We start from the raw sequence: 576716 nt of genomic DNA on the forward strand, positions 1-576716 counted from the left end.
TTTGGTAAGTATTCTCTGAGTAAATTAAAATAATTTGAAAAGTACATGTAGCAAAAAAATACTCAAATGTAAATTTTAAATGTTTATCAATAGCTATTACAAATAGTATTATTAGCTATATTCACCATTCTCCTCTCTGCTGCAGAGTTCAATTTTTTATATTCCATATATAAGCGAAAACATATGGTATTTGTCTTTCTGAATTTGGTTCATTTCACTTAGCATAATGTTTCCAATTCTTTCTACGTTGTTGCAAATAACAGAATTTCTTCTTTTTTTAAGGCTCAGTAGTATTCTACTGTGGATATATGCCACATTTTCTTTATCCATTATTTAATTGATGTATAAAACTTTGGTTCTATAACTGTACATTTCAATATTGCTAAGGGAGTAAATCTCAAATGTTCTTACCACAAAAAATGTCAAATATTACAGGTGATAGATAAGTTACTTAAGTTGTTTTAATCATTTTGTTCCACATTATATTAAAAAATCATAACATCACTTTTTAGCCCATAAAACATATATAGTGATAATTTGTCAAGATATAATTTTTAAATTAAAAATATACTACAAATAGATACCTAATGATTATATTTTATTGCTTAAAATTTTCAAAGCAACTAATAACATCATTTTTCTTACATTGCTGGTGGAGAGATCAAAATGTCACATTGTACCCCAATATACACAATTATTATTTGTCAATTTTAAAAACAAAAATAAAAATTTTTATTTTAATATATTTACATAACTTGGAGAATGATATTTTTGACTTCTCCAGAACAGAAATTGAGAAAATGAAAACTCTTTGCTAAAAGAACAATTTAGTCGTAATTAAGATATTTATTTCAAAGTCTTTCTTTGTTTAGCCAGAAAGATATCACTAATAGCATCATATTCTGGATATTTATCTACTATCTTGTTCTTTTAGGCCTGAAAAAGAACACTAAAGATAACTCTGAAAAATATATTAATAACTTTTTGAGAAAAGAGGCAAGTTGTAAATTATAAGAAATCTGTTTACTTCTTTTTCATTGTGTATTAAAATTACATTGTCCTAAAAATTAGTATTATTTCTCTTGGAAAGGGTGTATATAAATGTGTGTGTGCGTGTGTGTGTGTGTGTGTGTGTGTGTGTGTGTTTGGTTGAATAACTACACTGTAATTGCATGGAATACTAAATGAGTATGTCTGCGTCTACCATTAGAAGAGAGGTTTTTAAATACAACTGTTTTGAAGGGCTTAAGCCCTCACTATATGTATGAGGAGACAAAGAGCAGCCAGATACCCTAGACTTTGACATTCTGTTTTTGAAATATTATTATGCATGTTTTATGGAGTCCCAGCTTTGCTGTTAGTTTTAAAGGAATATCTCAGAATTAGGGAAATGCACTACTCATGAAATAATGCACCGAGGGATGGGCATGGGGTAAGACCAATTCCTCCTGGAAGGAGGCTTCTAAATGCTGAGTGAATAGCAGAATACTAGAGCTAAAGAATATGAGGCATGCAGCAGGGGTCAGCAGTGAGAATGCTCATTGAGAAAGTTTAACTGCCCCTTAAGCCAGGCACTGCCAACCAAGGTGCCTTCCAGGTGAGGCAGCAAACAGAAATGAATCTAGCTGCCAGGTGGAAGAGTGTCTGCATATTTAGTGTGAGTGGCAGAAAAATGAGAACGCACATTCTTGGCTTAAGTGGGTTGCTTAGTTTTCTCCACTGCTACAGCGAATGCCATAGACAAGGTGGCTGAAACAACAGAAATAGATTTCTCACAGTTCTAGAGAATGGGAAGTCCAAGATTAAGGTGCCGGTATATTCAGTTCCTGGTGAGGGCCCACTTCCTGGCTTTTAGGCAGCAGCCTTCTTGCTGTGTCCTCACATGGCCTTTTCTCAGAGCATGCACATGAAGGGAGAGGAAGAAAGAGACAAATATTTCTGTTATTTCTGTTCTTAAAAGTATGCTATTCCAGCCTGACGAGTCTACACTCATGACTTCATCTTAACCTAACTTCCTCCCAAAGGCTTCACATTCAAATACCATTTCAATGGGAGTTAGAGCTTCAAAGTGTGAATTTTCGGGAGAAGATAAGCATAACATAATCAGTCCATAACAGTAGTAATCTATCATTCAGCTCCAGCCTAATGTTGCCAGCCATACGAGTGCTCGCTGATAATTATTTTACAAAAAAAATTGGAAATCTGAATTTTTCTGTAAATCATATAAAAATAACAACGTATTTTTTAGATAAGCTGTATTTCATAACTGCTGGTTTGTAAACTTTTTGAACTACGCAAAATATCTTGTGTCATTAGATGTCAACTTTAAGTTTTCTCCTCTTTCTGGTCATTCTCTTTGAAGAGGAAAGCAAAGATTGAAACAACTGAGCACAGGGAAAATGTAGGTGATTCGTTATCAACTGGTTTTCCACTATCTGCTGAGTAGCTACCATCTCATTAAATTGGTTGCCTCCGGGAGTTTCAAGGTCTGGGATCACTGTGGGATGGCAGTAAATAAAAAGGCCTAAGACTTGAAGACTTGACGTTCAAGAGGCTTCTCAAAGGGGTTATGGGTAAATGTCTTCTTTCCCACTCTATGTCAAGTATGCAGGAGTGGAGGCTGGATGTGGTAAAGGACAGCATTATATTTATGACCTATAAAGTCCAGATTGTCCCCTTCCAAATATGAATCCAAACTTCAAAAAGATCATTCAGTACTCCAAGCAGATTTTATTTGCTTCCTCTTGTACTTGTAAAACAAGTTACTTTTATTTTTCAGAAAAAAAAATGTATGAGGTTTTAATGTCAGGATGGAGGAAAATTTCAAATTGGTGTTTATGAAAATCAGCAAACAGGGATCATTAAGATACATATGTGAATCATGACTCTCATGGTTTTGAACCATATATATATATATATGATGGTCTAAACTACATACCAAAATATAAATTTGATATGAAAACAAGTCAATTTTTTGTTCTGCTCATTTTTATTATAAGTCAATACCACTTAAATATAGAGTTAAATGTAAGTTTTGAAAGATAAACTAATATTTTAAGTTTTTAACTCAGTTGCCACAATAGTACTGTAATTTGATTTAAATTTTCTTGAAAAATAACTATTGTAAAATTCTGAAGTATCTTCAATATAGATGATGCATGTGGGCTATACATGTAAGTGGAATCAACTTTGTATTCTGGGAAAATTTTGCAACAACTAATGTTAGATTTTAAGCAGGAATAGCATTTTCTAATGTTATGCACCTACACAGGATGTGTGTGAGTGTATGTTTTGTCTTGCATTGGAATTTTTGTTCTCTTTAGGATTCTGATATGTGCCCTTATTCTCTGTGTTGTGCATATGTTCATACACAAAGGTAGAGCATGCTAGGGAAGTCATCTGCTTACACTGAAAAAAATATACCCTCTGTATTGAGCCCGCAATCAAAAGAGTAAGTCCAGTAACTGTTGAAAATTCTTTTACATTTAATAATCATTAATAAAGAAATCACCCAAATTTACTCAATAAAAATAGTAATATTTTCTTCTTTCACCTACTTATGATTTCATATTACTTGCTTTTTTAAAGTTTGAAATTTACTGAAAACTAAAATGTCTCAAAATATTAGAATTTATAGTTTATATTATATCTTATAATCACACATCAATTTTTGTGGCCCTTGAAAAAGTGATGTAGGAAATATGTTACCTGTTTCAAAAATATGCTTTTAAAAGTAGAAAATAACATTTTGTAAATAAAATTAATTCATATATCAAAAAGGTAAAGTCACTTTTGAACTTTCATTTCACAGATGTCATTATAATAAATATAAAAATAATTCCCAGAAATAAGTTCGTCAAGTTGAGTAATTTATTGAGTTCATTATAATGTAACTGATAGATTATATATATTACATAGATGATAATTTGTTGTGTGTGTGTAAACTTTGCCCTGATATCTGGCATTCTCCCAAAATGACCCTGCAATTTGAAAATGTTATCTTTCATCACAGTTGTTAGCTCTTCTGCTGAGCATGATAACATCAGTGAATGCTCTTAGTGCTCCATTATTCTCTATTTTTCTCCCTTTTAGCTTGTAAGAAACAAGTATGCAGGTGCAGAAACACACTCAAAATTTCTAATAACCATTGTCATATAACTAATGATCCAAGTGATAAAGCTTGAATTTGCTGCTGGGTACATGCAAGCATTCTTTTTCATTGAAAATAAATGTGAACACTATATAGAATTCTGAGATGGAGTGAATAATTGGAAACTATTTTAAATGTCTGAATTATGACCTTATCAAAATAGCATTTAAATTTTTTTTGCAAGTAACATAACACTGGGGATCAAATCATCTGAGATTTAGGGTGAGATATAAATTTTGGTTGAAAATTTTACTTTTTGATTCAATTTTCATTTCACTCTTGTAAATTATATATACAGTGTGATTTAAATTTTATTTTTATATAAAAGAGGATAGGTGTATATTGTATGAATGAAAGATATGTATATAAATATAAGCAGAAATGATCAGAGGCTATTAGGCTGCTTAAGTACATTTAACTTTATACATTTCATTAACTATATGTTATATATTAGGATATTTAACTTTATACAGTTTAAATTTCTGTGTTCTTCATATTGTGTTAATAAAGGTCATTTTGAAAAATTTTGATGGGTTCTACAATCAAATTTGTTCTTATGGACTGTGAAGGTTGTTCTAAACCATCCAAATTTCTGAAAAATACCATTTTTTTCTGAATAATAATCCAAATGTAGATGTTATGGTTAGATTGAGTCTTGATTGCCCTCTATTAAGGACAATTGAGATTTTTTGTTGTTTCTTCATTTTATATGTCATATTGGTACATGGTACATGTACTAATGGTGTTTAAAAGTCCATATTTTTGGTATCTCATATAAGAATTGTTGGCTGGGCCCTGTGGCCCAGGCCTGTAATCCTAGGACTTTGGAAGACCAAGGCAGGCAGATCACGAGTTCAAGAGATGGAGACCATCCTGGCCAACATGGTGAAATCCCGTCTCTACTAAAAATACAAAAATTAGCCTGGCATGATGGTGCATGCCTGTAGTCCAAGCTACTTGGGAGGTTGAGGCAGGAGAGTCGCTTGAACCTAGGAGGTGGAGATTGCAGTGAGCTGAGATCACACCACTGCACTTCAGCCTGGAGTCCATGGCAGAAAGAAAAAAAGGAGAGAGAGAGAGGAAAGCAAGAAAGCAAGCAAGAAAGAGGGGAGGGAGGTAGGGAGGAAGGAGGGAAGGAGAGAAGGAAAAAGGGAAGGAAGAAGGGAAGGAGGGAGGGAAGGAGAGAGAGAAGAAGGGAGGGAGAGAAGGAAGAAGGGAGAGAGGGTGGGAAGGAAGGAAGGAAGGAAATTGTCTACCACAAAGCCCTGAAGATATCTTCTATGTTTTCTTAAAGAATATATTTTTAACTTTCACATTTTAATTATGATATGAGGTAGAAATCTTTTTTTTTAATGGATAGCCAATTGTTCTAGCATCATTTATTGAAAAGACCATTATTTTTCTAATTGCAGTATGCCTTCGCCATAAATCAAGTACCCACCCTGGCACAAATATCCACCTAGCTGTCCTAATTGTTGCTTTAGTATATGTGTTGAAATATGACTTAAGTTCTGCTTTTTAAAAATTTTCATTTTGAAATTTGTGTTGCCTAATTTAGGTCCTTTGTATTTCTACATGGTTTTAGAGAGGGTTTCTCCATTTCCACAAAAAAAAAAAAAAAAAAAAAAAAGCCTACTGGGATTTGTATTGTTCTTTCATTGAAGCTGTGGATCAATTTGGAAGCACAAGATTGAGTTTTCCAATCCATGAACAGGAAAATATCTATATTTATTATGTTTTTGGAAAAAAGTAATCTCAGCAATGGTCTATTGGATTCCTCTCAAAAAGATCTAACGTTTGAATTTTGATGATGTTATAATCTTTTAAAATTCTAGCTGGTTGTTGACCAGCATTCAGCAACCTTTCTAAATTCACTTTTTATTTTTTGTATTTTTATTGACAAACTCAACAATGCATACTTTGTTTCTTCTGTTCTTCTCACTCTTATTATTTCAATAGGGTTTTGGGGAACAGTGGTGTTTAGTTACATGGCTAAGTTATTTAGTGGCAATTTCTGAGATTTTGGTGCACCTGTTGTCCAAGCAGTATACACTGTACCCAATGTGTATTCTTTTATCCCTCAACCTCCTACCATACTTTCCCCAGCGTCCCCAAAGTCCGTTGTTTCATTCTTATGCCTTTCCATACTTATAGCTTAGCTCCCACTTATGAGTGAGAACATATGATGTTTGATTTCCTGTTCCTGAATTACTTCACTTAGAATAATGGTCTCCAATTCCATTCAGGTTGCTGCATGAACTCACTTTTTAATACTAATATTTTTATGTATGTATGTATTTATTTTTTTGAGACAGAGTTTTGCTCTTGTTGCTCAGGCTGGAGTGCAGTGGTATGATCTCTGCTTTTTGCAGCCTCCACCTCCTGGGTTCAAGCGATTCTCCTGCCTCAACCCCTGAGTAGCTGGTATTACAGGTGTGCACCACCATGCCCCGCTAATTTTTTGATTTTTAGTAGAGACAGGGTTTCACCATGTTGGCCAGACTGGTATCCAACTCCTGGCCTCGGGTAACATGCCTGCCTTGGCCTCTCAAAGTGCTGGGGTTACAGGTGTGAGCCACCGTACCTGGCCAATGCTAGTATTTTTATAGTCTTTCAAATGTTTTTGACACATTATTAAAAATAATATTCCTTCCTTTCAGTATTTGTAGGTTTACGTATTTTATTTTTATTGCATTGAATAGGCCCTTTGGTAAAAATTGAAAAGAAATTATGAGAATAGATACCATTGTCCTTTTTTCAACTTTTTTAAAAAGAAAGCATTACACATTCACCTTTTAGAATTATGCTAGCTATATATTTTTACGGTAGATGGTCCTTTATGATGAAATCAAAGAAGATTTGTTTTTTTTTATGTCTAGCTGTTTGAACATATTTAGTGTAAATATTTGTTGAATTTCATCCCACCTCTGGAGATAGTTATACATTTTTAACCCTTATTATTAATGTGGTAATTTATATTGATTGTCTTTGTAATTATAATTAATTTCAAATTTATAAAACAACTCCCTTTGGGACATGGTGGGATAAATAGATAATGTGAATATTTTGCTTTTGGTTTTTGTATATATGTACATGAGAAATGCTACAATTTCCCATTCTTGTAAAGTTCATACCTCACATTGGTATGGTTATTATGCTAGATGCAAGAATGAACTGGGAATTACTTCTTTTTTTTCTGTTCTCTATAGTAGTTTTATAAAACTTATATATTCCTTTAATATTTAGAGAAATTTATCATTGAAGATATCTGGGCCTAGACTTTTTTATGGGAAGATTTTAAATTAAAATTTTAATATTTACAAAGTTATTTTCTAGATTATAACTTTTATATTTTATCCTCAGGCATAAGTAAGGTTTGGAGCAATAATATGGAATAAGTGTTGAGAAGTGAAACTCAGGCAAATGTAAGAACTCCTCAGGTAGTGTGGAAAGAGTATTACTTCATACAGAAGTTCAACTCACTAGTGTTAGAAGAAATGGAAGGGTGATTTGGGTTACTCATAAGTTCCATTTAAAATGAGCATGAATTATAGTTAAAAAAGTACACTTTTGTTGAGAAACAAAAAATGTTATAAAATGTTAATGGATTTTAGAAGTATGAGGAAGTTCTTGGTTTATTTTGTGAGATTATTTATTTATTTATTTATTTATTTATTTTGAGACGGAGTTTCGCTCTTGTTACCCAGGCTGGAGTGCAATGGCGCGATCTCGGCTCACCGCAACCTCCGCCTCCTGGGCTCAGGCAATTCTCCTGCCTCAGCCTCCTGAGTAGCTGGGATTACAGGCACGTGCCACCATGCCCAGCTAACTTTTTGTATTTTTAGTAGAGACAGGGTTTCACCATGTTGACCAGGATGGTCTCGATCTCTCGACCTTGTGATCCACCCACCTCGGCCTCCCAAAGTGCTGGGATTACAGGCTTGAGCCACCGCGCCCGGCCGAGATTATTTTTATATATAAATTTAATTCTCTAAATTCACCTGTGCCAAAAACCATAGTTGTCTATATGCTTTCCTCTCTCAGTTCTGCTGATGCACATAAACAACCTACATATTTCAGAAAGCACAATGAATTGCTTTGCATTTGGTTTTAATTATGTGCCCTGGTAGGTTCAAATATGTCTGAAAATGAAGGATTTCTCTTTTGAAATAATTGTAACAATTTGTTTAATATGAAAGACATCTAACATAAATTTGCTTAATTCTTCTTTGTAAGAATTCATGACCTTCTAATTTAAGCTAGCATGAGAGAGAGAGAGAAAAAAGCTTATTTATTCTTTATTTATTGAGTTCTGAATTTTGATCAGGGTCATTATAAAATAGTTCCATATGCCACAGCACTGCACAAAATGTTTATTTTAAATTATGTAGTTACCCTATATATGGTGATAATTATATTAACCATCACTTTCCTAAAGCAAAGTAAGATAGTAAAGGACAAAAAATAATGTAATTATTTATATTGGTTTCACTTACTCCAAAATATAATTAGCCCTTAAGAATATAAAAACATTATTAATAGGACTTGATAAAAATGATCACAATTGTAAACTTCAAAATAAAGCTATTTTTTTCTACTCTGTGTATTGCCTAGTATGGAAAACAGGTTTACAATGCTTACTCTTGTGTTGTTTATTGAACAATTTTTTATTAAGCATCTACTATAGTAGATACTGCATTAAGAGTTGATGAAGTGAGGATGAGTAAATGCCTAATTAATTTTTGTTTGTGTTAATGTTAGATGCTTATCTTCACACAATTTAATTTGTGATTGAGTACAGAATGCTAAATTATGTATTTCACTAATGAACCTATTAGTAGAATAATGAATTCTCTTAATAAGGAGAATAATGTTCTAAATATTTTTTGTCTGATACTAGGATTTTTACTACAATTTAATATAAGTATTTAAGTACATGATTAAATTATGAGAAATATATTTTGTATTTAGTGTTCATTAGGTAGAGTATTTTGTGAAAACGGTTTTATTAAAAAATTCATCATCTCAGCTTAGTAGATAACATTTTATATTTTGCTTAAAACTCTTAACCTAATTTTGAGTATAGCATAATCCTTAGCAAAGGTTAACAAGTTATTATCAAGTTTTAAAACATATTTAAATGTTTAATATTTTTTCTGTACTTCAAAATTTTACCACACTAAATTATAAGCTTTTTTTTTTTTTTTTTTTTTTTTTTTTTTGGAGACAGAGTCTCGCTCTGTCACCAGGCTAGAGTGCCCGTGGTGTGATCTCGGGTCACTGCAATTTCCACTTCCCAGGTTCAAGTGATTCTTCTGCCTCAACCTCCTGAATATCTGGGACTACAGGCATGCACCACCATGCCCAGCCAATTTTTGTATTTTGGTAGAAACGGGTTTTCACCATGTTGGTCAGCATGGTCTCAATCTCTTTACCTTGTGATCCGCCCATCTTGGCCTCCCTGAGTGCTAGGATTAAAGGCGTGTGCCACCGTGCCCGACCATAAGCTACTTTTATACTGGAGATGTATTTTATTTTCCATTGACAACATGACACCAAGCTGAGGTGAGGCATTCAATAAATGTTAATTTAATGAATTTTAAAGTTTTATAATATATCTTTTTCTTGTGGAAATAAAAGATAATTATCTTTTTCTTTTTCTTTTTTTTTTTTTTTTTTTTTTTGAGACGGAGTTTTGCTCTCGTTACCCAGGCTGGAGTTCAATGGCTCGATCTCGGCTCACCGCAACCTCCGCCTCCTGGGTTCAGGCAATTCTCCTGCCTCAGCCTCCTGAGTAGCTGGGATTACAGGCGCGCGCCACCATGCCCAGCTAATTTTTTTTTTTTTGTATTTTTAGTAGAGACGGGGTTTCACCATGTTGACCAGGATGGTCTTGATCTCTCGACCTCGTGATCTACCCGCCTCAGCCTCCCAAAGTGCTGGGATTACAGGCTTGAGCCACCACGCCCGGCTAATTTTCTTTATTTTGTAGTATAGACTGCAGTGGGCTAACATCACCAATCTAAAAACATATTCAACTTTTAAAAAACATAAATTGGACATTTTAAATAAAATAACTTAGATACATTTATATTTAAATACAGTATGAGTTTTCTTTATTGGGAACACTGAAAATCCCCCAGTAATCTCATCTTTTACTTTCTAGTTACTCTTTTGATCATAGGGTGGAGGTTGTGCTGTGACACCTCCCAGGTTTCAGCTACTGAGCAAGGTAACCTGGTTTAGAAAACATCTCAGCAGAGTTTGCACTGAAGGGAGCCAATCCTAAGTTTGCCTGTTTGTAAGAAAACAGTCTTACATGGAGCAAGACATTTTCATTTCTCGCTCTTCCTTAGTTAAATCTAAAGTCAGACGATCTTCTAACTAGGAAATAGAGATTGCCACACTACTATTATTTTTTTCTACTCAAGGCAATTTAAATTGCAAGGATTTGTGACTCGTTTAAGCAAAGACCAAGTAGGTGCTTTCAGTGTAGAAAACCTTACACTGACTTTGAGGAACGGAAGTTAAGTAGAAACTGGTCTCACAGACTGGAAAGCTGTCAGGAATTGAACTTAATCTATGCCTTTCAGAGATGACACATCTCCCATTTGACTTTGCTTTTGAGCTATACGTTCCTGTTTCTGTAAGCAGAATCGCCTTTTCTGTTTCATTATTGCCCTTAAATAACTCAAAGCTAAGAGCTTTAACCGCAAAGGTTACCATTGCTTGGCATCCATTATTGGTTGACCATATTCTGTGTTCTTGAAATTTTTTTAATTTTATTTTTATTTTAGATTAAGAGGGGTACATATGCTTGTTTGTTACACAGATATATTGCCTACTGGTGAGGCTGGACTTCTAGGGTACCCATTACTCAATAGTTAACGCTATATCCAACAGGTGATTTTTTAACCCTTGCTCCCCTCCTAATTATTTCTCTTTTGGAATCCCCGGTTTCTATTCTTTCCATCTCTATGTGGATAAGTACCCATTAATGAACTCCCACTTATAAGTGAGAACATATAATATTTGGGGTTTTGTTTCTGAATTAGTTCACTTAGATTAATGGCCTTCAGCTCCATCCATGTTGCTGCAAAGGATATAATTTCATTCTTCTATATGGCTGCATAGTATTCCATGGTGTCTATCCACCTATCATCTATCCATATCTATATATATGTGTATCTATCTATATGTATTTGTATATGTGGTATATACGTATACAACATTTGCTTTATCCAGTGAACCATTGATGGACACTTAGGTTGGTTCCGTGACTTCACTATTGTGAATATATTTTTAAGATAACGATGATTTCTGGCCGGGCGTGGTGGCTCACGCCTATAATCCCAGCACTTTGGGAGGCCCAGGTGGGTGGATCACGAGGTCAAGAGATCGAGACCATCCTGGTCAGCATGGTGAAACCCTGTCTCTACTAAAAAATACAAAAAATTAGCTGGGCATGGTGGCGCGTGCCTGTAGTCCCAGCTACTCAGGAGGCTGAGGCAGGAGAATTGCCTGAACCCAGGAGGCGGAGGTTGTGGTGAGCCAAGATCGTGCCATTGCACTCCAGCCTGGGTAACAAGAGTGAAACGCCATCTCAAAAAAAAAAAAAAAAAAAAAGGTAACGATTTCTTTTTCTCTGAGTATATATCCAATGGTAGAATTGCTGGGTCAAATTTTTAGTTCTTTGAGAAATCTCCATAGTGTTTCCATAGAGGTTGAACTAATTTATATTCCCACAAAAGATGGAGAAACATTATCTTTTCTCCACATCCATGCCAACATCTGCCACTGGCCTTCTAATAATAGTCATTCTTACTGGTTTAAAATAACATCTCACCGCTTTTAATTTGCATTTCTCTGATGCTTAGTGATGTTGAACATTTTTTCAGGTGTTTAATGGCCACTTGAATTTTTGAGAAATGTCTTTTCATATCCTTTGCTCAGTTTTTAGTGGGGTTATTGTTTTTTTTTCTTGTTGAGTTTTTTGAGTTCCATGTAGATTCTGGATATTGGTTCTTTGTCAGAGGCCTAATTTGCAGATATATTCTTCTGGATTGTAGGCTGTCTGTTCACTATGTTGCTTATTTCTTTTGGTGTGCAGAAACCTTTCTGTTTAATTGAGTCCCATTTGTTTATTTTTGGCTTTGTTGCATTTGCTTTTGGGATCTTTATCATAATTCTTTGCCTAAGATAGTGTCCAGAAGAGTTTTTCCTAGGTTTTTACCTAGGATTTTTATAGTTTCAGGTCTTATGCTTAAGTCTGTTGTCTATGTTAATTTTGGAGTATGGTGAAAGATAGAGATCCAGTTTCATTCTTCTGCACATTGGCACAGAAGGCAATGTCTCATCACCATTTATCCTTTATCCTTTCCCATTGCTTCTTTTTGTAGTCTTTGTTAAATATCACCTGGTTGTAGGTATGTGGGTTTATATCTGTGTTCTCTATAATGTTCCATTAATCTATGTGTCCATTTTTGTACCAGTACCTTCCTGTTTTAATTACTTCAGCCTTGTAGTATAATTTGAAGTTGAGCAGAGTGATGCCTCCAGAATTGTTCTTTTTGCTTAGGATTTCTTTGGCTATTCAAGGTTGTTTTTGGTTCCATTTGAACTTTAGGGTTTTTTTTTTTTTTTTTCCGTAACTTTGTAGGAAATTACATTGGTAATTTGATAGAGATTGTGTTGAATCTGTAAACTTCTTTGGCAGTATGGTCATTTTAACAATATCTTTTCTTCCAGTCCAGGAGTATAAAATGGTTTTCCATTTGTTTGTGTCATCTATGATTTATTTCAGCAGTGTTTTATAGTTCTCCTATAGAGATCTTTCATCTCCTTGGTTAAATATATATGTACGTATTTTATTTTTTGTGTGACTATTGTGCTTGAAAATCTTAAGAAAAATAAGTTGATTGGCTCAGTTCAGCCCATGTATCACTCCCTCCACCTGTGGGTTGTATGTGTATTCTCATGTAACCAGTAATGTTCAGGGCTGTGGATTAATGTGATAACAGATATAAATATTTGCATTCTCATCTAGAAAAGCCACTCAATCCAGAAGCTGTAGGTGGGGCAGATGCTCTAGAATGAGCTGTGAATGAGGCAGGTAATACACTAACATGACTGGTAAAATACTGTATGAATTTAAAGAGAGCAGTTGCCCATGTTTACTGCATAACTGAATGGAAGTCTGCTTCCTTTCTTTTTCTGTTTTTCTTGTATTTCTCTGTTTAGAGACTTTTCAAGATAGACAGCTTTAGCACAACTTTTAAGTGGTTTTGAAATTCCTCTTTTTGTTTCTATTGTCTGCCTAGACCACTTCTTTTTCCTTACTCTTCTTTTTTTGCAGTCTCAAATACCTGTAACCTACATATTATTGACATAAAATAATTAAGAAATAATTTTTAAAACATTTTAAGATGTAATATTTTTAATAACTTAGTTAATTTTTATACTCTTATCCCCAAATGTTGACAAAGATCATACAAACAGAGGCAGGATAGCATAATGACCAAGAGTTCAGGCTTTGGAGTTAGACAATTTGGTATCTTATACAAGTTTTATGATCTTGTACAATATGCCTAATGCATTTAATTTATTATATATACTAGTTATGAACTATCACTGTTAATACTACTAGTAGTAGTATTACTACTATCATTACTTTTACAACTAGTACTATTACTACTAGTCAGTTGTCTTTGAAGTTTGTTAGTCTCTTAGAGTTTGCACAGTAATGAAACATATTTCATTGTACTCATGTGGCTTTCTTTAACTTCAATCTCATCAAGTTGACCTTCTCTCAACTTTATCTTTACTGAATATTTGTTCATTGGGGAAATTCTGTCTTCTAAAGTGAAATCCAACCAGAAACACTTATTTGTTTATCATACTAAAGTTGTCGTTTTTGGGGTTGCATAATAGCATTTACCATTTAAAATCTCATGATGCACTCTAATCTTGATTGACAATTTAGAGTACTACTCAATTTTTTTTAAGGTGGGAATTTAATTTTCTAGGTTTTATTTTTTATGGCTTTTATTTAAATTGTCTTGTTTTCAATGATGTTATATAAGAAAAATTAAAAATATAGAATATGTAACATTTCATTTCAATGAAAATTCTATGCTTTTACTGATGAATGTTTTACCGTGGTCAAAGAAATGAAACTTCTTAAAGGGCAGCCTTCCGATATAAATTTTGCTATTATAAGTCAATGTGCATCCTAGTTTCTCCATCTTAATGTACCTACCATATTATTGGAGGAGAACAGTAGAAAGAGAGTATATATTCTGAGAAAAAAAGCACACATCAATTTCTTTATAAAACCTTACAAAAAATGGTTGCCTATTTCATAAGAGAAGTGACGATGAGTAAAATATGACTCAGACATGCACATACATTATAAGGCAGAACAACCTCTTTCATTGCGATAATTTACAATGTGGCAACCCTTGATTTGCTGCACATCTTGTTGCTGTGTAAATATTTCTATCATAAGTGCAAAAAAAGAGGAAGGTCTTCTTTAGATTAGTGTTAAATTTGAGAACATGGGGCAGCTCATTTGCTAGAAAAGAACATTCTCTGGTGCCTTCAATTTTATTTCTGAGAATGGCAATCTTTATACCCACGCAGTAAAGTCTTTCCAGGAAAGACTTCTTGAGCATGGTAGCTGGTTTGAAGCCATAAAGTCATTTAAATTCTTTGGCTGGTCATCCTTGGGAGGAGGATTATGAAACAAATGTATGGTAAACCTTAACATTTACATGTTAACAATTCTAATTCATGTGGACATGGTAGAGATTAGATTTTTCTTCCCCTTTCTAAAAGCCTAATGTTATTTCACTGAAATAATGCTATGTATGTTACTACAAATAGGTAAAATAAAATTCTATCAGTTACAAACATTTGAAACAAAATCATTGTCACTTCTCTTATGAAATAGGCAAACAAGAGGCTTTTTAAAACCCCAACTAAATTATCTTGTATGTTCTCAGTTTGTTTGTTTGATATTCTTTTTCTAAAAAAAATTTTTGCTTCTTTCACCAGTAAGACTTGTATTCTGACAAATAGCAACACTATAGTTGAAGTTACCGAATTCAGTGTTTTGACAAAAAATAAAAACCCAAATCTAACTGTGTTTTTGTTGTTTCCGGTTTTGAAGTAGGAATCAAATTTTGTATGATTTATAAACTAATGTCTTGCTGTCATTGGTTTATTATAAAGTATATACTTCTGGCAGGACTGGGCTCTCTATACAATACTTTAAAGAGAAATATACACAAACCTATAATAATCTGTAAAAAGAGAATTAAATAGCATGCAATTAAACTACATTCACTTGGTCCTCAACTTATTTAAAAAGAAAAGGACAACATCATATTAAATTTTTCACTGCTGTGCCTGATAGCCTATTTCAGACTTTAATCTTTCAGTCTGAAATGTGTCTTGACAAAACACTATGCTAAGTTTTTTTGGGTATTGGGATTGAGAAAGAGACAAAATGATATACATTTCTTTACGTTTTCTAATTATTATTTTTATTTTATATATATATAAAATTGTGTTTTAGGTTTTGGGGTACATGTGAAGAACATGCAAGATTGTTGCATAGGTACATACATGGCATTGTGGTTTGCTGCCTTCCTCCCCATCACCTGTATTTGGCATTTCTCCCATGTTATCCCTCCCCAACTCCCCACTCCCCACTGTCCCTCACCTAGATCCCCCCAACACACCCCAGTGTGTGATGCTCACCTCCCTATGTCCATGTGTTCTCATTGTTCTTTACATTATTTGAATTATAGGTGAGGGAATAATTATTTATATTATTAATGTAACTTTATTAATACAAAATTAATGCAAACAAGAATGTGTAAAGATGAGGTGGAGTAAACATTTTTAGTAATGAACTAAACCAAAAAGTAGTAGCCCCTGTTCTATATTGCTGTTACAGTATGAGTCTCTATAAAATCTCATTTTAGGCACATGACTAGAAAGAATGCCAGATTATGGGGGATTTTTAGATCCCATCTCAGGATCAAACTTGATGGCCAGATGTAAGAGATCTGGAGGAAAGAGTTTAAGCCAGATGGAAGGGGCAGTTTAAACATACACACAAGCATACATGCTCTGTATTTTTAAAAGGCTAGAAGTCTGGTATTTATGTAGTAAATCATAATCATATGTGTATTTTCTAAGTACAGTTTTTAAAAGTGAAAGATATTAAGAGAGCTACTAGTTGTAAACTTATGTTGAAAGGAATTATATAACTTGACTTGTTTTTAACACATTATAATATGCTAACTTGATATTCAGCCAATTGATGCTGACAGTAAGTCTTGATGTATTGGTAACTATGACCTTGAATCAAGCATCTTATTATATTACAACAACTTACAGAGAGCTTTCCTCCAAATTATCATTTCATTCCATCTTTTGTAAGGCAATTTAGTCCTTGATTTGCTTTTGATCTCTTGTGTAAATACACCTTTCTTCGATCTATCTATAGATTTACTTCCCTATTATTGTACCAGGCATTTAAGTTGAAACCCTCTGCAATATCAATTCCCCTGCAACACATGGTCTGGATATTTGAAGATCCCTCAGAAATGAAAAAATGAGATTTGAAATCATTAACAATTCACATACTTTGAATTCATTAATGGAATACAAGAAAATTAAGGAAATGGTCAAGGGCCAACAAAACAAAACAATCAACAAAAGCAAAAATAAAAATAGTGAGCTGAAGCCAAAATGAGTAAAGCTGTGTTTGAATGAATGTTTACATCAATATATCTGCAATAAGAAATTTCTATAAAGTATGCTTTTTAAAAATGGGAAATGACCAGAGAATAACAGATACAAGAAAGAATAATGAACAAAGAAACAAATGAATTAAAATGTGTATTGGCCATATAAAATAACAGTATAGTCTAAGTTATAGAGTTAAGAAAACCAGAAAAATAGCTGAGGAAATCACAATTGAACAAATTTAAGTACCTTGTATTTTTTGGTAGGGGATTAAGATACTGAATAACTTTAGAAAAATGTTGAGTTAAATATATATATATATATAAGTGATACAATTTCAGAGTATTCTCATTCAAAAGAAAAAGATGAAAAAGAAAAAAAGGCAGTCATGCCAAGAAAGTAAAATATAAGCAGATTTGAAACTTAAGACACATGTAAAACGCAAAAATAAAAATGGTAGAAATGAGCCCAGTGTGTCAATTACTGTAATCAGTGTATAGATTGGTGCAAAAGTCATTACATTATAGTATACACAGAGGAGGAATTTACATCGTTATCCCATTATCCCTAATATTGGGTTGGTGCAAAAGTAATCACGTTGTTTGCCAAACTTTTATGGCAAAAGGCACAAATTACTTTTCCACCAACCTAATAAATAGGCAAAATTTGACAGGTAGAAAACAGAGGTTATCAGGTGAGATAATGATGTAAAATTCTGCTCTCTGTCTATAGATAATATAAAGATGCAGAAAGACATTTAATGATAAAGTTATGTAGTAATTATCCAACTCCAGAGTATAGGGCACAAATAAGAAGAACTATTCACAAATCTATGGTGTGAAAATGGTGCTGGAAGTGGAGTGAGAGAGATCAAGAGTAAACTGTAAGCTTTTTTGCCATTTATATCTGTATTATGTTATATATGTTTAAAAAAAAATAATTTCACTATCCTGTCCCAGTTTGGAGGCCCTAACTAGAGGTCAGCCAGTTTTCTTCTTGAGCAGTGGAATAAATCCTTACTCCTATCCATTGTTCTTAACAGGTGCACATGCTCTGGCCACTATGCACCAGCCATAATTGTCTCAGGGTCAGATACCAGACAATGAGAGACAGCCTTTATGCTCCAGATCTCACAAAATTATTCAACTTAGTCAATCCACAGGGAACAGAGAAACCTAGCTAACTGCTTGCCATTCGTAAAGTGCCTTTGATAGCTTTAGTTTACTGTTACTCTATCCAAAGTGCAACTCCCAAAGTGGCTCTGCCTGGCAGCCTTCTCTCATTTGGAGCTGTAAGTAACAGAAAAGTTTTGCCTTTCATCTATTCAAGTATTACTGTGTTATGGCTCTCCATCAAAAAGATCTTTAAATCTTATAAAACACATAACAACTGTTTAAGTGTGTTTGTGTTGCCACAACAGAACACCACAGACTGGGCAATTTATAACCAATAGAAACTCTGGAGGCTGGAAAGTCCAAGAACAAGGGGTCGCATCTGCTGATGGCCTTCTTGCTGTGTCATAACATGGTAGAAGGCATCATGTGGTGAGAAAACGCACAAGTGAGCAAGAGGGGGCTAAATTTGCTTTTATAACCCATTCACAGGATAACCTACCTACGCCTCTGATAATGACATTAATCCATTCATGAGTGCTCTGCTCTCATGACATACACCTCTTAAAGGTGTCACCTCCCAACACTGTTGCATCAAGAGTTAAGTTTCAAACACCATGAACTTTAGGAGTCATATTTAAACCGTAACCTTAAAACTGTGGGCATCCACGTAAAATAATTAATTCAACATGCATATTTAGGACTCCAAGTAGGAGGTGTGCTGTAGAATTTGGGAACAAAGGATCGTCACAATAAAAAAGGCTTAACATGATTGCTCTAGAGCAAACAAAGAAAATGTAGCCAGCTACTATTTTTAACTAGCTTTTTAACTTCTTAAAAGAAGCAGTTATACCTTATTCCTTATGTATATGCCTAGCATAATAGGAACTTAAAAACAAACGTCAATCAGTTGAGTTCAGAAAATATTATAAATCTTTCTTTTTAGATTGGACATTCTGGGAGATACCTTTTAGTGTTCCGTTCCTTCTGTGTGAATGGTTTAGTCCAATCTAATTATATTACCTTAAGGTGAGCTTGATAGACCTTGAGGTCAAATAACATAGACAATAATTACATTGAATTAAGACAAATAATATTTTATCTTTTTAAACTAAGCTGGCTGCAACTAATGTTCTTTTCCTACAGACTCCAGCATCTGCTGAATTTACTCTATAGGTTGTATTGTCCTTAAATTTTGGCAACAACATAAGAGACTGCCCCTCACACCCTTTGACTGGAAGGTTTCACTACTTTATTTGGACATTTTCCATTATACTTCTTATAGCATCCATATGTTAGCTTTTTGTGCCTATTAATGTTTTCTTTATTCTGGGCACCTTTCCAAACACACTACTTTGAAATATGGAACTTCTTATTTAGTTATATAGCCAATACCTAAAAAAACCTAAACTAAGAAAAGATTTCCACCAGAATTTTCGAAGGCGCTGTTAAGATCAATCAATGCAGACACTCAAGTGAGTGTGGAAAAGAGTCTTATACAAGCTCAGGAAATGCACCCCATTAAAGCCTCTACCAAACAGAACATATCAGAAGACACAGCATACGAACCACTATAAGGAAAATCTGTAGCCAAATTCAGCAGCAACAGATGTAGAATAAATACACTTACTGACTAACTTCCTTGTGAGGCTATATTTATGTTTCTACTTATTGGGTGCAGATTATATATTTTTGCCAACAGTAAATGCTATTGATTTAATACATGTGACAGCTCTACACCACCTTGTAGCCCTATGAAATGTTGGGATGGAACAGAAACACAGACATCTTTTTCTAAGATACAAAAGGTAACCCACAGACTACACAGACACTTTTGCTCAAGAAAGGTTCATGGCTAAGAGGAACTTGTATGTTGTCTTTGAAAAAAATACAGACATGAAGCAAAAATACATTTTGGATAGGGATAAGCAACGTTGCTTTCTTTCTTTTTTTTTTTTTTTCCAGATGTCTGTCTAATTTCTTTGCCAGAAATTTTAAAGATGTGTGTAAATTTTTTCTTAAAAATATGCTTACCAATGTTCTGTGAAAGAAAAAGTAAGGCATACAATGACTTCATCATTTCAGAATAAATCATAATGGACCAGATACTGCATTATTACTGAGAAAATATGAGTCCAAAGAAACCAGAGATCAGCGCTCTGGCTACTGGCAGAGCCATGCTGGCTAGCATGAGCAGAGGCTTTTGTTCCAATTGTAAATTTTCTTCTTTGTGATGATGGGATTCTATCTCCAGCATTTAGGAGGTAAACATTTTAAAGTAACCGGTAACATCACTCGAAAATCAAATCCCAGAGATGTTGGCTGGAAGCCGAGGAGTTACCCCCTGACGTGGTTGCAGCATATAATTAGGTTAATGCTGGACTAGACTTTGCTTTTGATGAGTTGGCAACTGTCATGACTGCCTTGCTTTAAGTAGGTTGGTGCCTAGAAGGAAACTGTACCTATGGGACTTAACAGGAGACCAGCAACAGAAAGCAATTGGAAAGCTGGAATTCCACAATGTTTTAAATAATGGAATCACAGAACAGAAAGATTGTCTGTTCGGGTTCCTGGCATTACATGCGTTTTAAGTTTGAAAGATAAAATTTGATCCACTCTTCATTTATGTCTCCAAAAGGAGGCTCCACCATCTCTTTGCTAAAGGTTTTAAGGTATAATATATCAAAAACTTCTTCCATATGACTTTTCAAACTTTCTTTGTTGTAGTTAAGTCCCAGTACACTTTTTTCTCATAATACCTTTTTACATACACATATGTGATTCCTTCATATTTAACTGTTCCAATATCTGTACTTTTTTATTAGTTGCTTTCTGTACTGTGGAACTATTAATTTTTCAGTGGTTTAAAACTGATTATAATTCCATTAAAAAAGAGTTGATCTAGTTCTGATAATATGGAAAATGTTATGCTCTGGTTCTTGGATTTTCTATTAAAGTCTGGTTACTTATAAAAATAGCGTGTTTTGGGTTATTTGATACTTTGTTAATTGAAAGATACTATGAGGGGCACTAAATACAGTTTGCCCAATGCTAAATGGTTTAAATTACTTAAAATCAAATTTGGATGAAAGTGAGAATTAAAAAATATCAATATATAGAATGGGTTTCTGGTATATAGGAAAAATGCTGATTTTATATAAACAAAACAACATTATTCAATGTTATTTTTAAATATGTAGAATTACATGTATATTTAAAGTTTTATGCTTTATTGCAGGAGCAAAAACTTTTCAAAAATGTTAACTGGTATAATGTCCCTGAGTTATGTAATAATACTAAAAATATGAAATACAGTCACTTTCCAACAGCACATTTAATAAAACAGATGATATTTTGTGCTGTGTGAAATATAATACAGGGAAATGTTTTTCAGTAGCACGTCTTATAGAAGGAATTTTAAACCAAAGACTCAAACTTGAGAAAATCTCAAGAATACATTATGAAGTTTGAAAATGATTGGCTAAGTATAGCATTAATTTTGACCAGTTTTTTGTTTATATAAAATGTTAGCCTCTCCCAAGCGAATTAATGCAGGAACAGAAAACCAAATACTGCATGTTCTAACTTACAAGGGGGAGCTAAATGCTGAGTCCATATAGACATAAAGATGGAAACAGTAGACACTGGGGACTACCAGATGGAGGAAGATGAGAGAGGGACATTCATTGGGCACTATGCTCGCTACCTAAGTGATGGGTCATTTGTACCCCAAACCTTTGTGACACACAATTTACCCTTGTCACAAACCAGTACATGTACCCCTTGAACCTAAAATAAAAATTGAGAAAAAAGCCTCCATAGGCAGAAAATTATGAGAATTTTCAACTTGAATCATGCTTGTAAGTACATGATTCTGAACTTTGATGAGAACAAATATGTTGTGGAAACACACTTTGTTCTTGTGCTTTCTTTGTTCCTTTAAACAGTGTATTCTTTATGCTGTTACAAACCAAGTTGATTTTTCAACTATTTTATCTTTATCGGTTTAGAATTTTTCCTCCTACTGGATTTTTATATTTATATTGATATTCTTCTTTTTTTTTTTTTTTTTTTTGAGACGGAGTTTTGCTCTTGTTACCCAGGCTGGAGTGCGATGGCGCGATCTCGGCTCACCGCAACCTCCGCCTCCTGGGTTCAGGCAATTCTCCTGCCTCAGCCTCCTGAGTAGCTGGGATTACAGGCACCCGCCACCATGCCCAGCTAATTTTTTGTATTTTTAGTAGAGAAGGGGTTTCACCATGTTGACCAGGATGGTCTAGATCTCTCGACCTTGTGATCCACCTGCCTCGGCCTCCCAAAGTGCTGGGATTACAAGCTTGAGCCACCGCGCCCGGCCAATATTCTTCTTTTATCATGAGAGAAATAATTACCAGATAGTTTTAGAGGTTTTTTTTTTCCCCTTGCAATGATCATGGCCTTAATAAGTGAAATAACAAAATATTGACACTCTTATTGAAAATTAAATACTATGTAATGTTATAAATTTTAGAATTCAAAACCATTCTACAAATATTAAAAGTACTAGATACTTAGTTTTAACAGTTTTGTTCTAATATTATTTATATTATCATAAAAATCTACCCAGATGACATGGAATGCACCTGTAATCCCAAATATTAAGAATCCTGAGTTAGGAGGATTGCTTAAGGCCAGGAATTCAAGGCAGCAGTAGCTATAATTGCACTACTGTGCTCCAGCCTGGGTGACAGAGCGAGTCCCTAAGTGAGTCAGTCTCTCTCTCTCTCTCTCTCTACATATATATATGTGTGTGTGTATGTATATATGTACATCCTTTTTAATGGTAATAAATAGATATATGTAATTTAATATATAATTATATATTATCATAAAATAAATTATATATATAATTATATATATTATTAAAAAGGATATACTTTTCTTAAATGTCTGTGGCCACGCTAATATATTTTGTATTTTAAATTTTTATGGTTTCTTAACTATTTGAAATGTATAATTTTATTTATGCATATGACAATGTCTTTCACAATCATGGTGCATTATTTTAACATTTCATACATTCAGCTATAACTAGTATGCTTATACATGTGTATGTTCAGAAAAAATATATTGAAATGAGATATTCTCAAATTCTAGCCATATTTAATGGGTCATCCAGGGCCTCTCTGTTTAGTCTCTACCGGATTAAATTTGTTTTCTAGAGGTCAAGGCACTTGTACATCCTTTGATGTACAGTTTTTTTTTTTTTTTTCCATGAAATAGTGTCCCTGCCACTGTGTGTGTGTCTGTGTCTGGGGTGTGTGTGTGTGTGTGTGTGTGTGTGTGTGTGTGTGTGTTTCAACTTTCACTTTTAGTGTAATTTAGTATTCAGTCGACTTTAGAACAATTCATCACTCCAAAAAGAAACTTGATATGCATTAACAGTTTCCATTTCCTCTCAACCATCTCAGCCCTAGACTAGTGTATTTTCTGTTTCTATAGATTTGCCTATTCTAGACATTTCATATAAATATAGTCATTCAATATATGATATTTTGTTAGTGATTTCTTTCACTAAGCCTAACACCTTCAGGGTTCTTCTATATTATAACATGCTTTAGACCTTTACTCTTTTTTCTTGCTGAATAATACTCCGCATATGGAATTTTGCATGTTATTTATTCAGTCATCTGTTGGTGGACATTTGCATTGTTTTCACTCTTTGGCTATTATGAGCAATGCTGCTATTAATATAAATATTCATGTAAAAGTTTTTGTGTGGACAACTGTTTTATTTCTCTTAGGTATATACCTAGAAATGGAATTAGTGAGTCATAGGGAAATTCTATATATAACATTTTTAGTAACTGCCAGACTATTATTCACAGCAGCTATGCCCTTTTACATTCTCAGTGTCAATGTACAAGTGTTCTCATTTCTCCATATCCTCAAGGCTTGATATTGTATGTCTTTTTGCTTCTAGCCATCATAGTGGGTGTTAAGTGGTATCTTGTCATTTTTGTGTGTGTGTGTTTCCCTGATAACTAATGTCCAATGATATCAAGCATATTTTCATGTGCCTAATAGCCATTTGTTTATCTTCTTTGGAGAAATGTCTAAATGTATCGTTTCTTCATTTTTAAGTTAGGTGTTTGCCTTTTGGTTATTGTGCTGTGTGAGGACTTTCTTTTAGAAATTTTGAATACAAGTCCCATATTAGATATATAATTTGTGAGTATTTTTTTTTACCATTCTCTGGTTTTCTTTCCGCTTTCTTGGTAAGATCCTTTGGTGCCCAACTTTTTAAGGTTTTGACAAAATACATTCTATTATTTCTTGTCCCTTGTGCTTTTAATGTCTTATGTAAGCAGATTTGCCTAATCCAAAGTCACAAAAATTTATTCCTACATTTTCATTTAAGAGTTTTATAGTTTAGCACTTACACTTCAATCTGTGATTCATGTTGAGATAGTTTTGTGTATGGTATGAAGAAACATTCAACTGATTGTTTTACATGTGGATGTCCAACTGCCCCAGCACCATATTTGGAAAAGACTATTTTCCCCCTTGAATTGTCTTGGCACTGTTGTTGAAAAGCAATTGACCATAAGTGTAGTGGTTTATTTTTAGATTCTAAAATATATTTCATTGTTGTATAGGTCTAGTCTTATGCCAATATCTCACTGATTACTGTAGCTTTGTAGTAAACTTTGAAATTAGGAAGTGTGGGTATATCTCTTTTTCATAATTATTTTAGCTCTTCTGGGACCCTTGAAATTCCATGTGAATTTTAGGATCAGCTCATCAGTTTCTACAAAGAAGGAAGCTGGGGTTCTAATATGAGTAGTTCACTCACCTTGGGAGTGTCAAGAGGACACAACTTTCACTAAAACATTGAGGAATAAATTTGTGAGGGCAGCCCAAGTATCCATGGAGAACTCTGTGGTCATTCTCTATAGGTCAGAAATTGTACTGGAATCTGCTGGCCTGAACTGGAAATATTAAGTGCAGTGGATAATCAGATCCCAGGGTGGCAGGATCCAAGTGGTGTCAGTTAATTGCGAAAGGAAGTGATTGTGGTTACCGTAAAGAACAGCAGAGTCAAAGCAGATCAGAATAGCCTGTCCCTATAAGTGAAATAGATGAGGAGTCTATTACATTCTCACTTGATCTTTATAGATAAGAGTCCTAAGTCAAGTAAATAGAAGTCTAGTTTTGCTTATGAAAACATAGTTACAGCTCCTTGATCAATTCCCAGACTTGAGTCAGTTTAGAACCCTGGAACCTTTTGAATGAAGATAAGGTCATGTCCCATTGAAGAAAAACCTGGATATATTGCAAAAAACCCATACTGTTACTGTTTCATCAGTTTTCGGCCAAGGAAACTGTAGACTTTTACTAGATGACTATGCATTAGGGAAAGAAAATAATCAGACTTTTGGTATATTACTCAACACTGGCTTTAAATTAACACTAATTTTAGAAGACCCAAAACATTACTGTGGTCCACCCACCAGTCTTATTAGGGGCTTGAAGTCAGATGATGAAAGGAGTTTTAGGATAGGTTTGTGTTACAGTGGGTCCAGTGAGTCTGTGGATACATCCTGTGGTAATTTTTCAGTTCTGAAATGCATAATAGGAATATACATACTCAGCAACTGGAAAAAATCACCATGTTTATTTGCTGACCTGCAAAGTATGGGCCATTATGGTGAGAAACTCCAGGTGGAAGCCACTAAAATTGCTGTACCTAGGAAAATAGTAAACCCAAAATCAAACTGTATTCCTGCAGAAATTATGGAAATAAGTGCCATTATCAGACACGTGACAGGTACATAGATGGTGATTCTCATCATACTACTATTCAACTCACCTATTTCGCCTATGCATAAGACAAATGGATCTTGGAGAATGACCATAGGTTATTGCAAGTTCAACTAGGTAGTGACTCCAATTACAGCTTTTGTACCAGATGTGGTTTCATTGCTTAAGAAAATTAACCCGTCTTTTGTTACCTAGTTTACAGCTATTGATCTAGCAGTATTTTTTTTCTCAATATCTGCTAGTGAAGACCACTAGAGCAGTTTGCATTCAGCTGTCAGAAAGAGCAATGTGCCTGTACTGTCCTGCATTAGGGGTATATCGGTTTTCTAGTCCTAAATTGTAATTTAGTTTAGAGGGATCTTGGCTACCTTCACTCCATCCCCCCACATACAAGATATCATCCTGGTCTATTAAATTGATAATATGCTGCTGATTGGACCTAGTGAGCACTAAGTGCCAGCTACTCAAGACTAGGTAAAGCATTTTTGTGTCAGGAGTGGTAAGTAAACTGAACAAAAATTCAGGGATCTTCCACCTCAGTGAAACTTTTAGGGAGTCCAGTGATGTGGGACATATACAGATATCCCTTATATGGGAAAGGGTAATTGTTGCAGCTGGCCCCTCCCACAATCAGAAAAGAGGCACAATGCTTAATAGGCCTCTTTGGATTTTAAAGACAACATATTTCTTGTGTGAATGTGCTACTCTGGCCCATTTATGTATAACACAAAAGCTGCACATTTCGAATAGGGTCCAGAACTAGAGAATGCTTTGCAGCAGCTCCAGGTTGCTGTGGAAACTATTCTGCCTCTTGGGCTATATGATCCAGCAGATTCAGTGGTGCTTGAAGTGTTAATGGAAGATGGGGATGCTGTTTGGAAACTTCAAAAAGGCTCTATAGATGAATCAAAGCACAGACCCTTAGGATTGTGGAGCAGTGTACTAGCCTCCTCTGTGGATTACTATTCTTTTGAGAAACAACTTTTGGCTTACTACTAAAAGTAGTAATTTAAGAGGTAGAGATAAATTTTGAGTGTCTAAGAAAAGGGCAGAACCACAGACAAACTTCATGTGTGTGCACACATCTTTGTGTATATACTGAGAACCTTCTGTTATGCAGCCTCCACTGACGCCAAGAAGACCGTGTTTGCCTCACTAGAGCATAACTCAAATAGAAGTGTACTGGACCAACTCTGAAAAACAGGCAAGAAAGAATGTACAGTTTTATTCTAAAATACTGAAAAGCATTTAAGTTATATGTTTTTAGGCAAAATATATTTGCCTTCATCACCAAGATGAAAATAATGATCCAAATAATGGAAACTCTATAGGTGATATCAAATTAATTATTGAATATGATTTAATTTTTCATGAGCACTGAGAAAGCATCAAAATGAAAAAAGTAACCAATTGAAAATCTTTAAGATGATTTAAAATAATGAAAAATATGTACAGAATAGCAATAAAGCAAATAAAGCAGAAACAATTTTTTACTCATAGCTATAGATTTTACCTTATGTGACAAATGCCAATCATTGGCAATTACTTTGTCTTGCTATTGCAATAAAAACCTTCAGAGTCAGAGTAATTTTAAAAAATGTTTTAGCAACAGAAAATCAGTTATTTGTGACTTTATTTAATGCAATATGATTATAACCTTCCTTTGGATTTTCTGTCTGCTATGAGCCAATGTTACTTTTAAGAGCTGTAAGAATTCCATAAAAAAACATCAGTAAATACACAGAATATGTCCCATGAGCAGCAATTAACCTCAATGTCATTAAAGAAAAAGCTACCTCTGTTGGTACTGGATATTGCTTTGGTATTTTTGCCACAATTACAATTTTTCTTTTTGATTCTTTTTAAACACACTTGTTAATTTGGGTTTTCCTCTGAAAAGAAAGTCTGCTGTCATTGTAAAGCTACAAATATACTTTTGAAGATTTGAAAGTGAAACAAGAACATAAGCAAAATGCAAAAGTTCGTTTGAAAGTTGATAAAGCTAAAGCATATTATTTTTACTGTCATTAGGAAAGATGGTTAAAAATGTTTAATAAAACTAGAGACAAATTACAGATTATTGACTTGGCTATGTTTGAAGGATATCTTTTATCATTTAAAATTTATTTAAAAACAAAGTTCAAATAAAGTTGAAGTATAAAAAAGAAAAGTGATGTACAATAACAATAGTAGAAATCATTTTCATATTCAGTAGTGAATTGTAACCAAAAAATCACATCAATACTAAAAATAGTAATTTAAGAGGTAGAGATAAATTTTGAGTATAACACACCAGGGTCTTTTGAGGGATGGAGGTGAGGGGAGGGAACTTACAGGACAGGTTAACAGGTGCAGCAAACCACCATGGCACATGTATACCTATGTAACAAACCTGCATGTCCTGCATATGTATCCTTTTTTTCTAGAAGAAATAAATAATATATAGATAAATAAATAAACAATCTTCCCTGTCAAAAAAAAAATTTCAGTGTAAGTGTTGGATAGGTTCTTTTCATTGTATGATAATCAAGTTATTGAAGAGCAGTGAATCATATGAACACATCTGAAAATACTGATGGTAAAAATAATATAAAACCCATAATACACTGCTATAATGAGAATAGGAAATATTCAAGAAGCTGTGATACTCTATAAAATACAGTATTATGATTTATCTAGAGAAGTAAATTCATAGATGCTTTCCCCAATTTGATAACAATCCCAAGAACTTCATATTATCTAAATTGTGAGGCTGAAATATTTTCTAACCTATTAATAACTTAAGAGATGCATTTTTTATTATCTCTATAAAAATGCTATTACAAATTGTTGCAAAGTTAAGAGGTAATGAAAAGGCATACAGCTAAAAATGTAAGAAAAAATATGTTGTTATGGTGGATCAATTAATAGAATTTTTTTATTTTATGAAGTTTGTGTTATTTGTGGTTTTAAAAGATGGTTTATTTGTTGTCATTTTATTTCTCATTTTAAATAAATATTAACTTTCTTATTTAAGTTTCTGTATAATTTTGTAGGTTTTTTTGTGAGGGTTCTTACAAAGTGTATAATCTTCAGGACCTGTGGAACCTGAGTCTTGCACTACTGATGAGGGCCTATTCTACATCATGAACTTAGAGGATTATATTGAAAGTAAACAAGACTTTACTGTATGCTATTTTTATTTGGTATTTAGCTTAAGCATATGATGGATTCTAAGAAGTTTTTCCTTTCATTAATATAAAAATATATTTTTAATTCTACTTTTTTTTTAGCTTTTGTATCTAAGTACAATAGTAATAAAAGATTATTTTTTCTAACTTATAAGCTAGATTTCTTCTCTGCTTTTCAGCCTATTGGTACCTCTGTGTAATATCAGACTATCAGAACAACATTTTTAGCCAAAGATTATGAAATAAATTATTTTTCAGGTTTAAGTAATCTGTTCAGGCCTGTCACCGATAAGACTATTTATTAAGTCAATAGAGACTTTACTCACAGTGCTTTTGAATATAAATAATATTAAAACCTATTATATCCTTTCAAAGGGAAGAAGTGTCATCTTTACATTTCCAATGCCATAACATATATTACAAAATACTAATCTGTATAATTATATATTTTATATGAAAAACTATGTCATCTTATATACCTTGAGTACTAGAAAATGCTTGCTTCCACAAGTATCACTATTACTTTACAAATATTTGTTGAAAGCACATTTTTAAAAAAATCAGAAACATAGGATTAGTTATCTGCTGTATTAATTTCTAATTGTCATCAGAGAAAAATACCACACATTTGTAAATTTGTTGTTCACTTAAAGCTATAGCTATTTATTATTTCTCAAATTCATTGGGCCAGAAGTCTAAGCACCATGCAGCTTGCCTGCTTCTCTCTCTGCATTGCAGAAGGAACACATCAAGTTACTGGCAAGACTATTCTTTCATGAGGTCCTAGTGACAGGTCATTCCCAGACTAATTCGGGTTGTTGGCTGAATCCAGTTTGACTGGCGTTGTTTTACATTTTATCAAATTTCTACAATATCTAGCAGTAAAAAAGAGCTATATTCTTGTATGATCTTCCATTACATTGCACAGGGATGGATGCCTCTCAAAAACTCCACTATACACCTATGAAATGAATGAAGGTGAAAAGGCAAATAACACCTTAGTATTATTAATATATTTTTGACCTTATGAAAATCCACTGAATGAACTTGGGGCTCCCCAGGGGTCCACAGAAAGCACAATGAGGCCCACGTATCTAGTGGGGAAAAAAAAGATAAAAAAGATTATCTAGTGGAATGACAAGTGAAGAAAAGAGTCATACAGAATGTTCATTTGTAACTAAGTCTCCAGCTTATTATGCTATAGAGGGCATCATTCTCAATGGAAGGTCCTTCCCAAGCCTGAGCATAAGAGGAAAGGATGATAATAAATTCCAACATGTATTTTAATTTACTTTAGAACGAATTTATAGTAGTTGTGTGAGAAAATGTATCCAGATTTTATATTTCCTTGATCTTTAACAATTTATTCTTGTAGTTTTTTGATGTGTAGTTGAAGAGGCTAATGCTCTTAGGCTTTCAGACTATAATTTAGAACAAACTGCTCCTCACTACAACTTATCATAGCAGGAACTAGGTTTTCTACTAGCAGCTGGTTTAAGTTGCCACCTCCTACCTTCTATTTATAATAAATTGTTAATAATTTTGTTTATTTTTCAACTTTTATTTTTTATTTAAGAGCACATGTGCAGGTTTGTCATCTATTAGGTTGGTGCAAAAGTAACTGCAGTCTTTGCCATTAAAAATGTTGGAAAGATGACAATTACTTTTGCACCAACCTAATAGATAAACTCATGTTAAGGGGGTTTGTTGTACAGATTATTTCATCACCTAGGTACTGAGTCTAGTCAATAGCATTTTTTTGTTCCACCCTTTCCTCCACCCTCACCCTCCACCCTCAAATAAGTGCCAGTGTCTGTCATTTCCCTTCTATGTGTCCATGTGTTCTCATCATTTAGCTCCCACTCATAAGTGAGAACATGCAGTAATTAGTTTTCTGTACCTGTGTTAGTTTGCTAAGGATAATGGCCTCAAGTTCCAACCATGTTCCCACAAAAGACATGATCTCATTCTTTTAATGGCTGCATAGTATTCCATGGTGTATATGCACTACATTTTCTTCATAGAATCTGTCATTGTTGGGCATTTAGGTGGATTCCATGTCTTTGCTACTATGAATAGGTCTGCAGTAGAACATATGTGTGCATGTATCTTGATAGTAGAATGACTTATATTCCTATGGATATATACCCAATAATGAGATTGCTGAATTGAATGGTAGTTATGTTTTTAGGTCTTTGAGGAATTGTCACAGTTTTTCACCGTGACTGAACTAATTTATGCTCTCAATAACAGTGTATAAATGTTCACTTTTCTCTGCAACCTTACCAGTGTCTGTTATTTTTTGACTTTTTAGTAATAGCCATTCTGACTGGTATGAGATGGTTTCTTATTGTAGTTTTGATTTGCATTTTTCTAACTATCACTTATATTGAGCTTTTTTTCATATGCTTATTGGCCACATGAATAATTTATTTTAAAAAGTTGATAACCATTTCTCTTTTTCTCTGTGAAATCAAAGGAAATATTGGACAGCTGTATTAGTTTCTGCTCACACTGCTATAAAGATCCTACTTGAGACTGGGTAACTCATAAACAAAGGAAGTTTAGTTGAGTAACATTTCTGCATGGTGGGGAAGGCCTCAGGAAACTTGCAGTTATGGCAAAAGGGACAGCAGGCACCTTCTACACAATGTGGCAGGAGAAAATTGTGTGTGTGTGAAGGAGGAACTGTCAAATACTTATGAAACCATCAGATCTTGTGAGAATTCACTATCAAGAGAACAGCATGGGGAAAGTGCCGACATGATCTAATCACCACCACCAGGTCTCTCCCTTGATATGTGGGGATTACAGGAATTATAATTCAAGAGGAGATTTAAGTGGGGACACAGCCAAACAATATTAGCAGCTGAACATAGTATTTTAGTGGGTGTGTACTTAAAATAATTTTTTCCATGATTGCTGACAAGCTGCTCTCTGGCCTCAGCTCTTTTATTCGGAGTTCTTTTAGAATATTTAAAGGTTCCTGAATATGATTACCTTAATCCTGAGGGGAGAAATGAATAAATGAATGTAATGTTCATATACATTTTATTCATTGAAATGACATTTTTTTCATTCATATTACTAGTTGTTAAGCCCTTTAATTCACAATTACTTTTATCTTTACCTATAACAAATGGCCCTGTGTATTATTTATTTACCTGATGTAACACCAGATTTCTCTTCTTTATTAGCTGGTTTATAAACTAGAAAATTAGGAGTTGTCTAGCATCCTTTGTGAATGATTTCAAAAAGTTGATGCTTTTAGAGCAGATGGGAAAAGAGCAACAGATTAAGAAATGTGCATAGAAATACAACATGTGATACCGGGCAAAATATGTTTCAAAAAATAAAATCAGTTATTCTTTTGGTGTAGTAATAAGCTCTTTCCCCATTCATTTTCCTGGATTCATAAGTTATTCAGTTATTTATAACAGCTCTTGATCTTGGATACTGGGTCAGGCACTCGGCTGGGCACTGAGAATACATTTGTCAAAACACATACGGTCAGGCCTTGCGAAGTTTACCTTAACCAAGGGCATTCCAAGCTGGCAGCATGCAGTCTAAATCTAGCCTAGAGACATCCAAAACAGTTTGCTTTTGTTTTTGATTGTTTATCACTTACCAAGTTTTATTACTAACCCTAAGCCAAGGTAACTGGCTTCTAAGCCATACTCTAGTTGGCAAAGCAGGCACACCACAGAAAAGGTAGTTTCCTTGAGATGCTTTCATTGTATTGGGGGAGGTGGGAAAACACAGAATGCGTAGGGAAAGGCACTGTAATTTTGTGAGCTCATTGCCAAGGGAGACACTAATTTTTTGGTGGGAGAAAGTTGGAGAAAATTTTATAGAGGTGCCATTTGAGTTAATATTGTAACATTTTTTTAAGGCACAAAAGCATCTTCTGGGCAAGGACTGAGAAACACAACAGAGTACCAATTATTATAATAAAAGTGGATTTTAGTGTGCACAGGAGGCTGAATAATGTGGAGTGGTGAGATATGAAAGTGAGGGGAATATTCTTGGAATCATCAGTATATGCAAAGCTATGAAAAAGATGCTATGAAGAAATGTAAACAGAGAAATGGTTTCAGATTTGAACTTCAAGTCAAATCCATGGGTGATTAATATTATGCAATGTAGAAATCAACGTCCTGAATATTCCATTAACACTGAAAACCCATCTACTTAGAGGAAAGACACATAAGCAAAGTACAGGTATAGAACTTGATTTGGTTATAAAGTATATTACTCCACGACATTAAGTACCCAATACAATATGCCCACTGTCAAACATAGAGCATGAACAAGAACTCAGGATTTATCTATGTTCAGTTTCAGTATTACAACCTAACTACTAATTTGTCTACATATCTTCTGCTTGAGCAAGGAACTCAGTTATTTAGATTCATTATACTTTAACAAAATAGACTTTAAAATATTATCACCATTTAGCCTGATCCCATATGTGAAATCCCCAAATTTCCTTAATACAAATACTTTGCATTAAGCTATGTGTGTAAAATCGCCTACTAAAAGTATATATATGGCACAGCATTGAGATGACATAGTGATCTTATTAAATAATATTTCCAGGATGTAGAATATTTCATAAAATTATTATTGAGATGGAATCTCATTCTGTTGCCATGCTGGAGTGCAGTGGTGTGATCTCGGCTCACTGCAACCTCTGCCTCCCAGGTTCAAATGATTCACCTGCTTCAGCTTCCTGAGTAGTTGGGATTGCAGGCGTTTGCCACCATGCCCAGCTAATTATTTTGTATTTTTAGTAGAGATGGGGTTTCACCATGTTGGCCAGGCTGGTCTCTAACTCCTGACCTCAAGTGATATGGCCACCTCCACCTCCCAAAGTGTTGGGATTACAGGTGTGAGCCAGAGCCCAGCCATAAATTATTTAAGTAGTCATTTAGAAAAGCTTTGAGAGTTTATGGCATTCTTTAAGGATAGATGCATATTAAAAATTTAAAATGGGTATACATTATTAAAAATTCAAACTAACATTGTCACATAAATTGTTTTTATTAACCATAAAAATTCGTTATAAAGAAGCTTTATTTAAAACAGTTTTTAGCTATCAAGAAAATGATACTCAGAGTTTGTTGCTGTTTGATAATCAAACTAATGGCAGAATATATGTCTGAAATGTCATAAATTGATGTGTAGCTGTTTATCATTCTGGTTTCTTCTCCTACCTGGGAATATGAATGACCTGTTTTTAGACTCTCTTGCAGTAAGGTGTTGCCTGTAAATGACTTCTGGCCACAGAATGGTACTGAAAATGATACATGTAACTTCTAGAAGCAATTCAGACCACCTGTGTGATTACATTCCCATCTACAAGCTGGATTTTGATGCCCAAGTTTACTTGAGAAAGCATGAGTTGAAGGTATTACAGCTTCCATAACCTGAGACCCTTTGGGCTTCCAGGAAGATACATCCCTTCCCTACTCCTCCCACTCCTCATCAGCAACACTTCATTGAAATTTACATGGACAAAAGTAAACAAATAAGAAAACAAACAAACACGTTTTTTATTATAATATGCTACTGAGATTTCAGGAATTAACCTCTTATAGCAACTATCCTCACCCTGCTTTGAACTACTTGTAAAAAGGCTAGAATTATGGATGCATTTAGGAGATTGAAGCTCCCCAGGAACAATCTGTAACCAACATGTTAGGTCCAATCTTGGAACTAACTTTGACAAGTTCAGGAAATATGGATAATGAAGGCAGTGCGATCTTGAGGATCTGGAAAAACTTTGTTTTTCTTTTGCCCAGCACTCACCTAATTGATAGGTTTAGGAGATTTGCATGAGTTTTATTTCTTTATGGCAATTAGATTATTTTCTTTTAGTGGAAGGCTCTGAATTACTGCATTTGTGAATCCCTTCTACTGGTGATATAGTGAGTTTCCTTTGTTGTTTTGCAAAACCTGTAAAATTTTAGGTGTGTTGTGTATGTGAATTAGTATTCCAGAATGTCTCTGGACAATTGATTTAGCTCCGGGTTCTCGTTTTGATTTGAGATACTAGTTTCATGCAGTCACATGTCTCGAATGTTTTTTAAAAAAGGAACAGCAACAAACAAAGCCACCTTTAGGTCACAAAATATAAACTAAAAGATTGATACTTCCTAGAAATACAGGCATAAATGGCATTTAATAATTAAAGCGTTTCCTCTCACTGTTCTCTGTCTCAGAATCCTGTTTGTTCCCTTCATTTTATACACTAAATATGCAATTATTTTGTTTTCTTTTTAAAATTTGTCTTATTCTCACCAGAATGCACATCAGATAAGTCCTTGTGCCCTTTTTATTTTATTCACAATTGTATCCTGAGACTTAACACAGCAACCAAAGCATAGTAGAAACTTAATAAACGTTTGTTAAACACATTAATTTAATTTAAAATGTTTTCTGAATATTTGCCACTAGAGGGCATTTTCTTCTGTCTTAAAATTCTAGTTCTCAAAAAAGCCTTTTTTTTTTTTTTTTTTTTTAAGCTGAAGGTGCTGAGTAACACTTTAACAACTTGTAAAGGTAAAATCTTTGAACTATCTCAAGTTATTAAGCGCATATGATCTTTATGGTACATATTAGCTTAAAATACATACTTTAAACATATTCTACAGTAACAGCTCATATTTAAAACATTGATCTAATAAAATATTCAGGCTTTATAATTTAGATGAATATATCAGTATTTTAACACATAGACATACACACATATAGGATTATGTAAAATGTTTCAATGACATGAAATAGACATGATGGTCAAACACTATACATTTTGCAGCATTTTAGTTATCTAAAATTATATTATGTATTTGATAAGAGATAAAGATATTTTGATTAAGTTAAAAATTAGGCTTTTTCTACAGAAGAAAAACAAAATCACATGGAGGAGAACAAAACAAAATCACATGGTCACAATAAGGCTGTCTTTCAGCTTGAATTGCTGTTTGGGTTTCTCTGGAAGAAGGAGATAGAGTTTCTGAAAAACGTTCACTAGAGAATACTATTGGGGTTATCTCATGTGGACAGGAGGGTAAGAAAGCAGGACTGGGCCAAGACAAAGGCCAAATTCAAGGTATGAAGTTGAAGTTATCAGGAATCAACCCTCCAAGAAGTTCTAGAGATAAAATGGCGAATCAGAGGAGTCCCAAATTAAGTCAAAATGGCTTACTTTTATATTCCTGACCCCAGCAGTCATTGGATGTGGGTGACTGGGGAACTGGGGCAGTTAACTTGCTGCAGCTGAGGAATCCCTGAAGAAGCCGGCCACTGTAGTGTGAGGCAGGGAGTCCTTGGAAAGGAGCTCTGGGAAGGAACTGGCTGTGTCTAACACAACTTAGTTTTGTGAATAATTTATGGGAAACAAGGGTTATGTGGGGGCTGTGGAATTAGTAAGTTTATTTAGAATCACAGTACATATTGTAGATGGAATAGAATTATTTCAATGTAATAAATTTTTAATGCATGGATGTTTAAATAATATTATTAAAAATTAAAGGTAAGAAATTGAGAAAAAAGTGTAAAGTTTCCATGCATCAATCAGGAGGTTTTAAGTGAAATAAGTTATGAACATAATTTAACATTAATAAATCAATTATAATTTTCCTATATTTGTGATATATTCTTGCTCTAATTTAAATGTTAATATTAATGTCCTTGAGTAAAGAACATGTTTTAAGCATCAAGAATTTCCACATTACTTAATAGGTAATTTAGCTGAAGGAATTTACAATAAAATATAAATAACTAGTTAGGAAATGAAAAAAGGGGAAAAAAAAAGACTCTTGCTTCACAGTAAAACTAATTTGGCCGTTAATGTTCTCCGTCAAAATACATCCCTTTGTCCTCCTTCTTCCTCTTTCATCCCACTTTGCATTTTAGAGTGCATTTTATGCAACTGGAAGTGAAGTAATATCCTGACGAGGAAATGATATTTTTAGCAATTCTGTAATTCAGCTTCAAATAAATGAAAATTCTTTTGAACAATAGTTTTCTTTCCAAGAGATTCAAAGTATTCCGTATGTGCTCAATGTCGTTAACCAGCAGATGGCACTCATGCTCCTCGGCAGTGAACTTAGAGGCTTTGAAACTTCTCAACACTGTGGGTCAAATATCTTCCTTTGAAAAGTATAATAAAGAAGACACCTTCAGCCTGTATATCTGAACCAATTGAGATTCTTTATGTGCAGGTGCAAGTAATCCTTTCAAGATGTAATGAAGCTCAATAAATCCTCCTTTTGCAATATCTTCACTGGTCTTTCAGGCTGATTTTGCTTTTTGTGAGAAGAAAAGTGCAGAACAGCTCAGCACAATGCTATATGTTTAAGCAATAAGGAGACTGTCCCATTGTCTCATGTCAAGCTGCTGGGATGCAATTTCCTTTTTCCTGTTCTCAAAATTAGCTGATGAGAGCAAGTTCCCTAGGTGAGCATAAGTTTTCCATATTTTTTTTTCTTTCACGAAGTAGGTGGCCAAAGAACTATGCCTTCACTAGCTGTTATTCTCCATTTCATGTGCTGGGAAATTCACTTGAGCACAATAAGTTATTTTTCATATCTCCGTCACTACTTCTTATTGATAAAACAAAGTACTTACCTGTTACTTGCTTTCCTTTTAGCCATTTCATAAACACTGAAGCTACCTATTGAAAATATTCAGAACTTTTATTCATATTAGGGATTGATAGAATGCAAGTTTGAGTTTTTGTACAGGTAAATTATTGTTTGCTTATTTATTTATATCACACAAGATAAGCAACCTTTTGGACAGCATATTCAGTTCCAATCATTTCATGTTGGAATTTTATTATTATTTTTTTTTTTGCTATCTTTTAGGAAATCTCAAATTCAGATAAAGTTAGCTAAGAATATTGCTAACTGGCTATGTTTATAAGAAATAGTAAAAATGGTAAGGAAGTAGGACTCTACATTTCTTTTAGTTCAAGAAAGTTACAATATCAATAATACCAATTCATAAGTTATGAGTCTTAGCCCCTCACCACACCCTCAGTTTGGAAAACCAGCAGTTGCTTCTGAGAGTGTATGAAAAACAAAATTTGAAGAGGCCTGCAATTACTCATATGACAATTACTTGTATTTGGCGTTGGCATCACTGTCCCTTAATATTCTTCCATTTTTCTACTGTCATTGTATTGACACTAAAACATGCTGCCAAAAACAGGATTAAGAGATCTGGAAATAACATTTTGAGCCTTCTCCAAGCCTTCCCTCTCTGCGACTGTATGCTAGTATTACAGACAGGAGACAGAAATACTGGGTAGAAGATGGCAGTTCCCCAGCAAAGGCTCTTCCCTCAAGCCTAGAAACCCGTGGTCCTAAATGAGAACAGGCATTCCTGTTTTCACACCCAGAAAGTTTGCCTTTTGGCCTGCCACACCCCGTATCCCGTACCCATATAAACTCCAAATCCCAGGCTCCAGAAGTGGTCAAGCAGATGAATGGCAAAATTGCATGGCATTTCGAAGCAGAGAAGAGAAGGATCATCTGAACACCAAGAGGAGTTCGTCTGGGGACAATTGCAAAGGAGATTGGTCACAGGACAGCCAAACTCCAGGGGAAGATCATCTTCCCACTCCACTCCCTCCCATTCTGCAGACACTCACCTCCCCCACTCAGTAAAACCCCAGCTTTCGCCCTTCTAGTCTGTGTGTGACCTGATTTTTCCTGCAAGCTGGACAGGACCTGGGCAGGAAGAGGATCCACTGAGCTGTCCAACACTTAAGTAATCTGTGGATAAAAGAGTGCACTGTAATTCATGGCCACCTGGGCTTCAGGAGTGACAGACATCCACTTTTAGACGCTACTATGGGGCTGGAGCCAAAAGTGCTCCCCTTGGTTCCTGCACCTGCCCTTCTGCGTGCTCCTCCTCCCATAAATAGTTTGAGTTTGTTCAAACAAGAGAGTTTGAGAGCTTGCTGAGAGAGCCACACCCCCGTGGCAAGTCCTGTGAGGGTGGTCAGGGAATTCTCCTGTCTCACTAGTAATTGAAAGGCCAACTACACAAAGAGAATTTTTTTTTTTTTCTTTTTCTTTCTTTTTTTTTTTCTGAGACGGAGTTTCACTCTAGTTACCCAGGCTGGAGTGCAATGGCATGATCTCGGCTCACCGCAACGTCTGCCTCCTGGGTTCAAGCAATTCTCCTGCCTCAGCCTCCTGAGTAGCTGGGATTACAGGCACGCGCCACCATGCCCAGCTAATGTTTTGTATTTGTAGTAGAGACGGGGTTTCACCATGTTGACCAGGATGGTCTCAATCTCTTGACCTTGTGATCCACCCTCCTCGGCCTCCCAAAGTGCTGGGATTACAGGCTTGAGCCACCGCACCCGGCATCCACAAAGAGAATTTTTTAAATGTTAAATACTGAGTCAATTTCTTGCTTATTTTCAAAATTTCCCACATTTTCAAATTGGACTTAGAATTAAAATCTGTATACATTCATGTGTTACATGGATCTTGCATTCCTTTCTCACCTGTCTCCCTATGCTTCTATCCTTAGTCCATTGAGCTTTAGCTTCATTTTGGTTCCTTAAATGTGCCACACTTGTTACAGCCTTAGGAATTGTGCTATTGTCATTTCTTTTATTTTGAGCATTCTTCCTGCTTTTCTTTTTGTGGCTAGCTCTTTATTTTTATGCAAACCCAGAATCAATCTCATTCATTGATTTTCTATTATATCATTCTCTTCCTAATACTTTACCTCCAATGAATCACTGCTGAATTAGTGCTGCCATAACAAATTACCACAAACTATGTGCCTTACAACAAGAGAAATTTATTTCACAGTTTTGGAAGCCAAAAGTCTGAAAGCCAGGTGCTGAAAGGGTCATGCTCTGTACAAAGGATCTAGAAGCAAATTCTTTGCCGTGTCTTATGGCTTCTGGTAGCTCTGGGCATGTTTTGTCTTTTGAAAGCATAACTAGTTCTGCCTCCCTCCTAGCTCACATGGCCTCCTGCTCTGTGTGTGCCTCTCTGTGTCCTCTCTGTTCTGCTAAGGACATGAGTCATTCAATTTAGGGCCTACCCCAATCCAATACAACCTCTGCAAAATCCCTACTTCCAAATAAGGTCACAGTCTAAGGTTTGGGTAGACAAGGATTATAGAGGGACACTGTTCAACCCACTGTAGTCACTGTTTGATATTTTTCTTGATTTATGTATTGTCATCTTTATTGTTATCCTTACTCCACCCATGACAACCACCTGGACTCAACAAACATTGTTTATATGCTTATGTGCTATACCGATATATAAGAGAAATTCAATAGGTCTTTTTTAAATTTTTAATGAATAATTGATAGTTCCAATAATCATCACCTGAAGCTCTCAAACATTTGAGTCATATAACTAATTCCTTTTGTCCTGATTTCATGCTAAATAGAAACCTCCTATTGTATGCTTTTCTATCTCATTCACAGTTATGTTTCTTATTGCAAATTAGTAAATTATCATTCTGCTTTCCACATTGTATTTTGTACCCTAGATTAGCATCTCTGAGTACATAAACTCTGGAAATCTGGCAGATCAGATTTCTGAGCATGTAAGGACTAGACAATGGGCCTTGTTGAATACAAGATTATTCTACTTTGTGTGAGTTTTTAAAAATTAATTTTTAGAATATTTCCTGGAGATGCCCTAAACTTACTGGAGCTTCAGTGTATTCAAATAATAGGCAATGGCAACAGAGGAAAACCAGCAGAGGATAAAGGTAGTATCATAAATCCTAGAATGCTCTTTCAATTTTATAATAGGCATCATAGATTCAAGCTTTTGCTCTCCTCTATGAGGGTGTGTGTGTGTGTGTGTTTTAAATCCTTGTTATTGATATCCTGTCACAGAGGATTGAATCCTTAGCAGAATTCCTGATATTCCGGCAGCACCCTGAACTGATTTTTATCATTAACACCTAAGGGTGAGACTCAATACTTCTTTTAGCACTAAAGTTGGATGTCTCAACAGTTTTATTTAAAAAAAGATGTGTTTGGCAAATAAAAATTGAATATTTTCAAAGCCAGTGTAAACCTACATATACATTGTCTACTGATCACCATAGTCAAATTAATTAACACATCCATCACCACAGATAGTTTTTGCATTGGAATCTTCTTAAAAAGAAAACAATTTGTTGATTAATCACTATTCATCTAATCTGTTTTCTCTAGTTCAGGTTCTCCTGTTTTGATTTATTTTTAATCTTTTGTGGGGCAAGTACTTTTAAGGTGACTTGTGATTCTTTTTTTTTTTTCTTTTTTCTTTTTTGAGACAGAGTTTCACTCTTGTTACCCAGGCTGGAGTGCAATGGTGCAATCTTGGCTCACCGCAACCTCTGCCTCCTGGGTTCAGGCAATTCTCCTGTCTCAGCCTCCCGAATAGCTGGGACTACAGGCATGTGCCACCATGCCCAGCTAATTTTTGTATTTTTAGTAGAGACGGGGTTTCACCATGTTGACCAGAATGGTCTCGATCTCTTGACCTCGTGATCCACCCACCTCGGCCTCCCAAAGTGCTGGGATTACAGGCATGAGCCACCGCACCAGGCCTGACTTGTGATTCTTTTGACGTTCTTATTGGTAGCTCAGCTTCTCTTTCAGGTGTTTGGTTATTTTAGCTTAGTAATTATGTCTAGGGTTGAACACTCAAACTACAGCTGGCCCTTTATGACCCACAGTTTTCAGCGATTCAAGTATGGGCAGAATTAGCCATAGAGACTAAGCTGCTCTTCTTTCTTTCCTTTTTCTTAAGCATTCCCAGCTGCTTATGGTCTCATTTTCTGTCTCCATCCATGGAGTTCTAGCTGGAGACAAACATGAATGCTATAGATTGTACTGGAGGAGAAGTGTGTGCAGTGTGAGATGGCAGAGGAACAGGAAATGTGCTTGGGCTGACAGTATTCCTTTTGTTATACCCCAGTTAATTCTAATGTGGGTGTTTCAGCTTTCTACCTCTGCAGGCCTCTAACATGGAATTTCGGTGACTTTGCTCCTATCAAGTTTTAAAAGTTACACTCTTCCAAAAGCTTGATGACCTGACTTTCTTGTGCATGATCGAAGTTTGTCCCTTTTCAGTCTCTTAGGAATAATTCTGTTTTGATCTTCAGAAACATTCCTTACTTACCATTTCTGAGTATTACCCTACATTTATGCAGCTTTTAGAAACACAATTCTTTAGAAAATATTTAGTTCTAGGGTTTAGTATGAGTGAAGGAGACTATAGCGTGTTCTCAGTATGCCTTTTTGATCAACGCTATGGTACAATATCAAGTTTTGTACACTTGATACTATACTGCATATATGTATACACTCATGCCCATTTGTCATTCATTTTAAAATATATGTTAAAGTCTGACATGTTTCTAATAGTACTTTACTAATCAATTAATTAAACATCAATTGAGTGCCCACTACTATGTGTCTAGAACTATGCTTGCAGCAACCGACATAAAGACAAATGTCATTTTTTTCCTAAAAAGCTCACCATCTGAGCTAAGATGACAGTTAAATTAAAATAAAAAGTATATTTTATATGGATATATAAAATAGGAACTGCTAGAACAGAGACATACTGGAAGTTTTTCTGAAGATAACAAAAGATAAAATAAATAAAACAGCCTATGCCTTTGAAGGATCAAGATTTAATGTCTGTCATTACTCTCTGGTTCATGTGAATTGTCAGTTTCCTCTGAGTTCTTCGCCTGAGTTCAGGGAATCTTACTGGGAGGATAGTGGTACTTTTGTTAAGGCCTTATAATTGGAGTCACCTGACATCCTATGGTCATGGTTATCTGAGCACTAGAGGCCTCTTTTAGTTTGCAATTCTTTATACACTTTGACATTGCCTATTTATCTTGTGAACTGTGTTAAATTTTTGCTTAAAATGTGTCACTCTATCTTAGCTCAGTGTCAGACTGACCTGCCTGCTACCATTGTTTCACTGGTGAGTAATCTGTGTGGCAAGTGTATTGCCCCAATGGTGTTATTACGTTCCTTTCTGCCTGGGGTCAGTATATTTGATTTTAGAAAATACCATGTTATGGCTGTTTTTCATGCACTCTTACCCCAAAATAGTGTCAGTAAACGATATCCATTCATTAGCATTAAAGTGGCTTTTCCTTAGCCAGATGTTATTGGAGAATCTTGTGTTTTTTAAGGCCTCAACTCTTCTGAAAAGAAAAATACATTTTCAAAAAATTTTTACAATTTAATTATATGAAAGTGTTAAAAGATGGTTTCCTTTTTAATTTTAGTTAATTTGATGTATTGCATTGGCTGGTGAATGTGAAAAGTAGATAAATTACTCTACATAACACCATTGTAGATTGATGTGTTTTATGATGTTTCATATATCTAAGAATTGTAGTTGATAAACAATCAATCCTGAGATTATTTTCTGTAATTTTGCATAAATTTTTCAATATTCCTCTGTTTTCCTATTTCATTTTTGCATTTAATATTCTATAAACTTGATCAAGGTGATATAAATATTGTATTAATTAGAAAGTATGGACAAATTTGAGGAATGATTAAGAAGTTGTGAATTAAAATATTTACATTGCTGGTATAACTGCAGGGTCAGTTTTTGATCAAGTATTTTGGATAGTGGATATCTTTATTATGTAGCTAATTGCAGATACATAACTAGCTAACAGTCAGAGTTGAGTTGATTGTCAGTAAGAAACAAACCCAGTCTATTTTATTTTATATGTTTTTCGAGATGTGAGTCTCACTTTCCCAAGTTGGACTAAAATTCCTGGACTCTAGAAATCCCCAGCCCCAGCCTTCCAAGTAGCTAGGACTACAGATATTCATGCTCAATAGAAGCCCACTCTATTTAAAATGCAATATGTTTTAAATACTTGGGGAAATAATTCACCATTTTAAAAACATAATTTTGCTATATCCTAATAGGAAAACTTTTCCTCAATTTTAATTTGACTCTTTTTAATGTTACTCCTTAGTTTTAAAATATTAGGTGCTATAATAATATGTAATTAAGATTAATAGTCTCTCATTTTAAAAGTAGAGGAATTAAAGTTTTTATAAATGTACCTCTCATTTGAAACCACAGTAATTTGGAGCATTCATACAATATCAGTTTTCTCAGTTAACAAAGAATTTGGGAGAATCAATCCAAATAAGAAAATATTTTCAACTCCACTGAGATTTCAGAGTTAAGAGATAGTGGCAGAAAAGAGGTATTGTTAAGAAAATGGTCCTGAATAAGTAGATTGTCTACACTTTTCCTGGTTACTCTGTCCCACTGACTTATTTTGTTTTATATTACTTCCTTTCCTCTATTAACCAGGTTTCTCTTCAAACGCCTGTGAGAAAACTAAGAAAGAAAGGCATTTTTCTCATGGTATTGTTTCTAACAAGTAAGGCCTTGGAGGCTAAAGAAATATTTTTTAGGTGAAGGTTTATTTATTCAGTATTTGCAGATGTACTCATTCACTTGTTTATTTTGGTTCTCCATCAGTGAAATGTTATATAATTTTGTGATTTATGGTACCTACTTACCTTTTAATAAAAATAGGTGAATTTAGCAAATGAACTAAATTCATGTATGGAATCTACATATGTCAAACACTTTGACTCCATTCATGTAATTACAACCTCAAGTAGCATTAGTTAAGTTTTACCAAGTGACACTGATGGAAACTATCATAGATTTACAATGTGTCATTTTTTTTTCCCTGAAGGTTTTTCATTTGAAGAAGGACAGATGTTGAAATTCAAATTGAGTGGGGTCAGTTCTCAATTAAGTGGTTTCCACTCGATTATATGTTCATGGCCTAATATTTGCAAGTGCAAGTTCTTACATGGTTGGATAGCAGGAATTAGTTTAAATGTACTGATTTTAGGGGTCAGTTAGCTAAATTTTATGGTAAGATACAGAGGAGTTTGTCTCGTATTAAAGGATTTCTGTGTGCTACACCAGTTTAAAGTATACACACATTTTCTGGAACATTAGAGGTATTCAATGTTTGTTGAATGAATAAAGTAAGGTGTTGCATTATCATAAAAATTTTACTATTAACAATGATAAAAGGAAGTGATTATAGTACAAATAGAACTATCAAATTATATAATAATCAGTTTTAATGCTTGTAACACATTTTATCCTCCTACTTGGTATATCTGCCATTCTAGGCACTTCATTATATATATGGAAGCCACTTGGAAAAGACTAATTTTCAGCCGCAGCTGCAGAACCACTTGACCAAGTATTTTAGCCTGTACACTAATACTGACCTATTACTCATTTTACAGAGCTGTTACTATCACTTGTCAGACCGATTCAAATCATTAGTTTAAATAGCTTACTCCTTTATATCTTGTGATCCTGATTGATTGTGAATTGTCAGATACCACCCTTGAAAGTGAAGAAAGAAGAAGACGTGTTTATTTCATTCTTCCTGGTCCATTCAGGTGTAGCCAACCCCACTTATCTGTGTCTAACGACTTACCAGAACATCACTAACTTCATGTCTTTAATTTTCATAACACTTACGATGTATTGTGCATAAGTTAGTGCTGAAGTGAAGTGACACTTTCCACCATTTTACTATGTGGTAGGCAGTGTGATTTACACATTTAATACATTATGTTTTAAAAATCTTTACAGAAACACTGTAGATAACTCTTTTTATTCCTATTTTACAAAGATAAGTAGCTTGTTAGTAAATAGCAATGCCAGGCTATATCTTCCATTCAACAAATAGTTTTTAAGCACTTAGTATGTATAAAGCACTTTGCTTAATGCTAAGGAAAATTGTGGGAAAACCAGATATGCTAGATATATACTTATTTACTGTTTCATTGTGGTTTTCATACGCTGAAATCTAAAAGCCTTTAGTATGGGAATTTTGCCTTTTTCTCTTTCACTACTAAATTCTCAGCATTTAGAAACATTTTTAACATAGAGTAGTAGATCTTATAAAATATTTACGGAATGAATGTATTAATGAATGACCAAAATATGTAATCTTGGAGTACTGATATATAGGTCAGAAGTCGAGACAGGTTATTACCTACAGAAGCAATTCCTTGCCCAGGATTCCAAATCCAATGTAAAAATGAGAGGCAATAATTACAATCTATTTTCTATGCTCATTGTCTAACGTCATCAATTGGGTTTGGTCAAAGGTTAGATAGATTTAAGATTCTGTCAAATTTTTCCAAAATGCAAGAAGCAGAAGGCAAAAATAAAACAATGAAAGGACAGTTCACAACTGAAAGTAGGACTCTTAACAGTTGGAAATTACTTCAATGTGGTTTATGAAAAGCTTTTACTTCATGCAAGGAAATCACACAGGAGTAGGTCTCCAGGGAAAATGTCAGGTGCAGGTGGGCTAAAATCATGGGGCTTTTTAAGTTTCTATACTCGTTTGGAATCCTGTAATGTTACATTCTTCAAGATAATGATACAAGGAGAAGCCTTTCAGTTGAAAAATAAAATGTCAGAAACAAAAGTTGCCATGAAAATTCAGACAGACATTTTATGATGTGAAAATAGCCTTTGCAAAACCCCTAGATACTCATTTCCTGAGAGGTCTTTACTTGGAAAGTTGACAGACTGTTGATGTTTTTCCCCAGTGCAAACCCATTCTCAAGACTGAACTCTTCCCAAAGTATATTTTAAAAAGTGAACACACAGTTACATAAAAGTTGTGCATAATAACAGAGCAACGTGAAAGAAATGAGTAGTCTAAACTCCTAGGATCTTTCTACATTAAAGCAAAACAATTATTAAGAAGGGGTTAATAGGAACCAAGTCATAGAAGCTACTAGTAGGCAAACTGAAAAGCAGAGTTATTGTGATAAAATAAAAATAATTGTTTTGGAAATATCAAAAATATTTACACATAAATGAATTTATATAAAAAGTACATTTATATAAATATTTCAATTGTCATGGAGAAATATTTATGTCAGTTTCATATGTTATAGAGACAGTGCTATTTAGTAGGAACAGCACTGTCAGAGATAGTGTCAAAGCCTTTGACTACATGCCCATTTCTCTGTATAATAGGACTAAGAAGGCTGGTTCTGCCTGACAGAAGGAAGCAGCTCTTGAATTACTTTTGAGGCTTTTTAATTTCACTCCGTGCCTCATGAATTGTCATACCTTGTAAACCTCTTTTTTAAACACGATCATCACTTTCTATTATATATTTTTGTATCAACTATCTTATCTCAACTGACAGTGGTGACCTCTTAGAAGTCAGGTTTGTATTTCCTATGCTGAACACTCAGTAGAGATTTGATAAATAATTTTTGTCAAGTGAGTAAATGAGAAGTACAATATCTTTTCATCTTCCTGAGCCCACTGGCAATCCCTTCATCATACATATTTGATTAACTTTTACATATTCTAAGCATGTGACAGATGATTGCCTATCATACACGCCTGTTTCTGATTAATAGAGCTCAAAATAAATTATCACAGTATGGTGATAGTATGGATGTGTTAAAGGAGATAGTATGAATGTATTAAAAGAGCTAGCATGACATTTTTTTTAAAGGTGAGCTCATCTTCTAACTACAGTACAAGTGCCTGAGTATCCACAGAATGAGCAGTGATGAACAGGTCTCTCATGGAAGGAGAGACTGAAGTAAATTTTGCAAGAAGGCAGAAATCTCATCTGGTCGATGAGATTTTGGGAAGATCCTTCCTATTCCAGAAATACTTCCCTGTTAGTGTTTTATGTTGTAATTTAGATAGTTTCAAACTCCATCATTTACAGCAATTATTTTATGTATGTTACGATGTGCAACCTGGAAAATTGTTAGAATCACATTTGAAATCTGTTTGGAACAGTCCTGTGATACTTGTCGCATATCCCAATGGACTTTCTTGGCTCTCCTTCTTTCCTCTGTAATCTATGGACAGTTTTGAAGAACCTAGAGTCCTACTTTCGGTTTCTCCTTTAAAACTTCACTTTAGGAAGAGACTGAGAATAATTGCATTTGGGTACTCTCACTTGAGACAGAAAAAAAGTTTGATGCGAATCTTCATTTTGCCTGGAGCCTCTTCTGGTTGAGTTTACATTGAAATTCTTAAAAGAAATGGTTAAGGTCATTTTAAAATGTGCGTAAATTTGTTACTATTATAGTTCAACTCTGTGGATCAAACCAGGAACTAGAATATGTCAGATGTAGGAAGGCCAGAGTAGTTGAGGAACTAAGACGGCACCATAGAGTGACACAAAGAACTGCTCTGGCTTCTGAGCCCAGGGGTCAGGTGCTGGGTATGTGAGTATCAGGAGTATCAGCTAAAACAGGCTCTATGTAGTTCATAATAGGACCAATAATCAGCTTGGGTTAAATACAGATAGATAGCAGTAGAGGTGTGGAGTTGAGTTGGATCTAAAACAGCAGCAGGAACTGAAGGTGGGTAGTAGCAGGGTTGGGGACAAAAAACTTGAAAGTCAAGAATTGTAGGAGCAGCGTGCAACCATGAGGTGTACATGACATTTTATTTCTCCAAGTTCTTCTTGAGTTTCATGGGAAAGACAGAACTTTTGAGTTTCTTACCACTGAAATGTACATTCCTAGTGAAAGAGAAGCTATAATCCAGTCTATAAGCAAATGGTGTATAAAATGCAAAGATGAGGAAGTTGATTGGCTGCTTGCATCATAAAAATTATTGATTTCCAACAAGCAATTTTAGCTTTGAATATAAGAATTCTATAAGGACTTGTTTTTAAATATAAATAAATAGAGAGAGCTATAGGATGGACATGTTTAAATTAGTTCAAACAAACATATACACAGAGTACATAGGTAAAACTACCCAAGATTTGATAATCTGTGTTTCCAGCTAAATTAGCTACTCCCTGAACCAACCATTAAGTCATGCCTTCTTTTAGATTAACCCAAACCCCAAAATTATCTTCTCTGTAGCTTCACTGTAAAGTTATCTTTCCATCTTTTTTCATACTGATCTTCTTACTTCTACTTTTGGGCAATTTCTCTGAACCCTCAGTCATATGTAGCTCTTTTGCTTTGACTTGGAGAGACTTCCTCCTCTCTGGAAGTGGTCAGAGTGCTCCTGTTTCTGCCCTCTGACCTTGTTAAGTACTTTGTGGTTCTCTCTTTAGCCCCAAAGAGAAAAGGATGCAGAGTCTCCTTGAAAGCATAGTTCTTCTTCCATGCTGAACAACTTCCCACCATTTCTGACTAAATAAAGCCTTGCCTACCGTACAGAACATTTATATCATGAGCTACTGGCCACTACTCTATGGTGTCAGCACAGGATTTGAGCAGAAAGCATGTGGATTCCCAGCTGCATCTGGCCAAAAAAACAGTTCCTAAAGGGTCTTGGTTCTAAGTAACTTCCCAAAATATGTGTCAGGACAGCACATTTATTAATATATACCTAAGAGTGGACTATTTGCTATCAGTGGAAATTTGGATTGTAAGATTCTGTAGCACTGGGCTTTGTGTCTAATGATAAGACTGCTAATGCTACATGAGATTTTTATTAAAGGGCTACCTCTTTAGGTTAAAAATATAAAAGACTTTTACCATCATATTAAGAAGCCTAACACATACAAATGAACTGCTTATGTTTTATGAAGGAGGTAGTAAACTAGCACCTTTTTGTTATTTTAATTTTGTCCTGTAATAACTGCTCAGCTAGTGCACCATATCTGCTTTAGAACGTTTCCCACACGTCACTTTGACCCTGATCCCCATTCCCATTGCTCCCAATTTATCCTTTCCCTCCAACCAAAATTTAGGAGGCTGTGTTACACATTAGCAAATCACCACTATTTTAATATGATTTACAGAGAGCTTAAGATAAAACTGTATTTTTCAGACTCCATAGCTGGAAACTCCCTGGAGCTTTAATTTAAAGTTCCTGCTTCCTGAAATCTCATTGACATAAAACATTCAGAACTTGAGTTCTGAATGATTTTGTGGAAGAGATTTTTTATAGGCACATAATACTGCTGCTAATTAATAAACTGTTTTCATACAAATAATAGTGTAGGCACTTTTTAAAAAACTTTTCTTAAGGACAGATATTCTATTTGATAAGAATATATGGAACTGTGACAACTGACAGTCCATTAAGTTCACAGCCTTCTTAAACATGTAGTGTCTGCTGCTTTGACATGTAATAGTGAGTACAGTATAAAAAAATTTCATTTCTTTATGATCCTACTTGATTTTTATAGGAAAGACTATTGGGGCGAATTTAACAGTATTAAAAATGTTTAATTGTACAACTAATGGTAAACATTGATGCTTTTTGAGGGTGATGAATGGGTAACTTGCTGAAACATTTGTAAATATCCTCTGGTACTTAAGCAGTGCACACATGGACTTTATTTATGATGATTTTAAATAACCCTGAACTTGGGATCAGTTGGTTGTAGTATAAAAAAGCAGTAGTAGACCACCCAGCATGAACTGAAAAATAAATCTTAGAAATATACGGCATGTATGCATGCATACATTGTTAATGTTGGTGTATTTTTAAAATATTGGCTCTATATATTATTGGGTTTCAATGGCATCAAAATTTTATAAGGAAATAGCCTCTGATTACTATTTTTGGTAAAGTTGCATATTTTAGTTTAAAAGGTCTTTCAGTTGGTAACTTGAGTATTTCTATTTATAGGAAGTATTATTTTACTGTATTTCCTAATAGAATAAAAATACTATGAAAATTACTGGAAAAAATATGTTGAGAAATCTAAACAACTCTTACTGCTGCCAAACTTCATGAAGCCCAATACTATAATAATTCAAACAGGTGTGCACTTTCATTATGCTGAAAGCCTAAAAGAAATGAGAAGATAATCTTATCTATAAAGTATACTCTTTCATTGCATTACCATTACATTGCAATGCACTGACTCTCCTAAGGATGCTATTTGTCAGTTAGGTAAAAATATTTCTGTAGTTCAAGTGTTCTATAATTCTTTTTTTTATCAATTTTTTTTTTTTTAAATAAAGGATTCATTACTTTAGAAAAGCTAAATAGAGGCCAGGTGCAGTGGCTCATGCCTGTAATCTCAGCACTTTGGGAGGCCAAGGTAGGTGGATCACTTAAGTGAAGGATTTAGAGACCAGCCTGACCAACATGGGAAAACCCCATCTCTACAAAACCTACAAAAATTAGCTGGGTATGTGGGAGCATTGCCTTTAATTCCAGCTACTTGCAAAGCTGAAGTGGGAGATCACCAGAGCCTCGGAAGGTTGAGGCTTCAGTAAGCCATGATGGCACTAATACACTCCAGCCTGGGTGACAGACCCTGTCTTAATAATAATAATAGTAATAATAAAAAAGAAGAAAGCAGAATAGTAGAAGTAGTAGGAACAGAAATTCTCCTACCTCCAATTTACCCTATATCATTGCTGAGTAAATATTACTTAGAACACAAACACTTTCTAATGATTTTCATCACAACAACTCTGAAATATGTAATAGTCTCTCTTCATCAGCAGACTAAGTAATTTTAAACTGATATTTCAGGGCCCTTACATCTTAGTATCTGATCCTTGCCCCTAAGGCCAGCAAACCTTGGAAACAGATAAGCCGTCTTAGAACTCAGACAGGAGAAAGCCTGAGTGGAGCCACTGGGCCAGTGAAATCTTGACAAATCATTTGGTAAAAATACTCTAAATTTGCGCCCCTGAATGAGTGAGATACGAATTTATAGGAATCACTCAGTTAAGCAGTGGTCTGCAAACTTTTGGCATCAGGGAATGGTTTCGTGGAAGACAATTTTTCCACTGATGGGGGTGTTAGAAATGGTTTCAGGATGAAACTGTTCCACCTCAGATCTTCATGCATCAGTTAGGTTCTGATAAGGAGTGCCCAGCCTGGATCCCTGGCCTGCACAGTTCTCAATAGAGTTCATGCTCCTACAAGAATGTTGGCTCCCCAACCACTCACCTTCTGCTGTGTGTTCCATTCCTAATAGGCCATGGACTACTACCATGCTGTAGCCTGGGAGGTGGGGGGTGCCTGACTTAAAAGCACTGGGTTCAAGCATTGTTATGAACACAAATCACCTGGGAATTGATTAAAATGTTGATTTTCATTCTGTAGATCTGGGGTGCATCTTACCTATCCATAGTTCTCATGAACTCCCAGGTGATAGCAGTGTCCGTAGTCCACACTTTGATCACATGTTTTGAATATGCTGGACTTAGTGGATGGTTAACAGTGTCTAAAGAGAGATTGATGGCACATAAGATTAGGATCTGCAGAAGGATAAAAAAAGAACAAGACAGTTAACTCAAGCATTTGCACTCTTAATGAAAGAGATGATATGTTTGTTCATTTAATGTTTTTACTGCCTTTTAAAATCAATGCACTTTTTTCCCTTGGTTTTTGAGCCTCTATTCTCTCTTTCAGCCCTCCCAGCATTTAGATTTTTCTGTTCATTATGTCTTAATTTTCTAAAGCTTTTGAGCACTTTGCAATTCAGTTTCTTAATACTGTATTAACTATTTTAGCATCCTGTGACTAATAAATGCAAGTTGAGTGTATAAAGTGAACTGTGTTGTAGTCAACGAAAGACCTTTCAACATAGGATGATGGCTAAGAAGCATTTTGAAATAAAAGCCTAAAACTAGATATGTATAGATGGTGCATCTGTACTTAATGCATAAAAGTAATCTTAGTTCAAAATTTCCCTGAAAATTAGCCTCAGTGTTATATACCATGATTATATTTATACACACATATGTATAGCTTATTGGATTTTTAAAATTAATTCTGAGTTACGGAGAGTATAAAATATTTGTGTACAGGCCTTATTCTTTTTTTTTTTTTCTTCCAGATTCTCTAAACTCTAATGTATACAGTTGTCTGTTTTGGGAGCCAGCAAAAATGGGCTCTTAAAGTTCCTATGAACAAAATGATTGTACTTCAAAGCCTGCATTTTGTTTCATCTTTTTGTGCTGCTTTTTATCAATTTTCAAGATAGTTAAAGCTGAAAGACAACAATACTTCAAACAAAAGCAATTATTTAAAAAAGATTACCAAATAATTGAAGCCGATCAGTGTTCACACTTTTGGAACTTTTATCGTTTCCTACCAGACCTTGAAGTCTGTCAGATTTTCCTGAGACCTTCATATTAGTGAACATCTGGATCATGTTATAGTTTGGTTTTATTTTTGCCTAACAGTTTCTTTGTGGATTTGCCTCCCACAACACATATGGTTTATTTCTTATGTTTATCCCTAGCTTGGCAGGGTTTTGAGGTGTCATGTCTCTTTTCATCTCTACTTTTTAAAGGCAGTGATTTTACATAAATTATCATCTTTCTAGGTGTGAATTATGGTAGTGGTCTTTTTATGTGTTCTTTAGACATAATGAATAAATGCCTCTGCTTACATTTTCTTCCTGTGAGTTATATCCTATTATAATAAATATAATTTTCTCAATATTACATATTTTTTAACTTTGATTTTATTTTTGTAAATTTGTCATCAGCACTTGCAGTTGCTTAGACAGTGTCTCAAACCTTTCCATATATGAAAACATACTTAATATAATGTAGTTTATTTCATTGAGCGTATATAAAAATAATCACTTTATCTCCTGAAAGGTACTTTGTTAGGTAATGTATAGAAAAATGTCTCCTTTTCGAGCTGGAAAATGCTAACTTTGAAAACTATATAAAAGAATTAAACAGGTGATTACTTAGTACAAAATGATTGACAAATTTACTTTAAAATATATTCTTTGAGATAATGATGGAAGACAGTAGCCCAAAAATTAGAAATTAAAAGTTAACATAGTTAGAAATCAAGATAAAAGTGCTGGTATTTTAATGTAAGGATATTTTTAGAGGATAGAAGGTCAAACATCTGTTATCTTTGATTAGGAGTCAAATTTATTTTGTCGATTTTTATGGGAAAAGGTAAGAAGTAGGAAAGTGCTCACATGTAAGACATGCTATTTTTACAACTATAAAATGGGAAGCAAGAGAAATTAATGACATAAATTAGAGATCTAAAGGTCGGCAGAAGGTGGTAGTAGATATAATCAAAAACATTTTTATTTTGAAATGAGAAAGAACATTTTCTCATCATTATCAGGACAGAAATCAAGGAACCTGAATAAATAATAGTGTTAGCAGTAAACATATGTCAATGTTAACCATTATCCCAATTCTATGAATAAGTTTTCTGTCATTTATCTCATATACATGGAAGAACTGAGATATTAAAATCTTATTCATGGGAGAACTGAGGCCCAGAGAAGTAAAAATAAATCAATATCCAAAGACACCACTAAGTACACTGGTATAGCAGGTATTCAACCCAGGTTTGCAGGTCTCCGAAACCTGATTTTTATTTGAATGTCTCTCCTGTCTTAGTGAAAGAGATGTTCCCTTCTTTCTAGGTCAACTCACTTCCCATTCTCTCCTTCATCTTCTAAGAGTCTTTGATGTCTTTTGTCTTTCTTTCCATACAGCATAGCGCCTTAAATTATATTTACGATAACTAGTTATCTTTCTGGAAACACAGGTAATTGTAAATCATATTTGAATTAAAACTTTATTTCTACCACTTTTGATCATGTGAATTGAGCAGTTATTTAACCATTCTGTACTTCAGTTTCTTTATTGAAAAAAATAAGGATAAAAATAGGATTTTTGGAGTTGTTATAATGATTAAACTAATACAAATAGAGCACTTGATAAAGAAAACAGTATGATATTAAACACTTGATATTACTTCTATTATTACTACTATAACTATGACTACATCTATTACTATATCACTCGTGTAGCACATCATGTGAAATGTTGTTTCCCTCTGTTCAGTAGATTGTGAGTTAGTCAGCGGCTAATTCTCACCATAGAAAACTCAAGTACAGTATGTCATGCCAGATCCTTAGCTGTGTGTCCTACTTCATATTAAAAGGCCCACATGATATCATAAAAATATTTAGATCATAATATCCAAAACCACAATTAATATAAAAATACAGTGAATATATCTAAAAACATAATGAATTTTTTTTAAAAAGTAACTTTACTATCACCAGGCAGTAACTTTAACACTTTAGGATGTATTAATGGTTCGATACTTCTGCTTATGTTGATTTTATTCAATATTATTAAATTATAAAATTAATACAGTACCGTATATTATAAAGAGTTTCTGCTTTGGGCTTATTGATACAAATTTTATAAAAATGTATAAGTAGTCCTTAGAAGTTCAATAATATTACTTCTCAATAATGAATATAGAGCTTCATGATATGACATAATTTTTATAAACACTGTCTAAGGACAAAGAGTAGCTTAGAAGAAGACCAGTATGGAAACAGTTGCAAATTACATTCCAATCTTCACTGAGGGGAAGAGGATATGCAGCATTTTGAATGATAAGTGATTTTGCCATCTACAGTATTTGTTGATTTTTTTGTTTGTTTGGTTTTGTTTTGGATTTTAGAGGAATCAGGAAGTAAAGAAACCTAAATACTGTCATGTTTCTAAAGTTTATGACTACACAGTTGTTTTGATCAAAATATAATCCTGGGATAAGTATTCTCTTATATTTTGAATAAATATTTCATGATTTAAAGAATTCAATAAACTCCTTGATAGTATATTTTTCCATATGGATAACAGATTATTTTTGTGATGCTATATAATATTCATTGGGTAATAATTTAAAACACTTCTGAAACCAAATAAAATATAAATAATTTCAACAGGCAAGCTATTAGGCTCAAAAGTTATGCAAGGAAGAAAATGAGCAGTGATTCTGAAATTGGTAGATGGCAACAATGCAAATTGGATACTTAGCTTACCATTATTCATCAGTATCTAAATTCAAATGGAATATATTGAATAGTATATACAGACCCCGACTTAAACTAAGCTTTTTACATTTACCAGCAGTTTAAAACACTGCATGAGTAAAATAAAAAGATTTAAGGGCTAATAAAACTGTCAATCTTTTTTGAAGGACATAAATCCCTAAAAATTGTTGTATATTTAAAAAATTCCTGAAGTGGCTGTTTGATTTTAGATGAAAACTTTGTCCAAAAATATTTAAGCTTCTCTGGAATTAGTTATCAGTAAAACAAACAAAACATTAAGAACTGAGCTACACAAATGACATGTATTTTTTACAAATGTATTTACTTGAGGTCTAATGCTTCCGTGAGATTTACAAAGAGAGAAGATGGAAGTTGAGACTTCAAATTACCTGAATTATGATGATATAAACATATTTATAAAACCTTTTGCTCAGGTCCTATATAAATAAACATTGTATATACAAGTATAGTGTTTAGATTAAGAGAAATAAAATCCATTCTTTTGTTATGTGAGAAAAACATGACAGATTAGCAGGTCTCATTTTTATAAAAACTTTTTTGTTTGTTTGTTTAAAATAATAGAAGTCTGCCTGTCCACTACATATGCTGACCAGACCTGCAGCATTGCTTGGTCATGAATTACTCTAAGGTATGCCTTGAACAAATGCAGACTTCACAGTTTAATCCTATCTTTGCTGAAGACTTGTTCATGAGCCACCTTGCTTTTTAGCAAGGGCAATGTTGCAACTCATTGCTGAGTAGTCTAATGCTAGTTGAGTGAGATAAGGCTGTAGGTAGGTGAAATATAACAAAAGCTTTCATTTGAACTGAGAGCACAGAGGAGTTTCTGATGAAGCTAGCTTCCTCTAAATATTTATTTGTAGAATTCAGAATTTCAGCTGAAGTGTGGTGGTGTGAACTAGGTAAGATATTATGGAATAAAGATTAGTTTGAAGATGGTTGGGGAGCACTACCTAGTGCTATGAATTTAGCTAAGTAAAGATAAAATCGGTGAACATTAAGAGGGAAGGTAAAAAGATTGTGGGATGGAGGTGTAGGAGGCTGAGTGCATGACATATGACAGTCCGTGCCAAGGATGAGAATGTGGGTACAAACAGAAATAAATCAAAACCCAGAAAACAGCAAATGCACCATTTTAACTCATAGTAGTGGGACAATGGGACATTTAACTTTTCTTTATGAAACCTGTGCTTTTTCTGTTTGGAATACTTGTTCTCCATAAAAGGACATTTTTTCACACCTTTCCTTCTTTCTCCTTATTTCTTCTACCCAGATTGCCTTTTTTTTCCTTCATCTAGGCATATCTGACTGATTCACAACTGGAAAGTTATTTATTCTCTGAAGCACCCCATGTTCTCTCTCCACAAGTTAATTCCTCTTTTTTTTCTGTTTCCCATAGCACTTTTATTGTGAGTTTGTATTTGGCACCTGTCACATCATAACTTGGTTCTTTTCAACAGTGATTTATTGAGCTCTCTCTTTGTGCCAGGCATCATGCTAAACACTGGGGACAGAGATCAATTAGATACAAATCCTGCCCTCAAGGAGCTCACAGTCTAGAAATGGAGGTGGGAATATAAACAAATCACACAACTGAGGGAGTGTGACAATAAAAGGTATATGCAAGGCACAGGTTTAGCACAGAGAAGGTGGTTAGCTTGATGTAGGGACAGAAGGATCAGGAAAGACTTGCTGGATTAGGCGATAAGTCATGTTGCTCTGTTTCTTGAAGTTCGGTATGAGCTCTTTGAGGACGGGTTATGCCTTATTCACTTCAGTATCCTTATCACCTAACATAATGCCTAGCACATTGTAGATAGTCAAGATCTATCAGTGGAATTTACTTGAACATGTAAGAATCTGGTTCTAAAAGGCAAAGTGTCTAGAGGCCCATTTATTTTTTTAATATTCAATATCATCTTTTTGCCTGGTTTGGTCCAGATTTGCTTCTGCCTATGTGTGCCTGTATGTTTGAAATGATAACAAAGCTGTTTTCCTTGGTTACGTTGATTGTGAAAATGGCCTTACTATATGGGGTGCCACATATGCTGCTTTTATTTTCTCTTTCATTTAGATGTTTTCTTAATTTATTAACTTGAAAAATTACGTTCATTTAATTAATTAGTATAAGAAATTTTTAGAGATCCAACAAACTAATAAGATTTTACAGATTTTTGAAAAATGTTTTCTTCTTTATGGAAACATGTATTTGTAAATATTAACATTGACTTCAAGTAATTATTACAAATAAAGTTCAAAGTATAGATGTCTTTGGTGTTAGGCCAGTTAAAGTCTAACATGTTATTACACAGTACAGGAATGTTGAATCCTATTTAAGTCTGTCTTTGAAACCATGAAACCTGATAGAGTTTCATTAAATTCAATGAAAATTGTGTTTTAAAATGAATTTATAAATCAAAGATTTTAACATGTTATACTAATGGCTCCATATTAATAAAATGCTTGTCTGTGACCTTTAAGATAAGCAATTTCAATAACAATCATCTGACATCTTTGTGGATCCTGAATAAAACCAAACTGATTATGAAAATGACACATTATAAAAATGTATCCCCATATTTCCTTTTTAGGTATGACATTAAAAAGAACAATATTTAAAGGGCATAAAAATTCACATAATCACCATAAATATAGAATCCAGTTTACAGATGACTACAATGAAGAAATCTGTTAGCTAATTATGTAGTAACCTGATTCTGGTTCTCAAAACTTTATGAGCTTATGTTCCTTAACACCATATGTTATAGGGAACAGTAAAGACATCTGAATTCAAATATTTTGAAGAAATGTGTATTTAGCAAGTGAATACATGCTAAAAGGAATAATTTACAGCAGCAGTTTCATTACATTTTTCTCTCCAGTTTTTCTAGTTCCCATCTGAAATGCAATGATAAATACAGATATGGAACATATTTCCTACCTGGCAAAAAGCATGCTTACTGAATGGGCACACACCTTCTGTCCTTAAATAGTATATAAACCACCTTGTCACCTGCATGGGAAAATCTTGCATTTTAGGATGATGTTGAACACACTGAAATGGAGTACCTATAGAAAGTTTTATTTTACACTGTTCTTCCTTCCCCCACCCCCCAAATTATTTACATTTCTTTTGCCTAATGTGTAAGTAGCAAAAATATTAAACACATACCATTTAAAATTAATAATACATAAAATGAAGTGTGCATTTACATGCATTTACATTTTACATTTGATATCAACTGGGCCATACTTTATCTGCTGTGATTCATCTTTCTCATACCTTAAGACTGCTGTTGTAATTTTCATAAGGTCATGTAAGTCTCTTCAACAGTTTCATCTGTGATGATTCATGCATCTGACAAAGTCTTTTAAAGCTGAATTATTAAATGGGCCATTACTTCTTTTTCGTGCAAACTGCCCTCTCTAAATACACGTGGACAGATTATGACTGTAATGAGTTACTTAGCTGCAAGTTATATCTACAATTTTCTTTTAATACTTAGACCTGATGGTATATAAAGACATGCCTGTAGATTTTTTTAGTTACTTTTAATTGAAGTCTAGACGTTTTCTATTGTAATTTCATAATGCTAAACAAAATGCATTTAAATTAATTTTGGAAGGCTTCTATAAAGTTATATAATCTATCCCTTCAAATCCTTTATTTTTGAGGATTTTTAAGATATTTCTGCCATTGCAAATAAATTTGTTTCAGCTACAAATTTAGAATGAAACACAACACTGAATGTTAGTACAGTTAAGACACTTTCTGAAAATAAAAGAATGACCTATTTTTTTGGAGCACTCTTTGTTCTTTGACTTACATTTCAAACACTATTTTCTGTACAGTGGTGTGTTCTTCAAATAACTTAACAATTCAGCTTTAATTCGAGGATATACAGTACTTCCAAAAGCAATACCATATTAGTCAATGGAGCCTAAAATTGAATGTAGATTATTTTTAGGCTTTTATTTGAAACAAGTGGCAACAACTTGTTTATTCAAAGCAATCATTAAAACTGAAACATGAGCTTCCATCTGTGAAATACTTCAGCTGATAGGAAATAAAAATTCACTGTAGTCTGAGGTGAGAAATTGATGCTGAGATAATTAGAATCCAAAGACAGCAAGAGTTGGAATTTCAATGTTGCTTCATTAATTACTAATAAGATGTTTCCTTTGCATTTTTGTGCATGATGAAGAACCTGGGAAGGAGTCCTGAATAGGTTAGTGCAGTGCAAAAGAAACCACAGTATAATGCTAAAAGTTTTGAATATTTCAAAGTCAGTGATTCTCAATGAATCATCTTAGGACAATGAAGGAAGCAAATCTTGAATTTTAGTCTTTTACCTTATGTTGTAAGTTGTTGCAGGAAACAGAGTTTTACATTGTTTAAGTGCGGGTTGCATCCCGCAAAATACTTTGCAGAAAAGTTCCTTCCAAATGACATGAAAAGAGACATGTGTTTCTTGTACAAATAATAGTCTTAAATAAGGGAAGATAAGAGGAACCTGATACAGATAAAAATGGTTGGAAACTTTGCCTTTAACATGTTGCTCTGAATAGTATTGATCTCTCTCTTTTAAAAAAAATTGACACAGATATAATTCTTAGTGGAGTCATAAGAGAGATCTTTGTCTCAAATGTCATGCAGGGATTCAAGCACAGAATTAGACACATTTTCTATTAACAGTATAGTAAGACAATGCTTATTATTTTCATGAAATATGCAATTCCTTTTCCCTTCATTAATTCATTAGATATAGTAAAATGCACTTAAAAATCTATTTGTTTCTTCCTTTTTTACTGGTTAAATTGTTCTGGTTTTTTTTTTTTCTAAGAACATTATGCAAGTTAAAATTAATTTAGATAATACTTAAAGAAGGGGAGGTGTGAACAGTTTCCATTTGTTTAATTTTTCTCTGTGAAATAAAGCATAATTTATATCCTGGTTTTAGAGATTCATTCTTAATGATGTACATGTATTTCTAGAACAGTATCATCCATCCCTCTTATAGAATTGAAAATAAAATGTCCAGAGAAAGCAGCACACTATTGGAATTTTTAAAATAAAAACTACATAGCACAATAATTGTAAGACAAATCCTACTCTAGCTTAGAAAACAACTAATTTTTACTGCATATTTGTCATGGTACATTTAAATTATAGTTTTAATAAAATACATCTTTAGATCAAAGCTGAAAGAAGACATCAGTAGTAGATCAGTGTATCCCATTTTTCCTCTGGATGATGGATGGCTTATTTTTTATATATATATATTTCCACAGAACATTTCGTTCAGTATCATTTTACTCATTTTACTCCTCAAGTACATACAAACATGAGGGCTGGTAGACAAAATATATCCTTGAATCCAACCATGTTTTGGAATATTCACCAGCTGAGTAAATCCATGCAGTTTATTTCAAACTTTTATGTCAGTAAAATGGCTTTGCTGATGCAGTTTTTCTCCTTTAGACGGCAATATGGCAAATGACATTTTTATTTCTCAGGCAAAGAAGAAAGAGAAACCTGTACAGTGAAATCTCATAGGAAACATTAAGCCTGCTAAAGTGAGCATCTGCATTCACCTGTGTTCTCTGTTAGGTGTTGGTATTAGGGAAAAAAGCCTATTAGGAAAGTTACTCATGGATTTAATTTATAATTGGTGGAACTCAGTTGAATTTCCCACCATTGTAAACATCCACATAATGCCATGAAAAAAGTTCATGTATATTGCATTTTTTTTTTCCAGTTATTGTCTAGGCAAGTTTCTACTTGTTTGAGGTTTCTAGAGGTAATGCAGCTCAGACACTCCTGGGTGCCCTCTCAAATTCGTGGGTCCTCCTGTTTCTACCTTTCTTATTTTCCTGTAAGTGCTTCCATTTGTTACTGTTCCCTTGGGTATGTCCTGGCCTTTGCCGACGTTGTTTTCGGTCCCTTTTCCAAACCTGTTCACAGAACTCATCCATCGTATTCAGATTGGGGTGGTTGATGAGTTGCATGAAGTCTCTGTACCAGACCTTCTGGCTAGGTGTCATGCTGTTAGACATTTCTTTGGTCTTAGAGGCATCTCCATCATCATCTTTATGAAGGAGTTCTTCCAAATGTTCTGTGTCAATGACTTCTAGGGTCACCTTAAGAAGAGTTTGTATGAACCCATGTTCCACTGCATGACAGAGGTAATTGCCTGAATCCTTCCTATGTAGACTACGTAGCAGAAGCCCTTGTTCTGTCCTGATGATATGATCGTCTACTCTGATCTAGCAGGTTAAAAGAAAAAGGCAGTGTAAAATATATATATTTAAAAGAAGTATAAGCTCTGAAACTCTGTGTTTGTAAAAAATTATATGTTAAGACACATTTTAACAGTTAATAAAATTTGTAAGAGAATAGATAGCATTTTTCCAATAAGAGATTATAATATCTGTCAATTATTTTTAAGATGCATTGAAAAATATTGGTTAAATTACTGTTTTAATATAATTTCTTATAATTTAAAATAGTCAAGATAATTCGAGGAAAGTGCAAAGATACTTTATAAATTTAAAAGTAGTATATAAACATGGGATACAGTTAACATTAAATACTACAATTAAAACTACAGAACCATGGTACTAGAAAAATATGGAGCATCTGAATGAATTTATAATAATATTTCAAGGAATGAATTTTGAAAAATAGAAGTTGAACAAGCAGAAAATTTCATGCTTACTAATTATTTCATTTATTAGATCTTGAATGGGACTATATATGAGACCATATTCTTGAATATTTGTAACCTCACTTTTATTTTGAATATAGTTTACAACAGAGGTCTCAAAAAGCCTAACCTGGTAATGCATAAAGTCAATCTTGCATTTTACGATGGGATTATTCTTCTGTACACAATTTTTTACTCCTATGGAGGTATAAATGGATCAAATGAGGGGTGAGATCTGCCTCATCCTGCATCAGTAATGTCGAGTTTATACTGCAGCATTAAATCCTTTATCCTACATCTATTACTTTCTTTTCCCAACCTCCTTTCCTCATTTAAGGAGGAAGGTAATAGAGAAAGGAAAACAGATTTTTATAGCATAATTAATTGAACATAATTTAAAATTAGTAGGAGGTTTTTAAAATTTGTGCACAAATACAAACAACATAATTTCTTTGTAGCTAAACACTGTAAGAAATAAGGGGAGAAGCCTAAAATGTATCCTCAAACTGTTTGTGGGATAGAAATTTTACCAGGTCATCTTTGTTTCTCTAATTCCTAGTATAAAGTCTGTCACGTAATTAGTCTGCAATAAATACTTGTTTAAGGAGTGAGCAATTGATTGGCTCAGAAGAGGATAAGCATTCTCAGTGCTTTTTCTTTCCTCAAGTAAAAAATACAGGGGTTACTGAACAGTATATGTTAGATATAAATGATCCAGTCAGTTTCATTCCCATACCTCTTCTTTTCGCTCTTCATTTCGTCTCTGGAATTGCCAATAGACCAGTGCTCGCTGTGACTTTGGACTGCATTCCAGAAATGTGCTACTATTCTCTACGCCATAGATGATTCGCTCTTCAGGGCTGTGGCCATGATGATTATCTGGCCAGCGATGAGAAAATGAAATGAGAAAATATTAGAGAAGTAATCTCAATTTTCCAAAGTTTTTATTTGGAAATAAGTTATTGCCAAGTTGGAAGCTGTTTCAAATTGAGTGAGGATGGCAGAAATGTCAGTGATGTAAGGTTTCAGAACCCAAATGCCTACCTAAATTGACTAATCATTTTGGTAAGGGTTATAGAAAACAAAGACAGAGATTTGCCTCAGAGAAAATGGCATTACATTAACAAAATCAGCCATGTGTGTAGTATAAGTCTGTATATGTCATGATAAATACTCTACAGGAAATTATTTTCACTGAAAAACTCTGTGCTTGGACTAATGGGGCCAGTTTGTATTTTATTATTCTGTAACACAAAAAGTTACTGGAATAATTTTTGGAAACAAGGATCTATTTCTGAGAAATTATTTTGCTTCTGTATTTTTTATCTGTAAAATTAAATTTGCCAACCAATATTTATCTAGCATTTTACAGAAGGTACAGTGCAGCAAATTTATCCTACTCACCAATAATTATTAAATAATCCACAAGTTTGTTGTGAAGATCAGTTGGAGTAAAAAGTTAGGGATGGCTTTGAAAAAATGATGCATAATTATAATGCATGTGGTTTCAATTGTTCTTATTTTAAAATGACACATCTTTTATTATTTTCAGGAATTAGGCTATGGAATATGGCAAAAGTACATAAAAAAAATGTAGCAAAAAGAAAACCTGTTTCCTGATTAAGTTTCTATTATTTTACCCTTTATGTAACCTCCTTCAATGTGGTAAATGAAACACAGTTCAGATCAAAAGTACGACACAGGGAGTCTAGATAAAACTCATTTAGAGAACAAAACTCCTTATTATCTTGTATAATCCTGTTTCCATTATGACATCCTGTACAATCTGAAACTCATTAAATTAATTTAGAAAATAATAAATATGTTTTTACAAGCAGAGAAAGCTGACAGTGTAGACAGATGAAAAATTTTTGCTCTCTACTTGAAACTCAGCTAGATTTCTAATTTAAAAAATGTTTCCCCCCTTTTTTGTCATCACTTTGACAGTTTTACTCTTGTCATAATCAACTGAATACTTTTGACTGTCATAGCTGATATGATTTGCTCTCACTAGATTTAAAGCCTTCAAAAATGCTGCTCCCATACAATTCTTGTACAACGCCTATGTCTATCATCTCCTACTCTCATCATACCCTACTTCATTCCACCTTCTGCCTTCAATTTCTGTCTCCAGGGGTGTCAACCTCAGTGCATGTTTTTCCATTGCCCTAGGTGTGAAACAGACCTCTTCTAGTATTGGGAAGTATCTGTCCTTTCTTATTGAAAAGATCAATAACCTGGAAATAGGAAAAAATCAGAAATGACTGCAATGTAAAGAAACTATTTTAACTGATTCCAAGTCATATTTTTAAAAATATTGCAGATGCATATCTTCATGTGTCAATATCTACATTGTATAGGATTTTTTTCTCCCTCTGAAATTATTAGTGCATCTTGAATTGAATGCATATGGAACATGTTGCTATACTGGTTTGTAAGATACCTGCTTTCTGGTATACAGGTGAATTTAATTACTGTGGACCACAGGGGCTGAAAAATCTGTAATTCAGGAACTACCATGAATAATTAGAATTCATTGTCACAGAAGTTAATGCCGTTTACATTGAATATATATTTTTTCTAACTTTTCTGCAGTTTAAACTTTTTTTTATTAAGAAATACTTTTAGGAGGAGACCTTTCATTCAATTTCTATATATGAATGAGTTATAATATATATGACAGCAAAACAGAAAAATCCACTGAATTTAGAAACAAACAACCCAGTGATCTGCCAGCATCTTCTTCCTCAACAGCCATGTCTCCTAGGCCTGTTTCCTGGGTAGAAATTTACGATTATAACTGACTTGTCTCTTGCATAATCTGCTAAAGTTACTAAAGAAAACTAAGGTATAAGTAAGTTATTACTCTCAAACATGGAACTTCATATAAATCCTTCAATACATTAATTTATATGAGGAGTCATGTAACTAGTATAATAGAAAATAAAAGTCTTTCAATACCAATGTAACACCAATGGGTACATAAAAAATCACTGAGTTGTCTTCTTTCTAATGAATTGAATAATTCTAGTTGGCCCACAAAGATCATTTTCTGGTCATCTATCTTGTAGTCCTAGGTAACCTGCTCAGTTTTCATTTCCTCCAAGACATCCTCTGGTGGTGGCAAACTTTTCCCAATGTACCAGAAAACATATAAAAATAATTATTTCAATAGAAAATATTTTCTTATATTAAAAAAACTATTTCATTTTATCTGCTACTTCTTAATAGTGGAATCTAGAATATATAGAATATTAGTATTTGATTTAGCAAAGATGATAGCAAATTGTTTTAAGTTTAATATAGTAATATTTCACCTCATTAAGAAACATTGTGATATTCAGGTACTTTTTCATCTGAATAAGGCAAGAACCACAACTAGTTAATCTGGTTTATGAGCTTGATGCCCTTAGTAAGTTTGCTTTGATAACCACTCTTGACAGTACCTCAAGGTCTCATTATTTCCTAAGTTGACCCTTTCTTTTCCCCTTTTATCCAACAAAAAGAAACAAACATCCAGCTAGTAACCAGTGAAGCTAAAAGCCCTGTCATGTTAACTATCAATGATGGTTAAGATACAGAGGGACTTACTATTGTATTTCTTTGGTTTAAGACTCTCCTATTCTGTTTTGTTAGGTTCTGTTACCATCAGCAATAATTATTAAAAGTATATTTTTATTAGATACAGTTGTTTCTATTAAGTCTTCTGCCACACACAGGTTGTTTCTACCATCAGCAACTTCTAATTTAGGAACAGAACTTTTATTTAAAATGGACTCAGCCAAGCACCCATATATTTGGGTGTTTAGAAGTAATTACTTGTAAAAAAGTTTCTGTTAATTTCCCCTAACCTGACATCTTATAGATACCTAATCAATATTTAAAAAAATAATAATTAGAAGGCATTCAATAAATACCCATTCCCTTTCCTGACTGTTCTACCACAACCACTTACATAAATTTTGTACAATATAGGAAACATTAGAAATCCAGTAACAATGTGTTCTATCTCCCTCCAGCCCCCTTCTCTTCCCACCTCCAGAAAATAGTAAAAAGAGGAATCATTTTTCAGTTCTTATTTTATAACCTTATTAAGTTCTTCACTTTTTCTTAGGATGTCAAATATAGTATCAATTTTAAAAATTATGTTGTTTATAATTGATGCATAATATTTGTACATACCTATAGGGTACAGTGTGATGTTTCAATACGTTGTATAATGATCAAATCAGGGTAATTACCATATCCATCACTTTAAACATTTATCATTTCTTCCCGGTGACATGTAAAATCATCTAGCTATTTTGAAATATATAGTACTTTATTATTTGCTAGAGTCCCCCTTACTGCATGCTATCAATTTGATTGTTTTATTAAAGCAATCAACCATACATATAAATGGCATCACAGTTTAGCTGTACTCTAGGTACTTTTCAGAGAGTATAATATTTAACTCACGGTTATCCAATATAAACAAAAACTCAACTGAGGAAATATTGTTGATTACATATTTTCTGAAGGATATGAAATTTTATATATTCAGAATAAGAGTAATCTAAAATCTCCTCTGGATTATACCAGTTAATCTGAGAGCAGTTTACAAGCAGTCTACATTACATGATGTTAATCACATCAGACAATGGATTTTATTAAATTGTTTTTGGCAGGGTGTTCCCACCCTTTGCTGAGTAAGACCTTTCTCAATACTCTATGGTGTTACTGCATTCATGTCACAATATTTTGGATTGTGGTATTTATTGCATTGCAGTGTTTATGTTCACCTTTGGGAAGTTTCTCTTTTTGGTTTTACTTTGTAGAAATTATTGAAATTCTCTTGAACAACTGATTCTTTCATTTTTAAATGAACTTTGTGATCATACTTCCATCCACACCGACTGACCAAAAGCAGTTAGACTAACACTTATGTCTTACCTTTATAACTTTTTGGTAAATATCCTTGCTGCATGTCTGTCTGGCTTTGTTCTCTCTTAGTCTACTTGCTCTATCTGTCTGACATTGTTGTTATTTTTATCTTATCTTTATTTTTAACAAACAATTACAATTGCAACTCATATTTTATATATTTGATAGGTCATTTAGCAACTTTAGACAGTGAAATATTTTTATAACCCTTTTTGTTTTTGGAGACAGAGTCTCACTCTGTCACCCAGGCTGTAGTACAGTGGTGCAATCTCGGCTTGCTGCAACCTCTGCCTCCCAGATTCAAGGGATTCTTTTGCCTCAGCCTCCTGGAGAACTGCGGTTACAGGTGCCTGCTACCATGACCAGCTAATTTTTGTATTTTTAGTAGAGACAGAGTCTTACCATGTTGGCCAGGCTGGTCTCAAACTCCTGACTTCAAGTGATCCTCCCGCCTCAGCCTCCCAAAGTGCTGGGATTACAGGCATAAGCCACTGCACCAAGCTTTCATAACCCCTTCTATTTTTGTTGTTCTTAAAATATGTTTGTACCAAAATATTAGCACAATGTCTGGGCACAGCAATAGTCATAAACATGTCAGGTGACATCATTACTGCTGTTGGGATAGTTTCAACTGTGAATTAAATCTTAAAATCCTTATTGAGAATCCAGATGAAGACAAATTACACTCCTCAATGTAAATCCTACTCCCCTACAACCATAAATAAAATGCATATGTTTCCTGTTCTGTATTTCCCTCCAAAAAGTATCTTTTCATTTCCTTAGAGTATGTGTAGTTATATTTGTTACAATTATTTTTAATCTTGTTATTTACTCCAGCCACCACACTGTGTATTCATAATCCTGGCAGAATGGTAATCATAAACACTTAGCTGATGTTTGTTGAATGGCAAATGCAGGTAACATACTGAATTTAAAACCTGAAATTCCATGTAACTTTGACATCCTCAAGACATAGAGTTATCATAATTATATAAAAGAAATGAATGAAAGTTTAATCAATCAAAAAGGGAATAGGGTTTTTAACCCTGATTATGATGGAATACTTTATTCAACTGCTGGTGGATGTAAGCATTTCAAATATTCTAAATTTGTAAGTTTGCTAATGTTATAAAAATTGACTTGAGAGAGGGTGGGAGAAGGTGATGACTAATTATGAATACTCCAAAATCAAAAATTCCAAATATGGAATAACAAGAGGAAGAGAACTGAGAATATGAATATCTTCTCACATCTCCAGAATACCTATACCACTAAAAGATGTCATGTAATAGGTAATTTTGCAGGCTTCCACAAAGAAAGCAATCGCGCTTTAAATCATTTTTAAATAAATTTCACACTTAGAAAGCAACTGTTTTGAATACAAATTTTTGTCATTAAAATTGCCAGTTGAAAAGAAGAGTATCCTTGTTAAATGGGCATAATGATTTCTCATGGGTTCAACAATCTGAATGGTTAGAACAAAATAATGGAGAGCAACAAAACATCAAAATTTTTAAAAGCACCACAGTGTGTTTGGATAACACAGTGTTTCAATATGTTGCAGCTGTTAATGACAAGAAATAATATTTTAAGGAAGCAATCTTCAATTAATCATTTCCTCTTTTAGTTGGATAATTTATGGAAATGAAATGAAGCTAATAAACCAGAAAGAATGGGAGGAAAGAAAATAGTTAAATAAATTGCTTCCTTTTGTAACAACAAAAAAGTCATGATATCCATCATTTGACCAGAAATATCATGTTGCTAAAGGCCTTATTTAGCATTTGATTCTCTTCCAATACACCAGAAACAGAAGGCATCACATTTCAGCTTTCTATTTATTCACTCTCCATTTTAACCCCATAAATGTCTTGCAAGATTGAAATGTTAATAATGCAACCATCTTAGGAAATTTCATGTAATGTAGAGAAGACAGAGATGGATGAGGTTGTGAACCATATTCATTCAGCTTTGATTTGTTATCAATTTTGATGTTCTTCCACTTTGTTATAAGTTTAATTTGTAAATAATACATGTAAAACTATAACTTAATTTAGGAGATGGGTAAATGAATGCATATTATTTAACAGACATATTTAGGTTATTTAACAAATAGTTAGTTGCTGTACCACATAAAGAGAAATAAAATTCCTGCTGTTTTCATTATAATTTTAATATTTCTCTCAATAATGCTCAGTATCAAAGGTCAAGTAAAAGAGAAAAGGAAATGTTGCCCATAAACTCTTGGTGACACAGAATACTGTAGTAATGCCTAACTGAAGTATAAACAGCACTACTTAGATTTTTCTCATTGGAGTCTACAAGATTTTCTGCAGAAATACAGTAGATGCCCTATCCATAGAAAAGACTTAATTCAAGTGGATGGAAAGCATTTCAAAGGTGAATCAGTATCTCTTGAGAAGACATAAAATATTTTAAAATTTGTAAAACTGAAAAAAAAAAAGTTAATTCATTCTTAGCATTCATGTATGCTTGAGTATTAAGATGGCTAACAGGGCAGGTGTAATGGCTCACACCTGTAATCCCAGCACTTTTAGAGGCCGAGGTGGGTGGATTACCTGAGGTCAGGAGTTTGAGACTAGCCTGGCCAACATGGTGAAAACACGTTATCTACTAAAAAAAAAATAATAATAATAATACAATATTGACCAGCCATGGTATGGCATGCCTGTAATCCCAGCTACTTGGGAGACTAAGGCAGGAGAATCGCCTGAACCTGGGAGGCAGAGGTTGCAGTGAGCAGGTATCGCACTATTGCACTCCAGCCTGGGCAATAAATGCAAAACTCCATCTAAACAAACAAACAAAGATGGCTAATAAGCTATTTAATAATATCATATATTGTAGTGCACATAAAACAATCTATAGTATATCCAAAAGTATATAATAGTATTGTTTGTTTACTTGTCAAGGTAATGCCTAGTACAATGTTTTTCCATGTCTAGCATGATATTTTTATCAATTAGATTCTGTGTAAATGTTCAATGTGTGTTTGCAGGCACGTATGCATGTACCAAGAAATGAAAGCATGAATGTGGAGTTAAGAACATGGATGTGGCTGGGCGAGGTGGCTCAAGCCTGTAATCCCAGCACTTTGGGAGGCCGAGGCGGGTGGATTATGAGGTCAAGAGATCGAGACTATCCTGGTCAACATGGTGAAACCCCGTCTCTACTAAAAAAAATACAAAAAAATTAGCTGGGCATGGTGGCGAGTGCCTGTAATCTCGGCTACTCAGGAGAGGCTGAGGCAGGAGAATTGCCTGAACCCAGGAGGCGGAGGTTGCAGTGAACCGAGAGTGCGCCATTGCACTCTAGCCTGGGTAACAAAAGCGAAACTCCGTCTCAAAAAAAAAAAAAGAACATGGATGTGTGCTTAACCTATTTACTAGAAATATGACCAATAAATATGAAGCTAGTGGATATAACTTGCCAAGTACAAAATGACAATGAAATATTAAAGAAAATTTAAACTTGTAATTTATCAACTTGCTAATATTTTAATTTTAAACTACTTTGCTTTATGCCGTAAATTAAGATGACTTTGGTGCTGGGAAGTAATTATTAACCAAGATGTAGCATTTAGAATTTTACAGTTTAAGTAGTTTCTAATCTTTCTTGAATAAATAGATTCCTGAGGATTTGTACCTAAAATTGACTATGTGTCTGTGTATGTTTGTGTAATACATATGTGTGTGTCTGTATGTATATGTATGTATCTAGACACACATAAACATATATCCACACACACATATATAGAGATATATATTAATATATAGATAAATGCTTAAACAGTCATAGGGCCAGGATATTTGAATTTTATTATTCATAAATAATTGTTTTTTGGGATAGAGTTACCAATATCTTACTTTCAGAGATGATAAATTTGAAATATGATAATGAAATTTATGTGTTAGGAGGTTAACTTTGAAGCCACTTGAATTGTACTCTGAACAATTCAATTATACATTGTACACTGAAGTACACTGAATACTGTAATTAATATCTTGTGATGTCATGGGCTAATATGCTTCCTTAGTATATGGCAGGCTGAAATTCATTTACTTAAAAAGCAATACCAATATGAAGAGATCTACTGTAATATTTATTTAGTCTATATTGAACATCTGGTATGTTTTATTTTCATGATTTTATAGCAAATGCATTACAAAAGAAAGCACAAAGAATCTCTATGCCAGAGCAAAATTACTATAGGAATGTTTACTTAAAAAAAATGAGGAAACATGAACTTTAATGTTTCATTTACTTTTCCCCAAGAGATATGATGGGAGATGGAAAACACCCATTTGCTGAAGCAGAAACCTTCCATAAACAATAATGAAAATACCATCTTGTATTTTAATGATATGTGATTCTTATAACTCTTGGTATAAAAAATGCAGCATGCTTTAAAAAAAAATCTCAGTTTATAACAGTTAAATTGTAGGTGTATGAACAGGTGTCTCTGATGACATACTTAAAGATGTCAGTGAAGAATAATGATATGCAAGCTATTTCAAACCTGTTCTTATTCATGTTATCTGTGCATTTGCCTTGCACACATGTAATATGAATAATTAAATTTTTTTTCCTAAGCAGAAGGCAAGTATCATGATGACTGATTATCTCCAGTGAAAATATTCAAAAAGGGTTTCTAAAAATCATAGAAGATAATACTGGAAGGATTCAATTCTAATATGCACACTTCTTTATACTTTAATAGCTCTCATATCAGAATGTGTCTTATAGTTGCTCTTGATCTGAGTTGAAACTGCTTTCTTACAGGAGAAATTCTTTCTAACTTCTGCCAGACATGTAGGATCCTACTGACATGATACCTCTTTCAAGTCTCTGTCTGAAATTTGGGTCCATTCTGTTTGTGTGAATTCAGAAAGTAAATCTTTGTAAGTACCACCTTGTAGTTCAAAAAGTATTTTTAATCCCTTCCTGACCACCCATGATTATGACTGAAATAAGCAATTTTCCTTGCTACTATCATCTGAATAGAGTTTATTGCTCCTTTAGACTAGTCCTGAGTCATCTAGTGTTCCAGTTTGATGCTAGGATCATCTAGTAGATGTCCCATCTTGAGCAGGGTTTTTTTTTCTTATAATTACATAAAAGAATGGTGTACTTTATGTCATCTGAGATTTGATGAAATTTGATAATTTATTAAAGGTAGGGATTATTTTTAAGGCTGACATCATGCTAATCTATCAAATCTTGAGGCTCCTCTTGGGGTTAAATGCTCAGATTCATTACTGGAAGAGGCTAAGGCACAGACTATAATAGTACTCCTACAAAATACTAAATTTACAGTTCTGCAGATTTATAAAGATGGCATTGCCAAAGTTATTTTATAAAATTTTGGAATGATTCTGATGCTAACCAAGATATAAATTGAGATGGACAGTTGTGGAGATAATTAAGAAGATTGAATTCTGTGGACATTTTACTGTGGAGATGCAAGAAAGGAAATGCATGCTTGCAAAACTATTAGAAAGTGAAATTCAATGATGCCATTAAACTATTAAACTAGAAGATAGGACATAAAATATTTCAAAGATGCAGAAACCTAACATGATGTTATATTTTCTTTTTTTAAAAAAAGTGGTACTGATAGTGCAGTTTTGTTTTGTTTTGTTTTTTCCTTTCTGGACGTGTAAATCATAATACAGCTCGTTCTTAGAAAATGGGAGGTAGTTTAGAGGTAAATTGCCTTGGTCAGTCATTTTCTTGAGTGCAGTCAGATGAGCTCCAATTTTGTACACAGCAATTATTTTAGGGAAGGGAACAGATTGGAAACAACCAAAAGAGATTTCTCTTTAGCATCCTGTATGAGGTATAAGTGGGAAGACAAGATTTGCCAGCACATATATATTAAGATTCGATACTAAAATCTCTCCTAGGTGACCAGCCATCAGTGACAGAGGAGAGAGTCCTGGGATCAAGGGGAGATTGAGCTGGATTTTTTTTGTTTCACTTGGCCTAGTTCACCACTTGGACCACTTTATGCATAAGGGAGCAGAGTGCCACGTGAGTGTTAAATATTTCACCTTAAGTGAAATATCTTCCACCTTAACTGAGTTATTTTTGTATAGAGTCTCTCTATTAAAACCTCCGGATGTGTAAACTATAGAGTGTTACAGAATATGTTTACCATTACAGCTGGAACTGATCATCCTGAAGTGTGTAATTTGGCTTCATGTTGCTTAGCTTTCTGTGAAAACATCTCATATCTATATGTTTCCACATGAGCACATATATTTTATTCAATGTGAGAAGTGATATTAGCAAGACAACATACATGATTTAATAAGGCTGGGCTCTGGATTTTTGCCCTTTTTACTTTCAAATACTGACATCACTATTCCAAAATAATCACAGATTGCTAATGGCAAGACTCAGACTCAGCCTGGGCAAATGGGAATGCCTCACTTAGTTTCCAGATATTTGAAATTTACTGCAATCTACGGTGTATATGCTTTATGTTTGGTCCGTTATCAAAACAAGCAGACAAGGAAAAAAGAGCCACTTAAAAAAAAGAGTGTTTTTATTGCTGCATAGCTTCTTGGGCTAGTTCACCCTTTCCTCCCATATATCACGAATATCTAGAGTTGTTCACCAAAATGCTCTCCAAAAAAGACCCTGTAACATTGAACAATAGCACTTCCTCTTCTCCCTATAGTATGCCTTCTGATATAAGAATCAGGAGGAAAACTTATTTACACTCACTTTACTTTTTATAGCCAGGCCATTCTATATGCCAAATTTTAATAGACTTTAACCACTCTAATTTCATCAAAACACATTCTTAATATCTGAAACACTCTCTATAGCCCATTCAATGGTCAACTACATTTATTTATCCATAGTCTTACTTTTCAAAAAAAAATTCCTTTCGTCAGCTTTTTCCTGTATATATTTACACTCGTAACTCTAGCACAAATATAATTTTGAAATACTAACTGAATCTATAAAGGGATCACTAAAAAAATGGATGTGCCATTAAAATTATATGTGCATATAATCTCTAACAATTTTCAAAACACAGCATAGTGTCCTACACATGGTGGTATGTAATCAATATTTATTAGCTAATTGATTAATTCATATTGATGTTTCCTAAGAGAGATTTTGGTTTTGAATATAATGATGTTATTAATAAAAATATATGACAGGAGTTATTTTTTACAAAAATCAGTAAGTGCTATTAGTTCAAATCTCACTGAAAAATAAAAGTAAGTAGCTAGATTATAACTTGAAATTTTTAGATCATTCATTCATTCAATAAATACTTGTTATCTACAATATTCATAATGTTGTATCTGATATAACCCTAGAAATACACAACAAGCAAAATAATACTTTATTTTAACATGGAGATTAAAATCTGATTGGTTCTAGTTACATTCTCTTGATTCTTTTACTTTCAGTAATTATCTTTAACCCTCCACATATAGGCAAATAGATTCTTTAGTGTAATTAATTGATATTTCAAAATACTACATTGCTGGAATGGTGCTGAACATAATTAAATTATTTTTCCACGAAATAAATTAATGAAAGTCTAGCAATTACTTTTTGGTTCGATTGAAATATGCAGTTTGAAAAAATCTAAGGAGAGTGTTCAATAAATGCACCATACTCATGCAGGGACAGTCATAGCATTTACTTCAGTTTAGTGATCTCTCTCTCTCTTTTTTTTTTTTTTTTTTTTGAGAGGGAGTCTTGCTCTGTGGCCCAGGCTGGAGTGCAGTGGTGCAATGTAGGCTCATTGCAACCTCCACCTCCTGGGTTCAGGCAATTCTCTTGCCTCAGTCTCCTGAGAAGCTGGGACTAGAGGCGTGTGCCACCATGCCCTGCTAATTGTTTGTATTTTTAGTAGAGACGGGGTTTCGCCGTGTTAGCCAGGATGGTCTCTATCTCCTGACCTCGGGATCCGCCTGCCTCAGTCACCAAAAGTGCTGGGATTACAGGTGTGAGCCACCGTACCTGGCCGGTCTTTCTTAGGTATAGTGAAGTTAATCAAAGATAGAAAAGTCCCTGGCGATAAAATTTGCAAGTAAAGTGGGTCCAAAACACTGGTTTCACTCATGGTTACCCATCTCCTGGTATTAGGATTCCCCAAACAATCCTGTGAGCATTCATAAATCAAACACCATCATATCCACCTTATGCCTCAGCGGGATCTGAATTTTAGAAAGTAAGTTTTGGAAGGTATGCTGGGGAGCTATTTGTGGCAGTGTTTTGTTAAAATTCGCAAACATGAATACTGCACACACATAATTTGTAAATCAAAGAAAAAAAACGATAAATAATATTAGTACTACTGTTAGAATAAATGGCACCAAAAATATTAATAGATTAATTACTTTAAGTGACAATGTTTACATTGTACATTTTAGCCATTGTTAACTATGTTCATTAGCAGTATTGTCATTGATAAATTTCCCCAGCAGAGGGAAGCATAACCTCATTATTATTTCCATAATAGTATGGCATACTATGTTTGAATTGAGGGAAGTGGGGCATCACTACAATTTTATTTCATTTTAAGTGAAGGTTGGTTGATGTTTCTGCATTAACAAAGCAAATTTGACATTAAATAGGCTTTCACATCTTTTAGGAAGCACAAAATGAATTTGGTCCAAACTGCCCAATTTAAGAGAATATCCTGCTAGTAATGCAGTGTAAAGATATCTATGTTATTTTCTGCTTGACCATGATACCAAATAATTATATATTAGGTTTATATCGTGAGCACATAAATGAATCATTTGCAAGGCTTATTTTAAGTCTATACTTTCTTCTTTGATATTTTAATGAACATTTCCATTGCCTACCCCTCTCAGGTTACTACTAAATACACAATGAGATACTTAAACATGGCTTCTTTTTGTTAATACAAGAAAGTTGAGCTTTCAACCTTGTAAGCATCTAAAATTTTGAATTTATCATAATAAAACATAAATCAGTGCTTTGTGTTCTTTAGGATTTTCTTTCTGTAAGATTTTATTTCTCTTTTGCTTTATTTCTTTAAGTATTCTGGGAAAGTACGCAGATATGCATTGCATGTGTATGTGTGAATATGTATTATTACTTATGATTTTAGCCTTGTCTTAGCAGGTTGAAAGATGAAAAATGTGACTTACCATGGTGTTGTAAATCTGAACAGTGAGTCAGTGGGTCTCCATTTCTTATATCTTGTCGTCTGGTGCGTCTGAAACAATTATATTTAAAAGGCGTTATTATATCCTTATTTTTCTCTTTGTCCTAAGAATGAAGGAGTTTGTCATAAGAATGAAAAGGAATAAAAATATATATATATCATAGACTCTAGAAACTTAGAATAACAGATGAATTTACATCCAGCTAAAGTATTTTTTAAAAACAGTTCATTATACCTGTTAGAGCAGTCTCCAGGATGATCAAAATAGGAAACAAGATCCAAATGTACTAACAGCATGTTAAAAGTATTTAAAATAGTGATAGCAGAGAATTCATGTTTTTTCACTACTAGATGTCAATCAATAATGATCTAATATCTAGAAACTCAATATCTAACTTTTGTGGAAAAAGCACAAAATTTTAAAAAATCAATTTTTTCATTAAAGGGAATTAAACTTTTTTCTGATAATGAAGGAATAAACTTGAAAATTATAATTCACATGAATATTCTCCTCCTCTGAATGCTTACATATAATTCCTTAAATAGACTTTTGCTAAATTTTTTAATATTAAGACTACAAATTCTATATTTAAGCTAGTTTAAAAATATTTTTTGGTTGCTATATCAACCTATTAAAAAAAGTTTCTTTTATGATCATATGGCATGATTGCAAACCAATTTACCTGTGAAGTGAATAAAAGCAACAATAAATGTTGAACTTAAGGGCAAGGCTTCGTCTTGCCAGAGGAATGAGAGAGAGAATAAATGAACTTACATTTAAGAGAAAAGCAAACTTCGCTTATAAAAATCAATCAATTTTCTATATTCTACCCTCAGATCATATGTGAGTTGTAGGACGTTGTGGGTATCCTTTCCCTGCATTTTGCAAATGTTTGCCTGTGAAGGACTAGTTAGATTCTAGTTATTATGGTGCAAAAAAAAGATGTGAGGTTCCAGAAGAGGCTAAAAATGGAGTTTGGCTATGTGTAACAGACTGGAAAAGATTGGGGGACACTTACCCAACTGTTTTCTGCTGCTATTTTAATGGGTATTGTCTTGCTGCAAAATTAGTTACCATTCCTAAAAAGAGCTCTCACAAAGGCCATTGAGAATTGCAAATATGGAATTTGTTACTGTATTCATAAATTTAGAAGTCTAAAGTATTTATAGATTTCTATTTGTAGAATTAGTGAAACTATCAAACAGATGTTGCACATTGCAAAATTGAGCCAACAAGAGAACTTGTGAAACACGAACCACAAAGCATTTGGGAAGGCATTTTTCACTGCCATTTAAGCTTTTGAAAAATGCCATCACAAAGAATATATAAATCATGAAGCATCTAAACATCCTTTTTAAAGACAATATGAGACTCATGAAATTGGATTAAGTAAAATCTGTAAGGTATAACAAAAATGTGCTAATGAAAATTCCTTCAATCTTGAATTGTAGGTGTACAATAAATACTTTTCAAATATATAATAACGTACAGATTTTAACTTATTATAGATGTGTTTATGATTTTCTTTTTATCTGTTTCCATATTAAGAAAAGCTTAAAGGAGGGATCCAAGATGGCCCATCAGAAGCAGCTCAGGATTGCAGCTCCCAGTGAAAGTACGGACGGTGAGTGGACACCGCATTTCCAGACAGATTTTTTTATTGCCTGCAGACCAGGAGATTCCCAGGCAGAGAAGCCCCACAGGTCGCCAGCATGGCTGGTTTGGCCGGTGCAGCTGTTTTCCCCAGCGCGGCTGTTTTGGCCGGTGGGGCTGTTTTGCTGGTGCCCCGGTGCTGCAGTTCTCCATACAAATACATGGGTCTGGGCACTGTTTTACCAGGTCCGGGAAGGCGAGTCACCCATTCATCTGATTAAAAAGGGGACTGAAACAGGGAGTCAGGCCAGGAGATTCCCAGGCAAAAAAGAGCCATGAATCTCAGCGTGGCTGTTTCAGCCAGCACACTGTGTTGCCGCATGGGAAATCACACAGATCCTGGCACCTTTTCAACAGGTGACTGGAACACCTGGGAGACAGTCAACCGTTTAACTGGAAAAAAAAAAAAAAAAGGCTCTGAGACAGGGAGCCAGGTGATCAGGCTCGACTGGTCCGACCCCCACACAAAAAAAAAGCAATCAGAAATGCTCTGGATTGAGAATTTCACAGCAAGCAGAGCTGAACCTGGGACAGTCCAGCTCTGTGAGGGAGGGGCATCCGCCATTACCGAGGCAGTCCACCTCTATGGAGGTGGTTTGCCATTGCTGAGGCAGCCTGCCATTACAGAGTCCGCCATTATAGAGGTGGGTAGCCATTGCCAAGGCAGTTCTAACTACACCCATATAAACAGGACTGCAGGGAAGTTCACATGGCAGCTGGGCAGCACCGACAGCAGCTCAGCAAAGCCTCTGCAGGCAGACAGCGATTAGGTTGCCTCCTGGCTGGGCAGGGCAGCCCTGAAAAACGGCAGCAGCACAACAGAAACCCATAAAGACAGAGCACCTGGGAGAAAAAAAGGAGTTTATGAGGTCTGCTGCAGCAGACTTAAATGTACCTGCCCAGCAGCTCTGAATGAACAATGGATCTCAGCACTTGAGCTCCTATAAAGGACAGACTGTCTCCTCAAGGAGCTCCCTGACCCTCATATATCCAGAGTCACCTCATAAAGGAGAGCTCAGACATCTGGTGGGTATCCTTCTGGGATAAAGATAGCAGAAGAAAAAAACTGGCAGCAACCCTTACTGTTCTGTAGCCGCCGCAGGTGATCCCCAGGCAAGCAAGGCCGGGAGTGGACCTCAGCAGTCCTACAGCAGAGGGGCCTGAATGTTAGAAGGAAAATTAAGAAACAGAAAGAAATAACTTCATCATCAACAAACTGGACGTCCACTCAGAGACCCAATTGGAAAGTCAACAACTACAAAGATGACAGGTGGATAAATCCATAAAGATGGGAAGAAACCAGCGCAAAAATGATGAAAACACCTGAAACCAGAATGCCTCTTCTTCTACAAGGGATCACAACTCCTCACCAGCAAGGGAACAAGGCTGGATGGAGAATGAGTGTGATGAATTGACAGAATGAGGTCTCAGAAGGTGGATCATAAGAAACTTCTGTGAGCTAAAAGAGCATGTTCTAACCCAATGCAAAGAAACCAAGAACATTGAAAAAAGATTTGATGAAATGCTAACGAGAATAAAAAACTTAGGAATATAAGTGAACTGATGGAGCTGAAAAACACAAAACAAGAACTTCGCGAAGCATACACAAGTTTCAACAGCCGAATTGACCACGCAGAAGAAAGGATATCAGAGGTCAAAGACCAACTCAATGAAATAAAATGAGAAGGCAAGATTAGAGAAAAAAGGGTAAAAAGGAATGAACAAAGTCTCCAAGAAATATGGGACTATGTGAAAAGACCTAATCTACGTTTGATAGGTGTATCTAAACATGACAGAATTAATCCAAGCTGGAAAATACTCTTCAGAATATTATCCAGGAAAGCTTCCCCAACCTAGCAAGGCAGGCCAATATTCAAGTCCAGGAAATACAGAGAACACCACAAAGATATTCCTCAAGACAAGCAACCCCAAGGTACATAATTGTCAGATTCACCGGGACTGAAATGAAGGAGAAAATGCTAAGGGCAGCCAGAGAGAAAGGTCGGGTTACCCACAAAGGGAAGTCCATCAGACTCAAGGCAGATCTCTCAGCAGAAACCTACAAGCTAGAAGAGAGTGGGGGCCAATATTCAACATCCTTAAAGAAAAGAACTTTCAACCCAGAATTTCATATCCAGCCAAACTAAGCTTCATAAGTGAAGGAGAAATAAAATCCTTTATGAACAAGCAAGTACTCAGAGATTTCATAACCACCGGGCCTGCTTTACAAGAGCTCCTGGAAGAAGCACTAAACACAGAAAGGAACACCAGTACCAGCCACTCCAAAAACATAACAAATGGTAAAGAGCATTGACACAATGAAGAAACGGCATCAACTAACAGGCAAAACAGCCAGCTAGCATCAAAATGGCAGGATCAAATTCACACATAACAATATTAGCCCTAAATGTAAATGGGCTAAATGCCCCAGTCAAAAGACACAGACTGGCAAATTGGATAAACAGCCAAAACCGATTGATGTGTTGTATCCAGGAAACCCATCTCACAGGCAAGGATACACAAAGGCTACAAATAAAGGATGGAGGAAGATATACCAAGCAAATGGAAAGCAAAAAAAAAAGCAGGGGTTGCAATTCTCGTCTCTGATAAAATAGACTTTAAACCAACAAAGATCAAAAGAGACAAAGAAGGACATTACATAATGGTAAAAGGATCAATGCAACAAGAAGAGCTAATGATCCTAAATATATATGCACCCAATACAGGAGCACCCAGATACATAAGGCAAGTTCTTAATGACTTACAAAGAGACTTAGACTCCCACACAATAATAGCGGGAGACTTTATCAGCACATTGTCAATATTAGACAGAACAACAAGACATAAAATTAACAAGGATATCCAGGACTTGAACTCAGACCTGGACCAAGCAAACCTAAAAGACATTTACAGAACTCTGCACCCTAAATCTACATAATATACATTCTTCTCAGCACCACATCACACCTTCTCTAAAACTGACCACTTAATTGGAAGTAAATAACTCTTCAGCAAATGCAAAAGAACGGAAATCATAACAAACAGTCTCTCAGACCACAGTGCAATCAAGTTAGAACTTAGAATTCAGAAACTAACTCAGAACTGCACAGCTTCATGGAAACGGAACAAATGGCTCTTCAATGTTGACTGGATAAACAATGTATTGAAGGCAGAAATAAAGATGTTCTTCGAAACCAACAAGAATGAAGACACAAGATACCAGAATCTCTGGGACACATTTAAAGCTGTGTCTAGAGGAAAATATATAGCAATAAATGCCCACATTAGAAGCAAGGAGACATCTAAAATTGACACCCTGTCATCAAAGTTGAAAAAGCTAGAGGAGCAAGATAAAAAAAACTCAAAACCTAGAAGAAGACAGAAATAACTAAGATCAGAGCAGAACTGAAGGAGACAGAGACACAAAAAAACCCTTCAAAAAATCCAGGAGCTGGTTTTTTGAAAAGATCAACAAAATAGACCACTAGCCAGATTAATAAAAAAGAAAAGAGAATAATGAAATAGATGCAATAAAAACCAGTAAAGGAGGTATCACCACCGATTCCACAGTAATTCAAACCATCATCAGAGATTATTACAAACAACTCTATGCACTAAACCAGTTAACCTGGAAGAAATGGATAAATTCCTGGACACTTGCATCCTCCCAAGCCTAAACCAGGAAGAAGTCAAAACCCTGAATAGACCAGTAACAAGGTCTGAAGTTGAGGCACCAATTAAGAGCCTACCACCCAAAAAAATCCCAGGTCCGGATGGGTTCACAACCAAATTCTATCAGACATACAAAAAGGAGCTGGTACCATTCCTTTTGAAACTATTCCAAACAATCCAGGAAGACGGAATGCTTCCCAAATTTTATGAGACCAACATCATTCTGATACCAAAACCCAGCAAAGACTCAGCAAGAAAGGAAAACTTCACACCAATATCCATGATGAACATAGATGCAAAAATTTTCAATAAAATACTGGCAAACCGATTGCAACAGCACATCAAAAAGCTTATCCATCATGATCAAGTAGGCTTCATCCTGGGGATGCATGGCTGGTTCAATATATGCAAGTCTATAAATGTAATTCACCACATAAACAGAACCAAAGGCAAAAACCACATGATTATCTCAATTGATGCAGAGAAGGCCTTTGGCAAAATCCAACAGCCCTTTATGCTAAAAATCCTCAATAAACTACGTATTGACAGAATGTATCTCAAAATAATAAAAGCTATTTACAACAGACCAACAGACAATATCATACTGGATGGTCAAAAACTGAAAGCATTTCCTTTGACATCTGGCACTAGACAAGGATGCCCTCTCACCATTCCTATTCAATATAGTATTGGAAGTTCTAGCTAGAGCAATCAGGCAAGATAAAGAAATAAAGCGTATTCAAATAGGAAAGGAGAAAGTCAAATTGTCTCTATTTGCAGACGACATGATTGTATATCTAGAAGACCCCATCATCTCCGTCCAAAATCTCTTGAAACTGATAAGCAACTTCAGCAAAGGCTCAGGACACAAAATCAATGTGCAAAAATCACAAGCATTCCTACACACAAATAACAGACTTAAAGAGGGCCAAATGAAGAATGAACTGTCATTCACAATTGCAACAAAGAGAATAAAATACCTAGGAATACAACTAACAGGGAACATAAAGGACCTCTTCAAGGAGAACTACAAACCACTGGTCAAAGAAATAAAAGAGGACACAAACAGATGGAGAAACATTCCATGGTCATGGTTAGGAAGAATCAGTATTGGGGAAAATGGCCACACTGCCCAAAGAAATTTACAGATACAACGCTATTCCCATCAAGCTACCAATTACCTTCTTCACAGAACTGGAAAAAAGCACCTTAAACTTCATATGGAACCAAAAGAGAGCTCACATAGCCAAGTCAATTCTAAGCAAAAAGAACAAAGTGGGAGGCATCACACTAGCAGACTTCAAACTATACTACAAGTCTACAGTAATCAAAACATCATGGTACTGGTACCAAAACAGAAATATAGATCAATGGAACAGAACAGAGGCCTCAGAGGCAACACAACATATCTACAACCATCTGACCTTTGACAAACATGACAAAACCAAGCAACGGGGAAAGGATTCCCTGTTTAATAAATGGTGTTGGGAAAACTGGCTAGCCATGTGCAGAAAGCAGAAACTGGACCCCTTCCTGACACCTTACACTAAAATTAACTCCAGATGGATTAAAGACTTAAACATAAGACCTAACACCATAAAAACCCTAGAAGAAGATCTAGTCAAAACCATTCAGACCATAGGTGTAGGCAAGGACTTCATGACCAAAACAACAAAAGCATTGGCAACAAAAGCCAAAATAGACAAATGGGACCTAATCAAACTCCATAGCTTCTGCACAGCAAAAGAAACAATCACTAGTGAATTGGCAACCAACAGAATGGGAAAAAATTTTCGCAATCTACCCTTATGACAAAGGGCTGATATCCAGAATGTACAAAGAACTAAAACAGATTTACAAGAAAAAAGCCCATTCAAAAGTGGGCAAAGGATATGGACACTTTGCAAAAGAAGACATACATGAGGCCAACAAACATAGGAAAAAATGCTCATCATCACTGGTCATTAGAGAAATGCAAAGCAAAACCACATTGAGATACCATCTCACGCCAGTTAGAATGGAGATCATTAAAAAATCTGGGGACAACAGATGCTGGAGAGGATGTGGAGAAATAGGAACACTTTCACACTGTTGGTGGGAGTGTAAATTAGTTCAACCATTGTGGAAGACAGTGTGGCAATTCCTCAAGGACCTAGAAATAGAAATTCCATTTGACCCAGCAATCCCATTACTGCGTATATATCCAAAGGATTATTAATCATTCTACTGTAAGGACACATGCACAAGAATGTTCATTGCAGCACAGTTTACAATAGCAAAGACCTGGAACCAAACCAAATGACCATCGATGATAGACTGGACAGGGAAAATGTGGCACATAAACACCATGGAATATTATGCAGCCATCAAAAACGATGAGTTCGTGTCTTTTGCAGGGACATGGATGAACCTGGAAACCATCATTCTCTGCAAACTGACACAAGAACAGAAAATCAAACACCACATGTTCTCACTCATAGGAGGGTGTTGAACAATGAGAACACATGGACACAGGGAGGGGAGCATCACACACTGGGGTCTGTCGGGGGGAAATAGGGAGAGACAGCGGCCGGTGGGGAGTTGGGGAGAGATAGCATGGGGAGAAATGCCAGATATAGGTGATAGGGAGGAAGGCAGCAAATCACACTGCCATGTGTGTACCTATGCAACAATCTTGCATGTTCTTCACATGTACCCCAAAACCTAAAATGCAATTAAAAAAAAAAAAAACTTAAAAAGCCTAAAATTCAAATAGATCATTACTAAATTAGGTAATGTTATAAACTAATACATGAAAAAGAAATAATACTTATTTCACATGAAAAAGAAATAATACTCATTTTTGTTCAAACATGAATTCCACTTTTTTTGAGACGGATTCTTGCTCTGTTGCCCAGGCTGGAGTGCAGTGGTGCGACCTCGGCTCACTGCAACCTCCACCTCCCGGTTTCAAGCTATTCTCCTGCCTCAGCCTCCAGAGTAGTTGGGATTATGAGCGCTCGCTGGCACACCAGCTAATTTTTTGTATTTTTGGCCAACATGTTGGCCAGGCTGGTCTCAAACTCCTGACCTCTGATGATCTGCCCACCTCCACTTCCCAAAGTGCTGGGATTACAGGCATGAGCCACTGCGCCCAGCCGAATGACACATTTTTAAGTAACATAAAAGCCACCTAGAGTTAAATTTTTTGAGGAGAATTTTAATCTTAAAAAAATTAATTTTACTGCTGTAAAGATTGCTTATTGCTATTCCTTAAACTACCTACAGTTACTTTAATCTACACACATTAACGCCACCTGAGGTTTTATTTTCAATTAGAAATTCCAACAAAATGAATGGGTATATGAAAATGATACAAACATGTTACTTCAATTCTGAATGTTGAAATTTTAATAACTATTTCTTACGTGGTATAAGAAAATATTGCATATATATTTAATTTTTAATAACTATTTCTTATGTGGTATAAGAAAATATTGCATATATATTTAATATTACAGGATACTGAGTTTTAATCCAGTGGACTGATTATATAACAGACTAGATTGTAGATTATTTTACAGTCAGTAAATGTTATCTAAAGTGTATAATCAAAAGATTTAAATAGGCATTAGGGCCATGTCTTTGCTCAAATATTGTACCAAATATTTAAAATGATACAAATGTTGTAGGACATACCTCACTAGCTATGAAAATCTACAATCATAGCTTCTTTGAGAAAAAAATAGCTATAATAAACAATAACAAAATCAAATTTATTTCTTCTAAAATGCAGTGGTTTCATAGAGCTAGTTTCTATTTTATGCATGCTGTTAATATCTTTAGGCTCATGTTAGTGAGATACTGTACAGAATATTAATTCCATCTAGCATTGCTCATTTCCTAAACCCTGGTAAATACTGATAGAGAAAGATAGCCTTCAGTGAGTAATGGAGGATATGCTGAAAGGGCTAATTTGTCAAAAGAAGAAAGAATTATCTTAGCAACTTTTAGTCAAGCATGTCCAAAAAAGTTCTTTTATGTATTATCAAAAGTATACTTAAGATATATATTTATCTATATATATTGCATGTGTACAGATAGATTGATATTTTATTACATGGTTTTATGTTTCAAGTTCAACCAATGCAAATGCAAGGTGAAACTATAATAATATAACATTTAAATTTTCTTGAATCAAATAGAGATATTTTGGGATGTTAATAAAAATTACGTATGTCACATATTAAAATGTAATATTTTCAAAACTAGAAATAAATTGTTCTGGACTTTGTATAATTAGACCCCTGTGTAATACCTAAGACTCTAAACGAAAATAAATTCCTTTCTGTGCATTTTCTGTTCATCCAGAAACACGAATTGAAATTTAAAATTAAAGTTTAAAAATGAGAAAGAATGTTGCTGGATAGAAACAGAAGAACATTTTTGGACAACAGAGTATTTTGATCTAAAGGCATAAGGCTCAGTCTAGATTCTGTTCATGACTTTCTCTATGACTTTTATTCTGATTTTTAAAAACTATTTGAAGAAAAGAAAAAAACAAACAAAACCAATCCTCTCCCTCTGCCCCCGAATCTTTTTATTCATTAAAAATGTTGAAGTATTTACTTGAAGAAAGCTATTCCAAAATTGGAATCATATAGGACAACTAGCAAACATTTCATTTATTTTCAATATTTTTCCTACCTCTTTGCAGTGGGAAAATAGCGAGAGCATGAAGAACCATCCCAGGCACAGTAAGGGTCTCGGGCGAGGCAACACTCTGCACAGGCTTTCCCGTAAATATCACACCGGTGTAAAGGGAGCTGGGCTACCCCAGCCGTTGAACCAATATAGAGTTGTTGCTGTGGAAAGAGTTTACTGCTGTGACAAAAACTCTGTTTTTTAAGTCTTTTTTTCTCTTGAAAAAAGAATTTATTTATATGTAACTTATCAAAGATAAAGGTTCAAAAAAATCATCCATTTATTAATAGTTTCTTTAAAGGCCTTGTAGACAAGATGGCAGTTTAAAATAGAGCAACAGCAAGTTCTAAATATTTGACTAAAACAGGTGTCTTTTATTAAGTATAAAACAAAGGGAAGATGAAAACAGTAATACACCAAGCAATATAATGTTCAAAGCTTCAGTTTTTCTTCTTAGCAAGTTTGCTTTATTACCTTTACCGTTTATAATACTCATCTCCCAAAATGTCTTTGTTACCATGTGTTCCAGACTGGCCAGAGGCAGGAATCATTGTTTCTGACTTCTCAGTATCCTACTGTATTGCCTTTGATGGAGTGTGCCCAACTATGATAGGGGAAGGGGCAATATTTTGGTGCTTACATTTGAAAAACCTTCGGGCTCACCAAGAACTGTCTTGCCTTTACACTACCTCCAAGATGATTATTTTAAATAAAGTAATCTAAACTATTAAATTACTGCCCTTTCAAAAGATATTTGAAAAGGGGAGCAAAGTACACTCTTGTGCAGTTTGCCAAACCAAAAGCTGAGGTGTTATGGAAAAAGCATAGTGCTGAGCATGTAGGTACCTGGATTCTAGGTCTCGCTGCACATTAATAGTCTGTGTGATTTTGAGCTATTTGTATAATTTTTCTAAGAATTAACTTTCTTTTTAAAATGAGCATGTTTAACAGATCTTTAAAGTATGCATTCAGATAAACATCCTACGATGCATGTATTCTCAATGAAATTGGTGTTACTGAAAGAGGCAGAATATGCAAGATTAAAAAGTATTGTTTTTCTGTTAATTCAGGATTTCAGTACAAGTTTTAAAATACCTTTAACAAAGTTGAGCCAATGTAGCATATTCGCTGCAAATTTGTGTAAACACAAAATAAAATAAAATTAGTTGGCTATTTCTCCACATTTACTGTTATTGGTACTATAGTTCTCTTTTCTTGCACTAGAGAATTCATAATTATAGTAAGCCTTAAGTAAAACTTACATAAATACTGAGACATGTAACGGTATACATTGAAAAAAGTGTATTTTAATTTCTCTGGTAAATGAATAAAAAAAAGTTTTAAAAAAGTCTCTGAACAATGGTATGCTTAATACTACATATTTTCTAATGCAATGAATATAAATAGAATTACATTTCCAAAGGCTTTCATGTATAAACGACATATATAACCAGATAAATTGAATGCAGACTGGTACCTATGAGAATCTAATAAAATATTAAGGTTATAAAGAGTGTTTACATAGAAAATAGTTCTCTGCTTAAATCTCACCAAATAACTTATACCTTATTACTACAAGCAAAGTAAAATGAGGGGAAATATAATACAATAAAATCTAAACCATTGTGGAAGCATTTATTTTCATTAATATTATATTCCATTCCACTACATGGAAAAAATAAAATATAGCATATATTACTAAGTGCTCAATTTTTGCTGTATTCAAGCTTTATTATAGTATTGAATTTAGCTATAAACCAGGACAAATTAAGAAATGATGTTTAAATTCTTTGGGAAGAAAAGATTAAGTATTGTTAAGCTTTCCTTTTCCTGTTTTGTCTCTCTTTTCTTTCTTTTTTTCTTTCTATTCTTTCTCTTTTTTATTTCTCTTTCTTTTCAACAGCCACCTTTTTTAAAATGAACTTAAGACACTATTGAAAGTAAGCAATTTGGATATATGGACGTGTCAATCCATACATTGTGTTTGCAGCTATTTTAAAAAGCTACTCATCAGGTTGTCCTACAAGCAAAAGATCTCGATGTTTGGCCAGTAACTTCCAGGAAACATCAAGAAAATGTATATATATATATGTGTGTGTGTATATATATATACACACACACATATATATACACACACATATATATACACACACATATATATATATACACATATATATATACACACACACATATATATACACACACATATATATACACACACACATATATATATACACATATATATATATTTTAAAGAATATGACATTTAAGTAGAAAAAGTATTATCTACATAATATCGAAATCTGTCATATTCCTTTAGGAGAAAAACAGTATGTGGAAAGAAAAGAAAACCAAAATATGGCAACTGAAATTATTATAATGAAAACCTAAAGCATGATAAAATGCCAAAAAGTAACTATAGCTCAATATCATGTTCATTTTACCGTAATTCTCTAATATTATTAATGAAGTGCAAAAATAATTATGCTATCCAAATGAAATATAGGGTAGGCCTTTAGGCACCATTGAGCATAATCCAGTCACTATTAAGTAACCTGATGTGCTTTTTCTGCCCAATTTAACATCACCACAGGCTTTCTCACTATCCTACTTTACAAGTTGTGGGCTATAGCAGGAGATGGGTTCATTTATCCAGAAAATTAGTTGCAATGCTGCTTGTCTTTCTTGGAATTACCACCTCACTTTAAAAATGCCCGTAAGCTTGAATGAAATTGAGTCATACCTCAACGAAATCAAATCATATCTTCCAGTAATGGAAAATAAGGAAAGGGACACTTTCTTCTCTCATGGTATTTTAAATTGATTGATAGATTGTTTTTCTTTGTTGGTTAAATATTGGATTAATAGGTAATTTTTAACTAACTTTAAAAATGTAAAATAGAAAGAAATGGTTTATAAAAATAGACGTGGAGGTACTGTAATTAAGATTGGCAATGAGGCCTAGCCGAGAATAAATAAATAATTTAAAAAATCATTACAGGAAAGAATATCCCCATCTAGCTTCCACTCTGGAAATCCCCAGATTTCCTTGCCAACCTCTGACAATTTTTAGATTACAAGAACAGGTGAACACATACTTATGCAGTGTAAGATAACAGTATCAGGTCAATCATATCTGTACTCTGGGTTGCTCTAAATATCTTGGAGATTATCAATCTATTTTGATATGTCTGTGTGGAGAAAGGATACACACTGAATTTTACTGGCAGAGTAATTTAGTGTCTTGTTCAAGGGATAAAGTATGGTTAGAGATAAAACATGTAAACAGTTCAGAAATAAGATTAGCCAAACGATTCTCATATTTTACAATTTTGTATATACGTTTTACTACAGTAAGTGAGGCATACCCTACTTCATTCTGGTTTTTCTGCTCTGAGCGCACGTGTGTGTGTGTGTGTGTGTGTGTGTGTGTGTGAAGTTACCATTGATATACTGGACAGAAGAAAGTCTAGGCAACATTTATGGAGAAAATATAATTCATTAGACACTAAAACTGTATTTGTTTACACATATCACACAGTATTTAGAAGCAATTGACTTTTCTTAAGTGTCTTGCCAAAGCATTCGTTTGATATGAATTTTAGAAAGACTATTAACATGTTGCCCTTAACTTTTGAATTCATGAAGTTTGGAACTTATTTGGCAGTGACCATTTTTCTGTTTTCCTTTTGTATTTAGCCATGGTTAAATACACATTTTATTTTCTCTAGCATACGATACTATTGGAAAAGTAAAATTAACTTTTAAGTCAAGGTCCTCTAAACACACATAGCCAGTGAATAATTTTACTAGACTCTCAAAATGTATTTTTGTTTATACTTGCAAAGTAAAAATAAATTAGAAATGTTTTCATATTCTGAAATATCACAATGCTATTTCAAGGTATACACATATATACATAATCAGAAAAGATGAAAATTACTGAGTATTAAAAAATATTAAAATAACAAAAGTAAACTATAAGTAAAAATTTATAACAAATAATGATCCAGGAAATATGTTTATAGAACACGGATGAGATCGATAAAAAATATGGGGCAATGGAAACTATCTTCAGTCTCTAATCTACTAGCTTATTATGAGAATAATATTTGTTTTCTCCTTTTTTAGTACAATTGTTAAGTAATCTGTGAAATTTGATAGATAATAAATATATCCATTTGAAACACAAGAATTAACAAAATATTGGATATCTATGGTAATATATAATGATAGTACCTGCTTAGTGGAAAGCTCCATTGCTGAAATAGTAGTCGGTTCCTAAAGGAGAAAAAGAAGTATGTGAGGTGTTTGGTCAATTAGAACAGTCAGCCATTTGTTAATTAACTCAAGACACTAACATTCGTTTTCAGAGAGAGAACTTCAGTGTCCACGAGAACCAATGTGATTGGGAAATAAGACGTGAAAGAAACTGCATAGATCAGTGTCAAATATGTGGAGCAGACAATCAGATTGTGTCAATATCATACAGTCTACATACCTGTATTTGACCAAGTTGGGGTTATTGCTTGCTACAATATAAGGGAAAACAGAAGCCTACATAGTGAGAGGGTGTTGGAAGAATATGTTTTGGACTTGTGCTGGGTGACTCGGGGAGGGTTTAAAGAAGTAGAACTTTATTCTACATTGGACATTGTCAAAAAGCAGGGCTAATTCTATGGTTAGGTATCTTCGTAAATCATTTAGGAGGAAAGAACAAACATAAAAGTAACCCTAGTACATAATAGACTTCATTGTGTCATATTAAGATTTTAACATTCTTAACTTATGATCCTACAATCTATTAATTAAAGGAACCTTATTTATTATTTAGACCAGAAAATTAATAACTGTTTGAAATAAGATGTGCATGTGCTATCAATGTACCTTGCAATTCTTTGCAGTCAACAGAACTATAAATAAAGCCCACTGTCCTACGTGCACTGCAACTTAATGTAACATTTCACCCTCAAAAGTAAACCCTCTTTGACTGTACTGGAAAGAAAATCCCCAACTGACTAATTAAAATAAAAATCAGCATAAGTTAGGCTTTTATATTTTCTGAGTATTTTTATAAAACAAGGTGTACATATTTACATTTCAAGCATTTTAAAAGAGATTTTCATTTGTGTAACTAGTTAACAATAGCTGCCATTTACTGGTAATCTTAATTTTTAAAAATCACTTTTAAAAAGTATTTATAATCACCGTCCTTATTGTGAGATGAAGAAATTGAGCCTCAATTGACTTTAACCAACTTGTTCAGAATCACGTAGTAAATACAATTCAAATTCAGGTTTATGATTGCAAGTCATATGTGGAATTAGAGTCATTTCTTGGTACTTTAATGTCATTTGAGGTATTTTATAGCAAATCAAAGTCATTTCTAGAGTCCTATACCAATGCCCATTTTATTTTACCTCTTATTACCTATTAAAAATTTACTTTAAAATGAAAATTTTTATTACTAAGGAATATTTTTCTTTCTATACTCTGATTGAGATTTGATTTTAGCCCAAATAAAAGTATATTGGATGTAACTGAAACCACTGGAATGTGTGTGATTAGTCAGGGTGTTTTCCTGAAACCAACCTCAAGATGGGAATGGGTATAGTACTGGTTTTAATTCTTGCATTTATATGAGGTTTGGTTTTTCATTCTGTCAAGGACACATAATAAACATGGCCTCATGAAGATGATAATATTGTAAAATTAACTGGATAGGTAACATTAAATGTCTTTAAAAAATCCAAGAATATCATATACTACCATGACCCTAAGTCAGTACCTTTTCTATTTACCTTATCAAACTCTCCCTGACCTTTTTTATAGTATTTTATTTTAAATGGAATGACTTACATGGCTCAAATAGAAACAAAGAAACTATAAAATTTCTCTGCTTATTTCACTGTATATGGCTATGGCTTTAAATGTTGTGGTTTTTTCCCCCTCCCACTGTAAAATTAAAGTTTGACAGTGAAATATTCCAATTGCTAGACCACAATATATGTATGAACTTTGCCTGATAGAATAGAATGTTGAAAGTAAATATTTCTCTAAACTTTGCCCAAATACGTTTTGTCTACTTGAGTGCCAAAGAAATAATAATGACAATAATGCATAGCAGAGAATATAGAAGAGAACTGAAATCGTGTTCTATCAAAGAAAGTGTTCAGATGTAAACAATCTTTTTACAAAATTGTAAAGCCCTAAACAAGCATTTCCATGCCAGCACAATATTACTTATTTATATTTAGTTGTTATAGATTGATAATGAAATTTTCTCATGATATCTTAAACGCTACACAAATGTCATCCAATAGCTATCACCGGTATAAGTCAGTTGTGTATTTCTCTGGAAACTGAAATGCTAACAAAAAAAATCTAATAGATACTAAAAACTCATACCATCATGTATGGGTTGATGACAGACATACATTCTGATAAATGCATCATTACATGATTTTTGTCATTGTGTAAAAAAATCACAAAGTACACTTAGCCTACTATCTAAGCTAGATGATACACTGTTGCTCCTAAGATAGGAACCTGTACAGCATGCTACTGTACTGAATATTTTAGGCAATTGTAACACAATAGTAAGTATTTGTGTATCTAAACATATCTAAGCATAGAAAATGTACAATGTATGGTAGAAAAGATTTAAAAATGGTACACCTGTGTAGGGCATTTATCACGAATGGAGTTTGCAGGACTGGCTGTTTCTTTGGTCAAGTCAGTGAGTGAGTGGTGAGTGAATGTGAAGGACTAGGACATTACTGTACACTACTGTAGACTTTATAGTCACTATAGACTTTGGCTACACTAAATTTTTTTGAAGTATTTTTCTTTCTTCAATAATATGTTAATCTTTGCTTTCTGTAAACTTTTTACAACATGAACTACTGAATTTTTAAAATGTTTTGACTTTTTTGTTTTGTTTTGTTGTTTTTGAGATGGAGTCTCTTTCCGTAGCCCAGGCTGGAGTTCAGTGGCACAATTTCAGCTCACTGCAATCTCCACCTCCTGAATCCTGGTTCAAGCAATTCTCCTGCCTCAACCTCCTGAGTAGCTGGGATTACAGGTACACACCACCAGGCCTAACTGATTTTTGTATTTTTAGTAGAGATGGGGTTTCACCGTGTTGGCCGGGATGGTCTTGAACTCCTGACCTCATGATCCACCCGCCTTGGTCTCCCAAAGTGCTTGGATTATAGGTGTGAGCCACCATGCCTGGCCAACATTTTGACTCTTTTGTAAAAACAATGAGCTTAAAACATACAGTGTACACCTGTGCCAACATGTTTTCTTATACTCCTGTTCTATAAACTGTTATCTTTAAAATTTGTTGTCATTATTTTACTTTTAAAACTCCTTTTGTTAAAAATGAAGACAGAAACACATACACAGGTTAATGACCATCAATATCTCTTTCACCTCCATATCTTGTCCTACTGGAAGGATTTCAGGGTCAATAGCACATGTATTTGATATCTCTGTATTACAGGAGATAACACATTATCTCCTATGATAACAATGCCACCTTCTGGAATACTTCCTGAAGGATCTGCCTGAGGATGTTTTATAATTATTTTTGTATAAGTAGAAGGAGTACAATGTAAAATAACAACAGAAAGCATAGTATTGAAAATGTTAGGCAATGGAATTTTTTAGGCCCATTATAATCTTACAGGACCACTGTCATATGTGCTATTTATTCTTGACCATAATATTGTTATGCAGGGCAGGACTATCCTTGCAAGATTGTTGATTTCCAACATCCCATAATTTTGTTAAAAGTCATTTAGTAGGTCTGTTTAAATTAACACCTTTTCAAATTAAAATTCTTATTAATGTACTAACAACATAGCTGAGATGTGAAATATAAACTTAAAAATTCCTAGAGATATAAATAATAAAAATTTGCTAGAACACAATATTACTGCAAAATTATGCACGTTCTAATTCATATCAGAAAATAAAGAATAAAAAAAGTTTATTTTTTAAATGTCGTGACATGATAAAATTCTACAAAATAAAATGTAATTGTACTAATAGGTAGAAAATTAAGTCCTAGAAACTGAGATGAATAACACATCAGAGTCTTTGAGCTGCATGAAATCAGAGACCATTTTTATAGTGTTCATCTCTGTATCACCAGAACTTTGCATTGTGCCAGGAGCATCCTATCTACTAATATACGTTTATTTACAGTGGAATTAATTAATAAACCCCGTTTTAAAAATGCATTACCACTGAAAGGAAATGTGTAAAGGAACTATGACAAGTACAAAATTAAGAGATTCTGGAAATTAGAAATTCTTAAGATAACAATATTTTAGTGTCTCCTGTAACTTCATGTGTAACAGCGGTGGCAACATTCATTTCCAAATATATGTAATTGGTAAAGGTTTTCTACTGGAGAGTAATATGGTGCAAAATCAGGATGATAACTTGTGAATGTTCCGAGTTTATTTTTCTCATATTTGGGCACCTCACTTTAAGCATGGTCTCCTTGAGGAAGGCCTTAACTTCTTTAATCTCTTGTATTTCATTTATTCATCAATAATCATTCATTCATTCATTTAATACATGTTGGTTTAAAAGACATTTTAGGTTCTAGAGATATAACAATAAAGACAAGACAGCAATTTATATATCCATCCCTCAGTGCCTGTACTTTTCTATATCTAAACGTACTCTACAGTGGCTAACAGAGTCCATTTATATAGTTGTTAGTTGTTGATGTTGTTGTTTTTAATTTCTAAGATAAAGTACCAATGTGTTTGCTTATTGGGGTAACCTATGGGACATGGTGTTGATAAGGATTAGTCATCACTCTACACCAGACTGACACTTTAGATCACATTGATACTTTAGCATACAAATTATTATAAATAAAATAAGGCTAATGTACTTGATTTTTAAAACTCATAGTAGAATTATGATTGTTTTATTATATTGAAGACTTAAACCAAGGATTAGCAGGAAAGGCTACTGGAAATGTAGCTCATTTTCAGTTTAGCTAAACTAAAACAATAAGATTATATTAACAATGACATTTTGAGCTAAGTGCCTGTTACTGTCTTTGATGCATTACATATAGTGTTTCTAATTCTTCCAGTGTCCTGGTGAAATAAGTATTATGCTCACTGTTTTACTGATGGTAGAGCTCAGAGGGATGGTTTAAGTGTTCCACATGGATTTGTCATATAGATATGACTGCAGAGTCTAAACTCTTTCCAGTAAGATATTGTATAGTTTGTTACCACAAAACATCTATGTTACAATTCACCAGTTGTATGTTTCAATGTTAATTATAATGCCAATTGCATAAATATATATTATGAGTTTTCCATATTATACTTCATTTTTTTCTTTAAAATACTACTGAATAGAGGAATAACTTACTGTACACGGTGAAAATATAGGGGTAAGACATCTTGGCAAAACTGCTTACCATTGAAATACTGAATCGGCTGAAAATTTTAATCCAGCCCATTCATTTTACAGATAAACTGCCAAAGACACCTGAAGACTAAATGATATCACTTGAAGTTGTCAGACTAGATCCAATATTTTCTCAATTTTCTGTCTACCAACTTCTTCTTATGCATGGGGGCTTTTTTGTTTTGTTTTGTTTTTGGAGTTATAAATGTCTCAAAAGATGTTTTTTCTATTCTTTTATCAAAAAAATTAGTAACACATTTACAGTCATGTATTTTTCTGTCATATGTAATTAATCATTTCAAGATGTGCTTCAATTTAAACTATTTCTATTAGCTGACTTCCTAAAAGGAACAACAGACACATGGTATATGTTAGACTACTCCAGTTCTCCTCTTTCCCTTCACTTTATGTCCTGATGCTTCCACCCAACACCCTTGCTCACCCGCACCCCCATTCCTCCAACCCTATATAACCCTCTCTGGGCCATCTGTGATTCAGGATAAAGGGAAAAATATCTGTACATTTCTTAACTGTGTAGACTAGGAATCTATAACAAATTTATTGTCAGTGATATAAACCCTTAAAATTTTCTTTTGCAAACAAATTATTTCTTTAAGAAAATATAAAATAACTCATACATAAGCTAAAAATTGTTTGAAATGTCTTCACTATTCTGTCATTCTGAATATATTTCCCTTAGTACATTCATGGAAGTTACATATGATTTCAGTTATACTATAATGTGTAAAATAGATTTTAGGAGTGGGGAAGAGTTTGTTCATTGAAGTAACTTACATAAATAATATAAAATGTACATAATATATTTTATCATTGAGAAAACAAAATATGAGCCAAAAATATATTTCTTTACATCTTTAGATTTAACTAGCATTGAATGTTTCAAGGTTTATTTTGACTAGTGTCTGGCTTTCTAATTGACAAGCTAATTAGAAGGGTATGCTAGACTAGTTGTCCATACCAAGTTCAGTGTGCAGCTGTCCTGGGGGAAAGACGTACAACTGAACTTGTTGACACTTGAAATTACGCAGCACTCACCCGAAAAACTGTCATTTCTTCCAGCAGAACCTCTTCTAAATCATGCCAAGTCTCCTTAGGAATTGAAACTACTTTAAGAACGGTCCCAACATCTTTGAAAGAAAGCGGGGAGAAGTCCACAAGTTAAATAGAGCTGAACAGAGTTTAGTGTTAATGAATGAAGTATGCATTTGTCCAACAAAGTACACAGTCTTCCTTTTAATTTTTTTAAATCAAAACAGGAGTAAAATGTATATTTAAGTGTAATTCATGCAATTAGACAAAGTATAAGGATAAACTATAAAGACATCCTTAGAACATAAAATATTGAATTTTTATAAATATATTAAGACTTGAAGAAGGTTTTATCATGAGACTGCATACATTTTTAAAAATATAATAATTATCAAAGAGATTGCCTGGGTTAGATTAATTCTTTTGATTATTTCTAAAAATATCTCCTTAATTGTCCGGTGTCTCAGAAACAAAACCTAAAATAATACCAGTTTGTCATATGACAGGTTCTTCCACTTTTATTACAAAATCAGGGTACTTCTATGAAGACTAAATATAAATGAAAAATGTAAATAATGTTGTCAAGCAAGGGAAGTAGTCAGAGCTTCAGAACTCTGGCTGCTCATCTTGTCATCTAAAAGTCTTTAGTACTTAGAAGTTCCAAATGATGGCTCAATGGCCATTTTGTAATGAATGACAATAACCCAGTTTTTAAAAATAAACACCTAGGATTACTTATTACAGTGGTTTTTCAAAAATGCACACTCTGGTTAATCCATTTTAGAGCATTAAACAAATTTAACATTCAGAAGCCAAAGCATAAAAATATTGAGCATATTTTATAGAGATTTCAAACCTTGTTTATGTAATTTGCATTGTTAAAAGAGATAACTTGTTTTAATGACAAGAGTTGTCACTTTTACTCTAAGTTGGGCTTAAAAGTTACTGATTTCCCAGTATTACAGGTATGTTCCTGTTCTTGATGGAATGAGGGATCTTATTAAATTCAAAAATTTTACTCTTCAACCTTCCAGTTCTGACTAAACTTGATCAAATCTAGTTAGCTTCAATTGGTTCCTTTTAATCAAGTTCAACAGAGTAATTGTGAAGAAAGTCTTGTCAATAAAGAATAAATTATATGAGAAAAATAATTCATTGATAACTATTTTTGGAGAACCAACTTGATATGTTATATGAGATGAAGAAAGGCTGCTAATTTATCCCTTGTAAAGTTAAACCACAGAAGTACACTTTTAAGAGGATCCTTCTATGTTTACAGGACCTGAGACTGCTCATAACACTAAAGATTAAAGGTAAATTAGGTTAATCTACTCAGTGCCTCTGATCCAGTCTCTAGTACCAAAACACAACTTTATCTGTTTTCCAGATCAAGTTTTACCAAGTAGTATTTCAAACAGTTTCACACAAATTGAATCAGATTACTCAACTAGGATCAATATACTATGATGTGCAACTTAGTTAAAAGATAAAATTACTGTAATCAGTTTACTTTGCTGACAGATGACCCTGGTCTGTACTGACCAATAGCCATCCACATCATCAGAAGTTCAACATGCTCATGAAATTGGTGCCTTTAAAGACAGTTTGTGTCCAAAAGGAAGTAAAAGCTCATGATTGGGTTTACTGGGTCAAATACCCGGAAGCAAGCTTTGTTGCTTTGACAGTAAGAAGCTTCTCAATACATTTAAGCCAGAGGTGAAGAAAAAGGCAAGTGTGACATTATCGTACAAATTTACTCTGTGAAGAAATTCAATTATAATTTGATGTTAAATGATAAACTAATACTTCCCAGAGAGAAATACTATTTCTTATATTTTTTAAGGATGTTTATAACCAGAAATTGATACTTGCAATTCACTGACTTTTACAAAACCCTGGGTCTGCTTGGGATTCTTTTATTTGGTAGAGAAACTTTCTCACTCATAAAAGTAGACTTTTAATATACTGCTTAGAACCTGACACTGTTACACCTGATAACATAAGTATTTCACAGTTTTGTTATAAAACTTTAAGTCTTTAAAGCACTTACTATATGGTTGCCATTTCCCTGTAGTTAATGCAGTTTTTTTTCTGTTTCTCACTAAGGGAAAATAAATGTTATTATACAAGGTTTCAGTGGAGCACTCACTCTGTTTCCCACTGATTTATGACAGTTAACAGCGTTAATGGAGACTAGAAATTTATTACCTTGGAATCTGACCCTAAGTAGCAAGTATCAGATTTGTAACCAGGACTTTCAAAAATAATTTTACTATTAAAAAGAGCAGGGAAAAAAATAAAATAACATATCATAACAATGAAATTCTTTCTGAAAATATACCTGAAAAAGTCTATTTCTAATTATGAAATTAGTAAAAATGAATTGTTAAATGTCTATAGAAATGTATCTAAGAATTATTTGAGTAAGTTTTGTTGTTTTTCTAATGGGAATTTTTCTTTTTAAAATTTTCATTGTATGGCAGAAACACTGAAAAATTCTATTGCTAATATTTATTTACTAGATGATGTTCACCCTATCATAATTTTAAAGTTAAGATAATTTTACACTAATATTCGGGAACTATTATTGAATGTCTTGGGAATTTACGGTGGGATTTGACTAATATATCTTTGTTCTAAAAAACCACTGGCCAGAAAAGTTATGATAGAATTATAAACATTGATTGCTCACCTAATCATTAGCTTTACCTGATTAAACTTACCAACTTTTCACTGAAAAGAGAATTTATTTTAAATTAATATGTCTCAAGTTGTTGGAAAAGATAAACTTGTAATAGAAGCATATTCATGTTAAGTCATTTATTAGAGATCAATTATACTTTCAAAGTAACTATAAAAACTGGACTCAGTTCTTAGTATACATTTGACCCTTGAACAACATGAGTTTGAACTGTGTCGGTCCATTTATATACAAGTTTTCATCTGCTCCTACCACCCTCGGAAGAGCAGTGCCAATTCTTACTCTTCCTTCTCTTTAGCCTACTCAACAGGAGGACAAGGATGATCTAATTCCACTTAATGAACATTAAATATATTTTCTCTTCTCTGTAATTTTCTGAATACTTTCTTTTCTCTAGCTTATTTTATTGCAGAAATGTAATATCTATATATAGGACATACAACATGTGAAGTTAATCATCTGATTATGTAAGGAAGGCTTCCAGTCAACAGTAGGCTATTAAGTTTTGGGGAAGTCAAAAGTTATATGTAGATTTTTGATTGCACAGAGAGTTGGCACCCCAACCACTGAGATGTTCGCAGATCAACTTTATCATTTAAACATAGTGTACTGGAAGAAGGTTTATAGCTGAAGTTAAGAAATTTACCTGTTCCAATAAACATAACATCATACTGTCCATCTTCTGCATCAACTCGGTCTACTACAATTTGTGTGAACTGATAATTTACATCTGTTTTGATCATTATCGGGCGATTATTTATAGGAAACACTGGATTGTACATGGCTGGATGACTTCTTGCAAAGGTTATAACATCATCAGGGAAGTCCTTCGTAGACTCGAAACCATCAAATGTTTTGCTGGGACACTATTAAGATAGAGAGTATCTTTTGATTAAAATCTAATAAACATAATTATAAATTATATAATAACATATGTACTTAATGGTTCTACTTAAAATAGTAGCACAGGCCAGGCATGGTGGCTCATGCCTGTAATCCTAGCACTTTGGGAGGCCAAGGTGGGTGGATCACTTGAGGCCAGGAGTTGCAGACCAGCCTGGCCAGCAAGGTGAAACCTGTCTCTACTCTACTAAAAATATAAAAATTAGCTGGTCCTGATGGTGTGCGCCTGCAGTTCCAGCTACTTCGGAGGCTGGGGCAGGAAAATGGCTTGAACCTAGGAGTTGGAGGTTACCGTGAACTGAGATCATGCCATGCACTCCAGCCTAGGCAATAGAGCAAACTCTGTCTCAAAAATAAAGTAAAACAGTAGTGCAATATTCAGTATATATTTGCTAAATGTATCTTAAATCTCAGTGGGATTTAGTTATGTCACTAATTCTTAGGCAAAATTACACATGCATATTATGAATTCAGTGTACAGGAGAAGTTTGGTGCCTCTGTTAGTGCCACAAGCATGAGTGTTATTAGTATAACAGGTGAAGTATTTGACATAATAAATGGAATATACTACAAGTAAATGCAATTGATCTTTGGATTAGAGATGCTCAGAATAATTTTCTTGAATACATTTGACTTAACTATGGCATCATGCTAAAATACAAATGAGCTTTTCAAACTGAAAAACAATATAAACTATTCTTTATTGTTTTAACATAATGCTTTAAAAGTATCATCAATGAATGTAATAAATAAAATAATCCCAGAGCTAAGGATTCAAAATGTTTAGCAACCTGCATTGCACATGAAGTGACCAATCAGAATGGATATCATGAGCAAGCAGGAGAGATAATGGTCCCAGCAGCCAGAAAGATGCATGGTTTTGCACTGGCATAACCTCACCTCTGGATGTAAACACTCTATGTAAGACAATACAACAAAAATGACAAATTAAGATTTCACTGTCTCCTTTCACTATGTTTATTGATGCAGTACAAACATTTATAAAATACAGTATCTCTGATCTCTTGCTTTTAGTCTTAATTTCTACCATTTAATGTAAAAGCTTGGGAGCTAAAATGTAATTATGAGAGATTCTTAATCTTACAAGAAGCTTAGAATGAGAAATCAATTGTCTTTGCCATTAGCTTGAAAAATATTAATAATTCTTGAGAAACAAAATGAATTTGTTTTGAAATGGGAGGAGTATATATCCATATCCACATATATACGTCTATTGTACCTGTGTATACATACACAATAATACAGCAATATAACCGTTAAAGAATGCAGGGTTGTATTTCTTTTTTAACATAATTTACAAAGTTATGGTTATAGAAATCTTATTTATGTAAAAACCTGGAAGACACAATAAAACCTATTTTCATGACATTTAAAATTATTTCTGCACTTCTCTACTACAATGTAAAATAGTTTGCAAAAATTTTAAAATGTGTGATCAAAAATTAAGATTTAATAAATTTAGATTTATATCTTATACTGAATTTAAAAACTGACATCTATAAAGAACATGTTTTTAAATGTGGAATTTCTTGCAGTCACAGGAAATCCTTGTCTTGCTTTAATTTATAATCTTGAAATGTTTGTTCTACATTATCTACATTTAATATCTGTCTATAGCTGAATTGTTTTTTGACCTTTGGCGGAAATATATTCATTTTATATTTTAAACACCTAAGCTACTTACAGTTCCTGGCCGTGGATAGGGGACTCTTCCTTGATAAGGCACCCATTGATAGTTGGGTCCATCCCTGTGGGCATACGGACCAAGGAACACCCTTCTCACATCACTCATACTGTACATACAAACGGCTGATCCCTTGAAAATGTTACTGAACAAGAGAGCAAGAATAAAAACAGATGTTCATTTTCATACAATGGCAAGAGAAATGTTGATACTGAGTTCTTAAATTTTAGATATTATTTATTAAAAAATCAATATAAATTCTTAGCAATAATGCTTGAGATTTTTCTAGTCATATGTATACATTTAACAATACACAAAAGAACAAAATTTGTAATTTCTTAAAATTAGAAGGCATAGATGAAAATGGCCTTAGTACTAATACAATATATGCCTTCATATGAAACATAGACTACTAAATTTTGATAGGAAAATCAAATACATATGAGCTATAAATGAATATGTAATTTTAATATCATATTAAACTTTTATAAATGTGATTAAGTCTCAAGCATTATTACTGAAACTAGGAAACTTTTAAACATGCAAGAATGTTTATGAACTCACTTTGTAGACAAACTATTGCAAAAAATAAATAATGTCAAATGATGTGTCACATTATTTTTAAATTCCTAAAAGTATTAGATCAAGTTAAGAGGTTGATTCTTGTGAAAACACTTAAAATCAACTCTTTCTCCCACAGAAAATAATTGTTAGTAGCTATTTCACCTCAGTTAAAGTGGAGAATTATACCCATCATTTCATTAAACAAAAATTTTGTTTGCTAAACAAAAATCAGAATTAAACTGGAAGTTACTGAATTGCCATGATTTTCCATTTATTAGGCTTATAGAAATGTGGTTTCAGCAATGTATGTATACAGAGATATTAAACAGTTGTACACATTTAAAATATGGAATGTTTACCTTTTAACCAAACATTCCCCTAGAAAATTACATATAAATTGGACCAAATGAAAAACATGTGCTCCCAACAGTTTATTATCGGAAACTGCTGCATATAGACAGTGTTTCATAGACTGCAAGCTTCCTGAGGGAAGAGACCATACCTGGCTTCTTTTCAGCTACATCAATTACATATCACATGGCATTTGAGAGAGTAAACCTTATAAAATTTAATAACATCTTCATAACAGAACAAATAGCAAATTAGCGCATATTTGATACATCACACCTTGTAATGTTTGGGTTATATATCCCCTTTCCATTGTTCTATACTTAGCTTATCTTTGATTAAATCAGCTATCATTCGAATACTTAATAAGCATGATATGTCATTATTACGACTCACTCACATACAATATCCATTCTATTGATATAAAGAGGTGAAATTATTTCATCTCTAAGCAAGTATATCTCAAAGTGTGGTCCCTAGACAGATAGCATGGGCATCCCTGTGTACTTGTTAGAAGTGTGTATTCTTAGGTCCCATTCTGGGGAAAAGGCCTAGCAATCTGAATTTTATCATGCTCTCTGAGTGATTCTGATGCACACTCAAATTTGAGCCGCTGCACTAAGCAATGAGGAACCAGAGAAATGGATTAGTATTTGTTTGCGTCTCTCAAATTCTATACCTTAGTCATTCTGCTTTTTTTTTAACCAAAGGGAAGAAACATTAAGGTATGAAGAATTTCATACGGTTTTATTAATATGGATTTCTTAAATTTTATGTGATATTTTAAAAAGTATTGAGTAAAAATGTCCAAGCAATTTGTAATGGCTTTAATAGTTCCAGAATAAAACAGTATTGAACATTGCAGTTAATCTTTTTCTTTGTTATCAAAGTTGCTTGCAGTACTTTTCCTGACTTTTATTATTTTTAAACATTTCATCCATATCCCAGTGCATACCTTCTTTATATATATATATATATATATATATAAAATAAAAAATCATTAGTTTATATATATATATGTAAATATGTATGTTTCTTTCGACAACCCCAGGTAATCTCAACTTTATACTGAATGTAACAGTCTAGAGGGAAACAATCACTGCCTAATTGACAGCAACAGACTTAGGGAGGATGAGAAATAGGAAAAGGAGAAGGGTAAGGAAAGAGAAGGAGGCAGGAGGAAGAGAGAGAAAGAGAGAAGCAGAGGGGAAGGAGGAGGGGGAGGAGCCAGTGAAAAAAGAAGAGTAAACGCAGGGCAGGTAGAAAAGGACAAGGAATTTAAATTTGAGTTTGACATTGATTACAAAAACAAACAAAAAAATCAAAATTGAAAACAAAACAACAACAACAAAAAACCAGATGTAATGATGAAGGTTTTTGTTTTTATTATGTACTATAAGGCTGAAGATTTTTGTTTGTTTTTATTATCTCTTTTTATATGGCTATAATGTAACCCTAGTGCTGTAATGCTGAAGGTTTTTGTTTGTTTGTTTTTATTATGTCTTTTTATATGGTTATTTTAGGATCTGGATGACAAAGTAGGTAATAAAAAATTAAATGGAGTCTCAGAGAAAAAAAGAGTAGATTTTTTTTTACAAACACAATCTATTTCCTGACTTAAAAGCTTCAGAACTATTAAAACTATGTAATTAGTGTCTTTAATTGTTGTATTAATAATTTTTCACACAATCTTAGCCAAAAGGTTGAGAAGCCATTATTGTAATAATAATTTTTTAAAGTACCAGAAAGCAATTTAAAAATTTATTTTGTGAACGATCAACTTTCTCCAAACATGCACATTTCTAGTTTAGTTCTAGAGTTAGTTAAAAGTTTACAGACTGCAGAAAAATACAGCAAATATCCCATCTGTGGGATAGACATAATGGAAAGAACCATGGACTGTTTTGTTGTTTCTAGATGTATTTTGTCCCCAGAATCCCATGCTAATCATCTGGTCAGAGATAGGGCTTTCAGTGGAATTGCTGATGGGTTTTCTCTTATCTCATTGATTAGCAATTGATTAAGTGACAGAGAGATCAAGAGACAGAAAGAAAATTGTTTCCACTGTATTTTCAACAAATTTTAAATTAATTTTTCCATCCTTAGCTTATGTCCCTACAAACTCTTCCTAAAACTCAGACTTCCATCTTTATAATATTTTACATTTTGTTCAAAGATTTAAAGTCAAAGCTATGTGTAAGATGACACAAACATTTCAAACTGTTTTACCATTACATGTACAATGATGATTTTTTTCTAAAATTGATTGTTAAAAAAAAAGTCTATGTAGGTCATAACTTATTTCAGTCATCCAAGAATACACAACAGCTCAAAGGTTAAAGCAACACTTGTCTTTCAAAAATATATTTTCACAAATTATGAATACTTAGATAGCAATTGAATAATATGAAGTTTCTATAAGGTAGTAAAAAGTTATTTACCTGGAAGTTGTAAACACTCCATATACAATTGGATTTTTAGGATCTTTAGAGTTCATTAGGAATACATCCTCTGTTTAAAAACAAAATTGGGGGAAGTTGCTTTTTTATGATATGGCAAAGTCTGAACAAATATTCTCTATACGTAAACACTAGCTACTTACGAAGCTCATCAAAGTGAGTGTCAATGCCATTTGGACCTGGCACAGAGCAAATCAGACGAGCTTTGAGGAATGTTGTCCATTTATTCACCAGACTTCTGTGCCCTCCAAAGTCATTCTGAAAGAAGAGAATACCAGTGTTAGGCACTGTGAATGCAAATGATAATTTCAAATATTTCTATTGTCTTCATATCTTCAGACAAATATATGGTTTCTCATGTTTTAAAAGTTCCTACTCATTTTAAATGACCAGGTATAGGCAACTATCACTTACTGTTACATCATTGGTCAAATCATTCATTCAAACTTTATTGACTTTTTAAGAGATATTTATTGTGAGTAGTCCCTTTATTTATTCAAGGGCTTACTTATACAGTCAATTCATGTTCATCTACAGATCAATAGATAAAGAAAGTGTGTTACATTTACACAATGGTCTACAATTCAGCCTTAAAACAGAGGAAATCAATTAGATAAGGGAAGAAACATTTTTTTTTCTTTGAGATATGTTGCACAATGTGGTGAGTATGGTAAATAACAATATACATTTCAAAATCATAGTAAGAGAGTAAATTTCAAGTGTTCTTACCACAAAAAATAAGTATTTGAAGTGATGGGAGTGTTAATTAGTTGATTTAATTATTCCACATTATATTCATAAATCATTGCTTTGTACCCCATAAATTTATATAACCATAATTGTCCATTTACAATTTAAAAATAAAAATCAAGAAGAAGGAAATCTTGTCATTTGAGACATGAATCAACCTGGGGGACATTATGTTAAGTGAAATAAGACAAGCACAGAAGGATACATAGCACATGACCTCACTTATATATGGAATATAAGAAGCTGAACTCATACATGCAGAGTAGAATGGTGCTTACCAAGGGCTTTGGGGGAAGGATGAAGAGATTTAGTCTAAGATACAGAATTTCACTTAGGAGAAATAAGTTTAAGAGATCTGTTGTACAACATCATGACTATAATTAATAACTGAATTTTATTATTGAAAATTGTGAAAAGAGCAGATTTTAAGTGTTCTCACCACAAAGAATTATAAGTATGTGAGATAATGCATATTAATTAGCATGATTTAGCCATTTCACGGTGCATACACATTTTAAAACATCATATTGTACACAGTAAATGCACATAATTTTTACTGTTGATTAAAACAAAAAATAGAATCTTTGAAAGTCACTTCACTTTCTGTTCTACTCTGCAATGAACAGTTATTACTCATGGATTTGTTTTGTAATGCTCTCTTTCCTACCTAGTGTGCATTGAGATTTTAGCTACATAGGCTGGTTCACAGCCAGTGCTTGTAGCCAGTAGGAACTCAGTGAGTATTTAAAGAATGGATGACAAATGTATGCCTTCAATACCCATTCGAGAAATAGATCTCAAACAAAAGCATGCTAGCATCAAATATTTTATAAGTTTAATGAGTTGAAGCAATTTATATTTAACGAATAGCATGGTGAGAAAATATTTGAATAAACCTTAATAAAGGAAACTCATTCCAGAGAAAACATTTTGAAAGTCTTCTCACTTTGAAGAAAACTGATTTTAACCTAAGCATAGTAATAAATTATATTATGGTGATATGTATTTACTAGAAACTATAGTTTTCAAAAATGATATTTATGTACACATATTGAGAGAACATGTTTCTTTAAAATAAAATTGATTTCTATTTTGTTTGTATACTTTTATATACCTTAAAGTAGTGCTTTTAAATATGACATTTATTTTGTGGAGAAAAATGTCTCATCTATTTCACATGTTATTTGTATGTTTCCAGGTATTTAAAGCTTTGAATTTTTCAGTAATTGAATATACTAGAGATAATAATTAGATCATTTGTGGTAAGAGGTCACACTTAGAAAGAAACAGATTTTTTAAATTTCAGGATGCTTTCTTAAAAAGAAAGAATTCCATTTTAAGAAAATCATTGAATGTGGCCTTATGATTTTCTTTATTTGAAGGGTGATTTAAAATATACTAAGTTAACTTTTCCACATTGAATAAATACTGCACTGTGCACTGCAGAAGGGAATAATTGGAACTATTATATTTTCACATTGATGATAATAATCTGTGTTTATTGAGCAATTTTTATTCTATGTATCTAACATAATGCAATACTGTATCTGACATTATGCCACACAATAAGTAAAATACCTCATATAGGTAAAGCTCAGCTTCAATATAGTTTTTGTGTGTGTGTTTGTATGTGTATATATGTGTACATAGGATGCTACAATTTGTAAAAATGAGCTTTCATATTTTTCTTTCTTAAATGAATACTTCACATTTTCCAATGAGAAATATTCATTCAAAACTTACAAGGTATAGAAAACTGTGCTAGGACTGAAAAAACAAATGATCTTTTCACGGGTAAAATAAAATCATTTTGTTACTCTAGAAATTCAAATGGAGATTATGCAGTATAATTGTGAAACAATGCCAATTATCTCACAACCTCTACCTGCATATTTGACTGTGAAGATTTACTCATAACCAACTATAACACTCAATCATTATTTACCATTTGTTTGTTATATCAGTCAAATAAGCCATATTTTTTATTGTAGATGTACACAGGTAGAAAATTTTAAAAAGTGAAGCCATGATGTGACAATGACATCCTTATCATTTTCTTTTCTTTACCTCACCTTGCATATCTGACCTATTCTAGCGTGAGTAGCTTTTCCAGAGTGTTCACCGTCTATTGCATTTTCACGGAAGAAAAAGTATATTTTGTCATCTTCAGGATTGTCACTCTCTGGGATGAGGTGCACACTAATGAACTTTGGATCTGAGAGACAAATTATAGCATATATATTAAGTCACAGTTTAATAAATAATGCCATTTTTTACAGTCCATTTTTACTTTTTCTTAACTCTGATATATTTCAAGAAACTTTTCTTTGTTCATTTTGTAGATACATATGAATTGTTCTTTATGCATTATAAAGAATCTTACAAAATACCTTATATCTGAAGAAAAATGTATTTATTTTGTTCTGAAAATTAGGAGTAGATGCACAAAGAAATCTTCAGGGTCATCGTACATTGCAGATGCATTGCTGGATATTAAAATGTTTTGCAAACTATAAGCACTATCAAATACAATTTATTGTTGTCACCATTGTTATTCTTTCTTTCAAGCATAAGAATTTAAATCAAAATACTAATTGATCTATTTCAGTTTTCAGCAAAGACTGGGTGGGAAGGAAAAAGTGAAATGCATGTAAAACAAATCAGTCCTCTCCTGTGGTTCCTCTCCTGTCATTCCTCTTCCTGTAAATGGCAGTGTCATTCTGCTAGACACACAGGAAAAACCCTGGCCACCCTTGAGTGATCCCTTTCTCTCATACCCAACATTTTATCTACCAGCATATTCTTATTTGTCACCATTTTTTAAATCACATTCTTCAATACCACCTTCACTCAGGAAACAATTGCCAATCTGAATTATTAAAATTGATTCCTAACTACTCTCTTAGTTTCTGCTTTACCAACCTTTGTCTCCACACAAGAAGCCAGAATGCACCTCTGCTCTATCACTGTTCTCCAAACTGTCCAATATCTTTCCAATTCCTTCTCAGTAAAATATAAAATCATTGCAGTAACCAAAAGCCATTTATGATCTTGTCCCTAGTATTTCTTTTCTCCTACATACTTGGTCCTCGTTAGCAGTGCCAACTAGGTCCTTCCAGAACTTGGTCCTAGTTAGCAATGCCAACCCCTTTGCTGATTCTCAAACATATCAAGCACTCAGTCTTGCTCAGTTTTTCACCTTGTCTAAGACTCTGCCCTCATGCATCCTCAAAGCTGGGTTCCTACTTTAGTAACTCAGATATTTGTTCAGATATTGCATTATCAGAAAGATCTATGTTGAAAACTCTACATATGTAAAGTACTGAAAACCTTGCTCTTAACCATTTTTTCTTTTTATGCTTTACTTTTCTAACACTATTATCTGATATGATACATCTCCCTATGTATTGATTTATCTATCCATTTATCCATCTTATCTTCCTTTGCTTATTGTCTGTCTCTCCACCACCCCAATGGAATATAAGTTCCATGAGAATAAAGATTTGGTGTATTTTGTTTGATGCTGTGAACCTAGAGCTTAAAACATGATAGGCAGTCACGAATATCTGTGCAAGGAGAAAAGAAAAGAAAAAAGGTGAGGGGAGGGGAGTGCCTAGCTTATGCAAAATGTATATCAGCAATATTTAGAGCTCCACTTCAAAAAGGACTTTTGAAAGTTCTTGGGTTGATATGCCTATCCCTCACAAACTGTATAAATAGATAACAGCTTCATAGCTTCAAGATGATATGTGCTTTGAAGCTGAGTGTATCTCACTGAAAGCACTTAGGATACTGCAGACATTTATTTTCTCACAATAATCTACCTTTATCCCTTAGTGTATTATTTTATCCAGGTAACAATGAAACATACAAGTACAGGTCAGCACCATGCTTAATGGACCGGGAAGAGATCAGAACTTGAAACTAGCTTTATCTACATAGAATCCAAGTTATTTAGTCCTGATCTTTACACCTGTGAATAATCATCATTATCAGGTGTCCTAGCTTGTAACTTTTTAGCATTTGCTCTGGGACCATGCATTCAAGTGTATTTCACAGGGCCATACTTTACTATCCTTTTCATGCAAATTATACAGATTCTACAAATAATATGAAATATATGAAATATTACCTGTTCATATTTAAAGCTTAGTGTGCCAGTGAACAAGGGTAGGATAATAATAGAGTTGCTTAGCACCAGATTTTTTTTAAAAGAGCCATACAATAATATATTACTTTAACTGAGTAACTGTTGCAAAGATTTTATTTGTTCAAAAATTTCTCTTTGTTCATAGGCAATACATATACTATATATGTAAATATTCATAGATAATGAGAAGTATGTATTCTCATGATGAATGGTGAGCAGAATAATTAATGTGACATGTTAGAAATTACTGTCACAAACTAAAGAATAACCATCACATTGGTAAAATTAGGCTCCAGAAATGTGTATGTGTATTTGTGTGTGGGCACATATGTAACACAAACCTGTATGTGTAATGATTTAATTCAGTCACTTACAACTTCTGTGACCTTTAACAAGACTCTTACCTCTCTCAGCTCAGATGCATTGTTTTCAAATTATGTTTATTTCAAATCAAGTTACTTTAAACTGGGATCTGTTCACCTTGTCTGTCATAAATAGTTCATATAAAAACAAATATTTTAAGCCTAAGACATGTGAAACAACTTTGTAAAATGTTAACAAATTTACTATATTAACATCGTTATGATGATGCTGAAAGAAAGCCTCCATCACATGGTAAGTTTGAGGATTTTATAATCCAACTGCTGAATAAAAATAAAAACAATCATACATTTTTATGCTTTAATACTGGAACAATGGAGGGAGAAGTTGCTTTACCATTACCCCCAAAATTACTGTAGTTGTTCATACAAATACATGAATAACTTAAAGAACTTCAAGTAATTAAATTCAATTGCCTGTTACTAGATCACAAATACGTGCAAGACACCATGTAGGAAACAAAATCCATAATATATAATCCTTGTTCTGAGAAAGCCACAGTCTAACAAAAGCAATGTTAGAAGCATAAAAGTGACAACAAAGGAAACAATATTTTACATGTGTAGATTCTTATGTTCTCTTAGTGTTTGGGCATGAGTGAAGGTGTTATTAAGTGTTGCATTGACCTCTCTAAAATTTATGAGGATAGTTATTATCTTACAAATGTGGACTCTAGTGGGAAATAACCCAAGCAAATTTTCAAGTATATTCATTGTTGAAAGGGCCTTCAATCTGAGTCTCTTCTTCAATATATGATACTATACATGTGGAGATGTTTGCAGGTGAATTCACAATCTCATATAGTCTCAGGTATAGCCAAAAATAAAAGTATGCACAGAAAATGAAAACCAAATTTATTAACACAGACAATGAGAACATCCGAGAAAAACACTGTCAATTTAACGGAACTTGTCTTCAAGAAGTTCAGGTTATATCTCAGACTTGAAAAAAAATTTATCCCCATTTCCAAATAAAATAGGCCTTGATTTTACCAGATCTCTTCCAACAATTTAAAAGGAACCATTCTTCTAATATTTCACATTTAGAAAATCTTTTTGGTCCAAACCTCTGCTCACCATCCATTTTGTACTTCTTCAGTCCCACATATGTTACCTTCCCGTTCCTTGTTCTGTTTTGTCCTCTTAGCCTTCTCTCTTATTCTCTAGGTATATTCATTCCCTCCCTGTTGAATCATCTCTTTGTACAATCTGAACTTTCAAATCAATCATTCCACTTGTCTTCCCTATCATCTGTAGGATGTCTTGGCTGCTGGAATCTCCACTGTACCAGCTTTATAAATCCCCAAATTTTTTATCCCTTTGTCCTTATGCTTAAGCAAGGATTTAAGAACCCATGTACTCACAGTAAATATATCTGCTATAAATTGAAGGTATTTTTCCTTAAAACAAGAACCCTAATGTTGCTAAGAAGTTGTTTTATTTTCTTCTAAGATCACTGTAGATTTATCAACAAGTGTTTTACAGCACCCTTACCTTCCTCAAATTGACAAGTATGCCATCTTTAATTTACTCTTTAAAGATGGTGGTGTTACCTGCTGTACTGATAGGACAAAAGCCATTTAGTAATGACAACTCTCTCCTTTTCCTTCCTTCACCTTTGAATTTTTCTTCCTTTCAGTGGAAGAAGAATCTTTTCTCATTTGTAAGTCTAAGGTCTCTCACTATGTGCTTGCTCTCAATCAAATATGCTACAGACTATTGCTCAAATAACCTTATTCATGCAATCACTTACCATTTATATTTTCATTTATCAAATAAGTGCTAAGCACCTACTCTGTACTCTGGATTGTGGAAGATTAGGTCATATTAAGGTAAAATGTTTTTTGTCTGCATTGTAGTTATTTTCATAAAGAGAATTTCTGATAATTAAACAGTTGTTAAACTGCACATATAGAACAAAAATAAGAGTTTACAAAAAATGCTGAGAGATAGGGCATTGAAGGAATACACCTGGAAGAATTTGCATGAGTCTTAATCAGTACAGGTGACATATACTTCAAGATCTGAAGAATAACCAGAAACATCTCAGGTGAAGGAATGCATGTGCAAAATCATAGAAACAACAGAGAAAGTTGTACATACAGAGAACAGTCAACAAAAAGGGAGGTGGTCAGAAATGATGACAGAAGTTAAGCAGAGACCAGGATATGAAGGAAGTCACGTTCGGGAATATATCTGTTCTACTGGCTCTGGATAAAACCACTAAAGTGTTTTAAACCTAGTAATGACATTGTCAGGAGTATATTTTTGGAGGATCACTCTGGCTGCTGCAGAGAAAAAAACAATTACAGTGAGGCAAAAATGAAGGCAGGAAGACCAGTTTGGTGGCTATCATAGAAACCTGGATATGGATGGGGTAGTGAGGATAGAGAAAGGAGATGTGCAGGGGTCAATTGGAAATAGAATTGTGCTCATTAACAGTATGTTGAATGTAAGAAATAGTGAGAAAAATCATAAAAATAGACTTCTGACTTGAATAATTGGTTGTAGAAGAGTTACTAAGATAGAGAGTATGTAAGCAGGTGAAGATTTGAGAGACAGAAGGAAGGCGAGCTCTGTTTAGTGCATCTTTAGAGTGAGAGCCTTGTGAAGACCCAGAGGTCATAGATAAAAAAGCTAGGGAAGGAAATGTGGACTAGAACTGAAGCTATTTGAAACTGAGCCAGTGGAGTGATTAGAAGTGTTTAGAATAAAAAGAAAAAATAAAGAGAAGAGAACCTAAGATATTGAGAAAGGTGAGAAAAAGTAGAAAGGATTCTCACAAGTGAGGAATTGCAGAAAGTTAGGGGATGTATTTCTTCCTTAGATTTTCAGTCTTTCCCTTTTTAATGATATTCTATGTCAAATATGTATTTAAAACATTTCTTTATCCTGAAAATCAACTCCCACAGACACTATATGCTCTAGAGTCTCGTGATTCCTTGCATTCATTCATTAAACCACAGGACTTCTTCAATGGGTACATGTATACCCTCACTTTTTGCATCCTTCACTACTATGATATTGATACTCAACAGGAACTATCGAAGAAAAATTTATACTTATCCTGCTTTAGTTGTCTTCAGACATTGGCACAATAAAATTTCACATGTTTCTAATATTTCCATTGCTTTTTCTGGCTCCTTGTGGCTTTTCTGACTCTGAACCTGTATTGTTAGCTGTCTAAACTTCACTATTTCATTCATGACTTCTATAGTTGTTTCTTAAATTTTTCATTAGGTGCCCTTTATTTTCTTTTACTTCTATAAATGAAGTCATCTTCCAGTGTTTCTTCCATTTTCAATATTGTTAATGACCTTTTTTTAAAAAAAAATTTAAGATGGAGTCTCACTCTGTTGCACTCTGCTGGAGTGCAGTGGCATGATCTGGGCTCACTGCAACGTCCACCACTCGGGTTCAAGCGATTCACCTGCCTCAGCTTCCTGAGTAACTGGAATTACAGGCACATGTCACCATACCCAGCTGATTTTTGTATTTGTAGTCAAGATGGGGTTTCACCATGTTGGCTAGGCAGGTCTTGAACTCCCGACCTCAAGTGATCCACCCACCTCGCCTACCCAAGGTGCTGGGATTACAGGTGTAAGCCATTGTGCCTGGCTGTTAATGATCTTGTATTTGCTTATTTATCTTTGAGAATTTGTTTACTTCTATAGCTACAATTTTACCAAGCTGTGTCAACTTTTTTTTAGACCCAATGCTGCATTTCAAAATTCTGGATAAAAATTTATATCTAGATATCTCACTGCATCTTTATCATATCTATTTCTTAATTTTATAAGAAATTTTATAAGAAATGTCTTAAGTAATTTCTTAAGTTTATAAGTTTCTTACACATTTTCCTCTTGAAACTGCTTCTGCTCATACCTTTTTCATTTCGGTTAATATCATCATAAGGCATAGAAATGAAATGTTATTTTACCTTAAAATTCTCCATTTCCTACAGGTCTTCTTTTTTAGTACTCTAAGTTTAATACCAAATGTATTCCTACTACTGTTTTCAGTTTCTTTTCGTGTTTCATAATCTTAATCTTGTCCGTATACTTTGTGTCCTTATTATTTTACAGTAATATTTTGGAATAATATAACTGGTCTTCTGCCTGCATTATCTATTTTTTCTAAGCCCTCCATAAAGTGTATGAAAATAAATATGAATGCATTTATACATTTTCCAGAACAGATTTCAAGTTTCATAGATTTGAGAAATTAACGTAATTTAAGACATAAAAACAAAAAAGACAAAACTGATATACTGACGTTACGCTGTCCGTAGAAAGGCTGAAAGTTTCTACTACATAGATCAATGTATATACTTGAGGTGAGTCACAATTTTGGCTCCAAGTTTTTTAGCATGAGAGGAAAATGAGAAATTTGTCAGTTACATTATTCATACTGTTCCTAATATGCATTAACTAACCTTGACATATTTTTCCACCAGAACTGACCACGGTCTCTCATTCTGAATCCTTTAATTAAACTGCTTATCATTTTACAACACCTTATCTACTCTCCTTATAAACATATTGTTCACATGACATGGAAAGACACTTTGCTTCTACTTATTTTATAATATTTAATTATTTTTATGTTATCTGCATTTTCATACTTGTCTTATGGCAGGCATTTGTCCTATTCTGTCTCTCTCACCTTCAGCTTCTGTATATGACAATGTTTTCAAGTAAGCTTATTTTTAATCTTTCCCACTGCAACTATCCATATGCAGGCCCTTACCTTTTCTCTCTTGGCGGTCACATTCACTCTGTTTTCCCTGTCTCCAGGCTTACCATCTCCAAACCACATTGTACTGTCTATTGCCTTTTAGCACACAAATCTTTCCCTGGCATCTGGTGCATAATCTACAATTAGACTCTATAACACTCTACATTAATTACTTGTTCCCGTCTATCTTCTTGTAAACTAATATCCCTGTTTTTTTTCTTTTTCTTTCTGGCTAAGCATAAATCCTGACATACTGCATAGTTGCGAAATGACTGAATAAATGAATTAATAAATAAATGTATCTCTTGAACTAAAATGTGTAAGTTCTTTTGAAAGAAGGAATTAAATTTTCTTCTCTTTTTTTTGGCATGGTTTACAAGTTTTTTTGGATGAGTTGTACTTATCATAGACTCAAAGATGTTTAGGTTGTCAGTTAAAGAAATGCTTACACATGCTTCTTTAAATTTGCGACTATTTCTGCAATATATTATACAATGGCAGGTTTTCAAAATGCTTTTTTGAAATTTTCCGAATGTTCTTTTAACCTAAAAGAAGCTGTTCTTTTCTTTGCATTAGATAATTAATACATTAAAATTTTCTATTTGCAATTCTTCAAAATTAGATTTTGTCAAAAGGTTTAAAATAGTAGAAAACATGTCTCTCCATTTTATGTAGCTAGGAACAATGCCTATGTTGGAGATCAGAGATTCCCATTGTCCTGAGAAACTACAAGCAATTCAATAACTTGCCTTGTTATCAAAAACTCCCTATAGAAAAGGTTTACCAATATCTATTCAGATTGACCTACTTTATTAATTCCCCTTGGTAACCTAAGAAAGTTCATGATATTCACAAAGGAAGCTATTCTACGTCTAGTCAGTCACTTCCATCAAATGGCAAGCAGAAATGAAAAACTCAAATCTAATAGTTAGGTTTTCTTTTTAAATCTGTGTCCTGTATCCCATTAAAGTAGAAAATACCTATTTTCAGTCTGTAGATACAAATTCTTGATTTCAATGTGGCTAATGAAAATAACTGACACAAATCCAGATCGTTTATAATCTATACAGCTCCTTGGATATCTTTTCACCTGAAAATGTTCTCTACTCTGTTCACAAAATGCCATCTAACCATAACAAAACAGAATATTTTTGAAATTAATTTGAAAAGATTTCTTGCTTTGTGAAGCAGAAAGTCATTATGAATGTATATTAAAAGCTGAACATAAAAGAAAGTGGCAATATCCATTTTAGCAAGATCAAAGTGCATTAATCTCACCGCCATAAACTGCAATGTAAACACTATGAAAGGTAAATAGAGTTGGAAAGGATTCTCGCATCTGCATAGCTTAAATGGAATGCCTTTGGGGAAGAAACTTTGTATTTGCAGATACTGTGGCAATTTTGCAATTCCCTCAGCACATGGTAGAAGCTGAACAAACAATCACATTTACTAATCTTGGGCCAATGCTATCATGTGAAGCATGGAATCTTTAGTCATGATAACAGCAATAAATGTTGAGTAAATACACCACTCTTCTCTCTTTCCCTTTATCTCCTTTACCATCCCCTTGACATTCTTCCATACCTCATCCCACAGATGGCATTTCTTGCAAAATTCACGTTTGGGCACCACCTGCCACTTGTAACAGTACCACTCTGTTGAAATATTTTTAGCAGCTGCAAATTAAACTGTCCTTCAGGTGCAATCTTACACTTAATGAAAATGACACCTTGGCACAGTACACACGGCTGCACTTAGGATTCATTTGGCAGCTTAAGCTTATTTAAATAATGAATGCATTTTGCTGCTCTCAGCATTAGAATCAGTCAGAATCTCTAGGACAGCAACATTTTGACCAGCATTTAGCTGGAACTAGCCCTTCCACCAATAAGTTCCACAAAGGACAAGAACAAAAAATATTTTTCTGAGAATGAATTAAATGTACAGAATGATTAATTATACATGGGGGGTATCTGCAGATTTAAAAGTTGCAATATGTATTGGTTTTCTAGGACACAAATTATATAAATTTCATTTGTAAAATGGGTGAGATTGATAATTATAAACTCTTGTACAAGTGCTGCAAGGCCTAGTTAATTTTACACCATGAACCACTTAGCCAATGCTCTTGTAAAACATGTCAGAGGTTGCAAAGCAGAGAAGGAGGAACATAACCCCACTGCAGAAAAGCAACAGAAATCCCCCCTTTCCGAATCAACAGTAACACCACCTATGAAAAGAAAAAACAATACTTTAAAATGTAGACAGTCCACAAATATGCATACACACTCTTTTATTCATACTTTAAAGGAGAGCCCACTGACATTATAACTATTTAAGATGGAAAACACTTTCAGAAAGCAAAATAAAAAGAAGCAAGGTCTTCCTTCACTGTATTTATATAAAAACCGTTCGGTGATACGGTTCAGAGAAAATGAGTAGAAATTAGGCTTCTCCCAGTCACTGGATTTGTTACTTTAAAAATACCAACTTGGCTGGGCATGGTGGCTCACACCTGTAATCCGAGCACCATGGGGAAGCCAAGGTGAGTGGATCACTTGAGGCCAGGAGATTGAGACCAGCCTGGACAACATGGTGAAACTTTGTCTCTACTAAAAAAAAAAAAAAAATATATATATATATATATATATATATATATTAGATGGGCATGGTGATACATGCCTATAATCCCAGCTACTCAGGAGGCTGAGGTGCAAGAATAACTTGAACTTAGGAAACAGGAGTTGCAGTGAGCTGAGATCGCACCACTGAACTCCAGCCTGGGCCAGAGAGGAGACTCTGCCTCTCCCCTGCCCCTCCAAAAAAGAAAAAATGTATCAACTAGCCTCAGTTACTTGTCTGTCAGAAAGTACATATCTTTGAGGAGTGTTGGGAGAATTAATTAATTCATATACGTATATCTATCTGCCAATGCAACCATATTATTGGTCTTCAAAATTGCTGTTATTTCATAACATTGTTTTTAAAACTCTGTGAAATATTATATAAAATTATGTATAAAAGTTAATATTAACATAAAGCCGGGTGTGGTGGCTCATGCCTGTAATCCTGGCACTGTGGGAAACCGAAGTGCGCAGATCACTTGAGGTAAGGAGTTCAAGATCAGCCTGGCCAACATGGCAAAACCTCATCCCTACGAAAACACAAAAATTAGCCAGGCATCATGGTAGAGGCCTGTGGTCCCAGCTACTTAGAGGCTTAGGCAGAAGAACTGCTTGAACTCAGGAGGTGAAGGTTGCAGTGAGCCGAGATCATACCACCTGCACTCCAGCCTGGGTGACAAAGTGAGCCTTCCTCTTAAAATAATTATTATAATAAAAAAAGTTAATAGTAACATAAACTTAGATTACTAGTGGAAGCAAGTTGATAGCTGATAAGGAGTCTAGAAACCTGTTAAAGACAACTAAGATAAACAAAGACTAGTTACAAATTATGCAAATTGTAAAACTATATTAATATTTCCAATATCATAGCCTCAGGCTTCAAAATATTTTCAAAGAAACTAGTGGAAAAATTGGTAATGGGGAATAATTATCACCAGATGACTGCCAGCACACCAGGTTGGCAGTCATAGTGCCTGATTTCTCCCTTTTTCAGCTATGCCACAACATACAGAAAACAAAAGCCCCAAAGAATCAATAGACTGTGAATGGGAACTTTCAGCACATTAAGAATGCAGGGAATGCAACATAAGGTCATCTCACATTCTTAGCTAACAGCCTAAGCAGAGTAGATATATCATTTTTGGCTGTGGAATAGAAAAACCTCTGGCTGCCAAGGAACAGGCCTGGAAAAACTTCTGATGCTTAGCTGGCTAAGAAACTGTGAATAGCCCTTGGGATAGTTTAACCCCAAGAAAAGTTCAAGATGAGTCACATCAGGAGAGAGAGAAGGGCTGATTAGAATATAAGATAAACACGGAAGGCGAGTGAAAATAATAGGTACTGTTTATTGCACCTTTTCCTTCTGTGCTGTCTGCATTATCTAATCCACACATACCCCAGAAAGAAATCCTGAGATTAAGACCCAGTGAATGATGTTAAAGGTACCAACTAGTAACTGGCAGAGCCAGGGCATAACAAGAGCTGAGTTTTTTCTACTGTTTCAAGCTGCATGGAGTTTCTCCACTTATGCAGTTTGCAATATGTCTCTAAGTTTCAAGTACTTCTACACTATTTGCTTATTTGATTTACTATTTTAATAGACTTTTTAATCATTAATCAAGAAAATAGTGGAAAAGCTTGCTACCTTCTACCACCACAAAATAAGGCTATTTGAACTACACCGTCATAAGCGAAACTAACTGTTCACAGTTTTCCTCATAAAGGCAAATGACTGAAGAAGAAGTGAAAGCCTTTTATAAGCATAATTATGTAAAGTCAGCACGAACATCACTGTAATCACTATGGTGTGGAGTGCCCTCAACTCTGTACCTTTAATCAAATTAAGTACCTTGTATCTCTTATTCAACCCTGGCTTTGAGGAGAAAATATTTTTCCACTTCCATCTTTTCAGTTTCATCTTCCATATCCATTTAATTGGCAATTGCTACCAGTTCTCCACTAATATATTTTGAGAGTATTTTTCCCTTATTTATTGTGTTCTACTTAAAGTCTTCTCATCTCTCTCCTAAAGTACTGATATGCCCTCTTGAACGAGTCCCCTGCTTTGAACTACCATGCAACCCAGCCAACCCAGTACCGGTTGTATACCAAGAGGAATATAAATCATTGTACCATAAAGACACATGCACACAGATGTTTTTTGTAGCACTGTTTATGGTAGCAAAGACATGGAATCAATCTAAATGCCTATCAATGACAGATTAAATTTTTAAAATGTGGTTAGTATATGTACACCATAGAATACGATGCAGCCATAAAAAAGAATGAGAGCATGTCTTTTGTGAGAACATGAATGAAGCTGAAGGCTCTTATCTTTAGCAAACTAACACAGAAACAGAAAACCAAATACTGCATGTTCTCACTTATAAGAGGGAGCAAAATGATAACAACTTATGAACACAAAGAAGGGAGTAACAGACACCGGACTCTACTTGAGGGTGGAGAATGGGAAGTGGGAGAGGAGCAGAAAAAAAATAACTATTGGATACTAAGCTCAATATCTGAGTGATGAAAAAATCTGTACAACAACCTCCATGACACAAGTTTACTATAAAGCAATCTTTCAAAAATACCCCTAAACCCAAAATAAAAGTTTAAAAAAACCCTCAAGCAAAATTGTTTGTGTCTATGTATAAAAAAGGGAACACTGCTTTAAATCATTTTCTTCCAAATCAATACTTTACAATATTTACAAGTTATATTTCTAAATACGCCCAATTTTTTAATGGTTTTTCATTGGCTAAGCAAATTCAGATGCCTTTAAAAGACAGTCAATGTCTCTGCTACCTAGACCCTGTATATATACAATTCTAGGCTCACTCCCAGTTGACTTTACCCTTTGTATCCTCCTATCCTACCACTTGGGATTCCCACAAATTTTTATTCTTAAACTACTTTATTTATGAAAATTCCTTTACCAAGAATCATGACAAAAAGTTTTTCAAGACCATTTTCAAATATACTTCACAAATCCTTTCTCCAAATTTGTCAGGTGGAAATAATTCTTCTGCTTTTTTATAATACAGTATTTTGTCTGATTTTCAGAGTCACCTGCTCATCAGCACTTGTTTATTCTTTAGAGCAATATAAACCTGTGCATCTATTTCACTAAGTTGTTGTTGTTGTTAGAGTTTGGCATTCATCCTTGAATCCTCTCTAGTTCCTAATAATATATTACATTTTAGGATATTTGGTTACTTGAACTCAAACAAACACTATCATATATACTTGCATAACTGGTTTACTGTTTATAAACTGCCTTCACAAAGATGATGGCAGTGTTAGAAGCTGTCACAGCATCCAGCGTAGCTCCACGACTTAGTTACTGTGTGAGTAAGTTCGTATCTCTGTCTTCAGTTCTCACTCACAAAGTGAGAATTTGGAGATATTATAAAGATAATAGAGTTGATAAACCTGGACTTAGAACAACATACTGTTGTGAAATATCTATCCTTATTGTTTCCCATGGTTAATTACTTCTGCTTCATTATTAAGCCATTACCACCAAAAATCATTTTTTAGAAGTATGTCAGTGACATCATCAAAATACAAGTATTCTTTCTGAAAACTGAAATGGAAGACATGTAATTTTTAATCAATTAAGAAAGATGCACTGATGTCTGAAACTACTTTGCCTTAATAAAAAGAAAGATGACTGATGGAGAGAGGAATGACTGGATAGATACATAATAGAAAATTGTAAATGTGTAGAATCTAGGTTGAAGATAAAGGTTTATAGCTGTAAAATGCTTCTGAGTTTCCTGTATTTGAAATTGTCATATTAAAATATTAGAAAGATACTTTTATGCTTCCTGAAAAAAAGTAGCATTTGTTTTTTAACTTTCAGCAAAGGTGAACTTATATGAATATAAGAATTCAGGTAAAACTAAGAAAATATAATATGTAAATACAATAGTTATTATGGGTAATATATAATTTAGTTCCTTTTACTGGTACTGTACTTATGTGAATGGTTAACACTTATCCTTTTTTATTTCTCTCTCTCTCTCTCTCTCTCTATGTGTGTGTGTGTGTGTGTATATATATATATATATATATATATATATATATATATATAATTTTTTTTTTTTTTTTGCACTTTAGGTTCTGGAGTACATGTGGAGAACATGCAGGATTGTTGCACAGGTATATACATGGCAATGTGGTTTGCTGCCTCCAACCCCAACACTTATATCTGGCATTTCTACCTATGTTATCCCTCTCCAACTTCCTACCCCCCGCTGTCCCTCTCCTAGTCCCCCCGCAACAGACCCCAGTGTGTGATGCTCCCCTCCCTGTGTCCATGCTCCCCTCCCTGTGTCCCCTCCCTGTGTCCTCATTGTTAAACACTCGCCTATGAGTGGGACCATGCAATGTTTGATTTTCTGTTCTTGTGTCAGTTTGCTGAGAATTATAGTTTCCAGGTTCATCCATGTCCCTACAAAGGATACAACCTCATCGTTTTTTATGGCTGCATAGTATTCTATGGTATATATGTGCCACATTTTCCCTGTACAGTCTATCACTGATGGGCATTTGGGTTGGTTCCAGGTTTTTGCTATTGTAAACAGTGTCACAATGAACATACATGTGCATGTGTCTTTATAATAGAACAATTTACAATCCTTTCAATATATACCCAGTAATGGGATTGCTGGGTCCAATTTCTATTTCTAGGTCCCTGAAGAATCGCCACACCATCTTCCACAATGGTTGAACTAATTTACACTCTCACCAACAGTGTAAAAGTGTTCCTATTTCTCCACATCCTCTCCAGCATCTGTTGTCTCCAGATTTTTTAACGATCATCATTCTAACTGGTGTGAGATGGTATCTCAGTGTAGTTTTGATTTGCATTTCTCTAATGACCAGTGATGATGAGCATATTTTCATGTTTGTTGGCCTCATACATGTCTTCTTTTGAAAAGCATCTGTTCATATCCTTTGCCCACTTTTGAATGTTTTTTTTTTCTTGTTAATCTGTTTTAGTTCTTTGTAGATTCTGTATACTAGCCCTTTGTCAGATGAGTAGATTGCAAAAATTTTTTCCCATTCCGTTGGTGCCAATTCACTCTAATGATTGTTTCTTTTGCTGTCCAGAAGCTCTGGAGTTTAATTAGATCCCATTTGTCTATTTTGGCTTTTGTTGCCAATGTTTTTGGTGTTTTGGTCATGAAGTCCTTGCTTATGCCTATGTCCTGAATGGTTCTACCTAGATTTTCTTCTAGGGTTTTTATGGTGTTGGGTCTTATGTTTAAGTCTTTAATCCATGTGGAGTTAATTTTGGTGTAAGGTGTCAGGAAGGGGTCCAGTTTCTGCTTTCTGCACATGGTTAGATGGTTTTCCCAACACCATTTATTAAACAGGGAATCTTTTTCCCATCGCTTGTTTTTGTCATGTTTGTTAAAGATCAGATAGTTGTAGATGTGTGTTGCTGCCTCTCAGGCCTCTGTTCTGTTCCATTGGTCTGTATCTCTGTTTTGGTACCAGCACCATGCTGTTTTGATTACTGTAGCCTTGTAGTACAGTTTGAAGTCAGGTAGCATGATGCCTCCAGCTTTGTTCTTTTTACTTCAGAATTGACTTGGTTATGTGGGCTCTCTTTTGGTTCTATATGAAGTTTAAGGTGGTTTTTACCAGTTCTGTGAAGAGGGTCATAGGTAGCTTGATGAGGATAGCATTGAATCTATAAAATACTTTGGGCAGTATGGCCATTTTCACAGTATTGATTCTTCCTAACCATGATCATGGAATGTTTCTCCATCTGTTTGTGTCCTCTCTTACTTCGTTGAGCAGTGGTTTGTAGTTCTCCCTGAAGAGGTCCTTTACATCCTTTGTTAGTTGTATTCCTTGATACTTTATTTTCTTTGTAGCAATTGTGAATGGCAGTTTGTTCTTGATTTGGCTCTAAGTCTGTTATTGGTGTATAGAAATGCTTGTGATTTTTGCACATTTATTTTGTATCCTGAGACTCTGCTGAAGTTGCTTATCAGTTTCAGAAGATTTTGGGATGAGACAATGGGGTCTTCTTAATATACAATCATGTCATCTGCAAATAGAGACAATTTGACTTCCTCCTTTCCTAATTGAATATGCTTCATTTATTTTTCTTGCCTGATTGCTCTAGCTAGAACTTCCAATACTATATTGAATAAGAGTGGTGAGAGAGGGCATCCTTGTCTAGTGCCAGATTTCAAAGGGAATGCTTCCAGTTTTTGCCCATTCAGTATGATACTGGCTGTGGGTCTATCATAAATAGCTTTTATTATTTTGAGATTCATTGCATCTATACCTATTTCATGGAGAGTTTTTAGCATAAAGGGCTGTTGAATTTTGTTGAAGGCCTTCTCTGCATCTATTGAGATACTCATGTGGTTTTTGTCTTTGGTTCTGTTTATGTAGTGTATTGTTTATAGACTTGCGTATGTTGAACCAGCCTTGCATCCCCCGGATGAAGCCTACTTGATCATGATGGATAAGGTTTTTGAAGTCCTATTGCAATTGGCCTGCCAGTATTTTATTAAAGATTTTTGCATCTATATTCATCATGGATATTGGCCTGAAGTTTTCTTTTCTTGTTGAGTCTCTGCCGGCTTTTGGTATCAGGATGACGTTGGTCTCATAAAATAACTTGGGAAGGATTCTCTTTTTGTATTGTTTGGAATAGTTTCAAAAGGAGTGGTACCAGCTCCTCTTTGTATGTCTGATAGAATTCAGCTGTGAACCCATCTGGACCTGGGCTTTTTTTTTGGTAGGCTACTAATTGCTGTCTCAACTTCAGCCCCTATTAGTGTAGTTGGGTTTCAACTTCTTCCTGGTTTAGGCTTGGGAGAGTGCAAGTATCCAGGAATTTAACCACTTCTTCCAGGTTTACTGGTTTATGTGCAGAGTTGTTTGTAGTAATCTCTGATGTTAGTTTGTATTTCTGTGGAATTGGTGATGATATACCATTTATTGTTTTTTATTGCATCTATTTGATTTTTCTCTCTTTTCAATGGCAATCTCGGCTCATGGCTCACTGCAAACTCTGCCTCCCAGATTTAACAGATTCTCCTGCCTCAGCCTCCTGAGTAGCTGGGATTACAGGCAAGTGCCACCGAACCTGGCTAATTTTGTATTTTTAGTAGAGACAGGGTTTCTCCATGTTGGTCAGGCTGGTCTCAAACTGGACTTCAGGTGATCTGCCTGCCTTGGCCTCCCAAAGTGTTGGGATTACAGGCGTGAGCTTCTGTAATCCCATAAAGTTTATCTTGTAAAAAAAAAAAAAAAATGAATTCCATCACTTTTTGACTTTGTATTTCTATTTTATTGATTGATTGATTCTCATCCTGATATCTTAAAATAACTCTTCTATTATGGTGAATGACTCAAATTGAATTGCAGGAATATAGTGCTGAGCACAAAATACGTTTTAAGGAAAGTATTCAGTATATTACTCTTAATCTAATTTAGACTAAATGAATATATCAAAATTTATATAACTTTTTTGTTATTTTATTTCATGATTTGATTATGAATTAGTATGTACTAAATTGTGACGTATGCTTCCACTCTTTTATCTTCTAAGTATGTGATCTGTTCTATTGACTGTTTAAGAGGCAATTCTTTAATATTTCAATGTGGGATGACATAATTATGTCCCTTTAAAAACGTTTTAGTGGTTTTTGTCCATTGCAGATTGCAGAAGTTGCATATTATGTCTTGTTATTTACAAGTACACTATGAATAATTGTTTAGAGGTCTGTATTTTATAATGTTGAATATGGATTTGAAGGATTTCAATGTATTTTGATTTAATCTAGCTACTTTATAATGTTTATAGGCATTTCTATAATTTTTGGTTATTTATTCCCTCTTAACTGCAGGAAGCTGCCATATTTACAGATGCTATATTGCATTAGGTCTTTGATAAATAAAATCATAGTATAAATGTATTCATTCATCATCTTCAACTGTCCTGTCATAATTTACCTTATTATGCTTTTGAATTATGTTAGGTATAAACCTAGTGTGACTAGATTAGATTCTTTTGTCATTTGAGAATATCAGATCGAGTTTCATGCAGGAAATAATCTCCAGGAACTATATTTTATTATCTCTTAAGGTTATACACATGTGTGCACACATCCCTTCCACATATACACACACATTTTTAAAAATAGTACTTTGGATGTTGACCTTGATTACATTTAAAGACATGAAGACAATACCGTTTTTTAAATGTGTTTCTATAAAATTAAAAAGATTTGGAGAAAAAGATGATCATCTTTTTACATTGTCAATGCAAGACATGTCAACATAAAAGGAAATTAAGTGAAATATAAACAAAAACACTCTGCTCTTTAAAAACAAAATTCTCAGGCTGGGCGCGGTGGCTCAAGCCTGTAATCCCAGCACTTTGGGAGGCCGAGGCGGGTGGATCACGAGGTCGAGAGATCGAGACCATCCTGGTCAACATGGTGAAACACTGTCTCTACTAAAAATAGAAAAATTAGCTGGGCATGGTGGCGCATGCCTGTAATCCCAGCTACTTAGGAGGCTGAGGCAGGAGAATTGCCTGAACCCAGGAGGCGAAGGTTGTGGTGAGCCAAGATCGCGCCATTGCACTCCAGCCTGAGTAACAAGAGCGAAAACTCCGTCTCAAAAAAAAAAAAAAAAAAAAAAAAAAAAAAAAAAAAAAAAAAAAAAAAAAATTCTCCTCTCAGTGGGGCTCACGTTCAAGAAGTAATTAAAACATTTTTCTATAATGCAATTAAAAATAACTTTTGAACTTGGATAAAGTAAACCAAGGAAGCAAACCTCCATATCCAACAGCCAAATATTATAGAACATTCTATTTAGAAAGCCTTTGCTCTATGATAGCAAGTAATTTATATGATTTTACTTAATTGATGACTTCACACTAAAACCTTCTTTTTAAATGGAAAATTGGTAGCAATTCAAGGAACATGGTATTTCCTAACCTACCTCATTTTTAAATTAGAGCACGTTTTTCTTCCCTTTGCCAGGAAGTTCATCAAATTTTTAGACAGTGTGCTTACTCTGCTTTATTAAATAGATGAAACAAGTACATTTAAGTGTGTGTGATTTATTTTAAAAATTTCAGTGCTTAAGGAAGAAGCAAAAAACCTGAACACGCCAAAGAGATATAGTACAGGCATAACTTAAATCTCTCTGAGAATAAAGAAAAATATACCAATTTTTCATTTCAACTCTTTCTCCAATCCACAGTCACATCTCATGCAATAGTTATGTTTAAACTTAAACTTAGGTAAGTTTAAGATGCATTTCATATACATATATATGTTTTTCAAAGAACAATAACACATTCCTTGAATTAGTAATGTATTTTTATTCATAAGAACTTTAATTGTGATTCAACTCTTTCTTTATTATGTTAAGAACATTTTCTTCTTCTCTTAGCTAACATATTTAAATTGATCCGAATAAAATTGATTTTATCTAATTCTTAATATTGTGCTGGAGAAAGCATATATTGAATTTTAAAATATTAAGGTAATGAACTGAGCTAAGAAATTTATTTAATAGAATTGATTTTATGATTTTATTTGGAATATTTGGATATTCATAAATCCATTTGTTTCTAGTTTTACTTTTTGTCCAGTATTTTTGTTGGTGATATAATAACCTCACATAAGTTAGATGACTTGAAAATCTTTCTTATCTGTGTCTATGCTCTAAAACATTTCTTAAAGGTTTAATATAATTTTCTTGCCCATATATTTTACACGAGTCAAAGATAAACTTATTGACAACATATGCTCAAAAACCAAACAAACAAAACCACTAAGCAACAGAAAAACAAAAGTGACTATGTAATAACAATGTTTTTGCATTAAAGTGTCTCAAAATATAAGCACACTCAATCTCTGCTTTTTTTTTTTTTTTTTTTTTTTTTTTCTGAAAAATAGGTCAGAATTGACAGATGAAAACATTGGTATTTGTGAATTCCATTAACTGTTTTATTCAACATTTTTAAAAATTGTCAAATAATCATAAAACGTATTTTGTCAAAAACTGCTGAATGCAGTATCTCACAAAACATTTACACTGTGAAAGAGAAAGCTAATTTTATGAAAAATGCAGAAAGTTTGTTTTGATGGCCTCCTGTTTCCTCAGGCATGCTAGGAGTTCAAGTGCTCATTAGAGGATGGCATTGGCAGCATGGTTTGTCCTCCGTGTTGCCCCTGATTAGGCCCTAGGGGTCTAGTGAAAGGGAGATATCTATAAGAATGTGGCCTGATTCTTAAAATAAAATAATGAGTTAGGGACCAGGAAAGATTTAGGTCAATTTTTATTTGACACAGACCGTGGCAACTTTTTAATAACATGAATGTGATTATAGATAGAACCTAATTATCCTGATTGCTGCACAAGAGGAGCTTCAGCATGTCTATTATTTCATGGCCAGAAAATGTTCTCAAAAATACCAGAAATTCAGGATCTCTACAAAGAAGAAAAAACATGTTTAACTGCAATATAATTAGCAGTTTCTATGGCTTTTGTTCTTAAGAGACAATAATAGTTTTGATTCTTGAAAATGCCTAATTATATGGAGAAGGAAACTGAAGGCAGAAAAGCAGATAATTTATAGCATAATTTTCAAAGTAATTAGAATTTATGAAAAACAATTCTTATCACACATTCTATTTAATCTGAAAGATGTTATTATCCTTTATGAAATAAGAATTCAAATTTAACATTAACTATCATGTTTTTTGAACTTTTCTAATCGTAATATATTGAAAATAAATATTTATTTTTTTCTTTGAATCATATCTGTGAATTAAATAATATGAAAGTTGTATTTACATGAAATCTGAAGAGTTCTTTTTATATTGGGGAAGTGATAATTTATTTATACAAATCATATTACATACTCATAAAGTTCAGGGTTTTGACGTAAAATTTAAAGTTGTAGCATAAGAAGTGTAATTTGTGGTTTCATATTTGGGTTTTAAGTTGTTGTTTTTCACTAAAAAACTTCCTTGTCTTTCTTTACTGAGAGCTTCTGACCAAAAGATGTTTACAGGAAAAAAACTGCCAATTATTACATATTGTAATACTATTTGTTGTTTTCTCTATTAACTAAAATATACTATTAGTCTTTGTGTGGTTTCAGTGAAAAACAGTTAATTCATATCAACCTCTTCTGAAAACAACTTTTTAAAGCCACTGTACTTTGAGCCTTTTCTGGAAGCCTAGAAGTCATGACCTCTATTACATATTTTTCAAATTCTTAATATGTAGTTATAGAAAATTTTTAGGCTATCATACAGTGCATTTTTTAAAAGAAAGATTTTAAAACAAAAATTTGTAACTGTGCTTGCTGTATTAATCTGACACTATCTCAGTGAAATGCTTCAAGCAATGTTAGATGGATTTTCAGTGATTGTTGCTTGAAAAATCAAACCTACCTATTCAAAGAATACACTTAGCCTATGTTTTTTAACTCCTAAGCCATTAATTTGAGATGGCCAAAGAATTTAGCTCTCTTAAATTGCAAAATTTGAATTAGATCACAAATGAGCAGTAAATTGAATCTAAAAACTGATGCACCTGCCCTGCCATACACATTCTTTTGTGCTAAAAGTAGGGATACAAAATAATCTATTATTCAGGTAAAAGGGAAAAAAATCCATTTTATGTATCTTTTAATAATCAAAAGTATAATATATTTTGGTGGTTTAGTTGAGTCCTTCTCAAATTTTAATGTGGGCTCTTTATAGGGTACAGATTCTCATTTAGTAGAACTGGTTGTGCCCTGAGATTCCATTTTGAACAAGATTCCAAAGATGCATATCCTGTTAGTTCAAGGGCCACACATTTAGTAGCAAGAGTCTATACAAGCAAAGATTTTAGCGATTTTAACTATGTATAAATGACACAAATATTTGGTTTGTGAACTAAGGTATTATAGAATCCTTTAACTTTGGCAATTTTTCATTTCTTGTTTTATCTATCTATCTATCTATCTGTCTGTCTGTCTGTCTGTCTGTCTATCCATCTATCCATCCATCCATCCATCCATCCATCCATTCATCCATCCATCCATCCATCCATCCATCCATCCATCCATCCATCCCGAGACAGAATTTCACTCTGTCATCCAGGCTGGAGTGCCCTGGCATGATCTCAGCTCACTATCACCTTCGCCTCCCAGTTTCAAGTGATTTTCCTGCCTCAGCCTCCCAAGTAGCTGGAACCACAGGCACATACCACCACACCTGGCTAATTTTTATATTTTTAGAAGAGACGGGGTCTCATCATGTTGGCTAAGCTGGTCTCGTACTCCTGATCTTAAGGAATCCACCTACCTCAGCCTTCCAAATTGCTGAGATTACAGGCATGAGCCACTGTGTCCCGCCTGGTATGCTCTTCTATTTTATCTTGCAACAGTATATGTTTGACTTATCAAATGTTCCTTACATGTATAATATTTTGCAAATTGCAAAAATATGTATATTTTTAAAATGGTAAAATTAATTTCATAAAAATAATCGTAACATGAATTTAATCTCAGTTTTCCCTAAATATCAGGTTACAACTAACCTTTTGCAGGTTACTTAATTTTATTATCTACATCTACAGTTTTCTAGTTCACAGGGTTTTGGGGAAGATGAAGTGATCTTGTAGATAGCATTCTGAAGATAATAAAATACAATACAAATATAGACTGTTGTTCATGATTATTTCTATTACTTCTGTAGGAATGGCAACTTTTCACATATTACTTTTAATAATAAAACTTTCAAATATTCAATATAATATCACCAATGTTAGGACACCTACAATTTGGTGGGCGCAGTTTTAAATTGCTGCTTATAACTATAATCAATTATTGGTCCTTGTTTAGTGCAGGCACTCCATTAATCCTATTTCCTGGATTTTTTCCCACCTTATTTGAGCACTCATAGTGGGTTGTTTGCATAGGTACCTCATCAAGACTAATAAAGGTTTTTCTAAACTAATGTGATACTTCCAACTTTATTATGAATAAGCAAATAGTTCCTCTCATTTTACTTTATTAGCACAAAGAAACAGTTTCTAGTTTCTATATATAAATTAAAGTTAGGTTTACTTTCTAGTAGCCTTACTATTTCTACATTTTCCCATAAAATAACTATTTAGAAAATACCTAGAATCATTATTTCTGGACAATCCTAAGTTTTCTATAATTAGATATTAATTAGAATAAAATTATTAAACCATATATAAGAAATGTTATACATATATTCATTAGTTAAAAACAACAAAGAAAAATATATTTCCCCATCTTTTAAAATAATATCCCTCCTAATCTTACTGAGATTGATGAAAATGCTTACAGATTTTATTTAAATAAAAAGGCAATTTAAAAAATATGCCTACAAACACAATTTACACATTTATATGGTAAAACTCAAAGAAATTGTGAAATGACAGTGCTTTTTTACTTCAACCATAAAATATGAAGGCAGTAAAATTACTAGTAAGTAAAAATTCTATAGCAAATAATGGGTTAAATGTTTATTGCCCATATTATAAGTGTATTACTGTGTTTATAATTCATTAAGATGACAAAAATTACTTAAGAAAAAATTTCAGAATATGTATTTTTTAAGCTCCTATTTATTTATTCCTTTAAATAATCAAAGAAAAAAAATTAAAATCTTAAAGTAAAATAAACCACCTTAATTCTTGGAAAAATGTTTAGATCAAGAACCATGATTATTCCTAGTGATTAATTTATTATCATTTTACTGGTGGCTTTTGAAGAGACTAGTTGAAGAGACCTTATTTTCTGTGATAGCAGTCCAGGGTGTCAATTATCAAACTTCTACTGAATAGAAAGAATACTGTTTCTGGTTTCTCCCCACTCTCTTGATTACTTCTTTCTAAACATCAATCTCTTTTTCATCTTATTATTTTTTTCTATGATTTATTTTCACAATTTACTTATTATAGTTAGGGACACTTGTAACTGAGATAGCGTAACTTAAAAATCTACGGTCATATTATCTACAAATAATACACAGTTTTTCTGGTTCCAACTGATTCCCGTCTTTTTCTTCAAAACTTAAAAAAACATTTCCAATTTCTTGTTGTTTTGAACTCTCTTGTACACACACTTAACAAAAGACTAGACATATATAGACAAAGGAATGCCTGTCTCGTAAGTTGTCATGTCCTGTTTTCATTTTATAATGAAACCTTCAGTCTTTACTTGTAATACTAGGTTGAGAGCCTAAAAATCAAAATGGGATCCCAAAATGTGTTTTATCTAAAGGGAGATGAATAGTAACTCCTCCCTTTCTCTATGGGTTAAACAATAGTTTTGAGATATAAAGACATTTGAGAAATATATGAATGTGATCCCATAGATGTGTTAAGACTTCTAGGGTTGTTTTCATGTGATAAAAAATACTATAGGTATTATCCTGGAAGGCAGCGTTTTCACTTAATTTTGTTTCTAATAACAACAGTTCATTGAAGCTAGTGGATGCTATATGCATGTAGAAAATGGAAGTTGCCCAGAGTAATATACTGGTGGCTAACAAACGTAGTTCATATGCTGTGCTATTATCAGTGATTCTAGGGGGACTTATAACAGCAGTAAGGAAATGAAGAGAGAATAACATTCTATGCAAGTAATTGGGTGATTTAGAAACCTACATTTTCTACAAATAGAAGCAATCTTCAATGAGATGAGAAGAGACTAAAGGATATAAAAATACTTATTGAAAATAAAAATTAAAAAAACAAATTGATAAACAGTAACTAAAATGAATGGTTTGGTGTCTGTAAAAAATACCTAGTCTTAACTTCTCATTAATAATGTAGCTATTTTACCTCTATCATATTATATTACATACATCTTAATTGTTTTTACGGACAACCATATGGTCAGATATAAAATGGTAATCTGAGTATTCTTAGGAATTAATATTTGTTCCAGTAACATTTTTCTTTCAATGCCCTGAGTCTATAAACAAAGTCCTATGTATCACATGTAATGTACATTATAAAATTGAGAGTTAAACCTTCTGATAGGATACTTTATGGTATAGTTTGTGGATATTTATTTCACTTTGTTAATGTCGATTTTATTAAGATAATACATATTTAATATAATCAAGTGATGTCAAAAATTTCATCAGGAAATTATTAACCATTAGGAATTTTCTTTTTTTTTTCCCCTTTGTTCCTCCTTCTCTTTCGTCATTCTTTGCAGATTCCTTCCAAACAGCTGAGTGAGTTGCTTTTTAAAAATTTCTTTTTCTTTTTAGGATTACCTGTTCTCCTACCCCAGAGTATATGTAATAGTTCCAAGTTATCAATAAGAATAGCAACACTGGTTTGCCATAAATATCTTTACAAATGTATGGAAAAGCTCTCTGTGATATCGAAGTCCTGGCATGTTTTATTTTTATTTATTTATTTATTTATTTTGAGACATGTTCTGGCTCTGTCACGTAGGCTGGAGTGCAGTGGTGAGATCACGGCTCACTGCAGCCTTGATCTCCCAGGCTCAGGTGATCTTCCAACCTTAGCCTCCCAAGTACCTGGGACTACAGGTGCATGCCACCATACCTGGCTAATTTTTAAATTATTTGTAGAGATGATTATTTGAATTTATAAGTAAGAATTCAGACACATTTGTAAACACACTGAAGAGATACATTTTTGATGAGTGTCTTATGCTATTAGCCTATGTTAAGTCCAAGAATAATTAAAATTTAGCAAATCTTCTATCAAAATAATATACTTCTAATGACATCACTGCACCCATATTAATTTATAAAATACTAGCAACAAATTATGATTCATTTTTTTAAAGTGTAACTTTAATTTTGAACAGTTTTTAAAAATAATAATAGCAACCAATATATAATGGTATGGAACTTAAAATGCAAAATGCATGTGATGGTTAAAAAGTGCCATAGGAAACTGACATGGCCAAGAAAAAGAACTTTGATATTCTCTTGCCAAATTTCTTTAGTCATGTAGTAACCCATGTATTTCCACCTTGAAAATGTTTATTTTAAGGGTATCTGAACACACATCTTCTTTACCAATGTTCTTGGGAAAACATTTTTAAAGACCCTTTACCTGAATAACATTTTTCAGTTGATATATGAAGCTCAGAACATTTTTAATGCCTTTTTGTCATGTGTAATTAACTCAGCAATAAGTACATCACTAAGCTTAGAGAAATACTTTTTCTTTTTATGGAAGCAGAGTAAATTTATATTCATCAAATGAGCAGACACCATTAGGCAAGAAACACTGTATGTATAGATTCAGTCTAAGGAAAGGGCATAGATCATTATCACTTCATCTGGTCTTGTTTTCCCTAAGCCACTTTGATTACTTTCCTAGAAATATGTGGCTGCACAGTTTAGTGAGACTGTGCATTTTACTACATTTTTAGCAACTTGATATATGTAGGTATATTAATTGTTCCATTCTTTAAAATTCTTACACAATATTATGAAACAGTATCAACTGATTTTTTTGTGATTTTTGTAGTAGTCACTTTTCCAAATGCATTATGTAAATTAATTCATACATGATTTTCATAACAACCAAATGAGAGAGAAACTGCAAATATTCTCATTTGAAAGAGGGAAATTGATGGCAGAGAGCTTACTAGATCACAAAGAGATCTCTTTACAGTTGCCCAAGTCAATAGGTCTCCAGAAACTCCATGCTGTTAACAACCATCCCAAAGATTACAACTGATGACCCCTCATGAAAAATTTGTATGTTAAACTGCGATGCAGCAGGGGAGTCATGCATGCAATTAATGTCTTCTTAACCACTATATTGAAAACCTTTTAATGGAGAATTAACCTAATTGTGTATTTATTTAAGTTATAAGTATTATACTTACTAAATTAACATGTACAAAACACATTTTATTAAAATGTAGCCTTGCCTATTGTTTATAATTTCATTGTTTTTTCTAATTTTATAAAACAGAATGCAATAAAAATATTTTACTATTTTAATACTAAAGCTAAATATTTTATATATTCCTGATGCACCAGTTTCTACATATAATGATATTAACTATCAATAAAAATGTAACAAAATAGGTTGATAACACTTTAAGGAAGGCAAGCATAAACTTCAGACTTGTTCATTGTATTAATTTACTAAATTTGTATTGTCTACTTTGCATAGAGGTGTATATAAGTCACAGCAGCAGCAGCAATCACAGTTACCATGAGCATTTACTGTATTACCAGATACTGTTCTAATCATCCTGTATACACTGTCTCATGCAGTCTCAGGAAAACAGTCCAAGATATTACCATTAACCTTTTCTTACAAACCATAAATGTGTGGCAAATATAAACAAGGTAAATGACTCCCAAAGTCAGGTAAGTAATAAATGGAAGACCTGAGCCATTAACTGAGTTAAACTGAGGCAGATTAACTCTAGGGCCCATGAAAAGATTCATTAGGTTCTTATTTCATATATCCTATGGTGTGAGGCTGGATGTTAGGCCTGTGATAACTACAAACATACATCTATCTGTTCTTGGGGTTCAAAGGGGGAAACATTTAAAATCCCATGCGCGATTGATAAGGCTAAGTGAAAAAGACAGCAAATCTGAGAGCCATAAGCTCTATTTGATTTAAGTATGGTAATACTGGAGAAGTCACTTAGGATTAGATGATAAAGGACTTGACAGGCAGCAGAATCTGGATTCAATTTGCTTGTAAATTGAGAGACATCAATGATTTTTGAATGGGAAAGTATTCCGATTGTAATCAGTACTGTATTTAGGGAGACATCTATCAGTTGTATCTAAAAAGAAATGTATATATGGCTTAAAGTGTTATGTAATCTTATAAAATTAAGCATAATCAATAACTTTGTTAAAATAAAGTTTAATTATAAAAAAACCTGTGTCCAAAATTTATTCTAAGCCTGCAGACATCATTTCTAAGTATAATTCTCTAAACTGATACTTGTAAAAATAAATATATGAAAATATATCCTCATAAGTCAACATTTCCCTGTGACTCAGTATCAATTTTATAGGGCATCTGAAGATTGTATCTTATATAATCGTAGAGGAGATGTATGAACAAATTTGGAAAGAAAGATTCTTTTGGAACTTCAAAAAATGTAGATATTACCTTTTGAGATATCGTAATTAATATCTTACACTGTGAAAGTTTCTGAAATATTCTATTTTGAAAGTATTTGTATCAAACCTACATTGAATATTTCAGAATATTGTAAACCTATTCCTTCCACTCAGAATGATTAGGGTCTAACAAGTGGCTTTTTTTTTTTTTTTTTTTTTTTTTTTTTTTTTTTTTTGGTTAAAACTATCCATGCCATTAAAATTCAATGGCATTGCTTCCCATCATTCAGCTTTATCTGGGTAAAATCCTTTAATTCCCCAGCCCCTGCTGTTGGGGAGCTCTAGGCTCATCACACTTAACCTCTGCCTGGGCTTCTCAGAATAGAATTTGTTTCACTCCATTCATAGCTTCAATAGTTGAGCAAGCCACACGCAAGTGCACACTGGTCTTTTACCCTGAGCACACTAATCTGATTGTTTTTCCACTCTACAAACTCTGGGTCAACAATCAAGCTGCCGCCAGAAACTAATTAATTTGCAAACAGGCTTCTGTTTTCACAGAGGGAAAGCTTTTGAGAGCCATGTCAGGGAGGCCGGTCACACCATGGTTACATGCATTGTCATGGCATCCACTTCTCTTGGTAAATCTCTTGCTTGATGTCACTGCACACAGGAACCCAGATTACCCAGTCAGCAGTAAATCCCTATTGAGGCCCACCAAGCTTTGAATGTAATGACTCTAGAAGAGGAAATTGGTATAGACAGGCTGTGTATTCATTAAACTGACGGTGAGACAAGAGAGAAAAAAAATCTAAAAAACAAGAGGAAAAAGGAAGCTGCCTTTGCTATAAAGAGTTGTCCAATATATTGTCTCATGTTTTGATCAACTTTTATTTAAAAAGCAGATTACCTTGAGAAAATATAATAATACTCCTAAATCTTATTTTTCTACTCTTATCATACACTGTTAATTCCAAAGTAAACAATTAGAAATTTGCTGCCTATATGCCACATCTCAGAGTTGTACATTTTAGCCCATCATTAAAAAAAAATTCAAGTGGCATATTTGAACAATTATATTCAGGCTGTTTTCCTTAGAAGCCTGGAAAAAATAAAATCAGTTTTCAAACACATTGCCATTAATGAGTTAATTTTTATTCAAAGCCTTCTTTATGTTTCTTCACTAGTAATTTCAAAAAAAACTTGTTAAAAGTGTTCATGTTCCTTGGACAAAGAGTGACCGAAAAAGTATGTCCTTGATAAAGGACATCAAGTAATGATATATTTTGGCAACTTTTAGCACTTTACGAATAAAAGGGATAGGTCATGATTTGATTAAATGTATTATTAGTTAGAGAGGAGAATGATTTCATGGTGTATATTTATTGTTTAAAAAAATTACGCTTCTAATGGGTGAAAATTTTGTTAGGATGAAAATTTTTCTGAGTAATAGATTCCTGAGAAAACAAAACTTAACTACTAAGTTGTGGTTAGGTATAGATATAACTATTATTCTGAAGTTTATATAGTCAAGTTTTCAGCATAATTTCAGGAAAATAACCTATGTATTGTTATTTTTATTTCTGTTACTCTATACATTGATACTCCAGAATTTCTAGCTAATGCATACAATACTAACTCATAGAAGACATAATTCAAAAGTTTAAAAATACTGCATTGTTTTCTCCTCTCACTGACTGCAAAAACTAAGCGGAGTTTTGTTGTTGCTGTTGTTTTAACTGAATAATCACACAGCTTGTCTAACACTCATCTGCTCAAATAACCATAAAGTAAGGCTTATTGAGGGCTTTTCCCCCAAAGGTCAGTGAAATATTACTAGCTTGACTAAGCCAAAGAAATAATCAAAAATGACATCATCAGAAGTCTGACATTAAGCAAAACTAGATGATCTGTTTTACTTATTGAGGCAAAATGCAATTGGATACTCTGACATTTTTTATGTCTCCAAAGATAGTAAGATAGAAATAGTGTATTAAAAGAGCTGTACAAGTGATTTGAGATTGGGTATCTGGTACCATGTAATGTTAACTTGTGTATTCATAGTTTATTTGCAGTCATATGTTTCGTCACTGGGTTTAGTTTTCTAAAAATGCATGTTGTGGAGAAATTTGAATCTTAAGAGAGTACAAAACATCCTAGTACATGACCACAGAGGAAGCTCTGCTGATTCCAATAAGGGCAGGACATCGTGGTATGACTATTACAAGTGAGAGGAAGTGGAGTGATGACTTGCATACCATTTCAATTACAGAAAAAAAAGCAAGTGGGTTAGTCTATCTACAGGCACGATCCTTTTAGGAAATTCCTCTAAAAGAAAACAGGTCTTCCTGAAATGAGTGGGAAGGCGTCACACTCCGGGCATTTTAATTAGGTCTGTTTGTATTCCCCAGGCCTTGGGATCCATGTGGTTTCATATATTAAACCCGGCTCTGCCTGCCCTTTCACCCTGACTCAAATATAATTACTCACAGAGTGAATCAGGCCAAGCTTCCTAAGTCTGCTCCTCCCAGCAGAAGTGGGATAAAGGATACACAGATAATTTAGCATTTATTAAGTGCTTACTACATACCAAGAACTTGCTCAGTGCATTTTATACATCATTATGTGGTCATTTTTCCACAACAACTATAGGAGATAAGTAGTACCTCTGTTCATTTCATCATTGTAAAGGCCAAAGTAAAGTGAAACCTTGCCTCATTCTAAAGACAGTCTTTCTTCCAAATCATGTACGTATTATCCCACTATTACTCCAAGACATAAGCAATACTGGAAAACAGTCTCCATCAAATAGAAAAATAAATGTGGGCTACCAATCCAACTGCTCTAATGAGTGGTTAATATGGACAATAACTAGGTAGTGGTATTTTCATACTAAATGTTAAGATATCATTACCATAACAGCTGTATAAACTTATTTCCTTAACATGAATATAGACAAAACAATTTTACTTTATTTCCACATTAAGCTGAAATTGGAATTGAAATTTGAAACCATGTAATACTGAGAGAATTTATGTGGTACAAGAAAAATTAGTGGATTTTGGCACATCATGCCAACCCCCAAGTAGTATATTTTCTGAAATTAAAAACTGTTACATTTAGAAACCCTAAATTGGGTTTATTGTAACTAATGAAGATGTTTTCATAATGTTATTACATGTTAAAATATAAAATATACAACAGATTCCATTGTCTGAAGTTTCTTAATCTAAAAGTGTTATTCATTCCTAAATTTTCCTATTAAAATTGAATTTAAAGCTTTATTGGCATTATTATGTAAATTTTCTAATTCTGAAACTAGGTGAAACTCCATATTGAAAAACCAAGATATTTCAAGATCCAGTTTTAGACAACTGTTTTATTGTTTGCTTTTCTTTAGCAGGAACAAAAATTAAAAGTCATCTTAAATAGGTGAACAGATTCTTCCAAAAGACTTGAACTGATTTGAGAAAAATAGAGTCCTATGCTGAAATTAATTTTAATAACCCTGAAGACCCTTGAAAAAAACACTTTGCAAAGCAATGTATTAATTCTGGAACACAGATGATTGTGTAGTCTATGCTGATGCCTCAAAACTCATTTATTTTATGCATGAAATGTGTAAACATTATGTTTTCAATTTTAGTCTGTAATGGTATTTAATTTCATGAGGCTTGCGATTCAGTCCCATGGTTCTATCCCAAACACGTCTGCATCCTCCATCTTGCAGCAGTTCTGTTTTCTGCACCCTGTCAGATGTAACCTTTGTGCTAATTTGGAAAAATCAGTTCTCACGTTTAGTGCTGAGAGACTGATAACTGAATTCTCAAATGAATTACACATTTTCAGAGATGAAGTACAGAACTGTGGACAATGACTGTTTTCCCACAGTGTAAATTCTTCAGACTCAGCTGTCAACATGTGAGTGTGCAACATAAAAGCAGCTTTAACTTGATGGCTTTTTTTTTTACCCTCCAAGGCCATAAAAATGAAATGGATACTATTCTCTCCTTTATGTTATTCCATCTTCTAATGAGATTTTGCTTCTCATGAACAGAGAATGCCTTTATGCCCTTTAGGGTACTTAGCAGATCAAAGACTTGTTTCTAAATACAAAAACAAACATTTTCCCTCCCACACAAATATTTCAGTTTGTGAACAGATGAGACAGCAATGTTTAGAGTTTTTCTTTTTCCTACTAATTTGCCTCTGCACATATCCTAGGTCTAATAATTGATACTGGATATTCTAGAATTTTCCCCTGGGTTTATGGAGTTTTGCACATGCTCTTCTCTTCATCTAAGCACCTTTTCATTTCCCTGGTGAGGCATCAAGTTTCTCAGATGGTCACCCAGGTACCATGAGACCCCATCTACCCCTGGTGGCAGGGGAACATTTGACTACATGTCTAATCCCCTTTGATTACCACAGTGTTTATATTTAATCATCGATTATGTTAGGCCACATTAGCATTTAAAACAATAAAGAAGTGATGTCAAATTTAGAGTAAACTTGTAGAGGAAGAAATGGGGGAAGCTAAGAAAAGAGACTTTTAAAAAGAATGGGCTAGTTAATGATAAATACTGCAGGAGGCACTGTCAAAGTAGAGATTGATAAAAAGTAACAGAAAATCATTACTGTCCTTTGAAGGAATAATTTCATGGAAGTAATTATTGGATGAATGCCAGGTTTAAAGTAAAGGTAGTGAAACAAGTCCTAACCAGGCTATGAACTTAGATATATTGGGACTTGGTACTATGAGAGAACAGTTTTGCATGGGATAAGTAAGTAAGATTTCAGGTTGGGGGAAGAAATTAGTGTTGAAAAAGAGACGAAGACAGCAAATGAAATGTAAATTGGCTAAATTTACGGAACAACATCAATGCCATTAAGAGCAAAGGCTGAAGGGTCAAAGAGGAGGCAGGGAGCATGCCTTTGTCACTACTACATGGAAAATCACAGGACGGTCAGAAATGCTGTCACAGGAGGGAAGAGATGCTGACTGAAATAATTTGAGGTACGTTTCATAAGTTTTGAGTAGTCACTTTGAAGTATAAGATTGATCAGACAAAGGTTGTCACACAACTCATGGTCTTTTGGAATTTCAGTGAGGTCTAGAGGTAGACCTGTGACTTTTCTCTAACAACTAATGAAAGACAGAAGGGCTGAACTAAATTTTGAGGTTCCCAAAATAAGGCAGGAAAACCAAGTGTGGCAGAAGTTCATAGAATGAGATATTCAGGCATCTTACTGAGAACATGACTATAAACAATAAGCTTCATTCTTATTAACAAATTATGTACAACAAGAAAAATTTTCATGCTTCATTCTTATTAATGAGTTATGCACAAACAGGAAATATTTCATGGAGGGATAACTGGAGACTGGGTGGTTTTATTTTATAAGATTGGAGGTAGGTATAAATATAGATAATTAAGTAATCATAGAAACAATCTTGATTAATATAATAGGGACCATTATAAAAATTTTTGGTAAATGTGTAAATAACTAACCAAAAGTATGAACTCTTGATAGAAGGATATAAAAGGATTGCTTATTAAAACTTTGAATTAAAATAGTATTTATTTTAGGTATATATATTTTGTGCATTTTCTGCTATGCCAAAATTATTTCTATACTAAAAAGAAAATAGAGAGTAATAGTAATAATAACAATAAGCATCTACTTGATCAAATAGTTAAGCCAATGCCTGAAGTTCAGAAAACTGAGTTTCTGTTCTAAACATTCTACTACTTGCTTAGTTAAGATACTGGCCTTAAAATTCCAGCCTATAAAGAGGGATAGGGGATTTCAAGATGACTAAGATTAAATGTGAATCGAATGAAATCATGATTTAAAAGACCTTTGAAATTGTTAAGACTATTAATGTTATTAACACTGATAACATTCAATTTTTGACATTCAATAGTATATAAGATGATGTTTTCAAGGAAACAGTAAGAAATGTAAAGGAAAAAAAATATTACCTTGTACGATTTATTGTGGTGTCCCCATAAGATAGAATTGGTAAGTCATCTTATCTTTTTCCATTGCCTCCCTTCCGTAGCTCTAGTCCAGATCTTTCTTTCCATAGCTAACTACTGAGAAACTTCAACTTTGGCACAAAATGAATCTTTTCCTGAAAATTTAATCTCTCTTTTCTTTCTTTGCCCAACTTTCTCACACCCACCATCATGAAGTCACCACTACTAGCTTAACTGCACACTAAATTTCAAGTCATAATTTATGTACTGTAAAAGAGTTCTCCAGAGACTTAATATAGTTATACATGTTACATGTCTACGTTCTTTCATACATCACCTACCATTGAGCCATCTGGAATCATGCTGCTCTGTCCTGATTGGGTGGTGGTGTCCAAGAGTTCGGAAGATAGCAAAGTCTCGCCCCATAAAATCAGCTGCAGTTCCAGAATATAATTCTCCATCTGTGTTGTGACAAAACCACATATATATTCTTTAATTCAATTAAGGCAAAAACAAAACAAAATACAAGTTTCATGTTATGATCACGTTAAGAAGAAAACAGAAATGCTCTCTGCATCATTATGCAGTCACTTATATTTTATCCTATGTCCTTACCAAAGGAAGTATTTTATCAAGTAATTATTCACGGATTTAGTGTATGACTACTCATTTAGTACTAACTTAGAAAATTTGAATAAAGTCTGATGTAGTAAATCTTGCTAAAAGATAAAATTTTATTCTTTTCTACCACGACCAGTGACAAACTCACAAAATACAAACTCTGTTTATCATATCATTTGCTTTTATATGTGTAAAATTACTATGGTTCTAATATCCTTATAATGTAGGGTAAGGTATCATTATAAAATCTTGTTCATAGCTTTTATCTAATGACAATTAAATCTTTTATATACTTCTTTCTCAGTGGGATCTGAATTAATGAGATTTTGCTATGATTTAGAAATAACTGATATTTTTCTCTCCAGAATCTTTTCTTCCTTTTTATTTTTTAATATATCTAGTGGGAGAAGTGTTTTTACTTCTTATAAGCTATCAACTAGTCCAAAAATAAGTTCACCACATGGCATCCTATATGGCAGAAATGTGTTTTAAAAGGAAGGAATTTTGACAAACCCAGATCATAATCACTGCAGTGCAAGATTCCATCACTTTTTGACTCATTATTACTTAAATTGAATTAACTCTAGGTCAGAGTTTAATAATGGAGGAATCATAACCAGACGGTAAAGAACAGAAGGGAAAAGACAAGAGGGAGGTAAAAGATAAGTTAATATTTACTGAATTCCACTCAGTGTTTGTCAGGCAGTCAGCACTGGCTTGACACAGGCAAGTTATCTCATTTAGTTCTGTTAACAATCGCATGATGTAAATAATGTTATCCCTATTTTACAGTTCAAGAAACTCAAGGTTGCTCAGCTAATGGCAAGTCAAGGTGAAGGTTCAAACTAAGGCCTGTTTAATCCCAAGCCTTTTACACTACATCATACCACATTTCAATAAACTGAAGTTTGTAAAATTTACTCTTTATTTCTAAGAAACAGAAAGGGCCTTGTATTATCTATTCCAGAAAATATGTAATTGCCTTTCTATACACAGTGAATTATTTGAAAACAAAACAACAAAAGTTTACATTTTCTTTCAAATAATCCATGACAATTACAGTATATATTAACATTATCTTGTTGACTGAATAGGATAATATTTATTTCCTGATTTGGAAAATATTCTGAAAATAAGGAGGGCAAAGATAAATTATAATTATAATTTAAGCATTTGTGTAACATTACCATTTGTTCACATACCTAGTTCTTACTTGTAAATAAGGTTTTTGCAATGTAAAATTGATATTCATAGTGGCCCAACCCAAATCAATTTCTTTAGTAGAACCTTCGTCTCTTATATGTCTGAATAGACTTGACTTTGGAGACTCTCCAGAGCAGTGGAAAATAGCTACGCAGAAAATCACTGAGCAACAGCAACACACTATTACTTTAAACATCTGTAGATATGTATCTCATCTTAAAAACTGAGTTTAGAAATCTGATATTTCATTTTGGATTGTTGTGACTCAAGATAAATAAAAACGATGGTTAGACAATATATTGAGTATAAATTATTAGTAAGAGAATTTTTCTTGCATGTCATCCTAAATTATCACAGCATGGTGTCTTTGGGATTCAAAAGCACTTTAGACTCTCTTCACTTAATTAAACATCAAGTGTAAATCTGACCTGCTGTCACTAAAATATGCTACAATAATATTTTACCTTATTAGGTATTATAAATTTCTAATAGATATCTTTAGTTTACTTCAGAAAGCCATAGAATGTAGCAAGTCTTTAAATCTTTTAAATATTTAATATTTTAATATTTTAATGAATATTTAAATATTAAATATTTTACCTTATCAGGTCAAATATTATTGAAATCTGATTCTTGTCATATAGCTTGCTTTAGGGTTAGAAAATCCATAATCATGATTGCTATTATATTTTAAGTCTATTCAAGAGGCAGTTGAAATAGTTAAAACAACAAATAAAACCTGTTACTTAGATAGAAAAGGTTTTTGTCTCTCTCTTGCATTTGGTTGTTTTATAACATTTTTTATCCACCCTCATATTAGAAAGACAAAAATAAATGCAAACGAATGTAAAGGCAGGAATAATACTTTCTCTTTTCACAAAAGGTAGAAAGGTCCTTCAGAGAAAGTCGAAGAGGTATTGAGTAGAAGAGCTACTCCATTTATGACTAAAAGAGAATTAAACAAGTGACTTGTAAACCAAAATAAGTATTCAGTTTAGGCACCAGTTGCCTCCAGCTATAGGAAATTACCTCCCACGTGAATATTATTTTTGGCAATAGTTAGATGATTTTCTTGAGCTGGAGGGTACCAGATGATTAAGTGGCCATGAAGGGCACATTCCCATCTTGTCCATGCTCAATGTCAGTTAACTGTTGAGTAGCACCAGGCCTTAAATCAGACTTCTTGCTGAGAGTTCTATGGGGAGTCTTATCAATGATGATTGCTCTAGATAAGGTATGACATCTTTGTTGTTTTGCCCAAAAACACAGGCAGTGGTATATTTTACTTTCTCTTATTTTTCATTAAGCAGAAATGTATTATCAACCCAGAGTATATGACATTTAACATATTTGAACATTTAAAGACTTGCTACATTCTGTGGCTTTCTGAAATAAACTAAATATCTGACTATAAGAAATTTACAATACCTCAGTTGGCTTATTTTGGAGAACAGACATATATACATACATACATATATATATATTTACATGCCTACTCAGCAAACTTCTTCTGTGGTTTCTAGGCCACTTACGAAGTTTTCAAATTATATGTTGATTCTTAAGCATAGTGATAATTTGACAATTTTCTGATCCTAATTTAAGTCTTACTGAAAATCTGAAGTAGTGTATTAATTAAATGTTATTCTTCAATGATTCAAATGGCATTTTGATTGAGATACATACTTTAAGGCTTTTCACATATACTAAGCCAATTGTGAAAGAAATAAACATTTGTCCAATTTTGTTAAATTGCTGGTAGAATCATATATCTAGAAATTACTATCTACCTTAAAAGGTAGCTGTGAGTAGTATACCCTACAAGATCTTTAAGCCTCTTAAAAAAAATACCACATGGGCAGCTTAACATTTCAAAAACAATATATTGAACTAAGACAAATCAGTGCTGACAGATATAAACAATTATTCAGAAATTGTCAAATACAAAAGTTACTATTTGAATATACGACCATTCTTTCTTAACTGGAAGCTTTCTTAACTGTCTCACAGGAGAGCATGCTTTACTGAGATGAACAAAAAGAGTTTTGTCAACTGCATTTCTACTATGGCTTAGTTGCCTGAGAAGCATGTATTAAAAACAAAAGTTCACATACTCTAGACCTTCTGTTCAGAACTCAAAATGAAGTAAAAAATGTGGCTTAGATCAGTTAATGTATTGGATTACAATTCCTAAGAAGGGTGTGGTGAGGAGAAACAGAAGGTGGAAACAAAACCACATTTCCTGATGAAATTGCAGCATTACTAACACAGGTGAAAAGTGTGACAAGGATGTGAGCAAAATATCAAACAAACTTAAACACCAAGCCATTATGTTGTTAACACCTTAAGTAAATTCCACTCACAGAGTAGCAGAGAAATTAGAAACAGAAGGGGAAAAAAGAAAATCCCTCCCCACCCACACAGAGCATGAATGAAATCCACGGATGTAAGAAAAAGTTTACACTTTACATTTAGTGAGTACCTTCTCTATAACAATAAATATGTTGGCTCTGTTACTTATGTTGTTCTTTTAAAATTAAAATTTTTGAACAGTTTATATGTCCATATAAAATTAAAAATGTAAAATGTATAAGGTACCGAATCTCCCTCCCAGCCTTGTTTTTTTTTTTCTTTTCATATATTCCAGAAATACACAAGCACTTAAAACAGTAGAATGCTATTACATTGTCTAATTTCTCACAACACACTAGTGAAAGTAATACTGCCATACCATTTCATATACAAGAAAACTGAGGCTCGGAGAACTTCAAATAATTTTCTCAATTGTATTTAATTAACTTAGAGAGTTCTTATTTGCCCTAATGTCCAGTGAGAGCATTTGTAATGTCAAATTATGCTCATTCCCAAGACAAGGCAGCATTTTCACTTTAGGATATAACATTAGCTAAAAGTCTCAGACCTTTGCAATAGGTCTCAATAATACCTCTTAGGGATGGAGTATTTCTAAATTATTATTGCTGCATTGCCTGGAAAAGATTTTAATGAAAAAATAAAATTGCTCTCAAGTTGACTATTGTTTCACATCATGAAAATGTGAGAAGACACTTCATTAGTGTGGGAAAATACTAAGGTTTATTCTTACGCTATGTTCACACCTGACATTTATTCTTAGCAGGTGAGTAATTGCTATCTTTAATAAAAGTTTTTTTAAACAAATTCATAAAAACATTTGAAGGTGTATGAAATAAGAAATACTTTTTAAAAAAAAATATGGCCATGCACTGTGGGTCACACATGTAATGACATCACTTTGGGAGGCAGAGGTGGATGGATCATTTAGGTCAGGAATTCGAGACCAGCCTGACCAACATGGTGAAACCCTGTCTCTACTAAAAATACAATAATTAGCCAGGCGTGGTGGCAAATGCCTGTAATCCCAGCTACTCGGGAGGCTGAGAATGGCTTGAACCCAGGAAACCAAGGGTTCCTGTTGAGCTGAGATCACGCCACTGCACTCCAGCCTGGGTGACAGAGTAAGACTTCATCTCAAAAAAAAAAAAAAAGTATATTAAAGAAATAAAGACTGGAGCAATTTCATCTTGACAAAAATGATCATTTTTTAAAGAAGATTGCAGAATTAACTTTACTATGTTTGCTTGACAAACTTAGGACATGTTCTAGGATTTGGGGACTTATTTAAACAGTTTGTCATTGCTCAGGAGAGAATGTTCTATATGGTCCTCAGCTTAAAAACTCATGCATTTTGGAAAGAAGTCATACTAAACCCTGATAGTTTCTGTAAACTAAATATTTTAAGCTGTCATCTGGTTTTAAAGTTTACTACTGTTTGAAACGACTTCTTTCCTAGTGTGATTGGTGGTATAAAAAATATTTGCTGCCAAGATAGATCTATCCAATTTACAGATGGTTTGAGCCTAAGCTGAAATTTTATTTACCAAAATTGGGGAAGGAAGCAGTCTGGAACCACCTTAAAATTTCTATCTTATTTGTTAAAATAAGGAAGATGTATCCAAAAGCTTTTGGGAAGATAGGTTTTCCCAACGGCCATTTTCTGATATACAAAGTTCAACCTGTATATTTCTGAGACAGCTGTTACGTTGTATACAAAAGAGTTTGGGAAGTGCTGTAGAAAATATTTATGTTAAAAAGCTCCATTAAACTAGTGAGCATTCTTTTTACAGCAGTATGAGAGAAAATGCCAAGGAAAACCCAACGAGGGGAATTAAATGTACCATGAGAGGAAGAATTTATAGCACAGTTATAAAGAAAGCAAATAACCTCAACACAGAGAGTTACAGATCTTGAATTAAAATGGTGTTTCAGATATTTTGAAGGATTTTGCCAGGTATAATATAGCCTGTTTATTTTTCTATATCTTGCTATTCAATGACTTCAGAAGTTAATTTATTTGGCCTTGTCAGTAAGCACTATATACCTGTGAAAATTACTAAATTATTTTACCATAGTGGATAAGTTAGGTCTGGTCTTCCATTTGAAAGTTCTTTTTCTGAAATGCCTATTGATCTTTCTAGCCACATCCTCTCCTTGACTCGCTGAACTTCGCTCCTTCTCTTTGCCTTTTCACAGACCCACATGGCTTTTTCAAAGATATTCAAATATAAAACTAAAACTGTGGAGTTTCATATTCTTTGTTGACTTTGGGTGGTTGCATACCATATGAACTATGTAATACCTACTTGTCATCATTCTTTCTCAGTGGAATATTAAAATAAATAATCAAGCAAATCCCTACTGAGAAACATACCACAAATTAAAGCTGCTTTAGGCACACTTTAGCATACTGCTTGTTGAGGAATATCTGTCCTTTTTCCAGTGTGCAATTTAAATAAGTATAGGCTGTAAGATCATACAAAATATGACTCCTACACTTTGTTTAAAACAACACTCAAATTTCAGCATGTACTTTTGAGGAAGTCATCCACAAGTAATCACTAGGCCATAAGTGAATAGAAAAATTGTTTAAGTGTGTTAAGTATGCTGCATTCCTTCTGGTCTTAAACTTTTGCTAAAATGCTGCATAAATGGATGAAATGAACTAAAAGTCTCTACATTTGAAAAGCAACAGAGGAGATAATTCATACCATAATTGTTTTTTTCTTAATAGAGTAAGTGAAACACGGTGATTAAAAAAACACTAGAGAATACTGAAGAAAAAAATTTATCTTCATGGTCAATATGGCAGTCAATATGACTAATGTTTATTTTCTTGAGTAGAAAAAAAACCATTATGTATAAGAAGAGAAAGATGGAAAACTTTATAAACTTATGACACATCAGATAACCTAAATTTAATTTTTAATCAAGATTATTTCAGATTTAATTAGAAATTTTAGATAAGTTTCATTATTTGTTGTGCTATTAAGTATTTTTGCATATTTTAGGGAAAAGGAAAACAAAAAAGGTACAATATTTCTATACAATTACGTAGAAAAATACATTCAAGAACAGAATCATGACCCAGAATTTTTTTATGTTTTAGGTTTTTGGTATGCTCAAAATGTACAAAAGAAAAAAAAAGATGAAAGAAAGGAAAAATAAAAATTTTTTAAATTACTTCACAATTTGCCACTTTTTGTTTGTGTATTTATTTAACTCCAGTCCAGAAGTGATTAAGAGAGTCTGGAAAAACGTCTTTATCTTTCAAATACAGACTCAAGTGTTACCTTATTTGTATCTACTTCTATTACTTTGAACTATAAGCATTCCCCACTTATCAGTAATGCTAAATGAAAAGACGAGAAAACTAGAAAAGAAGATGGTTACAGAAAAGGGTAGAGGAAGTCACATTAAATATTTTGTTAGATTTTATAAAAAAAAGAAGAGCTAACGTCATAAATGGTGAATACAGAATGTATCTTCCCTTAGTTAATATATGTAATATGACATTAAGATGAGTCAACACAAGGGAACACAATGGGTCTATGCCAGCTCTACCAAGTGGGGATGCATAGTAATTGAGCAGGCCATTTTAAGATCCTATTCTGTTTCAATTAAAAATAATCAGACTAGCCGGGCGCGGTGGCTCAAGCCTGTAATCCCAGCACTTTGGGAGGCCGAGGTGGGTGGATCACGAGGTCAAGAGATCGAGACCATCCTGGTCAACATGGTGAAAACCCGTCTCTACCAAAAATACAAAAAATTAGCTGGGCATGGTGGTGCGTGCCTGTAATCCCAGCTACTCAGGAGGCTGAGGCAGGAGAATTGCCTGAACCCAGGAGACGGAGGTTGCGGTGAGCCGAGATCGCGCCATTGCACTCCAGCCTGGGTAACAAGAGCGAAACTCCGCCTCAAAAAAAAAAAAAAAATCAGACTAGATGGTGCAATAAGCAAAATAGCATTTAGTGTTTCTTCTTCATTTTCAAATATTTGAAGATATCACAACCAATGTCCTTCTAAAACAATCATTATTTCAATAATGGAAAATCTTGGTAAATAAAAAAGAACATGCAACCTGTTTGTTATCTATAGAAAACTCACTGTTTAATTGATTGTTGACTACATACCTATTAAAAGAGATGCTGTCAGCAGCTTAGGGTCATATGGACTCTTCCCACGGCCATTTTCAACAGGTGAGTTCTCCAACTTAAAAATATTGTCCTATAGATTTAAAGAAAGAGAAAAGGGTTTCATTTATTTATAAAAATAAGTGTTTTTAACACATCAGTTAATCAGAGAGATGTCAAGTATTCATGCATGTCCAACACAAGTGTGTTTTTTTTTATTTGTGCAAACTTCCGAGATGGCAAAATAAATCAAGTGTATTAAAAATAGGTAATACTGGCCAAATATCTACTCAGCTTAATGATTTTTAGTAGTAGTCAGCACATTGCAAGTAATAGTGTGTAAATGAACTATAAAGAACAGGATGTGTCATGATAAGAGAAGAGTGATTATTTTATCACATAAATATGTTAAGATCTATCATAATGGTCTTTGAGGAAAGAATTTTAAATTTAAATAAAATGACTCATTTCCTTTCTTTGTAGAAAAGAAAAATAGCAATTCACTACATTAGTTGACTAGAATAAATTACACAATCTTGTCTATATGTATTCTCCAGAAGACATGCTAAATAGCCATCAAATTTATTTTCCCCACTATGTCCTTCATACGTCTTTGGTGCCTGCATGCTTCTTGTGTATTTTTAAGTTACATCAGCAGCAGGTGAAGTACCTGAAATGCCTCATTCACCTCTCTAAGAGGGAAATATCCCAGATTAGGAGAGTAGTATGCCTGGAGGTGGTGTCATTGGAATAACAAGCACATTATTACCAGGGGAAAGCCTGCTCTATTGGGTCCCTAAGTACTCTGAAACAGAAGTGAACTTTTGACTACATATAAAAAATATACATGTCTCAAGGTAGAATGTGTCCAAGAAAGTGTGACAACAAAAATCTTGATAAGGAAATAACTAATTCATGATTGAGACCGTGTTGTCATGTGTCCACCTATTGCAATCTATATATGACAGTGGAGTAAATCTGTGGACATTGCTGAGCACTCTTTTCAGAACCAAGTGCCCTGGGAATTAATTAGATCTGCATATGTATGCTTTTTCCAGTAGCACATTAAATTGTCCACAGACTGAAATAAAATAGCTTTTTGTATGGGGGGGGTCAGTTTCTCCACTATTCACATAAAAGTATTTTCTACCATCTTGGGATAGTAAATGGTGTCCATTTTATGATCAATAAGGATCATTTTATTTAACATTTAATATTTCTGATGGAACTAATGGCAGGGTTTCAAATTACTGCTCTTAAATCTCATTTGAATTAGGGACGGAAGTTAAAAAAGGAAGAAATTTCAAGTGCTCTTGTTTTTACTACTGTGAATGAGAATTACCAATTCCATTATTCTTTCTTTGCATTTATTCTGTGTTTGGTACATAGCTGTCCTGCAGTAATGATATTTCTTTAGCTTAGTTCTAAAATCTATACTGTGCAATAATTTATGGGATTTCACAGAATTGTACTAAGTTACAGTGGAAAACTCAATGAGGCAGGTACCAGACTTAGCTCTGGTTTTCTGTGTCTCTCAGCCTCTGGTCCTAAAATGTCAGCACAGATAAGGATATTTAACCTCACGAGTTAATTGGAAGGGTTAAATTATTTAAAACATTTTAAAAGCAGCAAAATTTTAAAAATAGAATTTACTTTTATTCTATTAATAATGTTTGTATTATGAGTATAACAAAATAACATGGAAATTAACACAGGTTGTTGCTATTATTTTCAACTTTCCTAACATAATGTGAAAGAAATATTACATAAAGACAATTATATAAATCTCCAAATTCCAAACTTTTTCACAAATATGAATTTATCATAGGCGCTTAAATGTTAAAATTATATGAAATGATATATTCTATTCAAAAGCTTAGAAGAATCATTAAAGGAATATCTAAATATATATGTATTTTGATTAAAATTTAGGAAATAGCAAAAAGGAAACAATAAAATAGCTATACTCTATTGTCACAATCATACAAAATATTAAAATTTGTATATGTAACTATTACAGATTAAAAGAAGCAGCAGAACAAAGTGGTAGTGTGGTGGAAAGTATTGTTATAAATATTGATGACATTTCTTGTACTTGGTAAGACATTTTACAATACTGACACAGACAGAAGCGCTATCCCCTCAAAGCATAACATGTTTATGTCTGGGATCATATGTCTGAGTTAATCAGACAATGCCAAGGTAGATGAGAAGTACTTCCAATCTCATGCAGCATTTGATTTACAAGGTAAAGGATTAGACCTCATAGGAAGAGAGGTTAAGCGTGTCAGTTATGGTTCAAGAGAAGATGAAAAACTATCCTTCGTCATGGTGTCAGGTAATGTGTTCAAAGCTGGCATCCCTTTCCTTTCCTCTTTTTTGTTCAACCCCATAAATAAATACTAAGTTAGTCATCTCTTTTACTGATACACAATATGTTTCCTTTTAATGTAACTCTTATACAAATTTCTGAAAATCTACCATGTAAATCTTTATATTATTATGTGATTCCATAGAGAATCCAAATAAATGGAATTTCCTTTCGAGTCTAGTGGGATGAGGACCTGAAATAAATGTAATTTGATTTTTGGATAGGGAGATAAAATGACATTTCTTACACATGTTTGTAGTGTGAAATTCATGCCCATTACATGTAATAATGGGCTTTAAGGATGTTCAAATCAGGCAGAACTGGGTGTTATCTCTGGCTGTGCCTTTTATTAGCCCTGTGCCTCAGGCAAGTTCCTAAACCCTTCTGAAACTCAGACTCCTGTAATAAGCAGATATGAAAATCGCATAGTTGAAGTGAAGACTTCTTGTAATAATGTTTACAAAATGCTTAGCATGTCCTTGAAACAGATTTATTAATTTCCCTTAACCATTGTTTATAGTTGTTACAGTAAACTTATTCTGCTCTAGGATGACTGAAATATCTTATGTCACAGTGGAAATGCCAGCCTATATTTGTAGCAGTTAAAATCATAAGGTGTGTTTGAAGTATGTGTAAATATTTTGACCTCTCACAATGCATTGAAAATTCTTCTTTCTTTTAGGTAGATGAGAAGCTAGTTGGAAAGATTTACAAAAAAAAATAATTTAAATAAGAGAAATTACATTATTTTTCTTAATATGATATTCATTCAAAATGCATTAAACTGCCAATCCATTAAAATAATTTATTGAGAATCTCTAAAACTTACATTTACACAGAATGTGTGTGAAAATACTCAATTAAAACAGAGTATCCTCTTTAATATATCTGATAAATTTAATGTCACTGATATAAAGAGACACTAATATTGCTGTTTCTATTATCTAATGAGCAAGACCTTAATTTAGATGTATGAAGATATTGAATTATCATTAACAAATAGTGCTAATATAATTGCATATTAACACCCTGTTATCATATAGAAAATAGCACACAGACCACTATCTGGCATTACTTGGAAGGACTTTTGAAATCTGACTGCTACCCAGTGGATTTCTGTTTTGGAAGAGTGTAAAATAGATCACATATGCAAGTAATAAGACTGAAAATCCTAAGACCAATGTACACAATTAAACTGCATAGCTTATATGTCTTATTTGGGCTGAAACAGTTTTCACTGCAGAAATATATGAATAAAACTTCAGCTACATGGATTCTAATTGCTTTAGCAGATGCTATGAGCATATCATATAAGTTATTGTGCCATATTTTATTACATGATTGCATCAGTTTTCAACGACTGTTTTTAGCTTTCAAGACCACTCTTTCCCCTTTGTCTTTTGGATTTCCTGAATGTTATTAGACTGTGGTGAGGTAAGGCATTAGAGGAAATAATAACTGTGCTAATGTCTAATCCAAAGCCTTATAAATTATAAACCATTGGTGACTTCATGGCAATAAATTTTCTGAATCTCAATCTTGTCCAAGTCATAAATTTAGGTAACAAAGTTGTAATTTTAGTTGTTTTATTTAACGATTAAAACATAAATGACGTTTGTAAAAGAAAAAGAAAGGAAAGGAAAGTAAATCTTTATATTTGTGACAGGATGAATATTTTAGGTGGGAAATTTTATAAAATTCTGTGACAAGTTAACAGTCGACAGTATGAGAATGTATTTAATTATGATTTTTTTTTTCAAATTGCATTTCTCCCTTTCTGTTTCTCACAAAAGACACTTTGGATGCCAGTTATACTAAATTATTGAGTATTCCCCAGTCATGCCATGCTTTGTTTTTCTCATTTCTGCCTGAGACCCTTTCCTTCAGCCTCCAACCTGAGGGTGACCTTCTTTTCCTTTGAGATGAAATTCCAAAGTCACTTCCTGGAAGTCTTCAGAGATTCCTGCTGATATAAATGGTTAGTCTTCCTTTGTACATACTTGAATTAATAATAGTATACAGGCAACGACTATACAGAGTGAAACTACTGGCTTCAGCAAATAAAGAGTGTAATAAGATCTCAAAAGAAATATTATGCCATATTGATGTTTGACCAAAAGAGATCCTTCTGCAGATCAAATTTATCCTTAATTTAGTTTTCCTAAAAAAGTGACTTTAGATCTATACTGTGCAATGCTACAGTCACATATTACATGTGGTTATTTAATTTAAACTAATCAAAAGGAAAAATTCCGTTCCTCAGCTTCATGAGCCACATTTCAAGATGTTAATAGTCAAATGAAGCTAGTGGCTTCCATAATTAATAAAGTCAAGTATAGAATATTTCCATTGTCAGCAAGATTCTATCGAACACGCAGATCCAAATCCTGAATCCTGTGCCCTTAGCAGCACACAATATAACGTCAGCAGTCAGAGGACCTCAAGGAAGAGAAAATTTGATATTAGACCACAATTGTAGTAGAAAAAGTCTATTAGACCTACAAGGAGAGATCAAACTGAAAACATTAGTTTAGTTTTTGGGTTTTTTTTGGGGGGTGGGGGGCCGGAGTTACGCTAAGTGGTATTTAATGGCAATACAGATGAACAATTACACACCCTATTTTTCCTATATGTCATTCTTAATGTACTTGGAGTCACTTTTTCCTAATCTAAGCAGGTACAATTTTACATGTTATGTAAAGGTTAGGCCATGATGCACAGTACATTAAATGTTCATTGATTTTCCCCATTAGAAAAAACTGTTTTCTCTCTGGAACTTGCATAGCAATCTATTCATACCTTTCTTCTGTTATTTTCTTTAAACTTCAAATTTGATATTCAGTGATGCATGTATTCCTTTTTTCTATTAGAGATTTTTTTTAAGGTGAGGGACAAATCTAACTACATTTCTTTCAAATATAAAGACAGAGCTTTGCACTGAGTTAAAGTTCATAAAAGAATCAATGAATGAGTGAAAAAATTAGTAAATGGAAAAGACTGCAAAAACTACATCCAAAGAATAGCAAAGACACATACAGGAGCTAATGAGTTAGCCTCTAGGAGCTAATAACTTAAGGATGGGACACAGATATGAACACAATTGTGTAGTAGATGTTAGCCTACAAAATTTAAATATTACCAGGTTTTAAAGTGAGTTTTGGGAAGTACAATACTCTAACGTCTTGGTGGTATGTGTGTTATTATTAATATATTATTGATGCTTACAGACTTCAAACATCAGTCTACTCTTGTTATAAAAGATTAAAAAATAAAACCTATAGTTTAAAGACCCTTTATCTTTATAATCTTGATCCTTTTTAATTTTCATTGGACCTTGTAATTCTTCAACTGATTTTTATATTAAGCTTATCAATAAATATTGCCCCTCTCATAAGGGTCAATCTCACTGATGAGTAAAATTATCAAATTATTTATTAGCAGAACATAAACTTATTTCTGATTAAGGTAATGTATCTCCTGTGTAACCCATCATTCCAGTAGTGTTTTTCCTGATCATTTTTACTCAGTAGAAATTACTGCAGACAGCTCTGGGATGTAGGAAAGTAGAGGAACAGACTGGAGAAGCTGCTTGGGTTTGTGAAACATAAATTTCTGTTTACAGACATATATATTTTTGACATTTTCACCACTGTATTTATTTTAGAAACTTTATTAATTTATGTAAGTCTTTGAAGCTCTAATATATTAATGATTCAGTAGATACATGCTGAGCTGTTACTATGTAAGATTTATATAGGTATTTGGAATATGCAGGTGAAAGATCTAGTTGTGAATCTCAAGAAGTATACCACAAAGTAAAGCAAAAATTATATAACAATAATACATCACATACACTATTACAGTTTATAAATTATTTGTTAGCTATTTTCATTTAAGTGTTAATAATGCCTTAAAACTTTACGTATATATTATTTCACTTAACCTTCATGACAACCCTACTATTATTATAATACTTGCCTTGCAGATGAGAAAACTGAGACATTTTGTATATAATAACACAAAGCTAATAATAGAGGAAGTAAGAACTTGATGATATCTTATTCCAAAGACATGGTTTTAATCACTATATAAAAATGCAGGATTCACAAATAAATATAATTTACAATAAACAATACACTAAAATTGTAGAAACAATTTTATTTTAGTGTATGTATAATACACTAAAACAATTTTAGTAGAAACTGGAAACCATAGGAGTTCAATATGGGGAGAGTGAATAATCTGTTTTATTATATAAACAATAGCTTTATTTGATTGAATATTTGAAAATGTTTTTTTGTAGAAAGACTGGTGTGTGTGGGCGTGGGCGTGTGTGTCTGTGTCCACTTGATGTGAGTGTAGGAGGCCAGTAGAGTCCACAGAGAGAGGGCAGAGGAAAGCAGGGAGATGGATTATTCTATCTAGAGAAAATAGCACCAGCAAAGTTTCCAAAGAAAATAAATATAATTCATACTTGAAGAATAACATAAAGTTGAGTTTGGACAATGAGGAACATATACATATATTAAAAGATGAAGCTGGAAAATAAACATGGGGGCCAAACTGTGGAAAGTTTTCTATGCCAAAATAAGCAATTGAGTCTGTATTCAGAAGGTGCCAGTGACACAGGGATAATTTTAGCTGCAGAACAATAGCATCAAAGAGGTGCAATATTACGATGAATCTGACAGGGATGATTTAGAGGCACACAAGCCGGATAGCAGGCAAAGAACTATTTGCTATAGCTTGGGAAGTAGAGAATTAGGTCTTTTTATGCATTATGGCAGTTTAAAGGAATTTTAAGTGTTGTATTTTGCAACTTGGTCAAGTCACTTAGCTTCTTTAACTCATGTTTCTTAACATCTGTTGCCTCAGAGTCCTCTTTGATGTTCCAACAAAGCTATGGCTTTGAAAAAGCAAAAAAAAAAAGCTAAAAAATAAAGCAAATCACACATATGTTTTATCAGCAATCTTAAAGATTTATGGACTTTAATATAGTCATGATAAGAAGTTCTAATTTAGTTATGCAAAGGTCTTTCCATTTCTAACACGGTACAATTTTAAGGTATTATCACTCTGAGCATCTACATTTACTTCTGCTTTTATTCTGTGTTTCCATCCTTGTAAATAAATACAGAGATCATCCAGATTTTTAAAATCCCTTTTCCTTTGCACACTCTACATACTATTATGTGGAATTCACTTATTTTTATAAATTCATTTGTTGAACCTCAACCCTCTTTCTTTTGCTAATCAAATTGCTCAAACTTGGTTTCCTGGCCTGTATGAAATTTCCTTACTTTCCATAGTTATGTCAAAGTTGCAAGCTATTAAGAGTCCTTGGATCTTCAAAAGAGTATAAAAGCAATTACTAATTGTAAGCTTCAAAAAATTAGTCTGTCAGAAGTAGTTATTTAACAATATACATTGTGGAAACATGCACAGAAATGTAACCCTGATTTCTGTCACCAACTGCTGAGGAATTTAAAATATAAAGTCACATGAATAAGAAAGTATAATTTTCTGCCTTGCTTATAATATATTAACCGTACCTTAGTTTTAACCATGATTTACAGCCATATTCCATTAGAATTTTACCTTTCCCTTCAATAAAACAAACAATAAATTGCTGCAAGTAAGTTACTATAATTAATTGAAAAAAAACTTCAGTGAAAGATAAAAGTTTAAGGAAGATGTGTACCTATATGAAAATTTAAGTCTGAGTATGTTAACTTACTTTTATATTAAATAAAGTTTTGAGTAGTTTTAGATGTATAATAATTATAATATTTGGTTTTAAAACTAAAAATGTAGTTGTTCACTAAAATACTTTGAATCAATAATTGTAGTTACTATGCTTACCCAAATAATAGCCACTATTTTTTTAAAAACTCTACATTTCAGGAAAAAAAATCTTAGCAACTACAAAGAAACTATATAATAATCATTTTGACAAAAATGCATTTTACCTACTAAGTAGTAAAATTATTCCAGTTACATAGATATAAATATAATCCAATTTAATATTCAGAATATGTATGATTGATTTTTAGTTATATCTAGGCTACAATTTTTTTGATTAAAACCTCTGTTTCTAGAGATTCTCTAATAGAATCTAAAATATAAAGAAAGATAATATTTATCATGGAGTTAGACATTTCCAGAAAGCTGATCTAAGTAAGAATGCTTTACCTCTGTCCTCATTAATTTTAACTTTTTTTTTTTTTTTTTTTTTTTTGACAGAGTCTAGCTCTGTAGCCTAGGGTGGAGTGCTATGGTGCCATCTCGGCGGCTCACTGCAACTTTCGCCTCCAGGGTTCAAGTGATTCTCCTTGCCTCAGCCTCCCAAGTAGCTTGGATTACAGGCTTGTGCTACTGCCCAGCAAATTTTTGCAGTTTTAGTACAGACGGTGTTTCATCGTGTTGGCCAGGTTGGTCTCGAAACCTCTGGCCTCAAATGATTAGCCCACCTCCGCCCCACCAAAGTGCTAGGATTATAGGAAGGAGCCACTCCGCCTGGCCCTTGACTTCAACTTCTATTGTATCCATTCAAGTGCTTCTCTATTGTAACAGAAATCTTACCTCTGATATTTTTGTCTCCAGGCATTATACAGCTTTCCTGTGACTTAGAATTTTCCCATTATTTAACCTTTATGGTATGTGTAGTAAAAATGTTATGGTTTATCAATTATGAAATCTAGATTCTGTGCCTCATTGTAAAATTATTGATTGTATATTCTAAAATGAGTTTTGAAAGTATCTTTGATGTGTCAATATTTTTATCTATGAAATGAAAATCCTCTATAGATTTCAGTATTAGATGAAATAAAAACATGTATTAACATAAGGAAGCACAGTAAAAACTATAGAAATTTAGTTAATTATAATTTATTACCACAGATACATTTATGGTACACTTATGGCATATCTTTGCTATGATAGACAGCATGTGAATAACTCATTTTCTAGAATAATTATTGCTAATATCTGTTAAGCAACTATTAGCCAAAAACAATCTCCTAAGTGCTTTGTAGGTAGTTACTTTTTTATCCTCATGATATCCACTGAAATACATGGTGTGATTATTCGACTTTGTAGATAAAGTAGCAAAGAGACAGAGAAAAAGTAAAGTCATGATTAATTTCACTTAGCTGGTTTGTAGCAAAGCCAGGTAACTTGTTTCCAGAAACGGTAGTAAGTGGCGAGATCATAAAACCTGATTTTTTTTTGTACTTGATTTACTCAAATATGTTACTTTACGGATACACTTCAGACATAAAGTGCTGTTATACCATATCTACTGTCTCTTAACATAACTTTGTAGTTCCTGTAGTTCAAGCATATGTTAGGCCCTGAATTCATCTAAACTGAATTGACCATGACAGATAATGGTGTATTTAATGTGGTCTTCATGTTGTACTATTAATATATTAAAGGTAAATAGAATGAATTAACATATTTTCTACCTTATTTGCAAAAATATATAAAGCCACTTTGTTTTCAAGTTTGTGAAAAGTTAGTATCATGTTACCCATTCCCATTCTAATAATAATATGTACATGCACACAGTTTTTAGAGCTGGATTAAATAGGATTTGCCGTCTTAAATTTAAGGTACCTGAATTTATCTGGGTTCCCCAAATAAACATTGGGGCCATAATTCATCTGCTTTTTGTCATCATTAAAATTAATGGTGGAAGCTAAGGAAAACAGAAAGCATGTGTATTCAAACTTCATGCAGATTATGTTTTTAATAGGAGCTTAATTTGAGTTTATACAGATATTATATGCTGGCCATAGTATAATTATTCAGCTATGAATGCCTGTTAACTCCCAAGGTATATAAAAAAATGAAAGAGAAAATCCTATCTTGGCTGAATGAGAAAGTCCAGAACATGAACAGTTTACTGTACAGCATTTTGCCCCAGTGAGACCTGGTAAAGTAAGCTGAGTCAAAAAGCAAATCAATGGTCCACAAAAAGTAAAGTAATGAAACAACTGACTTGATCTTTCCATAAGTGCATTTTAAGTCTTCTGCATTCAAAACACAGTTACTTTTATTTGTGATCTTATAATTTCTTAAAGCATCAATGTTTTTAGTCCTAAATTGTGAAAGTAAAGCTATTACTTTTTGCCACTTCTTTTTATAAACGTGTTTGTCAAATCCATGATTAGACACCACTGGGAAATTTTTATCAACCTAAATGTAAATATGTCAACAGAAAGGAGCATATGTCCTGTAAAAAGAATTGGAATCTAGTCATATGGTTTCTTTATATTTCAAGATTTTTTCAGAGATGCCATCTGGGAAGTGACGAGGCCAAAAGGATTAACATTTTATTTATACCAAACTTTGTTTCAGCAAAGCCTTGTCATTCAAGCGCTGTCATAATGGTATGATGTAACTACATGATTTTCTTTTAGCAAATTAGCGAAGACTTCAAAAAAAATTGTTATTTTGACAAAGTTATTCTGGGAAAGAGACAATTCTGTCAATTCTTAGAGATAATGCACATTTTAGAGAGTAATTTGGGAATTTGGAAGATCCTTAAAAATATCCATACAATTTAACTTATTTTACTTCTGTAAATATATCTTTATGAAAAGAAAAAAGAACAAAAAAGCAAAGCAAGAAGTTCATCATGGTGGTATGATATTTAAAATATTGAAAAAAAAATTAATGTCAGTTGGGGGGAGTGGCAAAGTACTGCCTATCTATGTAATTGATTATAATATAGGTGCTAAAATAGATGTTTATGTTCAATATATAACTCAAATTAATAATTCTACTGTTTCATTGCAGAAGCAATATAGAATGTTGTGAAAACTATTTAAAATGTGCAGAGAAACACTTTGAAGAAAATGCACTAAAATATTAGGTCTTTAACATATGGGATTTGGGAATTTATTCTATTTATATGGTTTTTTCTCTATTTTAAATATTTTGTACAATGACCATACAAGACATATATTACAATAAGTAGGGTGTTTGTATCCTATTATGTAAGTCCTTAAACTGACAGTACATGGACTGAATCTAGGCCAGAGGTAGGCTTTATTTACCTGACAGAGTTGTGAAATCTTGAATTTGAATGTCTTTTCATGAGACTTAAGTGCTTTTCAAGGGACAATTTAATGTTTCAATTACTCCCTATTATTTTGCATTTAAAACAAACCTGTTAATATGTTCCTATATTTTTATATCACCTGTGTGACCACTGTAGACATTTAAGTTTACAACCGCTCTAAATCACTGGAACTCATTTGATCTCCAAAAACTACACTGCGTTTGTCTTCTAAGTAATTGCCATTCTTTAGCTTTACTTCAAATAGCAAAGGTTTCAGAGGGTTGTGGTCATGCTCTCCTACCTCATGGTGGAGGTACTATAGAGTTTAACAATTAATCATGGTTGGACAAGGAAGTTAATGGGAACTTCAAAGTGATTTGAAACTCTGCTTTAATTGTCATAGTATCATAAATCTCCATAGCTTTTCACTAATTGCTTTATTTATAATTACATATATAAATTATATTATATATGCATGTATATATATAAACACATACTGCTGTTTAACTGTATGTCTATTTATAAAAAAAAAAAAAAGCCCTGAATTTCTCAAATATCTATGTCTAAATTAAATGTTGAACTATAGGGATATATATTTAATTATTGCAAAATACAGGCTGAGCAGTTCTTAAATATTTATCTAGATATTAAGTGATTTCTTTTGCTATCAACTTAATCACCATAGAGATATTCTGTATTACCTGTTGAACTGGCTTTTAGGTCATTATTTATAATCCACTATAATTAATAATTGAATTCTTAATAAATATCACCGGTAAAAATTTTTATCTAGGGGGCAAGACATCTTTGTATCAAATAAAAAATTATAATTACATAATCTAGAATGAATCAAGCAGTTAATTTGTTTTTATAACTATCATGTTTGATGTTAAACATTATACTGCTGGCTTAAAATTACCATTCACATTTATTGGACATTTATCATTCCAAATTATATTTTCATTTGGAGAAAACATTAAATCTTTATTATAAATTATTTTGAGTAGTTGAAAGTTTGATTGATATCTTACTCAGCTTACTAATGGCAACTTACAATTCTTTAAAAATATACTTTAATCCCTGTAATTAAGAACTTTACAAGTTTACATGTGGGACAATATTAACACAAAAATATGAAAATAGTAAAAATAATTAATTACTAAAGTTATAACATATTCCTACATAGTTTGTGTTACATTTGTTCAAAATAAAACAATGCAAGAGGTTTAAATAAGTTGAAGAAAGAATGTACATGATTTATATCTATATGAGATCACTGCATATATATTTAATATGTATTTATTATTTATGTAACTAGATCTAGATATAGATCTATATTGAGAAGAATGATCCAACCTGAAGAATGGACTGATGTGGGAATGATAGGCAAGATAAACTTAGCTAACTTATATTTTCTAACTCTCTAGGTACTATTGAATTTAAAAAACTGGTAAAAATTTCCCAAGCTTATGTGTTATCAATATTGATGAGTAATACAATCATAGTTGGCTAGCCCCTAAAAACTATCCAAGTGAATAAATAAACGGGATGGGAATATACAGATATAAAAAATTACTTTGGACTACTTATTACATCCATATATGCATACATACATACAAACGTACAAATATATTCTACATTTTTTCTCACATATATTTTAAGTAACATATAAATGTGAATATGACTTAATGTTTAATGTGATTATTATATTGACATGTCCTTGAGTACACAGAAGTAAAAGGTATATAATGTTGAAAGAGAACATATTATATGTGTTTCATTCATTTCCCATTGTGAACTATTTATCTGAGGTGTGTGCTAGCTATAGAGTTAAATGGCAAGAATGAGCAGCAAAAAGTAGAAAGTGGAAAGAAATTAATTTGCTATTAACAGATCATAAGTGAGGAGTGCCAAAGATAATGAAAAAGGCATTGGGTTCATTGTGAAGTAGTAACTCCTGAGAAATTAAGGTAATTTCTAGTATTGTAGTCATAACTGCAGAAATTCTTTATTACTAAATACAACAAAAGCTACTTGAAAAAGAAATATATTTTAAATCACCTTTATGATCATGCATAAAGACACTGCTCCTTAATTTAAAAAGAAAGGTTATATTTTACTAAACTTGTAATAATTTAGTCCCAAGGTCCTTCTTGAGGGTTAAACAAAACCTAGGAGCATGTTGAATATAGAACATCTGCAAGCAAAGTCAAAGATGTTATTAGCTTTTGAGTTCAAATAATTTCTATAAATGACTGCTATTATTCAGACTCACAAAACAGTCAGTAGAAAAACTAAATTTTGGCTTTGTGGCAAAATTAAAATATTGCAGATGTCATCATCTCAGATGACACACATTCAAATCTTGTCTTCTTTTTACAGGGTCAACTTAATTTCTGATGCCTATTGATCGTGATATTTATACCTGTATTATAGTAATTATCATAAAAATAGATGTTTCATACTCTAAATTTTATGTCAGAATTTGAGTGGCTGAACAGTTATCTTCACAGTAATATAAAACAACATTTAAAAAGTTTAGATTGTCAAAATGTAAACCAGGCCCAAATTTGATTAAAAACTGATTAATTGGCGGGCCGGGCTCAGGCCTATAATCCCAGCACTTTGGGAGGCCGAGGCGGGTAGATCACAATGTCAAGAGATTGAGACCATCCTGGTCAACATGGTGAAACCCTGTCTCTACTAAAAATACAAAAAAATTAGCTGGGCATGGTGGCGCACGCCTGTAGTCCCAGCTACTTAGGAGGCTGAGGGAGGAGAATTGCTTGAACCCAGGAGGCGGAGGTTGCAGTGAGCCGAGACTGCACCATTGCACTCCAGCCTGAGTAACAAGAGCAAAACTTCATCTCAAAAATTAAAATAAATAAATAAAAACCAATTAATTAAAAATTTTTGGTAAACAAACCAATGTATGACAAGGATTCCTATCTTTAAATGTGTATTAAAGGGCACTAAATGATGGACACCTTATATGAGATGGTTTATTTTTACATATATATTTACACACATATTTGTATTTTACTATTTACTATTACTATATTGAATACTAATTTGAAACCATATTTCTATTTAATTATTATGGATACAAAATAGTTGTACATATTATGGGGTAAATGTGATGTTTTAATGCAAGCAAACAATGTGTAATGATAAGTCAGGGTAATTGGGATATCTATCTCCTTAGGCATTCATCATTTTTTTGTGTTAGAAACATTACAATTCTACCCTTTCAGTTGTTTTGAAATATACAATAAATTATTGTTAACTATAGTCCTCCTACTGTGCTATCAATCACTAAATCTTATTCCATTTAATTGTATTTTTGTTCCCATTAACCATTCCCTCTTCATATCTCTCTTCCCACTACTCTTCCTAGCCTCTGGTAAGCATCACCATATTTCTTTTAAACTTTGCTGGCCAAGCACAGTGGCTCACACCTGTAATCCCAGCACTTTGAGAGGCTGAGGGAGGTGAATCGCGAGGTCAGGAGTTAAGAGATCAGCCTGACAAACATGGTAAAACCCCGTCTCTACTAAAAATACAAAAATTAGCCAGGCATGGTGGCAGGCACATGTAATCCCAGCTATTCAGGAGGCTGAGGCAGGAGAATCGCTTGAACCTGGAAGGCAGAGGTTGCAGTGAGCTGAGATCTTGCCATTGCACTCCAGCCTGGGTGATAGAGTGAGGCTCCCTCTCAAAACAAAACAAATAAAAATAAAATAAAATTTGCTATAAAATTGTATATAGATGCAAATCATACCAAAATAATTATTGACTCAGATTAAGTAATAAACATGACTTTTAAGTAGTAAAGACTTTTTTATCTTAACATTTTATATAATCCATCGAAATGTATAAAAACACTTAAGTTCAGAGAAATTTAGTGACTATTCAATATCAAGACTCAAAGTTTTAGAATCTTTTCCACTAAATAATTTGACTCTTCCCATGTTAACCTTTGTGGGTTACTGTCATATTTATTCTAAGTTCATAGTTAATAATATACAAGGCATTATTCTATTCACAATAACAGCTAAATCTCAAGTGTCACTACTAATTATATTATGTTTCTTTTTGCTGACCTGTTTCAAGTCCAGATTTCTGCTTGGCTGAGCATCAATGATCATACAAGCAGTGGCCAAAGGATAGGCTTAGAAGGAGCACAATTTCAATGCAATACCATCTGGTCATACCTGTTTAATGCCTTTTTATTTCTGAGTTTAATCTAGCAGAACCATTTAAATTTTTTCTACAGTTCTGTATTCCTTTCAAGTCACTAAGAATTATTTATTTACTTATTTTCCTAATAATGCTTTTAAAAACTGATTATTAAGTGTCAGACAATGAATACCTGGCTGTTGTTTCTGCTTAGTCTATGCAATTATTTTGAATAGCCAAATAGCTGTAAGATAAAATCATGTTTATATTTTATTTGAAAATAATTATGAAATTAGCAGAGGTAATAACAATGACACAGTAGGAAAATTATTTCTAGCTAGTGAATTGTAATTCAATTTATGCAGCATTATAAATTTTCATTCAGAAACATTTGAAAATATAAAGAAGTCTGTTTGTTCCACAGTAAAACAGAGAGAGTAAATTGAAAATAAGTATTTAATAATTAAGTAAAATTATTTATAATGTAATCCAGTCGCTCCAATGTTCCATAACATAAATCATAAAATAATTCCCATTCTATTTTGTGTAGAATGCCTCATGGCTAACTTGAAATTTCAAGTATTTGGGAGCAAAATAAATTTAGTATATTAAATAGCTAGCAAAATAAATATTGTCGTTCTATGTGATATCATAAAAAGTCCTCCTTTTAAAAAAAGACAAAATACTTTTTTAGAGAGCTACTTATTATGTGGCTTTTCAAAAATCAACATTTCAGGAATTTGACCTTAATTTCCCATCATTTAAATGTATGTTCCCTGCTATGGCAACTCTTTTTTTTTTTGAAAGCTAACTCTTCTTTATTTGAAGACACTAAAATATTGCTGATTCCAAGCTAGTGTAGGGAAAAATAACTTAGCTTTCCAGCTGATTACTAAAAAGCCACAATAATACCTGTTTGTCTAAAATATCCTAATGCTTAAGTCAAAATCTCTGACCTTGAACAAAATAAGGTAGAGATCTAATCACAATGGTAAGTGAATTTTTTTTCTTTATAGATACATTTAGAAAGGAATCTCTCTCAAATAAAGAGGATATCTGTGTAATTTAATACCTTCCAATATGAGTTTCTCAAAGAATGTTAAGAATAAGTGTTAAACGTGTGTCAATATTAGCGAGGGTGGATGCCTCATTTAGAATGAAAAAAAAAAATTTTTTTGGCTAACTACATCAGTGGATTCACTGAAGTTTAGGAGCAGCAAAGGGAGGATAAGTGGGGGTGTCATAGGAAATGAGAACATAAATGTAGGAGGATATCATATTACACAGGGATTTAAAACTGACCATAAAATCATAGATAGTGTTCTGGGAGAAAAAAAAAGTAAACTGGTGGGCTAGATGAGAGCAGTGAGTGAACACATATGGAAGTGAAAAACTGTGGCAAGACCAGGACAAGAGTAATAATGACAGGATCTAAACTGAGGAATATCCTGAATCATGCTCTAAAGTTATAAACTGTAGCACAACTGTACATGTTAAAACATTTATGATTTTTTGCAAATAAAAATGTCTATTAACATTTAACAGGGGAAAAATAATTAGAAAACATGGAATCAATTTGTTGGACTATTTATATCATAAAACTAATTTTCTCTAACACACTCTTTATTTTGTTCTAATTTTTTGGTATCTTTAACTTTTTAAATTAAATGAAGCCAGTGCTCTCTTCTAAGCTTTTGTATCTTCCTTGTCCTTTTAAAAATAAATGAGGCAAAATGGAAAAGATGCATATGCATGGGTTGTCAGAAAGAAAAGTCTTGTTGTTAGTCAGAAGCTCTAACATATCCTCTTTTTTGGAAGAGGGATACACAACTGAACTTTAAATATATTGTCAACCCAGACTGTTTGGCTCCCACAAGTTTCTTTTTGCCATTGTTGGACACATTGTAAGTGTTTCAGCTTCCAAAGATATGTAGCCACACAGAATCAGGGAAGGGGCCAAAATAATGCTATTTATCTTGCTCTTCTACCCCTGTTGCTATTATAAATTCTCTGTGAGTACTCTGTGTGATAACGTCAAAGAGCCCAAACATGTACGTCAAAGGCAGAAAGCCTGTTGTTGATGTGGCTACTACAATCACTACTACTACTGTCAGCCTTTGCCAGCACTCTCCCTGGTACAAGCATTAAACCACAGAAGCACAAGTTGAGAACATAGGAAGATGCTGGATCCTGTGCTGGATCCTACAACAGTCTCTAGAATGAGTATACCTGGCTTTGAGTCCAGAATCTGCTGTTCTGCAGTTGTGTAACTATGACCTTAACCTCCTTAAGGCTATTTATTCCTATCTGATAACATATACATTTTGTTGTTATTGTTTGTTCTTCATATTATATTTATAATCCTCACAATCCTCTCAAGAAAAAAAAAAAAGAAGAAGAAGATACCTTATGCTCCAGAGGGCACAATTAATAATTAACTATGCCTGAATTTACAATAATTATATGCATGGCCAAAACAGGTATAATTGTTTGAGCTGTTGCTACATGAAATATATAAGTTTACAAATTCACAGCACAAAAGATGTGGTTGGCATACTGAAGAAATATTCTGGGAACAAGGAACTATTATTTCTAATCTTGCTCTGCCACAAGATATCTTAACTTGTTTCTTCATATGTTCAAAATGATAACCAGGGGCCTGGTTAATCTGCTGGCTATGGGTTAACAAATGACAGAGCTGAGAAACAAAGATAAGTCCAGTTTTTTTCAAAGGATTAACTGGAAAACAGATTTCAGACCTATAAAGATAAATTTAGTGGTCACATGACTTGTTTTGTCTGCTGATGAAACTCTCTTGAATTTGACTCTTTCATAACAGAAGTCATTTTATACTTGCTATTTTCCCTCAATTACCTCTTATACATTAACACTTTATTCTGAATTTCATTCCACTCTTCTCTTAGAGGGTCATGAAAGAAAGCACCAATGACTTTCTTGTTCCAACTCCCCTGGAGTTTTCCCAAGGCTTCTTTTGATACTTGATATTTTCATTGAATATTAAAATTCTGAGTGCCTTTTTTTTTTCCCCCCCCGGAGATGGAGTCTCACTATGTCGCACCGGCTGGAGTGCAGTGGTGTAATCTTGGTTCACTACTACCTCTGCCTCCTGGATTCAAGTGATTTTCCTGCAGCCTCCAAGTACCTGGAATTATAGGTGCCCACCACCATGCTCAGCTAATTTTTACATTTTAGTAGAGATGGGTTTCACCATGTTGGCCAGGCTGGTTTTGAACTCCTGACCTAAAGCAATCCACCCACCTTGGCCTCTCAAAGTGCCAGGATTACAGGCGTGAGCCACCACACCCAGCCCTGAGTGCCTATTTTAAGGTACGGGGTTGACTCTACTTTGCATTTGTTCTGCCCCATTTCTATTTTTTTTTTCTCCATTTCATTTAATACTTGCTTCTCTTTCTTAATCACCTCTCCCCAGCCTAATTAAAGTATCTTTTGTAAGATTCAGTATATGACCTTCTTCCATTTTATCTCTCTAATAATATCAATAATAAATTATTACTTAGAACTTAAAAGTTATTTATACCTCTCCTCCTTCTTTTTCCTTTTAGCTCAATACTAGCCTAAGTCACACCTTGCTTGGATGTCCCTTCCCAATCTTAACCTCCACAGACTGAAAACCAAGCACGTACTTTCTTAACTATAAACACCAGGTTCCTATCATCAGGCTAGTTCTAAGATGCTCCAAATCTTAGCAATAACAACATCATTATTTCTTACCTGCATTAAAAGCTTGGAGCACATTTTTGGCTTATCAGGTTAATGTAATCTTTATCAAATCTTTTTTTTTATCATGTACAAAGGAGCTCTTATATATATTTTTCCCCACTCACCTTTCAAGTATTGGCTGTGATTACTTCAACTAGATTTTTGCCCAACTTCCTGATGGACTTCTTCGGTGCCCAGTTGTTCTTTATCCAATTACTGTACCACATACTCCACTAAACTTAATAAAACATGCTTTCATCATGTTAACTAGCAACTCAGTACTTCTCAGCAGCTCTCTCTTTTAATATACATGATTTTCTTTCAAGATGCTTCATAATTTGGCTCAATTCTAATCATCCAATTTGTCTTTCTACTATTTTGTAATACTAAAAATGGTTTGTAAAGAACATTCTATTATGCAACAAAGATGGTACATTTGCTATTAATTTTCTGTCTTTTTAATTGTATTATTCATAATGAAAATATTTACCTCATTCTATCCATTTATCCAAATTTTTTCAGGCCATTAGCAGTAGCTTAACATAGATACTATATGACAAAGTTAGTATGAGGATCTGAGGTAAAATCATGGCTCTGTGATTCTTTATATGTGTGATTTTGTGTTATTTAACATTTTAATTCTCAATTTTCTCAACTATAAAATGCAAGAAGTTCCATCTACCTATTTAAAATGTTATAGGAATTACATAAAATAACTTAGTTGGCATAGTATTTAGACATGGAGTCATTCATTTCTACAGTATTTGTTGTGATCCTACCTCATGCTAGGGGCTAGAGTTCTACAGGTAGGTAAGACAGATCCAGTATTAGTCCTCTGGTACTTATAGTATTGTAGGGAAGACTGGCATTAAACAAATACTTTCACAATATTAATGTAATTTTAATGATTATTTCTAAAAGGCAGTATCATATGAAAATATATGATGGTGATTTAACTTGATTGGGGACTGGAAATGAAATAGAGATGGCTTCCCTTAGGGGACATCTCAGTAGAGATGTGGGGTAGTAAACAGAAGTTATGCAACAATGTGTTTAGAAGTAACTCAATGCACAGTAGTTCATTATTGTTATATTGGCATTGCTGTTACTACTACCTGCTTGAGTCCTTTCCTGCACTTCATTCCCATGAGCTTCTGATCGCTGAAAACCTATTGCAACAGCATTAGATTCTCTGACTATTGTTGGCCTTCCTCTATGTTTCTGCATTGTGTTTTACTCTTACTCCACTTTGCCTTGCAGTGTTCTTCTCATTTGCCGACATGATCCTATTCTTGTTTTGACCCTTTTTGGAACCACCTTAAATATTCCTAGGCATAATTAAATATCCTTGTTTTAGGGATCTTGTAGCACTTTGTACACACTGTATTATACCAGTCATTGTTTTGTGACATTTATTTTTTTCCCAAATATGTAGTTCTAAGGGCATAAAACATGTTAAATTTATCTTTTTATTATAAATCCACATGTTGTCATGACAAAATGAGAACAAACGTGTTTATTGAAAATATACTTGACAGCTATGCTAGTTTTATGCTTCTAAGTAAATTCTAAACGTTACTTAAGGCAGCATTCCTGTCTTAATTCTATTTTATTTATCATTATTATAATATGGTAAAATGGTATTATGTGTGTGTCTGTATACTGGTTGAAAGGGAATACATTTTTGGCATCTAAAGATGATAAAATCATTAATATTTGACAATAAAATTTGACATATTTAGAAAGTAATATGAAAGGCATGATTCTATTTATTTTTCCACCTTCCTGCCCAACATTAAAACTATTAAGAATATAAAATAGTAGATGGAGAATGTAAAAATACATAGGGTGCAATTTGATCTAATTGATGTTTAAGTTACTTGCAGCAAGTAACTTAAACAAGGGAGCCTTCTCACTCGCAAAGGAATAATTCCATGTATTATTCCTTTGCGAGTGAGAAGGTTCCCTTGTTGCTCAGAATCTTCTTTCATATTAATATTTTTTCAGGATTTTAAACAGTGGGGGAGGAGGTTTTATTTGTTCAAAAAAGCAAAGTTATTTTCTTAACTTTTTAGAGGTTACACCAAGAGTAAAAAAAAAAAAAAGGCATTGAAGTAATAATTCTCCTAAGACACAATAATGAGTCAATTTAGAGCTGTTAGGAAGAAGAATGCCATTTGGTGAAAAAGTATATGTAAACACTCATCTTGAAAGCTACTTTGCAGCATGTTTTCAGAGGAGTAGTGCAAAATACTTTTCTTTAAATAATAGAAATCTCACTCAGTCATAATTGTTCTGTTTGGTATTCTGTTTGCAGGAGAATATATGCTGTTGTATATGCACATATAATGCTACTAGTATAACTGGCACTAATATTACCATTTTTTAAATAAATGAAGTTCTAGACAAATGCAAATACATCAACAAGAATAAGAATTTTCAGCTACATAGGTAACCATCTACAAAATTTGTCAATTATTAACATTGGATAAATACCATACGGTAAATGTTACTTCATAGATAAAAATAGGGGTATAAAAATTATTGATTGTAGGGTAATTATGGGTTTGAAGTCAACCATATAAAGGTTTGTAACCTTCATTTGACTGAAATCATACATATCTAAATTACATAAACTTATGCTATTATGGCAAATTGTTTAAACCTTTAACAAAAAATATAGTCATTCCTTCAAAGCAATTATTATTTTTTGGATAATAAATCATCATAGGGCTTCTTTTATAAATTGAGTGTTTTTATTTTATAGTAATACAATAACAAAGGATTTTATCTATATACACATTTGGTAAATATATGTATACAGATAAACAACTTATCGACACGTACTGTGTATCACTTTATATACCTAGATTTATTAACTGAAAAGGAAGCCTTTTGTGCTATCAGACTAAATTTTAAAGGGTATGAAGTGTGCTGAAGATGGAATATTGATTTGTAAACTTCAATATATTTAATAACTATATAGAGACTAAAGTAGGACATTTAGAAAATTCATCCTTAAGAAAATATATTTGAAAATACCATTATTATACAATGAAATATTTGAAGTTAGATCTGTTCTGTTATAGAAAATAAATTTGAAAAATTATGCTCATGAATATTTGAAAGGTTTTGAAGTTTAATTCCATATATTCTCTGAGTAACAAGATAATACAAAATATTATACAGATGGTTTTGATTTTTTTGTTGCAGTGGAGGAGTAATTTTATGCAGATTTAAAGTTTGATTTGGAAAGAAGTTAGTAAGAACTTTATAAGTAAAACTGTGTGGGTTTAGGGACTAGGTAAGTCAGTTTTTAAATTTCATAGGAAAGATCAGCATGTGTATTTAATAATAATATGATAATTTGTCAATGAGAGAACTAATGGCAGCTACACCATTAAATGCACTCCCTCCTTTCTATTTCTAAAACTTCCTTATATATTGATCCTAAAATAATGAATAGGCAATACAATGTTTGCAGATGATTTGTCTAAAACTGTGCAAGAATACCCTACTACATGGGAATAACATGTTTTCTCTGCAAGAAGGAAAGATTCAACCTAAATGCAAAGAAAAAGAAACTCATGACACAAGTTGAACAAATAATGCAAGCATGCATTAAAGCTTATGCCGAAAGAAATGAAAATAAATAAAAAGGGGAACCAAATGTATGCTTTTAAGTAAGCATTTTAAAAAAACAAGAATATTTTTTAATAATAATTTTAAAGTCATTATTATGTTGACACTGGCATCTACATTCATTTACTGAAATTAACAAATATTGTCAAGCGTGTAAATATGACACTGTAGAAAACTGTGTAGGTTGGCTGGGTGCAGTGGCTTACGCCTATACCCCAGCTCTTTGGGAGGCCAAGGCAGGTGGAGCTCTTGAGGCCAGTAGTTCCAGACCAGCCTGGCCAACATGGTGAAGCCCCTTCTCTGCTAAAAATACAAAAATTATCAGGGCGTGGTGGCTCATACTTGTAATCCCAGCTACTCAGGAGGCTGAGGTGAGAGAATCCCTTGAACCCAGGAAGCAGAGGTTTCAGTGAGCTGAGATCACGAGATCGTGCCACTGCACTCCAGCCTGGGCAACAGAGTGAGACATCATCTCAAAAAAAAAAGGAAAGGGAAAGGGAAGGGAAGGAAAAGGAATGGAAAGGAAAGAAAATTGTGTAGTTTAATAAAAATTTTATTCTTTTACACAAAATATTTTATATTTCACATCTAACATAAAGTATAAACTCCAAACTAAAATAGTGCATACCTTATCAGGGTGTGCTGGGTTAGGAATGTGGGTGGAGAGTTAGCATGATAAATATTTACTGTCACAATCAGAAGCTATTCAGCTGAGTGCTTTACTAGGTTATATACCAGGCGTCCCCAAACTGAGGCCATTTATCCGGCCCCTCACCGCACTTCAGGAAGGGGCACCTCTTTCATTGGTGGTCAGTGAGAGGAGCACAGTATGTGGCGGCCCTCCAATGGTCTGAGGGACAGTGAACAGGCCCCCTGTGTAAAAAGTTTGGGGACGCCTGTTATATACATTTGGTCACGGTATCCCTTTGGGGTAAAACAATATAATTAAACTTCAGTCTAATACTGTGGTTAATCCAAAGTGGTTTCTAAAAATTCAATCAGGCTTAGAGAAAACTACTTTAATTTGGCTCCAATTTTTAGATTTTTAGAGAATGTCTTCATACTTTTATCAAGATGAATATCTAGAAATTTAACGTTGTATTAATAACTGCAAGTGAAGAGTTTAGAGTCATTTTGATTATAATGTTCTTTTTCTAACCTGCAAAGCATTATAGAATTCTGAGATGCTTTATTTAGAATCTAAATCAGTAGGTTATGAACAAATAAAATTCCATAATATTAAAATGTTATATATTTTTCCTAATAGATATTCAGGTTTTGTTTTTATATGTCAACACATAATGCTAAATTCTAAATTATAGGCAGAGTACTTTAGAGAATATTATGCATATTCGTATCAGAGTATCAGAATACTCTAGAGTATTAGTGAATTAATGTTATACATGTGCCAAAATATATGGGCTGTTCACATAGATTTTTTAAAAGGTATTTTTAAAAAAATGCTCCCTCTAAATCTTCTCAATCTTTGAAATACCTGATTGTTAAGCAGGTTGTGTCATCTCCTGCCAATTGAAATCTTGATGGAGGAGGATAAAAGGCAATTTTTTTACCCAAATGAAATTTACCATTATCCTCAGAAAGCTTTAATTTGAAACTCAAACAGTGGAGCATAGTTTTCCTGTAATGCCACTTTCAGTGATTACCTTTTGAATGTCCGCGTGTACATACAACTGCCTTTGTTTCTACTTATCCCTTTGCACTCTCACTTCCCGCCACTGTCGGGAAGAAAGCTGCCACTGAACCTCACATCACTTTTCATATTTATTGCTTCCTGTGTGTCAGTTTCCAGGAATAAAACGTAAACTTTAACATAAACATGCTACTTTTCTTTTTCGACGTGATAAATGAGTGAGAAGATCCCCACAAAATCTTTGTGTCATACCTAACTCAGAATATTGAAGTTTACAGACAAAGAAGTTCTATTCTATTTTAAGCAAAGGGCTTGAAATAAAAGTTAACAGAATATTACTATCTGACAAATTCCAGTGTTAGCCAGATTGGTTTTACCAAAACAGATCTTGAAATCTATTTCTTACTTCTTCCTTCCCTCCATGCCTCCTTCTTCCCTCCTTTAGTTGTGGTTGTACATAACCTCAAACTATTTCTTTGCTGACTTGCTACATAAGGGCTCTAACAGCAAAATAACTTTTAATTGCACTTCTGTGTAAATGTTATTATGAAGAATTCATTTAAATTTGTTCTCTGTTAGGTCACATGTATATGAGGGACAAAACAATTATATAATACCAACCCAAAAAAAAACCCAAATGTCTTAAAATTACAGGATATTTGTTAATCAATATAGATTATTCCTGACATCAGTATTAATTATTGCTGATGTATATTTGATATATGCCAAATATAGAAAATGACTTGTATTGAAATATGGTGATACTACATTTCATTTTTGAGAGACTCCTTTGGTGTTATTTGTTCATGTTCTAATTCTAATTTGCACCCTGTAACTTTTTGTACAAGATAAACACAAAAATAACTAACCTTTGGGAGATCAAGAAATTGTCTCCAACAGTTCAGAGAGTTTATGTGATGTGAATCATACATGCAGGTATATATCCTATTTCAGACAAACTCTCTAAGTATGATTACAACACTTCCCACAATATGTGTATTTATTTACTCATCTGATTTTTGCTTTTGTTGCTATGAGAGCATATACAATGGTAGATTACAAGTCAGTGGAACTTGTTCTGAAGAAGTAATGCATGAAATGAGATCAGAAGGATGAGACTGATTTATTAAAGCAAATATGCAAGAGTATATCCAAGCAAATATGCAAGATCTATCCAAGTAACAAAAGCAATAAATGCAATGTCCTTGGAGAAGAGAGATGAGGAATGAAAAGGAACTGAAAGAACATGAAATCGAATGTAGTACATACACATTATAATATACTAGACAGCCATAAAAGGAATGAGGTCATGTTCTTTGTAGGGACATGAATGGGGCTGGAAGACATAATCCTCAGCAAACTAATGCACGAACAGAAAACCAAACACTGCATATTCTCATTTATAAGTGGGAGCTGAACAATGAGAATACATGGACACAGGCAGGAGAACAACACACACTGGTACCTTTGGGGAGCTGCAGAGAGAACATCAGGAAAAATAGCGAATGCATGCTGGGCTTAAATTTAGGTGATGGGTTGATAGATGCAGCAAACTACCATGGCACATGTTTACCATGCAAGAAACCTGCATGTGCATCCTAGAACCTAAACAAAAAATAAAACAATAAAAGGATGCAGAGCTGGGAGGCATCAAAAACCAAAGGCCAATTTTTCCAATTGCTAGGACAAAAGGTAGGCAAAGGAATGTCTGTAAACAGAGGCTACCAGGCAAACATTTGCCTTTTTTGAAGTTTGTTCTGGCTTTGATGTGGAAGTCTGATTGGATAGGGCAAGTCAGGCCAGAGAGGGGAGAGGTAGAGAGAGTGGGATGGCAATGAAGATTGCTATTTCATTAAGAGGAACCATATGCCTTGGTGATGTTTACACCTCTGGTCTGCTGTCCAGGAGAAAAGTCCACTAAGTTCATCACATACAGGTACCATCTTTGAGGCAAAAGTCCTTCTTTCTGTATTTTTAAATTATTTTTTCCACATATCTAAGATTTAAGTTTTTGTCATTTTTCTCCCATGTTACACTTTCTCTGATCTTAGACTGTTTTCCTGAACTTAAATTACATATATTTTCAATAGCTTTCTTTTTATCTTATTATTTTAAAGAAATTAAGGCCAAATCAAGGTTAAGGCTCTCTGTCATTATTTTATCTACTTGTATTTTAGAACATTCGTATGCATATAACAATGGGTGTTCCTATGAGAATGTCACATATGTGCATGTCATCCGCTAGATGTAAGATTGGGAACTGCAGCTATGACATTCAGAATCTTAGAAAATACTATGTTACATGATAGTAGAATCTATGTTTCTAACATCATAATATGACACCAATTCTGAAATAAAACCACCACCACCACTAACAACTAAAACATACTTTGCAACACAAAAACTCACAAACCTGAAAATACCTCAAATTTATTAATTACTCACTGAAATATTTTTCCTTTGATTATTTGATGTACTTGAGAGATGGACAATGCCCAGATCAATACATCTGTATATAGAACTGATGCATTTCAAAGGAAACACTTTTCCCACAGCAGACATTTATTTCCTTAAAGGGAAAACTGATTGAAGCCTACATTTACAAATACATATCCAGCTGGGCACAGTGGCTCATCCCTGTAATCCCAGCACTTTGGAAGGCTGAGGCAGGTGGATCACGAAGTCAGGAGTTCAAGACCAGCCTGACCAAGATGATGAAACCCGTCTCTACTAAAAAATACAAAAATTAGCCAGGCTTGGAGGTGGGCACCTGTAATTGCAGATAGGAAGTGAGGCAGAGAATTGCTTCAACCCAGGAAGCAGAGGTTGCAGTGAGCCAAGAGAATGCCACTGCAGTCCAGCCTGGGCAACGGAGTGAGACTCCATCTAAAAATAAATAAATAAATATATACATATATATGTGTGTGTATATGTATGCACGTGTGTGTGTGTGTGTGTGTTTGTGTGTGTGTGTATTTATACCAGCAGTATAATGATATTGTTACCCACCGTGGATAAAAACACACACACACATACAACATATAGTGTATATAGGTAATTTGTTTCTAATTTATAGAAATAAATATACTGTGGATCTCTCTATATATAATGCACAGTATATTATATATTCATATATATTTTATGTGTGTGTGTGTGTGTGTGTGTGTGTGTGTGTGTATTCTCATTGAGAACATTTGTAGAAAACTCACTTCTGGATTTTTACCTACTTTAAACATAAATCAAACTGAATTTATTTCCATTTTTTTTTCCCAAGTCAAATTTTATCTTTTTGAACTAGTAAGGTCTGAGACTATAACTTGGTTTCTGCATTTGTCTTTTTTTTCCCCATGCCCTATGTCTCATGTTAACTAGTCTCCATTCTGTTAAGTAATCCCTTATTCTAATAGATGTTGCTTTTTTTTTCTTTTCCTCTTTCATGTTATAGGGGACAGCAAAACATTTAGTCACTCTTGTTCACTGAAAGCAGAGGTGTGTGTGTGTGAAATTTTCCATGCTGCCTGTGTTCAGGTTGCTTCTCTAATGTTTCCAACTATTTTATTTGATAATATCTGATATGTGTTGACTGCTTCAACTGATAGAAATCATCTTAAATTCAGCTACCTTTATGAGAATAAAAGTTCCTAAAGTATTAAAACAATATTCAAATTTTATCTACTCTGATGAGGCACTTGATTCATTTTCAGTAAGTATAAAGAAATCATAAATATTTTCCCTGAAATTACACAATATAGTTTATAATCAGACCATTTATGCATGAAGAAAAAAGGTAAAAGACAATTATATTTTAACAATAATTACTAAATGTTACTAATAAGCATTTAATTTATTTTCATTTTTGAATACAAAATCTTATAAACATCTTGAGGTATATGGAAAATTGTGTCTTTCATTTCCTTTTAAAGATTTGGCAGTGAGAGTGAAGACAATGTAACATAATGGAAAAGACTCAGAATTAGCTGTCAAGAGAACTGAGCTTAAGTTCAGCTCTTACCACTAAGTAGTCAAGGGATTTAAAAATACTTTTTAACTAATCCGAGTTTAAATTTTCTATATTATAAAGTGAAGGACAGGAACTAGAGAAACTGTACAGTAACTGTAAGCTATAGTATTTTATAAACATAATTTTTAGCAGAATTTTATGGAAATTTTGGCCACAGTTTATCTCCGGACATGTATTTATCTCAAAGTAAAATACCATATATTATTGAGCTTCATGTTCAGTACATTATTAAGATTAGTTATGCATATATATTTCCAAATTAATTTTTTGCACTAAAATATTCCAGATGAAAATTATTTTCTTAGAAGCATTAGTTGAAAATAATTTTCATTTTTGTATTAGGATATTACTAAAAGTTTTAGACTTTTCCAAATACAAGGTAGAAAAGTGAACAGGATTAAATTTGTTGTTATTTAAATGTCAAACACATCATTTCACTTTGTATTTTCATCTCACCTGAAGTTGATTTTAATTAACAGACTGGAAATTACTGATAGCTTCTGATACACTTTATAAATAAAGTACACAAAGTCACTTCTATGTTTCCAGATTTTCATATGTTAAAAATTGAAATATTTTGCTTATCACTTCCGTTAGATAAATTATTATACATTTTTAGAAAATAAAATGTTTTTACATGTGCCTAAGATACTGTGCAATTTTAACAGGAATTTAAAAATGTTTCCACATTACAGTTAGAAAAATTTGATCTGGTGTCAAGGTAGTACCTAGGAATGCTATCTAGTATGACAAGAATAAGATTCTTAAAGCCAAAGGTTCTAAATGTCCCCAAGATTGAGGCCAGCAAAGGGCAAGTAAATGTGGGATGCCAAGCATCCATCTGTTCCAGGTGAAGCAATTTAAATATGAGGTTAGACAGTTATTAAATGCCAACAAAAGATAAATCAAAAGAAGAAAAATTTGCCAGGAGAAAAGCACTTAAAAGGATCTTGAACTCTGGCACATATACAAAACTGCATTTGCAACACAAGAAAGATACAATTTTTTTTTAACCTCTGTATAAGGCTTTGTGCTAATCTCAAGTGAGGTAACTGGTTGAAATAGAAAGTAGTCTAATACTTATTAACCAGTAATCTATGTTCTTTATATGCATAATGAATAGATAAATATTTTTTAATCACAACAAAAATACACAGGTATAAAAATGCTGGTGTAAGAGACTGGTTTAATGTCATCTCAGTGGCAGCAAAAGTCACACAATGAATCAGTGGCAGACTTGCGAATTGATTTTAGATCCCATTAGACTTGCTTTTTAACTGCTCAGCAATTCCTGGGATTGCTTTCAGGGACCAAAGATACACAATTGAATTAAAATGGCTGACTGAAAAATAAAAATAAAATAAAAATGGAAAGTAGTCAGTGGACGTGATTTGATTTCTGATAACTTGAAATGATATTCTTTTTTGCCTATAAATGTATAAATCTTAAAGCTGTATTTGGGTAATATTACCAAATTTTCTATCACTTACATAGAAATGGATTTTAAATTACTAAAGAATAATAGCAAAATATGCAAAGATTTGCATTCAGTGAAAGTTGAATATCTATGCCATTCGATTTTTTAACACAATGATTTAAGAATGAACCTTCACATAAAAATGTATTTCTTCAAATACATTTTTTCTAGCTGGAATTTCCAAAAATTCATAAGTACAAAAGTAGAGTAAAATGTAGCCTTTGGAAAAAAAAAAGTAATATTTCAATATTCTTATAGCTAGGGATAGCTTGATAAGGCCCATTTATATTAGAAAAAATAAAGAGTATGCCCATCTTCTGATATTTAATAATGATTTATGCCATATAAAATTAAGTATTTGCTAATTCTTAGAGTATCTATAATTTATTGATTATAGACTTTTCTGTGTATTTGAAATATTACATGATCAAAATATTAGAAAATAGTAACAGGACATGCTTCATTGCTAAACTTACTTTGAATGAGAGTTGGAAAATACCAATTTTTATTTTTTTTAAGTACTCTATTTCAAACATATTTGTATTAATGTTACAGGTCCTAACATTTTCCTTTAGGTAAAACATATAATTCTATTTTTCTTTGATTATGACATGTTACCTCTCCTTTTCTTGTCTGGGTAGAAATAACAGTAGGTGGGTTTTATTGCTCTTTGCTCAATCTCTAGAATTTCTATAGAGAGAATTTGTAGTAACAGAATAACTGTTTTGTGGGGTATCCTAGCACTAGTGTTATTAAAACACAACTCCCAGTTTATGTTATTACCATAATCTCTTAAAGGACTCTCTGAATTTGCCACTGCCAAGGAATTTTACCATGGTGACATACACTGTCACTATTTCAGCATGAAGAATTTAATGCTACTTTCAAGAAGGTTCTTGATAATGCAAGTTGTAAGGAATTTAACTTGAAATTCAAAGTTTTGAGAGTGTTTAGAACTAAGTATTAATAAACACATCATATAGCATAATCTCAATGGGGTATAATATTAATGTCATTAGAAAGGCCATTTGTTATGATGGGTATGAGGACAGATGATTTACTAGCTGTGTGATGTTATGTAACATGCTGAACCTCCCTGAGCCTTAGTTTCCTCAACTGAAAAACAGATAATGTTTCTTTCACAGAGTTAACTAAAATCAAATTACATAATTTTGATAATGCTATCAAACATGCCAACAATAATAACTTCTTTTTTTTTTATTGCATTTTAGGTTTTGGGGTACATGTGATGAACATGCAAGATTGTTGCATAGGTACACACATGGCAGTGTGCTTTGCTGCCTTCCGTCCCCTCACCTGTATCTGTCATTTCTCCCCATGCTATCTCTTCCCACCTCCCAATAACTTCTAATAGTAATAAAAGTATTAACAAGAATCATGGGCCATAGTTAAAGCAGAAGATAAACTGGACAGAATAACCAGAGATTAATTATAAATTGCATTTTCATTAATGATTCACATAATTATTATAAGCTATAATGTAGTAAAGAATTATAAACAAAGCAAGACTTAGTTATTATGTTAAAATTTACTGTTTCTAAGTGCTACATATTAAATCTTGTTTCTTTCTGTTTAGTTGCTTTTTGTTTTTTGGACTTTTGTTAAAGAAAAATGCATCTGAATTACTTTCGCATATACATTTCCCAAAATAGCCTTTTCTTTACTTACAAGTATGGAGAAACTCTCCTTTGTGATATAGTATTAATGAGAAATTCACATAACTTTGTATATAGTAGCTTAATGTTTTATGCACAACATAAATGCAGCTTAATGCAGTTTATTTGTAGACTCAGGAGTTAAAATTTAAGTGTGCATGAACCACAATATGCTACAAAACAGGTTTGACTAATTGTCACAGAAGAATTGAAAACCCTTTTTTTCTAGGGTTTTTATGGTGTTAGGTCTGATATTTAAGCAAAACCATTCAGGACATAGGCGTAGGCAAGGACTTCATGACCAAAACGCCAAAAGCAATGGCAACAAAAGCCAAAATAGACAAATGGGACCTAATCAAACTCCACAGCTTCTGCATGGCAAAAGAAACAGTCAGTAGAGTAAATAAGCAACCAACAGAATGGGAAAAAATTTTTGTAGTCTACCCATCTGACAAGGGGCTGATATCCAGAATTTACAAAGAACTAAAACAGATCTACAAGAAAAAAACAAACAAGCCCATTCAAAAGTGGGCAAAGGATATGAACAGATACTTTACAAAAGAAGACATACAGGAGGCCAATAAACATATGAAAAAATGCACATCATCACTGGTCATTAGAGAAATGCAAATCAAAACCACACTGAGATGCCATCTCATGTCAGTTGGAATGGTGATCATTAAAAAATCTGGAGACAACAGATGCTGGAGAGGATGTGGAGAAATAGAAACACTTTTACACTGTTGGTGGGAGTGTAAATTAATTCAACCATTGTGGAAGACAGTGTGGCGATCCTCAATGACCTAAAAATAGAAATCCCATTTGACCCAGCAATCCCATTACTGGGTATATATCCAAAGGATTATAAATCATTCTACTATAAGGACACATGCACATGAATGTTCACTGCAGCACTGTTTACAATAGCAAAGACCTGGAACCAAACCAAATGCCCATCGATGATAGACTGGATAGGGAAAATGCGGTACATATACACCATGGAATATTACGCAGCCATCAAAAATGATGAGTCCGTGTCCTTTGTAGGGACATGGATGAACCTGGAAACCATCATTCTCAGCAAACTGACACAAGAGCAGAAAATCAAACACCACATGTTCTCACTCATAGGCGGGTGTTGAACAACGAGAATACATGGACACAGGGAGGGGAGCACTACACACTGGGGTCCATTGGGGGGAAATAGGGGAGGGATGGGGGGATGGGGAGGTGGGAAGAGATAGCATGGGGAGAAATGACAGATACAGGTGAGGGGAAGGAAGGCAGCAAATCACGCTTTTTCTTGTAGGACTGAGCTTTCCTATGTGGGAGCCACCAGCCAAATGAAGCCATTGAACATGTGAAATGAGACTAGTCTAAATTTACAGTTGAGCTGTAAGTCTCATAAAAACTCTAAATTTCAAAGGCAGTATTAACAATAATGTAAATATTAATAATTTTATACTGATTACACATTTAAATGACATTTTGGATATATTAAGTTAAATAAAATACATCAAATTAATTTCACATGCTTATTTTTATTCTTTTTAACATAGCTACTAGAAAAACTAAAATTACATATGGGGCTTGCATTATACTGCCTTTGAACACAGGTGTTCTAGAGAATCCTAACTATAACAGACTCTAATGGGAATGACAAAAATGAAGTTTTAAATAAGGGTGCTAGTTTAAGCCTTATCACCAATACACTGTGTGAATCTGTGTTAGTGAAATCAACTCACATGACTTATTTCAAGATGCTAATTGAAGATATGTGTGTGACTATTCAAGTGTACTTTTCTATTTATCTGCATTAAGAAGGTTTCTTGACTTATTTTTACAAATCATGGTTTCTATTACGAAATATGAGTTTTAGCCATTTTTTTAAACCACAAGCTATCTGGCTTTGGCTGTGGAAGACAATGATCTACATGTTCAAATTGGATAAGCCATTAATCCAGTAAGGAAAAGAGCAGTATTAAAACTATATAGACCAAATGTGCTAAGTCTGAGAGCCATCAGGACCCACAGATGTGTCCTCCATTATGAACACAAAGAAGGAGGTTACATTATGTTTTTTTTTGTTTGTTTGTTTGTTTTTTGAGATAGAGGCTCACTCTTGTTATACAGGCTGGAGTGCAGTGGCGCAATCTTGGCTCACTGCAAACTCTGCCTCCTGGGTTCAGGCAATTCTAATGCCTCAGCCTCCACAGTAGCTGGGATTATAGGTACCCATAACCACACCTATCTAATTTTTGTATTTTTAATAGAGATGGGGTTTCACCATGTTGGGCAGCCTGGTCTCGAACTTCTGACCTCAAGTGATCCACCCACTTTGGCCTCCCAAAGTGCTGCTAGGATTACAGGCCTGAACCATCACACCTGGCCTACACCATCTTTTTAAAAACACTTGTAAGGTGTCTTCTAGCATGCTTTCAGTTACCTCACATGGTATGGGGGATTTTTTGACAGTAACTAAGTATATGCTCTTTATGTTTAAAATTAAGTACCAACAAAATTGGAAAAGAAATCCAATTAAAATTAGTTATAATAATGGAATGTGATAGTGACATTGCTACGTATACTGAAAAGTAAATACATTTTTGCAGTGTGAACATAGTCCTAGTTCCCAGAAGCCACAGTCATTCTGGCTGGCAAATATACTTTCCTATGCTCTAGGTTGATTCAATTCTCTCACCATTTTTCTCTATTTCAACCACAGCAAAATATTTCTTCATACCATGCACTCTGGCCTCACTTTGGCCCTTAGTTGGCAGAATATGGCATTTGCATATCAAGTCAGGCTTTGTTTCTTCTCATTAGCCCAAGAAAATTAAAGGAACATTTCTTGGCATTCAAATAATCATAAGAATCAAGCAAATGAGGGCCCTAAAATTAAAAAAAAAAATTATGACTATGGGATAGCTGTCCAAATAATTTAGAATGTGCTTATATCATTTTTTTCACATTATTATCAGAGTAAATCATCACAGTTAAAAACAAGACTGAGAGACAAATGGACATACTAATGTCCATTTATTTGAAACACATTGCAAGAGGAGATAAAGGTATTTTGATTTCAGGAAATTCAGTCTAAGTTTGTTATGCTATTTTTCGTATATTTTTTAAAAATAACAGACTTACTCCTTCCTTCTAACCTGCAGATTCAAGCTGTATTTCCACTCTTAAACTTTGGTTTTAAATGAATATTATTGACACAACGAGACATAGAGGTAATAAAATAAATAAATAAAAATAAAACATAGAACTAGAGTCAAGAGGTTAAAGAATGATCATGATTTTTTTCATTGAATCATTTCTCTGGAGAATGAAAGTGAAGATTAAAAAGTACCAAGCAGGTGAACAGGCAATGGGATTTAGTGCAATTCTTTGTGTTTTTGTAAATTTAATATTTATAACAAATAAATGGAAGCTTTTATGAATAAAGTTTCCTCTTAAGGTAGATTATATGGAAAATGTGTGTAAGGGAATCAATCAAAAGAGGACCCATCTATGAGAAAGAGTAAGTAGGAGAATAAATAACTCCAGTTGTAGGGATACAGCCCCCATATACCACTCATGGGTACCCTGAGTTTGGTGGCAGCAAAGGAATGAGAAAAAGATAGATTAAGAATGCATAAGTGGGACCAGGGGGCCAGTGCATAAAGGAGGGTACAAAGGCCCTGAGTTCTGATTTTCCACATATTTATTGGTTACAATCACTTTGATCTATAGGGTAGGTGGTGGGGTGATGGTGGAGAGAGGGTGATGTGATGGTGGGGTGAATCAGTGAGCTGGAACTGAATCAGTGAGCCGGAACTGGTGGATTATTCTAAAGATTGATAACAGTGGTAGCTTGAGAGTTTTACAAAACAAGACATGTGGTTATCTTCACCCTATTATCTCTATGTGCAGCTGGTGGAACACGGGCCTCACAAGCAGCCTGTGAGTCTAGTTATGTCTTAGTGCTACAAAGGGATTTCACATCCTCGAGCACAATGTTTGTGGTAACAGAGCCTAGGTCACCCTGCACCGGAACATGAGGCATGGAGAAGTTTGCCTCCCCAGAAGCCTCCTACAGTATGCTGCGGTTGTTTGTTCCCAGTTTACACGTTATTCATAACCCATTTATATAGGCACTCTGTAAGTCTTTTCTCCTTTGCTGCTTCCCCTAACATGCAGTGACTGTTTCGCCTCAAAAAATGTAAGAGCTTTGATCCAAACTAGGTATTAATCTACAAGGAATAGAAAAACATGTTTATGGTTAATATTAACTTTATATGATGTAGTTCTTATCTGAATTGATTTCCGGTAAACAAAGACGTCATTCAAAAATAACGTACTATAGTGCTCGCTTTGGCAGCATACATACTAAAAAATAAGGTATATAGATAATATATTATTTTAATAGGTGATTGAGAATGGTGTTATTGCAACAACATGGCCTTAGGAAAACTGTTTAAATCTGTCCAAATATTTTGCCTGGTAATAGGTCAGCCATGTGTGTTAAAACACAAAACTAAATATCCTTCTAGGTAAGAATTTAATGCTAATACTTCCATTTCTATCTGTCACTTTTTTTAGGAGGAAAAAGAGCTGTGAAGTATTTTATGTAAAAAACTCTACAATTGAGCAAACAAGAGGTATAGCGTAAAGAAATGTTAATCTCATAACTCTTGTTTTTACATATCAAATATTCAGGGAAATCAAGCCAAATATAACACACCGAATTGAAACATTTTAATGAAGTGTGTGATTGTTGTTCATTTGGATTTTGATATCTATTTATTTTTTTACCATATTTGAATTTTTTTCTTGTTTCAGATTATGACTTAGGTCACTTTACTCCCTCAATTAAGCACTAGTTCCATTAATTGAGAAACAGTCTTACTGATAATATTTAGAGTTTAGAACTTAAACAGTTCATGTAGAAATACATTGGTGAGCAGTTATCTCAGAATTTATTAACTGTAAAGCTTCTTCTCAAGTTCAAAGAACAGTTCATTTTAAAATTAAATTTTAAACATAAATGATGGTCTTCTTTATTAAGCATAGTAATTTGTACAAGTCCATCTTCCAACATGATGCAAGTATTGAAAAGATAAGGAAAGAAAAACCTAGAAACAACTATGACTTAACTCTAATCACATATGGCTCAGGTCCATAGTGCAAATGAGGAATATGCCATATCTGATGAAGACAATGAGCTGCTGAATTGCCTGTGAATCTCAACTTTTCTCACTGAAGCTAACATACTACAAAATAAATACAGACTCCAATGTAAGGTCTCAGGAAGACAACCCACCTACCCAAAAGGAACTCCTCATTGTTTGCCAGGATACCTGAATTTCTCAGCTCCAGTACCAATTCATAGAAATAAACTTGCACTTCATTGGACTAAATAGTACAATAAATTTAGAGAAGTAATTCAACTAGAATGGGTTAGATTAAACGTATAAAGTAATAGACAGAGCATTACCTAGAACTTAAATAACATTTTGGCCTGGTGGACTGTTACTAAGAGAATTGATTCAAAGTTTTGCATCAGAGCACACTCCTATTCTTAGTGGAAGAGAAGAACCAGACAAAACATTTTATTCATATGTAGATATATTGGTTGTCATTGTGGAAATGACCTTAGAGATAGCCACTAAGCCTCATTGCATTTCTTAATGTTCCTTTGGTTCTATCATAAATTGCAATTATGACATTATGAGAGTATTTATGGAGTTAATACTTTTCAGCCCTCATCGGGGTCTGCCTTTTTTTTTTTTTTTTTTAGATTTCCTGCCAGAAAGTAGAAAAGACCCATTTGGAATTTGAAAAAACATCCAGAGATGTCTTCAAAAATCTGTACTTCTCCTAGATTCATACTTTGTTTTATTAACAGATGTAAATTTGAAGGGGAAATACCATATACTGTAAGACATTTGGGAATATTCTTCTTCTCAAGGATGACTCATGCTTTTCATTTCAGTGGCATGCACACTGCGAGCTTAAACTCCAAACTTATCTGAACTCTAGCTCTAAATCATTTTTTTTCCATGAACTCTGCAAGCATTTTATGATAAATGCACACGTGTATGAAGTATGTGACATCACTCACAGTTATCTTCAGTGTCAACTGTTATTGGAAAATACCCAAGAATTGATTGACATGTATCTTACAGAACTGGAGTTAATTAATAGGTCTACCAATTCCCAAATGTGCTCTAGGAAAGAGAAAATCTGTTTAAGACAACAATCAATGACATACTATGTGTGGTCAGAAGGCATTTAGCAAAAGTAGATTTTGGAATACACTATCCAGGAGTGTAAATACAGTCAGGTGGCACATAACATTTTGGTTAATGATGAAAGGCATATAGGATGGTAGGCCCCTAGGATTATAATGGATCTAAAAAATTATTGTTGCATAGTGACCTCATAGCCGCTGGAAAGCCTTCTGTATATTTAGATATGTTTGGATGCACAAATACTTATTATTGTGCTATACATTGCCTACAATATTCAGTACAGTAACATGCTGCACAGGTTTATAGCCTTAAGAGCAACAGGCTCCACCATGTAGCCTAGCTATACAGTAGGCTATCACATCTAGGATTGTGTAAGTAGACTCTGTGGTTTTTGCACAACAAGAAAATAACCTAAGGACATATTTCTCAGATTCTATCTCTGCTGTTAAATGACTCATGACTGTACCGCTATTAAAATGCTTGAAGAGTTAAAGAGGTCTATTTTCATAACTTGAAGACAAAATTGAAGGTTATTTTGCAAACAGTTGTATTATTACTTTTAAGGAACTGTTAATTTCCTCCTATAAGATTCAAAGCTATTAAATGATAAAGTAAGCCCTGATTTCCTTCAAAGTGATGTCTTTACTTCTGTGGCATTCTGCCATATACAATGATAAGTCCATAATGCCATTTTCTAACAATAGGATTTCAACATTCTTGAAAACAGAATGTAAGATAAGTTGTTTTAAAGAACACTGCAAAAGAAAAATCTGAATGTCAAAATGTCCATGAAGATCTTAATAAAAGCAACAAATAAAATTACTTTTTTATGATAAAAATATTTGTAAGGCCGGGGGCGGTGGCTCAAGCCTGTAATCCCAGCACTTTGGGAGGCCGAGGCGGGTGGATCACGAGGTCAAGAGATAGAGACCATCCTGGTCAACATGGTGAAACCCCATCTCTACTAAAAATACAAAAAAATTAGCTGGGCATGGTGGCACATGCCTGTAATCCCAGCTACTCAGGAGGATGAGGCAGGAGAATTGCCTGAACCTAGGAGGCAGAGGTTGTGGTGAGCCGAGATTGCGCCATTGCACTCCAGCCTGGGTAACAAGAGCGAAACTCCGTCTCAAAAAAAAAAAAAAAAAAAAAAAAAAAAAAAATTTGTAGTATGTAAAGAGTGTGGAAAAAATTTTTAAGGGAAATTAATCTTTCATTATTTCATACAGTGTGGGGCAGGTAATAGCAAAGTATACACACAACTTCTAAATATAATTTAGAAGTTGGGTCCTTTATCTGAAAGTCATCCTTGGGTGACATACTGAAACTTTTTCAGAGTTTATGAACCCTAAGCCAATAATCCTGGCCTCTGTCCTGATTGCTATTTTATTTCTCACTCTCCCAATCTTTCTATTACTGTCTTCTTCTCTCAATAGTATGAAGCATACACTGTCTCTTTTTTTCAGCTTCACACATAGCATAACTGTTTAAATCCTAAGGTAGTGTTTTAAGTATAATATAGATCAATTTAAAGCAGATTCTCTCTTAAGGCAGTGCAGCTTAAGCATTGAAAATTAAATTTGATGTAGTCTAGACAAGCTATATTGATAATATCTTTTCCAGAATTTCATAGATTGACTGTCTAGACTGCTTCAAATTCCCCAGATAATTGCATAATCATCTTCCTTCTGATCTCCTAAACAGTCTGGAACAGTATTTCACTATGTATAGTTATCATGCAAATCACAATTACTGAGCTTCTGAAGGAGGACCTCTCTCAAAGGCTGAGTTTCAGAGTCTCAGGAAAATAGTTGCATTTCAATCTCCCACTGCAGAATGCTTAGATGGGAACGACGGGAAGCTTCACATGTTAGCTATTTGGGTAGAGAAAATCCTAGTAAATGGCCTGGACCCAGAACCTGTACCTCTTCATTTCCTCAGCTGCCCACCCGCAAGGCAGCAATGAGTAGTGATGAGTGAAAGAGGAAATAGTCTCTTAATTCTATTAAATAGGAACTTCAAAAATCAACATTTTGGGAAAATGATAAAAAATGCAGGAATAGCATATGGCATTTTAATTTAAATGCCCATCAACATCATGCAAGCCTCACATTTTAAAAAGGGAAATAAAGAAAGGTGCAGAATCACCTGTCAGCCCAGAGAACCCAATGCCATAATTTACAATCTCTGATGAAGTCAGAAACATTTAAGAGGCAAAGTGACAACTGGTAGCGAGCAAAACAGCAACACAGCTTTTAGGCTGTGATGCAGATTTATATGTTTTATTTAAACAAGTACAGACTTGCATTTTAAAATATCTGTAACTTCTAATATTAATTGACCTTTTTCAGCCCCTATTATCCATTAGACAAGTGTTTCACTTACACAACAACTCTATGAGGTAAAGACCATTTCCCTACAACTTTCTGGCTTGAAAATATAAATAAAGATGAAGCAAATAATTTGCACCAGATTAAGCAGATAGTACCAAGCTAGTACCAAGCTGAGGTTGAATGCAAATCCCAGAGTCTGAGGCTAGAGGACAGGCTTTTTAACAATGATGGGTATTAAACCTCCTTGAGTTTCTACAGGGGGAAAAAAAAAGTGAATGAGTCATACTGTGCTAGGAGCAGTGGAAGGCGGTTAGAGGTAATAAGTCAACTTTGCATTTAAAATATATAGACACCGAGAATCAAAAGTTTGTTTTCAGTTTGTGTTGCATGTGATGAAACAGAGTCTCAGAGAAGTTAAGTAATATTTCCAGTGCTCTACAGCTAGTAAGTTGTAGAGCAAGATCTGAAGCCAGATGTGACATTAAAGTCCAGGTCTTTTCCGCTAATTAGTGCTAAAAGTTCAGCATTCCTGATTCCGTTACCAATCATGTACAGTATAATTCCCAATGCATGTAAAAAGTGCAGTATCTATGTGGAGGAAGTTCTCTAGAGCTATCTTCAGAATACAGAAAAGTGGGGCAATCACTTTGGCCCCAGTTTTAGGACAACTGGTGTATTTTAATAGGAATTAGTTGAGAAGATAGCAAAGAGTGAGTAACTAAATCAGGTGTTAAAACAAATTAGGTTTACTAACTCTCCAGGACGATGTGCATAAATCTATCCCTAATTTAATCAATGTAAAACAAGCAATTTCAGTAGAATTACGGGTCCTAAAGTTAATTTTTACTTAAAACTCTTCAGTCTGTCAGTATAAATACTATACATATGGGCTTATAAGAAAGAGAAGGAAGGATGTGGTTGGAGAAACGGGATGATGAGGAGCAATTGCCAACTGGTAAGACCAAAGTGTCTTAATCTTCCCTGGTTGATCAAGAAGAGAAAAAAAATTGTTTAGTCTAGAAACTGTAACAGAGGGACAGGCGGCAGGGGCTTAGTTCCCTTCCCACGCTTGCCAAAGATGCAACTTGGGGACGGGAGCAGAGCAGTCCCAAAGATGCTTACAGTTTCCCCAGCCAATGTTTTCCCAGATGTGCCCAAGTCCTTAAGCTTTCTTACCCAAGGAATAGGGAAGGGGTCCTGCAGACCCGGCGAGCTTACTGTTTGAATAAATATCTTGGACACAAAGCGTTTAGTAGAAAGCAGTTTATTAGGCAGGGAGAGAAAGAAAGAGAGAAGGAGAGCAAGAGCTTCCACGCTGCCGTGGGAGGAGAATCCCGAGGGGATATTCGCACAGGTAAGGGGCAGTGGGTTTTTAACTTTGGTGTTATTCGTGTCCCATTCATGTTCTTGTTCAATCAGAGGAGTTTTTTCAAACTTCCGCTGGAGTGATTGATTTTTGACTTCCATATCGGATTCGATGCTAGGTCCGCAACAGAGGCCCTTCCTCCCACGACTTTTTGCAGGCTTTTTGAACAAAGAGGCTCACCTGGAATTTCTACCCAGCCCACTCACTGGAAACTTAGACAAAGAACTTTACGTTCCAGATGGCGACATGAATGGAGGCATGGCTCTGGGAAATTCTTGCTTTTGAAACCACGCCCCTTGTGGCCTCACACAGTCCCTCAAAACCACATCGCTTCTAAGGTGCTTTTTTATACCAAGAAGGTATAACACAAACTGTTTTGATTTCTAATTCATTTGGATTAAAAGCATATTTGTATCACTTTAGGACACCTTATGAAATTTAGGGAGAGAGTCTAAAGTTTAAGTTATAAAGAAGTGACTAATTTTATTTTATCTTTAGGATATCAGAAATATTTTGAGAATAAGTCCCTTATTTGTTGAGTATTCCTGAATTCCAATTTTGAAGAAAATTCTGTCACCACATGAACTCTTCTGTTCCTCTTAGGATTTTGTACCAAAAATTACAAGAGGGTTTATAATTGAAGGCTATTGATAAGCCAAATTCCCCAAACTGCTTTCAACATTAGCAATTTTTTCTTTATCTTGATTTTTACTTAAATGTACATAATTTCCTCACTAAGACATCTTTACAAGGAATAGGCAGATTTTTTAAAAACATGAATTTTTTTCTTTTCCATACCACCAAAATAATAATCAAGAATATAGAAGCAAAGCTTAGCCAACCAAGAATACAAATGTGAATAACGTGAGTCAAACCAGAGATCAGATCATTGTGCAAATGAATGGCATCCTTTCTTAATCCCTGGCAGAAGAAAACAACTGGGTGGCAGACACTTCTGGCTGAGGACGGAAATGGAGGAGAAGGCTGGCAATATACAAATGAAGGAGAAAACACCACACATTCAGCCTGCTGACATCTGCTGCACATGCAAAATGGATTGTATTCTGTATTCCAGGGTGAAAACAAATGCTTTTTCCTTCCTCCTGCTCCCTAGTTTTTGTTGAGTGATGGTCTTATTCTTTTTGCATTCACAGATTAAAATTAATAACAGCATCTGAATTTGAAGTAGGTCCCACTGAATAGTGAACCAGAAGCAAAATGAACTGAAGAAATTAGTAATGAAGCATTTAGAATAGAAAGGGGTCACGGACAAACACAGTTTTTTAACAGCCAGCTTTACCTCAGGATGATGTCCAATTTCAATGTAGGTGCAAATTGGATGAAAAGCCCCCGTTCCACAGGCGTACAAGTGACTCTGATTATATGCCTTAAGTACTTTGATGAAATTAGCACATTCTTTCTGTAAGACAAAAGGAAAACCAATGAGTTTCAGCAATCAGCATGACTGAGGTATCCTCTAGGGTGCCAGGCATGCTGGAACAGATTTGTCTTTTGTTTTCTTTTTTCTCATTCCTTTCACAACATTTTAAGGACTTATTTATTATTCTATTGTTTTGCTTATATTATGATATGCATGAAAATATACAGTGTTTTACTCTGGTGAGAACAATTATTTGATGCCCTTCCATCAGTCTTTCATTAAAACTATCTTTAATTTATTTATACGAAAGTGGAAAAAACTTTAGATAATCAATCACGTGATTTTTTTTCTAGAAATGAGGAGAGCAACAAATTACTTGATTAATGAATTAACTAATTAAAATGAAACTGTACTTACAAAAATCAGTTTTCAGTCCTATTTTAGGAAAATAAAATAAAAATATAATATAATATGATCCTGTATTAAATGTAAAGTTTAAACATCACTAGTAACTCATTTTGGAAATATCCAAATGAGTATTCACATGGTAAATAATAAAAACTGCATTCAAAATGATTTTGTAAAAGGCAGTAGACTTTCTTAACTAGTTTTATTTTTTTTTATTTATTTATTTTTTTGAGACAGACTCTCACTCCGTCACCAGGCGCTAGGCTGGAGTGCAGTGGCACGACTTCGGCTCATTGCAACCTCCGCCTCCTGGGTTCAAGCAATTCTCCTGCCTCAGCCGCCTGAGTAGCTGGGACTACAGGTGTGCACCACCACGCCCAGCTAATTTTTAGTATTTTTAGTAGAGACAGGGTTTCACCATGTTGACCAGGATGGTCTCAATCTCTTGACCTCGTGAACTGCCCGCCTCGTTCTCCCAAAGTGCTGGGATTACAGGTGTGAGCCACCATGCCCGGCCACTAGTTTTATTTCTATAAACATTTGGAATTAAGAACCAAATAAGTAACTATAAATGCAGTTAAGGATCAAATGTGGACAACAGTGCAAGCAAGGCCAGCACACATGGCAGTACTGGGTTGGTCCTGGCACTTCTGAGTGGGTCACACTCCCAAAGTCATTCTCTATGACCTGCCACTTTTCAAGTGAGAGCTCAGAGTGCTTTATGCAGTCAGTTGGAGCTTATAACAGAGGTGATAAAATAACTTGAGTACATTTCCACAGGATATCTGTATCCTATATTTGCAGCTGATTGTTTTTATCTGAATTCCATTGCCCCCATAAAATAAGGAGCAGGCAACCAAACTTAAGCAGATTAATTGATATTTAAATTCAAATAACTGCTGTCTATCATCACTTATTTTTCTAGAATGAAACCTGATGATGGCCTTTGAATCTATTGGCCTAAAAATGAATTTGGCCTATTTAAAGTAAAATGCAAAATTTCTAGTTCTAACTCCTCAGTCATGCTTTCCTAACATATGCTGAGTACTTCGGGGGTAACTAAAATAAACATAATTTCTTCCACTGTTTTGCTACATAGATCCTGAGTCTTTCTTTTGTCTGGTAAGGCATTATAACATACAAAATTACTCTCTGAAATAAACCGATCTTACAAGTTGTTATGAGGAAAAATTTCCAAGCTTAAAACCTATGTGGATGTCATCCAAGTTTCACTTTAAATAGGGTACCTCTTAGGTAAAACTATGAAACAGATATAACTTAACTTCCACTACTCTTAGCAACAAGCTTTCTATTCTGTAAGAGTCTCTCCTCCCTCCCCAAGAGAATAGGGCATGAAGTCTTGGGCAGACGAAAGAGGTTGTGGAAAGGGAAACATCTGATAAACTCGTTTACAAACCAGGCATTCATGAGCCTTACCCAAAGGATTTATTTGTATTCTTAAAAAAATTCAGTCATTTGCAAAGAAGCCATTTTCAGAAAAATGTTTACTTTGAAACACGTAGGTGGCCACATACTCTGCTTTTATATAAAGATAATCAACTCTGATTGTGGGCTCAATATTACAGTATTCAGGATTAGAAATAACCAGTTCCAGCACCATATGCTGAAACCAAGAAATTGGCTGTGTACATAGTGGTAAGCAAACAGATATTCTAATAAATAATAGTGGCAAACCCAGATGGATGCCTTTTTCATTCTAGAAAAGAACAGGATTTCAGTTTGCATGCCATGCCTTTAAAGATATGCATGCGATTTTTTTCCACAAACCCCAATTTTTTAGTCCTATGAGCACCACCTAAGTGCCTCCTTAAAAATACAACAGTGGAACTCAGTTCTCTGTAATAAAAAATAATTTATTTTACCAGTAAGAATACTTGTGAACAAAATGAAGGATCATGTCACCTCTGCAACTGTTAGGAATCATAATGTCACAGAATTTGTGGGCTCTTTATCTCTTATAGATTGAATAACTGATTAGCAATTTATAGTGACTACATCTGTCCTTCCAAGGAAACTAGCAGATTGTAATTAATGACTGAAAAACTCTCAGGGTTCTTGCTAACTATGAAATTGGGCTCCACTGAATATCATAATCTTAATTTGTTCTCTATTGACTACTAAAGAGGAACCACTATAATATGACAACAATTCCCCTACAGAGCTGTTGGAACAAAATCAATCACAGGACCATAGCTGTGAAACCTGGCAAAGGGTTCTACAGAGTGCTGATAACGGGAGTCTATCTGTGTTACAAAGCAACTAGACCCACCCTATTGGCCTAAGGCCTGGAATGATTCCCCTCCTTTCCTCACTGAACTCTCCCTGTTGGCAGCAGGTTGTATTGTTACCATGCCCTGGGGGGCAAGCTCAATATTATTTTGAAAGTGGAGGTTGATGCAAATAGAATGGAGAGAAAGTTCTGGGATTTAGAGGATATAAAGATGCTTGAAATGAAAAAAGCGATGGAAGGAAATACTTTCAAATTTGGTTAAAAATAGCTGAGAGGAGACTCATCAAGAACAATGGAGGAGGAAAGTGCATTAAAAGAACTGGACAGAGAAGAACCAAAAACTTGAAAGAGACATTGTTAGTAAGGATTTGTTCCTAACAGAAAACCTGCATAAAAGAGTATCAATCCTGTCATTCATTTGCCTTCATTCTCCAGCTTGTGGCTGCCAAGGTTTTCAAGTGTTCCAAAACAGGATATTCATTTTATTTGGAAGCAGCTTGGACATTCCTCTAAAAAAGAAGGAAGCGTGGCAGAAAAAGGAAACACACTTCACACATTTCTGCTCTAGGGAGACAGAAGAAGAGTGTTTCTGACCTTTTCCTGAACCATGACGATTCTTAAAACTCAGAATGTAATGTACTTTTTGGCCTTAAACTGCTGCACTGCTTTGCTCAGCACTGGAGGATTTACAATGTAATAAAGAGAGTGGAATCAGTTCAAAATGAATTCATTTTTCAAGCCTTGATCCTTTTTGGAATTTAAGTTGATGAACACAGACAAGTTTAGCAACGAGTTGGCTTCCCAAGAGTCAGGCAACCATATTGACCTCTACTTTACTGCAATGTACTCCAGAGCAACAGTGTTAGAGATTGTTAACTAGAAATAAAAGTAAGAGCAGTTAGAAACCAGTAAAATCCAAGGCCACACCTGAGGAGTAATGATTCATCATCCTTAGTGACAAACCACTTACACTTACTTTTTAAAGGATCTCTAGTCTTTTCAGATCAAATGGATAGAGGAATTATGTAGCAGTATATTACCTGGAGAAATAAATTTAGAAGAAAGTGGCTACCCCTAGAAAAGATACAGGAGTCAAAAGCACAGTGTTTCAAAAACAAACATTACAGCTATGAAGCACTGATTAGACTGTGTTACACAGACTTTTCCTGGATGGTTACAAAAATAAAGTTCATCCATCTGTCAAAACAACTGCTCCATGCATGAAAATTAAAACAGAATTGAGGTGTTTTTAACTAACTTCCGATAATTATACTTTCTACAAAAGAATATGATTTACCTCCAATTCCAATTACCTCCTTGCATATTCTTAAATTCTGGATGGAGCAGTGAAATTTTACTCTAAGTAAGTGAAGAGAAAAAAGGAGAGAAGACTTGTGAACACGAACAATCTCTATTCAAATAGACTCAGTTCATGATTAAATCAAACAACTTGTTCTGGCTCAAATATAAGTCAGTCCAAACTGAATGGGTAGAACATAACATTGACTGAGGTCAGTGAGAATTCATGTAAAAAGAAGAAAAAATTATCTTTATCTCAGCAATAATTTATGTAGAAATATTTCAGTGCATCATCTAGCAGCTGGAAAAGCAAAGGAAACTTTTTCTGATCATGATGGGTGGATACATTTCTGCATGAAAACCCATTAATAAGCTTAATTCCTGAAGTTAATCTGTTGACTTTCTTTTTCTCTGGTCAATTTATTTGGCAAGCTAGCTGAATACTGGAATCTTCGTGCCAAAGCAGTAATCCATGAGATTGTTCCTGTCACTCACTTTATCCCTCCCGCTATTTAAGCTTTTCCGTACTTATCTGACGATCGTGTTTAGTCTTTTTTTTCTTTTAACATTGTGCTATTACAGCTGTAATCCGATCATCTATAATTGTATCTTTCTAATACTTCACTATTCACTAAAGGATGTTAGAAATCTCTTCTGCAAAGAGGCTTTTCTAATAAAACTAAAATATAAACCATGTTATAATTATATTAGCCTTCTAATGTTGAATTTGTGACTTGGAATTTTTTATCATTCACCTTTTTAAATGATGAATAGGCAGTTCTGTACATTTTGGGAGGCATTTTTACCTTCAGTATTTAGAATATGCCATAATAAAACAAATCGAACTTTCCACATTGATGCTTTTATATTTTTTAGAAATTTAAAATAATACTGATTCAACTAAGACAACAAAGTTAGCATTATTATATAGCCAGTTATTTTGGTATGTAAGTATATTCATATTAATTGAACTATATCACCATTAAAACTATAACTGAAAAATAACTTTTAAAGTGGCTTGAATGATATGATTAAATGAAGTCTTTCTGTATAAGGCTCCCAAATTATTTCACTTAAATACTCATTTCAGTTAAGTGCCCAATTTGACTGCTCTTTCCCCTCTAGATTGACTATTTGTTTTGAAGTTCTAGAATTATTGTTCAAGATTCTATAAACATTTTTCTTTCAAATTACTTGAAACCTTCAAACATGTTCAAAATGATTATACACATAGGCACTATAGACCATGCTATTAGTAAAAGCTGATCACTATGATTTTCTTCTACTTAAAGAAGTTAAAAACATTCACTTTGAAATTCTGTGTGGACTATAGAAACTTATGACATCTATTTTTAGGTTTTTTAAAAATATACTATCACTCTGATTTATCATGATGTGTGCCATTCATGTGCATGATGTGATTGTGCTCCATTATACGTAGCTAGCATAACCTTTCTTCATCTCATATTGCAATAAATGCAGACAAAAATGTTCTGGGAAATCTACATTAATACGTTTCCTACCGAACCAGGAAAATGATGAAGTAGTCACAATCCTCACTCTGATTTCAAAAATGATATTTTATGGTTTCCAATTTTATGCAAGGTGCTGAATACTTAGTGTTCATGCCTTAAAGCAACCAAGTCATTGGTTTACATCACGAAGGGAGAGTTATAAACTAAAGAAATTTATTATGGATAAAATCAATTGGCATATTTAATTCTAACATATATGCCTTTACAATAATAGAAATCATTACACATAAAAGAGAGATGAACTGCATCTTTAATTACATATGAAATGTAGCCATAGGGAAAGACAGAAAAGCTGAGCCCATATTTAGGAGGAATGCTTGATTTCATTCACATCTGCCTCTTTTCTACCCCTGTCTTGTTTAATATCAAAAATTAATTTTTGGAGTCCTTAATGTCCAAAGTTCTAAAGTCTGTTTTATAGTTAGTAATATAAAATATTATCTTAATACATCTTACAACAATTGGAGACTCTAACCAAGATTAATGCTGTGACACAGACGCTAATGTATCACTTATTCAAATACAAGTGCCTATGGCATATTTCACATATGTACGCTTTTCCTTTTCTTTCTTTTTCTCATGACTAAAAGTTTAGTTGCTTTAAAAGATTAAAAATTAGAAAATTCAGAAATAAAGCACTTTTATAATATAGAAACATTTGAAAAGAAGTCAAGTGCTGCAGGGTTAATGAATTATCAAATCAGAATTGTGAGACTGTATTATGGGCTGAACTTCATTTTCTCAAAATTTACACCTTGAAGCTCTAACCTCTACTATCTGGGAATGTAGCTCTATTTGGAGATAGGGTCTTTAAGGAAGTGACTAAGTTAAAATGAGGCCCTTAGGGTAGACCCTAATCCAACTTGGCTGGTGTCTTTATAAGAAGAAGAAACTTGGATACATAAGGAGACATCAGCGACACAAGTGCACAGAGGAACACCCATGTGAAGAGGCAGCAAGAGGGCAGTCATCTGCAAGCCAAGGAGAGGAGGCTCCGAGGAGCTCAATCCTGCTTATACCTTGAACTCGGACTTCCAGCCTCCAGAACTAGAACATAATTTTCTATGGTTTTAGCCACCCAGACTGTGGCACTTTATTACGGTAGCCCTAATGAAGTAATACAAACATCAACAAGAAAAAAAGAAAATGGGTAACTGAAGGAAACCTGCTGCTTAGTCAAAAGATATTTAAATTTACCATTGCTTAAAATATTTTTACTGTAAGAACATATATGGTAACAGAATGTTGTCCCTAGTCAGCCAACTTTGGATCTTCTGCTTTGTACAGAATTAGATATTAAAGAGAAAATTATACAAACTTCATTTTTTCTCAATTTTATTTTTTCAAATATCAACCATATATCATCATCCTCCAAATATACACAAATATATATGTGCATATTTGTATGCAACCCATATGTATATATCAGCTTGTAGAAATAATTTATAAACATTAAAATTTCAGAAATTTGGAATTTAAAATTTATTTATATTTATTGATATGTAATGAAGATGTTACTTATTTATATTTGAAAAGGTATTCTCAAAAACGTTAAGAAAAACCATCTAGGACTAAACAATTTCACAAGGGTAAAACAAAAATGGAGGTAGTTACTTATATCAATCTTACGCTTTAGAGCAGGGGTCCCCAACCCCAAGGTAGACTGATACCCGTCGGTGGCCAGTTAAGACCGGCTGCACAGCAGGAGGTGAGCAGTAGGTCAGAGGGCACTACCATCTGAGCTCTGCCTTCTCTCAGATCAGCTGCTGCATTAAATTCCCATAGGAGCGTGTACACTTTTATGAACTGTGCATCCAAGGGATCTAGGTTCAGGTCTCCTTATGAGAATCTAATTAATATCTGATGATCTATGGTGGAATAGTTTCATCCCAAAGACATCCCTCTTTTGGCCCGTGAAAAAATTTTCTTCCACAAAACCAGTCCCTGATGCCAAAAGATTGGGGAATCACTGCTTTAACATCAGTTAGACATGGGTTAAAATTACTCAGGCATTTTCCATTTGCTGTGTGACGTAGAATCTCTGAGCCTGTTTCCTCAACTAAAAATGAGATTAATCCATATCTGTGTAAATTATTTAGCATGATCACTAGCACTTATTAATTGATAGGTAACTGGTTATCCAATCCATAAAATAATTAAGCTTCACTATTGTTCAGATATTTCTATGACTGCTTAACTCTCACACTCTTCCACATATTATGCTATTTTGCAAATTACGCTGAGTTCCATTATGAATAGTTCATTCTTTCTAAGGACGTAGTTAACAGAGTTTAAGCATATATTTGTGCTAAACAGAGGTAAATTTAACAAAATTGGCTTTGGATATTACTCTATCCCCATTCCTATTACCAAGGGCAATTACATTTTGTTCAGCAGGATTTCTATAAAATCTTAGTCCTCTGACTAAGACAGTGAAGACCTATAAATTATAATGACTCTTGTCATCAAAGCAGGAAATATGCCATGATTGTCTCAATACAACAGCAAATACAGTATGCATTAGTCAATAGTTGTGGTAGAATTATACTGTGTCAACTGAAATAAGCTGGAAATATATTTCCTCAAATTTCCTTTCCTGTATATTGGTTAAAATTGGCTATCAAGGAAATCCGCATGAGATTTGGGAGGTTCAAATTAAGCTGCAACCATAACACTCCCCAGGTTATTCTGATCTGCTGGCCACCTTGTTAGTGTGGGCAGTACTTGGGCCTCCAAGTCCTCTGGCTTTCACCAAATCTCATTCATTAGTTCTACAAGACTGTATCCTGATACTTGTACAGCTCCATGACAAAAGGCATCAGTTTCTTCTTTAAGTAATCCAAATCGACCCAAAGAAGGCTAGAGGTAGTAAAACACAGACTCTGGTCCTAGTTTGCGCTTGTGGGTCTCAATTTGTCCTTGCTCTTCCTACTTCATGTCCAGCTTTTCTTCCATTAAACATCAACAACTGTAGCTACCTACAACTTCGGGCCCACTACCTATCTCAGGCAGTAGCCTTCCATAGAATTCTTGAATCAGAATTCTAGCTCTCATGATTACCTAAGGTATAATTCCCATAAAAAGACTCTTTTTTCATATCACTTACACAGGTGGTCTCTGATAAAACCATGATGAAAAGATATATCTTACAGTCATAGAATAGCTCATCATGATATAAAGGGAACATAGATTTGACCTATTTAAGAATACACACATGCTCACTGTATGAACTAATGACCAATGTCTTTAGTTAATAATTTTATTTACTTCTAAATATAAATGGTTTCTGCTTTTTAAACGCATATTAAATTCTATAATCAATAAGTCATATTAATTTTGGTATCATTTAAAGCATAGTACTAAAAAACTTACCTTTTAGCAATGAATACATATCAAATACACATATGCACACATATATGCATACATAACAGTTAGATTTAACACCATGTATAGCATGGCTAGTAGAGTATATTTTGCAACTAATTTGAATGTAATAGTGAGAAGCTTCACTGTAGTGAGAAATTTTCTGCCCTTAAAGCCAAAAGCCAAGATTCTCCATTTCTAGAAATAGTGGCAAGTTTTCAGTGCTACTTTGCTACCAACTGGAAAGGTTAAAAGTAAGTAGATGTATATTAAAGTTAAATGGTAGAACTTTGGGGAAGTTTCATAATGTCCTGTGGACATAAGAAGCTGATGATTTTTATTCTTATTATACAAATGATTTTTATTGTTTCTAAATCAAATAAAAGGAAATAGTCAAAAGTTGGTGATGGCATATTTGTCTTGAGACATAACGTATCTAAGAAAAATATTTCCAGAGTTCATGTTAAATACAAGATACAAGACAGTGGACAGTGTACTCTCAGAAATGAGTAGAAATCTACTTATAAAGTTTATCAAGCACATATAGAAGAATACTAAACACAAGTATTAGAAACTACATAGCCGGGCGCGGTGGCTCACGCCTGTAATCCCAGCACTTTGGGAGGCTGAGGTGGGTGGGTCACGAGGTCAAGAGATCAAGACCATCCTGGTCAACATGGTGAAACCCCGTCACTACTAAAAACACAAAAAATTAGCTGGGCATGGTGGCGCGTGCCTGTAATCCCAGCTACTCATGAGGCTGAGGCAGGAGAATTGCTTGAACCCAGGAGGCGGAGGTTGTGGTGAGCCGAGACCGCGCCATTGCACTCCAGCCTGGGCAACAAAAGTGAAACTCCGTCTCAAAAAAAAAAAAAAAAAAAAAAAAAGAAACTACATAACAGTGGAACTTGGATCGACTTGCTAAATATGCAGTAAGAAGACATTGGCCTTAACCTTTTTTTCTGAAGGAACTGCTCAAATCATGCTAACGAACATTACAGAGTATAAAATACTTAGTATATTCTAAAAGTATGTACACTGATGCATGGATGAATTATGGTGTCCAGTAAAATCTAAATAATAATCTGAGAACCAATGCCAAGTATATGATTTTTATTTCAGCCACTGAAGGATGCAATTGAAATTTCCAATAAAAAGGAACACAATTCAAAATCTCCATTTACTATAAATTGATGTTATAAAATGTCTCTATTTCAAGGGCTAACCTTACTTTTCAAATGAAAAAATTAAAATGCATTTAAATTTTAATCCTGACCCTAAAAGATTTCCAAAATTTAAGTTTATCTGCATGAGACTTGGTTCATGGCAATTCGGACATAATAAATACCAACTTATTTTGCTGTATTAAAAAATGTATTAATTCAAAATATGAATACCACCTAATTTCTGAAATACATTTAATAACAAAGTTTTATTTGCCATGTATCTTTTACCTAATATGCAAAACTTGCTTAATTACTTGAAATGTGTACATGTAACCAAATATGAGTCACCTAAATGAGTTACTACATGAAATGCATTTAGATCAATACCAGGTATAAAGCAAGCTCTCCGTAAGTGTGCATATTATAATACCTCTGAAGGCTAGAGTGAAACTGTAGTTATTTAGTTCAGCATAACATATATTTACTCACAAACAGATATACACATAAACAGTTACATGCATATGAAAATTTATGCTCATTTCTGTGACATGTAGTAAGATAAGGCTTTTACTGGCATCCATCAAAAATCAGTTATCTGTACAACTGAAGTGTCATCAAAATTCATGATGAAAATCATATTTAAAAATTGATAAACTGACCATATTCTTTTTTGTAAGATTATCCAGAATGTCCATATAAAATTATAATCAATATTTTTTAAAATTGTAAAGGGTCTGGAATTTTACCCTACTTGTAAGTTAACAAATTAGGCTACCAGGCTCTCATGAATACTAAGAAAAGATGTGTGACTCAGGGTTCAGAAGTAAAGGGCTTTATTACTCACAAAAACAGTACTAGCCAGAGTATTTGAATTTCTTGTGCTATTTCCACTGAGAATTGGGAAGAGGGTCAGGTAATACCTGCACATGTGGTGAGATGCATTATGAGAGAGAAACTCTGGATGAGAGAACCTAAATATTTTATAATAGATGTAGCATGCTCACCTTTAGATGTTGGAGAAGATACTATGTTCATTGCACTGGACTGTGGGCATACCTGCCCTTTGCTCCAGCAGGAGACTTTCTTAGCTTCCCAAGACCATTTGCAAACCAGCCTTTTACTTCAGAGGAAGACACTATGTTAACTGTATAAACAACTTTTTAAAAAAGTGTGCAAAAAGGCGTAGTCACTGTCTCTGCTCGTAAGATGTGAAAAATGTGAAGACCCATGAAAAATTATCTTCCAACAATTATATATAAGGATTTTAAAATTTAACTTTGATTTGATAGCCTCCCAAATTAGAAGGTAATTCTAACTATCCACTTAATACAGCTTTATTATTTCTCAATGTGCCTAAAATAAAATTTTAAAAAATTAAGGTTCATGTCAAATTTGACCTTTGAAAAAGTAATGAAATTCAAGGGTTGACATATGCATTTTGGAATGCACTCTAACTTAAGATGCATGTGCAGCTTTAAATTCTCAATCGCATTCACTTGGCAAAAATTAGTGCTATCGAGGTACTGTAATTTGAGCCACATTTAATGACAGACATTAAAATATATCATATCATTAAGAGGAATAACAACTAAGGACAAATATATAAAAACAAATCCCTCAAGAATTTAAAAAAGTCTCAAAGTTCAGGTGCATGATACTACACTTTGAAATGTATCCAAGAATCAGAATATTATGAAAGTCTGCTTTTTTTGTTCCTCTCAGATGGTTGAAATTTTGATTTCCAATGATGTTCAAAATATTTCTAACAGTCATACGGTTGCCATTTGGTTTTATTGAAATTTAGTGCAAAGAGAGATGGTTTAGTAGGATAAACAAAGAAGATTCAGAGAGCTATTGATTCAAAACAGATTCTTTTAGCAGCTTAGAATGTATTCAGCTTTCATTTGCAAAACAGGGTCAAGGAAGTTAATAAATCAATAGAAATGTTACTGTGAATAACAAAGGGAATTTTAAGCACTAGAAAAATACCAAAAATGGGAGCAAAGGTAAACAACAGCAGTCAGAATACAGGTATCTCAAGTGCCTTTATTTCCTTATTCAGGGTCCTGTCCAATAGTAATCTATACTGTATTTTATATATATATATGTGTGTGTGTGTGTGTATATACACACACATATATATATATAACAGCTCTCAACATCAATGGAATAATTCACGAGCATTTCACTACTCTTATGCTAAAAATGCCATAGCAGTTTGAAGGTTTGGAATCTACAATACTAAAAGAAGATATATTAATATGATGATTTGTTTTATATCCTGTACATTCAGTTCTACAAGAGAAAATTAAATTTTGATGAGTATCAGAAATGTCATCACCAGCACATGCAAGCACATGTGTGCACAGGCACACACACACTCTTTACAGAAAAAAATACATATATAGAAAAGCAATATTAGAATAAGGGTTATCAAATAAAATAGATATTTTTAAATCTGATAATCTGATATATGAGAGAGAGAGAGAGAGAGCACAAGAGAGTATAACTATGTGCCTCAGGCTATAGATTTCCTCTTTAACAACAAAGTCCACTCTCTGTGTAATAGTTGCTTAAATTGCAGCTGCTGATTTAATATTGTGCTTAATGCAAAACTGAGCAGAGAGTAATGATGAGTTATATTATCCCAGCTGCATGAGAGAATGCAGAGAGGTTTCTCTTTTCTGTATGATACCATACTCAAATGACAGGGAAACTACGCAGGTTCAATCCAGTGGCATGTCCTGACTTCCGATTTACTGTGTTGGTATAGCCATAGGAATGAGCTTTTCTTTAACTAGTCTTAAGAATTACCTACTCTAAAGGTGCATAAGATAAGCCAGTGTCTTGACCCTTCTTTTCCTATTGTAGCCTTCTATCTCAATCTAATGCTGCAAAGACAGCAGTTTACCCAGTGTGACTTGTTTAAAGGCACTTCATTTCCAGTGGACTTTTTGAAGAAAGCAGTAGGAAATGGTAACGAGGCTCTGGAAATCAGGGAAACCAAATGAGGAGGGTTATTTGTTTACTTTACTATAAATGTTCACATCAGTTCCTATTTTGGTTACAATTCTGTCTTGGAGCCCTGATATCTGCAACAGCCACTCACACCCATTCTTGTGGTTTTCAGTGTAACAGGAGCCCTTAGAAAGGAATTATTGTCCATAAGTCACAGCTGACTATTATTTACTCAAGATACAGTACAGAATTTCCATCAAACTGTCCCTGTGTCACTTTGCAAATCAGGTGTCAAAGAAAAAGCCTCTTTCTTCTTAACATTTCTTGTTGTTTATTTAAATAATTGTTTAAAATAATAATGCTATTTCTTTTGTTATGTTTATTAAGGAAGGGATGTTACAAATTCCAGGTAGCCATCTAATAGCTATTTCTAAAATCACATATTAAGAAAGAAATGTAAAAATTGTATCTGTAAATTAAAGTCCAAAAATAACCAATGAATGGCATGAATCATCTTGAAGTGCACAAAATATGTAAATTGAGATATTACTTAAATGAGGGTAAGTGAAATTTAAAATGAATTTTAATACAATTCTAAATGAATAAAGTATATTTGCATAAAAATGTATGAAAAATAGTATTAAAAGATCAATAAGGGTTATCAGCAAAATAGTATGAAATATATTTTAATGAGTAGAGCTAGAAGCAAAATATATTTCTCCTTGAAATAAAATAAAAACTTGTGTTTTCCTTTTGCTACGTAAATGTTAATGGAGAAAATTCAAAATCTTGAGTTTATTTAATGCAAATTTGAAGAAATACCAAAGCACAAGTATTTTATAATGTTACAACTAACTGATTTTTTAAAACATTAGTAAGGCAATATTATCACACCACTGCACTTTTAAAAATATCTGTATCTCAATGCACCTCTATCATAATGATTTATCTTTTTTCAGAATCTTTATTACAAGGTGCTGTGAAATGATTTGGTGTCATTTTATCAGATTCAGCAAACTCCATGTCTTAGATCTTTTTAATTAAGTTCCATAAAATCTGTAAACATTTTTAGTAAGGGTGGAAAATGCAATGAAATTGCCTTTCCTGTTTGAAAGTATTATTGATCAGCCTGGCCAACATGGAGAAACTCCTTCTCTACTAAAAATACAAAAATTATCTGGGTGTGGTGGCAGTTGCCTATAATCCCAGCTACTCTGGGGGCTGATGCTGGAGAATCACTTGAACCTGGGAGGCAAAAGTTGCAGTGAGTCAAGATCACACCACTGCACTCCAGCCTGGATGGCAGAGCAAGACTCCATCTCAAAAATAAGAAAGAAAGTATTCTTCTAACATGATTAAGTGATTAAGTTATCCTCCACAGGGCACTGTGGATCATTAGTTTATTGCAACTGCTGAACTAACTGCATCTGGGCTAATGCCAGAATTTCTTAGTTTTTTGTATTAATAACACGGAGAGAAAGGGAGGGGGGAGATAGAGGGGAAAGTTCCATAAAAGATGTGGGAAATGCTTTGAGGTGAATAATTTTAGAAATCACAAACACAAAATAAATCTGCTATCTCAGCCATTGAATGAGTTGATCCAATTATGAAATCAAAAATGCCTGATTGAGTGATTCAGTTGTGAAATCGATGAATCTTCCATTATTATAATATGCAGATAATTTGTAAGATAACTAGACAAGTATGGTTATTATCTTCAATTTTCAGATCAAATCAAATTCAGAACAATGAAACACTGCAGTGGTCATAACCATTAATGAGCACTGAATTAATTTCATTAATCTCTATGTTTTCACATAGAAATTGTCCACACCACTCTATTACATATACTAAAAACAGCAATAATGACCAACATTATATTTATATTGTTATTAATATCACAGTTATATAATATTTTGCATAGATTTCTTTGAGCCTTACAGGAGTTCTGTGAGTTAGTTATCTTTCTTTCTTTTTTTTTTTTTTTTAACAGAGTCTTGCTCTGTCACCCAGGCTGGAATGCAGTGGCATGATCACTGCTCAATGAAACTCCTCCACCTCCCAGGTTGAAGCGATTCCCCTGCCTCAATCTCCCTACTAGCTGGGACCACAGGCACGTGCCACCATGCTTGGCTAATTTTTGTAATTTTAGTAAAGATGGGGTTTCACCATGTTAGGCAGGCTGGTCTCGGCCTTCTTTATTTTTGGGTTTTTTTTTTGGGACAGAGTCTCACTCTTTCACTAGGCTGGAGTGCAGTGGCAAGATCTCAGATCACTGTGACCTCCGTATCCTGGGTTCTAGTGATTCTCCTGCCTCAGCCTCCTGAGTAGTTAGGATTACAGGCACACATCACCATGCCTAGCTAATTTTTTTATGTTTTCAGTAGAAATGGTGTTTCACCATGTTGGCCAGGACGGTCTCAATCTCTTGACCTAGTGATCCACCCACCTCGGCCTCCCAAAGTGCTGGGATTACTGGCATGAGCCACCTCTCCTGGCTTAGTATAGAACTTCTGACCTGAAGTGATCCATTCACCTCAGCCTCCCAAAGTGTTAGAATTACAGGCATGGGCTACCGTGCCCAAATGAGTTGGTTATCATTATATTTATACTGTTTATGACCTCATTGTGCTTTCTTTTTACGCTTTTCCAAAAGTTCAAATTATGCATCAGTTACGGGTAGTATAAAATTTGATAGAAGAACACACTATTTTTGGTCCACTATTACATGACCAGAAAAACCTTTGTTGTACTACGAAGGTATAAAGTGACTTTCAATTGACAGACTCTCTACTCACCTAACTCTAGTGAGTCTCCTCAGAACTCTCTTCACAAGAAGACCCTGACTTTCCGATTTCCATGTTCATTTCTGCTTGGTCCAGTTTTCACAAGAATCCTATTGAGTCCATTTACAGAAATTCTCCCACCCTTGATATGTGTGATCAAATTCCTACCACACTGCCCTACTTCATTGTCAATATCTTATCACCCTCATCTGCCTTTAGTAAGAATCCTTCCAAATCAATTTACCCAGAATTCTCATTACTCTGATGATCCATCTTGGAAATTTTCCACCCAGTGACTACCACTCTGCTTCTTAGCTACAAATTTCCACCTATCCTTGTATTCAGGAATCCTGTATTAAGCTCAATTGCTTACCCCTGTTACAGAACTTCATTGTAGCAGTACCCATGAATAAAGTCTGCTTTGCCATCTTTAATACGTATCATGAATATTGTAACATAATAACTATATATTTAATATATAATTTTCAAGGATGAATTTCCCGTGTTTGCTATAATATAGGTATTATGGATGAGGAATACCTGTGCTTTGTGATCCTTTATCTAATTTCCTTTACCTATACACAACACTACAGCTAGATTGGGTCAGTCTTTTGCCAGGAACTCAGATTCCAACTCGAAATCCTTCTAAACATATACCTTATTGTAGGCAGCTGTAACAAATCAATCAAGTTGTCCCTTGAAAATATCTATGTATCTATACACATATCTACAGTTTGATTTATGTCTTTTTTTTTTTTTTTTTTTTTTTTTTTTTTTTTTTTTGAGACGGAGTTTCGCTCTTGTTACCCAGGCTGGAGTGCAATGGCGCGATCTCGGCTCACCGCAACCTCCGCCTCCTGGGTTCAGGCAATTCTCCTGCCTCAGCCTCCTGAGTAGCTGGGATTACAGGCACACGCCACTATGCCCAGCTAATCTTTTGTATTTTTAGTAGAGACGGGGTTTCACCATGTTGACCATGGTTGGTCTCGATCTCTCGACCTCGTGATCCACCCGCCTCGGCCTCCCAAAGTGCTGGGATTACAGGCTTGAGCCACCGCGCCCGGCCTGATTTATGTCTTTAGGCAACACACAGAATAAATGTATTCTAAATCCTAATACTTTTAAATACAGAAAAAAAAACTTTTAAACATATTGCTTTCTGTTTTAGACACCCCAAATATCAATTAAACATAAAATTGGCTGGGCACGGTGGCTTAGGCCTGTAATCCCAGCACTTTGGGAGGCCGCAGTGGGCAGATCAAGGGGTCAGGAGTTCAAGACCAGACTGTCCAATATGGGGAAACCCCATCTCCACTAAAAAATACAAAAATTAGCTGGGCATGGTGGCTCATGCCTGTAATCCCAGTTACTTAGGAGGCTGAGGTAGCAGAATTTGCTTGAACCAGGACCCAGGAGGCAGAGGCTGCAGTGAGCTGAGATTGAACCACTGCACTCCAGCCTGGGCTACAGAGAAAGACTCCATCTCAAAACAAACAAACAACAACAAAAAAAAACCCCATAAAATTATATATTTTTAAAATTTGGTAATTCATTAGAATTAATTATTTAAATGATTATAACTACTTTTCATGATCTGTGCAAATACTTGGCTATTCCTTAAACCAGTCACCCACTTAATATTCCTGATAGTTTACCTTACAAAAAATGGCCTCTATCTTTTTACAATGGTAAAATCATTGTAGGGATTGCTTACTATTCGTCTCTTACTCCAGAGCACCTAGGAGAATTCCTATTACATGGTCCTTTTTCAATCCATATTTAATTAAAGGATGATTACATGGAAGGAAGGGAGGGAGGGAAAAAGAAGGGATGAAAGGAAAGAAAAAGATGAAAAAGGAAAAGGAAAGAGATCAAAGAAAAAAATGGGAAGAACAAAAGATAGGTAATTTAATTATGTCTCAGAAGTGGAAACATTTCATATCATTTCAAGAATTCAAGAGGAATTAACATGAAAATCAAGCTGTAGAAAGAAGTTGACTTATTGAATATAAGTATGTATGCTACAAGATTACATTTTGTTAGTTTTTGCAAATATAAATAACCAAATAGACCATATTTTTGCTTTATTAACAAATACTATTATTTTTACACACATTCTATACATAAATCTGCCAGTGTTTCCAAAATTGAATACTATAATTTTATTTCTAAAGAATGATTAAGTTTAAAAGTAAAATGTGGCATTTCATAGAACACCAAACAAAAATAGATGACAGAGTAACAAATTACTTATGTAATTACTACAGGTGGAGCATCCCTAATTCAAAATCCTGAAATCTGCAATCCCCCAAAATTTTAAATGTTTTGTTCACCCACAGGACCCACAAGTGGAAAATTCCACATCAGACCTCATGTGATGGGTCACAGTCAAAATTCAGAAACAGCACAGTTTTTTTGGTATCTCCAAGGGAAAAATAAAATTACCTTTAGGCTATGGGTGGGTATACGATATATATGAAATATAAATAAATTTTGCTTTTAGACTTGGGTTCCATCCTAAAAATATCTTTATATATATATATTCTATCTAATCCCTTCCCAACAAAAAAAAATCAGAAATTTAAAACTCTTTGGTCCCAAGCATTTTGAATGAAGGATACTTAACCTGCAGTAGGTTAATGCTTACCAGGATGTCTTTTCCAGCCCACTTGCATTCATCTCTTCTGGTGTAAGATACTGGCCAGACAATCTAAGGACAGAGAATAAATATTGTTTTATGCCAGCTAAGTTGTCTAAGAGATCCAATACCATATAGTCTTTAGATGACATTAGGGCAACTGAAATAAAGAAAGTTCCATAAAGACTGTTTCAGGAACCTTTCACTTTAGACTATCCAGTGGTGTCAGTTAATTGACGTGGACATGAGTCATTGATTCTGCATCTGTCCGATAGCCTTTGCTGTATATAAAAGTTGGGCAAGACAGAAACTGATGTAGACAATAGATCTAAGCAGTGTAAGGTGGTAAGAACTGGAACACAGATTGGGAGATGAAGATCGTCTTGAGAGGACGTGAGAATTTAGTGAAGAGAAGTAGAAACTGGCATAGAATATGGCTCAGATTCTTCTAAATTAGCCTTTATCATGAAATAGTGATTTTGCGATTTTAACATTTGGGTGCTTTGGATACATTTCCCCGAAACAAATCTCAGCATGACATGTTACAACAAGTAACTGAAAGGATTAAAAAAATATTTAGAACAGAAACTTTTTTTTTTTTTTTAGAAAGGGAAAACATTTAAAAGTAACATGGTATATGTTAGAGAAATAAAGGTAGATAGCAGGAGCAAATAGTTCTAAAAGAAAATTACCCTTTCTAATGTAGACTAAAAGATTAGTTGAGAAACAATTATTTGTGTTTTTATCCTATATTTAACCATCATCCTTCCAAAAAGTCCCACATTGTGTGAATACAGTGACAGTAGCAGATGAGCCATGGTGTTAGTGGTGGCTTGGAGGACAGTAGATCCATACCCCTGACAATATTATTCCACATACTCTCATTTGATTTTAATATAAAATCCACTGAGCAACTCCAATGACTCCTATCTGTATAGAGGCAGAACTATTTATTTTTATTCATTTTTCCTTTCTAATAATATTACTAAGAGTTAATTTCAGTGGAAAAATGTCATATGTAAAAAAACAGAAATGATGGCACTTAATCTCTGATGTCTGCTGGAAAGCTTTTAGTCTAAAATGACTGATTATCATTCATTTGGGAACCTCTAGATAATTCAATATAAATGATCATCAACTTGGGCAAAGGCTGTGATACTCAATCTGGAGAACTACAAAGCAAAATAAAACACATTTACAAGCAAGGATTTGGCACATATTGAAGTAATGTATTATGATGACTTGATAAAAGCATTTCAGGTCCATGTCAAAACTGTAAAGCCCAAAAATTACTGGATAGCATTTTTTTTTTTTTTTTTTTGGAGACAGAATCTCACTCTTGTCACCCAGGCTGGAGTGTCATCTCAACTCACTGGATAGGCATTCATTTTTAATATTAAGTTCCAAATTTGAGTATTCTATTTCATGTGCTTTCCTTTTCACATTTGTCTGCTTATGTAAATGAAAATTATAATTGTTTTGTTCCATGAGCTTTCACAGAGTAGTCATGTAAAAAACATTCAAGATCAGTAAATGTATTGTTCTTATAATTCACTTTATTACTCTGACTGCTGAATTTCTAGAATGATTGCTAGGCAATCCTAGCAGTTGAGTCTTCACATTGGATATGGAAAGGCAAGGGGATCTATTCTTATTTTTATGTCAGAGGGTAAAACATAACTTTTCTCTAGGGCATAACAGTCAATATATAACAGTTAAGATTTATTGACTTTCATATTCAGCTTTCCAGCGAAATTTTGCTGAAATAACTGATTGTTAAAACATATATGTTTAAAAATACAAGTTACAATATATAAATGTATATATCTTTAAAAAGACAAGTTGTTTTCTCATAGTTTCCTAGCTCTTTTTGCATAATTGTTGAGACAGTATGGACCTCATTTGACGATTCTCTATGATTCTTTTATCTAAGTAAAATATTTATAAACAATAATTTTTGTAATATTCATGCTAAAAACTCTTAGACTTAAAAGAGTCTTTTAACTTTCCATAGTTTCAGGGTAAATAATAATAATAGCAATTAAAAAGTTTAGAAGTCTGACATGAGTAAAATTAATTTCGATACAGAAATGTTCTTTTGGAGAGCAATTTAATAAGGATAAGTATAAGCCAGTAGAACAAAAATAAATGTATGTTTATTATTCTTTTACATATCTACTTCCATAAAGAATGATTACTAACATTTTGGTTGGATTTGTTTTACTGATGATTACTGGAATTCTCTTTTTCTTCTTTGCTCAAAAATTTCTCAGTTAACTATCTAAATTTCTTATTCTCATTTTTAAAGTACTTCATAATCTATTTTGTACTTTTTCTTCCTTAGGCCTCTACACTTCTTCTCATGGCAGGCCCACTTACACATGTTATGTAATAAGGATTTAGGCTTTAAAGAGAATGTACCCTTTTATCAAAGCCAAGAATCTTTCCACGGTTTTTCCAAACCTAAAAATGTATTTTTGCCTCTAAGAGGGATTTGCCTAGTATTTACCCGTAAGATTACTATTTTATCTTTACTTGTAAGGTCATCACCAATTATTTATAACATACCATAAAGCTCCTGTAATGTTCATCACAGTAACAGATGCTTAGAAGAAAGCTATTTGAACATTACATATACACAGGTTAAAAGGAATATTAAAACATCCCAAATATAGATAAACAGATGTTTCATTTATTTATTTATTTATTTTTGAGGCAGGGTCTCACTCTGTTGGCCAAGCTGGAGTACACTGGTATGATCATGGTTCACCGCAGCCTTGACCTCTAGAGAAATGATTCTCCTACCTCAGCCTCTAGGCTAGCTGGGACTACAGGCATGTGCCACCATGCCCAACTAATTTGTGCATTTTAATTTTTATTTTCAGTAGAGACAAGGTTTCATTATGTTGCCTAAGCTGGTCTCGAACTCCTAGGCGCCAGCAATCTGCAGGCCTTGGCCTCCCAACGCCCTGGGATTACAGGTGTGAGTCACCACACCTGGCTGATATAAATTCTTAAGTAAATTGGGTTCATTTGTATAAACAATGTGATAAAATTAAATAATCTGTTTGTCATAGGATGTCTTAAAATTAGAAATATACCTTCTATTATTAGTAGAATGATTTCAAACTCAAAGGCAAGAGCTATCACAAGAAGACCATGATTTTGGACAAATCATTTATCTTTTAATTCATTACTTCAAGATAGTTTACTATAAGTGTATTTGGTGAAAGATACTATGATATATTCTGAGTATACAAATGGCTGTGGGATTTTTCTCAGCTATAAAATGGTAGATTTTTATTTTATAATTTGATTCTTTACAGTTTTAGAAATAATTGAATAGTTTAACCATGTTCAGAACCTATAGTCACAGACAAATGTTAAATAAGTTAAACATATCATCTTAGGTAATCTATGCTCATATTATCTATCTATAGATATATACATACATGAATAGTACAAAGTTATAAATTGTTATAAATACCTACAATTTTAACTGATAGAATCTAAAATCAATATACCAAATTTTTCTTAGTCAACTTAGGTGTTTTTTTTTTTTAATGGAGGTTCACTCTTGTCACCCAGGCTGGAGTGCAATGGCACTGTCTCTGCTCACTGCAACCTCCACCTCCTGGGTTCAAGCCATTCTCCTACCTCACCTCCAAAGTAGCTGGGATTAAAAGCGCCCATCACCACACCCAGCTAACTTTCGCATTTTTAGTAGAGACAGGTTTTCACCACGTTGGCCAGACTGGTCTCAAAGTCCTGACTTCAGGTGATCCACCGCCCTGGCCTCCTGAAGTACTGGGATTACAGGTGTGAGCCATCATACCTGGCCTGTTCTGCTCTCATTTTATAAAGAATAGCTTTCTTTTGGTAAAATGACAACAAAAATCTGCTTATTTTATGATGTTTTCAAAAGACTAAGATAAATATGTTTATCATTTCAGAAAAACAAATGAATAACCAGATTTTTTAGACAACGGACAACAGGCATTTATTCCTATAATTTGAGGAGGCTTAGAAACCAATTGAATTGAAAAATCAGTAACAGAAATACCCAAAGTGATTTTTAAAGTTAGCATATCACAATTCTTAAATACATTATAAGGGTATTACCATTTTATATGACTCTATATATAATGAATCAAATTTCTTTATGCCATGGTCTGATTTTTAGTGTTCAGGTAATAGAATAAAAGAAAATGCCTTGGGTTTATGCTATACTCTATTAAAAAACATGAAACAGCTTTGAAATTTAAGCTGTATTTTATCCCAAAAGCTACATTCTCCAACCAGAACAAAAGCTTTAAAAAATTCTGTCACATCTGGGCCGGGTATGGTGGCTCACGCCTGTAATCCCAGCACTTTGGGAGGTGGAGGCGGGCAGACCACCTGAGGTCAGGAGTTCGACCTCAGCGTATAATATAGCTTACTAATGAAATAAGCCAGAAATACTATAAAGAATAAAGACAAAACTTATATCTTGTTGATGCCTGCATGACAACATTTTTAAAAATCTGACACTTTGATCTTCTAGATCAAGGATTGGCAAATCTTTTGTTTAAAAATCCAGATAGTAAACCAGTTTTCTAGGCCAGATGATACTTTTTGTAACTACTGAATTCTGCTGGTGTAGCACAAAACCAGATATAGACAATATGTAAATGAATTAGAGTGCCAGTGTTCAAATAAAACTATTTACAAACACTGGTAGCATGCCAAATTTGGGATGCTGGTAATGGATTGATGAATGCTTCATTTTCTGGAAATATATAAATAGACACAAATTTATACCTATACACATATACATAGTACATGCAGTCAATTATGATGTATTGCTATGATGGTTCAAGTATTTACTTTTATGTAGAAAAAACAACATAGACATTAAAGGATAACGTGAGGTTCATATTTCTTACAATGATTACTACAAATACTGCAGTTTCTGCCTTGATAATTTTTTGATTTGTTGCATCAATTGACTCATTATTGTCATTTTCATTTGGATCAGAAAAGACAAAATATTAATTAAAACAATTTTCTGCCAGTTGTCATACTTTTAAATAGCTAGAGAATTCTATATAACTTGAGAGGCTTCAACATAACTATAGTGCATATATTAGAATAGATACCTTTTGAAAATCCTTGATATTAACCAGGTTGAATGAAAATATGTAATCCTTTGCTCCAACATACAGTCTACTCCGTTCCTCATCCAAAAGGAAGGTATGATAACTGGAGCTGTTGGCCAAGCCATTGAAAGTGATCACGTTGTTGGATTCCAACATTTCTGCAAGGTAACAAAGCAAAACATTGGATATTAATGTGAGGCACTATATGAGCACAAACTATTGATACATGGTAACCTGACTCTGCTGACTCCTGTAGTTATCAATCAGTAATTATTCCTCAGGGTACTAAGAAACATACTGGAACCAAAATGTGTCCATTTTATCAAAACGGGAATTACATTCCTATTTGCTCGTATCATACTTAAGATGGTACAGTCCTAAAGAAGAAAGGAAGAGAAATAGAGAAATAACTTGTCTGTACAAATTGATTTGGCAGAATTTATTTGCATGTAGTAATGGATTAGAATGATCAATATTGTATATAAATGTATTTAATTTTACAAAAACTTTTTAAAAGTGGTTTCATTTGCTCCAAGCCGTTAGATAGAATGACAAACACAGAAGCTAACAGAATGGGAATGCGGAGGAAACATCCAGATCAACCTCTTAGGTTCCTTGAGGCCTTTTAATTGAAATATTTTAATATTTCTTTTGGATCATTAAATCATTCACTATACCACCTAAATTCTTTCAAGCATTTTGGAGCTGATGTATAGAGAGAAACTGAGCTGAAGCTTTTATGAAAACATAAATTAAATTTATCATCTGACTTCAATTTTCCATTTGTTTTTGCTCTCCAATTTGCGTCTGCTGTGAATAGGCAAATACTAAACATTATACCTATACTTTAGTGACAGGAACATTTTCATATTAAAAATAACATTAAAGTCCACTACTGCATTAGGAAGGTAATTGTTGGCTTTTTAAAAATATGTTTTAAAAATATGTTTTGCTCAAAATTATACATATGTGTGCACACACACACACAGACTCCACCCCCATGGGATAGAGTTGTTGAGGATTCTAAAAAACTGTATGTCCTGAATCAGTACTTTAAATTTTTCAAGTATACATTTAGTAGAAAACTTTCATCAGCATCCACACAACGTAGAATGCCATGTGCCTTTGACAGGAGAAAGCTACAATGTAGACCTGTTCTCTGTTCCAGCTGTTAACTTCAGGAAACACATATTAGCCATGTGATCAACTACCTTGCTTTATCTATTTGTCCTACTGACCTCTTCATTTTATCATCAAAAAATATAATTTCAACAGAGGATAAAATTCAAACTCTTTAACTTAGCACTAAAGGTCAGGTCACTACCATTTAAGTTTAGACCCTCTCCCAGGAGATCTCATTGTCCTGTATCATGCAGAAAGCATGCCCTGTGTTCATTCACTCCTTGGCCTTTGTTGCTATTTTTCCTGACTCCAACAGCTACAGAATAGATTCACACTTAAAGCTAGTTCAAATGCTACCTCCAAGAAATTCTCAGAGAGCTTCTCATTACATTTTGCTTGAATTACTCTTATAATCTGCATCCCAGTGTCAATTATTACAATCTTTCTACCAGAATGAACATTTCCTTAGGAAATATATAATTAGTAGCTCATCTTAACTCACATGTTTTTTTTCATATTACCAAGTCAGTCAACAACATAAAGTGAAATTATCTACCTTTTTATATATTTACCTATCCTATAGACAAAAATTGTTAACAAATTGTTAAAAGATATTTTTCTCATTTCTTCATGAGAAATAGTATAATACTGGGCTGGTCTAAGAAGGAGAGGAAGAAAGGAAGGGAAGGAGAAAGGGAGGTAGAAAGGGAGGAAGAAAGGAAGGAGGGAGGGAGGGAGGGAGGAATAGAGAAAGAGAGGAAGGAAGGAAGGAAGGAAGGAAGGAAGGAAGGAAGGAAGGAAGGAAGGAAGGAAAAAAAGAAGGAAGGAAGGAAGAGGGGGGGCAAGAGAAATGGATCAAGAGGTTATTTATGTGAATCACAGCTGAAATAAATGAGAGCTGTTAGTCTCCAGAGAGGAAAGACAGATAACCCACTACATAATATCTGAATAGAAATGGCATTCATTTCACTGGCACCCAAAAGATTACAAATGATCAATGCTACGCTACACAGAATCAATAAAAGACTGAAATTTCAGGCACTCTGAGCTGTGTAAGTATGGAAACCTGGCTGCTGCCAGAAGCAGGGGCTCTATCATTGGATATGTTCAGGTCCTGACTGAATGATCATTCAAGATCTGTTTATCAAATGGATGCCCTTCATCCTTCCTTCCAGTTCTAAGATCTATAATTCTACCTCAATTTCAGAGAGGCCAAACTTAAAGAAAGAAAGAATTTTAAAAACCTACAAACTGAAAAAAAAAAAAAAAAAAAAAAAAAAAAAAAAAAAAAAAAGAGCCACCCAGACTAAAACAACAAAATCATAGAGAGATGTTAGGCAATGAAAAGGTCATGTAGGAGATACAAGAATGATTTTAATTGCAAAGAAACTACAAAAGGGAGTTCTACACATCAATTGGAAGAAGTTGTAGGAAAATAAATACTATAGCTATAGACTTTGGAGTTATACAGTTGTAAGTAAGAACAAAGGCAACACCACAGTACTTAATTATTAGGTGTGCAAACTAGGAGAAGTTCCTTAAACTCCCTGGGCCCAAGTTTTATAGAAGATGGGAATAATGTATCTTTTAAGAGTTACTGAAGTGAAATTAGATAATGCCTGTGAAAAGCCTAGAATAAGCATTTCCTAGTAAGCACTCAATTAAATATTTCCTGTTTGTATAAGTAGAGGTTAAATATATGTAGGTTGGTATTCTTGACCAGATGTAGCAAATTACATTCCAGATGGCATAGACGGAAAACAATGTGTATATATTGAAAGTATACATACTTTCAATAGACGGAGTAGACTGAAAACACTCTCTCTCTCTCTCTCTCTCTCTCTCTCTCTCTCTCTCTATATATATATATATATATATATATATATATGTTTTTCACCTTTCTTACCAAGTTGTTAGCATCAGTAATTTTGTGTGATAGAGAGGAAAATAAAAATAGTGATATGTTCTTTGATTTATATTTATATTAAATGTAATGGCATCTTAAGAACAATAAAGTATTCCTTTTTGTTTTCAAATTTATATATTCTCAATACTAAATAATAAAAGGAATGACTTTCTATACCACAGTTCCAAACAATGAAAACATCTCCCTAATTGAAAAATATGTTCCAGGGTGGATTTTGAAAATTAGTTTGGACAGAATTATTGGTTCCTATGTACAGACAACTTAGGAAAGTTTTTGGCGGTTTATATATGAAATCATTATGAAAACGAACCACAGTTGAAAAATGTTACTTCTCAATAGTTTGATTTTTTTAAAAAGACAATACTTTCCTGGCATATGTGTTAGCAGTTGTTTTCCATTGCTTTCAAATGTGCTTAATTTTGTCTCATTATTCCTTTCACTCCAAATTTTTTGGATGTTATTCTCCAACACGGGCTTTTTATATTGCTTTATAACTGAGAGAAGAGTCTTAATAACTCTAATATCAGTGAACAATTCAAATTCTGGATTGCTTAGGTTATATCACCACTTTCCAGGGTGAGATTGAATAGAAATTGGGTGAAATATCTGGGTTAAATTCAGACACATTTTTTTCCAAATCTAGTTCTCAGATTCTTCAGTATTCTGTTTTCCTCAGTTAAATGCATGACTTTGATTTTCCTAGATGTAGAGACATCTAGCTGCATCAGATATTAAATAACATTGAATCTAATCCTTCAGAATTTTAAGTCTTTTTTTGTTTCAATTATGTATCTTACAATGACATAAACTCCTTTGGGAACTATAGTAAAATTCAGTAATGTGAGATGTATAGTATTCGTCTTCCTTCTCACATCTTGCCTATGCTCATATTCAGTTAAACAACTGTAATTTTTTAAAAACAAGCTAAGTTTCTATAAAATTAATTTGACCATGGTGAATCTGAGTAGGCCAAAGCTTTTAAAGGCATTAATTCTCTTTGAGTGTAATTGTTTTTCTCTGGTTGAGAGATTACTTCAACTTCTACATGCTGTGTCAAACTATAAGAGAAGTAAATTTGGATTGTAATTAAAGATGCCATTTCAGAACATTCTTCAATAATGTATGTATTCTAAGGTTTGAAAGGTGACTAAAGAAGCGTTCTGTTCATTCCAGATTCACCAAATGATTTACTGTATTTATGAGTTGCTTAATGACAAAATGGAAAACATACTGACTGTAAAACCAGACAGAGACATGCAGTTTGTGCTCAGTAAGTGCTAACTATTGTCAACATTCTTACTATTATATAATATAAGACAATGTAGATGACAAGCTTTAGTGTATAGCTTGCCTGGCAGGAAAAATCAACCTACATAATTTTAAGTAGTAGTGTTGATGGTTATAAATAGATTGTACTCTTGTGATGTAGTTTCACAAAGTAGAGGAGTCTCACAAAATTCAAGATCCTTATAGATAAAGTCTATTTGATAGATTAAGAGTATGTTACAAAAGAACAAATTTTAATTGTTCTATAATATGCTACCAGTTAATCATGAGAGAAAAACCAAAATATTTTATGAGTCAATTCTAATTTTATTTATCCATAAATTTTCACGTTTGCCTTTTCCCAGAGTAATCATAATCTCTACTATATATTTACTTTTAAAAAGAAGCATTTACTTTTAAAAAGAAGGGAGAAATTGATAGCAATCACTATCAATACAATATTTGAGAGATTAAAGGTTATTTTATAAACTAGTATTCTTCTTTTGCATGTGTTTTGTTCTTTGGAAAAAAAAAAAAAACTACATTTACACCAAACTCATAAATGATGACTGGGAACACTTACAACAAAAATCATAAATGATGATTCGCCCCTACATAACAAAATTGTATGGTTCCTGTTATGTTCTGATTGTCTTTAGGATGAATACAAATTTACAAAGATGGTTACATTACAATGACTGAGTTAGACTCTCAAAAAGGCAATGAAATGAATACAGATTTCTAGTTGGCAAGAGTGGCCAGAACTTTTTATAGTAGGATGAAGAATTCCTGTATATTTGACCTTAAAATCCAGACAATATCCACCCTGTTCTTTATATTTCTGACTTCTGTTATATTTCTCTGTCTCTCTTTTTCCCTTCTAAGTTTTGTAACATGAAAGGTAATAGGACCTCACCAGTTGCTGGACTCAAATGAATTGCCTGTATTCATTGATGGCTTTAGGCTTATGGTCTTTTTTCCATGACTTGAACTTTGTCCTTTTCACAGAATAGTCAAAGATCCCATTGAAAGTAGTCAAAGGCTGGGTCTATATGATGCCAAAACATTTTGGCTAAATGATGACAATATCTAGATATTTGTAAATATTGGAAAGTTCAGTAAGGTCTAACAATTTGAGATCCTAGATTTCATTTTTAATTTCAACAACCAAAAAAGAACTAAAAGTTCACAACTTTAGTTGTGAGGCTGAACTAAAAGTTTACAACTTTTAGTTTAGAGGCTGAACTAAAACTTCACAACTTTTTCTTGCACTATAAGAACAACAACAACAAAAAAAAAAACTGTAAGAACAAAAAAGGACTATTTGCTATCATTGTCATTTTATAAAAAAAGCAAAGTGGGGGGAGCCATTTTATTTTACGAACCAAATGATCAAAATGAACAAAAACATAAACAATGAATAATCTTCAGACATAAACAAATTTACATAATTAAAACATTCAATTTATTTTATTTCATCAATGACTAGTTTTTAACACCTTACTACATGAAATATTAGTACCTTTCCACAAACTGATGTTTGGCAAGTACTGCTCTAAGGTAACTGTGCGGAGGATGAATTCTACTCCTACACTATTTCTGTTCAGTGCATCTTGTTACTGCATAGATAGAGCCAATACCAATGGGCAACTACATGCTTTTATTTATTTGGTGATGCTGGGCATATTTTCTCATTCTACAATGTTTGCTAAGTACTGTTTGAAGAAACTTATTAAAAATTATCTTCTAACTTCTGTAGCACTAAACACTTAAAATATGCATCAAGCTTACAAATCCTGATCTGAAACTGACTTTTACTTTGACTAGTCTCTCCAGCCTGTGTCAGAGGCTACAGTAGTCTATGAAACACAGCTGTACCACCTTTTCCTAGGACATGTTTCCAAGCTCTTCTTCCAACTTGTCTCTTTGTATTTGTTGATGTTCTGTGCTCTAATGTCTCTATCCACTGAATTTATGCCAGGATTCTCCTCTTCCAGATGCTTATTTTTATTTAATATGAGTAACTGTTTTTACTTATATAGACTTTATTTTTTTAACTTGTATTTTAAGTTCAGGCTACATGTGCAGGATGTGCAGGTTTGTTACATAGGTAAACATATGTCATGGGGGTTGGTTGTACAGATTATTTCATCACCCAGGTATTAAACCTGGTACCCATTAGTTCTATTTCCTGCTTCTCCCCTTCCTTCCACCCTTCACCCTCCAATAAGCCCCAGTGTGTGATGTTCGCCTCTATGAGTGCATGTGTTCTCATCATTTAGCTCCCATTATAAGTGAGAACATGAGGTATTTGGTTTTCTTTTCCTGAATTAGTTTGCTAAGGATAATGGCCTCTATCTCCATCCATGTCCCTGCAAAGGACATGGTCTCTTTTTCTACGGCTGCATAGTATTCAATGACGTATATGTACTGAATCAAAGTACAAGATGCACGTATTTGAGCTGTGGACAACTAGTAAAGGTTTATCCTCAGCCCAACCAGCTCCCATAGTTCTAGACCTCACACGAGACACAAGTGTCCTAGACCATGTTATCAAGGAGAGACAGTATATTTTTCTTCAAATATGCTTATAAAGCTTCAAGGGCAGAACTATCTATTATATGAATTTATTTTTCATTTTGTATACTGTAAAAAGTATGTAATGTTCATAATCTAATTTTATTTTATTTATTTTTGAGACGGAGTTTCCTCTTGTTACCCAGGCTGGAGTGCAATGGCGCGATCTCAGCTCACCGCAACCTCCGCCTCCTGGGTTCAGGCAATTCTCCTGCCTCAGCCTCCTGAGTAGCTGGGATTACAGGCACGTGCCACCACGCCCAGCTAATTTTTTGTATTTTTAGTAGAGATGAGGTTTCACCATGTTGACCAGGATGGTCTCGATCTCTTGACCTCATGATCCACCCGCCTTGGCCTCCCAAAGTGCTGGGATTACAGGCGTGAGCCACCGTGCCCGGCCCACAATCTAATTTTATGATTCGGCCCACAATCTAATTTTATGATTCAGATTTTTAACACTTAACAGTCATTCCTTACTAAGTGAACAAAAATACATTTAGTCCATATTATGTATAACAAACACATAGACCTTGGCTAAAAACTATGTGGAGTATAAAGAGTAATAAAAAACCTTCATGGAAAAGTAGACAAATACCCTCAGAGAAGCAAAACCAAAATCAATAACAGCAACAACAAAGAGATGCTAATCATAGTTAAGGAAGTTAAAAGAAGTTCATTCCCATTTTTTCTCATGAAGAAATGGACTCAGATAGGCTTTCAGAAATATCTTAGGTCACAGAGCTAGTATGATGCAGAGTTAAGATAACTTTCCATCTGACATCAAAGGTCTGGGTCTTTCTGCTTTTCCCCATTATCAGTTCTAAGGAGGGTATATTTTGAAAAATACTAAGAACTGATTTTTGAAAAGTTATCTCTCACTCTCATATAATTTGCTTTAGCTAACAGCTCTTGAATATTTATATTATTTTATTTGCTCTATTACTTTCTACACAGTAATAACTTGGTGGGTAATCTTACCTACAACTATGGCTTTCATCACTAGCAGCATTTTGACATGTCTCAAATATACATCTTCTAAGAGATATTTCCTCCAAAGTCCAAACAAAGGCTTACTAGAAACCTCTATTTAGATATTGTACAAACATCTCAGAGTCTGCATGACTTAAACAGAATTCACTCCTTTTTCTTCTTTCCATTACTGACATCATCACCTTTCTACATGTTTTAAATTTGTTATAAGTATCAATCAACACAGACCTATGCAAGCCAGACCCCCTTCCTCATCCACTGATCTGATCCATCACTTCAGTTCGGCTTAGCACCATAATTTGTCCTGTATTTTCTTTTGCTTACATACTCACGACCACTGTCCTAATTTAACTCCCCATAGTATCTTCCCTGGGTTATAGTAATCATTTTCTCACAGAACTTCCTTTCCAGGTTTACACCAACAAAACATATTATATACTGCCTCCAGAGTAAATTTTCTATAAAACAAATGCACTTTCTACTGGTGAAAGATGACAGAGTAAAACCATGTGTACTCTATCTCTTTCGTTTGACTCTCATGAAAAGAAAAAAAAGATGAAAAGGAAAGTATAAGAGGAAATATATATATTAAATGAAGAAATAACATCAATGTGATATCAAGTTACTAAGGGAGTATTTCAAATATAATAAAATTTGAAACATTTCTATATAAATGCTGAGATCTGGTATCTCTCCATATATTCCAAGTAGCATAGAATTAATAAGCAAAGGGTTAACAAATCATAGAAATTACATCCACAAATGCTTTTATTACAGAAACATGCTTTAGAAGTCTACAGGACTATAAGATTATTGGAACATGTTCATAGAGAGTGGAGGTACAGACCGAACACAGTGGCTCAAGCCTGTAATCTCAGCACTTTCAGAGACCAAGGTAGGAAGATCACTTGAGACCAGGAGTTCCAGACCAGCCTGTGCAAGACAGCAAGATCCCATCTCTATTTAAAACAAAGCAAGCAAACAAAAATGTCCATGCATGCTTGAGGCTAAAGAAGGAGGGTGGCTTGAGCCCAGGAATTCAAGTTTGCTATGAGCTATGATTACAGTGTGAGATCCTGTCTCAAAAGAACAAGAAGGAGAGATTAGGTAAAGTATAAAGGCATGGCCATCATTATTATTATCATCATTTCAACTAACATGTGCAAGCCAAGCCAGGTACTGTCCTAATCTCTCTCTCTCTCTCTTAAACACACACACACATATACACATACACACACAAAATTTACTGCGTATGCATTATCCTTCTTCTAAAGGGTATCACTGTAGGTAAAGTAGTGTGAGGGCAGAAGTGAAAGGTACGAATACCAGACTATCCCACAGGGTGTTTCTAATGGGGCTTCATGAGAAACACACCAATCACACCAATCAAGATAATGAAGAAAAAAAATGAAGTGAGGTATGTTCTCAGAAGAAAATATATTAAAGATCATGGAGTGCGTGTAAAGTCAAAACAACAAAAATCACAGGCTGTAAATTTCTCCAGCTCACTTCCTCATTGCCAGAAGGAGGAAACATGTTACTAACATGTAAATGAAGAGCATAGGAAAGAAGAGGAGTTGGCACAAGAAACAGAGGATTAATTCTGGTTGCAAAAGTTCCAAACTAAGTAATGATAAAATCAAGTATTTTGAAAGAGATGAATTAATTAATATAATAGAAATGAAAGCTAGATAAGGAAATAAAACATAAAAATAGAGTTAAATATACAGATTGAAAAGTCTCTTACAGAAGCAATAATTAATGGAACTTACTAAATAAAGAATACATTTGGAATTTATGTGGAAAATGGAGTTATTTACAAGAGAAGAAATCAGGTGGGCCTCATACTGTTCAAAACATTATTTGCTCAAAACCAGAGAAGAAATCTGCACTAATAACCAAGTGAAAACATCTGTGACCCAGCAATCTGTCTTTCAAATGAGAGGGGCATCACCAGTCATTCTCAAACAAGTGAAGTTTAAGGAAATGGAGCAGAAGTTCAAGAAACTATAACAATAACAACTGCTTCATAATGAAATTCATTCAAATAAGGCATGAATCACAATTAAAAGAGAACAAATATAACATCACTTGCCTCCTTAAAATGTGGCTAGAGACTTTCATTATCTATGTGATTTGGACTCTTTATATTTTACACACTCATTTGTTCCTCATTCACCAATACAATGTGTATAAATGTATATGCATGTGTGTTTACCTCTATATACAGCAATATATTTTATTTACATACACACACACAAATATTTACGATTAGTCAATGACATGCCATCTATAGTCTCACAGATTAGAATGCTCTTTATCTCTCCAATGTTTTCCATCTTCCACACTCACCTGTTTAGGTAAATTAATTCACCTTTTAAGACCCAAGTTAACCTTCTCTTGTGAATTCTTTGACCTTCTAAGGGACAGTGTATCATGCTTTCCTTTATGAAGCATAGTGCCTTGTACATATGTATGTTAACCACTGCTTTATCTCCTTAGCTACCTTTCTAGAGTTAAAATATGCTGCATTTACTTATTTTTGTATATCTAGCCCTAAAACCTACTCCTGGCATATACCTAGTACTGACACACAAAAGCAAGTGACTCAATATATGTGATTGGCCACACATTATATTTTTAATGCAACAAAAATTTAGAAAGCATAAATATAATGAAAATAAGAAAAAGCAAAGGTAGCAATATAAATTATATGTCAGGATATACATTAGCTTTGCTAATTAAGCTCTAAATTATGTTCTAATGACTATTAAAATTATACCATCCAATCCTTAAATTATTTATAAACTGGCTATCAAATAACAATAAAATGGCTATTTTTTAAAATCCTATGTGCTAAGCAGTGTTATGGCTGTTTTACATAAAATAATCACATGAATAAATTTCTTGAGAGTTCTATTTTACCAGCATCATTAAAAATAAAATCTACCGAAACAGCAAAGTAACTTGTCCTTTATGTTTAATTTCTCTCAATTTTAGTATACTCTTCCAGACACCAACATATAAATTAAGGAGAAGACATTTTGAAAATTTAATGGTTTTTTAAAAACAAAGTACAGACCTACACCCACCACCTTTACCTTAGCACCATTTTGCTAACAGCAGTTGCAGTCCCAAATCTGGTTTTGCTACCTCATTTTATGCCTGTTTCTTTAAGTTTCCACAACTTACTCGTTTCTAAACCTGGCTTGCTGCCTCCTACTTCTAGTTTATTTTCTCCTTTCTTGTGCTTCAAGCTACAGTTAGAAGATATCTCTCCTATCTAAGACCTGAGAATTAGCAGACATCTATCCTCCAATGGATACTTCACTATGCCTTGATTATAACACACAGTCATAAATAAACTGCATGCCACTTTTCCGCATGAGTATTATAAGAGTACACACATTAGTTCTCTTAGATGTAAAGGTTAGCACAATGCCATGTGGGTCAAATTATATGTGGAGGAAATGGTTAACTAGATAATCAATCACTAAATTGAAGATCCAGAAGGATCTTTGGACTATCTCAAGTGTGACTACTTGCATTTAGAAAAGAGCATAAATGACTTCAACTCTATAGCAGTTGCAGAGGTCAGATTTAAATATAGGACTCCTGGCTCTACATTCAGTGCTCTTTCTAAATAATTTTGTGGAAAAATTGTGACTTTTAATTTTTCTCCACATTTTTTGCTTTCTGGTCTCTGATATTGATAGCTTTTTGCACAAGAATTAAATAAATAAAAGTTGTAAACAATTTATAAAATAACTAATGAGAAATACTAATTTTACTTCTTGGGGGAACAACTACAGATTAAATGGAATGATTGCATAAAACAAGTAAATGTCTTAATGTGGACAAAAATGGATAATTCAAACGTGCATTGCCATCGGTCACTTGCTTTTGTGTGAGATGATTAGACAGTAAAAATTTAGAATTAAGGTGTAGATTCTTCTTTTAAAATTCACATTGGTTGTACTTGGTGCTTTGAGTGATGGGCTAGTAATTTAGAAATCAAAACTTTCTTTTTGATTCTTATATTTTAATTATTTATGAGACTCCTCTATAGGCAGGTCTCTATTATCAGTCATTCCAATGACAAGAGTTCACTAAATACCTGTGAGTGGTAAGCATTGTATTAGCATTAGCAAAATGAAAAAGAGGAAGGCTTCTCTGTTTCATAGAGCTGAAATACTAATTTTTCAGGCAGTCTTGTTCAATTATGTACTGTAACACAGCACATGTTTCAGAGTGTTCTTCAAATAACCATATTTCACATGGCTTTAAGAAAGCATGTGATTTTTTAAAAAAGAAAGCACATGTTTTCTGACATTTACAAATTATATATACTACGTTTTCCAGTAACAAAACAGTGGAAAATATGCACAGATGGAGAAATAAATAGTGATAAACTACTTGTTACCCATTACCTGTTGCACATGTCTACTATAAGACATTTTAAAAACTACGTAAGAATGATTTATTTAAATTGTTCTAATGCAGAGCAAAATGAGTATTTCTGAAGAAAGAAACTTAGTATTTTATCCAGGATATTTTTATCATTTCCATCCCAAGGTATATTTGGGGAAGGGAAAAAAGTCTTCCTTATTCACTGACAAAAACTGATCTGTATAAGTGCAAATATACTGGAGAGCATGTTCCTATCTATGAGTGTTCACTGATGTCCCTTTTTTTTATCTGAGGCAAGCATGTATTTCATTCCCAGAGTGAGAAGGAAGAGAGCTGAGGAAATGACATAGACATACTCAAGTATCAATCAAGAAACCAGATCAGAGAGACAGGCTTGTGTAGGAATTGTGTAGGCTTGTGTAGGTGGTAGGAATTATCTAAACTCTAGATTTCTCTGACAACAGGTGCTTAGTATATACTTATTGAATGAATGAGTAAATGGATTACTGAATAGTTGGATAAAGTAGATATGTTTATGAATGTGCAATAGTGCCTATGGGTTAGATAACTCATAATTTATAGTGTACTCTTACTAGCTTTAATCTTTTCATTCCTTACAAAGTGTCTGGTGCTATAAGCAAATGCAATTTATATCTGTCATTTAAAAAAGTAGTTATTTACCTCAGAAGTTGTTTTTCTCTTTCTTACTCTCTTTTTTCCTTTTTTTTTTTTGAGACAGAGTCTTAGTCTTGTGCTCAAGCCGGAGTGCAGCTGCATGATTTCAGCTCACTGCAAACCCTGCCTCCTGTGTTCAAGGCATTCTCCTGCCCCAGCCTCCCGAGTAGCTGGCATTACAGGTGTGAGCCACCATGCCTGGCTCATTTTTATATTTTTTCTTTTTTAGTAGAAACAGGGTTTTGCCATGTTGGCCAGACTGATCTTGAACTCCCGACCTCAGGTGATCCACTCACCTCAGCCTTACACAGTACTGGGATTACAGGCATGAGGCACCACACCTGGCCCCTTGTTTCTTCTCTTTGTTGTAGAGAACACTCATATGACATTCCTAGCTAGTCCTGTGCCTTTATCTAGAATAAATACATTTTGATTATAAAGGCTTTTGGCTTCCTTACAAAATGATTTTGTTTGAATCTGAGTTCCCTGCAGAGGAATGGAAGGAGACAAGAGAGTAATATGTTGAAAACCAATGAATTCAAGGAATCTCTAATGAAAACCATACAGCATGGTCCAGATACACTGTAATCTTAGTGACAATAATGTCCTATTTATTATGGCACATCATAAATTTGTCTTCCCTAATAGTGTGCTTTAAGTTTGGAGTAGACACATTTTGGAGTTTATTAAACAATTGAAGTCAGATGCCCTAATGAAATTGGTACATAAAAATTCATTGACATTTTATAACTTTTCTAACCTGACCCTTGAACAACATGGGTTTGAACTATATGCCGCCACTTATATTTGTATTTTCTTCTACCTCTGCCACCCCTGACACAGCAAGATGAATCCCTCCTCTTCCTCATCCTCCTCCAGCTACTCAACAAGAAGACGATAAGAAGGGAAGACCTTTATGATGATCCACTTCCACTTGAAGAGTAAATATGTTTTCTTCCTAATGATTTTCTTAATGTTTTCTTTTCTTTAGCTTATTTCATTAGAAGAATATAATGTATAGTACACATAACATACAAAAATACGTGTAATTGACTATGTTCTTGGTAAGGTTTCTGATCAAAAGAAGGCTGTCAGTAGTTAAGTTTTTGGGAGTCAAAAGTTGTATGTGGATTTTTTACTGCACAAAGGGTCAATTCTTTTATTTTTATATATATATATATATAAATTAAATTCTTTTATTTATATATATATTTCTATATATATAAATTCTTTTATTTATATATATATTTCTATATATATAAATTCTTTTATTTATATATATATTTCTCTCTCTCTATATATATATATATAGAAATAAAAGAAGGAAAAATTGAATTATCATGTAGTTAATTTGGACAAGAATAAGTCTTTCTATATCCAGCGCTCCTTAAGTAATTATTTAGCAAAAACAATCTAACAGTATCAATTCTACAATTTATTTTTATGACACAGAAAAAATAAATAACAAGGAGTTTCTCTTAATTGGGAAATGAGAAAAGATTAAATTCTTCCATTTTGTTTTCAAATACTATCTTGCTATTCATGTAATTGTCTAAAATTGGGTCATATTTAGAAATGTTCTAGGATTTAAGTTAAATATTATGTGAGGCAGATTTGGTTTAAGACCCCTAAGGACATCTCACAATTCCCTAGAATGAAGCTAAACATTCAGCTAGTTTGTTGAAAATCCCTGCTCCCCAGGAACCATTAAATCAAGCACACCTCTAGGATGGAAAGGAAAATAGACTAAAGATTTTCTAGATCAATGCAGGATACACAACATTAATCCTCACACTGACAAAGGTCAAATTCAGAACCAGATTTACCTCTTGAAGATTGGACAAAAACATAACTTAAGTGAATTTCTCATTAAACTTCCTTCTCTACTTCATCAAAAAAATCTGATTGTGTACGATTTACAAAAGCAAAACAAAATCAAAACACTACTAACAATGTTAAAATGACAAGTCACAAACATTCTTTAGAGTGAAAATATGATCTCCATTTAATCCCTGCTGGCCACAACTTTCATTGAAAATGAGACATTAGCATTAGTTTGAAGGCACAGAATAACAAGAATAAAATTCGGCTTTCCACAAGAAAGAAGAGGAAGTAAGTATTAGTGCTATTAAATTCTAATAAACCCTCATGGCAATTCAATGTGAGCAACCAGAAGAGTCGTGCAACATTATCAAAAATTGCGAATTTCTTAATTCTTTCATTTTCTGGATATTTATTTTGCATGTAAAGAGTTTTAAAGAGTATCTTTGCCAATCACATTTTTGTAACAATCTTGTCATTAATCAATCTTGAATTGAATAGTTGAAAATATACATTGTTATGTATGTAAAATTGAAACATTGTTTATTTAAAGTGATGGAATTTTTAACTTTACCCTCTAATAAATTAATAAATTGTTATGAAGACAATTACCTATGTAAGTCCGCCTCACAAACTTGCTTTAGAAGCTGAGATTATGTTTTTGCTGTGTCTTTAAGTGGCAACGTATTTTCATAAAATTTCTAAGATTTCAAAAATTTACTTTATTTTTATATTTTGTATAAAAATTATGTAAAGCAGGCATTTGTTTTTATTAGCTTAAATACTATTGCAGTTAAAAGTTAAAAAGTTGTAAAAAACTAGCAGAATTATAAAATTGAGGATAAAATTGTAACTTTTCCCAATTATAACTGTTATTTTATCATATCTAAGTACTCAAGGTGGAGAGATGACATCCACTTAAAAATACTTCTATTTAAAAAAATCCAGAAATTAGTTTAAGAGTTCATAACTGAATTTGTTTGATGATCTTAATGACTTTCACCTCATTTAGTAAATCAGAATCTAAAAAATGCTACACCCTCGTTTTGATAAGCTCTGGAGTTTATCAGCCCTGCTCTGCCACTTCATTAGCTGTCAAGAACCAGTAAGTGATACTGCTATGAAAGTCTTGATTCAGGTAGTTGAAAATGCTCTTGTTGCAAAAGTACCAATTATCAACAGACTTGAAGTCAAAAGAGAGCTTGTCATCCACAGACATACAGTTGGTTATCATCTTTGTAGACATCAAAGAAAGAGAGAGCATTTGAACTATCAGTAGTTCACTTATAACATTCAGAGGAAAGGACACATATTGATTTAATAGACACTGCAGCAGTTATTACTGACCTTAAAAATCTTATCTTATAATCATGTGATGGCAACTAAATGAGAATAAGAGGTGAATTTTTTTTTCCCAACGGAAATGCCATAAAATATGAAAAGGAGCATGTTTTAATCTCTATGTTTAAGTAGTTTCTTAAATTTAGCCTTACACTCTTTTATGGTGAATCTTTCCTTAAGTACCTTTTTGTTATTTAAACAACTGTACATGAATTTCCCCTTTAATATAAATATACCATTTGAGGTCCAAAATGTTACTTTAATAAAATCTTACTTTTAATTATAAAGAGTTTTATTTGGTCTTTATTTCCTATTATAATTCTCTACAATTAAGCATAATATTAAACAAGAAAAGCATGTTGATATACAATTTTGAATATTTCAAATAAAAGTTAAAATATTTTCTATTTACATACATTATTGATACTAAGAACAATTCACCCATTTATTTGCTTGAAGAAAGCAAACACATACTAATGAATGAATCATTTATGGAGACGATCCATAAAACAGTAGTTTCTTTCGATGTTCAATGGAATAAAGCGTTCCATGAGCAAATTAATTCAGGAGAACACTACATATTTCATTATATTAATTTCAAATTAATATATTAAAGATTTTGGGATGTCTAGCTGTCAAGACATTTTCTTATAGAAACCTTATTAAACAAAATGTCTCTCAATCTTGTATAATATAGAAACTTTTTCATATAGTATAATTATACTTTTAAGGAATATTTAATATAATATTTAATATTTAATATAATTACTTTTCAATATTTAGAAAGATTCTGTAATATTAATAACAAACGTTGATTATTAAAAATAATAAAATTTATGAGTAAGGCTGGGATGCCAAAATATTTTGGGGAAAATAGTTTGGTAAAAATAGTTTAAAAGTCATAGATATTTCTTAGGCTAATTATTTTGAAAAGTCAATACAGGTAAGTTCATTTCTTTACGGTAAATGGAACATAGAAACAGGTGATGACATTAGTGCAACAAATATTTTAGATCTAATTCAGCTGAATTTATTTACATTGTCTAAATAAGAAATCTGGATGGTTTCCTAGAATATCAATCATATGCCTAGAATTGAAAAACAGAACATGTCATTTTATATTTGCTGCAATTTTAAGAGATACTGGTTTTAGAAAATACATAAACATTTTTGATCAAGTCTTTGTTATTGGTTTATTTTGAGGAAAATTATATTTTCATGCTAAAGCAGCATGTCTGAAGTGTTTGAGTCCAAATGTGGACCTCTCTTGGACAGTTGTGGAATCCTTAAAATGACAGTAGCAAATTTAATCCCATTTGTGTTCAAGATACTGCATTTTACAAAAGCAGCTGTTTTTCATGGACTAAGTCCAGGTTTTCTCCTCAGGAATAACAACCAGTGACCTCACACTTCCAACTCAAGACCTATCTATCAACATTTTTTCCCGTGAAGATTTTCATGATGCAGGATTCTTCCCATGAATCAGCATATCCAGGACTATATAAAATAGTCTCTTTTAATTAGGCTCAAATGTGTGCATCTCATATTGAATTTTCATACTTTTAAAATGTATTCCAACGTTTTGGGAGAGTTGTGGTCTATTTTAGCTTTCATCAAACTCTAGACCTTACTAGTCCACAGCTTCCACATTTTGAGAAGTTGATGTGCTTTGGACAGGTATGCTTCCTTCCTCCCAAACAACTTGGCAGAATCATTTGACCTCAAATAGGCCATCTTTTCCACTTTAGGAATTTCTCTTCATTGGATTATAAATTGTGTCAACTTTTACCAAACATTGCCTTAAGTGGTTACCAAATGCAGTCTTCTTGGCTTGCATTACTTGTTTCTGCTTTGCACTCATTATCTTAATTTAATCATGTAGGAGAGGATAAGAAAGATTAAAGTCAAAATGTTTTCTTACTCTAACTTTTCCAGTTAAACAATTTAAAGTATGTATTCCATTTGCTGGTAAGAACTGCTGAGATTTTGTTAAAGTTACATTAGTAATTTTTTTCCTTGTATTTACATCAATGTAATATAATTTTCATATTCAAACATACCTAGTTTAACTGTAGGGTAAAGGAAGATGCAGAAAGCTCAGTTTTAACTCAGAATATTTTATTTCACCCTATGAGAGATTTACAACGTAACCAATGGCAAGATACTGTGTTTCTCTGACTCTGTTAGACTACATATAAAATACTTGCCTCTAAATATTCTTCAAGCAAACTTTAAAAAGTATGATGTAATGTCTGAATATCTTTAAAGCCTTTTTTTTCCTAGTTAAAATGATTCCCATTTTTAAAAGTTCCCATACAGCTCTTTCTAATTAGGATTTTCTAAATTATAACAAGACAAATTTTGTTTTTGCCTTTTGTTCATATCCTTGGTAAATCAAAGGTTACTGGTGTTTACATGATGCATCAGAAAAAAAGAAAGAAGTTATTGTGTTTATACTTTCTTACTTCTTAGGGTGTATATCTGACCAAAGCATAGCATTTTTTACTTATGGCTATGACAACAACTTAGTTATTTAGACTCAGTCAAATTTGAAGCTTCTATTGGTGAACCTTATATGACAAAAGTAGTCTTTAAAATATTACCCCTGACAGGTAATCATGAACCTCTGAAAGTGTGACACTTTATAAATGTTATTGTTAGCATTATGATAGCATTCTCAACTTGCTAGCATTTCTAATATAATCCATTAGAAAAATGATATAGATTACTGTTGCATAATTGACTAGGTCACAGAAATGATAGTTTTACCACTTCACTTAGTATTCACTGATTGGATTGTGTGTGTAGAAATTATTTGTAAAATATACATTCCAATTCTACTACATATGTGGCATGTTTCTGTGGGAAAGTTTGCACGCGTGCGAGTCTGTATACAGTGAAGATATACATGTCAAAAAGACATGAAATGTATGTGGGAAGATTATGGTTTTCTACCAGCTGTGTGTTTTAGCCATAAGATTTTTTTCTCCATATATTTATTTGAATGGAAGTCATAGTCCTCTAGCCTGACCCATAAAATGTTAACCCTTTCAAGAACATTTCAATTTCTTTTGTTAAAGGAATTCTGTATAACATTATCAATCCCAGAGCTGGTTTTACAATACATTATTATCAAATTCTTACTTGTAACTAACCTTTTCACCTACAATATCATGGCCATGCTTGAAATGTCTATTATTTATGCTGGCACTGATTTAAAATACATGTATAGAATTTGTTTTGTCTTTAAATTCCTGAAAAATTGTCAATCAGCAATGTAATTTTCAAGCTTGGTACATTTTGATCAAGTGATAAAATGCTCTGCAATTTTCATATTACCTGGAATATATGCATGAGTAAAAATATACTCTTTCGAATGGGCTGTAGAAGAAATGCTAATAATTAACATGCCTTTGAGTATTACAATCTGTCAATTTTCCTTCACACTGGTACTTCTGTTTTTCCAAACTTCTCATAAAAATACTTCACAATGTGTATGTTTACACACAATAATGCAGGTATAATTACTAGCTTTGAACAACTTTTCCATGCTGTAAAATGACTATATCCTTTGAAATACTCTACTTCATTGTTGAGAGATGAATAACAGCAGTAAGAATCTCAAAAGCCTTGAGTTCACAGTCTGTTGAGTACTAATTTGAGAATTCACATGCATGATTTTGTTATTGTTGATGACCACAGCACTGTTTAAAATCTATTAAGGTTAAGGGGATGCTGGAGAACACATCTGTTGGGAAAAAATTAAAAGGTGAGTGTTGTGTTATCTACTTTGTGTGTATATGAAAATAGCACTGGAGCATATGGCTAGTTCAAGCAATTTTAATTTTAGGTATCTTTAAGATTTTGACTATGAGGAGAATGGATAGAAAACCAGCCATTGTAATTATCCCAGTTTGGAAAGTCATTGTTAACTTCATCTTTAAAATACATCTCAATCTTACACACATCTTCCACTTGCCACCACTATCGCCCTAGTTCAAGACACTCTTCTCTTTTCCTTGGGCTAATGCAGCAGAATTCTAAATAGGCTTCATGATTTGACTCTAGTATTCAACGTATTCCACATAGAACTATCGGGTGTGTACCCTTAAAATATAGGTCACATCATACGGCTCCTCTGTTAAAACTTCCTACTGTGTTTCTCTTTACATGTGGGAAATTCCAACATTTAAGTGTTCCTCAGGTCCTTGCCATGATAGAGCCAGTATCTAATTAACTCCTCCCTTCTTTCTTACACTTAGAGATAAGGTTCTTTTCCGTCCTAGGTCTTTAGCTGATGCTCTATCTTTGGTCTGGAATCCTCTAATCTTCTCTACCTTCTCTTCACTTTGCTATGTTGAACCTTATTCTTAATTTAAAAGTTACTTCCTTAGTGATGCCTTACTTAATGTGACAACCAAAAATAAATCTCCCTGTTAGATTTTCTTGTGAGGTCTTACTTGCTTCATAGCATTTATCATAGGACGAAACTCTATATACGTGCTTTTGCCATCATTTTGTGCATTGTCCCTCTTTTCAACTAGATCATAAGTGTCATTTGGGTAGTGCCATGTATGTTTGTGCTTCCTTGCTCACCCTGTACCTAACACAGTGCCTAGCACACTGTCAGTGTTCAGAAGACGTTGATTAAATGAACTTTGGATTAAAAATATTGACACAATTTTTATTGCTAATTATTCTTACATCGATACTTGCAAATTTTTGAAACCAGTGTGAACAGAGTTACAGGATGGAAAGCATCAATTTTCACACCAGAAGGAATAAAAACAGGCATAAAGATTATAAATTTATCCTCAAAATATGATTGATTTTAAGCCTTATGAGATAATTGTGAGGTCTTAAAATCTGAGGTATAGAAAACTTAAGAGTGAATATATATATTTTTAAGAATTGTAATGATTCTACATTTATTCTCACTGACAGAATTGCACCAAATACCAGTACTTGAATGTTTATCTACAGACCATTTCATAAGATTAAAAAAAGTATGTATATATGGTTAGTTAGTTCTAATCTATGCCAGTGTTCTATCATACCCTTTATATATATTAACCTTAAAATAACTCCATAGTGGGCTGGGCGTGGTGGCTCATGCCTGTAATCCCAGCACTGTGGGAGACTGAGGTGGGTGGATCACCTAAGGCAGGAATATGAGACCAGCCAAAATGGTGGAACTTCGTCTCTACAAAAAATACAAAAAATTAGTCAGGCATGGTGGCACACACCTGTAATCCCAGCTACTTGGGAGGCTGAGGCAGGAGAATTGCTTGAACCCAGGAGGCAAAGGTTGCAGTGAGCCAAGAGCCTGCCATTGCACTCCAGCCTGGGTGACAGAACAAGACTCCATCTCAAAAAAATAAATAAATAATAAAATAAAATAAAATAACTTTGTAGGGTAGGTAGTATTATTCCTACTCTATTGATTGGAAGACAGTTTAGTGATGTAAAGCAATATGGCTGAGACTTCAGAGCTAGTGATTTTAATATATCCCCAGGCACCTTATCACAACTGCACTTGCTGTGAGCCCCAACCAGAATTAGGACAAAAGGTTGTTGTCGTATGGGTAGCAGAGGATACTATTGTATATTTAAGAATTTTAAAATTTAATCTAGAAAGTAAAATGTAAAAACACAATCCTTAGACTACAAACACTATCTAAAGCACAAATCATCCCAAGCACCCTCATGGGACATCAAGAGTCCTGGCTCTTCCACATTAGAAAAATCGGTGTTAGACGGTTTTCACGCTACCGAACTATAAAAGTAGTTGGCAAGCTCATAAAATGGGTGGCTAGAAGTGATGTGTGACATGATTTCATTGTACTTTGTGTCATTCCCTGCTCTTGGACACTGTAAAAATGCTTTGATTTATGGAGAGAACTGCTAGATCTTTATGGTCTACTTTTGGAACTGGTAGAGAGCTGACATAGGACAGGCCTTCATTCAAATATAAAAATATTTGCATGCCGTCTTTACCAAAGAACAAAAGCAAATAGGTATTTAAAATGTAAGAGGCTAACTGTAAGACGAGATAATATGATTATATTCTATTTTTTTAATGTTCTAGAAAAACTAATATTTAAGTTCATTTAATACTATTAATGTTACATATTTCTAGCACCTTGATATGAACTTATTATTGAAACAACACTGACAATATATCAGAAAACTGCTTGGCTCTGCAGTAGTTTTAATCCTGACCCTAATTCCCAGTCCTGAGTGTAGCCTGCTTAAGTATACAATATTGAACATATGGTCTTATTGGATTTACTAAAAATAAAATGTTTATTTTTTGAGTTTAATGTTACTGTGAAAGAATACTTAACTTCATATAGTGCCTGTTGAATAGGATAAGTATAGGTTTAATAATTTATTTTTATATTCATGTGCAAAAGCTCTTATATGTTTGGAATTTCTTCCAAAATGCCATTTATTAGGTCTATTTCTTTCTCTAATAAAGAAGAGTCACTACAGACACAACTGGATGCTATTACTCTCTGTGAGTGGCTAGCAGAGTTGATCCTGGGTGTACACTATAGCAGGATTTTACAAACTTAAATGTGGAAAGATGAGGAAGGATGGGGAGAGGGGAGGAGAGAAGCAGCATAGCCAGCTAGAATCAAACCTGGGATCCAGGCTTGGCTAAATTTCAGGAATTACACCTGGGGACCCCTCACTTGCTTTAGGTCCTGGGAAGGGAGAGACAAGAGAGAGGAACTTCATAACAACTCTGAGGAATAAAAACTGAAGGATGATTCTAAGTACAGCAATGATATTACTTTGTCTTTTGGCTCATATCCTCTTGAATATTTTTATATTTTAGAAAAAAATAGATGCGATTGCTTAAAAAAACTTTTCAAAACACAGGTAGCAGCTTAACTCACTTTAGTGTAGAATGTCCAACAGGTTGAGAAGGAATTATTATTGTTAACTTACCTATAAACAACCAAAGAGCTTGGACTCCTCAGACTCTAAGAAGCAACACCTTGAGAGAAGCTCTAGAAAAGTTAGCAAAGCTGTAGCTATGTCCACCCAGCACTGCTTGGCCCAAGGTGAGTAGAGAGGCACAATTAAGCAATAGTGTTATCTGGCCAATAGTTCATGCTATCTGCATTAGATTTGTTAATGAACTTTCATGAAATAACTCTGGAAACTCCTATAAGTACCTAGGGAGAGAGCTGCTACCTGGAGGCTAGGATCTTGCATTAGGAGTTGTATATCAAAGTCAAGAAAATACAAGTCATTAATCAGTGTAATTTCTGGTAAGTCAATAAACTCAAATTCTGGACTCTGCAAGATCAATACCACTAAACTTTATTTTATAGGTAACCAAATGAAGTCTATTAGTGGTAAAATAATTTGTCAAAATACACACAATAAATTGCTAGAGCTAAAATTTGATTTAAAGTTGTTGATTCTAAAAACCCAAGCTCTTTCCATATTCACATGCTTTGTATAATATCATTGCAATTCCAATAAATTAAACTTAAAGGTATAAATGTATAATTTTAAGCGATATACGTATGTGTGTGCATGTGTGCAGCCAGATAAGTATATTTTTAACATACACTTTTAATAAGCAGCACAGTGGGTAGAAATAGATGGTAAGAACTAATATATACTAAGAGGCCAAATAAAAGAAACAAACTGCCCTTATGTGATATGAATGAGTATTTGTAGATCCGCTTATAATTTTCAGATAGAGCAAAGTTAAATGCTGAACACTGATGAATCAAAATTTAGCTTAAATAATGTGCACATTCTGATATCAATGATGCATGGAAATACCTTGAACAAAATACTTTAATAAAATATAAAATTGGGACCGGGCGCAGTGGCTCACGCCAGTAATCCTAGCACTTTGGGAGGCCGAGGCAGGTGGATCACGAGGTCAAGAGATCAAGACCATCCTGGTCAACAGGGTGAAACCCCATCTCTACTAAAATACAAAAAATTAGCTGGGCATGGTGGCATGTGCCTGTAATCCCAGCTACTCAGGAGGCTGAGGCAGGAGAATTGCCTGAATCCAGGAGGCGGAGGTTGCGGTGAGCCGAGATCGCACCATTGCACTCCAGCCTGGATAACAAGAGCGAAACTCCGTCTCAAATAAATAAATAAATAAATAAATAAATAAATAAAATAAAATAAAATATAAAATTGGAAGTAAACAGTACCCTACAATATATTATTTTACATGTAATTTTACATGTTAAACAATTAATAAAATAAATGATATAGATAAATATTTTTTCTATATCCCTAAATTTTATTAATTCAGGTTGACTAATATTTGAAAGAAATCTTACATGTAAAATGGAAATTGAATCATTTTTTCCATTGGCCAATATTTAGGCTTTTCATATAAATCGCATTCATATAAGAAAGTGACAACTGATTTCACGCAGTACTCTTTTTGCCAGAGATGTTTAATCCTAAAACCAAAGGTGAATAATTATTTTCAAAATACTTGAATAAATCAGGGGAACCATTTCCTGTAACTCACCAATTTATCATTAAACGCATGGCCATGACTTATCCTAAATTGTTACTAAAATAGAAAAATATTTCCAATACTAATTTTGGAATAAATTTGAGATTTTTAATATCCAAACATTTTTACATAATTATAAAAAATTAGAGTTGTATTTAAATAATACTCAATGGCTGGGTAAACATTTCTTTTCTGTGCTTTTTCACCATTCTCTAAAATGAATAATCTTGTATATTTGTTGATGACAATATTGTGATAACAGCAACAACTAATTTGACTTATGGAATGTTTATATAGGCCACACAGACCCATATGAACACATTTAATCCTGGCAATAACCCTATGAGGTAGATATGATTATTATTTCCAGTTTACAGTGATAAAATGTATGTGATATATAATTTGTATATAGTAAATCATTTGAGAACATAACATGGACAGCTTGGCTTAAGAATGCTCTTGTCCATTGTACTATACTGCCTATATGCCCTGAAACAATGAATCAGGAAATAGTTCTTAACTCTTAACACATTCCTTATTACCAATGTATTAGTCCCAAGTGACAAAAAATCTGCCTTTTAATATAGTCAAAGAGCTCACCAAGGAAAATTACTAGAATATGTATTTTAGAATATGCTCTAGTGCCACCTTAGAAAAATTTCAAAGTCTTGTAAACCCAGCACTTTGGGAAGTCAAAGTGGGTGGATGCCTTGAGCTCAGGTGTTCAAGACAATTCTGGGCAGCATGGTGAAGCCCCATCATTACAAAAATTAGCCAGGCATAGTGGCATGTGCCTGTGGTCTCAGCTACTTCAGAGCCTGAAGTGGGAAAATGGCTTGAGCCTGGGAGTTGGAACTGAGTGAGCCACGATTGTGCCATTGCACTGCAGCCTGGGTTACAGAGTGAGTCCCTATCTCAAAATAAATAAATAAGAAAGAGAAATATCTCTGCTGTGACAAGAACTCATTGACATCTCATCAAGAAATGCTGCCGTCCTCCCATCCTCTCTTAAAAGCTAGAATAATATTTTGAAAGAAATTTGGGCAACAATATATATTTTCAGAAATAAATTAAAAATCAATAAATTATGTAAGTATATGGGGCATTTAGGTAACACCTGATACCAGTGAATTGAAAAGTAAAGATTTATTGAATAATTAATACGTTGGGAGAGAAATCTTTAGTGTTCTAGTGAAAAAATAAATATAATACATGGTGGACACATGAGCTCACTTGTAGCATGGCTCATTATATACGCCAGTACCTTATATTTTTGAGACAGAGTCTCACTCTTTCACCCAGGCTGGACCGCAGTGGCATGATCTTGACTCACTGCAACCTCCACCTCCCAGGTTTAAGCGATTTTCCTGCCTCAGCCTCCCAAGTAGCTAGGATTACAGGTGTGCGCCACCATACCTGGCTAATTTTTGTACTTTTAATAGAGACTGGGTTTCACCATGTTGATGGGTCTGGTCTGGAACTCCTGACCTCAAGTGATCCGCCCACCTCTGCCTCACAAAGTAGGCACCTAGGATTACAGGTGTAAGCCACTTCGCTCGGCCTACCAGTACCTTCTTAATAAGATCCTTGTGAACTTACAGTTCAGCTTATATTTACAGTAAATATGAGTGTATCCAATATGTGAAAATATAAACTATGGAGGGTGTAAAGTGGTAAGATAAGAAAAATGAGATAGAGCCCAGTGAGGTTGTTCACGCCTATAATCCTACCACTTTGGGAGGTCAACGTAGGAATATCACTTGCCCACAGGAGTTTGAAACCATATTGGATGACATATGGAGGCACTTTCTTTAAAAACATAAAACAAATATTAGCTGGGCATGGTGGCGAACCCATATAGTCTCAGCTTCCAGGGAGGCTGAGGTGGGAGGATCATTTGGACCCAGGAACTCCACGCTACAATGAGAGCAGTGACTGCACCACTGCACTCCACCCTGAGTGACAGAGTGGAACCCTGTTTTAAAAAAAAAAAAAAAAAATGAGGTGGGTAGTACCAATGTTAAGTTAATAGTGGACAATATATTCTGTACAAATCTCTTTGTGCTTATTATGCTCATTATTGTATTCTAACTGCCTAGAAGAATGCCTATCATATAGTGAGTGTTGAATAAACACTTGCTGAATGAATGGATGAATACTGAAGAAACAGTTCAGATTTGCTTGATCACGCAAGTAAATTACAGACCAGAATTATGTAATAGTAAAAAAGGCATATCCCCAAAATATAATGCATCATATAGGACATGGCAAAAATATACATTTATCCAGAAGATGAAGAGGAATCATTGAAGAGGAGAAAATAAACAGGAGAAGAGACCTGATCAGGGTTCTAGGATTGAGCTCTAGAAAGGTCACATGTAGTTCTCAAGCTGCCCATGGGACATGTGGTTGATATGTCCAGGTGGCAGTTGAATAAAGCTTGAAGTCATACAAATTCTTAGTATACATCACACCCACAGCCTTCCTCTGAAAAATAGAAACCATAGTTCCTGGCCATGTTTTTTGTTTGTTTTGTTTTGTTTTGTTTTTTTGAGACAGAGTCTTACTCTGTCACCAAGCGCCAGGCTGGAGTGCAGTAGCACAATCTCGGTTCACTGCAACCTCCACCTCCCAGGTTCAAGCAGTTCTCCTGCCTTAGCCTCCCAAGTAGCTGGGACTACAGGCACACACCACTGCACCGAGCTAATTTTTGTATTTTTACTAGAGATGGAGCCTGGCCATGTTTTATATCATGCAACCACAATTTAATGGATTAGCTATCTCTGCCTGAACCAAAGTCTATATTCTATATACCTTTGACATGGCCTGGTATCATAACTCTTTTCAGTAGTAGAAACATTTTGTTATTGAATCCTATCTGAAAAGATTTAAATTGAATCTCTTAGAGAGTTTGAATACCAGAGACACAGAGAATTGAGCATAGCAAACATCCAGACACAGACGGATGATTATAAGAACTCATGACAATAAAAGTCACAAAAAGCAGAAACCATGAGGTGGGGTAGAGTGCAGAAGAATTTGTAAGTGGTATTAATAGAATAAGACAGAGAGAAATGATAATCATCTGGTGCAGGTTTTTCTATGTTAGACAGATAAACAGTTTGAGAATTCCCAATGTCTTCATTTTTCTAGTTCAGCTTAATGTCACTTCTAGAGAAAATGACAAAAGTTAGTATCATTTCCCTTTGAAATACAAATGCAAGAAACAAGTGCCATAAATATTGAGACTATTTGATGTAACAGCTTAATTTTGAAAAGGATTATCATGATTATGTCCATCTTTTGAAGCTAAAAATGAGTGGAAATATAGAAGTGGATCACAGATAAAACCAATAATTAAGTTATTAGAAGAACTTAGTGTTTAGAGTTTCTGTTTTATCATATTTACTATTTTTAATCCCATAGATTATAAAACCACATCTCACTCAGTAAATGAAGTATTACCCATGAAGCAATAAGGTACCATGTTTTAAGGTCAAGGATAATTTTTACACAAGTGAAATAATATTCTGGAATTCCATGTTCCAGGCTAACACTCAATTACAAAACACTGCTTTGAAAAAAGAACAATGAAAAATAAACGAAGTGGTAGCAAGACAAAATAATGTGCCTCTTAAATTGTTATTTCCTATATTCTCATGATTTCTGTAAAAATCAAACTAAATTAATAGGTATAGTCTCTCTGTTTTAACCTGTTTAATTTATGATGTATTTACAAACTCTTTTGCTCTGTTTGCATCCCATATGCTGACATAACAATTTATTTTCTATTGTTTTAACTTCTAACACTTTAATATTTTGGATTTGCCAAAAGATAAATGTAAATAGTTCTCTTTACATTCAAAACAGCTAGGTTTCTGTTATGTTGGTTGTTTCATTAAATAAAAATAACAGTAATATTACAAATATACACGGAATTATTAAAAGGAAGAGAATTTCTACAAATGCAGCTGGCAGCAGAAATCAGTGTATGTTCCAAATTAAAATATCACATTTTATTCAACCTAGAAATAAATGATGCCTACTAGTTATGAAAATTATAGACTTTATTTTAATCAATTTATGCCATTTTATAAGCAAATTAGATGATTACTAGAAAGGCATATGATTTCAGAATTTGGTAAGAACCAATTGACACCTCACATAATACCTACCAGTTCAGAATATATGAGGTTTTTAAATTTCCATTAATCTTTTAATGTAAACATTTACGATTATCTTCATTATCTAAGTTTATCAGATAATAGTTTAAATTTCTTTTCTACTTGTCTCTAATGTATGACTTTGTGTTTTTGAAGTTTCAAGTTTGTATTGAACAATGTAATACTAGAACAATGAAAATACATTAATGTCATCTGACAAGCTTTAAAAATTAGAGGCTAATATAATGGATCCTGAGTGTAGGTCAGGAGTCAGTATTTTATTTTTTAACAATCTCAACAGGTGATTTTAAGGCATACTAAGTGTTTCAAATTCTATATTATCCCCAAATATATTAATTATTGTGATGAAAACAGCATGTCTACTGTAAGTTCTAAATATTTCTACTATTTCATAAAAAATATTCCCAGAAAAGAGAAAGTTTCTTCATTATTTATGAAAATAATGGAATATGATCAAATGTTTAAAAACCTAAAATGAACAGACCATAAACCTATCTCTGCCACAAGTAATCAAGACTGAAAGCCTAAGTTACCATTTTATAATTAATAAAATGAATACATTGGCCTATAGGATGTCTAATGTAATGTTACTATTGTAAAATTTGAGCATTGCAGATAATCATTTATTTATATAAATGCTCTTTATAAGTTTTCTTTACTAGAGCAACATATAAATAGTAAAGTATTTTTAAATTGATCACAATAAGTTCACTGTATTTCCATATAAATTATTATATAATACTATATATAACTATATAATTTCTATTGTTCAGATATTGAAACTTAGATTCATAATATTAAGATGGAAGAATTTTTCCAGAAACTTCTTCTTAGCTTTAAATAACAAAATAGCATATCTTTGATGTTAGATCACCATAGATAGTCTACAATTAATCACAGAAAGAATGATACTTTCTTTGGAAGTAAGATTAAATAATGCAATTACAAATTGCAATGAGATTAACTTATTATCACACATAATAGAGTCAATTTAAAAAAGAAGACACTATTTGTTACAAATGACTGAAACTGGTAACAATGCTTTGTATAAACCGGTTTTTTAGTAGAGAAGATATTACTTTCTTCATTAAATAATATACCTAAAAAATATTAACACTCAAAGCTCTTATCTATATTTATTTTTTAATGCCCTCATTAACTGAGAATTCCAGCAAGACAAATAAAAATTTTTTAAAGAAAAATGAAAAGAAAGGAAATGACAAATATTAAGTATCACCAAGTACATTGCAATTTCAGTTTTCAGTTTGCAAAGATGAATGATACTTCATGTGAAAATAGCTTTGTTAGCACAGTCCTGATGTAAGTTATGGAGTATGAACACAGCCTGGCACTCTCAGTTACAATAACTCACTATCTTGCAATGATAAAAAAAAATTTAAACATGCATTGTTTTATATTTCTCCCATCTTTCTGCTTATAAAAGCCTTTACATTTCATTTAGAAAGTAAAAGTTGCTTTTGCAATATACAAAATTAAAATGTATATAATATGCAGCTACTGCAATTTCCCAAGGTGTTTAATTCCACATGGCAGTGACTTTGTACATGGGATTTGAATCTTTTTCAGTGGTCCTTTTTATGCTAATAAGTCTGCACTTTAGCAAATACTGTTAACTATTTGGTTTATTTAGAAAATGCTATTGCACATTTTCTCTATTTTTTACTATCTTTATATTTGTAACAATCATATGAGATAAATTTTATATGTGTACATAAAACTTTGCATACAGAGTTTTCAAATTGAATAGAACTGAAAATTATTTTAGGGTATTTTGAATAAAGTAATTAACTTGTTTTTGGATAGATAACTACATATTAAAATCTCTGAGAATGTTTTCAGATTTCCTTGCATTTAAAATTTTAATTATTGGATGTGTACAATTGATCCTCATGAAAAGCTCTTGCTGCATAAAGGGATTTCCAAGTTGGAAATAGACAGTGTGTGGCTTTATGTTTGCCAAGTGTTGCCATCTTAAAATCTTGACTGTTGAAACAATAACATTTTGGCTGCTTTTATAACACTCATTTAATGTTTACAGTTTAGTAAATGTGCATTTTTATAAACAGAGGGTTTACCTAATTAAACTGGACTGTGTAAGAACTAGGTCAATATATTATGAACAAAATAATCCCAATATGGTTGGGTTATGGAACAGCTCAATTTTGTTCATTGAGTTCTATCGATTTTTGGCAGAGAGAAAAGAAGGAAAGAACAGATGGTGAAAGAAAGAAATTGAGCTGTTGGTGATGGAATACACTATCACACAGAATTATAAAGAATGGTGCTCTAATCCCCTGAATAGTTATTTCAATTAGAGTACAAAATTAACACATAGTGCTTATTTCTGAAGCAACATAATATTTTAAACAAAATGAACATACATTTAAATTTCATGTGGTGATGAACCAGTGTTAAAATATGAGATCATACAAAATAGGAAGGTTGCTTTGTGCAGTTCAATTAATGAGAAAGATAAATTATATTTCCCTCTTTGGGTTGGAGAATGGAGAAAGATTTGCACTTCTTCATTGGCAATTTCAGTGCTCAAATCTGAGGGACTTACAACACTTAGAAACAGGTAAAGCTTCTGTATATATGTTAATTACATGTAAATATGTGAATTAACATTTTTACCCTGACAAAGATAGGAAAGTGTTCTACCTTCAAATAAACAAAATCACTAAAAAATGTTATCTATTTCAAAATAATAACATAAAGTTCTCGATTTAGAATAATACGCAAATTACGTTTATATAGAAGGTATCAATTCTAATGTTTTATCATATAAGTTCAGATAAATAATATCTTAAAGAGCTTAGCAGTACTTTCATGTAAGATTTGTAAAACCCAAGATGATGCCAACATAAAAATATTAATCAAGAAATTATAATTTTCATACTTGAACTGATTTGATAAGAAAAAATATATTAAGAGAAAACCAAATTATTTTAATGCTAAATATTTTAAATATTTTTTAAGTAAACATTACATTTTATTCTGCTTAAGTGGAAGCATAATCATTTTACGTTTTTTGTATTTGCTCTATTATGAGAATAATACAAACTATATCAGGTTGCCTCAAAGAACGGTCAAAAAGAAACAACAGCCATTAACTTATATGTTCAAGTGGTAGAAGAAGAAAGCTTCCTCAAAATCAAAAGAAGAATCCTCTATACTTTTTTCAAATCTCACATTCTTTTAAGGTTTGAATCGGAATGTGTCTATACTTTGCGAGTTAACTCATACATTCATTTTATATATCATGTTTTTAGTCATTAGAATTAAATCGACCTTTGCTCTCTAAAAGAACAAAATGAATAGCTTAGTCTTTTTCAAATATCATTTAGTTCAGCCATATGCACACTTTTTCTAAGAGCCATGTATACAATAAATATTTTTGACACTCCAGGTCAAGAGGCAACATTGAAAATATATATATATATATATATATATATATATATATATATATATGTGCAAGAGGGAACACAGTGCCCTACATTTTTATTGCCAAAATTAGAAGCTTTATTTATGGAACTGAAGTTTGAATTTCATATAATTTTCATGTCACAAAATATTCTTCTTTTGATTTTTCTTTCAGCTACTCAAAAGTGCAAAAACTCTTCTTAGCTTGCATGCTGTCTGAAAACAGGCAGCAGACTGGATTTAGCCCACAGACTATGATTTACCAACCTCTGAGTTAATCTTTTGTTTTGGAAAATATTGAAGTTCTAGAAAAAAAACATAAATTTATTTTCCTGAGTTATTACAGGTCTCTCAACCTGAGATTTTTGTTTCTGAGATATGTACCTGGGAGAGTTTTGGGAAAATATTAATCCGTTCAATGACCAAAGTCTAAATTGTCTGTGTCCCTGCACACAAGGAAAAGGGTTTTTGTTTCTCCTAACACTTTATGACTGTATTTTCAGAGGTAAAGTATAGTAGGAAGCAATTACTATTTGAAGCAAAAGCATAGTTATTATTTAATACTTTACTTATTAAGAACGCTCAAGCATCTCTCTTGTGGGCCTATTTTTTGTCATATCATTTTAAAAGTATCCATCCTAATCATTAAAAATAGTGAGAATCTTCTATTGAACCCTCTGAACTATCTTTAAGTTTTATAAAAAGTGTTGTTTTACTTATTAGAAATATGTATTTGATTAGAAATCAAATACATTTCTACATAATGCAGAGATCCAGCATGACTCAAGGTTTCTACTCAGCTCTCCATAGTGCCATACACCGAGTGGTACAGCAGGGCTTCCCAACACCCCTGCCACAGATCGGTACCAGTCCATGGCCAAGTGGGAACTGGACCACACAGCAAGAAGTGAGCCTCAGGCGAGCAAGCATTATCCCCCTGAGCTCCTAATCCTGTCAGATCTGAGGGGGGAATCGATTCTCACAGGAGCAAGAACCCTATTGTGAACTGCACATGCAAGGTATATAGGTTGCGTTCTCCTTATGAGAATCTAATGCATGATGATGAGATGGAGCTGAGGCAGTGATATAAGCCAGCGCTGGGGAGCAGTTGCTAATAAAGATTAATATTAGCAGTGAGGTTTGACTGCCCAGAGACATATCAAAACCCTATCAGTGAGTGGCAAGTGACAAATAAGTTGCATCTGATGGCAGGATTTATAGTGTCAAGTGAGCTGAAAAAAAAGGGCACAATAAATGTAATGTATTTGAATCATCTCAAAACCATTTCCCCCCACCAGCCCACCCCAGTGTGTGGACAAACTGTCTTCCATCAAATGGGTCCCTGGTGCCAAAAAGGTTGGGGACCACTGAGGTACAGGACAAGAAAAACCTCTGGAAATTTTAAATGTACCAGGTCCAAGTTGCCAGCAATGCTGGAGTAATATTTGGATGTTAGGAAGGAACTTATGGTTTAAATAATGAAATGTGTGAAGCATAGAGGTTTTCCACTATTTCAGTCTCAACCAGCAATAAGAGGTTTCACGTGAATTTTGCATACATTTTCATAAAGTCTATGATATAGTAATGGGTTGTATACTGAAACGACTTATGCATCAACAAAAAAGAGAGGCTAAAACTATTCACTTTTGCAATATTTACTATTTACTGTTTGTTATTTCAGTAAACTTGATTATGTAATGGTATATGATTATGTACTACTGGAGAGTTCTACATTATAATTCACTTCATATACAATGAAAGCTTTTTTCTAAATTATTTATTAAATAGATAGAATTGAAGATACAGATTATAGTCTTCTTGTGGTTCTAATTGTCTTTACATGTAGTCCATATGCTTAGAAGAAAGCTTTCTCTTTTTCTGAAGATTTTAGGTATTGTTCTGTGTTTTAAGTGAGGAAAAGAAAAACAATCTCTGGTTAAATTTCTGGAAACAATATTCTCTAAAATTTTTATCATCTCAAATGTAATAGCAGTAATTTACAGCAAGAATTTTTAGACTTTTTAGGATTTGACTGTTAATTTTTAAATTTTTTTAACTGTAATGACTATGCATAATTGAACTCTTGCAGCCTTTAAACAAGAGTCTCTTCCAGTTGTCTGGAATCATATACCTTCAACCAGAGCAGTGATTAAAAGTAAGTAAGACCGGATTGACTTTCAAGATGGCCGCCTAAGAACAGCTCAGGACTTCAGCTCCCAGTGAAAGTGCAGAGGGTGAGTGGACGCCGCATTTCCAGACGAACTCTTATTGCCCACAGACCAGGAGATACCCAGGCAGAGGGGTCGCCAGCGTCGCAGTCCCAGCCGGTGCGGCTGTTTTGGCCCCCGCGGGGCTGATTCCGCCCGCGTGGCTGCTGTGACCACTCCCTGTTGCTGCGGTTCTCCGTACAAAAGCCACTGGTCTGGGAGCCCTCTTGGCTGGCGAGCAGAGCCTTGAGACGGCAGAATAGCCCATTCATCTGAAATAGCGAGTCAGGCCAGGAGATTCCTAGGCAAAAAATCCGCCAGGAGCCGGCGCCGCGGTTCGAGCCGACTCCGTGAGTCGCAGCACGGGAGATCCCGGTGCCTTTTCAACAAGCGACCAGAACGCGGGGTCGTTCAACTTAAAAGAAAAGACTCTGAGTCAGGGAGCCAGGTGATCAGGCTCGGTTGGTCCCACCCCTCCACCCCCAACAACAACGAAGGCAAAAACAGTGGTTGGAAACCCTCTGGGTTGAGCCCTTCAAACCGAGCACAGCTGAACCCGGACGGTCCGGCTCCGTGGGGGAGGGGCTTCCGCCATTACTGAGACTCTCCACCGCTGCGGAGGCAGGCTGCCGTTGCCGAGGCAACCCGCCGTTGCCGAGGCAACCTGCCACAACAGAGAGAGTCCGCCATAACAGAGGCGGGGCCACCATTGCCCAGACAGTTCTAACTACGCCCATATAAAAAGGACTACAGGGAAGAGCTCAGGGCAGCTGGGCGGAGCCCACAGCAGCTCAGCAAAGCCCCTGCGGGCAGGCAGAGGCTAGGCGTGCTGCTAGCTGGGCGGGTCCGACCTGAAAAAAAAAAAATCAAAAAAGGCAGTAGTGCAACGGAAACTCATAAAGCTCCAACTCCCTGGGACAGAGACAGACAACAGGTGGATAAACCCACAAAAATGGGTAGAAACCAGCGTAAAAAGGATGAAAACTCCCGAAACCAGAACACCTCTCCTCCTAAAAGTGATCACAACTCCTCACCAGCAAGGGAACCAGACCGGATGGAGAAGGAGGGTGATGAAATGACAGAATCAGACTTCAGAAGATGGGTAGTAAGAAACTACAATGAGCTAAAAGAACATGTTCTAACCCATCGCAAAGAAAATAGGAACCTTGAAAAAAGATTGGACGAACTACTGACGAGAATGGACAGCATAGAGAGGAGAATAAGTGAATTGATGGAGCTGAAAAACGCAACACGAGAACTTCGTGAAGCATGCACAAGCTTCAACAGCCGAATTGACCAAGCAGAAGAAAGGATATCAGAGGTCGAAGACCAACTCAATGAAATAAAAAGAGAAGGCAAGAACAGAGAAAAAAGTGCAAAAAGGAATGAACAAAATCTTCAAGAAATGTGGGACTATGTGAAAAGACCTAATCTACGTCTGATAGGTGTACCTGAATGTGATGAAGAGAATGAATCCAAGCTGGAAAATACTCTTCAGGATATTATCCAGGAAAACTTCCCCAACCTAGCAAGGCAGACCAATATTCAAATCCAGGAAATACAGAGAACACCACAGAGATATTCCTCAAGAAGAGCAACCCCAAGGCACATAATCGTCAGATTCACCAGGGTTGAAATGAAAGAGAAAATGCTAAGGGCAGCCAGAGAGAAAGGTCGGGTTACCCACAAAGGGAAGCCCATTAGACTCACAGCAGATCTCTCAGCAGAAACCCTACAAGCCAGAAGAGACTGGGGGCCAATATTCAACATCCTTAAAGAAAAGAACTTTCAACCCAGAATCTCCTATCCAGCCAAACTCAGCTTCATAAGTGAAGGAAAAATAAAATCCTTTGTGAACAAGCAAGCACTCAGAGATTTCATCACCACCAAACCTGCTCTACAAGAACTCCTGAAAGAGGCTCTACACATATAAAGGAACAACCAGTACCAGCCACTCCAAAAACACACCAAATGGTAAAAAAGCAGCAACACAATCAAGAATCTGCATCAACTAACCAACAAAACAGCCAGGTAGCATCAAAATGACAGCATCAAATTCACACATAACAATACTATCCCTAAATGTCAATGGACTAAATGCCCCAATCAAAAGACACAGACTGGCAAATTGGATAAAAAGCCAAAACCCATCAGTGTGCTGTATCCAGGAAACCCATCTTACACGCAAGGATACACAAAGGCTCAAAATAAAGGGATGGAGGAAGATCTACCAAGCAAATGGAGAGCAAAAAAAGGCAGGAGTTGCAATTCTCATCTCTGATAAAATAGACTTTAAAGCAACAAAGATCAAAAGAGACAAAGAAGGACATTACATAATGGTAAAAGGATCACTGCAACAAGAAGAGCTAACGATCCTAAATATATATGCACCCAATACAGGAGCACCCAGATACATAAGGCAAGTTCTTAATGACTTACAAAGAGACTTAGACTCCCACACAATAATAGTGGGAGACTTTAACACCCCATTGTCAATATTAGACAGATCAACCAGACAGAAAATCAACAAGGATATCCAGGACCTGAACACAGACCTGGAACGAGCAAACCTAATAGACATTTACAGAACTCTCCACCCCAAATCCACAGAATATACATTCTTCTCAGCACCACATCACACCTACTCTAAAATTGACCACATAATTGGCAATAAATCACTCCTCAGCAAATGCAAAAGAACAGAAATCATAACAAACAGCCTCTCAGACCACAGTGCAATCGAGTTAGAACTCAGAATGCAGAAACTAACTCAGAACCGCACAGCTTCATGGAAACTGAACAACTTGCTCTTGAATGTTGACTGGATAAACAATGAAATGAAGGCAGAAATAAAGATGTTCTTTGAAACCAATGAGAACGAAGACACAACATACCAGAATCTCTGGGACACATTTAAAGCAGTCTCTAGAGGAAAATATATAGCAATGAGTGCCCACATGAGAAGAAAGGAGAGATCTAAAATTGACACCCTATCATCAAAATTGAAAGAGCTAGAGGAGCAAGATCAAAAAAACTCAAAACCTAGCAGAAGACAGGAAATAACTAAGATCAGAGCAGAACTGAAGGAAATAGAGACACAAAAAACTCTTCAAAAAATCAATAAATCCAGGAGCTGGTTTTTTGAAAAGATCAACAAAATAGACAGACCACTAGCCAGATTAATAAAAAAGAAAAGAGAGAATAACCAAATTGATGCAATAAAAAACGATAAAGGGGATATCACCACAGATTCCACAGAAATCCAAACCATCATCAGAGATTATTACAAACAACTCTATGCACATAAACTAGTAAACCTGGAAGAAATGGATAAATTCCTGGACACCTGCAACCTCCCAAGCCTAAACCTGGAAGAAGCCGAAACCCTGAATAGACCAATAACATGGTCTGAAGTCGAGGCAGCAATAAAGAGCCTACCACCCAAAAAAAGCCCAGGTCCAGATGGGTTCACAGCTGAATTCTACCAGACATACAAGGAGGAGCTGATACCATTCCTTCTGAAACTATTCCAGACAATCCAAAAAGAGGGAATCCTTCCCAAATCATTTTACGAGACAAACATCATCCTGATACCAAAACCCGGCAGAGACTCAACAAGAAAAGAAAATTTCAGGCCAATATCCATGATGAACATAGATGCAAAAATCTTCAATAAAATACTGGCAAACCGATTGCAACAGCATATCAAAAAGCTCATCCACCATGATCAAGTAGGATTCATCCCGGGGATGCAAGGCTGGTTCAACATACGCAAGTCCATAAACGTTTAATTCACCACATAAACAGAACCAAAGACAAAAACCACATGATTATCTCGATTGATGCAGAGAAGGCTTTTGACAAAATTCAACAACCCTTTATGCTAAAAACCCTCAATAAACTAGGTATTGACGGAACGTATCTCAAAACAATAAAAGCTATTTACGACAAACCAACAGCCAATATCATACTGAATGGGCAAAAACTGGAAGCATTCCCTTTGAAATCTGGCACTAGACAAGGATGCCCTCTCTCACCACTCCTATTCAATATAGTACTGGAAGTTCTAGCCAGAGCAATCAGGCAAGAAAAAGAAATAAAGGGTATCCAAATTGGAAAGGAGGAAATCAAATTGTCTCTATTTGCAGATGACATGATTGTATATCTGGAAGACCCCATCATCTCAGCCCAAAATCTCCTGAAACTGATAAACAACTTCAGCAAAGTCTCAGGATACAAAATCAACGTGCAAAAATCACAAGCATTCCTATACACCAGTAATAGACTTCAAGAGAGCCAAATCAAGAACGAACTGCCATTCACAATTGCTACAAAGAGAATAAAGTACCTAGGAATACAACTAACAAGGAACGTAAAGGACCTCTTCAAGGAGAACTACAAGCCATTGCTCAACGAAATAAGAGAGGATACAAACAGATGGAGAAACATTCCATGTTCATGGTTAGGAAGAATCAACATCGTGAAAATGGCCATACTGCCCAAAGTAATTTACAGATTCAATGCTATTCCCATCAAGCTACCAATGACCTTCTTCACAGAACTGGAAAAAAACACCTTAAACTTCATATGGAACCAAAAGAGAGCCCGCATAGCCAAGTCAATTCTAAGCAAAAAGAACAAAGCGGGAGGCATCACACTACCGGACTTCAAACTATACTACAAAGCTACAGTAATCAAAACAGCATGGTACTGGTACCAAAACAGAGATATAGACCAATGGAACAGAACAGAGGCCTCACAGGAAATACAACATACCCACAACCATCTGATCTTCGACAAACCTGACAAAAACAAGCAATGGGGAAAGGACTCCCTGTTTAATAAATGGTGTTGGGAAAACTGGCTAGCCATGTGCAGAAAGCAGAAACAGGACCCCTTCCTGACACCTTACACCAAAATTAACTCCAGATGGATTAAAGACTTAAACATCAGACCTAACACCATAAAAACCTTAGAAGAAAATCTAGGCAAAACCATTCAGGACATAGGTGTAGGCAAGGACTTCATGACCAAAACGCCAAAAGCAATGGCAACAAAAGCCAAAATAGACAAATGGGACCTAATCAAACTCCACAGCTTCTGCACGGCAAAAGAAACAGTCATTAGAGTGAATCGGCAACCAACAGAATGGGAAAAAATTTTTGCAGTCTACCCATCTGACAAGGGGCTGATATCCAGAATTTACAAAGAACTAAAGCAGATCTACAAGAAAAAAACAAACAAGCCCATTCAAAAATGGGCAAAGGATATGAACAGATACTTTACAAAAGAAGACATACAGGAGGCCAACAAACATATGAAAAAATGCTCATCATCACTGGTCATCAGAGAAATGCAAATCAAAACCACATTGAGATACCATCTCACACCAGTTAGAATGGCGATCATTAAAAAATCGGGAAGCAACAGATGCTGGAGAGGATGTGGAGAAATAGGAACACTTTTACACTGTTGGTGGGAATGTAAATTAATTCAACCATTGTGGAAGACAGTGTGGCGATTCCTCAAGGACTTAAAAATAGAAATCCCATTTGACCCAGCAATCCCATTACTGGGTATATATCCAAAGGATTATAAATCATTCTACTACAAGGACACGTGCACACGAATGTTCATAGCAGCACTGTTTACAATAGCAAAGACCTGGAACCAACCCAAATGCCCAATGATGATAGACTGGATAGGGAAAATGTGGTACATATACACCATGGAATATTATGCAGCCATCAAAAACGATGAGTTCACGTCCTTTATAGGGACATGGATGAACCTGGAAACCATCATTCTCAGCAAACTGACACAAGAGCAGAAAATCAAACACCGTATATTCTCGCTCATAGGCGGGTGTTGAACAATGAGAACACATGGACACAGGGAGGGGAGCACTACACACTGGGGTCTGTTGGGGGGAAATGGGGGAGGGGCGGGGGGTGGGGAGGTGGGAAGAGATAGCATGGGGAGAAATGACAGATAGAGGTGAGGGGACGGAAGGCAGCAAAGCACACTGCCATGTGTGTACCTATGCAACAATCTTGCATGTTCATCCCATGTACCCCAAAACCTAAAATGCAATTAAAAAAAAAAAAAAAAAAAGTAAGTAAGACCTTTGGTGCCCAAAAGACATGGAGATTCTGGCTTTTTTCCGACTACTTGTTCTACTTTGAGCCCTGTTTCCTCATCTGTAAAATGATAGAAAATGTCTACTGTCTGGGTTTGCCATGATAATTACATGGGCTAGTTTACATAAAATTATGGAATCGTTTATGGCCAATAATGAATACCCATTAAATGGGAATTATTATTATTTTTATGTACCATAAAATAATTATTATTATTTAATAATAATTATTATTATTATTTTATGTACCATTATGTACCATAGCACAAACATAGGAATGATATTTTTTAATTAGCATTAAAAACAATTGATTTAGAGCCAATCTTATTTCAAAATGCAGTATGCATGAACATTAGGAAAGTCTGATCCCGAGCGGGCACCTGACTGTTTTACCTAGACCCATGGGGTATCCTGTGTGTCAGCTTCCCTCGTGCTGGGGTTCACCACCGGGAGTTATAGGGCAAGTAGTAATCAGTAGTCTGTATCATTTAAGACACTGGTTCTGGGATTGGAAAGGGGAATTTTCTTGCAAACAAGTTCCATTTCCTTCTTTCAGAGTCATCTGGATGTCTCAATGGTACAGAATGAAACAAACAGATAAATGGTTTTGGTTATCTAAATGATAGCTGACAAATGTTTTGGCTGGAAACCTACAGCAACCTTTGTTTGTTGTTCTTTTCTCTGTCATTGCATCAATTATTCTAAATAAAACAAATTGATAAATAGTATATCAGTTGTAGATATGAACTATTAAAAACTGGGCATGTTAATCCTAAATGTCTGGAAGTAGGTACAGGAGCAGACTCTGTGAACCTTGATTGCCCCACAAAAGAATGCTCTGAAGTTTTATAGCACTTTTTATTTATGGTCACAGTGATTCACCAACACTAACAAGCATTACATTTTCACAGCACTCCTATCACTTTATTTGGCATGGGAAATTGTTAGTATGCTATGGCCTAAATATGTAAATTCTGAATTAAAATGTTCAATGCTTAATGCTTCCTTAAGAACAATTATTTGTATATTGTGGCTACCCTTTCTAATAATACAATAATCTTATTTTCTAGGGTTTATAAATTGTTTAAGAGACAGTTCTCACATTTCAATTGATACAAATTTTGGTACAAAATGTATATTATGAGGCTATTCTGTAGTATGTTGTAAATTGCCAAAGAAATTTAAGTGAAGGTCCCAATTAGTGTAAATAGTAACAACTTTGAAGAAAGGGACCAGCAAGTCAAAAAATTAGTATCCAGACTGGAATGAAGATCAGAGTGGTATAAATATGTTTCTATTGGGACTTCTCCCACAACTGGTTCCTTTTCCCTGTATTTAATGGAAAACATACTATGAGTTTGAGGTATACCTATCAGAAATTATTTATTATCTTCTAAGATGTATGAGCATACTTACTTATGAAAGACGGTATGGCAAACCACTAGGGTGCCAGATTAATGCCCATGAATCTGGAACAGTGGCTTAAGAATCCCAAGGATAAGTTTGAAGAATCAGTGTTTGTAGATCAAGTGAATCATTTAACATCTAAGACTTAAGCATGCTGTTTAAGAATGTAAACACATTTTTAAAGCATTTAATCTAACTTTTGGACCTGAAAAGGAGCAACTCCTGACATTCGCTATTCAATCGCATTTCCAAGCCACTCTGACAACGTTAGTTTGTGAAGTGGAAGTAATTTACTTTGACAAAAGTAAATAATTCCAAAAATTTAGTAGGAAGTCGTTTTTCCTAATAGAATACAGTAGTGAAGATAACTGACTGTGGAAACTGGAAAAATGTTACCATCTAAGCTTTCTTTCACTGTTCCATAACAATGTCTAGCCCTGCCATAAAATTAGACTACTTCAGTGGTGCTGTCAAGTTTCTTGGCAGTATTTTTGGAATAGTCTTCTATTATTAGGAACACCTAAGGAGAAAGTTAAGAAAATTCCTTCAAAAGTAAAAAGGACATGATGAAGCATGCTCATTCAAATAAAGCTCATGCATCTACCCGAATCATTTAAGTAAAAGTTGTCAAAAGAATAAACCCATAATTTAGTGGAATGTCTTTAGAATTGTTATATCAGAAGAAAGAATGAGAAAAAGATACATGGTTTATGTAGCTGGTATGGCTCATGAAGTATATTTTGATCTATCAAATATCAGAAGGCACATTATAGTAAACCAACGTAAACATAGGTTATTTGTGTTTGGTTTGCCTCAGTAGGAGATGGATTTCATTCTTCTAAGTGGTTATGATATAAAACTATCACCTCTGTTCTTTACCTACAGCCTCTGCCCATTATTATTACACAAAGTAAAACACACTCTGTTTTCCTGGGCTAAAGGAAACCACATATTCTTAAGCACAACTTTAATAATAAATTAAACTTAATGAGATTATGGGAGCATGTTATTTGTTAATAATGATAAATTATTTTATAAGTTTTCTTCCATGTATGATATTATGTTCTCTCTTTATGAAGTACATTGAGAAAAAGTCTCCAGTAATTTTTATCAAATAAATATCCTCTACAAAAGTGTAAATCATTTTATAAGGTGGAGTTGTTTCCTGTCTAAAATGAATAGGAGAGGTAAGGAACGACAAAAGTGCTAACTGATTTATTTCTAAGGAAAGTTTCTCCTCCCCAATTCCACTTCACAACTTTTCTGTTCTCTGGATTCCACTCTTCTGACTTGATTTACTTCCATCTTTTTAATTGTCATGATAAGCTTCTGGATATATTATTGTATTAAACAACTGCATAGCTGCAACTACTGGAATATATTGTCACCTTGCTCTTTCAACTCTCTCCTAATGTATACAACTTGGGTTAGTCAAGATGTATACATTAGGAGATGTATACATCTTGTTCCTTGTCTTGTTCCTTTAATCTGCAGCCCTTATGTAATTCCTGTGTAAATAAAGCCTCTTTTGCTTTTTTATTATACTTATTATCTATTCAGCACTTTGAACACTTGATCTGATACTTCAGATTGTGAGTCTCATTCTTACATTTTCTATCTATGTGTTATATTCACTGAACCTTTACCATGTCAAGCCCTTTGCTGAGTGCTCCATGTGTCTCATCCATACACATTTTTTTAACAGGCACTGTCCAAGTCACATAATCTACACAACAATCCAAAAGAGGTAGATCTTTTATTACTATCCCCATCTTACAAATAAATATTAAGTTTTAGTGTGCTATGTTGTCCAAGGTCACACAGAAAATTAGTGTTAGATTTGAGCTCAAATCTCTGACTCCTAAAACCATGCTGTTAATTACTATACTGATTCTAACTAAAGTGTAGTTCTTAACTTAGTGCCTTGCTAATGCACCCAAATATATAAATTAAATATAATAATTACTGCAGTTTTGTAAATTATTTAACTATTTCCATTGGAAACTAAAGTGAAAGAGCGAACATACAGTTACTGACTACCGCTGTTGTGGTGTCCTTTGTTTGCTGATAGGAGTCAAGTTACTTGCCCATGGTTATTCAATTAGTATCTCAACTTATCTGATACAATTTTCTTTCAAATGTCTCGGCAAAGTAAATCAGATGCTGTTGACACTTTCTCTCTTGCTTTTTATTCATTCTACTTCCTTCAGCTAGGATGTTCTCCATTCTTTTCCATCCCTCCATGCCTGCCAAATGGGTTTTTGATTCCTATTTCAAATGCTTCTTCTCACATAAAGACTTTCCTGATTTCTTGACCCACTGTGATATCAGATTTTTTTCAACACTCACAGTTCTTTATTGGGATATATCACACATTTTCCCCATAATGTGTGTTCTGACATACTTGCCCACCTTTTCCACTGAATGTAAGCTCTTTGGGACAGAACATATCATACTTATCTGTACATATCCCATAAATAATATTGCACTACATTGAATATATTAGTAATTACAGGAATGATCAAAGATTATACAGTCATTGATCACAGAGATACTCAGATTTTCAAAATTGGCTCCCATTGTCTTATTATCTGCCACTGCATGCCATATGAGGTTAAATTAATTTGCTGTTTCTCAGACATGCAGTATACATTAATGCCTCATGTCTCCAGACAGTGTGCTTCTACTAGGAAGCCCTTCTCCATTTTTTTCTTGCAAATCTTTTCTCATCTATAAAAGCTCAGTTTAATTTTCTCTCTTTATAAAACACATTTTCCTCATACTCAATAGCATATTATAGAATAATTAACAAATCACTGTCACCTCTGAACTTCATAGCATTTGTTTTACATCCAAATGATACACCAATTTGCCTTGTCATTGTGTGGTGTAGTTTCTCCAGCACTATGTTGTGAGGTCTTGAGAATAGCAGCTAATCCTGTGTGTCCTTCTACTCCTGGTAATTATTACAATGATTGCTGTACAATCATACTTTGAAAATCTTTGTTCATTTGGAATGGATTTAACAGTTTTAAAAGAACATTTCCTAGATGAGAAAGAGAATAGTATAGAAGCAAGAGTGTAATATTATGAAGACAAACATCAAGAGTAATCAGAGTTATCCTGGAATCCTATACTAAATTGTAACAACAACAACAACAACATACAAACATTTACATATTTGAGTTGAATGAATTTTCTCTCCTCCAGCAATTTTCACATCTAGTATGTTTAGTCAGTGCATCTCTGCTTAGCTATTCTATTCCTGGTCATTCTCTTTCAGCTTCCATCCCTCTACCATTGCTGCTTGAAATGAACTCCAAATGACAACTGGCATTTATTTACTAGACTATAAAACTAATTCTATTTTTGAAAATTTTGTGTTTTAAAAATAATTAACTGGACAAGGCTGGATGTGGTGGCTCATGCCTGTAATCCAGCACTACAGGAGGCCAGTGTGGTTGGATCACCTGAGGTCAGGAGTTTGAGACTAACCTGGCCAACATGGTGAAAACCTGTCTCTACTAAAAATACAAAAATTAGCTGGGTGTAGTGTGTGCCTATAATCCCAGCTACTCGGGAGCCTGTGGCAGGAGAATTGCTTGAACACAGGAGGCAGAGGTTACAGTGAGTCGAGATTGCACCACTGCACTCCAGCCTGGAAGACAGAGTGAGACTCCATCTCAAAAAAAAAAAAAAAAAAAAAAAGAAAGAAAAGAAAGTCAACCTAACAATACACTAAATCCTAAGTAATCTGAGCTATATTGAAGATTTAAGGACTTTCTGCACAAAGACTGCCTTTCATCTCTGTCCCAGTTACTTACAGGTCCAGGCTTACTAAATAAAGGATGCATGTTAACCCAAGGTGTGGAGGCTGTTTCCTTTTTTGAAATATTGTCAGTTTTATTTAGATATTCAGTATAACATTCACTTATTGGTTCCCTTAAATAAATACATTAGAATGAGCAAAGGTTTACTTTTCACTTTTTATAAGAAAATTGGGAGTACAATACACTTGACTTCGGCCTAACAAAATATGACCTCGTGCTTTTTCTTCCACTGAAAAGTTGATAAGGTAATGCTTAAATACTTGTCTTTGATTTCTTTTCTTTTGTCCCCTTTTTTCCCTGCTCAAATTTTGTATATGTGTGTATGATGTCTAGTTACACTATTTTGAAATTGTGCTGAATTTGAACTCTAATATCTGGGTTTACATAGAGCAGATGATAAACATATTTTAAAAGAGGCATAGTACCATCATATTGAAACTGAGCTTCATTGTTTTGAATTTGAAGAACAGGAAAACATTTATTTTTATTATATCTATTTCCTTTTCAAGGAGATATGATTCAGGTTTACATGGTCAAAAAATATATGATGTTACATTACACATATATGTGTATCTATAGATATACACCACATATATATACATATATACATATATATGTGTATGTATATGTGTGTGTATATATATATATATATATATACACACATATGTATACACACACCACACACATATATATGAGTAAAAAGAGTATATGACAGGAAAAAAATTGCTATCAGGCTAAAAGAAAAAAGAAGGGGACTTTTTAAAAAATAAAAGTTAACTAGTCAGACTAAAATGCTACTTTTGGCAAAAGTAGGTTTTCAGAGACAGACTGATGTAATTATGTCTAACTACAGCTACTTACATTTTAACAATTACTTAAGGAAAAAAATATTTTTCTTCAAATATTGTATCCTAAAAAAAATGTAATGGCACAAAGTAGAACTATAATTTACATTTATTGGACTTTACTAAGAAAACACTAGTAGTTTTACAAATTCATCACTGATTATTTTTACATTTAAGTTACTATTTTTAAAAAAATTGTTCTTTGTGATGTGGTTATAATTTATAACCACAGACTGTCTAAGGTTTTAAACTAAAACTATACCTCACCTTCACATATCATTTACATATGTTGATTACTTCCACATGTCTGGCATAAGGTAAAATAGTTTATGAGTATTGTAGTACAGCTAAAGCCACAATGAAATAAAATTCATCTTTGTCGAGAGTACCTCAGAAACTTATTCATGTTGGTGCATAAAGTGTTTTCCAAAAGAATTCTGTCTTTCAGAAAAGCTCTATAAAACCTGACTGTGGTTAGTGTCACCTCCTTCTCTAATGACGTCTAGATTTCTCAGTCTGGCTTCCAAGTGTCTTCTATTAGACAAAAGCCCCTTTAAGTTGCTCTCAACATGTTCTTCATTCTATTTACTAGATTCAGACTGCAAGTTTATTTTCTTGAGTGACTGAATATCCTCTTTCCTGCAAATGAGTTAATCGTGATCACAGGTGGTTCATAGAGTTGGTCAGCTAGACTCAGACTTTGTATCTACAAGGTTTCATTCAGAGTTGGAGGCATATTAAATAGAAATATTGTGTTAATTCCTATGTGGATTCAATACTCCTTAAGTTGTCATGAAGGATGTTGTGTCTTCATGGACCAAGTCATAACAAAATAATATTCAAGGCAACCATTACGCCATTTTAGAGGATATGTTGTAAGTACAGGAGCAAATAAAACTAGTCATTTCCTGGTTATTTTTACCGAATATTAAATGACTGACTAGTTCATGTTGAAAACATAAATTGGAACTTACAGTCTGTGAGATGCAGCCAACCCTTTCCTGAAGAAACAGGTGCTTCCTTGCTCACCCTGGCTCATTAAGTACTCAGTTCCACAAGAGCTAATGATCAGGTCTCCTTTTATCCTCATCATTAACTTCATGTACACATTCATATGATTCCAATGAAATTACACTTAAAACAGTTACACAAATTACACTGATTTTATGCTTAACACACTTAAACCTGTGTTAAGCCATAGGTCTACACTTAAGACATTTAACTTCATCTGAATGTAGGTGAAAGACTAAGACTCAGTTTTTTTCACCAGTTGTTTATTGGAACATTATGTTTTTACAAAGCCTCCCCAGTCTTCATTGACTAGCAGATATTGACAAACTTCATGTTTTAAAACATTCATGCTATTACTCTATGTTTCTCTGAAAGACACATACAACATATATAATAACTGTGATACTGTTTTCATTATTACTATTAATATAATCTCCAAAGCAAGTAACAGCTAAACAATACACACATGCAAACCACTACAAGAGAGCAAAGTACTGTAATCTAAAACCTAGGCATTACTAATCGGTCTTAAGGAATTAATCATTATTGAATATCTTCTATGTATCAAGCACTGGTTAGGCACCTTACATGCATATTTTCATTGTCTCTATAACAGCCTCTGAGTAGTAACTATTCTCCCCATATTAATGAAGAGGAAACTGAGGCTGAAAAAAATAATACCATGCCAGTCCTCACACCTAGAAAGCATCAGAGCCTATTCAATGTTTCTATTACTGTAAGGTTCCTCTTGTCTTTGTGAAATTTTTGTTCCAATAGCCATATATGAAAACTCATTAATTTTCAATAAGCCAAGAAGTACTAGGAAACTATAAGCAGAGTATGACCTATCATTTAAGAATAAATAATAATAATGCATATTATCAAATATTTTTTAAATTGAATATATGCTATCATTTTGCACATTGCAGGAAAGTAAAATTTTACTTTTTTTGCAAATAGGAGAAGGCAATAACTATGGCACAATAGAGACATTCAGCCATGATCTCCTTCTATAAAGAATACTAAATGGGATAAAATGTATGGGATAATATGAATAAAAGATCATTCATTTGTGTGAAAGTGGTCCATAGTATGTGTTATGTATGGTACAGCTCAGTATTACAGACTGAGATTTGTATGAAATAAATTACTATACCATCACTAATTTTACTTCCTTACGTGAAATTTGCTTAAAAATAGACTAAAAAGATTATCTCAATATTAATGTGCTAATGTTTATATAGTTGTGAACAGAAGTATTATCATAGAGGATATAGTTTTCCCCTACTGAACAGCTAAGGAGCAAAGCCAATCAGTTAAGTATTAACATAGGTCTGATGAAGCACAAGTGGGCAAAGCAGACATTGATCTGCCTTACTACGTAATTTCACAGGCGTCAAAAAGTATTTTTTTAAATCATTTGATCTCATTTTGTTACGTTAGATCTTAAATAGTTGTCTGGAAGAAAAGCTTAAATGACAGAGAGGTGGTCTCTGTATTACAATGTGCAAAGGAAAACTTAATTCTGTACTGACTAGGCATCTTGGGAAGTAAAAGTCTGAGACTCTATTGAACATGGGGACCATGTGGTGAAGGTAAGAAACGCTATAGCTCTGGGCCCATGTGGGAGAGCCTAGCTTGAGCTTGATCTGCCAAAAACAAAAGATTTCATTTCTGAGGCCTGGAAAGTTTTCCCATACCCCAAAAAGAGAATTATCAGGATTTTGTTTTGGAAAAGATAGCCTTAAATGAGATTTATTTAGAGAAGTCAAGAAGATATAGATTACCACCAGATAAAAAGGTAGAGGTGTGGGTGGGGGAAGGAAACTTTTTTTTTCCAAGTAATATATTTCAAACCTGAAAAGATAGAAGGCTACTATATTGGGGGAATCTGTGTGCTGATCATACGCTGCACCCAGCATAATTTCCACCCTGTAGGTGGAAGAAACAGAGTAGAAACATTACAAGTATGCCTGTGGAGGTAAGACAAGCACTAAGGTCCAGAGCTAATATCATGAGGAGGCTCAGTGGAAGGGTGGCAGAAGGGAGACTCTTGGTAACTATTTAAAGTAGCAGTGCCCAGAGAGAGCAGAAAACTTGGTTAGAAAGCAACATTGAACAGTATAAGGTGCCCTGAGAAGGTCAACCACAAACGACAGATCACGGACAATCGTGAACTGCTTAAGACCTGACACAAAGCAAAGGGAGAGACCGTCTCTCAAGACCTGCATCCAAATCCTTCATTCTTCTGCTCTAATAATTAGTGTTTTAATTTCGGTAATTCCCAATTAAATGTAAAAAAAAAAATAGAAAAATAATAGTCTCTCCCTTTGCTTTCTGTCAGGTCTTAAGCAGTTTGGATGAGTTATGTGGCTTCATGTGTCTATCTTATACATAGAGTACATGTAAAAACTGCTTAATACTGATGCTTTTGTAAATAAAGTTTGCAGAGCTTATGAAAACATACTTTTGTGTAAGCTAGTTCTTAAGGGATACTAACAGAACAGAGTCTATTCTCTTGAAACTCAAATTTGAAGATTTAAACAAAATTTCTGACCCATATTATGAAGACTCACAATCACTCTGACAGCTTGATTTGATCTCAGGTATAAACAACTTTGTTTTAGCTATGCCCAAATATATTTCTAAGAGTTTGGACTATGTATTAATAATTTTTCAGTACCACTTAATAACTATGATTTGCACATAGTAACAGTGCTGTTAGTAGTTGTCCCATTGTCCTTTCCTGGCAATATTTCTACCTTGTCACAATAACTATATATACATATATATTTTAAAGAATTTTCCATCAAACATTGTAAGTTTGTTTTCTAAATGTCCATCTATATATAAGCAGCCTAAGGAAATTAGCCTACTATCCTCTCCCACTCTCTCAATCAGGATCTTAAAGAATTCAACATATATCACACTTTTCAAAGTGTGATATATAAGCAAAGATTCCCATGGTATTTCTTATCACATCTATTCTCCTGAGTTAAGTCTGAGGATGAAAGTGGATCACACTCTCAGGCTGTGAAATGCAAGGCCAAGGGAAGAAAAAGGATGATTTGGAGATGTGGCTCAGGGAGCAATGGGCAACTGCTGCTCTTGAAAAGCGTAGGGGAAGAAGCCAGAAAGCCTCTGAAATGGTGAATCTCAGCAAGCTGTCAGACAGCCAAGCCTGGATTCTCCTGAAAGTACGGACAATGAAAAAGAGCCAATTGAAATTACTCAAGGATTACATTTACAACTTTGTTTGGTAGAACTGATTTGATCTACACAAATATTCAGATATAATGAGACTGAGAATGGTATATTTTCACTTATCTTTAGCTACTACTTGGTTTTAGAATAATCTTACTTTCTTTTCTAGCTGTATATACTATAATCTGATAAAAGGATAAGAAAAATCAGGGTTTTTGTCCAAAGAAATGAAATAATTCCTCAGCCTGGTTCCGGGTTCCTAGAATCTTCCAATGTGTATATATTGTATATTTTCTATCTCTTAGCTGCAGACTAACAAATATGACCTGGATACTTTCTGATTCAGTTCTGAAATAGGCATAGTTCAGAAAGAGATACTATTTATGGAAATAGTATTATTCTCACAATCTTTTGTGCACACTTAAATGCCTTGACTGATACCCTCCTGCCCTAGCACCTAACACTAAACTTACTTTCTCTACTATATATTATAATGCACAATTTATTTATAATGAATTGATTTATTGTAAATTTATATTATCTCCAAAAATAATTTCATTTTATTAACAGGCATATTATGTTTATTTTTAAAAGGTGTGTCAAATAAAGCACAAAATCATTCAACAATGAATAATTCTGTACTAGCCACTGAGAATATGAAGATGAAAAATAATACATATCCAGCCTTGAGAACCTCACAATCTGGCACAAGAAGATGATTCACATAAGTAGTTTCACAGACTAAATGAGTCAATTGATGTATTCAATGGAAGGAAGCTTCATTCGGTTTGCTGATGAAGACTCAAGTGTGTGATGTTATATTTTATCTAAAGACATGTTTATGATTGCCACAACACTTTTTAAGTTACTGTAAGTTTTGGTCAACACAGTTTCCCACACCACATTTCTCCAAGCAAGGGAAACCTAGAAATGTAGGTTTAATGACTCATTCAGGAGATGACCAGATTCCTTAAGATATGTGGTTCCTTTAAGTTTTACCCTAAGCTTCTAAAAAATACCAAGACCAAACTGTTCTTCATATTTATCAACATAATTTTATTTTTGCTTATCTTCATTCCCTAATTCAAGTATAAATTGTATATTTTCTTATCCTGGACTTGACAGACTCCAGCTTTGTTACTGTTTGGAAATAGTGTGTGAGTTCCCTATTTATACTGATGTTTATGTCTTTGCAATAGGGGAGCCAGTAGCTGGAGACATTCATACTAATTTGTGTCAGACAAAACTTACTGATTCTTCTATATGTTTAATTAATATAACAATGTTAACCTACAAATTAAAAGAAATCATCATTTTAAAAACATACCACATGTAGTTTTCTTAACATTATTTTACCTCTTCATCTAGCTACTCTCCAATTATAAATGGTTGTAATAATGTGCCACAGGCTGGTTACTTCATTCCTGGTAAGCATACATCATATAATATATAATATATAATAATTAATATATTATACAGGCACATAAATCTCTGCTTCCATCATTCTAATTGTTTAGTACCATTGTTTCATTAATTATTTTGTTTTATATTTTACAGATTAATTTAAAATATATTTGCTTTTTACTTAGAACTATTTACTTTTTCAGGATCAAAATGTACCAGTAAATGCATACAAAGACCAAATCAATATCTTCAGCAAATTTCATTTTAACTAATGCTTCTGTTTTGTGAATGTTAAATTTCATGACTATCATGCCAATTTTTCCAAATTTGTCTGCACACCTTATTCTGTGCATATTTACCCTAGTAGCCTACTCATTTCCAAATTAATGACAGAGCTGTCACAAATTGCTAGTGCCACCTATTAGTGGAAGCATAGAACTGCAAATCATGCAAATTCCTTTATATAGCACCTTAGAAATCATGAGGGGTAAAAGCTACCCCAAGATTCACACTTGTTCTAAGGTACGTTTACAACTGTTGGTCTTTTTAAAATAAGCCCTTAGCATGTGCAAAACTTACTTCAATACTGTCATGAGTTTTGGAGATTTTACCTCAATAACTTGGCAGCAACGAATTATTTATCGTATATTATATTTTTATAAAGGTTGACAAGAGCAATGTCTTATTTGATTTGATTAATATGTAATTCTGTATTATCATGACTTTGTAAATAAAAGTTGTTGGATAATCATCAATTCAAAATTTACGTTAGTATTGGTTATTTCGGAAGATTCTGTAAAAATTCAAGTTAAACATTATTCAGAATAATCCTGACTTTAATTTTGAAGTTCTCCAAAAGTTGTGAAGGTATGGTATTTTGACTTTTGGAGCTATAATACAAAGGTGTGTCACTGGAGTTAAAATGAGAAAAATTGGGATAAGTTAAACCACACAACTTCTTAGAGACAACTTAAAGTTAATGATGACTTTAAAATACAAGTTTCTTAAAGTACAAACCTGAAAACAATGATACAAAATTTAATGCCAAATAAAAGTATATATACACATTAAGCATAATATCCTCCGTAACAACAATTTAACATTAATTTTTGTTACTAGGAACATAGGCAGTCATAGTAATTGATTCTAATTAAACTTATTCCTGAAAGAATCCTTGAATGACATTAAATCTTTACTACAGATTATAATTGACCACAAATTATATGATTTCTATAATTAAAATCAGAAAATAAAGGAAAATTAGATATCACAGATCAAGATATCTGTTTAGTTTGCTAATATTTTTGCAAACTATGTATTTCATGTCACTGACAGTAGAACTCTAGAAATCATTCATATGAAGAGACAAATATCCTAAAAAGCTGGAATTGGAAAAGTATCTATTTAGTATTCATATTTATTTAAGCTGTTAAGGACTGAATATCATTATTTAAGCTGGTGGGTTAGAGGCTTACATGAATTTGTTTTGTGGTCTCAGTTACTTTCTTGATTGCGAAAGTCTACACTGTGTAAGTTCTTTCAAAGCTCAATCTGGTTGGCAGCTTTAAGCAGAGAATCCATAAACTGGAGATTTTCACTAGCCCTCATCTGAGCTGATCAGCATTGAATCAAAAGATGTGTGCCTATTTTATGTTCATTTTATATTATTTTGCCAGGGTATACTTGTTGAATAGATGAATAAAAAGTTCTAGTTTTCAGTGTTTTTAAATTCAAGATTTCAGAATCGAAATAAGACTTTCAAGGTTAATAGAATTTGAGAAGAAAAGGTCATCCAGAGTCCTGGTAACAAATATACAGTGAGTATTTGAGAAAAGGAATTGGAAATAATTGATAACCTCTTTGCTCTATGCATGTATGTGTGTATGTGTGTGAATCTGTGGGTTTGTCTTCCCCCCCAATCCCCACATATCTTTCCTAGAACCATTCCATTTTAGCTATGAGGAGATTTTTAGGGTAAGACTAACTCTATCCTATACTATTATGTGAATGTTTAAGATATCCATGAAAACTTTTCATGGGATACAAAAGACAGCACCCACTCTATTATTTTATATATATACACACCTATGTATAATTTAAAATATCAATGTTATTTTAAATCAATAATTTTATTTATGAAGAATTATATTGTGATTCACAGCTTGTAGATTGCTGAGGTTATTTTCACAATTATAAATGAAGTTATTTTCTGAATTATAAAATTATAAACTAAAGTTATATTTTCAATGTGTTGAAATATATGTATGTATATACCTATGTGTACACATAAATGTACTGGTGTATACACAGACACACACACACACACAAATACTGCTCTGATGAAAGTAAAGAAAAATTTAAAGGAAAGATAAGAAGTTTAATCAGAAAATCATTATTCATATTAATTTTGAACTAATTGTAATCTATTGAACAAAAGGTAAAGAACTTTTGCAAATCTTCAGAAATTTTAACTAAATAAAAGTACCTTCTCTTGTCGCAAAGATAAATATGAGAATTTTGATTTAATAGATAATCTTGTTCTTACAATAACAACTTGACTCTGAAAAAAAAAAAAAAACTTTAGAAAATAGAAAAAGGAAAGCCTTCAGAATGTCTACCACTTTTTAAAGTGCTATTTACTAAGTCCTTCCTATGAAGTTAAGGTTAAAATCATTGATTTAACCTTTGGATTCGCAGGATCACCACCACATTGAGACTTGCATGTGTCTTTGATTTCTACCAAAACTGAAGCACACAGTGTCCTGGAATAGCCCATTACATTGAATGATGGAACATTTGTCATTTGTTTAAAACCCAAACCCTAATTATTTTCTTGTGATTCATGCAGGTTTTTCTGAAGACTTCATTGTATCACATATTCCAAATGGAAGATTATATGATTTTCTAGTATTTCATGAGAAAAGTGAAATTTCACTAGTTTTGTAGAGGAAATGAACACTTATGTACCACCTTTTCAAATAAGAATTTTGCCATTTAGCCATATTACATACATTTAAAGAAGACAAAAGTATTTCTGAGTGAACATTTCTTAAGGATAATTTCTATGTGACTGCTGAGATTTACAGAGTTCTCACATTTTCTTCCCCCATAAGGATTCTAAATCAGATTGGTACAGAGGAAAAGCCAGCATACCCCATTTTTCTAATATTATCACTTCTCCAGATGGTCCTGAACACATCTATACAATTCCTTTTCCCTAGAAAGTAAAGAGGTATCTTATTAGATATGTATAGCCACTACAAAGCTATCTTCCTGTTTTTATTTTTTATTTTTATTTTTTTTTAATATATCAAGGCTCATTCATCTCCTACCAAGCAAAAATGACAAGTGGAAAGCAAGCACAGTGATTGCCTGAAACTTCATCTTGGCAACCTGAGCAATGAGAGAGTTAATGGTGGATCTTTGAAAACAAGTGACCATGGGAAATTAAGGTTGGCAGGGATTTAACTCTTCATGAATCATGCTGGAATATTTTTAAGGGCGATGCAGTGGATGTTTTAACTGTGTTTGACATCTAATTAAGGAGAAACAAGAGGTAGCTCAAAAAAAATTTCTATTGTACCTTAGAAACAAAGTACTGACAACTGGCTACCAGATACCTGCTTTGGCTAAACAAATGTAGATGTAGAGACCAAAAGGTAATGACAGATTAATAAAATAACAGAAAAAAATTTCCTCATCCCACTCCTTTTATTCTTCTTGCTGTTGTTAATTTCAAAGTTTATTTTACCAAATTATTAAGCTCTAGGTAAATCAATGAAATTGTTATGTAGCTATAGAGCAGTTTTTTACTTAAAGGAGTACAGAATAATTCTAATGCATGCCACTACTAAAAAAGGCTTTTTAAGACAGTATCAAATCTACACACCTTGCTAATATATACAGCTTGCTTCATCGGACAGGTTTAAAGTGTACAACCAAAGATACTCAAATTAAATGCCATCTTATTAATGTAAAGAAAGAACAAGTGCTTCCTCTATCATGGAGAGTAACCTATTACCATGGAAATAAAATTCTTGCAAAATAAAGAAGTATCATTCCCTATTTTTATTTTAAAATGTATTTAGCACTTAGATATATTCAAACTTAGTAGATTTTTAAAATATATTTCATGATTTTTAACTTGTTAAACTAAAAATACTACAAATAGCCAGTCACATCTTTGAGAACTAAAGTTGCTTGTAAAACTTACTCATAGGGAACATAAACTTGGATAATGTGGACAATCAACTTAGATTTATTTGCTGTCACCTTGTCAAGGAGTGAAAATAGAAAGCAAAACTGATAAAAACACAGATACCATAATATCATATACTATGGAAATAATTTAAAGACACTAACTAAATTAATTAAATAATGAATGTTATATGGTTTGTTAAAAGAAAAAAACTTACATAAATACAATTGCACTTCTGTTTGTTGATGTTTAAATCTATTCCCAAACTGATACCCAGGAAAACATTATACCAAAAAATAACTAGATATTCTAAGTCAATGAATTTTCTCTAACGAGAACTAAATCCAAATAAACACATTAACAGGTGCTTAATTTTCTAATTCAAAGTGTGAAAATTACATCTCTCTTTCTTATTTGAGATCCTCATTCACACTAGGACATTCAGAAAGAGATGTTCCCCATCATTTGAGAATTAAAGAATATATTTTCTGGCATAAGAGCAATTTACAGTAGACAGACATCTCTACAAATACATTTAATAATTTTTCTTTTAAATTATAAGCTAAAAAATAAGCTTAATTAGAGCTTCTCCTGCTCCACCCCCAATTTGAGAAATCTGAGAATCATAAGAAATCAACACCTTAGGGAGTAAAACTACTTGAGTTAGAGCAGTTTAATCTTTAATTCCATTTTAATAATACCTGGAATATAGAAATATTTTCTGCCATTAAATTTATGTATATCATTGTGGGATCTACTTTAGCATTACTTTATACACCATCTATCAATAAGATCTATCTAAGCAAATGTAGAAAAAACATCTTATAAAAAATCTTCATTAAAAAATAAGCACATACTTTAAATTGTAACCAAATAAAGTACTAGTGATAAAGCTCTTTATTCTCTTAAATTTATACTTTTTAAAAGAAAAGTTTACACAACTACCTACGCAAGCAGAGAGTAATGTATCTGCAATTCTCACTCAAGCACATATAGAATTAAATAACATAATATTTCAAAGACTTTAAATTTATACAAATCAGCCAAATACACAGTCTTTTGTACCATCATAACACACTGTGGAAAAACTAGTCTGTTCATCCAGTTTATGCTCTCTTGGCAAACCATGATCTACTGCTTATGTTAAGCATCTGATTGTCAGATTTGAACAAACTGAATATTCATGATGATGATTAACCATTTCATGTCTAAAACTAAGAAGACACTATTCATCATAGTAATTATTATAGGTAAGGCATGCACATCTACAGAGAGACCATTTTTGCATTTGTGTTTTTTAGAAAATATTGTAATAGAAGTAAACTCAGAAAAATTAACAGGCATACGATACGATAGTAAGATATACAGATCAGCGTGTACCAGGCATACAGCTCTTTTCAGCAAACGTGATTAAATGTTCTTTGTTTGCATTTAAATTGTCATATATCAAACAGAAGACATGCTTTTTACAAAAGGGTTTAAAACATCTCAGAAAGAGACACATAATCACATAGGTTTTCCAGGTTAAACTAAAGGTTTGATGATTTGGGGTTGGGAGGGAGTTCTAGGAATTAAAGGGGGGGGGGCTGTTAATTACAAAGCTAACCAAATAAAAGAAAAATAAGGTTTACCTTTGTAGGATAATTTCAGCCTTGGCACATTGTTCTTCCCATTTTGATAGTTTGCTCTTGCTGCAAGTAATACTCCCCAGAAAAGACAGACAATCCTAGTTAACCAGCCCATGCTGCAGACGCTGTAGGTCCCTTTGCTGCTTTAGTCTTCCTTCCTGTATTGTGCGGCCAGAGAAGTTCAAACAATCTGGAAACTGGAGGTAACAGGTGATTTAGGTCAGTTTCATTCATAAATGCAGACAATCAAGACCTCATGGCAACACTAACACCTCTTCTTCTGTAACAGTCACTGAAGCACAGAAACTTCAAACCCTCCAAAAAGAAAAAAAAAAAAAAAAAAAAAAATCTGAGCCAGGCACCGGATAATGAGGCACAACTGTTGTGTGGAAAGAAAAAAAAAATTAACAAGGTCTGCTGCAGTGGTGCTTAAGAACCAGTTCCTTTTATCTAAGCTCCTCTGATAGCTGGTGGCGGACTCTAATCCTGCTCCCTGCTTCATTCGGCTCCGGGGAAGCAGAATGAAAGGGAAACAGAGAGACAGAGAGAGAGAGAGAGAAAGAGAGAGAGAGAGTGAGAGAGAGAGAGAGAAAAGCCGTGAGCAGCGCGGAGTTTTCCTGTACGCACGTAGAGGGAGATGACACAAGATCCCACAGACAGGTTTCCCCAACACTCACTAGACTGGCTGACAATGGGAGAACAGGCGAGCTCAACCCACTCCCCTTCCCTCCTGTCACACAACACATGCAAAAAACATCTCGTAGAGATTAGAGCCGAGCCGGGAGCAGAACCCTCCGGCGTGCCTGTGAAAGGCATGTAGCTATAAATTTACTTCCCAAGGCAAGCGTTGTTTCATAGCCATTTTTGGGTGCAATTTTGATTTTAAAAAAATCTGAATTCTGCTACCTACAAAATTTACAATTCTTGTTCATTATGCAATCCTGCTGAACTTGTGCATTATATGTGTGTGTGACTGTGTGTCTACATATCCTCATCAATACAACTTTAACCACTGAAGGTTTTAAAGCCTTGTTAGAGATCATTCCCTCCTCCCAGCTAACCCCGTGGGCTCAACCACCCCCTTCCTCTGTCCCACTGCAATTTCAGGGAAGAAATTCCTAGTAAAGCCCATTCCAACAATCAGTTCAAGACAAATATAGGTCCTCTGAGAATTATAAATTACAACAGGGGATTCTCAAAAGGATACTCAGAATTTAAAAACATCTATAGTTTTCCAGCTTCTGGAATGCTCTGGCTAACATTTTTAATGCATCACATCTCATTAATTAAAGCCACTTCCCTAGTTTTGGTTTAAAGGGCAGCGGAAGATGACAAAGTTCACAAAAGTCCCTGCTGAGTGTCAAAGAGTAACATAAAAAGAATATTTCTGTGTCTTCATGAGCTGCTGAAGGGTTACTAAATTTTCTGTGGGACATACAGGCATATATTCAGGCAGTCATAGGAACACCATTAGTTCCTTCCTCAACAAGTATGTTGTCTGTGGCCTCTCAATTTTCTCTTATTTTTCCTTCAGTTTTTCTCAAAGATGATGTTTTTACAAGAATCTTTAGAGATGCATAAAAAAGTTAACAGGGCAGAACTTTCTCTTCTTTATTCCCCAACTCTTTCTGCCCTACCTCCTCCTACCGCCGCTCCCCACCCCCACCTCCAGATACAGCGCTAGGAATCCAGACACTCAACTTCAACAGTATGGAAACTTCTTGGCTCAAGAGAGAGAGTGGGTCTCACAATTAAAAATACAAACATCTACTGAAAGTGGCTTAGTATTCTTAAGAAAATGATCTAAGCATTGTCACTACAACTTTCATTACTTAACGTCCATCTACCAATAGAAAAAGCACAGCGCCCTCTCTCTCTCGCCTTTGGACGTGTGGCTTGTGTGAATGTAGGTGGAGAAGGAGAAAGAGGAACAGGAGGATTTAAAGAGGGGAGAATGGGGAGAAGGGAGGAGGAATTCTGTCTCCACTTCACTAGATTGATTCATCAAGCAGATCTTATTGTATTTGTCAGTTTCCGCAAGCCTATTGATCAGCCAGTATTGTTAAGAAAATAAAATCCAAAAATAATGTTGATTTTACTGATTCCCACACTTGTTATCCTGGGCACTTTTCATGCTCTAGGCAATGGATTAAGGCTACAAATGACAAGAGGCTTGTCTGTCTTCCATGGATTACTCTCCATAGACATTCATTCTGTAGAGGAATTCATGTCGCTTTGGGATTATTTCAAGGAATGGGCTAATGAATTATCCTATTGAAATCTCATGTGTAATTAGCTTAAATACTTTAAATAGTTTTACCATTTTCATTAGTATATATTTTACATGTCTTAAAATATATTTATATTTTTACTTTACTGTTGTTTTCTAGAATAGAAGAGCAAGTTTATTTTGTCAAAACTAAACAGGATAATTATAAGAGTGTCCATTTCACCTGTGTCACGTCTAATCCTAAGACATTTTGATGTGTTCCAGGTTAAATAAAAGGTTGTAAGTAAATTTCAATAAAACAGGGTCAAAATTGGCTCCACTGGGGAAGAAAGACATTCAGTCTAGACTTTGAACCACAAAATCAGTACACAGTTATTTCATTTCATAAAACAAATAATTTAAATTAATGTCGATACATGAAAGTTGGTAGCACAGATACCCCCGTACACAAACTATTTTTTCTAAACTGTGATATGCTTATTTATATTTGATATTTTCTTACCCTCAAATTACTTATGATCTTTGTGTTTTTCCAGATATTTAAAAGTTTCATAGGTTTGCACTTACATTTGCTTCTCTGCAGATTTTTTATTTTAAAAATGTGAATATAGTAAATTTTTCAGGCAAACTAGCTGTCCTAGACTGATTAAATTATAAAATAGTAGAAATGTCTGCTCACACATAGATAATCCAAATGTTAAATAAAAAAATGAAAGAAGAAAGTAAATGCCTCACAAATACTTACAAAAGCATTCCGAATATTTTCTTTCTATTGCCTTCTCATTTGACTTTGGTCAGAGTTAAATAAAATGACATTTAACTATTTTTTAATATCCCCAAACACCTGAGAATAATCAAGCTTCGACTTATTTCTCAACTAAAGTGGAAGCAAGTATGGGTGGACCTGGATGGGAGGTATCGGAATCTATGGGAATCTGGTTGCATGTGCGAAATGCAGATTTTAATCCACTCCTCCAAAGATTACTCCTTACTCTGAGAATCTATGGCCTAAATTCTGAAATGAGAAAACCTGCTGTATTTGACATAATAATCATTTATTTTACTGTATCATTTATTACTTTTCAAAAGTCACAAGTATTATATTGGCCTTTTGTTTTGTTTGGAGATGGAGTTTTGCTCTTGTTGCCCAGGGTGGAGTGCAGTGGCATGATCTTGGCTCATGGCAAAGTCCACCTCCTGGGTTCAACTGATTCTTCTGCCTCAGCCTCCTGAGTAGCTGGAATTACAGACACTTGCCACCATACCCAGCTAATTTTTTGTATTTTTAGTACAGGCCTGGTTTCACCATGTTGCCAGATTCCTGAACTCAGGTGATCCACCTGCCTCGGCCACCCAAAGTGCTGGAATTTCAGGAGTAAGCCACTGTGCTTGGCCTTATATTGGCCTTTTATTTTAGGTATAAGTGAAATATTCTTATTTATTTCTTCCCCAAAGCAGCCTATTTTCAATTACTTTTCTAACCCATAATTTACATCATGTACTATATTTAACTCTATTTATAACTAAGTTTCTAATGTGTTCTAACAATTCAAGTTTTCAAATATTATTAACTCCTGCCATGAAATTAAATTTCAGCAAGTGCTTAATAGGATGATCATGCTGTTGTATACTTCTCTGTCAAATAAATCAGTAGTTTTTAACCTTACCTCACTCTGTATTGAGAAAGAGTACTAAAATTTTTACAGTGGCAACTTTCTAGATGGTGTACTTAATTTTCTAGAGGAACAATACTTCCTACTTCACAACAGGTTAGTTAACATGTTTTTCAGTAAAGACCTCTGTAGTCTTAGAAGATACTATTAAAAGGCCGGGCGCGGTGGCTTACGCCTATAATCCCAGCACTTTGGGAGGCCGAGGCGGGTGGATCACGAGGTCGAGAGATCGAGACCATCCTGGTCAACATGGTGAAACACCGTCTCTACTAAAAATACAAAAATTAGCTGGGCATGGTGGCACACACCTGTAGTCCCAGCTACTCGGGAGGCTGAGGCAGGAGAATTGCTTGAACCCAGGAGACGCAGGTTGTGGTGAGCTGAGATCGCGCCATTGCACTCCAGCCTGGGTAACAAGAGCGAAACTCCGTCTCAAAAAAAAAAAGAGAAAATATTATTAAAGTATTTACACATTGGCTATGTATTTTTTAATCTTTCCATGTATTGGATAAAACCAATGTGTATAATTTTAAAATGTTCAGTCTTTATGTTTTGCTATTATTGAAACAAATCTAGACAGTAATAAACATCATAATTTAAGAACGGTATTGTTTCCTAATTTGTCAGATAGCAGTCTGAGTACTTTCCTAGGTTACGCATACCCTGAATCTCTCTGTGAGTAGTAGGTAGAAATGCTCTCTGTATTTGTGCATAAAAGAATATAAGGAGAAATTGTGTTTTAGATGTATTTCAACGATTTAGTGAATAAAATGTACCTGAAGTTATGTTGCACTTGATTAAATAATCTCACCTATTTCTGCAATTCACCTTCCATGCCCATTTTATTGTGATCAGATACAGAAACTCCCCAAAAGTGTGTGCCACCCTCAGAAACAGATGACGTCTTTAAAGGAAACTACTAACTTAGGAATTTTTTTTTTTTTTTTTTTTTTTGAGACAGAGTTTTCGCTCTTGTTACCCAGGCTGGAGTGCAATGGCGCAATCTCGGCTCACCGCAACCTCCGCCTCCTGGGTTCAGGCAATTCTCCTGCCTCAGCCTCCTGAGTAGCTGGGATTACAGGCACGTGCCACCATGCCCAGCTAATTTTTTGTATTTTTAGTAGAGACAGGGTTTCACCATGTTGACCAGGATGGTCTTGATCTCTCGACCTCGTGATCCACCCGCCTCGGCCTCCCAAAGTGCTGGGATTACAGGCTTGAGCCACCACGCCCGGCCTTAACTTAGGAATTTTTAAATGAGTTAGTTAACCTGCTCTTCTAAGAAATAACACCAAAGAGGAAACCAGTACTAAAAACACAAATTTCAATACTCTTGGCAAGTTGTTTTTCAATTGAGTCATGTAAAAAACATATTATTTTACACTCAACATCTGTTATTTCCATTTTTTTTCCTTCCAAGGATGCTTCATTAGTATTTGAGAAAAGCTTACAATCAACAGAATTTCAGCAAATGTCATAGTCAAACATTTGCCCTTGCTCTGACTTCTGATGTTGGAAATTAATGAGGGTTTTTCTAGTACAAGAAATTTGAACCTTTTTTTTCTATAAAAGAATTGTGTGGGTGAAAAAATTCTTTAGAAGATCCGAAGACACTCTATTAATTGGAAAAACTAAATAGTTGATGTATTATTCATTCTAGCCAGAAATGATAGTGACTTAGGAACTATTGTAGTTGTTGCTGGAAATGGGGTGGCAGGTTAAAAGCAATGTTTAAGAAATTGAGTTAAACTTTTCATAATCTGACCCTTATGAATGCTTTCAGTATAAGCAACATGAGAAAGCATAAATTGAGAGAAGGAACTGATAAAATGCAAAGAGAATTAAATCCCTAGGGAAGCATTAACTTTTTCCCTTTCTCTTTGACTCTCTTACCCCCCAACCCCCCACCACCCGCCCTCATCATGAATGGTGATTTCAGTAAAAAAAGCTCTTCTCTTCTCTGGACTGAATTTTTAAGAGTTTGAAAAAAAACAAAACAAAACAACAAATTTTGTGTTGTCCTGTTTTCTCTTACAATATTAGGGTAAAGAGGAACTTAGAACATAAAAACAGCCTGTTTTTCAAATGAATTGATGTAATTAGTCTTAATATTAAAACAATGCAGAAGGAGACAAGAACTGATCAAATATTCAATAATGATGGCCAGAGATTTGAAGAAAAATCTAGACAATTTAGGTTATTAGAAATTACAGGGAAAGTCTTCTAGTGGTAAACTGTCCTTTTCTTGAGAGTTTGAGTAATGGAGGCCGTAGGTGAATTTTATTAGGTTAGTAGGTTTGAGTGGGAGATGAGAGAGAGTGACAAGAGGAGCAATGCATAAAATTTCGTAAGTTATGCTTAGTACCCCACTTGCCAAATATAGCTAAAATCCAGTTATAGGAATGATTTATCGCTTCTATGGTCTCTTTTCTTTTGTCTTCTTAAATCCAACACATTTTTAACATTTCAGAATGTTTTAAAGTGGCATTTTCTCTTTGCTATTTCTATCTGCATAAGGGTCTTATCACTACAGCTTCTTCATGAGATTATCTGAGGAATGAATGCTGTATTCCTGAATACTAAAATATTAAAAGCAGTGAAACACTGAAAATACCTGTTTTTTTTTTTGTTTTTTTTTGTTTTTTTTTTTTGAGAGTCTCCACCTCAACTCAAATGGAACAAGAAAGTTTTCAAGTGAGACAAAAATCCCATTGTTAATACTGATCAGTACAGGCTAGGCAGTGAGGAGGAAAAAATGAGGCATCTGTGGAATACAAATGAAATGAGCAGGTTGGCTATCGAGTGTTTCAGGATATTAAGTTATTAGTTATTTGCTTTCAGTAAAGGCATATCACACACTCTTTTACTGAATAAGCAAATAAGTAGATCTACACTTAATAAACAAAGTGAAGAGACTAAGCAATATTGTTTAAAGGATTACTTTACATCTGAGTCACGCAAAGCAGATGCATAGAGTTCTTTGTTATCCACGGAAAAAGAATGTTGCACCTCAGATGTAAGTTTATTACAATCTCTATAGCCTCAGAAGAGGCCTTTTTTCTTTGTTTTAAATGTTTTTGAAACTGATAAGGATAAAGAACAGAAAGGCTAAACCCTAGAATTAAAGCTCCTTAAAAGGGTTTACTATAATGGCAAAACCAACTGTTTGGCAAACAGTGATTCACAATCTACATTGCATTCTGCTTTTTAAGGGCACAGATTTCTCCAACTTGCAATAGTTAGAAAAAAACGGATTTCAATTATTCTTTCTTATTCCATATTGTCTCAAGTGTAAAACATCATTTGATCGAGTTTATGCTTCTTTCCCCATCCCCCAATGTGTAGAGTAGCATTATATTCCAGGTTTAATTTCACTGCCTTGGCTACAAAAGCAGCTGTCACCTTACGGAGGAGATCAGAAAATGCCTTGTTTATTAGTTATCAATGTTTTTATTATTGACGATAAGTTTTTTAAAATCCCATTTTTTTCTTAGAGCATATTCATAGAACTAATCTCTTTGAAAGTCAATCAACATAAATTCATTTTCCTTTCTCTGTTGTATCAGGAGAACAGAAATAGCATCCAATATGTCTAACTTTGAATCCTCTTACATTACAGATTCAAGTTGAAAAAGTTTTGACTTGAGGACTTAAGTGACAATGTTAGTATTCTCCTAGTTGATTTTTTAAATGTTGATATACAACTTTGGTGACTAAAGCACTTTAAAGATCCTCAAATATGAAGTTGAATTTTATAATATTCCTTTTGAGACAAAAACGATGTTCGCTCAATCCAGTTCTGTTCTCACATACACTTTACTATCTCTACTAAAATTTTATCAGTGAACTGCCATAATGTGTGGTTATACATGAGGAAAATAAATTAACTTATTTTTTGAACCTATGATTTCAAACAATGAGTGTAGTTCTCATTGTGCCACTTTGCTGAAATGACATCTGATATGTTTAATAGAATTGTTCTACACAGTAACCTTAGTTAGCAATATATTGAATTCTAAAAAAAATGCTAAGAGAGTGAATATAAAGTGTTCTCACCACAGAAGTGATAACTTTGGGAGGAAATGAATATGCTAATTAGCTATATTTAGTCATTCCACATTGTATACATGCTTTAAAACACTATGTCCTACACAGTTAATACATCCAATTTTATTGTAAATTTTAAAAATAATGATAATCTGATATTTTGGTGGTCTAATTTTATCTATGAAATATTCACTGCACATTTAATGATGCTGTGAAGCCTCTTTCTGTTAAGTCAAAATTGCAAACACTTATGAAAATAAGAAAACTAAAATTGAACAAATGGAGTTAATGTGGTAGTCTGTTTCTTGGGCTGTTGACATGACTTGGTAGGTATTTGTCACAGTGTGCAATCCAGTGCACTTAATTTATTTCCAGAGACATAATTTTAAATATAGTCTTTCTCTACTTGCAAAACTGGTAACCACTGAAAACATTTTACCTATCACATATCTTGCATTGCTTCCTTTATATTTATCCATTAATTCAACAAAATTTTGGGCTATGTTTAGGTGCCAGTCTTTGTGACTTACAAAACTAATCACAGTTTTTTTGTTTTTGTTTTTGTTTTTTTGAGGATAGAGATGTATACTCCTAGTCATGAGTATCTTAATGCCACTTTATCTGTGTTTTTCCTGCCCCACATCAAATAAACCAACTATATATCTTTCTGTATCTATTTTGGCATAATGTGCTTAATTTTTTAATACATCTATACTGTTACATTCTTTTCATCAATTCCTGTGCTGTTTTTCATACCTTCTAGTAACTTCTTCTCTATTCTTCCTGAAGACTCAAGCTGATGACAGATTGTCTACATATTTTGTTGGATTACTCATGATTAAGGACCACTGTATTCCCCTAAAACTAATCTGCCTATAGTTTGCATTAGGGACTCAGGATATAAGATTTTGCATTAAGGACTCAGTATATAGGATTATTTTATATATTTTTGAAAAAGCCTTGCATGATACAGCACAATATTTTCCAAGTATTCTAGGAGCTCCTTCTTCCTATGGTTTTATGGTGTTGGGTGCATTTATCTATTACAGTTATTACTTTATATCATAATACACTTCCTCAGTGGACTCTAATAGTAAAGGGAAGAGAAACTATATTTTTCTTATTTTTAATGCTCCACATAGAATTTGGCACAGAGTAATGCCTAACCTATTAATTAATGGAAATTAGTCAGGGGAAATGTATATTCGATAGCTAAAATACTGTGTCCAGAAATCTCCCAGTTTTAACAGTTTGTAGAAATTACCTCTTTGTAGTAATAATACATATTTTTTTCCAAGACAGAGTTTTGCTCTTGTTGCCTTGGCTGGAATGCAACGATGTGATCTTCACTCACTGTAACCTCCATCTCCTGGGTTCAGGTGATTTTCCTGCCTCAGCCTATTGAGTAGCAGGTATTATAGGAATGCACCACAATGCACAGTTAATTTTTCTATTTTTAGTAGAGATGGGACTTCACCCTGTTAGTCAGGCTGGTCTCAAACTCCTGACCTCAGGTGATCCAACTGCCCTGACCTCCGAAAGTGCTGGGATTATAGGCATGAGCTACCACGCCCAGCTCTTTGTAGATGTAATTGCACTAGTTGTTAATGCTTTTATGTTAAGCACGCATTGGAGCGTAGACCATGGCATTAGAAAGAATTCTAACATGCGGCTAAAATAACTATATTATAGTTCACAAAAAATAAGTTTATTTTCTCCTTCAAAGTGTAGAAAACTGTATTGTTAACTTTTATAAAATTACATATCTCTTTTGAGATTAAAGACTCCTCTTCGCCAGTGAACTATCAAAGTATGTTACTCATATTGATAATAATCAAAATGAATATTCTACAATGTTTCTAAATGTGTAGTGTTTCCAGATGGTAATGTTCTATTTTTTTAATTTAAATAATTAAGAATGATGGTTATGAAACTCTCAGGAAATAAAGCACCACAATTGTGAAAATTCATGTACTTATAAGACAGAACATCTGGATTTAAGTCACAAGACCATAATTTATAGCAATATAATATAAATTTCAGTTTATTTGTCTAGATTGCAGTTGATCATTCCCTTCTCCCATCATGGTTAGCAAATGAGATATATTTGGACATCCAGGGTCCCACCCTTCCTGACACTGTGGAGACAGACTTTGCAGTCACAGAGTTTAGGTAAGCCTCTGGGCTTCAGAATTGAACATGGGCATAAGGATATCATGTTGATATTGGGGAGAAAAATTGTGATTCTGAAATGCCGTTTAGGAGAAAAAGGAGGCAACTTCTTGAGAATCACCTGCCACAGGTACCACAAAGGCTAAACAAAAGAGAGGAGGATCTAAACTGTTATTAATTTTAAGGTTTGAAAAGTTACCCTTTAAGTATCACATACTAGATTTTAAATGTGCTATATTTACATATCAAATGCAGTAGGTTTGACCATGAAGAATCAGATCATCTAAATTAAAATATGAAGATTAAAGAAGGCCGTAGTAAGCAGAGAAACCATGACTTAGACTAACAAGTATGAGGCTGACTTTGCTAATCAGCCCCATAACCCCAGGCAGCTGCAAATTGAAGGAGAGCAACATTTCACCACTTCACAAATTGCTGATGACTCACTTGGCCAGATGTGCATTTGAGATCCTCCATCTTTCATGGCTTGCACAGAAAGAATGTATCTTTTATGGTAAATCAAGCCTTAAATTATTAGAAGACCCATTACTAGAACTAAATCCTCAACATGTGAGTGAGTTTTAATAACCTAAGTCACAAACTTCATGAGTTAGTAGTATTTATGTTTCAGAGCAAATTATTTTCCCAGATAAGTGTCATAGTTAACTTTAGGAAGCAGAAACGTTAGGGTCAACAGGTGAAACACCTGTACAATTATTATGGGAATATCTCCTGCTACTACTTATATTTCAAGTCATTCCATCTCATAGGTCAATAGCACTCCTTACTATTTTAACTATTCAACAAGTTTTGTTTCATGCTGTTTTCAGAACACTAGGGAATCCTGATTGGCTGGTAAATAAGTTAATTTTCCATTCTGGTGTAATTTTTACTATAATAGTTTCAACAGAAACATTCTCTCTTTGCCTTTGGTGTCATTGTTAAAATATCTTGGCAAAAACATGACAATTATTATAGCTACGAAACTATCTTTTAACAGTTTCTCAGATCTGCAAATGGACACCCACAAAAAAGTCATTTAAATTCTTAAGATGAACTCTTACAGCTATCTAAATTTACAAAATAATTCATGTCCAGTATTTATTTTTTCATAATTTCCAGAAGTCTAGAAACAGTATAAACATAAAAATATAATTGCCACAGTCTGAATATAATTATAATTTCTATTCCTAAGTATCCATCCATGATAAAATTCCTAGATTTATTAGCTCTCAGTAGTATGATACATTCAGTAGACTTTAAAGAATCATGTTTTTTAACATGATCCAGAATTTTAAAAGTTTATTCCTACTGTAGTCCCTCAAAAATACTGTTTCACATGTATTCAACATCATTTTCAAATGTGAATTCAATAAATGTGTAAAGCCCCTTAGTCTCTTACTAAATCGAGTCTATCAGAAAGTGGTTTGAATGTCACCAGTTATTTTATAGGAATAATAATGTTTTAGCTTTAAATAAACTTAGGTTTCATTCTACTTTAAAACTAGAGTGCCAGGATGAAAATAAAGACCCTTCTTTTAGAAATAGAGATGACTGAGTTACATTTAACAAGATGCAGGATGTGGCACTTCAGCTATCTAACAGTGATGGGCTATTTGTAACCCCAGCAGCTAGATCATATTTCCTTTCCCTCATACGATTTCAGAATAATTTAATAAAAATAACATTGACTCTATGGCATTCTTCCTGTTCTGATTTATTTAAATGTTAATATCTCCACAATAAAGATATACTTTAAAAGCATTAAGAAAGAAAGTAAAATAAGCCAATTTTGCTTTGGTAAATTTTTAAAAGTTTAGTTTATTGTAGCAACTGTTAAATACAGTGAGTTCCAACCAAGTTTCTCTTCAAAGAGTCAATATGCCAGTATGTTCAGTTTCTGTGTTCTTTGTTCTTCATTTTAAAATTTAACTTTCTCATTCTCTTCCTCTCCTTGCCCCTAGTTTCCGTAAAGAAGCTTCCTGCCAGCGCTAATTAGCAGTTGACATCCGTTCCACCGGTTACCTGCCCCTATTCCTCTTGCCAAAACTGCACATCCCCTAGCGCGTCACCCTCCTATCCCATATATTTAGAGGCCTGACTTATCCTAGTCACCTGCTCTGTTCTGAGTCACACCTGGTCACCTCCTTGGTCCTGAGTCACCCCTGGTCACCTGCTCTGATCTGAGTCACCTTTAGTCACCTGTTCCGTAATTAGAAACTGCTCTCCTCACCACCCTGGCTCATACCTCTGCTCTCTTTAAAACAGACAATCAGAATTACCCTAGACTGTGCAGTGCAATCCTAGCCAATGGGGGAATGACACAGCAGTAGGGGCTACCTGCCTCAGGGATAAGACACACCTCCCTTGTTCAGGAGTGCTCTCACCACTGCTCCATCCATGAGACACACGCTTCCATAGAAGTAAATTGCCTTGCTGAGAAAATTTATATTCAAGTGCTATTTCTTTTGTGGCACCGAGTTTATTTCTAACAAAACCAAGATGGCATTTAGTTTACTTCAAAGGGTTTTCTCTGATTGCTGTTACTTATCTATTAAATGGGTTTGCAATACTTTCTACAGTTCTTTCTTGTTCAACTGCAAAAACAAGTGACAATATGGTAAAAAGAAATGAGAAACATAATTTTCTATGTATTATAGCAATTGTATATTATAATAAATATCTTTTTCTGTAACTCATTCTATCTAATTTGATTACCCATTTTTAAATATTCAATTCTTTACATAATCTTGCAAAATTATTTATCCTAATTATAGACACCCAAACACTGATTATCATTATTAGTTAAATCACCATACATATAGGTGTTTTGGGCATGTTTACATGTATTCATCCTGTCAGTAAAGTACATATTTTACAAATATATTCATCTTGTAGCACTGCTTTAATTGAGAGACCTCTTCAATGGTGAGGGTCATATGGACTGTTTCCTGTGAGATTCCCGGTAACATTCCTTTCACACAATGAATACTCAATAAATGTAAGTGAATTACTTCCTGACTATTGTCATGGTTCCTGGGAGACGCAGGGTGGGGTTGGCAGCAAGAGACAAAGCTGGTTGTCAAAATTGTGATATTTAGATGAATGGTAAAAGTAGGATTTGAAACGAATTCTAAAAATTTTCAGAACTCTGCCCATTCTATCAAATTCTGATGCAAATGAGTCTACATATTCCATAACCCACTAAGACCAATTTGAAAAACAAACCCCAGAATTCATAAAACTGGTCAAAGACCATTTGCTTACTTAAAATATAATTGCTTAAAAGGGTTATGCTTAGAAACTACGTTCAACTGAAGAAATTACTGTGTTCTGTTTTGGGATGTGTAGAAGAGTAGTTTGTTTGAGGGTGATGAAATATGCTTAAATAATGGAATTTCACTAGGTATAAGTTTGACAAAAATGGCTTTCATTTTGCTGAGTTCTCTGACCCATAAGCTAAAAATAAGGCACGATAAAATTTAAGAGGTTAAATCCTCTTCCTGTAGGTGTAGTAAAAATTTGTCTTCCTTTTCCGAGGAGGTTGGTGGAGCTGTTGCTGTGGGAGGCAGGTTTCCCTCCACTTGCTCTATAATAAAGGAAGACTGCTGTGAGAGAATAAGGCTGTGTGTGAAATGAGGACCCTAAAACAGTGTGACAGCGAGAAGACTGCATTTATGTGGATGTTTTTCCTCCCAAGATATTCCTCCCAAGATTAAAGGCATTTAGTCTTGTGTATTTAATATATGTGTATATGCACACATGCACATTTATACATACATACACACATTTATACATATGCACATACATATGCACATTTACCTATAAGTGTATATATGTATATACTTATATATACATGTATGCCTATTTTATATACACACATGTACATATTTGATATAATTCAAATAGCTATTAAATATTTGTGCCAGGCTATGTACTAAAATGTTAAGAATGGAGACAAATGAATATGTTCCCTGCCATCAAAAGTTTGCAATTAAATGAGGAGACAATGTAAGACTAGCCTTTTAGAAGTATATGGCAACAATCTGCATATCATTCAACTATAAACTTTAAAACATGGATAAGAGATAATACTCTTACCTTTAGTATTTAGTTAAGCTGAGGTAGTTTCCAGTAATATGTCATAAAGTAATTCTCTTCTCTACTGAATGATACAAACTCATGAGTGATTTCTGGCATCTTAAGTATAAGTGGAACAGTTGGCTTTGACCCATTTCCTTATTCCAAATATATACTCTCAGATTTCAGTCTTGCAAAAAGTGATAAAGGCTAGTTTCAGAAATTAGATTCAGAATATAGAAAATTGCAAGTTTCTTATTACTGCATTATACATGGAGCTAAAGGTAAACACTATCACTGGAGTCTCATTACCAGAATTGGATACTGTGTATATATAATGCTCTAGAAATTATATTCAACATCTAAATATAACATTATTTTACAACTAATGGGCTAGTGGCCTATTTACCCCTTAATTCAATTTGAAATATTTGTGACTGATATTTGTATTTTAGAATTTTATTGTTCCTCCAAGAGTTTTATTTAATGTATGCTATGAATTAAATATTTCTTTTCAGATTTTCATTGTGTTACATATACCTGCATAGAATCTGGAATGAAACTGCAAAGCAGAGAACATTGTGTAACCACTTCTTAGTGATTCAGTTAATTTTAGAGTTAAGGCTTTTATATTACTCAGTGGTCCAAGTAAGAATGACAATGAAAGAATTCTATTATTTAATCACTCCATGTAGTAGGCTGTGCATGTGTGTGCATGTGTTTGTGTGAGTGCAGGCTCAGGTTTAGGTCAAATGCATAGAATATATTATTAAACAACAAAGAGACAGTACTGTATGATAAGAAAACCCAACCTGAGTCCTATTTCCAGTTTGGGCACTAACCAATTATGTGTTACGAGATAACGAATTTCTTGGGGCCTCAATATTCTTCTCTATAAATGAATGAGACGGATTAGATAAATTCCACCTTCAGTTTCTACTAGTGCTGAAAAAAGTATATCCAAAAGTGTATTTCAAAACCGTAGCATAAAATGTGTCATGTCAATTATTAGCAACATTTAATTATTTGGGTTAGGAGTAAGAATTTAATGATTCATATTTCTCCATGTAAAACTGTAATTTTATTTGGAGAATAAAATGTAATACCTGTTATATAATATTCTGCCATTCAAACCATCCAATGATATCTACAATAGTCCCAATAACAACATATTAATTTATTAAATAAAAATATTTGTAATATACCTCCTGCACTAGACTCTGAAGTAAGCACATGGGATAAAATCGATTACATCCTTCTGACATTAAAAGTAATTGGTGTGGTCCAGAAGAACTTGGCTGAAGTTAAAGTTTCTGGAGGGTGTCTACCATTCTTATTACTTTGTAAAGAAAGGTTAATTTTATTGCTAAGGGGATTACTAGAGGCAATAATGTACATGTTCAATTTACATGTTTTACTTGATTACATCAATATATTCATATAGCAGAAAGAAAACCAATATTATTGGTAATAATTTAAATTCAACTTATTTCAACGAATAGTCATAATTTTCTGACCCTGGAATCATTTCCACACACTAAAGTATTTATCGCAGGGAAAAAAAAAATGAGTAAGACGTGATTCCAGCCCTTGAGGAGGTCCCAATCAAATGAAGGAAATAGTTACATAAAAATAAAAAACAAATACAGCACGGTTATTGCTCAGAAAATATAGATGATAGGCATTGAGCCCAAACATGATTTTTTAGGAGGCTTCCTGTGGGAGAGGGTGTCTGACTTGGATCTTAAATGATGAGTAAGAGCAGGTGTAGAAAGATGAGGAGGTCATTCCAAGGCTTCAGCAAAAGTTTTAAAAAGCCACAAAATAGAAGAACGTGTGTGAGTGCAGGAAATGGGAACAATTTTGTCATTAACAGGGTATAAATTGCAAATAGGAGAGAAAGGAGAAGTCAGCAGGGGCCAAATAAAAATGCATCGCCTTAGTCATGCTTGTAACTCTATTGTAGGTGATGAAAGCCATGAAAGGATTTTAAGGAAGAGAATGCTATTGACAAAGTTTCGTTTTAGAAAATGGCATAGGGTTGCAGTGTGGAGTGATGTATTTACTAGAAACAAATATGGAGCTAGGAAGGCTATGTAGGTTTTTAATGGAATGGTCTAGATCAAGATAAGTCAACCCCAAAACATGGCAACTGAATATGAAGAGAGAAAGCATGGTAGATTTATATAAAGAAGACAAATATGCTAGCCTTCGTGAAAGGTTGCATAAGGAAGAGGATAACAAAGTGGGATTTTAAAAGCATTTCTTGGCCCGGTGGGTGGCTCATACCTGTAATCCTAGCACTTTAGGAGGCCAAGGCAGACAGATCACCTAAGGTCAGGAGTTCGAGACCAGTCTGGCCAACATGGTGAAACCCCATCTCTACTAAAAATACAAAAATTAGCTGGGCTTGTTGGTGGGCACCTGTAATCCCAGCTCCTCAGGAGCCTGAGGCAGGAGAACTGTTTAAATCCTGGAGGCAGAGGTTGCAGTGAGCCGGGACTGTGCCATTGCACTCCAGCCTGGGCAACAAGAACAAAACTGTCTCAAAAAAAAAAAAATACATAAAAATAAATTCTCATAATTCCTATTATTTTGGCACAGATAAATAGAGCCATTAACTTAGATCAGAAAGAGAAGAAAAGGTGTGAATATGCCTGAGGAGACAGAAGGGAGCTGAATTTTGAACTTGCTGATTTTAAGACTAACAATTTTGTATTTTCGGTACACATAAGCATTTGGTAATTAGTTTAAAACTCACATGCCGGAGACAAACATTGGTCTATATGTGGGAGACAAGATCAATGTAGAGATTAAAAAGTAGGCTGAGGACAGAACTCTGCACTGCAGTGAGGAGTAGGCAAAAGAGTGTAACTTTAGCTAGGATAATAAAACAACTAACATGGGAAGAACTGCAGAAAGTCATGTCATGCATATCCAGGTAGAAATTATTACAGCAGTCAGCCAAATATGGAAGATGAATGTGGGAGCTGAGCACTGCATGTACTATTTGAAGGAGTTAGGTGGAAAACGTCTGTACCCCACAAAGAACAGAGTTGGTGGTGAAAAAACAAAACTGCAAATTGCAGTTGGTTTGGGAGACCAAACTAAGATAAATAATTAATCATTATCTGATTTTGGCTAATCAATACTGCCTCCTTCTCAAATATAAAAAGGCATTAAACAATTATTTTCTGTCCTAGAAGTTTGAATTCACAATGAAAATGAAAATATTTACTCTAAAAACAAAAACTATTTAGGACGCATAGTTTTTCATGTATCATCATCACATTGGGGAAATTAATTCTCTTTTCTTTCAAAGGATTCCATTTCATTTACTTCTCCATTTTCCCCTCAAGTGTTTTCACAGACCTCTAACAGAAATTGATTCACTGATCACAATGTAATATTATACCCTTAGCTTTTATTTCAGGTTGCTATAATAAATGATTTTATGAAGAATATTCTTACAATATCAGCAAAACCACTATTCATTATACTGGTAAACATCTCAAATAACGACACACACGATAAATTTCTCCCAGAATTTAGTGCTTGAAAGTGTTTCCTCTAATAAAGAACTGACATACTTATTTTTATCAGTAAATTAAAATGCATTTCCTTTTTAACCTTGGTGGATAGAAAGTTTAAAATGAAACAACATGGTGTGGAAACCAGCTTTTTCATTTTCCCTAGTTGGTAGCCGGAGTATATATTTTCTTTTCTTTTCTGACTTTTCTTGTTCTGTAATGTTTTAATTGTGTATAAATATTTGGATATGTGTGTTTATCAAACTCATCAAGTTTTATTAAAAATAAATAGTATCATAACAATAAAAATATTAATAATACATTATTTCGTCCTCATTTTATTTAAGTTTCTCTTCCTGATTTTTAATTTCTTTTTAATGACAAGTCTTGCTCTTTCATGCAGGGTGGAGTGCAGTGGAAAGTAAGGATAGCTCACTGCAGCCTGAGACTCCTGGGCTCAAGGGATCCTCCTGCCTCAGCTTCCCAAGTATCTTGGACTACAAGCATGTACCACCACATTCAGCTAATTTATTTTATTTTTAAATGTTTTGTATAGATGAGGTTTCACTTTGCTGCCCAGGCTGGTCTTAAACTCCTGGCTCCCAAGTGATCCTCCATCCTTGGCTTTTTAAAGTTCTGGGATTATAGGCATAAGCCACTGTACCTGACTTCTTGCTTATTTTTGAAGCTCCCATTTCCCTCCCATACAAACACTGGCAGATATTGTTTGATGAAAATAATAATTTTTGTAGTACCACTTTAATTAAAGATAAATCTCTACTTTAGTTTTCTTATCAGTTATTTTCTTCCTTTTTCATAAATTTAATTCCAAGAAAAGAGAGGCAGTAGAATTTAATACTGGCTTAAAAAACATTATGTATTAATTCATTATGCTTGCCTTAATTTTTAATTATATAACTTTGGGGCTAGTACTGAACTGTACTTTCATTTCTAAAAAGGGAGTTTGTCCCAACACTATCATGGAAATAGAGGCATCGAGTTATGGCCCTCAACATGATATCCAAATGTGTTACTAACTTACCTTTTACTTGCTCCAAGTGGTTTGCTTTGAAGAAGAAAATACGATAGTTACGAAAATACGAGCAGTACAGTTTTGTGACATTTAAGTTTCTTATTGTACCTCAAGAATTCCAATTGATTTCATGATAATAACATGCATCGGTTTTCAATGCCCACAGTAAGTTAGACATTGGACTATGAATAGATACTAGTTGGTACAGTAAGTTTAATGTCACAATAGCATGCTGCAATATACATTAAAAATTTATCCCTATTTTAGAAATGACCAAACTAAGCCTGGGCAAGTTAAATAATTTTATGTCTGACAACAAAGCTCCTATTACATTTTTTGTTAACATTTCCTCTATACAGTGGCAACTCGTTTGGACTTTTATTGGGTGTCTTGTTAGATAATGTAATACCAACATTATCTATATAAAGGATTATATTTTTTCAAATTCATCTGCCTTGTTAAATTGGGACAAATATTCTACGAGCATTGTTATTCTTTAAATTACACTCATTAGAATGATAGATTCTTATACTTACAAAACATGATGAGGAAACATATTATTCCAACTTCCTGTACACAGGCTATAGCTGAATTATATACAATGTCTATCTTCTCACCTCAGAAGTCTTCCTAGGATAGAAGCCCTAAGCTCTGCATTCTTACACATAAATAATTAGAGGCCAAAAGCTGCTGTTCCCCATGACATGCTAATTGCTACAGCTCTTTCCTGTATCTACTCAGAGCTTATATATCTATATATATATATATCCCTCAGTTTCACTCATTGCCCAGGCTGGAGTGCAATGGCGCTATCTCGGCTCAATGCAACTTTTGCCTCCCATGTTCAAGGGATTCTCCTGCCTCAGCCTCCCAAGTAGCTGGGATTATAGGTGCCCCCACCACACCCAGCTAATTTTTGTATTTTTTAGTAGAGGCAGGGTTTCGCCACATTGGCCAGGCTGGTGTCGAACTCCTAACCGCAGGTGACCCACCTGCCTCCACCTCCCAAAGTGCAGGTCACAGTGCATGGCCCAAAGCTTACATTTTGAATAAGGTTGTGTTCTTCCTGACCACTCAGTTAAAACCTGTAACTCTTTTTTCCTGTCCTCTAACTCTATTTTTCCCCACAGCCCTTATTGCCATCTGCCATATTATATACCTTACTTGTTTATGTGGATTCTATTAACCTCTTCTATTAGAAAGTACTCTCTATGGCACGTCTGTTTTATTCCATATTCTGAACATTTGGAATTGTGCCTAGGACATAGGTGTCACTAAATAGTTATTGGATGAACAAATTCATAGCCTATCTAGTATATCTGTGAAAAACGAACGAACTCATTTATCATTCACTCTGAAACAAATATTATTTTTTCTAGATCATGTAGAAAACATATAATCTATTATAAGAGGGCAAAGACAAGACTGTAGTTTCAGTTAAATATGTATATATGTATACATATATACACATACACACATAATTACTTCAAAACTGTTGAACATTAATATTCATTTATTGAATAAGTAGTTATTAAGGATGATCATTTTGTCTTTTATTGAAAAATGATTCTTCTGGTAGTAAAAAATATCCTTCAGATTTTCTTATAGATGTAAGTGCAGTTGGAAGAGCAGCTCGTTGCATTAAGATACTAAGAATCTATGGTGAACATTTTTTAAAGTTTTTTTTCAAACCTGATCCTTTCTCCAGCTTGAATTTTACTGGCTTTTTTAGGTAGATTAAAACAGCACAACAGAAAAATAACCTCAAGTTATGCCACTGAGAATAAGAAATAAATTGTGTAACAGTCATGCCTCTGAGTCATGCTAGGCAGAATGACAAATGGACAATGATACACATAATGACATGGGAGTCTCTGGCTTTGTACAGAGGTCCATAAATATTTTGCACATGCTTGGAATACATGGACGTCCAGTTGACAGACTCTCCAAGAAAATTCTAAAATTAGATGCTAGATCTAAATTGGTCTCAAGAATTTAATAAAAAGGAATGTCCTCAGAGGCTTTTAGGTCATCATACAAAGGGGTTTTCATGGTGCTTTATTTAGCACTGCCTTGCAAACCACTTTGAAAAATTGAGTAAAAAGACCTGAATATTAAGACATTGATTCACTTTCCCCCCATATTGCAATAAATTTGAATAGCAGCAGATATGCAATTCATGTTAATTGTGCCAAAACAGCAGCAGCATGAATGTTAAATTATTCACCATGTTCACAAACTGTCAAATGGAGCAAATAGCCAACTATTCAAAATAATTGCAAAGACTGGCACAGCTGTAATGCGTTTTCAGTGTGCATTTTATATCCTCCTGAAACCAATAGTTAATGCAGAAAGGAATGCCTCTCTTTGATAGACTCAGATGGGAATTTAAATTTCATTCATAAGTATTTCAAGCAAAAATTAATTAATTCATCTGTACTATAATTTCCTCCTCTCTAAAAAAGTAAAAATATCAAAATATTTCCAGGATAGAAGAAATCAATAATAAAAAGTGAACCCTCAAAGATATTTTGATGATGCATTGAGAGGTGCTTTGTCTCCTGTGGTTAAAAGGGAACAAAATCATTATTTCTAAATTGCAGCCCTATCTATTTTTATGCTAATATACTCACTTGACCCTATATAAAAAAATTGGTTTTCATTCTGAATGTTATGTTACAATATGGCTTACTAAAACTATCATGTGCTGTAGTGTTTAAATGTGCTACATTTTGAAAAGATGAGGGAAAAAGATGGGCTGGGAGGGAAGCACAGAAGAACAGGAGGCTGGAAATAAGGAAGAAACCAACACAAGGTTTAAAAACTTTAAAATATCTTTCTCAGCTCTCTTGAGGCAAGAGTTCAAGAGTTCAAGACTTCAGTGAGCTATGATCCTGCCAGGGCCCACTAAATAGCCTAGGTGGCAGAGTGAGACTCTGTCTGTAAAAAAAAAAAAAAAAAAAAAAATTATCCTCAGGCTGCTCGGGCTGAGTACCATCGCTCATACCTGTAACCCAGTACTTTGGGAGATGGAGGCATAAAAATCACTTGAGGCTAGCAGTTTGAAACCAGCTTAGGTGGGCAACAAAGTAAAAGCCCAATTGCCACAAAAAATTTAAAAATCATATCAGCTAGTATCGTAGTACGCACCTGTAGTCCCAGCTACTGGGGAGGCTAAGGCTACAAGTTAGGAAAAAATAATTATCTCACACAATGTTAATTGACTTTTATCTTTATTTCAAAAGTCCTGGTGTTATTTTTTTATAATTTAATATAATTCTTACTTGAGAAAAAAACCCTTAAATGTTGCATCTGTATAACAGAATTTCAGAATTTCAGATAAACTATGTATTTTTTCTAAATTCTTTATACTCAAAATCCTCATAATTAGAAATATTTTCAGTATGATTCCTTGGTTTGCATATTGTAGATGGGATTTGTTAATACTAACAATGATTTAAAAATTTAAAATGTTTTATTATAAAAAAAAGAGTTTTGCCCCAACAACTAAGTTGCATATAGTACTTCAATATGGAAAGCTATATAAAGAGAATCAGAATTCTCAAATTTCCCATGAATTACATGATTTTTATCTTCTGCACTCAGATAGATTAAGGATCATTGCTTCATAATTCATAGTTTGCTCGCTTCTTAATGCAAAATTATGTGTATAAGACATAAAAAAACTTTGGGCAAAATTACTTAGAAACATCAAACTGAATATTGGAAACCCCAAATCTGCTCATTATTTTTTGGCCTAAATTCAATTTGAAGTTTTGCTATCATATGGCCTTCATTAAATAATGGAGATGAATGAAATTTTTTCTCAAAAATAAATAATGCGGCCGGGCGCGGTGGCTCAAGCCTGTAATCCCAGCACTTTGGGAGGCCGAGGCGGGTGGATCACGAGGTCAAGAGATCGAGACCGTCCTGGTCAACATGATGAAACCCCGTCTCTACTAAAGATACAAAAAACTAGCTGGGCATGGTGGCACGTGCCTGTAATTCCAGCTACTTAGGAGGCTGAGGCAGGAGAACTGCCTGAGCCCGGGAGGCGGAGGTTGCGGTGAGCCGAGATCGCGCCATTGCACTCCAGCCTGGGTAACAAGAGCGAAACTCCGTCTCAAAAAATAAATAAATAAATAAAAATAAATAAATAAATAAATAAATAATGCATTGGTGATAGTAGGGATTTCAACTGTACATGGTGATATAAATGACACATTTTAGTATGACCTTATCTTCCTATGGTTTGTCACTTTAATTTTTCCTAACTCAGAAGAGATGACTTTATTCTGGGTGGTGAAGACATACAATATTCTATATTTAACCTCCTCGTGATATTACTCTATGCTCTTCTACCTTCAATTGTGTTAAGTCATGCCTACCTGTCATAGGCAGGATCCTAACAGGAAATTGATGACCCAATCCTATGCAAAATAGGAAACTTTGAATAAGGTTCATTTACAAAGGAAATATTTCAAAAAACGTTGGTATGGAGGATCCACAAGGCCACTCCCTGCTCCTCTCAAGAAAGCTAACTCTACATAATCCTTTCCCTCTGAATTCTAGTAATGGCTCCACATCACCAACAGAAGACTGATAAACCGGTGAGAATAACATATGACAAAAAGTCATCTTCAATAAAATTAAAAGGACCTTTACTAAAAATACCAAATTATTTATTCTTACATCTAAAAATTTTATATTCTCACTCCACTTCCAAATAAAATGAATACATACAGCCTGTCAAAGGATAGGAAGTCTGACAGATCTTTCAGATGTCTGACAGATCTTTTAAACTACTCCTTAGTATGGTATAAGGTGGGAGAACATATCTAAATGGATGTAAATCTACAGAGATCCTACTAAGGCTTTAAGTATGATAATTAAGTACACACAAAAGTAGTCAGAAAACTAGCTATAGAACTTTCTAAGGAAGCCTGGCCTCATCATATGTAGTCACACCTCAGAGATATTGCAGGTTAGCTTCTAGAACACTGCAATAAAGTGAATATCACAAAAAACTGAGTCACATTTTTTTTTTGTTTCCCAGCACATATAAAAGTAATGTTTCAACTATACTGTGGTCTATTAAAGCATTATGTCTAAACAAACAAGGTCCATGCCTTAATTTAAAAATACTTTATTGCTAAAAATTGCTATTAATTATCTCAGCCTTCAGTAACTAAAATCTATTGTTCAGTGTAGTTACCTTCATCAATTATCTTAGCTATATCTTCTGGATAACTTGCTGCAACTTCTCCATCAGCACTTGCTGCTTCAACTTGCACTTTTATGTTATGAAAATGGCTTCTTTTCTAAACTTCATGAACCATCCTCTGCTAGCTTTCTTCTGGTGAAGGGTCTTGACTCAATGTTGATGGCTGCTAACTGATCGGGGTGGCGGTTTTTGAATTTTGGGGCGGCTGTGGCAATTTCTTAAACTAAGACAACAATAAAGTTCGCCATATCGACTGACTCTCCCTTTCATGAACAGTTTTTCTATAGTATGTGATGCTGCTTGAGAACATTTTACCCACAGTAGAACTTCTTTCAAAATTGGAATCGTCTCAAACCCTGTCACTGCATTATCAACGAAATTTATACAATATTCTAAAGAGTTTGTTATTTCAACAATGTTCACAGCATCTTCACCAGGAGATTCTATTTTAAGAAACTTTTTTTTCTTTATAGGAAGGAATCCCTCATCCATAAAAGTTTCATGATGAGACTGCAGTAATTCAGTCACATCTTTAGGCTCCATCTTTTTCTAGCCCTCTTGCTAATTTCACCACATCTGCAATTATTTCCTCCAATGAAGTCTTAAAATCCTCAAAGTCATCCATGCGGACTGGAATCAACTTCTTCCAAACTTCTGTTAACGTGGATATTTTGACTTCTTCCCAAGATTTGTGAAAGTTCTTCACGGCAACTAGAATGAATCATTTCCAGGTTTTGGATTTACTTTGCCCAGATCCATCAGAGGAATCACAATTAACAGCAGATATAGCCTTATGAAATGTATTTCTTAACTAATAAGACTTGAAATTCAAAATTACTCCTTGATCTTGGAGCTACAGAATAAATGTGTTAAGGGGCATGAAAGCAACATTAATCTCCTTGCACATCTCCATCAAAATAGTTCGGTAACGAAGCGCATTGTCCGTAAGCCATAATATGCTGAAAGGAATCCTCTTTTCCTGAGCAGTATGTCTCAACAGAGAGCTTAATGTTCAGTAAACCATACTCTAAACAGATGTGTTGTGACACAGACTTCATTGTTCCATACAGAGTGCACAGGGAGAGTAGATTTAGCATGATTTTTAAGGGCCCTAGGATTTTCCAAATGGTAACTGAACATTGCCCTCAACTTGAAATCAGCAGATATATTAGCTTCTAACAAGACAGGTAGTCTGTACTTTCAAATGTTGAAGCCAGACATTGACTTCCCCTTAGCTATCAAATCTTCGATGGCATCTTCTTCAAATAGAAGGCTGTTTCATCTATTCTGAAAATCTGTTTAGTGTAGTCACCGCCATCAATTACTTAGCTACATCTTCTGAACTACTTGCTGCCGCTTTTGCATCAGCACTTCCTGCTTCACCTTGTACTTTTACGTTACGGAGATGGCTTCTTTTCTAAACCTCATGAACCAGACTCTGCTCGCTTCCAACTTTTCTTCTGTAGCTTTTGCATCTCTCTGAGACTTTCTAGAAGTTAAGAGAGTTAGGACCATGCTTTGGATTAGACTTTGGCTTTAGGAAATGTAGCTGGTTTGATTTTCCATCCAGACCACTAATTTTTTCTCTCTATCAGCAATAAAGCTCTTTTACCTTCTTAACATTTGTGTGTTCACTGAAGTAGCACTTTTGAATTTCCTTCAAGAACTTCTTTTCATTCATAAGTTGGCTAGCTTTTTGGTACAAAAGGCCTAGCTTTTGGCCTATCTCAGCTTTCAAACTGCCTTTGTCACTAAGCAACATCCTTTCTAGCTTTTGATGTAACAGTAAGAGAATTCTAACTATTTCCTTTATTTCAACAGTTAGAGGCCATTGTAAGATTATCAATTGGCCTAATTTAAATACTGAAATATTAGGAAGGCCCTAGGAAAGGATGAGAGATGAGGAAATAGCCAGTGAATAGAGCAGTGAGAACACACACAGCATTAATTGATTAAGTTTTCTGTCTTATATAGGCACAGTTTGTGGCATCCCAAAACAATTACCATAGTAACATCAAGGATCAGCAATCACAGATCCCCATAACACATATAATAATATAAAAGTTAGAGCTGGGCGCGGTGGCTCAAGCCTGTAATCCCAGCACTTTGGGAGGCCGAGGCGGGTGGATCACAACGTCGAGAGATCGAGACCAACCTGGTCAACATGGTGAAACCCCGTCTCTACTAAAAATACAAAAAATTAGCTGGGCATGGTGGCGCGTGCCTGTAATCCCAGCTACTCAGGAAGCTGAGACAGGAGAATTGCCTGAACCCAGGAGGTGGAGGTTGCGGTGAGCCGAGATCGCGCCATTGCACTCCAGCCTGGGTAACAAGAGCAAAACTCCGTCTCAAAAAAAAAAAAAAAAAAAAAAAAAAAAAAAAGTTAGAAATATTGCAAGAATTACCAAAATGTGATACAGGTATGAAGAGAGGACATGCTGTTGAAAAAGTGGCGTCAATAGACTTTCTCTATGCAGGTTTGCCCAAAACCTTCAATTTGTAAAATAAACACGTCTACGAAGTACAATTAAGTGAAGCATAATAAAACAAGATATGCCCATATATCAATACCTAATGTTCTGCCATGATATGATTCTCTACAGTATTTTTTACTAATATAATCTAGTCATTACTCCCAAAATTCATTTTTATACTTCTGAGAGACTTCTTAAGATAGCAAGATATATGTCAATAATAAAAACGTTTTCATCGATTCTCATCTTAGATGTTATTCAATAAAAAGTGATCTAGTAATATTTGAATTAAAATATAAAGGGAATCAGATTTCAAGTTTTATATCTGTGACACTAAGTATGACCTCTAAACTATAAATATCACATCCTATCTCCAGGTATTCTCACACTTATGGATAGAGCAGAAGTGCACAGTCACCAATGATAAATATAGATGCAAGGCAGGTTACCATGACTGTTCTCAGACACATTAAAATAATAATATGGAGGAAGCACAAGCAGAAATAGCTATAAGCAAGTTAATCTATTATTTGTAATAGAGTAATCAGATAAGATAAAAAACAATGATAACATTTAAATTTTCATATTGCCTTAGCAATTGGCATAACTTCTTGCTTGAAAATGATACTTCCTAACAAAGCAACCTATAAAGAATTAGTTTTATTTTTGCTCTAAAGCTTAACATTAACTGTAAACATACGGTAGATTTACCCTAAGAAAAAAATGCATGTATTTTATAAATACAACGATTATTTTTTAATTGTATTAAACTTAGTTTTATTATGGAAATGTGTATTGATCCTACGTAAATATTTTTAGCCTTATTCATTTACCCATTAAATAAATATTCAAGAACCAATGCCAACAATGTTGCCAAGCTGTTCAAGGGCAATGGTTCTCAAAATCTGCTGTGTTGGTTATCGCCAGGGAAGCTTTGCAAAATACAAATACATAGAAATTACACCAAACTATCTCATTCAGGATCCAAAGATATAGGACATAATTATCTGTTTTTAATAAGTTCTTCAGATGATTTCTATGCCAGAAACACACATTAAACAAATTAAAATGCTTCTCAATATAAAATCTGATAACAAAATTATTTCTGGACACATTATATAGGTACAACAAATATTGTACAGCAGGTTCCTTTGGCATGGCAACTTACAAAAACAGATGTGGACTGAGAAAAGATTTTCACCTTCATTAAAACTTTGAGGACTAAAGACAGGCAAGGGAAAATCTTTGATAAAAGTCATACAATAATAAGAAAAATACAAGTCTCAGCAAACTAATGTTTCAAGAAGAAAAAATGGGGTAGGGAAAAAACCATCAAAGAACTAAGAAATGCTGGTTTGTCACCTCTCTCCATAGAGAGGTGTGTGTGTACGTATGCATGTAAATGTGTGTGTGTGCATGTACATATGCGTATGCTTGCATACACATATACATATACATACACACGTATTTGCCCAACATGTTACATTATCTGTACTGTTTTCTTTGTGATCAACGGAGACATTAAGCCACTAGCAAAGTTCAAATCTTACTGATAGAATCTGTTAATATGATTCTTCAATGTTTAAGAAAATAACAAACATATAAAGAGATTGTAAATAATTATGTAAACAAAAAAACTAAAATTTAAGCTACTATGTTCCAAAATTCAACTCAATATACAGTGTGTTCCTCTATGTAAGAGTTAGCCAGTTAGAATGAGGATTCTAAAACCTGTAGACAATAGGGTCTGAGGAGGAATACTTTGTATGTATGTGAAAAACTAAGGCTTTAACATATGAAACCAATATAGGGAATAAAGATAATAAAATTAACATGACATGTAGAGAATTTCAGACATCATGAACTGTAGTAAAGATAAGATGATATCATAGTTTAGAAATAAAATAGAAATCTTAACTGAACCCAGTTGCAGAAATTCCCCAGTAGAAAACCTTATGACTTATATTACATACTTCTATTGAAATAAATGTCCAGGCATATATAAGGATAATTGCAAGAATAAAATCTTGCCAAAAGCAAGGAACACTATGGAAATAAAAGTGCAGGGCCAAGGAATATCTTTAAAAAGCTTCTAAAGAAATGTATATTTAAAAAGGGGTTAATAGGGTAATTTATCTACATTGTACATTATCAGATGTTAAGAATAAACAAAATGAATTATAATTTTCTCACACATTTAGCCCATCTTTAAATTAATCATTCATTTGGGGAAAAAAAAATCTCATTTGCCTTATATTCTAGATGTCCTACTTCATACTAAGTTAAAGGTGATTAATTTATACCAAAGGATAGAGGAGAGCATAGAAGTGACCTGTGTAAGTGATGATACTCATAAATCAATTATTCATGTTTCATTTTTTTATCTGAAGGTTTAACTCAAAAGATACTGGCTTTGTATATAATTAAAGTTGTTTACTTTCCAAATTGCAGAAAAATTCAAATATTACAGTGTTAATTGTGTTCTCTGTATGATACAAAGGAATTTTAGAGAGGATCTTCACAACTTAAATTTTCTGGATTTAATTATTTATAAGAAATTGCCTAGTAATTACACCAAAGGGTAAAAGGTCTCTTAGTTTTTTGCTGTATTTAGGTTTTTAAAAAACAGACAACATCATGATGAATGAGCATTGACACAGAGCTAAAACATTCCCATGAAAACATACATTATGAACTATACACAATCCATTAAACAAGACAAAGTCCATTTCTTTTTAGTTTCTTTCTAGGCATTGTGAAGAGAGAGATTTAAGACACCTTGAGCACCCTTTCAAGTACCACTAATGAAATAAACAGTATTTGGTGTCACATCACCCAATGGGAAGTAGGTGTGACTTCATACTTTTTCATTTGTCACTCTCCAGTTTAATAATGGTTCTTTTAGTAGCAGACCTTTTCCCCACAGCTGGTAACTACCCACATAGAAATTAACTAATTCATTGGTTTTCCCCAGAATATGTGGATGCTTGGAATAATAAATAATCAACACTACATATTATTAGGTCCAAACCCTGCTATGAAAATAAGATGATCCTGCTTTATAGTCTCCTCTAGTATAGTTAATGGAACTCTATGCCATTAGAAAGAGCAAAGTTGAGGAAGAAATGAATTACAAAGTATACAATGAGAACAAGTTTCTTGTAGGCCTAATAGGAATCTTTTTCTTTTTTGTTTTTCCATGACAGAATCTTTCTCTGTGTCCCAGGCTGGAGTGCAACGGCACGATCTCAGCTCACTGCAACCTCTGCCTCCTGAGTTCAAAGAGTTCTCCTGTCTCAGCCTCCCGAGTATTGGGGATTACTGGCAAGGGCCACCAGACCCAGCTAATTTTTATATTTTTAGTAGAGAAGGGGTTTCACCATATTGGCCAGGCTGGTCTGGAACTCCTGACCTAGTGATCCACCAACATCTGCCTCCCAAAGTGGTGAGATCATAGGCGTGAGCCACTTGAAAGAATGCTTTTGTGTTTCACAGAAAAGTTAATTTTTTTCTAATTGGTTATACATCAGTGACTTCTAATTATCTATCTCATGATTCTCAGTTTCAGATTTAATAGAATTCTAGAAAAGTACTGTACATACTGTAAAGAGAGATGAACCATAATTAAGAGATCTAAGTTTGTAGTCACTGCTCTATAGAATATGAACAGCATGTAATTCAATAATTAAACATTTTATCATATTGCACACATTGTGCTTGATCTTGATATGACAGATTGTTTCTTATGGGGGAAAGGATGACACATCCATAGTTGTGGTAAGAAATTAAAAATCCCCAAACCAGTTTATTTATTTAGAGAAAGCAAGATTATTGCTTTTGAGTGACCCACAAGAAAGTACTGAAGTAGATCTTGGAGATTTGTTGATCTGCCATTAGTGGAATATCTTTTTCATAACCAGCAAAGTAGGAATGCAGAAGAGGTTCCTGGCCCTCCTTGAAAAGTAAGGAGGCTCTGTTTATAAACTAAAGAAGTTGATTTTAATATTTCAAATCTTGTGCAATATATTCAGTGTATTTGCCTGCATCAATCACCCTGAGGGCCAAATGTAAATTCCTGGGTCATCTCACGGAGGGAACACAAAGACACTCACGCAGTATGTGCTCTACCTTGTGGAAAAGCATGCAAGAAAGCTGCATGTAGGACGTGGACATAATAGTATAAAAGAATAAAGTGGGGCAGCTAGAGTGGGGTAGCAGAAAGTGGAAAGAAAGTGAAAAGAATAAGATAATTTGTTGTCCACTTTACAGGCAGTTGCATGAAGATTAATGGGCCAATTTCAGAGAAGCACTTAAACAGTTGTGGATGCCAAGTTTAAACATTATTATTTATTAGTTGGCTATGTGGTAAATTTCCCCTGAGAGCACAAGTGAAAGTCATGTAAAAATGTATCTTCTTATTCAATTTCAATATGCATATTGCATATATGGTAGATTTTAATTGTGTAACAGCGTTTGGAAAGACAGTAAATCATCTTGAAGTAAGTCTAAGAGAAAAATTGTATTTCTCCAAATATGCAAGCATGATCAGTATTCTAGGGGTGAAGAATCAGAAATTAACCATTAAACAAGACATTCTGTCCCTAGAGAACAAGATTCAGGATAGGAAACATAAATTCAGAATGGTGGTGTTGGGAACAGAAAAGGTGTCAGAAATCACACATTTTGCCATGGACTCCCCTGTAAGAAAGTCTTAAAAGAACATGTCTTTAAATGTACAAGTAGAACCCATAAAGCTTTACAAAAAAAAAAAAAGGCTTAGAGAACTCAAATTTTCAAGTGTTCTGGATAAATTCTGAAGCGCTTTGAAAATTTGTCTACAATAAAATTATAAGGCATAACAAACAAGAATAAGTGTTCATACAGTAAAAATCATATCTATAACTTTTTCAATGTAGTTTGTTGCCCACTAGAGTAACTAAGATTTTAAAATATGTTATTAGCATTTAAAATAAGTATGATTTTTAAAGTGCCATATTGTAGCTGGGCAAACATCTATAGCCAATATAATAGTCAAAATATCATATTCCAATTAAAAGCCAAAGAGCCAAATATTTACAATCATTCTGTATTATATATTCACATAGTTCTGTTCTGTAATAAATATTTGATACTAACTCCACAATAACCAATATCTGAAGTTTAAAAAGCAAGATAATTTTGGTACAGTTTTGAAAAACATCCAGTAGAAATGACTTATCTTTCTATTCCTAATGGCTGCAGCATTTTGGAAATTAAGATTTATAGTCAGGTATCATTGCCTATAATTGTAGAGATGCCATTAAAAACCCTCTGTGCATTAAATATGCCTCACTGATTCAACCCTCATTATTTAAGGCTTGAGGATTTTTCTTTGTAGGATAGAGAGACAATAGAAATGAGCAGCTATCCTGTACAAGGTTAATTTGTGAATGATAAATGAATGGTTTAAAATGAACTGCATAGGTTACATTTTAAACAGGTTTTGGCAGAAAACCAGTTTTCTCTATTGGGTATATATACATATGAAGATTCAACAGCCAACAGCACAGGAGAAATACAAGTGACAATACTATAGGAAGTGTTTCTTAAGACAGATTATCAAGCACTCATTTGCTATCTCATTTCTTTTTTCTTTTTTCTTTTTTTTTTTTTTGAGATGTTACCCAGGCTGGAGTGCAATGGCGCAATCTTGGCTCACCGCAACCTCCGCCTCCTGGGTTCAGGCAATTCTCCTGCCTCAGCCTCCTGAGTAGCTGGAATTACAGGCACACGCCACCATGCCCAGCTAATTGTTTTTGTATTTTAGTAGAAACGGGGTTTCACCATGTTGACCAGGATGGTCTTGATCTCTTGACCTCGTGATCCACCCGCCTCAGCCTCCCAAAGTGCTGGGATTACAGGCTTGAGCCACCGCACCCGGCCACTATCTCATTTCTTGAAACAACAGCAAAACTAAAAATACATTTTTTAGGGGGCTTTAAATAAGTGTGTCTTGTGTGACAGTTGAAAAAAATCAAAAGACATTTCAATGAAATAGCTACCTGGAAAAGTCATTCTATCCATACTCTCAATTTATTCAATTGATCTCTGGTAAATCAAGGCCACTTTCTTAATACATTATTACTCTTTAAAATAGGACTTCCACAGTCATGAATGTTTTTCTAATTATTCTGAGTAAGCATCCTTATAGGCATTCTACTTCAAGGTATTAGTCCTGATGCCTAGGGTGTGGTGGGATTGGAGGTGTATTATCTCTTTACTATGTAGGACCACCTGTGTGATGTGATTTGAATGGAATTGAAATATCCGGCTTATTCAAAATAACTCTCCCCTTCTTTACCAGTTGGAAATTCTCATTACCAAGTAATTTTTTCCTCTTTTACTAGCTACTGAAAGCTGACAGATTACGCAAGTCTGTGTGTGTGTCAGGGGTATGTGTGTGTGTGTGTGTGTGTGTGTGTGTGTGAGCAGGGCTGGGAAAGGGGTTGGGTAGTAGTTGCCTGGGAATGGTAAGAAAGGAAACAGATTAAAGATAAAATGATTAAAACATGAAATGTGCCTTTAATACTTTGATAAATTGTTCTGCTTTTTCGATATAAAGGAGAAGATATGGGTTGGGTTGGTTGGCTGGGTGCAGAGATATGGCAGCATAGATGTGCTCTAAAAATGGATGATGAAGCCAGAGTACAATGAAGTAGGATGAGATGGTTGGGGCTGGAATAAATGGAAGACCAAGCGATGGGTAAACTGGTAACTATGAAGTAAAGCAAAATTTCTCTAGTGAGAAAATAGAATCTTAACCGATATTGAATCAAAATTAGGTGGACCTTAAAGAGTCTACAAATACCATACCCCATCACACAAATATTGTTAATTATTTATTCAGCAGTCATTAACTGAGGCTACAAGAAACTGATTTAATGAAATGTTACACAATTATTTACATTAAAAATAGACTATGTATATGCTGAGTATTTTCTATTTGTCCATCCAAAACCTCTCTATCTTGGTAATCTTCTCTGTGCACAAAATGAACAGTAAAGGTAAAAATTCATATGTATACTTCAAACTATCATGTTAAACACAGTAAATACATAAAAATTCATCTGTCAGTTTAAATGAATGCATTAAAAAAAAACCCATCAACTGAGTCTGGTGTTTTCTGGGTTCTATTTGGGGTTTGCCAATGGGGATTAACAGCAGGAGATCAGAGTGCATAAGAAAAGGAATGAAAGCAAGTTAAGTACCATGTTCATTTGCCTAGTTTCCTCCCTGCAGGATTTGATGGGCTGACTGCATCCTTCCTGTCTCTTTTTCCAAGTTCTGTAAACACTTCTTCCCCTCCACTCCATTAACTCCAATGGTTGGTAATGGTGCCTTGTATTGAAGCCCTATAATACAGCATTATCCCTTGAAATTTCCCTAAACCCCACCAATATCTTTCTAAATTGTCCCTTTATTAAACTTTTCTCAAATTAATCATTTTCATTGTGCCAGCTGTTTTATTCTAGGATTCTACTTATTTTTCCTACTTTTATACTAATTTGAGATTGTCTTTCATGTCACCTTTTTCGTTTTTTGTCATTTGTAAGTAGCAGCAGAGGCACTCACATTAAAAGTGGCTGATTAAACATAAATATAGTTTTACAAGGTTGTTTTAAAATTCTGGACCAAATTTGGCAAAATAAAGAGTTTTTTTATGTTTTTCTCAAGTCTCTTTTTCGAGCAGTAGTATTTTCCCTCGATAACAAAGTCAGATAATTCAGATATTTATTCCCCATGAACAACTGAAAAGCATTTTTTAAAGTTTTATATCAAAATTGCAAATAAAACTCATTAAGTTCCCTCTTAGTAGTATATTTTATTTCATAAATAGAGTAACACAGTATTTACTGGAATCTCATAGATAAACATACTCTTTTTCCTTCAAGTTTCATTGTCAATCTTATTTAACCTTGGATTGCTGATCAAGTATAACATGCCACCTGGCAGAATTTGCTTTTCAAGACAAAGTGTTTTAAAAATATTTCTTGCTTTCTAGTGACTAGCATAATGAAATCTTGTGGCCTCTATAGTTTTTAGATGTGTTCCAGTCCTGTATTTCTATATCAACATTAGTTCTTAATGAAAGGTTTTCTGTAGAGTAGAAACAAAATAATAAAATTTAATTTTGAGTTTTGTCATAGAACACTACTAATTTATGGACTCTATCCAGACAACAGTTATATTAATCCCTTTCTCCATGATCTTGGGTATACCCCCCCTAGTTTCATCTTTTTGGTTCTTTTCTTTCCAGTCAACAAGTGTGCCCAATTTCCTGACTGTATGGAAAGCAAAGAGGAAAACAACAGTAGCAAAGAACAACTTCCTTGTCCTCGTATGTCCCCCTTTTGCTTTATACCAATCTCGATTTCCCTTTACTATCAACCTTCTCAGATAAGGAATTAACTGGTTGACTCTGATCTTACCCCCTCATTACTCAACTCAGTTCTCTTCAGTCAACAGAATGCCCTAAGTAGGTCATTTAATGATCTTCTAATTATCTAGTTTTCATCTTATTCAAAAATCTCTGGCAGCTGACATTCTTAACCAACTGAAATTTCTGAAATGCCACCTTCTTCTTTTTTATGAAAAGGCCTTCACTGAACTCTCTTACGTCACAGATGTATAGCCCCCATCACGAACTTTGTTAACTGAGTCACCCTCTCTTCTTATACTCACCTTTTATTGAGGTTTTATCCCTGCTCTTTTCTCCCTTCAGTCTAACAACTTTTAAAAATTATATTTTACCTCATTATCTTGACTTTAACTATGATGTATATTCTGATATTTTCCAAATCAATGTCTCTAGTCTAAAACTCTCTTTCAAACTTCAAAACTCATAGTTCTAACTCAACAGGGACAAGTTAAATTTAATTTATTTGTACTTTATTTGTACTTTATCAATGCACACAACCTTGAAATCCGAAGTCAATCATGTTCTCTGGGTCACGTTAGCTCTTACATCTCCTAGGTTTTTGCTGTGTTTTGTTTTGTTGTTAACCTAATTACCGTATCTTTTTTGACTGTACTATCTAACGGCTTGTCTCGTTTGGCTATTATTTTTGTTGTCTTCAGTTTGGTTTGAGTCTCAACTTCTCTTGATTACAGTTTTGCAGTAATGTCCTCAAGTTTGTAATCTTGATAACAGTTATCCAATTTAAATGATAATTGTTTATATTATTGTTACATAATGTTTTTAATGCCTTCTCTTTCTTTGACATTATTTTTAAAAGGTTTTTATTTTGTAATAATCAAGCTCCTGTTATTTCTATCTTTTTTTATTTTTTTATTTTTTTTTTTTTGAGACAGAGTTTCACTCTTGATACCCAGGATGGAGTGCAATGGCATGATCTCGGCTCACCGCAACCTCCGCCTCCTGGGTTCAAGCAATTCTCCTGCCTCAGCCTCCCGAGTAGCTGGGACTACAGGCACGCGCCACCATGCCCAGCTAATTTTTTTTGTATTTTTAGTTGAGACAGGGTTTCACCGTTTTGACCAGGATGGTCTTGATCTCTTGACCTCGTGATCTACCCACCTCGGCCTCCCAAAGTCCTAGGATTACAGGCGAGAGCCACCACGCCCGGCCTACATTTCTAACTATCTTCTAACACTTCCCTGTTAGTAGTCTGTCTCAGTTCTTACAACAGTATTTACAGTTTACCCCCAGATCTACGAGTATGACAGTAAGGTCTGTGTGCACAACCATTTGGACTGTAACAATGAACTACGTTTCTGACTGGAATATCCTTGTTATACTTCAAAAAATCTCCTCACCTGATGCTTCTTCCCTGGGGTGATTCCTGTATCTCATAAACAGAATGAATTACACCAATTTTGAGGCATCTACATATATGTATTTGCACTTATCTCACTGTACTGAAATGTTTCATTTACACATGGGTTCCAAGGTATCCTGTGGCCTTCTGAGTGTAAAGTATGTGCCTTTGTTACTTTAATTCCTCCGTTCCTAGCACAGTGCCTGGATCATAGTAAGTAGTCAATAAATGTGTGTCTACCCACAGGGCATAAGTGTAGAAGGGAGAAGGAGATATGACAATTTCATAGTTGTCTATCATGTAGGCCAGGAATAAGAATCCATGAAGTTGGACGGGGAGAGACTGTGAGTCACCATCCAATGGAAGAAGATCAGAAGGTAGTGAAGCTCTTTGAACATAATTTTTCTAGAAGTGGAAAATATAAACAAAGCGGTAACAGCATTCTAAGGCTAAAATAAAATGAGATCATATATTCCTCATTTAATTTTTAAGGAAAAACCTATTACACTACTCAAAAGACAGTTAACATAGAGCACCGGATAACCAGGGGAAAGCTGTTGATGTGGTATAGGGATAGAAAGAATCTTGGGAAGTTTCAGAAAATTTTGAGGCCAGAAGAGACTGGAAAAACAAATCCTGTGAAATAAATTAGCCCCCTGAGGACATCCTTTGGCTGATCCTTACTTAGCAAGAGTGTGTTTTAGTAAGCTAAGTGTAAAAAGACAGCAGACAAAGCCAAGACCAATGTCAGCTTGGGGAAGAAGCCACTTCAAAGTCAGAAAAATGACTCTTTCACTATGGGAAACAGAAAAATAACTCCCCCAGAGAGGATACACAGAATGCTTAGCCTTGGTTCTTAAACTTGGTTCTTAGAGTAGAAGGACAGAGAGACAGAGGAAATGAAACAAATAGATGTGTGTGTGTGTGTGTGTGTGTGTGTGTGTGTGTGTGTATATATACACACTCACACATACATAACACATACCCAAGATGCATCATTATTTAAATAATTCAAAGAAAGTCAGTATAGCCTTATTAATGTCTGTCAAAATTCTCTTTAAATTAAAAAGTATCACTTAGGAGAAAGAGGTTCATTACATATGACAAAGTATTTAATTTACTAGATACTATATATATATTTAAATTATCTTACAACTAAGTGCACATTTTAAAAATTTAAAAGAAAAATGTCCAGTTTTCCAAACAGAAAATGACAAATTCATGACCAGAATAACAGATTTTAATGTATCTCTGTGGTAGATTGTCAAATATCTCATACACACACACACACACACACACACACACACACCCACACACACACACACCAGTAAAGATACAAAAGATTTAAACAAAAATAAAAAGCTTGTACCAAACAACTGAAGGCTATAATTCTCCCTTTGCATATAAGAGCCACACTATGCTTTTGTTTTTAAGAATATTGCTTTTCACATATTCTTTTCTTCATTTTAACCACAGCACTTAAGAAAACACTGTATTCAATATCACATAACTTGTCTGAGACAAGTTTAAGACGTTTTCCTTCTAATTTTCTTACAAAACTAACTTGGTGTTTCTATTTTCATTCATTTTCCTGAAATGCCTCCAAGTTCTCCTTAAATGCAAAAGAATGCTTTACACAAACACAGATTGCTATTTCACAAACATTTTGTCATCTTTGCTCTTCTAGGTGCTTTCTCTTCTCAGCACCACCTCACAGAGTCTTTCTATGAGTCTGAGCCAAGTGTCAGCTCTTCCCTTAGTGGATAGTTTACATAGGGTTTGATGTCAACAAGTCCCTTCTTAGGATGTACTGAGCAGTGAAGGATTAATTTAATAAAGAATGTTGCTTTATCCCTAGGAAAATGACAAGTGATTAAGGTGGAATTAGTCTTTGGAGTTATTCTACTTCTTTTGAGGTATTTCAATAATCTGTAGACTTTCCGTAACCAATCGGGTGACTTAATGTATTAACTTGGAGCTTCTCAATCATGCAATATTTTCTTCAGTTTAATTTTTGTCCCTTTTCTTGTAGTTAATACATTCATTGGTCAAGAACAAACCTTTTCTTGCATACATGTATTGTCTTGGGTAAAAATTATGTTCTGCTGAATGATCTGGCAGAGCAGAAACACTGATAAACATATTTTAAACCCCCAATTCACCTCTTCAATAGTGTATGATTTGGCTACTTCTATAACTTCACTGTTCTTTGTTTTATTTTATACTTCTCTTAAAAAGAAGCAAAGCAAATAGCATTAACCTAATAAAGTTGTTTTCAGGATTACATGAATGCAGACTATCTGCTACAGGATATTCTGCGTGATATAATAAAATTTGATGGGCAAATTCACAACTATGCAATGTTTACACACATGAGATGAAAATTGTTTATTTGCAATGCATATAATTTAAATTAATAGGGGACTTTTAATTTAAAAGATAATAGAAAAGTGAGTCAACAACATTTTTAAAAAGCCTTGAGAAAGATTTCAATAATGAAATGATATATTCAATGATACCATGGTGCTATCTTATTCCCTGAACACTTGTAGTTAACTGAGTAGATTTTTCCTACTGTTTTCAATTCAGTTTGACTAAATCAAAAGAAAAAATACTTTATAAACAATATCTTTACTGTATTTACTGAGTGGCCAAACAACGTCTGGCAAATGCCGCCATGCAAGACATAGCAGTACTTTTAGTGAAGCACTGGGCTTTGGTAGAAGTGAAACATTTACTGGCTGTTCAAATGCCTGAGATATATGGAATTAATAATAAATTTGCAATATTTTGACTACCATGTGAATCTAAGCAATGCTCTATACTAAAAAAGCCTCATTTTTATAAAGTATTTTAGAACCACAGTTATTGGTCCTATTTGTTTATTTGTTTACTATAATGATAACCTCAAAACAATACTATAAGAGATCAGTAGAAGCCCGCATAAAAAGTAAATACGTTATTTTATGGGGGTTGGAGTATTAGTGGTGGCCATGATATCATTTGTTCTCATTGTCTACTTCTAAACTGGAATTGCTTCTGGCTAAATTTTGGATCTTTCAAAGACTTTAAAAATCCTACAATCTAACCTTTTTCTAGAATACGGTCCCCACTTTCTCACCTGAACCAAAACCTGACCTTACTCGGGTGGTGCTACTGACCCTAAAACCCTCCCACAGTCATGCTCATGAAGAGGCTAGTGTTTTCTTAATCTTCACTGCCACGTTGAGAACCTTGCCCTGGTATCACTTATCAGTAACTTTTCTGCTTTTGACCCATGTGCTTTTCAGCTATGCTGCTTTCTCCCCATTGATTTGTCTTTATCTCTGTACTATATGAGGCTCTTCTCTTTTCCTCATTGATGTAAGTCTGCTGTGATCAAAATATTCTTTGATTACCCTTCTTGCTCTGGTTCTTAACATTCAAGGTGAGGAAACTTTGAACCATACCCTCATGGTGTCTGGGTGTCTTCAACTCCAAAGAACTTGATTTTAATTTTACCTGTATGTTTCTTTCTTTTGACTTTTTCTATTCTTATTAAGTTCTATCCCCTTCACTCCAGCCCCAAAACTCACTGCACACTTATTCCTTTTAGATTTAATAGCAGGCAGTTTCATTATTTATTTTATATATCTGTAGATTTACTAATTACTCAGTCTGACCTTCTGCCTGCCATGTATGTGCCATTTCAATTTTCAAATATAGGGTAATCTTTTGTAATTTCATTACTGAGTACTGAGCATTGCTGGAGAAGGTCAAATAACAAAGGTAATTTTATCTATTAGAATGGATTCTAATAGTAGTTAATATCCCAGTGCTTTTTGGCCGAGTTTTTACTTTGCATGTAGCATAAGGGGAATCTTTCACTACAACCTGCGGAGAGTGCAACTTCATGGAAACACGCTGAAGGGACATTTGGTAATATATATGAAAATGACTTAAAAATAAATTCCTTAAAACAGGAATGCCATTATCAGCAAATTATCCAAAGACAAATATCAGATGTGTATACAAATATGTATTTTTTCATTTGTTCATAATGAATTGGTAAAATAAATTATATAAGTATAGTAGTAGACTAGTATATATTCATTAACTGCATATTATATTCATAACAAAATATTTTTGGTATTACTGAAGTGAAAGATAAAAAACTGGTATAATACAAATGATCACATATATGACTGTATATTTAATATATGCAATCATTTATAAGTGTCTTATATGTGAATAACTATGTATTTCATTGTTTGGAAAAATGTTACCTGAATTATCAATAATTATCGATTTCTGGTATTGAAATTTTGATTACTTTTGATATTATTTTTTTTTTATTTTCTTCTCCAAATTTTCAATATTTTAAATACCTGCATTAATTCATATTATTGAAATAAGAAAAATGATACAGTAAACTATATTAATTTTAAAAAAAGCAGTTTGCATATAATTTCTGTATATTTATTTTTTTCTTTTTTTCAAATGGAGTCTCGCTCTGGTGCCAGGCTAGAGTACAGTGGCATGATCTATGTTCACTGCAACCTCTACTTCCCAGATTCAAGTGATTCTCCTGCCTCAGCCTCCCAAGTAGCTGAGATTACAGGTGGGTGCCACCATGCACTGTTAATTTTTGTATTTTTAGTAGAGACTGGGTTTCACTATGTTGGCCAGGATGGTCTCAATCTCTTGACCTCGTGATCCAATTCCTCTTCTCCATTTTGTATCCAAACAAGCTGGCAGCTACTTTCCTCACTCCAACTATTTTATTAAAACGTTTATCATAAAGATCAATTATCAATGAGCTTATTATCCAACCCAAGTACCCTTTACTCTTGGGCAACATGGAAAACTCTACCATGGTCAAATACACTGTCTTCATGAAAACACAGCTATTTTAGACCATACTTTATGCCATTGCATATTAAGCTCTTTCACCAGTTCATTTTCCCTCACTTGCCCCTAAGAACAGATGTTTCTTAAGGGCTCATGTTTAGAGTGCTTTCCTTTTCACGCTACACATTCTTAACTCATCTACCTCCCTCTCACAACTTCAAATACTGGATGATTCTCAAATCACTGTCAAAACATCAAAGGCACATGCCTAGTTGCCTGCTGTTTACTGCACAAAACAAGCCTGATGTCACCTCAAGTTGCAAAGGTGCAAATTAGAATCCATTTGTTTCTCTTCCAAACTTTCTCCTATGCCTTCATGTTTAAGTGTACCATTGGCCACTCTCCTTTGCTCGAGTTTAAAACTTCAGTTTTCTTGAACTTCCACTTCCTCCTGTCTTGCAGCTAGCCACCACATCTGTATTGATTATGTGCCTATCACATATTTGTCAGTGGGAAAATGAAGTAAAGTTTCAAATGAGGTGCTATTTCCTTTATGCTCCCAGTTATACTAGCCTAATTTGGACATTAATCACTTCTATCCTAGATATCCAATATAACTTCCTAACAGAGGTTTCTAATCCTCCCTTCAGTTACACAGTCATCAACATTAGTTCACTAAAATTCTGAATATAATTTCCTCTCTTTGCAAGAGAAAATGAACATTATTAAAACATTAGTTTGACATTTCACGCCCTTTCTCCAAGATGTTATTCCAATCTTTCCAGTTAACTTCCTTTTCCACGCACAGTTTATCTTTATCTCACAAATACTCTATTAGTCACTAATGACTAATCCCAGTCTACTAAGGGCAAGACTTCCATCTATGATATTAATCTGATGTAGAAAAAGAGTTTGAAATACACTTGGAATACAGGTAATTACAGATTTTGTTCTATCGCCTTGGTCGTTTTGCCTCAGTCTATCAAAACCAATTCAAGTGTGTTATCTTCCATTACCTTGAACAAATCTCTCTTCCCCAGGTTATTTACGAAGCACACATCTGAGGTGCCAAGTATTTCAGTTAATTCTATATGTGAATCACCTTCATAATTGTGAATACCCTCAAAGCAGAGGCCTTAAAAAGGACAGACTGTATTAATTACCTCGAAAAAATGGCAGTAACTGATACACTTAAAGCAATATCATGTATTTTCATTTAAAATACATTTAACAGTGTTAGAAAGGAAGGCAAGGAAGATAAATTTAGGTTTTAAAATTTAAAATGGCAAAACAAATCAGGAAAAGCAATGTCCAACATTAATGGGAAAATATATTTTTAAAATAATTAACACCTGAATCATAATTAGCAACTAAGTGTAGGAAGAAACTGATGAAGCTGAAAACAAAAGTGTTTACTTAATCCCAGAGTTAAGGAAAAGACAAACATACGTAGGTAACTGAACTTCTGAGCATCAACTTCTTAGCAACCAAAGTCCAACTTAACAAATTTAAGATTAAGATTTGAGATAGTTTATACTAACAGGCAAATTTTATTATTAAGCAATTAGCCACTCATTCTCTTACTCAAACTTATTACTCATTGAGGTGATACAACATACAAAACATAGCATTAGAGAAATGTCTTTACAAAGTTGATAATCAAGAAAAGAGAAGAAGGAGGAAGAAGAGAAGAAGGGGGAGGAGGAAGGAGATGAGAGGTATGGGGAGGGAGAGACAAAAGTTATATTGAATGCTTACAACACAGCACCCATTTTTCTAAGTGGTTTACATTATCATCTTTTACACTGTGGCAAGATAGCTACTATTATTGTCTCTATTATATAGATAAGGGAACTGGGGCATGATGTTACCAAAACTCTTCTTACCACGAATCACCCAGCCAAAAAAAAAAAAAAAAAATCTGAGCTGAGTTTCAGATCCTGCTCAGTAGTTTATGCCTTTAGTCACAATGGTTTACTGTAGTTAATATGCTATGCTAAGACCCACATATAACCAATTAATAGAAACATACTTCAGGAATGCCTTTAAAAAACTATGTGAGAATGTAGATTAGTGTGGAAATCCCTGCTCACTGAAGCGCAAACAGAAAACTTAACCTTAATAACAAGATATTATTATCGTAAGGCACCATCTCCATGAGAATAGCAAGGCTGTATTGGAAGTACTAAGGAATCCAGTGGAGCATGGGTGTTTTAGGGAACAGCATATGAGAGAGACCCAAAGGAATATTCTTTTTTTTTTTTTTTTTCTATTTTTTTTTTTAGACAAGAGTCTTATTCTGTTACCCAGTCTGGAGTGCAGTGTGATCTTGGCTCACAGCAACCTCTGCCTCCCAATTCAGGTGATCCCCCTGTCTCAGCCTCCTGAGTGTCTAAGATTATAGGGTCCCACCACCATGCCAGGCTAATTACTATATTTTTAGTAGAGAAGGGGTTTCACCATGTTTGCCAGGTTGGTGTTGAACTCCTGACCTCAGGTAATATGCCTTCCTCAGTCTTCCAAAGTTCTAGAATTATAGGCATGAACCACCTCACATGGTGGGATATTCAATTTTCAACTGAACTTGTGTACAGGACAGTGGATAATCTATAGTAGACACAGTGAAAGTCTACACTACTTAATTTTTATTCATGTGTTAAATCAGCCTCCTCAAAACCCATGGTTTAAAGAATGGAGTAGGGAAAAAGAATAGCTTATGAATAAATTACTGATAATCACTCATACATAATAGTAACTTAATTTTTACCAGTAAATATACATATGCAAAGCGTCTCTGCAATAGTTCTGTTTTCTAAAACAATTATAGATATGCAAAGTTTCTCTGCAATAGTTCTGTTTTCTAAAACAATTTTAAATATTTCAGTCCATATACAAAACTGTTTGCAAAAGTGCACATGTAGGCATCTCTCTCTTTTACCTGTATCTATGAAAACTACAATGATTTAAAGCCATGTGGCAAACCCAAAATCTTCAAGAATGTAGACCAAAAATAATTACATCATAATGCTAATATTAAAATGAGTTTTTAAAAATAAAAATAATATATTAACATTTCAGAATAGTCTGCAAGATTTCATGATTGAGCAACTGTAAATATTTGCTTTAGGTAAAACAAAGCATTTAAAACATTAATTGTTTTTAAGTTATCTACTTACTCAAAAGTTTAATTTTCATGAGGAAATTATTTTTGATGTATAAAACATTAGGCATTTTATCTAAAAATATCAAGCAAAGGCTTCTGTTGCAAATAAATTTAATGTTTTGTCCATGGGCAGTTGTACCCACTAATACTCTGTAAGTAATCCATTTTTTGTAGCCAAGTGGCATACTTATTTTAGGCTCAAATATCAAAGAAAAATGGAAGACATGGGTAATAAATAGTATTTTAGAAATATTGGAACTGTTTATTACTTGAAGGAATAATTACAGAACAATTTTTGAAAATCTTGTATAATGAATCCATTTTTAAAGCATCTGGTTATCTTTCTGACTAAAAATGCAGTGCCAATTATATTTTATAGGTGGCAATTTCTTTTTATAGTTAGAGATTGGATCATAAAAAAACAACTGCAATTTTTCTAATGTATTTTTAAGAATAAAATGATCTGCTGCACTAAATTAGAGGAGTTAAGACCTGAAGCAAACCACATACTGATTTTTACTATCTTTGGAGGCCATCTTTGGATAAAACTGATTTTTGTGAATGTTATAAATGCATACCCATTTGTTATTTTCACTGTGAATCTAGTCAAAGAATATTCTGATTTGAAATAAAGAGGTCATAAAAAATTTACCTGTTCCAAATAAATATTAAGGTGTGATACAGTATTAATATTTTCTATTATTTCATAGAAAAACTCCCATTTTCTTCCATCGTTATTGGTCTGACTAGTGTTAGATGAATGTTTTAACTAAAAGCAATTTATATAACTATAATACAACATTATCTTATAGACTTTTAAGTGTTTCAAATTACTAGTTTACACCCAAGTGGTAGGTTGGTCTTTAGGATCCCAAAAGAAGTAATACTACTTGTAAATACTATAAAACAAACACCAAAACTAGATACAGCATATTCAAATGGAGAGTAAAGAAAAGATGGTAGACAGATTTATAAGAAATCTTAAAAATACACAAGTAAATACTTAACTCATTTTTTAAGAGAAGATTTTAGTAGGTTTAATAATGGCCACCCAAGGGTCTTTAATGCCTGGAACCTGTGAATGTTACTTTGAGTGGTGAGGTTTTACAGATATGATTACGTTGAGGATCTTGAGATAAGAAGATTTCTTGTTATCCCTGTTTGGGCCTTAAATGTCTACAAGTTTCCTTATAAGAGAGGGAGTGGGCATATACTCAGAAGGCCGAAGCCATGGAAGATGGAAATAGAAAGATTTGAAGATGTTATATTGGTGACTTGAGGTAAAGGCCACGAGCAAGGGAAGATAGTTTCAGAAACTGGAAGAGGCAAGGAAGGGATTCTCCCTTAGAGCCTTGCAAAGAAGTACGGGACTGCTAACACATTGATTTGACCCAGTGACACTAATGCTGAATTTCTGGCCTTCAAAACTGTGACAAATTTAATTTTATAGGTTTTTAAGAGTCATAATTTATGTAAAAAATTACATTAAAGTTACATTTAAATGTACAAATAGTTTTGAAATAAATCAAAGCAGTAGGAATAGAGGATTTAACTATTTTGTTGATTGAAAGTAAATGGAAAAAAGAAATCCTATTACTTAGGATACAAAACGATAAATTTATTCTACTTTGGATGTTTACCTTTCAAATATATATTGAACACAAATTCATTTTATATAAGTATTCTGTAATGACTGAGAAGGAATATCTTACATATTAACTCATATTTAGCAACTATTAATTTCCTTGATATGTTTCATAATTTTCCTTGATTCTAAATATAATTTTTTAAAAGATATAATCCTATTTCCAGATCTTGTATTTTCTCAGCAATAGGTCTAATATTTTGTTTCTATAAGTTTACTAATATGTTTTGTTGACACACCTCAGCAATAAAGAGAGTATTTTCATAAATAAAGCTTAGATTTTAGACTATAAAATTTAACCAATATTACATAGCAGAATTTGACACAAACTTTGGTTTTGTCTAAGTTACAGCAGTGTTGTTTTGTTTAAAAAGCCTTCATGAGATACAATTCACATACCATATAAATCACACATTTAAAATATACAATTCAGTGGTTTTAACATATTTAAATATACATGCAACTATCCACCCCTACAATTATTTTAAAAACACTTCATTGCCGGGCGCGGTGGCTCAACCCTGTAATCCCAGCACTTTAGGAGGCCGAGGCGGGTGGATCACGAGGTCAAAAGATCGAGACCATCCTGGTCAACATGGTGAAACCCCGTCTCTACTTAAAAAATACAAAAAATTAGCTGAGCATGGTGGCATGTGCCTGTAATCCCAGCTACTCAGGAGGCCGAGGCAGAATTGCCTGAACCCAGGAGGTGGAGGTTGCGGTGAGCGGAGATCACGCCACTGCACTCCAGCCTGGGTAACAAGAGCGAAACTCCGTCTCAAAAGAAAAAAAAAAAACCACTTCATTACTTCACAAAGAAACTCCATATCCCTTATATATCAACCTGCTGTTCCACCACTACCAACCATCCCTAAGCAATGACTAATCTACCTTCAACCTCTATAGAGTTACCTATACTACAAATTTGTTTCTTCTTTTTTAAAAATACTTTAAGTTCTGGAATACATGTGCAGAACGTTCAGGTTTGTTACATAAGTATACACGTGCCATGGTGGTTTGCTGTACCCATCAACCTATCATCTACATTAGGTATTTCTCCTAATGCTATTCCTTCCCTAGCCCCTAACCCCCAACAGGCCCCAGTGTGTGATGTTCCCCTCCCTGTGTCCATGTGTTCTCATTGTTCAACTTCCACTTATGAATGAAAATATGTGATGTTTTGTTTTCTGTTCTTGTGCTAGTTTGCTGAGAATGATGGTTTCTACCTTCATCCATATCCCTGCAAAGGACAGGAACTCATGCATTTTTATGGCTGAATAGTATTCCATGGTATATATATGCCACATTTTCTTTATTCAGTCTATCATTGATGGATGTTTGGGTTGGTTTCGGGTCTTTAGTATTGTGAACAGTGCTGTAATAAACATACATGTGCATGTGTCTTTATAGTAGAATGATTTATAATCCTTTGGATATATATTCAGTAAGGGGATTGCTGGGTCAAATGATTTTTCTGGTTCTAAATCCTTGAGCAATTGCCACACTGTCTTCCAAAGTGGTTGAAGTAATTTATAGTCCCACCAATAGTGTAAAAGCATTCCTATTTCTTCACATCTTCTACAGCATCATTATTTCCTGACTTTTCAATGATCGTCACTCTAAATGGCATGAGATGGTATCTCATTATGGTTTTGAATTGCATTTCTCTAATTACCTGTGATGATGAGCTTGTTTTCGTATGTTTTTTGGGCATATAAATGTCTTCTTTTGAGAGGTGTCTGTTCATATCCTTCACCCACTTTGTAGGTTGTTTTATTCTTTAAAATTTGTTTAAAATTTATGCTTTAAAATTCTTTAAAATTTGTGATACGGTTGTTTCATTCTTTAAAAATGTTTAAAAACCATTCTGTAGGTTGCCTGTTCACTCAGATGATAGTTTCTTTTGCTGTGCAGAAGCTCTTTAGTTTAATTAGATCCCATTTGTCAATTTTGGGTTTTGTTGCCATTGCTTTTGGTGTTTTAGTCATGAAGTCTTTGTCCATGCCTATGTACTGAATGGTATTGCCTAAATTGTCTTCTAGGGTTTTTATAGTTTTAGGTCCTATGTTTAAGTCTTTAATCCATCTTGAGTTAATTTCTGTATAAAGTGTAAGGAAGGGGTCTAATTGCTGTTTTCTGCATATGGCTAGCCAGTTTTCCCAACACCATTTATTAAATAGAGAATCCTTTCCCTATTGTTTTTGATAACATTTGTAATTGGGAAAAAAGATATTAAATTTTTAAAAGGAACTAAAACCTTTGGTTAAGAAGGTTAAGTCAATCGTTTCCCAATATTTACAGCAAAACATTTTGACTGACTACGCAAACAAAAGAAGAAGAAGAGAAGGGAATGATCAGCAAGATGCAGAATAAATAGCTATTTCTGCTTCTAGAATTCACTTAATAAACTCAGTGAGCTACTGGACAGTGTGTAAACTATAGTAACTCCCCTTACCCCAGTGACCACCCACTGCCTGGTTTAGCTGCCCAGAAGAGACTGCAAGAGTACTTCTGCCCAGAAAGCATGAGCCTTAGAAAGAACCTAAAAACTGCAGACAGTGATGACTCAGTGTTTATAAAGTAAAATATGTGATAAGTTTAAATTATTTCTTCAAAATCCTTTAAGCATGATTTACCTCCTGGATTAAATCTGTATCAATTGACTACCTAGGCGCTTTTATAGTTTATATTTTATGTTTATATTTTCAATATGAAGCATTCTGCTTTGTGTTGGGCAGTATAAAGAAGTCATTCTCTTGTCACCATCCAATAAATAAATACATGCATAAACAAATAATCATTCATACTATCAACCTTTATTGCTTCAAGATAAAAACTGGCATATGTGGTCTCCTTTCCAGTAAATGACAAACATAATGAATGCTTAACAAATATATTTAAAAACAGCTTTCCCATGTTAATGTTTTTCCTCAATTCTCTGCTTTCTCTTCAAATAACTTTTAGCTTGTCCTTTAAAATGGCTGTTAATAATTTATCTGAGGGAAAGTAGATAAATCAAAAGTATATAAAGTAGATTTTAAAAAGTACTTTCTTAAAAAATAGAATTTTTTAAGAAAGTACTTCAAATTCTTGACCATGCCACTCTGACAAATTAAAAGCACATATACTCTCTTCAGCCCTCATGTGTGAATATTGCATGCCCAGCACGTAAATATAGCTAAAGAGAACTGGAAGAAAAGCAGCCTTTTTCTTGGAGGCTGTGGCATGTGGTCAAGAAAATAATTTCATCATAAACCGAGTATTCACTTGTCTTTTTGTGAGAGTCAGCAGATACACATTTAGGTTCCTCTACAATGTGTCTCTTTTCTGCCTAGTGATAAAACCTGCTTTTTTTTTTAAGTCCTGTTATTTTTGAGTTAAAATTTTTTTTCTGACACGTTTCAATAAACAGCACGTCAGTGATTGTTTATAGCGTTAAAAGGTTTTCTGTAAGCATACCACCTAAAACAATTCCACTCTTTGATTAAGCGCGCTCTCTCTCTCTCGCTCTCTCTCTCTCTCTCTCTCTCTCTCCTTTTTAAAATTACACCGTGTGTGTTAGTAGGAGGGTCTCTACCTAGGAGAAACTACAAAAATGTTCTTTAAGACTTAATAATCCAGTGTTCACACTATGAGGGAGTGTAAGGCTTCAAGGAACAGGAAATGTGCGCTCCTCAGAGACGCTTCTTCCCCCATGGCATGATCTGGGTCAGTGGAAAGCTACTTTTGACTAGATGTCTATGACCAAGTTCTAACCTCATGAGGAATAACAGTCATGGGTGTGTCTAGGCTTGGCAAATCATATGCAATATTTCATGCAGTTCAACTTTTCACTTCCCTGTTTCAGAAGAATAAAGTGCTTCTCTGCACTCCACTGGATTGCCAGTCCTCTGGCTCCTCAAGAGAGCCATGTTCCTGCCCTAGCTACTGTATCTGAAGATTGCCCAGAATCTAAAGGATCTCTCAAGTCATTCTTCAAACCCACCCCTCCGCTTGTACTGACCCCTCTACACTGAAACACTTTTAGATTAACTTCAAGTTGACAGTTTTTGTTCTGAGAATAGCAATTAAGACCATGATGGAAAGGAAATTAGTAAGGAGGAGATCTGTGCTGGTCACAGTCTCTCTCTCTTACATAGATAGATAGATAGATAGATAGATAGATAGATAGATAGACAGACAGACAAACTTTTTGTCAATATTACAGGTAAAATAAATACATCTAAGTTTCCTCTTCCCTGATGTGATGGGTTAAGATATAATTTTCATATACACAAGTTTCAATAAATAGTATGTCAACTATTATTTATGGTGCTAAAAATTGTTCATTGGGAATGCCACCTATTTTTTAAAGCAATAAATAAATAAATAAAACCAAATACTCTATGATACTTAAAAGAACCATGATTCTGGGTATTACGTCATGTAATATGCAAAATTAGCAATGCATCTGAGTCTGAGTCTTAAATATGTCATCTTGAGAAAGTTACATCATCTTCCTGATATTCCTTTCTAAAAAAAAAAATTGTCAAGTGTCTCTCCGCCTTATACAATTATTTCAGAAGTCAAGTGGGATAAAAAATATGAAAATTATTTCCATAAAATAAAATAAGCTGTGCTTGCATAATACTCTAAGGGAGAAGAAGCAGTTACATTCTGTTTGTTTGTTTTTTTTTTCTCTGTGACTGGTATTTTTTCTAATTGACTATGCTCAAACATATGAAATATTATTACCACATTTGAACAAGCCTGATTTCTTTTCTCTCTAGCAGAAAATTATAGACTTCTGAAGTCTTCAGACATCATATTGCAAAGAGAAAATCTTATAATCAGTTACTGGTTGGAGAGATACAAACTATACTGGTGTGTGATTTCTTTTGAAAAATTAATGTATAGAAACATATAATTAAGCATAAAAGGTAATTTCTTATGTATCACTTTATTACTTAGAGATCTATAAAAATTTATGTTTTGCTTACATTGATACTTTTTTTGCCATCTACGGTATAAAACCAAACCAAATAAAGGGAAAAAAAAGTAACATTTAACTGTTTAATTGCTTCCATTTTGTTTGGGAAACTTAACCTCAATTTAACCTATGTGGCTACTGTGCAAGTCAAAATCAAATGACTTTGACGATCTCAGTCCCAGAATAATAAACTCACAGGGGGCTTTAAGCCTCTTTACCTTTAGCAGGGGGAACTGAGCAGTCTTCAAGTTGTTTGTGTTCATTGATTGATAATGAGCAGTTTCTCTGTCTGCATCTGTGTGGGACCATGTGAGGTCTGCTTTAGCCTGCTGGGAGTTGAGAGGAGGGAGAGGCAATCATACTGTTTAAAAAATTGTTCTTAGGATGACATTTGGGAGACAAATATTTTGGTTACAGGCCAATGTAACTTTTTTTAATGCTGAAACAAGCTTGGCACTTTACATTTTAATTTCAATCTGTTTTCGTAATTCAATATAAATTGACATGTCACAATTTATACATAATGGAAACTTTCTGCAAGTGGTTACCTCTATCAAAAAATTATTTTAAAAATACAGTTATAAAATTTTATTCTGATTTCATCATTTGCTTAAAATATTAGGCATCAAATCTTACTTGTCAATTATTAAATACCAGCTTATTTTTGTTTTCTATTTATTTGAAAAAGTATGCTTATGTCCTTGACACAGATAATCTCCTCAAGAGCTAAATTTTTCTTATTAAACGGGGATGAGACAGTAGCAATGAAATTCATAGAGCTTACTCTTACCGAGGGTTTATCTTATCTTTAAAATTTCATAGGACAAATAAGTTCAAATATAACCACCGCATTTTTGCCATTTATGTAACAAAAGAAAGGTATGTCAAATTTCAACATATCTATGGTTTAATGACACTGTTAATTTTTTTATTCTGTGCTGACTATCTTTAATTCTATCAACATTCTGGTTCAATATTGTGTTTTCAGGAGCATCGGTTAAAACGAAAACTGTCATTTGTTGAACCAAGGTACTATGTTTTGGAAGTGATCAGGAGAGCAGCTGGGTTGGAATTTCTGATTGAGAAATTCCAGCAGGTTAGCAGCCAGGAGAGCTGATTTACATGATTATTAGCTAAGATTCTGCTTCCAAGTGGACAGGAGGACTTGAAGCCTACACACATGGTCAGAAGAACTAACTCCAGCCTAAGCAGCAGGTTCTCATTTATTCTTAAGTGAGGACATCTATGCTAAAGTGAAGACAGAGAGATTGTCTTTGAGCCAGAAGGCTGACTCGAGAAAACTATATTCCTTTACATCTTGAAAGGCTATTCATGGAGTGAAAGTCCCACAGAAACCATGCTACACAGTTAGTGACCGCCCTAGCATTCTTTACATAAAACTTATTATTATGTGACTCATCCAGTCTCACCACATACTGAGCTTCTCTTAAGCAGCAAAACCAGTTTGTTTTATCTTGGTATGATTTCCTGGGTCACTGAATCCATAGAATTCTTACAGAAGCTAGAAGCTCTTTCCTGATTAACCTAGAACAAGAGAAACGAGACCTTTCTTTTCCTACTCATGTGAGCCACTGATTAGAGAATGAAGATGAATATAATCACGAATGTGATTCAGAGTTCACAAAATGAAAATAAACCAACTGCAGAGAACATACACTTATTGAGACTAGAGAATTTGGAGAGGGGACTATTCCTATAACAAATAAAAATAAAAGACTAATATGACTTTTAAAATGTCCTATAATTTCAACAAAGAAATTCTACCTGAGGTCAAAATGATTAACTTTGAATATTCATCTGAATCCAACAATGGACTCTTCTGAGTAACTGTGGGAGTGGATAGAAAGTACATGTTCCCAGCAATCCTCTTCCCTGAATGTCACTGTTTACTGTAGAGACTTTGGTAAGCATTCAGCAGGAGTAAGATCAGTGTTAGACCACTTAATTATTACCTGGTGGGCATCAGTCTATGGTATTGCTGAAGTGTAGCATCACATAACTTAATGGTCAGCCATGGGGAAATAGGATTGATAGTCACTTATGAAAGAAGAGAGATGGGAAAACAATTCATACTCAAATAGAAGAGTACTGACCTCCATATAAAGGCAAACCACACAATAACACAGAAAGAATTTTTCCAGATGTGGTATTGAGTCTGCTGTAGCACATACAACAAAATGGGTTACATGTAACAGAGCCATTGTTTAAAGTGAAGTCTCCTTCATAAGTTATGAACCTGTCATAAAAATTACTGCTTACCCGAGATATTTTCCTAATTCTTGAAAGACATTTATCATTTATTGAAAACCATATTTCCCCATACATAAATCAGGAAAACAATCTGTTACCTATATGGTAATTCAGGATGAAATGAATATTAAGAGCTTCTTCTATATAGTGAAGGAACAAAATACACAGATGATATAAAACATGTTATTTCATTTTCCCATCTATTTACAGAAATTCTATATATGAAATCATCAATTTGTAAATTTTAATACAGTTTCTAAGAGAACTTGGATCTAAAAGCTTTGTGGGTGTATATTTTGTGCCAATGTTGCTTATTTTTATTTTTTTGAAATGGAGTCTTACTCTGCCTCCGAGGATGGGGTGCAGTGGCATGATTTCAGTTTACTGCAACCTCAACCTTCTGAGTTCAAGTGATTCTGTGCTTCAGCCTCCCAAGTAGCTGGGACTATAGGCCTGTGACACCGCACCAGCCAATTTTTGTATTTTTAGTAGAAACAGGGTTTTACCATGTTGGCCAGGCTTGTCTCAAATTTCTGATCTCAAGTGCTTTGCCCACCTTAGCCTCCCAAAGTGGTGAGATTACAGACATGAACCATCGAGACCAGCCCTGAAGTTACTTAGAATCATGCTTTCTACAAAGGCCTGGTTAAGAACTACATAACTTTTTATAACATTAATTAAATCACACAGTAAGTATTTCCTGAGCATCTACATTGAAAGGTTTGGAAATATATGAGTAGCAAGACAGATCTAGTGTCAGCTTATACAGATTCTCTAGCCTGGTGGAGAGTCCAAAAAAAAAAAAGAGAAGGGTGCTAAGTGTCACAATGTGTCTATTAGATTAAGTGATCCAGACACTAGATATTTGCAATTTTAATGAGGCCAGTTTTGTAGAGACAAAAAATGTACAAGATATGGATTACAATTTATGCTGTATATTTATGTATATCTTGCATACTTTTTAGATATGGATATTAGATATGGATGTACAATGTATGTATACCACAGGTATGCATATAATATACATGCTTTAAATTTAATACAGGTGGTGGAAAGTTAGAGTGGTTCTCTCTCATCCAATGGTTAATATTTTCTCCATTGCAGTAAGAAGTTAAATTATATCTTAGAAGGAGGAATAGAGAAGGGCAAATTCTGTAAGAGAAAAGGACAAAGATACTTTGAAATGACTTCTGTGGAGAACTACAGAGAGGGAGCTGACACAACTAAGAATCCCTGGGCAGCATACCTAGTTGCTGCTGGTCATCATGAATGTGTACCATTACCAACTTTCATTGTTCTGTGATTTTCTGCAGTAGTTCTGGTGGAAGCATGGAGATGATAGACTAGCACAAATGACCCCAAATTGGGGTCTGGCAGAAAGACGAAAAGGCTTGATTAACTTAGAGAAATAAAATGTTAACATGATAGTGAATTATAAGGAGGATGGAAAAGAAATGACAAAAATGATAACAATTGAGAAAATAGAGGGATCAAGTTATCAAATGTGTGAAGGAGACAAAACATTGAACTGCTCTTTTCAAACATCTGAAAAAGAGAACTGGAAAGGAGGAGGCTGTGATAGATTTAGTCATCTCAGTCTTTTATTCTAAACTTCTCATGATGACAACAAGGGTCAGATGTGACTATTGGGATTTGGTTACTGAGGTTGAATGAAGTGGAGATGAGGTCAAGAAACTGAAAGGGCAGGTTGTCATCTGAGCAAAAATAAAGACATTAAATTTCCCTAAGTTAGCTACAGGTTTTGGATGGGGAAAACAAAACAAAACAAAAACTTGAGTTATGTTCAGTAAATTACAGGAAATGATTTGAATGTGAGTAAAACTCACTAGGAAGCAGAATGGAGAGATAGATAAAGCTGACTGCTATCACCTAAAAGTATATGTATTTGTATCCAAGTTGATTGACAGTGGCTTAGAAAACTCCCTGAGAACTGAAATCAGAGGACGATGACCCATAACATTCCAACATGAATTCTAAATATTGCACATTTCATGAAAATCCTTAATTCTTGATATCCCTTCCTTAAAAGTTTAAGCAATTTTACTATAGTATGGTGATTATAAAGTACATATATTTTAACTGCCAACTGGCACATGTTTACAAAATGAACTTTCTATGCAATCACCACCCAGTCAAGATATGAAATTACTGATAACACTCGCTTCCCCCAATTATCATGGATTGGTTTTGTCTATTTTTGTCAGCTTCTATAAACTGACCTTTCTGATGGCCTACACATACTTACAAAAAGATTTTTATAAGAAGGTAATGAAGTATTATTTGCAATTGACTTCCTCAAATTTTAATGAAGTAAAATTTAGCATGTACTTCGTTTAAGAATGTGAGTCTTGTGAAGTTCTAATTTTTGACTGCTGGGGAAAAGGTCAAGCAAAAGGCACACAGAATTAAGATGAGGCTCCAAAGCTCTGGAAGTAGAAAGTATATCGTCATGATGGAGTGAAGCACTTGGGGATGTTATGTACCTGGCTATATGTATGAGTCCTTGTCCATGGGCAGGCCTTGGCTCAAAGGTGAATTTTTCAAAAACACCATAGCAAATAAAAATATCAGTTAACTTTTTATTGAGCACTGATTATAATATAGACATTGTAATAGCTGCATATATATTATCTCTGTTACCTTCACAGCCATTCTGTAAATTTGCTATTCTACTTCCATGGTATATCTCTCTAAACTGAAACAAATAACTGAGCTTGTCTTCACCCAGGATTTCCATCCAGACTATCTCCCCTAAAGGCATCACTCTTTCATAGTAAGGCTCCTTTCAAACCAAACCCTGACCCCCTCACAAAGATTTAGAATTCTAATTGGAAATGGACAGGAACACATCTATAACCCCATAGCAACTCTGATGAAATCTGAAACCTGAAGAAGTACTCAAATGTGTAGTCTTTGGTGAGTATTTCTGGAGTCCACATTCTCCCTTTTGGTCTAACCTAGAAAACTTCGGAACCGGATCTCTCCTGTGTTCTTGTCATATTTCCAATGATTGCAAAAGTCTTATGACTTTATGCTAAGGGCACATTCATTATCAGTCTCATTATGAGAGCTGATTGGTAAAGAGAAAAATGAGATATAGATTAGTAGGCATATCAAAATCACTTCCAAAAATAAAAACAGAAACACTCTACACTGATTTTTTTCTGATCCTTTAACCAATTGCCAACTGATAAACTAGGCAAGACTTTTAAAATTTTAATGTCCTCTTTATTGTGATGGCAGATAAAACAATCCTGCTTCTATCACTTTTTAATTCAGATTTATTGTGTATAGAGATTTATAATCCTTTCCCCAAATACATGAATAAAATGTAATACATAATTAGTATTTGGAGTTTTTTGAAGATGATGTGATTGATGGGGGTGACAGAGATGATGCAAAGGTGTCAACAGCACTGAAGTCTCTGTATGTCTGATTGTGTGCATTTACAGTCCCCTATCTGCTTATACCAAATGCCGAGAAAAAATATGAATATGACTATTTCTCACAAGAAATGACATGCTACAGTAGGTGGAAGAGTGTTGCTTTAACATATTTAGTAGTCAATAAGTGGTATGTGAATTTGTGAAGTGAATATAGGTGCACTATATATCCTATGATACTTGAAGTTACATCATTATCTAAAAGTAATGATTTGTCTCTAACTCACTTATTTTTGAAGAAGGAAATATATTCTTAAAGCTCTACTGAAGTGCACTGCAACTGCTCTGAGACTTAGAGATCCTTTGGACATTGTTAAAGTCATTATTTCAATCATAATTTTACCTAAAAATATTGTTTTAAAAAAAGGCAGATAAGGAAAACAAAAGCCTCGTGAGTTTCAGCATCTGTCTGAAAGTAGTCTAGTAAACCATTGTAATAAAAATGATGTGATGTACTGAGTTTGCTGAACAAAGGTAGCTTATAACACACTCCAGGGTAGCAATGAAGGGGTTACTGTTTATCATAATGTACAACGGAATGGAAAATGCACACTGGCTTTCAAGTTCAAAGGGACTGAAGAAACTTTGGTAACTTTATCCCCTTTAGTCACAAACTGTGAGACGACATATGGTTAACATCCTTTTTTGGTGTTATTTTTAAACTTGTTTATGAGACATAAATACAAAGTATTCTAAACCCTATAATGATTTTTCTCTCTGAGTGGAAACTTAATTGTGATCTCCAAGCATTACTTCTTGCAGTTTATCTGGTGAGTTTTCTCTTCACTGGTGAAGCAATAATGAATGCTGAAGAAACCAGAATTTAAAAGGCTAATATATTATTGCTCTTCTTTTTTTCCCTTCTGAGTTTTCTCACAGGATAGGTATTCCAGACATAGACAGCTTCAATGGTTGAAAAGGGGATTTAGAGAACTGTCAAAAATAATTTGGGGAAAGAGAGTGTCTCCACAATTCTCCATGAATCAAATGGTAACAAGGGAATATTATTTTCTGACTAACTTAATTTCTGACTCTATAACAGCTAAAGGTTTGGTCCTCCTAAATCACAGATTTTTTTTAAAGAAAAAAAAGGCAAAGGAAGTAATAAATGTCAAACTCTCATCAAAAACAGGCTGGGCACTTTATTTTTTCTTTTTTTCTTTTTAGTTTTCACTGGAGTTCTTTGAACTTGTAAAAAGTAACCCATCTGCAGTTCAAATCTACTGTAAAGCTGGTTTTCCATGCTACCTGTTTTAAAAGTTACATTTTTTTCCCAGGAGATTAGGCAACTGGGACCATAATACATTATTAAATATAGGCATCTAGTCCCTTTAATTTTCTTTGGTATTTATTTAGAATCCTATACACTGTAATCAGGTAACATTTAAAGTATTAAGATGCATAAACATGTGGGTACTAGCTATAACACTGAAGTCATTTGTTTTAGGACAAGAATGTGTACCTGCTCTGAAACATTAATCCCCACAGAGGATGGCCAGGGCCTCCCAGCAGAAATTAAACAGTGCCTGCTATGATTTTCTCTAATCTGATTCATGAACTGTGTGTGTATTGGCTCTCTTTAAATGAAACTGAAAAGCAATAAAGACCCAGAGTGAAACTTCATAAAGACACTAATTTTTTCTAGTGCTTAATTGTGGCAAAAAGTATGATGTGTTTTTATTCATAATATGTAAAGAGAATGGTTTAGATGGAATGAATATCATGACACAAACAACTTAAAATAGTGAGACAAAACAGGGGAACCAAAATCAGATAATATGATGAAAATGTTATTTCTATATTAGACACATAAACAGAACGGTATTTCATTTGTGTTTCTTTTTCCATGACAACTCAAATGTTATTGTAAATACTTGTGTGACATATCTGATATGAGACAGCACAATGTCTCACTTAAAGCTCTGAGGTACAGGCCATTGTCTTTGTGTTCAAAGACTTTTCTCCACCTTTCTTCTAGCAACATTCCCTTACACAGGGTCAGCACATGACTGCTTTCCCCTTCTTTGTCATATGGATTCACATCAGCATTTCATTGACTTAGGGTGTTTCTTCTTGGGGGTCAGTGAGTAGAGGAGAACTGTGGCTTTCAAGCTATCCTTCTGATACAAGCTCATATTTTCAAAGGTCAGATGCTGCTATTGCTTAGTTTATAACTGTTACTGCCTTGACCTCATAGATGGATGTTTAGGATTGTAATGTTTCTACTGAACTCTTGGGGAATTCTTTCCCATTATGTAAAAGTTCAGGCCAGGCGTGGTGGCTCAGGCCTGTAATACCAGCACTTTGGGAGGCCGAGGCAGGTGGATCATGAGGTCAAGAGATTGAGGCCATCCTGGTCAACATGGTAAAACCCCGTCTCTACTAAAAATACAAAAAAATTAGCTGGGCATGGTGGCACGTGCCTGTAATCCCAGCTACTCAGGAGGCTGAGGCAGGAGAATTGCCTGAACCCAGGAGGCGGAGGTTGCGGTGAGCCGAGATCACGCCATTTCACTCCAGCCTGGGTAACAAGAGTGAAACTCTGTCTTAAAAAAAAAAAAAAAAAAAAGTTCAAGGCAGAGAGGAAATTTGACTTAGTAATCCAAAGAAAGATTTACATGCTGTATTTTGAGAAGATAATTCTACCCAATTCAATATTATGCTCTCAACCTTGTGGGAAAAAATGGCAACAGTCACTCAGGTTTTTGCAGGATTTTACACATTTTCAGACTAGCAAAAATAATATCCCCTATGTTTCATTTTTTGCTATCTGAGAGCTGAATAATAATATTTTAAATCCTTCTGGTGACAATGAATATTTGCTTAGTGTGCTTTTCACAGAATCCTAGAAACAGTTGGTCAATATGTATTTATTAATCAGTGCTGCTTTGCTGCTCCAAGAGACAATGAGTAAATGGTGCAACCAAAATTACAGCCCAAGATTCGCCACTTCTAGTCATAGATTCCAACCGCAAAACCTCATTCTTCTCTTTAAGGTATTGCTATAGGAAACTCATCTTATTCCAAAGCCAACACTCTAGGGATTATCTAAACCAGAAGGGATGATTTTTTTTTTTTCTTTTCTGAGCTGTGGTCTTGCCATCTGCTGTATTTCCCATGTTTCACAAAACTGGTTTCTATGACCAAGAAATTTAAGTTCTGGCAAAGAAATAGGATATCTTGATCATGATCTTTTAGTTTAGAGAACAGTATGTTTCAACAACCTCAATGTTGAGATACCTGTATTTTACACATTTCTACATTACTTAGTTTTTCCAAGAACAAAATAAAGCCTTTGAGCATTAAAAAATCCACATTATTTTTAACTAGTCAATAATAATTTCCAGCAACTTTTCACTTAGTTTTTTACACTACGGATGATAAGTTACATGGCATACTATTTTTCTATTAGTTCTTTGCAATATGGAATTTAAGAAGAGAGTTTTGTTTCTTCAATACTTGGTCTGAATAGTATGCCACCTCCAGGATAAACTATGACCAAAGAGCTGAGTTTTTTTTCTCTTTCGTATCTCCACCCAGTGTATTCTGAGAAGAAAAGAAATTTGTTCCCTAAAGCTACGCAAGATTAGCTTCTCAGGTGGAAGGTATGTAAGATATGTATATTTGTCCATGAGGTGGGGAGAATTGGGAATGAAATGAGGGAGGGGTTTGGAGAAAGGGTTACTTGAATATACAACTAACAAAAAAAGGAAAACATGAAAATAAATAATTATTAATTTTTCTGTAATAAATCCTAGGTACTTATTTTAGAAAAAAATAAAGGAATATTTATGGTACTGGAAAAAAAGGGAAATCTTCTCTTACTAAGATTAAATGTTGCCTAGGAGGAGATATAGATACCATTAATGATAAACTTGGGTAGAAGAAAAACTAAAGCAAGCTGCAAATGAAGATCTAAGTGATTAGTGCAGTTAAAAAAAAGAAAAAGAAAAAAAAGAAGGCCGGGCACAGTGTCTCACGCCTGTAATCCCAGCACTTTGGGAGGCCAAGGCAGGTGGATCACGAGGTCAAGAGATTGAGACCATCTGGCCAACATGGTGAAACCCGCCCGTCTACTAAAAAAAAAAAAAAACACACACACAAAAATTAGCTGGGCATGGTGATGCACGCCTGCAGTCCCAGCTATTCAGGAGGCTGAGGCAGGACAATTGCTTGAACCCAGGAGGCGGTGGTTGCAGTAAGCTGAGATCCCATTACTGCACTCCAACCTGGTGACAGAGCAAGACTCTGCCTCAAAAAACAAAAGACAAAAAGCAAAAAAAAAAAAGGGGCAAGCAAGTAGAGCACTTGGCATATGGCATAAAATGAAGGGAAGGCCCCTGGCTGTTCTCCGGTCAAAGGGAGTTGTCTAGAGCATGGCTCATTGCAGACGCCAATACACAGCAAAACTATTGAGCTTTGTGTCATGTGCCTACAATTATTTTCAAAGATAGCATCTACAATAAATAGAATGATTCTTAGCATTTAGTTGGTAGTAAATACTTGTTGTGCAAACAAGTAAATGGATAAGTGAGGGAATTAATAAAATATGAGAATAACTGAATCATTTAAGCTTGCTATATTTTAAAGAGCTTCATAGAACAAAATAAGTAAAACATTACTGTCCCCATAATACTAGGTCACTTTATGTTAAATAAATAATACGTGCTAGGCACCATGATAGGTATACTACTGATGGCAGTGACAGCTCATCCGGAGCTGCTATTGCCAAGGGTGCCAGCTGCAGGAGGAGAGGTCCAGCTGTGCACTCTAGAGCCAGAGGGAGCCAGTAATAGGTGAGAGCCTCACACCTCACCAAGTTGGCAGGGCAGGAGCCCACACTCCCTGAGCTCAGCCACAGATGCCCAGCCATAGCTCCAGACTCTAGCGTACCTTCATTCTTTGGGGATCAGGAAAGCCCTTGCCCCTGAAAGCTCGAAAGTGCGTGCTCCCACTCTCTGGCCTCTCCCTACTCCTGGTGCTCACTCCAGTTTTGGAGCAGAGTTGTAGCAAACCTCAGGTGCTGTGGCAACCCAGCCAAGTGTAAGTGCTCTCAGGGGTGGCTCTGGCACACCAGTCTCCTGCAGCCTTGGTCCCCTCTGGACTTTGGGCACCAATGAGCATAGGAGGGAGGCCAAGGGGGGACTGAGGGAGGCTTGGCATAGGCCTTCAGGCAACCCTTGGCATGAACAGCCTGTGCACAAGGGATTAGGTATGTTGATGACAGCAAAAGGCAGACAGGCTTCTGGACAGAAACAGGGATATCTTCAGTGAAACCCCACCTTCAAGCCAGGATGTCCTGAAGCCTGGGGCCCAGACTGTCAGTTCCAGGTGGCCAGGTGCTAGAACTTATGGTGCTTTGTCTGGGCCCACCCACTGCTTCCCAAGGACCAATCAGCATGCATTTCCTCCCTTTTGAAGCCCATAAAAACCCCAGGCTCAGGCTGACTCACAGACATTGGGACTACCAACTATGGGAAGGAGATACTCAATATGAGTCTCCTCAACTCACTGGGATGACCTGCCTGTGGAAAGGAGCTACTCACTCAGGGTCTCCTTTCTGATGAAAGCTGGTAGACATTCAAAAGGACCGCCTGCTTGTGAGTAGGAGCTACCCATTTCAGGTCTGTGGAGAGCTGTTCTGTCATTCAATAAAGTTCCTCTCTACCTGGCTCGCCATCCAGCTGTCTGTGTAACTCATTCTTCCTGGACAAGGAACAAGAACTTAGGACCTACCAAATGGCAGAACTGAAAGAGCTGTAACATAAATAGAGCTGAAAGGCCCCATTGCTGACCACCTTGAGGGTGATGAGGAGAAAAAAGCTGTGGCCCTTTAGGGATCCCAGATCTAGGGGCTCCCTGAGTCTGAGCTGTGACACCTTATTTGAGGCTCTGCAATTTTTGGCATCTCCAGGCTTCCAGATACCACCACTTTCCTCTCATCCAGACAAGGGTGCTGATGGCAGAAGCCATTGGAGGTGCATCTGATCCAGCTGCAGGCATGGATAGAGATAGCACTTGTGCCAGGGCCTGGAGCTGCCTGTCTTGCTGCAGCAGCTGGCATGCCTGGCTATACACAGAGGCCAGATCAAATGCTCTCTCACTTATGCACACCTCACTGCTCTCCACCTGGCTCACACTTGGCAGGCATGGCATCCAGGCTGGCTATGCAAGGTGAGCACAGCCTGCTATACCAAGTGGGTGAAATGAGCCCAGTGAGTCCGAGCAAAACCTGAGCAAAAGTGCCACCAGTCACAGAGGCTTCTGCTGGAAAAGTGACACCATAAGGATCCTGTGACACTATTATTATTATTTAGAACACTTACAGTCATTCTTTAAAGAGAATATTGTTATCCTTTTTCTTAGAGATGAAATCCTCTTTTAGCAGATCTGCAGGACTCTTTCAAAGCAAAAGCATGTACAAAAGCAAGATTATGTGTTATGACCTTGTCTGTGAAGACTTTGTATGCTTACATTGAAGATTATCCCTAAGTTTAATGATATTTTTTAAAAATCATATTACTGTTTTATATCAATGAAGAAACCATAGCAGGTAAACGTTTACCTGATGGCCAGAACCCATTTTAGAATTGCCTCTATTTTCAATGTATTTTCTTTTTCTTTTCTTTGAGATGGAGCTTCACTCGTCACCCAGGCTGGAATGCAATGGTGTGATCTTGGCTCCTTGCAACCTCTACCTCCCCAGTTCAAGTGATTCTCCTGCTTCAGCCTCCCAAGTACAAGTAGTTGGGTACAGGTGCCCACCACCAAGCCCAGATAATTTTATATTTTTAATAGAGACAGGGTTCACCATGTTGGCCAGGCTGGTCTGGAACTCCTTACCACAGGTGATTCACCCACATTGCCTGTGCATGGTGGCTCAAGCCTGTGATCCCAGCAAAGTGAGCCACCGTACATAGGCAACGTATTTTCAATCATATTAATGTATTTATTCAATGAAACATATTCAACATTTTAAAAAGATGGAAACTCTTTGCCTTAAATTACTTTCTATGAGAAGAGCTAAGGAAATCTATACCCATATCCATATCTACTTCTGTATTTGTAAACTTAGTTATAGACATATGGGTGACAAAACAACTTTATTACAAATATGTATCTTCTATCTTAACATCAATTCAGTCTCTGCTGGATGAACCGAATCCTAACAGTCCAGCCAATAGTCAGGCAGCACAGCTTTATCAGGAAAACAAATGAGAATATGAGAAAAGAGTTTCAGCCATTGTTGAACAAAGCTAGAATGATTCATAATAGACAACTGGTCTGATAATCTTTTTCATCATTGTTGTGTATAATTTACCTCTCAGTAGAAAGGCTAACAAATTTTAAGTGCCACAGGTTTTAAGGATTCTGCAGGAAAAAAAAAAATGCATCCTTCAGTTTAGAACCTACAAATGCTTGTGTATCTTGATTAATGTACTTTTTATTGCATGGTGTGAACTAAGTTACTGCTGCATAAATTTGTAATATATCCTGTTTCATTTTTTTCCAAGTGTATGATGTTGGTGTAGAGTTTTCATGACAGAAGCATGTAACTTAAACTAGTTTTTATTAACCAATTCTGGGTAGACTAGTCTAATGTTTGACAAATACCCAAAAAGTTTTTCTTGTTTATTTTCTATCAGTCTTACATGTCAGATGAGTATTTCAGGAGGAGTAGACTAAGAATTTGCATAGCTTCTTCCAGGCTTTATTCAGAGTATCAGGATCAAGCTTAGAGAGAGGACAGATATTTGATGGATGGCCCATGAAGAGAGGAAAACGTGGGTTTTTTTTGTTTTTGTGGGTTTTTTTTTGGAGGAAGTGAAAGGTTTGGCTTTAAGAAGCTGTAATGTTGTTGAGTATAATGTATAAATTTATGGCTTCTTAAATGTGGCAAAATCTTAAAAATAAATTATGACATTTATATACTTTCCCAAATAGGACATTTTCACTTACTTACAGGATCTTCCCTCTCTATTATTCTTTGGGCAAAATATTTTTCCACTGCCTTAATTTTTTAAATACATTCTAAAATTCTAAAATACATTGTATTATATGGATATGCGATGGAATCTGTGCTGTTATTCAAACTTGTGGGCAAAAGCAGACATGTGTAGGTGGGAATACTTGAGGTCTGGAAGTCCCAGTAACTTCCACTTGGAAAATTGTGTAGGTAGTACAGAACACAATGTCAGACTTCATTCCCTCAGAGCAATAAAGTCTGTATTTTACAGCCTGCAATTTTAATATTGGCAACAAGAGATATGGTAAATTTTCTTAGCTTGTCTCTACATTACTTTTAGTTCCCCCAGTGAGATATTTTATGCTGTATATACCTCTGTAAGTATGAAATGTGTTTAATAAAAGTATCTAATGCACAGTGTTGTTAAGATTAAATCACAGCTTACACACATAAATCATTAACATGTCTGGCACATAGTCAATGCCATATAAGCCTTTGCTATTATTATTCCCTCTCTTTCTCTTTCTTCTCATTGCCCCCTTTGCCTATTGCATTTAAAATTTATCTCTGAAAATGATGTTCCATGCTCATTACTTTCTGTATCAGTTTTTAGAGTGTTTGAATGGAGACCTGTTCTGTATCTTTACAGTGCTTAGTAAAGATGGAGTGCATGGCAGGTATACATGATAATCATATCATAATCATACTATGACTCTTGGTCTTAAAAGGAAATAATACACTCTAATCTAAATTATACTAACAATTAGTAAACCTTTTCTTTATAGAGTTACATCCGACATTTGAATAGTGGAAATACAATCTATTCTGCCATATTTCAAACTGTTAAATGTAAAATATAACATATACTAATTTATTTTTAAGTGTAAATTGTAAGTAAATTATAAAAGTCAGCATTATCACTGCTGAAACCAAAAGCAGACATTAATAATTCACCCTCCACTATTGTTTATGATAGTATATATTTTATTTTTTGTATTAATTTAGTCTTTTTAATTTTAATCAAATAATGACTATTATAAATGTTTATAAACATTTAAAGTAGACTTTTAAATGTTTTAAATATTTAAAATAGTCTTTTAAATTGTCTTTCTTCTAACACAAGTTTAGAAATCCTTCTCAGCTATTTGTATAGATGGAATACTTTGGACAATTTAACCTGATGATTCCAGAATGTGTTAGGAAAGAAAGTAAATATTTGACAAAAATAAATAGTAACCCAAAGCATACTTCTTGGGGGGCCTATAACAACAGTGTGGATAATTCCTTTCCCTGTTCTTTTTAATTTTCTTGAATATTTATGCATTGGGCTTCTGGCTAAGGATGGCAGCAGAATAGCCAAGAGTCTATAACAAAAATTACTCCTGTGGTTTTTTTCTGGCTGCTTTAACAGCAATAAATTCAGGGATACCAGATATATTAAGATAACGTATTTTCATTAGATTTCTAACCCAACTGTGGACCCATGTGGTTCAGATGAAATGCATTCATGTGCATAGATCTGAAATGCTCATCATAATCAAAGTGAACTTCAGTGCCCTGGAGCATTATTCATCATGAGAATGAGCCATATTCATGCCTAGAAAAACAAAATCCAGTTTGTAACTTGGGTGGGTAGCGGGTGGGTTTGGAAGGTCTTTATTAGACTGCTTAGGGCTGACAAGCTAGTGCAGACTAAGTCTTCTGTCTTTGCTTTGTTCTGCAGTAAAAATTTAGGTACCAAGTCACTGTCTGCTGTTAAGTAATCCTGGGTCATAGCATCTCAATGTTGACTTGTTTGTTCCCAGATTCTAGTAAGATTTGAAGTTGTCTAAACTTGTGTCCCTATTTTCTGAGCCTGGTTTCTTGTATGGCCTCCACTTCGAGTTTCTCTCCCAGTCATCGGTCTTTTATCCATTTTCCTAGTACACTAAGACTCTACCAATGGCACCCACTTCCCAACCCAGAGTACCCCACTTCGAAGAAGAAGGCTTCTACTTGAGTTTTGTTCGGAATTTTCAAAACTTTATGTGGAGCTTGGAAAGTTAAGGAACTCCCTGGGAATGGGGACTAATAAACAACAAAGCTGAGTATATTATTACATGTAATTGTATTAATTCCATTCCAAAGCCTGTGAACTTATTTTCTAAGCTGTTACTTTTGCTTTGGCTTTTGTCTCTTTTTTCCATGTATCCAGAGAGACAGGTCTCTGTACCTAATTACAGAATAGAGCCCAGCAACCCCTGGAACCGTCCCTTAAATGCTGTTGGATGCCTGATCTTGAAGTAGTATTTAACCTGAATCAATTGTAACTGCATTCTGCTTTTTAAAAATATAATATATATTCAAACATATATTTTATTATATTTGAATATATATTTGTATATCTATTGATATATATATAACATATATCTGAGAGCTATATATGTACATAGTTTAATAATATATTAATATAATACATATTTAATATATATTTGAGAGCTCTAATACCTCATTAACAGATATTTTGAATGAATTGGAACTAAATATTTCTTTCCTATTTGTCTACTATGCCTGCCTGACCATTTGAAAAACTCCTTTCATAGTAGTTCTGTCTACACTCCCAGGCCCAGCCTAGTAGACTAATCTAGTAACAGGTTTCATCCCTGCCACTCTCTCTCACTGTCCCCCACAACTCTGAACACTTTGTCTTCCCTGAGCAAACAGTCCTGCTTAGATGAAGCCAAACTATGTGTGAAATCACGGAAAATGTAACAGATATATTGGCTATTTGTAATAATTAATGAGAAATGTTAGAAAATTATTAGGATCACGTCATGAATTATTTCTTGAATGCTAAAGAATTTCAATATACTTAAGTAATAAATAAGATTCCACTGACTGTTTGGACAGGTCAGAGTAATGTTTTAGAAAAACATTTCTAGCTGGGCATGGTGGTTTATACCTGTAATCCTAGCACTTTGGAAGTCAAGGTGGGTGAATTATCTGAGGTCAGGAGTTTGAGACCAGCCTGGCCAACATGGCAAAACCCCATCTCTACTAAAAATACAAAAAAATTAGCCAGGTATGGTGGGGCACTGTAATCTCAGCTACTCAGGAGGCTGAGGCAGGAGAACTGCTGGAACCCAGGAGGCAGAGGGTTGCATTGAGCCAAGATCATGCCACTTGTACTCTAGCCTTGGTGACAGAGCAAGATTTGTTCTCAAAAAAACAAATTTTATCTCAGTAGCAGAATAAACAAGATGCCATTTTAGCAATACAGAGTATAGGTGAGAATGGATATAAGAGAGTGACTGCAAATTTAGAGGCTTTTTTGTGGGTATGTAACTGTCCAATATGAAATCATTATTCTTGGGCAAATTTGGGCAATTTAGATTTTGAGTTAACAAAAATATTTTTTTAAAAAAGACTAATGAGTCATCTAGAGAGAAAGGAGTACTACTTAAAACTGCAATGAAATGGAAGGCCAAATATAACTCAAAAAAAATTAAAAACATAATTGAAAAGAAACTTAAGGTGCCAACTGGCACATAAATGGAAGGAAATTACTTCAGCTGGTGAGTGAGAAAATAGGAATGATGAATTAGCTGAGGTTTGGACACCACAGGACTTGCTAGACTGTTTCAAGAATGTTATGAATATTACACACAAGAGCTTATTGAGAATATTTACAACCTTAAGTTTAATATAAGCATTACCTAATCATTGGTGTGTCTATCAAATCACAATTACAGATTATTTATCATTATTATAGGCATAAAAGAGATTATAAGTGAAAGATAATCAAATTTATGGAAATTGTTTTATATTCTCTAGCTTTATTTTCAATATACGCATTAAAATATATTAAATCAATTTCACTTATTTTAGCAAAGGTACATATATAAGGCCATCCTTTGAAATACATATACATTACTAAGTACACAGGTTGAACATTCCAAATTCCCAAATCCTAAATCCAATATGCTCCAAATTAAAAACTTAAGTGACAATGTGTGCTCAAAGGAAGTGTTTTTGAAGCATTTCATATTTTTGGATTTGGGATGCTAAACCAGTATAATAAAAATATTCCAAATTTTAAAAAATCTGAAATCCAAAACACTTCCGGTCCCAAGCATTTCAGATACTCAACCTGAATTACCAAAATAATATGTTTTCATGACTCTCTTACCCTAATCCATCTTTCTTACACATGCATGTACACAGAAGCACAATAAACAACTTCTCAATGTAGGAATTATTAAAATATGTTAAAAATTCCCAGAACCTATTACTTTTGCCTGACAAAGAGTACATCTGTTAGTAAATAGTATTAAACTATATCCCTTACCATACCCAGCAAAGTATAAATATGTTTTGTAAACAACATTTAATGGGTCTTTAAAAAATGTAATTTTTTCCTTAAATATCTGGGCATATGTAGGCCTATACTTGAAAATATATACAGTTTTATTTGAAAGTTCTTTATAAAAATGATGTGTCACAATTAATAAGATGATTTTGTGGCCATGTCTGCAAAAAATAGACTGAAAGACAGATAAAAGTGATTTCATGGTCATTTACATGTCAAAAATATTTAATAAAATCACCAACCATTCTTTAACACACACATATGCAAACACATACACAAAAACTACTTAACCAAATTAAATCAACATTATATTATATATATAACTATGAAATTCAAGTTGTAATTTTAAGGCAGCAAAATCTTTATTGTTTACTAAATATTTGTAAATACTGCTTGTATTTCTCATGATTAACGGCCAGCTTGGTGTGTTAATATCTACTTCTGCTTTAAATCTGTCTGATTTTCTTACAGAAATAAATATGCAAAGTTTATCTGAATTACAGCAAAAAATGAAATTGATAGCTATGTAACTGTATTACTTTATTTCTGTTCTCTAAATGCTACTGAAGGGAATAATTGGATTAAGTAGACGTAGGACCTAATTTGATTCCGGTGAAGCTGCATGTCATTAAACAATGGATATCATGCCTTTTCATTATGGCTATGGTTATTTAACTACAAGGCAAAAGGGGCACCAAACTGAGCAAGGCAGAGTTTTTTTCTGAGAGACATGTGTGTGTGTGTGTGTGTGTGTGTGTGTGTGTGTGTGTGTGTGTCTGTGTGTGTATGCATATGCTCTGAGAGAGAGAACTCTGCCTTTCCTGCTTTTCCCTTTGGAGTCCCAAGGTAGGATAAGGCTAGTAGTGACACTTTCCTTCTCATCTCCAGCTTGGTAAAACACATTCTGCAGTAGAGAAAAGTCACAGTCACTTGGGCGCAGGTGAAAATAAAGAGAGTAAGCCTCTATAAAATAGCTGAGTGCCTACTTCAGCAGAGCCTGAGGCAAACCACATTCCTGTCCTTCCTACTATTTTCTCTTATTCTTTAGAATAAATTGAATTGGCTTTGCAAAACTTCCATCCACAGTACTTCCTTGACTTTCTCAAACAGAGAGGGACTCACCCTTAGGGTTATGAACAATTTACAGCTCTCTGTTACACCACCCGTCCTTTCCTCTCTAGATAGAATGTCAGAATGGAAGCAAGGAGGTTATTATTACAGGCTTAACCTAAATGTGTTCTGATTTACTTTAAAGAAAATCATTTGCAAACTTTGCTCCTTTAACAAATATCAAATTACTTGAAATTCACCTCCCAACTAATCATGACCCATCAGTGTATCCACACTTCTCTTGAGAATTGCAGCTCCAGCTCAAGGAAAATGAATGGTTCTAATTTGCTTTTCATAAATGAGCCAGATCAATGAGCAATCTCACAGTGACTACTTCTCCTGCCAGCAAAATGTACTTTACTGTACAACCAGAAGGCTTGTATTACTCTTACTACTCCTTGCTTCTTTCCTTCCTTCTTTCTTTCTTCTATCATTTTCTCTCTCTCAGAAATTATTTCTCCTTTCTCCCGTCACTCTGGATCAATAAAAGCCTGAATTTGTTATGTCTGGAATTTTTTTTGTTTATATCTCATATATATACTGTGTTATTTAATAATTTTCATCATCCTATACAACTGGAACACTTTGTTTCTTCCAGAGTTTATCTGATTTGGTTTAATTTATTGGAGTTAAAATGCTAACTATTTGATAAATAAACTTTAAATATATTTTAACAAAAACAATAAAAATGTGAAACAAGGCATTGAAGTAGTTTATTCCTGGACAGACTACCCATGTCAGTAATTATTATGAGTCCTGACAAAAACTGGGCCAAGTGAACTGATGGAGATGGGAATTATGCAAGGTTAGCCTTCTAGCATCGCAGAAATTTTAGAGCTTCTCAGGACCTAGGAGATAATGCAGTCAAACTCTTCAATTTTAAGGATAATTAAATTTAAATCAAGAAAGGGTAGGGGAATTGTACAAGATAAAACAGCTAATTGATAGCAGAGCACAGATGAATACTGGGGTCACCTATGGCAGAATTCAAACATCTTGCTTCTGTAACATCTTCCATGTTAGTCTAACGTCAAGGAAATACACATTATTATTATACTGTGTTGTTACTGTTACTTAGGTTTGCAAAAGTGACTCTCCACTTAGAGCTTTATTTTCTAAACAGTATTGGTTGTTTCATATTCCATTAATATTTACCTCGGCGACACAAATTACTTTTAGTTAAAATATTTAATTTAGTGTTTGGGGAATATGTTTTTTCTTCCCAGCTTTCATAAAATATATAAACACATTAATCATTTTAGAAAAAAGTAATTTGTTAAAAGAAGCTTAATTTAACTTCTGAAGATGAAAATAAAGCAATTTCTTTATAATGAAGTCACAGTTTCTCAAAACAAAAAACGCTTTTTCATCTATAAAACTTGTTGAGCAAGTGTGGTTTGAAGCAGGAATATTTAAATGGAGAATATGATTTGGTATCCCCTTGAGGTAAGATCAGTTTTCAAAGGATTAAGCTTGGTAATTTTCTCAAATGATTTACCTGCTAATCTGGTTGGCCATGAGAGCTGGAGTGGCACTAAGTTTTGCTTTATTTTTCAGCCTGGGTGGGCTTAATTCTGGGAATCAGGTAGAGAAATCTGTTCTTGGAATGATGGGAAATGAAAACTGAAACATCTGTGTGTTACATACAAGTATCTGTATGGTTTGCAGAATATCTGTGAAACACACTGCATCTCAGACTTTTATTTACCTACTGTGCAAGCGAATGCAAGTGAAGGGAGTGAATGAAGTTGAAGATGACAAAATGAACAAATAAATCCATCTCTGTAGTTTCTCTCAGTAAGTACCTCTGAATGCTTGCTAGGTTTGCTGTTTATCAGCCTTTGGCCATAATATCTTTTTCTTTCTATTCATACACACACACACACACACAGAGGAATATATTAGGAATATATTAGGAATAAGTGTTATTGGTTATAAGAATGAAAATACAAGTATTACATTTTAAAATTATCTACTAACAACATTTCTAAAAAATAGAAGGAAGCACAATTTATAGGCAGCAATTGTGCTTCACAAGTTCTAACAGTAGGGCAATTTCTAAGTGGAACTTTCAGGTAGATTACTTATTTTAATCCCTGATTCTACCTGGTTGGCCTATTGAATAGGTTGACATTTTTTCAGATTAGTATTTCTCGATTCTGCTATTTCTATTACTGATTTATATCTCTGAATCAATTTGCTATTATGGAACAAATTTAAGAATTAAATTTTGTAAGAAATATATAAGGACTATATATTGTGGACAATATCATCTTTCTTTCTACTCACAATATAATTTCTTCTTTCCTCTCTTTTTTTTCCTTTTATTTTTAGCTTCCTCTTCTGATGTGTATTCATTTTAATGTTTATATTATTTTAAAATGAAGTCTCACTTTGTCATCCAGGCCAGAGTGAAGATGTGTGATCATTGCTCACTGCAGGTTCAAGTTGCTGGGCTCATACAATCCTCCTATCTCAGCTTTCCATGTAGCTGGGACTACAGGGGTGTTCCACTACACCCAACTTGAAGTGTACTAACTTTAAAGACACAAGTACACACATTTAAAGCTACTAAGATAATGGACCAACAAAACAAAAGTGGCTCTGTAACTTTCAACCTCAGAATAGCTTCCCTCAGGTCATTATTACAATTTCTGGACAACCACATTCACTAAATCTTTAAGAGAAACACGAATGTAAATAAAGAGAAAATGAGATTATCAGCCTTATAGAGCCATGTTAACTAGTTTCTGACAACTTATAAATCTGTTGAATCAAGTGTCTAGTTCTGAGGAACTAGGCTACAGAATAAGATTATATTGGTAATAGCATATAGAATCTTCTTAAATATTATTTTATTTCACAAATTCTATTGGCTCTGTTTTATTCTTCAAGCTTTTATTGATTGTAAATGAGTCAAGATTACAAAGCCCAGAGCAAAAAGAGATTTTCCCACACTTCCACCCAGTTAACCTTAGTACAGGCAGGTCAGGTTAGGCCATTATCTCTCAGCATCTGGAAAACTGTACTATTTGGTCCCTAGGAACTGCCACACAATTCTTTAGGGAATTTTCTATTTTTCCAGGTCATCTTTTTCTTCCTTAAGAAATAAATAATAATCATGGGTTGAAATGTAAATGCTATTATTTTCCAACAATGTATTTTATCACCCTAATGGCAACAATGACGATTTCCTACATTATACTTTTGACAGTATATCTATCTTCTTTCAAAAATGTTCATCTAATTAAAATATGGATTTGTACATACTAACCTTTATCAAATCAGAGGTTTAATACTCAGGAATGTTTTAATATTATTTGTCACATTCCTAGTCAAGCAGGTCTTTTGCTGATATATTAATGTAGTCATCAAAATGGCATGGCTATTTCAGACATAGAGGAATGCCCAAATAACTAAGCAATGGAAATATAAATTTACCTCAAGTATTTTGAAAAACCTGTCCAATACTATCTTTGATATTCTTTAAACTTAGGTATTCATGTCAAAGCCAATCACTGATAGAATTATATCAGCAACATTCCTCTAGCCCCCAATTTCTATAATGTTTTCTGTGGAACACTGGTCTTCTAGAATATTAACAGACTGTATTCAAACTAAAAGTTCTGTAGTTTAGGAAGCATAATTAATGATGGGATAAACAGTTAAACTGCTAGATTAGCTACTGCAAGGGAATCTAAGACATTTAAATGCATGAATGTGTAAAGCGAACTTTACTCAAGACAGTAAAAGAGCACACACATTTTCCTACATTTACTTGAATGTGGCACATTTTCCCAAAGGCCTATTGGAAAAGCTAGTGTTCCAGGGAACACATTTTGAGAAATGTTGTCCCACCCAAACAATCATTATGTGAAAAAATACTAACATCTGTGGTAGGCAGTGTTGAGAATGCTGAAGGAGCAATTGCATGTGATTAGACATTCTGTAGTTTAATATATATACTTGTAATGTAAACTTTGGACATTCCTTGTCAAATGATTGCTATGTTTTTATAGTCTCCGTGCCCTGTTCAATTTTTTTCTTTACATTTAACAAACAATCCTGTATTTCTTTTATTTCCATATTACAGGTGTATTTAATTGCTGATTTAGTACATCCCTCTTCAAATGATTTTTCTGTCTCATTATGGGTCATTCAAATTTCAGATGCCCTCTCCAAAATTTGCTAATCTTATTCTTTTCAGTTTAAATAAAAAATAAAAATTTATTTATATGGAATGGAAAAGTATATCTTTGTTAGTTTTATTTTCTTGATATAGACTTTTGGAGTTTCAAAACATTTTCAGAGATTATATAAGAATCCATTTATTTAGAGTTTGGCCCATTTTTTGCCATTTAAAATTTATCATTTGCTCTTTCTGATTAAACATAAAATTTCTATTTCCAGCATACATGTAACTTATCCCAGGTGAACCCTAAGTGGATGAAAACCTTTGTGGTTTGGAAAGGGGCCTCTAAGATCTCACAGGCCACTCCGACTTGACTCAGTTAAGTTGCTGCCTCTTGTTCTTCTGCCTTTCCTTTGGTCAGTAAACAATCCACCATGCAGAAAAGGCCCCTGAAATTCCTAACAATTATTTCTCCCTCTTCCCACAATTAAGGGGGCAGAGAGAAGAAAGAGAGTAGAGAAAAGTACACAGCTCTGCTTAGACTGTCACTTTGCATCAGTCTGAGAGGGAACACATTCCCAGGCTGAAAAGGGTTGCCCGGAACAATTAAGCATAGGCTAAGAGTGAAGCTGGGAAACATTCCAGCTTCTCAGAAGTCAAGTCTTCACTGTGTGATCTTCAAAATAACAGAAAATAAATAAATAAATCTCTACTAGAATGCATGTTCATTTACCCTAAAATTATGTATATGTACTCTACTGTACTTATGAATTATATATATTATAAAATACCCGAAGATACATTTTTTGTGCATATGATAAGCAGGGTGATCAAATGATTTATCTTCCAAACAGGGCTGGGCTTCTTTTGAAAGCAAAAGGAGGTACTTTAATAATTATATTGAGACAACTCAAATAAATTGGAACTCCCTAGGCAATCCTAGACATAAAAATGCCTTGTACAGATTAAATTAAAAATATTAAAATTTTTTACTAATTATTATGGCTTTGTATTATCATTAGGTTATATCTGTAAGTATGATGCTTACTTGGAGCCAAGTTTACCACTATAGAGGTGTTAATCTACATTTCCAGTAGATAATTTTGATAATTTTACTACAAGCTTCACCCTACCACTTAATAAGTCTGTGATACTATCATTACTTTTTACATATAAATTAGACTGAGAATGACTTTCTGTAAAGATTGAAAGGATTAGCTCTGCATTTGTTTTCTTAAAATTAAAAAACATATTTACAAATTTTCTTTTTTTTTTTTTTTTTGAGATGGAGCTTTGCTCTTGTTACCCAGGCTGGAGTGCAATGGCGTGATCTCAGCTCACCGCAACCTCCGCCTCCTGGGTTCAGGCAATTCTCCTGCCTCAGCCTCCTGAGTAGCTGGGATTAGAGGCACGCGCCACCATGCCCAGCTAATTTTTTGTATTTTTAGTAGAGACAGGGTTTCACCATGTTGACCAGGATGGTCTCGATCTCTTGACCTCTTGATCCACCCACCTCGGCCTCCCAAAGTGCTGGGATTACAGGCGTGAGCCACCGCGCCCGGCCACAAAAATATTTTATTGTCTCCTTTTTGTGAGTTAGTTTAATCAATGCTAGGAAATATAATAATGACATCCATACAACCACTTACCAGATATAGACGAGAGATGATATATACTCTCTCCCTTTTGTGTAACTTTCTTACCTCAGTTTACCAGATATTAATGACATGAGACAATCTGATATTTGGACCAAATAAAGGTTATCAATGTCAATACAATATGCAATATTTGTTAACTCTAATTTACTTTGTACTTTTAAGACAAAATTAACATGCTTTATAGCTCTAATCCAATCTTCTTGAAGTCCAATAGCATTTATCTTGTGTACCATCTGGGATGCACACAACTGACATTACAGCTAAGTTACCTACTTAGAGCTTTATTTTCTAAATAGTATTGGTTGCTTCTCTGATTGTTATGTACATATAGTTGGATATAAGAGAGTGACTGCAAGAGCTTATTAAGAATATTTACAACCTTAAGTTTAATATAAGCATTACCTAATCATTGGTGTGTCTATCAAATCACAGTTACAGATTATTTAGCATTATTATAGGCACAAAAGAGATTATAAGTGAAAGATAATCAAATTTATGGAAATTGTTTTATATTCTCTAGCTTTATTTTCAATATACGGCATTAAAATATATTAAATCAATTTCACTTACTTTAGCAAGGGTACATATATAAGGACCAGTGCTTCTCTGATTGTTATGTACATATAGTTACCTGGAGAGGTTGAGAAAATACAGGTCTGATTTTGTTGATCTGGGGTACAACCAAGATTCTGCATTTCTAGAAAGTTCTCAGGGATTGATAGTCTAGGGATGACATTTTAACTTCCTAGCTTAAAACATTTTAAGTTCCGAGGGATGACATTTTAAGGAATCCTAGCTCTCTGCTCTTTAATATATTAATTATTAGCCACATGTAACCATTGAACATTTGAAATGTTGCTAGCCTAATTTCAGAATTACTGTAAATGTAAAATCCATATCAAATTTCAAAGACAAGGGAAAAAAGGAATGTAACAATTTCATTAATAATTGTAATTTTTGATTACATGTTGAAATATTTTTATTTTTATGATATATAAATGTTTAGTGTAGCATATATTCATTAATGATTTTAAATATGAGTCCTAGGCATTTAAAATTATTTGCATGCCTCACGACTAGGTGATGCTGCTCAAAACCACAAAATAATGTCCTGGTCATGTAAAGTGGTAGTCAAAGAATTCACTATGTGCCTCAATTGATCCTCCCAGACTTGCCTTTTTTGACTCTCTGTCCCATGCCCTAAGTTGCAGCTATATGCTACTTGAAATTCATCCAACATCTATTCTTTAATTCATTTGTTTATTCAATAAGTATTATATTGAGTGCCTACACTGAACCAGGCAAAACTAGTAGGCACTGTATGTACTTAGGTATAATGCTGAAAAAAGATAAGCATGAACCAAGTCTCACTGAATATGCAAGTTCTCATTCTTCTGATTTCATAAAAGGAAAAACCCCTTTTAACCCTTACTGTCTCTTTTTCTTGAAGTCATTCACTGGCTCTTTCATCTGTACTTCTATAGTGTTTTGTCTGTTACATAAAAACAAATTGCCTTATAATTGATATATATTGCACATATTTTTCTTCAAATAGGTTAATTACATCTTTGATGGCATGATTTAATTATATTTATGTCTTTCATTCTAGCACAATTTCCAGCACATAGTAGGTAGTTAATAAATCAATTTTTGAATGAATTATTTCACAAATAAGGTCGTAAAATTTTAAAACAATTTAATTTCAAAAAGCACTAATTATTTCAATTTGATTTCCATTTGACATGGTTCATTCCAGCTCTTTTTTTGCTATTACAAATATTTTATGTAGTAATGTATTACCAAGCTCAGCTGGCTTAAAATTAATTCAACACAATTTGATCTATGCCTGCCTAGTGCTCTTATTAAGCATTTCATTTAGTCTTTCTGAATATTGATCTCATTCACAAAATGAATTTTTAATTACTGCTACATGTTTTCTTGAAAAGACTGAAAGATTCAATTCATGAAATTGTTCCCAGATCATGGCAGGAACAATAAATTCAATAAATATGAAATTTAAATAGTTAAGCCTTACTCATTTCATTTCCTTTTTATTAACTAAATGTGAAATAATGTTTTGCAGGTAAAGCATAAGGTCACTTATGAGTTCCAAGTCAAATTTACAGCTTTACATGTACCTAAGTGTGCTGCTTTGCCAAGTAATTTCATTTCCCTCTACATCAATTATTTTACACGTAAGATAGAATTGGACAAAATGGCATCCCTCTCATGTCTACAGTTCAATGAGTCTTTGAAGAGGATGATGAAGTCTTTTTTGAAAATCACCAATAACAAAGGCCTTTTAATCTTTTCCTTTCCTCCTTTCTTTTTCTTTCAGTTGCAAACATTATTAGGCATACACGAGTGATAGTAGGTTAAAATAGGGACTATTGGTATGAAATCATGGTTTAATATATGGAGAGAGATGTAATGATAGAGATGTAAAGGGGTGTGTGTGTGTGAATACATATACTTCCTAGTTCCTAGTTCTGTCCGCCCAAAGTGCCTGTGAATAGCAAAATCCCCAAAATAATGAGCACATCTACTACTAAAATGTTGGTTGTTACATACTTTCAACTGAAAGCAATCAGTGCTTCTTAAAAAAAATGGACTGTGGCTGAGAAGAGCCTGAAATACTGTGTTGTGCCAGACAGTAATGAAATATTCAAAGAATGATTTAGATATGTTGTGTTAATCCATTCTTGCATTGCTATAAAGAAATACCTTGAGACTAAGAAATTTATAAAGAAAAGAGATTTAATTGGCTCATGGTTCTACAGGCTGTCCAGGAAGCATAATGCAGGCATCTGCTTCAGATGAAGTCTCAGGAACCTTACAATTATGATGGAAGGAAGCAGTGTACTGAGGCTGTGGCAGGGCAATAGTGACAGAGGCCCTATTGCTCATGATAGCAAGTGAGTTTCATGAGATCTGATAGTTTAAAAGTGAGGCACCTCCTCCATATTCTCATGTTATTCTGTTTTCACCATGTGCTGTGCCTGCTCCTCCTTTGCCTTCCATCACGACTGTAAGTTTCCTAAAACCTCCCCAGAAGCTGAGCGGATATCTCTATGCTTTTTGTACAGCCTGCAGAAGCATGACACAATTAAACATCTTTTCTTTATAAATTACCTACATTGGGTATTTCTTTATAGAAATAAGAATGGTCTAACAGATAAAATTCGTACCAAGGGATGGAGCATTGCTGTAAAGACACCTGAAAATGTGAAAGCAGCTTTGGAATTGGGTAACAGGCAGAGGTTGAAAGACGGCAGAGGGCTCAGAAGAAGGGAATGTTTGGAACTTCATAGAGACTCATTAAATTGTCATAATCCAGATGCTGATAGTGATATAAGAGTAAAGTCTGGGCAAAGGAGGACTCAGATAGAAATGAGGAACTTAATGAGAGCTGGAGCAAAAGTCATTTTTGCTATGCTTTAGCAAAGAACTTGGCTGTATTATACTCCCTGTCCTAGGGATCTGTGGAACTTTGAACTTGAGACTGACGATTTAGGATATCTGGTGGAAGACATTTCTAAGCAACAAAGCATTCAGGATGCCACATGGCTGCTCCTAACAACCAGTGCTCATATGCAGGAGGAAATAAATGACTTTAAGCTGGAACTTACATTTATAAAAGAAGCAGACTATAAAAGTTTGAAGAATTTGCAGCCTGGCCATGTGGCAGAGAAAGAAAAAGCTTTTGCAGGAGAGGAATTCAAGCAGGCTATATAGCTACTACTTGCTAGAGAAATTTGCATAATGAAAAGAAAGCCAAGTGCTAATATCCAAGAAAATGGGAAAAAGGCCTCCAAGGCATTTCAGAGAACTGTGCAGTAGCCAGTCCCATAAGAGGCCTTGAAGGCTAGAAGGAAAGAATGGTTTTGTGATCCAGGCCTCTGTCCCTATTGCCCTGCCACAGCCTCAGTACACTGCTTCTCCTACACCTTCCATCATAATTTTAAGTTTCCTGAGATTTTACCTGAAGCAGATGCCTGCATTATACTTCCTGGACAGCCTGTAGAAACATGAGCCAATTAAATCTCTTTTCTTTATAAATTACTTAGTCTCAAGGTATTTCTTTATAGCAATGCAAGAATGGACTAACACAACATATCTCAATTGAACATGAGATTTGGGTGGGACACACATCCAAACCATATCACATGTCAAAATGATTACGGTTCTAACTTAAAGGACTTCCACTGATCAAATCTGAGAAAATAACAGTAATTACTGTAATACTCTAAATAAAATAGGTGTCCATTAATTATCAGTGATATAAACAAATAAATGAATAAGAAGGTAAACCTTTTACATAGAATGCCAACTAATAAATCCATTAAATTTGAAAATAACAATTTGTGTTAAAAACAAGTAGTTTAGACAGTTCCTCTTCAAGGAGTTTCACTTTGTTACAAACAAGGTGTTCTTCTCTAATAGGTCTTTACTTCCTTGTACTGTCTGTCTTGAAGTCTTATTTCCCTGTTCTTTGTCTAAAGTAATCTTGCCCTCCAATCTATCAGTCCCTTCCACCTTGCTGTCCTCAGGCATGCCTACCAAGAAATCACCCCCTCCCTGCTGTGACAGCTTTCTCCAAAGAAAGTGTTCTTCCCTGTGCTCTTCACATTAGCTAACTGCATTTAGCTTAGACTGTACGGTCCAACCACAAACAATAGGGAAATGACACAGCAGCTAAGTCCAACTGCCTCAAGAATGAAAAACACCTGCTGGCGCATGCCTATAATCCCAGCACTTTGGGAGGTCAAAGTGGGTGGATCACAAAGTTAAGAGATCAAGGCCATCCTGGCCAACATGGTGAAACCCTGTCTCTACTAAAGAAATACAAAAATTAGCTGGGTGTGGTGGTGCATGCCTGCATTCCCAGCTCCTAAGGAGGCTGAGACAAGAGAATTGCTTGAACCAGGGAGTTGGAGGTTGCAGTGAGCAGAGATCACACCACTGCACTCCAGCCTGGTGACAGAGTGAGACTCCATCTCCAAAAAAAAAAAAAAAAGCCCTGCTCTCCTTTGTCTGGTGTGCTCTCACCATTGCTCTATCCACGAGATGTACCCTTCTATAGAAGTAAATTTGCCTTGATGAGAATATTTATGTTCGAGTGCTATTTCTTTTGCAGTACCAAAAATTTATTTTTACCACTTTGACAGTCATTATAGCAATAATATAGGCAAAAATATCAATAGTTTATCAAAATGGATAAAATGTGATTAAGAATGGGATATGTATTTAGTTTCAAACTATCTCTCTTTGAAATACTTACTGACTGCAAAGGAAAAAAGAAATGTAACTTTCTAGTGAAGAAACCTGGCAGTGGCCAGGTTGCTTGATCACTTAAGATAACTTGATTAAGATAACCAAATATCACCAGTAATGGAACACATCAATATTATATGCTAACTAATAGGATGTAATAAGAAGTACATAGCATCTCTCTTGTACTACCCTACCCAAAATGCATAAAATGGATAAAACCTTGGAGAAATACTGGAAAATTCCACATTAAAGAACATTCTACAAAATCAATACCACATAATCTTTAAAAAAAAAAATGTAAAGATGGTAGAAGTTAAGGAAAGACTAAGGAAATGCTTTTATTGAAGGAGCTGATAGAGACATAGCTACTGATTTCAAGTGACTATCCTGGATTGGATTCAGATGTGATAATTACCTGGGACAATGGGCAAAATTGAATTTTGGGCAAAGGTTATATGGAAGTTCTTTTTACTACTGCAACTTCTCAATACTTTTGAATGCTTTCCAAATAAAATTAACTTTCATAAGAAGAAAAAAGCAAAGCCAACAAAAGTGTTTTTAATATGAAATAATAGAATATACGTGAAAAACTTCTTGAAGTTAGTCAAATATATAATAGTCTGAAGCCAGTGTACTCACAAGGAATGTGTGAAATTCGATGGATCCGTGGTCTCCATTGTTACATTTTTCTTTTTTTTTTTTTCTCTCAACAAGTAATCAGATATTCATGTAATTTTGTTTTTGCTTATTTATTTTTGAGATAGGATGTCACTCTGTCACTCAGGATGGGGTGCAGTGGTATGACCGCAGTTCACTGCAGCTTTGAACTCACTCCAGTGCTTATGTGATCCACATACCTCAGTTTCCTATCTGGGATCAAAAGCACATGCCACCGTATCTGACTGATTTTTATATTGTTTTGGAAAGAGGAGGTTTCACATATTGCCTAGGCTTGTCTCAAATTCCTGGGCTCAAGCAATCCTTCCATCTTGGCCTCCCAAAGTGCTAGGATTACAGGCGTGAAACACCACACCCAGTCTTTTATTTTGAATAAAAGTTATTTCAGTCATTGACCTCCCAGTTGATTTAGATGTTACTCTTTCTCTATGTCCACAGGATGCTCTGTATGCCTTTATTAGCATGAATCACAGTCCTCTAAGCTAAAATATAAGTTCTGTGATGGTAGGAAGCTTGCTGTAAAAGACCAACATACTGTGGCAATGTATTTCAGAATGAAACTTGTACTATGCTTATATTGTGAATTACATATCATTTATCAATGTGTAAGCAATCCTTTGTTCTATTACGTCTCTTTGTTGTATAAAATGTTTGCATAGTGGCTGGTCATGGTGGCTCATGCCTGAAATCCAAATCCCAGCACTTTGGGACAGCAGGGTGGGGAAATACCTAAGTTCAGGAGTTCAAGACTAGCCTGCTCAACATATTGAAACCTAACCTCTACTAAAAATACAGAAATTAGCTGGGCATGCCCCTATAATCCAAGCTACTGGGGAGAATGAGGCAAGAGAATCGCTTGAACCCAGAAGGCAGGAGTTGCAATGCACCAAGATCACCACTGCACTCCAGACTGGGTAACAAAGTGAGATTAAGTGTCCAAAAAAAAAAAAAAAAAAAAAAAAAAAAAGGCTGTATAGAAATAATAATATAAAAATTGCATTGACATTTTTCACAATAGCAAATTTTAAGCATTTGATCTTTCACATAATATATAATTGAATTTAGTTTTATTTTTTGCCCTGACAGAATGAATCTTTTAATTTGGAATGTTCCCACTTACTAATATAAATGATATACTTCTTTGCTCTTGTCTTTGAAGGCATGCCTCCTTGCCATCTCCTTTACTTTTGTTATACTGGTTATGTATAATTTGATTTTGAATTCAGTGCTATGTTAGAAACTGGATGCCACACTTAGATTTTCCAGCTATTGCTACTGAGGTTTAGAAATCATTTTTAAAACCATTAATATTTTTTCTAATTGTGAGTGAAGCTCAATTTCTAGGATAACCCATTTCTGACAGAAGACTCTGCCTCCTTCTCAGTTACTATCATAATGAGAGTTAGATTGAGGAAGATGGGAATGGAATAGAGATCATACATAGAGGAGGTCTGCTGAAAGGCCAGCCTTATGATAACCACTTGAAGAAAAGAAACAGCAGCCTAGGGATGCTGTTGATATGATCCACGGTAGATTCAAGGACCTACATGGAAACTGGGTGGAAGTTAATCAACTTGTGATGTTAGTGTGTTGACAATCATGTAAGCATCATCCAGGGATTACACTTAGATAGGATATGGTAGGGATGAGTCTCACACACACAAAAAGGAAAATCAGGTTAGTTAATGATAGCCTGTGTTTCTTTCATTGAAACTGTATTTTTCTCAGTTTATTCCAACTTGAAATCACTATCAGTTTCTGGTAGGTTTTGATATTAGACAATAATGTGGTGTTCAAAAGAACAGACTATGTAGCTACATTCAGCAGGTTCAAATCCCATCTCTGTTGCTCATTAGCTGTGCAATCTTGAGTGTTTTACTTAGCTTCCCCATTTCAATGTCTTTAGCTATAAAATGGGGGAAAACGTGGGTAGCCATAAAATATTTGAAAAGATTAACTGAGTCAATATTTTTATGGCACTACTTGGTTGGCATAGCTAGAATTCAATAAATGTTCATTGTTATTAAGATGTATTTTGATAGTGTTGAGATGTTTTCTTTTTCTTCTGTATCTTCATGGACTTCATGGATATTTAAAAGAAGAGAGAAATTGCCATTTGTCTGCTATCCAGAAGCCATACTGAAACAATTTCTTGATCATCCATTTTAAATAATATTTTTTATAATATTCAGAATACCAGAAGCCATACTGAAACAGAATTTCTTGATCATCCATTTTAAATGATATTTTTAAAAATATTCAGAATAACCTGAGCCCTTAACTGCACCAACCTTGCAATGACAAAAATGATGTATATAGCAATCCTACCATCTGTGCCTATGTCACAACATCATCCTTTTTGGAATAAATCCACCACTTTTAATTAGCTCCACAGTAAATTCATGATTTTAGTCACTTCTGGATCCTCAAAGCTGGTTTACAGTTAAAAAATTATTTCTAGTTTCCTAGTTGACTCCTTGCAGCACTTCCTTTTGTGGCTATTTTAAAATAATTTCATTCTCCTTGACCTTAACACTTTATTTCTTCAACTTCCAGAACAGCTAATCTCCAGAAATTGTTTGAATAAACTCATTTTTAATGTTAGTGATTAAATTTATATGTATTCTAAGTATCCTCATATTTTTAGCATCATAATTTATTAAAATATTATGTTATCTTTACTGTTTCTCCCATTTATTAACAAACACAATTGTCTTTCCTATCCTAAAAAACCTTCTGTTATCTTCTCATTTTTGAAATTTGTAAGCTTCTCTCATTCTAACAGCCTTTCCTAAGTCATTAGACAAATTAAAACAAGTGATTTCTAAAGAAAAAATATTTTCATTTCTATATAGTATCTATTAACAGCTATGCTCTCTCTCACACTTTCTCCAAGAAAACTCCACCAAAACTAAACAAAAACTCCCATGATAGAATAAATTTTGGGGCAGGGCAAGGTGGCTTACGCCTGTAATCCCAGCACTTTGGGAGGTCAAAGCAGGCAGATCACAAGGTTAAGAGATCAAGACCATCCTGGCTAACATGGTGAAACTCCAGTTCTACTAAAAATATTAAAAATTAGCTGGGCGTGATGGCACACACCTGTAGACCCACATACTTGGGAGGCTGAGGCAGAAGAATTGCTTGAACTCAGGAGGTGGAGCTTGCAGTGAGCTGAGATGGCACCACTGCACTCCAGCCTGAGTAACAGAGCAAGACTTCATCTAAATTAAAATAAAATGAAACAAAATGGGGGGCCAGGCATGGTGGCTCACTCCTGTAATCCCAGCATTTTGGGAGGTCGAAGCAGGCCAGTCACTTGAGGTCAAGAGTTTGAGACCAGCCTGGCCAACATGGTGAAACTCCATCTCTACTAAAAATACAAAAATTAGTCAGGCCTTGTGGCAGGCACCTATAATCTCAGCTACTCGGGAGGCTGAGGCAGTAGAATCCCCTGGACCTGGGAGGTAGAGGTTGCAGTGAGCAGAGATCATGCCACTGCACTACAGCCTGGGCAATAGAGTGAGACTGTCTCAAAAAAAAATGTTTTTGGAAGAAATGAATAAAATCATGTAAATTTTATTTACTGAAAAAGAAGTATTTTAACAGGTTAATATAAGTTGTTAATTTTCAAGAACTGTGATTGTGTGTGTGAGTGTGTGTGTGGCGGGAGGAGGGGGCTTAAAGGTTAAACCTTTAACCCCTAGTAAGAGGAAGCTAGGCTTCCGAACCTACTGGAATGCTTAAATCTTCTCAGGATACGGAACACTACACCATTCTAGAAGCAGTATACCAATGAACACATACTAACCATTACCAGAATGCATGGAAAACAGATACATCAATACAAAACATTCATGTGTTAAACTATGGGTTGGAACTTCTAAAGTAATGTATCAAGTCAAATCTGATTAAACCTAAACTCATTTTTCTCCTCAATGTTTCTGTTGAACTATTACCATTAATGTTACACATCATCTTCCCAGGCTTAAAATCCAAGAAAAACACTCGAAATAATATTTAATTCTTTTACAGTGCTCTAATTTACCAAGTGAAACATAAAGATAACCAAAGAAAGGTGTTATCAATGAAAATGGAATTATGGAAATAGACAGTTTACAGAAGAATGTATAGAAGTTGGAAACTGATTGGATGTTGTGGGGGAAAAAAGAGGACATTAACAAAAATGACATGATAGAAAAAAGAACCAAACTAACTGCTTATTACATATATATGCAGGGTTTTTTTCCCCACGTAATTCAGATAGTAAAAGTGTTGTTAAACATAATAATAAGAGACTTTGAATTTACTATTTTAAAAGTAAATGCTGTATATGCCACTGATTCACTGGTCTTAGTTTAATTTTGCAAATGGAAACATAATTTTTAAAATTCCAGTTACAAAGTTTGTCATAATTTTAAAAACACCGCTGTATTTTATTGTGTAAACATACCTTGTATTTTTTAAGGATAAAAAAATTAAATTTATTCCTTAAATTTTTTCCTAGATACTGGACAATCAATTATTTAAGATTTACATGCTTTGAATATGTTGGTTCCAGAATTGCTGGTTCCCCAATTATAGATTGGGGAGGCAATAAATGCTAAGTTGCATACAAAAGATATAAATGAAGTTATTATAGTTATTAACATTCATGTCTGAAAATGAACCATCTTAAATTTTTTTAAAAATTAGATAGTTGTATGATACAAGGAAATCAGATGACTAATTTATATTTAATTTTATATTTAAAGGAAATTTGAGCATTTACATTCTCTTTTAAAGTAAATGCTACATGTATCTGTCTCTGAACAGGTCTTTGCTTCCAACTTCTGGAAAACACTAGTTGGTAAAAACAGCAAAGGGACTACCTAATAATGGAATGTTCAATCTGGTTCTCCTGACTGTCAGAAGATTCCATTACCATTTTCTAAGTAACATATACTTTTGTTCAATCGCTATGATTCAAAAACAATCTTAAAAGCTGATTTTGAAATACTGAAACACAGACAATATAGGAAACACAGCCCTCAATCTGTCCTAGTTGACAGTATTACCATCTAAGTTCATCAGAATCTCCTCCCAAAATTTTGGGGTGAGATCAGACAAGCCTAGTGAAATGGCCAAATGTAGAATAGTAAAATGCTTTATCTCCTAGAATTCATCAAAATGAAAAGAAAATTTGACCTTCAGCTTCAATGTCCCTTTCTGTAAAGAGTAGTGAACAATTTAAATGGCATGCTGAATTCCAGTTAGAATGTGTGTCTTATGAACTGAATGGTTTTTCTTTTCAAAGGTATTGATAACAAGGGTCATGAAGGAGCAGAATGTGCTTATTTTTTAACTCACTGTCAAATCTCTTCCCCAATCTTCTAGATTATGTTCCTTTTTTTGATTGATGGACCTATTAAGTTTCTGGGAATAAATGCCAAACACACACATCATACAGAGGTTGCTTTAGGCACACAAATTCAAGTTCTGATTAACACAGTAGGGTCACCAAACATCTAGTAAAGCCTGTGCCAATGTTTGTGTTTTCTTGCAATTAGATGAAAATCGAAGCCATGTGGGCACCAACAGGGAAAACAGCAGGTCTCAATGTGTGTTTGGCAGTGCACATTCTCCACTTCTCTTGTCCTCTTTTATTTTTTTGACAATGTAACCAAAGCTTTATTTAATTTTATTATTTGTGTTGTGATGGTGGTGGTGGTCTCAAACATTTTTCTCCCATTTTATTTATGTTGTTTATCTACAATTCCCAGGTGGTTTCAGAAAAGAAAATCAAACTTCCCTCCGTAATAAGTCTACTTCCCTTATTGTTTAAGTACAGAAGACAATATAGCAGGTGCCTGAAAACCTGTGGGAAGACATTAAACAAAAGGCAATTGTAAAGAATTTTGACTTTATGCTCTACCAAAGGTATTTCCAGGAAATGAAAGCAATACAGGCACAACAAAAGTATATAAGAAAAAAATATGTGCACATACACATACAAGCATCCATGCAAAATTTAATATTTAAAACACGTAGTTATGGCAGTAGGAATTAAATTTTTAATTATTTAATAGAAAACGTATTATATTTCTTTTTGAACTAAATATTAAAATGTAAAGGCTGATGTTGCCAACAATTGTTAAGTGACTAATATAAATTCAAGCATAAAATACTACTTTTAAATTTTATTATTTTTAAATTTTCGCAGAGTTTCATTTAATGTTTTGTTTGTTTTACCTTTGGTTCTTATAAGAGAAGTTGAATATAAAGAAATAGTTGGCAGGGCATGGTGGCTCATGCCTCTAATCCCACCACTTTGGGAAACCTAAGCGGGTAGGTCTCTTGAGCTCAGGAGACCAGCCTGAGCAACACGGTGAAACCTAGTCTCTAGAAAAAACACAAATATTAGTGGGTAAGATGCTAACCAGGTAAGCTTCCCACCTCAGATACCTCAGGAGGCTAAGGTGGGGGGAAGATTACCTGAGTTGGGAGTTGGGGATGTCAGGCTGTAATGAGCCGTGACTGTGCTACTGCACTGTAGCCCAAGTAACAGAATGAGATCCCATCTCAAAAAACAAAAGAACAAAAAAATAAAAACTGTGTACTGTAAACTCCAGTCACCAATCTAGCAGATGATCTTACTTCTCAAATAATGCAAGTTTTCACTTTACTAAATTTCTAAATTTAGTTTTAGTTTTCACTTTTCTAAATTTCACTTTGCTAAATTACCACTTTGTGAAGTCCAATTTTCCCATGCTTCAGGAAATACATACTTTCATCTTTATTGCTTAAAAATGTAAGATCTTAAATATTTATATATGTATTCTTTCATTTTCTTATTTTATATTTTTTGAGGCAGTGTCTCACTATATTGCCAAGGCTGGATTTGAACTCGTAGGCTCAGAAAATCTTCCTATCTCAGCTTTCCTAGTAGCTGGGCTATAGGTGTGGCCCACCATGCCCATCTAATCTTTAAACAAATTTAAAGTAAATTTTCCTAAAAATATTAAATTTTTAAATGAATAAAAATTATGCTACCTAATTACACAAATAAGTGGCACCCATAAAATAATTTCTGTCATTTAAAAATAGTCAGGACAAATGATATTTAATCTAAGCAATGCATTTTATGAATTGACACAATGAGGTCACAGAAGTTCAAAGAACATTTGGGAGGCCAAGGTGGTGGATCACTTGAAGTCAGGAGTTTAAGACCAGCCTGGCTAACATGGTGAAACCCCAGCTCTACTACAAATACAGAAATTAGCCAGACTTGGAGGTGCAGGCATAGTTCCAGCTACTCGAGAGGTTGAGGCAGGAGAACTGCTTGAACCTGTGAGGTGGAGGTTGCAGTGAGCCAAGACTGTGCCACTATATTCCAGTCTGGGCAACAGAGCAAGACCCCATCTCAAAAAACAAACAGAAAAACCAACCATGTCTGTGTATTCTTTGAACTTGTCTTATATACTGTTTGGTGAGAATGTGAATTCATACAGACATTTTAGAAAAGAGTATGAGGTTCCACAAAAACAAACAAACAGAAACCTGTATGATCCAGCAATTCCACTACTGGGTATACATTCAAAAGAAAGGAAATCAGCATGCTAAAGAGCATACATGCTCCTCCTGTGTTTACTGGAGCACTATTTGCAATAGCCAAGAATTGGAAAAACCTAAGTATCCTTCAATAAATGAATGGATAAAGCAAATGTAGTATATATACACCCAGTGAAGCACTATTCAGCTGTAAAAAAAAGAATATAATCTTATCATTTGCAGCAATATGGATGAGCCTGAAGGACAGTATGTTAAGTGAGGTAAGCCAGGCACAGAATGACAAATACTACGTTTTTCACTCGTATGTGGGAGCTAAAAAAGTTGATCTCATAGAAATAGAGAGTAGAATAGTAATTGCCAAACTGGAAAGGGTACGTGGGCTAACAGGATAGGGAGTAGTTCATTAATGTGTACAAAACTACAGTTACATAGAAGCAATAAGTTCTTGTGTTCTATAGCACAGCACAGCGACTATAGTTAACAATAACTTACTGTATATTTCAAAATAGCTAGAAAAGAGGATTTTGACTGTTTTCAACATAAAGAAGTAACTGAGGTGATGAATATCCCAATTATCTTCAATTAATCATTGTACACTGTATACATGTATAAAAATACCATACTGTACCCCATAAATATGTGCAATTATTAATAAAAATTTTTAAAATAATAAAGATAGATGCACAAACACAAAATAAATACAGATTAAAACCACAATGAGATATTACTTCACAACTACTAGGAGGGCAATAATAAAACTACAATGACAAATGTTAGCAAGGATGAACATTTAACTGTGGATTAGATGACTGTACCCTCTTGAAAAGATTTTACATGAGCAGACTGAGAAACAATTTAGAGCAGAAAGCCCTTTTCTTTGGCCCTAAGATCTTAAAATATTATTTGTCTAATCATTGTATTGTATTTCTTTTACTTTGTAAAGTTCGGGTACCTGGATGAGAGCTAACATTGCTGATAAGATTGCTGATTAACTGTAAACCCATGTCAATGTTACACAAAAACTGGACTTTAAAGTGTTTGGAATATATACTATATTTTGTTCCCACTGGCACCAAGGAATCAGTCATAAATCATTCTCAATAAATTCCTTTCTGTGTGTTGTATTACCTTGGAATGTTGTTTGTAGCACCTCATTACTTACCATATTATATTTAATAAACTATAAGATAAAAATTTTAGATAGTAGTAAATGTTGTTTGTAGCATCTCATTACTTATATTTAATAAACTATATGTTGTTTATAGCATCTCATTACTTATATTTAATAAACTATAAGATAAAAACTTTAGATAATATATTTTTAGATAAATAAATTTTAGGTAATATATTTCTTTGCATAAAGCATAAAACAGAATTTATTATTTGCATTATATAAATTTTCATTTCAAATTATTTATCTGTCCTTAATATATTTTACTCCTTATTCTAAAATATGGTATTTGCACATAGCCAGTACAGAAATCTTGGGAGAATAACACTAAGGATTCTCAGTCTTGTGTCTTACATTCAATTTTTATTTTAAATTTATTTTACTAAATTCCTTTTCCTGCTCCATTGCCATCTAATTTGCATGACATATCAGAAAAAACTTTTAAAAATTATGTAATGCTATCTCTTCCATTAAGAAAAAAAGAAACTCTTATTTCGTAAAACACTGAACATTTCCATTTGGAAATTTGTGTTACCCATGTTCTTTCAAGTTACAAGAGCAGGTAGTTTTACCCCATATATTTTTCAAAATAAGCAAGGGCCATCCAGAAATATTACAGAAGATGATTTCTTCCCGATAAGTTGTTCAGTCTTTATTTATTACTAGGCTAACATTATTGACATCTGACACTGGCCATTCCTCAGTTCAAAAGTGAAAAGCTGCTTAGAAAGCAAAGTGTCTCCTCCATTTTAATTCCCTAAAGAGTGTATTCCTTTGGGCAAAACAGTCATGTGGAGCACCTGTGGTGCAAGTGCCAAAGAAATATCAAGCAAAACCCAGCCACAGCTGTGCTGTAATCATTGAAGTGTGCCCCGTGCATAATGGCACATTAGGTAGGCATTGATCTCTGCCAGTTTATGAGGTCTCTTACAGAATTAGGCAGACTTTTTCACTGAAACCCATGGAGCAGAAATTGCTACTTCTAAGCTAATCTATTTTCAAATTACCACCCAATTGTGACTGATGACCTCACTACAAATCCGCTTATCTACCTCTAGCCACTCAACAAGCAAGGAAGAATAAATCATTATTTTCCTGTTTTCAATTCTTTACAAAAGAAAACTCTTCTTGCCATTCTTAGTCACCTTCAATGCCACTGCAGCTGTGAAGATAAGCATGATAAATGTTAAATGCTGCCTAATTGTCAGTGCTTATTTGTAAGGAAAATGAGAAGGTAGAATATTTACTTAGTACGATACAGGGTTTAATTAAGAGTTAGTTTAAAAATTTCTGATAAGCATTTTAACTAATTTTATGTATTTATTAAAAATAATTTATTCAGAATTGAGTGATATTGAATGCTTGACTAAAAAAAAAGTCACCACCATTTCTTTGTGTAAACCCTGGGTCTAGTTTAATCACCTGAGTAGATAAAACTCAAAACATGTAAGAGAAGAGCTTTTATTCTGAAAATAGAAGCAATGCTCAATAGGTTCGTTAATTAAAGACAGTACTGTGTAAAAATCTGTAGGAGACAGAAAATGCACAAGTTAGAGTTGGCCAAAACCTATTCCTAATCTCGCCTCAACAAACTTTACCATAACAGAAGGTAACATTAGTGACTTTACGGTCCACAAAGCTTGATAGTTTCAAGAATGTGTAAAAAATGTAATGAAGTGATGCTGACTTGCATTTCTATTAGAATGATATTCTATTTTAAATTTCAAAGGCCTTGGGACATATTTTAAATCAATATTTTGGTATATATTTTATAGGTGATTTATGTTGTGAAAAACATATTGCCCTGTTCTCTGAACGTTTTTCATGTTAACCATGTAAATGAGGCCTAAATGGTGAATATATTAATGTATGTATAAGAAATTCATTTACATGTTTATTGCATTAAATTTAATAGAAGTAGAAATTTAAAAACAGTTCTAGCAAAATTGTAGAATTTCTCTTTACACATTCACTGGGCAAAGCACTAGCTATAAAATCTTAGTCTTTGTCAGGTGACGGATAAGGAAGAAAAATAATTATTTCTATGTCCATACTTAAAGCACATTTTAAAAAATGTTTCTAACTTGAACATAATCAAAATTCAAAAATCTGGACCAACCATTGCTGTGACGCCTCAGCCTAGCTGTTTTATCCATACCCTATGCAATGGACTGACATAATTATCTATTCAGAGCCAGTTAGCAACACTTCGCTTTTTTCAAAGAATAGCTTCTCAGTGGAATTGGAATTGCTTTCTCATATTTGCCTTTTGATTGATGTAACTATGTCAGAGTTTCTTTCCAAACATTAACCAATAATTTTTTTTTATATTGTAGATTACGGCAAGTCATTTTTAAAGCAAGACAATATTATCTACTCCAACCTACCTACTAATACGCATGAGGAAAGGTACCAAATTAACTTACAGATGCAAAAATATAACAACTATATATTTTGGTAAAAACATTAATTTTTTAAATAGCATTAAATTTTTAATTATCTATGGAGTAGATGGGAAGAATTCACAGTTCCATAAATTAGAAACATTAGTAATATGAAAATATTTTAAGTACATTCCTCTCATTATTTTACAGCATTTCTTTATGTTTTTGTTATAATTAATATTTTCAAGCAAAATCATCATGGGTATACCTAAATTAGTCAATATACAATATTCTGTATACGTGGAAAAATTAACAACAATCCATATAGTAACTTCATTTCTTCTGCTGCAGGTTTCCAACTTAACAACAGGCTTTTCCATATCCTTCATCACATACGTGAAAATATGTATAACTGTATACCATACACAATGAGTTTTATGTTATTTAAAAAAACAGTATTACAGTGTTATAATAAAAACGTTGTTTAGTAAAAATGGCCTTTTCAAAAAAACATGTCAAAAGAAAGCCTCCAGTCAAATGTACAGATATGACTAATACTTTTAATCAAGTTAAAATATTCATTAATATGGATCAAAACCACAATACTTAACTTTTCCCTAATGATGAACATTTTGAATGTTCTTGGGAGGGTTTTTACTTCTCTCCTTGTTTATTTATCTTGCTAGTTAGTTACTATTTTATTAAGATTATATATGTGTATTTTAGTAGATCCTCCTTTTCATGAATTAATAGCAATTTGGGATTTTTACAAGCCATGAGTGTGTGCACTTCCTGACACCCTAGGAAACACTGACTGGCTTCCCCACTTTTAAATTTTCACTGACCTGAAGGAAGGAAAACAGTATCTCATTACTGCTGCAGTTGGCAGTTTCCTACGAGTAAGCTTTGGAACTTTTCACATGTTTGCTGCATATTTTAGCCTGGTTTGCAATAATCCCTTATTTATATGATTTGGCCAGTTTTATATTAGGTTACTTGTCCATATTTAGCACCATAATAAAATTAAGTAAGTTCCTATATTCTTCTCATGAGAGTTATAGGAAGGCTAAACGAAGACGGAGAAGTGGGCACTCAGCCATATTAGCACTTAACATATTTCACTGAAAATTTTACTATATTGCTTTCATGATGGCAATTTTTCTGATTGTCAGGCATTTATTTTTACTCCTCTTTTACTCCAATAATTTATAATAATACTTGTGATACTCTAAATATTCAGAAAATAAAGGTTAAACAGTTAAAATTGTGAGACTACATCTTCAAACTGTCAGATACTTCAATCAAGCTGCCAGTGAAGGAATCAAATCTCCTACCTATGTGTCCACCCCCCCCCCCAACAGAAAACTGTTCAGAATATACTTCTGAGTGAATTGTAATTGGTTGCTCACTCTTGAAATCCTTTTCCTAACCTTCCCAGTCTCTCCCTGGAGGTAACAATAGGTCAGCTTCAAGTTTAAATCTGTGAGTGGAGACCACTGTGGCCCCTTCTCTCCTGCTGCTCTCTATAGAACCTTTATATAGTAAAAAGTTTTTAATGCTAATTTTTCTTGGTTTCCTTACTTTTAGTATTATGTTCATTCCATTCAAACTTGGCAATTGAAGACTGTGTGGAATTTCAACTAACACATCTCAGATGTGCATGATCTCAGCCTGTGGGATATAAAAGGATTTGATTTAGAAGGCACCTCTGTCCAACTTTGTAGTCTAGACTAGCAATTGGTCTAGAATAATTCTATAAGACAATGGTCTCTTGGTTCAAAATAGCCATTAATCAAAATGCTGACAGTATCATTTTGTTGTTAAATGAGTGACACTGGGTTCATTATTTTTTTGGGGTATCTTTGCATTAAGTCAACCAGGCTGTAAAGGTAAAGATTTCCATCATTCACAAAATGTGAATGTTGTAATTTATCTTTTGCTTGGGGCAAAATTTTTCAAAAGAATACATTTTAAATTTGGAAAATATCTGAAATGAAATCCACATGTTTGCAGTCAGAAAACTATCTTTGTAGGTCTCAAAATTAGGTTTCCATAACTAGGCATTCTATTGACTGTGTGATTGGAGACAAATCATCTTGCCTTTCTTTTCTCAATTCTTTTTTCCTTATGCTTAAATAAATTATGCAGCACAATCAATAAAAATTATTCTAAGTCTAATTTTGCTTTCTTTGGTAAAACAAACCAACTAATAAGTTAAGGAATTTCTAAGTATGCCTCTGATATTCAAACCAAAGTTCAAACAATCATTTTTTTTCAACTATATTTTGTATCTCTTCTTGCTTGCACTCTCAGTTATATTTTCATTATGATTCTGAAAACAAACCAGTATATTGAGGGTAATGATTGTAAAAGCTTTTGGTAACACATTATAATGTCTGGATTTGATGACTCAAGGTATATCTATACATGCACAAGTCAAAGCCACTTTTATATTACACTACTCATATTGTGTTAGAAGCAGCAAGAAATCATGAAAATAATTCAGCAAAACATATCATGTTTAGACTTAAGCTTATCTAATCAAACAAGTTACTAACTGAGCAACTACAAGACAATAAAACAGTACATTTGAATTAAAATTCCCGATTTAAGAGAAAATATAATTTATAGAAGATCTGTCTTAAGAAACAAGTTATAAGTGTGATGAATACTGTAAAATATGAAGGGTTTTGTTTTTTGTGGTGGTGCTACTTAGTTAAGACATGAAGGTTTGTATAGAGTTAGCTAATTAGAGGATGAGATTAAAATTAGGCATTTTAGCAGATCAATGTGGTTCTAACAAAATGGCCACTTCAACATGTGTACCCTCTTTTTAGTCATAAACTTGAGCAACATACTCATCTACTAGTTCAAAACTACGTGAGATTCATGGTAAGAGATGGAAGGATGTTTGTTTTACATATTATCCAGTAATAAAAATTTCTCATTCCATCAGGTCTCATTGCCTTCTTGGATGAATCTGTAGCAGAGTCGCAAGCCTACAGAGCAAGTTAGAGTAGTGTTGCTCAGGGGCTTCTTTACTACTTAAAAAAGAAATTTGGGATGTACTTTAAATTTATTATAAAACTGCAACTGATTTTTTTCTAATGGTATAGACAACTAGATTTCAATACCCTGAAACATTTTTGTGATTATATATGCTTTTGTTTTACTCATCTTTGTACCTCCATACTCTTTATTACAGCTTTTAAATCAATATCCAAGGGAAATTATGTACTGTGTGTAGCAAATTCTACAAGATATTAGGGAAACAATCTTTTTAAATGCCATCATTATTTTATAAAAATTTTTTACTGTGAAATTCCAACCAAGATGTCACACATTGACAAAATGATAATATACTTAAAGGTTGAAAACCACTTTAATGACATGAATTTTGTCATAGTATTCAGTAAGATGGCTTTCTAAAAACAGTTTGATATTCTTTTATATATATATGTGTGTGTGTGTGTTGTATATATATATATATATATATATATATATATATATATATTTTTTTTTTTTTTTTTTTTGAGATGAGAGTTTCACTCTTGTTGCCCACTCTGGAATACAATGGTGCCATCTCAACTCACTGCAACCTCCACCTTCCTGGTTTAAGTGATTCTCCTGCCTCAGCCTTTGGAGTAGCTGGGATTCCAGGCATGCACCACCATGCCTGGCTCATTTTGTATTTTTAGTAACGACAAGGTTTCACCATGTTGATTAGGCTGGTCTCAAACTCCTGACCTCAGGTGATCCACCCAACTCGGCCTCCCAAAGTCCTGGGATTACAGGCATAAGCTACCAAGCCCAGCCAAAAATTTTAATCACACTTGGTAAAGCACCACGTAAAATACAGACTGTTAATTTTACTTGAACTTTTCTGCTCTTCTGATTTCAAAAATAATTCCACAGTTTGATCTTAATTTTTTTGACTTCATAATTTTAGAACTCAAACAGAACTGTCCTTAACAAAGAAAGCTCAAGGGAACTTTCAATCATATATTTAGAATAAAATGAGATAAAATTCCCTAAAACTTTGAGGGCCTACTTTTCAACTTTTGTAGTACAGATGAAAATAAATTGTTCCATAATTCCAATCAAAATAACTAATCTACATAGATCTATGTACAATGATCTACAGGTCTCACTACTGTTAATAGCCTGCTACTCTATAATTATCTCTTCATCTTTGTTATTATAAGTTCTGGCTAACTGTTGGTTACATTTCCACTAAGGAAAAGGGAGTGGGACAGTTTTCATAGCAACTGTCTCAGACCTCAGGCAAATTCCCAATGACTGTGGGTAGCACTCCTAGACATAAATTGTTGCAAAGTCCACTTGTGGCTCAACAGGGATATAGTTTTGATGAAACCCAGATGAGCTGCAACTGTATTTCAGTCTATACTCCCACTTCAGCTCTAGTCAATTACCTATAGTAATAGGAGAACAGAAATAACATGAGTAATGAAATCTGCAGATAATCCCAAAGCATCATTTTAGCCAGTAATTCCCAATCTCTCCTGTATTAAACCTCTTGCTTAAACTTCTTAGCATGTATTAAAATGGACAGATATGAATCTTTGTCTTTTTCTGTGGTAAAGACGCCAGTAAATTATAAAATGATCCTAAAAATATGGCCACAAAGGAGGGAGAACTGATTAATCACTGGTATTGTAGATATTTATTTTTGAGAACCTCAGAAAAGTATTTCTTCTGCCTACCAAACTTATGGAAACACACTGCCATCATTCATAATACTTGAGTTAAATAAACCTATGTAAAATCATGTAATTATTTATTAAAACATAATATGAATTCTAATTAAACCAGACAGATTAATCACAAAAGTCAATCTCTCCTCCCTTTCTTAACCCCAGGAAAGGCAAAGCAGAGAATTAAAACAAACAAATATATTCATCCATTAAGACCAGGGGAATGATAAAAGTGACCACAGCAATATAAGATTTCAAGGAATTGGGGGAATGATGAATTCACATAAAGTTTATTGATGTAGCAAATGGGAGTTAAAGACCTCTCAGGATAAGCAAGCCCATTCACTCTAAGGAAACCGGAAGATAATCAGCAGTAAAGGCATACTCTACCAGAAGATGAGATGAAAAGGCAACATTTTCCCACACCTTGTTCCAAAAACGTCGACAATCAGCAGATGTCTTTCCCTTGCCAACTACTGAAGAAACTAAAAGCACTGGAGAACTTTCTACATATTATCTGTGATGGTTAATATTGAGTGTCAACTTGATTGGATCAAAGAATGAAAAGTATTGTTCCTGAGTGCGTCTGTGAGTGTGTTGTCAAAGGAGACTAGCATCTGAGTCAGTGGACTGGGAGAGGCAGACTCACCCTCAACCTGGGTGGGCACCATCCAATAAGCTGCCAGCAGAGCTAGAATAAAGCAGGCAGGAGACGATGGAAGAGCAGACTTGCCGAGTCTTCCGACCTTCTGATCCATCTAATGGGCTAGATGGTTCCCGCCCTGGAACGTCAGACCCCAAGTTCTTCAGCTTTTGGACTCTTGGATTTACACCAATGGCTTGCCAGGGGTTCTTGGGCCTTTGGCATAGATTGAAGGCTACACTGCTGGCTTCCCTACTTCTGAGGTTTTAGAACTCAAACTGATCTACCACTGGCTTCCTTGCTCCTTAACTTGCAGAACTTGCAGACAGCCTATTGTGGGACTTTACCTTGTGATCCTGTGAGTCAATTCTTTTAAATAAACTTCTTTTCATTCATATATATATATATATATATATATATATATATAGAGAGAGAGAGAGAGAGAGAGAGAGAGAGAGAGAGAGAGAACAGAAATAACATGAATAATGAAATCTACAGATAATCCCAAAGGATCATTTTAGCCAATAATTTCCAATCTCTCCTATATTAAACCTCTTACATATATATTAAAAAAGTATCTATATATCCTAATAATTCTGTCCCTCTGAAGAACCCTGACTAATCATTTGGTAGTCCAGAGTAAAAAGACTGATATATTTATTGATCAATATAAGGAGTAGTCTGATAATTTATAAAATACCCTCTAACCTCTTCCATACCCAGTCTAAGCCCCACCCAACACAGTACTTTAAAAAATGGCTTGATTTCTCACTTATAAACACCAGTGGACAGCTTAGAATTACCTGACCATGAGGAAAGCTGACAATATAAATAATGAACAAAATCCTCCAAAATCTCCAATATAAAAAGCTTAGAGGAAATAATGAGGAACATGAAAAACATGTCAAGTCACAATTATAACTGATATTCTCTACCAGTAAGAAAATACATTTAATCTATTAAAAACAATCAAGCAAGGAAACTAATAAGACTCTAAGAAACTTACAGCTGGGTGCTGTGCCTCATGCCTATAATCCCAGCACTTTGGGAGGCCAAGGTGGGTGGATCACCTAAGGTTAGAAGTTTGAGACCAGCCTGGCCAACATGGTGAAACCCTTTTTCTACTAAAAATAGAAAAAAATTAGCCAGGTGTGGTAGTGGGTGCCTATAGTCCCAGCTACCCAGCAGGCTGAGGCAGGAGAATTGCTTGAACTGGAGAGGTGGAGGTTGCAATAAGCCAATATCACGCCATTGCACTCCAGCCTGAGTGACAAGAGAGACTCTGTCAGACACACACACACACACACACACACAAAAGAAACGTAGGAATGAAATAAGAACTTCAGTAGAAGAGTTGGAAGACGAAGTAAAGAAAAATTTTCATAAAGGAGAACATAAAATAGAAAAAATATAAATAAAATTAGCGGCTCAATTAGAGAAATCCAATATCATTTTTAATATTAAGACTAGCAGAAAGAATTTATATATATTTCATATATATACATTTTATACATATATACACATTTTGATATACATAGAAAATTTCCCATAACTGAAGGGAATGACTTTTCAGGTGGAAAAGGTTTACTTAATGCTTAGTATAATGAAAAAAAATTAAGCAAATCCCAAAAGGCGTAACATAATTCGACTTGAAAATATCAGGGATAAAAATAGGATCCTAAAAGCTTTTCATTTTGGTACAGGGTACATGTTACATAAAAACAGAAATCAGAATATATTAAATGTTCAACAGCAGTACTACAGTTATGGCTTAAAATGAAGACACAAATAATAAGCATGAGAATGCTGGAATTACTATATGAATGTCAGCTAAAATCATAGAATGGTAGAAAATATTCACACCACACACACACACACACACACACACACACCAGAGGATTTGTCTTCAGATTGCATAGTGTTCCTATAATTCAATAATAAGGCCAAAAAGCCAAAGGAAAAGATGAGCAAAAGTTTTGAATAGGTACTTAAAGAAGATATACAGATGGTAAATACATAAATTAAAATATGCTCAATATCATCAGTTATCAGACATACAAATTAAAGATGCATTTAGATACCATCACATACACATTAAAATGGCTAAAATGTAAAAAGACTCACAACATGAAGTTTAGCTAGAATGTAGAGCAGGGGTCAGCGTATTTTTTGTCTAAAGGGCTGAATAGTAAATATTTGAGGCTCTGAAGGCTATAAGGTCTCTTTCACAATTATTCAATTCTGCCTTTGTAGTATGAAAGCAGCTCCTTCATAAACAAGTGTGCCTGTGTTTCCATATACTTCTATTTACAAATAAACCTGAATTTGGCTTAAGAACTAGTTTGCAGAGCCCTGATGCAGAGCAACAAGAACTCTCATATGCTGCTCAGGGAAATGTCAAATGGTACAACTGTTTTGAAACACTGTCATTTCTTTAAAGTTAAACATATACCTACCAAATAACCCTGATTTGCCAATCCACATGTTTTTCCAAATGAAATGAAAACACATATTCCTACAAAGACTTGTATACAAATACTCATAGGAAAGCAATTCACAAAGGGCAAAAGATGAAAACAACTATATATCAAGTGAATGAATAACCAAATGTAGTATATCCATATATTTATTCAATGGACTACCACTCAGCAATAAAAAAAGAAAACAACTAATGATACACATAAGTCATAGATAAATCTCTAAATTATCTTGCTAAGTGAAAAAGTATACACTTACCTCTATATACTTATTTATAAGAAATACAAATTAATGCATAGCATCAAAAAAGGAAAGAGTTATGAAGAATTTTTCCTGGGTGATAAAAATATTATATATCTTGCTTGTTGTAAGGGTTTAAAGAATATGTACTTCATTAAAATCATGATTCCTGAGCCCTTTAAAATAGATGAAGTTTGCTTCATGTAAGTTATTTCTCAATAATGTTAGTAAAAATAAATAAATAAATAAATATGCAGAGAGGCCTCTGCCAAAACATTTTTACATATCTCAAGGAGTTTTATGCATAGTGTTTTGTCTTTCATACATATATCAACAAATATTTAGCCAGCCATAAAATCTCCTTCCCCAGAGTGGTTCTCTGAAGTGGTATGTTGTGTGTGTATTTTTAAAATTACCCAATCATTTTTTGCTCCATTAATTTTACTCATTTATAGAAATTTCTTGGTAGAACAGGGGTCACACATTTATTTTGTTCACAAAAACATAAGTTGCTGCTTATGACAATGATAATAAATAACAGAAATAATAAAAAACTATCAGAAGATTCTCAAAATAAATGAAAAAGCAAGTTCAGTAAAAGGAATGTCTTGAATGCCCTATCTTATTTCATAAGGGAAACAAATCTAGAATTCGAGTTAGGGTTTGGGGTTCTTGGTTTCTGTAATTTGTATTCATCTTGGCCCCAATTTCTTAAACACTGAGCTGATTTTTCTAAGTTCCTTCTGGCTCGGAAATTTTGTAGACCTAAAAGCATTTAGTGCAGATTATCAAAGAGAAAGAAAAATAGAAGAACGGTTTGAGGTAAGAAGAAATAATTAGCCAGCAAAATAAAAAAATAAATGGCTCTATCTGAATTTGAAGTTGAACTTGTGCAAACAAGCAATGAAGATTTTCAAAGAGGTAGGTGACATTCCACACCTACTCACAACCATTCCAATCCCCACCCTCACTGGGTGAAGAGGAGGTTAGGCATGTGTGCTAGATTCTCTCAGGGGCAGAGCCAAATCTCTAAGCATTCTTTATGACCCTGTGGGCACTAACATTTGAGTCAAGGCCATGAGGTAAGAGCTTGCTACTTGACGGGGTCACCAAAGTTGCTTGTTACTAAAACCGAATGTGAACTCAGCTGCAGCATAATTTTCTTAGTATTGCTAAGCCATCTCTTCCTTTAAAAAATGTCTAGGAATTTTTAAATTAGGAAAATATGTTCTAGTTCCTTCAATCATCTTGTAAGTGGTTAGAAAACAGACTGAGATATAAATATGTATAAGCTAAGACAACTTATTTGAAAATCAAAACTAAGTAACAATTAGTCACAGCTAAAATAATAGGTGAACATATTGACTATTCTTCATTTAAAAAAAATAATGTTTTAGTTTGTTAAATACAGATGGTACCTCACCTGACATTGGTTCAATTTAAAAATTTTTCAACTTCACAATGATGCATGAGTGATACACATTCAATAGAAACTGTACTTGGAATACACATACAACTATTCTGTTCTTCACTTTCAGTACATTATTCAATAAATTACATCAGATAGTCAACATTTTATTATAAAATGGCTTTGTGTTGGATAATTTTGTGTGACTTTAGGCTAATATAAGTGCCTGAGCACATTTAATGTAGTTTAGGCTGAGCTACCATTTTTGGTAGGTTAGTTGTATTAAATGCATTTCCAACTTACTGTATTTTCAATTATGTGTGGGTTTATCAGAACATAACCTGATTGCAGGTTTGGAAGCATCTGTACTAATATTCCTTAGATAATTTTAATGTTTTTAATGGTTTGGTTTTAACTCAATTTACTGGCAACATTTGTATACCAAAAGGTTCTTATTCTTTCTTTCATTCACTCACTGAAGTAATATTGTCTGTCCCTTTAAACTTGTGGGTGGAGGCAGGAATAAGGAAGAAAAAAACAGGGGTTCATAAAGCTTTCAAAAGAAGCTACTCATGGATGAAGGTGTTTAAAAACCATAAACATGGGCAAAAATGCTTCAATGTACAAAATAGATACAATTCTGAAAAACTCGTGAAGTAAACATTCAAAAGCAGAAATCTCCAAAGTGTAGTGAGAGAAAGCACGGAATCAGAAGTCATGTTCTAGTTTCTAATGCTGGTTCTACTTCATTAGTCTCATCCAAGTCACTTCCTCTCTCTGTACCTGTTTCCTCATTCAAAATATAAGGGTAATTTTCTATCTGCTCCAAGTACTGCACCAGATTATGAAGATCAATCAATAATACAAATTGTGAAAAGTGTTATAATAAATAATTACTTGCCAAATAAAGAATGCTTGTCAATAAAAGAAGAAACATTTTTCACTTCAAATAGCTTACAATCGTGAAAGGAAATAAGAATTACACTCAACCATTAAAAATGTAAAATGCTTTTACAAATAAGATGAATGTAGTTTCAAAACTAATCACAGAAAAAGAAAAACTGTATCAAATTTCAATTGATAAAATATTTTAACATATGTAGATAAGTTTAAGCAAATAAAATTAAGTATTGCTGACACTAAAGTATCAATGAGAAAATGAAATAAGGTAGAGTAATTTCCTCAAAGTCAAACAGTGATACAGCTTGGAATTCCAGTACTATCTGGGTCTGTAGAGCAATTTTAGATGAGGTCATCTCCCCACAAACCAGATCAAACTTATTCCATGATCATATAAAAACAAAGGCATCTAAACTTGAGCAAAATAGAAATTATATACTACTGTTGATCTTAACATTCTGGTTTTTATCTATTTCCCTGTTATCCATATATTTTCAATTTTACTTTTTACTAATGTGAAATTTTATTTACTTTCTACTTTTTAAATAAATGCTTGAAATCTTTATTATAAGATTGCCAGTAAGGCATTTGTATATATTTAATCTAGAATTTGTTTACAATCAAACATATACGAAGCCATGCTGAGGGAATAGTCAACAATGGCAGAACTATTCTCAGATTTGGGAGATGAAATAAATGTATCATAGATCCTGACACATAGGAATTGCTTAAGCAAATAAGTTATTTACTGATAGAATTACACAAGAAAAATATATTGTCTATGCTTTTACATAATTATTTATATAAGCTATTTCAAACTCATTTGATATGTTAACCATTCTTTTTCAGGTTACTTCCATTAAAAAAAAAAAAAAAAAGGAATAGATAAAATGAAAGTCTGATAGCCCCCAATTTGACATGACCAGATATTTTCCAACCAATTGATATTTATGTATCTCAGCTTGCATGTGTTACCCAAAACTTAGAATTATAAATTAAGTCCCACAAATATCTGATAAAATATCTGGAAGTACAATTTCATCAGATTTTAGTCGTATTTGCTAAATATTTTATAAATATTCATTTGTTGACTTCTATTCACTATCCTGTTTCAACATGTGTATTGTTATTTGCATTGAGTGATTTAAGACTTATCCATATGAGCTCTTGATGTTTTTATAAATTAATTTTTAAGAACTGGCTTGATTCCAAATAAACATTAAAAGACAGTAGTGGCAATGACAGTGGTACCAGGTCTATGTATAAGTTTGGCCTTTATAAATTTGAAACAGATTTTAATTAGTACTCTGAAAATTCACCTGGTGAATCTTGCCTCCTTTACTAATGAACTTGGAAGTAATTGTAACTGGAGGAGCAGAAGCTTATTATTTGCCGAAAAAGGAAGCAAATGTTTAGTCTTCGTGTGTATGATCCACTCATGAAAAACAACCACCAGGCAATTATTATCGTGGAAGGCTGAAAATTATTCCAGGCAAATAGTGAAATATATATATATATATATATATATATATATATATATATATATATATATACATATATATATATACACACACACACACACACACACACACACATATACATATGTGTATATATGTATGTATAAATGTATATGTACGCATTAGAGAACTGGCACTGCAAGTCATCTTTTGAAGTTTTTAGTGCTCTATCAATTCTAAAGATATGACATGTATTTCCCATAAAAGAATCAAACATCCTTACCAACACAATTTCAACATACATCTTAAATCAGTAAATTTTTGCCTTATATGATAAATGTTTCTGTGTATGTAAATGATGTTTCCACATAGCATTATATATTTTTTAATAATTTTTAAATTTTTACTGGTATGAGTTTGAATAACTTAGAGAAAAATGTACTTGTTCACATTAAATGGGGATAATCATCCAGTTAAATCAAAAGAGAAACAATAAAATTGTGAAGTCTTCAGATTTGCTAGTAATAAAAATCAAAACAAAATTGACAAATGAATATTATTCTACTCAATAGGGCCATAAGAAAAAAAGAAACATACTTAAACTGAGGATTATTTTTTCGTAACAGTCCCAAACACTATAGATCTTCAAGAATACGTTTTCATTTCTTTGTTTATTGTAGCCCTTCCTTTTAATGGCAACACACGTAACCATGGTGGAACGGTAAGCTTAACCTTGCCAAATTTTCTTTCTACTTCATACAATGAAATGAATCTTGAGAAACATTTATGGTTGAAAAGTGTTAAAATAAGTAATAGAGTATGTGCACATTCAGATTTCCTGACTGTATTTTGCCTTACAGGTAGTATTTCAATCTCACATATGAGGTCAAAATTAAGATGGCATAACACATTATAAACAGACTTCACCCTGAGTGTGACACTCAGCCTTTGAGTGAATTCTGGATGACAGTAACCATATCGAGGAAAGACATATAAAAGAGGCAGGTTAGCTAAAGGGTTTTTGTGGATCGCAGTATGCTCAAATTTCAGCTATCTCTGCTCTGTGGCTCCTGGGGAACATCACAAACCCAGTGAAATTCCCAAGTATGAAGGATTTTTTTTAAAACCAAAATGGTAGCAATACACCTCTTGACCTTGTGAATTGCAATTCCTACAAACTGATTTATGTTTTAAATGTTGGAGACCTCTCATTTACCCAAATAATTCTACAGAAGACTATATAAACAAAAAAAGAAAGTGCTGTTTATTTTTAAAAATTACCTTACCAATTATATGCCACAGAAGTACGGTAGTATCTCTAAATTTTTATTAAACTTACTAATAGGCGAATATGTATAAGTCCAATTATCTTACCTTCTTCCAGGAAAAATTCTTAATTCCTGAGGTACAATGTATTCAGTCCAACTTGTTAGTGTAAGTACTTGGACACTTTAAATATCCTATAAAAATAAATGAGTTTATTCTTAAAATTCAATATAAAACAAATAATTAGCAAAGGGTTAGTATATGCTCCACTTAAATAAAAGTCAGGTTAAATTTCTTCAAACAATCTCTATAGCTTGCGTGGGATAATGTAATGTATGAAGGTAAAGGAATTATGGAAGGCAAGTACTGAATTTGACAAACATTTTACTCTGGCTCATCCAAACAAAGGATAATTTATAATTACTAATCAGATTTGAGGTACTTTGAAATAATTCATTATTTAGGCTCTGACTCTACTAAAGAATAACTGATTTATTTGAGAATTAGGTGAAACACTAACATATTCTATTGATTTGCCCATAATACTATGATGTCATTAACATTTTTCACTGCTGATGATGAAAGGCTCACACTGACAACCCAGCTAAGCAGTAATTTCATGGCTCTGTTAGCAAATAACTGGATTTCACTTAGCTTCTCCTTTTCTTCTGAATAAAAGAAATGTACCAAATATTTAAAGTAAATAGAAATTTTAAATAAATGAATTTCAAACATGAAATTTAAAAAGTACTTTGGAAAATTTCATTAAACTAAAATAGGTGCTATGTAACTAATTGTACACATTTCATATTTGAATAAATAATATAAACAACTTAGAAAACAAAACAATTCAAAGCTGAGCCAATGTATTAATATTTTGCCTTTGAAAAAAATGTATAATTTGGTCAGAACAAAAAGTTGCAACAGAGATTCATTAGCTAATTTATTAACTTTACTAAACATTTTAATCTTATTAAAGTAAAATACCGATAAAATGATACAGGTTCTAAAGTAGTATTTTTTTAAATCCTTTTTTAACCAAACTATTTCATGAAATATAGAATATTTGTATATTACCATATATTTAAAAAATAGAACATATTATCCTACATGTATTTTTCAGCAGACATTTATTGGATCCCTTGCTGTGTGATAGGATTAGATAAAATTTAATGAGTTGATTTAAGCAAAGAATTTATGCTAGGTGTACAGGTAAGTTATCAGAAAATGGTACTCTAAATGTATATACAGGCATTTAAAACTCAAACATCAATACCATACTGAACAGCCCTTGGAAATATGCATCATGAGATGGTAAAATTATTTGAAGGTAATGATTAAAAGGAAAACAAGTTCTTTGTGGGAGAGAAGTCAATCAACTGAGAAACTAGGATTTTTGAAGACTCATCAGGGTAGATATTGGAAATGCCATCATACATGTCAAGAATGGAGTGGAAGAGAGTAACAGTAAGCTACAGCTAAAATCTCTACAGAAGAGGGGGAGTGAGAGGTTGGTGGAAGATTTCTCTAAGTAGTAGCAGCAGAGAATATCTAACAATGTCTGGACAACATAGCTAGGAGATTTTAGGGAGGAGAAACTATACTGTTCAGGAAGCAGCACTGAGGAGCAAAGAACATCATCCCAATCCCAATCTCTGTGATTTAAGTGGAGTGTGAGAGAAATAACTTTTTTTTTTTTTCTCTGAGATGGAGTTCTGCCCTTGTCTCCCAGGATGAAGTGCAATGGTGTGGACTTGGCTAAATGCAACCTCTGCCTTCTGGTTCAAGCGATTCTCCTGCCTTAGGGTCCCAAGTAGCTGGGATTACAGGAGCCCACCACCACACCTGGTTAACTTTTGTATTTTTAGTACAGACAGGGTTTCACCGTATTGGCCAGGCTGGTCTTGAACTCCTGACTTTGGCCTTCCAAAGGTGCTGGGATTACAGACATAAGCCACTTCGCCAGGCCAAAATATCCACCTTTCAAAAGCTGGTGCAGAGTCATCAGGCTTCATTTGGTATGATGATAAGAGGGAAATTTACAAAAGTGAAAGATAAAAAGACTTTGTTGGCGAGTTCCAGAGAGCACACTGAAAGGGAAAATTAGAAGATGAGTACAGTCTTAGGGATCAGGAATGATTTGGAAGTTGTGAGTTCCTTCTGGTGACTGACATAAAATGAGAACGTGAACATGATGAGTTAAGTCCTATTTTTTTCCTAAGCAGACAATAGTGATGGCTATGAAGGTCAGTTGCAGCAGAGAGATGGTTGTAAGGTCATGTCAGGCGTGTTCTGATTGCTTAGGTGTCCATTTAACTCTTGATGATGGACCTCTTTGACCCAACAAAGGGTGTGTAAATTCCTCTTGACTTCTATTGATGGACCCTTCTAGGCTGGCAATGGGTCAGCCTTTCTACCTTGACCCTAACCAGCAGTGGCCTGTAGAAGAACATACACCATGTGTGGGCTTCTTTCTACATACACAGTGTTATGAAATAATAGGTCAGAAGGTAGCCCAGTATTCATTTGCTTATGATGGTCTGGGCAGTCCTCTCTGAATTGGTAACATTTTTTCTGAGACCTGAAGGAAGACCATGCTGATATTTTGTTCAAGTGTTTCCTAAACTGAAGAGGCAATAAATAAAAAGATTCTTAGGCAAGATCATGAATTAACTATTCCACAAACAGCAATAAAGTCAGCAAGCAATAAGTGAGAGCAGGGAGATGAGAGAAATATGAAGATGTAAGATAAAATGTGGTTATAACTATAAACCAAATTTAAATGATAAGAAGGTAAACTACAAACATTGGAAAGATCTATAATACAATTCCTATTTAAAAACAGTGCACTGATCAAAATACTGTAGAAAACATACATAAGTTATGTAAAATATAATTAAAATAGCCCAAAACACAATAGAGGTTTTAACTATTTTAGGTATCTCTATTTCACATTGAGTCATTGCAGTCATCATATTGGTTGAAAATATCACTCTAACACCCAGAGTATTGTTGAATCAGTAGGATAATGATAATTAGAATATACTTGTCTGACAAGAAAAAAACATACATTTCTCTAATAATGTAGAGAATCTTCTGGTACAAATGAGTTTTTCACCTATCTCTGGGGAAATTATATGAGCCAAGCAGGTACCTGCAGATACAAAATAACTGATCCAACCTGACAGTTTTTTTTTTTTTTTTAATTCACACCATATAATTTTTCTTTAAAAAAAAAAAATCTGTCAAAAGAGGTTCCATTAGTGTCAGGTAGAGATTCCTAACAAGCATACTTTTAACTTGTTCTAAAATGGTAGTAACAAGTAAAACTTAAATGGGAAACTCCTATTACAAACAGATGATAATTCTTTATCTTATCTATTTCTTTTCTTTGATCCTGGTATTCTCCTGGAAATTCTAAAGGAGTTGTGACTTTGACAAATCTGATGTCTGCTAGTTCTTACAGGGCTGTACTAAGAAGAAATAAAACATTATACTCTTCACTGTACTTGTTTTCATTAAGCAGTGATTTACTAGCAGTTAGAATTGTAACGTACAATAGTCATTTTCTTTAAAAATAATATAGTGAAATTATTGGAAAGAGCTGTACTGCTAGAAAAATTCATTCCAAATTTAAGATATTTCCCTCCTTCTCTTCTCATCCTCCATCTCTCCTTCTGCTTGCCTCTCATAAGAAGGTGGGAAGATGAGGTAATTTGGGCAATAGATATGAATAAATTAAAAGGTAATCAGTTATGGTTTAATTTCATTTTACATGCAGATTTCCAAGTGATATTTATTAGTATTAGTAGATATATATATTTCTAACGACTTGAATTTGTTATACTGAATATTGAATATATATACTAAAATTACACAAATTTAAGTAATTTCAAACAATCTTATCTTTAAACATACAATTTCAACATTTTATTAATACACTGAAAATACTTACTAAACATACTATATCAAGCAGTTTTAGGTGCCAAATTAAATTAGACATACAATTAAAATATAACTTTCTGGCTGGCTGGGACTTGTTTTTTATTTGCTTCCATATCCACAGTGAATAGAACAGTATCCTTCAGAAAGCTGCATTAAAAATATCTCATGAATATACATTTTGTATAAATATCTCTATTAGAATAAAAGTATGTGTTTCAGTAAATGAAGAAATGTGTTCCCATCTCCTTTCCTTTATTTTACAGAGGGAGTCACGCAAATGAGTTAGTACATCGTAATATAACGTGATAAGTATAATGATGGCCATATATGCTGAATGCTTAGCAAACGTAGAAGTAAGAATCTAAATAAGACTACAAGGTTGTTCGTGCTCTCAAGTCTATGAAGAGAAGGTTAAAGATAAGTGGTAAAGACTTATAGTACACATTTCAGGGTTTAATACATATATTAGGCACCATAGAACATTGCTCAGGGAAGGCAAGTGCACTTTTCCATACCCAGAAAAACATTTAAATTGTGAAAAACATGTTGGTTTCTAGAATATGAAAAAGATATGTAAATTAAAAACTAAGAAACAATTAATTAAATGTCTATTAATTAACCTCTCAAACTTATCAGTTGCTAAATTGAAACATTTCATAGTTAAGATTTTCACCCTTTGCAAGTATCTCCCAATAACCATAATAATAATTTTTTAAATTACAGATAATTGTAATGAAGTGAAAATACACATTTATAAAGTCCTTTCCAATTTTCTCAAACATGAAAACCCATAATGCTTAATACTGGGCAAAAGTAAATTTTCACATATTTAAAATACTATGAGGTGATGCCACCAAAACAAATAAATGACAGCTAGGACATCAGAACACCTACAACACCTCTGTATCATCTTCCAAAAGGTCTGAGATTATAATCTACTATTTTTCCAAATATCTTGCTAATATGTTGCCAGCCACCCGAGTGAATCTCAACATCATCTTGTCTTATACTGCCTCTGACACAAGCTGAAAATAAATGTAATTGGTCATGAATGTATATGGCATCTTTTAAGTCAGCAACTTCTAAATCTAAATTGTTGTTGATGGTCTCTAGAGCAAAAACGTGAAAATGAAAATTTCATCATTTTTATTTTTCAGTGAGATCATAAAGAATATACAAATAAAAAATTAACATATGTGCCCTTCTTTAAGATTCTTTAGAAAAACTGCTGCCTTGAATAAACTTTCTAGTGTCTTTTTCAGCAGACTTTAAATCAGCCTGGACAAATTTCTTGGGACAGTTTTGGTTCATGAAAAGGTCATGAAGAAATCCCCAGTGGTAACAGATCATTCCTAAAGACTTGTTAAAAAATTACGCTATAACAATATTTCCCTTAGAAAATAATCAAAAATTCTAAAAACTATTATACAACTAAAATAACCTGGAGCTTAAATGCTTGAGTTTATTCATATGTGAAGATCTCAGAAACTTTCACACATATGCATTTTATAATATTTACACATTATTTACATGTATATACACCTTACGAAACATACAATATTAAATACATAATGCATATCCACAACACATATGCATATGTACAAACGTGTGCTTGTACACACATGCTGTGTACACACACACTCTTTGGAGAATCCTTAGCTGATTTGTATATGCTTTTCTATCATTTTAGTTAGGTAACCTTTGAATCTAAGTCACCCAAGTGCGCAAGTGTTCAGTACTACAAACATTTCTGGAATCTCTATTTCTCTCAGAAGATATTTTGATGTTCATATATACATATATATTCCCTTATTGTGAACACACAACTCCTGATAAGACTTTAAATTTTTCTATTATTTCTTAGCTAAAGTTATGAACTTTGGTACAAACATTATGTTGGAACCTTCCTAATGTTTGCGCCATCTACTATTCTACAATTATTTGCAATACAGTTTTATTCTTTTTCTCTTTGAATTATTGTTTAAAATATTTCTCTTTAATCACACTATCCACTTTAATCACATTATGTATTGGTATTTATCATTACTTTTTGAGAATATCAGCTTGATGTATTTTAATTACTTATTTTTTCTAAAGTTCTATTGTCATTTTAATCTACAGATTCCAATTTTGAATGTAAAACAGCTAAAATCATAGGAAGAGTAAAATTATGCTTCTATAAGCCCTCTCACCTAAGCTATTTGGTTTGTAATTCTGTAGGAAAAAATTCAGACTCATAGTTCTTTGGGAATAAATTAAGTTAATTACTTAGTTTTCTCCTCTGTGGTCTTAATAATTTTAACAATAGGTTTCCATTCTTTAAATTATCTGATAAGAAACTGGTATTTTTTTTTTCTTCTTCAGTTGAATGGCAACATATACAGTTTTACACTTAAGGTAATAGATAAAATTGTGTTTGTTGAATGAGTTTATTATAGTAAGGTCTTGAAATGTATGCCCAAATGTGGCTTATGATGAATGAAAGAGATTATCCTTTTACTAGTATAATACTCAACATTTTTACCCTTTCTATGTGTGTCTCATAGCTTCTCAGGTTCATTCTAAACTTGGTCAATGTCCTAGACATTTTGATAGTCTGATGTCTGTAAGATCCTCTCAGAATCCAGTGAGTGAGTCTATTCAGCTTCGTAATTAGTTAAAGAGGTAAAATTTTAATTAAGGCAGAGATTGTCATAATCAATGACTTAGTTCTTCAGTAACATCAGAGATATAAACATTATAAACAGCCATCCCTGCAACAGCATTAGACTTTCCACATCACTTATTTTATACTTAGTCATATGACTTATGTAGGATAATAGGACATGACAAGTAACCTGTGCCACATCTGAGCAGAAGCTTTAAGTGCCAGCTCATTGTTCTGCCTTGCTCTTTTCGTTTTGCCATAAGACTAGTATGTCTCAGATAGGGGATGGTTCTTCATTTCAGAATGATGTGTGGAGCCAAAGCTGTCCATGAGAGACATATGAGATGTGCAATATATAAACTTTGTTATAATCTATGTAGATTTTGAGGTCATTTGTTACCATGGTACAACTTATTTATACTCACTGAAACATGCAACAGAAAAGTGCACAGATGCAAAAGGTGTGTACAAGACAGAATATCAAAGATAATAGTCACTTTTGCTCAGTTAAGCAATGCTTGCTTTAGAGAGGATTGACTTTATGCTGTGTCTGCCTCATTATAGCAAGAATCCTGGGAAATTGGCAGCTAAGACTCGATTAGAGAGTCATTTTTGTCAAGTAAAACCTGGTTTTTCCTAAATATAAAAGGGAGGAAAATAATGCAAAACTAATGAGGAAAGTAATTTGGTTTGTTTTAACCTCACAATAAATCCAACATAGTACTATAAAATCACGAAGAATAAATAACACATTAACTGAAAATATCATCTGGAAAAGCTTTTGGTTTGCTATGAATAATTTTCTACTCACTGTTCCAGCTGGTAGAATGAGATCAGCAAGTCAATCATTTCCAAAAGGGTAATTAACCTTACCAAAATCAAACTCCAAAACATTAAACATTGTATCAAGTTGAAATTTAAAGATTATAAATGTAATCAGTAAATTTGTCAGCTCATTAACAGGTAGAATATGGAACAACAGAAGATTAGGCTGGAGAGGACATGAAATATTCACCTCCAGATATTTTTAACTTTTGAAAATCTTAGTTTCATTAATGACACTACAACTGCAGGCACAAACTCAATGAAGAAAATACCTCAATATATAAAATTCTACACATTTTCTCTGTCTCCTTGGATGACTAGCACAATAACAATATACAGGATTTTGAGCTCTATTTTTAAAATAGCAGGTACAACTATTAAGTCCTATAAACATAGGATAGAAACAAATAATAAAAAGTCATCTAGATGGTCCCTGTTTAAAACGAGACTTGATGTAGTTTATCTCTTTATTAACCAATTATAAGCAATCTTTGGTAACTTAAATCTTCCTCAGAATTCATCCTCGTTTTAAAAAAAAAAGCTGAATCTGATAAATGCAATAAACTATAATTCTTGTTCTAAATAACTGAATTTAGCAAATGTTTCAGTAGATACATGGTTAAGAAATTCTGGGGAGGGGTAGCAAAAAAAATTCATAAAATTTTATAAAAAGCTTATTTTAACTATATTCAAATAGATTACTGTGACACCTATATTTTATATTATGATATTATGATATTTGATTTTGACTACAAAGTCACACAATAATCTGATTATTAATCTAAATATATGCATTGGATAAAATTGTAGGAATTACTCTTTGTCACATCTTATAACTTTAGGTATTTTTGTATTATTAATATTTTTTTATTTTAAAATTTTGTCTTTCTTCTTCTAATTTCATTTTCCTTCCTCTTTTGTTATTTATAAAAAGAATGGGAGCAGTGGTATACATTTGTAGTCCCAGCTACTCAGGAAGTTGAGGCAGGAGGATTTCTGGTGCCCAGGAGTTCACTAAAATGCCAGCCTCCACAATATAGGAATACTCCACCTCAAAAATAAATAAATAAATAAATGCTCCCTGTTTTCAAGTTATTTTAACACCTAATTTTTTTCATTTTAACTTGAGAGACGTTAACTGTGATAAAATTGCTCAAATTAGAAAGATCACTGCTTAATTTATCATGTACAATTTTTAACTTGCAGCTTAAGTATTGTAACCAAATTAAATCCAAAGTAAGCATCATTATAGAGTTACTTGGGAAAAAAATAATTAACATTTTTAAGTAATATAAATTTACAATCCTTAAAGTGAAATACTTATTTCACAATGTACAGAACAAATGTACATGAAGTAAAAATTCACTTACAAACATACAAAAAACTTTAGTTTTGAGATCATACATAATATATTACCACCCTATGAAGTCAGCCATTAACAAAATAAAAGAGTTGCTATAAGTCTATATATTAAAATTATGCTTGGAAGCACTGTAGGGGAGAGAGAGAGAGACAGACAGACAGAGAGAGACAGAGAGACAGATTTACCATTTAGGAGCTCCTGTGAATCTTCTCTCCCATTACTTGATTTTTGTATAAAGTGGATTTTTTTATCTTCCATAATCACATAATATCAATTTATTTTAAAGCTATAATCCAGAATTTTTTCCAAAACTGTTAGTGGTCAAAGAAAATAAAGAACTAAGAGAGGTGTGGGGTGCCCACAATCAAGCCGATTAAACTGCAGTATCTGCGGTTTGTCAAAAACCTTTTTGCTGCCTCACATTTTCTAAAAATGGAAAAGGTGAAGCTTTCACAAGTAGCCGGCTCCAAGTAAACCAGTATGCCCAGCACAAAGCTCGTGATAACAGCAACATTTTTTTTTTTCACACATAAGGAAATTCTACTATTAGCTGGTACCCATCATCACAATAGGGCACTTCTCCATATTAATGTGAGATTCAGTTTATGGACCTTAAAAACTGTTTCTATCCTTCGGGCTACATTTGTCCCAAAGAAGCATTGTCACAATGTAGCCTTGAGGGACTTTTACACAAAACTTATAGTAGTATACAGATTCTTTCCTTGGAAAGAAAAAATATAAAACAAAACTGGGTCACTAATGGTGATTGTTAGTACAATAAAACTAAGAACGCTCCATTATTTTTCTTATTCATTTTATTTTCTGTTATACTCTCTGATTTTACAGAGATAGAAGTGCTCTGTGTAGAGAATTAAATATGGACTATATGGTAGTCACACATGATGCTATGTATTGGTGACAGCATACTCTATCAAAATTCATTTATTTCCATCTCTCACTCTATCTAGGTGTTGCAAGTAACCGTCTAAGGCTTTTTATGTGTGTGTGGAATAGAGCTTTATCATAGATTCTTTTTTTTTAAGTTTTAACTTATATTTTTACAAAATCTCTCTTTACCTAAATGTCTCTCTCAGCTTAAAATATTAAAAACAAATATAACATGATTTTACTGATACTATTCTTCATTTTTCCAGGCACCTGCCTTTCCTATTCTAAAATTTGCGGTATATTTCACATTCACTATACTTGACTACTCCTTGTCTCAACATATTTCATCAGTTATTGTAGTTGCTGAGTTGCCAATAAATTATTTAACTGAAATAACTGTTCTCTGGTAGACAGCATTTCTTAGGACAAACTCCATGAAAATGCAACTATTTTAGGAAGCCTTGAAAATGCAAAACTGTATTAAAAATATCTGATTTCTAGGTAAGCTTTGAAAAAATATTGTTTAAGGTATATTTGTTTCTTAAAATTCAATTTATCGAGAGAAAATTGATGTATTGTTATACCATAAAAACAGCATGAATAATAAAATAAGCAAAATAAGCAAACAAAAAAAGAGAGTTGTCCATAAAATGTTTTAGGTCATCTCTAGGCCTCCATTTTTTCCATCCATTAAAATGAATAAATAATAACAAATTCTTAGACATTTAGTAAATATTGTTCTTTTTAAATATTTAAAATAAAAATACGCACCTAAAAAATAAAAATATACATTTTATATTTAGTACCATGATTGCTTTAGCTATTAAATGACAAAACCAAATTGATAATCACCAACTGTTAATAATGATAATTTGTGATGACAATTTTGAAACACAGTTTAAATAAGGAAACCATTTAAGCTTCTGTGTTTACAACCTGTGTGAATAAATGATTTCTTGGTTTTATTCTCAATGAGATTGATAGAATAGAGCTGATGGATCAGTGGGCATAAAAAGCCTTTCTGGCACCCTTAATTTACTCCATATTTTTTAACAATCACACTTTCTTGTAACTTGGGTGATAATATGCAATTCCATTATACCCAGATACCATCTAACCAATTTGACTAAAATCTAACAACTTGAAAATCAACATTATACATTTAGGTATGGTCTTAGGAATGCATTGCTTAAAGATATTTATGTAAATAGCTATCACAAATGATATAAACTCACCAGATAATGCGAATAAACAAGGCTAATGAAACAGGAACTTTAAGTTCATGGGACTTACTGTCTCCTAATATACTACCTAGATGTTGATTAGTGTAGCAATTCATCATTCATCAGTCTCTAAGGCAAGAGTTAAGAGTAACTGCAGCTACTATTACTGGATGTTTATCATAATTCAAGGACTGTTCGAAGCACCTAATACCTATTGGTTATTTTAATAACTGCTACATTTCAGTGAGTTTGTTACTTTTCACTCACTGCACAGGAAAGAAAACAGAGGGAGAGAAAGCTCAATGGATTTGGATAACCAGTGACAACACAGAAAATCATTTAACCTGACTGAAAAGATTCACATCTTAATCAGGAGGCTCTGTGACCTTTGCATTAATGTTGTGACAGGAACATTTAGAGGGAAAAAGAAAGCTGGGAGAGTAAAAAGACCAGAGTGCTAAGCTCAGTGATGCTATACTCTGAGAAGGGTCAATTTTTGTAAAAAAAAAAAAAAAAAAAATACAAATGTGCTTTTGTTGAGTAAGTCTGGTACACCGAACAGGAAGGGAGCAGGGAGTAAACAGGTAGATTATATCAAGGATTTACTTCAGTGGCATAATAATTTCCTTAACTTCTTCAGTAGAAGTTCCTAAAAATCTCAAGGCTTATTAACCAGGAATTCACAGGCCACCAAGAATTCCATGTAAAATTCACCTGCTGGATGAACTTGCATTGGAAACATTTTTAAAGAAAATTTAATTGAAAATCAGCATTTCCTTCATTTATAAAAATAAATAACAAACCACAGCAGTATTAGCAATATTTGTGACATTATCACCAATATATATTGCAGATATTTTCGTATCGCATTATACTTCTTTTGTACATCTTAAAATGTCATTTATACTCATCACTTTTTAAAAGTTGTGTTATTAACAACTCTTTCACTAGATCCTTTAATGATTTAAACAAAAAGCACATGTATTACTAAATCACAATTTGTATTTTTCAATATTTTAATAATTTTATAATGGATTTTCCTTGTAACACTATATATTTTATATTATGCATTTAAAAGTCAGCATTCTAAGAAGTGGTTCATAAAATACATCAGACTGCCAAAGACAAGAAAATAGATTTCTTGTTGCTAAACCCAAACTAGAAGCCCAACTGATAGCAAGGGCTTCAGTTGAACCACTTCTCTGTTACCATATCTGACACTGTCACACTTCTCTTTCTTATTTTCTGGACCCACACTAAGATGATGATAATGGAAACACTGATTCCTTTGACCACACATCAAGACAACTTGCTAATGAATGTAATATCTTATAGTCTTCATAATACCCTACAGGAATTATATATATATATTATATATATATATATATGTGATAATCTTCTTCCTTCCATAAGAAAATAATTTTTCATCTCTGGGTACTATAATTTATTACCTTTTTTGTCCATCTTAAATTAGTTCTCTATGTATAGACTTTTTGTTTACTATATCAGGATATTGTTAAAATAATATGTTTCTTCCAGTACAATGAAAAAGTTAAGTTTCAGCAGGAATTCCTCCAAAGAATTTCTAAAAGCTTATTTTTAAAAATCCGACCAGGTGCAGTGGCTCATGCCTGTAATTCCGGCACTTTGGGAGGCCGAGGCAGGCAGATCAGGAGGACAGGAGATTGAGACCATCCTGGCCAACATGGTGAAATCCTGTCTCTACTAAAAATTAGCTAGGAATGGTGGCGTGTGCCTATAATCCCAGCTACTTGAAGCCAGGAGGCAGAGGTTGCACCACTGCACTCCAGCCTGGTGACAGACTGAGACTCCCTCTCAAAAAAAAAAAAAAAAAAAAAAAAAAAAAAAAAAAAATATATATATATATATATATATATATATATATATATATGTAGTCGTTTCCTATGGTTGTGTAATTATATATTTTATATTGCTAGCATCAACTAATAATACTACTGAATGAATGTAGTTGGAAATGTAGAATTATCTGTAAAAAGTAAAAGTGAAATACAATTTCATTTGCAAAAATAAACAAGCTTAAGGTATCTTTGTTAGGTCATTTTCTTCATAGAAGGCAAGTCTGTAATGCACTTTAGAAATAAATTATGATTTTTTTCTGTACATGGGTTATATTCCACAGTAAAAATATAAGCTATCTATAATTGTTGAATTGCAATTATTATAGAATGTGGAGTGTCATGGTGTAATCAGAGAGTAGGAGATTTGAAATCACATGAAATTTCTCCAAATTACTTGCTGTATTACACTACTGCAGATTGCTTAATCTCTCTGTGACTTTTCTTTCTTTTGTAAAATAAGTACGATTATAATTACCATGCAGAATTATCGTGAAGATGAAATAATAAGGTATAAAAAAATGTTTGCCTCACTGGTATGTTAAATATATAGTGGCCATCAATACTGGTGAATTACCTCACATTAGTCCAATATATATTTAGCTGAATTTCATTCTTCATTGTTGACTTTAGTAAAGAGTTCTTATTTGATAATAACAAATGTGATTACAATCATAGTTCTCTAAATTTCAGTTTACAACAAAAATACCAGGTGATTTGGTCACAATGTATGGAATAAAGCACATAGCTTTGAAAGCCAAATCCAATTGATAATTCTAATCTCATGGCATAATCATTATTTCTCTATTTTGGTTATTCTAACTGGAGTATTATATATTTAACTCAACAAATATTTATTCATGAAAACTGCTCTTAATTGTATGTTTTTCCAAATTGAATTTACAGGATTTGTGAAACAAAATGAACTATAATTATCATTAAAATTAAAATGTTAGGATACTACTTTATGAAAGTGCAACAGAGGCTAAATACAACTCAATCTTTCTCCACAGTAAAATCAGCAATAAGTTTAAGAAAGTAAAATACACATGATCTGAGGCCAGACTATCTGGGTTGATATAATGCTCTGCAAGTAACTAACTATATGACCTTAGTTCAACTATATCTAAAATGATTCAAATAAATAGCAACAATATGTACTAGTCCAGTCTCACACTGCTACGAAGAAATACTGGTGGCTCATGCCTATAATCCCAGAACTTTGAGACACTGAGGCAGGCGGATCATAAGGTCAGGAGATTTGGATCATCCTGGCTAACACAGTGAAACACTGTCTCTATTAAAAACACAAAAAATGAGCTGGGTGTGGTGGCATGCACCTGTAGTCCCAGCCACTCAGGAGGCTGAGTCAAGAGAATCACTTGAACCTGGGAGGCAGAGGTTGCAGTGAGCCCAGATTGTGCCACTGCATTACAGCCTAGGCAACAGAGTGAGACTCTGTGCAAAAAACAAAAAAAGAAAAAGAAAAGAAAAGAAAAGAAAAGAAATACCAGAGACTGCGTAATTTATACATTAAAAAAAAAAAAAAAGACGTTTAATTGACTTGCAGTTCGGCATAGCTGGGAGGACTCAGAAAACTTACAATCATGGCAGAAGTCACCTCTTCCCAGGGTGGCAGGATGGAGAATGAGTGCAAGCAGGGGAAATGTCAGACATAAAACCATCAGATTTCATGAGAACTCACTCACTATGATGAGAACAGCATGGGAAAAACTGCCCCCATATTCAGTTACCTCCCACCTGGTCCCACCCTTGACACATGGAGATTATGAGGGTCACAATTCAAAGCAGGATTTGGGGTGGGGACACAGAGCTAAACCATATCATACTTACTCTACAGTGTTGTTAGAATTAAATGAGTTCATACTTGTGGAATAAATGTCTGTCACAGCATCTCACAATAAAATACACTTATTTTCTCACTGTTATGATCATTCTTATTTTAATTATTGATACGGCTTGGGTATGTCCCCCAACAAAATCCCACCTTGATTTGTAATAATCCCCATCTGTCAAGGGCAGGGCCAGGTGGAGATAACTGAATCACAGAGTCAGTTTCCCCCTTGCCGTTCTCTCATGGTAGTGAATAAGTTTCACAAGATCTGACAGTTTTATAAAATGGGAGTTCCCCTGAACAAGCTCTCTCTTGCCTGCAGCCCTTTAAGATGTCCCTTTGCTCTTCCTTCATCTTCAGCCATGATTGTGAGGCCTTCCCAGCCATGTGGAACTGTGAGTCAATTACACATCTTTTCTTTATAAAGATATGTCTTCATGAGCAGCCTGAGAAAAGACTAATACAATTATTTTCAAGGAAAACATAAATTTTAAGAAAGATACAAAAATATTATTTGAGGATTTTAAAAAATGTGAAATCACATCAATCATGTTTAAACTCAGTACAGGCTGCCTGAAGGACTTTGCATTTGAGAAAAGGGGCTTCCATTTCTAATACTGAGTCAGAATAGCATGATAAGTATATGTATAGCATGGCAGGTGTATCCAATAGTGCCACACTGCCTAGACTGGAAACTTGATTCTACCATTGCATTTGCTGGACAAAATTTGGCAAATGACCACAACTCCGGCCTTTATTTTTTAACCTGTACAATGAGGAAAATAATAATACACCCCTTGTTAGTTTATAATGAAGATTAAATCACTATTTAAATGAACATGATCAAATACTGAATATGATTAAATGCATAATAAATGCTTCCATAAATATTAACAACAATGCTTTATTTAATGATCTCTGAAAATTAGCTACAAATAGATTGACATTAAACTAATTGTGTATTTTGTTCTATATTGTAATATTTATGTCAATCAAAAGTATCAATATTCAAGAGTACTTGATTTCCTCTTCAAAAGATGCAATTCACTGGGGTAGGGCTGCTAAAGTTTGCTAATATTCACATTAGTGAAGCTCTTAACATATATGTTTTTTTGTCACTAATCACTATGTAATCAAGTGTGTCACAAATGATAGACCACCTTCAGCTAAAGCAGAATGTTAAGTACCATTCTTTTCTTTAAAATAAAGCATTTCTCTGACGAAGAGAAGTCATGTTATTTCCTGAAGGGAAGTTCACAAGGGGGTATTTACAACATGCAAAGAGTCAAAATGAGTAAATTTTGGGGGGAAACACAGGGAAGTCCCTGAAATAATAGTATAATATTTTTTTTAAAATGCTTCCATGCTAAATATGACCCCTTCTTACAATGAACTATAGTTCTTTAAAAATGGAAAGCTTATTCTCTGATTATATTCTGTCATAAATCATATGGACAGATGTGCGCCTTAGTCACGCATCATGGTTGATTACCATCATTCAAGGTTTATGCAACACAGGCTAAGGATTTTATTTTTTAATTTAGAATTTAATTTTCTGATACTATAGCAGAGAGAAAGTAATATCCCACGAATTTTTCTTTGTTATAGCACATCTGCACAATAAAAATATTTATGTCAAACATTCTTTGTGACTTTAAAATAATGTATAAATATATTTATTCTCTTCTAGAGAGTAGCATATTTAAGTTTTTAAATGTGGTTTAAAATAAAGTCTTTGAAAATTTGTAATTATGTATTACCTTTCCTAGCTGTTAAAATAAATGGTAAATCAACACAATGTCAAAACGTGTAAATAAATAACATTATCTGAAACACTAGTGTTTATCAGTGTGAAGGCTGAGCCAGTTTAAATTTCTGGCACCAAGTCTAGGATTTTAGAAAATTACAATGTGTGTGAAGACCTTTTAAATGTTGTTGAGCTACAGCAGCCTGACTTAGGTGGGTGGGATAAATCCATAATGTGGTTTCCTTCAAAAGCAAACTCTATAGGACCAGAGTAGTCTATTGGAGTTCCCAATCAAATCTTGTTCATTAGTGCAAGTCAGAACTGTTACATAGAGAAGATTAACATGAGATTACTCAATATTTTTATTACATAGAGTTCAGATTTGACACTGGTCATGGATATAAAGTTAATGCTGAATTGGCTTCGGAATTCCAACTCAGAGTTATCTGCCAGCTCCAATGAATGAACAAAAACAAGATTGTTACAAAGCAAAAAGAAAACAACATATGGCTGAAACAAAGCAAATGCTGTTTTTGGCTGATAAAAATCAAAATGATAAATATAAATATAAATATATATATATATATATATATATATATATATATATATGGGCAATCACACAACATTAGAATTCTAGATAACAAAATATGTAATTTTTTACCTTTAACAAGAAAATTCAAAATAATTTCTGAATTTCTTTTTCAAAGAGACTATAGTTTATTATGAGTATGTGGTCTTATAATAATTTTCTATTCTTGTGAAAAATACATGCCAAAATATGCTTAGCTGAATTACAATATATAGGTGAAAACTGTAAAAAAAAAAAAAAAAAAAAAAGACCTGATTAGAGTATAATCATTAATCACAAAAAAAAAAAACTTCATTCTTTCAACATTCAACAAATACTAATTGACTGAAAAAATGTACAAGGCATGTGTGGTACTGTAGAAAACACTGTACTTTGGTAGATGCAATCCATTCTGCCCCTCAAAGACCTTACATTCCAAAGACAAAAAGATACTTTATAAAATATGAAGTATGAAAACAAATGGTATATCTAACAGAATAAATGTTACATGTTCAAAAACTTGTATTTGTCTTTTTAAATAATAGACCTACAGACTGGTCACAGTGGAGAATGTAAATCTATATCTATCTATCTATATACATATTTTTTAAACAAATATTTAGTTGGGTCAAGTATGGAGCAGGCACAGTTCTGAACTCTGAAGTTCAGAAAATGGATACATGAAGTTCCTGCTCCTATAAAACTTACATTCAAGTGAGAAGAAACAGACAATCAGCTACTCAAATAATCAAATTATGATTTTAAAAAATACTACCAAAGTAGGGAAAAATAGAGTGATGAGAGCTCCTGTTTTAGATTGGAAGGTCAAGGAGAGCTTCTCTAGAAAGGTCACATTTGCACAAAGATTTGAATGAAGAGAAAAAAATCAGCCACAGGACATCTGAATCTGAGAGGGAAGAGACTCAGAGTATACAGAGGAAAGTATTCTAGGAGTAGCAAGAAAGGCTGTGTGGCAGTGGTCTGAAATATGGGACAGGTGCAGTGGCAGAGGAGATCAGAGATGTATGAGAGACTCTAACCACCAAGAGACTTGAAGAGTTTCAAGCAATAGGCAGGCCATAAGGAAACTTCTATTTGCAAGGCTTTGAGCAGAGTAGTGATATGATTTGCCCCATTTTATTTTAGAGAATAAAATATTATTCAGTAAAGATTGAATACATTCAAAGTATACAGTGATGTTATGTGATATACATATACACTGTTTAATGATTACCACAATTAAATTAACACGTACATCACCACTCATGCTGTAATTTAAATCACCAGAACTTGTTCATCTTATAAGAGAACATTTGTAGTCTCTGGCCAACATCTCTCTATTTCCCCACCCACACCCCAACTGCAGTATCCACCGTTCTACTCTGAGCTTCTATGAGTTTAAGTTTTCAGATTCCACACATAAGTGAGATCATACAGTATTTGTCTTTCTCTGTCTGGCTTATTTCATTTATCGTAATGTCTTTCAAGTTGATCTATGTTATAAAAATTGGCAAGATGTTCTTAATTTTTATGACTAAATAATATCCCTCTGTGATCTGGCCTACTTTAGAAGAACAACTCTGGCAACATGGTGGCGTATGGACTATAGAGCTACCTGTGTAAGCATGAAGATAGTCTTTACAATAGATTAGAGGAAAGATTCATGTTGGTTGCCTATGCAAGAACATTCATAGTGATAATGGTTAAATAAGTATTTCTGAGTAAATTCCAAATTGATTAATTCTAGTATAAGTAGAAAAATATAAACCAAAATTAAGTGTTTTATGAAGCATAAACAATAAATATTTTCTTGAATTACTTGCTTTCGAATGGTTCGGGTTTTTGGACATATAACTAAAACCCATGAACAATTCACAGTTTCACTGTATAGTCAGTGAAAAGATACAGAGTAATTAATTTTATTTTGTTAAATTTCCTTGCAAATATTGAATTTATAAATAATATGTATTTACTAAATATTTTATGTGTATTTATTTGATGATTTTTCCATTTAGTTTTGTGAAAATTTATATGACATAAAAATGTAACCTTGTGTTGAAAATAGTCTGGAAGGCCATTACAGGCACAATATCATAGACCTGTTTTTAAAATGACAGCTTGTCTGATAACAACAAGCAATGGGAAAAAGACTCCCTATTTAATAAATGGTGCTAGAATAACTGGCTAGTCATATGTAGTAGACTGAAGCTGGACCTCTTCCTTATACCATATACAAAAATTAACTCAATATGTATTAAAGACTTAAATGTAAAACCCAAAACTATAAAAATCCTGGAAGACAACCTAGGCAATACTATCATGAACATAGGAATGAGCAAAGATTTCATGACAGACACCAAAAACAACTGCAACAAAAGCAAAAATCGACAAATAGGATCTAATTAAACGTTAAGACCTCCTGCATAGCAAAAGAAACAAACAGAATAAACAGATAACTTACAGAATGGAAGAAAATAGTTGCAAACTATGCACCTGACCAAGGTCTAACCCAGCATCTATAAGGAACTTAAACAAATTTATAGGAGAAAATAATAGATTGTCTGAAATGTGTAAAAGCTGTCGATGAGTTTAGCACTACCCTTAATAGATTTGCAATATTTTCAGAGGGGTGAACATTTGCATATGAGAGAATTCCAAAAGATCTTTCAAAAGAAAATACATAAAATACCTTAATTCTAGGTCATTAGATATGTTCAATGACATCAGGAAGCAGGTAGTCAGTTTTCACTGGAATAATTAGGGGGCATTTCATGTAACATAAAGTAGCCCATGATGGGGAAAGGGTGAAAAGAGTGCTAGGAAAGAAAGGAGTGACAGAAAAGGAGGTGGTGGGAGAAAGAAAAGCAAGTAGGTAAAAGTGGGAAATAGTGAATCTCTGATGTATGCCAAGAATTATACTAGATTTTTCACATATAGCAAGGTACTATCAAAGAGCATGTGTGATTTCTAACAGAAAATGCATGAGAGCACGCAAAATTATTTTTGATTTGTATAAGATCTCTTAGAATAGGTCTATATGAGATATTTAAAAATCTATAGAATTATGAATTGTACATTATAACCATCTTTTTTATAGAATGTTTAATTTTTCAAAGTAGCATTATTTTGAACTAGCTCCAATTTTACACTTTCACCACTGCAAGCTAATGCAAGTAATGTGGCATTTCATCACACATTTCAAAGCACAAAAGCATGCAAATGGTGCAAGCTTCAATATAGAAAAGCAGCTATAGAACACTGTCTTTTTGATGAATGGATAATCATTTTTCCTTTTTTAGCTGTATTCCTTTTAGGTAGACCTTTTTGCCAGAGTTAAAATGTAAACTAGGATTAATGACAATAATGTAATATCTGCATGTGTTTTCCAGAAAACTAATAAAACAGAAGATAGTGTTTTCTAATTTATTGGGATAATGGTTGATAGATTACAATTTTGAGTTTATGAATTAAATCTTTATAAGTGGCCACATTTACCTTTCAATAATTAATTTTGCTGGGTTGCATACAATTCCTTTTGTACAAGGAAGTGTGTTTGTAAATTAGTTTTAAAAAGATAGTGTAATCTTTAGGAATATTACTCAGGAAACCCAAATGAATCAAGTGAATAAGGACTGGAAATAAGAGAAGTCAGTTATTATCTATGGCAGACCTATGAGGGCAAAATATTTTATTAGTGTTTTCATCTTTACATTTCATAATATTCAACTGCAATGTCACAATACCATTTCATAAACATATGTAAACATGAATGACTCCTTTAACAAGATGTCACAGAGAAAGTTCTAACATAATATAAATATTCAGTTCTTGAAAAAAAGAAACAGCCAAAGAGAAAGAAAATGAAAGTACAGGAGACAGAGGAGAAGAGAGACAAAATAGACAGCAATTTTTAGAATAAGAAGCTTCTTATACGAGAAAAGTATCTTTGAAAAATGCAATGTTGCTTGTAATGCATAAAATATTTGTAGGTTTTTCTTTTGATGAAAAGAAAAACTTATTTACATTGAACCAATTGATTATAACTGATCTATTTCAACAACCTATGATAAATTTATACAGAATGAAAATATCTTATATTGTACTGCCTTTTATTCGTTTTGACTCCCTTCGTTCATTCAACAAATATTTTCTAAGGATTTGGGGACTCTGTAAGATGCTATAGAAACACAGGTGTGAATAAAATGAAGTCTCAGCAGAAAAGAAACTCAAATTCTCAAAGGAGGGAAAGGCATACAAATTACAAATACATGATGGAAGGAAATGCAAAATGTTAACTGAATTACAGACACAGAGTTATACAAAGTATGGGGGAAATAATTTCAACTTTGTCTAACAGATAATTTCCTAAAAGATGTCATTTTCAACCTGCAAGTTTTTATTTACTTATTTATTTTTAATATACTTTAAGTTATAGGATACATGTGAATGTGTAGTTTGTTACATAGGTATACATGTGCATGGTGGTTTGTGGCACCCATCAACCCCTCGTCTACATTAAAATCTGGAAATTTTAAGAAAAAAATCAGATTGCATCAGGCAAATGGGAATGTAGTGAAGGGGATTAAAAGAAATCAATGACATTTTGGCAGAGGTAACATTACGTATAAGGGCATGAAGGCAGTAAAACACTGAGTGTTCAAGACATTACATGTAATTTTCTGTTTCAAACCAGACATTTTAATGAAACAAGTAGGTAAAATATGAGTTCTGAGAGGTTGCTCAGGGAAGCCAAAAGGTTGAACATATGTGGTCATGGCAAAAGATCTGAGGAAGACTGTAATCAAGAAGAGACATGCACATATCGAAATTTTAGGAAGAACACTCTCCCAGAGTCCTAGAAGAAGGACTGAACAATTAGATCCTGTGACTATTTTAATAGTCCAAGTGCACAACAATAAGATTCTAAAATAAGATGGAGACCATAGTTTTGTTTGCTACACCCTTATAAAATATAATGTTACATTCGTTTTCTAACCAAAAATTAAAATAAATATTTAGTGAAAAATAAGAGGGAACTCAGTGTATAATATTAAACGCCACTCGCACTTCTCTTCATGCTTTCACGTAGGGTCTCTCTGGTCTTGAAATAAATTACTATCCCACACTGCAAAAATTGTATGGTATTATATTTCTGGACAACTTAGGACTTGCAACTGCTGGTTTAATTGATGTGTTCCACTATAAGATTAATTTAATAATAGTGATTTTGGGCCAATCATAATAATCCATTCAGATACCCCACAATTTTACCTAATAAGCAAAGATAAAGGCATAATCTAGAAAACACAGATCCTCATAAGCAGTAACACAAGTGAAATAAAACCAAGGTTAGTTATGTTCAATTTATTCTAAGACATCATTGGCTTATACTTAGCTGAAATAAATATTTTATATTCTGGATATATGTCCCATTGCTCATTTTTACCTATATAACAAACCCACACATATACACCCGAACTTGAGTTAATTTTTAAAAATAGACTGCATTATTAAATATTTTCACAGCACACTTTATAAATGAAGTTGATAATTATCTCAAAAATAAAGTACGGGTGAGAAAAAAATGACCTTTTAAATGTACCTTTTGAAAAATTACGAACTCTAGTATCAAACTTTGAAACAATTTTAAAAAGTATCATATGCATTTAAGTAATAAGATCTACTGACTTAACTGTTTCCAAAGAAGATCGTGTGTTTAGACGAATATCATAGTAGACATTTGAAAGGTATCAGTGGCAGAGATGGTGAGGAGATAAAGTAAGAAAACACATGTACCTTTTCATCTGTCTTATAACTGAAAGGGTATTATCTAGTTTATTTTTCCTTTACCACCCAAAATAGTCATTTACAATTGACTTTCTTTCCCTAATTTTTTTTCCTGTGGTACATAGGCTATGGTAGTGTTTTTTTCATTTATGTTTTGCATACTTAAAAGACTAGATATTTTAGAATTCTACAAGCATTTTTTTTTAAATTTTAATTCAATTCCTCCATGAAGCATATGCTAATTACTGCAGTGGTATTTCCCTCATATTCTGAGATAAGAATGGTTTGGATTTTATTAAATCAAAGAGGATGCAAAGTATAGAAATGGATTAAGTCCTGTATCTATTTCTTTAATATGCATATCTGAGGGTGGTTAGCCAAGACATCCAAGACATAAACCAATGATTCCATGCCATGGAAAGAGAGTGAAAAATCATACACTGTTAAGTTTTGTAGGTCAAAGTCAGTATCCCAGGTTTTATATTTTAATGCCATGACCTGTGTAGAAATGTACTGAATGAAGTTTCAAGTAGTCAATACCTGTGACAGATAAGGTTTTATTTTTGGAACTATTGATTGCTTTTCTGAGTAATCTCCAAATCCCACTTTGAAGCCATTCAATCTGGATCACAAAAAGATATCAGGAACTTTAGGGTATCAGAAAAAAAACAGAAGTATCTAAGATGATTAAGGAATTTGCCAGGGGTATTTGGAAGAATTTTTGGCTTTCTTCCAAAGTTTTTTTTTTTTCCTAGCTTGAAATCAAGGCTTAATGTTTTATGACAAAAGCCTTCTCCCTTAAACAAAGTCTGTTGAGTTTCTGCTTTTAATTCTAGCCCACAATTTTATAATAAAGTTTGAAAATCAAAGATTCAGGTGACTCTAGTTACATTAACTGTTTTAAATTCACTTAATTTTTAAGTTTTCATTGCCCCTTATCTATAATGCATTGAAATTGTTCTTTATTACTAGCAGTTTGTGGTTTTATATGCTTCTAACTAATCATTGTTCATTATACCAAGAGAATCAGATTTCCAACTATGGTTTGATGTCATTGTGTATGTACAGGACGTCCACAGGTGCCTGGAAGGCCATAAAGAAAAAGAAGGAAACCAGCCAAGATTAAAGTTTCACAGATCCAGATGTGGCTGCTGCTGCTGTTTGAAAAAAGAAAAACACATTTTAGAGCTTGGCATTTCGGCATTACAGCTGGCAAGTAATAAGAGAGAATAAAGTATGTGTGTTTGCGTGTGTGCATGCATGCTCCTTTGAGGCAGAAAAGGGGGAAATGGAAAGCAGGAAAGTCCAATCTGCTGAAGTAAAATAGAAATGTGGATGAGAGCCTGTTCAACCCCGCTGGCAATGAGGTATTTCCCTTTTATTAATGAAATGTTCTGGCACAATGGAAAAATATAATTTGCATGAATGAGCACATCAAACTAAAAAAGTAAAAGTCCTGACTCCTAGTCATTTCTTTCAGCTTATTCACAAAATTATCATAAGCAGGATTCAGTTGTCTTCTTATTTAGTTATTTATTTTTACCATTATTCAGCCATATATATCCTTTCGGAGAGAGCTGCAACAAAGGATCTGGAGACTGCATAGGTAATTGAATCATGTGGTATGTTAATATCAACTGGCTCATAGCAGATGTTCCTATCAGGATATTACAAATAAATCCAAAATTGTAAGTCCCAATGACTCATTTCCAGAAAAAATTATATTTGCTTAATATTAAAATGTCATTAATGTGACCATAAATTATTTTGAATTACTTTTCATGTAAATGTAATCTACCGTTTTTTATTTTTCACAGTGCCCATCACTGGATAAACTACTAATGAAAAGAGATGTTCTTAATTCTAGTCTAGGAAGTCTTGTACGGTAGTCTGCAGAAATTTAAATGACAAGACAAGTTAACATCTGTTCATTCCTTACTCTAAGTCTAGACTTACAGGCTAAAATTGAGGAAAGACAATTTAAAATCATCCTAATCTAAAGAAACTAATCCTTGTTTTTTTCACTGGCAATTTAGTGTGGTAGTTAAAAGAACATAGCTCGAACATGTGGCTGTGACATCAATCCAAGGCAATGATGAGTTGAAATGTATGTGTGTGTATGCATGTGGGGACACACACACACACACACACACACACACACACACACAAACATTATATGCATATATACATCTGTTCTTTATTTTAAAAGTATAGAAGAAAAAATAATTTAACACTATTTATTAGTTCTTACCCCAGACTAAATATTTACAGTTCTTTTCTATATTTAAACAATTGAGTATCTTTATTAAGTTTGCTACACTGAAATATGTTATTAATTACATGTCTTGACTCACTACACACGAATTATCAATGTAATGACAACATTTTAGGCTTATACATTACTGTATCGTTTAGGATAAGAAAGAGAAATAACACAGTCTCACTTTATAAAAAGTTATGTTTCCAGCTAAAACTGGTATCTTTAATAATATATCAGGACTTGATTTAGGGAACCACTACATTAGTTCTTTAGTTACCTCCATTGATACTATTTTTGTGACAAATTGCTGGTCATGATGGAGCTTGTCTTATATAAGATGTGAAAACGACAATAGTAATTTTGTACTTTATGTGTCAAATTAGAAATAGCTTTTAAAACTTGATATCTTCCAAAATCCTCAGCTGAAGCACCTGTAAAGATTGTCATCACAAAATAACTTTCAGATCTCCCTTGATACTCCCTAATTTGGTATTTACACCTCTGCTAGATTGAACAAAATGCAACACAAAGAAGTAAGTATCCTCCACTGGCTTGTATTCCAACTCAATAGCCCTCTAAGTTGACCATGATGATATTGAAGCCTTTCAACAACACGGACTCTAAGTCTGTAGCCTCATCATTTACTTCATCATAATGCTTAGCGCACACAGAAGAAGGTAAAACAAGCAAAGAAACAGCACAATGAGGTGAGGATTGTGGCTTTAGTTAATAGAATGATACAAAGACATACTTAATTATTATTTCAAAATTTCAGACTGTTCTAGCTTGCCACAGTATACTTTAATTTCAAAGAAAAATTGAAGACCAATATAGTTCTAAGACAAGAAAGGAAGAATATAATCTGGTAAATGTGCCAATGTTGAAATGTTTTAAAGAAAGGACACTTTCAAAGGTGTAATGCCTGTGAGCACTGACATATTTCTCTTTTGTTTTCGGCTTGTGACTTTGATCCAAGACATATGCTATAAATACAAAGTGACTAAGTATCTGTTATAATTTAAATGAATTCTAAGCCTTGGGGCATCAGGGAAGTTATTTTTAAATTTTAAAGGGAAATTACTTTTGAATTTGCCATACTAAATTGTGCTTCATTGCCAGGAATGTAATCTAAATGCACTGAAAAGAAGAGACGTAATTTCCAGTTTCTGGATTGTGCTATATCCTATTTTTAACAGATTTTGTCATATATATAAAGCCCACCAAATATACTGCAAAGTAATAGTATATATCCATGTCTTTCTTTTCTTACAATTGACTAAAAACTGAAAACAATAGTTTTTTTCTTTAAAGTTAATCATCTAAAATGCAGTAAGTACTTGAAAACTAAACTTTGATCACTGCTAGTTTAAATTCTGTCTACAGGATTCCAACTTTCCAAATTGATCTTTTTAAGATTAAATATTTGGAATAAAACTTTATTTTCCATTTATATATTTGCTGTTCTATAAATTTTTTTATAGTTAATAAATTTTATGTAATGAAGATTTCAGGGTAATAATGAAAATATGTTTAGAATTAAATTGTAAAGTTAATCTCTATGTTCATAATCTTTAATTCATCTCATAAATTTCAATCTAATTTCATATAACCTGAAATGAGGTTTTAAGGCTGATAAAACTTTCCAGAAAACTAGGTCATTTATAATGTATAATAAAATACATAATAAAATATTTTATTAAACTGATGGCTTGTAATAAAATAACTTTAGCCTTCCATCCTTCCCCTATTTCATGCCCTCTTCCTCCACCTACTCCCTCACTTTTCCTCCTGGCTTCCCCTCTTCTCTTCGCCTGGCCCTGGCCCTTACTTCTCACCACCTTCCCGTCCTCTGTCTGACTTTCCTATTTCTCTCCCAACCTGCTGCCTCCTGGTCAGCCCATCTTCTCCCTCATCTCCATCCTCCCTTTTGCTACTTCTCCTTCCACTTGCCCCCTTGCTTCTTCCCTCCTGTCCCAATCTACTTTTACCCCTCTATCTTCTCTCGTTTCCCTGTCACTCACACCCCTGCCCTGCCACCACTGCCACCCTCCCCTCCCTGCCCTGCTCCCTGGTTCTTCCCCGACCCTGCCTCCTCACTTTCCTTCCTAAGTCTCATCCCTCATTTTCTACTTAGACTCATGCCCTCAAAAGAAATTTTATTTTGACATTTTGTGTAAAAATCTTTCTAAAATGTGTTGCGACTTCTAATATGCTGTATATACTTCCTATGACAAATACTTTAATGTTTCCTTACCGATACAAATTTAACCTCAAAAATTTCAATTTTTATTAAATACTTTGAATCTATTCTGTCAGATGGGGAGGAGAAATTCTCTAAATTACCAGAATTTCCTAGTGATTTTTGTATTTTTATCCACTATTATTATGAATGTTGGTTGCATGTAGAACTTAAGGTAAAAGGCTTATAAAATGATATATAAAATTGTATATAATTTCAATTGGTCTTGGTATAATGATGGACCACCCCTCTTTTATAACAAAAAACATGAGTTTTACAAAGTTTGAATCTTTATTCCTCAAATATTTTTGTATTTATATTTTGATTATGAAAGTTTACTCCCTAATAAAAAAGATATTTTCACATTAGCAAATATAGGCTATAGTTGTGGAAGATAATAATTTATTAGTCCAACTAAGAAATTGTGATGTGTGTGAGAGAGAAAGTGGAAGAAAGAGAGATCTTAAATATATTGTGCACACACAATATATTTAGTTCTTGCTAAAAAGCGAACATTATGCAATTCACATTTTCCTTGGAAATTCGATCATGTTGTCTTTAAATGACAGATATTTATGAACCACGGAACACTCACCTAAGCAAAGCAATTATAATTAACAGTAGGAATGAACATATGACCTTAAAGAGTGAATATACTGACTAATTTTGTTTACTGACATTATCTCAAATTTCAAAGTGATCTAGAGAAGCCCTGCCTATTTGAAATATAATATGGGCCACATATTTAATTTTACATTTCCTAGCAGTCACATTTAAAAAATTAAAGGTGAAAATAACTTTAATAGATTTTACTTAAATATTAAATTATTATTTCAATGTGTAATTATTTAAAATTTATTGAGATATGTATATTTTTTCTTATCTCTTCAAAATCTATACATTTCAACTCAGATTAGCCAAGTTTAAGAACTCAAATGCCACATGTGGCTACTTGCTATTTATAATATTGGATAACACAGATCTATAGTATAGCTAAAATCCAGTAACAGCATACTCTTCTCTTAAAAATATCAGAGCACCTTCTTCCTAGACACCATATTTAGAAGAATATAAGCAGGCAACTGTCACATTTAAATATTACAATGACTATAGAAACAAACCTTCTATGAGTGCAATTAAGAGGAAACTTTTCAAAACAGAAGAGGTAATTAAGTAGAAAATGTGTGGTTAAATCCACACAAAAAATGTTGGATGGAAAGATCCCTTTCCAAACAGAAGAACACCAAACATAAAAGGAGAGGGGAGGGGCTGAAACTTAGCATAGGCAAAAATTACCATATTTACTGAATAGAAGGCCAGTTTGGCTCTGGAAAACTTCTTCTTTTTTCCCCCCAGAGAGAATGGCCACACGCCAATAGATACAGGCCTAAAATAGAGCATATACTATGGTAACCATAGTAATGAGTAGATGGGACTAAAAAAAACTGGTCTTGGGTGAGCAGATGTTCAGTCAAAGCAAGAATGAAAACATGAACTGCATTTCACAACCTCCATTTTATCTACATACAGTAGGACAGTGTTCTATGAGGCTGTGGGAGAAATGCGCTTAAGGAGGAGGAACCAGAATGCCAGGAACGACTTGTCATCAGTACAGGCACACAAACCTAGGTTCCAATAGAAGAGTTCATTAGAAAGAAACACCCCAAGTAGGGCTATGATAGATTGATATGTAATTTATATTCCAATTACATATGTATCTACATGCATGCACATATACTTGTGCATGCATGTAGATATATATGTAACTGGAGTATTAAAGTAGTATGTCTTGTAGTCTTGTAAAATAGTTTGTCTAGGTTAAAGTATGAAAGAATTATGTACTATTTCTTAATTTCCTTCAAGAAGTCTAACTTGAATATAATTTTTCTAAGAATAACATGGTTATCTATATCATGCCAACACCTTCCCTAGACTTCAAGTTATTTTTGCTGCAGAACTACATCAGTGTTGTGGTTAGGAAGGAATATTATGCAGACTGCCTGAGTTTGAATCCTAGCTCACCAGATAACTTTGGAAAAGTAACTTAAAGTCCTTAAGATTCAGTTAACTCACCTGCAAAACAGAAATAAATAGTATCAATTCATAGCATTGATAGGAGATTGACATGAGGAAATTAGAAGTGTCTGGCATACAGCATTAATAAATTTTAGTTATTTTTAACATTAATTCCTTATTATTTTTATGCCATGTGCCAATAAATTCCAATAGACCTGAAAAGAAAAATATTGAAACTATGTTTTACTGTGCCTAGCACATTTTTGTTGATGCATGTGTAATATATACATAAGTGCACAAAAAAATCAGTGAGCCATGCCCACATATACCTCTATGTTTTCCATCCCTTAAAGCAGTCATCTTATGAGAAAATAAAGTCATACTCAAAGAAGACAGGTAGTTCTTGTCTTCCAAAGTGCTATTTAGCTAACAATCCATTATTGCATTCATCTGGCACTGTTTCAAAAATATATTCCAAGCCACAGAAGACTACTGAACCAAAGGAGCATTGAGTCATAATTAGCTCAAGATTAAAGTTCACCAAGGAATGGATTCAAATTCAATTTAACATAAAAAGGCTTTAGAGGGAGGAATCATTGTGTTGAGATCTCAATGAAGCAAGCTTGCATTCTTGATTATTGGAAACTCCTTGATAAAGAATCTCCCTAGATCCTTAAATGCTTTGTGCAGCTGGGGTTTGAGGTCATACTTTTCACTCCACTTGGTGTGGGAAAGAGGGTTGGCACATGTTCATCTTGATCTACATGTAGCCCCAAAGCATTCTCAAAGAAAGTACAAAAGCATACAGAATTGCCTAGAAAGAAATGTTTCTCAACAATAAATTTCAGAAAGCAGTGATATATCTGGGAGGAGAACATTTCAAATACAAGTTGAATGATAAAACCCATGGGTCAGGGACAGCAATTATTATCAAAGATATAACAAAAGCTTTATGTTATCCAAAGTTTAACAAAAGCCTACACACAAAGACATTTATCGTACTGTTAAACATACTTACACATGTATACACACATATCTCTATACTCATATACCTATTTAAGTATGTACATATATGCGTATGTATGTATTTCTTATACATATACACATATATGTAAAGAAAATAGTGGAAAATGTTCTGCATATCCTGATAATGGATAAGTGCATATGAAATGAATAAGGATTATGTTCTTATGTAATAGAGAAGAGAAAAAGAAATGCATTAAGGTAGCTAGAGTAACACAAATCTGTGTGCTTCTGTATCATTTCAAGTCTAACCAAAGAGTAGGTTGAGGAAGAAGGTAAACCATAAATTAATTAATTGTTTAGAATTACATTCCTACCAAATTTTTGTAACCCCCCCTTGCATTAGGATAGACAATAAGTTAATTACATAAAATGTTAATACTCTTTATGTTTTATAGATTGAAATTTATGATGCCCAACAGCTTAAAGAAATGTTAATATCACCTTGCATTTAAGTTATCCTCAGACTTTACATACAATACTCCAGGATTATTCCTTTGCAGCTAAGGATAAACATATGAAGAAATAGGAAGTTTGGCACAGATATTAGGCATAAATGAATATAATGGTACTAAAATGAGATGTGGATTTAAAAAAGCTTGCATCCATACAAGAACAAAAATATTTAAATTCCAGTTCTATCTTCACATGAGCCTTCTCAATAATGTTCATTCAACTGAAAAATTTAGAAGCTGGAAGAATAAAAGACCAGTTTGCCCATGTAGTTTTCTAACATTCTGTAAAAGAACAGGGACAGAGTTTTAAAAGTATTAAGTAAACTAGTTTTAATCACTTATGGGAAAGAGAACTGCATAGCCAAATCTAGTTTTGAAAAACTGGAACAAAAACATGTTTTAGGTTATTTTAATCAGATGTGAGGTTTTACTTGAATTTGCTTTTTGTTTTTATATGTTATAGCTCAGATGTCTGTGGTAGGTTCCATTCTCCAATTTGGGGTGTGTGTGTGTGTGTGTGTGTGTGTGTGTGTGTGTGTGTGTATCTCCCATATATTGGATCTGTAGTAATAAATTGGTGCCAGGAATTGATTTAGGCTTTTCAGGAATTAACTGTTCAAATGTTGTGCCCTTGGAAAACTACAAATCAGAGCATGGGCATTAACCGAATCAATGTAATTGCCCTCTATTTGGTGTGGGTTTGTGTGTTGAAAAAATATATAATCCTAACAAAGCAGATGATTTGGGGACTAATAGAGGCACAATAAGGGAGATCAGACTCTCTTTGCAAGGTCAATTAGAGACTACTTGTGCAATTTCCCTCCTGTCTAATAGCCTTAATATAACCACATATTCTTATTATTGCTCGAAAGTTGTTGAACATATGTAATCTGTGTATCTGCCTTTGTGGGTCCTTTCAATAGTTCTGTTCAAGGCAGCTGCACTTGAGGCTTAAGGGTTTGCAGCTGTTGGAAGCTATATCAGGAACGTGAGGGTTTGGCACTCATTTTCATAGTTCCTACTGTGTAGAAGTTTGGCAAGAACTGTGGAAAGGGTATGGTGACTTAAAGAACGTTTGTAAAACTTTCCCCCATCATTGTGGTTCTGAGCATATGAGGTATGGAGTTGAAAAATTTAAGGGTGGCTATTTTGATTGCGGCATTTGGGTTTCATTTATACAATTAACATAAGGGCACAACATTGTGAAATTCTGCTCAAATTTCATTTTTTCTTGATAAGTAAAAAGAATTCCATGAAGTAGAGCTAAACAGTGTTTCATTTTCTCAATTCCAACAACAGTTTTCAAAGCTTTAACATGATCATTTATATGTACAGCATCTTTAAGGAACATATTAATGATGGTTATCCTAAAAAAGCTTCAAGCTCATAAAACCATTTGACTCACATACATTAATTTGGGGAAAAACTATAATCCTCAAATCATCACATAGAATATTTCAAGTCACTTTAAAGATAAACCAATCATGGAGAATTTTAAAAAATCACTTTAGAAAGAAAATGTAATACATTTTAGCTTTGCCCAAAAAGCATATTTTATAAAATTAGCATACTGTGATATAATGAATTTTATGATGCAATTATTTAACTCCTATAAAGAAAAAATGAACATGAGATGATTATAAACTATGAATCTCAATGCTCTTAAGAGGAAATTTGAGAAGGTGACATTTTCCTGGGTAGATTTTAAAACAGTATATTAAAATAGATTAATAATTCAAAGATATCTCTATTTCTTGATTGATAATAGCATCTGATTGAAAGATATTTTTCAACTCTATTAACTCTGAATTTAGTTTAGCCATAGAATCATACTAAATTCAAAATTTATTTATCTAGATGGATATAGATATAAACACTTTGGGAATATTTGGGTCAAGTTAACTATACTACTAATAAATTTGTAATTGTAACATTTCTGATGAAAATAAATCAAAATAACTATATGTACATGAAATACATCAAAGTATGCATATATAATTTTTAATACACATACTCATTTATATATGATCCATTTATATTTTTGAAAAAATATTTAAATTTCTGACAATGTAATGATGCATATAAACAAAATAGTAATTAGAAATAATCCTCAAAAAAAAAATTTGGAATGTGAAAGGAAAATTAGTATTCTTCCAATACGCTTCATCTTGTTGATGGTTATATTTCATGCAGAAAGCAAAACAGAGAAAAACAGATCAATGGGCTCCTGAAAATTAGCTTTTCAAGCATATCAGTGGAGTGATTTAACAAGCAAATTTTCTGCTATACTTCATGTAGACATGATTTACCACAACATCAACCATATGGTAAGCATATACTCTGTATTCTCCCTTGTTCAGGCTATAGTCTTGCAAGTGTATCCAACTAAGAAATTCATCTAGTACCACTTATTTAGCGTCTCCTACATGTGAAATATTGGAGATTTAAATATTGTTTCCAAGTATGTGTGTTTTATCAATCTTCAAAGTATATTTCAGGGCAAGATTAGGTGTTCTGCCTTTTAGAAAATATCATTAAACTCCAAGTCATTAATTTTTTTTCTAAATTAAAAAGTAAATCACAAGCGAGTTGTCAACATTCTGATTCTTACACTAGTTCATAAATCTAGTTGCCGGAAACCTAGGAGTCATTATTTTCCTTTTATTCTTGTCCATCCCACATTCATTCCATCAGCAGGTCATGTGGATAATACTTTCTGAATAATTCTTGGTCCCTCTTTGTCTCTATTTCTGCACTGACAGTATCTATCTAAGCCTTCAGTCCTCATTATTTCAAACCTGGATGACTGAAATAACCGATTAATTATCACATTCACTGCAGTTGTCCTTTAATGTAGTCTCCACACTGCTTTCTGATAAAGTGATTTTTAAAGCTATATATCTGGTCATGTTAGCTACACACCCCAGTATGTTCTCTCTTTCAGACTTGGAAATCGGCAGTGTGACTACAGAGACCACCCTTTCAACTAAAAACTTTAGGCGCTTCTTTTAGGAGTTTATGCACCTCACACTTTAGATTCTTTGCCCACCTGCCTTCTCACCTCCAAACCAATTACTTTCTCCTCATTCCTTATATGTCATCTCAACTCAGTGAAGCCTTTCCAAAATTATCAAGTCAGATTCATTTGTTCCTTGCCACTTAGAATTTTTTTACTTTACTATTAAAGGTTACAATCATATTTTTGTGATTATTTATTTAACTTGTACATGATGAAGGCCATGAACACAAGAACCTATGGGTTCAAATGAATTAAATGGAAACTGAAAAAATTAAAAAGAATTCAGAAGGAGTATAGGCCTTCAAGTTTTATTTTGAAGTAAATGAACATTTCAGGGAATATAAGAGATCTACAGAAACAAGAATAAAGAGAACTGTGTGTGTGTGTGTGTGCGCGCACACGCGCGCACGTGCATATTTTTCAATAGACTTGCTTCGGTTGTAAATTTTCCACATCTCTTGAATAAACACACTATTTTATGAGGTTGGCAATTATGTGTATAAATAATTAGTTGTTAATATTATTCGTAAAATTGGGAATAAACATTGAGTTATGAGAATGCAAAGGAAGAAAATAATAATTCTACCTGTAGACAGTGAGTAGGGAATTACAGAGATGAGGAATTTTGAGCCAGCCCTTGAATGGAGACAAAAATCTCAGCAAGCACAGGAATGACAAAGAACACTTCAGGCAGTGCAAATTATGTGAACAAAATTATGCTCTCCTGATTATGCTTAGTATATTTTTGAAACTTTAAGCAGCTACTTATGAGTGAATAACAAAAACTACAAGTATTTAATGAGCATTTACCAAGTGCCAGAGTTCATGTTATATGCTTTGAAATGTACACTTTCATTTAATTCTCACAAGCATATCACGTAGGCACTACCGTTACCACTAAAATTTATATACCAGAGTGTTCCAAACTCAGGATTAGAGCATTTTAATAAATTTTGCATGAATTAATAGCTAAGGAATACATATATCTGAACTAAGATGCCCACAAACTAGACCACCAGATTATATTTACTCTTGAGGACTAGAGGCAGAAAGGGGTGAAACTGGAATTATAAATGGTAGTCAAATTCTGAGTGCATTGGATTTCATGTACAGGGGTTTAAACTTGTCCTGTTTACAGTTGTTGTAAGCTGTCCTGTTTTCAGTTGTTTTAGGCAACTGAAAATACTGGAAGTCTAATCATTCAATAAAATTTTTAGAAAGATTTCCATGATGGACCACATGGAAAATCCATGAATACAGATTGATTAAATTCCCTATGACTGCATTAAATTGTGTAACTGAGAGAGGCAGCTAGAAAACTTCAAGGTAATTTAATTGAGCTGGTTTCCAGAACTATATACTGAGCGAATATGGAATCCTACTTCAAATTCTGCCAAATGCTGACTCTCTAAGGGAAATATGTCTGGTGAGGATAAACTGGCTTTGAGAAATAGCTGAGGTGCTAAGACAGCCAAGTGGAGATGTCAACATAAGAAATTAGCAATACGGATCAGGGGAGGAGGACTAATTCATTATACAACTAGAAAAATTGTGGCTGGGCACAGGAGCTCCCTCCTGTAAGTCTCAGCACTTTGGAAGGCTGAGGGGAGAGGAGAGGATCGCTTGAGCTCAGGAGTTTAAGACAAGCCTGGGAAACATAGTAAGACTTCATTATCTACTAAAAAAAATAATAAAAATTAGTCATGTGTGGTGGTATGCACCTGTATTCCTAGCTACTCAGGAGGCTGAGATGGGAGGATCACTTGATCCCAGGAGATTTGAGCTTTACATTGAGTTATTATGCCACTGCACCCAGTCTGGGAAATTGAGTGACAAATGGTCTCAGGAAAGAAAAAAAAAAGAAAATTTGTAATATTTACATAGACACTATTTAAAGGAAGTAATATGACTTTACAAAATTACATGAATACTTATGCAAAATATTTATTATATTAGAATATGGTTATTCCTGGCATTGTAATTTATTGAAACGAAAGTGTTTGTCCACATACTCAGTATGGATTTTTGACAATACTTTCAATATTATGAAGATAAAGTTTAGTGTTCCCAGCTAATGTTGTATAAGAAGCAAGGACCAGATTTACCCTTCCACCTAAACCATCAGAAAAACAAACACAAAATACACACACACAAAATGGTTGACAGGCATTAAACAAAAGGTAGAAAAGAAAGAACTGTGATCTCTCAGAGAAGAGTGATTAATAAAGTGAGCCCTACAATTGCAACAATTGTATCAACTTACTGCTTGGGAGTGGTATCCAGAGTGCAGTGCAGTTCTTGGGATAAGACCCAAGAATTGAACAAAATTTTTACTGAGTTGAGGATATAGAACTAAGTTCCAAAAGGCCAATGCAGCTAGAATTTGCTGGTTGGAGTCATGGAAAACAGAGTGATGCACAAGGAAAGAGAGAGGCCTCCGTCTGTTAGCAGAGCGCTCTGTTCTCAAGCCTTTAACTGACCACTGACCTACTCAGGTGTGAGAATAGACTATCAAAGGAAGGAGAAATAACTATTTTGAAAGAGAATATGTGATGCTCCCCACACTCACTGAGGTCTGTAGGGGCGGACTAGGGGAGGGACAGTGGTGGGTAGGGAGTTGGGGAGGGATAACATGGGGAGAAATGCCAGATATGGGTCATGGGAATGGAGGCAGCAAACCACACTGCCATGTATGTACCTATGCAACAATCCTGCATGTTCTTTACATGTACTGCAGAACCTAAAATGCAATAAAAAATATATATGTAAAAGATATGCTAATAAAAAGTACTAAGTAAAAAAAAAAAAGAAAGAGAATAAGCAGAAAAATATCTGAAGCTCAAGGATTACAGTTCATGTTTTCATTATTTAGAATGGGAAGCCTTCTTAGGACATAAAGCATTAAGTAGAATCCTTAGACTTACTAACAATTTAAAACTTCACTTTGAGAAACATTAGGGAAATAATAATGCAAGGTACACACTGAAAAAAAATTTTCAAAACATGTAGTGGAAAAGACTTGTATCTAGAATACGTAAAGAACATCTACAACTCATTAATAATAATACTATTTAAACAATGCCTAGAATATTTACATAGACACTATACCACAAAATATACAGGTATACCTCTGAAATATTGAGGGTTCAGTTCCAAACCATTGCAATAGAGCACATATCTCAATAAAGTGTCACAGGAGTTTTTTGGTTTCTCAGTGCATAAAAAAGTTATGTTTACACTGCAGTCTATTAAGTGTGCGATAGCATTATGTCCAAAAAACAATGTACATAATGTAAAAATATATTATTTTAAAATGCTAACAATCATTTGAGCCTTCAGTGATTCATAATCTTTTTGTTCATAGGAGATCTTTCTTCAATGTTGATAGATGCTGACTAATTAATCCTAAAGGTTGCTAAAGGTTGAGATGGCTGGAAAAATTACTGAAAATAAGAAAACAATAAAATTTGTCATAATAATTGACTTCCCTTTACAAAAAAATTTCTCTGTAGCATGCCAAGCTTTTTGATAGTGTTTATATATATATATATATATATATATATATATATATATACACACACATACACACACACACACATATATATATATATATAGAGAGAGAGAGAGAGAGAGAGAGAGAAATGTATTTTTTTATTGTGTTTTAGGTTTTGGGGTACATGTGAAGAACATGCAAGATTGTACATACATGGCAATGTGGTTTGCTGCCTTCCTCCCCATCACCTATATCTGGCATTTCTACCCATGTTATCCCTCCCCAACTCCCCACCCCCCGCTGTTCCTCCCCCGTTTCCCCCCACCACCACAGACCTCAGTGTGTGATGCTCCCCTCCCTGTGTCCATGTGTTCTCATTGTTCAACATCCGCCTATGAGTGAGAACATGCAGGTTTTGATTTTCTGTTCTAGCGTCAGTTTGCTGAGAATGATGGTTTCCAGGTTCATCCATGTCCCTACAAAGGATACAACCTCATCGTTTTTTATGGCTGCATAATATTTCATGGTGTATATGTGCCACATTTTCTCTGTCCAGCCTATCATCGATGGGCATGTGGGTTGCTTCCAAGTCTTTGCTATTGCAAACAGTGCTGAAATGAACATTCGTGTGCATGTGTCCTTATAGTAGAACAAATTATAATCCTTTGGATACATACCCAGTAATGGGATTGCTGTGTCAAATGAAATTTCTATTTCCAGGTCCTTGAGGAATCGCCACACTGTCTTCCACAATGGTTGAACTAATTAACACTCCCACCAACAGTATAAAAGTGTTCCTATTTCTCCACATCCTCTCCAGCATCTGTTGTCTCCAGATTTTTAAATAATCACCATTCTAACTGGCCTGAGGTGGTATCTCAATGTAGTTTTGATCTGCATTTCTCTAACGACCAGTGATGATGAGCATTTGACAGTGTTTTATACACAGAACTTCTTTCAAAATTGGAGTCGATCCTTTCAAATCCTGCCCCTGCTTTAGCAACTAAGTGTATGTAATACAAATTTGTTGTTGTCATTTTAACAATGTTCATAGCACTGTCATCAGGAGTAGATTTATGCTCAAGAAACCACTTTCTTATACATCCAAAAGAAGCAACTCCTTATCCACTGAAATTTTAACATGAGATTTCAATAATTTAGACACATCTTCAGGATGTACTTCTAATTCTAGTTCTCTTTATTTGAATCACATATGCAATAACTTGCTCCACAGAAGTCTTCAACACTTCAAAGTGATCCATGAGGGTTGGAATCAACTTCTTCCAAACTCCTGCTATGATATTTTGACCTCCTTTCATGAGTTACAAATGTTCTTAATGACATGTAAAATGGTGAATCCTCTATAATCCAGGCATTGACATTTCTCTAGCTATTAAAGTCCTAGTTGGCATCTTGTTCCATTAGACAGCTGTTTCATCTGCACTGAAAATCTCTTGTTTAGTGTAGTTCCTTTGTCAATGACCTAAGCTAGAAATGGATAACTTGCTGCAGCTTTTACATCAGCACTTTCTGCTTTACGTTCTAAGTTACAGAGACGGTATCTTTTTACAAGCCTCATAAACCAATCTCTACTAGCTTTAAATATTTCTTCTTTAGCCTCCTCATCTCTCTCAGCCTTTATAGAATTGAAGAGAGTTAGAGCAGGCATCCCCAAACTATGGCCCGCGAGCCCTGAGGCCATTTATCCGGCCCCCTGCCTCACTTCAGGAAGGGGCACCTCTTTCACTGGTGGTCAGTGAGAGGAGCACAGTATGTGGCGGCCCTCCAACGGTCTGAGGAACAGTGAACTGGCCCCCTGTGTAAAAAGTTTGGGGAGGCCTGATAGAGTCTTGCTCTGGACAAGATTTTGGTTTAAGAAATGTTGTGGCTGGTTTGATCTTCTATCCAGACCACTAAAAATATCTCCATATTAGCAATGTCTGTTTTGTTTTCTTATAATTCGTGTATTCTCTAAAGTAGCACTTTTAATTTCCTTCCAGTACTTTTTATTTGCATTCACAACTTGGCTAACTGCTTGTGCAAGAAGTCTTGGCTTTTGGCCTATCTTAGCTTTTTAAATTATTTATAGCTTTCTATTTAAAGTGAGAGAGGTGTGACTCTTCTTCCACTTGAACACTTGGAGGCCATCGTCAGCCTATTAATTGGCCTAATATCAATACTATTGTGTCTCAGGGAATAAGGAGGTCTGGGGAAAGGGACAGACATCAGTAAATGGCTGGTCGGTGGAGCAATCAGAACATACCAACATTTATCTATTAACTTTGCTGTCTTACATGTACATAGTTTGTGACGTCCCAAAATTACTACAATAGTAACATCAAAGATTACTAATCGCAGATCAGAATAACAACTATAATAATAGAGAAAAAGTTTAAAATAATGCAAGAATTACCAAAGTTTAACATAGAGCCGTGAAGTGAGCACATGGGTGTTGGGAAAGTAGTGCCAATCATTGCTTAACGCAGAGGTGCCAGAAACATTTGGTTTGTAACAAATTCAATTATCTGCCAATTGCATAAAGTAAAGGAATTATTTTCATATAGCAATGGCAAATAGGCACATGAAAAGAAGTTCACCATCAATAGTCACTAGAGAAAAATATCAATAAAATTAGCTACTAATACACTATGGATAACACTAAAATGCCAATAACACCAACTGTTAATGAAGATGTGACATTTACATGTGCTATTTGTGAAAATACAAAATTGTATAACTGTTTTGGAAAACAGATCAGCGGTTTCTCATAAAGTTAAACACAGTTTTCCTCATACTCAGGCAATCTAAGTGTTAGCTATTTGTCCAAAAGAAATGAAAACATGCATTTCCATAAAGGCTTGCACTTAATAGCTTTATTCTTAATAACCAAAAGAGGCAACTTTATTCTTTGTAGGCAATAACTAAAAAACAAAACAAATTTCTATCGACTAACGAATAAATAATGGGATATTCATAAAATGAAGGACTGTGTAGCAATAATAAAAATAGCTTACAAACAACAAGAATGATTCTTCAAGTTTTTTTAAGTAGAAGCCAGCCACAACAGAATACGTTCTCTATAATCCCATTCTTACGATGTTCCAGAAAATGCAAAGCTTTAGATTCATACAGCAGAGAAGTGGTGACCAGTAGCCAGAGATGAGGTGAGGGAAATGACTGCAAAAGGTATAAGGCACTTTGAGAGTGACGGACATGTTCCAGAATATAATTGTATTAGTGGACAGATGATCATCTAAACCTGTCAAAACTCATTAAATTGCACATTTGAAGTTGGTAAATTTTATCATATAATTAAAACATTAATGTGAATGTTGATTAGGAGAGGAGTTGGGGGGCAGGGGATATATGGGGACTCTCTAATTTCTGCTCAATTTCACTGTGAACCTAAAAGTACTCCAAAGAGTCTATTTTTAAAATGTTAATTTAAAAAATACTGCTGAAAGTTAAATTTCACTTATCAAAAAATTAATGTGGCTTTGCAAAAATCTTCATACCCGAATATTATAAATGAAGCAGTTAAATAACATTTATAGGATTTTTAATTGAATTGTTTTAATAGAAATATTATATATGAAAAAATACTAAATATTTGTTAATATGTAAACAAAGTTAACATCAGTTTTCTCTCAGTAGATTACAAAACGTAAACTCATTTAGCATAAGCTAACATTTCTGCTTACCTTTTTGGTTTAGGAAATTATTTTTTTGTAAAAATTATTATTTCTGAAGGTACGTTCTAAAATTTATAAAATTTATAATTATTTTCTTCAGAAGAGAAACAATCATTTAAACATCAGGAATAATCTCACAGTTACAGTGTTGAGTAAAAGCCAGACCCCAAAATACTTACTCTATGTTCCCATTTACATGAATTTCAAGAAAAGGACGACATACTTTATAGTGATAAACATCAGAATGTTGGTTCCATTTGTGGGGCTACTGCCTGGATACTGGCATGAAAGAATCTCTGGAGTTTCTATAAATGTTCTATATCTCAGCCAGGCATGGTGGCTCACGCCTGTAATCACAATGCTTTGGGAGGCTGACGCAGGTGGATCAAGAGGTCAGGAGTTCAAGACCAGCCTGGCCAACATGGTGAAACCCCATCTCTACTAAAACTACTAAAAATATAAAACATTAGCCAGGCATGGTATACATGTGTGAGTTTCAATTTGTATAATTCATCAAGTTGTATAATTAAGAATTGTTTACTTAGTCCATGTATTTTGTACTTAATTTTTGAGGCACATTTTTCTGTATGATAGTTACATAATAAATTCTTTTTTTTTTCCCAAAAGTCTATTAATTACCCCTGGCTTCTTGTTCATTTCTTCCCTTGGTAATACACTTTCATGTATATTATGGGTTCTGCTCTGCCTTTCCTTTTCCTCCCTCCACTCCTTTCATGTTTCTTTCCTCTCTCCTGTCTTTTCCTAAACAAATATTTTAGAATACCTATAGTATCCTCAGATGTGCTAGGTACTAGGGATTCAAATGAATTGCAAAATTATAGGGTATTGCCCTGTTCTCATGGAGATTAAATTCTAGGAAAAGAGGCTTAATAATATTTTTCAGAATACTCAAATAAGTTGAGGAATGATAAATTTTACTAAAGGCATATAATGTGGGGTTGTGAGCAAGGCAGTAAGTTCACAGATGGATTTCCTGAGTTAGTGAGTGTAGGTGGATAAAGAGGGAGGAAGGCACTGGCTGCATAGCATACATGTGGACAGACACTGTGACCAGAGGAAAGCATCCCTCTAAAAGAATAATGTTCCCTCCACTTCAGTTGGCTTCACCAAAACAGTACTCCCTATGTTTATCTATGGCCTCCATATAAATTCTTCAAACTGTGTATTTTCAAACCTAATTTTACCTGATAACAGTATTAAACCTCATTGTTATTTTGTCTTAGAATTAAGTTATAGGTCCTTTTCCACTTTTTCAGTATAATCTCTAGACATTCTCATACATATCTATGACTTCAATGAGTAAGTCTTGAAAGATTTGTCCTAATTCTATCTCTAGCCCAGATTTTTCCTTTGAGCTCCAGATTTATATATCTATCTGCCTTCTTGACATCTCCAGGGTATATAAATATATCAAAATTGGAAAAAACATCCTTTCTACCCCAAATCCCCCTAGACTGACCTAATTGCTAGTGTCCCTATTTCAGTGCCACGTCTGCTTTGACACAAAGCCAGAAACCTAAAATTTAATCTTGACATCTCTTTATTCTTTATGTTCCACATCAATATATTTCCATGACCTTTCAGATAACCTCTACTGCTTAGATTGCTAAGATGTTTCTCATACCAATTCATATTTCTAATTTTCATTTTCATTATCTTTGTTCATACTACGTCTCCTCCTTTATTGTGCCCCCACACACCTCACAATAACTTCTCATGGTGCCTGATACATGACAGAGCCTGGTTAGGTACTTTGCAGGGGATAGGGAATGGGACAGTTGTTTCCTTTTAATTTTATATATAAAGCAGAAATTTTTCACTGGAAAAATAGTACATTTATAATATTTTTAACTGAATAAAACTTTTATGTATTTAGTAAGTTCGTTTTTTTAAAAACTGATTTCTTTATACAATTTGACATGTATTCTGTGGAAACGATAGGCCAATGATTCAATTACATCGGCACAGATATTGTTACTGGGTTGTGCATTCCATATTTTCTTATATTTGAAGATGTGTTCACTAGTAAAAATGGGTATATTCATCTTAATTTCTCATTTACATCATTTAAAAATATAATGTCTGCTATACACCACAGTAACTTCTAAACATATAATTTTTGGAAAGCATCTTAATACTGCTTAAACGATCAGAGCACAACTATCTCAATAAACACTAAATCCTTAAATACTATATGGTTGCGATTTTATTTTCATAATTTGTATTTCACAGTTATCTTTATCTCTCATTATTTCCAAAGATTCCACATGTAACCTTTGAAATGTAGTTAACATGATTGGTCCTGACACTTGCCGTCCTTGAAGAGTTGCTTGTGATATGTAAATTGAAAAGTACTCAACATTATTGATCATCAGAGAAATGAAAATCAAAAGTACAATGAGATACCATCTCACTCTAGTTAAAATGATTGTTATTCAAAAGACAGGTAAGAACACATGTTGGCAAGGATGTGGGAAAAAAGGAAGCCTTGTACACTCTTGGTGGGAATGTAAATTAGTACAGCCACTATGTAGTACAACAGCATGGAGAAAAAATTAAAAATAGAACTACTATATGATCCAACAATCCCACTGCATGGTATATACCCAAAAGAAAGGAAATCAGTCTATCAAAGGAATATCTATATTCCCACATTTATTGCAGCATTATTCATAATAGCTAAGGTTTAGAATCAATCTAATTGCTCATCAACAAATGAATGGATAAAGAAAAGGTAGTTTATATATACAATGTATTATGCAGCCATATAAAAGAAGGGTGAGATCCTGTCATTTGCAACAACATGGATAGAACTGGAGGACCCTTTGTTAAATGAAATAAGCCAGGCACAGAAAAACAAACTTTGCATGATTTTGCTCACATGTGGAAGCTAAAAATTAAAACAATTGAGATCAAGAGTCAAAGAGCTGAATGATAGTCACCAGAGGCTGGAAAGAGTAGTGGAAAGTGGAGATGTGGGAACTTTTAAATGGTATAAAAATATAGTTAGATAATATGAATAAGATCTAGTGTAACAGCACAACAGGGTGATTATGGTCAATGATAATTTATGATGATACATTTAAAAATAACAAAAAGTATAATTGGAAAGTTTATAATACAAAAAAGAATAAATTCTTAAGGTTATAGACCCATTAACCTTGATGTCATTATCACACATTGTATGTTAGTATCAAATTATCTCATGTACCCCAAAGGTATATGCACCTAGTATGTGCCCATAAAACTAAAAATTAAAATAGGTTAAAAATAAAAATTTGGCAAAACTTTTAAAGTAAAACTCTTTTCAAAATGGAGCAATAAATGACTTGCCCACATAGTATCTTGAGGGCCAAAACTAAATATGAGCTGTGAGGTATCTTAAGGGCTGTAGAATGTCTCAGGTACTTGATTAAGTAACATGGATATAGTGTGGGGGAAAAGAATGACACATTTTTTTTAACAATATGCTACTGTATTCTAAAAAATTCCAAGACTATCGGAAAGTGAGTAGGCCACATCAGTTATTCATCATTACATCCACAACTATTTACTAAGATCGAATAAAGAAACTGATACATCATGTATGAAAAAGTATGAGTAAGAATGTTTGGTTTGTTAAATTAATCTATACTAACTATATACAGTCACCCCTGGGTATCCACAAGGGATTGGTTCAGGACCTCCAAGGATAACAAGGTCCACAGATGCTCAAGTCACAAATATAAGATGACAAAACATTTGCATATAACTTATGCACATCGTCTTATATACTTTAAATGATCACTACTTATAATACCTAATATAATGTAAATGTTATATAAATAGTTGTTACATCATATTGTTTAGGGAATGACAAGAAAAATGTCTGTACAAGTTCAGTGCAGACTCAACCATCAAATTTTTGTAACCTGAGTATTTTTGATTCATGATTGCTAGAATCCATGGATGCAGAATCCACGGATATGGATGGCTACTGTACTCTCTCTCTACATTTTATATATTCATATATACAGAAGTATGTATACACATACCCAAACATATCTTCCTTTCTCTTTTAATATAACAGAGGTGGCTTTGGAATTTGGTTATTAATTTTAATGTTTCTCAGTATATCCTGAAATAATAAAGAAATGTGATCCAGAAATAGCAAATTTTAACATAAGGGACTCTGCTCTATGAAATAAATTACTTCTTGGTATATTTTCCAGATGCATAATGTATTTTTGTGATCATAAATACCATAGTTTATATAGCAAATATAAAGATTCAGATGGGTAAAACATAGTTCAATCTCGATGAGTAAATTAATATAAAATACCAAGAAAAAGTGTTTCATTTTCTTTGTCATATTATAATAGGCACAGACATACCATGCTATTTACAGAATCTGAAGTCGAATTCTCAAATTTTTCTTTTATTCCATAGCATATTTTGGGTGGAGGATAAGGAAACGTTGGATAATCACAACGTTAAAATATTGTAAAACATGGAATATAACATAAAAAGTAATTTTGTCCATGAGATTTTAGGTTTACATTGTTGATTTTATCTTCTTTTCAAACTGTATATTACAAATACTAAAATTGCATCATTAAATCATATTTTTCTTCTTATATGTGTCAGTTACCTATTGAGAACAGATGTTATCTCTACACACTAATGCTTACTCTCAAGTCATATACTGTAAGTTTAATGTACTGAAAAAAGAGAAATAAAAATGTCATCACATTCTAGCTGAAAATAAAGTTACATCAAAATGATATTATAAATATTTAAAATTAAAGCGAAAAAATATAATGACCGAATAACACATCTACAGATTTCTTGGACATAAAGAAATATACTAAAAAGTATTGCCAATGTATTTCCCTCAGTATGAAGTCTCGGCTTATTATCTGCTTGATCTACACAGTTAATATAACTAAGACCAAATTTGTGTTCAACCCAAGTGATGTTAGTTTTTAAAGTGGTAAAATGTCTCTGCATTTATTCTTAATAAAACATGTCTTATTTTATTTTTTATACAACAGAGATATGGTGTTTTAAATAAAGTTTACTAATAATTGTAAGATGGTATGTATCTGTATTATTTTTTACCCATTCAATTTTTACTTCTCCTTCCAGTTCTTTTCCTATACCGCCACTCCATTAAGTTTGCAAGCATTTTGAATAGCTTATTTTAAGATAATTTTCAAAAGAAAAAATATGTATTTAAATAACAGTAAATAAGTGTTCTACTTTAGGTTAAATCATATGCACAATAGGTTTTATTCTGTCAAACGTGGTCAGAGAATAAAATAGTACTGCAGAAATTTTTCTGCCTTTAGGGTGGGGGAAAGTGCTTACTCTGTAAATTATTTTATGTTTTTCTTCATGATGGTCTGAGAAAGAAGAATTTAATGCCTTTTTAGATGTGAATTACAAATGTCATATTTTCTGAGTCCATGTGCTATGTATGCCCCACACGCGGAACAAATAGTGGTATAATTGAGATAATTATACTTAAAGTCACTAAATTTGGGTCATTCCTACAAAAACGATATGAAAATATGGTATCATTGTTTACAGATTTTATTCTCCCAAGTAAGTCATAAAATCAGTTTTTCTCCTATTGCAACTTCTTCAGAATGGAACAGCATCTGCATACCAGACCTTCATGACTAGATGAGAACACAGATTATTTCCAGTTAAGATTCTCTGGGAAATTAAGTACACAGAATGGAATTCTCTAAATCAGAATGTTCATAGTATGAGAGCAAAAACTGCTTTGACCAGAAACCAAGTTTCTAGTGTTTCACAAAGTTTACTTTAACAAAAACAAAGCTGCTTTTGAAATCCCGAGTTCTGCTCAATTTCTCAGCTGTTTTGCAGCTTACTATGATTTCATTCATTCATTCAATAAACTAGAAATGAAAGCCACATTAAAGTACAAATATACCTTTTCTCTGACCAAAATGCATGTTCCCTCCTCTAAAACTTGGACTATCAGTGTGATTGTGTATTGTTTACAATAATATATCTATAACCTATTATAGACTCACAGAGTCTTTAGTTAGGTAGGAAAAAATTCATCATCAACACAGGAAACACAAACACACAACTATATCCTCTAGTAAAATATAAACTGCAAAGAGAAAGAAGGGTGCATTATTTAAGCTCTAAATTTACATAACTAACACTGACAACAGTAAGAAGAGGTTGATACTGTAATAATGAGATAATCAGAACCTACATAACTATTTTACAAAAAAAAAAAAAACCCTAATTTATTAACGCAACAACTAACTTCTATATTACTCTCATCAGTAGTTTCTCAGTATAATCTATTTTTATAATCTGCTCAAGGTATACTGTTCCCACTTGGAGAAAATTCTATTTGCTAAATTCAGACAATCAAACCTAAGAAGAAAATGTAAGGAAATTAAAAACTATATAAGCCCAAGTTAATGTTTTTATAAAAGACCAGGAAGAAAAGATCAATTTGTAAGTGTTTGAGAATGTAATTTCTTAACACATATTCTTTGTCCAATAAACTGAGTGAAAATGTTGATCTGATGAGACTATGACCTTCATAGTGCTATTATCAGAAATAAATGGAAATATCCCATAATGAAAGGAAATATCTTGGAAAAATACTCCAGAAACTGCTTTAACAAGAAATGGAAATGTTATACTAATCTTTGCTACATGTATAACTCATGAATTATCTTATAGACCTCATTTATCCATCGTGCACAATAAAGGCTAAGAATATTTGAACATTAAAAGTATTATTTTCCTTTTGAAAATTATTTTAGTGTTTTATTTGGAAAATTTTTGAATTTTTTTTGAAAATTAATGGGTAGAGATTTGGATTATATTAATGTTATAGTGTATGCAACACAATGATTTTGATTTTCCCTTATTAAAAGGTAATTAAGGGTTATGACAGCTAATTATTTATTGTAACTCAATGCAAATTAATTTTACTTCTTTTAAAGTATATCCAATAATGAAATCCAAAATTAGACTTAATAAATTCATTCTAATTTCAAGAGTATAAACAGCACTCTACTTTTTAACGTGTTGTATATTATAAGAAAATGGTGTGGACTTTACACGTTAAATTTACCTGTATCTTTAAACATGAAAGATTCTGAAATTTGTTTTTTTAATTATAAGCAGTGATTTCATAGCAACCTATCAAATAAATGTCAATTGAATTCCATAAAGTAAAACCAAATCATTATGAAATCCAAACCTTTACAACATGTATTTTAATAAGAAATACACAGCTTGAAAAGTCTGATTTACATATATATAGAGTACATTTAGTACATGCTAGGAAGCCTAACTATGAAAGGATTTCAATTATGTCATTAAGTTTTAACAATTATTTTTGAATTGTCTTCCATTTGAGTAAATATAAATATACCTCAATTTAAGTAAATAAGAATATATAGAGAGAAAAACAAATTACAATGTTATGAATTGTGGTTTAAAAATGATAAAATAATTTAGTTTTGATAAGCCAGACAATGGTATTTAAGTTTCTACTATTTTGAAAATATGCTAGGTTCTAAAATTCCAATTATATGATGTACTACAAGTTACAAAACAAGTTGCTGGGTAAACTTTACTGACCACACAAAGCCGCTATAGTATCAATATTGATTAAGTCCATCTGAGAACAACACACACTAAATAATTTGGCAGCTTTTTCTCTAATTCATGTTGATAAACAAATTTATAAACAGATTACTTCAAAATCCTTGCTTTGCTAGATCTGGAAGGTGTTACATTTAAGTCCATTAAAGTTTAAAAAGTGTTAGCACACTTTTCACTTACCCAAAGCCTTGCAGCATGTCAGGATGAGTCTAGAATACAATCTATTATACAGGTTGCTGCTAATGTGCAGAGTATTCTTAAATTAGCTCAACTTCAAAGAAGAATAGAGTGAGCCACACATTTTGGCCAGCTATCCTTACTACCAGCAATTTTTTTTTAAATCTACAAATTTTTTTTTTGAGATGGTGTGTCGTTATGTTGCCCAGGCTGGAGTGCAATGGCACCATCTTGGCTCAGTGCAAACTCTGCGCCCCAGGTTCAAGCAAAAAGTCTATAAATTTAAAACACACTCTAAAAATCTATTTTCAAGAACTAAAATTTAAATTAAAATTTAAAATATACAGCTATAAATGTTATTTTAAAAACTGTGTTATCAAGGATTCAAAATTAGTTTAATATTTGATTTTCTGTACTTTTTCTAATGAATACTTGGAAATGTTTTACAACTTCAAATGCTTATTATATATTTTATTGTAAGAGATAAGATTTTAACAGACTTCATTGACGATGGGAAAAATGAGCTGGCTTTCACGATATCCAAAAGGGAACCACAATGGCTGAGTTCCACTGTGATTCTGATCCAAAGAAGAGAGAACCAAACCAGGAGCATATTCATATGAAGTGCTGAGAATGTTTCCATGAAGTACAGCTCATGAACTTCAAAAATTTTTAAGACTTCTAAGATTTATATTGAACGGAAAAAATGCTACAAAATAGAAAACAGTGATTATAATATTCCTGAACAAGGAAGAGAAACAAATAAAGGAAAAATAAGAAAACTGAAATAAAATGGAAAATGGAAAGCTATTACATAGTAGAGGAAATTCTACTACTCAGCTATGGAGCTATGTTCATTATGCAAATAAATATATCTCTCCTTATGGAGCATGGGAGTTAGCTCTTTGAAATATGAAGTAATATTCTATTGAAAGAAAATGGATAGACAGACACTGTTAGGGAGAAGGAGTAATGTAAAATAAGAGTCAAGGGAAGACTAATGATACCATAATTATAATGAATCTTATGACATAAAGACGTTAAGCATTCTGAAAAAGTACACTGAATAAGGAAAAATTTTTAAAGTCTTATTGCTAATTTATATAAATAAAAATGGCATCATCAAAAGGGTCAGAGAAGCATCTTTAGGAGTAGGCCAGGGAAGTTAACTTAAGGGCTCTGTATAGAAGACAGTGTGTTTAATTTTCAATACTTCCTATGTAAGGATCTTAGAAGAGAAAACTCGAGGGTAAACTTGACTCTAGGCGCTCTCTTATTATATTTTTACAATAGTTTTACAAATTCTCGAAAATAGATTATAGCTTTCAGTTGTTTTTGTTTTTTTTTTAATTATACTAAGTACAGATTTTAATGTTGCTCATATAGTTTCGTATGGTATATTTTGTGGTAAAGAAAGGTCTGAAGACAATCTAAGATAAGCAGTCTTCCTTAATAATTAAAAAATTGTATGACCTTGGCCAGCTGTGGTGGCTCACAACTGTTGCAAACCTGAGAACAGAACTTTGAGACCAACCTGGGCAATGTATTGAGACCTCAACTCTAAATAAATAAATAAATAACCTTGAATAAATTCTTAATTTCTCCCAGATTCAGCTGCCATATTTATAAAGTAGCAAAAATAATAGTACCAACATCACAGTGGCATTGAGATAACTAAAGGTAATAATTCTCAAATTTCAACCATAGGATAAGTTTTCAACCATTGTTAATTTTATTATCATTATTCAGGGTTTTTATAGTTTCACCACCAATATTGGAAGACATTTTTGGAAACTTGTTCTGAAAACATCAGACAGATTCAGGGCAGTATTTGCTAGAACTGCATAATAATGAATGATGATAAACAAGGGCAAATATGTCACTGTGAAATCATTATTATCGTACTTCATAATCTTATCCTTCAATTATGGCTTCTTGTAAAACTTTACAACTTTAAGTTTAATATGGTCCAGAACTAAGAAATCTTTTTCTGTATTTAGAATAACTATTCTGTTCATTATTTGTGTTTACATAATTACATGGAACTATGGTATTTTTATTGATAATTTTATGTTAATATCCATTTTCTTTTTTTCTTTTGTTTAATTGTACGTTCAGTTCTGGGGTACATGTGCAGATCTTGCAGTATTGTTGCACAGGTGCATACATGCCATGGTGGTTTGCTGTCTCCATCTCCCCATCACCTACATAAGGCATTTCTTCCAGTGTTATCCCTCCCCAACCTTCCCACCCCCAGCTGTCCGTCCCCAGCCACTCACCCACTAACATACCCCAGTGTGTGATATTAAGATGAATTTTCTAATGTTAGGGATGTATGTAAGCATATGGGAAGGAAGAATAAAGATAAAAATAAAATTCAAACAATAAAGTAATTGTCATAATAGTTAGAACTATGGGCTACTCCAGAATAGGGCTGAGTAGGCTCTATCTAGATCGCTGCTCTATGTATGCAAAAAGCAGTGTCCCGTCATTAATCCAAGTATGGAAACATGCTGCAGATCTAATGGATGAAGAATAAATGGGGAGGTGACAAAGTAAATGGTGGTAAGGGAGTACACTGTACAGCTAGCTAGAGGAGGAAATAGATGACATGCCCTGACACAGATTGCCATGCTGCCTCAGATGCCGAAGTAGCAATATAAGAATTAGTCTACAGACATCTGCTGAAATTCTCTTTCAGCAAAATCACATCATCTGACAAATTTCTGACACACCTTATTGAAAATTCTATCCATCAAGGATAAAGGAAATGAATTATTTGAGGAATGGCTATTCTGGACCTAATTCTAAACCAACAAAGAACTGATTCATTGAGAGAAACAGAAATCCTGAGAGGACACAGTTCAGTGATCTAAAGTTTCATGACAGTTTGGGAGATAGAGACTAGATTGCCACTGCCTTTTCACTTTTGGACATTTGAAAATACATACCTACGTGCCTTTGCCTTAAAGGCAAGTGCTGATTATTTTGGTGCATGTTCTTTCAGTTTTTCAGTCCAGTTCTTTAAAAACAAAAAGTTTTAACAGCTTTATATGCACAATTAATTGACCTAAATCTTTTAATTTTGTATTGTTTGCATTCAATTTTATAATATAAATATGTTCCCACTTAATTACAAGGCTTGGCCTATTGTGAATGGCTTCAGTACAATAAACTTTATGGTTTAGACAACATTGTGATTGTAACTTTCACAACTATTTTGCTCCTCCTTACTTCTATAGCAGCTGTGCTGTTTTTGTTATACTGTTATTAATTCCAGCCCCTTGGTATAGGCCAATGTTTCTCATAGTGTGATCTAGGGAACTCTAAGCTTCCTTAAGAACTTTTCAGGGGCTCTGCAAGGTCAATATTACTTTTAAAATAATATTAAGATATAAGTTGTTTCTTTCCCTCTCATTCTCTAGTGAGTGTACAGCGCAGTTTTCCAGAGCCTGCAGATGAGTGCCATCACCACAGATTGAAAGCAGATGCAGGTATGAGAACCCATCTATTAAGCCAGATGTTACTGAGATGTTGAAAAACATGAAACAATGGTACTTGCTCACTAATGTGTTTTGTTTTGGAAATGTATCTTCATTAAAATATGAATTGGTTAATGTACAATCTATTTATTATAGTTTTTAAAAGATATAATAAATATATATTATAAAATATCTGTTTTAATTTCCATTACAGTAAATACTGACAAATATAAACAAAAACTTTTAAGGTCCTCAATGATTTTTAAGAATGTAACTAGATTCTGAAACCAGTAAGCTTTATATATTGACATAATCCTTTGTGATATTCCCTTAAAACATTCCCTGAAAACACCTTGTACATTGACCTCAGTTAAAGAAAGGAAATATAGAGACACAAATATACAAAACAATTTTTTTGAAATAATGCTTTTAATTTTGTGTTATTAAGTATTTACTTCTTAATTCCATTTCATCATTCAAGCTCAGAAATCCATCACCTTTTCGGATTACAGCTGAATGTTTTGTTGGGTTTTGTTTGTTTGTTTGTTTGTTTTAGAACTTTAAAAATCATTTGAATTTTCACATTTAATTATTTCAGCCACAAAAAAGTATATCGGTATATGGCACAATAAACTACAAATATTTATTATCCAAAATTTATTTTGTTATGTGACATGGGAACCTAAGCATTTACTGTGCTTCCAAATAGCAAAAAACAATTTTCTATTTGCATTACTATGCTGTTACTTTTTTTCAGTTAATTATAGATTAGAAGCAAAATTTATTTTATAAGAAAACAAAAATAATCAAAAGTAACTTTTGGAACTAAAATAAGCTAGTAAACTGAGAATAAACTGTGCAGGTCAGGCAGGCCCTGAGGCCATAGAGAGACTGAGAAGTGAGAGAAAAACGAAAAAAGAGAGAGAGAAAAAAAGGTGGAAATGTAGAATTGCTTGCATTCTTTTAACCACAAGAATGAGGGCAGTTAAAAACACAGAATGCATTTGACCAAATAAAGACAATTCTTGATCAAAACTGCATGGTGCGTTAACTCTATTCCCAACTGCCCAGCAAGAGGACCCTGCCTTACATTACCTTGTGGCTATGGCACTACAAAAGGAATGGAAAACATTAGACAATTAAATAATAATCATTAGGAATAGTGATATAGGGGAAAGCATCAATTCAATCCTGTACAGAGAACTGAGGGGTTTTTGGGTGGGGTTTATGCCACAGGAAAATAAATGATGTTTTGACAAGGAGGAAGAGATACAAAGCCTACATGCCAGAGAGAACATTGTCTTACCCAGATTACTCAAGCACTCACGTTTGGAAAGAAGTATCATCTACATTAAAAGTTTAGAACCAATAAAAGATGTTCTTTTGGTGACTTTATGTTTCAGAATAGTCTAGGTATAAAAGTGCTTGGTTTCCACTCTCTCTCTCTGCATTTACTGTTACAATGCCCACTCTATACTTGAGATAGAGACTGAGAGTGTATTACCTGTTCAGAGTCACAGAGCTTATAAGTATCGAATGCAGGATTAAAACCCTCATCTCTCTTTATCTGCACAATTAATTCCCTAAATGAGTTCACTTTTGTGATGATTTCTTTATCAAAGTAAATTTGACTGTATCTCATACTGTATTATTATTTTTTCCATTGGTCTGCTTATTGTTTAAGTTGGTAATCATATTTTTAATGTGTTGACTTCTGGTTATTTCTTGCTATTCATCAGATTAACACCTATATTCTGACATTTTTGCTGCAAAAACTTCAAAATCACTCTAATGTTAGTGTTAAGATGACATTATACATTAACATTTTTATTTACAACCAACTCTAGATGCAATCTGATATTGAGAACTATACGAACATCACAGGATAATAATTCTGAGATTGTGACTAGATAACATATCTGTAATAAATAACATGATTTTAATATTGAAATATTTATCCTAAGTTAAATTAGAACCTTTAAATTATATCATAATTTACATTTGAGTAATTTTAACATGGTCATGAAAACCAACTAAAAGAAGTAGAGACACTACTCTTTAACTAAATGATTTAATTATCACATTTGCCAATAACGAAAAACAAAGGCATTTCTATTACCTTTGAAAAGCTTGCATTGAACCTGTCACAGAAAGATTCTTGACTTTCTATATGCCAAAGGTCTCCTTCTCCTTAATTTTTGACTTCATTTTAATGAAGTCCCTCTCTGGTTTAATTTTATGTTAGCCAACATAGTATAGTGCAGTGCTTCAGAAATGAAAATTTACCTCATCATATATGTACTGTGAACCTAGCAGTAGGTTCCACAGATCTGAAGTAGGCCCATGAAATACATTTTCAACTAAAGCAGAACTATATGATCCCATTATAAAGCTGACATTGTAATGGAGAAACTTAAGCATTAACCAAATAATTACAATTATAATAAGTGGTACAATAATATTATATTAAAATGGTAAACTGTGATGAAATGATCAATATTTATTTACTGAAACAGTAAAGTACTTCAATCGGCTATAATCAAGTTTCTAAGCAAACCACTGTAGTAGGAAATGGATCCTTGCTGTCTAATTCTCACTTTATCCTCTGTGACTCCATAGGTTACAACCATGCTTTACACTCAATCAAGCAAGAACATGGAACACATACTCTTTCTGCCTTAATAGATGAGCACTCCAAGGCTGAATTACGTAAGTCTGAAGAGATTCACTTGGCGCATCCATAAATAACAACTCAGAAAAGGTCTTTCTGTGCAATGAAAATTCACATGTCATTTTCTGAGGTATTTTAAAGTGATAGGCATACTAGCGGTAGATTGCTATTCTAAAACTAACCACATAAAAAGGATAATTCAAACCTAGCTACTTGATTATGCAGGATTTTTTTTCTTGGGCTCTCACTTGATTCTATAGAAACCTGAGTGTTTGTTCCAGCAATTAAATGTTTTAAACAATTTACATACACGATTATGCCTTTAATTATTTTTACAAAAACTTAGTTTTTTAATAAATTGAGGTGCAGAGAATTTAAACAACTTGTTCTGGGGCTTGACCATTTATCTATGACATAGGTCTATGAATCTGATTCATAGACAGGTCAATTAATGTTCTTAAGTAATGAACAGCAAGACCCCTCGAGGAACTGGGGCTAGAGTAGAAGACAGACAGACATTTTCTAATAAAAAATACATGTATAGGGATGCTGGGAAGATGGCCACCTAAGAACAGCTCAGGACTTCAGCTCCCAGTGAAAGTGCAGAGGGTGAGTGGACGCCGCATTTCCAGACGAACTCTTATTGCCCACAGACCAGGAGATACCCAGGCAGAGGGGTCGCCAGCGTCGCAGTCCCAGCCGGTGCGGCTGTTTTGGCCCCCGCGGGGCTGATTCCGCCCGCGCGGCTGCTGTGACCGCTCCCTGTTGCTGCGGTTCTCCGTACAAAAGCCACTGGTCTGGGAGCCCTCTTAGCTGGCGAGCAGAGCCCTGAGACGGCAGAGTTGCCCATTCATCTGAAATAGCGAGTCAGGCCAGGAGATTCCTAGGCAAAAAATCCACCAGGAGCCGGCGCCGCGGTTCGAGCCGACTCCGTGAGTGGCAGCACGGGAGATCCCGGCGCCTTTTCAACAAGCGACCAGAACGCGGGGTCATTCAACTTAAAAGAAAAGACTCTGAGTCAGGGAGCCAGGTGATCAGGCTCCGTTGGTCCCACCCCTCCACCCCCAACAACAACGAAAACAAAAACAGTAATTGGAAACCCTCTGGGTTGAGCCCTTCAAAACAACCACAGCTGAACCGGGACTCTCCGGCTCCGTGGGGGAGGGGCTTCCGCCATTACTAAGACTCTCCACCTCTAGGGAGGCAGGCTGCCGTTGCCGAGGCAACGCGCCGTTGCCGAGGCAACCTGCCACAGCAGAGAGAGTCCGCCATAACAGAGGCGGGGCCACCATTGCCGAGACAGTTCTAACTACGCCCATATAAAAAGGACTACAGGGAAGAGCTCAGGGCAGCTGGGCAGAGCCCACAGCAGCTCAGCAAAGCCCCTGCAGGCTAGGCATGCTGCTAGCTGGGAGGGTCTGACCTGAAAGAAAAATCAAAAAAGGCAGTAGTGCAACGGAAACTCATAAAGCTCCAACTCCCTGGGACAGAGACAGACAACACGTGGATAAACCCACAAAAATGGGAAGAAACCAGCGCAAAAAGGATGAAAACTCCCGAAACCAGAACACCTCTCCTCCTAAAAGGGATCACAACTCCTCACCAGCAAGGGAACCAGACCGGATGGAGAAGGAGGGTGATGAAATGACAGAATCAGACTTCAGAAGGTGGGTAGTAAGAAAATACAATGAGCTAAAAGAACATGTTCTAACCCAACGCAAAGAAAATAGGAACCTTGAAAAAAGATTGGACGAACTGCTAACGAGAATGGACAGCATAGAGAGGAGTATAAGTGAATTGATGGAGCTGAAAAACGCAACACGAGAACTTCGTGAAGCATGCACAAGCTTCAACAGCCGAATTGACCAAGCAGAAGAAAGGATATCAGAGGTCGAAGATCAACTCAATGAAATAAAAAGAGAAGGCAAGAACAGAGAAAAAAGCGCAAAAAGGAATGAACAAAATCTTCAAGAAATGTGGGACTATGTGAAAAGACCTAATCTACGTCTGATAGGTGTACCTGAATGTGATGAAGAGAATGAATCCAAGCTGGAAAATACTCTTCAGGATATTATCCAGGAAAACTTCCCCAACCTAGCAAGGCAGACCAATATTCAAATCCAGGAAATACAGAGAACACCACAAAGATATTCCTCAAGAAGAGCAACCCAAAGGCACATAATCGTCAGATTCACCAGGGTTGAAATGAAAGAGAAAATGCTAAGGGCAGCCAGAGAGAAAGGTCGGGTTACCCACAAAGGGAAGCCCATTAGACTCACAGCAGATCTCTCAGCAGAAACCCTACAAGCCAGAAGAGATTGGGGGGCCAATATTCAACATCCTTAAAGAAAAGAACTTTCAACCCAGAATCTCCTATCCAGCCAAACTCAGCTTCATAAGTGAAGGAAAAATAAAATCCTTTGTGAACAAGCAAGCACTCAGAGATTTCATCACCACCAAACCTGCTCTACAAGAACTCCTGAAAGAGGCTCTACACATGTAAAGGAACAACCAGTACCAGCCACTCCAAAAACACACCAAATGGTAAAAGAGCATCAACACAATCAAGAATCTGCATCAACTAACCAACAAAACAGCCAGGTAGCATCAAAATGACAGTATCAAATTCACACATAACAATACTATCCCTAAATGTCAATGGACTAAATGCCCCAATCAAAAGACACAGACTGGCAAATTGGATAAAAAGCCAAAACCCATCAGTGTGCTGTATCCAGGAAACCCATCTTACATGCAAGGATACACAAAGGCTCAAAATAAAGGGATGGAGGAAGATCTACCAAGCAAATGGAGAGCAAAAAAAGGCAGGAGTTGCACTTCTCATCTCTGATAAAATAGACTTTAAAGCAACAAAGATCAAAAGAGACAAAGAAGGACATTACATAATGGTAAAAGGATCACTGCAACAAGAAGAGCTAACGATCCTAAATATATACGCACCCAATACAGGAGCACCCAGATACATAAGGCAAGTTCTTAATGACTTACAAAGAGACTTAGACTCCCACACAATAATAGTGGGAGACTTTAACACCCCATTGTCAATATTAGACAGATCATCCAGACAGAAAATCAACAAGGATATCCAGGACCTGAATACAGACCTGGAACAAGCAAACCTAATAGACATTTACAGAACTCTCCACCCCAAATCCACAGAATATACATTCTTCTCAGCACCATATCACACCTACTCTAAAATTGACCACATAATTGGCAATAAATCACTCCTCAGCAAATGCAAAAGAACAGAAATCATAACAAACAGTCTCTCAGACCACAGTGCAATCGAGTTAGAACTCAGAATGCAGAAACTAACTCAGAACCGCACAGCTTCATGGAAACTGAACAACTTGCTCTTGAATGTTGACTGGATAAACAATGAAATGAAGGCAGAAATAAAGATGTTCTTCGAAACCAATGAGAACGAAGACACAACATACCAGAATCTCTGGGACACATTTAAAGCAGTCTCTAGAGGAAAATATATAGCAATGAGTGCCCACATGAGAAGAAAGGAGAGATCTAAAATTGACACCCTATCAGCAAAATTGAAAGAGCTAGAGGAGCAAGATCAAAAAAACTCAAAACCTAGCAGAAGACAGGAAATAACTAAGATCAGAGCAGAACTGAAGGAAATAGAGACACAAAAAAACTCTTCAAAAAATCAATAAATCCAGGAGCTGGTTTTTTGAAAAGATCAACAAAATAGACAGACCACTAGCCAGATTAATAAAAAAGAAAAGAGAGAATAACCAAATTGATGCAATAAAAAACGATAAAGGGGATATCACCACAGATTCCACAGAAATCCAAACCATCATCAGAGATTATTACAAACAACTCTATGCACATAAACTAGTAAACCTGGAAGAAATGGATAAATTCCTGGACACCTGCATCCTCCCAAGCCTAAACCTGGAAGAAGCCGAAACCCTGAATAGACCAATAACATGGACTGAAGTCGAGGCAGCAATAAAGAGCCTACCACCCAAAAAAATCCCAGGTCCAGATGGGTTCACAGCTGAATTCTACCAGACATACAAGGAGGAGCTGATACCATTCCTTCCGAAACTATTCCAGACAATCCAAAAAGAGGGAATCCTTCCCAAATCATTTTACAAGACAAACATCATCCTGATACCAAAACCCGGCAGAGACTCAACAAGAAAAGAAAATTTCAGGCCAATATCCATGATGAACATAGATGCAAAAATCTTCAATAAAATACTGGCAAACCGATTGCAACAGCATATCAAAAAGCTCATCCACCATGATCAAGTAGGATTCATCCCGGTGATGCAAGGTTGGTTCAACATACGCAAGTCCATAGACGTAATCCACCACATAAACAGAACCAAAGACAAAAACCACATGATTATCTCGATTGATGCAGAGAAGGCTTTTGACAAAATTCAACAACGCTTTATGCTAAAAACACTCAATAAACTAGGTATTGACGGAACGTATCTCAAAACAATAAAAGCTATTTACGACAAACCAACAGCCAATATCATACTGAATGGGCAAAAACTGGAAGCATTCCCTTTGAAATCTGGCACTAGACAAGGATGCCCTCTCTCACCACTCCTATTCAATATAGTACTGGAAGTTCTAGCCAGAGCAATCAGGCAAGAAAAAGAAATAAAGGGTATCCAAATTGGAAAGGAGGAAATCAAATTGTCTCTATTTGCAGATGACATGATTGTATATCTGGAAGACCCCATCATCTCAGCCCAAAATCTCCTGAAACTGATAAACAACTTCAGCAAAGTCTCAGGATACAAAATCAACGTGCAAAAATCACAAGCATTCCTATACACCAGTAATAGACTTCAAGAGAGCCAAATCAAGAACGAACTGCCATTCACAATTGCTACAAAGAGAATAAGGTACCTAGGAATACAACTAACAAGGGACGTAAAGGACCTCTTCAAGGAGAACTACAAGCCATTGCTCAACGAAATAAGAGAGGATACAAACAGATGGAGAAACATTCCATGTTCATGGTTAGGAAGAATCAACAACGTGAAAATGGCCAGACTGCCCAAAGTAATTTACAGATTCAACGCTATTCCCATCAAACTACCAATGATCTTCACAGAACTGGAAAAAAACACCTTAAACTTCCTATGGAACCAAAAGAGAGCCCGCATAGCCAAGTCAATTCTAAGCAAAAAGAACAAAGCAGGAGGCATCACACTACCGGACTTCAAACTATACTACAAGACTACAGTAATCAAAACAGCATGGTACTGGTACCAAAACAGAGATCTAGACCAATGCAATGGAACAGAGGCCTCAGAGGAAATACAACATACCCACAACCATCTGATCTTCAACAAACCTGACAAAAACAAGCAATGGGGAAAGGACTCCCTGTTTAATAAATGGTGTTGGGAAAACTGGCTAGCCATGTGCAGAAAGCAGAACCAGGACCCCTTCCTGACACCTTACACCAAAATTAACTCCAGATGGATTAAAGACTTAAACATCAGACCTAATACCATAAAAACCTTAGAAGAAAATCTAGGCAAAACCATTCAGGACATAGGTGTAGGCAAGGACTTCATGACCAAAACGCCAAAAGCAATGGCAACAAAAGCCAAAATAGACAAATGGGACCTAATCAAACTCCACAGCTTCTGCACGGCAAAAGAAACAGTCAGTAGAGTGAATCGGCAACCAACAGAATGGGAAAAAATTTTTGCAGTCCACCCATCTGACAAGGGGCTGATATCCAGAATTTACAAAGAACTAAAGCAGATCTACAAGAAAAAAACAAACAAGCCCATTCAAAAATGGGCGAAGGATATGAACAGACACTTTACAAAAGAAGACATACAGGAGGCCAACAAACATATGAAAAAATGCTCATCATCACTGGTCATCAGAGAAATGCAAATCAAAACCACATTGAGATACCATCTCACACCAGTTAGAATGGCGATCATTAAAAAATCGGGAAACGACAGATGCTGGAGAGGATGTGGAGAAATAGGAACACTTTTACACTGTTGGTGGGAATGTAAATTAATTCAACCATTGTGGAAGACAGTGTGGCGATTCCTCAAGGACCTAAAAATAGAAATCCCATTTGACCCAGCAATCCCATTACTGGGTATATATCCAAAGGATTATAAATCATTCTACTACAAGGACACGTGCACACGAATGTTCATTGCAGCACTGTTTACAATAGCAAAGACCTGGAACCAACCCAAATGCCCAACGATGATAGACTGGATAGGGAAAATGTGGTACATATACACCATGGAATATTATGCAGCCATCAAAAACGATGAGTTCACGTCCTTTGTAGGGACATGGATGAACCTGGAAACCATCATTCTCAGCAAACTGACACAAGAGCAGAAAATCAAACACCATATATTCTCGCTCATAGGCGGGTGTTGAACAATGAGAACACATGGACACAGGGAGGGGAGCACTACACACTGGGGTCCGTTGGGGGGAAATGGGGGAGGGGCGGGGGTGTGGGGAGGTGGGAGGAGATAGCATGGGGAGAAATGACAGATAGAGGTGAGGGGACGGAAGGCAGCAAAGCACACTGCCATGTGTGTACCTATGCAACAATCTTGCATGTTCATCACATGTACCCCAAAACCTAAAATGCAATTCAAAAAAAAAATACATGTATAGGTGAGATGTGGAATTACCAATTATGAATATATCTCCACAATGTAGTCTAATTACTTAATTTTTCATCTTAAAGAAAGAGGCAAACAAATGCTAATTGATTTAATTTAGTTTATATGCCACTGCCTTTAAAGGATGTATTCTTAAAGTAGGCCAGTGAATCCTCAAAAATAATCTACATAATTTGTTGATGTCTTTATGAATTTTAAATATATTTAAAGAGCCAATATATGTACATAATTAAAACATACTTTATTATTATTATTCTTTTTATTGCATTTTAGGTTTGGGGGTACATGTGAAGAACATGCAAGATTGTTGCATAGGTACACACATGGCAGAGTGATTTGCTGCTTTCCTCCCCTTCACCTATATCTGGCACTTCTCCCCATGCTATCTCTCCCCAATTCCCCATCCCCCACTGTCCCTCCCCTATTTCCCCCCAACCGACCCCAGTCTTTAAGAAAATAATTGCCAAACAATAGTTTTGCCAGAAGTTTCTCTTGATATTCAAAGGATAGATTTGCTCCAGATGATCAGAAGACACAGTGAGCTCTTCCAATTATTTCAGAGAAAGTAGACTGGATGTGAGTTGAGGCTTAACAAAAGTCTAAGGTTTTGACAGGATTTGTAGAGGGAAAACATTTCAGACAGGAAAAATGGAATGGAAAAAGGCCTACAAGTCAGAAAGCAAGACTTGGATTTGGAATAATGAGTAGACCTATGTATATATAGGTAGAGGCAGATCCAGTTGAAAATAGAGACTGCAATCAAACTATGCATTAGGAGAAATACCTAATGATGACGCAATGGGTGCAGCAAACCACCACCATGGCACATGTATACCTATGTAAGAAGCCTGCACAACCTGCACATGTACTCCAGACCTTAAAGTATAATAAATACTTTTTTTTTAAGAAAAAGGAAAATATCTCAAGAAGTAAGCTAAAGAAAGTGCACTGAATTCTATGGAGTGTCATAAAATTTCCCTTAGCCAAATCTACATGCCTGTTTATTTAAAAGAATCTTGCAGAAATCTTAGGTTTATAAAATACTGGACTTAAAACATTCAATAAATACATAATAATTTTACACATATTCTATGCTAAGTACTAAAAATAGAAACATCACAAAGGTAGAAGTAATGGTTTCAAGGACCTTGTGATTTGAGTAAACAAGTGAGCACAATGTAATACTATAGATTCTATAGAAATTATAACACAAATATTTAAGTTTGCTTATAGAGAATAACCCATAGTATTTCTAAAAACAGGTTATAAGCCTCAAAAAAACCTATTTTTTTTACAAATTTAAAAATAGTCTGCAGATTCATTTACCATCATGTTGGTAAATCTTGCACAAGAACTCAGTAATTTTTTGTGAAATTTAATCCTTTATTTTGTATGCAACCCAATAGAAAGTGACCTGCATGTCACAACCATTTATGGATATAAATCATTGTCACCTTCAGATGAGTTGTAATTAAAAGCATATTATTTATCTTTGTAATGAGGGTTACAAGGATAAAGATCATTTTGAAAGCAAGGCAATTATTTCATGCATCACTTAAATATTACATCAGTAGGTCAAAATTTTGGTATGGCTTTATAGTTTTATGGTGCTTTTATGAACTGTATAATGTATTTATACAGTATAAATATAGTATATACATATAAACATACTGGCCACATAATGACCAAAGTAAGAAAAATGTAAAGCAAAAGATGAACAAAAATAAGCATCTTACCTAAATGACCAACAGTTTCCAGCAATTATTATAATTAACATATAAAATGCATGTTAATTCTATATAAATATATATACAATTTATCTTACCTTGGTTATTATATAGCAAGTGTGTATGTGCACAGATATATATACATAACACAAGCACATATACAACATTTAGATATATATTAACTATGTATCTAGCATAAATATATACACAAACACGTATCAGCTATATAATAACAAATGTAAAATAAAGTTATATATAACTTGTATACATGTGTATATAAATAAGTCACTGGATTTTATATCAATATGCATCTTCAGTATAGATTTACCATCAAGTATATAACCAGCAATGAGACCGCAGGTATCACTAGAGCATAATGTGAATTCATCTCCTTGGGAATTAGTATACTGATGTTTTCACTGTAAATAATAAACTCACGTTGCCAAAAGTGAATCCTAGTGAAAATCAATAATACAGAGATAGACAGATAAAGCACACAAACTTATACTTGGAGTCCAGGCCAAACTTCAAACCAAGTTAGAATCAGACAGTTGACAAATTTGGGATGTCTGGAAGCTTTTTAAAAAATATGTATTTTAATATCCTGTGTTCTGTATGGACTTATCCCTAATATACCAAATGTGCATTATCGTTTTTCTTTGGAACCAAGCAGAAGAATCATTTTTAGTCATTCCAGAAGTTAATAATGTGCTGTTGAAAGTGACTTTTGGAATTCAACATACTTTTTTTCCATCAGTTTTATAACTCCAAGTGACAAGAACAAAGGCAATAATATTTATCACCCTTTCATAATTAGAAACTAAAATGTAGCTCATTTATGAGACTTGCCATGAAGTGATAGATTTGGTACAAAAGAAGAATCTAGTCTTTAGATGTTTATATTGAGCAGTCTTTTAAAGAAATATATTCAACACTCAAATTCTGCAGACTAGAAAAGACAACATACTCCTAATCTAGTTATTTGAAAATGTCAATTCATTTGTTCAAAAAAGATTAGATGACCACCTAGTATAATTCAGGTGGTAATCTAGATACTGTGGATAAAATGGTGAACAAAACAAAGACTAATAGACATGCCATTTTAAAAAGAGGTGACAGATATTCAACCAATGACCAAATAAGTAGAACATATAATATTAAGTAGTAATAAGCATTATGATGACAAATAAAGCAGAGTGAGTGGATATTGAATGGGGGGGGTATATTTACTTTAGGCTAGCCAGGGAATGCTGCTTAGAGAAAAATGCAATGATGTATGCTGAGAGGTAAAGCATGAGCAATGCTGAAATCTCTAATGGAACCGTCCTTGCTATGTTCAAGGAACAGCCAGGAGGTGGGTGTTTTTCAGGTGAAGTGAACCATGGGAGGTACTCAGCAGTAGTGAGATCAAAACACTGAGGTTACAGGAAGGAGTTTGGATATTATCTTAAACTGTGAAAGGGTGCCATTAAAGGGTGTCTGGACAAAGGAATTATCCTATTGACATTTTAAAATGATCATTCTGGCTGCTGTTAGAAGACTGAAGTGTAGAGGCAAAGGTGAAAGTAGAAAGTCGATTTCAGGGAAGAGATTATGACTGCTTGACAGAACAATGAGAAACAGAAACACTGAAAAATGGTACTTTAAATTTGTAGAGAAAAACTATACAGTTATATGCAACAACTATCAGTATTTCAAAAGCAAAGAGCTTTTTCTTGGGTTCCTACTATTTAGAGAGTATAAATAATGTGGCACCTGTGGTTAGATGAAATTGTAATACTTCCTTCTCTCAAGTAATAATATAGTACTTCACTAGTTGTTACGTTGTGTTTCATTAAGTTATATATATATATGTATACACACACACATATATATATACATATACATATATATGAATAAAGAATCATACTATAACTCAGAATACTTTAAGGCAATCTGCAATTGACTAACTTAATGGCTTTTTTTATAATGCTCATTATTTTTAGTCAATTAATTATATCTTCAGTAATAAAAAATAACATCAAATTTTATTAGTAATTAGTAAATTAATAATTTTCTATGAATTAAAATTAGTAAAATAAATATTACTAATTTTATCAGATAATGGTGAGATAATTATCAACTGAGATGATCCAAAAATGCAGCTAGGTAGAGGCTGGACCTGTTATTTGAAGGACGTATAAGCTTTTGTCAAGATGGAAAGTCATCCCAAATAGGAAAGGAAGCTGCAAAAACAAAGGTACGGATGTGGACTGCTTTTGGAATTGTGGGTAGCATGAATAGGTTAGTCTGACTGAAGCACAAAATTTTAATGAGCATAAGTAGAAAAAAAACTTAAAGAGGCAGAATGGGACCAGATTCTTGAGAACTTGGAATAGCAATCTTAGAAACTAGTAACTTATTCTGCAGGCAAAAGAAGGAATTGCTGGTTCTGAGTATATGCATAAACTGACAAAAGACGTTGTGTTTAAGAATGCATAGAGATTTAATGTGATAATATATGTGATCACAATCCATAAACTTTGTCCCCACACTGCACAATGCATGTTTCATAGCTCCAGAGCCTCATTAGAGAATGAGCAATGTGTGTACACATAGGCCACTACCTTATATTTTAGCATAAGTTTTCTTTCAGAGTTATATAGCTCAGCAGATACCTCTTAAAATACAAAAAAATCTATGGAAATCATGAATAAATTATACTTTCCTGTAAAAGTTAGATGTGATAGGCCTCAAATACAATTAAAAAGGAAAAGTTAGAAACATCTTGGTTGCTCTGTTGAATTCCTATTTTGACCATGTGCCAATTCTAGTTTTATTGTCTCAAAGCCATGTCAATTTATAAACATTTACTTTGTCAAGTCATTACATTTAATATACAATATTTTGTTTAGACCTCAAATGTACCTTTATAATGTATATTTTTATTCTCATTTTATGGGGAAGAAAATAAATTCATAGGAATGAAGTTATAAGATATAAAGTTTCTTTAGGGACAAAAATAAGGAGACACAGAATGGCAATTAGATAAACCACAAGTTAATACAGCATGCTCTCAAACAGAAGAAAAGATTCTCAGTTCCACTAAGTTTTTCCATGTTAGTGACACCTGTGGATGAAACTGCCTAACCATATAAAACATGCGAAAAGATGATAGAGACAGGGAAAGGAAGAAGGTAGATAGGTAGGTATATGGATAAATAATATGTAAACCTACCCTATCTAATATATATAAATTGATGTACATACATATAGGTTAAAAGCACAGGGTTACATAAGTAGTTGTTGATAGAACCTCCTTCCAGTAATATTAAGTTAGTGCAAAGTAATAGCAGTTTATATTATTTCTTTATCATCTGTTCCTTCCGAAACTTGTTACAAAATCAGATATGCCTTTCTGTACCAGCATGTTGATGTTTACTACTGAACAACATATAAGATGGCTCAGAGACTTTTATCTATGCCATATAATATGAGGGACGTAGACAGTTGAGGCATTTAAAACAAGTAAAGTTTGAACAGTAATGATAATAACATCTAGAACTGGCCATTATCTTTAGTTTCTACCTTGATGCAGAATACTTGAGTTTTTTAAAAAGTAATTTCCTAACACAAAATTTTGAATTTTTATGTAAATTTGGAAGAGCATTTAGGTTTTAATTGTTCAAAATATAGTGTCAACTCATAATTAATATATAAGAAAATAAAATATTAAATCATGAAACATAATTATAGCCATCTTGTTACTTATATCTTATATAAAGACCAGTTCTATATCCCATAGAGGTTGAGAAACAATATTCTATATATTTGAATTTGAAAAAATGAATAGAAATCTGATTGGACATTTAATTTTGCAGTTAGGTTGTTATTTTGAAGACTTTGGCTTTAAGAATACAAAGATGTAAATCTCCATAAAACTATTTCGGTTCCACTTAAAGTCAAACACCAAGCAAAGGGTCATATGTCTTTTAAAGATGAAGGGTTTGCTTCCACTTACCTGCTAAAAGGCCTCTTCTTGATGAATCATTTCTTTTGTCTTGTTACACTGTCCTATGGATTGTTTTTTTAAATACCCTGGAAAGCAAAGCAAACAAGTAATTTGCAAACTTTGAACTTTTACGAAAACTTGAACCTTCTTGGTAAACTGGTTTAAAAAACAAAAAAAGGACACTTCTATCCTACTGCCAGCAGACTCTTCCATGACACCTTGGAAACGTTACTGATCCCGTCTCTCAGGCATCGTTAACCTCGTTGTTCTCTCATCACTAGCCACTCAGAGCACTATTATCTCCCTCACTTCTTCCCAAATTGGATTCTCAGAGATTATTTCCACTATTTGTGTGTATAAATTTGGCTCCTGTCTTCTCACCCTCTGTTTAGCTGCCTTATCTTTTTAGACAAAATCTGTTCACCCTCTTAACTGCTTTAGACATTTCCGGCTATCTTCTTTTACACTCCGGAGCTATGATTCCCTCCTTTAATTTCTGGTTAACTCACTGAGTAATAAGTCAACTTAGCATCTGGCTCCAAAGCAACCAAACTATTTTTCATACAATTATTCTCAAATGCTGTTAAACTTAAAGGCTTAGTGTTTTGGCACAAGTTGAATAGGAATTCTGGATTCTACAGTTTTCATGCTTATGTGACACAGCAGACAGATTTAGAGGCCATAGCAAGAGGTTGACTAGGTGGACACAGTGGTGACTAGTTTAATGAGTCACTTAGAGTTTTAGTGCTGAAAACCGCATTCAGAGAAACACACAGGTGGTTATTAAAGGATATAGGCAGAAATCATTTCATAGACAGAAATCACCTGCCCCAAAAGTAAAACATCTACAGCATGCCCTCTGTGTCTCAGGAAATCAAAAAACTTCATAGTATCCCATGACCAAATAATTAAAAATATAGGTTAATTGTTAAGCATAGAACCAGAATATCGTTTCAAAGAAAAACTCAGTTGCTTTGGTGCTAGATTGCACTACTGGCACCACTTCTCGCTCCCTTCTTATCTCCGTGATTTCTGCCACATGACTTGCCTTCTTCCCACAAAGCAGGACAGTTTATTTCCCCACTCTTTGGCTATGAGTTTTACCATAAGACTTCCTTTGAAAATAGAATGATACAAAAGTGACAATATGCCAGTTCCAAAAGCTGAGGCCTCAATATATGTTGTATATTTCCATTTGCTCTCTTGTCCTTTTGCCATCACCATAAAATGTACATATGTGGGCTAACCCACTGGTTTCAGAAGAATAATGAAAAATATATGGAATGGAGAAGCCCTTGCTAAGTTTCCCCCATCAAGCTCAGACAAAGTAAGTGTCCCCAGTCAACGTGTAGAAACTAGAGTGGGCTCACATCAGATATCTCCTGTGGACCAAGCTGATGGTTTCTTTAAGGTCACCAAATTTCCTGTAATTTGTTATTCCATAATAGCTCTTCAATAATTGTCAAATAGAATCATTTCTCAATAAAGACAGAAATCAGTTACCTACAACATTGCCCAAATTCATACTTCATCATAGTCACATGAACATATTTTCGAATAGCCATCTCTTAGAAAATGTCTGTAATCGTTATAAACAAAAAGCAAATAGAGTCAGTAATCTTCTATTATGGAATAAAACAACAGGTATTTTCTGAAATAATATGAAATCAACCTGACTTAACCCAAAGTAAATTTATGTTTTTGTCACACAGTAATTTATCAGTAAAATTAATTTATAGAATCATGCCTTTGAAACATTGGCAAAGCTATAAATTTGTTCCTGATTTTCCAAATTCAGACAGTACATAAGAACAGAATTGCAGAGATATAGACCAATGGAACAGCACAGAGGTCTTGGAGGCAACACCACACATCTACAACCATCTGATCTTTGACAAATCTCACAAAAACAAGCAATCGGGAAAAGATTCCCTGTTTAATAAATAGTGTTGGGAAAACTGGCTAGCCATGTGCAGAAAGCAGAAACTGGACTCCTTCCTGACACCTTACACTAAAATTAACTCCAGATGGATTAAAGACTTACACATAAGACCTAACACCATAAAAACCCTAGAAGAAAACCTAAGCCAAACCATTCAGGACATAGGCATAGGCAAGGACTTCATGGCTAAAACACCAAAAGCATTGGCAACAAAAGCCAAAAATAGACAAATGGAACCTAATTAAACTCCAGAGCTTCTGCACAGCAAAAGAAACAATCATTAGAGTGAACTGGCAACCAACAGAATGGGAAAAAATTTTTGCAATCTACCCATCTGACAAAGGGCGCATAACCAGAATCTACAAAGAACTAAAACAGATATACAAGAAAAAAAGCCCATTCAAAAGTGGGCAAAGGATATGAACAGTTTTCAAGAGAAGACATAAATAAGGCTGACAAACATATGAAAAAATATTCATCATCACTGGTCATTAGAGAAATGCAAATCAAAACTACATTGAAATACCATCTCATGCCACTTAGAATGGTGATCATTAAAAAATCCAGAGACAACAGATGCTCAAGAGGATGCAGAGAAATAAGAACACTTATAAGAACACACCACCCACTGCTGGTGGGTGTGTAAATTAGTTCAACCATTGTGGAAGACAGTGTGGCAATTCCTCAAGGACCTAGAAACAGAAATTCCATTTGACCCAGCAATCTCATTACTGGGTATATATTCAAAGGATTATAAATCGATCTATTATAAGGACACATGCACATTAATGTTCATTGCAGCACTGTTTGCAATAGCAAAGACTTGGAACCAACCCAAATGCCCATCGATGATAGACTGGACAGGGAAAATGTGGCACATATACACCATGGAATACTATGCAGCCATAAAAAACAATGAGTTCATGTCCTTTGTAGAGACATGGATGGAAACCATCCCTGTCTGGAAACCATCATTCTCTGCAAACTGACACAAGAACAGAAAATCAAACACTGCATGTTCTCACTCAAAGGTGGGTGTTGAACAATGAGAACACATGGACACAGGGAAGGGAGCATCTTACACTGAGGTCTGTTGGGGGTTGGAACTAGAGGAGGGTCAGAGGGGGGTGGGGAGTTGGGGAGGCATAACATGGGGAGAAATGCCAGATATAAGTGATGGGGAAGAAGGCAGCAAACCACATTGCCATGTATGTACCTATGCAACAATCCTGCATGTTCTTTACATGTACCCCAAAATCTAAAATGTAATAAAGTATATATTTTTAAAAAAAGAACAGAATTGCCACAATACAACCATGGATATAAGCCCAAATGTGCTATTCATATTTGTGTTGGAGAATAAGTAAGAATTTCTGTGCTTCTGATTTTTATTGCAAAGGAAGTTAACAATAATACTCAATTTTCATATAGCACTTTGTCTAGTGTCTGGAAAATAAAAGAATATTTTCAAAGAAAGTTTAAGTTACATTCATTAACATGTAGTATTTATTTTTATTTTGCATTACATCTTTTGATGAGTGGTTGTTGAAAATACGGCATGAGATGAGTTTGGCTTTAGGTGACAAGAGGATTCTCACGAAGTCCTCAAGTTTGAAGAAGGGGTCCAGCTAAAAGAGTCATTGAAAAATTTTGATCAAGAAGGCCTGGTCATGAGATCATGGGAGAGGAATGGATGTCAGGCAGCATCTCATGGGCAGAAGCCCAGAAGAGAAAACAATGTAAATGGAGAATGAAACTCAGGCAAACTTTAAGACACTACATGTCAGTGGGAACAAAAGTTGGTAACTGCTTTGTGAAAGCCAATATGTATCAAAAATGTGAATGTATATATACTTTACCCAACAATTTCATTCAAATAATTCATTAAAATAATAGCAATAAATATGTGTGCACAGATATTTACACAAAGATATGCACTGAAGCACTGCTAATAATACTGGAAGTGGAAAACTTGCATGTTCATCAAAAAACATATTTAAGTAAATTATATGAACACTGAACCCATCAAGATACATAAACACATATTTCATACACTTATATTTTATGAATTCGTATGTGTATATATATGTGTGTGTATTTGTATACACAAGTAAAATGAAATGTTTAAAAGGACAATGACCATCTAGTTTAAAATTGTCTCTGGTTTACAGCTGTTGTGCTTACATTTTCATCTTTATATTTATCTGCATTCATAATTAAGCTAAAATATTGTATCATTGTTCTGATCAGAAAAATACAACAATTAACTATTTGAAGCCTTTCTAAAAGTATCCTGTTAAGACAGAAGAGTTAAACTTAGATATAAAAATGAAAAAGAAAGCTTCAATTAATATAACTGGCTTAATGGATTGCTAACTTTGTATGGGTGGTGCTAGGTATGTTTCATGGAACTAATTGTTTTTAAAGTATATGATTGCCAGTATATAGGGAATCAAGGTTTAACTGTGCTTGTGAGATACACGTCACTGGATGAGCCACTCTGCCATAGCCTCTGCATGTGACAGATCCATGTGCACTATGACTCATTTCTGCAATCCCAGGGAGGAGACGTATATGTTTGAAGCATAAACTGGTATTTTAAAGAGACCATTTCAGGGAAAAAATTATATATATATATATATATATATATATATATATATATATATGTATTTTTTGATTTGGGGGTACATGTGAAGAACATGCAAGAATGTTGCATAGGTACACACATGGCAGCATGATTTGCTGCCTTCCCTCGCTTCACCTGTATCTGGCATTTCTCCCCATGCTATCCCAAAACCTAAAATGCAATAAAAAAAAAAAAAATCCCAAAGCCCAAGCCACAACCTAGACCAATTAGATTCCAGTGTCTGTATCTGACACAAGCCTTGCTATCTTTTACTTTCTCCAGTGCCCAGGACCAATCCACTGTACCCCCCTTTCTAGGGGTTCTCTGTGGCCCTTGGTAGAAGAACAGCTGCTGATCAGCTTGACCAAGAGCACCAAATTCCCAGGTAACCAGCCTGAGAAAGGAGGTCCAGGGTAAAGTTCAGAGTCCAAGCACCATTAAATTTTAAGACTCCCCACCTGACTTTAGCCTGTAGCCAATTTTGAGAACTGGCATTCTGTTCTCCACATATACGAACCCACTTACTCCTCAAACAACCTTCTGAGGTAGGTGAGAATGCTTGCCTCCCCACTTTAAATGATGAAGTGCAGGAATATTAATTCAGCCACAAGCCTGACTCAGGCAGTCAGGCTCCAAAGGATGCACTCTTAGAAGCTCTTCAGTGGTGTCCCTGGTGCCAGCTGCTGTGGTTAGGGAACTCCGGCTCCAGAGAGAGGCCAATGAACAGACACTAAACAGAGGGACAACGTGATGGCCTCATTGGCTTTCCAGCCACCAACCATTCCCAACCCTGGTCTTCACCAGTCTCAGCCAGAGACTCACTGTCCCTGCCTCCCTTGCAGCTATGGCTCCAGCCAACAAGATGCAGTGGGAAGCCTGCTTGGAGCCTTCAGGGAGAGTTTTGCTCCAAGGTTAAAGGACAGGGGTGTGAGAAGGAACACCTTTCACCTTTTCCAGTTTATGTTCATCCTTCCACCTGAGATGTTTCCATGTAAGGATGTGGTATTTGCAGCTGCAGAGGCCATCCTGTGACCACAGGTAAAAGCCGAAAGAGCCACAGACACTGATGGGACTGTCGAACCATTCCGGAACAGGCCCCCTCCAGATGTCTTATTAAAATAGAGATCTAAAATGTCTTCCTTGCTTTCAGGTATTCAATTACTTGCACCTGCATCAATTAGAATTTGATTTGACTGTAATTAATAGAAAGCCCCAAAATAACAGTGGCTTTTGCAGGAGAGAGGCTTATTTCTCTTTCATATAAAAGAAGACTGAAGATAAGAAGCCGAGAGTGACAGGGGCAGCTTTAAAGTCAACAGAGCGCTAAGCATCTTTTCTTTCACTGCCCTGCCACTCTTAGCATGTGGCTTCCACTCCCACAGCTCAGAGGACTGCCCAGGCTCCAGGCATCACATTTGCTTTCCAGCTAGCAGGGAGGAGGAGAGGTGGAAGCAGCATTCCCCTCTCCTTTTAAGAACACTTCCCAGAAACTCTTCTGTCTATATCCCATTGACTAGAATTTAGTGACATGACTACATCTGGCTGTAAGGGAGGTTGAGAGTCACATTTGTTCTGGTCAGCAATAAACCTAAATAAAAAGAGAGATTCCATAGATAAGAAAGAAGGATATGTGAAAAATAAAGTCTCTTTCAAACAGTTGAGGCCATCCTAGTTAATCCAGATAGCTGGCTGATGCTCGGGCAGGGAGAGGCTCAAAGATAACGCCTCCGAAAAAATACATGTATGTATGTATGTATGTGTGTGTGTGTGTATTTTTTTTTTTTTTGAGATGAAGTCTCAGTCTGTCACCCACGTTAGAGTCCAGTGGCAGCATCTTGGCTCACCGTAATCTCCACCATCTAGATTCGAGTCATTCTCCTGCCTCAACCTCCTGAGTAGCGGGGATTACAGGACCTGCCACTACACCAAGCTGATTTTTGTATTTTTAGTAGAGACAAGATTTTACCATGTTGGCAAGGCTGGTGATCCACCCACCTCAGCTTCCCAAAGTGCTGGGATTACAAGCATTAGCCACCATGTCTGGCCAAAAAAAGTAGTATCATTGAAGGCACTGAGTGTGCAAAGTACCAAGCGCCAGTCATTGTTCATGTATGCCACCTTATTTGTCCTTCTAATAACCCTATGTGATGACAGCTGCCATTCACTAAAATCTTCTTCAGTGGCAGGGTTTAACAGAGTGCTTTGGGGAATTATTTCATTTGATCCATACTCCAATACAATGTGGTAGGTATTCCTTCTTCTGCTAAAATTTATTCTTATTTGACACATAATATTTATGGGGTAGAGTATGATATTTTAATGCAGGATACCATGTGTAATAATAAAATCAGGTTAATTAGTATATTAATCATCTCAAACATTTATCATTTCTTAGTGTTGGGAATATTGAAAATCCTATCTACTAGCTATTTGAAAATATACAAAAAAGTTGTTAACAGTAGTCACTATAGCGCTGTTAACTATCGAACATTAGAAATTATTCCTTATATCTAGTTTCAGTTTTGTACCTGTTAACCTATCTTTTCCTATTCCCAATCTGCTCTACACTCTCCAGCCTCCTGGAACCAGTATTCTACCGTCTACTTCTATGAGATCAACTTTTTAGCTCCCACAGTTGAGAAAACATATATTTATCTTTCTGTGCTTGAGTTATTTCACTTAACATAATGACTTCCAGATCCATCTATGTCCTTAGGTGAGTGACAGTATTTCATTCTTTTTATGGCTGAATAATATTCCATTGGGTATATATAAACAGACAACAGCTTTTTATTCATTCATCTACTGAAGGACACTTACGCTGATTCTATATCTAGGCTATTATGAATAGTGCTATAATAAACAGGGATACCGTTATCTTTTTGACATATTGATTTCCTTTCCTTTGGATATACACCCAGTAGTGGGATTGCTGGATCATACGGTAATTCTATTTTTAGTTTTGTTGAGTAATTTCCATACTGTTTTTCATAATTGTGCTAATTTACATTCCATCAACAGTGTATGAGAAGTGTCCATATCCTTGCCAGGATTTGTTATTCATTATTATTATTATTATTTTGGAGATGAAGTTTCTCTCTGTCACTCAGGCTGGAATGCAGTGGTGCAATCTCAGCTCACTGCAACCTCTGTCTCTGGGGCTCAAGTGATTCTCCTGCCTCAGCCTCCCAAGTAGCTGAGACTACAGGCACGTGCTGACATGCCTGGATAATTTTTTGTATTTTTAGTAAAGGTAAGGTTTCCATATGTTGGCCAGGATGGTCTCAATCTCTTGACCTTGTGATTCACCCGCCTCAGCCTCCCAAAGTGCTGGAATTACAGGCATAAGCCACCACACTTAGCCTCTCTTTTTGATAACTGAAATTTTAACAAGTGTAAGACGACTTCTCATTCTGGTTTTGATTTCCATTTCCCTGGTGATATATATTTCCCTGGTGATATGTATTTCATATACTTGTATGATGTTTGTGTGTCTTCTTTTGAGAAATGTCAATCATATTATTTGCATATTTTTCATAAGATTTTGTTTGCTCTTGAGTTGAGTTTTTTATATATTCTGGGTGCTAATCCCTTATCAAATAGTTTGCAAATATTTTCTTTTATTCTTTAGGTTGTTGCTTAACTTTATTGTTTCTTTTGCTGTGCAGAAGCTTTTTAGTTTGAGATAATCTTATTTGTCTATTTCTGCTTTCATTACCTATATTTTTGAAGTCTTCTCCATAAAATCTTTGTGCAGATAAACATCCTGGATTATTTCCTCTATGCTTTTTTTAATAGTTCATAGCTTCAGATCTTCCATTTAAGTCTTTAATTCATTTAAAGCTGATCTTGGCATATGGTCAGAGGTAGGGGTCCAGTTTCATCTTTCTGCTTGTGGATAACTATTTTTCCTAGCACCATTTATTGAAGACACTGTCCTTTACCCAGTGAATGTTCTTAGTGCCTTTGTTGATAATAGATCTTCAATAACATTGAATAGAATCATTTCTCAAATAAGCACAGAAATCACTTACCTACAAGTTTGCTAATGTTGATAATCAGTTGGCTGTAAATACATGGTTTTATTTCTGGGTTCTCTATTCTGTTCCATTGGTCTATGTATCTGTTTTCATGCCAGCACTAAGCTGTTTTGGTTACTATAGCTTTGTCGTAAATTTTGATGTCAGGTGGTATGATGCCTTCAGCTTTGTTCTTTTTGCTCAGAATTGCTTTGGTTATGTCAGTGTCTTTTGTGATATTCTTATTTTGTAAATAATGAAAAAGGGACCCTGTTTGAAGCTAAGTTAACTTGCCTGAGGTTGTACAATATTAAGCAGCAGTGCTGAAATTTGAACATTTACAGTTTGATAGATAATAAGCTTAGGATTTTATTCACTGATCTCTGCTACCTATAACCAGCAAAAGAGTTTTTTATATGGAGATGTCCCAGAGGGAGGTGTCCATCATTGGTTCAAAGCGGAAAACTAATTGAACTTCAGCTGTGACTAAACAGATGCGCTAATCTAGTCTGGAAGACCCTCAGGTTATTGGTGGTAACCATTCAGCTACTACTAATCAAAAGTTACTTATCTGAATATAGCCATGCTTCTAGTAAGGCATCATGCTATCTTAAAGAATATCATTTATACTTGTCCCTCAGACTCATCTGATCACCTATCCCAAAGCCCTTCCCCATTTGCCAGAAGATGGTTCCTCTCTTTAAAACCTTTCCAGTGATGGTCATTTCAGAATCATACAGTGGTGAGAGCAGATTATCTTAGACAATATTGGATAAAATCTCATTTTCCAGTATTTCTGGGTAAATGAAGTTACCCATAACATCATTCTATGATCTATAGAATTTTATTAATATTCAAAAGAAATCTATAATTTCTTCAGTTTATAAATAAAGAATATATATGCAGTGGCACTATTTACACTAGCAAGGACTTGGAACCAACTCAAATGCCTGTCAATGATACACTGGATAAAGAAAATGTAGCACATATACACCATGGAATCCTATGCAGACATAAAAGAAGGATGAGTTCATGTCCTTTGCAGGGACATGGGTAAAGCTGGAAACCACCATTCTCAGCCAACTAATACAGGAACAGAAAACCAAACACAGCATGTTCTCACTCATAAATGGGAGGTGAACAATGAGAACAGATGGACACAGGGAGGGGAATATCACATACTCGGGGCCCGTCAGAGGGCGGAGGGCAAGGGGAGGGTTAGCATTAGGATAAATCCCTAATGTAGATGATGGGTTGATGGGTGCAACAAACCACCATGGCACATGTATACCTATGTAACAAACCTGCACGTTCTGCACATGTATCCCAGAACTTAAAGTATAATAATAAAAAAGGATATATATGGAGTTAATTTAGACATGAGCACATCTTTTGTATAACTTAGACTATACTCATTTAAGAACTCAAAATGTAAGTTGGAAGACTTTATGTGGATCTACATTTATTATTTGTTTTTGTTCTGGTGAATAGGAAAATTAAGATCTATGACCAGGGCCGGGCGCGGTGGCTCAGCCTGTAATCCCAGCACTTTGGGAGGCCGAGGCGGGTGGATCACGAGGTCGAGAGATCGAGACCATCCTGGTCAACATAGTGAAACCCCGTCTCTACTAAAAATACAAAAAACTAGCTGGGCGTGGTGGTGCGTGCCTGTAATCCCAGCTACTTAGGAGGCTGAGGCAGGAGAATTGCCTGAACCCAGGAGGCAGAGGTTGCGGTGAGCCGAGATCGCGCCATTGCACTCCAGCCTGGGTAACGAGAGCGAAACTCCGTCTCAAAAAAAAAAAAAAGAAAAAGGAAAAAAAAAAAAAGATCTATGACCATATTTTTAACAATTTATTCTAAATTTTAATGTAATAGAGGAAGTCTTAAGTTTTTTCACAACTTTGTAAGTTAGTTTATAATTCAAGGAGTTAATTTATAGCTCTATGGTTAATATCTCCAAAGCCTAGCTAACGCAATTGATCATATATATACAAGATGAAATATATGTTTATGAGGAAAAAGTACTGACAGCAAGGATAAAAATTTCTCAGACTGAATTGTCCTCATTGACCAAATTCAAGAGTAATATTCCAAAGAACTGAGGAAACTACCCATGAGAGACTTTGTTCAACAGGCACATTGCTGGATTCATCTACCAAACATATGAACATAATTGTATCTATTTATAAGAACAAAGCTTCAATTTGAGGAAGTGGTCAGGTTTTGAAAAATATCCCCCAAATCATCCCCTTATTTCATAACTAGAATGAAATGACAAGACTGAAACTGGGAAAAAAAAAAAAAACTAAAGCTCTACGTTCATCAAAATTAATATGGGAAAACCCATGTCATTTTTGTAAGCAATAAACTTCAAAGTACTGGTGGCTTTTTCCTTCATATTTTACTGCTTACAGTATTTTTCAATTAGGGACAATTTGCAACAAGCAAGGCAAAAACATTGGCAGTATGACTCACACACAATTGCTAAAAACATAAATTAGATTTGTTTGGCATCTAATTTGGGGCTATTTTAACTCAAATATTAAAAATGGAAATACAAGTTATGGTTTTGGAATGAGATTGAGTTTAGCATATTGGACTTTGGAAATCTTATTTCTATGAACTACATAGCAATATGAGAAATTCCATGGCAGGTTTTGTGTGCACAAAAAGATCTCAGCATATGTTCCCTTATAAAAAATTTTTCTGCAATATATTTTAATTATTCACATCACGACAAAATATCATAAAAATGGCTCGTTAAATGAAAATGAAGGGCTATTTTCCTGATTGAGGAAAAGAGATTTAAATGATTAATGCTGTTGCTTTCAATGCTTATAGATCAATAAAAATGTACATTGTCCCAGGTACACTTGAAGACTCAAAAGAAGGATAAACATGAATAATTCCTATGATATAGTCACAATCTAGTTTGGTAGCATAATTAAAATGAACAATATCTTCATGCACAACAATTCAGTAGAACTATAAAAGTTCTCTTGTGTGATATGGAGTACTATTCAGAGGAGGTGATGGTTTTCTCAAATGGAATTTATAAGCACACCTTGGGTAGGCAGCGGAAGAGTGAGGATACTTTGATGGAGATCATGAATAAATTCAAGAAAAGTGAATGGATTTAGTGTGAGTATTAGGTGTCTATTGCTGCTATGAAAAATTAACAAGAAGTTAAAAAGTTAGTGACTGAAAACAACACAAATTTATTATATTACAGTTATATAGGTCAGAAGTCTGGCACCTTAAAGTAAAATCAAGGAGTCAGCAAGGCTGAGTTCCTCACTGGAGACCCTAGCAGAGAATCCGTTTCCCTTCTATTTCCAGTTTCAAAGGCCGGTCTCTGGTCCTTGCAAAAAATCCCTTAAATTTCAGAGCCAGCAACAGGGAATTGATTCCTCATCATGCAGTCATCTCCCTTTGACCACTGTTGGGAAAGGTTCTTTGCTTTAAAGAACTCGTGTGATTAGATTGCATTTACCTGGATAATTCAGCATGATCTCTCCATCTCAAAGTACTTTACCTTAAACCAGCAAAGTCCCTTTTGTCACGTAAGATAACATATTTACACTTCTGAGGATTAGAACATGGACATCTCTGGGAATCATTATTACTGCCTAACAGATCCTGTAGATAGGATGGAATAATTTTCCTTTCTTTCATTCTTAAGTTTTCTAAGTTTTAAAACCTTGCCCCTTAAACTTTTTATTAAACTAAGCTCTACTCAATAAAGAGAGGGTGATTCTAACTTGAGTGTGGTGGCTGGAGGAATGGTCATGGTGGGGAGAAAAATAAAGACCTTGATTTTAATTGTTTTCTGATTTGTAGCAAGTCAGTCACGGTGTTAGCCTACAAAATTTAAGCCCATTTTCATAAAAGTATTCTAACTTGAAATCCCAACCTCATCCATATAATAATACACAATGTCCTTGTGGGTCATAGTTTACAGATGGGAAAACAGATGGGACTGCTCTTGTCTTGTCCCCCCAGTCATCCACATTACTTCAAGAATGAGCACCAATTTCTTCTGCAAAACAGTCTAACTCAGAATCTCTGGCTTTCAGACAGCAAAACATACAGAAACCTAAATGATCAACAAATAACTAAAAGTATTCAATTTCTGCCCATCACCCTCTCTCCTATCCCTTTGGTCACACCTGCCATATGAAATTCCATTATTTGATCTTCTATTTACTGTCCTACAATTGGGCTCATCCTTCTATATGCTGTGGTATGTGACGCCAACCCTGACCAATACGGCCTAGCCCTTTTTGTCCAAGCCCAAATATTGATAGAAGAGACTAAAAAAACATTCCTAACAAGCAGAAGTTTTGTCTTGAACCTCAGTAGCAAATACAGTTTACTGGATATTTTGAGGTCATTTTATAAAGAGTCTTAAATTTGGGGAAGAAAATTTTGCCTTGATGGAGTAATACATCAAGAATAAGACAACTTGAGAGCTTAGTTGATATTTTTAAACATTTACTTAAGTGTGCATGCTAAAAGAACAAGAATTGGTTAGTTGAGCATAGGAGCCCAGGTGTGAGATTTGCATAGAGGAAATAAAGATTACAACAATTTGAAGACACACTGGCTTCATCCAGAAAGTTGTGAAAATTTTTAAAGTGTCATTTCTCCTTTCAAACTTCATATGCTATTTTTTCTTTTCTTTTTGAGACAGAGTCTCACTCTGTCACCCAGGCTAAAGTGCAGTGGCACGATTTGGCCCGCCTCAGCTTCCCAAAGTGCTGGGAATACAGGCATGAGCTACCACACCTGGCCTCCTATGCTATTTTATATAAATGATATATTTTAGATTCTAGCTTTTTATGTATGTATTTGCGGGTGCCTATATGAAAAAGAAAATCAGAGACTGAATGAGTGACACTTTTACCATTTTAGATCCTGTTTGCGATTACAGTCACCATCAGTTTTTAAAGTTCTGTATGAATTTCCCATATTGTAAAAGCTAACTTGTGTTTAGAAAATGGATTCTTGATTATAATAAACGTAAAAGGAAACTGGATTTTTTTCCTTATAATAGGTATATATAAAGGTAGCTGGAATCATTTACTGGAATAACTCTCAAATACTTCTAATAGGTACATATAAAGATAGCTGGAATCATTTACTCGAATAACTCTCAAATACTTGTGCTGTTAGGTATTTTTTAAAAATTCTATCTAAAGTTTTAGCCTAACAAGATACAAATAAAAAAGAAAACAACAAAGAAACCTTCTACATTGAAAGGTATTAATTTTAATAATGAACTGAAGAAGACCAAGTTACCTTGTAATAGATATTTAAGAAATTGAAAAATAATGAATGACAGAAGGGTACTAAGCCAATGAACTCCTGTACTACACAATATTACATAATTTGGATAAGCATAATTGAATATTCCAACTAATAACTTTGTCAGATAGAATATTAAATGATAGAGGCATTGTTTATGAAAACAAAGTATAAGAACTGTTATCTTTAAGTACAAAGAAACTTCCAAAGTACAGTAAATTTGAAAAAAAAATTCTCATTTACTTGCAACAAGACACTGCAGTATTAACTTTTTCTTAAATTCACTTTTAACATTTTACTTCAAAATTGCAGCTATAGCAAATTTATGCAAGTGAAAGTGAGAATTTAATCATTTATGCAGATAATTCCAGTACTTAGCTAACTTAAAAAGGCATCTAATTACAATTTACTCAAAGGAGCTATTAATGTGATCAAATAGAACAGATTGCCATTCAACTTTCTATGGTTTAAAAGATATTTTAATCAGCCTAGAAAACAAGAAATTGGAAAAATATCCAGTGAATTATTTCTTCTGTATTATTCAATGTATTTGAGAAAAGTTTGTTACTACCATGAACAAGATTAAAATATTTCTGTATCTAAACTGGTCATAAGGAGCAATTTGGAGAGACAACTTTCAGAAATTACTTCCTTACTTACCTTATGCATTAAGCTCTTTAAACTTAAAAAAATTACATTTTAAAATGCTTAGTATTATACATAATAATGAATTATTTAAGAGACAGGTATCTCCTTTTTCCTGGACCTCACAGAGATTTGGCTAAACACAAGTTCACTCCCTTCCATGTCAATTTAAAATATTTAGAAACTTCATTAATCAGTTGTTGGAGGGCACTTCTAGGACACAACTGTCTCAGTTACAAAGAGGGTCACATGAAAGTTAATGATTCCTTTAAATAACTCATGGGTTCCTTGTTCCATTTATTTTTGTGAAGATATTAGAGCAGGGATCACTTTTCTATGACACTGGGAAATTAAAAATAATAATCATCTGTAGTTTTCATGTTATTTTGATTTTGTTAAATGTGTTACATTTTATGTTACATCTATGTATTAAAGAGTCCAAAACATAGAAACTAATTCGAGTATTGTGGATTCTGAAGAGTGGAAGAGTTTGACTTCTAATAATTACCATATGTAAGAACAGAAATAAACATATTTATCTGTTAAAAAATTCAGTCAAATGAATTTTTCATTATGACAACAGAAAATAGGATTTTCTAACCATAATTTATACTAAATATGGTAACAGGGTATGTTAGTCAAGAAAGGTTATTTTATATAGCAATCTAAAAAATGTCAGAGACTTAACACAACAAAGGTTTATTTCTCATTCCTACAAGTGCACTATACACTGTGGATTCCCAGACATCCCCAGGCCATTACCCTCTGTGCAGTACACAGTGATTCAGGCAGCTTCAATCATGTGACTGTGACATTTCAACTCTATCATCTCTTGCTCTAACTTGGGAATGAGTTATAACAAGAAAGATATTGAAGGAAAAAAATGAACCAAACTTTCCTCCCTTGAAATTTACACATGTCACTAGTGTTCACCATTCTTGAGTCTGGCTAGTTCTGGGGCCTTCTTAACCTCTGAAGCAAGGAAATGCAGAGGAATAATGTAATATTTAGGGAGTATTTTTTGCAGATGGAACAGTCTGTAATTCACCTACAAAGAAACACTCTCAACTACTATCTGCATGAGACAATTCAGAGGATTAGTCCAGTCCCGTCTTCAAGATCACCCAGAACATTGGCTGGGATGTGAGAGCTTCTATTATCAGGTTCAGATGTCACTACTTTTGACTGAGACATATAAACTAAAAAGCTAAGCGAAGGAAACCTCCACAAAACATACACACATACACAGATATGAACATTCATTTAAAATGGGGGAACAGACAGAGAACAGATACCATTAGGAGAGGGGAACAGTAAGAGGCATGCAGAAGTCAGTATTCCATAGACATTTTGGTTCTAGCAAAGAGGCATTGTAAAGGGTCCTGAGCTGGTTAGGAGAGTTCCTCTATTGAGTCTAGATTTTAGGCAAGCCTTGAGTCCATGGTTCTCTGCGCCTCCTAGCTCCAACTTTAAGAATGCATTTCCTTGCCCATTATACTTGTTGTAGCCATCAGAAGTGGGTTTTGGGGAATATCCTCTACTTGGAGTCCAATGAGTTTTCCCAGCTAACTTCCTGCTCATAGAAACTTTTAAATCTGTAAGACTTTTGTTAATGTGTGATCCAAAATCACAGTTTCATTGCCAATACAACTTTCAAACACCCAGTAAGCTTTAATTCCAGTCTTCTTTATGAATCTGGAACATATTCAGTGCTTTCAATCTTCTCCATGTCTACTCTTTTATCCTGTTATTCATTCTCTCAATATAACAGGGTTACTCGAAAGTTGTTTGAATTTCCCAGAAGAGCCACACTCTTAATCTGATCTTTGCTCTGAGTCGTTATACCAAATTATTGAGTACCATGTTTATAACCTATTTTTTGTAATGATTTAATTTAATCAATTGGAAATACATTACCAGACACTTATCTGTAAAGACCTTTTCACTCTTACCACTTCTTACTACTATAAAACACTTATTTTTCCAACACTGAAAAGCTCTGCATTGGACTCTTCTCACCTCTTTCACTTCTACTTGCAAACTAGCCAAATCCATTCTCAGCCAATTTCTTTCTTATTATATATTGCCAAATACAGTTAATAGCAAATCACACATGTTATGAACATTCTACTTTTAAACTAGTCACATATTTGTCAGGTACATGATCTGCTGCTCACATTATTTTAAGATTTTTTACTGTATGAAATGTGTCTCAATTTTTCCAAAGCCACTAATATCAGTTCTCTCTCTGTTCGCCCACTACCGCATCACTCCGTTGATACCAAATATATTGTGTTTATTAAAATAACATCTCACTTCTGGTACTAATTTCTACAAAAACCAAGGTAAGCTAGGTGAGTCAGAAACAAAAAATGCCCATATCTCAGTGCTCAATGCAACAAAGGCTTCTTTCTAATTCATTCCAAATCTGCTACATATTTGGGCATCTCTTTGGGTACTGTTCTTGTGGCAACTCTGTAATCCATAATCCATGCTGTTTTGATGTTTTGGATCCACAACACAAGGCCTCCTAGTAACCAGAGCAGGGAGAAGGAGAGACTGAAGAATGGTGCCTGAGATTTCACTATTTTAGGCCAGTAAAGAGACACATAATACTTCCTCCCACACTTTATTCTCCAAAATAGCCATATGGTTTAAAATAATTGTAAGGGTATCTAAGAATGTAGAGGAGAAAAACGGAATATTCAGTTTTATTCTGTGCTATAAGAGAGAACACCCTCCCATATGCAATTTTGCCTAAATCTTTGTAAAAATAATACTGTATTTACCTATTTTTAAATAGAAGATAATAACTAACACTATCAAATAAACAGGCAGTATATTCCAATACTTAAGAGTGCAGGTTCTTGTTTAACATCAATTATGGGCCAGGCATGGTGGCTCATGCCTGTAATCCCAGAACTTTGGGAGACAGAGGCGGGTGAATCACTTGAGGTTAGGAGTTCTAGACCAGCCTGGCCAACATGGTGAGACCTTGTCTCTACTGAAAATACAAAAATTAGCCAGGCGTGGAGGCATGTGCCTGTAATTCCAGCTACTAGGGAGGCTGAGGCAGGAGAAACACTTGAATCCAGGAGACAGAGGTTGCAATGAGCCGAGATCGCACCACTGCTCTCCAGCATGGGCAACACAGTAAGACTCTGTTTCAAAAAAAGAAAATAATAATAATAATAAAGTTAATTATGGCTTATTAGCTGTGTGATTTGAGGCCCAGAGAGGTTAAATGAGATAATTTGTGTATACTACCAGACATCTATGCAGTATTTGGTAGAGATTAGCTTTAATTAGGAAACACACACTACTTGCATTTTCTCTTATTTTACATAAATAATATTGATACTTAATCCACAGTTTTCTATGTTAAGAATACATTTTAGTAGAATCTTGCCAGAGACATCTACTTCTTTAGCCACTGCAATAAATAAAGACACACTTTTGCTTGAGAACTTCAAATTTAATTGGCTTTCCTAGAATTATTTTAAATGGCCTGAAAATTAAAACACATGGTGTGACACCATTCTAAGAAAACTATTAAATTAGAAGAAAAGGGATGGTGGTAGAGTGGTGAACAGGTTAGAAGAAGGACAGATTAAATTTAATGACCCAGTATTTAATTTTGTTTTGAACAAAAACCCAATGGTAATTATGGTTAATTAGTAGACACACATGCCTTCAACATCTTATTTTAATACTTGGCAATATGATTCCCTGCTTGATCTCTTTTCATTGGAAACATTGGTTAAATAATACAGATACAGATAATTTTGCTCTAATCAGAAAATGGGTTTTGTCTTTGAATCAGATCTACGGTCTGGCTCTTTTATAGCCATCCTGACTTCTAAAGAAACAGATCTCTTTAAAAACAGAAACTGTTAGAATGTAGACATGGTTGACATATTAAAACTCTACATTTGTTTGATCTTACCAAACAATTTGGGTTTATATCAACAGAAAGAAAGCTCACATCTGCCACAACAGGCATGTTTACAATCATTTTAATGATACCATTAGATGTTGCTCTTCGGGGCTTGCTAGTCCAGGCTGTTATATAAGAACTGTGTGAGATAACCACCTGGGCACAATGGAAATAACCTATTCAGATGAATCATTGTAAATACAGATATAAGATAGAACTCAACTCATTTCCTATGTTAAAATATTGCCTTAAAAAAAGATGCCTTAAGGCAGAGCAATATCTGTCTTCTAAACTTATATAAATACACACACACAATGAACAGACTTTTCCTAATCTCAAAACATTTGAACTTCAATGTTGCTGGAAAAGTCTCTTAGTTGACAGGTGAGTACTTAGCTCATATAAGAAACACAAGCTTAAAAAGCTTTTGCAAAACATTTACCTGGTTCTTAAGCTGTTTTGGATTCAGATATTCTCAGGGAAGTTGGTAGTTAAGTAAACATAACCATATCCTTTTATACTTCTCTTTAAAAAGGGGTGCGCTTTTTGAAGGCTCAAAGATGTATAGGATAATTCCTCCTGAATCCGTAGCGTTTTAAAGCACATTCTGTCGTTTTTTGGCGAAGAGATTATATAAGCATTCTGTTCACTACACTTAATACTGTTACTGAAAGTATTCTTTAAAAAATTATTTAATGTTCACTATCTTGACTTACATATACTTTCTCTATTTCCAGACAAGAAGGCTGCTACTATCACCAGAATTTGTAGTGATATTTTATTCAACTTTATATGATAATGTGGAATGCAAAGGAAAACTGATTACACTTTCTATGTGCTAGAAATTATACCTAGCCCTAGGGAGAGAAATATAAATAATAGAAGCATAACTATGTTTATAGTAGTTTTTAGGTTATTAGAGGAGATACGGTATTTAAGGAACCTTCAGTTTTTTAAAATAGGCCCAGAAACATTTCTCCTGAAATGTTATATGATTCTAGGAAAAATTCTTGACTTCCTTAGCTGTTCTCAAGAGCTGTGTAGGAGCAAAGCTTCATTAGTATGATTCTAAGTGATTATAAATAAAAGCATGACATTTAATTGGAATACTTCCTTACCATAATGATCATATATAGCAAGCTAGAGTATCAAAATCAAAAGCTACCCTTGATAATTACAAAGGAACAAATCACAAGAAGCAAATTACAAGAAGCAAATTACAAAAAAAGGAGACATATGAGGGGAAAAAATAAGAAAAATGGCCTTATTTATATGCCTCAGGTTGTAAAAATTTGCAATACTTATAGTAGAGTTCTTTTCAAGGAAAGACTTCTCTGTCAGACAAAAAATCAAATGAAGAAAAAACATGGTGGAAATTTTCCTGATTAGATATAAATGGGGCAAAGTTTATTTTAGCTTTTACCTTCTAGATATACGGGAGTCATTTCACTTATGAAAAATTGTTAAAGTGAATCTAACCTCTTTGTAATTCTCCCTATGTCAATGTGATATGTGCTCTCTGATTTCTCTATCAACTATTTACAGGAAGGAAGACTATTTTGTGAGTCTGAAGTATGTAATGATGCACCCTGAGAGTGCATTTGGCTTTCCTGTCTATATAGCTTTTACGGTTTCATTTCCCCTTTTTGATTCTCAAGTATATAATTGCGTAACTCAACAATATACACCTGGTTTCTGAGTAGTGTAGTCCATGCTGGTAGGAAAACAATTCACAAATTTCTCAAGTCTTGGTAACATTAATACATCAAATTTAATAAACCTGTACAGAGATCCTAAACATACTTCCTAAACACAGATTGGAGATATCCTTCATATATATATAACATAGAATTCATTGTTTTAATTAAGTAATTATACTTAGAGGCTTTGAGGTAGTCATCATAGTAGGGAAAGATATTCATTGTGTACTTGAATGAAAAGGTATTTCACCTATATTCCAGCTGCCATACACCAACAACAATTTTCTTTAAAAAGTTTATCAAGTTATAGAGGAATAAAGTAGTGTTTAAGTTTTACACAGAACAGATATAATTGTAATCATCCAAAACTTTTTTTAAAAAATTAGAAAAAGACAGGTAAATGATAGCCAAAATATTTAAAATATATTCAAGGCACTCAAAATTTTATATAATTGGACATTGCCTATGCAAGCTGAGTTTTAAAAAAAAGCTATCTAATTTCTTAACAATTTTGTCAATCTTATTTCCACATGGTGACAATATTAAACTCAGTTTGTTATTTTTTTTTTACCAAAATAACAGCCACAAGTATCCTCCACATGAAGTAAAAACTAAGTAAGTATACAATAAATATGTTTGGGTTTTGGGATTCTTTACATTATTAACCAAGTACAGCCACTGGTTGCCTTGAATGTTCTACTGAGACTTGTAAAATTTCTTTCCAATCCCAATGCCATTATGGTAGGAAACCTCCTGCACATCTGGCAGTGCAAGATTTTTTTAATGAATAAGCTAGTGATATTCAAGAATGATTAATATCATTATTATTATAGCAGCTGGGAACCATTGTTGAGTCAATTTCAATGCCATCTAGTATTTCTGGTCATATATATATACTTTGTGAGAACACTATTATCTAGATTTTCTTTTGTTTTCTGTTTTCTCCCTGAAGTGTTACTGTGCTACTTGATGCAGTATATAGAGACTGTCACACTTAACTTGTCATTCTAATAGAGTCACAAAATCATCCATAAGATTCTCAAGCCCTCAGTAAGTGATGATAAGTATTGAGAATAGAATAAGTGAATTAGGTTGATACACATACCGCAAAATGTAGTAGTGCTTCATAAAGGATAAAAAGGAACAAGAAACCAACTATTCCTGCCTTCTAGAGACTCTTGTTAAGATTTGGTGAAATATTTTCTCAAACTGTTATCTGAATTACTTTGGGATAAAGATAATGTGCTATAAAAATAGAGGCTGAACTGCTGGTGAATAAGGAGTTAAAAATCAGAATGATGACCTGCATTTGGTTACTTTGGGAGGCTCTCAGGAGCAACAGTTAAGAGAGAATAATGAAGTTGGACGCAAAGTGGTCAGTTTGAAAGCAAAGAGAAAAGTATATATGATTTTGTTAACACAGGCACTCTGTCTGCAGCTTGCAATCCAGGGTAACTAAGGGTTCATCTTCAAAACTTAGTGCTTGGCAGGGTTAGAAGAGTCAACTTTAGTTTGTGAAGTTGAAGCTGGTATAAACGAAAACATCGGCCTGATGAGGAGATACATTTGATTCAAGTGACATGAGCTCCTCAGTACCTTTTGTAGGAGGACAAACCAACCAAAAACTCAATTGTAAGTCATGCCTACCTATCCTAGCTTAAATAGGTGTCAGCAACTGATGTTGGCTATAGACACAGGAGTACAAAATTGATTAAAGGCAAATAGACAAGAACTTAACAAAATCTAAGGGAAATAACAGTAGCAACAAAATACTAAATCTGGCTAGGAAGCATCTGTGGAAATCCCTGGGCCTCCATGTTCGCATCAATGTGAAGAGGGATGCTAAGACAGTGGATCTTACAGAAGAAGCCTCTTCCCCAATAACCAATTTAAATATGGATGGAAAGGAAAACACATAGAAAAATACCTCCCTCAGTGATAGAAGTAAATATTTTGGAACAGTAGGAGCAGAGAGATTACCTGCTCTTCACTTCCAGGACAGACTTTTCTGCTTATATTATCTAGCAGGGTAAGATACGTGCTCTCAATAGCATTTATTATGTGTTTGCAATCCTTCACTTGAAAAAGGTTTTGAATAAGTATCCATTGACAAGCCAGGCTCGGTGGCTCACATCTGTGACCTTAGCGCTTTGGGAGGTCGAGGTGGGCTGATTGCTTGAGTCCAGGAGTTCAAACTAGCTTGGGCAACATTGCAAATCACCTTCTCTCCAAAAAAATACAAAAATTATCTGGGCATGGTGTTGTGTGCCTGTAGTCCCAGCTACTTGGGAGGCTGAGGTGGGAGGATCACCTGAGCCTGGGAGGTAGCCATGATTGTGCTACTGTACTCCAGCCTGGGAAACAAAGTGAGATACTGTCTCAAAAAAAATCTTTTGAAAAATTTTAATTTTATATATTTATTATCATTTTTAAACACAATGTGTAATTATTAAATCAAGCTAACCTTTTCCACCACCTGAGATATGTAATATTTTTGTGATGAGAATATTTGAGATTTACTCTTTCAGTGATATCAAAATGTATATTAAAAAATATATTCATCATCTAGATCTAAAACAAACTGTGTAATACACCTAAAACACATAAACAAATTTATTCTGTCTAACTGATGCTTTACAACTTTATCATTTCCCTATTATTTCTATCCCATGAATCTCTGCTTTTATGAATTCAATCATTTTAGATTCCACACATAACTGAGAAACTTATATTTTTCTGTTTGGCTTATTTCATTCAGTATAATATTCTGTAGTTCTATTCATGTTGTCACAAATGATAGGGCATCTTCCTTTTTTTTAGGCTGAATAGTATTCTATTGGGGATATATACCACATTTTCTTTATCTATTCCCCTAGTGATGGACATCTAGATTGATTCCATAACTTGGCTATTGTGAATAGTGCTACAGTAAACATGGATCTGCAAACATCTCATAGACATACTAATATCACATCTTTTAGGTGAAAACCCAGAAGTGGCATTGCCAATAATTGAATTTTTAGTGTTTTTTTTTTTTTTCATCCTCCATACAGCTTTCCATAATGGTTGTCCTAATTTACTTTCTCATCAACAGTGTGTAAGAGTTTCCTTTTCTCCACACCCTTGCTGACACTTGTTATCATTCATCTTTTTAATAATAACCATTTTAATAGATGTGAGGTGATAAATAATTGTTGTTTTAATTTTCATTTCCTAATGATTAGGTATGTCAAATATCTTTTCTTGAATCAGTTAGCTATTTGCATGTCTTCTTTTTAGAAATGTCTATTTAAGTTCTTTATTCATTTCTTAGATTATTTGTTTTCAGTCTATAAAGTTGTTTGAGTTCTTTATGGAATTTGGATACTAATCTCTTATCAGATATACGACTTGCACATATTTTCTACCAATCCTTAGGTTGTCTCTTCACATTGTTAGTTGTTTCCCTTGCCGTGCAGAATCATTTTATTTGAATATAATCCCATTTGTCTATTTTCTCTTTTGTTGCCTGTGCTTTGGGGGTCAAATCTAAAAACTCATTGCTTAGAGCAATATTGTTTATTTTTTGCCTCTATGTTTTTTTCTAGATATTTTAAAGTTTCATGTTTTATGTTTAAGTATTTAATCAATCTTGAGTATATTTGTGTATGTGGTGTGAGATAAGGGTCCAGTTTCATTCTTTGCATAAGGATATCCAGTTTACTCTAACACTGTTTATTGAATAGTCTTTTTCTATTGTTTATCCTTGGCCCCTTTGTTAAAAATCAACTGACTATAAATGTGTGGAATCCCAAAAATCTGTAATAGCCAAAGCAATTATGAGCAAAAAGAACAAAGCTGGAGGCATCACACTACGTGATTTCAAACTGTAATACAAAACAGTAGTAATTACAACAGCATGGTACTAGCATAAAAGTAGACACAATGGGGCAACAGATCAGAATAGAGAGCACAGAAATGAACCCATGCATCTATGATCAACCATTCACTTTTAAAATTACAAATTAAGTTACAGCATTTCTTCTCCACATTTGTATTGTTGTGTGTGTTTGAGGCAAATGTCTTCTGTTTTAACCATAAATCTCTAAAACATTGTCATACCTGATTTATCGGGGAGTAAGACATGCTATTTAGAAAATCTTAGAAAGGGTGCCATACATGATAAATGGATGAACCCTTGAGGTGGTCTCCCTTAACAAAGAAGTGTGTATCGCCAGTGGTGGAATTACTGTAGGCACCATTAGTTTGTTCTCCATAATTGATTCCTAACTTTCTTGCCCTAAAATAATTCATAGAAAAGCTCATTTTGTAGTCTCTCTTAAAGCTAGAAATAGTCATGTTGCCCAATTCTGGCCAAAGTAATTGAAAAAGAATTTTGCTGAGGACTTGTTCAAATATAACTTGCTGAGAAGAAAGAAGCACAAGGAAACAGCTGGCTGCTGTTACTTTTTCTCTTTGGTTTCTGCCTTAAAAATGTGATTTCTAGAGCTATGGAAACTATTTGTCACAATATGCAAGAAGGATTAGGAAAACTAGCAGGTTAAGAATTAGAAATAAAATAGGCATGCTTGTAGTTTTAATTGCTGGATTATCCATGAAACAATCATCCTTTTGCTGTCTTTTAAGATAAACGATAAATAAAGTCTAAATTGTTACCTGCAGTTTATTTTTAACTTCTATGTGTTGATAGACCATTAATTCATAAACTTTACCTCAATGCACACCATATGATTTAGAAAATAAGAAGCTGTAGACTGTCATGTTAGAAGGGATTTTTTATGTAGAATCAATGAGTCGTAGCATTCTGTCCATTGTTTGCTAGTCTTTAAAGAATAGTTCAGGTAAAACTGAGATGCGATACGCAAAGTGTAATTTTTAGAAGCCGAGTTTTCTTTAGAAGATGGCAGCTAATTTTGTAAATATGTTATATCTCAACATTAAGTTGCCTTTTACATCAGTTCTAGCAAGGGGCCCAGTATCAGTAAGAGAGTCATAGTTGATGGCTGATTGTAACAACAAATAAATTGTTTAAAAACTAAAACCTACAAATTTAATGTATAAAAAGCAATATTCATATATAAGAATATGAGAAAACATATGTTATTGAAGTTTTGAAAATGATACAAATAGAATTTCATTGCCAGCAATTATTAGATAAAAATGCAATGGATGAAATACTAATAAAAGAGCTACATAAAATGTAGCAAATATGTTTTTAAATGCCTCTATGAAGTGGAAATAAATTAAAGCATCCATAGAGGTTAAAAACAGTGAAAGTGCAATCTAGGAATGAGGTGTACTCAAAAGTCAACTTTATCCTTTGTTAAGGTACCAAGCCCATGGGATCGTAAGTTTCCATTTCGATGGTTATTCTGAGTATAGAAGACATAAGATAAAGGCTTGGGTATGCTTAAAGTAAGGCATAAGATAGGAGATTGGTTTATAAAGCTGAGTTCCCAAAAGATTACACCTGAAATAAACCCACAGTAGAAGCGACGGTAAATAAAATTCTTTAAGTCACTAGTATTGTGTGAGGAGGAAAAAATTATCCTTTGAGAATTTATTACCATCACATAGTCTTCCCACAGACTTGATCCTCAGCTCTACAGAACTTATTTGATGGGAGTCCACAGGCAAATAACTGATGTAAATGCAAAATCAACAATAAAACATGTTAACTGCAATTCAGAATTCTTATGCATAAATAAAAATCAGGAAACCCACAGGGAAAAAAAAAAGTACCATGAGCGAAAACTAGCAGAAGAAGAGATAGTATATATTATCTAAGAAAATAATTTAAATAAATATATTTTAAATATTTCAGTAAAGTTTAAATAGTTTAAATATTTATATGAGGATTGACATGGTTTGGCTCTGTTTCCCCTCCCAAATCTCAGCTTGAATTGAAATAATCCCTACATGTCAAGGAAGGGACAAGGTAGAGATAACTGAACCATCGGGTGGTTCCTCCCTGCTCTTCTCTTGATAGAGTGTGAGTTCTCAGTGTGATCTGATGGTTTTATAAGGGCCTTTCTCCCTATTTGCTTGGCACTTCTTCCTGCTGCCCTGTGAAGAAGATACCTTTCCTCACTTTTACCTTCCGCCATGATTGTAAGTTTCCTGAGGCCTTCCTGAACATGCAAAACTGTAAGTCAATTAAACCTCTTTTCTTTATATATTACCCAGTCTTGAGTATTTCTTCATAGAAGCTTGAGAACAGACAAATACAAGGATCAAGAAAGGTAAAATGTATGTACATATTTAGAAAGAAATGAAGTGAAAGTTTTATGAATGGAATTAGTACTCAAAGGAAACATTTCCATGCAATAAAGCAGAATCAAGAACTGGAAGACAAACTAAAGAAAATATTCATGAGATAATTCACAAATAGTTAAAAATATAAAATACTGGTTATGAGACATAGAAGGTGAATTAAGGAAGGCTGAATTAAGTATAACTGAAATTTCAAAATAGACTAGCAGGAATAGATGAAAGGCAATAATCGAAAATTACATATACTTATAAATTTTGAGATATAATTATGAATTATGAAAATGTGAATATAATGTACAGAATAAGTGTAAAATATTCAACATTTCATTTTGAAAAAGATCAAATCAGCAGCAAGATAAATGCAAATAAATCCTGAATAAGATATAATACTTTAATATGCAATAAAATAATAGTATTGTAATAGTAACTATAGTAATATAGTAATGTAAAAAGATAATGAAACCTCAATGACAGAATGTTCAAAAGTGGCAAGAAAATATAGATCTTTTGTAATGAAATGATAATAGGCTGGTATCTTAGCAGCAAAAATAGAAGACAGAAGGCACTGTAATAATAAGTTCAATATGTTACAATAAAATACCTTATAATTTATAATTTCATAGTCAGAACTACTATCTTTCAAGAACCAAAATGAAAAAAATATTTGTTTTCAGGCAAAAGAAAACAAAAAAGTGAAGAAATTGACTTCCAACTGACTCATTGAACAAACCTCCAAAGGTTGTGATAGCTGTAGTTGGAAAACGATTTCTGCTTGAAGGTTTAACATGTAAGTAGAAAAGAAAAATAATGTCTTTTTTTCTAACTGTATAATCTTTATTTTAATTTCCTATCTCAAAGAATCATCTAGGACCCATGCTGTCATGCTCAGTTTCCTTATCCAGGCAGTATTTACTTCATATAATATGGATAAATTCTTAGCAGGAAATTTAGGAGATAATAAACAATTGGCATATGCTAGACATAATTCTGATAATGCCTTTTTATCATTGTCTGACATAAGCTAACAAAGGTATGTGTTTTTTGTTGTTGTTCTGTACCAATCAGAACATAAATAGGAACATGACAATTTATGGCAAAGAAAGTACAAAAATATGATTGTTATAGTTTCAGATGTTAAAAATCTTAATTTACATTTCCATGTTTATAATGAAAGTTGTGAAAGGCATACTGAATTGCCAGGTTGAAAATTCAAAACTTTACAAAGCAAGGTTACGGTACATGCTTATGATATCAAATAATAATCTACTTTAGCATGTCTATGGCTTTAATTGTTTAGTTCTGATCAAAATTGTCATCTCTAGAGAAAATTTTGGTGGATAATTTTTAACATTTAATGTTTCTCAAATCTATGCATTGCAAAAACAAAACAAAAACCAAAATATATATTGTAATAAGCATTACATATAAAAATATATATTTTCCATATATAACATATACATAGTATATACATATTACATACATAACATATATACACACAGAGTGTGTGCATAACATAATTTTTTAAACTTTTATTTCAAGCTTACGAGTACAAGTGCAGGTTTGTTAACACAGGTAAACTTCCATCATGGGATTTTTTACAATTCCTAGCATTTCTGTGAAAATACTTTGTGAACTTTGCCAATGTAATCTCCATGAATTTCTTCCCTTTTTATGTTATAGATACATAGACACAGGAAACTTTGAACAATTAATGTGGCACCATGAAGAGGAGTCAGAGAAAAATTGGCACATGGGATTACATCAAACTAAAAGCTTCTGCACAGCAAAAGAAACAATCAAGAAATTGAAGAAACAACCTCTTGGGAGAAAATATTTGTAAACTATCCACCAGACAAAGAATTAATTGCCGGAATATATAAGGAAGTCAAACCACTGTGTAGCAAACAAACAAAACAAAATCTAATTTAAAAATTAAAAAGACCTGGATAGACATTACTTAAAATAGACACCACGGCCAAGTATATGGAAAAATGTTCAACATCACTCATTCCTAATTATTAGGAAAATGCAAATCAATTGTCATCTCATCTTAGAATGCTATTAACAAAATACACAAAAAAAATAGCAATTACTGGCAACAGTGTGGAAAGAGTGGAGAACACTTGTACACTATTGGTAAGAACATAAATTAGTACAGCCATTATAGAAAATATTATGGACATTCTTCAAAAAATTATTAGAACTATTATATAATTTGTCAATCCCCCAGCTAAGTATATATCCCAAAGAAAAGAAATCAGTATATTAGAACTATTATATAATTTGTCAATCCCCCAGCTAAGTATATATCCCAAAGAAAAGAAATCAGTATATTAGAACTATTACATAATTTGTCAATCCCCCAGCTAAGTATATATCCCAAAGAAAAGAAATCAGTACATCAAAGAGACATCTTCACTCCCAGGTTTACTGCAGCACTATTGTTAATAACCAAGATATGGAATCAACCGAAGTGTCCATCAATGGATGAATAAAGATATGTTGTATGTACAAGATGGGATATTATCCAGCCACAAAAAGAGTAGTATTGTGCTGTTAATGGATGAATAAATAAAGATAATGTGGTATATATACATGACAGAATATTTCCAGCCACAAAAAGAATAATATTCTGTTATTTTAGGCAACATAGATAGAAGTGGAGGACGTTATGTTAAGTGAACTAGGCCAGGTATAGACAGACAACTATCACATGTTCTTATACATGTCGGGGGGGTTAAAACAATTGACCTTATGGAGATAGTGACTAGAATGTTAGTGAAGCTGGGAAAGGTAGTGGGGTAGAGTGTGGAAGACAGCTTAGTTTACAAAAATACAGTTAGATAGAAGGATAGATTCTATTGTTTGATAGCATAATAGGGCACTATCACTAAAAATAATTTATTGCATATATCAAAATGTCTAGAAGAACTGGAATGTTATCAACAAAATAAATGGTACATCTTTGAGGTGATGGATATTTTAATTACCTTAATTTGATTATTACACATTGGATGCTTGTATCAAAATATCACATGTACCCTATAAATATATACAACTATTATAGATCTGTTTTTAAAATAAAAAAAGTTAAATAATCATCTTGTGTTCTATTTTGCTTCTGTATCCCTCTAAAATCTGTCATACCACCACATTATACATACAAACCCCAATTGCATCTTTCACACAAGCCCTTTTTGTGTTACTTCCTTGGCATTTTACAGCTGCCCAAATGTTTTTAGATAAGACACAGTGGGGAAAGAAACTTTTACATTGTTACGTTTAACTTAATATGTATTCATGATTCACAGCTGAAGTTTACTTACTTCCCTTAAACACATTTAAACATCCATAGACACAAAATACCTATAGTGTAAATTCTTCTTGTATTAAAAGAAAAAAAAAATCTAATCTGTTTGTGTTTGATTTAGTAGTTCCCAAATGAGAATAAGAAGGTAAATGTGTTTTCTCAATCACTGACTTTTTTGGACCAAGTAAGTTAGGTAAGAAAAACTAAGCTATGGCATATGATTTGTGGAAACAGGTATTACTGAAACAAATTAGAGAGAAGTTATACAACTTACATACAAATTTCATTAATTAGATAATTATGCATTGGTTTCCAAGTTTCTACTATTATGAGGTATAAAGTAGGGAAATATGAATTTTAAGAAAATAAACATAAATTTTATTTCATTTTTTCATTTTTCTTGTTTTGAAAAATTATTCATAAGGATTACACAGGGAACAGCATTATACCATATTTAAAGAAATTTTTTCCACAGAGAAACACAAAATTGAGTTAAAAATATGACTATTAAATAGTTGTTTTATTTTTGTAAAAGAATCAACAAAAGTAAACTGTTTCACCTTATGTTATATAACTATCTGCTCTTAAAGAAAAACACAAACTCACACAAATCCTTATACTTTTTACACAATCATATACATGCATATTTTACATATTTACCTTTACATTTATAAGTACACGAAATACATTTTTCATTTGTAAGAATTGATTGCAGTTGTTCCTCAGAGGGTCATTTTTCTTCTATAATTTTGAAGATAAAAGACATTCTTTTAACGTCAGCCTCATGCCTACATGGTTGTTTTATACCATTAAGCAAGCAACCTGGACTTAATTCCCAACCCAGATTGTATGCTCCCTAGGCTACTTTGTTCAACACCTGTAAAGAAGAAAATTACTTATGCTACATGAAAGCACCTATTTTAGTTTTAAGGAGAGGCGCTAGTTTCCAATAAAGGAATAGTGTGTAATATTTTTGTTTTCTCTCAGAAATGAAATAGTTGTGGCCTTTCAGCAGACTATGTCAAGCCGCCCCACGAAGAGTTCCCCTCCCAGAGTATTCATTGCTGAGGGTGCACCAGCACATGGTTTTTGCATAAAGAAAAGAAAAATGCAGGTTTTAGAGATTCTAATTATACGTTTCTACAAACTGAATTAACACGGAAATGTCAAATTGCTTGGGGGAGCATTTAACCCTGTGCCTCTAGAGCATTCCAAAGTATTTGTGTTTCTACACACTTGGACTCTTAAAAGCTACTTGACTGTTTTCCCAGGGTATCTGCACCTAAGAGACTGACTAGCTTTATAATGACACAGTGACTACTATTAGATAGAACTTATTTCAGGTTTATGTTGTTGTTGTTGTTGCTGAGGAATTGTAACTTTTTATTCCACTCCAAATCGGAAGGTTTACGATAGAGGAATATAAACTTCCAGTAGGTCAGTATATTAGCAGATGTTTATGTTGTCTATGTGTTTGTGTATCTGTGTGTGGGTGTGTGTTTATGAGACAGAGGGAGAGAAAATCTAGCTAACTGTATCTTAGAAACATCAATGGAGAGGTGGAGAGACAGTATTCTTCTACCACCCTGTAATACTTGATTTCTGGACTAGGACAATAATTGGTAGCAGTCCACTTGGGATTTTTTATAATATTGCAAAATGACTATGATTATTAATTTATGTTTTAACAAAAAACCACCTTAAGGTATAAGCAGAAAGCACAGTCATTGGAGCATAAACTTGAACAGGAATAAAAGGACATTTTATTGTCAGGAGGGATTTATCTCTTAGGGATGCTAGAATGCTGGGTTTCCTTTGCCTACCATGAATTATTGATTCTATGTCCTGTTACTTCCATTACGGTGTTTCCAAAATATCAACCTAATCAGTCTTTTGTATTAAAGCTATTTGAAAAAAGTAGACTACTAATATAATTGCATCAGTTTCTTAAAATATTGACATTTAGGTATGATTATATATATACTTCTGCATTCTACTATTATGAAAAAATAACTGAAAAAATGCAGTGGCCTCAAATACATTAATTATCTAAATTTAAAATACATGTAAACATTTAATTGAAAAATTATTAGGCTTTTCCTTATGTATGTTGAGAAATTTTTTGGTGTTTTTTTTTTTTTTTCTCCTGGCACCATGAAACAGCTGGGTTAAGACAACAGTTTAGATTCAAGTTTGTTTTCTCTCTTTTTTGTTTTAACAAGAGGTCATGGACCACCTGTTAACTGGATCTTGATGGATTAAATAAAACCTATAAAATTGAATCCTGGTAATAAAGTAGATTCTATAAAATACGCACCTTGTATCTCTCTTCCCATTATTCCATCTTTTTGTGGTTCTTCCTTGATTTAAATGTGCACTTAATTTAACATATGTAATTTCTAAAAATTCTACAACATCTCTTGCTTTCTTTCCTAAGACATTTACGGTAACTTCTCTTACTGTGCTGAGCAAACTTTGAACTCCTAGATGCCATTTATGACAGCTCAAAACAAATGCTTTGATAAGGCTACAAAGCAAAGCGGTGGTCTAGAAAGCCTCTATTGATGAAAAGGTTGGCAGGGAAGCTGTGCGAGCCACATACAAGGATCATGCATGAGGCTACAGGAGGTCACAGGACTTTAAGAAGCGTGGATCAAGCAGGGTCAGAATGGTTACAGCCAATTGCACAGCACATTCTTCTTCATTCATCCCTAGCTGAATCTCTAAATTAATGACCTACACAATCAGCGTTGAAGCATTAAAAAGTAGAACTGTATTGTTCCATGGTGAGTGCTTAGCAAAAAAGCTGGAATTTGATACTTAGTCACAGTTTGCAAACAATGTGGTTGAACCACCTGAAGGGTCACATTTTTACATTCTGACGCAATTTATTAGTAATGGTACCTGTCAGTCAGAAATCCCCCTAAAGCTCTTTCATTACTAGCCAGGACTTTGATATAGAAATGGTTCAAAGTAATAGGCAAATAAAACAAGAGCTAGATCATTTACAAAGAAAGATTACAACATTCCCTTTACCCTTTCCTGATGAGCAATCTTTGTAGCTGAGCGCTAAGTGGTACAAAGATTATACTGGATAGGTTATTTTAAAAGCAAGCCTTTTTATTTGTCAGCGAGGGATTGTTAATGTTTCTAAACTATTTCCATAATTTCTTCCATTTTAACTCAAAATATAAACAGAAGCAAACACTATGGTTGAGACACTATGCAATGACACTTCTCCCAGCTACAGCAATCTAGACAGAAATGACGAATTTACAAAGCTAGTATAAACTTGAAGAGTACTGCATAAAGATGTTTCATAACTTTCTTCCAAAATACACACACACACACATACACACACACACGCGCGCGTACACACACACACACACACTCATACACATACATGTATTTCTTTTTCAAGACGAATTTAAATAATTCAACAAAAAATTACATTTCTCTTTTTGGAAGGTAACACCCCCTTTCATCAACAGATGCAACATTTTAGCAGTTTTAATTTCTGTATACATGCTTCTCAAATTATTACTGTTACACATTTCTTTCTTCTACTGACTTCTATATAGAAACTTATCCTTCATAACTGCTGCAGTTATGACATCACAGGATGTAGTATATGTGTAGAATAATGGTTCTATTGCAAAAGCCTAAGTGAAGGTTTTTCTTTTTTTACAATGAAAGTCACATTCTTAAAGATTTTATAGGGTCCATTTTAAAGCAATAAACAAAGATTTAAAATACGAAGTAGAACACACTGTAGAAAGCAGGCCGAGTGTGATGCCTCACACCTGTAATTCTCAGCAATTTGGGAGGCTGAGTGGGGAGGACTGCTTGAGCCCAGAAGTTAGAGACCAGCTGGTACAACATAGCAAAACTTGTCTCTACGAAAAAAAAAAAAAAAAAAAATTAGCTGGGCATGATGGCCTGAGCCTGTAGTCCCAGCTACTCAGGAAGCTGAGGTGGAAGGGAAATATGAGGCTGTGCCTGGGAAATATGAGGCTGTGGTGAGCTGTGATCATGCCAGTGTATTCTAGTCTGAGTGACAAGGTGACAGAGTGAGAACCTGTGTCCAAAACAAACAAACAAACAAAATAGTAGAAATAGACAGAGAAAGAAATCAATCCATTGAAATTGCATATGGAGAGAGGAAAGACTTGCAAGTGGTCTAGATTTTATTCTTTGTTCACACTAGTCATTTTTTAAAAAGAAACACTAAATCACAGGATGTGTAGGTAATATATAATGCAGTGAAAATAACGTTTACAAATCATTTTTACATGCCAGGACATATCATCTGTGATTTAGATGTAGTATCTCAATTAATCCTCAAAACAGTCCTATGCATCATTTTTCTCTCTAAAGCCTTATGATGTATTATTATTTCAAACTTAGAAGATAGAAAAATTAGGTTCAAGGTCACATATACCACTTCACTGTAAATTTCTGATTACTCTATTAACTGATATTTTATTAATCTTATAATGATATTTATGGCTTAATCCCAACACCAATTTGAGCAAATTGATTCCAGTTTAAAAAGTAAATTATAGTACTTGTTTACTTGTTTTATACTGAAAAATAGTTTTCTAATCAATGTTCACCATTATTCTTTGAAATCTGCAAGCCATGCACCTATGTATGAATGTCTATGCATATACCTTTTGACTTCACTCTTAAATTACCTTATTTCCATTGCCCATAAACACTAACGTTTTAGGGTGAAAAATTTAGTTGTGTAAACATGAATGTAAATAGTTAACTCAAGCAAAAATCATCAGAAAATGATAATTAGCTAAAAGTGAAAAAACAGTACCGTATGTAGCCTCAAAGCAACACCCCACAGATGTCTTGATAAATACATGCAATAAAATGTAACTTTACAATGAAAATTCCCACAGAAATCACTTTCCCCAACAGACTGAATTTTTCATCATCTAAAAAGACACAAAGTCATTAAGTAATTCTAATATAATAGGAAGTACACAACATCACCTGTAGTATTCTTGTCAAAGTTGTTTAACCTTAGTTTAATCATGACTAAACATTCAAAAACACTCAGATGGTGGGACAGTCTATCAGAAAATTTGGCTCTATTATTAAAAGAAAAGATGTCAATATCATGAAAAAAAGATGAAATGAAGACAGCGTAATTTCACATTAAACTAAAAAGACAGGTTACCAATTACAATGCAGAACCATTGTTTGAATCCTGGATCAAAATAATCAAGCAAATAAACGAATCAGCAAAGAACTCTTGAAATACCAGGAAAATTGAAATAAACACTATATGTTAGATAACATTATTGTTAAAGTTTGATTTACAGAAATGTAAAAACCATGAAGAATTAAAAAAGTGTCTAAAATAATTATCTAGCACATCAGTTAATAAGTGAACCAGTAGATGTTAAATCAATCCAAAGATTATATGAAGTTAAGTTTCTATAAGGAAATTAATAAAGGGATATTAAGATAATATTGCTGGATTAGGTATAAAACTAGAGCAATAAATTGTAGCTGTTGGGTTATTTTTTCAAATAGATAGAAATCATTTGCATCTGTATAGACAGAAATCTACCAGGTGACCTCTGTTATTTTTTAAATCTGTGAGTGTTATAAAATAGACCAGTCAACAGAAAATTTATCAGAATTGTAAGCCTAGAACTAATGGGTATACCAAAGGACACCTAGTAATCTCTTTTGTTTATTAACAGGTATTGGAATTTGTTTTTTTGCTTAATATTGATATATCAAAATGAAAGTTCTTGGGTGTAGTAACAGAACTGCCATTTTTGTAAAACATTTCTTGGCTTTTAAAAATTTCACGCTGAATATTTTGAGATTGTAGTTCACAATTTTTTTTTCAGATTGCTTTCAAATGGATCTGATATCAGTTGGGGAAGGCAGAAAGTAAATGTGGCAAAATATTTATACCTGATGAATCTAGGTAATTGTTATATAGGTGTTAATTTTCTAATTTTCTGATTTCTCTTCAGGTTTGGAATTTTTTAAATTAATCATTTGAGGACATAAATAAAATATTTAGCATGTTTTGGCATTTTATATATATATATTTTAAGGTGATATCAGTTTGTTTTCATATGTGTCCTGATTTTTCATTCATAGAAAAATCATAGCCCTTGGGGCATAGCTTGAAGTGACAGGGTTTTTTTGTTTTGTTTTTAGAAATCTTCAAATATCATAACTGCTACTTGCAAGCTGTGTAGCATTGGACAATTTAATTACACTCTGTGTTATCTTAGGGATATGGCTCCAAAATTATCAATATATTTAATATTCAATAAATGCTGTTAAAAATAAATTTTATTCCCTCAGTAATTAAAACAGTAATCTCCATTTAGTTAAATAGACTCCAAAGATTCCTATAAAGCATAATGTGGGACTAATTTTAAAATTCTCAAAAAATATTGAGATGATTTGGCTGTGTCCCTACCCAAATCTTAACTTGAATTGCATCTCACAGAATTCCCATGTGTTGTGGGAGGGACCCAAGGGGAGGTAATTGAATCATGGAAGCTGGTCTTTCCTGTGCTATGCTCCTGATAATGAATAGGTCTCATTAGACCTGATGAGTTTATCAGGAGTTTCTTTTGCTTCTTCCTCATTTTCTTTTACCACCACCATTTAAGAAGTGACTTTCATCTTCTGCCATGACTCTGAGGCCGCCCCAGCCATATGAAACTCTAAGTCCAATTAAACCTCTTTTTCTCCTAGTCTAGGGTATATGTTTATCAGCAGTGTGAAAATGGACCAGTACAAGTATATGAATGTAAATTCAACTTGCTTATACTGCCCTCACTTACCAAAACATACAATATCTTCTGTTATTGGCTGGGCATTTATGAGTTCACTTGATTGGTGCTGATTATCCCTTGCTGATTAGCATCTATGAAATGCAGTTGTATTCACAAACATTTAGTTTAAAAATGTAAAGGTCTGAAGTTGGAAAAACTCTTTCAAACATGAATCTTTGGGTTTAATATTGATTTTAAAGAATAAAAGTAGCAGCTATCTCAACTTTTAGTGGGAAACCAGATTGGAAAAGTTATAGGAACTTGAGATTTCAAAAAACTGTTCTCAAGTGTTCTCACTTTTCTTTGAAATTGGACAGGTATGATTTATAATATTTGGAGAAAAACTTGGAGCAAAAGACAAACTTTCAGAAGACTAAAATGATGCAGACACTATTTTTTAAACCAGATAGAGTTGCAGCTCTATCGCAGACTTCCAAGGAGAAATAAAAATTCAATTATTTGCTTGTTCATTAAGAATGCTACTTGAAACTTTTAAGGCGATTCTTTTTAAACTTTAATTTGTTTGATTAGTGTAACTAACTATAGTGTTTTTTAAAATTTAGGCTCTGCACTACACTGATTTGGCTGCATTTAAAATAAATACTTAATTCCAGTTCAGAGCAATTTTGCTCCAACCACGAACAGAGTACATTACTATACTGTGATTTAATAGTACTATACTTTATTACAATAGTACAAAATTATTTCAGATATCCTATGCATATTACAAGACACACTATAAAACATAAATGAAAAGTAAATATAGAGAGCTACACTGTTGTTTGGTCCAGAACTGGTAACATGATGAAAACCTTCCTTTACCATTTGAATCAATGAATAGTATCTAATAATTTGACTGATGAACAGTATAGTGCCAAATGTTTATTTACATGATAGAAGGGAGAGACATTCACTTTAAAGGTTCTGAAAACATAAATTAATACACATTTATAAATATATTTCTTGATAAAAAATTTGTTACTAGTATATGTTTCCATACATCAATGATAAACTTATTCTCACAAAAAATTTGGTTTAAAATTTTAAACTTTTTAGTGATTTTTACCCAATACTATGGAAAACATATTTATTGCTTGAATTTAATGATGCAAATCATAATAATGAATTACTAATTTTAGAAATAATTTTTATTTCTATTTCATTAGATATTGCTGTTAATACTCAGTATTTCCCAGACATCACCTTAGACATGAGGGATACAGTATGCTTATCCAAATTAGTTCATAGGTAAACATGCTGAAGTAGTTATTTTTTTTCATTGGGGTTCAAAGAGTAGATAGAGGAATCTTCATAAAATTACAGAATGAATGGTTCAGAAATTATGACTGACCACTGAATTTATGTATTTAACATTTATAGATAGCAATTAGTAAGTATTAAACACTAATTATTAAGCTAATATTATATATTTATTTCACAAACCAACCCATCTAGGAAGAATGATAGTTTGTAGAGACTTTCATGTATGATTGATGTGATGGTTAATATTAAGTGTCAGCTTAACTGGATTGAGGGATGCCTAGATGGCTGGTAAAGTTTTGACTTTGAGTTTGTCTGTGAGGGTGTTGCTAGAGGAAAATAACATTTAATTAAGTGGACTAGGAAAGGAAGACCCACTGTTCTAATCTGTTCTCATGCTGGTAATAAAGACAGATTCGAGACTGGGAAATTTATAAAGGGAAGAGGTTTAATTGACTCACAGTTCCACATGACTGGAAGGCCTCACAATGATGACTGATGAATGAGGAGCAAAGTTGCATCTGACATGGTGGCAAGCAAAGAAAGTGTGTACAGGTAAACTCTACTTTATAAAACTACAGATCTTGTGAGACTCATTCACTACCATGAGGACAGCAGAAGAAAGAACACTCCCATGATTCAATTACTTCCCACCACGTCCCACCCACAATATGTGGGAATTATGGGAGCTATAATTCAAGATGAGATTTGAGTGGGGACACAGCCTAACCATATAAGCCACCCTTGATGTAGGTGGTCACCATCCAATTTGCTGCCAGTGTGACTAAAACAAAGCAGGCTGAAGAATAGGGATAAGCATGCTGCTAAGTCATCCCTTTTTCTGTCTTCCCACGGATTCCTTTCCTCCTGCCTTTGGATATCATACTCTGGGTTTATAAGCTTTAGTACTCAGCACTTGTACCAGTAGCCTCTGGAGGGCTCTTAAGCCTCTAGCCTCAGACTCAGGGCTGCACTGTCAACTTCCCTGGTTTTGAGGTTTTTGTTCCTGCACTGAGCCACACTGCTGGTTTCTCTTTTTCCCCAGTTTGAAGATGGCCTATCCTGGGAAATAGCTTTGTGGTTGCAAGCCAATTCTCTCTAATAAAATCACATATATATATATATAATTGGTTCCTTCCCTCTGGAGAACACTGACTAATAAAATTGGTTTTCTCATTCATGTTATATAGTAGGATTCAACTCCTTCATGAATTGAATTTACATATGGCTATATGAGATTATTTGGTCAGTTAAAGTGGAAATCATGTGTGTCACCCTCAATTCTAAATAACCAGTGTGGAATTTTCTTGCAACTATTTGAAGAGGCAATTATTTGGATGTAGTCTAGATCCCTAAGTGAATACTTTAAGTAGGTCCCATTTCTGACAATCAATACAAATATGTCAAGAACACAAAAGAAGCCATTTTGTTTTAAGCTACTGAGATTTGCGAAGTTTTTGTTATAGTAGTACAACCCAGCGTCTCTTAAATGATACAGCTATGTTTTGTTATTATCTCTATTGTATACATAAGGGACAGGGAGGCTAAATGACTTGTGCAAAAAAGCAGAGCCTTCGGCAAAATTAGAACTCTTTCACGTTGGAAAAGCAATGGGTATATTTTAAAACATCGTAAAGCAAATATAATTCTACAGCTGCATGAGACCAAAAAAAAAAAATAGTTGAGACCTAAAAAAGACTGCCTAAAGCCTAAGAGGAAAAGCTTGGGGTAGAGGGGTTCCTTGGGAAGGTCTAGCACTCAAAAGTGCCAATGTATACTGGAGGATTTAGAAAGCCACGTACAGGTTCAGAGTGGAATGTATGCTCAGCAAAAGACTTCAGAAGATCCTAAGTTTTCAAGTCTGGGTGATCTCTGAGAAGTGCAATAACTAAACTGAAAAATTTTCTAGGGTATTCAACAGCAGACTTGGGCAGTGTAGGCAGGAAATAAAGGCTAAGGCAGCACTGTTAACAGCCTAATTAAGTACGAAGGGATGCTCCAGAACAGAGATGCAAACGGTTTGTTTACTTATTCATTTATTGCCTCTGACATTCAAGGAAATTTCTGCCAAAACTCAAGCTGAACACACCCTAAAGGAACTGACACTTCAATGACCATACATGACAATGAACACAATCTTTGCAAAAACAAGAAAAGTTACTAAAGATATTTTTAAATTTAAAATAGTGATTCTGGGGAAGAAGGAGAATCTTATTCCCAGAATTTTCATGTGATTCAAATATTCAGATTTGGATAAAATAGTCACATGGCATACAAAGAAACAGGAAAGTATGTCTCATTCACAGGAAGGAAAAAGTGACAGATACCATCTCTCAGGAATTCCTGATACTGTGTTTACAATATAAATAGTTTAAATAAACTGTCTTCAGTATTCCCAAAGAACTAGTCGAAACTACAGACCAAGAACTGAAGGAAACTAGGAAAATTATGAATGTAAAAGTAGATACAAAAGTTATTAAAAAAAAACAATAAAACATTATGAAACTTAAAATCATAATAACTGAAATGGAAAATTCACTAGAGTTCACTAGATTTGAGTATTCAGAGAAAATAACAGTGAACTTGAAGATAGGTCAATTAAAATTATCCAGTCTGAAAAACAGAAAAAATAATAAAGTGAACCAAGTGACCCATGAGATAAAAAAATATGAAAAATAATGGCAAAAACTTTTCATATTTGATGAAAAACATAAATCTACACATTCAAGAGGTTCAACAAATTCTAAGTAGGGTAACCTCAAAAAGATCCATTCTGAGAAACATTACAACATATTGTTGAAAGTCTATGAAAAGATGAGAATTTTGAAAGCAGCAAGAGAAACTCGTTAAGCTGATATTTTATATAAAACCCTTGAGGCCATATTTACTGGGAAGACATATTTAAAGTGCTGAAACAAAAATTTTATATCTATAGCAAAAGTATCCTTCAATAATCAATGAGAAATTAAGACATTTCCAAATAAAAGTTGAGGGAGTTTGCCATTAATAGACGTGTTCAGAAGAAATATTAAAAGAAGTCCTTCCTTTAATGGTTTAAACCAATTTGAAGGTAATTCAGGCTGAGATCAATTAGTGTAATGTAGTTACAAGTTGAGAATATCTACTTTATACCTACATCAAATAATGTCACATTAATTTACATTTTTACCTAAGTATATCTGCTTGATACTACAAAACATTTCTGTACTTATTCACCAACTTTACTATCAATACAGATACTTTAAAATTGAACTAGTAGGACATATTCAAGTTTCCTAAAAAGTTTTGTTCATTTGTAACCATAATGTGAACAAGAGATCACTAAGTTGTTTGATATTTTCAACTGTTGTAGATATAAAAGTTGAAAATGAGTATCTCAAATTATCAGAAAAAAACTATGCAATATATTATGTAGCATGGTTAAATTTTAACTTTTGCATTTGGAAAAGATATAATTTGTTTTACATATATTGAGAGAGAGAGAGAGAGAGAGAGAGAGAAACACAATCTTATCTAGTGTATCTGATTACATGTTATCATTCAACTTTTTCCTGCACTGGCCATACTACACCCTTCTCCTAATAGAAAGATAGAACCTCGCATTTTAGGTAGGGGTAGGAAAGGATATAGGACATCTCTCTTACCCAAGGGTGTCCTGTCAAGAAAGATGCACAAAAGACAGATGTGTTAAAGAAAGAATAGACAATTTAAATACTTACATCATCTTAGTTTTATTTACTGTCAGGAATAATGGTGGGAGGAGAAAAATGAGTCAGGAAAACGGGCATGGAGTCTTTCCTTCTAATGGCATCTTTAGCAAGAATTCCAACATGTTAGTCAGCATAAAAATTCCACAGGCACCATAATATGCTACCTTGGAGTTTTATGCTGTTGCAAAAGTGACTTTCAACTTGGAGAAACAGAAAGCACACATTAATCTGTAAACTAAGTACATACCTCACTCAAAATGTTGAGTAGTGTGGGTTTGTTTCTTCGTCTATCTAAATGAAATGTAAACCTAATAGGGGAAGCTATGTCTTTGACAATCTTTTTATTTCATTAAAATATAGCACAATATTCTTTCATTTTTCTTCCACTTTTTAATAATCATATCCTCTCCATGTACTAATTATGACACATATTCAAAAGAAAACATGCACATTTCAACAGCCCTTAGTTATTAAGAGAATAATTGAAATGTACTTAATTTAAGGCAGGCAAAAGTAATTTTTAAAAATTCTAACATACTTATTTTCTAAATAATATAGTTAACTAATAACACACTTTTTCAGCAGGGAGACATTCTGCATAAGAATTATGAAATTCCCTTAACACTTAAAGAACAAATAGTAAACAACCAACTTTTGTTGACAAACATGGTTGTTGAAGAATAAAGATGGGTAAAATAGAATGGACAAAAATAAAAATTATTGCAAACTCATTATAAGGGGTCAGTTTAGACATGTGATTTTCAAATTAGATTATTATTCAATCAGATCAATGTGAAAAACAGGTAGTCACTGTAATTCTTTGTATGTAACATAGTAATCTGACTCCATGTTTGATGATTTAGTAAAGAAATAGGGTTTGTGGGATGAATATTTGGGAAACAACTTGGCTGAGAGGGCCAGGTATACAATATAGGTTCAAGGTAAGGACGATTTGTCTCAAGGCTTTCCATATTTCTTCTATATCCACACATGCATAAAATTTGTATGTGTGTGTGCCTGTGTGTGTGTGTGTGTGTGTGTGTGTGTGTGTGTTACTGTATTTAGATTAGCATATAGTTTTGGCAAAGAAATAAACAACTAAACTGTGTAACAGTAGCACATATTTTATTCTTTAGAGTACTTTCAGGTTGACAGCAAAATTGAGAAGAAGGTATATACATTTCCCATATACACTGGGATAAAACAGAAGCTGTGTAACATTTTCAAGAACTTTATGGAGTATAAAGCTCTAAAAGCCTTAGATATTCAAATATAGTCCTGCAATATTATTTTCCCAAGAATCACTTGATATAATGGAATTTAACACTGATTGCTACTATGTGCAGCTACTTAGAGAATTAATTTTTCCTAATAATCTGGCCGCTCTAAATATTTTACACAAAGGGTAACCCTAATGAAAACATTTTAGGATTTTCAAACAATTTTATTTCAAGTCTCAGAAAAGCTAAGTGCATTAAAACTTACCTTTTCTGCCCATGAGTATTAGAAGGGCAATTTTGTTTCTATGACTATGATTTATTGATACCTAATTAATCAAATAATATTTTATGAGTGCTATTTGATGTTTAAGGGATCTCATGAGTCTATTAGCCTTTAAAGCTCTTCTTCTTTGAACCAGGAAGCTATGCTTTGCCAAGCTTAGAATTTAACTAGTTTTACAAAAAGCATATGCTCACTCTTAATAGTCAGAATTTACTAGATTTGAATTGCATTCAAAGACTAAAGCATTTTTTTGTCATTTCCTCAGGCTAACATGAGAAGAAAATAGAATATGTTTGAAGGAAGTCACAGAAAATTAATAATCGAGGCGCTTTTTTTTTGCAAGGCTACCTAAAATTGATGATAGCATTGTTTTTCAATAATTTTTTCTAAGAATTATAGAATAATGGATGAAGCCAGCTTCAATAATTAGTAAGAAAAGGGTATGTTGTGAGATTCAATTAATTTAAGAAGCATTGATTAACATTTACATTACAAAGATTCAAAGACTTAAGGGTACTCTGCCTTCAAAGAGTTTACAGTTTAGTAGAGGACTATACATAAAGAAATAATTACTATACATCATATAATTGAATTAACAGAACTACTCACAGAGAACACAGAAGAAAAAAATGACTTTCTCCCTCTGGTGGGTTCAGGGCAGATTATCTAAAATGAGGTATAGAGGTAGCTGACTACTAAATGATAAAATAATTTTTACACATAGGCAAAGAGGGCTACTGTGGATTACTGACCCCCAAAATACTATCAGAAGAATTTTTTTCTGATGGTAAGTGAGGCAGAGTGATTTCTCTAAACTGTAATAAATAATAAACAAGAAAAATCTACCCTAAATGTCATTTATAAAACCTTATACAAAGCCTATTGATAAAGTTAATTGAATGTTTTAATATAGATGTGATACAACAATGTATGTGTTGCAGAGAGAAAATGAGAATCAACATGTTTAGATAAATATTCCATTTCCAGTAGTGCCACCAATGTGCTATAAATCATTTTGTTTTTACTGCTTCACTAATCTAATTTTTCTCTTTATTCTCGTTTCTCTGTAGTACTATAATTTTTAAAGATTATTTCAACAGTTATTTTAGAATCAAAGGGCACATGTGCATGTTTGGTACACTGGTATATTGCATGGTGTTGAGGTTTGAAATACGAATGATTCCATCACCGAGGTAGTGAGCATAGTACTAGACAGTTTTTCAACCCTTGACATCTCCCTCCTATTTCTAGTCATCTCCAGGGTCTATTGTTGCCATCTTTACTTCCAGGAATAGTCAATATTTAACACCCACTTATAAGCGAGAAGATGTGGTATTTTGTTTTCTATTCCTGCATTAATTCATTCAGGACAATTGCCTCCAGTTTTATCCATGTTGCTGCAAGAAGATGTAATTTCATTTTTTGTGTGTGGTTGCCTAGTATTTCATGGTGTATATGTGCCACATTTTCTTTACCCAATCCACCACTGATAGACATGCAGGTTGATTCCATGTCTTTCCTATCATGGATAATGCTGTGATGAACATACAAGTGTGTGTGTCTTTTTGGTAGAACACTTTATGTTCTTTGGGGCATATACCCAGTAACAAGATTGCTGGATTAAATGGTAGTTCTGCTTTAAGTCATTTGAGAAATTATCAAACTGCTTTCCACCATAGCTGAACTAATTTACATTCCCAATCACAGTGTATAAGGGTTTCCTTTTCTCCATAGCATCTCTAGCATCTGTTATTTGACTTTTTAGTGGTAGCCATTCTGACTAGTTAAGGTGGTATTTTATTGTGGATTTCATTTGCATTTCTCAGATGATTTGTGACAAGGAATGTTTTTCATGTTTGTTGGCTGTTTGTATGTCTTCTTTTGAGAAGTGTCATCTATGCACACAAAGTAGAAAATAGGAAATGTCTAACTTTCTGTAAACATACAAACTCCTAAGATTAAATCAAGATATTGAAACCCAAAAGAGACCAATATTGAGTTCCAAAATTGAAAGAGTAGTAAAAAATCTACTAACCAAAAACAAAGCCCTGGACAAAATGGAATCACAGCCAAATTTTACTAGACATATAAAAAGAGGTGGCACCAATTCTACTAAAATTATTCCTAAAAATTGGGAAGGAGGGACTCCTCTCTAATTCATTCCAGGAAGCCAGAATCATCAATACCAAAACCTGGCAAAGACACAACAAAAAGAAATACACTACAGATCAATATTCCTAAAGAGCATAGATGCAAAAATCCTAAATAAAGTATTAGCAAACTGAATCCAGCAGGATATCAAAAAGCTATTTTACTATGATCAATTAGGTTTCATTCCTGGGACGTAAGGCTGGTTCAAGTTACTCAAATAAATAAATGTGATTCATCACATAAACATAATTCATGACAAAATACTATATGATCATCTCAATAAATGCAGAAGCATTCAATAAAATCCAACATCCCATCATAAGGGATTCAACTAACTAGGAACTGAAGGAATATATATCAAAATATCGACAGCCATTTACGATGAATGTATAGCCAACAACAGGAACAGGCAAAAATTGAAAGCATTCTTCTTGAGAACTGGAAGAAGACAAGGATGCCAATTCCCACGACTGCTATTCAACACAGTACTGAAAGTTCTAGCCAGAGCAATCAGGCTGGATAAAGAAAAGGTATTCAGATAAAAAAAAGTAGTAGTCAAACTATTTCTCTTTGCTGATTATATCATTCAATACATAGAAAACTCTAAACATTCTGGCAAAAGGCTACTGTAACTAGTAAATTCAGGAAAGTTTCAGGATATAAAATGAATGTACAAAAATCAGTAGCATTTCTATATATCAATAATGTTGAAGCTGACACCTAGAGTATGATCCCTTGTACAATAGCCATGTGCACGTGCACACACACAAACACACACACACACACACACACACACACACACACACACACGCTACCCGCGAACACATCAACCTAGAGGTAAAAGATCTCTACAAGGAGAACTATAAAACACTGATGAAAGAAATCACAGATGACACAAACAAATCAGAAAATATTCTATGCTCATAGACCAGAAGAATTAATATCATTGAAATGTCCATACCACCCAAAGCAATCTACAGATTCAATACTACTTCTACCATACTACCAATGCCATTTTTCGCAGAATTAGAAAACACTATTCTAAAATTCACATGGAATTAAAAAAAGAGACTGAATAGCAATCCTAAGCAAAAATCAAACCAAACCAAAACAAAAAGAAGCTGGAGGCATCATATTACCCAACTTAAAACTGTGCTATAAGGGTACAGTATCCAGACTGGGCGCAGTGGCTCACACCTGTAATCCCAGCACTTTGGGAGGACAAGGTGGTTGTATCACGAGGTCAAGAGGTTGAAACCATCCTGGACAACACAGTAAAACCCTGTCTCTACTAAAAACGCAAAAATTAGCTCAGCATGGTGGCACATGACTCTAGTCGCAGCTACTCAGGAGACTGAGGCAGGAGAATCGCTTGAACCAGGGAGGCACAGGTTGCAGTGAGGTGAGATCGTGCCACTGCACTCCAGCCTGGCAACACAGAGAGACTCTGTCTCAAAAAAGAAAAAAAGGGGGGTGGCTACAGTATCCGAAAAGTCATGGTACTTGTATAAAAACAGCCACATAGATTAATCGAACAGAATAGGGAACTCAGAAACAGAGCTGCACACCTAAAATTATCTGATGTTCGACAAAGTCTGTAACAAAGACTTGAATAGGGAAAGAACTCTCTATTCAATAAATGGTGCTGGGATAACTGGCTAGCCATATGCAGAAGATTGAAACTGGACCCCTATTTTTTTTTCCACATACAAATATTAACTCAACCTGGATTAAAGATTTAAATGTAAGACATCAAACTACAAGAACCCTGGAAGAAAACCTGGGAAACACCATTCTGGATTTCAGCTTTGGGAAAGAATTTATAATTAAGTCCTCAAAAGTAATTCTAACAAACACAAAAACAGATGAGTGGGACCTAATTAAAGAGATTCTGCACAGCAAAATAATCAATCAACAGTGTAAAAAGACAGCCTACACAATGGAAGAAACTATTTTCAAACTATGCATCCAACAAAGGTCTAATATCCACAATCCACAAAGAACTTAAGCAATTCAATAAGGAAAAGTATTTCCTAAGCTAATGCAACGTGCATAGCATTTTACTGTACCTAAGCCTTTGGTTTATTCTTTGTAAAATGCTGAAACTTTACAAGATTGACATCTAAACTTAGTTTCAGCTTCTCATACATAAGTTCAAATTTTTTTGTGTTATGATTAAAAATATTTATGTTTGATATGACAGTAAATTTGTTATTTTCTCATGAAACAATCTATAAGATCATGTTTTAGTGGTAAGTCTGAACATAAATTACTTGTAAAATGTTTTTCTTATGCAAACGTGGAAAAAGTAAATACATTCACAATTTATAGAGACTAGATTTAAGCCACAATTTCCTTCATAAACTACTTATCCTATGTTTTCTGAAGATGTAAATATTAAATTTGATGTGCATATGAAAACAATGAAAAATTATTTATTCTGAAAGGTAATTTCTTAATCCCAAAGCCTTTTCATTTACCTTCCTAAAAAAGTTCTAAACTGCCATTTATGTTAAATACCAGTAATTTAATTCCATGACAGGAACACAGACAAAACAGAACTGCAGTGACTATCACCTAAAACAGCTTCTAAACTCTAAATATTTTTATGTGTCATCCTCTAGAATAAAAGATCAAAAGGGGTTTTCACAATAGGCTCTCTGGAGGGTTGAGGTGATTTTTAAAGGGTTAAATAATGAATGATATATGGTAATTCCAAGAAAAGTATATTTTAATGGCTCAAGTTTCATAGAGATCAGCTACAATAAAAAAGGAATAATAAAATGAACTGAAGTAGACAGAAATGGAAGGTGGAATTTGGTTGAATGTGAGCTAGTGGTTTTACTGCCAGTATTCAAAAGTCCCTGTTTTGGGCATTCTCCCTTGAATGTTTATTTTCAGTTAACAGTTCAACATGAACATCAATTACTTAAACTAATATTGTTATTAAGTTAGTCTTAATAGTTCATAAGATTAAATGCATTTTCCCTTTTTTATTAGAGCATATTACATTGAAAAAAATTATAAATTTAATTTAAAATATAATCTGATGATCTGATGCCTTTACATCATTGGCTTTCTAATGCTGGCTTTTTTTTTTTAAGTAAAAGAGGGAAAAGCTGCTTTAAAGAAAAAAATTTAAGGAAAGATTTTGAAAATCTAGATATTCATCCTGATACAGGAGACAGAGTATTTCAGAGAAAACTTGAAAATGGGAATGCCAATAAGAAATTATCTTGAAAGATGCAGTAATCGGAATGACAAAATGATTGCAAATATTTAATAGAACATCAGAAAACTGTAATATGTAAATCTTCCAAAATATTTGGCATAATCAGTAGCATACAGATGCTACTTTTCAGAAATAATTCATATAAACTATATTGCAGTCCAGTTTTATCATTTCCCTTGACCAATATGGCACTAATTGCTCTGCTACAAACCTCAGCTGATTTTTTAAAAACCTGAAACAAGTTTCCTTTTTACAGAAAATGAAAGCTGCTGGCTAAACAGATAAACAATGAAAGAAATTCTTTGTGAACCAAGCAATCTATCCAGAAAAGACCTAGATAAAAACGTGTAAGAATTACATATTTTCAAAAATTTCCTAAGACTTAGACTATGGGGTATACTTTATAAATATAATGAGGTTGAATACTATTCTCTCAGCAGTCAACAATGATGTATTTGCCATCTCTCTACTATTGACATAAAATAGAAAGCCCAGAATGACTTGGATACAAATACTGTACTCAAATATTAGTATTTAGAAATAATTTTAGAAATGATTTTGTATGTGCTTATGTATGTGTACAGGCATATAATACAAAATAAAAATAGCCAGAGGAAGATGGCCCTATGAAATTTTGTATTAGTCTCAATCAATTCAGCTGACTTTTCCTACCACTTCACGCAACCAGACTAATGCGCTACAATGGAATCCATAGAAGACCAATACAATAATTACAGTATGTGTGTTACAGTAAGTATGGTAGCCCTACTTACTACCATAAATTCTGAAATTTATGGTAGCTAAATTTTACTAGTCTGTAAAGCTGTAATGAGCCACATAACTTTTCTCTTGGCAGGACGTTGGCGTGAAGTTTAAGTTACTTCATTATGTGAATTGTCACAGATTTCCAGAAAACCACTGGGAATTCATGCGTTTCCAACCAAAAACTGAAAAGCAAGAATATTTTCCCCATGATCTGAATAAGGAAAAGTACTTGCTATCTTGAAGACTTCTTCTGTATGGTAAATAATAAGATGGTACCCACAACCTAGAAACAACCAAGTGTTTGAGAGATCAAATAATATCATCAAGGTAATGACCACATTCTGAGGTTTCACAGTCCTTGGAAGCACATAATCTATATATTGTATGTTTTTTAAAGTTTCTTATTTCAGCTTGTAACAGACTTCATTAATATTACTTCTTTATTTCAGTTAATTATCTTTAAATATGTAATAAGGCAACAATCTATCAGTGTGTCTCAACTGTGCAAAAGAAACTAAAGGAAAGGGCACTTACTTCATGGACTGTTGTGTCTGAACAGGTTGATGCAGTAGTAGCAAAAGTAAAAGAGTATCAACTACATACATTGACTACTCTGCTAAAGGTAGTATTGACTTAGAATAACACACATTAACTACCTGTACTTCTTGGGGTATTGTGATTTGACTTACAAATAAGACAATGGCAAATGGCTTTTCTTATTAATATTTGCATCTATTAGAACATATGTCAGAATTTAGAGAGGGAGAATATGCACACAGCCTCCCACTTTAAACCCAGGAAGAATTTTCTGTGACAGGATGTAGAAAGTACAAGGAAGCATGAAAGGGTTAGGACAATGATATTTCATGTGCCTACATGGATAAATTTTAACCTACTTTCCTCTCTGCCTTAAATCTTGGTTATATTTCAAAATGTAAAACCATTGTGTTATTTTAGATTACTGACTGCAATGCTGGTTTTATTTACAGTGTTTCTATTGAGCATAAGCAAGGCAGCAGTTCTGATTATTTTATTTTGACAGAACAAATATGTGTGCTATGTAAATTTCTGGATTATGTCTTATATTAAAACAAAGCCATGAAAATAGATATTTCTGAAGAGACTTTTCAAACAGTGACTGTCAAAGGTTAACCACCCACTAAGAAGATTTAGATTAGGGCTATAAAAAGCTTGCTTAAGGAATTACTCACTGTTAGAAAGTGGAAAAGAAATTAAATCCATAAACACAAAAGAAACGGGTGAAATGATGGTGCATGTAAGGATTTATGACAAAAATATCAATGCTCTAAGAATCATAAAATAGAAATAAGGCAAATTGAATACATAATGGTTATTAAATCAAGAATATAAGTATTTTAAATGATTAAAATTTAAGTGAGTAAAATTAAGTTAAAAATTTAATTAGTAAACCCTGATATGCAAGATGGATTTAATTCATATATCCAAATATTTATGAGTACCTACCATGTATTTGGCACTATACTTGATAAGGTGATACAGAAGTAAACAAATATGCACGACAATTACATTTGGAACAGAAAAGAAACAAGAAAGTGATAAAGTATTTTGTTAAAAAGTAATACAGAAGACTTTGGGAAAATGGCAGCATGTAAAGCACCAGGGATCTGTCTCCTTACGCAGACAACAATTATGATGGCACAATCTGTCCGATGTAACTATTTTTGGAAATCTGGAGTTTGCTGATGGCTTACACCTTTAAGGGAAGACTTGGATGGTAAACTGTGATTAATTTTGATTACTGTCGGCTCTTAGCACAATAGTAGCTACCCATCTTCTACCCCTCAGCACCATGTCAAGAAGCTATGCACATGTTCCTGGTGCAGCTTGAACAAAGCTTTTGGAAGCCTGTGTAGTTAAAATGAATCTTACTTTCCAAATGTCATAATCTGTGCTCTCATCCCTGATTGTTTCTTCTATCAAAGAGGTGCAGACGTGGTTGCATTTCAGCTCTGGCTGAAATGACTTTTAGGGGACTTAAAGGACCTATAAATCCTCTGCCTTTTTTTTTTTCCCTCTTTTGAGCTTGAGCACAAGACATTGAAGACTAGAACATTCAAAAGCAACTGCATATTCAGAGGATATTAGAATGCATCATGCATGCCCAGGGAGAGGCACCAGCAGAGAAGACCTGAGAAGACCATAAGTTTATACCACAGCTTTCTCCTCAGAGAGACAGCTTACAATAATCAAAAAAGAAGGAAACAACAAAAAAGGGCAGCAAATCCTGAAAAGGTGGAGAATCTGTTCTTTAGTTATCATGTTATTAGATTCAAATGTCCAGTTTTCAACAAAAATTCACAAAGCACACAAAGAAACAGGAAAGTATGGCAGACTTAAAAGGCAGCCATAATAAATAAATAAATCAACAGAAACTGACCCTGAAAAGATCTTATTACAAATCTACTAGACAAACACGTTACAACTGATCTGTCTTAAATATGCTCAAAAAACTAAAAGAAGACATCAATAAAGTCAAGAAATGATGTGTGAGCCAAATGGAAACATCAATAAATAAATAGTAAATGTAAAACAAAACCAAAAAGAAAGCCTGGAGCTTAAAAATATAATAACAGAAATGAAAATTTTACTAGAGAGATTCAAAGCATGATTTTAGCAGGCAAAATAAATAATTAGTGAATTTGAGGATAAGACATTAGAAATTTTTTAGTATAAGGAAGTGACAGAAAAAAATTAAAAACTGAACAAAGCCTTAGAGACCTATAGAAACACCATCAGGCAGATCAACATACAGGAGAAGAAAGAGAGCATCATAGAAAATGTTTAAAAAAAAATGGCAAAAACTTCCTCAATTTTTAAAAAATGTCTTCAGATACTGCCAAGCTTCCCTTAGCAAAATCTTCCCTCAAAAAAAAAATATACACATTAAAGAAACTTCAATGAACTTCGAATGTGAAGAATTCAGAGACAAACATGGAGACATATTATAGTTCAAGTGTTGAAAACCAAATAAAGCCGGGCGCGGTGGCTCAAGCCTGTAATCCCAGCACTTTGGGAGGCTGAGGCGGGTGGATCACGAGGTTAAGAGATCGAGACCATCCTGGTCAACATGGTGAAACCCTGTCTCTATTAAAAATACAAAAAATTAGCTGGGCATGGTGGCGCGTGCCTGTAATCCCAGCTACTCAGGAGGCTGAGGCAGGAGAATTGCTTGAACCCAGGAGGCGGAGGTTGCAGTGAGCCGAGATCGCGCCATTGCACTCCAGCTTGGGTAACAAGAGAGAAACTCCGTCTCAAAAAAAAAAAAAAAAAAAGAAAACCAAATAAAATATAGAATTTTAAAATAAGTAAGATAGATGTGACTGGTCCTATACACAATAACCTCAGTTAAATTATCAGCAAATTTCTCACTAAAAATTTTGGACACTAGAAGCAATAGGCTAAATGCAAAATGCAAAAATAAATTAAAAAATAAATCTGAGGGAGAAATTAAAACATTCCTAGATAAACAAAAGTTGAGAGTGTTTTTTACAAATAGACATGTTATGCAGGAAATGCCAGAGAGTCCTACAGGTTGAAATGAAAAAAAAACACTAGATAGTAACTCAAAGACATACGAAGAAATAGAGATCTCAGTAAAGGTAAATACATGGGCAATTATAAAATCTAGTATTGTAATTATGGCGTGTAACTCCACTTTTTGTTTTCAACAACTTGTAGATGACAAATTACAAAAGTATGTATTTGCCTAAAAGCTAATAGCATTGTAACTTTCATTTATAAATCTACATTTAGTTTTCTACCTAAGAGACTAGTGTATTATCAAATTATTAGTTTAAGTTTTCAATCACACAATGTATAAAGGTGTTAATTTTTAACAACCAAAACTGAATGGAATGGGGACAAGCTTCCTAAGTGAGCAGAGAGTTTGTATTTCATTGACGTTATGCTGGTATAAATTCAAATTAGAATGCTATAATTTTTAAAGACAATTCCCATTATAACAAGAAAGAAAACAGATGAAGAATAAACACAATAAGCAATGAGTAAAAAATTTAAATGTTTTACTACAAAAAATCAACTAAACACCAAAGAAAATGTCAGAAGTGAGGAACACAAAAAGCTATATCATATAAAAAACAAATAGTAAAATAGCAGAAATCCCTCCTAATTGGAAATTACTTTAAATTTAAATGGACTCAACTCTCCAATCAAAATGAAAAGATTAGCAGAATGGATTAAACAAGCAAATAAACATGAGGCAACTACATATTGTCTACAAGAGACACAGTTTTATATTTAAAGATGAAAATAAGTTGAAGAGAGAGACTATAAAAAGATATTCCTTGAAAGCACTAATAAAAAGACAGCAGGAGTTGGATTTAATAATATCAAACAAATTTTAAGACACAAAGATCACAAGACATAATAAAGAATATTATGTTAGCCGGGTGCGGTGGCTCAAGCCTGTAATCCCAGCACTTTGGGAGGCTGAGGCGGGTGGATCATGAGGTCAAGAGATCGAGACCATCCTGGTCAACATGGTGAAACCCCGTCTCTACTAAAAATACAAAAAAACTAGCTGGGTGTGGTGGCGCATGCCTGTAATCCCAGCTACTAGGAGGCTGAGGCAGGAGAATTGCCTGAGCCCAGGAGGCGGAGGTTGCGGTGAGCCGAGATCACGCCATTGCACTCCAGCCTGGGTAACAAGAGCGAAAACTCCGTCTCAAAAAAAAAAAAAAAGAATATTATGTTAACAAAAGTTTAAATGAAAGAGCTACAAAAATTATAAACATGTATACATTCAATAGGAGGCCATTAAAATATATGAAGCAAAACTGACAAAATTGAAGGGCAAAATAGATAATTCTATGATAATTTTTGGAGACTTCAATACACCCCTACCAACAATGAACAGCGCAATCAGAGAGAAATAGGCAAATAAAAGATTTAAATAACACAATAAATGAATCAGATATAAAAGACTCCTTTAGAACATTCTGTCCAACAATAGCAGCAGATACATTCTTCTTAAGTACACATTGAACTACTTCAGGATATATCTTACATTAGGCAACAAACTACACCTCAAAACATTTTAAAAGTTAGATCACATAAAGTACAAGAGAACCTCAAAATGTTCATAAAATGGAATTAAAAGATACAAATTAAAAATATAAACTTCATATTTCAAATAAGGTCCATCAAGGTCAAGACACTTTTGAATTTAGATATTAGCCATTTTGTCCATCCCTAAAAAACTGAAGGTCCTGCGAATATAACTATGTCAATGGTTAAATAGACTTTTTTTTTTACATTATTAAAAGAAAAAAGATTAGTGGCCTTTACAGAATTTTTGAGAGTAAGAAACAAAAAGTGTCAGAAGGAGGAAATCAGGACTGTAGAGTGACTACCCCATGAATTCCCATTGAAACTCTCACAAAATTGCTCTTGCTTGTTGAGAGGAATGAGCAGGAACATTGTCAGAGTGAAGACAGACTCTTAAGTGAAAATTTCCTGGCTGTTTTTCTGCTAAAAATTTTGGTTAACTTTCTCAAAACACTCTCTTAATAAGCAGATGTTACAGACATTCTTTGGCCTTCCAGAAAGTCAACAAGCAAAATTCTTTGTGCATTCCAAAAAACTCTTGCCATGATCTTTGCTCTTGACCAGTCTACTTTTTTTTTTTTTTTTTTTTTTTTTTTTTTGAGATGGGAGTTTCGCTCGTTACCCAGGCTGGAGTGCAATGGTGCGATCTCGGTTCACCGCAACCTCCCTCTCCTGGGTTCAGACAATTCTCCTGCCTCAGCCTCCTGAGTAGCTGGGATTATAGGCACATGCCTCCATGCCCAGCTAATTTTTTGTACTTTTAGTAGAGACGGGGTTTCACCATGTTGACCAGGATGGTCTCGATCTCTTGACCTCATGATCCACCCACCTTGGCCTCCCAAAGTTACTTTTACTTTGGACATTTACTCTTGGTAGCCATTTTGATTGTGCTTTGTCCCCCCCCTTTTTTTTTTTTGGAGATGGAGTTTTGCTCTGTTGCTTAGGCTGGAATGCAGTGACATGGTCTTGGCTCACTAAAACCTCTGCAGCCCAGGTTCAAGCAATCCTCCTGCCTCAGACTCCTGAGTAGCTGGGATTAAAGGTATCTGCTACAACACCTGGCTAATTTTTGTATTTTGGTAGAGACAGGGTTTCACCATGTTGGCCAGTCTGGTCTCGAACTCCTGACCTCAAGTGATCTACCCACCTTGGCCTCCCAAAGTGCTAGAATTTACAGGCGTGAGCCACCACACCTGGCCTGATTGTGCTTTGTCTTCAGAATCATACTGGTAAAGATATATTTTATCTCCTGTTAAAATTATTTGAAGAAATAGTACAGAATCTTAATCCCACTTACTGAAAATTTTTTTTAAAAGCTCTTCTTTACTCTGCAGCTTATCTAGGTGCAAACACTGTGACACTCATTGAGTGAAAAGTTTGCTCAAATTTAATTTTTCAGTCAAAACCAAGTGAGAAGTCTTTGGTGTTCATCATTATTACTGCTGTTAATCATTGGTCTTCTTCAATTAGGGCACATACAAAATTATTTTTTTCCTCACACATTGAATTAGATGAGCCACTGCTGTAGGGTTCATCTTCAACATAGTCTTGTGCATGCTCAAAATGATTTACTTATTTGTAAACTGCACATTTATTTGGGGCACTGTTCATAAACTTTTCATAAAGCATTTTCTTCCACTCAAGCTTATCCACAAATTAGATTGTGTTCTTGCTTAAATTTCAGCAGAATTCATGTTACTCTGATAGAGGCTTTTTTGAAACTGATGTCTTCTTCTGAGTGCCTCAAACTAGGTCCCGTTCTGACATGTTATAACAAATTAGTATAATTTTTTCTGATGCAAATAAATTTTGAAATACGCATGTAATTTTTAAATAATAAGCATTTTCCAAGAACATTTTGAAGTCCCATATATCTTCTCTGACCACAATGGGATATTAGAGATCAATAATGAAAGGAAAACGTGAAAATGCACAAACTTATGGAAATTAAATTACACACTCTTAAACAATCAAGGGATAAGGAAGAAATCACAAAGGAAACTGGAAAATACCTAGAGATTAATAAAACCAAAACCACTATACACTGACACTCATGGTGCAGAGTGATAACAGTGATAAAGAGAAAATTTATAGATATAAATTCTTACCATAAAAATCAAGAAAGAACTTAAAGCAACACCTAACTTCATAACTTGTAGAACTAGGAAAAAACAGCAAAAGGAAGGAAATAACAATTCAAGTAGATAAAAACAAAGTAGAGGGGAAAAAAATGAAGAAAAGCAACAAAACCAAAAATTTGTTTTTTCAAAATCTAATATCCAGAATCTAAAAAGAACTAAAACAGATATACAAGAAAAAAAAAAAACCCATTCAAAAGTGGGCAAAGGATATGAACACTTTTCAAAAGAAGACATATATGAGGCCAACAGACATATGAAAAAATGCTCATCATCACTGGTCATTAAATAAATGCAAATCAAAACCACACTGAGATACCATCTCACACCAGTTAGAATGGCAATCAAAAAATCTGGAGACAACAAATGTTGGAGAGGATGTGGAGAAATAGGAACACTCTTACATGGTGGGTGGAAGTGTAAATTAGTTCAACCATTGTGGAAGACAATGTGGCAATTTATCAAGGATCTAGAAATAGAAATTCTATTTGACCCAGCAACCCCATTACTGGGTATATACCCAAAGAACTATAAATCATTCTACTATAAAGACACATGCACACGTATGTTCATTGCAGCCCTGTGTACAATAGCGAAGACCGGGAACCAACCCCAATGCCCATCAATGATAGACTAGACGAAGAATATGTGGTACAAATACACCATGGTATACTATGCAGCCATAAAAAATGAAAAGTTCATGTCCTTTGTAGGGACTTGGATGAATCTGGAAAACATCATTCTCAACAAACTGACACGAGAACAGAAAGCCAAACACTGAATGTTCTCACTCACAGGTGGGTATTGAACAATGAGAACATGTAGACTGAGGGAGAGGAGCATCACACACTGGGGGCTTTTAGGGGGGGAGTGTAGGGGAAAGACAGCAGGGGGTGCAGAGGGATAACATGGGGAGAAATGCCAGATATACTACACACCTAAGGTAAAATAAATAAATTAAAAATAAAAATAAAATATCAACAAAATAGACACTTTTAACTATATGTACTATGAAAAAATGAGAGAAGACTCAAATTTGTAAAATCAGAAAGGAGAGTGGGTACATTATTAGCGATTCTACAGACATAAAATTGACTAGAAGAGGTCACTATGAGCAACTGTATGCTGATAAATTGAGTAACTTAATGAAATGGACATACTCCTAGAAACAAAAATCTACCAATCTTGAAATTGGAATACAACAATAACTAAAATAGAGATTAAATCAGTATTCAAACATCTCTTGATAAAGAAAAGCATCAGCTCTGATATCTTCACCAGTGAATTCTACCAAATATTATAAGAACTAAAACCCTTCTCAAATTTTCCAAAAAACTAAATAGAAGGGAACACTCCCTAACATTCTATGAGGCCAGTATTATCTTGCTACCAAAGCCAGCCAGAGACACTATAAGAAAACTAATGTCCCTGATGTCTGGATGCAAACATTCTCAACAAAATACTAGCAAACTGAATTCAGCAACATATTAAAAGGATTATACACCAAAACTCAGTGGAATTTTTTCTTGGAATGCACAAATGGTTCAACGTAAGAAAAATTAATCGTGTAACACAGCCACACAAAAGATAAACTACCATCTTAAGATGAATAAAAAGCATTTGACAAAATCTAACATTCTTTCATGATAAAAACATTCAACAAGCTAGGAACAGAAGGAAATTACCTCAACATAGAGGTCATATACGAAAACACAGTGGTGAAAGACTAAAAGCTTTTCTCCCAATATCAGGAATAAGGCTTTATAAAATACCTGTTTGCACTACTCATGGTAGTTGTGGCCCATTTGGAGCAGCTGCTGCAAGGAGCCAGTTGCAGTGCGGGAGGCACAGCCCGGGTTATGGGCTCGGTGGTGCTGGCCGGAGTCAGGAACAGCATGGAAGCCCCAGCAGGTTCCAATTTGGTAGGGCAGCAGTCTCGCACTCCTGGTGCAGCCACACCTGCGGACCCAGGCATCCTGGCACTCTCAGGTCCCGGGAAAACCCCTCCCCCTGCTGGCTGGGAAGTGCTTGCTCCCACTGCCTGGCGTCTCTCGGCTCCCCGTGCCTGTTCCAATTTCAGAGCAAAGTTGAAGCCGAGCTCGGCAACGGTCACGACCTGCCCAAGTGTGCACGCAAGCGGGAAAATGCTGGCCTGCCAGCCTCCTGCCGCCTCGGCGCCCTGTGGCCTTTGAGTGCTGACGAGTGCGGGAGGGGTGCCAATGGGAGGCTGAGGGTGGCTTGGCGTGGGCCTGCAGGCACCCCTCGGCACAAACAGCCCCGGCACTGTGGAAAACAGGACTGCTGGTAACAGGAAGCAGAAAGTCCCTCGGGCGGCGAGACCGGTCCCGTGGAAGCCCTACCGTCAAACCAGGAGGGCTGGCCTGAAGCCGAGGGCCCAGACCGTCAGTTCCTGCTGGCGTCGTCCCGCACAGAGCGAGAACTTGCGCTTTTTCCTGGCTCCCGTGGCCGCCCGTGGGCCAATCAGCACGCACTTCCTCTTTCCTGAGCCCATAAAAGCGCCGAAACTCAGCCAGACTCAGACAGACCTGGGAACTACCAGCCTCAGGTAGGAGCTCTCCGATCTCTGTTTCCCAGGCTCGTTGAGACAACCTGCCTGCGGAAAGGAACTACTCACTTCGGGTCTCCTAAGAGCTGTTCTGTGGCTCAGTGAATCTTCTCTCCACCTTGCTCACCCTCCAATTGTCCGCATACCTCATTCTCCCTGGACACCGGATTGAAGGAGCTGTAACCCAAACAGGGCAGAAACGTCTCCTCCAACGCCAGCTCGCCATGTTGCGGCGATGAGGGCAGAAGTGCTGTAGCCCTTCAGGGAGTCCAGACCTAGGGATACCCTTTTGGGGGCTCTGCAGTACCTCCTGTCATCTCCAAGTTTACAGGTGCCACCACATTCTGTAGTCCAGACACAAGTGCCCACAGCAGAATCTGCATGTGGTGCATCGGGTCCAGCCACAGCCTCACACGGAACTGGCACCTGTTGCTGCCCACACTGCTGCTGCAGCTGTTGTGCCTGGCTGTGGTGTACTGGGCCCCACACTCGTTTGCCCCCACACCCCTCGCTGCTCCCTGCCTGGCTCGCCCTTGGCAGGTGTGGGATCCGGCCAGTAGTGTGAGCCCAACGCAGCCTGCCAGGTCGAGTGGGAGGAACGAGCCCAGCAGGTATGAGCAAAACTCAGACGAAGGTGCCACGGGCCACAGAGGTTTCTGATTGGCGAAGTGACATCCCAATTATCCCGTGAAATTCTTTCTATTTCACATAGTATTAGAAGTTGTAGTAAGATCAATTGGGCTAGAAGAAAGAAATACAATCCAAGTTGAAAAGGAAGCAGTTAAAATCATCTGTTTGCAGCTGATATATGTGGAAAACGCTAAAATTTCACATAAATTATTAGAACTAATAATGAATTCATTAATGTAGCAGGATACAAAGACAACACATTAAAATTAGTTGTATTGCTATATAAAGTAACAGTGACTAATCTGAAAAGGAGATGAAGAAAGCAATTTCATGTACAATAGCATCAAAAACAGAAACAAAATTAAAATCTTAGGAATTTAACAAAGAGGTGAAAGAATTATAAAAGAAAAACTACAAAACATTTCTAAAATGAATATGAAAATGTAAATAAATGGAAAAATATTCCATCTTCATGATTTGAACACTTAATAGTGTTAATGTGTCAGTATTACACAAAGTGATCTACAAATTCCATGCAATTTCTTTTAAAATTCCACTTTTATAGAAAAGAAAACAAAATCTAAGGCCGGGCGCGGTGGCTCAAGCCTGTAATCCCAGCACTTTGGGAGGCCGAGGCGGGTGGATCACGAGGTCAAGAGATCGAGACCATCCAGGTCAACATGGTGAAACCCCGTCTCTACTAAAATACAAAAAAGTAGCTGGGCATGGTGGCGCCTGCCTGTAATCCCAGCTACTCAGGAGGCTGAGGCAGGAGAATTGCCTGAACCCAGGAGGCGGAGGTTGCGGTGAGCCGAGATCGCGCCATTGCACTCCAGCCTGGGTAACAAGAGCGAAACTCCGTCTCAAAAAAAAAAAAAATAGAAAAAAAAAAAGAAAAGAAAAGAAAAGAAAATCTAAAATGTGCATGAAACCACAAAAAAGCTCCAACAGCCAAAACAATCTCAAAGAAGAATAGCACATCTGGGGCATCACATCTCCTGATTACAAAATGTGGTACAAAACTACAATAACCAAAACAATTCCGTTCTCGTGTAAATATATATAAACAAATAGGATAAAATAAAGACTCAGGAAATATACTTTCCCATAGAGTAAATTTGATGTTATATGTATTTTTCCACAATACAAAAGTGGGGGGAAAAGCAATTCACAGCCATGGGTCAAAGATGATTGTAGCAGGTTGTATTTTTCAAACATAGGTACAGCAATATCTCCCATCTGGCATTCTCTTCTTAAAATGTAACTACTTTGCAACTTTTTCCATTATCAAAGAGTGAAGCCTATTTTCTCACTCTCTGACTCATAGCAGATTGTGACTATCTATAGCTGAGGTAACATTCCGAGGCTAGGTTATTACGAGTGACATATCTTGATATGGCCTCTACATACTAGTCTTGAGACACTTGCCTTTGGAGTCTTGAACCATCATATAAGCAGACTGAATATCTTGATGCAAAGCTATGAGGAATTCAAAACAAACTCATGTGGAGGGACCACACTGTATGAGGCTCTAAAATTAGAATTAAAGATATGCTTGGGCATCTCCAGCTACTGTAACACTCCAGTAGTAACTACTACTGGACTAGCTACCACATGAAACAGCAGCAACTACATGATAGCTCTGATCCAGAACTACCCAGACAAGCACTTTCCAAATTTCTAACCCAGAAAGTTAAGATATGGATATATCAAGATATGTGAATTATAGCTAAAGCAGGGCTTTGAATGAAATATATACATAAAGAAAGAAAGAAAAAGTTTGAGTCATCTAAGCAGTCATCTTTAGGAAGCTATAAAAAAGAGAACATTACTTACAACCTAAGTAAAAACCAATAAAAGGAAAACAGACAAACCATAGAGAAAAATCAACAAATTGTTAAATCTCTTAGTAGTCTAACGAAGAAAAAGAAAAACAAAGAGAAAACACAAATTGCAAACACAGGACTGAAAGGGGCACCACTACAGATCATACAAATATAAAAAGATTAATAAGAGGATATAGCGAACATTGTTATTCAATTAAACTAATTGAATTTGTTATTTAAAAAATCATTCCCACACAGAAAACGTCAGATCTAGATGGATATACCAGCAAATTGTCTCAAAAAATGAGGGAGGAAATATCTACCTAAGCCAAACTTTTTCATTAAATAGCAACTCCCCATTTCCCCCTCCCCACATCCTCTGGCAATCGTCATTCCACTGTCTACTTCTATTAGTTCGACTATTTTAGATATCTCATGTTCAGTGGAACCATGAAGTATTTGTTGTTTTGTGGCAAAATTATTTCACTAAGCATATGTCCTCAAAATCCATCCATGTTGTTGAAATGGCAGGATTTCCTTCTTTTTAAAAAGCCAAATAATATTTCATTTTATCTATTACAACATTTTTTATCCATTCATCCATTCATGTACATTTGAGTTGTTTTCACATCTTGTCTATTGTGAATAGTGTTGCAATGAACATGGAAGTGTGAGTATCTCTTCCAGATTCTGACTTGAATTATTTTGGATAAATATCCAAAAGTTGGACTGCAGGGTCATAAGGTAGTTTTATATTTAACTTTTTGAGAAAACTCCATACTTACATAGCAGCACCTCATACATTCCCACCAACTCTGTACAAGGGTACAATTTCCCTACATTCTCTCCACCACTTCATCTCTCTCTGTCTTTTGATAACAGACATCAGCAGGAGGATAGGTCCCAGATGGTCTTGGATGACCAAGCTCTTCCACTCTTGCGTACGATTCTTGGGCAGAATATACCAAGAATGCAATATTCTGAGATAAGGAGGGGCTTTCTGAAAGAACCTGGGCTGTGTCCTTATTCCTCCCAGAACAGGACACTGCATCTCTTGACCTCAGTGACCTGAATGTGTTCAGGGTATAGAACTCAGAGCTTAGTACTTTGAGGAGCACTCATCTGTGATGCAATGTGTGGCACATGTAGACAAGATTCCATCCATTCTGGAAAGCTTTCCTAAACTGTGGGGCTTGCCGTTGATTATGGAATTCATTTAATCTTGCTGCCTATTTGTAAGTAATAAATTCGCTTTGTCTGAATTGTGGGAGGGTTCTGTCTCATTGTACTAGAGCTAAAGTTTTGCAACATTCTAACAGGTGTAAAATATGTCATTGTGATTTTGATCTGCATTTCCCCAATGATTAGTGATTATTGAACATCTTTTCATAAACTATTTATACTATTTGTCATCTCTATAGGAATGTCTATTCAATTCCTCTTGTCATTTTTAAAAATTAAATTGTGTTCTGCTACTGAGGTTAGAGTTTCTTCTATGTTTTGGATACTAATCCCTTCCCAAATATATAGTCTGCAGGTATTTTCTCCTTTTCTGTATAGTTGCCTTTCACTCTGTTAATTGTTTGCCTTGCTCTGTGGAAGTTTTTAATTTGATATAATTCCAAATCTGTGTTTATTTTTGTTGCTTGTGCTTTTAGTGTCATAGCCAAGAAATGACTGCCCATACCCGTGTCATAAAGCTTTCTCTTATGTTTTCTTCTAGGGGTTTTGCAATTTCATTTCTTAGATTTAAGTCTTTAGTCCTTTTGAATTGCACTTTGTGTGTGATATTAGATAAATGTCCTATTTCATTCTTTTACGTATGGATATCCAGTTTTCCCAGCACTATTTTTTAAGAAAAAAAATATGTGTACACATTACATTTCTTCTAACCCTATGTAGATAACTTTTTCCTCTAGGGGTCACATTTAAAGTCATTTCCATGGGTAGTCAAGAGAAAAGACCCTATTGTCAATTTTGAATCACTCTGTAACAAGTTTTGCCCAGCTATCACAACTCTTAAATTGATTACAGATGTTTATAGCCCTAAAATATTGTTGAAAAGCAAAACTAAATGGTTAACCTGAGATTTGGATTACTCTTACCTGTGATAGTAATGACTTTTATAGAGTATGACGATAGATAGAGATTTGCCTCATAGATGCATGAATATTTGGTGGAGAAGGAACTAAGCTCTCTTGTTTATAAAGCCTCTACAATCTTTGAAATCCAGCACTACTTTACAAATTGTCGTGGTTTGAAATGTTACAGGAAATTTATCACAGAAAATATGCCTTGGCAGAACTTCTGTTGGAAAATCATCAATGACCCAGTTTTATGTTTAGTTCATGTTTCATTGGACACTTCATTGCAAACAGGAACATAGTTTCAATTTTAAAGGTGTGTTATCCCTCTAAATTCTTCTCTTCTAAGTTAGTTTGATGAAGTTAAAATCCAGTTTTGTTCTAACTCTGTAGTCTATATAATCTTTTTTTAGTATCATTATATTTTCCACATATAAAGGAACAATTACATGTGTTAAATTTACAATCTCTATTCTCCTACTGTTTATAAGTGAATTTAATGTCCTACATTTAATTGGCCATTTTTCAAATATATTTAAAAAATTATATTTCTATCCTTACTTGCTACTTATTTATCTTTAACATTTGTTTTTTTACATACCTGAGAAGACCCTGAATAAAAACCTTCAAATAAGGACCACACATTTGTCCCTTCATTTTTTAAGGCTTCAAAGTTTAGTATTTGGCAACACAGAATTATCACATAATAAATAGAGTCAAAGTTACTATTATAAGAATATATATTTTTTAAAAATAGCCAATACAAAAGTAATTGAATTTAAATTTGAACCTACTTAGATGTTATTTTGGATAAGTGATGTGCCATAAGGCTTGCTTTATGAACAACAGCAAGGCCATGAGCACATTAGTGGAGAATGAATCCTATTGTTTAAGAGTTGACATTGCCAGCAAAACAGGTAAGTAACTAGCACTTTGTGAGTATGATATGGACACTTGAGAGCACTTTTGTTATTTATGTGGTGGCATGATTGATAATACAAATATGGTGTATGCTTCTTTTCCACACCTACGGGTTCCTTTATCAGATCTCAGCATAAAATTTCAATACTGTTATATTACTATTTATAAAGAATTATTTTAAAAACTCTTTAAAAGCCAGAATATGTAGTTGGACGCTCACAGGACAACTATGTATTTTGCCACAGGCACACCTCCATAGGGTACTACTGATGAAAGACTGCAGACAGCAGCAACAATTCACCTAGCTGTTTTCCTTCTAGCAAGCCTATGATGGATGCAAAGATCTGTCATTGACCAGAGGTGTCATTTTTCTTTTTGTTTTGCAACTTGTCTGAACTTGATGCACTGGGTCAGTTGTCACTCTGACCATTTGTGCAAGCAAACAAGGGCCTTTTTTTTTTTTTTTTTTTTTTTTGGAAGTAAATCTTTGTAAACTGTCAAGATCTTTCCCCTTCTTGTTAAAATTGGAAGTTTGCATGGTAACATCTTACAGATTCGTAGCAGGTAATTTTTACTAGTAATAGCTTTAGAATTTTCTAGGTTAACCGAATCCATAAGCTTCCAGTGTTTTATCTCAACTTTATCAAACATAAAGGAATCTGGAGAGAAAAAAAATAGTTGTATTCTTATACACATTGAATACCTGCTGCTAAGCAAACTAAACAGTGAGAAACATGGAAAGACAGATCCTCTGAATCTGGTTTCAAGGAATATTACAGTTCATGAGATTTTGTTTCAGCTGAGTGTTAGTGAGAATGCACCCTAATTCACATAGTGAAATGTTACTTTCTTCTGCATAATGTCAAGAAATGGCATATAATGGAGTCACCAAAAAGACACACTCTCTGTCTCTACCTAAAGTCTACATTGTCTGTATTCAATATTCTTCTATCATTTACATTGTCTCAGTAACAAGTACTCTGTAACTTATCAAGAATAGCTCTCTGCATTTCTTCACAAAAAACTTGTGGAAAATTGTTTTTGCTAATATGCCAAGGACAGCTGTTGTTGAAAGATCACTTCAATAAATGAAACCTGACTTGATTCAATGATTTAATTCTAGCTATACTTTTTTTTTTCTAAAAAAGGAGGAAAATACTACCTAACCTTGTTGATATTACAGTGATATATTATTGCAAGTTAAATAAAACTACTTCATTAAAAAATGAAGTAGACAGGCTAAAGCATTTATTCTGAACAGAGCAATAAAATTGTATCCACAATACATGTGCTACAATTATTTAAAGTACATTGGGATTTAATTTTTTAAAATATTTGCCTCAGTCCTGTAGCTTGCATATATTCAAAGTGTTAAGACATCTGTACTCTTTAAAAAGTAAAAAAATATATATATAAAAGAACTGTGGAATCTTGCTACAATTTGGAAAATATTTTCTCTCTTCTGCCATTTTTGGTAAAACATACATCAGACACAGATAAGTCCTTAAGAGTGACTAACATTAAGGTGACAGCTTAATTACCTTTTCCATGCACTTTCTTTCCACCTGTGTACAGAGGAGCTGAGTAACCAGTTGTCTGACCCTGGGAAGTCTGGGGATTCATAGTACCAATCATTATAGTAATTTGAATGTTACTAAAACAGTAACTTTAAATTTAATTATAAATTCATGATGACAATAGCATGAATATGTTAAATGATAGCACCATTATAGTGAAAATAATAGAAAACATTTATCAGTGAGATATTGTTCATTCATGTATGCAAATAATGTCTTGGACTTTATACAAAATACTGATAGAAAAACACCCAAAATGAAAAGAATAAAATAACCAAAAATCCTTGTTCATGTTGTTTAATAGAAACTATTTGACTCTGATTTTTCCTGCCATCTGGTGGCAAGATCAAAACTTAGGCAATATATATTTAATCATAGAAACAATGCTCTACAATTTTAAGTCTTTTTATAACTGTCAAAGTACACTCAAATTAATTTTATATGCCCAGTAATAGATTGAATAAGTCTAGCAATTTCATGTACAACCTAAATAAAGTTGTTTTAATTACATTAACAAGTAGCACCTCAAGGTTTAACATAACCTTTAAAACTATAAAATAAATACTAAAATACAATAAAAACAAAACAAATAAATCTGAATGTGTAGCTAGATGACATTTGTAGGTCAATAGTTCTCATTTTTGACATTGAATATTTATTACAAATGAAGTAGATAGTATTGTAATGTATTAACTCTATTAGAAAATTAAATTTGATTAAAATATGAAAGATAATTTTTCAACAAGAATATGACAAATATGAATACTCATTCATAATTTTTTATGAAGTTGAGTGGTAGAGAAGAAAAGCTCTTTCTAACAATACTTAAAAATAACACAAGTAGTTTAAGATTAAAATAAATATAGCTTTACATGAACATTGCTGAAGTTAAATACTTTCAATGCATTCTTTTGCAATAAGACTTCAATGTTTATTTTACAGTGCTTTTAAAAACTATTTTGTTTAATATTTTTCATCCCATTGAACAATAATATTTAAAAGGCTGTATGTTTAATTAAGATTTCTAAATGTTCAATATATATTTGATTAATAAAAATATTTTATAACCTCTTTACAATAGCTTAGAAGCTATGAGATAATATCACATATTACATGTTAATTTCAGGAAGGCAAACTGAGTTAGTGATATCAGTATTTAGCAAACTCAGTTCTTCATTTGAAGACTTTCTTTTTCTAGTGATAATGTCTATAATTTCAGTGTGAATAATTCTTACAGTTTGGTCTGAAGCTTCTTAGAAATACATTTGTGTACAATTAAGAATAGTCTTAAGTTTAGAATTAAGTGATAATAATTTTTTAAAATTCATAACCATAAACAACTTCAAAAAGTTATTTGTCCAAATTTTAAGAAGGAAACATCTGTTTTGTTATATACAGGAGAGGGAAAAGTTAAAACAAAGATTTAACCAGTGTGGTATCCAAAAAATACTCCAACTTTCATGTTAATGAATATCTTTTCTTACCTAGTTGGCAATAGGCAATAACTGAAATAGCTTCTGAGACAGCTGAATAGCTGATTCATGCAGGTCATATGGATATATATTCTGTCTACACAGCATAAACTGAAATGGAAATTTGGCAGCTACCCAATTTATGTGATCCTTGGCAATTCAGGCCTTAAAGTAGATTTAACACTTGCGAATGAGATGCCTAAAAGTTAGGATGTTTGAGACAATATTCCAAAATTATTTCATATACTGCACCACTTAAGATCTCCTATGGGGAAAAAAAATTACAAAGCAGAAAAGATCCTCCTTTTTTGTAATTATCTGTGCTTAGAAAGACATGCTTATAAAAATAAATTAGACACTCCAATACACAGAATGTTTTGAATCAAGTTGATTTTGGGAATAAGAGACAGATAAGTCTTAATATGGTAAAATCTATTATTCCCTGTTGAAGGCCCAAGGACGAATCTAATTTATAGTACCCTCAGAATTCTAAATCAATACAGGAGTCATTCATCGATTTTTTTCAGCATTTACATATCAGACACTGATTAAGTATGTAATTTAAAAAGCACCATCTCTTAACCATTTAACTTTGAATGGTCCAGATATTAAATAATAATCATTCTATCTTGTAAAACTAGAAGTCTGACATTAATCAAATCGATTTACATTTTCCAAATATTTATTAATAATCATTTATATATTGATTTAGGTAGCTGCATAATTATGCATACAGTAAAGCCTTTAGAAAATAACCTAATTGGTAAATTGTTCAGCTGAAAATCAAAGGTCTGATTTTTAAAAATAAAACAAAGAACTATGGTGTATTTGGCTTTATTTACATTTAATATCTATCATGCTATTTCAATGCTTTGTAGGGGTACATAAACACAAAGCAAATAGATATACATTTGTAGTTTATGTTAAAAGACTCGTTTAACCTTTGAGCAATTTTGTAAGTTAAATATTCTTATATCTTCTTATGTGATGATAAAAAAAAATAGCTAAGGCTAATGGACCCTAAGTTACTTGCTAATGTCAGCTAATAAATGGTAAATACAGGACTTCAATTCAGATCTTCAGATGCCAAGCACACCGATTTGTGTACCTTATATAAATATACTTGCATTTTAGTATCAAAGATTAGTAGACCCTAGTTTCAAAATTACCAATGACATAATTGGAACCATTGAAAAATAATCTGATAAGGTTGTTGCCAGTGTGGAATGAAGTGAGAAAATGGGTGGATGAAAAGGAAAAATGACAATTTTCTAGTGTCTCCTGAGTCAGTTATTCCTCAAATTCAAAATATGCTCTTGTTCATATATACCAGTACATTCTATATTTTATCAGTATCCAAGACAGATTTACAAATTTCAGTTTTGTAGTTCCTCTGCTCTCTCATGAATAAACAAGATCTGTATCAGAACAACTTCCTTGGAAGTTGCTAATTCTAGGTAAGGGGCTGCAGTAAGTGGTGAAAGATTTGATATTTAGAAGAGGATGAATTGCCTTTTACATTTTTGTTTATTTTAGTAACTGTGAAAATTCAAAAGTAGTGCTTATGTTATAAAATGTAAAGTAATTTAAATTCAAAGAACTTTTATTGAAGTTTTTGCCCAATAAATCCTTTGAAAATAGAGCTAGAAAATATTTTGTTTAGATGAGGCATTTCTGCCAGATTAAAAAACATCTGAAATGTTCCTATTTAATCAACTGTTACATTTGTTGAATGTAAGTTGATGTAATTAACCTCTGATTATCCATTTGAAGTGTTCTGACTTGAGAATACAAATGTATCTAATTATAAATAATGGAAAATAATTTCTAACTATTCTTCATTTCTTCTCAAATATGTCGGTCAACGAATCATTAGAGAAAGACATAATTATTAGACAAAACAATTCACTTTCATTATATAGCTATGGGAAACGAGTATATACATCATACGTTAGCTAATGTATGGGAAGTTAACAAACAGAGAAAGAAATAAATTTATTAGCTGATGTAAATGAAATGAAGAAAGTCACCTTGGTAAGTAACCAGGGTCTAAGCAGACTTGACTTTTAGTCTTAGTGCTTCCACAAACCCATTATGCAGTTGTAGGTAAGACTCTATATTTAAAACCTGTTTCTTCAGTTGTGTTGATGTTACATTAAACTCTGTGTTTGGGGATAACATAATTCAAATTTTATGAATAATTAATCACAGAAGCATTATACATACAGGAAGATTCTGAGTTTCTGGTATGACATGCCTCATGTTTATAGGCAGCTTCATGTTTATGTTAAGGGAATGAGTTTCCTTCTGTAGCCTTTTGGTGAAGAGAATATATCTTAGCTGTTCATTGAAAATGTGCACAAGCTTTTATTTGTATCTCTCTATAAATAAAAGAAATTCATGTTTAAAAAAAATCTTCATTTAATCTTATTCAATGTATTCTTGCCATATTAATTCAGAGAAAAAAAGTCAATTTCAACTATTGTGACTATTTAAATTATTTAAACAGGAGGTCTATTCTATTTGTGAATTTTTATTTTATTTTCTAATGTACTTTAGTGGAATTATTTGTTTTTCAACTTACAGACTTTGCACAACCGAAGCTTAGGTTTCTGACTTTTTGCCTTCCCTTTCTTTGAAGAAAGATCCTCTAGGATATCAGGTTTGTTGCTAAAATCCTCCTACCTCTCTGCCTTGTCATCACCAGAAATCATCTTTGCTTATGGATGTATCATAGTTGATCATATATTGGTGGTAAATGTGATATTTTGATACATGTATGCAATGTTAAAGGATTAAATCAGGGTATTTGGGATATCTATCACCTCCGATTTTTCTCATGCTTTGAAATATATAATTAATTATTGTTAACTATAGCTTCCCAACTTTATTGTCGAATACTATAACTAATTCCTTCCATTTAACCATATTTTCATACTCATTAACCAACTCCTTTTCATTCTCCTCTCCCACTACCCTTCTTAGCCTCTAAAAATTATTTTTAACTCACTATTTCCCAGCTCTTACTAAAATTAATTTGTGACTGTAGCACTAACACCATCACCCTCCCAGCACCTGCCTTTTTATTTTATATATGTATAATTTTGTTTCTACTTGTAACAATCCTCTAAGGACCCATTACTTTTCCAACATGTGACTTACTGTCTAGTTTCAGAAAGTTGATGTGGTGGGATAAAAGGGCCAGGTAAGATGATAAATGAGTTACAGTTAAAAAGACATACTCATATTTCTAAATACTTGTTCAAGGTTTGAAAAAGAGAGAATGTAGCTACTGAAATATTAAGAGTAAGAAGAGTTCACACTAGATCTGTTGACACAAAAGAAATCCTCCACAGAATGCTGATCATTGTTTCATTTGTTTCATTTTCTATAATATAACAAAAGTAGTAATGATGAGGTGCAACTGTTTACGATTCTATCTAAAGAACTCAAGATCTTTTCCAAACAATAACTGGTACTCTTTGTAGCAGGTAGACAGTAAATATTATTAACATTAGTAGAGATGAAAGAAACTAGATATTTAAATCAATAGTGTGAAGAAAATCAACAGAGGGTCTGAATCACAAATTTTCTGAAGAGTTCATTGACAGCCTAAAAAGCAATTTTTGCATTTTGTAATTTCCTCAGATAACTTTGCACAGTTCCCAGTCCACTGGTTGGCCATAACCCAGAAACCAGCAATTTGAATTATAATATACTTTACTGTTTGATCAGTGTTTTATAATTTAACCAAAACTTTATTACATACTATGTAGTTTAAGACATACAAAGCTCTATGGACAAACATGTATTATATTTCCCTATTCCAGAACAAGGAAGCTGAGGCTCCAATAGGAAGTGGAAGGACCCAGGGCTTTAGCTTCCTGGACTCAGGTGTTATTTTTTGACTCTCTGCAACTGGCACCTAAGTACTCCAAAGTGCAAAATTGAGTCACATAGCTTCACTAAAATGTCTGCACTCATACACACAGATTGCCTTATATTTCAAACCAAGAGAATTCTCAAGACATGCAGTTGAACAGCAGTCTTATTTATTCCAATACTTTTAAAATATTTTTTTTCTTTAAAATTATTTATTAGCCTAACTAGGACCTTAAAATTCATAGGGTATAAGAAAATTTGCTTGTTAGAAAAGGGTGATATGCTTCACATAAACTTCATTCTAAATACTGTGTAATAGACAAGAGCCTCTATACATGGGATGTGAAATGAATTACCAATTAAATATGTTGATAAATGTTCTTAGAGAGCAGTCTGCATCTGCCTTATGTTTGAGTCATTTACATCCTTAAATTTTGTTCTTACATTCAATGTATTTAAACATTCAAACAGAGTGAAAATTCAAGGATATCCACTGTATGTACTGCTGTGTCCCTCCAGGAAGGACACAATACCACAATAAAAGACAGGTTGTAACTTTTTCAAAATTATAATGCTGCCCCTTGAAAACAGAGCATATTTTTGGTAGGTAATTTTCCATCATGAATATGTATTTTTGATGCATAAATACTTGGAAAGCTCTTTTTTTTTTTTTTTTACAGCTGTCTTCCCTTTTAAATAAGACAAACTTTGCCTGCATAATTTAGGAGACTTACGCATGAAGAGATAATATTTTGTGCATTATAATCAAGTAAAGGCCATGAACAAACAATGGAGATGTCTGCCATCACCACCTTCCTTAAAATTATGTACAGTCCTTTTGGGACCTAAACAATGACATTCAGACAAGGGTTAAATATACTTTAGAATGCATAATCTACTACTGTTTAGCTAATTCATCTACTATTAAGGTAGACTTGATTCATATAGAAGAAAACTAAAGTACATTGAGAAAGTGGATTTGTTTCATGTTTATGTACAACAAATTTAAGATTTATTCAATTTTTCTTTGAATCTTCTTTCTCATTTAATTCTACATTGCTCAACTCTTTCACAGTTTATATTTACCATCTTGGGCATAAAGATGTTTCAGTAGTAGGATTTGGAGGTTTCAGGAAGATTCTACTGCCTAGCCATATTGTTAAAATGATGTGATATTCAGTCTTTTGAACATTTCTTTTGATACCAAACTATTTCAAAATCTCTTTTGGATATTTTTAAGCACTGGTGATAGCCAATGTATATTAACAATTTCTCTCTCTTCATAAATATCTCCTACAAGACTAGACTTTAAAATTTATAAACCATTTTACCATTTAGCATTAAGCATTGACATGTTATTTACTGGGTGATTTTTTTTTCATAAAAATATACGTTCTCACTGAAGCATTCTGAGGAATTAAAATAAGATATATGGCCTGATTTTCAGCAAATATTACATTTTCAGGATATCATTACTGCGATATTTTATAGTACAGCATGTAATTTAGAAGGCCGAAATTAATCAAGTAACAAGAAATGACAAAATTTTACATATAACAACTGTGACTTCTGGAGTCTTCCCAAGGAATTTTACATAAAGAAGCCAACATGTCCCTGAAAGAATGTGAGGAACTAATTTTCCATGATCACTGATACTGACACTAACTCCACAGGATCATTACAGACCCTTGTTTTTGAAATTAGAATAGCTATGGTCTGTGCTTTGGTCTGGCTGGTTTCCTTTAACTCACATTTATTCTTCCTCACAGTCTGGCACTCTAGTCATGCTCTTTAGATCGTTATTTTGAGTAGATCTGTAATAATAAGACCTGATCTAAAAAAGAGAGTAGGTATCATGTGTGAATGCCTACTCTACTCTAGAAGAAAAGTTCACCATTTTAGCATGTAATCAGACTAAACCCACAGTAAAGAAGGTAAGAGGGGTTCAATGAAACATCTATCTATAGATACAGATATAGAGATAGCTAGACAGATAGATAGATAGATAGATAGATAGATAGATAGATAGATAGACAGCAGTTTTTCAGCTCACAAGGTCTCAAAGTATCTATGACAAAAATCTTCATCTTTTTCCAGAAGAAATATGTGTCAGAGTCCTTCCATCAAGGCCTTGCTTCCTGATATTTTCAAATATCCTCTGTATGCCAGCCCTTTCTCTTATAGTTAGAAAATTCTTCCGTCTTAATAAATTTCTTCTCATAACCACAGTTTCTAAACATTTTCACTCAATATTTCTCCTTTTGATAACCACCAACATACTGAACCAGCAGTTCAACTGTTTTTCATTTTTTGATGTCTCCTCTTTTTCAGCACTCAGAATCTACATTCTGCATGCATTATTCTAACACAATAATTGTTCAAAGGTTTACCAGGCATCTCTTTATATTCAAAGCTTGTAACTACTTTAGTATTTTGTAACTATTTAGCTTCGAAAGCTTCGGCTCCATCGACCCTTATTACTTAAAACTCACTTCCAAAGCTTATCATTGCATTCTTGTCAGTGTTAGAATTTGCTGAGGTTACATCCTTGGATTTCTGTTTGAAATGACTTTTCTTCTCCCTGTTAATCACATGTTCAACTTCTGAGAATCAACTAAAATTGAACCTGTATAAAACCATCCTGCCTTCCCACCCTCCATCTCTCTCACTTATCATCTCTCCCTCTCATCCTTCCTTTTCCCATAAAACATTATGGTAAAATTAATGTATTCCTAACATATATTATAATATAATTATGTACTTTTTCCTCTATGTATTTTATATGCTACTGTTATTCTTCCAGGAACAAGGTCAGTACCTGATATATAGTGAACACTCAGCATTAATAAATGAAGAATGAATGGATTAATTGATTAATTAATGGTAGGTCCTGGACATGGCTGATGACCTAAAAATGTTAGTCATCCTTTGACATAGTTTTCCATTCAAATACTCACATTCCTAGTTTTCCTAATCTTTAAACTCAGAAAATGTAACTCAAATTCCTTTTAAGCTAAAGAGAGACAGAAAACAAAAATGAAGACAAATAACAGTTTTTCCTTACTGAACTCTTAATTTTACAGCAACCCAGACAAAAAAAGTAATGCTATCCATATTTTTTCAGCTTAGTCAAGATTAAAAATGTCACATGCCTGACTTTACATCACAAGCGAGTTGCAGAACACAAAGTGAAACTCAAATATTTCTCCCCAAAATTGCGTATTAAGTTATAATGAAGTGAAGATGGAAGAGAAGGTTGCTTTGAGGAGTTGACATTTAAGCTGAGCTCTGAAGAATGAAGAGCCTGCCATGGGAAGATACGGGGAAAGAACTTTCTAGGCAGAACATAAAACCAAGACAAAGGCCAAATTAAAACAGCATGCTTATTATGTTTAAGAATGAAGAAGTAAATGAAAGGACTCATGGAGTGAAATAATGACAAATAGGTAGGCAAGAAATACATCATTTAGAACCTTATAATTCATGGTACAAATTTACATTTTCCCCCAATTGCCACAGAAATCCATTAAAAGGTTTTAAGTTGAATAATAATATACTCTGTATTTTGTTTTCAAAAGATCATTGTAACTGATGCATAGAAATTAGATTAGAGAGAACAGGTATCAAAAATGGGAAAAGTTAGGAATAAGTAAGATACTTAAGAACATCATATTTAGTTGGTTTTGGAAGACAGAGGTATGAGAAAAACTTTTCATAATATAGTCAATACATTTTTTTGAATCAGAAGCATGTACTCCTATCAACTAAACAAAGAAACAGAAATTATTAAAGTAGGAAGCATTGTTTCAAGGCCATGTGACTATATAGAAGGTTTCTTTGGAAACAGGGACCTACATGAGGAGTAAAAAGACCCAGAGACTGTCACATGAAAGCCCTCTCCTATATGGCCCCAAAAGATAAAGTGATTTAATCCTGAAGATTTTAGTATGCCATTACTAAATTCTATAATTATACATAAATGTATCTGGATTTTGTGCAATATTAAGCAAATAACCTAAATTTTTCTAGCATGAGTTTCATGTATAGTAATTTGGAAGATTATATACAACCAGTAATCACTGGTTTATATATATATATAATCACTGGCTATAATGATTTTCTAATTGTTCTTGGGAGTTCTAAATGTTCTGCAGGAATAGCACAGGGTCTTCAAAAGGGAAAAGGGTTAACTGTATCAGCAAGGATCCTTATCATACCCCAATCAAATCACTCATTTTTTCCACTTTTGTATGTTAGACATAGATATCTCATTTGAATGAGGCTAAAGAACATTGAAAAACAATTGCTAAATAATCTCTGAAGTTACTTTCAGATTTAATGTTATGTAGATCTATCAATGATTTTCTTTTCTGCTTGCTTATATTTATTCATATGTTCTCATGTATGCTATTACCACATAAAGAAAATTTTCCATTTTGTATTTCTAATATAGCCTTGCCTCCTAAATGTGGATGATTATTTCTAACTGCAAATGGTTTTCTGGAACTCTCAAAAAGAGGCCAAACTCAACACACTACAAATAAAATACCTACTATCTCTTCATTTAATTTTTATTGCCTAAGCCAGAGAACCAGAAAAGTCATTCTATATTTTCCATTTGCCTCATTTTAATGTATGTCCTTGGGCCCTATATTCTACCTCCTAAACGTCTACCAAATTTACTTTGCTCATTTTGACTACTTAGCTTTCCTTACAAGCATCAACATTTCTTTGGAGGGTATTAAATAGCTTCCGAAAGGGCTTCCTGACTCTAATTTCCTCCCTCTTCCCCAATACATTTATCCAAACTTTATCTCAAAACCATCTTCTGCTACATGAAGCTGATCATTTTTATTTCCTTATAATGGCTTCACAAATTGCCCAGGACACACTTCTTAGCTTGACATAGCTGCCGACACCTCAGATATTCATCACTCACTTTGTGCCAATCATATTTTTGTTGTTTTAATGCAAAACCAGTATTTGCAACAAGTTAGTCTGTGACATAATAAAAATGCAACTTGGTTTTTGTCTCCAACTACTTTTCAATAAAATTTTTACATGAAGATTATATTTCCCTATCCATGGAAGTAAATTCCAGCAGGCATATGAATTCTCTGCTCTTTCTTACATAAGATAGCTTTATGATCACTAAAAACTGAAAACACAGCCTCAATTTAGTATTAGAATATAAATCTCCATCCAAGATGAACCTCACTTACCATCAGATCTTCTCCCATATTCCTGCACAGGCCAACCTTGGGCTGGAAGACTAGATGGTACCCAGGACCTGGAAGAAGCTAGAAGCTGATTGTTTCTACTGTGGTGACTTCATGAGTGATTTTGAGGTGCCCAGCTGGGATCTTCTCACCTATAGTTTCTCTTTCCCTCACTTTAATAGGAATAGATGCTCACAGGTTGGCAACTACTCTTTTCAAAGAAAATTATTCATAAACTCTCCTCTTCACTCTTCTCTCTCAACCCATAAATAGTTTCAGATGGGATTGTTGGTGTTCAGAAATTGCCCTCAAACATCTGCATGTGATAATTCAGTACATCAATTTTAAATATAACATTTTGGGGATTTTGGTATTTAGCTGAAGTTTCAATATCAGTATACATAATCTGATTTGCTCCTCAGCACAACTCCTTAAGTGAAAAAAAATCTAATCATTTAATGCACTTGTGGAAACTGAGGATAAGATGAATTAAATATGTTTTCCTAAGTGGTGGACCTCATAAATGACTAAAGTTTAAATCAATTCCAGGCACTGGACTCGGAGTCCATGACCCTAAACACTGAACTACACAACTTCCTATGCAATTTCTTTTATGATCTTGCCTCTACCTACTTTTAAAGCTACTTTCTCCCATTTCCATGCATCCCAACATCGTTGAACTTCTAAGAACACTTTCCATTTACCAATCTTTCCTCACTTCTTACCTTCACATAGACTATTTTCTCTACCAGAGACAGCTTCCTCTTTTTTCCTTTGATAGAGAACACCTAATGAATTCTTATTTAAGACAACTATTTTCTTAACCTCACCAAAAGTCTTAAAGTACTTCCTTTGACAAGACTGTGTATAACATTATTATGCTATTTTTATATTATCTAATAATCTGTTTACATTTCTGTCTTGCCTGCTAAAACTCTGGGCCCAAGGCAGAAACTGTTTTTATTTATTAATACGTACCAAAAAATGTTTGTTGAATTAGAAAGTGATGAACTGTACTTAGACTCTCACTCGTGAGATTAAATACTTACTAAAAATTCTAGAGCGTAAATCCTTGGAAATTATCTATTCCAACAAATTCATTGAAGAGTCTGGAAAATTTTAAACCAGGGAGGAAAAGTTACTTGTTGGTAGCATCCAATATTGTATTTTTAAATTACAATGCTCTCTTCCTCCACATCTTGGAGTATTTTGAATTTCTTATTTGTGCAAACCTTTCATTGTGCAAAATCATGTGGCACAATGCCAGTATGCAGAGTTCTTATCCCCATCTTCCTAAGACCTAGCAGATGTGGCCAGGCTGTGCCAGGACCACCTGGGACTCATTCCTAAGTGGTAAGACTGTCTTATTTATGTAAAGGTTATAACTACAATCCATAGCAGGTGCCTAGTTTACTGCATTTAAGATCATTACAAAAGCACTTTGGAAGGTTCTTAGATGCCATAAAGTTTTGATATTTTTTAAATACTTATGTCACACTAACAGTGTTAACCTGGACTGCTTCTTCTCCTTGTTGTTATCAATTATGTTTTTGTTATCTATGACTTTTACCATGAGTCCTCTCTGGAGCTAATGTATAAATTCTGAGTAAATGAACTCATGTTAATATCAGTCAAGAAGAATGAATTAAAATTAGGTGTGAGGCAAAGAGATTTCTTACCTTCATGTTCAGTATAAATTGGTGCTAGATTAAAAAATATGATTCCCAGGTTTTCTAATAATGATTCATAAGTATTGGATTTATGTCAAGAATAGTTTTTGTTTTTAGAAAAAATGACTCTCTTTAGTAAAATACTCTTATTTCATAACAGCTGGGTCCATCTTAGTGTTAAATTTTAGTTTTCAAGTTTTGCTTGTTGTTATATAGATATATAGTAAAAGCATAGGTGATTTTCTCTTTGTTATTTTATTTCAGAAAAGGTAAATAAAATGGTGAAAATGTAAAGAAAATTTTTGATCTGCTGAAGATAGAAAATTATTTCATTTACAAAGAATAGGCTGAACTGAAAAGCATGCCAGATGTATGTTAAAAGTACTGTCCATGTTTTATGTATTTCTATTTTTGAATAATAAAATGTCTATTCTTTCCTAGGAAAGAGAATGTGTGCTTATACATATGAAGAGCTAAATAATGTAATATTACTTCCTGTCTTTGAGAGACCTTCACTCTTGTTAGTGCTGCTATCCCATTCAACTGTAACCCTGTATAAGCTTTAAAGAATGTTTTCAGTCATGGACCTTCACCTTCCAGTGATTTCATCCAGATATAGTTTCCATAAGCTTTACTGGTTTAAACAGAAGAAAAGAGCAGACCATCTGAACAAAATAAAATGTCACCATTAAATAGGTTTTTGTAGCTTAAGGTATAGTGTAATGATATTTTTCCAGCAGCTGCTTTCACTTGGACTTAAAGTTGAGAGAAAGCTTTGCATTTGATACAAAATAATAAAGTGCAGGTTGAGTTACTTCCTTCTTTTGTGTTCCAAAACATAAGGAAAATTTTTGTGATTTTTGCATGGCTACTGATGATCATTAATAATTTTTTTTGTTAACCTACATCATTGTCCACATGTGCTTAATGAAGTATATGTAAAAAATGCTTTTGAAGAAAGTAAAATCATTGTTCTAATGAATATGAGTTACATGGATCAATTTCTATTATTTCTTACATACAATTTGCTTCCCTTTACAAAATGGTTTAATTACTAATGAAAAATGAGACGTCTTGGTGATGAATCTATTGTAATTGCTAAGAGTTAAGGAGTTCTTACACATAATAAGAGTAATGAATTTTATTTCCAAGCCATGCTGATATTTTATTCTACCATGGAGAATATAAAAGTTAGAAAAATGTAAACATTAAATATAACCCAAAATAATGTTTATATGCTATTAGATTTTTTAATTGTTAATGAAAAAGAATAAAATGAAACAAAAACATTAATTATTCTAAACAAAAATTAATGTTAAATACTTTTATCAGTTCTGGCATTAGTACAGGGAATATGTATTCGCCAATTACTAAATTTATTAGTAGTTAACCAAAAAAGAATGAGAGGAGAGAAAAACTTCTTAAGAGATTCCTTAAGTGCTTTGGATTCTACTAAGCTTATAATTTTAAAGAATTCATAAATCTTCTTTTGTTTCCATTATCATAAGTTTCAAGGTCAGCATTAAATAAAGAGAAGTGTTTTCCTTCAAAACAATATTCATAACAAACCTCCTTTGTATTTTCTATTAATTTGGCCAGATTTATCTTCCTAATCAAAATATATTTTATTCTAGAGTTTAACACAGCTGTGTGATGAAGTATTTCTGGAGACATATATGATTCTGTGAATAGAAAAAGTAATCATTGTAAAACATTGCTAAAACAAATAAACTAATAAAACAAATTCTGGAAGGGGAGAGGATGGGAGAGTACACACTGTGCCTTTGTGGATGAGACTTAACTTTGCTGTATCCTAGTGCTTTAACTTAAAGCATTATGAATAAGACTATGACTGTCAGTTGATGCTAAAAATGTAAGGCACATATAGAGATCATGGCTAATAGTTACTTATGGTACATAGCAAGGTTTATACACAGGAATCCCAGAACTCTTCTCCAATTATCTTTTATTTTTTAACATTTCTCATTTAGTAATAGTTTTTAGTATAAGCTCTAGAAAGAGCACTGAAAGAATAAAAGCAGACCCAGCTCAACCTCATTCCCTCTCACCCATTAGGCTGCCTAAGATTTTAATTCTTTCTCCTTATAGACTGTACTTGACATCTTTTTTAAAATAATTGGATTTCACATGTAAAATTATTTGGGTCAGAGGGAAAAATAGATTATGATTCTCTTCTGGCTTGCAACCAGTAAAGATGGGAACACTGAGAGTAGACAGGATAAAAAGAGAGGTGGGTCTTTTTAATAGGCTTTCCAAAAAACAAAGAAACTGAAATGGGGAAGTAGGATATTTTAATTATGTATTCCATCAAAAAAACTGAGGTTCATAACCAGCAATACACAAAATAGATAGCTTTTTGAAACCTATTTAAAACAGACTATCATTTTCACCTGTCTTTTGTAAAGTTTCTTTTCTGTCCTGGGTCATAAGTATTAGTGATTATGAGTGTCCTTGCAGGAGAACTGATATTAAACTATGTTGTTGGTTCTCATGCCCGCAACAGTTTTTCTTTTTAGCAATCAGAGTGACTGCTTGACTAAATATAATTTTAAAAGACTGACAATCTTTCTGATTCATCATACTTATATTTCACTTGTTAAACAGACATATAAAGCTTCAAAAGGGCATAAGGACATCCCTAAAGAAGATATTTAAGTGTCTTTCTTCAGTGCAAGATTTTTAATAAAATGTTAGAAGTGTTGCTTAGTGTAATACATCTTGTCGTTCTAAAGCACACATAAACACATCTATGTGGGAAGAATCAAAAGACCTTGAAATGTACAGTGATGTTAAAAAGTCAAACCTTAGATTTGTGAGACAGTAATACCAGGGTTTTAAGGGACAAAAATAGAAATTGTGTTAGCAACCTATCCCAATGGCTTTATATCCTCATGAGAGAAAAAGAGAATGAAAGCGTTATGAAATCTAGACCTGGAATTGCTAGAGTGCAACAAAATCCCCAATTCCCCCAACCAAAAAGAAACAGTCTAAACCGTCCATATTTCTATGCATTTTTTTTTCCTGGTTTCTAGGGAAACATACTTTTATACATAAGCCTGGCTGGGGAAATCTTTTTTTAGATCTCTTATTCCAATACAAATTTGCTGCTTCTAATTGTAAAAAGCACATTACGATTAGTGGATCTTCAAATCATCTGACTTTTAGGGTTTTTTTCCTTTAGTATCTCAGGTTAGTGCCCATGATTATTATTAATTGCATTGACCTGACACTGATCACTAACCAAATTTAAACTAACTCAATGAATAAATAGTACATATCTTGGAGGATTTCTTAACCTAAAATGAGTGTCCAGTCTATAATAGAAAATTTTTATATGTGGCTATAATAGAAAAGAAGGCATGTGCGAATGTTTCTATGTGATTACATGTTCATATAAGTAACAGACATAAAAACGGTAATATTGTTCATGAAATGAGGAAAAGTTAGGTTACAGTCAAGAGCTACAATGACAAACATGAGTTATATTTTCCCACTCCCCTACTAGAACACATGCTTCACGAATATCCAGAAATTTTGAGGAAGACTTTGGTCTTTCATGGGATGTGGGTTTGGGACAAGGAGGAGTTGAGGTAAAGATGTAGATCTTAAATTGCAAGGAGAGCTTAGCTAACATCTTCATTATTAGACGAATAGGCTAAAATGCATTCACGCTTTGTATTGTATTATGTATATTGTGTTTGTATCATGAAGCTCTTCCCAGTGCTTGTTCTGTTTTTCAATCTATTTTGCATCTTCCTGTTTTTCAGCTAAAACATGCCACCACATTTATATCAGATACAATGTTCAGTGTTTGTCCAATTTCAAAATACCTTTAAATATTTTAGAGCTAAATAAAGTCTTCTGTTAAAAATAAAATTATATGCCACACAGGATAATAAAGGGGAACTTAATCAGAAATCAGTATCCAGCTCTTAAACTCATGATATAATTCACCATATTATTTCAGAAGAACATAATCCCACTAAACCAAAGCTATCGATAGAATCATCAGTAGCTTATGATAGGGAAAAATAAACCTCAAACTAAAGGAAATATTGACATTTAAGAATTAGAATTACCTCCCCAAAGTGGCAGATATAATTAACAACAGCTTTTAATACTGCTGTTAGCTTAGAGATAGTCATGTGACACCATTAGTGGCAGTAAAAACAGTACTGTATGTTTGGTGTTACAAAACTTGATTTTGAAATTAGACAGCTCTAGGTCTAAATTACAGCTCTGCCACTGAATATAGATAAGAAACTCTACAATTTACTTAACCTCTTTGAACTATCATATATAAAATTGCTTCAGAGAAGCATTGTTTAGGCTTACTGGGAAAAAAGAAATTGTGTGTGTGTGTGTGTCTGTGTGTGTCTGTGTGTGAAACCTACATAATTCTTAAGTATTAATTTCCTTCCTTGTTATTTCCTCTGAAGGTTTTATTATAAATTTTTGTTTTTAGTCACTTTTTATTTTCTATAACTTTAAAATGAATAAAATTATCCACAGGAACAAAAAACTGGGAAATACTAAAATGTCATGTATGGATAAATTTTATATAAGATTTATTTCTGTGTGAAAAAATACATATATCTATATTTGCGTGTGTGTTGTGAGATGGACTCTCACTCTGTTATCCAGGCTGGAGTGCAGTGATGTGATCTTGGCTCATTGCATCCTCTGCCTCCCTGGTTCAAGTGATTCTCTTGCCTTAGCTTCCCGAGTAGCTGGGATTAAAGCTGTGCACCACCATACCTGTCTAATTTTTGTATTTTTAGTAGAGACAAGGTTTCACCATATTGGCCAGGCTGGTCTCCAACTCCTAACTTCAGTTATCCACCCTCCTTGGCCTCCCAAAGTGCTGGGATTACAGGCAAGAGCCACTGTTCCTAGCCTAAATATTTTAATTTATATGGAATGGTTGGATATCAATATCTAATAAATCAGACTGCACAGAAACTAACAGAAACATTTTAAATAATGACTAGGAGCCAAAAATTAGAAATTATACTAAACATTAGTTTTAAGAGTAAAATTTTAAATTAAGAAAATTAAAAAGGCAAATATTAATAGCATTGTAGTGAGTCAGGAATGGGTTATAGTTCTATTTTCCATACCTTTACTAAGCAAAAGGCCAGATCCCTGAGCCGCATGTAAATCACAGTCTTGCTGGAGATATGAATTAGTTGCAAACCCTCCATGGCTCTGTGTTTTCCATCACTGCAACAATGGCTTTCAGTCTCATCTACTAAGAAGTGGGAGAATCCTAACTCTTTCAATTCTCTTATCTCTCAGCCTTGGAAATAAGTTTCTTTCTGATTTATCTGACTATAACGTAATATTACAAAATGATATGATTAGGGAAAATGAAAGAGCTAAACCTGAACTTTTCTGCAGAAACCAGTCTATTATATTAAATTTTTAAAAATGAATAAAAAGATGCAAATTGCATTTCAGAAACAGTATTACATAGAAACTTCACCTAGGACAGGGCCTTCTTGCGTAGTGAATACAGACTTTGAAACAAGCAAATCTGAGGCTTGTTCTTCTTAAGAGAGGTTGTTTCTCAGATAGTTAAAGGACCATTTGAGAAATTCTGCTGCGTACTTGGATTGTGTAGTTCCCTTCTTTGATAGTATGTGGGGAACTGCTCCTTTTTTATCTCTGTCTCCCAGAGTAACCTTTGGAATCATTTTGAAACACTTGTAACTATTCTTCCTTGTAGCAGCTGTTACATTTGACACTGTATCCTCCAGGTAGGTATGATGAGGAAGATGGCTCTTTTTCCCTATGAGGACGGTGAGAGCTGGTGGGTTTAGAGCCCAAAGAAGAGAGCTGAGTTACTACTATTTGGCATTTATATAGAGTGCTTCCTCTGCAGAGTGTGCGGTACATCCTCAGATGTTAATTAATAGCCAGTATTCTTCAATACATCCCTAGAGATGGGAACTGCTGTTAATGATCCTGACACACTTGCTTCTACCCTGAGAAAAAGCAGTCCCATCCACAGTAAAAATGGAGAGAAAATACAAAGGACCAGTAGTAATAGATGTTTATATTTAGTTAGAAGAATTATCTCTCTATTTTAGGGGATCAGAGAGCTTTGGAGAAATGTTAGAGGTTTTTAAAAAAGTGAAGAGAAACTATAAAAAGAGAAAAATATTTGAAGGCCTAAGAAAAGAAGGAGATAAAATGAAGAAAAGAAACAGTGAAACATCCGCGACATCATTCTTCTTACCTAAGGCCTCAGATGGGCTAGAGGCGCCAGAGTTCTTGCTCCCCCTCCTCCTCCCACCCCCAAGAGTTCAGGGTCCCAGGAGTGCAGGGGCTGGGACAGCACAGAGTGGTACAGCCCCTCTCATACTCCCTGGTGAAAGAGTTTGTTTGTTTTTTTTCCCTATGCATATTCAACCTGAAATTTCCTAGCAATAATGATTGTTAGAGAGTCTGTTTTCATAGTTGGTTTTTGTCTGCTTATATGCTTGTTTGTTCATTCAGTGTGAGGGTGTCTGTGAATGTGATGAGTGCTTATGCTGTTCCTTGTCATTGCTCTTGGATTGGTGGTGGTTTGTTGGGTTGCTGTTTTAAAGTTAAAAAACTCATATGAAACGGACAGAATTTCCTCAAATTTTTAGCATTTGAGAAAATCTCAAGTGAGAAATGCAGCCATACAGATGTCAGAGCAGACTTTATTGGGGTGGGTTTTACATGTTGACCTAAATCTTTTAAAGAAAAACATGATCAAAATGAATTTCAAGGCAGACTTTTAAAAAGATAATTCACATAACATGCAACCGGGTGGTTTAGTTGGACAGTTGAAGGGCCACTGTTTGCTTTACTTTTTTCCAATATAGCGTAAGTAACTAGTGCTGAGCAAATAATTTGTTAATTACAGATGATGAGTACAGGAATATGGGTTTATGTACAGAAATCCAGATTACCTGTGGCACTTGCTCCCGCTCTCATCCCTAGACACTTGGATCAAAGCAATACAGCCCTACTCCACGCTTCTCCCTGTAGAATAGTCTCAACCTTTGGAGTTCTCCCTAAAATGTCTCAGCATTATTTTTTTGGACTGGTTTTGATATCATGGTAGACTTAATCTTTAGTTTTCACATGAATCTAGATTGAAAGACATCTTAGTAAAACACTCAAATAAAGCCAGATTTGCAGGAAAGATACAATATGCATGGTGGCAGTTTTCAACTTCCTTAAAAGTTTTATATTTTGTTAGGACCTAGAGATAAGGTAAAGAAAGTTGTTTAAAAATTTTTTCAATGTGTCTTAGTTATCTAAATGTAGCACCAACAACCATGTAGAGTCTGCAAAATAATGCAGTAGAGTATTAAGCTTGAAGTTAGTTTCATTACATTAGACTAGCAGTGCTTAACTGAAACAACATCAACAAACAGCATGAATGCCTACAACATGGTAGGCATTCAAGTGCCTAAAATAAAAAATAAAAATAATAAATATAAAATTCTATTATTTATAAGTACTGAATATATTGTACTGCTATTAACTAGAAAAATAAGATATTAGAATCTGATATTCCTTAGATATTATAATTAAAATGGATAAATTAATCAAAAAGTGATAAAGTAGAAAAACAAAGTTAGAAAAGAACACACAAATTATTTACTCCAGGTTCTTTAAAGTGCAGCTGGAACTCTAATGCAAGACACAAACTTGCAGCATATCAACACTTTGCTCTTCATTGTGCTGACACTATTTCTTGTAACTTAAGAGACATGGCTATCATTATTAATAATTCTTAGCGAAGTTTTGAAGAAAAAATAATAAGATAACATTTTGATCAGCTTTCCAGTATTTAATTAACCTCTTTTATAACACTTAACATTTCTGCTAAAGGAAAGAGACTTATCTCACTTCTAGTTGTTCCTCTGTAAGTAAAAAGCAGCATGGTAAAGTACCTGCCATGTGTTAGTGAAAACAAAAATTCAAAAACACATTCTTCATGTTTATATCACTATTTCAACAATAAAAATGACTTAAAATATTCTTTACATAAAGTGGTTCCTCAGGCAATGTGGTTTAAATAAATAAAATGCATATATTGGGGGAGACATTCTGAAAAGACGGAAATTTACTCCCACTTATTTGTTCAGATTCTCACCTAAATTTGCTTGTTTTTTTCATCAGCTTGTGTGAAAAGAATGCCTATGTATAGCGATATGACTACAATATATTTCCATATGTTTAGGGGTGTGAGGGTATGGAATCTACAAAATAAAGAATGAACAGTGAATTAATATCCCCTTAGCATATGTGTACGTCCGAGAGCATCCTCTTGGTCATGAATGACTGCATGGTAAAAATGCTTTGTGAGTGAAATAAACATATGGCCCACAATTTCTGTGAAAGTTATTGATTTATTGATTTTCAAAACACATGGTCAATGTTGGCATTTGATTTGCCTTTGTGGAGCTCATTCTGCCTGGACTTTCTTTTGCCAAGTTACCTTCATTATCACCTTCCTCCTAGGTTAGGTAACTGTAAAATTCCAAATGAACTGCTAAGCAGCCTGTTGTTGAGGTAACATCTTTTTAGAGTTGAAGTCTTTATGTTACAGTGGTTTGTTATTCCAGTGAGATTTCACATTTGTTAAAATATACTTTGAAATTTAGTGGTAAGAGAGACCCTCCCCTGCCCTCAGTTGCTCACACCTTCCAGTGTCAGTTCCCTGAGGGACTTGGAGCAAAACTGAGCACTCTGGCAAAGCTAAACATAATCGGTCCATTAGTATCAAGTTGCTTTCCTGAATATAGCAAGGTGTTCTTTCTCCCTCCCCATCCCAGTCATCCTCCCACACTCTACCTGACCTCACCCTGAGATGTATTATGTTCAGAATACAATGGGAACTTTCCTGACTTACTGTTTTCACTCCAAGGATTAGTCATAAAACATAATTGCATATAAAATTACACACAAAACTTTTTGCTATTTTGTAATGATATTTTACTAAATTCATGTTTAGTGAATGTAGATCTTGGTCAAAACAAAACCATGATATAAAAATAATACCATAAACTGGAATATATTAACATGAAATTTTGTTTCTTTCCAATCATGTATAATTATTATTTTATATGGTCTTTGTGAAACACCCAAAAAAGAAAATACAGGTTTTGTAGACTGTAAAGGATTATTTTAAAAGGTATTATTTCAATATAATTATTTATATGTAAGGGACAAGAATATTAAAATACAAATTTAAAGTGTTAATGTTTAAAGAAATTTCATTTATTCTTTTTCTCTGTTATAATTTGACATTACTTAGAAAATGTCATGAAGTCTCTATTAAAATTATTAGTTACTTCCACATGTCTGGAATTAATAGTAAATTAATATTTTTAGCAATAGCTTGTGATTATCAACCTTATATAAAATCATACTTATAAAAGCATCATCTAGTCTGTCTCTTGTCAAATATATACTAACGTACTCCTCAAAATAATTTCCCAATTTCTTATCTTTCTTTGGATATCCGGAAAATATATTAGTATCTACAAAAAAATTGGGTCAAATGTTCTTTTTCAAAATATAATTTTTCAGCTACGCACAGAACAATAAAAACATTCTACCAAGATTCTTTTTCAGGGTAAAAAATGCATCGAGTAGGGTCTGCTTTGGAGGATTGTAAGCGGAGAAACCTGGGGTGCTTTAAGGTTAATGGACAGTGATTAAGGTTAATGGCTAAGTGCTTAAGGTTAAGTGCTATATTTACATAGCTGTCAATTCCTTAAAAAAAAAAAAAAGTCTTTATAAAGTCTATCAATCAGTTCTAGCTAATAGCCAATTAAACTGCAAATGGAGGATAGAGACCGTAGGTAAAGACCCTTTAACTTTCATTTATAGGGTGGAATGGTCAAGTTTCAATCAAGAAGTACTTCTTGAACACCTATTTTGTCATGGCTGTGTTGCACACAAAAGTAGACATCATGGCCCCTGTGTTAAAAATGCTTAGTGTCCAGCAGGGAACAGAACTAGGTATGGAAACATATGTCAGTAAGGACAGCTATCAAATAAATGACACAGATGGCAAATGCTACAGAATTCAGAGCAGGTGAAGATACTATGTAGCTCAAGATTTCAGAAAATTGGATAGGATATTTAAAATAAACCTTAAAATTAATGTTCAACCAAGAGCTTATTATTTAAAAAGTTAAATCTCAAATAATGCGAACATACGTCAGTGACATGATGGCCATACATACTGCTCTGCATTAAAAGGACTTCAACAATTTAACAATACAAATAAATAAGAAGCTCAATAGTTAGGAATATGCGAATGCTCCTGTTTTTCACACACAAAATCTCAAGATCAATTTAAAGCAGCAATGACAACCACAACACAGAGAGCCAAAGCAAAACTAGGTTAGTGCATTACCTTTGAATCCAATGCAAACTTTCTGAAGCCAGGCAAACCAGAAAAGTTTAAGCTAATATAAGGGTCTGAAGTAGCCCCAAAATGACAACGTGATTAATTATACAAATAAAATTTACTAAAACAAGATTAATGTCCATTTCTACAAAAGCCACTGTCAACAGTGCTTCACAAATGGAACAGCCTCACTTTCACTCAATTAGCAACATTCAGGCAGGGCTCTGGGATTTTTTAGTTGTTTGTTTTTTGATTGAACCTTTCTCACTCTCCCTGAATTTCCAACTGCAGGATTGAATTTTGACTGCAGAAGGAAGTTATACTAGAAATGGAGAACCCGAAGGTAAGGGGCTGAAAAGAAACACCTGGAATGGAGCAGAAGGTGAAAAATAGTAACACATAAACATTAAAAGTAAATGTTAAAACTGCTCATAGGGAATATTTTCATTCACTAATTTTCTTCCATTGGCTAATTTCAAAATGTTTAGAGCATGAGCATAAAACAGACAAAGATAAATGAGTACCTGAAATTCATAGTGAATTTTAATACATCCTGGTCTCCTGACAGCCAGAATGCTGTCCAGGTAGCAGTGCCCTAGGTTAGGGCTGGCCTGGGCAGAAGTTTAGAGCTCTAAGGTAAGACTGGAGGGCCCTCAGCATCTTGACCTGAAATTCATGTCTTTTCGAATTTTTCTGAAACTGAATAATTATCTGTTTTTGAATCAGAAGTATCCTCTTTTTAAAATGTACCTACCCCCTAAATGTTAGAAATTTGTCAATTCAAGGATATCCTTTCAAACTATATTTTTCAACATACTGTGTCTATGTTTAATCATCTTCCCTAACATAACCTAGCAGTGAGTATTAAAGAAATAGGGTGCTGTTTTGACTTAGGAATTAGTGAGAAAGAGAGTAGCAATACCAACAAAATAAAGACTTTGATAGCATGGAGCTTTATGAATTAAAAACACTGATGGTGGCAGAAGTTCAGTATAGGGAAACTGTAAAGTCAGCAAGAAGCCTATGGCATGAGGGTGAGCATTTTTGAAAGAAGGGAAGAGAAGGTACCCTGATTTTGGGAAAATGTGAAGAGAGATACTGTCAAAGGTAAAGTTCATGACACTCGAAATTTGCTAAGGAGCAATCCTGTTCTTTGTATTTTTTAGCTCCAAAGGCTTTTAAGTAGAGAAAGATACAACCTGATGATGGGGTTGATCAATGAAAAGATACAAGGGCAAATCTAAATATTCAGAGATCCACTAGTCTTTCAAATATTTACTACCCTAATTTTTTGCATGTGTCTCATTATTAATGGCTTCTGCTGCATAGGGTGGGATCAAAGCTAATTAATAATGAACATTATTTCAAAGCTGTTTTAGGGTAACTTTGAATTGTTGTCTTAAAATAAATAAGTCCAAAAATTCTTTAAGTATATTATTCATCCAAATTGAAAGAGCCAGCTATAACTGATGTTGAAATCCAATATCTGTTAAATAAGAAATGTAGTGTTTAATAGAAAAAAGATCTAGCATAAACTTCATATATCTGTGATATTTCCCAAAGATTTATATCTTTGATTTCAAAAGGAATATGAAGTAATTTCAATTACCTTTTTACTTAAGTAATGCTTATTAAGATTTCATGTTTTTTCTTATTACACATAATTCAACATAAATTAAGTTCACTCTTTTCAGCTAATTACATTGCACCATCTCCATTTTATTATATTGTCTATAGCTTGACAGAATAAAGTATTACCTTTAATAGAAAAAAGGCAAATTATTATCTATTTAAAATGGGAGAAATGCATCTTAATTATTTAATTCATGATAAGTATTCAACAACAGCTAGCAAAATTAACTAAAAGAATCAATGACCTCATTTTTCAATATCCAAGTAATGAGAGTATTTAATTACTTGAGTAGTTTATTAATTTAGTTGTGATTGACTGTAAGTCATTAAAAAGCATCATAAAAGATTTGTTTAATTTAGTACACGTCTTCTTAAGAGTAATATAGCTTCCACCTAAAGTTTTCTTAAAAGAATGTTTTATGTCTTAATGTTGATGTTAACTTATCATAAATGAAATTATATACATATATGCATTTGAAAAATTAGGCATAAAATCGATTTCATCTATTTCAAACTTCTCATTTTACAAGCTAAAATATTGAGGTAGCATTATTAATGTTATTAGTGTAATAAGTGTGTAAGTGCTATTAATGTTACTTGCCCAGGCTCAAGTTTATTTTGACTTTACTATGGTGGAATATCTGAACTTTCGGTTAATTCTCTATTTATTATAAAACAATGTATACATAAAGGCATATGAATTCTAAAATTATTATATAACTAATATCTATTTCTAAACAGTTAATAGACTCAATTTCATTTGACATGTATTTAGTGTTCATTAATGAAATATTATTCTTTTGACTTTTTAGTGGTGCTTTTAAAATTTAATAATTAGTATTGGCAATAACACAGTCAATGCACCTAAAATATTCTGAGGCCGTTCAACCCATATTCTCTCCTAAAACGATAGTTGGAGTCAGTCTTTAAACACTGATGATCATAGTTGTAGGAATTTACAAGGTGTTACTTGTCCATTACACTGCTTCTCTATAGAACTTCTCTGAGTACCTGCCACATTCACATTTTTCCCTCAAGGCATGCTTACCTCACGTGGCTGTATATGGCGTTATTGTTGTGGTCACAACTGCTGTTAGACACTTAGGTCCCGTTATAGCCTCTTCCAACTGTTAAAGAGAATGTTGCATACCTAGTATCCTGAATTTGAGAAGAAAATCCACGCTTTTCTTATGTGAAATCTTATTTATTTCAAAAGTTACATGATAGACTCCAAATCCTAGTTTTTTGGAGTGTAGTCTCAACCTTTCTTAGTCTAGTCTCATCTAAAAGACACAAAATCCCTTTGGAATGTTTAATTAATAAATCTAAATCTATTTCAGCCCTTTGAAATTTTATTTGTAGGTGTAATTTTTAAAGTTTGCAGAAGGGGCAGAAATACATAAAATGTTTTAGAATCAAATCAAAATTATAAATAATGAAAATGCTATGTGCAATAACTATAACAGTAAATTAAGCACAGGATGGATTGTAGACAAATGGGAATAGGCCATGCTAGTCCTTAATATTAATTTTCTCAAACTCCATGATAACTAACTATGGATAAAGAGCTAACAATAAAGTTTTCACTTCTTGGTAATTTGACCTTTTGTTAACTATCTAGTTCAATTCCCCTTGAAAATGATGAAAGTTAGAATGTCAACCACATTACTAGGACAATTTACCTACAAGAAAAATGACCCTTAAGTGTTACAATGAATCAAGACTAAGACAATTGTAAATACCTGATCCTAAGTCTAATGTTCAGTAACCCTGAATATGGTGATGATTTTTACTGGGCAGGCCCCTTGCAGGAATCCTAGAACCTGTGTCTCTCTTGTTATAAATCATATTAGTTTATTTATTTATTTATTTATTTTTATTGCATTTTAGGTTTTGGGGTACATGTGAAGAACATGCAAGATTGTTGCATAGGTACACACATGGCAGTGTGGTTTGCTGCCTTCTTTCCCCTCAGCTATATCTGTCATTTCTCCCCATGCTATCTGTTCCCACATCCCCACCCCCTGTCCCTCCCCCATTTCCCCCAACGGACCCCAGTGTGTAGTGCTCCCCTCCCCGTGTCCCTGTGTTCTCATTGTTCAACACCTGCCTATGAGTGAGAACATTCGGTGTTTGATTTTCTGCTCTTGTGTCAGTTTGCTGAGAATGATGGTTTCCAGGTTCATCCATGTCCCTACAAAGGACATGAACTCATCGTTTTTGAGGGCTGCGTAATATTCCATGGTGTATATGTACCACATTTTCTCTGTCCAGTCTATCATCATCATCATATTAGTTTTTATAGAGAAGGAGGCTTTCAAATCTGGAATTTCTCTCACCTGCCTCATTTGATCTTGCCTGCTTCCACCTGAGTTGTTGTACTAATTCATGACTGCATGAATTGGTGCCCTAATGGTGTTTTACTGTTGCTCCATGGTTCATTCTTGTTCTAGCTTCTGAGTAGTGTAGCGTCAGATGTAGCCAGGCTTGTGAGTCTAGTTGTTAAGGAAAGTTTTAAAAGATTTTGGGGAATATACAACCCATATCATACTAATTAAAAACAAAATCTGTGCTGGATGAGGTGGCTCATACCTGTAATCCTAGCACTTTGGGAGGCTAAGGCGGGCAGATCACCTGAGGTAAGGAGTTCCAGACCAGCCTGGCTAACATGGTGAAACATTGTTTCTACTAAAAATACAAAAAATTAGCTGGGCATGGTGGCACGTGCTTGCAATCCCAACTACTTGGGAGGCTGAAGGAGGAGAATCCCTTGAACCCAGGTGGTGGAGGTTGCAGCAAGCTGATATCGCATCATTGCACTCCAGCTTGAGCAACAAGAGCAAAACTCCGTCTCAAAAAAAAAAAAAAAAAAAAAAATTCTGAGGTTTGTTACAGTCAAAAAGGAGAGTTCACAATTTCCAAAGTGGACTACTTTAACAAAAACAACAGTGTTGATAATAAGATAGTGCTAAAAATATTATACTTTACCTAGAGGGCCACTGTTTAAGGCTGTGGGTAGCTGTAACAGAGTTTAAAGCTACACATTAAATAATATAAAAATATAGGTGTTCCTAAAGAGGCAGAGAATAGCAAGTGATTCACCTAAATGTTTGAAACTTTAAAAGGCTGAGTGAAACAGGAAACAAATATTTTAAATGCATACATTTTTTCTTATTGATGCTAACAAAAACTTGTGATGAGAGGTTTCCTTTTTAAAAAAGTTATAGATTATAGTTATTGAAACAAAATAAAAATTCTTCTTTTTAATTTAACAAACCTATCACTATGGAATATTTAACAGGAATCCTGTCAAGTATAGGGTTTTACTTATGCATGCACATATTCACCTGTTGACTTTCACACACACAGAGACACACACACAGAGCAAGTTTTTATCATATTGTAACACTGAAATTAAGAAATATAGCAATATAGGATATAAGGATTTTATGTAAAAATATAATATTTCCCACTGATGACATAATCTTTAGCATTATATCCTCATGAAAGTGCCAAGATAGTAGAATACGTTCCAAAGAATGGCAATACTCGTTTCTTGAATCAAAATATGATGGCAATACTGATGCTCTTAAGACACTTATAACTCATATAAAGTATGTATGCTCATCCTTAAGGATCATAATGTATTCAAGTAGTTCAAGTCTCTAAATGCCAGTCCAAAGGAATGGAACTATAATACAAACAGTTTCTATTGCAACCTGCACTGCATGTGGGCATCTTGGCATGTTTGTACACATTTACTGCTTTCATTATTGGATTAGTCATCTTAACAGATTTCTGTGTGTTTAATCTTCTTTAGAAAGTCAAGAAAATAGAACGCATTGCTCATCTGTAAAATGGAAATGACAAATCTACTTTTATTCATTAACATAAAGAGCAACAAGAGCATATCTTATGTAAATAAGATAGTGTAAGCCACATGACACATAGTAGTTACTGCATTAATGTTCCTTCTCCATATTTATTCACATATTTTTTAATATTTTAAATAAAATGTTTGCACATAAGCAAACATTTTATTCAAATTTTCATATATAAATTAAATATTTGGCCACAGTATTAGATGTGATAAAATATACTTCTATCAATTAAGAAGTGAAAAAAATCAAAGTTTTTGGGCACTATTTCATGAGGTAGCTGAGAGCAAACATGACAATACTTGTTAATGTTTTATGTAATTTTTTTTTTGAAAAAAAGGTCTCACTCTGTCACCCAGGTAGGAGTGCAGTGGGGTGATCATGGCTGATTACAGCCTCGACCTCCTGGGCTCAAGCAATTCTCCTGCCTCAGCCTCCTGAGTAGCTGCGACTATAGGCACATATCACCCCTAATATTTGTATTTGTCTTTTGTAGAGGTTGGGTTTCACCATGTTGCCCAGGCTAGTCTCGAACTGCTGGGCTCAAACAATCCTCCTGCCTAGGTCTCCCACTGTGTTGAGACTGCAAGCGTGAGTCGCTGTTCCCAGCCTTATGTGAATTTCAGACATACTTCCAGTATGAACAATTTTCAAACACATATTAGCTTTGATTGAATGAGTAAACCAAACTTAATTCAAAGGTTCAGTATTGTAGGGCTTACTTTCAAGTAATAAAGATCTGGTGCTCCAATTGTTAACTTTCTTTCATTTCCGAAATTGTTGAAAACTGGGTAGAGAAGAGCTCATTTAGAAACAGTGTTTATCAAATGTGAGTCCTTCATCAAGTTTGCAAATTGGAGAAAGGTTTGATAAGTGTTTTCTTGGCCTGAGAAAGAAATTTTGATTTATTGGTGAAATGAAAATTAGGTTCAGAAAAAATGTTTAATGATTAAATATTATTACAACATATTTTAATCTAAAGGGTAAAAAAGGAATTACACTTTATATGATATAAAATTCCAGGCTAGGCGTGGTGGCTCATGCCTGTCATCCTAGCACTTTGGGAGGCCAAAATGAGAGGATCACGAGGTCAGGAGATTTAGACCGTCCTGGCCAACATGGTGACACCCCGTCTCTACTGAAAATACAAAAATTAGCTGGGTATGGTGGCGCATGCCTGTAATCCCAGCTACTTGGGAGGCTGAGGCAGGAGAATAGCTTGAACCAGGGAGTCAGAGGTTGCAGTGAGCTGAGATCAGGCCACTGCATTCTAGTCTGGCCACAGAGCAAGACTTCATCTCAAAAACAAACAAAAAACACATTACATCAAACAGTTATTTCTGTACTACGTCTAAAACCTATTACAAGTCTACCAAGAATATTACAGGAAACATCATATATATATGGCTTGTACATGCTCCTATGTACTTTTCTATCTTATAATAACTTCTCAGAATTCCTGTAGTACTTTACAAATAGTTTTGCAAAGTTTATTCACAAGTATTCAGACAAATGTTGCATGATGGATATTCTGTACATTTTGAAAACGAGGCAGTGATTGTCACAAGGAGGATCTAAGCCCCAGTGTTTTCACTCAATGCTCACTGTTCTCCTTACAGAGAATTTTAGATTTGTGAGTTACTCAAGTATAATTACAAGCACAGAATTAAACTGCATAATTAATAGCATTTAATTTATTTCAGAAAAAAATAAATTCCAGAGTGAATTTATTTATTAGAAAATATTATTTATCAGAAAAAAATGACTATGTATCAGGTAAAATTGAAGCACATTAGCGCATCTCACCAGAAAAAAAGGTTAAACCTCAAGCTTTTAATAGAATTACAAATAGAATACTAATGATTTTTCTGTCCCACACAAATTTGAAATGCACAATATGAAATAATAAAGCAAAAGTGAAGGTACTACTAGTTAGATGCCTCTTTGATTTCTTGCTTTAGACATACCTGTAGCTAACTTCTACTGTGAACATATAGCAATGATAATATTAAAAACTTATAACCATGCTAAAAAATGGGGTAATTTAATTGGCCTCAAATGAAAATAAATGTTTAATATTAAGCAGGTCTAGAAATGAACTACTACTAGATTTTGGTTGCCTGCAAATCCAGACCCAGGTGGCCAGGAGTCTGACTCATGTAGGAAAACTGGGACCAAGAGCTTCTCATGCAAAAGGAAGACAATGAGTTGGGTTGATTTTTGTGACTGCTGGCTTGGGCTTCAGGATGTTTGAAACTGAGGCAGTGAGCAGAGACAGCTAGCACTCAGATCTGGGCAGAAATGTCCACTAGCAATGTATAGGTCAGCATTGTTCCCAATATTTCTCTGTAACATGAGCCAGAAGTCATTAGCATAAGAATTCATTCTAGATGGGTTTGCTGGTGAAAGGTTTAGAACGTCAAGGAAGAACAGAAAGAGGCAGAGAAATATGTTTCTACTTAAGATGAACCTACAAATAAGAATGAAGTAGCCACTGGATAATTCAAAAAGAATTTATGAGGATAAGATTAACTTCAAGAAGTTAACCTGTGGATCTCTTTGACTAATGATAGTGATGGAGGAAATCTTTGACTACTGTTTTTAAGCAATCATCAATCCTCAAGGTATTTAGAGTTTTCAGATCCTGTCATCATAGATTAATTTTTCCAAGACCTTGAGATTAGTTTTTAAAAACTGTTTTTTCTCTTTTTTTAAAAAAAAAGAATAGTCTATGACTTTATAAATGCTGATATTTTAATAAATTTTATTAAAAAATAAAGGAAAATGAGAATTAAAGGAACATTTATTTCTACCCACTCTTGTAGAAAACGAGTTGGGGGTTGCTCAGGTTTGAAGGCATTTTCTCATGTTCATTGGATTTGCCTTGCATGAGTCTGCTCGTGTTTGTAAAAGTAAACTATGTGTTGGTTTAATAATTATAAAAATATGGACTATTAAAAATAAAATAAAATCTGTCTTTAAAATGAATATCCTGTGTTTTTATGGGAGAGGATATGTAAACACATAATATTAAATATATAAGATACACAGATTTTGTTTTTATTTTCTTCACAAACAATCTCAATCATAGTGATGAATGTCTGTCTTGAGAAGAATGTTTTCCACTAGATAAATATACCATAGATGTAGGTTCTAGGAAATTATATTTTAAGTGAAATATTATAAAGAGTTATTTTCCAGGCTATGTTTCTTCATATACATATGAAGATTATATATATATGAGATATGTATATGAATATATATATTCTCCCTACAGATAAAGAGAAAATTCAATTGGCATTCTATCATTCAAAACACAAATATCCAGATAGTCCTATTGAATATCTGAGGCCTAAAAGTTCTTGAAGGTGTTTCACAGCTCTTTCTTTTTTTCAGTGCCTTGCAGGCGGGAATGTGTTTAGGTGACTCTCATTGAAAGACTATTGTAATTAGAGTGATCTCTGTCAGCCAGCCAGCTATAGCTGGGTTGGAAATAGCCTGAGGAGACAAACTTCCCAGAGGTCCACTATTAACAGGTGTGGACATTTGAAATGAGTGAGAGTTGAAGGGGCAGCTCTTCCTCACATATCAGGATGTAACTGCAACTCCTTCTTTACCTATAGCAAAACCTCTAAAAATAATAGGATAAAGTACCGAATGATGTAACCTGAAGTGAGATCATACTCACTGATAGACATTCAACTATTTATGCTTTTGTTGATTGGCCATTCCATCAATTACCTTTTGGAATTTCTTTCTAAATTCAAGTGGTCCTGATGAGATGGTGAGATAAAGTCAGCTTACCATTGATAACGAAGTCACGTATTAGAGAGGTAGTAGAGTCCGGAGGCTGGGGGGGAAGTATCTTCCCTCAGGCAAAGTTAATTTGAACCCAAGTTATACTATTTGCTACCTGTATAAGTTTGTTCTCACGCTGCTATGAAGAAATACCCGGGTCAGAGTAATTTAAAAAGAAAAGAGGTTTAATCCACTCACAGTTCCACATGGCTGAGGAGGCCTCAGGAAGTTTACATCATAGTGGAAGGCACCTTTTCACAGGGTAGCAGGAAACGGAATGAGTGCGGAGCAAAGAAGGAAGCCCTTTATCAAACCATCAGATCTCGTGAGAACTCACTATCAGGAGAGCAGCCTGGGAGAAACCACCCCAACGATTCAATTATCTCTACCTGGTACCGCCCTTGACACATGGGGATTATTACAATTGACAGTGAGATTTGGGTGGGGACACAGCATCCAACCATTTCACTACCTGCATGGCACTAAGCAAATCCCTTAACCACTCGGTTTTCACATTCGTAAATGGGCATAGGAATACTACCTACTTCACTGGACTATAAGGACTAAATAAATCATGGCTTGTTTAGGGAAGTTTCAAGGAATTTACTTTGTGAGAGCCCTACTAATACAGCACTGTGAAGACATAGCTGTGGCCATTGACAAAATTTGACACATCTAGGAAGCACTGTGCCCATTTTGCAGAGTTACTAGATTTTCTCTTCCTTGAGTGGCTGTTGAAAGCTCCTTTTGTGCGATGTTGGCATTCAAAATTGAACTTTTTTTTTTACACTTTCAATCTCGATGTCTAATATAATTCATTCAGAAGTGAACATGAAGTTATTAAGTGTCGATATGTGGTTAAGCAAAAAGTTCTTAGTAAGAGAATATGCCTTAGAATCAATTGATATATCCTATGTCTTCTAAAAATTTTCCTCAAAGCATACAGCAGTTTTCATGTGTAATAAATATAGACTACGTACTTATATTGTTTGTATTATTTAATTATATTGCAAACTCATTTGAAAACATGTTCAAGGTAAAGCCACAGGGACACAAAACACATACAAGAAAAATAATTAAAGATATTTAAGGACCACTTAATTTATTAATTGCCTTAATTTTATATATTTATAAACAAAATATAATTCCAGTAAAAAAGAATCATTTAAACAATTTAAGTTGAATTTAACCACAATGTTTTTCCAGCAAAAAAAAATTAACTGGAAAGACTATAATACCACCACTATTATAAATTTGCCTTTTTGATGTTGTCACTAGGCTTAAAATTAGTTTCTTCATCCTCTCTCAGCTATATTTGTCAACGATTTTTTTGCCATTGGTGAAAAATCATTATCTTTATGAGTTACCTGTGTATATTTTCTTGCTAGCACATAGCTAGCATCTAAGCATAATAAACCTAGGTTGAAAAAACAAACCTTCTTTTCACTCTACCTTTACCCCTGCAGTGCCTTTTAAAAGTTTATTAAATTAACTGAAACTTAAGCAAAGGCTATATATTCTATTTGGATAAAGAGTAAAATTTTCATTCACCAATTATTAGCTTAATTGATTTTTTTCACTTAGTTGTTATTTTTTCTTTACTAAGTCAAATACATTAACTGATGTGTTGCTATCATAAAAAAAGCAACCACAATGCATTAAAAATGTGCAATATAATACCACTTGATTTTTATTACACTTTGAAAGGCAAATGGAGTAAATCAAGAAGAAACAAATCTAAATGCCGTGCTGAAGTGAGGTCCAGCCTTTGAAACCAGCCTCCTATTAATCACAGGGCTGACCTTTTCATTAAGGGGCACTTGTTGAAGTCATTGACACGGTTACCGCATTCATTTGTGAACTGTACTCTATGGCATTCATGTACTGGGGAAGGCACAGTGAAATTAGAATCTCTCCCTGTAGGGGGTAGACATTGACCGCTATTCAATGCCAACGATTGTCGGTTAAAGTATTTCATGAAGAATGACTTTGAAAATCCGTTTACTACAACATCAGTAACGTCAAATGCAATTCTTAACGAAATATATTTAACTAGAAGTAATTAATTAAACCTCTCATAGCAGCAACTTTGTCTAAGCTAAATCATTTATGAATATACACAAAGGAGTCATCAGGATTCTACTGTCATGGCTTTTAAATCATCATTTTAAATGATGTCCATTCTATAATAGTCAGAAGATTAAAAAAAAAAAGAAACATTGGCTGATGGGGAATTATTTAAACAGTGCAATACTGTTTTGTCTAATTGTGCCTGTCTACCTACTCAACATATGTGCATTGTCCTTTGAGATGACAATTTCTTCCAGACTAATTTTTCATATTAACAATGGTTAAATTTTAAAAATCAACTCAAATGACTATTAATAGATAAAAAGTGCAGACAGTTTTTGTTGCATTTTCTTTCATCTGATCGGCTTTGTACAATGTTGGATGTATTAATTTAGAAATCATAACCGGAATCTTTGGCAGGGCATATGTTCTATGTATTTATTTCATACATGAAGCATCATACATTTGAGCAGCAAATACATTTTTTACATTGGCTGACATTCCACCTGAAAGTGCACCACAGTTAGCTTGTTAACACAATTCAGGATATATGGTATAGTAGTAAAAAGATTCCCCATAGTGAAGTAAAACTCAGAGTAGGGGGTTCAAGGAACAAGGCTATACTCAGATCAAATCTGAACTTCAAGTTCAAACATAGTTTAATGGTGAATCCAAAGTTGTAAATGCAAAATAAACGCAATGTGAAGGCTGCTTTAAACCAAGCATGAAAGACTAAAAAGTCAAAGTTGAGATTTCGTACATCTGGTTTTAATATATCCTCTTATGTTATTAGACAAATGGCCTTTTGTTTTGTTTGTTTAAAAAATTCGCTATCATTGTCATTGCTGCTACAACCTAATGCTGCTTTTAAGAGTTTTTAGTGTCACACCTCTAGTAAGAGATAAAGCTATGGAACAGATTTGTTAAGCAAAAAATATAAGCAAATTCCTCACATTAATGTATGAAGAGTAATGTAGCAGCAATAGTTATATATAAAAGCTGAAATCCGTTTTCAAGAAGGGTATCTGCTTCGTAAAGATTTGTTTTCTATTCTTGAAACTGACAAAGCACTTGCCACCAACATTTTTGACACTTAGAAAGGACACTTCACCCAGAAATAGCAGTTAAAACGCCAAAATACAGGATTGAATTAACAGTATTATTAGCACCACATTTCAGTTCTGAGACCTTCTGAAAGAGGAGTCACTTCAGGAGTATTTCAGCATTAGTGACAGTGCCAGAGCATTGTGCAAAATGAAACTGGAGAAAATTCATGGGGTTATGAACATAAGCTTTGTCCTAGTTCACTTTTACACAGTCTTTAGAGGATTCCCTGGGAGTAAACACCATTAATTAATTCCCAAGTAAAAGAAAGAAAGATAATTTTTCCACTTACAGCATTTGTTGTCCTTTGTCCATGCGTTGAAGTAAAAGGGATGTTCTGTTCTTACCTAGCTCCAGGTTGCCCTCTGGATTAGGCTTAAATGTGAGCGGCAAGAAGCATGTTCACTTTGTAACTGTACCAGGAGCAGCCCATCGCACTGATGCTAGAGAGCCCGTCAGGACAAAGTGCTAAACTTCAGCATGAGAGCACAGCATCTATTACCCCTGAGGCTCTACCATTTCACCTACACCTGGGCGGATCTATCAGGCTTCCTCTCTATTAGAGCTATTTGATTCTGTGTTTTAAAAGGGAGGACAAAAAAAAAAAAAAAAAAAAAAAATTAAAAAAAAAAAAAAGGAGGCTTGCCGTTGTCACACTTGTTTTCTATTAAAGAGCCTTACGGTGGATTGAGTAATTGTGTACGAAGGTAGTCTGGCTGGCAGATGTGTGCAGCCCCAGTGGAGCACTAGATTCAAGGCAGATGGGTTGTACCAGGGCGCAAACAACATTGAGAGAGAGAGAGGCGTGATTAAAACAGCAGGCCTCTGTTTTATAGTGCTGGAAGTGGGGTAGCATTGAAACTCCTAGGAGACAGAGTTACCCAAATGGTATTGCTCTGTAGCAAAGAAAACAATAAATTCAATAAAAAAAGAAAGATTCTCAAACTACAAAAATTATAGAGATATTTATAATAATCACTTTAACTATTAATGAGGGGTTAAATGATGCACCCTTCCCCCAATACACTAACCGAACTTAATTAAAACTACTCAATCATGGGTCATAGTGGATTATTGACAGTGTTAATGTGATAGATTTGAAACAGATCCCTCATTCTGCTACATAAGCCAAGTTATCTTTTTAATCTGAATTAAATTGCTTTAAAGAGATTTACACTGTCAGGCAGATTGACATTCTGCAATTGGACATTTATTTTAATGCTCCTGAAGCCACTTTTTATGGACAATGTTCTCATCTGGGTATTTCTGTATATTACTTATTATCTCAGGCAACTTAATCCATGAAAACTTTAGGGTTTTCTGTGTCACCACTCTTAACAAGAAAAAAAAATGCACAAGTATCAGAATTAGTATAATTAAGTTCCAAAAATCAGGCTGTTGGATCTATTTTCCTATGTGGATGACACGGAGAGTTATTTCCCTGTGTTAAACAGTGTGCACTACTATTGTTAATCATAATGATGGTAATTGAACAGTTGCTACATGACAAACTATGTAAAGAGCTTTACACACATCATCTCTTTTGAGTCCTACAAAGACACTGTAAGGTCAATATTACTATTATTATCACTTTTTTTTTTTCTTGTTAACAGATGAGGAAGTCTCTGAGAGGTTACTCTACCCAAGGTCATGGATTTGTTAAGGTTGGAAGCAGGATTCAATTTGATCTGCCTCTAGAATTCTCACTGCTCCCAATGTCAGGCACTCTCCATGAAGAATAATTTTTATCCAGTACAAAATCAAATGATTATCATTGATTTATTCTATAAGAAAATATAAAATAAACTTATTTATATTCATAATTACAGTTTAGAAGTAGATACTCTAACTTCATGTGCCCAAAAAGGTAGTAGAAATATAGTGTAGTCCTCTGATAGATACTTAGACCCATGACAGAGGGACCCATCAAGTTAAGAATTGCCTAAGAACTTAAATTTTTAAAATAATTTATTGGAACATTTTTATAATGAAAATCTCTTGAGCAAATGATTCCTTAATATCCCAAATTCATTTTTAGAAAAATTGGTAGAAGAAAGTACGGGATTAAAAACTTAAAATTATCAATTGATTTTTCATGTTTCTGTAAGTTGGCCAAAATTCATTCATTGTTTGATTAAAAATTTCTGATTATTCTTTTTATAATTTACCATTTTTCTGTAAATACTTTATCCTAATAGAAGCTTATTTTAGTCACCAGTAAAATTATGTAATTTAGAACACTAAAAAAAAAGGAAAAACCTCATTTCACTCACTGCTGGAAACAAGACAAGAAAATAATTCTAAAAAAAGTAACTTAATTAAAAACTGTATTTAAATTATGAGACTAACATTTATTGTAAATTGTAAAAGATAAACAATATGTAAGCCTGATTTTTAAATAATTGCATTCTCTTATGCTGTATGTCAGATCACACTAGCATACATGTCTTTTGTCTTCTGATTTTGGATATTTATAATAATCACAGTAAACAATTAGAAAAGTGTCCTCTCTGTTATTCAATCTGAAAGAAAAGAATAAGACCAAACATGCTTCAAAATGCAAAAAACATTTTTAAGGGAAGTGTTAAAAAGTAATAAAGGAGAAAATTAATATATGGAAAAAATGTAAGGAAAAGACGATGTAAGCAAAGACCAGAGATAACAGAACCCAAGAAAAAAACAGATAAACAGATTGTGACTTCAGTGTAGCCCAAGGGGCCAAGGCAATTTGAAGAGGTCTAAATGGTTCATAACTATCATTTGTATATGGCTGTTGTATGAGAAGAGGTTCTCTTTAACAATGTTTGGTTATTTTAGAGAGTGTTTCTGTATAAGTGCATGTATGTAAATGTAATTTTCATAACCTAAAGACATTACAAACATGTGTTGATATTCAAGTTACAGAAATTATACTACTGGATGAGCACAATATTACCTGTAGAAATATAGGAGAGCAATTTATCATAACTTTCTTTAATTGGATTTGAAGTTTCTGGCTATCTGAACTCTCTGTTATGAACTTCAGGCAAACTTTAGCATTATCAGATTTCAAAAATTTTCACTGGAAAAACAAACAAAACTTTTGCATTTTCATGGTTTCACATAATGTACCATGAAGATTTTCACTGTAATATTTTCTCCTATCTTAGTTGAAAAGGAAACATACTGGAAACATCCCAAGAAAAAACATCCTGAGAATTTTCCAGTCTAAATTTTATACGAAAGTTTGGATAAGATTTGGAGATGCATACAGTCTTTATTTTGATTTATATCTAGGTTTTTTTTCCCCAACCCATCATACAAGCATATTCACAAGGGACTACTCTTTAACAAATGCTCTCCAATTTATAAACGAATGATTCAATGTTTACTAACTTTTCTTTTTCCTATAGGAAGGCAAAAATCAAAATTTCCCCACCAACACATGTCTAGCTGGCCACATCATTCCTGATTTCGACCTGCCTTCAATTGAGTTTATGCCCATTCTATTAACTCACAAATTCCCCTTTCGTTTTACTGATGGGAGACTATGGCAGTGGTTGTGCTGTCTGTGAAGTTGTTATTAACAAGATTCTTTTAACGAACTTCAAATATGGTCTGTCATTTCTAATTAAATATCAAAATGGTTTGCTGAAATTATGTACAAATATTTCTGCTTAGTAAATATGTTCAAGTATTTACAATATGTCATGGAAGCAAAAATGTAGGGCATTTTTAATGATCTTGTTTAAGAAGTGATTCTCTTTTAGACATGTGTCTTGCTTTGGTCAAGCTTTTGAAGCCCAAATGGTAAATAATTTTAGTTCCAAGCCGCTTATTTCTGAGTTTAAGAAAATAACAAAACACCATGATGATCCCTAGTATCAAGCTGGCACTTTTGAAAACAGTGGAATTTAAACACACTTGATATAAAATCCCTTAAAAACCTTTCTGGCCAGGTTTGGTGGCTAATGCCTATAATCCCAACACTTTAGGAGGCCAAGGCAGGTGGATCATGAGGTCAGGAGTTCAAGACCAGCCTGACAAAGATGTGAAAACCCATCTCTCTGTAAACGCAAAAATTAGGTGGGAGTGTAATCCCAGCTACTTGGGAGGCTGAGGCAGAGATTTGCTTGAACCTGGGAGGCGGAGGTTGCAGTGACCTGAGATTGCGCCACTGCACTCCAGCCTGGGAGACAAGGAGAGACTCCGTCTCTAAAAAACAAAACAAAAAAAGAACAAAAAATGAACAAAAAACTTTCCGTATTTTTATACTTTTTTACTCCATAGTTTCAATTTTGTGCCTCATTAATCCAAGGATATAAAACACATGGAGTTCCTTAAAGCATAGGGTTCACTGTCACTTTTACAGATATATCTTCTTCCCAGTGTGGTTTATTGGGGTGTGATTATATGTAAGGTAAAGATAAAATAGTTTTGTTTTTTTGTTGATTCACCAGCTTTAAAATATATCATGCAATGAGCAGAGAAAGTAAAAATTTAGGCACCAGACTATTAATATTATATTAACATTATGATATTAAATTAATAGCATGAGCTATCAATAGAAATGGATTGGATAGAATTGTAGGACAGGATTTATTTCTATGAGCAGATCTCAAAGGAGTATACAGAGATTTGCCAACTGGGTGTGAATAATCAAGAATTCGACTAATCTTTGGGGTAACTCCTTTTATGGAACTAGGCATGATTTAAATAATTATACAATATAAAAATATTTCCAACATTGGTTCTCTTCTCTTTCTATTGGTTGGTGCAAAGTAATCATGGTTTTTTCCATTAAAAATATTTACTAATCCTAAAGACATTATAAGCATGTGTTAATATTCAAGTCACAGAAATTATACTACTAGATGATCAAAAAATTACCTGTAGAAATGTTACTTAGGAGAGCAATTTATCACAACTTTTAAAAATTGGATTTAAGTAAATTAGGTTGAAGTTTCTGGATATCTGAACTCTCTGTTAAGAACTTCAGGCTTAACACTTAAAACTTCAGGTTGAAAACTTAAAGAAGTTTTTACTTTTCAATAGCAAAAACCGTGATTACTTTTGCACCAATCTAATATTATATCTTAAATATCTTCCTAAAAATACTCTGGCCAAGGTAAGAACATGCTCTCTAAAAATTTTATTGCAATGAAAATGCTAGGGATTTAGGAGGAAGATAAAATGTACTAAATGAAATATTTTTAAAACTTATTCTTTATTCTCTGGATTAGTTTAGGATGTTAGTTAACAGTAGTCTGGTACAGTGTACTTTTCAAAGGACAAGCTGCATCATGGAATAATTTCTTTGAGGAATATAAATAGCATGGCTTGTCAAAAGTGGTACAGGTTTGTGATCAAAAAGGCTCCAGGTAGGTTGAAGTCCTTAAAACCATAAATCTCCATGAGGTGACCAAGCCAAGGAAAGTTATTATTTGAAAAAGGTACATTTGGGTGAGTTCAAAATTAGACAAAATTTGGGAGTGGAGGACAGAGGGATAGAGGGAAATTTGAAGGAAAGAGGTCTCAAAAAAGTTCTGCCAACTTGACAGTTTTGCCTCAGCCAACATTGGGAAATACACAAGATAACTGGAGACTATTTGTAAGCCAGTTAATCAAACACTAAAATCCTTGCATGAATATTATTTTTTTACTATATTTTCAAGATTTGCCAGACAAGTTTTAATTTAGCTGTCACTGATACATAACAAGTCCTAGTGTCTGACCTCAATATTTTGCAAACTACTAGGGATAAAAATATACACCAAAAGCAAATTAAATAATATTTCATGGTCAGAAAGAATGATACATACAGTAAATTTAATAAAAGGTCAGAAAATGAGAGTTCAATATGGATTTCATGAATTCATAAGTGGTCAAGGACTTCGGTTCAAAAATGATGACAAAAGTAGTCTCTGTCAAATAAAAGGGTTAAATTGGGGAATCGTGAATAAAATGTGGGAAGGGCAAGATCACATAGAACAAAGAAACACTGTTAGAAGTTTTCTGGTAAGTGTCTGGCATGATAAATATCATGTTTGGGAAAGATTAATTGGAAGGGATTAGAAAAATGCAAGACTGCCTTTGAGGCTGCTGCAATAACTCAGGCACTGACCTACTTTCTCGATTTGATCGTCACTTTTCCCTCAGCATAAAAGTATCCCTGCAGACTGATACACTCTAGTCCTTGTTGCATTCCATTCTCATTTCTACTCCCATGTTTATGCCACGTGCTTGTGGTTCACTGGAAAGAATAGGATTTAAAAACAGTCTTTGACCCAAATCCCGATTCCACCACTTAATAGAAATTTAACTTCCCTAATCCTATTCAATAAATGGAATTGTGACACTTTTGAAGTTGAGCTGTGATAAGATCTTTATAAAATGAATTAAATATAAACGAGCTTAATTAATTAATATCTTTATATTTCCAATTTCTAACATCATGGCTAGATTCTAGTATAAATGTCCAAAATTTTTCAAATGTTTGTATATCTTAATATTTTTCATAATATTTCTCAAAAAATGCGAAAAACTTACCAAGTTTAATTTTGTAGAATTACCAAATGGACTAGGTTAATGATAATGATATTAGAAACAAACTAAAACAAAAAAGCCGTGTATTCAAGAGAAATCTCAAAGCTAAAAGCAACAATACTTGGTAACAAATTAGAGATGAAGACAGAGGCTGAGTCAAAATTGATTTGACAAATAACAGAAAATTACAGTAGATTAAACAAGACCATGGTTTATTCAATGTTTCTTTCTTGTTCAAGTAAGAGAAGTTCACAAGTATCCTTCCAAGTCTTGTATTGTACGGCATCATTTCTCAAAACATAAGAGACCTACCAACTTCTTTGTTTCTGCCCTGCCAGTCCCATCTAATGGATGTCATTTTCAAGGTAAACAAACAAACAAACAAACAAACAAACAAAATAAAAACAAAAAAAAAAAAACCAAAAAACAAAAATGCTGCTGGAATTCTAGTCATTGGTTTTGTGGTAACCAAAAGTTTGATAGTGAGGCTAAAAACAAGTCCATACCAGGTGTTAAAGGGCCAATCCAAAATACTCCAAGTAAAAAATTCTGACTTTAAATTTGAGTGGATCCTGTAATTCCAGCATTTTGGGAGGCCAAGGAGGGCAGATCACTTTTGCCCAGAACTTTGAGATCAGCCTGGGAAACATGCTGAAAATCCCTTTCTACAAAAAATTGGCTGGGCATGGTGGTATGTGGCTGTAGCCCCAGCTACTTAAGGGATCTGTGGCAGGAGGATCACTTGAGTCCCGGAGGCAGAGGTTGCAGTGAGCTTAGATGACTACTGATTGTGTCTTTTGATGCACAAATGTTTTAAATTTTGGTGTAGTCCAGTTTACCACCTCTTTTCTTTTGCTGCCTATGCTTTACGTGTCATAGCCAAAAATTCGTTGCCAAACCCAATGATATGATAACTTTCCTCTGTTTTCTTCCAAGAGTATTAATGCTGTAGCTCTTACATTTGTGTTTTTAATCCATTTGGTGATAATGTGGGTATATGGCATAAGGCAATCGTTCAAATCATTCTTTTGAATGTGGATATACAGTTTTACCAACACCATTTGTGGAAAAAATACTGCCTCTTCCTCATTGAATGGTCTTGTCAACACTGTTGAAGATCACTTGACCGTATATGTGAAAGTTTATTTCTGGACTCTGAATTCTGCCCCATTGCTCTGTATGTCCATTTTTATGCTGCTATACACTTTGGATTACAGTGGCTTTACAGTAAGTTTTAAAATCAGAAAGCATGAGACCTCTTTGTGTTTTGTGGGTTTTTTTCTTCAAGGTTCTTTTGCCAATTTGTGTTTTTTTGAGATTGCATATAAATTTTTGGATAGATTTTTCTCTCTCTGCAAAATCACCATTGAAATTTTGATAGAGATTACACTGAATCTATAGATCACTTTGGGTAATACTGAACTCAACAATATGAAGTCTTCCAGTCCATAAATATGGGGCATCTTTTTATTTTATTAGTGTCTTTAATTATCTTTCAGCAACTTTTTAAAGTTTGCAATGTACAAATTTTTGCCTACTGGGTTAGATTTATTCCTATTTTCTTTTTGAATTAGTCTGTTTTCACACTGCTGATAAAGACATACCTGAAACTGGGTAATTTATCAAGAAAACGAGGTTTAATAAATTCATAGTTTCATGTGGCTAGAGAGGCCTCACAATCATGATGAAAGGTGAAAGGGACATCTTACATGGAGGCAGTCAAGAGCGCACAAGAACCAAGAGAGGCTGGGTGCGGAGGCTCAAGCCTGTAATCCCAGCACTTTGGGAGGCTGAGGGGGGTGGATCAGGGTCAAGAGATTGAGACCATCCTGGTCAACATGGTGAAACCCCGTCTCTACTAAAAAATACAAAACGTTAGCTGGGCATGGTGGCGTGTGCCTGTAATCCCAGCTACTCAGGAGGCTGAGGCAGGAGAATCACCTGAATCCAGGAGGCGGAGGTTGCGGTGAGCCGAGATCGCGCCATTGCACTCCAGCCTGGGTAACAAGAGCGAAACTCCATCTCAAAAAAAAAAAAAAAAAAAAAAAAGAACGAAGAGAAAGGGGTTTCCCCTTATAAAACCTTACAGTCTCATGAGACACAGTCACTACCACAAGAACAGTAGGGAGGAAACCACCTCCATGATTCAATTACCTCGCACTGGGTCCCACAACACATGGGAAATATGGAAGCTACACTTCAAGATGAGATTTGGGTGGGGACAAAGCCAAACTATATCACTGTTATAAATTAAATTGAAATATGCTTAGTATTTGTAAGAGTAATTATTACGGAAGGTTTGAAGTCTTTGGTATTCTCTGTTCTCCCAAGCTCTATACCCCTTCTCTTTCTCCAAAATCTATACTGATCATTAATTTGGTTTTTATAATCAGAAAATATAATGGTATTAATTTGCATTAATAGTATTTATTGGGTTTTAAAGTTTAATTTTTAAAACCCAACATTACAGACAGATTGATTCATGTTAATAGAAATAAAGTTAATTATTTTAATAGTGGTAACAAAGTTTTTCATGTGACTCATACAATATTTTTGTCAGTAAACAGTTTTAATCTATCTTATTTTGGTTGTTTTTGGTTTATTTATTTATTTACATTTATTTTTAGTTCTAGATTCGGGGAGTACATGCACAGGTTTGTTACATAGCTCTATTGTGTATATCTCTTTCTTGATAAATTTTTTAAACAATACTTATTTTCTTTTTCAAATCAACACAAATTTTGTATATATATATATATATATATATATATATATATATATATTTTTTTTTTTTTTTTTTTTTTTTTTTTTTTTTTTGAGACGGAGTTTCGCTCTTGTTACCCAGGCTGGAGTGCAATGGCGCGATCTCGGCTCACCGCAACCTCTGCCTCCTGGGTTCAGGTAATTCTCCTGCCTCAGCCTCCTGAGTAGCTGGGATTACAGACACACGCCACCATGCCCAGCTAATTTTTTGTATTTTTAGTAGAGACGGGGTTTCACTATGTTGACCAGGATGGTCTCGATCTCTTGACCTTGTGATCCACCCGCCTCGGCCACCCAAAGTGCTGGGATTACAGGCGTGAGCCACCGCGCCCGGCCAAATTACATATATTTATTATGTAAAACATAATGCTTTGAAATATGTACACATCGTAAAATGGCTAATTTAAGCTAATTAACATATGTATTATTTCATACACATCATTTTTTTTGGTAGTGAGAACACTTAAAATCTCTGTTACCAATTTTAAAGACAATACATTATTATTAACTATAGGCACCACGTTGTAAAACAGATTTCTTAAGCTGATTCCTCCTATCCAACTTATATTTTGTATCCTTTGCTCAACATCTCTTCAACCTCACTCTACTCTACTCCTAGAACTTGTTAACCACCATTATATTCTGTACTTTTATGAAGTTAACCCTTTATGTTTTAAATATAACTGAGATCATGGCATATTTGTGTTTTTGTTTTACATACTATAAATGTAAATCTGGCTTCTTACATTTAGCATAATGTCCTCCAGGCTTTATCCATATTATTGTAAAATGACAGGATTTTCTTCTTTTTTGAAGCCAAATAGTATTCTCATATATACATATATATATGAATAAAGAAAACATTATATATATAATATATATGCAAACATTGTTTTCTTTATATGAATGAAGAAAACATTATGTTATATATGTAAACATCATATATATTATAAATGTTTTCTTTATATGTATATTATATATAATGTTTTCTTCATTCATTAATGAACACAGATTGATTTTATATCTTAGCTATTTTCAGTAATACTGTAGTAAATGTGGCAGTGTAGTCATTACCTAATGACTGTGCTAATTTATATTTCCCCAATAGTGTGCAATGATTTTCTTTTTCTCCAGATCCTCACCAGTATTTCTTCTTTCACCTTTATAATAACAGTCATTGCAATAGATGTGAAGTAATATCTCATTGTGGCTTTAATTTGCATGTCTCTGATGATTAGTGATGTTGAACATTGTTTCATATACCCGTTGACCATTTTTATGTCTTCTTTTGAGAAATAGCTATTTGGGTTCTTTGCCCATTCTTTACATTGGGTTATGTCTTTTCAAACTATTGAGTTTTTTGAGTTTCTTACATGTTTTGGATATTAGCACCTTAACAGTACATGGTTTGCAAACATTTTCTTTCATTCTATGGGTTGTCTCTTTACTTAGCTAATTGTTTACTGTGCAGAAGCTTTTCAGTTTGACAAAATCTCATAACTAAGAATGTAAACTTATTTGGAAATAGGGCTTTTGCAGATGTAATTTAGTTAAGAACTGTGAAAAGAGATTATTCTCTATTTAGGATTACCTCTATATTTAATGACTGGTATTCTTATAGGAGAAAAAGCTGCAGAGACACACACAGGAATGTACCATGTGATGATAAAGGCAAAGATTGCTCTACGTGCCAAGGAACATGCAGTATTCCTGGCAACAACCAGAAACGAGTAATTATGGAACAGATTCTTGCTCAGAGCCTCCAGAAGAAACCAAGTCTGCCAACTCCTTAATTTTGGACTTCTGGTTTCCAGGATTGTGAGAGAATAAATTTTTGTCATTTTTAGTGATGAAGTTTGCTGTAATTCGTTATACCATCCCTAAGAAACTAATGCATTACTTTATAAGTGTTAATTCATTTATCTCTCATAACAGCTGCATGAATTAGTTCCTACTCTTACCCAATTTTATAGATGAGGAAATGAAGCTACAAGATACTAAATAATTTACCAGAAGTTACACAGCTGGGAAGTGGTGGAGACAGATGGTAACATACAAATTAGTAGAAACATGCTACATTGCCTCCTAATCTGGGCTAATTTAGTAATTATGGGCATTCAAATGCATATAGCTGGCTTGACTTGCTAACATTTGACCACCACAATGATTACTAAATCTTTACTTTCTTGTACATGTTAGAAAAGGATGGCTAACTGTATTTTCATACATCAAGAATGTTTCTATAAGTTTGTACATAAAAAACATTTTCTACCACCAATTTTTAAAATTGTCACCTGATTTATCAGAAGTTAATCACAGCACATGTTGATTATACTTATTTGGACATCACTTTTTAAAGAACACTGAAGGAATTTGAAAAACTAAAGCAAATGCTAAAAATCCTTTAGGCAGGAAGTATCAGAGGAGTGAAAACTGGTTTTCATTGTTCAAATAATCATTCTATAATACTTCAATATTTCACAGTTGCATGTTACATGTATCATTTTGTTTATGTGATGGGAAATTGCAAGGAAGTACAGTTTATTTTGTAAATCCAGTTTTTGGTAGCGCAATAAGAAGAAATAAAATCTTTATTATAATATGTATTTCTGTCCAATCATCAATCAGCAAATTCTACTAACTCATCTAAACACAACTAACTCTTTCTAACTTTCTAACCAATCTAAACTCATGTAAGTTTTCTCAAATCTTCATTTTAGCAATACTATGTTCATATTTATAAAATAATCATTTGTTGATACTTCAGATTTCCCATACATATGAGTTTTTATAATCTTCTAGACTTAAAAATTGATTAAATATTTAACACATGCTAAATATATTAGGGTTTATGGAACTGTAAAATTTATTTTGTATTTGTTGTTGCTTAATGAATGAATGGAATTTCATCCAAAAAAGGATTCTTTACATTTAGAAATAACCTTTTATAATTGTATATATCCTTGTACTTTCCCTTATTAATATTCAATCAATCTCAAAAATTGTCCATTATGCCCCTAAAGCAGGCGTCCCCAAACTACGGCCCACGGGCCGCATGCAGCCCCCTGAGGCCATTTATCCGGCCCCCGCCGCACTTCAGGAAGGGGCACCTCTTTCATTGGTGGTCAGTGAGAGGAGTACAGTATGTGGCGGCCCTCCAGCGGTCTGAGGGACAGTGAATTGGCCTCCTGTGTAAAAAGTTTGGGGACGCCTGCCCTAAAGCATGGAACTTAACAGACCCTTTGTAAACCTAGTTTCTATAAGCTTTTCTTATTCTCTCTCCTTTTCCAGTTCCCTGAACACATTTGTAATATAGGAAAATGAGGTTAGAAATGTATGCCTTTATGTGCCTTTACAAACAAATAATTCTTCAGCAGTTTTTCATTGAGAATCTACTATATACAAGTCATTATACTAGATGCAGTGGGGTAAATATAACATTATTAATATTGTTTAGCTAAGACAAACTCAGTTAAATTATTAGTAAATAGTTTTAAAATATTGTCCTTTGGCTTTATGAAATTATTAAACATATTAGGTAATGTATTTAAGGGTTCTCTGTATTATCTTATAGTGGTGTTGATTATCAGTGATGCCAATAACAGTCTTATTTTATTTTTTCAGTTAGCAAAGCCCATCTACAAATATAAATTGTGTTCAAAATTACTCATCATGGGAATGCTTCAAACTACTAGTGCTTATAGATAATATATTGGTAAAGATAAGTAAGTTAATTTAAAAAATGAAAATAATCCTGCTAATAAAAGCATATTCTAAGTTGCCAGCAAATGTTGTTTTAAATGATGTTAGAAACACTGTGTTGGTAACCATGCTTGCTCATCAGGATACTATGTGTGAACTGAGCTTTAAACACTAGAGATTAAATAATAACAAAGAGAAGACCCTGAATACCACATTGAGAGTTTTATTTTATTTGGAGTGTCAACTGGAAGGCACTGTGGAGCCTTAGAACGGGAATCATGAAACATTATATTTGACAAGCTATTTCCCTATGAGAGCTTCACAAGTGTTTTGAGGCAAGAATGCTATCATTAAAAAAAAAAAATCAGTAGTTTGGCTACAGGTAGTGATGACTTGAGCTGAGTCTTGAACTGTAATAACAGAGCAAAGAAAAATTCCAGGAAATAGCATGATGAGCTGCATTTGGGTAATTACTCAAACACAGGGGACAGAGAATAACAGATACAAAGGAGACTTGGAAATAAATACAGACTATTCTGTGACAAAACAAGAGTGATCAACTATCTTTCTAATCACAATGTTTATGAAAGGCCACATTGCAAAGTTGACTACACAAACCAAAAATATAATTCTCCATATATACAAAAGAGATTTAATTTCTAAACAGCATGATCCACTGTTCTGCATATTTTTAGTGTGGCAGAAGACAAAGTGCTTTTCCTGAAAATTTTAAGTGGACTCGTTTTTTTCTGCTCTGTTATTTTATGCCAACAGTAATCAGTAGGCTGAATGGCTGTCCATACCCAGAGAAATGTTACCACTGAATTAGTGTCAGCCTGGGGAGACATAATAAGTGATGTTTTGAAGGGGTCACCTTTACATTGAGGGCTGCTTAAGTGTTTCTTCAATGACCTGGAAAATGAAATAGAGAACAGGCTCATCAAATTTGTAGATGAGTTCAATCTCCTGAAGAGAATAAAGATAGAACGACTCATGGAAGATGGATTCAGTATTCAAAATGAACTTGGCAAATTGAAAAGGCAATGAAAGATGAACTGAACGAAGTTCAAATAGGTCAGATTCAAGTTAGTGCAACACAGACAAAGATCCAATGTCAAAGGATTCACAGTATCTTTATACTGATGGGGAAAGGTGATTTAGAATAGTGTTTGAAATATTCTCTTTAGCGATACCATGCCAAAAAAGGAGTGGGGAGTGGTACCTGTAATGGCAGCCTTACACTGAAAAACCAAATTCACCACATTCTAGAACTTTCTTTAGATTTAATCTAGGGACCTAATCCTCACAAAGATTTCTCTGGGACAGTTCAGCAATAGATATTTACTAGATGGACTTATCGTGTTACTTCTGTTATTCTAATGCTACATCACAAACATTTGCTACATACATTTGTTATCTAGCATTAAAACTATATTTAATGTAGCTAATAAGCGTGAACAATTTTAGTCCAAAAAATTAGGATCAAGTAAAGAACAACCTATGCTCATAAAAATGATTTTGTATATTTTTGAATATGAATATTTTTCTTAATCACGTTGTTTACAATATTAAGTAACTGAACAGCAAGTCAAGAAATAATAGTTAAATAACAACCATGTATGGTACTGAGGTAAGTACTGGTATATGGCTGGGGAATAAACAATAGAATCTCTGACTTCAGTGAGCCCATATCTAGGGCAGGAGTCAGCAAACTTTCTGTAAAAGGCCAGGTAGTAAATACCTTAGACTTTCATTGACCATATGGTATCTGCTGCAATGAATCCGCTTTGCTGTTGTATCATAAAAGCAGCCATATTCAATATGCAAATAAAGAGGTATGGCTGTGTTCTCATAGACATTTCTTTATAAAAATTAGGCAGCATGGCAAATTTGGCCCACAGGCCTTAGTTTGCCAAACCCTGTTCCAGTGAATAAGATAGGCATTAAGCAAGTAAAAACCTGATATAAAAACAAGTAGAGTGACGTGCGATAAAATACCAAGAGATGAGCAACAAGACTATTTTAGAATGGGTGGTTTAGAAAGGTTTTCTTTAGGAAATGACATTTCAGATGGGACATGAAGAATGTTTATGCTTTGCCCATCCCCACTGCGACAAAGGCTCTGGAGCAGAATGGCATTTGAGCAGGTGATGCCCTAGAAAACGGCCAGGCAGCAACAGATATGGGACCTAATCTAAGTAAGGGGAAGGACATGGTTAAAAAAAAGAAAGAAAGAAAAGAGAATGTCCAGCTAATCAGGAGGCTGAGGCAGGAGAATTGCCTGAACCCAGGAGACGGAGGTTGCGGTGAGCCGAGATCGTGCCATTGCACTCCAGCCTGGGCAACAAGAGCGAAACTCTGTCTCAAAAAAAAAAAAAAAAAAAAGAGAATGTCACTATCATCCAGACAGAGCATTATGTTCCAGTAGAATGAGGCAGTTTAAAAAATAAATCACCACTGGTCATTAGAGAAATCCAAATCAAAACCACACTTAGATATCTCACGCCAGTTAGAATGGCAATCATTAAATAATCTGGAGACAACAGATGCTGCAGAGGATGTGGAGAAATAGGAATAATTTTACACAGTTGGTGGGAGTGTAAATTAGTTCAACCATTGTGGAAGACAGTGTGGCTATTTCTCAAGGACCTAGAAATAGAAATCCCATTTGACCCAGCAATCCCATTACTGGGTATATACCCAAATAACTATGAATCGTTCTACTATAAAGACACAAGCACACGTATGTTCATTGCAGCCCTGTGTACAATAGCAAAGACCTCGAGCCAACCCAAATGTCCATCAGTGATAGACTGGACAAAAATATGTGGTACATATACACCATGGAATACTATGCAGCCATAAAAAATGATGAGTTCATGCCCTTTCTAGGGACTTGGATGAATCTGGAAACCATTATTCTCAGCAAACTGATACAAGAACAGAAAGCCAAACATTGTATGTTCTCATTCATGAGTGGGTGTTGAACAACGAGAACATGTGGATGCAGGGAGAGGAGCATCACATACTAGGGGCATTTGGAGGGGGTAAGGGAGAGATAGCAGGGGGTAGGGAGGGAGGGGAGGGTGGGGAGGGATAACATGGGGAGAAATGCCAGATATGGTATGTACCTAAAGTAAAATAAATAAATTGAAAATAAAAAATAAATAACTGCACACATAAATGAGGCAGATAATTTCAGATCATGAAAAGCGCTATGAAGAAAATAAACCAAGTTCATATGATAGCATGATTTGGTAGCAAGGAATCTATGAGCATGACACCTTGGACGTGACCATCAGTAAGAAGTTCCAGCCTGAGGAAACAGTAAATGCCGAGGCTCAGAGATGAAAGTAACTTGGCATGATATAGGGCCAGAACAATGTCTGAGGTGAACATAGCATCTTTTGGAAATGGTGACATTTACTGTGATGTACAAGATTGAGGGAGGAGCAGGACTAGAAAGAAATGTCATAAATTCTGTTTCGGTTTTGTCAAGTTTTCATTGTTTCATAAGCATCTAAATCAAGATCTTCAATATGCAGTTGGATATATGAGTCCTGGGCTTAGAGCTAAGAAAAAGGCAAGGGATGGAAGTAAAACATTTGGGAAGAAGTTTTAAATGCAGCAAGTCAATGTCTTTGGGTGTAGTGAATTATAAAGACTCTGGCACAAGAAATTAGAAAGGTAAGCAAAGTCACATCATGCAGAGCCTTGCATGCCATGTTAAGTAGGTTATATTTTATTTCAAAAGTACTGAGAAGAAACTGCATGATTTTTAAACAAGGAGTGATATGATTCAGTTTATAGTCGCCTGTCATTATTTGTGGATTTCATATTTATGAATTTGCCTACTCATATCCACCAAATCTATACTCACAGCATTTGTATGGTCACCCACAGACATACAAAGGGGGTGAAAATTTGAATCCCCAGATGTCCATGTGCCCAGCTGAGGCTGAACAAGGGAATGTTCTGCTTTCTTGTTTCAATTCTCATACTACGTAAGTTTCCTTTTTGTGGTCTATTTAGTACCACATTTCCCTCATGTTTATGCTTATTGTTGCGATTTTGTTGTTTAAAATGGTCTCCAGCCATAGTGCTGACATGCTGTCTAGTGTTCCTGAGTGCAAGATGTCTGTGATATGCCTTAAGGGACAGATACCTATGTTAGATAAGCTTTATAGAAGCATGAATTATGGTGCTGTTGGTCTGGAGGTCAAAGTTAATGAATCAACACTAAATATTAAATGAAGTGTCTTTAACAGAAACAGTCTTAAAAAACAAAATTATGTATTGACTGATTGATAAAAATTTTGCAGCCAGAAGTTTGCAGGAGCCTAACCTCGTGTTTCCCCAAGGAGCAATGGTTCCGTATTCACTAATTCAGTGTTTGCAGCAACTTCCTAGAACATAACTACCTTGAATAAAGAGGATTGACTGAAGATCTCAAAAAGGCTACACTGAATTACATAATGAAACAGTTGGGTTTATTATAAGGAAGCTTTTCCTGTAGTTGTATAAAACATTGGCAGGACTTCTTTAGGGAACAAAAAAGAAAAGCAATTTCTGTTTCAAATGGCTATGTTTAAAAAAAAATCAACCAGTAATTGAGAAATTTTAGACATATTATATATAGCTGTTGGGTTATTGTATCTGTCATTAAATAAAATGTAAAGTGAAGTTTTAGTTGACTTTTTCTGCCCTGGCGTTGAAATCAACAAATACAATTATATACATGTGTGAAACTAAAGCCAAGGGCACAGCACAGTGCATGATGAATAATCTTTGCTCTAATAAGTGTTAGCTGCTGCTGCTGTTTCCAATGCCCTATATAAGAATGCCCTATTTCTACCCAGAGATGGCATTCCCAAGGGACAAAGGTGGCAACCCAAACAGATTAACCAAGATACGTTTCCTAAAGTTAGTTATGACCAAAGACAGTCTCTGCTCATGCCTGTTATTTCAGTCAGTATCCCATTTTGTTGGTGGTCCCTTTGTTGGTACAAAAGATTATTTGCCCATACTATGCAGAGATGTTTCAAAAATAAAAATATGAAATATGGATTTAGTGGTGGAGCAGCTGCCACTTATCCTCAGAATCAGATAGGCAAGGGGCTAGGGACTGGGGAGTGTTCTAGGCCAATGTATTCTAATCAGGAACAGAATAGGCGGTGGCTGTCTTAGGTTCAAAGAGAGATGTTGGAGCTAAAATCCAAGAGGAGCAGAAAGTTTTCAGAAATGGGTTTTCGCAGTGATGGAGCAGAAAATGTGTTTACAATAGCACCATCGGGGGAAGGAAGTCACAGGGATGCTGCAGAAACTTGAATTTGTAGACAGTTACCAAATTACGAAATGTAAAAAGCAAATTTTTTAAAACACAAAAAAATACTCATATAATGAAAACAGAAGGGCTGACATCAATGTAGACATAAAATATTGATTTCATTTTTGAGTTTATTCCTTTAATGGTCTTTATTTCCTGCCAGTCTCTACTTTTCCTTCATGACCTAAATTATGTCAGGAACCATCTTTAACACGTAAGCCCACAGTGAACTATTTCATCCTCCTTGCATCACACATCTAGTCCCTTTGCTCACCTAAGTCCTTCCTTCTTAATGCCTTACTTTTGCCCAATCCCTCTTGCTCACACTCTTGCCTGAATTATGTCAGCCACTCTCAATTCTTTGCCTCGTCTCTTATATCTATAAAGTCTTACCTTATAGACATTTTTTAAAAAGTAAAGATTTTATTAAAAATCCTTTTGTTTACTTCTTTCTTCTTTATATCTATCTGTTGAATATTGTACTAATCTCTTTATCATTCCGTAACCCAGTTTTAACTCTCAGTAAACTTTTTCTCTGTTCTCATCTGTTCATTTTCTTTTTCTTTCCGTTTTGTTTTTTCTTTGCTTCGATTGTCCAAATAAAGTGAAATTTTAATGTTTTTTCTTTTTTTGTTATGTTACAAATTTTAAGTGAATTGTTTACTTTCTTTAAAAAATAAAGTGGGCTGTAAAGTTATTCCTTACTAAGAAGGCTTGCTGTGTGTGCCGTGACTCCTGTCCAGCTCTCCTGCTGCAACTAAAACCATTATTTACTAACCTGCACCAAATCTAGAGCCTTCTTTCAGTTTCTCCCTAGCACAACATCTTGCTAATTTCAAGGATTATCTATTCACAATTTTCTCCTCTTTGAGTGCATTTTCCTAGTCTTCATTACTCCTAGTAATTTCTTAGCTTAAATGCCACTTCCTCAAATAGATCAATCAACAGATATTCACTGATTACTGTGATATTGTCAACCTGATTGGATGCAAAGTATTGTTCCTGGGTACATCTGTGAGGGTGTTGCCAAAAAAGATTAACAATTGAGTCAGTGTACTGGGAGAGACAGACCCACTCGCAATCTGCCTGGGCACCATCCAATCAGCTGCCAGGACAGCTAGGATTAAAGCAGGCAAAGGAAAGTGGATGTGCTAGACTGGCCTTAGTCGTCTACCTTCATCTTTCTCCCATTCTGGTTTCTTTCTGCCCTTGAACATCAAACTCCCAAGTTTTTCAGCTTTTGGACTTTTGGACTTATACCAGTAGTTTGCCAGGGGCCCTCAAACCTTCAACCACGTACTGAAGGCTGCATTGTCAGCTTCCCTACTTTGAGATTTTGGGACTTGGACCGGCTTCCTTCTTCAGCTTGCAGACAGATAGCCTATCGTGAGATTACACCTTGTGACTGTGTGAGTCAATACTCCTTACTAAATTCCCCTTTATATGTACATCTATCCTATTAGTTATGTCCCTCTAGAGAACCCTGACTAATACAATTACTTACTACCCAGCAGAACTTGTCCTAGACAATGAGAATACAGCAGTGAGTAAGACAGACAAAAACCTCTGCCCTCATGGAGTTTAAAACACAGAGGGAAGACAGACAAGCAAGCAAGAAGTAAATTTCTGTTATGACAGATGGTCTGAGTCACAGGAAAAAATAAGGAAGGCAAGGGAATGAGAAAGACCCGGTGGGTTTGGAGGGTTGTACATTTAAAAATGTTCTTCATGGAAGGCCTCTCTGAAAAATTAGTTCTTTACTAAAGACTCAAGAATGTGAAGGCATGTGCCACATGGATATATGCAAAAGAGTTTGGCAGGCTGAAGAAATGTGAAGTCGAAAAGTACTGAGCAGGAAAAAGCTAGGAAATGCAAATAGCTGGAGCCTGCTGAGCAAGTGCAACTGCAGCAGAAGACGAGGCCAGTCAGGCAACTGGGCGCCAGGATTGGATGACCACAGGCTCTAACCTTGAGATGAGAAGCCACGGACACATTAAGCAAAGTGAGATGCTCTGTACTACATTCGAACCACATTATCCTAGCAGCTGGGTTGAGACTATACTGAGGCAGAGCAAAGGTAGTCTAAAGGAGCACTTTTCACCTCCATAAAGTGCATCATTATGTATTCAATTATATATTTATTTATTTAGGATCATCTCTCTCATCCATTGAAATGTATGTCCCATAAGGACCAGAACAAAATCTCTGTTGACTATCTCTCTTTGCCAACAGGTGTTGAGCCAGAGTGCTTGGACACATAGTGCATACTGAATAAATAATTGCTATTGAAAATATTAAACAATCCTATGATGCATTATTTCCACCTTAGAAATAGGGAAACTGGGTTTCTCGGAAGTTAGATTGCCCAGGAAAGTGGGATAATAGGAATTGAATTGAGTTTTTCCAATTCCAATGTCAAATGTTTTAAAATGTCATATTCTTTTAATATTTTATATATTTTTCTTTAAAGATTATAATACTTGAGTTATAAATTAACACATTAAAATACAAGTAACTCTTTTTGATTGCCATTTTAGCTAGAAAGCTTCACATTTCTTATTGTACTTTAACACTGCATTTCCCAATGTTATTCATAGATGTATTCATAGAGTGTTAGTCCATTATATGAACTACATATATAAGGAAGACCAGGGGAAAAAAAAAACAATCTTTCCTTTTCCTTCAGCAATGATGGAATACATTTCAAAAACAATTGTGGTTTTTGTTTATGGCAGCATAAAGATCTCAAGGGATTTGAATCTTTACAGTATATCTTAGACTCGGCGAAGGTAGAGTAGAATCACATTTCCAGGAGGTTACCTAATATCATAAAAGGCTTTTGCTAAATCTCAAGTGATCAGCAGTAACATTTTACTGCTCCGTTGCTATAGCTTTCCACATGTAAGTGTATATAAGCTGTTTGAGAGTCTTCAAAAGTGAACTTCAATGGACAATCCATCATTAGTCTATCTTTCCCATTAAATGAAAAAAAATAGTTAATGTATTTTACCAATGATGTTCAAAATTCTGAGTTTTTTTTTCTATCTTGAAAAAAATGTCATTGCAAACTAGGCTAAATTAATCTGTTTTTTAAAGTAATTTTTAAACACAAAAATTTTCAATAATTTTTTGTGTGAAGCAAAATATCGAGTAGTCTTTTAAATGGAAACATGGGAAGATGTGATAACAGAAATTACAGGAAATTTAGTCTTCGAATCTGGAACCTCATAAAAATGATGTAATCTAATCCAGAATACTCATGTGTTCCTATGTTTCAAACATGTGCTTTGAAGGACAAAAACATTAGGAATTGTGGAAAGAAATGCTTTCTGGTAACATCAAAGATTGCTTCTTCAGTCTTCAAACCGCCACAAATATAAGCTAACCTCAAACTAAGAAGTTAACCTGTATGATCTGCCTTGTGAGCAACGAAATAAAACAGTTTTATTATGATAATTCTCTTAGAACATTAGCTACTAGTCAGATACAAGTTTCAGGGGAAAGATATACAGTAAGGATTGTTTATAATTTCTTTCCTTTATCTTCTGCTCGAGAACGTATTAGAGATGGTAAATAAGACCCTGATAATACAAATTTCATTTTAGCAAACCTCATTTTCTCCCTACAATACACTGAACTTCTGTAATATACCAGCTAGTCAATTTTGGCAATTCAACTAACTATAAATTGAACTAACAATTAAATGAATCTAGATATTTATCATTTTATGGCAAACATTCAGATAATTGTGCAATTCAATTTAAATTTATATTTTCTCTGAACATACTTTAATGTTTAAAGATTATCAAGTGGCCATTTCAGATTTTTGGAGTTTATTGTACCTATTTAAAAATTAGTCAGAATAAATGAAGCATACAGTAGGAATTCACCTGGAAACAGATTGTTCAAAGACATTGCTGGAGATGTTCTTGTAGCCTTGCAGAGTCTTTCTTTGTTGCCTACAAGGTTTCCCCCAGTTGAATATTCTATCAGTGCTGTGGATATACCAGTGTTTTTATAGCTTCTGATATCCGGGAACTAGTATCTGCTTCTGTCATAGTTCTATTTATTTCTTCTGTATGTCTTGCTGCTTAGGAAGAAAATACATTTCATGAAAAATACTTTACTTCTACCCTTGGGAGCCCCAAAGAAAGAAGCACTAGGTTGGGATGGCCTGTTACATATTGTTTATGGCAGTATCCAACAAGCAACATTTTGTATGTCTACATATGGTATAAGTCTGGTTTTAATTCGGCCCTTGGGACATCAATCCAATAATGCTGCCAAAATATACTCTTCTGGGTTCCGTGATAATAGAGTCTGAGGACAGCACACTTCCAAGCTTTTCACCTTATAGATGGCTTAACTTTTCTACATATTTTATACATATGCATAGTGAAAGATATGTAAATAGTATTTGTGACTTTATTTAATGCTTAAGCCCAAATTCTGACATCTTAAGTAAATGTTTGTTTACTTTTACTAATAGAATTATATATATTTACTATTTTGGTGTATTTTTCTTTTGTTTATGGTGCAACCAAATACATGTGACATCTGTTAGGTGTTTGAACTTTTTCAAACACAGGTACACTTTTTTTTTTTTTTTTTTTTTTGGTAACTCAAATGCTTATTTTACACAGTGAAATATGGAATGTCCAAACACGTTGTAATGTCCCATTAGAACTGTTGCTTTCTCTGGATCTGTTTCAGGTTTTTGGCCCAAGCATAGAAAGGTGTTCACTGATTTTACAAGCCAAGCCTGACGTATGTTTTTTACAGAACTCTAGAATGAAGTAAAGAAAATTGTTCATATTTAGGTCACCACAATGCCTTGGGGAAGAACAAGTGTGCTCACTAAGTCTGTATTACACTTAATGCTCTAGACTCTGCATCAAGGTTTTATTTTGTGGGGTTTTTTTTTTCTATATTGGCATGTTAATTATTACTACAAGTATATCACTTATGTGTCTTTACTTTAAATCTTGAATGATTGTGAACAGAGATGTAGACTAAATTAACATAGCTCCCATTAAAATGCAAACTATGTACAGTATTTTTTTCTCACTGCCATGTAATCAAAAGGAAGGACAGAATAGCAACTATAAATGGCTTTGCAGTATTTTTTTCCATAATGCTTTTAGTTTATTTCTGCACTTCAAATAGGTAAACAATCACTTAAAATCAGATTCCCAAGACTTGTCACTTCTTATCGAAAGCCGAAATGAACGAGATGAAACAAAGATTGTTTTTATTCGTAAAACATTTAGTTTCTCAGTCCAAATCTAATAGTATCAAAACATTTTAATTCAAATATATTGATTGTAATTTTATTACAAACTCACACACTATTCATATAGATCAAATAAGACAGTATTTAAACAGAGCTATATTTGTAGACTGAGTAATGACAAATTCAGTATTCTTTGCCTTATCGTTAGAGCATAAAGTAGGTTATCTAGGCACTCCCCTCTAATGTCAGTAATTCATTTCTGAAAAATCGGAAGCTTTGTGTGAAAATAATTACTAGAAGTCCATTTCATGTTGTATCAATGGGAGAAAGTATAATGCATTGCGTGCCAATCTCCAGTCTTCAACCAGTTATCTAAAATGTGTATGCATAAGTAACAAACTACCATGTTACAATGCTACGTGGTTTAAAACATTAATTTCTGATGACCAAAAGAATAATACGTGTTGTTTACAAAAGGCAGTAAATGCAGTACACTATAGTTTGCACTCCTTACCATCAGCATTTATTTATGATGGGGCATTTCAAATGCAATATAATAAACATATTTAGAAAAAATGTAGTTGCAAAAAATATGAAATTATCTAAAAATACAGAATGACAAATGAAAACTAAGGGATTGTCTGGTTATCTCTTAATGCCTAATATTATCAATACTTACAGTTCTGTGGATTGACTGAACTCTGCAAGATCCTTCTTGCTTAGGGTTTTTCACGTGATGACAGTCAGGTGGAAGCTGGTATTGTAGTTATCTAAAGGTGCAGCTGGATTGGATGTCCAAGATTGTTTATGCACACAGCTGGCAGCTAATACTAGCTGTTGGGCAGGACCTGGAACCATCTAGTAAAGCACCTAAACCTGATCTTCTCATGGTATGGTGATGAACTTCATATAAGAAACATTCCCAGACCAAGCATTTAAAGACGTTCAAGCAGAATCTGTAAGGCTTTTTATTTAGCTTCAGAAGTCCCAGAACATTATTTCTGTTGCATTTTCTTAGTGACAAGTTTATTTTAAGATTAGCTCAGATTTAAAGAGAAGGAGATTTAGATTCTACCTCTGGGTGTCAGATGCAGCATAAGCATGTGCATACAAGGAAGAAAAACAATTTATACTGAGTGTATTTGAAGATCATCCACCACAGAAATTAGCAAACTACAACTTGCAGGCAAAATCTATGTTACCACCTGGGTTTTTAAATACAGCTTTATCGTAACAGTGCCACACTCATTAGTTTACATATTGTCTGTCTGTGTTCACTATATAAGGGCAGAGTTGAGTAATTGTGACAGAGAACATATGTCCCACAAAGTCTAAGGTACTATTAGACAAAAGTTGCTGAACCCTTCTTTAACAGCAATTTTCTGGAGCAACCTGTTATTAGCTGAGGTAGAGACTTGAAACTCTAAGTTCAGAAATAAAGTGGGAAAGAGAAGTAGATTAGTGTCACTGGGTGTGAAAGATGACACCAGGTAAAAAAGGGACAATTTTAGGTTAACTATTAACACTCAGAGGCTCCACCTTAGATTTTTTATTATTCTGGTGTTTCTATTGACATTCCTAAGCAAAATGATCTTAAAATATTTTTAGTGGATTTAGCAAATTCTTTTGAAGTTTAATATTTTTAGTGGATTTAAGACTTTGCTAAATCCACTAAAAATATTTCAAATGCAGCTTTGCTCACGTTCTTGTATGTGTGTGTGTGTTTGAAATTCTGTGAATGTTGTTATAAATGTTGAATGATCTGTTGAAATGACATCAGATCATTTTAAAAGAAAGGCCACACATGGTACATTCAAAAACAACGCTTATTGTTGTATAATCCACACTTCTTCAAGCTACTGGTGTCCTGTGTTTTGATTCACTGCTCTTTGAGGTTTTTTACACCATGATCTTCTTCAGACTAGGTGAAACCTAAAAGCTTTCAAAGTTATTTCTTTGGTATCTTCAAAGCTAGTTACTATTGTAAGAGCAAAACTTTTCGTTTTGGCATCACCTATCTTTTCAAAGCTTTTGAAATTAACCACAATTGCAGGATATGTTTCTTTGTATACTATTCATCATTCATGGAGAAACTCTTTGCCAGGCCTTATCAATGATCTCTAATATTTTTTTATGTAAAAGCGTTTCCAAAGACCTTTCAGTGAAGCTTCTTGATTGGCATTCACACCGTAGACTACATATTGTCTGCACAGTCAAATAAGCACAAGAAGCTATAAAAGAGGCAATACTGTACTAGTTCCTAAGACGCATTAGAGAGGTTTTGTTTGGGAGGAGGAAAACCACCTGAATGTTGTCACTATGTATTACGACACTGTGTGGTTGTCTAGGAATATTGTCAATAATCTGTAAAGCCTTCTTTGTGAGATTTTATTTGGCTATTTTCTCCTTCATGTTGCATAGTTATTAGAATTGTATGTAATTTACAAAAAACTTCTCATCAACTAGTATTGATATTGAAACTCCAGACAGATGATAATTTATTGAACATTTTTTGAGTGCATGGAGGCTTACAAAATGATCATTAAAAAAGGTTGAATCTTAACTCCTACCAATGAAGTTGATCTCTTCTGGAGACTTTGTGATCTAATGCTTTCTTCTCCTACAGTAAATTAAATGCTGAGAAAGACATACACTTTCAAAACAAAAATTTGTTTGGCCTATTTTTTTTATGTTGAATGATTGCTCAGTTGTATAGACTCCTTTATCAATACTTTTCTGAAATTAGATGGTAATGTGATGTTCACCTCACTGTCAGCTGTAGCTGCCTCCCCTGTTGTCTTGGTATTGTGGAATATGGCTTAA

The 576716-nt window shown here is 34.0% G+C and overlaps 1 protein-coding gene across 3 annotated transcripts; it reads right to left on the reverse strand.

Moving 5' to 3' along the window:
* Positions 1-59832: 59832 nt before the first annotated feature.
* Positions 59833-381977, reverse strand: SEMA3A (semaphorin 3A). 3 transcript variants are annotated; one of them, XM_010344878.3, is made up of 18 exons: positions 381905-381977; positions 275798-275991; positions 217653-217810; positions 212524-212586; positions 194030-194149; positions 150967-151060; positions 142981-143100; positions 108706-108848; positions 106027-106141; positions 105866-105935; positions 102513-102657; positions 100551-100770; positions 97210-97301; positions 90943-90984; positions 86707-86864; positions 76678-76745; positions 63318-63460; positions 59833-62141 (listed from the first exon to the last, which is right to left on the reverse strand). In XM_010344878.3, exons 2-18 carry the CDS (start codon positions 275907-275909, stop codon positions 61686-61688), a joined length of 2319 nt encoding a protein of 772 aa, XP_010343180.1. In that variant the 5' UTR covers positions 275910-275991; positions 381905-381977; the 3' UTR covers positions 59833-61685. The 3 variants fall into 3 exon arrangements, with proteins under 3 accessions (XP_010343180.1, XP_074235443.1, XP_074235442.1); XM_074379342.1 differs by lacking the exon at positions 381905-381977 and adding an exon at positions 276705-276962; XM_074379341.1 differs by lacking the exon at positions 381905-381977 and adding an exon at positions 276472-276660.
* Between the last annotated feature and the right edge of the window lie 194739 nt (positions 381978-576716).

This window comes from Saimiri boliviensis, chromosome 10, assembly GCF_048565385.1.
Source record: "Saimiri boliviensis isolate mSaiBol1 chromosome 10, mSaiBol1.pri, whole genome shotgun sequence".
NCBI classification, from domain to species: domain Eukaryota; kingdom Metazoa; phylum Chordata; class Mammalia; order Primates; family Cebidae; genus Saimiri; species Saimiri boliviensis.

Bases quoted from the DNA above. Each gene is read 5' to 3' on its own strand.
- SEMA3A (XM_010344878.3), bottom strand. From the start codon at position 275,909: ATGGGCTGGTTAACTAGGATTGTCTGTCTTTTCTGGGGAGTATTACTT. The intron at 143,101-150,966 runs GTATGTAGTCAA...GTCACAACACAG, and splicing joins GACAGCATCTCTTTTAATAG to ATGGAGAATTATATTCTGGA. The intron at 97,302-100,550 runs GTAAATTTCTTA...TTTCTTTCAAAG, and splicing joins TGTTATGTTTATTGGAACAG to ATGTTGGGACCGTTCTTAAA.